The sequence below is a fragment of the Pezoporus flaviventris genome, unplaced genomic scaffold, assembly GCF_033815535.1.
Source record: "Pezoporus flaviventris isolate CSIRO_AGI_PZ_B2104156 unplaced genomic scaffold, CSIRO_AGI_Pfla_v1 ptg000013l, whole genome shotgun sequence".
NCBI lineage: Eukaryota > Metazoa > Chordata > Aves > Psittaciformes > Psittacidae > Pezoporus > Pezoporus flaviventris.
This window is the reverse complement of record NW_026892561.1, coordinates 22571449-22997547: the sequence shown is the minus strand read 5'-3', so window position 1 is coordinate 22997547 and position 426099 is coordinate 22571449. Positions and strand designations below refer to the sequence as shown.

General features: G+C 45.0%; 5 protein-coding genes and 1 long non-coding RNA gene across 18 annotated transcripts; 3 read left to right on the top strand and 3 right to left on the bottom strand.

Annotated features, from left to right (window-relative positions):
- Positions 1-60295: 60295 nt before the first annotated feature.
- On the top strand, positions 60296-222206 carry TP63 (tumor protein p63). Of its 7 annotated transcripts, XM_061452164.1 has the most exons (15): positions 60296-61247; positions 115772-116431; positions 136703-136831; positions 137556-137688; positions 170639-170893; positions 199361-199547; positions 201280-201395; positions 201698-201807; positions 202066-202202; positions 203208-203290; positions 204271-204407; positions 215689-215846; positions 216764-216908; positions 217771-217864; positions 219110-222206. In XM_061452164.1, the coding sequence occupies exons 2-15, from the start codon at positions 116370-116372 to the stop codon at positions 219404-219406; spliced, it is 2043 nt and encodes a 680-aa protein (XP_061308148.1). In that variant the 5' UTR covers positions 60296-61247; positions 115772-116369; the 3' UTR covers positions 219407-222206. The 7 variants fall into 7 exon arrangements, with proteins under 7 accessions (XP_061308148.1, XP_061308147.1, XP_061308142.1 ...); XM_061452158.1 differs by lacking the exons at positions 60296-61247; positions 115772-116431 and adding an exon at positions 133055-133250 and having other exon boundaries at positions 202066-202190; XM_061452157.1 differs by lacking the exons at positions 60296-61247; positions 115772-116431 and adding an exon at positions 133056-133250.
- A 14658-nt stretch (positions 222207-236864) lies between these two features.
- On the bottom strand, positions 236865-317178 carry P3H2 (prolyl 3-hydroxylase 2). 2 transcript variants are annotated; one of them, XM_061452156.1, is made up of 15 exons: positions 316327-317175; positions 252376-252522; positions 251357-251546; positions 248482-248613; positions 247163-247305; positions 245697-245786; positions 245183-245223; positions 244629-244723; positions 241879-242006; positions 241188-241283; positions 240947-241097; positions 240295-240412; positions 239716-239791; positions 238762-238902; positions 236865-238058 (listed from the first exon to the last, which is right to left on the bottom strand). In XM_061452156.1, the coding sequence occupies exons 1-15, from the start codon at positions 316798-316800 to the stop codon at positions 237966-237968; spliced, it is 2115 nt and encodes a 704-aa protein (XP_061308140.1). In that variant the 5' UTR covers positions 316801-317175; the 3' UTR covers positions 236865-237965. The 2 variants fall into 2 exon arrangements, 1 of the variants encoding a protein (XP_061308140.1); XR_009743142.1 differs by lacking the exons at positions 236865-238058; positions 238762-238902; positions 239716-239791 and adding an exon at positions 240514-240638 and having other exon boundaries at positions 316327-317178.
- A 23935-nt stretch (positions 317179-341113) lies between these two features.
- LOC133268691 (uncharacterized) lies at positions 341114-350156 on the top strand. The gene is made up of 3 exons (XR_009743141.1): positions 341114-341374; positions 343668-343743; positions 348281-350156. It is a non-coding gene; the product is annotated as an uncharacterized LOC133268691 (long non-coding RNA).
- A 7569-nt stretch (positions 350157-357725) lies between these two features.
- Positions 357726-368734, bottom strand: CLDN1 (claudin 1). The gene is made up of 4 exons (XM_061452155.1): positions 368415-368734; positions 360392-360556; positions 359826-359910; positions 357726-359446 (listed from the first exon to the last, which is right to left on the bottom strand). The coding sequence occupies exons 1-4, from the start codon at positions 368635-368637 to the stop codon at positions 359284-359286; spliced, it is 636 nt and encodes a 211-aa protein (XP_061308139.1). The 5' UTR covers positions 368638-368734; the 3' UTR covers positions 357726-359283.
- A 13949-nt stretch (positions 368735-382683) lies between these two features.
- Positions 382684-391047, top strand: CLDN16 (claudin 16). 2 transcript variants are annotated; one of them, XM_061452154.1, is made up of 5 exons: positions 382684-383049; positions 388044-388146; positions 388408-388572; positions 389647-389838; positions 390145-391047. In XM_061452154.1, the coding sequence occupies exons 1-5, from the start codon at positions 382936-382938 to the stop codon at positions 390237-390239; spliced, it is 669 nt and encodes a 222-aa protein (XP_061308138.1). In that variant the 5' UTR covers positions 382684-382935; the 3' UTR covers positions 390240-391047. The 2 variants fall into 2 exon arrangements, with proteins under 2 accessions (XP_061308138.1, XP_061308136.1); XM_061452152.1 differs by having other exon boundaries at positions 382697-383049; positions 390201-391047.
- A 6938-nt stretch (positions 391048-397985) lies between these two features.
- TMEM207 (transmembrane protein 207) lies at positions 397986-402598 on the bottom strand. 5 transcript variants are annotated; one of them, XM_061452150.1, is made up of 6 exons: positions 402359-402598; positions 400575-400608; positions 400117-400161; positions 399529-399671; positions 399057-399121; positions 397986-398597 (listed from the first exon to the last, which is right to left on the bottom strand). In XM_061452150.1, exons 1-6 carry the CDS (start codon positions 402516-402518, stop codon positions 398559-398561), a joined length of 486 nt encoding a protein of 161 aa, XP_061308134.1. In that variant the 5' UTR covers positions 402519-402598; the 3' UTR covers positions 397986-398558. The 5 variants fall into 5 exon arrangements, with proteins under 5 accessions (XP_061308134.1, XP_061308135.1, XP_061308131.1 ...); XM_061452151.1 differs by lacking the exon at positions 399057-399121 and having other exon boundaries at positions 400575-400612; positions 402359-402595; XM_061452147.1 differs by lacking the exon at positions 399057-399121 and having other exon boundaries at positions 402359-402594.
- Positions 402599-426099: the final 23501 nt, after the last annotated feature.

Here is a 426099-nt window from a genome sequence, read left to right as displayed (position 1 = left end):
TCTGTGGTGGCTTGAGGGGAACTGTCTGGAAGATGATGTTTCTGAGCAGTTTCCATATAGTAGCATCTAAGTGGGCTCTAGTTTCCTAGTCTGAGCACAGAAAAAGTGGACAATACCAGTGCTTAAAAACCTTGGTGTTGGTGTCACTCTACCTCTAGCACAATTGCACAGATGTAAGCCCGTGAGACAACCCATTTTTCCTGTTATACTTTCCCACTTTCTCTCTCATACTGAAAAAGAGTTGGCAACTATCCCACCTGCTCCCAAGCACAGATGTCAGACCTTTGAGCTTTCTGAAACTCCTCTGAGGTAAATCTCTGCTGCCACTGGCACTGATGACCCCACTGCCTTGGTGAGATATTGGTATAAGTATCACTGCAGTGTGGCTAAAGTTTTGGAAAATCACAGCCTTGTAATGCTGCACATGAAGATTGCTATATATCTGGCCTCAGAGCCATATTCCTTAGCTTTGTAGGCATGTTTGAACTAAAGAGATGGGGGAACGCCAACAGAGCCCTGGTTTGTCACAGTAGGAGTGATCTGGCTACTCTTCCTTTCTCAAAGGTCATTCATGTTTGCCTTTTCCCAGCAGTATGTGTGTTAATCAGGCCTTGTGTTGCGCATGTAGGGCCACAGTGTGTGATTGTGACACCCTGCATGGCTGTAAAAACATCATGTCCATCTCCTGGCCAGCTCAAGGGAGGAATTGAAACTGCTGCTTGGATTGCTTCCTTGTGCAAATGTCTGAGGCTTGCTCTTACAATGGTGAAGCTGAATTGGTTTAGTCCCCTCAATGATTTGTTGTGCTTGTGGCCAGGCTTCTGCGTGTGCTGAGTATCCCCTGTGTTGCATCCAGAGGTGGCTCCATTCCGGTGCCATGTCCGTCTCTCTCCATGACTCCAGGTGAAGCCTGAAAGGCAGCCTAGCTCCTGGGGGATGGAAGGTGCTATAATAAATGTGAACTCATAATACTGTTGTTAAAAATAACTGAAGCTAAATTAAAAAGAAAAAAAAAATCATCTTATTCAGCCTTACCCCAAGGGGGAAATGGACATGAGGAATTGGGCAATCCTTCTGTAAGTTCTCTTTCTTCAAACTATATTTAAACCACACCAAGAGCCAGATTCTCAGCTGGTGTCAATTGTTGTTGACTTCAGTGGAGTGAAGCCGGTTTACACAAGTTGAGGCTGCTAAATGCCTGCATCTGGATAAAGCTGAGACACAGCTGCAATTATTTTTGCAGAAACCTCCAGTTTGAGGCTGGTTCAAAAGCTCTGAGCTCTCCTGAGTGCTACTACTGATTCAGCAGCTTTTTTGGGATGTAAAGGGTTATGAAAGGACCTTTACACAGGTCAAAATTGGCTCTAATCTCAGCTGGGTTCTGCAAGTCTTGTGTCTATCACTCTGGTGTAATCACTGCTTTAGCTGGGCTCCTCTGAAAAACTGCAAAACCTTTTTACTTGCTGCTTCACCAGCATCATCTCCTGTCTAGACACTCTAATTATGAGAAGCAGGGAGCATACAGCGTGATGTGTAGATAACTCTGGGTAACTCCAAGGCAACCGTGTGCTGCTTCTATCCCTCCCGACTGCCCTCTGAACTAGTTTTGCCAATTTGTTGGCTGCTCCAGCATGAAGATTAGCAAAGTGGGTGCTGTACAGTGCCACCTGGGCTGTATTCGTTTGAACTTTGCTTTCAGAAGCAAATGCTCCAAGCTATAGAAATTGATAGGCAAACCTCCTCAAATTGCAGTGGGATCTGGTTTAGCCTTACCTACTTCTGTTTTTCTGTATGCCCACTCTCTAAATTAAATCAATAACCTCCCAACACACCACTATCAGCAGAATGCATTAAATCTGTAAGCTGTTCTGAGTATTTTTTGCATACTCTTTGTACCCACTCTAATTCTGTTCTTACCCATGGACTTGTTTTGATTTATGCCAGCACAGACTATGTCCAAACATGAGCTCTATCTATTTCAGCTACGTCCTTCATATAAGGGGTTTTTAAGCCACTGATTTAACAGGAGACCATCAAATAATCAATGTGTCTAAAACACTGGACTAGATTTGCTTAATTCATTTACTCTCCACAGTATGCCACCTCCAGGAGTGTGTAATGAGAGGGGGAAAAAAAATATATTTTTTCTTTTGCCTTTTTTTAATACGTCATCTTTCCTGATTCCTTGGCTTGTAAGTGTTACCAGAGAGAATTGTCTGTGGTACTTAGCAAGGCCCCTGGGATTCAGACTGTCTCCCAAATCTCTGCACCTAGCCCTGGGGTGCCATGTGGGTTTACACGAGTCTCTGCAGGAGCTGGGGCATGTGAGAATAATCTGTTCTCTGCATTTTGATACCAAATCAATGTACTTTGAAGTGAGTATAGAGAGGGTTTTGCTTTTTCTTTTCTCTGGGGGGTGTTTTTTAGCTTTTGCAAAGCACCATACTGATCCATAGGGGGAGTGCCATCGAGCAGCCTGCTTCCGCTCCATGGAAGGCAGGTCTTAACACTCTTCCTGGCAGCGATACGGATGAGCTCGTGCTCTGAGACATGAAGTTAGGTTGCCGCTCTTTATAGTCCTGATCAAAAAGCCTCTTTTTTAAATGGGTTCTGGTAACTGAAACATGCCATGAGCATAGACAACTTGAAAGAAGTTGGCACTAGAGCCAGTTAATGAGTGACCTGTACAAATCCCCCAGCTTTGGGCTCTGGCAGGAGCTCCTGAGTTCAAGCTGCACACTGCTGCCTCTTCAGGAAAATAGCACAGGTCTAACTAGAGTTTGTTTCTCAACTGGTGGAAAAATATCTGAGTATTCTTCCTTCAGTGTGAGGGTGGGCTTTCAGCTGATTTCACTTAGGATGCATTGAAGCGTATCCTTATAAAGATTTGAATTTCAGCAGATGTACTGAAGGAGTGGACCTTAAATCCTGAGACCTTGAAGCCAAGCTCCAGGTGGGACTCTTGTCCCCATCTAAAAAGGGTTTTCCTCAGCTTGCATCTAACCAAACCTGAGACTCCTAGAGCTGTGGCTCTAGGACTGTTCCTGAAGGAGATAGCTCCCCAGTGCAGGAATCATCAGAGCCAACACCAGGCCAGCTCACTGCCTTATGTCAGAATGGGAGACTCATCTTTCCACCTGGCCCTTTCTACTATCTGGGTGGTGGTGGTCTGCACTGGCTGAGGATCAGTTGATCAGTTTTGGATTGAGTTGTTGGACACTTGCTCACATCCCAGAATTCAGTGCTTGCACATGAACCCGAGGAAAAAGGCAAGAAAGCACAGTCCTTTCCCTTTTATTATTTCATCACTGCATCATCATATTGCTGGGAATGGGTGTAGAGATACTGTGTTGCAGTGGCATCCTGCCTGATGCAGCTCCCAACCAGCTCATAACCAGCTCTTCTGCGCAGCCAGCCAAAGGGCCATATAGTTCCTTCTCCCTCTGTTAAGCGAATGATCCTTGCTACCTTTTGCACTGAACCACCATTAAACCTGTAGCAATAGCACGGAAGCTCATTGGCATGTAATCTACATGACAGCTGTAGGAAGAGCAGGTTTGTACTTCCTAAACTGTTCTGAAGGTAAGGATGCCAGGCTGAGTGTTCATTGAGGGTCCCAGTATGGTATACTCCTGTTTTCACAGGGGGATGTTTCTACAGTGTTCTGTGGCAGGCTGCGGACCAATTTGTTGTTGCTTTGTTTACAATGAAATCAGTGCACTTTTTTGATGTAAACTAGCCATGAGATTGTTTACTTTGGCACAGGGGTGCATGTACTTTCTGAGATGCAAGGAATTTAGCTACCAGGGGGTTGTTTAGTTTAGGCTGTTGCATTTGCAAAACAGATGGCAATAGTGAAAAAGCATCTCAGAGGAGGCTTTAGGATAGGGTTTTCTTAATGTTCGCTGCCGCTGTAGTTTCCTTTGTTGTTCTCCAGCTGAAGCAGGTGAGTTTCTATCACAGGGAGAGAAAGACAACACATAAGGCTGAGATGCATTTTGCACACATTGAAAATAAATACAATTTGGACTAGGAACCATCATTTTGTGGGTATCTTTGATGAAGTGAGACTCCCGCTTCCCAGGACTAGTGGAGGTACAGAAGCACCACAGAGGCCTTGCATGCTGGCCTGGCTTCTGACTTCCTGCTTACTCCAGAGCCCTATGGGCCTCAGCAGATCTGCAAGGCATCTGTGATGGAATTGCTATGCAAAAGGAGAGAAATCCTTGCAATAAGTGTCTGGGTGGGATGAGGCCATCAGCATGCTACCAGAGTGTCCTCTCAGTGTTAATAAGTTTAGGCACAGATCTCTTTTGAGGTGAGAAAGGGCCATTGTCCCCAGTGGAGAACTGAAGTGCAGAGAAGACAGGACCCATTTAAAGTTCCACAGAGGGTGCCTGAAGGGGAATGAGGGTGAATCCCAGCTCTGCTCAGCCAAGTATTTGGTCCTTGTGTCAGGCGGATCATTTTGGAAAGGGCCAGAATTTCTCTGTTCCAAGGGCCAAGTCAGTGCCAAGTTGGAAGGGATGCCTGAAAGGCTCTGCCATGTCCATTTGTGGTGACTTGTGCATGCTGGGTTGTAGGGTATTAGGAGAAGTGCCACTTTCCACTGCACTTCCAAACAGAAATAGTGTCTGTTCTCATGGGTTGTGCCACTCTGCTTTGTATCTTTGGGAGACTTGGCCAAATTACCCACAAGACTTCATGTGCTGGTCTCTGGGCTCTTTGTGGGTGGCCAGTAACTTCCTCTTTGCAAGATCCTTGTAGGAAGGATCTTGGAGTGATCAGCCCTAATCAAACTTGGCTCTTATTTGGGGCAGGATTGTGTTCCCCTGCATACCACTGTGGATATGGCAGGCAAAGAATTCATCATCATGTCTGATGACCTTGCCTTCAGGAAGAAGTGCCAAGAATGCCCCATGTTTTCTCAGGGTGGGGTGCTGTCCACCACTAATGCCCAGCAAAGCATGATGACAGGGGTGAGCACACACTGGGATCACTGGGGCATTTGCTGGTGGGCTTGGTGGGGGAGGATCCCAGATGCCACCACCTTGTTATTTTGGGCAATAGACTGAGCTGCTGAGCTAGATCTGTCACAGCTTCAGCCAATTTTCTGCCCCTACAGAACATTTCACAGACATTAATGCTTTGCCCATCTAGGTGTCGTGTTTCTGAGAGACCTTTGTGAATCCCACTACAAGCAAGCCCACTTTAGATGCTCTTACTCTTCTTCAAGTCTCAGAGCTGAAGCACTGTTGTTGAAACTGTTTGAGCATTTTGCAAGCCTCCACTGGCAGAATGATGGCTGGTCAAAAGTTTTTCTGTCTGCTTATTGATGCCTTTTTACGAGGGCTAGTTGGATATCTGTTGCAAGTGGACAGATGCTGCTGAGGAGAGTGAAGAGTTACTGGAGGTTTACTAGCAACCATTTAATCCTTGTTCTTCTTAGATATTTTTTTTTTTTTTGAACTTTATAAGTCTTATATTTCTCCAGTGTCTGTATGGAGAAGTTGAGGCATAGTGAATTACAGAGGTTTTTCCCAAGCAAGTCTAAGTAGAAAAGTGCTTAAGCTCCAAATTTCTTGTTACTCAGTCTGGGTGTTGATTGGAACGTCCCTCTGTTTCTTGTACTAGAGCCTGCTTGGAAGGGACTGAGTGTGTCTGTGTGAAGGGAGAGGACATCCTGCCCAAAGGCAAATGGCAATTACCTGGAGCATGCCTTCTTGTTCCTCCCAGCACACCCCAAATAAACAAAGAGTTGGCTGTAGCAGAAGCAGACCATTCTCATGGACAGACCAATTACAGAGGATAACAAAGTAGGTGTGTTTCTTGAGCAAGATGGCATTTGCCACATACGCTGTAACACCACAGTGCCCCATTGCAGGGGGCCCATTGCCCCATTGCAAGTTGTAATGTAGCCTTCGGTAACCTTGGAAGAGTGCTCTCAAGCCTAGGCTGGATTTTGTCCTGCTTTGCATGCAAGTGCGGTTGCCAACACGTGCATATAGCAAAGGTGTCATGCTAACAGACCTGAAGAGCAGCATCTGGTACCTGTTCAGTTGTGGCAGGGTGCAGGATCAGGTGAGTGTAAGCAGAAACACTGAAGGTGAAAATGAAGCTAGCAGTCTTAGGCTGCGGGTTTTCTGTTAGGTTCCCGTGCTGTGTATCTGTAGTCTTCCCTCCATCATGCATCAGAACCTCATCTTTCTAGTAATTGTCTGTCTGGATCAATTTGCAGATTAAGCCCTTCAGCCACCTGTGGAAGCACAGAGATATGCTACCATGCAGCTTGTCCAGGGATGGCCTGGCCTGCTCATAGTCCTGTCTGGAGCCCTGAGCTCTTCCCAAACTCTGTTTGCATTGCAGGTAAACTTGGAAGGAGGGGAGCATGTGTAAGAGGAGGTAGGAACCAGTGTGTCTTCATTTTCCTGCCTCTTTGCACACTTTTCAGTAAAAGACAGTAAGTATACTTCCATGTCCCCTTGGTTTTGTGGGTTCACAGATGCCCTTTAGATATGGATCACTGCCTTGTCTTGGTGGATGTTACAGCTGACAAGGAGACCATCCCAGTCAAGCTTGCAGACTAGAAGCCAGATAAAATGCCAAAGTGGGATAGCACAGACATGTGGGTGGAGTAGAGCTAGAAGGAGAAAGTGAAAATGCAATGGAAGGGTGTAGTGGAAGATCAGGAATTGCACCTTGCAACTAGTCTAACCAGGACCCTAGGGGAGAAGGTTTTCAGGCATTGTGGAAGCAGCTTTGCAAATTTTTATGGGGAGTTGGAGTTTTTTGTTGTTGTTTTATTTTCCTGTGTATATGAATGTGCACAGGGATGTTTGGCAGAGGGTTAAGTCTCAAATTTGGTGCATTACTTTTCACTTAAACATTGATTAGAGGGAACTGCAGGACACCACCACTTCAGTTTGGGGGAAGAGACAGAAAGGGAGGAAAAGGGAATGTATGATAAAGGAGAGCATTTCAGGAATCCCTGAGAAGTCTGTGCTTTGGTTGGCTATTTCAGACCCTCTGCACTCTTGGCTTCAGCGCCTGTTGTGGTGCCAGCACAAAACATCTGCTGCATGTGCACTTTGGAGACTCCTTTTGGTGGGACTGAACAGGGCAGGACATTCATTGAAAATGGCAGGTATGAGGGAAACAAATGCATCAGGAATGTGTAGTGTATTGGTAAGAGAAGGAGCGTGTCTCCCGCATAGATTTAAGTTGAAAACTACTTTGTCACCTGGTTGTGCAAAAGTGTCTGTGGCAGAGGGAATGTGCGCAATGGACAGGAAGGGGGACATGTCTGCATATGTGCATAAGGAAGTACATGCAGCAGCTGTTGTAATTGTTTTAATAAAAGAATAGTTCCCTGAATTTCTCCTTTGGCACCAGAGGGCCCTTCCCAGGATGCCCTTTCAAAAGCTGCTGTTTGATTTCCAGGGCAGATGCAATACATGCATACACACACACACACACACTTGACAGTTGGCCCCATCTTGTTAATGCAAACCAAAGATCCCAACAGCACATGGCTCCCTTCCCCTTTGCTGACAGGGAAGGAGAATTGCGGGGGTTGAAATAATGATGGAACTGATTATAACTAATATTTTTTTTTAATATCTGAAGAGTGAAAGTCCTGCCCAAGTCCCCCAGCTGAGCACAAGCCAAAGTGCTAAATCCCTGTAGGGGTGTGTTTTATTACTGACGCTCTGCGTGTCGGGGCTGGTTGTGGGGTCTGATGCTGTGTGTGTGGAATTTTTGTGGCTATTTTCTATTGTGCCAGTGAAAAGCAGGATCTCATCCGTATAATAAAAAGGAAACTTGAAGGTTTCCACGCCTACGTGGAGGTGAATGTTTGCAGCATTAGTGTCTTAATTGTTTTACCTTCGCGTGACTTCCCTGTATAAGCCCATTGAAAATGATAGAGCAGATGTTACACGGGATGGAAGATGATGGGGATCTCAGTACCCCTTTCCCAAAGGGTCTACTCCTTGGTTAGGCTGGTCTGTAGCTAGATTGTTTTACAGTCTCATAATGCTTCATTGTCTGGAGTTTGCTGGGTTTGATTTGTCTTTGAGTGTTCCTCTTTCAGGAACAGGAACTCTACTTGGAGGATGGGGACGAGGCAGCACTGATTGCTTTTCCATCCTCTCTTGACCAGCTGGGTGATATCAACCAGGTCTTTTTAGCTTAGGCTTTTGCTTTGTGGATGACAAAGCAAGGGTGGATTGCCATGTTGGTGGCACTCTTCCAGAGTGTAGATGATACCCAGCATTTTGGATGGGAACACATGGGGAGCAGCCAAAAGCCTTAGGGACCTGAACTGTGCAGTTCCTGTGCAGCCCTTACTCTCTCAAAGCAGATTGGGACCAGCAGACAGTGCGTGGAACTCCACTGAGAGATGGGCTGCCTGAGTACAGTCCTCAGGATCTTCCAAAGTTCCCTCTTCTCTCTGTCCTCCTCACAAAGGAAGGGGATCTTTTCTTTGCTATAGCTGTCTTTCTGTTGTTGCCTTAGCAGGTGAGAGCCTGCTGGAACACAAGCCTGTGGGTGGCAGCTCACAGCTTCCCCAACAGGATTCAACCTTGTCTCAGGTGAATGTATGAGGTGGTCTCACTGTCACCTGTCCCTGTGTCTATCAGCAGGAGCACCTTCAGGAATATGGCAGAACAAACCCCAGCCTTGATGGCTGCTCCCTTAATTTCAGGACTGTTGTCTCTCCATCTCCCATACAGCTGGCCCAAACACAGCTGTTGCTCAACCTCCTCCTTTCTGCCCTCTTGGCAATGATGTAGAGAAGGCAACCTATACATCTGTTTACTGCTTGACCCTGGCTTCCCAGCTTATACTTGCAATGCCTACAATCCCAAAGTGATCCATCATCCCTGGGTGAGATGCTTCAGGCTTTGAACTTTGCATCCCAAAATATATGTTCAGCTCTGTTTGACAGAGGTCTGAGGCTTTCTCTGAAACTCTATTATTGTTTTCACTGGTTTTTTTTTGACCTTGCAAATTCTTTTTTCTCTCACCCCCAGAACAGCATGCTCAGCATCAAAAGGACAAAGCTGGCCTAGACCCGCAGCCTCTGAAAAGGGTAAGAGCTGCTGGGAGAGAGGAAGGGCAGCAGGATGGCTGTGACAGCACACGTGGCTACTGCCCTCAATTAGCCCATGTGGCCATCACATTTGAAATGAAAGCACAGCAGGTCTCCAAAGAGTTCCCTCATGGGTCTTGCTGAACTTATAAGCTGGGACCACAGTACAACTTAATTTCCTGAAATGTCGAGTGTCTTACATTGACTGCCTGCTCTATTGGTGTTTTTCTTATGAACACATTGTACTCCCATTTCCTGCAGAAAATTCCTATCAGTTCTTGGTGATTGCTTAATAAGAGAAATCAGTAAGGACAGGGAAAGTTCACATCCTACAGACGAATATAATGACTATTAGCTTTCTACTGGGTTGCCAGAGGCTTTTTTTTTTGGTTGTGGCTTGATTTATTTGTATCTTTATCCACCCAGCCAAGAACATTGATCCGAAGCTGTACCCTGCATGTGCTGAGCCCTTTGGTAAGCTGTAGGAAGTCCTCAGCAGCCATCAACCTAACACAAGAAGGAAAGGGTAGAATTTCCTGGATGATAAAGCTGGGAAAAGGTATCTCATATTGGAAATACTAGCAGTGTTGAGGGTAAAGCTTTAAATCTCATGTTTTTATTACTTGTCTTGTGATAGACTGCGTTTTCTGCTTGATTTTGCAAGAGAGGAAGGCTTGTATACTTGTAGTGTGGGTGTGAGCTCTTGTGAATGTGACTGCAAGGCTTGCAGGCAAGTCTGAAGGATCCCAAATGGATTTGTTGTTACTTTTAAAATCTCTGTTTCTAGGCAAGCCTTTCTATCATTTCTTAGGTATGATTTTTGAGCCCTGTTGGCTTTTTATTAAAGGTTAGGCTTTTGTCATTCCTTTGTGAGCTAATACTCTTTTAGACCTGGAGATTCTGGCTTTATAGGAACCTGGTGGAAAATTTAAAAAGAGCCTTTTCTTCATGATAGTCTTCATATGACTAATTCTAATGCTCCTCTGTCTAGAGCTTTCCCGCTTCAAAGTGCTGTTCAAGCTATTAGCTAACTGTACAGCTTAGGTAAATGAGTAGGTAAATAAAGATCCCTGCCATTTGAAGTGCATTTGAGCTCCTCCTAAGCCTTTAGTACTCCTGATTGGCACCATGTCTCTGGGGACTTGTTCTGAGACTGAAGTATGGTGTTGAGCAGGGAGACACCCAAGGTGAAATATTTGGCAGAGGGGCTGCTTGACAATTTAGAATGACTGAACATGGTCCTGAAAGTAAAATGTCGTCTTGTGTTGGCTGTTTGCTTTCCAAATGTCTCTTGCAATCTGCGTACTTTCCTCTCCCAGCTTTGCTTCCCGGCTGTCATCTCAGTTTCTCACGCAAGACATTGAGCTCCTAGGGTCTGAGGGAGGAAAGCACTAGTAAGCGGTTTTAACTGGAAGTCTTGCTTGAATAAATGTCAGAAATGCATTGGAGATAATGCAATTTTTACGCCACTCCTTATATTATAGAACCTAAGGGCCAGTAAGAGAGAAACCAGTCAAGCAAAAATGAAAAAACATAATGAGCATTTTAATACTGAAATTATAGTCAGCCTTGGTCTCCAGCTGAGGAGTACACCAGCCTTTCTGAGAAGGAGGAAAGCGTATTTTCTCATCACACCACAGGCATATTCCTTAGTTCAGCTTCTTCCCATCTTGGTACATATCCTGCATACTGAGGTAATCATCTGGTTACACAGTAATGTCTTGGTTTCCTAAATATTGGAGAATATTAAAACACTGGAGTAAATAAACCTTGCTGTAGGCTATTGCCTGTTGCAGAGAGCAGATTCATTAATTTTGTTGCTCTTGTTGTTGTTGTTGTTATGTCCTTGAATCATCTCTTTCTGTGGATGTGCGTACACTGCCTGGCTGTAGAAAGCACTAATATCTAATCACATTCTCTAGAAGTCCATTTCAGATGATGAAAAAAATACCCTATTTATTTGTTTTTAAGGAGTTTAATTCCAAGCACTCACTCATAGCATGGCAAAGCTTAGCCAAGGTGAATGAAAGAAAATAATATCAGTCTTTTGAGTGCAACAATAGTGTGACTGTGCTGCTGTTTGCAGTTGCCCTCTGGTTGTTAAGGGCCTTTATGATCCAAGGGGAGAGACATTGTTAATTGGCAAATGGGGCAGAGGATGCAATGATTGATGATTTCTTGCCTAGCCAGCATGAAGGCAGTGGGGTGTAAATCCATGAACTTCCTCACTAATTACTAATAAGGCCATTACTTCATGTTAATCCTGCCACTCTCGCTGCCCAACTTTTTGATACAAGTTTAAGAAGAATTACCTGAACTGAAGAAAGAGAGAATTTTTGTACTTTATAGAAAAATGGTCTTTTGGGTGTCTAGCCCTGCTGACATCCTCTGCCCCAAATGAGCGGGAATCAGCTCTTGGGTGCTGCTGGGGGAATAGCCAGCTGGGGTCACTCAAGAGCATTGCAAGAGACTCCCTTGTCTCCTCTCCCCACGGGGCTGAGATACTTAGACAGCTGCCTCACTATGAACGGGACTCTGGCAAAAGAATTAAGCAAAGATTAAAATCAATTTTAGCTGTGTGCTTTGCACAGCATTTAACGACTAAAAGGCTAATTATCTTAGAACTTATGCACGTGGTTTTAGATGGATCCACACAAGTTGCCATTTTTTCTGTTTGTCTACAAGGAACTGAAAATCAGGATAAACATAAGATGCTGGTGTCAGTAAAGGCACAGCCTTTTGAGTAAGCTGGAGACAGTGCCCAGTCTGCAGGGAAGTAGGGCGCATACTAAATGAGAACAGGTTAAAAAAATGATTTTAACACTTGTCATTTAGACTCTCTTATTTAATGGGAGTTCAACCTCTTTAAGGAAATACAAGTGTGCATGAAGGTAGGAAAATGAGACTGCTCTGAAAGAAAGTCGAGCTCATATCTGGAAGGAAAACATACACTGAATGTTAATGCCTGCTGGGCACAAAGAGTGAAATCTGGGAGGTGAAGGGTGCTGCAAGATCTACACAGGTCAGTGTAGAGCAAATTGAATTAAGATTTAGAAAGTTCTGCAGGAAAATAAGGGATAGTATGGTGCTAAATTGCAATATGATAGAGAGAGGGCGTTCATGACAGTGTGCAGTCTGGATGGTTTGGAAGGCTGCATCAGTCTCAAGATACCCAGGTCAGTAAAATCATAGACAACGGGAGGAGGTAACATGGTTGATATAGAATCATAGAATCATAGACTAGTTAGGGTTGGAAAGGACCTTAAGATCATCAAGTTCCAACCCCCTTGCCATGGTCAGGGACACCTCACACTAAACCATATCACCCAAGCCTTCGTCCAACCTGGTCTTGAACACTGCCAGGGATGGAGCATTCACAACCTCCCTGGGCAACCTATTCCAGTGCCTCACCACCCTAACAGGAAAGAATTTCTTCCTTATATCCAGTCTAAACTTCCCCTGTTTAAGTTTGAACCCATTACCCCTTGTCCTATCACTACAGCGCCTAATGAAGAGTCCCTCCCCATAGGCCCTCCCCTCCTATAGGCCCCCTTCAGATACTGGAAGGCTGCTGTGAGGTCTCCACGCAGCCTTCTCTTCTCCAGGCTGAACAGCCCCAACTTTCTCAGCCTATCTTCATACGGGAGGTGCTCCAGTCCCTTGATCATTCTCATGGCCCTCCTCTGGACTTGTTCCAACAGTTCCATGTCCTTTTTATATTGAGGACACCAGAACTGCACACAATACTGCAGGTGAGGTCTCACAAGAGCAGAGTAAAGGGGCAGGATCACCTCCTTCAACCTGCTGGTCACACTCCTTTTGATGCAGCCCAGGATACGGTTGGCTTTCTGGGCTGTGAGCGCACACTGCTGGCTCATGTTCATTTTCTCATCGACCAACACCCCTAAGTCCTTCTCCACAGGGCTGCTCTGAATCTCTTCTCTGCCCAACCTGTAGCTCTGCCTGGGATTGCTCTGACCCAGGTGTAGGACCTTGCGCTTGTCATGGTTAAACTTCATGAGGTTGGCATCAGCCCACCTCACAAGCGTGTCAAGGTCCCTCTGGATGGCATTCCTTCCCTCCAGTGTATCAACCAAACCACACAGCTTGGTGTCATCGGCAAACTTGCTGAGGGCGCACTCAATCCCACTGTCCATGTCAGCGACAAAGATGTTGAACAAGACCGGTCCCAACACCGATCCCTGAGGGACACCACTCATTACTGGTCTCCAGCTGGACATTGAGCCATTGACCACAACTCTTTGTGTGCGGCCATCCAGCCAGTTCTTTATCCACGGAGTGGTCCATCCATCAAATTGATGTCTCTCCAATTTAGAGACAAGGATGTCGTGTGGGACAGTGTCGAACGCTTTACACAAGTCCAGGTAGATGACATCAACTGCTCTACCCCTGTCCATCAGTTCCATAGCCCCATCATAGAAGGCCACCAAATTGGTCAGGCAGGATTTCCCCTCAGTGAAGCCATGCTGGCTGTCACCAAGCACCTTGTTGTTTTTCATGTGCCTTAGCATGCCTTATATAATGATGGTGCCATTTAAAAAACCCTTAGGGAAGCAAGTAAGCATTGCCAAATGGTGATCAAAAATTCTGGATCTTCTCATAGAGCATGAGCCAAATCATGACATAAGAAAAACTTTTTTCAAGCTTTTTTTTCCTCCTTTTTTTTTTTTTTTTTAACTTCAACTTTTTTAACCTTTAGATTACCCTTAAATTATATTTCAAGTTTCTTTCTTCAGCCATAAAGCATTCAATTATTACCAAAATGGCACCAGGAATCAAAAGTGAAATTATGCAGCCACTGAAGGAGGGTTGATTGGAAGCCCTGATATATCAGCCCATTTCCTGCAGGGCCTTTTGCATAATTGAAGGTGCCACTCTTTCTCCCTTTACTCTACTCTCCCCTTGCCTAAGCACCCCAGCTCATGCAGTTGCTGGAGATTGTTTCCCAGCCTCCTTTTCTCTGGATTTTGTGGTCTGCCCATATGTCTTTTTTAAAGGGTGAGTCTGAGGCTACAGGCAATCCACCAGATGAGATGTTACCCATGTTGAGCAGGGAGGAAGAATGTATCTCCAAGCATAGTGTCCTGCACTGTTTTTTACTGAATTAAACCTCCCTACTCCAATTTTTCCAGATCATCAAGATTGTTTTGACTTCTGATCCTCTGCTATATATGTCAGCTCTTCCTGCCTTTGTTCTCTGCAGAAGTAGTATACATATTCTGAATTATTTCATTTGATTTTGTTTGAGAAACTATTGAATGGACCTAATTTCCAGCTACAAGGCTGTCAAGCAGAATGCCCAAGATGATGAGATTTACAAAATGGTCATCAGATGTACCAGTTACATGCTTCAGGCATCAGCACTTTTACCCTACCTAGGAGAGGATTAATAGCCATTTTCATCCCTTTATTTTTGTGTTTCATGATTCTTTGTGTTGCAAAACACCTAATGAAAAGTGGTAGATAGTGGTTAAAGAGCTATCTTAGGCCCAAATTCCAGACCTTCTCTTAGTCACAACCTGACCTTTCATGAATGTCCACAGCTTGTCATACCTCTGTTTTGTTATATGTATGTGTGAATGAATTAATTTAATTAATTAAAGGTAGTAACATGCTTTAAAAAACAAACAAACACACAAACAAAAAAAAAAAAGGCAAAAAAAACCAAACAAAAAACAAAACAAAACTCAACCCACAAAACCCTCAAGCTCAGGCAGCTTTGATTTGAAGATGTCAGGGGAAAAACAATTTCTTTTAGTGATTTAACAATGCAAATAGGTCCTGAAGTGATGACGGGAAGATGAATATGCTACTCAGAGTGGAGCTGAGCAACAGCACAGCTTTGGTATGCTGGGGTTCACAAAAGGCAGCCTTCGAATGACAAGCGCCAGCTTGGGCAAGAGGTTTTCACTGGGAGGTGGCCAGGAGAGGTTAGAGCTCTGTACAGTACATGTTCCTGATGACTCCACTGCTCTGTCCTTATTTTATGACTTTGCTGGTTACCTACCTCGGAGAAGTGCTGCAGGCACTTTCTAGTGGGTTTATGCCATTGGTCAGAGATCTTTGTGTATTTAAAAATTTGGGAGAGTTCTGTACCATCCCTGCACAACTGATGTTTGTAGATGATGGGTGAGGCAGTTATATCCCAGAGAGCCACAGTGCCTGAGGCTATGATGTCATAAGTTAAGCAGGGTTGGGACTGTTTGTTTTTGGATAGGGACTTAGAAGGAAAAGTTGATCGCTACAGCCTATTTGACTTGGTAATTCAGAAGGTGGTGCTCTTCCCCCTAGGTAGCACAGGCTGACATGCAAGAATGATTGGGCTTACCACAACTCCTAACCTTTTGGAAAAAAATGTAAAACCAACATCCTCACCTCTCCAGAATGAACATCACAGGACTTGCTATTACCCCTGAGTCCAACCAAATTCCATCTCAAGCTAACCACACCCTGCAGATGGAGATCCACCCTGCCCTTTCAGGAGGATGCAGTCAACTTTGCTTTCACTGCTGTGTCATATTGTACCTTCAGATGAACCACTTCAGAGCTCAGTATCAATGGCAGCGGTATTATCTGGGCAAGCAGCAAATCCCCTTTCAATTTCTATGTGCATCTGTCCTCACCAGATAGGGAAGTGTTTTCCACACTGCCAGGCTCTCGCAGCGCAGGCATGCTCTGCTACCCACTGCAGAGGGACAAAACTCATTTGTTTATCTGTTTTGAACACTTTTTCATACACCAGTGAGGCTTGGGCCAAATTCTGGAGTGATGCAAGCTTTCTAGTGGTATGTAGATGTAAAGTGCAACAATTTTCTGTGCTGAGTGGGTGGTAAGGTAGGGTTACAGCAGGAAAAGCAGCCGAGAGGATGGTGCTAGATAAAATGTCTCTGTGAAGAGTACTGCTGGGAAGGGAGCCATGGTTGCTTTGGCCATGTCTAAAGGCAGATTTGCCTTGTATTTGTTTATTTTGTAATCTGTGAAAGTGCTTGCGTGCATTCTCCTCTTTTGGTTTAGTTTAAACCTTTCCTAATCCTGTTAGCAGAGATAAACCTCCCTGAACTCCAAGGAAGTGTCTGCATGGGAGTTTGCACCAGCTCAGTTAAGCCTGCGTGAAATCATGCAGGGTGTCCTTGTGTGGATAAACACAACCTCATTTTGACACCTTCCTTCCACTGTCTTTGTCTTTCCCTGTCACGTTGCTCCTGCTCTCCCCTCTTGGCAGGAAAACAGCATCAGCTTCCTGGTGGGGAGGTCACATTGAAGCTTATTCTTCTCAGCTCCCACAGGAAAATAAGCAAACTCCTCCTCCACTGTCACAGTGACTGTGCAGGAAAAAGGCTGAGTGAACTGAAACCAGGTTCTCTCTTCAGGATCTGTTAGGAAAGGCTCACTAAAGGGAAGGCTGTGTGCCATCAGGACCAAGTCCCTGACCTACTGACGTGCAGAAGGGGGGACTGCTCCCAGTACCAGCCCCAGCTGATCTTTGCTGTCCTGGCAGAGCACAGTGGGAGAGACAGGCAGCTGGCTTAGCTCTGGCTTTTGCATATTCTTCACCATGCATGTCCTGTCTTGACAGTATTTATGCAAATTTTTAAGTAGGGGAAAAAGCTGTCATGTAAAACCAAAAATTCATCTGAAGGCCAAATACGTAGGTTGGTTGGTTGGCTTCTGTGTTTTCCTTTTTTTTTTTTTTTCCAATTAGAAATAAAGTAACCTATAAAATGATGATCTACTTTAATATCTTAATTATATGTTCCAGGCAGTATCTGAGTCATGCCATTTTCTCTGTGCTTTGTACCCCTGTGGGGGATATAAAAGTTCCATTTTTGGAATATTTCTTGGTCCACCCCAGTCAGATATGCCAGGTGAGAGTGCTGGGTGCAGAGTGTGAGTAGTGTAAGTGAATTGTCTCAGAATAAAATTGCTGTCAGGACAGGACCCACAGGTCACTGTTTCAGGTAATTGGTTTAGTGGTCCTATCCTTGCCATTCATGTCATCCTTTTGAATAGAAACAGTCCAAACAAGTTCTTCTTGTTATTTTTATTTTTGGTTAGTGAAGCTCAACTCAGTTGAATTCCCAGACAGTGCTAAGACCCATCACCTTTTATTGTCATTGGAACACATTTATAAAGAGCTACAAAAGGAGCTGCTGGAGGAAGTCTCTTCTTCAGCAGTGACAGAGCTGTTGCATGTTCTCATGTTGTGAACAGCCCATTCACATCAGAATGGATATTTCTCACTTAGGTAGGGGACTTCTGGCTTGCCCGGGCTACTTCAACTGGGTGTTTTTTTCAGAGATAATTAGCAAGATGTATGCTGATTGATGTCAACTGTGATAATGGGTTTTATGATGAAGATTCTCGTTTGGTAAAAGCCGGAGTAAACCAGACTTGCCTCCTGGAACCTGCACACCAGGACAGTCCAGAGTTCATACTCATGAAGAATTTCTTCCTGAGGACTAAAGGTAATAGTTGAAATTCAGCAATCTAATAATCTACTGCTGATCCGCTCACAGCCCCTGTTTTAAGCTAAGGTGCCAAACCTACCTTTTGCATAACTAAAAGCATGTATACCGAGGGTTATCACTACTTAGCTAGTGTGCAAGTGTCTTTATCTGTGGGCAGCGCTTGTGAGTCTTTCCATCATTACAGGATCATGGAAAACAAGGCTGAACGTTACCTTTACTCTAGAGCACTTTATACCCAATAGGAAGGGGCTGGAAAAAGAGGCTCTCCTTTGGGCCACAGATCCCCCTCCTCCTGTATCTCCACTCCCCTCCCATTACTGTAAGCTCCAGGGACTTGGCAGGCTTCAGCCTTTTTTCCACTAGAATTGCAGTTTCTTTCTTGTGCTGTGTCTAAATTTCCTTGGCATGGAAGGAAGGGATGATGTTACTACCACTTCAGGGAATGCAGTAGCATACAATTACCTTTTTTTCAGATATACTAGACAGATACAATTCAAAGTCTCCATTGTTTCCTTCCTCCAAAATACATGTCTCTAGTTAATGTATTTTTGAGTCTAAGGGTCTCTGACTCCCTAATGGTTTGCCTGCTCAGAGGGGTGACAGCCTGCAGTAAATATACCTACACTGCTAGACATCTCAGCCTCACAGCCCATTTTTGTCTGGTGTTGGGGTGAACCAGCTAGATGCCACTGAGAAGACCTGCAGAACTGCTTCCAGCAAGCAGCACAGCACTGTGCCTGGTTTGGCTTCCCGCTGCCCCTTGCAGACCTTCCGTGCCACCTCAGACCTTGTGCTTGTGGCTGTACCTTGCCATCACTTCTTCAGGCCATGCAACACAGCCCTTCAGCATCAGGCTGTAAAAACGTTGCCTTTGTGGACTACCACACAACTCTTCAATTATTTTAGGCATGTTGACTTCATGCACACACACAGGCAACTGTTATGTCTTATGACCACAAGGCCAAGTGCCATGGATTATGGGCATGGCCAGTGTGCTCTAGAGCCAAGCTAGCCTTGGGTGGTGCTGGCATGAGATGTCCTGTACTACCTGTCCTGGGAGCCTAGGAATTGCTCCCTAGAGTGGATGCCATTAGTGATACCGATATAACCTTTAGCTACTAACGAAATTACCTTTCCCTGTGCAGCGGTATAGCTGCATGCTATTAGCTTTAGAAATAGCAGGTTTCAGACATGTTGCTGACTTAGATACGGCTGTTATAACATTATCTGAAATACTGTCTTTTTGAATTTATTTCTTTCCTGAAAGTTGACAGTCTGAATTGTTCTTTGTTTAAGGTCTAAAAATCTTCCTTTCCCTGATTTGCCCTTTTCCTCCCCAGAACCGTACTCGCACAAAAAAATAATGTCTAGAAGTCTGGATGCTTTCCTGAAGCATTTAATAATACTGAGGACATGAAATACTCTACTGAGTCCTCTGGGAAACATACAATTAGAGGGATGAAAATACCTTCCATGAATGACTGAGCTTCTGAAACAGTGTGAGTAATTAAAATGCTAGACAGGACAGAGCTGAAAATCCTTACAGGATTATCAGGGAGGCATTGTTTAAAAGATGTCTTTAGATTGGACACTAGCAGCAGCACTGTGTGCAAGCATTACTCAGAGTTCCTGCTTGGGAGTAGGATATGACAGATAAAACGTGCAGTACCCTTACTGTTCCAGTTTAGAGGAGCTTTTCATGTGTATTTCATCCCAGGAGGACTACAGATTGAGTGTGTCTTGGGGTTTGTTTTTTTTTGTTGGTGTTTTTTTGTTGTTGTTGTTGTTGTTGTTGTTGGGGGGGGGGGGGGGGCGGAGGGTGGTTTTGTTTTGGTGGTGGTGGTTTTTTGGTCTTTTTTTTAGAATCAGTTTGTAATGATGCTAGGTTAGGAGTGCAGAGCCAGGCAAGGGGTAGCTTCAAAAAGGTGTTCTCTGTACATTTTCTTGTGTGGTGGTCTTAGTGCACGTGTGCATCTGATCTTATCTAGGGATGAGACCAAAGAGCTGCCTGCAGACCTGGCTAAATATTTAACACCTAGTTCAAATTTCTAAATGCATTTTGGCCTGAGAGATGTGCCCAGGCGAACCTCATGAAGTTCAACAAGGCCACATGCAAGGTCTTGCACCTGGGTCAGAGCAATCCCAAGGGCAACTACGGGCTGGGAAGAGAATGCATTGAGAGCAGCCCTGGAGAGAAGAAATTGGGGGTGTTGTTTGATGAGAAGTTCAACATGAGCAGGCACTGTGCGCTTGCAGCCTGGAAAGCCAACTGTATCCTGGGCTGTATCAAAAGGAGCGTGACCAGCAGGTCGAAGGGGGTGACCCTGCCCCTCCACTCTGCTCTCATGAGCACCCCACCTGGAATGCTGTGTTCTGCTTCGGGGCCCCCAAAATAAGAAGGATGTGTAGCTGTTGGAGCATGTCCAGAGGATGGCCATAAAAATGCTCAGAGGGCTGGAGTACCTCTCCTATGAAGACAGGCTGAGAGAGTTGGGGTTGTTCAGCCTGGAGAAGATAAGGCTTCTGGGGGACCTTAAAGCAGCTTTCCAGTACCTAAAGAGAAACTACAAGAAATGTGGAGAGGGGCTTTTTACAAAGGCATGTGAGGGCAGGCCAAGGGGAATAGCATTAAACTGAAAGAGGGTAGATTTAGATTGGATAATAGTAAAAAATTTTCACTGTGAGGGTGATGAGGCACTGGCACAGGTTGCCCAGAGAAGCCGTGGCTGCCCCATCCTTGGAAATGTTCAATGTTGTTCAAAGTCAGACTGGACAGGGCTTTGAGCAACCTGGTCAACTGGAAGGTGTTCTTGCCCATGGTAGGGGGGCTGGAACTAGGTGATCTTTAGGGTCCCTTCTTGAAGGTGCATACAGAGCTTTCACAGAGCTTTAGCTCATTGGATACCCAGATTGCTGTAACTTCCATGGGACTGAATCACCTAACTTTATCAGGATCCTTTGAAATTCGCACTAAGGGTCCATCTGCACGCACCTAAAAGCTTTATGAAATATGATCTTGATGGATAGAGATTTTGTTTGTTTGTTTTTCTGCCTGGCAGGAAAGGCTTCCTGGAGGCACACTTCCCAGCATGGCAAGTCCGGTACAGCTCCATTGTCAAGCACAGAAACAGCTTCAGAAGTCGCAGAGGCTATAAGATACTTACAAATTATGATACCCAATTGGACAGGATTGAAAAGGACAGTGACAGATTATGCGAGTGAGCAGTGGTTTATTTAGTCTTGGGAAGATGTTTAAAACTCACATTGTTTTGGGCTTCTGAGTGAAAGTTTATTATGATAAATTCGTTGGAAGGCAAGGTCACATGTTTGTTTCCCAGGTGAAAAGTGAGGCCAGGCAAATACAGAAATATAGTTACAATCACAATTAGCAGATGTCTGTGTGTTATCTGATGAGGGCTGGCATTAATGGTCTTATAGGTATTGGTTGGAGGAGGGATGTGAAAGGGGAAATGACTTGCACACAGTAGGCCTGGAGTGAAATTGAGTTGAAGAAGTTTGCAGTGAAGACAGGAATGAAATAAAGTGAAGAAGAAAGGAAAAAAGACGTTTTCCTTTATTGAGTGAACATGGTGGGACTGAAGGCAACTGGTGTGAAGGCATGCGTGAGTGGGCCACACCTGAGCCATGAACATGAGCAGGGGGAGCTGAGTTGGGTATGAAAGGGGTTAAGCAAGGACACATGGCAAGAAGATAGGAAAGGGAGGGGAGCTGAAGGCTGGGAAGGTGAGTCCAGCATGACAATGGAGATGTGAGATGGCAGGCAGGCCTTTCCTTTTCCAGAGGCAGTTGCTTCTGACTACCCATTATGTCTCTCTTTATCTCTGTACAAGGAAGCTTTCCAAAAGCATGAATAATACCTTATTAGGTAGATGGTAAAGCCCCTCCTTTTCATCCTGCTTTAATTCATGCTTCCTCTGCTTTGGTGGCTGCCTTGTACATAGTGCTGTTAAAAGTGCAATTATCATTCTTCCTGGTTGCTTGGTATTAAGGGCGTATCCTCTCACAGCATCTCCTGGAGGCTTATTACTCAAGAAAGAGGAGTTTTGCGCTAGAAGCCAAATTAAACTGAGCAAAGAGGAGGCTGTTTCCACCGCAGGGATGGAACAGATCATTTTGCTGAAATCCAGGTCAGGAGCTGGTCTATGGGAGAACATGTAGCTGGAAGCCTGTGATATAGGGAATTTGTGACATGGAGCTAGAAGACACAACCCTGTGGTTTTTTGTGGCTTAGAATTATTCCCTCCCTTCTGTCCACTGCTGTAGGGATGTGGGTTAGTGAGCATCCCCTGCTTAACAATGGAATATTGTCCTGCACAGGTTTCAAGGGTGGAAGTTGTAACTGTGACCTTCTCCTCTGCTCTTCTGCAGGATCTTCAGTGTTTCTTCTTAGAGAGGTATCCAGACTTAGCTTGAAGATCCCAAGTGATAGAGAATGCAGTGTATCCCTGAAAGAACCACCTTCTCCCTCTTTTAAAAAGTATATTTTTTCTCAGCATGAGTTTACCTGGCTTTTAGTTGTCTTTTACCATTGCATCACCACTGTTTCCCCTCTGCTTGTTGGATAAGACTCCTTACTCACACTGGTCAGCTTTGCGGGACAGCTGAATTTGACAGGATCCCAGATGTCTCTGGAGCTTTCTAAGCACCAGGCAGCAAACAGTTAAAGTATCTGAGCCTCAGGCCTCAGAACATTTTGCTAGGGAGCCAGGTGAGCAAAGAACAGATAAAGGCAGCACCTGCCTATGGGTTTGGAACAGCCTGGGGCCATGGATAGAATGTAAATACACTCTGAAAATCTTATTGTCTGACACTGTGCCAGCGTCTTCTGGGCTCTTGTCATGGAAAATATTTCAGCTGAGGTCATTCAGTCAGCAAAAAACCAGCATTTAATACCCTCTGAAGTGCCAACTTGCTTCTTTCTTTGTGTTGATAAATAAACAAAGTAGGGTAGCATTTCATGTTGCCAGGATGATCTTTGTTTTATTAGGAAGGATTTAAAGGTTGTTGATTTTTTTTTTCCTTCCTCCTCTTCAAATGCAAAGACTCTGTATGAATCTGCTCCCTTTTTCTGTGTTTGCTGCTTCTGGCTCACAGGAACACACCCAGCCTTTAGAGTGAGAACTAATGTCTGCCTCTTGTAAATCTCGGCTGGCTGCCCCAGGCTATGTTTTTAATTCCTTTATTCAGCTTTGAGATGAGTAGGAGAAAGGTGCAGCTTTTGGAGATGATGGAAGTTGCCATTTCCCTTCTTCAGTCAATTAGGCACTTTGGTTGTTTTCGGCTAATTCTTAAAACTTTCCATTGATGATAGCTCTGAAGGGGAGGGTGGAATGTTGAGGGAAGCTGAGGGATCTGCGAGGAAGAAGAGGGCTGGTAACTGGATTATCTACTGGTAGAATGACTGATTTGCTGCATGTGCCTCTAGGACAAAGAAACAACCTGATTTCTGAGCTGCATTCAGAGCAGCTGAGCTTCTGGTCAGTCAGATTTATGGCTTTTGATTATACTTCTGCAATGCCTGTCCTTTCTCAAATGTGATATGAGATCTGGTGATCCTGTCAGTGCTCTTTGAGAAACTTCCAAGGACTTCTCCCAAATCTTAGCAATAGAAAATTCCCTCAAAGTTTGTGCAGAGCTTCCATTAATCGTGTCTTTGAGACCCCTCCCCACATCCTTCAGCTCCAGACTGTTCCACAACTGCCCATTTGGAGCAAGTCATGGGTGTGCAGGCATTACTAGGTGACAAGGCACTGTTTGTCCCACATGATCCCTACCTATTGAAAGCCTTCCCCTCATCTAGATTTTTGGCCAACAGTCTCTCCCTGCTTCCTATGGGCCTTGCTTACTGGCCTGTAATACCCAAGTCCCTCATACAGATGTTGTAGAAAGGATTGTGGGGTCCTGCAAAGTGAAACAACAGTATTCCATCTCTTCCACTGTGCTTGAGCAATGATGTGAGAGCAAAGAATGAGCTTTACCTGAGACAAACTCTGCTTTTGGGCAGGGAAGGAATGAGATCAGTCGTTCCACATCAGCACTTTTCTTTATCTTGTTGTTTTCTGCCCTGAGTCTGTCAGGGTCTGTGGCTCATTTGGTAATGAGTCTGCAAACCTAGGGGCTGGGCATTATCTTGCCTGATTTTAGTTATCTAAAACTTAGACATAAAGTCTAAGACTGTCATCTAGGCTCTCTCTTTGATCGGTGAGGAGTGATAAACATCCCATGCCATTCATCTTACACATTCTAGACATCTGCCTTACCTTGGGATGATTCACGCCTTGGAAGCTCCTGCACTACCCATAAACTCTTCAGGAGTCTTAGGTGAGCATTGAGATCTGGACCCCTAACTCTCACAGGGCTCTTCACCTGAGAAATCCAACAGCGGGGTGTTTTTGTTTGTTTGTTTGTTTTGTATTTTTTTACCATTTTTACCATTTACTATGGATGTGATCTGTGCTCAGCAGTCTGTTGAGATGACTGTGCTGATTTTGATGGAGGTGGTGTTCTGCCTGTGATGGCCCAGATGAGCAGAGAAGGTTTCTTGAAGTGAGAAAGTGATAAGTACTTTGTCAAATGTTATCATTCTGCTATCAATTTTTCAATCAAGTGGATTTTAAGGCCAAAATTTCAGAGCTGATGGAAGAATATGGAAGCCTGGTTTCCAACAAAATTAGGGAACTCAACTATTTAACCTTGTGTTATTCTGTGATGTGATTGCTTATCCCTGTGTATATCTTTGAAGGGGAAGGACTGCAGCATTCCCCACTCAATACAGGATACAGACCTCAAAATACAGAGGGGAAAAGTAGATCTTAGAACTGGGCTAATCTTCTCAGGTTGCTGCTGGGAGCACAATGGTGGCAAATTGCTGTGGCAGGGGACCCTGCTCTTCAACCGAAGACCGGAACTCGGCTGATAAGACAATAACAGTGTGTTGGCTCAACTGGCAAACACATACCTTTTAGACAGACTCAAAATGTTGCATTGAGAAGCAGTTAATACACCGTTGTGTAAGGTTCCTAATGGACTGGAGCCAGAATGCTCCATTAACCACACACATATAAAATATTCATTGAGCTTGGGTTTTGTTGCCAAGCTGGAGAAAGGGGGGAGAAGCTTTGTGTATGGAGATAAAACTGTCAGTATTGAGGGCTGGAGGGAGGAGTTGATGTGTTCTGAAATCCTTTATCCTTTTTAAGAGGGGAAGGATTTCTGGTCTTTGGCAGGGGGCTAAGGGGTGCAAAGAGGATTAAATGAAAGACTTGCCAGGTTTTACATTTCATGTTTAATTGTCCAAGGGGTGAAGGTACCGTCTGTCTCTGTGCCAGACTCCCTGATCTGTCCTATACCATGTGGGCTCTGCAAATTAAACCCAGGGTCAGTCTTTAGAAAACAAAATAAATGTGAAAACTACAAATGTGTTCCCCAAAAAATTGGTTTCTAAATAGAAGAGAACTTTCCAAGACAAGGAGAATAAGGACTCTGCTAATAGGAAGTATAAGCACCAAATTTTCTCTCTGGCAAACATGTGTTCGCCTGGTTTTGTCCTGGTTTTAGATATGCAGTAAAAGAAGCTGTTTTCTGGGTGCTGAATGTACAATGAACTTTTAGAAGAGATTTGATTGGGAGAGTTGGCTTGATTTGCTGTTGATGCTTGAATTAAGAGACAATAAGGCAAATCATAAAATTGTGTTTCAGATTGAATGAGTAAACATGAGTGCAGAGGATACTGTCCATGTGACCCCTCTCTCTTGCTGGAAGGTGATTTTGTGTATCCACTTAAGCAAGACGCATGGTGAAAGTACAACAGTCCCGCTGAGTAGGGAGAGGTGGGCTGTGGTGCTGTGTGGGATTGATAACTGGGACTACAAGGCCAGGAAGGAGCATGTGGTTGTTTGCTTAAGCTCTGGAGTCTTTGTATGTTGTGGTGCCTGGGCAACCTTTGAGAGGATACTAGAAAGGAGCTGGTGACCTTTGTCATGCATCATGTCTGGTCATGGTTGTATGAGCACCAAGAAAAAAATGTAAGGGGGAACTGCAGGAGGCAAAGCACAATGTTTTGATAGGAGAGGATGGTAAAGAACAGGAGCTCCATTACAGCTTTTGAGAAATACTTGTCCTGGACAAGCAGAGATGCAATGTGTGTCTGAAGAAGTGATGTGGGAAGAAGACTTCTTAGAAACAGGAGAGAAGCTAAGAATGAATGGGAGGGATAGTCTCTTCTGAAATGGAGGCAACCAGGCTACTGGCACTGGGGATGAAAACTAGGGCATTTTTTAAAATTATTTGAGATGAGGACCTGGAGAACACCACAGTCACCCTGATGATAAGTTCCCCAGCACAAAAAAGCTCTGTGCCCTCATGGCAGGATACGACACCCACCGGTAAAGGTTCAGTTTGTAAATAAAACAGAAGAGTCTAAGCAATCTCACAGTTAAAGAAGCCACACACAGATAGGCAGCTGGACCGAGACCAGAAGTACCTGTGCTTTTCTATAAATACTAGATATATACAACGTGAGGATGGGTGAATTTTAATGTACTGGCCTCCCAGATATCTTACTGAATGAAGCTAATCAGTACAAAGCTGCACTATCAGGATACTTGTGTAGAAATGACAAGAATAGTTTTTGCCGTTGGAGGAGTGACTCATAGTGTGTTGGAAATCAGAGTCCAATAAGATAAATCAGTTATATCTGTATCATCATTTACCACCCACTCTCTGTGTTTGCAAGTTGCCATGCCAAATCAAGAAAAACATTATAAGTTTACCCTTTTTTAACAGCTGACCATAGCAGTGATAATATCCATGAACTACTAAGAAAGATCAGAGGCAATAGAAAGTATACTAGAAAAGAGATTGGAGAAGATTTGTCCTAGTTAGGATATAAAGAACAAATATTAGTCAACATTTTAAAACAGACTAATAAAAAGGAAAAGGCACTTTTAACTAAGCCTTTGTTTAATCTATAGCTGTTGCACTAAAGAGTTGTTTGCCTGTAGTGATCATTGCATAGTTGAGTTCAATACTTTTGCAGGAATAATAACATTAAGAAAATTCCAAAGACCACGACAATATTTTTTGTTAAAAAACAGTTTAAATAACATTAAAAGAGCAAGTAAAAGGGCTAAGAGTGTAAGTAGCATCCGTGTAAATTGGAGAAAACATATCCCATGAATTTCCAGAATATGACTAACCCCCTCAAAAGTTACTACAATTAATCAGTGGAGTAAGGGGGATTATCAGAAATAAAAAGGTGGAAATCATGCCTAAAAAGGAAAACAAAGAGGAATATAATTTCTCACAAGTTAAATGTTAAACTATAACAACACAAACTAAAATAGTTTGAGGAGTGACTCACAGAAGACATGAAAACTAATAACAAAAGCTTTTCCAAATGCAACAGGAGCTGGCGGTCTGCCTGCAAATGGTGGGTTCAGCAAATAACTGAGGTGTGAATGGAGCAATCGAGGTCAGTAAGACCCCTGCACAGCAGATAGCAGAAGGCACTGGCTGCATAGCAAATAGCAAGTCCTCCAAGGTTTAAGCTTAAGGAATAGCCTCTTATTGAACTGTTAACAGAAAAGCTTTTAAAACAGATCAATGAAATGAACAATAACTAATCACCAGGACAAATTATATTCACTTGAATGTTTTAAATTGCTCTGGCATTTAAGTTTTGGGTTCAGTCAGCCTTGATCCCAGAAGAGGTAAATAATGTGACACCAATCTTAAAAACGGTCCCAGCAGGGATTACAAAAAACCTACAGACTACTCAAGTCTGGCTTTTGTACCAGGAAAAACTGAGAGAAAATTGCAACAGATTTAGTGGCAGTATACATAAATACAATATATTGTGGATGTGTTAACACGGCCTTTGCAAATTAAAGGCATGCACCGCAAAGCCTGGATTTCTTCAAAGGAATGAATAATCATCTAGAGAAGCATGTGATACTTAATATACTGTACTTGAGGTTTTGAATGGATTTTGAAAAGGTCTCGCCAATGTACGAAGACAAGGATAACTATAATTAGCCAATTTTCACAATGGAAAACGTTCATGCTGCTTATAGTGATCCCCTGGGGGAGTGTCACACCTTATAGAGCTTCTGGGGTAGGGGGAGCTGTGTTCATCTACAGTCCTACCTGGAAAAAAGATTTAATAGTAAGGGGCAGAGAGGGAGCTTGTTTCTGCCAAAAAAAATCACTGTGACAGTGATAACTAAAGCCTTTTGTTTTTTTTGCAGAAGGGTCTTGAGAGCCTATGCAGTACAGTAGCAGACAAAAGTCAATGTTGAAAAACATAAATAATGCAGGGGAAAATAGTCTTGACCATTCACTCCTCCAAGTAGTTATGTTTACCATGGTTTCTATATTCAGGCAAATGATTAATCAGTCATTGTTGATGATTTTCCAGAAATATCAGACCAACATTGGAAGTCCTGTAAATGACAAAGAGAAATTCTTGGAGTTATTTGAATTAACTGCTAACAAAATATTAGTATAAAAGCTTATGCACTGCAGTTTATACAGGAGAGAGACAGAGATGCTGATCTTCCTGTAGTGTTCCTGCATCTTGGCTGCTGCCTGCAGGACTGCTTACTCCGTTTCAAAAAGGTGTATTAGAAGTAGAAAAGACATAGAAAACATAGAAAAAGCAGTAAGAGTAGCAAGAGTGTGAAATGTCCCTCTTTTTTTTTTTTTTTTTTTAATGGAGAAGTCTAAATAAAGTAGTGCTCCTCAGGCTTGAAAACTGAAGAAGAATGTGAAAGAGGCTCAAAATCATGACTGATATGAAAGAGGTGAATGGGAACTGATTATTTTCTCCTCGTGATACAAGAACTAGGGGTTCTAAAGAAACTAAAAAGATAGTAGCATAGACTAAAAGGAGTACTTTTTCATTATTATATTGTGGAAGTGATGATGGATACTGAAAATGGCAAAATGAAATAAACTTAAGATAGGTTCAGCCAAAATCCTGTAGGATTCATTCATCAGAAGCTACTAAACACAATGGCCTGTGTGGGCTTGGAGGTTGCCTCAAGTTCTTAAGTTGTTGATGTCCAGAAACTGGAAAACTGTGACCATTCTCTTCATGGCATGCACTGTGTGTCTGTTAAATATCTGCTTTTGGACAGTGTTGCAGTTAAACTGCCCGGCTATATAAAGCTTGGTTTTACCTTCACCACCATTTTTATATCCCTTTTCTACTAAGGTTGAAACTGCTTAACTCCATAATGTTTCCTGCTTTGTGCCATTTCTCAGTTCTCTTTGAAATATTCTTTTTCCTTTTTCTAGGTTTGTGTGAGCTTTTGACCCAACTGCAAGTACTCAGCTTTTCCTGCTTGATCTTCGGCTTTCTGCATCCTGAGCCTACGGATCCCTTTCCATATGTGATAATCAGCATTGTGTGTTTTCTTTTAAAAAATCACAAAATTCAGCCAGATTCACAAAATCAGTTGATTTATAAGCCCTGATGTAACAATGCATGCAAACACAGGACTAACTTTAAGCATATGCTTAAGTTTTGTGGATCTCAACCACATGTTTAAGTGCTTTGCCAGATAAAAATAGAAGTATGACTAAACGGTAGGCGTGACTTTCCATTGTGCTATTTTAGTTTTATGCTGCTTTAACTCCAGCTAACTCAGCCAGGATACAGAACTTGGTTTGGAGATGACAACTTTGGTCCGAAAGCAAGTTATTCCAAACCCTAGAGCTGGAAGCAGTTCTCTAGGACTCAAGATTTATAAGAAAGGGTGTGATGGCAAACTGTTAGGCTGCTTCTTCTGGATTCATGGTGTAAGTTTGAGTTTCATGCTGGAATTGCACAACACCCAGATACAAGTGGGTGTCTGGCCATGCTGACTATGTTAAAAGCATCCAGATGTGGATGGTTTTGGCTATGGAAACTTCTGTGCTCTAAATGTGCTAGCCCAGGTTTTTTTTTGGAGAATATTTGGACTCTTCCTCTGGTGAGATTTTTTTTTCTTTTTTTTTTTTCATCATTTGAAATATTTAGACATGTAGTGGTTTGCCTATAATAAAATCTATAGATCTGTGTCCATCACCCTTTGAAAGCAGGCCATTTCACCTGGATATCCTGAAAGCATAAACGGGTATTAGGAGAAAGAAAGAAAAAGTACTGCGCCAGATTTGAAAATCAAGGAACTTCAGCAGTGCTTGAGAAAGGAATATCAGAATATTGTAAACATTACTCTGAAAAGATGAGATGCTACAACCCAGGTTTGATAGCAGTCCAAAGGCATGTAAATGAGACAGGAGACTGGATTCCTTTATTTCTAATATTGAATGTTTAAATTGTAGAATCACCAACCTGATTTTGCTTGTACAGTTCACACAGAACTGTACTGTCACCTTTGGAAAGGAGACATCAAACAGGCTTGTCATAGAATAATCTAGATTTGTACTGACTGTTTTCAGCTGCATGTGAATAGCTGCTCTAGAATTTGAAAGGCTACTGACTTGAAATGGTTGAGAACTCTTAGTTTTGAGTCATCCTATTGAATATATTTCTTTATTCTAATTGGCTATTTAGTAGGGGAAAGGAAAAGGCACAAGAAATCCCTTGAATCATTTGTAGGAAGGATTAGTCTTGCTCCATTGATACCCTTGGTCTAAAAGACGTCCTCTAAAATATTTTCACTGAACACTAGGCAAAGGATTGCAGTGGAAGTTTCAGCACACTCCAGCAGGTAAGGAAAATGTTGAATCAGGACAGCAAGTGGAAACCCATAGGTACCTACAGACAATGGTTCTGTCTTGAATCTGAGCTGCTGAGCTGCCTCATGTGTAAAATTTCTTGGGTTTGTGACAAAGATCAACTGAGACAGCTTCCTTGTGAACCTTGCAGTCATGTGGCTGATCAAAAGTTATATCAGAAAAGAGAAGAATAGGCAGGGAACACCGAGTAATGTTCAAAGTGCTGTGCAAATGGCTGGGGTTTTCTAAATTTTTTTGGTCTCTAATGGGGTCTGCAAAGGTCACTGATGCCTAACTCTTGTGTATTCCTCTGAAATAAAAATGGTATGTAACGTTATAGAAAAATTAAAGAAATTTCTATATCTTTGAGTTGCATCCATGGCTTACCCACCCATATTTGTACTGAAGTCTTTCAGGACTGGTAAGATTGAGTTTCCTTTTTGGGCTGGGGAAATGAAAACTAATGCCAGATTGTGTAGGCAGCTCTGGACTGATGTAAGTGAAGCATCAAAACTCATCAATATCTGCAGATATTTTCTTGACAGCGGTAGAAAAAGACATGGCTAAAGCCCCACAGTGCTTGTACAAACATTTTTGCCAGCCTGCATGGGAAGAGTGGTAGATCCCAGGGCACACAAACAGCCGCCTGCATGCAGTTATGTGGAAAATCTGTCTTTCCATTCTGACACAGGAATGCTGAAATAGCATATTTCACCGTGATAGTAAAGCCAGTCTAGATTTGAAATGGGTATCTGGTATCTTCTGCAAATAAGATTGCAGCAGATGGTTTTATTGCTCCCCAGTCCCAATCAGAAATAAGAATTCTTCTTAAAATACTGAGGGAAATGTTATGAAAAAGCAGTGCCAACTTTAGCAACTAAAGTGAAATAGGTGGAGAGGCATAATGGCTAAAAGCAAAAGTAGAAGACTTGCTTTTAATGGGTACCTTGCCTAGGTATGCCACATAAACTTCAGAAATATAGGCTGGTCTCACACAAACATGCGTGTGCACTGTGTCTGAATGTACAAGAGACACGGCCTGGGTCAAAGAAGCAAAGTAATTCTTGTTCACTGGGACCCCAAGTTGGGGTTTAGGAGCATGGGGCTCCATTCCTCATTTTATTAGCAAAGTTCTGTGTCCTTCAGCTGATTCTGCTGGTTTATGTGCAGGTACATATGCATAATACTATAAAAGATGTGTGCATCTGAAAATATACAGGGAGGTGTGCTCTTGCACTCTTGCAGAGAAATAGTGAAAAGATTCCTGAATTCAGTTATACCACTGCTCTGGTTTTGGGACTGGGATCTCAGCTGTAGAAAAGTGCTCTCTTGGAAACAGCAAACAGTGGGTTCTCCCCTCCAGCTGCTGACTGCTGCACACCCCCAAGTCCTGGTGCAAGGAAATGTTTTCATGTGAGTAGTTGCATTTCCCAGAGCATTACATGCATATGTGCCTACCCTCTCTGGGTTTTTACCAGAGAATGTGTAAGCATAGAAAGCAAATTCTTTTTAGGTGCAAAACTTCCATATGTCCACATATGTTTTGCTGTGTACCTAACTGGGAGTGGTAGGGGTGGACAGATAATAGCTTCTTCCACAGTGTAGTTGTCCAGCTTCAATTTATTGTTCCTTTTCCTTTGTGCTGAATTACTCGTTAATGCCAATGTAACTTCTGTTTCACTCCCTTTCCGTCCTAAATGTAAATCGACTTGCCACAACCTGCTACTCTCTAGAAATTACAAAGCCTCAGAAGATAATTTGTTGCTGGTGCTGATAGCATCTGTTTATTCTAATGCACCAGCCAATTGGGCTGTGCTCACCTGCAGATGGGTAGAAAATGACCTTCAGTAAAATAGCAGACTTAACAGTTCTGAAAGAGCATGTCCCTCAGCAGCTACCTGCTGTTCATCTGAAGTCCAGGTTATCAGGGAAGCAGCAGGCAAGCCAGTGCAGAGCAAGTCTGCCATAAGTGAGGCAGAAGGTGACCTACAACATTTTAGGAAGTAAGAAAAGATGGGAATGCTTACAGCAGAATTGTGGCCTGGAAAAAGTGTGCACCAGATCTTTCCAGGGTGCTTAGATTCCTTGCTTGAATGAGCGTGAAAAGTGCCTCTGCTCCTTTTCCCACAAATGTAGAATTAGGATTCAATTCTGGTGCCCCACAGAAAGTCTGATTAGGGCATTGTCACTTGGAAAATTGGATAAATAAAGAAAATAATTGAGTTTAAACTGAATAATCCATCGGAGTTCTATTGGTTGACTGGTTTTGATAGAATTGCAATAGTGGCACAAAAAGAGCCTTCTTTGTATCTTGTGAATAGACAAAGGATGAATTTTTTCTCTGGATAATGGAATAATTTTCACTTCATTGGAAATTGGGAGTATGTTAATAATCGGGTTCTAAAGTCACATAAGCAAATCGCTGTTGTTTTCTAACTCCTAATTCTAGAGTTACAAAGCTGAAGAGCTCCCTAGGTCTTTTATTTTGATATCTCATAAGCCCTACAACACTGGGGAAGTTGTAAAGACAAAAAAAATAATTTTAGATCAATGTTTTAAATAGATTGCTATAATTATGAATAAAAACATTAATATTAATTCAAGGAATTTCAATTATAATCATGCAATGAATTACATACTAAAGCAATGTAACACATGAACAGGCTTCTACTATTGATTTTTTGGAAAATAACTTTGGTCAACCTCAGTTGGATTAAAAAAAAAGATACCTGGTTGATTATTATATTAATGTTGATATAAGAACTTCTTATAGGCCTTTAACTTGCTCCCATGCATATTCATTCATAGACTTAAATGGTACAGTATAAAATAGGAAATGGTACACGAATTACAACTGCTTCAGTTACAGATCTTAAAGTGGGATTTGTAAGTAGGTTTGAAGTGTAAGTAAGTGTGTAATATAGTTGAGTTTCTAGAGTTTAGTGGTGTGGTTGTGACTGTGATGGGAAGGAGAGGTTAACTCCATACTGCTGATGTTAGCAGATGACAGGCTGGTTTAGCATAGTTTGGATCCCTTGATAGAATGGAAATAGCAAATAATTTTTCTTTTCAGGATGCTACAGGTAAAGGAAATTAAAACTCTGAGATTTATGTAGCAGATGGAATAAACTGTGTTGAGAAACAGGAATCTGGGAAAGGATTGAGGGTTTGAATGGATAATTGGCTGAATGTCATTTCTAACTCCAGTGCTGTGGCCAAAGGGTCTAAAACAGTCCTTGGATCCTTTCTAACGCCTACTTGATATTCCCTGCTTATATATCCAGGGATCACTTTACTGCTGTGTTTGGCGCTGGTATAACTGCTTTGGGAACACTCCATCCAGCTGTGGTACCCACAATTAAAGAAGGATGTTGAAAAACTGGATATCTTTCAGAGAAGAGCCACAAGAATGACTGAAGGATTGGAAAACATGCCTTACAGTGGAGCCCATCTCCTTAGCTTACCAAACAGCAAGTCAAGAAAAGCTGAAGTCAGGTTCAAGTATGCTATATAAGGAAGAGAAATTCAGAAACAGAAGCTGCTTTGGGCAATAGTGTAGTAAGAATTGGTAGTCAGAAGCTGGATGGATTCATACCATAAGTCTTCAACTTTTAACAGCGGAAACCATTCTTGGAGCAGAAGTCAAGGCTGTGATTTATTCTGCCATTGGCAGAATAGATTGGATGCTTTTTCTACCAGTTGCACTCTGGTTCATGCAGGGTATTCCTTCAGAGCAGCCTTACTGCTGCCATACTTTTAAAAGTCAAACCTAGATGACCATGATTGTTCTCTCTGGCTTTGTTAATTTATAGATCAGAGTTCTCACTTCAAATTGTTCATGATATAGGTATACAAAATCCTTCAAATACAAATTCTGCTGTCTGATCTGGATCCTGAACTCCATTTTCCAGCTTCATTGTAGGACTAGATCATAAAAGCAGGAATTTATGGAAGCACTTGTGTGTGAGATTTTGTTTGATCATATGAAAGGCTTAGGGACTAGATACTAATTTTAAAACCATTTCTTCATGTGTCTAATTCCCATATCAGCACACAGCCTTTGGTAGGAGGCAGGGCAGGAGTTTTTGAATTAACAGTTAGCATCAGGCTCATTTTCTCAAAGGCTTGAAGTCATAAGGATCCACCAACATTTGTGAAATGCACCAAGGAGAGCAAGGAAGAGAACCACCATGTATCTGATGCCAGGTCCTACCCCTGATGTTCCCTTTAACAAAGCCTCATCTTGCAGTTTCAACTGTCAGGAGACTGTCCAGTGGCCTATAGCCTTGGCCATTATTCTGCTTTCCTTTCTAAGGAAATGTTTTCTACTAGGCAGAAATGGCACTGGCAATGGCACAGCAAGAAAGTCTGCCTTTCTGCTGCCCATCATGTGCATGCCCCACATGAAGAAAGTATGACTGAAGCCTTCCCCAGCCTTTAAAAACAAAATGGACATAGCACAGCTCACTGAATTGGGATTGAATCCAAATATTTTTTTTAATGTGATCAAACCTCTGAGCCTTGGATCTGGGTTCTTTCTGTTTTAGAAACACTGCTTTCTGATCTGCTTCTCTAGGACCACTTAAAAGTCTTCAAACCAGAACTGTGGATTTTGCCACTTCCCTACTGGGCTGCTTTGATTTCTGAGGCTTGAGTTTACCAAAAAGAGGCCACTTTGCTTCCTTCTGCAGAAAGATATTGTCACCAGGGTGATATGAAGCAAGGAAATTTTGTTGAAGTCTTGTTCTGAAATATTTTATTTCAAGCTGTTTTTTGCTTACTTTCATGTCAATATGCTTTCTTCAGAAGCTCCTTAATAAGACTCATACTCTGCTATGATTGAAGTTGACTCTAAGTTTTCTACATTTTTATTGGATGAACTATCTTTCCTTTCTTTTTCTCCATTCAAGCTGTGAAAGCATCCCAGAACGAAGACCCAGTACTTGGCTGTGCTGGTTGTGGTACTGCTCCAGCCACTCCATTCTGACACCATGACAGGCCTTTTTGGGAAATCAGAACAAGCCTGGTTATTCAACTGTCCATGCAAATGTGTGCTTTTGAAATCCCACCCCCAAGGGAACTCTAAGGGATAGTTCTTTTTCTCTCTAAAACCTAATTATAGTGTCATCTCTGTGAATGCTTAAGGAGGGAACACACCCCTCTTCAAGGCAGCATACAGCCTTTCCATCATTGAGGTTATACATTTGGCTGTTTTGGGAAGCATCTGTACAACAGCAATGGTGAAGTCTTCTTGCTGATTTTCTGGACAAGGTTGAATTTCACTCTCTTAAGCACATTTTTTCATGGGATTTTCATCCCTAATGCATGTAAGTATTACTCAGCTGTAAATGCTCCATCCTCTCTTCAGAGAAATTAGTCCAAAAGAGTACCCCAGACTGATGGGGAAGCTGTCTTAGGGCAGGTGCTGTGCTGAAGTTTTGGAGGGGTTCAGCTGTGAACTTGGTGTTTGTAGTTTCTGTGCTTGTGTTAAATGCTTTACCCCACTGTCAGGCATCCATGCCATTGCTGTTACACCATTGTAAGGGCATTTGCTCTTGGATTGCAAAAACTGGGCTGTACACCAAATTACCCATGTCCCCTTGTGTGTCCTTTTTGTTTTGAAATCTATTTTAAAGTCAGAATCCAGGAGCTTTGCAATATGGTAAGGAAATGCTCATGACTAAACCAAGGTTCTGTAAGAATGTGATAGAGATGTAGTTCGTTAGTTCATCTGAAGGTATTTATTATCATGACTGTAAACTGATCCAAATATTTTATTTATCAGTGGTTTATAGATATTCAAGATAGGTTGTATGATAACTACATTTAACATAGTTGTGCAGCAGTGGCAGAAATATCATTAATGATATCTTTTAAGACATGTCCTGATCCCTAAAGAAGTGCCTTTCTTTTGGGTCAGTTGGAGATCTCTGGAACAACTCAGTGATAAAACTGGAAATAAATTTTCCCTTCCCCAATATACTGTCGATACTGGGTCTTCTTAGGCAAGAAAAAGATTGCTATTGAAATTAACTTTGTGAGGAACCAATCAAAGCAAAAATAATACTAAAATATATTATAATAAATCTTCAAAGACAAACATTCTTTCTGGAGATATTCTGGAACGGCATTTCACCTGGAACAAGAAAACGAGGTGAGAAAGAATAAAAGAAATTGTTTCTGTTTTCTGGATGTTGTAATTTATTTTTTAAATAAATATATGGTAGATTGATGAAGATCAGATTGATGAAGACTTTGTTTTTAGAAGGATCAGAGTAAAGTTATGTGTTAACTTGGGAATTCCAGACTTTCAAACCCAATGTCTTCTCTATTTGTATTTCTCCAGGTTTCCAACAAAACCAGATGAATGACTGTGCTTGTTCTCTGGGATAATATGTCTTTCAGGAACCTCATATTCTCCCTCAAAAGAGGCCCTGCAAGGTAATTTTTACCTCTTCACCCAAACTCTCTTTGTATGTAAGCCTTCCAGCTCCAAGCTGTTCTGTTTGTGTTCAGAGAGCAGAAGGTGAATCACCATCTTAATTAAGGTCAGCGTGTGATATCTTTGCTATTCTTCCAGCTATTCCTGGCTGGTGAATAAAGAGTTAAAAATAGGACACAGACTCTCCTCTCCTGTAAACTTTGGTGATAGCCCAGTTTATAGAATGCCCTATAAACATTCTCAGTGATAGTGTGTTTTGATTAATATTCACATTTCCATCCAGGTTTTTCCTTAAGAGGCTGAGTAAGTTGAAGGCAGAACACAAAATCAGTAGAATTCTTGTATTTACTCAACATCTCATTCAGAATAGGAGGGAAGTTAGGCAATTGGTCACACTGCAATTTTTTTCAGCCTAATTCTGACTTGATAGATCTTTTTATTTTTAGTGCCCCTTGACAAATTTGTTTGCATCTGTAACACATCACTCGAAATGTCTCAAATAAAATCCATTTCTCAGACTCGAGCTAGAACAGAAGTTTAAAATCAGGGTCAGGAACTTAAAAAATAAAAAATAGAAAAGGCATGAAGACAGATGAAAGAGGGGAGTGGGTTCCACACCATTAGAGTATTTTCTGTCAGTAACTTGTATGAGTTTCATTGCGGGCCCCAAGGCAAAGAATTTTCTACTTGGGCTGCAGGAGGGAGTGTTGAAGTGTTGGGAGAGGCAGGATGAGACAGCAGATATGTTGTTTGGGCGGTTGTTGGTAGAAAAGCATCGTTGGCAAACTAGCACAATAATTTTGCAAAATAAAAAAAATCTTGCCCAAGAAGGAGAATTTTGCTGACAAGGTGTTAGGAAAATAAATATCTGCTTTTATTTGACTCTGTTCTCTAAAGGGATTTAGCATTTTGCTGTGTAGATCTTTCATACCAAACTTTCAAAGTAAACCCAGTTCCTCTGCCAACATACTTTTTAAAGGTGCAACTCAGCTCTATTTCAGCATTCCATCTTGTTTGAAATATGTCAAATTCGTTGTCTTTTCCGACTTACAGTGAGAGGCTGAGCTTTGGGATCTGTAAAAATAGTCGTAACATGATTGAATCCTACAGGAGTCAACCTTGAACAGAAATTGCTAACATTAGGTTGCATGTGGCTTCCCCCAGGATCAGAAGAGAAAATCTCACACAGGTTCTTTGGTACTACTGGGAAGATTGCATCTGCATTCATCCCTCCATGAAAGAGGTACAGTTAGTGGGCAGTGTTGGGGACCATGTACTCTACCTGCTAGTGCTCCAACTAGATCACTGGTTTTTAAGGCATATCATGTTGGTGCAGTATTATAGGATTACTGAAGTGCTTGTATTCAGCTTGTTGGTGCTGCCTTTTTGTTAGATTTGGAACAGGAATAGAAAATAAGAAAAAAATATTTGACCTGTCTTTCACCTGAATTGCATTTCACCATTCAGAGACAGTCCTGCAAATGTGAGCATCTCTCTCATGGAGGAGGAAGGGGTGAAGGAAAAGGGTCATCTTTTTTTTTCAGCTTGTATTGGCACCAGAACACTTGTAGTTATTCCCCCATCAAGGCATACTAAGTAGGGACGCCTCACAAGACAATATAAGTCCTGTATTTTATGACCTGAAAGCAAAACCTTTATTAGTTTCAACCTGCTTCTGGTAACATGTGTCTAATGTTAAATTATCTCTTTTATGTGGTTTGTGTATTACACTCTAACCTCGGATTGCTTTCATGTGTTCAACTTTCAGGAGTTCAAGAGTTTTTCAGGAAGAGCAGCAGAATGTGTTTTTGTCAATCTCTTTAGTTTTTGCGCCAAGCTAGGTTTCTAGTGGGCAATTTGAACAGCAATGACTGCCTGGAAGAGCAGGCGTAAGCAGCTTGCATGGTGCAGACACGTGTGAATGCATGTGCATGGAAGACAACTACCAGGGGAACTCATTTGGTTGAACTGTAATGGAGCAGGTCAAAGGCTAGAACGCTAGAACAGCCCAGTGACAAGCAGACCAAGATGAATTGGGCAGCCACATCACAAAGTCCTTATTTTCTTAAGCAGCCATGCTTCTAGAGGTACAGGTAAGTGTATAAATGATAGACCTGGCAATGGTTCATGCTGAACAATGTTGTGCCACGATGGGGGGCTGGACTGACAACTCTGGGGCTGCTGTGCTCAATCCTTGCTGAACTGCCTGAGCCTGAGTCAGATTTTTAGACTAAAACTCATGTTTTCTAAACTAGATTTAGATGTCTTGGAAAATATTTTGGATGAGTGACTCACCGGCCGGTTACAGAGATAGGGTGAGTAGCAGCATGGCAACGGTCAACGAGGTTTCATACTTGTCATGGTGCCATGTGAATTTCCTGATCTCCTGCCTTTAGAGCCAAGTATCCACAGCCCCTTACTCTACCTCAGCCCATAGCGGTCTTCCAGAGACTACCCATGTGAAGGATGAAGCTACAGGGGGTTGTATTAATGCACATGATGAGGCAGGAGCAAGACAACTACATTATGGTGGGGCAGAACAGTGGTTACAGCAAGCTCTGGGGAGAGGGGTGGAGGCATGCCAGCATGCTGGGGCTATGTGCTAGGGATGCTCCACCCAGGTTGCCTGTGTGGCCAAGGACTGTCAGTGTGATGGATGCCATAGCGTGGGCTGGCAGACAGCATCTTCCTCATGGCCTGTTCTTTCTCCTCTACAGAAAGGAATCCAAGGAGCAAGGCAGCAGGAAGCTCCAAACTTCCCTGCTTCCAGTACCTGCTTTGCTCCTCCGTGCTGAGAGCCCTCCCTGGAGCAAGAGGTGGGACCTCCTTCTGTCTCTTCCTGGGTGGAATGATCTCAGCATGAGTCACTTGCGGCACAATATGGACCCTTGTTCCTTTGGAAACAGCGCCCAATTAGCAGCTGCACAGCTCAGCACGTCTCTGACGCAGCTTCTGGAATAGGGCAGGGCACCTTCCTAACCAAAGCATTCAAGGGCAAGGCTTGAGAGTGCTCTAATTTTGTGAATGGCTTTTGCCTGAGAGCAGGATGCAATGAGCAGAAGAAGGTGGGGATGCTGTGGATCCATATCCCTCATTCTTGGTGTCCATTTAGTGCCTGCAAAATATTCACTTTTGAGCCTCCAGGGAAAACCACAGGAAGAGTAAGTTCACTACTAGAAATGTTAGCTGTAATACAAAGGGAGATCTTAATTTGTTGGTCACTGGTGTCTCAGTAGGGATTCAATGGCTGAGGATTATTCCTGAAACCTTCACTTGAGTCCCAGCCTTTTTTTCTGTGGGAAGCTGCCTTTCTCCTGCTTGAGTCTTCTTCTCTAGTCTTCATTTTTAATGTGTCTCATGAGATTCTCATGTATCTCCTAGACCAAGACCTTCCTTCCCTCACAGAGGTCTACCCTTCTCTCGAGTCATTGGAAAACACTACCCCAAAGCCATTTGTGTCTGAGTGACATGTTGGGCAGTTAATGAACCAGCACAGCTGTGTCAAAACATCCCAGCAATGAATACAGGCTAAAATAGAAGCCACAGGCGGGAAACATGCAAACCTTCCTGTGCCAGAGATGAAATCCAGGGAATGCTGGGCCGAATTGCTGGCTTTTCACGCCTCTCACTAATTAAATCCTAGTCTGTAGTCCACTTGTTCACTGTCTCTGAGTTGGTGGCTTCTTAAAAGCTTTATGGAGGCATTTCCACTGGGGCATCTTCCAGTAACAACAGAAATCCTCATGCAACACCTTTAAAGCAGACACATGTAATTAGGTTGTTTTTTGAAGGTTGGTTTGCTGCAGGCAAATGGTCCATCACAGAGTTTAAATGGCCAGCTTGTCCAGTTTTTAACCTCACAAAGATTTTGTTACAGTTGATCCTTTCCTGATGGTCCCTGTACCCTGTTCCAAGTAATTTAAATGATACAGCTTAAGTCTATTTAAAAGAAGGGGGTGGAGTACTTCCACTCATTCCAGCAAGGAAACAAACCCAGGCCAGTCAAAAGGTTTCAAGTAATATTAGATGATACTCAAAATATGAAGACATTTGGTTTGTTTAACAATCCCAATGTGGTGAGTGGAAGAAAGTTGTCTAGTTTTTAATCAACTTAATGTTTTTGCAATGCTGCATGTTGATGTGGGAGTAGTAGTTACTATGTAGACAGTTCTCATAACTTTATCCTGCATTTTGCAGTGTGATGCTTTTGGAAAAAATAATGTTATTATCTAAGAAAGTAAGTTCTTACTAAGAAAAGAAAAAAATTGCTTCTAGCCTTACAGTTCTGCATAGAATATATACACACATGTTTACTTGGGTACACACTTTGAGATGTACCCAAAAACACCCCGAAGTAAAAAAAAAACCAACACAAAAAATCCCTCACCAAACCTTATGGTTTCTGAGTCAACCCCATGCAGTCATACTCCATTTTGCATTTGACTTTTTTTGTTGTTGGCATTTCTACAGTTATAAGTCAATGGATGCCCTGAAGCAAAGATTTGATCTTATTTGATCTTTCTTGCCTGAGCTTGTCCCACAAAAGGCTATCGGTAATAAATATTATCCCAAGTGACTCTGGTACAAGTAATAGCATTCCTTACCCAAAGATCATCAAAAAAAAAAAAAAAAATCACATTAGGAAAGAACTGCTGGGAAGAAAGGTACAAATGACTTGTGTCTCTGCTCTTTATGTCAGATACAGCTCACCTATGAACCAAGAACCAGATAAACCCAGCAGGATCTGAGCAATCTCTAGTTCTTGATCTCTGCCTCTGTTTTGGTGGTGAAGCCCATGTCTGAGACTCTGCTCAAACCACCCTCTTCTTCCTTTCCTATATGGAAGTACTGAAATGGCAGCCTCTTTCCCAAGGGGGAAAACATGGTGTCTTCCCTCTTTTGGCCTGACAGCTCAGGCCAGCTCTGCACAGCTGTGCCCCATCACAGCAGCAGAAAGTCCAAGCTTACTCTTCTTCTGTTTTCAGATATAGGTGGTAGAGGGTGAGAAGACTTGAAAGTACACTGGTTCATCTGTATTTTTAACAAAGTGCTTTGTATTTTAGGTTTCCCTGTAAAACATAATGATAGATTTCTTCAATAATAATTACAGTGGGAAAAAAGCTTCATTCAACTTGCATAAGACTAGCTTTCTCTGAGCATGTAGTTTTATAAGAGTTTAATTGTTTATTATCTACCAAAGACCATGAGCTTTCATTTAGTGATAAGAAGGGTAAAAAAAAAAACTTAAAGGAAGCCCAAACCAGAAACTCCTCTCTGAAGGCTTTTTAGTTCCACCACAGCGCACTAGTGATTCTCACTGGAATAGAATGTGGTTCTCTTCTCTTGTGGTGAGAATATAGAGAGTCCCTGGGGAAAGCAGTAGACTGCTTTGAATCAAGCAATGGCAAAAGTGGAGTGTGATTTTCAGAATCTCTCTCCATAATCCGTCTTTAAATGTTCCCATAGTTATGTGCAGTTTGAATTCCCTTAATTGTGTGATGGATTTACAGTTGTATCATTTCAGATATAATTACCTCTATTATTGAAAACAAAGGAGACACGTGCCAGTCTGAAGGATTGAAGACATGGCCTTAAGGAAAGGCTTGTCTCTTCCCCTCACGCATGCACACACAGATATTTCTGCACAAATCCCTGTCTACCTGCTTGTCAGTGCATTCATTGTCCCTTGACTTCAAGGGCTACCTTTTCTTCATGCTTCTAGGAAGGTTGAAAAGACCTTTGATTGGTTAAGTTAATGGTCATCATCACAGGCCCAGATACCAAAAGAGGTACAGCTGTTTGAACTTTGATATGTGTAGCAAGAGTAAAATAGTCTGTTTAACAGTGCTTCCCCAAGGTTTGGAGAAATGGAAACCTACAAGCCATCAGACAAGAGTAACAGGGCACTCAGTGGAATTGCTGTAACTGCTTTGTACAGAGTAGAGTTCTTCACATGAATGCCCTCTGTGCAAGGTGGCAAATCTCATTCCGTAAATCCTCTCTTTGGAGTTCTTTCTTGTAGTGAGGGTAGGCAACATGCCTGCAGGATCTTCCAAACCTCACTTGTTCTCTCACTGTAGGTATCTCCAGAGTTACTCTTTGGACCTGTCTGCTCAAGAAGTTCACCGCAAATGGAAGCAGGACTGGACTACGCATTTCTGTTTGCATTTAGACATTTTTATGAATACTCCTCACTTACCACTATTCAGTCCAAAGCTATGTGAGCCCACTCCCAAAGACAAACATAATGGTTCCTGCCCTTTGCTGTAGATGGACATCACTAGGATTAGACCATGAGTAGTCTCGGGGGGAAGAGATTATGCTTTCTCGGAATATGTTAGATACAGATTTTGGGGCTTTCTTAACTCTTTTTAAGGTAAGCAATGCTGATACAACTGAGTGGTATCATGATAAAGGGCAGTGAGGTGTGTTTGTGTGTCTATGCATAAACGTATGTAGTAGATACATAGTCATGACACTGGAGAATTAGACACATTACAGCAGGGTGGTGGTGTTTTTTGTATCAGCCTCATTCATCTCTCTGTGCTCTCTGCCAGGAATAAAAGGTTTTGATGATGTTTGGTGGCACACAAGCAGCCACCTGACAGTCCTGTTATGTACACACCCATGGATGTTGCCCTGGAGACCTCACAGCAGCAAGGGCAGCATGCCTGTTTGCATCCAGATGGTGAGAGTTGCTGGGAGTATCTTATCCATCAAGCAGGTTAATTGGGACCTTCGTCAGCACCTGCCCCCCTTGCTGCGTGGCTCCTTGTTGTCTCTGCAGAGCTCCGAGAGGGAAGAAGCAGCATTACCAAAACACAGCAGGAGCAGAAGAGAGTTGGTGTTTGGGTGCTGTTTTTTTCATGCAGTCATGCATGACTTTGCAAATCAGCCAGGAGTGAGGCCACTAAATCCTTTGGGAGTCTAGACCCCCTTTCCCTGTTTGTAGTACTCTGCCCTACTTACCAGGGTGATGTCAGAGGGCATCCTTGGCACAGCTTGTTGCTCTCTAAGGGGGATTCGTCCCACCAAATGTGGACACAGCAACACCTACACCTGTCTAGACACCCTTCTAACAAGCAGAGAGCAAGAGGTGTGTCTAGTGGCTGAGTCACTTTAACCTGAGAGCCCAAACAAGCCTGGATAATCTTCCCTAAAAGTATGCCTATTTCCTCCAGCAGCTATGGATGGAGATACCTGCATTGTAAGGCAAGCTGTCTCTGCCTGTTCTCTTGTTGACTGTGGCCATATAATCATTACTGATTTGCTCTGTCCTTGTGCATGTCTTCCAGGTCTTTTGCTGTTTCTGGGTATGAGAAGGGAATAGCCAGCTATTAGCCAGTGCCCCACCTTGGATTTTTATAGCTCCCTCTAATGAACTAGGCAGCTGGAGGTGTGCCTCAGTGGTTAGTGCAAGCAGCTGACCACAGTGTTGAGGCCTTTCCTTGTTCTAGGATGTCATACTCTACTGAGAGCTACCATCAGTTATACACAAAATCCCCAAATCTCTTGATATTTCCCTTGCCCAAGCATGAGACCATACTACAAACTATTGTGTTGGGAGGATGCTGGGTCCTATGCTGAATGAAAGCCCACAACACCAGGCTTCAGTCACAGAAGGGATTTTTAAGTGACTTTTAATTATGTGGGCAGGGGACTGCTAGCTGTTCTCCAGCATTGTGCCACTTCCAAACCCTGGTGATAGATACAGACATTAAGAAGAGGCTCTACCATCCAGTCCATTACAGCAGTGTTTCACAGACAGGGGGTGGATGCAGGAAGTCATCAAGGGTGAGGAGCTGGCTTTAGAGAGTATGTTTGCACACATCTGAAACCCATTCACTGCCTGTGATGTTAAGCCATTTTCTGAGCTTCAATTCATTGTGTTGTGCTCCTTCTGGTTCTTTCATCATGTTTGTATAAAGCATAGGCCTTTGGGGCAGAACTTTTCTTCCTTTGACACTCCTAACTCATTCTTGCAGGCTTACATTGGTTGTTGTTGCTGTTGTTGAGTAACCAGTAATAAATAAGGTTTTGGTCAAGGCATAGCTGAACCTCAAAGCATCTCTGAGTTATCTGTAGTATGAGTACCATAGCTCCTGATTTATGATTAGGAGAAGCATGGTGCAGGCAGTGCACAGATCAAGACAAAAAATACCAATTTGTGCAGTATTGTATTTCTGGGGATAACATATTCCCTGTCAGAAATCCTGTACACCTGGATGTAAACAAATGAAGAAAGGCCTGAACAGACTAAAAGAAAATACCCCCTTCAGCTAGAAAATGTGTTTAGGAAAGGCAATTTTTACCTTGTGTCTCTTTTTTCAGGTGAGAGTTGAACAAGCATCTTCCTTCTAGAGACACAGGGTTCCTATAAGTGGCAGAACAAAAAAACACTGCAGTGAAAAAACCCAGCCCTTGAATTCCAAATACACCATTCTCCTTTCAAAGTAAGATTCATATGCAAGAAGACAATCTCTCTTACAGAGTTTTTCCTGTTGCTCAGAGTGCACTCACTGGAAACAAGCACACGATTTAAAAAGATATTGGAAGAACAGCTTGGACACAAAGAAAGGAATGACCTGGAGTCTTAAAAAACAGACAAGCTTTTCAGTAGCTGGAGCTTGGAATAAGAAGCTGAAAGTCATGTAAGGCCAGTAAAATCTGGGACATTCTTTTTACCTAAAAAATAACCAATCTTGGCTTCTCTCATTAGTATCTCTGCTCAGGGATTAAGTTAACTGTTTTGTGGGGAAGCTGGATGCAAATCTGCAGCTGTGGTGGTGAGTTTCCTTGAACGTGTAAAGGGTCGGGATGAGCGAGTGCTTAGGTTATTTGAGGGCTGGTGTTCCTGAGCCCTCTTTGTCTGGGATCCAGACAAGCCTTCCTGTTGAGAAACACTGGCTTACTTCAGTGCAAGACAAAAAACATACCAGCTCCTACTCTAGTGGGACAGTGGAACTAGTGAGCTATTTCCATTTAATGCTACAAGCATGTAGTGGCTTCTAGAGGTATCTAAGCAGAAGTAGCACAGCTCTTCTCCCTCCCATTCCTTGGTTTTATTAAGACAGTTCAGGCTTTTGCAAAATTTTTGAAGATGATGTGAGGGCTTCTTGCAAGGAAAAGGAGATTAAAAAATAATATCTCTTTTGAACAGAATGGAGCAAGGGTTTGTTTGTCATGCAATATGGCATCACAGCAATGATGGAAATGGCTTTGCTGCTTTGACCTGCTGGTAAGAGTCTAAGCTGTGCTCTGAGGAACACTTTCTTTGCTGTGTCCCATAGGAGGCACTGTCTAGGAAATGGGGAAAGGCATACAGAAGATGTTTTGATACCTTTCAAACTGGTAATTTGTGGCCATAAATTGGACTGCTTTTTGCAACTTTGTCCAAGTTACCACGTTGCTACTTTAGAACCACCTGAATCCCATAGCACTGGCTACTACAATGTCTCTCTGTCTGTTTAACCAAAGATGTCCTGCGCAGGGGCAAAACCAGATGGAGGGAGTGCCCCCAGCAGTTTTTTGGTTTTATTCTTTCTTTAGGGTTGTCTTCTTTATGGTAATTGAATGGTATAGTCCTTTCATCTCCTGCCCCTTATACACCCTTATGACAGTTTAAAAGAGTCAATCAATAAGAACATTGCGTGTACATAAAGCCCATATATTCTACTGATGACTATGTAGGCTATTACATATACATTTAATGACTGTATCACATGTCTAGTTTTCTGTGGGTGAAAAGCATAGAGGTACCTATCAACAGAAATAATGCATATTAAAATGCTATGATGTGGTAGAAGGGCTCTTAGCAGAAGATATGTGGGAAGTACTCTTTGTTATGGCTGTACCAACCTTGACTAGCCCATTGTGATGAACCCAAGCTGAAGAAACCTTTGTACCACACAGTGTTTTCCAGTTAATTATATATATTTGTACATCTGGGCGTGTGTGTGTGGACAAGTGAGATCATCCATTCCTTTGAGATTTTTTTTATCCTACCCAAAACATTTTTCCTCTCCCTAGCTCCTTTCCAGGAGCTTGACAACAACAATAGAGCCAAGAGCCTTCCCTCGCATCTGATGTCTGCAGTCCAGTGTCTGCTTCAGGATGTGAGCTCTGGGCACTCAGGTGGTGTCAACTCCAAGGATTCCAAGGTCCAGCTTGAGTGTGCTGCAGTTCCAAGCTCAGATAACATGAGATGTTTTCAGGCCAGCCTGGCTTCTGGCTGGGCTCTTGACAGAATCGGGAAACAGGAACCAGGAAAACACATTTTAAAATTATTTTTTTTCCCTTTGTATTTGTCTGAATATGAGAAAAACATAACAAATTAAAGCTCTAGGTTTCGAGGCACCTGGCATCCCTTAGTGGTGTATATTTAAGAGTCTAGCTCACCTTTAATTCACACAGATTTTTTCTATAGCTGTATTTGAAAATTTCAATTTTAGTACTTGCTTAGAAGTGTTGGGGTTAGTTTTGGTTGCTTTTTATAGAGGTGGGTTGGTTCGTGTAAGGTTTTTTCTCTTTGAAAATGGCATTATTATTTCTTCCTTCCTGTATTATCTTGGATCAGAAGGTTCACTGAGATGCCAAACTATGGCTGGCTACAACTTCAGTACATCTGTAACAATGCAGGCCATGACATGCCAGAGAGATGGAGCGTGGTATGTACAGTCCAAGAAAGATGTGACAGATTAACACTGTTAATAATGTTTGCTGCCCTGGATCTTCTACTAAAATCCCCTTCTTCCAGGTAGTTTAACTCTTGAGACACTGATGTAGCAAGTACCTAAACAGATGCCTATAGACAACCGCAGCAATGGTGGGCACCTGGAGTATGTTGTGCTCCATCAAAACAGTATTTCTTCATTGTAGAGCTTAACAAAAATAGAAGTGTGGGTTACTCTTTACTAGAAAGGGAAAATAATTTCTGTTTAAATTCTCTGTGATTTCAGGCAGTGTGGTGGCTGGAATCTGCATCCTGCTCCCTGCTTCCATAAGGAGTATGAGGAATCCTGGGCAGCACTGACCATGGCATGCTCATCTGTAGCATAAGGTGTGATGGCTCCAAAATACATCCCTCTTCCCTTGTTCTGAAAGGTCAAATGGTGTTCTGAAATGTTGGAGATGGTGTGGGGGGAGAGTTGTAGGAGTATGAGGAAAGAAAACAATCAATGCGGGGAAAAAAACCACTTTTTCTTCCTCTTTCCATTCATCATCTTCCACTTTCCCTACCTAGAAAGCATAAAGTGTGCAATGACTGCAAAACTTACATAGCATAGGCTGGGCTATGCAAAAGTACTCTAGGTATGTCTTGATTTTGGAGATATAAGCAGGTTATATTTATAGTTTTGCTATAAATATAGGAGCTCATGAACCAGTGAGAGTCCTGCAGCCTTGACCTACATAAGAGAAGGAGTCAAGCCTGGATCATTAGTTCTTAGCCTAAAACAAGGGATGTGTAGGATGAATAGGTGTTATTGCAGAGTATAATGCATCTTTCCAAAGGAAGCTGCAGTCTTCTCTAAAGAAGTCTTAACCATGTGGGAGACAATGAAAGTTGATTGCTGCACTCAACAGGATCATGGTTTCCTTTGTAGTCTCTTTCATTCCCTGAAGGTTTATAACATCTGCCTGGATAGAGGAAAAGACTGTAGAGATGGCCTGAACATTAGGATTGCTCACCTGTCCCAGAGGGCTGTTCTGGAGGAGGCAGAAACTTTCTCCTGCACACCTGAGCAGTAGTGGGGCTCTCTTGGCAAAGCCCTATTCCCCTTTTTACCATAGGAGGTATAAGCAGTTTCCAACATTTGGAGAGGAAATATGCTTACAGCCCTCTCTTCATTGCAGTAACTAGTGGGAGGAAAGAAAGAAAATCCTGCCATGATCATAATTGAGTTGAAAAAAAAATAAATCTCCAGGCTCCAGGATACCCTAGCCACTGGGGTTCGACAGAGATTTTCCACCTAGCATTGGACAGGCTGTGGGATGAATCCTTGATTTGGGATAGGAACCCTGTTGTTCTGGTTTTATCAGAAGCACACTCTACAACAACTGCAGCAAGAAATTCTGGTCTTATTAAAGTCACAGGTAGAACTTGATGAATTGACAGATGGAAAAGAAAAGGCAGATCACTGGAAGCAGTCTGACTTCAAATAGTTGTGATTCTATGAAAAGAGAGGAGAGAGGTAAACTCTTGGTGGTTTATAATTTTTCCACTCCTCTTCAATAGAGCTATTGGTATAGTGAAGCTAGAGCCCTGCTTATTATTTGCAAGCATTTATTAAGTATTTATTCTTACATGAAATAGAATCTCCACATTAGGTTCTAGCCCTTTCCATTTAGCTTCTTGATTATCTAATTGTGTCCATTTCTATGGCATTGGCTGTTACATGTAGTCCATCCATCCTTGCATCTATGCTGGAGAGCAAAGTTACTAAAAGACAGTTATTGCATGGACTTACTACACCTTATCTGTTCTGTTGGAGCAAGCCACATGCATGCCCTTAGCCAGCAGCCCTTAAAGGGCAGCCTCTGCCATGTTCAGCAAAGACTTAGCTGCCTCCCCTAGTCCCAGGACAAGAACTGGCAAATAGGAAGTTACCTTATTGTAAGTGGTGTGCTCTAAAATTACACCCAAGCTTACCTTGCGGTAACTTGCTCTTGTAGTCATGGCCTTAAGGTTTTTCCTTAGTATCCATGGCCACAGCATCTAAGCATTTTATGGTATAGCATACACTAAACATTAATTTCAAATTATTGAGAACATTTTCATGACTCAACAACTTTCTAATGACTGTGTACCTTGTTAAAATCTTGCAGTTCTTTAATAACAAAGTTTTCCCTGCTCCCTTGGCATTTAAACACCCTGTATAACTGAAATGAAATGCATAGCTGAAGTATTTTTTTAGGACACTTGATTTAAAGTGAGCTCAAAGCAGCAAAGGACTCTTTGAACATCTCCAGAGTGGACACTCCCAGAGCTGTCTGTATACAGTTTGAATTAATTATTCCCTTCATGGAAATTGTACAAGATGTCCCCCAGGCTCTTTTTCACTGCCTTGCTGCCCTTTTGTGATAATCCCTTGCTATCCTCTGGGCTTTCTGTGGTCCTAAACTTAACATATAAAGCTATTTTTATCTAGGGGCTAGGGTGTGAATAAATGCAGAGAATGTCTCTCAGCATGACTTTGTGAGCCTTCCTTCGAGTTGATTAGAAATGCTCAAACTTTCTTGCAAGCTGCCTTTGAGCATCCTCAGGTGAAATAGCTGCAGTTATTATATATTATATTATATAAATATATATTATATTATATTATATTATATTATATTATATTATATTATATTTATTATATTAAGGATTTTTTCTCTTGGGTCACAAGAGGCAGCAATCAGCCAGGAGCAAAAGGGAAACTTGGAGGCAGACTGGAGGCTTAGGAGGTGGAGCCCATGATCTCTGTTCTTCAGTGCACCGCTGCTGCATTAAATGCCCTTGGACAAGTTTCCTCGCCACTCTCAGGTAATGTAAGTGTGACACAGCCATTCATCCCGCAGCTATGCCAGAGCTGCACTATGTCTTTGCTGGGGTTAGCTCAACTCATTTAGCTGGGTTTACAATAGCGCCTGAGGAAGATGCATTCCCAACCCTCCATTAATTTTAAATGGGGACACAGGGGCCTCTAGGGTTCTTGAAATAGCCAGCCCTTCAAGTTTTATGGGAAAGGTATAACGTGCCAGGAGAAAAGGACTTTGTTCATGTCACTAGTTGTCATGAGTCCTTAGGATGGAGGCAACAAGACCCACAACCTCTTTAATGACCAACAGCAGAGAGAATGCACAGCACGAGTGCTTTGTACCAAAATGCCAGCTCAGTTAGCCAGCAACTAGTAACAGGTTACTTACCCTGCAAGAGCCTTGCTGAGCTCCTCCCAGCAGTAGGGCTGCTCCCAAGAATTACAAAAGTGTTTCATCATTTAAACATCAGTTGAGAAATAGCTTCTGCTAGACTTTAAAGAATATAAAAAATAATAAAAAAACAACCCAAACAAACCCAAAACCAAACAAAAAACCCTAAAACCACTGTACTCAGCTTGGGACCCAGCCGTGGCAGGAGTGTTTTTTTGGGTCAGCCAGATAGGTGTCCTAGGGTTCTGCCAGCTGTGCTTCCTCTGTGCTGCAGATCACACTGGCAGGTTTGCTGGCTCAGGTGAGCTGCTCTCCATACTGCCTCATACCTGCCTGGCTCAAGGCTTGCACAGGGGTACTACAGAAACCTACTACAAGCTAGACTGGGATGAAAGATATCTTAGAGCCAATGTCAGCTTGTTTGTGAGAGGGACAAAACACCTGTGAGCACTGGACACCCATAGCACTGGGCAGGTCACTATGTGTACTCAGTGGGCTCTCTGTCTCTTCCGACAGAGAAATGGTGGTCTTGGATGTTCTGAACCCATGGGAGCTGCAGTCGGTCAGTTTGGGTCACAGGTAACATGACCAGCATTCTGTCAGGCCATCATCCTTCTTATTTCAATGTAAACACTTCCCACCTGTCCCAAATATGCATGCCATTCTTCAGGACTTTCCAGCATTGCTTACATTTGTAGAACTTTATTCCCTGCTCCCGCTCCCTGTGCCGCATCTGTTCCCACCACAGCTGTGGCCACCCTGTTCTGTCTGGCTGACACCCTGTCCCCCCTTCCCCTCCAAAATACTCCCTCCCCTCCAAGATCAAAATACTCTGTTTTTATTTATTTACCCTGCAGCTGTCAGTGTTGTGTCTGGGTCAGTGCACTGCAACATGGAGGAACATGGGATACATGGAAAATCCTTAAAACTGCCAATCCTAGTAGTAACCAATATACACACCATCAACAAATATATCCCTTGCTCCATTGCTCCTTTGAAAACAACAGGTCCAGATGATGGAAGAAATGACATTGTTAGAGGCTGGAGCAAACACCCTGGCTTGAACCAGCACTGGGTTTGCATGTGATCAGGGAGAAGAGGCAGGGCTGAAGACAGGGTATATCCCAGGGCTTGCCCGCTCAATGTTTTTTTGCACTGCACAGAAATGTGCAAGGCAGATACATGGCTCTGAGATGTTAGGCAACAGCTTTGCTGTCTTTCTGCTTTCCCCACATGTTGCTTTGTAAGATGAAGGGAAACCCTGTAAGTGTCGCAAGGTGGAAGATGCTGTTGAGGAACAGGAAGCAGCTGGGATGGTGCATGGTGGCAAAGAAAAGCAGAGGCAGGAATGAGTCTGATTTCTTCTGTTTCTCTGCTGATTTAAAGCTCAGTATCTAGACACCAGCTTTGGTGGAGATGAGACCTTAGCTCTGTTCAGCCACAGCATCCTATAAAAGATGGGCTAGTACATGGGCTCATCAGTGGACCACTCATTACGACATCAGTGCAAACCTTGTCTTGGTGTGAAAACAGAAGTCTTTAACTTAGTAAAGAAATGGGTATGACTATGATTTAGGGTTGTAGAGAAATAGGACGAGCTTTTAAGTAGCCAGTGCCTAGTAAAACAGATGGTTGCTGCTGACCAGTGTTGATTGATGTAACACACACTTTATGTGTTTCCAGGAGGACTTGCAGAGTGCCTGGATGAATAGACTTGGTCAAAATTCCCTGCTGTGCTGCTGATACAGAACTGCAGTGGCTCTTCTTCATGTTGCCCATCCCGTGCTGGGCCCAACAGCTACAGGTGAGGCCACGTTGTGCAGGTGCTTATGCTGCTTCATGAAACAAACCTGCAGGATCAGGTGCTGATGGACGTGTAGAATGCCCAGTTCTCCCAGCTCTGGGTGTGTGATAAGGAGTTGCTCAGCATGCAGGGCAATGAGTTCAAATTGTCCATTTGAAATTATTGTAAGGGGTTATTCAGAGGTTCTGCTCTCTTTAAGCAGCTTTTTGTTTCTGCACAGGTACTCAAGGAAGATAAGTTAACATTCTAGCAAAGTCCAAAGGTTGTGTGGTACCCAGCACTGCATGCAGAACAGTTAGCTGATTGCTCTGGGAGGCTGTTATGGCCATTGGGAACCAGGGATGGATTGACAGGCTCAGAGCTATTTTGTGTCAGTAGCTATCTTCATTTTTTTTTTTTTTTTTTTTTTTTTTAGTATGCCAGACCCTGTTTTTTAGGCAATCCCTTTGTATCCTCTACCCCACCAAAACGCAAATACCCACATTATAGCTACACCACTAAACCAGGGCTGTGGTTTCCTGAGTGAAAAGGGCTGAGTGCAGCTGAAGGCAGTGCTCCCCTGCAAACCCGGTTGCTTGCTCTCGCCAGCAGCTGTAATTCAGGCTAAGGTAGGGTGCACACCCCAGCAGCTGGGTGCGTGGCTGGAAAGCAGGTCTTCAACTGTCAGCTTCTGCCTCAGGCAATGCTCAGGGACACAGGAGCTGCTCTTTCCTCTGTATCTTCTCAGGGTGTGGGAGAAAGGGGCATCACTTTTCCCTCTTTAGCTCCAGAATGATGTTAGGAATGGCTGGCATGGAGAAAGAGATTTCCTCCTCCCTTTCTCCTTCCCTAAGAATAGCCAGTTTGTAGGTCTTTCAAAAACCAGAACAGCGACTAAAGCCCAATTGAGAAAGGAGCAAATTGCAGCACTGTGACCAGGTCACAGGTGCCTTTGATTAACTTCCTATCTACTAAGAATCATCTGCCTTTTCCCTGGCACGATGCCAAGTGCTGCAAGGCAATTAGCAGGTACTTCAATGAGCACCTTGCTAGAACTTCTCCTTCAGACCTCCCAGAAGGACATGCTTCTGTCACCCAGGCTTCTGGGAGAGGGAACAGACAGGCATAGGCAGGCTGTGGTAAATGGCTCCAGGTAGGTATTCTGGTAGCTGCAGGATACCTGGAGTCCTGCAGTCCTGCATCTGATGTGGAAGTAGGATTGGGAGCCTGAATTAAAGCATGTGTTCAATGGGGACATGCTAGCTCCAAGCACCAAACTTACACTGTGATTGTCAGTTAAGGTGTTAACACTGCTGTCTCTTCAACCTGGGGACCTGAGGGCTGCAGAAGGCACTGGGAGGACAGAGTCTGTATCACACCTTTACTGCCATCCATGCTTCAATCTCTGCAGCTAATGCAACTTATTGAAAATCACAACCCTGATCATGACCTCCTTCCTTGTAGCTCTGCCTTTGTCCTCACAACCTGCAGGACTCACCTCCTTCTTGCATTGCTGCCTCTTCTGCCAACTGCAGCCCCACATTTTGTGGCAGTAAGAAAGACCTACAGGTGATGAGAGGTGGGAGGGAGAGGATGACTTTTTTCCTGGCAACTTGACCCCTTTACCACCCAGTGCTGGTTCCTTTCTCACAGGCATCCTTCGAGAAGGCATTATCCCCTCCAGAAGGCACAGAAGGTTGCGATCTACATTTGTATTTATCTGTTACTGGTCTATAGTGTACCTAAGTGATGAAAACAGCTACTGACAGCCTGGCAGGTTAAGAAAAATTGGTTGCCTGGAACTACAGGTTCACATCCCAGCAGTAATATTTTTAGTCCTTCAGATGCAGCTAAACTTGTAGCTAGCAGCTTACTGGGTGTTCAGAGACTGATGTTAATGACATGTTATGCAAAAGTATCTCTTCCGGGACAGAATCTTATTCCTCCTAGTGCAACATATGCAGTTATTAGTCTTCCACCCCAGAAGTGGCCACATGTCTGATTCTGGCTACGTATACAGCAGCTTGTGAAACATGCCAAGACTCCCTAGTATGGAAGGCATTACAGAAATTTAAGACAGGATCTGAGCTATGACAAGCAGAGTGCCTGGCATCATATTCCATCATGCAGCAGGGGAAACAGGGATGCAAAATATGTTCTTGAGCTGAATAAGCTATTTGGACAGAATAAGGACCGAGGTGAACTTTAGTCTCCAAATTTAAACCAAAACCGGATTACAAGTCTTCTCACATTGGTGTGTCACAGTTACCTCATGAAATTACTCCACCTCCATTGCCACCAGCTGTTTTTTTGTGGTAGGAGTTTAATTCACAGTTCCAATTGCTGAAAAACACCCAAAGATTGGGGCAAAGCAAACAGGAAATCTGGTAGCTCAACTATGGCAGGGTGAGTCACTTCATTACTCTGCATTGCAGAAATTCAGACCCCAACAATTACTTTTCATTTCTCTTTTGACCTCATGGGACTTCATATTTTTTGGACCTGTTTGGTGAGAAAGCATTTCAGATGCGAGCATTGTCTTAGGTCTTCTTGCTGCTTCACGATTTGTGGTTAATATGATGCTGGAGAAATCCAGCAAAAATCCTTCTGGTTAGCCCAGTTTAACTTAATCTAGTTCAGCTGCAGCCCCTGAGCACCAAATCGAAATATCTGAAGATTCTTTTTTTAGTACAAATTAGCACCTCATCACATCCAGTCACCACCTCCACCTGGAGCAAAGGGAAGGGGGTAGCCCCAGCAATGAGTGGATGATATGTTTGGGCTTAGTTCGTATTCATGAGGTAGAGAATCTGATTGCAAAGCAGGGGAGGTAAGTGTCTCTGTTTTTGAATAGGAGTTAGAGTAGTGTTAGCTGGAGAATCTGAATCCTCTGTCTCCTACTGGTTAAACTGGTGAGCCTGTGGAGCCTTATTCTTGCAGATGCTGTTCAGAAGCATGTATCTGTTATCTGTGTTTCTCTTTGCTGCAGGGAAGGCCTGGTGGGTGCAGTGCTGGCCATGTGGAAGGGCATGCACTGGGTGATGGCTTTATTGTACTCTATAGCATGGGTACAATTCCTTAAAACCATGTAGGTAGCAGCACTGGTCTGCATCAGGGTTTCAGCTTGCAGAGAGCAGTGCTAATATCAGACTAGCTAGCATAGGTAGCACTGGGTGTGCAGACATGACAGTTGGCTTCATGTGTAGCAGTAACCCAAGAGTTTAGTTTCTAAGGAAGGATTTGCTGAGCTCTCTGTTATGTGACTGCATGGCTAGACAGTCCAAAGCTGCTTTGGCTACCCATGCATCAGCTGTGCTCAATGCCTAGAGTTGCTTGGGGATGTTTGTTTGATTGTCAAAACATTTTGGCGTCAAGGGCCTCTCCACACCTCCTGGTGCGACGTGATCCCCAGTTAACAGACTGAGCTTGACTGTTTGGAAATCCATCGCAGTACTATTTAGACCTGCACAGAGAAAGGGCAAGATACTACCGTGCTGAAATGATAGCTGATATGACAGTACCTGCTTGGGTGAGCAGAGCACTGGTTATGCAAAGTCTGAAGTAACAAGCAAGTATCTGAACTCATTCATCTGCGCTGGTAAGGGATTGAACTGGAGACAGCAAAATCCAGACTTGCCTGTCCCACGAGGGCCTGGTGGTCTTAAAGATGACCAGAGTGACTGTTTCTTGGTTTGGCGTGCTGGGTTTCTTTTTATTTTGTTTTTCTCTCTCTGTTTTAGTCCTTTTAGATCCTTGGTCTGGGCTTGCCCATGAGCTTGGCCACAGGCTTGGGTCTGCAGTGCTTGACCATGGCTCAGTGAGCAAAGTTCAGCTGTTCCCATGGGGTTGGGCACAGCTCCTCATGTGCACCCCAGAGGAGGAGCTCATCATGGGGCAACCTCTACTTCTTCCCCCCATTCCTGGGAGAGGAATGGCTACATCATGTGTAGGTTGCAGCCCCTACACATGTGAGAAAAGAGGGGCACAAGCTGGCAGGTCTTGGATGTTGGCAGTCTTTCCTCCCCAGTACCTGGTGCTGTGGAGGGACAGAGGCAGCAGCTGCCAACCTTTGACAGTGTCTGGCTCCAAACTAACCTGGCAATCTCCCTGCTGGTACCCACTCTGTGTTCATTGGGATATCACAGCCATCATCAGCAGAAGCACAGTGACTCACCTGGCCTGGCCCTCCCTGCACTAAATCCTGCTATCAAGCTGATGATCTGCTGGTAATTTTGCTCCATCTGAGTGCTGTAGACCTGCTCTCGCGCATCCTGCTCTCCCTGTAGGCAGAAAGTTTCCCCCCAAATTACCCCACCCTCACTTGGTGTACCCTCAGCCTCTGGCCACTCGCCAGCACATTGTTTCTTTTGTAAACTAAAAACCTCTGCCCTAGTAACTTATTCCAGGAATATGGCTCTGGAGGCTGATGAGGTGCCATGGAGAGATGTGGACAAGTGCATTTTTGTGGAGGTCCCACAGCTGATGTCATTCCTCATCAAGACAGGGAGGTGATGCCCATGTTGACCTGCTGAGTATGGGCGTTACTGTTAATGCTGAGTGGCTATTCACTAAATGGTCCCTCCTTAGCCCTGTTGTGCACAGGGAAGGACATGGCACAGCATCGGGAGGGGGCCTTTGGAGCAACTCCAGGGCACAAGCTACAAGCTGCAAAATGCAGATGTGTATTGCTCCCATGATCTCTTTTTGTTGTGCTGTCTTCTCTATTCCTCCTGTCACCCATTTACCTCCATTTGCTTTTTATCCCCAGTCTCTCTTTTGTGATGTTATACCTGGTATAGCGGCCCATTCAAAGATGATGCTATACTACAGGGCTGGGTTCATTTCATGCAGGACACTATCAGTCTAGCCTCCTTGGACATAGTAGAAGTACAGAGAGAAGCTTTAATAACTGACTTCCTTGGTCTGACTTTGGGGTTTGGGGTCTTTGTGAAAAAAGAGCAAACATTCATACATAGTTTTCAGTATCATTTAAGGAGGAAAAAAAAAAAGGTAAGGAATGAAATGGCTCTGTTGCTTCTGATTCCTGGGAGGAGCTCCATGTTGAGGCCATGAATGATTTACCAGTTTGGAGAGGGGACCCCTCATGTCCTTGGAAAGGGATTCCAGGTCATCTCCTCTGCTGTTACGGAGTAAAAAGAAAAGTGAATGGTGCTGAAGGCAGTAATAAGTGGCACTGAGCCCTGCAGTGCCACTTCCAGTGGGACAACAGGAGCCTCGTGGGAAGGCTTTCTGCCAGAGACCTCTCCATTCCCCGAGGAGAGCCATCCCTTATCCATATGCGTATCAAATCTATTTGCTAAGCTGAAAGGTCTGACTGATGTTATAAGAGTGTTTTCGGACTTGTTTAGAGTTTTCTGGGGTTTATCTTAGCTGGAATTGTTAAACTCCTTAGTAATGTGTTACAGCTACTAGTAACACAGGAAAGCAAATAACCCTTTCATATGTGAATCCACAGACCAGGAGTAAAGTTAAAGATAATATGAATGATGTCTTATTGCATATCCCCTTCCTGTGGCACCCTTTGATCTAATTTATGTTATTATTTATTTCAGGGTGACCAGGGAGGTCAATGGAGATTTAGCTGCCAACTTGGTGAATAGGATTTCAACCTGTGTCTGTGATTAGTGATGAAATGAATTCCACAGCTTGAAATCATTTATCCAGCATCTCCAATCAAACACAAACATCCTCTGAGCTTGAAAATAAATGAGGGTTGGAGCCAGCTAGCCTGGTGCAGAGATTTGTGATAGATTGATGAGCCGAGAAGAGGCTGCCATCCTCCACCCCCATCATCAGTGACTTTCCAGCCCTGGGATGGGGAGTCTTGGGCTACAGGTGAAGGATATACTTTCTGATAAGTGTTACAGTAGGAGGTGAGAAATATAAGCCCCCAGAGGAGAAAGAAAAAAAGGCAGGCACTGTGCTCTGTTAAGCAGATTACAGTTTAGACAGAGCAGCTGCTTGACGGGCTTCTGGCACAAGGGTTGGGGCAAGAGCAGCCCTGTGCTTGCAGCACCTGTTATTGAACGCTACCCGCAGGTACCAGGGCAGCACAGACTATGCTTTCTGGCTGATACAGTCTTTTTCCAGTTGTGTGTGGAGGTAAGGGGCCTGTGAGATGAAAGGAGAGAGCTGATGAAACAGCTGATGAGGTCTGCCCTCTGTGAGATGAAGCCACAGGAAGGCTCACATGCAAGTGGTTTTTTGGGGTTAAAGCTGAACATAAAGTCTGAATTTGAGTTCCCCTGTCACAGTTCAGTGATTTTTAATTGGGAAATTCATGTTACTTGCCCTTTCCCTTTTTTCTCCCCATAGTATGCCAGCTCCAGAAGCATGGCAGAGGGTTCAGGCTCTCAGATTAACATGGTTCCCCTGCACCATCAGCCAAACTGAGCTGTTATGCTCAGGGCGGGAGAGTGGTGAGCCTGTGGTTCAGCTGGGGAATGGCTATGCATTAAGCTGGAGCCAATAAGTCACTTGCACTTCTCTGTCCCCATCTCAGTGTTCATTAAGATTCAAAGTGAATTTCTAGTTCCCAGATTTGCAAAAGAAATTTTGAAAGGGGGAATGATGTGTTGACTGAAAGTGAAGAAACCAGAAAGCAAAGGAAACCTTTAGCTGATGATTTTAACTGATGATTTTGGGTACACATTATTTGTGATTTTGTTGTTGTTGGGTTTCTTTTATAACTGGGGTAAACTCTACTTCAGAGAGACTGTGTGATACAAGGTATTTTATAAATGATGAGTTAATATTGTAAGTTTTACAACCAAAGAAGATGAAAGAGAGATCTCAGGGCTGAGACCCGTGTGCCTAGTGAGTGAGGAATTTTTGAAATCTGTTGACACCCATCTGCTTAAACACAAGAGCACTGTGCCTGTGGGCAGCTGGGAAGAGGAGCTGCTACCAAATGCAGAGGCAGGGCAGCATGTACCTTGACTGCATTTCAGGCTGCCTTCTAAAACATCCAGCTTGTGCCAGAGATACACAACTGCACATGCCAGGGGAAAATGCTATGCTGATTCTACTAAAAGGAGAAAGGTAGTGCAAAGTTTTCCTTCCAAAGAGGGCAGACAGATTAAGCTGATTTCATAATTTAAAGTAGCTTCTGGGGTTCTCAAATTATGTATCTTCATTGGCACTACCTCTGATACCCCAAACCCACACAGTTTCAGTGGCATGAGTAGCTCCTGCCAGATGTTGTGTCCTTTCACATCAGTCCCAGAGTGCTCCTCATATGGGGTGGCTTTGCCCTGGCTGCTGGAAGGGCTCCAGAGAGTGAGAAAGAGACACCCAAGTGATAGAATTGTTATCTGCCACTGGAAGAAGTCTTGTGAGGCCCATGGGACACTCTGCTATGCTGCAGAACACACAAAACTCCTCTGCTCATTCCTTCAGCAGGAAGCAACATAGGACAGCATGGCTTTACTTCCCCAGGGCCAAATCAGCTCCACCAGCTGGCTGTACCTATGAGAATTTTCTGGAAGGTGTCCGAAGCTGCTCTACCAGTGACTGGATGGACTCTGGCAGCTTATAGGAACCAGGTGCCTCTACAGCTCCCTCAAACCAGTCTCTGGAAGCATATCCCTGTGTGATGATAACAGCGTCATTATTGGAGATCAACTCTTCACACAGGCATTGAAGCAATGCTGGCTCTCCTAAAGCTGTCCTAAAGCTGTCCCATCAGCCCCTTTACAAAGAAATGCAGAAGAGACTTCTTTTTAAGAAAAACCTAATAAATTAAAAAAAAAAATAAAAACCAAACAGAAAAACAACAAAAGGAAGTGGCTAAGGGCATATTTTACTGTGCACTAATGAACTGTAAAGGATATAGGCTAAATATTTTAGATGTTTTGAAAGCAGAAAAGCAAAAGCACTTAACAAGAAATCTCTTTGATTTCTAGGTTGCTTCCTACATCTTGCTGCCAAAGTAGAAGCTCCTTGAGCTGAGGATCTTTCCTTTTCCCCTTCCCCCTACTCCATACTGCCTTCTAACCACTGACAGTAGGTAAAAAGTATTCATGTTTCAGTCCAGTACCTTTATGTGTCTCACACTGGAGGGCTTTTTCCATTCCCCTGGGGTTGGGCAGGCCATGATTATCACTCTAATAGAGTTAATTAAGAGCCTTAAGGCCCTCATGATTTGTTTTCTTTGGGACCAGACCTATGGCTTGGGCCTCCAAGCTACCTGCTCTGCCTCAACCCTTTCCCTGAAAAAACAGCCAAGCAAAATCCAGCAACTGGCTCTTCAGGAGCCATGTGCACCCTACTGCTTTAGCGTGAGCTAGGGGAGTAAATGTAGATGTCTTCTCCTTGGCATGCAGCTGAGCTCCATTAGCTGCAGTGAACAGCTGAAACCAGGACATGGACAATAGCTCAAACAAATAAAAATGACCCCTAGAATTTAATCAGTAAGACAAGGCACATCTCAAAGAAGTCCATCTCCAAGATGGGCTTGATGCTCAGAATGCCAGCAGAGCAGCAGTTTGTTCAGAGAGCAGGTGAAGACCGTCAGGTTAGGTCTATAATCACTTATCCTTAGCACCTGGGAGAGCCATCCCTTAAAATGCTATTCTCCTCTTGCCACAGCCTCATTCAGCTCAGTAGGAACCTCTGAGATCAGGGAAGAACCTTTTTTTTTTAATAACTACAGGAGCATAGGGTCACTCCTACATGTGGAATAAGATAAAAGGCTTTTATGTGGGAATTCTGCTGTCCTCTGGAGAGTTATAAAGATCAAAGACTTGAAACGGTGGTTAATTGCAGGTGAGGTTACTACTGTGAAGCAATTAGCCCATGTGTGTGCGTGTGAAAATGGAGAGCGTGCATTGCTAGCAAACTGAAGTGTCTGCTATAAAACTGCCCTCAGTTTTAGGGGATAGTAACTATTCCCTTGCTGAGTTATGATTCTTCTGAGTGACCAGTTTGAGTCCACAAAACCTTAGTACCTCACTGGCTCCTGTCCCCTTTGTAGCTGAAATGCGAGTCTAAAGACCATGCACAGGGCTTAAATGATAGAAATGAGGACAAACTACCACGATATTCTGGAGAGGAAACTATGTTCTTTAGTCCATGAGAGCTGTTAAGGTAACAAAGAGGAAAAAGGAGATTTGAAAGATACGATTTGGGAGTCTTGAAGCCTTTGTCTCAAATCTTTACAGGGCAATTCAGTAACTTGAAGGATGAGAGTAAATTATTGCTGTAATTTGAAACTGCCAGAACTACAAAACCAGGATGAGGACAGTTTTCCATAAAGCTGAAGGCCTCCAAGGAGGTCTCTGAGCTGTACAGTCAACTCTAGTTTGTTTACTAGTGCTGTGGAAACTGTGATGAATTGTAGAAAACATTGTTATTAAGAGGGGTTTCAAAGGGAGGGAGCTGAGCTGGTGATTGAACAGCAAAGCAGCCTTGAGAATTTGTGCCTGAGAAGTATGAGTCTGGAAAGGATAAGCAAAGCTGAACAGGCACAGCTTTTGGATCCAGGGTACCCAATGTTCAAGGGACAAGGCCTGGGGCTGGCTCTGCGGTGAGCTCTGTCTGGTCAGAGGAACAGCCCAAACATGAGCAGTGAGGGGTAGAAACTAAGACCTGATGTTTTCACAAGGGCGATGGCCTGTTCTGAGATCTTGTTTTCCCTCACATGGAGGAGATACTGAAAAAAGCCAGGGAGAAGGGATGGGAGCTTGGAAGCCAGGGAGTAGCTCTGTGTCAAAGCAGAGTGAAAGACTCTGCTTATGAGAGTTATGGAGACAGTAAAGTGGATTGTGAAGAAGTGAGGAAATTGCAAATAACAAGAAAAGTATATCTATCTTCCCTTTTCTTTCATATCAGATGTTCTGCAAAGAGGTGAACAACAAACAGGTTTTCAACAAGCTTGAAAATAACCAAAGAAAAGTCTAAAAGTCTTCAATCTAGCTCTTTAGGCAGTTGATTTTTTTGTTGTTTTGTTGTTGTTGTTGTTGTTGTTGTTTGTTTGTTTTTTCGGTTTTTGGTTTTTTTTTTTTGCTAGTATCTGTGAACTGTCCAGACTGACAAACTATGAAAAGGCTACTAACATGCAGCTGAGCCTGGGGGCACATAGACTTGTAAGAGTGGCACTAGTCACATTGTGCAGTCATTGGAGTTCACTGCTGAGACACAGAAAGTTAAAATCTGTATCCTTCTTCCCTCCTGGGCTTTTCCATTTCTGCTTCACATCCTTATAACGTCTGAGGCAAGACACCGGTCTTCTGATCTTCAAAACATGGCTTCGGCTGCTACTTAACCCCTCTTTTCACAACAGGTATCTCTTCTCCCTGCATCAATGACCTAATTGCATGTGTGCATGTTGACAGGGTGGAAAGAAGAAAGCCTTTAGTTAAGCAATTAGTTGCTACCATTGCAAGTCCTGCCACAAGATAATTGAGCACCATTAAGTAATGTTTGGTTCTGAAATGCGGCAATTATCTCAGTAATTGCGAGGATGTTACTTGAATTCTAACCCATTTTTACTGACACGTTGAATGTTTCTGCTCACATCTAAGCTGCTGGAGTGCCTGGTGTGAGATACTGGGGGAAGCAAGCAGGGAAGTGGAAGGAAGCATGTTCTATTGAAGAGGCTGCCTAGAGCCCAAATTTGGTGGTGGTTTTCGTGTTGCAAGCAGCTGATATTGAGCTGGCTTCACCCTGCTCTTGCCAAGACCTCTTAGCCTGGGCAAGGCAATCTTTCCCTTCCTAAAACCAAAGCAGAGACAGGGTGGTGGAGCACAGTTTGCCTGGTCTAGCACTTGACCTTGCTAGGTCTCTGCCTCCTTTCAAATGTGCAAGTCATTCTTGCGCAGCAGCAAGCTGGTTTCTGGTCTTGAAGGTTTGCAGTCCAACTCTTCTCCTCTGTAAGGAGCGATGATCTGAGCTTCAAGGGGATGGAATTAGCCACTAGAGGGTAGCACAATTAAAAGCATAAGGAAGTTTCATTTCTGGAAGTCAGACTGTCCGTGCTGGGGGATTTGCAGCACAGATGGTCAGACCTCTGCAGACCTGTGGACATGCGGTGCCTCCAGGCTACCTGCTGCTGAATGGATGGGGCAGTGCAGGAGCAGAAGCAAGCACATGGTGAGGAAGCGCTTGCCGCAGTGAAGCAGGAGCTTGTGGCAGCAGGAGTAGGGCTCCCAAAGCTGCTTCTGCTCTTCCTGGCCACCATCCTACTTGCTCTCTCCTTACCGGAGTTCAGGATCCCAGGGGAGCCTTTTGACTTAGCTCTGCTGTTGGCTTAATGTAATTTCTTGAGTTGTGGCTCTGAATCTAAGCTCAGGTCTGGGGTACAACCAGGTCAGATGAACAATACCAAGGTCTTTTCCCATTTTGTGAGTTAACACATCTGTGTAAGACTTCTTGGGTTAAGAATACTAGAGTACATACTGCCCTTCTCTTGGCCTCTGCTGGCACATACAGAGTGCCATGCACACTAGCAGACAAGAATGTGATCAGTTCTTAAAATCACACTATTGTATGAATGGAGAGAAATCAGTGCTGGGTCGCACAAGAAGCAAGGTTTTAATTTTAAAGCATGCCTCTTGAGCCAAAGGTCAGAGCAGAGCCATCCTCCCTTGAACAAAATCCTCACCACCACACTGTATTAACATGATATTTAAAAATGCAGCTGCACTCTCGGGTTAAAGTCCTGGCTCTGCAGAGAGCACACTCCGGCAGGATCAGTTTCAAGGATGGAGAAATGTGGTGTCTGACGCACACTAGAATGTCTGCCTCCTGATCCGCTGTGCAACAATGCATCAAGCACGTCTTGAAACGTGGGCTTTACCAGTTGCCAGCATGTGCCAGGGATGGGGGATAGTTATGATGTTAATGTAGTTAACTGGGGATATGAAGAAGTCTGTGAAGGAGAAGGCAAATGCTTTTCTTACAGTCATGTGGCTCATTAGAGCAATTGCAAAATACTGCCAGGGTGAAAGAGCTTTTTCTCTTCGGGGTATTCACAGCATGCAAGGAAGCCTCGTTGCTTCATGGGAGTCATGATGATGTTTCCTTGCCACGTTTTGGGCAGCAGTGGGACACGAGCAGGTGTCCTGCGATAGCACAGTGTAGTGTTATGACACTGCTGTGAAAGAATCTGAGTGACTCAAGGTAGAAATGTCTCATTGCGTAGAAAAGGGCTGGCTTGAAACTGATCCTCACTAGTTGCAGGATATCACCACTGTGGTAGCAAGACAGAACAGTACAGAGTGCTTTTTTAACCACGAATATGCCCTTGTAACCCATAGGACAAACTGTGGCCTTTGTGCTGTGTATGCCCATTTTCAACCAAAAGATCTATTCCCCAGATCAGGTTAATAACCCATAACCCATTGGGTTAATGCCTCTTCAGAGGTGGTTGCTGGTCAGCTGACAAGGACATTGGAAGATGAATCTGCTTTTCCCAGGTTACCCTAATTGTGGGACTCCCTGCCCATGTGTGCACTAGTTGACCTCCAGGAATTCTTGCAATACTTCATCTTTTGGATGGGTTTTATACCATCCCCCTCAGACACATTATTAGGAGGAACAGGGAATGCCATGTATGTTTTCCACCTTATAGTTTTTACAGGCTGCCCCAGCTGATCTGAGGCTCTTGAAGTTTTGCTTTGGAGAGGAGTGTGTGTGTCTGTGCAGGGTTATAGTCATCTAAAGTGGCGGTCATTGCCTTCTTGAAAAAGGGTCTCCTTCCTAGAGACACGGGCAAGGAGGCAATGGCCTTTGAATGTACAGACTCTTCAGGAAGTGAGAAGCAAATTTATTTTGTGACTTCCCTAGTAGCCTCCATGTCCCCTTTGCCTCCCACTGCATTGCTCTGAGCTGGTCTGTGTGGGCAGGACTGCCCAGGGGTGGCAAGCAAAGACCACAAGGCTCTGGAATGACTTGCTCAAAGAAATGAACATTCACCAGCTGGCAGCATGGGTATGAACCACTCCCCTGTGGCATTTGAAACACAAGCAAGTACAGTAGTGTGTTGAGTTGTATATGGTGGCTTTTTCCTTGTTGCCTTAGGGAACAAGCATGTCTCTTGTTAGCCCTTGGGTGGCCTGGTCTGGGCTCTGTATTCAGAGTGGCACACTGCTTCCCTGGCCTGACCCTGACCCTGGAGTGCAGAGGGAGGAAGATGACTGGGAGGGGAGAGCACGGGAGCTATTTTTGCTCCCATATCGCTATCTAGTTAGACTCCAAGATGCTGTCCTTCACTGCTGTATGCCACCTCGCTCTGAGGCTCTCAAGTGTTTACCATTGACATGCTGCGAGCAGATGGACTGGCAAGAAGAGATAAATTTGACCCAAGAAGATGTCATTTGAGGAACAGCTGAGGCTAATGTTTCACCAGATGTCCCAGCTTTAACCCATTAGCAACTTCAAGGAACTCAGTGTTGTCAATGGCTTAAACACAGTCCATTACCACAAAGGCAGGGCACAAAAGCTATTGTTAAAATTTGCTCAATAAGCTGATATTCCAGGTTTTTTCAAGAGGGCTGCTATGAGCTCAAGCCCAATAGGGGAGCAATGTGTAGCAAGGTTACATAGCTGTCCTTTGCAAGCTTGGTTCAAACAACACGACTGGTCAAATGTTACCCATTAATGCTAAACAGATCTGCTGATGCATGAACCAGCAGATACCATACTATGACAATACTAACAAATGCTCCCAAAGGCATTTCTGTGACTGGGGTAGGTGGTCTTCCCCTTAGTGACTCTGTATTGAACATCTCAAGAGATACTGCTGTTTCTGGTGCCAGATTAAACGTGTATGCATGTGCTTGGTGGCAGTGGACCTCAGGCTGTGGCAATGTGGACTGCTCATCATCAGGTTGCGCCTAGAAAATACTGCAGAGTGGTGAATGAGCCCACATGAGTGGGTGAGAATGCACACACAGTCACTGAGCAAGAAACTTATGCACTTCCCAGCATCCTCAAGTGAGAGCAAGCACAGCACCAGAATAGTGATGGCTCTGCATCTGCAGAGTGTTTCTGTAACTTCCTGGTGTGGTCCTCCAGGAAGGGTTGTTATTTGGTGATAAGATAGGTTTAACAAACCACATTCAAACTGGTAAAATGAAGTTTTGTCTATAAGGTCATCCCTTAGTGTAGAGGTGTGGGATTTGTGGGTGTTTGAGCCAGTGAGACAAGCTAGCTGTGGCCTGATCATGGGAACATCTCCCACAGTGGCAGTATGCGGCACATTCCACTGATGGCTTTATGCTGCTGTTTGTTGGAGGCGACTTCACCACTTGGTTTGCTGGTGTGGCAGCTCCTGCTCTGGGGCAGTGTCTGGGCTGGCAGGGACATAGGCAGGTGTCTATGTGTTATTTGCACATTCACCCTTTCTTGCTGTCAGTGTTGTGAAAAGCTAAGCATCCTGGGGTTGTTTCCTCCATGTAGTCTGAAAGAGAAAGTTTACAGTGTCTTGTGTTAATCACCTATTTGTCACCTTTAGCTCTGATGAATTGATCACAATGCATGCTCCCAATTGACATAGACTGGAAGCCCAGGGGAAACTGAACACCTTCTCATAAACTGGTGTTTGTTAATGGATTTTTTTGACCCCAGGCAAATTTGAGTTTAATCAAATTGCCCTCTTCAAATTAATTGCCTTGTTCAAGGCTTGATCTGGGAGGTGGAAGAACAACTCTCCTCCCTTTATCTGGAAGAGTGTGAGGGAGTGTTTGGCACTGCATAAGCCTGTTTCAAATGAAGCACTTCTCTTGCTGGGCCTCTACTGGGTGATTCTGGGGAAGTCATAGGTTCATATTTGCCTCTGTCTTTTCTCTAAAGCTTTGGAATGAACATTCCTCTTGGCAGTGGTCTGCACAGTTTTCTACCAAATTTTCTAAGATGTTTAGGGCTAGATTTTCAGCCAGCAGAAACCAATGTCCCCAGATCCCAATAAATCTGTCTTCCCATTGAGGGGATGGCACACATTTCTTGAGCTATTCCTGCTTGGCTGGGAGGATGTTAACGCTTAATTCAGTGCCAAAGTGTACCAGGAAAATCCTTCCTTTGCAGCAACTTTAACCTGTGCTGGTCTCTGGATTTTTCAGGGAAACAACTCCTGGTCTCGATCACAAAGCTAAGAGCTTTCTACTGCACAGATTGCACTGAGGCAGGGATCCAAGTGCTTGACTGCAAATGCCAGCATTTACAGAAGCTGCCCAGCTGCTTTCGGATGCATGCACTGTTTACATGCTGACTGCAGCTGGTTGCTACAGTAGGATTTAGCCAGGCAGGGTCTGTTGGGGAAAAGCTTCCCTCGTACAGAGATGAGGCAGTGTCTGTGTTGCTAACAGCACAAAGTAGCTGTTTTTATTACTCTGGGACTTGCCTCCGGACAAGAAAAACTACAAAAGCTGCCCCACAAGGGAGAATGGGTTAGTGGTGCTAATCTACACAAGGGAAGCTGGCAATCCCAGTGCTGGGGTACTCAATGTCTCTGTCCTTCTTGGCGTGGCAGGTCTGCTGTGAATGGGGAAGTCAATTAAAAACTGAAGAACAGACAGCAAAAAAATCCCTTTTTCTGCCCTAGCAATTACGATTTTGGCTACAAAATGGCCTCTTTTCCTATGTATTCACCTCCTCCCCATTCTTCCTGTCCCTTTGTGTGTCAGAATGGGAAGATACAATAATGAGGACAGGCTTTATTGGAAGTAGTGCTTGGCTGGACAAAACTAGAAGCTGTTTTATGCACTGGACTGGGGAGTCCAGCACCACTGCAGGCAGACCTTCCCAGGCTGTCCATATGTGAAAGGGTATTTTAAGTATCAACGTTTTAATCACATTTACTTCAGTGTTTTGTTCAATAAGGATTCTGTATTTCACCTGCTACTCTCCCCCCTCTCCAGAGTGCTGGGAAGTTCATCCGAGAAAAAAGTGAGACTGGAGGTTGTGTGTTTCTTGGGGGCTTTTGATAACTGATAAGAACTATGGAAAGTCCCATAGGTGTGCATTTTCCTTCATTACTCAACCAGACTTGGCAATAATATTTCTTAGGAACCTCTGCTCTCTGTGTCTCTTTTTATGCAGTTCAATTGTTATGACATGTATAGTACCTGAAATTTAAAGTCTATTGAACCAGGGCCAACATTTAAATGGACACTGATCAGAATTCTGTGATTTTTGGATACCTGATGTGAATGTCTCACCCCTGACTTTCCAGAGGAGTCGAGTATTTGTGAGTGCTCTGAAATGGAGCATGCTGTGCTCCTGGGTTAGCAGTTTTAATGAGATCTGTGGAACAGCTCTGCTTTGCAATCTCATTTATTCTGCTACCTAGTAATTGTTAATGGGAATTTTCTTTGCAGAGAAAGTGAATATTTTGTCAGAATAAAAATTGATGGGGCTTATCAACTTCTTTCTGATTAGCTTCATTAGTCAAGGTTTTGTGGTTAGAAAAAGAATAATATATTGGAAATGCTATGTTTAGAAAAACTACTCTGGACAAGTGGAATTTTGGGAGTTTGCTAACATATTTCTGATCTGAGAGGCAAATTTTTTGGTTTAAAACGTTGCATGAGAAAATTTGGATTTCTTTTGTTGGGACTTTTTATTATTTGGTTTGGGTGGGGTTTTTTAATCAAGTGCAAACAAGGGAATAAGGTGTCTTCCTTCATTATACTGGACGAAAGTGTTACCTTTTCAGTATTTTGAATGCACAGCCCATGCTAAGCAGTAGAGCACTGTTTCCTTCTTGATGGGTCATGGAAGGCAGGAGTCACTGATGCTATAATTAAGGTCAGACCCTTAATTATAAGGACAGAACAATATTAACCCCCTTGTGGCTGGTGGCACCATTTGTGTTGTCTTTTGGGCAAGGCACCTTGTCTGCCCTTGAGCCCATGCTCTCCTTCAGGCTACATTGCAGGGATGCAAACCCACATGTAGGTTGCTTCAGGCAACCTTCTGGGAGCAGTGGGGAGAGAAATCAGTGCTCCACGCTGTCCGTTAGCATGCACCATCCTGCAAGGCCAATGGTGCAGATATGTTTTGAGTGATTTGGCTCACCTTTGTACCTCCTCCCTCCTTGCAGCACTCCCAGGTGATAAGAGGCCTGTTCTTATAAAAGTCTCGACATCCCAGGGCTGGTGAGGTTGGTGGTCCTTTGAGTTCAAGCCATCCGTAAGCTGTGCGGATATTTGCTTGTGAGCTGCAGGTGGCTATGCAGCCCTGTGCTTCATCAGAGAGCAGACAGCGTTTGGCCTGGCCTTGAGGGTAGCCTGCGCCAAGAGTGGCAGGTGATTTCCACAGCAGCCTTCATGGGAGATGCAGCCCAGGGACTTGCTGGGTTCACCTCCAGGACGGCTCTCTGGGGTTCACTGCAGGCCAGGCAGGAGGAAGTCACCACCGCTGCCTGGCTTAGATCTTCCAAAACTGCTGAAGGCAGAAAGGTGAACAAGCAGCAGACAGCAAAGGAAAGATTAATTGGCTGGCTGCCTGAAGGGCTGGTTGGGGTTGTATTTCTTGTTCTTACCCTTGCAAATTTCTACAGGATTGTAAATCTTGAGCCGCTTCCCAAATGCGGAGACTTCAGGTGTGTTTTTCTAAATAAGCAAACCTGAGCATATTTAAGTTCTTTGACTCAACACACAGGAATTCCCACTGGCTTTATTACATGCTGACAAGCGTGCTGGGGAAAGCAGAACAGATCAATGGCTGTGTTTGAAGCAGGCTGTAAATCATTTGTGACACCAGGCAGCAGATTGACTGACTAGCCTTATTCCTCCTCCCCTTCCAGTACACCAGCACTGACCCCAGCTTGCCACCAAGGCACCAGGGAGGGCTGCCTGTAATTAGGGCTGCAAACAAAACCCAGGTCTGGTTGGCAGCAGGCAGGCTTGAGCTGAAGGTCTCTGGAGCGAAAGGTCAGAGGACAGCAGTACGAGTCAGATGAGAAGTAAATCTAAATTGGTTAAATCCTCCCCCGCTCCCAGCACCATTGCACCATGCTATATTTGTTCTTTTCTCAATGCCTCTGCGAAATCCTTGCTTTGCACAAATGTCTATCCCTGACCCAAGCACATTGTGTGAGCCTTTGATGTCATGGTTTGAGAAACAATGATGTTAAAGCTACAAAATGGACCGGAGAGTTTCTGATGCCAGACGTGGGAATTTGGCCTCTGAAGGGTTTTGACTTTTCAGAAGGAGACAAGATGGGCAGATGGTTTTGAATTTAATATTTTGTAACTGGAAATTGTACCCTTGGGGTGATAGAAAATCAGACGTAGCCCTGGTCTAGACAGGAGAGGGGTGTGAGAACCTTGAGAGTGCCAAGGACTCTCCTCCCCTGCCCCTGTGTGCCAGGGCTGGCGTGGGAAGGAAGGGACAATAAGAAAAACTGCTGGAAAAATCACACCATTCTTGTTTGAATCTTTCAGACCGCTCTTTTGTTTTTACTGATAGGTTGAGATCATAATTAGGGAGATTATAATTAAAAAATGAAAGCACAGCCACTCATCTAGCTTAGTTGAAACCCTTCTTTCTGGTGGGAGGAGAGAATCAGAAAGATCTAGATTTTTTTGTCCAAATAGAAAAATGAACCTTCTTCAATTCCAGCAGTGGCTTGTTACCTTTCTTTGGAGCTGTTTCTCTGGAGGAAACAGTTTGGCAACTAAAGAAACCCATCCCTGCATGCACAGAGCTTGCTTCTTCCATGGGAGCACAGGATACTGGGAGTGTCTTGTGCTGGTAGATAAGAGTCGAGATGCCAGGGCTGTGGGTCTGCCCACAGGCAAGATCTTAATTAAAATGTATCTATATTATATCACATATTTTTCTGAAATTTTTCAGAGTTGTTTCCATGTCTTGTGCTAAAAAGACATCAAGAGAATATTTTGCAGGCTCTTCACCGTCATACTTTTTTCACCTAAATAATATCTTTTTCTTCTAAAAAAGTCCAAGTCCTGTACTGATGCACTAGTTGGTAAATAAGAAATCTTGGTAACATTGATAGAAAATTATTTTCTTCTTTTTTGCCTCTTTTTTTTTCTTTTTTTGCCCCACCCCCCTTTTTTTTCCTCTCCTTTTTGCCCTTTTGTCAATAAGAACTGTACAAGAAGCAGGAAATGCCATTAATGATAGCATCTTCAAGGTTTTCCTCTTGAAAAAGCAGACCTGTAATGGACATGCAAGAACCCTGCACTGTTTGTGCAAATAACCTCAAAATTCAGCAAAACGCATTAGCACTCAGTCAGTGTCAGGATGGGGTCCTTCCACTTATGTGGGCAGTGCAGTTGTGCAGTGTTGGCTCCTGCCAGGCGACCTCTGGCAAACGGAGAAGAGGGAGTTTGATGTTTGTAGGCACTTTGGTTCCCCTGCCCTGGGAGCAGGCAGGCCTGGCCAGATTGCTTTCCTTTGTGTGTTTCTGGGGCAAAGCAAAGCATTCAGAAATGGAAACTCTTGGTGAGGAGATAGCTTTTCTTTTTCTGCCATCAGGCTCTTCTCGAGCACAGCTCAGTTTTACTTTATAGGGTTTCCCTTTCATCTAAAACTTTCCAATTTCAGGCAGGTTAGCTTGCCAAGGTGCACCTTCCATTTCATAAATATTGCAGTAGCTACAGGCTATGGAGAGTTAGCCAAGCAAGTTCTCTTCATCTATCATGATCTCACCCCTCCCTTAACCCCCTCCTCTCCCACCCTCTCATTAACTAAGAACAAAAAGTAAACCGTAGCCCTCTCACATGCCACACTAATATATGGTATAATTTTCCAGTTCTGCCCAGTTCTGGTATGGCAACTGTGTGGTTGTGTAGAAAATGGGGCATCCCTCATGTTGGGAACACTTGCAATCTCCTGTCCAAACTTGCTTGAAGCTGGAACATCCTGGGCTGCCCAAGTGCTGCTGAAATAACAATGAGGTACTGGGCACTTCTCATGCCTCTGGGCATTGGAGGTTGAAGGACCTGTCTCTGCTCTCTGGTACCTAAGCAGCAGTTTCCCGAAGTCCTGTTTCCCTGACCTTCAGCTCATCAAGGGTTGGCAGAGCTGCTGTTTCTGATGTTTTGCAGGTCAGGCTTTTGGGGAACTGGCACATGTTCATGTCCTGCTGTGGAGGCTTCCTCTTCTCTGGACTGGCTGTGCTACAAGCTGTCCTCTGCGTGCGTGGGGGCTATGGGGAGCTCTGCAGCTGGCGTACCTGCCGCAAGCAAAAGCTGCTCTGCCTCCCACCTGGGTTGCAGGGGAGTTCAGCTTAGTTCTGCAAACAGAAATTACTTGAAATACAGGTTCTCAGCGCTTGGCTAAGTAGAGAATGCTTTTTGTTCCCTTTGGCCTTCTGGCACTGCTAACACATGGGAGAATGGGGTTTGTGTGCATCCTCACTGCACTTCTGTTTGAGGCTCTGTACACATGCACGCGTGTGTGTACATGAGTGCATAAAGATACACTTTAAATAAATATTCTTTCACCATGCTTCAAGGATACAATTGCTCCTCATTTAAGGAGCCAAAGATAAATAACTAATATATTAGCTCATGGAGCCATTCCTTTGCTGATGTCCTGAACAGATGATACACCAGATGCTGAACTGTGCAGAATCTTAGTGGCTGCATTACAGCAGTGCCCAGAATGCAAGATGGTCTGACCATGCTCACTGCTGTATATAGTGAAGCTTACACATGTATGCAAGCCTGAGAACATAAGATGGTGAAATGGGTGAAGGAGGACAGCAGCATCTGCAAAATGATATGGAAATGTTTTTCCTCTAAGTAATTTCAGGCATAACAAGGAGACAAATTCTTCTGTCTCTGTCAAATTTTCAGGGAAAATCACTACATTCAAACAGGTTTGGTTTTTTTTCCCTTGGAATGCACAAACAATTATAAACCCCAAAACTGCCATAGAATCTTAAAATTTTACCAGAAGGTAGCTCAGATCTTGCAGCTTACATGAGAAATGCATTCCATGGAGGACAGGGGCGATTGTGTGACAGCTTTGTCGTGAATGTGTCCCAAAAACCATATTTCTCTTATGTTTTCTTAAAAACTTTTTATCTAGCTCTCATCATCCCTAGACTGAGCAGGTTATATGGAGGTTGAGTTTGCATGCAGATAGGCTTTACTATTAGTACCACTCCCCATTTCTGCCAGAGCAGAGAGGCACTGCTCTGCATTTTCTCCAGCCCCTAATTCCCTTTTACTCCAAGCAGCTTTTGTTCTGTGTAGAACCTTTCTTAAGCAGGCTCTGCTGGACCCTTCATTGCTGCTGAGAGCAGTTTTCCCTCCTTCCCTCTTTCTAAAATGCCACCCCTCACGTGCCCACACTTACATCTGTCAAGGACACCAACAGGTGACTCCTTCCTCCTCCTCATCAAGTCAAGGCTAGAAAAGGCTGTGGCAAGAGGAGCACTTACAAATAAGGCCAGATTTGGTGACCGAGGTCCATGATGCATTTTTTTATTTTTACCCATGCACGCACACTTGTGTGTATGTTACAATGACTTCAGGGGACTGGAGGGGACTTTCCACAAGGCTTAACTGAGTGTGCCTTCAACAAGGTAATACAACAAACTTGCCTCTGCTGCTGTGTGCTTAATTAGGGCTTTTTAGCATAGAGCAACTGTATTTTAAAAGATCTTTGTGTGGTTAGCGAGAGATACGCTATATTTAAGATACATTGCAGGAGTGGATCCTGCAGTCCTAATTTGCTGAAACTCTCACTGGAAAACCAAGCAGGTTTGTAATAGGTCTTCATTTAAAATCACTGGTTTATTCTGTTACTGATAGCACAGTACTACAGGGATGGTGTCTGCTAGTTGCCACCATGAGCAATAAGTCCTTCTCCAAAGACTGCACAGATCCAGACACTGGCTGCAGTCTGCGGAGCATGAAGAAGATTCAGAGACAAAAAATATGCAGAATTTGTGCCAATTACTCTTCTCTCCCTAAAATCCAACGTAACAAGCATTATAGTTGAACTGGGTCCTGAAAATAAATTAGGAGGGAAGACTGTGGGCTTTCCTTTTGCACTACCCTTCCCTCTGCAAACAGTCAATTCATCAGGTGGATCTGTGCAAGGTGGTGCCCAAGCAGTGGCCACAGAAAATGCTGCCAGTGGAGTGGTGAGAGGCCCAATGGTCTCTTTCTCAGACACTGAGAAAAGCTATTTGTCATCTTCTTAATGGTCATGGATCCCTCTTGCTGTATCTAAACTTCATTACAGAATCTTCTGAAAAAAACATTTCTAGTCCAAAGTAACTTCTTGCTTCAGGGCATCCAGATGCTGCTCAGTACTGTATTACCTATCAGGTACAGAGAACTGCAGGCATCACTTCACTTATTGACGGTAAAGGCCACTTCTCTTCTGAGGCAGAGACTGAAATGAAAAATAGGAGTTAAAAAGCTGTGGATAGTGCACATATGTACAGCAGTACATGTGCTCTCCCACATTACTAGCATTCGCCAATGGAAGACTCAGTAAGTGCACCTCAAACGTTTGGTGTATAACAGGTGTAATGAGTCTCTGAAACAGAGTTTTTATGCAGTGGATGGTACACTTGAATTTGAAGGCTCAGGGAGCTATTATGAATGATGAGAATACTGCCACTGACACAATGGGGCCAAATCACTTTGATCCTGTACGCAACAGGCCTTTGAGTCTGAGCCATACGTTATGAAAAAGGCCATTTGCCAAAGTAGAGGCTGGTGCTGACCTGTCCATGAAACTGTCACGGATGTGAGGTAGAAAACTTGCATTTAATACTTTTGGGTACAAGAAGAGGAACCTGTTGTGTTGGTTCCCTAAACTGAGCTGAAAATGCTGTGAGAGCATACTTTCTGGAAAGGAAAAAAACAAACCCAAAGCAAACCCACAGACAAAACCAATTAGGTCTCTGGAGCTCTTGATATGGTGATAAAGGACAGAGCTGGCACATTTAGGAATCAAGGGAATTAAAGAGTGTGAATTTAGATTTTTCCAAGGCACAACTGCGTGTGCTGCAGGGAGCTGGGGAAAGGGAGTGATAGGGGTTGCTTTTATTCCATCCCAATCCACTCAGTGATCCTTGACCTTGTCTCTTTTGAGGTTGCCAGCTGTAATGCAGAGAACCTCCTAGCAGAAGTAAGATTCCTGTTGTGAGCTTTCTCCTCCAATCTGAGTATCACTGAGGGAGTTTCTCCGCAATTAAGGACCTGCCATGGTGCCTCCTAGACTAGCCACACTGCAATCATGGGGACCATGAACCTCATCTTCTCTTTCACCTGCTCTCGCCGCAGCTCCTTTCATGAGTTATGTGCAAACTGCATTCACGAGCACAGGCAGCCAGGGAAAAATTGTTTAATACGGTTATTTTACACATCCTGACTCCAGCATGTTTCTGCTTATCCCAGGAGTCAGCTGGTATTGGTAAATTATGACTTGGACTAACCACATTCAGTTTACTGCCTGCAGAAGCACTCGAGGCTCTTCAACAATCATACTTGAAGAAACACCTGTATAGAGTGGTCAGGAAGGGTGAACAGAGACAGCCTTATCCTGCCCTAAAACATCAACATGCTGGACAGAATAGGAATGACTCAGCAGAGTGGCTGCTTATACCTACCCTGAAACACTCCATGCCTGTTTGCTTTCCTTTCCCCTCTTTCCCTGAATGATGTTTAGTCTGTAGTACAGACAGGTAACATTTTCAAAGGCACGTTTTTTTTTTTGCCAAAGGACAGTCATCATTGAGCAGTGCAGAGTTTTAGGGAGACTGAACCAGCTATCATGCTGTTGGCCATGTTCCAGTACTGGCATAGCCTCACTGGGCCACTTGTAGTTGGTTATTCCACGAACATTGACATCTCTGTGCTGAGTTTTATTAAGAAATAGCAAAGCTCTTTGCTTCTCAGTGTGACATTAGTGGAAGTTGGGCTCCTAAGACACCAAGGGTTCAGTACCCAGCTTGCTACTCACTCTCACATCAAACATCAGGCTTATCACTAAAGCTTAGGATGGTTGAAGGTGGTGGTTCTGGTGACCAGAAACTTAATTGTACTCATACTGACTAAGTATCGAGGAGTGAATTCAAAAAGGCCTGGCTATCTTGCATCAAAAAAATACCCAGCATTTTCAAAATTAGCCTGGTTGGCAGTTTAATGTTTTGAAGTTTCTGTGAACAGCCCTAAATTGAAAAGGTTTTCTTGCTGGGATTTTATTTTCTTCTTCTGGTATCCCCTACAGATGAGAAGAGGCTGAAATGAAATTTAGCCATGTGCTTTACAAGTTTCAATTCAATGTTGGTAGAGCTGAGTCACATGCCTGTTTGACTGATGCCATCACACCCATGAAACACACAACATGTTATTGCTCAGTGGCTTAGCAACATGCACCATAGCCTGCCTTCTGCAGGCTTCTCACCTTTGCTTTCCCCTTCAGGGTCAGTATTTAGCAAACAGAATTTGCAGTGCCATGGTTACCAGCAAGCAGAGCTTGGGACCTTTGAGCCATTTGCCAGTGTCTTCGGTGATATCATCAGCTTATAATATTGTAGTACCTTTTGCAAATTCAGCTTTTCATAGAATTGGAGTTGCTGGGAAAGCAACTGAATTTTTGGGGAGCTCTCAAGATTGTGTCATTTGGTCTCTAACTGCAATGACAGCTGAAGCTTCCACACGCTGAAACACAAGAGAGAATAAGGGAACTTGTGTTTAAGTTTTCCATATCATCCGCCAGCCCTGACCAGTGAACTGTAACACCCAATGTGTGCACTTTAATCTAAAGAAAATTCAGGCATTTATATGGAAGTGAAGCTTTTCCAAGAGGAAAACTCCAGGAGGCCACAGAGCCACTAAGAAACTTCCACGCTGGCTAAGGATTTATGTAGCCCAAACCCTTTCTCTGCTTGTATCCTTTTATGGCTTGGAATATGTCTGAAAACAGGTGAAGTAGTCTGCTTGCCCCAGGTGTTTTCCCAAACCATCATGATACTTTCTTGGTACTTAATAGCTGCAAATTCCATGAATGTGTTCAGTCACCTCTTCCACTCATGTAAGCTTTTAATGACCTAACTGGATTTCCAGTGTTGCACACGATCATGCTGTCTTTGTGTAGCAGGAGCCTGCTTGCTTTTTGCCTAATACTCTCCCTCCCCTAGTTATCAGAAATCCCACTCTGGATGATAGAAACTTGCCCAAAACAAGGGAAGTTTTGTGAAAGTTGGATTTTGTGTTACATTTGGTGAAGAATGTTAATATTCTGAAAAATATACAATCTTACAAAAAAATCCTGCTCTGTTCTGGTCCCAGCAAAGTGCCCCAGTTCCCTACAGAGTTTCTAGTGTTTCTTCCATGTGGAAGCTAGAGATGGTAAAGAGAGTTGTGCCAATGCTGTGCACCTATCACTACTTAAAGCATGAAAATGGGGAACCCTGTGTTTTTATGTAAACAGAGAAGGTAAATCTTCTCTGCTCTCTTGAGACCTCACTTGGAGTATTGTGTGCAGTTCTGGTGTCCTTAACATAAAAAGGACATGGAACTGTTGGAACAAGTCCAGAGAAGGGCCACGAGGATGATCAGGGGACTGGAGCACCTCCCGTATGAAGACAGGCTGAGAAAGTTGGGGCTGTTCAGCCTGGAGAAGGCTGCGTGGAGACCTCATAGCAGCCTTCTGGTATCTGAAGGGGGCCTATAGGGATGCTGGGGAGGGACTCTTCATTAGGGACTGTAGTGACAGGACAAGGGATAATGGGTTAAAACTTAAACAGGGGAAGTTTAGATTGGATATGAGGAAGAAGTTCTTTCCTGTAAGGGTGGTGAGGCACTGGAATGGGTTGCCCAGGGAGGTTGTGAATGCTCCATCCCTGGTGGTGTTCAAGGCCAGGTTGGACAGAGCCTTGGGTGAGATGGTTTAGTGTGAGGTGTCCGTGCCCATGGCAGGGGGGTTGGAACTAGATGATCTTAAGGTCCTTTCCAACCCTAACTATTCTATGATTCTATGATTCTATGATTCAAAATTCAGGCCAGTATCTATGTGAAGGGTTTACATATGTGTCTGTGTGACACAGGAGGTCCTTATACATGATGTGGGATTTTAAAATACATCTATGTGGGCTTTCTGCACAAATAAGTGTTTGGTGAACTCTAAATCTGTTTAGGCTGACTGCAAGCCTCACTCTAACAATTCTGGGTATATGGGACAGCTTTGTGCTGTTTTCTGCACTGAACTTACCTACATGTCAAGAGTACCAGGGCTGGACCCATGTTTTGAGGGTGAATTTGGAGCCTTGGAGTCCTATGGGAACTGGCCAGCTCATAGTACAGGTCAGGGCCTCTGCGGGCAGAAAGGATTTTCTCCTCCTGGGCATGCCTGTTCCTGTGCCCCCAGGCCCTGCCGCTCAGGCTCAGAGGTTTTCTTTTGTAGCTGCATTGCCATGGTAAGTACCCTAAATCAGTCACCATAAGGAGGGGGGTGGCTGCATCCTGCAGGAATGGGTACTGGATAAGCTCATAGGGATGAGGGTCCATGGCAATACAGGACCATGACAGCCTGTGTAGGGACTATGGTGAAAGCAAAGCAAATAGGCTACCCAAGTCCCTTTCCCTTTACTCTCAGGGGTCTGGCAGCTGCTTGACTTGACTGATGGATGGCAGCAGTGCCCAAGCACCTCTGCATACCCTCCTCTCCTTCCCTCTCATCTTTCACACTATGTTGTCATTCCCTTTGCTCTCTAGATGACCTTTTGCAGAAGCAGCCTTGGCAAAAAAGCTAGTGAAGGCACTTACAGTCCCTCGGGGTGTTAACAGGCTTGCTGGCCCTCAGAGGCCTGCCACACTCACAATTTATTCTTGTTTGTGGGTTTGAGGTTTTTGACAAGCTCAGTGAAGGGCCTGGTAAACTGATCAGCAAGAAAATGCACTGATGTGTTTAGTGCAGAGCTGCCAGAAAAGCATGGCATTGATGTCTCCTGCTGCATTACTCTTCCAGATGTCCCTCAGTGGCAAGACAATGTGTTTTCCTGCTATTGGGCGATAGGATTAAGATGTTTTCCCTGCATGTGAATTTGCAGTTCATCATTCTCTGTGCTTCTCTGAAGATGCAATGAGATCTCATCTGCACGCCTTCCAAGCTACCCAGTCAAGAGTATCATGGTTTGTAACGCCGGGAGCCTTCATTGTGGCACAGAGCCAGCTATGATGTCCCTAATGCATGCCACTACCCTTGTTCTGCAGGTTTACATGTGTTTACAGAAAGTCCATAGATCTCCTTTCAGGTAGTGGCCAGTTTTGCTGGAAGACAGCATACTGCTGGGCTAGTTCACATTCACAGACTGGAGACACTATGTTCTTTCCCTCCTTGCTGCTTGTGAGCAGGTGATAACTTCCATTTATATCTTCCTTGACACACATCAGAGGAGGATTTTTTAATGAGCTTTCTTGTCTTTCTGTACACTTTTGTTTCCCAAAGGCTATATTTTTCTTTATTTTTGACTAGAAGATGGTTACTTTTTCTAAGGTGATGGTGAATTCTTTTCATACTGGGGAAGAAATCAAGCTAATAACTGCTTGGCAAGGAGTTTTAAAGAAATTTGCAACTAGTATCCAATCACAGGAAAGAGGTAACATCTGCCTCTCAAGAGTATACAGAGTATGTGACAAGGAGGGAAAAAATGGTGTGGTTTTCTGTAGTCCCAGAGTCAGACAGGTGGGAAATGGGCATCACTAGAGATCAGAGGAGCAGTTGTCCCAAGCACAGAATTCAAAGCTGCACTACCTACCTGTTCTTCTGGAGGGGAGATTATTGAAGTCTCTTTTGCACATGCATGTCCTCTTTTGTAATCTGATAGGACAAAAGAGGGGAGGGAGGAGATCTTCCCTCCTGCTTACACATTCTGCTTTAAAAGCATTGAAGACTGTCACTTCTTCATGCTGAAGTCTTTGCTGTCTGACTCTTACTCCTGTTGGCTGCCTGTGGCCAGCCATTGCTTCTCTTGCACCTTGGTTAAGTTCATAAGCAGTTACTTTTTTTCCTCTGCTTATTTACTGCCTAGCAGAGTCCAAGATTCTATAACAGCTAATCACCTAAATCTGGCTACCAAGTTTGCATTGTGTAAGTGATTTTGATTTGATCCTTTCCAAGACAAAGATGATCTGTGATCTTTGAGTGAAGGTCTAAAACTTCCATAAAGCTCACAGATGTCTGGCTCTAGTTGGGAGGAGTTCCCCATGCACTACCCAGGCTATTTAAAGTGTGCTTTCTCCTGATGTGACACTCAGGTAGTCACCTGCACCCATGGCAGTCAATATTCTCAGGACCTGCTGCAGTCAATGTGCCCCTGGAATATGGCTCTTACCTGGCAGACCATGTTGCTTCCCATCCCAACAGCAATCAGAACTGAGCTGAGGTTGAGGTATGTGAGGTTGGGTCTAAGCAGAGGAAAAGGGGGCCATTGAATAGGAAAGTGACTATTACAGTTTCCTTTTGCTTCTGAAATCCGGTGCAACCATCACTTTTCACCTCAACAGAAAAAATATTTCACCAAATTTTGCCCTGAAGTGTGAGCTCATGTTGGCAAGCAGACAGTTTTACAGATTTGTATGCATGAAATTATTCATCCTAAGTTTGTTGGCCATGTATCCACCCTGTTGATTATTCAGACATTGTTCACCACAATGATTGTTCTGACTATGCAGTAGTCATCAGCTACTGCAAGGAGTGCTTGTCTCATCAGTCACCTGCCGCTTTCCAGCTAGCTGGATCCCATGTTTTCATGATGCCCACACAAACATTTGCATTTGTGACTTTCCTTGTCTTCTTCCAAGGACCTTCCAAAATGAAAACACACATGCACTTTTTTTTTTTTTTTTTTGGTAAGGAAAAATGTTCTCCGTTGTACATGAAGTAAATGCACTTGAAGCAAAATTGTTCCATGAAATTTAACAGTTATTCAAGACCACAGATGAAGGTATTTAAGCATTTAAGGTTTCACAGGAGCACTCAGAGGCACCAACCTTAAAACATTTCTTGTTCTGCAATACCAGGGGTTTGTCAATCAGACTCTTGGGAGACACGATGGAATCTGGAAGACAGCCCAATTCTGAGATACTATTTAGTCCATATTTTAATTTGTAGCTAGACTATTTTGTAAACAAAAAGATAAGAGTTTGTGAGCTTAATGTCTCTGGGGAATTACAACTTGATCTTCTGTCCTGCTTTTTGCAACTGGTTTTCTGTGTAGTCTTACATATGCTTTGTAGAATTGCATTTCTTTGCTCAAAATCATGAGGGACTGGCTCAGTTGGGGTTAACAATGGCCCATGAGCCTGGCTGCTAATGCTGAGTTTTAGACATTAGGTACACAATCCCATGATTGAGTCACAGAAAGGCACAGGTATCTAACTTAAAAGCACTCTCAATATACAAGCAGTTGTCAGTAAATCTCTAGCTAATTGCTATTTGGATTTTCAGGACCTTTCCTTCCCAAATCTGTGCAGTGATCTTTGCTCTTTTCAAGCTTTAATTTTCCCATAGTGTTCACTGTTTTGTTTGGTTTTTTCTTATCTTTTTTTTGTTTGTTTGTTTTGGTTGGTTGCTTTTGTTGTTTTTTTTTTCCCAAATGCATCCTATTTTACAAGCAACACCATTTTGCAGAGTTTTCATTCAAGAAATTAAATAAAAACTTACTGTGGAAAGCAGTAGCTCCCTAGGAAAGCAAGAAATATTTTTTCAGCCAGTTCACCTCTTTACCTAATATAAATTGGAATTAGAGAAGAGAAAGAAAAGAAAAATAAAAGAATAAACTATGCTGCCTCCATAATCTGAATTTATTTACAAACTGCACAGTACATAAGGCTAGTGCCTCCTGCTGAATTGATCACCAGGTGGTATTTCTCATAAAGCTTACCTGGCCCAGGGAAATGTAGGTTCCAGCACTTTTCATGTTCATGCCCTTGATGCAGGGACTAAGTTCCAGCAAAACATGTGGTCACAAAAACAGTTTTATTGACTTCAACTGGACAGTCTATATTCAGCTAGCATGTGCTTATGTGTTCTGTGAGTTCAAGCCTGCCTTTGTTTGTTCCAGGAAGGGCATAGGCACTGTGCACGTTACAGAAGCTCAACTATATTCGTTGCTGTATGATAACAGCACCTAGTTTGCAGAGAATTACATTTAATATGTGAGGAAAGAGAGACAAGTTTCATTTGCTGCAGGCAAAGGCCAGGACATAATCACTAGCACCATGTCAGATGATGTGCAATAGCTCATAAGGAAATGGCAACTTCATCACGCACCAGAGATTCCTGTCTTGACCAGTGTGGGAGGGGGACAGGAAGTAGACAATCTAATTTCCTGGCATCCTTGTGTGACGTGTGTCATCACAGTAGCTGAAAATATATCTTGAAGGTATTTTTCCTCAAAACTTTTCACCCTAGCACAAAACCAACATACGTATGCCTGGATTGAAAAGAAGCCTGTCTCAAAGCAGGGAGCTGAGCTCAAGTCTCCCAGAGTGACAATAAATGTTCTCCAAACACCAGGACCCCTATCCAGAACGCCAAATGCTGTTGTGCTACCCTTAACAGCATTGACCTGCACTTTGGTTTTAACTTAGCATCCTCCCTAGGGAGCTCCACCTATGCTCTTGTGTGCCCTTTGTGCTGGGATCACAGCATGGGATATTTTTGTAAATTATCTAATGAGCAAACTGAAAAGATAGTCTTTCTAGGGTTACCACTGGAGGCAGAACGTGACTCCAGAGCACAGTATCCAAGCATCTTTGCTTACTATGGAAGGGTGGTTGGCTGCAGTGTTTTCCCTCTGCACCCAATGAGAAGAGCTGCAGGGCTTGAGTTAGCAGTATCTTGGTGATATGAGCCTCCATAGGGTTTATGTCATACCTATATTTCAGAAGTTACAGAATGAGAAAGATATTATTACCAAAGAAGCATGTTGCAGAGCCAGCTCCTCTGGCCTAACGACACCTTCTTTTTAAAGGTTTCTGTGTAATGCAAATTTAAAATAAGGGTTGTGGTGTGGTTCTCCATTAGAGGTAAAACAAATTTTTCTTGCCCCACTGCATTGAGAACAGGATGGTTGTGCAGCAGTAAGCTGACCTCAGGAGGAATCCAATGTACGAAGCTGAGACCTGGTTTGGGAGTGCACAATACTACTGAGCACCGGTTTTGTGCTGACAATTACACTCACAATCTCTCTTCTGTAATTGAAGTGAAACAGGAATTATTCCAGGAACTGAATACTGTCACTATTAATCCTGCTGATGCATCTGTTAGCCGAACACCCTGTTCAGACATAGTAGTGCTGGAAGCCAGATACTTCTAATGATTGAAAAGCCAGGCAAAATATTTTCCTCTGTTTTTTAATGAAAAACTGCAGATTCTCTTGTTTGTGACATTCAATTCTATTAAATTATTTTGTTTATTTTTAATTCTGTAAAATTAATAAGCTTGTAATAGATAAGGGGCTGAAGTTGCCGGTGGTTGGCTAAAAGAACATTCAATCCTGCAATTTTCTTCTCGCTTTAGTTTACATGTAGAGTTTGATATTTTGTATCTTTTAAGCCATCTCGTTGGTTAACCAAAGTATTTCAATCAGGAATGAAGTATTTGCTTTCCGTTTCTGCTCTTCAATGAAAACGTGCTTCTGTCTGCATCCTAGCACAGCAGACATGTCTTATTTTGACTATCGAAGCTGCTGGTGGCTGGAAAGCAGTGATTTTAGTAGTTCTGGGCCTTCGGCTGAGCAAGAGCTGCTGCCCTCTCCTGGAAGGAATGTCAGATATCTGGTCACATGTAAAAGCATCAGTTCCTGAATCTGAGACAAAGCCCTCAGCCATGGCTGGAACATTTAGGACTAAAGCATGTAACATGACAAATGTGGTCCCAGGAGTGGATTTGCAAGATGCAAATTGCAAACAAATATGGGATTGTGCACCTAGAACTAAGATACAGAAACTTTATGACCAGCTCTAATGGCACAGCAGCACAATTCCAACATTTTCTATTACTAAATGTGCCCAAGTGGCAGTATCTTCTATTTTGAGGAGTGGAGAAATCTGGAGGTGTATCTCATCTCCCAAGTGCAATGCCAAGAAATTGTTGCAGAATGATTCAGAAAGCCTCTTATTGCCTGTGCATGGGCTAGTCCTCATTGTTCCCCCTGCCTTGGGAAGCCAGTGGAATGACTCACTATATCACTTCTTCATAAAACATGGCCTTCTGCAAAGGATGAAACCCCCCAAAAATACAGCAGAGAATGAAATGAGGGCAAAGTTCTCAGTCATGGCTCTGAATTTTCATTGTGTAAAGGAAGCAAGAGAAACAAACTGAAAGACTCAAAGGTGTATGTGAATATTTGCACCTAAAGCACCAGAGAATTATTTAAACATAGAATACAGGGTAGATCAGGTCATAAGCTAAGAAGCAAAGCTAATGCATTATGAAGGGTTCACCTGACATTCATCTGGGAAACTTGCTTTTTGAGATAGAGGAGCATACACAGATGCCTGTCATCTGTAGGGTTAGAGTATTCCTCCTGCAGGAGATGTAAAACCTCTCTGGATGCTTAAGGTCTCTTATCTGGCTTTGAAAAATGAAAGGTGTTAAAACTTTTTTCAAAGGACAGAAAATGGGGCAATATTGGACTTAGTGCATTTCCAGTGCTAATGCTCTCTGCAGGTCTTTGCTTTTTGACATTTTTTTCTATCTCTTTTCTTTTCCCTACACCATCTGTATAATTGGTTGAACTATATCTCATCCAAGCACCTTATATTCTGTGCCTGACAGGCAATTCTGCTTCTCCCTCCTCCCAGGAATCATCAGGCCCAAGGGGATAATGAGCAGGGGTGACTGTCTGTGGGATGACATGAACTGGAAGGTCCTGTAAGGGTCACCAGCTGTGATCTAAGGCTTGTGAAGTTTCATAGGTTTTGAGGAACAAAATGGTAGAAGCCCAGAGTGTGTTTTGCTTTCTCTCTCCCAACTTCATTTACTTGCTCATTAAATTCAGAAGCATGTAGCTACACCCATAGAAAATTACTGTGTTTCGTAACCTTTAATTGATTTGCGTATTTATGGAGAAACTGGTATTTCGGGACTATCCAACTTTGCCATCACTATCACCTTTTCATGGGTCTCTGTCTGTTTGATTGCTGCAGAGAAACTGGTGTGTGTCTGCCTGGCATAGACTTGGCAGGTCCACAAGCTGAATTCTTCACTGCAGGTTACTAATACTGAAATCAGGAGAGCTCTTATTTGTAGATGGGGCAGATATTTGTTGCAGCATGCTCTGCTGTTTGTTTGGCTGGGTGTTGGTATTCCAGCAAAGATTTTGAAACACAACAGCGTGCTGCATGCTGCTAATTATGTTCCTTTCCTATACCATTAGGAAAGGTAGGGACACTGCTGGCATGGACAAGTACAGAAGTACTTTAGCCAAGTTACTGACATGGGTGTAACTGCTCCCCACATCACCTCTCTTAGTCTCCTGAGATTTTCAGCCATTGTAAATTCATGGATTCAGTAGATGTCCATGTGGGCTGGGAAGGAGGTGAAGGTCATTCCAACTCCTTGTCTGTCTCAAGGGAACAATTGTTGAAAACCCAGTTCAGTGGCCCCAGCCTTTGCTTTGGTGGTCACAGCTGTGAGAAGGTAGTGCATGGCAAGAAAATACTGCTTCACTCACCCTGTTGAGCTCAGGTTTAACTTTTGTTTCTAACTTTTGAGGATGGAAAGCCTTCATTTGCCGTGAAGACTGATCACTCAGTGTCCTTTCTATATCTAATGCCCATGTTTCTGGAGTTGGTTATACTGCTAACCCTGCTGGCATGAAAGGTGTTGCTTTAAGCTTGGACATTACCAGAGTCTTGCCCTGAGTAAATAGTGATTGGGCTGTCAAAAATAGCCCAGGACAAGCACCATCTAACCCGCAGCACATGTATAAGTCAGAACTGAGGGTCAGCTCCAGCTCTGGGTGAGGGGTTTGCAGCAGCTCAAAGGTGGTGGTGGTGTGCAACTGACTCAGTAAAGCCTCGTGCCCCCAGGGAGAACACAGTCACAGTGTCTTCTGCTTTGTCTCCAGTAAGTATTTGGAAGATATCAGTGTGGGGACTTGCTATTGGGGTGTATAAACCTCCTTGGTGGAGCTGCAGCCAGCATGGGGCAACCACAGGGTGTGCTAGGTAGTAGCTCAGACCAAGGGTTCTGCTGTCAGCTTTGGGCACTGAACGTTCCACCATTTGGGAACTGATGTTGCAGCGTTGGCAGGAGGACAGGAGGCTCGCCTGGGAGCTGAGGCTGTGTGATATAGCAGTGAGGAGAGTCAGCTGCAGCCCAGAGGCACCTGAGGTCACTTTGTGGTGGCTGAGATTTACTGAGGCTTTCAAACTAGGCTGGTTCACAGCAAGCTAAGGGCACTGCATGACCGTAACATGACCTGCCCTTCTTAAACCAAGAACGTGAATACTTATTACATTTTCTGTGTCTGGTGGGAAACACTGCTCTTCAGGAGTTAGACTTGATGCAAGGGTGCTTTGTGGAAGGTCACTTTGCATTTGTAAAACACCCTGCCCATGCAGTGGGACCCTGCAAAACTATTAGCACAGAGTTGCTTTGTAGCAGCAAACTGAAGCTGTCAGATGGGCCTGTGCTCACAAATGCAAACATAGGAAAACAGACCAGAGAGGAACAAGAGACTGTTTTCTTAAAAGCATTTCCAACACTTCCATCTTCATCTTTTTTGTTCTTTTTTTTTTTTTTACTTCTCCCTTGTTCCTCTATTACCACTACATCTGTCCTCTATTTCTCAATCTCTTTCTCTTTTTCTCTTCTTTTTGAATGCAGAGCCATGCACATTTGACCACGCACCTCTGCAAGTCCCAATCTGAAATCAAGCACATTGTGTGAGAGCCCCATTTCACTCCATCCAAAACATGGTCCTCAGAGGGGCCACACTGGATCAAGCCACAGTTGAGTCTTCCTTTGTTGCACCTAGCCCAATGTCTGGAACTTATTGCTACATCAGAAACCTTCATGCTCTCTCCCCCTAGAGAAAAATGACCTCAGGCCAAGCCAACATCTCCATGTTATCTCCTGCTAACTGCAGGACATCCTGGGGAAGATGGTGGTGTTTGCACTGTTGATCCCAATGCTGCAAGGTTGGGTTCTCTCCTCTGCAGGCTCTGAGTGAGTGTAGGTGTTTGCTTTAGGCTATGATGACATGAGAAATACCTTAGTGAGGCGAGGCGTGGGTGTATTGGGGCGTGACTCAGAGGAAGTCAATGTACAGGGATTTGTTTTGTGTGCAAGAGATCTATTCCCTTTAGTTACCAGCATGGGTGTAATTAACTTTTCTTTTTACATTTTATTATTTTGATTATTAATCATGCCTTAGAGTGGCTGAGCCAACGAAGATTTCATATGCAATTTCAAAAAGTCAAAGATTTACAGTACCAAGGGCTGGCTTGAGGGAGCCAGGGATTTCAATGACAGTTACTACCTTCTGATGATGGACCAGGACAAATCGCAGAGGCTGGTAGCCTGGGGCAGGATATCTTGCTTTAGAAAGGTAGAATAGTGAAGGACATACTTAAAATGAGGCTTGGAGATATTTTGCCAAGACAACTTAGGAGGGGATCAGTATGGACACAGCAAGATGCAAAATCGATCAAGTTGCTGTGTTTAACTAGTCCAGATTTCCTTCTCTTTGGAGATGGACCTCTTTTTCTCTTCTTTGTTTTAACTGACAATAGATGAGATTAGCTGCAGTTCTTACACAGGGTAAGGACTACTCTGAGGTTATTGAAGCTTGCAGTGCCTAGAGTCATGTCTTAAAACATCCAGAGTCAACCGTTCTACAGCAGACAAGGCTGCATAGGTCAAAAGCTTGCCACAGTTTGGGGCCCTATTCTGCTTGTGTGCCAGTGCAGTTATTGTGCTGTGTATAAAACAAGTCTAAGTGAGTTGAATGCAAAAAGGCCACATGGCCCCGCTGCAGGAAAGCTCTTCTTGTTACCACCTTGCTGCATTCTGTAGTGAGATCACCACAGTGATAGAACAATTTCTGCCAAAACAACTCAGCAAGCAGGTTTTATTTCCTATAAAATTTACCTTGAGAGAAATATAACTTCAAATCAAACGACAGTTCATTTTCCAAGAAGAAGAGGGTGGGTTGAAGTGAGAGACACATGAATCACGCTGCCTGTATTTGGCTTCTGCCCTGATTTGAGACTAAAATCGATATGTTAGAAGGTGAGTTAAAAGAAGTAGCTGGAGCACCTTGCGCTAATCAAAACCAGAACAGGTTCCTACAATCTCTACAAGCCTGTGATATTCTAATACTCAGGTTCAGAACATTTTTATAATATAGGGTATTGTCTGGATTCGCTTCTTCTGATCCTGTTCTGCCTTATCGAACGAGAAGCACCTTTTAGTAACTGTGTCTACTTTCCCAGTAAATAGTCAACTCCAGACCTCAATACGTATACAGTGTATTCTGGTGGCTAACAGAGCAAAACTGGAGAGGAAAGAGCATTTCTGTCCCTTGGGAATCTCTACAATATGTTTGCATTCATCCTAAGAGGGAGAAATTATGTCAAGATACTGAGGAAATAATGAGGATTTGGGTTTTGTTTTATTTTGGTATTTTGGTTTGTTTTGTGGTTTTGGTTTTTGTTTTGTTTTGTTTTGTTTTTCTTTTTTGTAATAAAACAGTCCATTGACCTGGAAATATTGAATAAAACTTCTGTAATATATTTGCTTGAAATAAAACATTTTTCTGTATCTGCAGGTATTAAGTATTTTTAAGCAGTTCTCAAAAGCTGGTTTAAAAATAAAATTTTTGCTTTTCTTAGAAATTTCAATTCAAATTATATTTGAGCCAAGACAGGCAAGAGAAAGAGAGAGGAGAGGGAGACCAGGTGGTTTTGCCATGGTACAGCATAAAATCTAGATCTGTCAATTGGAGATATGAGCCAGTAGGTGCAGCTAGAAAAGTGCCATTTCAGCATGTTGCTCCTCTCCAGAAACAAAGTGGGTTTGCACAACAGCGCCTGGAAATGGGGACAGGTCCTTTCCAGACTCAAGATGGTTGTGTGCCATCAGTATAAAAGTATCTGTGCTGTTCTCATTGATCACGGTAATCCAAGGCTGCTGTGTGCAGAGCCTGCTTGGGTATCTGCATCTACTGCATTGACAAATCTCTGTATCTATCATGTTTGGTGGAGGGGGATGAGTCTTGTTGCCTGGATGGTTGTAGGTCTTCTCTTTGGGAATCAATTGATTTTCTTTTCTATTTCCAATGTTTTCTTAAATGAGGTGCCAGAGTTCTCCTTCTGGTTGCTGAAAGAGTGCATGTCACTGGTGGTGTTGGATATATTCCTCCAGAGGTGTTCAAGGGCCAAAAAGGGAAAGAGACCAGTGGTGGTGAGTGTCAGACATAATGAAGACCAGGAAAACTTCCAAGCTCCTTGCAGCTTGTCAAATCCCTGATTGACTTTTCCACAACTCATTCCTTGTACCTTATAAATAATACTTAAGCCAACACAGACAATTGTGGCTACTGTTGAAAACCAGGGAGAGCAACTAAACACAATGGAAATGACTTGTTCCATCATTTGTTTTTACTTTGTAACGAGCAAAAAACTTCTGAAAAGAAGTGAGTCATTTTTTTCACCCGTCTTGGCTTTTGTCTGCTCAACAATGTGTCCTTTTCGTGTAGTTGTGGTCTTAATGTGTTGAACTTTTTTGGTTGTTTTTTTTTTTTTTGTTTGTTTGTTTTTTAAATTTATTTACTTTTTTTTTTTCCCCCCTGCTTTGCTTTCTTGGTTAGGATTGTCTCCCATTGACAACAACTAGCACCACGGAGCTAGAACCTGGTAAAAGACAGCAAAACCACCATGCCTTTGGGGAAATGACTCTTCTACCTTGCCAAGAAACATGTTTGACAGGTTTATAAGCCAAGGTGGAGTTGGAGTTCTCTAAGCCCTTCTGCCCTCCTTGAAAGATGTCAGGTGGGAAGCTCAGCAAATCTAATATCTTGAGTAGCATCTTCAGGGTTGGGCAAACTGGTTCAGGTGGAAGAAACTGCAGCTCACACTGAACCTTTGCCCATTTGTTTATGGGCTGAACCTAAACTTTGTCTTTTTGCACACCTCACAGACATAAACCTGGAACATGCCTGTCCTCAGAGCTGAACCTTCATTGGTACTGTGAAAAGTATGGCTGATATCTTAAAATCTTTCTCTGAACATCCGCACTTCTACCCTCCCTTGTGGTTAATTATTTGCACATCAGCTGGTATTTACTCCATGTGTGCTAATGGGCTTCAGGCCTCTGTTAGGATTTACTCCCCACAGGACCACAAACCAATGCGTCCTTTTGGCTTTGCCAAGAGTGTATTAGAAAGTAGGGGCTGTGGGGAAGCATGTGGTTAGCCTAAGCAGCCACTTGTCATTGTTGGAGAGTCTGTGTGGTTTTTTTTCCTCCTGTGTTGGAGGAAAGGAATTGAATAGTCTTCCTCTGAGTTGACTCAGATAAAATAGAGCAAGGGGCTGAGTGTAGAGGTGGTGGTGGTGGGTTATTTTTGTTCATAAGGCAGTCTTGGCAATTATACCTCCATAAACAAGGAGCTCTACCATTTTCAGTTGTATTAGCCATACCCATTGCTTGAAAGGGTTACCAGCTGCTCACACAGCCTTTGTCCCAGCTGCCATAGGAGAAAGAGAAATTATCCTGATCTTGTAAAGAGACATTTTGCCTTTTAGGGAAAACCTTCTGAGAGGTCCTTCCAAAGGAATAACTTGTCAAAGCATCAATACCTCCCAAGTCATGTGGCGTGGGAAGCTATAGGATGGCCCCTTGATATATAAAATCTGTGCCCAAGGAAAGGACCCTTTGGGGAAGCAGCTGAAGGGTGACTTCTGGAATATATGTGGAAGGAACGGCTACAGGGGACAGAGAAGTGATAAAAGGTATAGAAGAGAGAAGAAGCTTCAGGCAGGATAATCTGAGGCATTTGCTGGCCCAGGATGTTCTGATGCTTATCATCCTTGGGTTAAAACGCTGAGTGATAAAGAGCAGGGATATGCACTATGTCCCTGAAAGCTGGGATGGGCTCTAGACTGAGGATAACTGTGCCAAATTTGCCAGTAAGCCATTATGAGTAGGACATCATAGAGAATTGTTTTAAATCAAATGAGGGATTTTTAAATCCAATGAGAGATTTTGGTTCAAAGTGGCTTAATATCCAGATTGCTCCACACCTATTGGGTTACTTGGCAACTGCAGATGAATCTGTAAACTTCTGCTTCTTCTGCCAAAGGGGAAAGAGGCACTACTTTCCAGTTGCTCAAGCATGTAACATCAACAGGTCTTCTGAGCAGAAAAATCCTTGAGATAGCAAAAATAATGCTCCTCTGGTCTTAAATTCAGCTCAGAAGATGCTTCCAGGGCTCCACATGTAGCTGCTGCCCTGCTGCAAATGTTCATAAAGCAGAAAGCCTTCTGTTTATATTTTTGCTTGCAATTGGCAGGGGTTGGCAGGTTATCTGAATACTCTATCTGTGTCTGTATTTGCCTACTTCTAGATCTGTTGACAGTATAAGAGTGTAAATATTTTTTTCCTTGTAAGGAGATATAAGCAACTGCCTGACTGTTGACTCAACTGTGAGGACTACTAATTTCAATAGCTAGTTAACAAATCAGCCTACACTCCAAGTATAAGTGCAGTGCCTGCTGCTTCTGAAAGGCTTTTGGGAAGCTGCTTGATCCAAGATCAATCAGCTGCTTGATCCAAGGCTAAGCCAGGGTGGAGCACAATGGTGCTGTGCTCCCTTTGGGCAGGTGAACCACCTGCACAACAGAGAAGCTGGGCTTGGGGGGAGTCATTCCATGGGATGCACTATTTCAGGATGTCTCTTCCTGTAGTGGCTTCCTGAAATTTGCTTTGCCTTTAAACTGTGGCAGGTAACTGCTGGATTTCCTTTCCTTCTCTTAACGTGATTTTATAAAACTTATCCAGCTAACTTGGATGTCCTTACACAGAGAGAATGGTAGGGCAGACTGTAGCGAAGGTTTGTGAAAGTATTTGCAGGGGGCTTACCAGCCTAAATCCCACTTAGCTGAGTCATAACAGCTTTTTTGTCATGTGGCAGCTGTGGAGTGCGTTTAAGAATTAGTTGGGTTTTATTTTGTGCTGACCTATGCCTTGCTCCAAGCATACAAGCATTCACAGTGAATGTACACAGTATATGCAGGACCTGTACCTAGTCAGTAGTACTTCTACTCTAAATTTTATTTTTAGTCAGCTTTGAGATACCAGGAAATGGCTCAGTAGAAATCTATCTACTCCATTTCCCTTTGCCTTGAAATGCTCTTGAGATGGGCATTGCTCTTGAGAAAATGTAGTGTAAGCTGCTTGTGTGTATCTGACTGCTTTATATTTGTTCAGCAATTATTCTGTGAAACACTGTGTATGTTTTTAGGCATGATTTTTTTTTCCAGTTCTGCTCATCCCTTTCCTTTGCACACATGCATTTGAAGTTCATTTTTTCTAATGGAAATAATGTTCCACAAAGGTCTGGGGTGAGGGAAAGGGAGGAGCTGCATGTGTGCTCTTTTCAGTAAGTTAGAAGTGAGTGTTGATCAAGTTCTGTTGGAGTGAGTTTACTTGTATTTCCATGTAACAACAGACCATAAAAAACCTTTATTCTGTATTTTTGGGGTTTCGGGTGGTTTTTTTTGTTGGTGGTGTTGTGTTTTGGTTTGTGTTTTTTTTTTTTAATAGTTTCACCATGTGCATGGATAAAATGAGCCCAGAATTTAAATAAAAGACGTGGTGTGGGGAAATGTCCATTTAGTAGCTTGTGCCCATGTCCATGTTGCTCTGTTGGTATTCTGCCTGACATGCAGTGTTTCTAGTTTAATGAATGTTTTTGTCAGCTTCCATGGAAAATACCCCAAACTTATCAAACCTATTCTTACTGTCTGGCAATACTGTGAGGCATCCATTATGCCTACAGAGCTTCTGTTTCAGCATCCAGTTACCCATCTGAATGCACAATAATAAGAGAAAAGCAGCTGGCAGTATTACAGGACCAAACTCATGGTTGAGTTTCTGGTACCCACACATTATCAAAAACCCTAGCTGCCTTGTTGTTTCACAGCATCTTTTACAAGTAAAATCTTATCGTCTAGATGAACAAAATATGGTGGGAGAAAGGAAGTTTCATCCCTGTTTTTTTCTGTTGGGAAAATAATTGCCCAGGTGGTTTCAGCACTGCATCTGAAGTTGTGTGAGGGGTCTGCAGCCAGCTCTGAACTGCAATGCAGAAAGTCTGAGAGCATCCCCCCTCTCTCTTCTCCAGGGCTGAGAACAGCCATGGTGTTGATGTGACAGGGAGAGCTGCGTGAACTCCGCAATCAGTTCTTGAAGGGCAAAGCTTCTCAGGGCTCTCTGGAACTGGCCAAAGACAAGAATCAGCACCTCCTGCTAACTCATCCCAGGACTATTTGGAGCACTGAAGATTTTGGTAGTTTGGACCCATAGCTTCTCTCTTCAGTAGTGTAAAAGTTCCTCTCTAAGCTGGATGGGAGAATGTGTGCTCTTCTTGACAAGATTAAGAATCTCCCTGCTTATCTTGCTTGAAATCATCTATTTCACATTCATCATCTGAATTCAATTAAAAGTAATCTGCAGCTGTAATCGTTAAGGGCTTTTTTTAACTAAAATCCCTTCATCCCAGAGTATGTGGGATTTCCCCTGCAGTTTCAAGTGCAGGTGGTCAGTGGGAAATTCCTACAAGCCCCTCAGCATAAGGTTGTTCTTGGGGGCTAGTCAGATGTGACTTTGCATTCATCTCTGTGAAACAGAAGATTGATTACTTCCCCCTTCTATCAATACCTGACACAAGCTATATTAAAAGGGGGACTATGGGCTGCATATCTGTTCTTGAGTTTATGCAGTGACTGGGTATGCTGTTTGTAATCACCAGCCAGAGCACTGTCCCATGGTTATTTTCCAGTAAGTTTGTGCAGCATGCAGTACAGTGCAGGGACAAGATATGCCACAGAACCATTTTGGTTCATTTTTAACATTCAGAATACTAGTTCCCTGAAACACTTGTGTGACTAGCATAGTTTATACCATAAAACAATTAGAAGTGAATGGGTTTGGAGAGTGTTTCAGCATTCATTCGTCATCCTTCCCTTATAGTTAAAGGAAAGCTTCCTGTTAAGAACTGGGTGAGGCGCTGCCTTGCAGAAATCTTCACAAGTGGCGTGAGAGATTCTTGCTTTTGTTTCTACTGTGTGGGAACTTTGCAGAGTCTGCAGCCCAGACTGAACTTCTGCAAAATCCACACCTCAATCACAGAGACAGAACTTACTCTAGCAGAGGAGAGGACATTGGTTTGGCTTGAGTTGTTTTAGCTTTTCTATCCTCTGTCTCTCTTTCCAGGCACTCTGGTAAAATTTCCTATGCACTTTTTTCTCTTTAATTTGACTGACTTTTTGTGGAAAATTTAAGCTTCAGCGGTTTAGTTCTCCCCTCTGACTAATAGCAGAGAAAAATGTTAAAACTTGTTACTCTCTTTTTACCTAATTTGGCACGTGAGGAGCAGTAGTTTACCCAGAGAAAATCTGGCAGAGAAACTATCACACAAAGTCTTGGAGTGTTGTAGTGAAAATGGGTTTTGATTAGACGAAGTCAAAAGCCCTTGAAGTCCTCATGTGTACAATATAAGAAGTGGAGTCCTTCTCTTGCAGTTTGTCATCACTGCATAAATGTGAGCTCTTAGTACCTCTTTCACTGGCTTTGAAAAAGCTTTGGATTCAAGAGCTGCTATTAGGGAAAAGGTTTCTGCTGTGTGCTGGCTTACTTGGCAGCATAATCTTTCTCTGACTGATGGACCAAGACAGAAGCACACTCACAGGTGCATCTCCCACCCCACTCAAACAGGAGCCTTCGGTGTGGATCAGTGTTCCCCAGACCACTCTGAATTTGGGATCTGCTTATTGCACACTCTTTCTGTTTGCAGTTTGAGAAACTGTATTTCTACTTCAGCTGGGGAATTCTGTCTCCTCCTTCCCCTGCCTCCTCTTGCTTTAATGGAACACTAAGAAATGATACTAACTTAAAAAGATATTTGGCATCCAAAATAACACACCCATACTGGAGCTCATCCAAGTTTACATCTCCAAAGCAACTAATCCTACAACCCACTGGTGACTTTTTTTCAGTGACAGGGTGGATGTCCCTGAGGCCTTGCGTTACATCCTTGTGGCCACTCCCTGGAGCATGGTGCAATGTTCAGCTCGTACTCAGAAGTGTCTCTCTCCAAAACCTGGGCTCTGTTACGTAGTTTCATTGCAGTGATATGCAAATGGCTGCAATCATTGCTGCAGAGCACCTGGAAAACACCTTGCTTGGGTTTTGGAGGGCTTCCCTTGCATATGCACATCTGCTTTGTGAGTCACCAGGCCAGCTCTTTCCTTGCAGCATGGGGTCTGGGGTGTGAGCTCAGAGCTACTTTCTTCTGCAGCAAAACCAGCAGCGCTGTTTTCCTCTCATGCAAGTGGGAAAGAAAAGCTTGTAAGATGAGTGTATTCCCAGGATCTCTTCCTTCTCTGCTGGGACAGATCATGAAATTTTTTCAGTTTTAACAACAAGCGAGTGAGTCGTGTGATTGGCAGACAAAGAAATCAGATTTCCTAGGCTTTGTCTGGTGGTTAATGCAGGGCTGGGGTTGGTTTGTTTGTTTGTTTGTTTTGGCAGAACTTTCTTTCCCCTACTGCATTATATTGAGTCTGCAATGCAATAATAAGCATTATAAATCCACAGCAGAGAGATCCCCTGATGAAGGAATGGATTCTGTGCTGTCTAATAAACTAGTCTCCCCTGCTGATACTTCTCCTACATCCTAGTTTTATAAATGTTCTCATTAAGGTTTTCTGAAATCTGCTAAGACCCAGACTACTTCTTGAAACCTTCCCTTCAAGGAGAACAGGGCACTTGTGTTTTCTATCTACCTGGCCACCAGGCAGCATAAAATACCTAGGAAAATATTGAGTATTTTGCTAAACACCTATCAGCAGCAGTGGGAACTGGCCAATTCCAAAAGCAAGGAGACTATGGATGCTGTAGAGGGAGAGGAGGAAAAGCACACTGTCATTTTCTTTTAAAAGCTTTCTTGCGAAGATACTACCACCTCCTGCTGAAACTTCTGTAAGGAGAGATGGGAGCCCAGCACTCAGATGCTGTTACAGTGAACCAGACCTCCAGTAAAAGGCAGTTTAACAGAGCTCTGGAGGTTCCCTACATGTGCTTATAAGGATACAAATGGGAACACATGCTTCTTTCTTGCTCTTGAGGAAATGGCTCAGATATTACAGGTCTGTCTCTCTTCAGTGGCTTACAGTCCCTGTCCTGTTCCTCATGTTCACACTTGGTACCACCGCATGTATGTCTTACACAGAATTTGTATTCGTTGATTCCCAGGCCTTATCAAGGAAGAAGAGCTTCAGCATATGGATGCAATTAGCCCATAGACCTTACCTGAGCCACGAAGTATCTCCCTGCTACAGCTATTCTTTGCTACTTTCCCTCTCTAATACCTCTTAAGGGGTGTGTAAACATCTCCTAGTGCTGCCTGAATCCCAAGCTACAGGGCTGTATGGAACCCTTCAAAGAAGTCTAGTAATGTCCCTTTGCTCTGTGCTGATGACATGGCAATTTCAAATGACTTGAGCATTTCACATTTTTGTGTAATCTCCTCAATGTGGGGACACTTTGGGTGCTCTCAGATTGCAGGGAGTTAAAGGTAATTTTAACTTGTTGGAACACTGCAAGTTTCCACAGATGTGAGCATGGAGGTGGGGGTTTTTTTTGTTGTTTTTTTTTTTTTTTTGGGGGGGGGGTTGTTGGAGCTTCAGTGTTGCCTGGGAAATGAGTGTGTGGGGTAGGCAGCAGGTCCATTTGTCTTTCTTCTAGAGCAGGCATTTACTGAATAAATAAGGACATTGGTTGGCACCTAACAGCTGCCTTGAAGAAATAAAGATGAAAGTGTTCCAAGGAGATGGGTATGTGCTTATTTGCAAAGGTGCCATTTTAAACAGGACTGAATAGTGATGCTGTCTGTGAAAGCTGATGCAGTAATTTGCTAGACAGTTAGATTTTATTTTACAAGGTTACTATTGAGTCACGTTTTATTGGCATGCATTGACAGAAAGATTATTATGCACACTCCGTGAAATGCTTATCTGTTGTTTGACACTGCTGATCTATAAACAGGTATAGAGGCAGGGAGATTATATCTGTCAAGCTTCAAAAGAATCAATGGATGAGCAAAGAAAGAAAAAGAAAGAAAAGAAAAGAGAAAAACATAAAGCAGTTCCCATAAACGAAACAGCTAAGCAGATCAGGACTCCAGCCTCAAAAAAGTGAGGGAGAGAGGAAGTGTTTTAGGTGTCAGCAAACTAGTGAGTAGCAGGGAGAAGGTTATTTAGATCCTTAATGCTCACTTGCAGGAGCTAGAGTATAGAAGTAGACAGTGTCTAAAACTCAGACTTTCTTTCCCCTTACTTGAGTTGCTCTTCTTGGCTCACTGGGAGCAAGTTATACAGTGTAACTGATCAGAGGAAGCTACCAGTACAAAAACCTTCTTACAGTTTAAATTTAGGTAAGATATATGACTGGGATACTAAGTGCAACATTAACATCTCTTGGGGTCTCCCAGAGCTGGATAAAAATTACCACCTGGTGAAGCCCTGCAGGCAGGACCTGGTGAATCGGCTGTGCTGTAACACCCTCCCTTAACCCAAGGGTGTGCTTAGTCCCTCTCCCTTGAGCTTCTGTTCAGGATCAGATGAAAGACAGAAAATGTGGTAGGTGAATTGTTCTGTTTCAGATACAGGATAATGAGGCTTGAAAGGCACCAGCTCACAGGAAAGATTGATGTGATTGAGATTCCACTATCGTTAAGTGGAAGCTGTATAGGACTGAGCAGAACCTCCATGTCCTTCATCCTCTAGCTGAAGCCCAGAGCCTAGGGGATTTTGTTTGTCCTTGAGAAACCTTGAAGAAGACAGATGCTGAGCCAGGCTGAGTGTCTTGCAGCAGCCAGAGAAAGGGAGCATTTGCAGGGGTATGTGAAAGCTAGGGCTGAACACAGCAGTGACAAAAAGCAGGTCATGCTGAAACACAATGCTGAATACATGTAGTCTTGCTGCAGAGAAGTTAGTTCTCCCTGAGGCATTAGTTCTTGCAACAGAAGACCTGAAGTCCAGGAGGTTTCCTGCGTGCTGGCTGCTCCCAGGGCCTGGGGGCATTCTGGTCATACTCTATGCTCTGTGGCAGAGCCAGGGCTGCAGGACATTGCCAGCATCCCTGACTGCTGACACCCAGGAGAGATGCAGGGAAAATGAGCCAGTTACCCTCAATAGCCAGACTGCAGCTGATTGTTAAAGGCAGCCTAATTTAATTAGAGCTGAATTGGATCATTATTTAATGAGAACTGAGACTAATTAATTTTTGGAGTCACAGTATGAAAGAGGCTTTGTTCCATTTGAATAGGTAATTAAGTGAGGCGTACACAGACACCCTGTACTCTACTGCATTTGCAAAGGGTTTGTTCTCTCTTATCTCCGCCTTATTTCTATAAGCACTTTGGAATTAGGAATTAATTGGTTTGTTAGTAATGATGTTGAGTATAATTATATTGCTTTAGAACAGCAGACTTTGTCAAAGTAGCAGGGCTTTGTCTACCAGAGGACACTCACCAGCCCAGAATCACTCTGTTTTGTACCTGTGACCACACCGCAGAAGTCAAGATGCCCAGGGATGATAAATTCCCTTTGATCTTCTCTGAGCTAAAGCTACTTGTGCTCAGAAACAGAGTGCCCAAGTGGGAGCCACTGCAGAGTGGCAGGTGATAGCATTTCACTATACCAGCTCCAGTAAGTTTTCCAGAGTAGACAAGTTAGCTTCCATGTGGCTTATTCTCGTTTTGCTCTGCCAAAGCAGTACGGTTTCATGGCAATGTTTAGCTGCCTGTATCTGGGAGGAGGAGATTCTGTCTGCTCTTATTGTGCTTGTAGTAGCCCTGTGTGCACCACTGTGCTGCGCTGGATAGGAACAGCTTGTCTGTTTTGTTCCTCACTCCCAGAAAAGCCTCAGCAATGCCAACATTTGCAAACACAAGCCAGCATCTCATTAGTTGAAGTGGCATTCATTTGCAAGCCATGGATTAATATTTTGAGTTCCAATGTTTCTGCAGTAGTCTTGTGTGACTTGTTCCTCATTGGCACCAGCAATTAACCCACAATGTTTAATACCTAGTAGGAGATTTCCATTAGAAAGCAAACTTGGTGTCTGAGCCCAGCATTTCTTAAGATGTTCCTGATGAATTCTTTTCATTTGTGAAGTTCAATACAGAGAGCTTAATGGTTCTTGGCATATGAGTTAGCACACCGCTGAAAGGATATTTCTCCATGATCTTTCTTGGGACATTCCTAGTTTTGCACATTTAGTGGGTTCTCTTTGCTCCCTCACTGCACATTTATGTACATTGTGTATACCTGTGAGTGCTTCCATAATAAGTCTGTAAGGAAACCATGTGACTTTTACAAGACTGTTCATCCATGTACATGTGCTTTCTGTGGTGAAACCTGTTGCAAAAGCTCATTCTTTGAAGGTCACGAGCTGATACAAGATCATGGTTGTACGACCAGTTTAAGTCATTGATATGGAGTATGTACTAAAAATTCCAGCACAACACAACTTGCCCTGCCTCACTGGTATTATTAATATGGAAGAATGAAAATTGTAACTTCTTATGTGACCCAACCTTATTGGGAAGAAAAGGAATAGTTTATGCTGACAAGAGGTAGAAGCTAGGGCAATGTTAGTGTGTCCCCATCAGGATACTTCCCTGCCACACCCCTAGGTTGATTTTTTTGTTTCTTTTTTTTCTTTCTCCTTATTTATATCTTTGGTGATCCATTCTCACATTCTAATGTCTTTCTAGGATGATAGCAAAAACTTTTCAGGGGACTGTTGTAGAGCAGTGCACGTTTCAGACCTGTTGCACAAATGGGGAACGCACTGCTGATCCACTTCTGCCAGCCTCACTCTCTACACCTACATAGTCAACTTTGGAGGAGACCTGTGCTGAAACATGTCTTCAGAGAGCTCCTACAGCCTTAATTCTGGGACTCCAGCCTATCCCCTCTGCTGGGGTCTGTCTGTGCTGGGTGCAATCTCTGCTATAATCATGCCTTCCTATCTTTTGTTGCTTCAGGCTTCCTATTCTCTGACAGAGTCATTAATCTTTTCCTACTCTTGTGCATCTATTTCTACACCTCTCAGAGTCCAAATCCTTTTGATTTTCTTCAGAAAATCCTAGCAAGAGGCATTCTGGTGTTCTTGTCTCTAGGGCTCCCTCTAACCACAGACAGTTGCCTATGTTATCTGGCTGCCAAAATGGCAATGCAGTCCCGGCAAGATTTGTTCTCTGTTTCATTGTGGCTGGAGTTCTGGAAAGCCGTGCTGCTGGCCACGCCAGTTGTGTGACTGCTTGGGGGAAACCTTGGTCCATATGTCTCTTGCTGGGCAAGAGATCTTTTCAAAAAGGGGCTGTTGCTCCCTTTGGTCCATTCCATGTGGCAACAGAAGCAGCAACTGCAGGGCTCTTTGCCCTTTCTCTTAACCTTCCCAGCTCCCTGGCCCAGTCCTGCCCCTCTTCTTGCTCATGCTCCTGCACCACTGGAAATTCTTAACTGCCCCTAGCATGGAGAGGTGTTTTGTTCTCACCTTCATGTGACAGCGGGGAGAAGGAGAGGTGAGGGTGCTGAGGGATGGAGCAAGAGAGCCTGTGAGTAGGTGCACTGTGGTTAGGACAGATGACTCTATCTAGTTACTCATCTCAGAGCAGGTCTTCACTTATTTCTCTCTCTCCTTTTTTGGAAAGTTACTGTAACTTGCATATGTGTGATGTTTTCTGCCCCTGCAGGCAGGATGACTTGTTTATTACTACCCAATCACCTGCAAATCACTTGCTTTAGGTCAGCTGCATCACCTAAGCACAGCCTGAATCTGCTGGATCCTTTCTCAAGTCTGGTTAGTACAGTTCTTGTCCACTGTAAAATGCAAGAGGTTCTGCAGTTTACAGATGGTCCGAGTTGAGATGATGCTGGGTGCATCATGAGGTATGAAGCACACCCTAAGCACAGACCCTTACACAATTAGATCTTTTTGGATGGAGAGAATGGCAATGCAGTGCTTGCAGACAGATGTGAGCCCCTGTCAGGTTTGAGCAAAAGCCAGTGTTGGTCTAAGCTGTATGGCCATGGCTATGTTGGTGCTGGTGTGTATAGGCCTGGGTTTTCAGCCAGGCTTCAGTAACTGCATGGCTTTTGGTCCTGAGCTGAATCTTATCTGATTAGGGCAGAGCTTGCTATATGTCTGCTCAAAAGAATAGGGTAGAGAGTCTCAGCATACTTACCCACAGGCATGCCACATGTGTCTACAGAAACATAGTCAAGCCCATCCTGATTCCTCACCATTAATCTTCATCTTCATCTCGCAGCACATGTCTTGAGGTCAACAGTGTTGAGACCAGCCAAAATCAATAAAATTCTACATTGTTAGTGTATCCTCAGTACGTTGCAGCTGTCCTTGCTATGCAGGGAGCATAACAATCTCCCAGCGTGACATGTTGAATTTATTACTTGGTGATGTTCAGTGAATATATAGTGGTGGGTGGGGAAAATCCTGGCTTTTGATTCAGAATTTGTACTACCTCTGTCAGTAAAAACACTCATCTGATGTGCTGACTCAAAGCAAACAGCTCCAGCAGTCTTTCATTGTGCTGCTTCCCTCCTTTCTCTGAGCTTACAGTATTGATCTGGTTGATTCTGGGTGAATGCAGAAACTGACTGGGTGGCAAAGAGGGAAATCGGAAACAGAAATCATTGAATAAAATTGATCATTGGTGGAAAGAAAAGTAAGCAGGTTTTTATCCTTTTACATAAAGGGGGGAATCATTCAAAGGAAGAGATTGTTTTCCTCTTAATTTAGCTCTTGAAGTGAATTATTTAATCTCTTTAAGCAGATCCCCTAATCTATCTTCCTCACAGGCATTTACTGGCAGTATCTATTTCAGCCTCTTAGCACAGTGAAAGTTGCTCGCAATGCTAACTCCTCTGCTAAAAGGTATTTCTACATACCTGCTCCTCAGGCTTTTTTTTTGTTGTTGTTGAGCACTCTCCAGGGCATAAAAAGTAGGAGAATGCCAAAAGGGGAAAGATACAGCTGTAGCCTGTTAATTAAACTGAATAAATAATATCCCAGTGGCAAAAGCCTTAAGTCAGTGAGAATTCTGTTGTGACTTGAATAAGGACAGTTTCAGCCCAGATCTGGATTCTGTGTATCCTGTTAATATTGCTTTTGTGTCATTTGAACCTATGCTTATATTTGAGATTTGAACTTCAGGCTGCACTCTCATCCATGAGCTGCTCTTGTGGCAGTTGTCTCTGATCATTTCTCAGGTGGTTAATGAATGCAACATCAAAGTCTAAACCAAACTGGCAACTGCGGCAGAAAGGAAAGCCACCAGTTTCCAGGGCCCTTGAAGAGGTAAGTAAGACTGTGGCTTGCCTGAGGACAAGGAGGACTCTGTATATAGTTCTGGAAAACTTTAGGAAGTCTTTGGAAAATTCGAGACTTTGGTCTGCTTCTTCCTTGAGGTGAAAACAAACGATACTAGTCTGCTGTTGCTTTCTGTATGAGCTGAAGTTGAACTAGAATGACAGAACAGGACTTTCTGGCTTTAATTCTGGGATTTTCCATTACTTTAGTTCTCCATTACTTCAAGGAAATAATGGAGAGTCACTTCTTTTCATGCATGGTGTCTCCTGCAGAGTTATTCTCAGTGTGCATGTTATCACCTTGTGTGATACATAATCACCCAGAGGCTAGAACATGCAAGCACATGGTTATGAGTACCCACAGAAACACTGTGATCCCTTGCCCTGATGCCAGAGATAAATGCTTTGACTCTGGACTCTATATTGTCAGAACCAAACCACTCAGCAAACCTGCCTTGTGATTCCACTCAACCCTGTCATAATGATTTTAGAAGAAAACCACAAGAAACGTGGTGGTTTTGGGTCCTTGTCAAAACACAGCTAGAAGAGCGTTGGTTGGTTACCTTTTAAAATTAATTTTAACATTGCATTTTAACATTCAGAGTGAAAGTCTGGGCAAATATCTAAATGGACTGAAATGTAAAGAGGGTCTTACATATGATTGTGGTAAGAAGCCACTTTACTTCATCTGCAAACTTACTGTAGATGAAGGAGATACTTTAAAATATAACTATGTGAAATCCCACCATGGAGATAGTATGTGTTTCAGGGTTAGCCTACCCTTTCTTAGCTTTCTCTTTTGTCTACAAAACTCTGTTTTTTCCTGGTACACCAACAAATATAAACATTCAAACTTCAGCTCTGTGAATTCAACATTTTTTTCTCCTGTCCAGTTTCTTCATGCTTTCCCCAGAGACATGATCAAAAACTAGCCCATGGCATGTACCTGAAAAGGAGGAGCCTTCCTCTCTGCACCTGGGGACATATGCAGTTGCAGACATCCACCGTGAAGTAAAATCTGTTTGTGATGACTAACTGCTCTAGAGCTCACCGGGCATCTGACTATTCCTGGTCAAGGGATTGCCTAGGTCAGTGGTGGTGTGTGTAATTGCAAAACACTGGGCAGTTGTCCAGGTGGTTTGTGTAGGCACAAGCACACCCTATAGCTACAAGCGTGCTTGAAGCTTTGAACTGGGCAGTGCTGTGGATGGGGGAGGGAGGTGGTGGTGTCAGCACAGTTAGGCAGCTGTAGCTGTGTCTCATAACAGTGGGCAGAGCTGTTGAAAAGGTGACTGAGGGGCTCCAGAGTCTGCAGCAAGTTTCTCCTCTTGGGCTGTCCACCAGTCTGTGGCCAAGGGCAGCCAGCCCCAGCTCTGCAGGGGGAGCTGGTAACAAAGCTCATGCTAAGCAAGCTGCGTTGCATGGTAGCTCTGGCTGGTTAAAGTGCTATCACATCCTCATTTGATACTTCTCCCTGCCTGGCCATCATGCTGAGATGATTATTGCTGCAACAGACATGAAGGTGACAGAGGGTTTTGTCTTCAGCTGCTGCTGTTCACAATATGATGTCTAAAGACTCACACCTTTTTTCATGTGATTGAGACATTGGCCCATGGAGGGATACAGCTGAGGCCCTTACAGGGACTCATCCTAGTAGGATGCATGTCATGTAGTAAAAACCCCAGCAAGAGAAGCAGATGGACAGCTAAGGGTAGAAGCATCTTTAGCCTTCACAGCCAAAAAAGCTCAGAACTTTATTTGCCAGAGTCCTTTCAAATGTTGTAACTGCTGATGCTTTAGGGTATGAGCCTTCAGCAGGTGATCTGAATTGCTCATCCCTCTCATTGCTAGTACCAGCAACATCTGGGTTGGAGGCCACCAGCAAGGTAGCACTAGTGTGTCCCTCTGTGCCCTAGCAGAGGGAAGTTAGGAGTCCTTCCAAGAAGTGCAAAAGCTGATGCAGCAAAGGCCTCCTGGGATTAATAACAACAGCAGGCTTCTTTCCTGTGCAGAATATTCTTTCTTCTTCCCCAATGCTTTGTGCAAAGGGTCCTAATGAAGCTAACCTTGCATGCCATAGACAGCTCTCTTAGAGCTCTTTAACGGTTGGAATTGTGAAATATTCTTTGCATCTATAATTAGGGAGTAGAACAGATGGCTAGAGCTTAGTTATAATTAAAGTCTAATGCGCAGTAAAATAACCCAATGCAGCCAGTGATTCAGCGGCAACCAAAGAATTTTAATTCTTTCTTTGCTGGGCTTAAGCTTCAATTGCAGGAATTGGGACTTCAGGGAAAGTCTATTGCATCACTTATTACATAGGGACATGGCTTTATATTAAAGGATTGTGTGGAAATTTTTGATTGCTATGTATTAAGTTATATTGTGTGGTCTTGCTTACCTTAGTAACTTGAAATCATGTGTGAAAAAGGCATGTGAATGGTTTTAACGACACAGAATCTGCATGTTGCAATCTGTTTCAGAAGAGAAATTCTTGAAGCCTGTCTGCCTAGTAATTGATTGCTAACATTTTAGGGTAAGATATTTGGAAAGAGGCATGAATTAGGTGCTCTTAGAGGGATCACATTTTATTTATAAAACTTTTTTAAATGGTGTTATCAGTAGTATCACTTAATGCATATTTAACACCACTTTCAAGTATGGAATATTGGAGACCTCATGACATTAGGACTGGAAGCCATTGAATAAGCTTTTCATTTCCTAGGAGCCAGGAGCCAGTGCTAGGAGTCAGCATCAGGCAAAGATGCTAACACAGAGAGGTGTTACAGTGATCTTTGCAGACCCAAATGTCTAGGGATTTTGATGGTTTGGTGTGGTAGTGTTTTTTTTTTGTTTTGTTTTTGGTTTTTTTTGTTTTTTTTTTTTTTTTGTTGGGCTTTTTTTGTTGTTTGTTTGGTTTTTTTTTTGTGTCTGTGTTTTCAGTTCGGGTTGGGCTTTTTTTTTCCCTACTCTTAATGTAGAGTCTACAGAGTAGAGTCTAATGTAGTCTACAAAGGGAGGTCTGTAGTACAGCCTGCCAAATGTACAAGATGCCAGCTCTGCTGGAAGGAGAATAAACAGTCCAGGACCATTCCTGGAGACTGAGAAGATGCAAGAGAAAATGCTATTATGAATATTCCCCTTCCCTGTCTTCTCAGATGACTTACTGAGAAGATTCACAGGTATCTAGATGGGATGCTGGGACATCCATTAGAAAATTAGTGATGCAGTTGCCAGGGCTACAGCTGCCTGAGAGGTTTCACAGCTGTCCCATCCTTCCCTTCTGGTAGGCTGGAAAGAGCTGTGTTAAGTGACAGGCTTTCCTCAAAGCTGAGATCAGCTGAGATCAGCTTTGGGTAGCCCCTGCTCTTTCAGGACCTGTCCCAGGAGGACACATGTGGCACTTTTACATAGAGGTTTTTTGTTACCTGATATAATTACCAGTTACCTGATGTTTATTGTGGATTATAGGCAGCCAGCCAGCCAGCCCAGAACTGCTCAGTAGCTAATATGTGACAGCATTCCATGCCTTTTGGTTGTCCATCTGGTGCTGTCTTCAGCTGCAGTGGATTTGGGTGCAGGAGTTTTGTGTATGGGAGGTGGGCTCCACAGAACTTGCAAAAGCTGCTGATTTAGTAGAGGTAATGCAGACTGTGGATGATGCCTGGGAATCTTTGAGCTGGAGGTAGGCAGTGTTAAGGTTTCTAAACTAATGCTGTTCAAGGAACTTATATGACTCTCTACTCTTAGGAAGGGTGACTTTAAAAAAAGAAGGCATTAATGCTTGCCAACTCTACATGTCTCAAATTTGGGTCTATGGACTAAAATTTCCTCATTCTCCAGGGCTAGTGCACCCCTGCAAGACAGAGCTGACCTCTGCTTTCACACACACAAGAGACCATGGTCTCTAAGTGAATTTGGAACAGCCCCAGAAAAAGAATGTGGAAAGTCAGGGAGCTTCAGGGACACTGCAAAAAGCAGGATTTGGCTTACTCAACCTTCTGATTGATGGTACCAAAGGGACCTAGCTCAGCTTCGCTAAAACTCATGCTTGCAGGACTGGTAGGTTGTGGGGGGGAAGCAGTCCTCCTCACCCTTTTTCCTACTCCCACATTGAGTGGTTCTGACCTGCTGCCTCATGAGATAGCAGCAGCACTTGGCAGTGAGGCTTTGTTGAGCACCTCAGAGCCGGTCCCACGAATACAAGGAAGTTTGGGTGGCTGCCATCGACTGGGCAGCCATCAATAACACTGCGTCAGGGATCACCAGATGGCACTGTTACGTACACTCGCAGAAACTTGCTCTCCTGCACGGCAGATGTGCGCTGCCTCCAAACGTCTTACATCGCTGAGGTTTTAAAGAGGTTGGTTCCTGGAAATCAGCTACTGGTTGCCAGTCTGTCCTCTGTGTGCTGCACATTGTACCAGCACTGCTGCTTGGGTCAGTTTTGATCCCCCAGGAGGAGGCACTGGGTTACTCAAAGTGTAGGGTCGCCTGGCCTGTGTGTTAGGTACCTTGTGTAGCCGCAGTTACCCAGATGGCATGTCGCTTTTGGCAGGTCTGCTTCCTAGTGAACTGTCATGCTGGCATCTGTTGTCCCGTGGAAATTGCCTTTGTTTGAAAAGCTGAAAGCTGAGTTAAGAGCTTGGGACAGAGGGTTAATCTTTTGCCTGCTTCAAGGGTGCAATGTATGACATGCTTAGGCTGAGTCACAGCATAAAATTGTTTCACTTTGGAAAAAGTGAGGTGCAAAGTTTTGATCATATCACGTATGAGGTCTTGGTTTATTTCAAGGATGCATATATGGGCTATTAACATCAAAGTACATGGATGGGGCTAATGCAAGAAACTCTCCTTAAGTCATTATCTTCTCCATAAAAACATGTAACACTGGCTTTTCAGCTTTTCCTGAGCTTTACTTTGAGAAGGCAAAATAAAAAAGGTTTTATTAACTTTCACGTTACTTAAGTGACACTAAACCCTTACTTTATGCCCACGTACTTTGCTGTCACTGAGTAAGTGGATTTTGTGCTCCATCCTGAGGGAAACAGACTGCACTAAACATGTCCTGTCCTTACTATTTTTCAAGATGTGAGCTTGGGAAAGCATCTCAGTGCCCAAATGCAGGTGTTCTCAGGCTGTATCTCCAACACAGTCAGGAAGGCACTTATTACTGGTGTGCACGCACCCACGTTCATGGTGATCTGGGTACTGCTGGCTGGGGAGGAGTGGAAGTGCAGGCTTCAGCAGAGGATGTGCAGGTTTTGAAACCAGTGCCTCTATCGCTAGTGGTTAATGCTTTGGGGATTTTTGTTTTAATTGCCACTGCTTCTTGAACTGGCTTTAATCCCATTAGTGCTGGTATGCCTGCAGGACCTGTGCTTGCACCTCAGATTGGAAGAGAGACAATGCTGGGAACTAGAGCTCTGCCAGCCAAGCAGTGAGTTTTTGTTGTATCCTGTTTGGAAATAAATTCTTTTGAGACCGATGCTTTTGCATGGAGGATTTATTTTCTGAAGTTGCCAAAAGGAAAGTGGTTTCTGCTTCTGTGGAGTGTGCAGGAGATAGAAAACAGCAGGGGATGATAGCAGCAACAAGACCTTGATATGATTCAGCTCAGCTCTGACTCACAAGGAAAAGTTATAGGGAGTGAAAGATGAGTGATGCAACCGTATTCAGTCTGCTGCAATTGTGTCCTCCATTGAGGCTGACAGTAAATGTCATCCTTCCTGGTGACTTTCTGGGTGAATCTTTCCAGGCAGACAGCTTGCTGAAAGCTTTCACTTTGCTTCACATAAATAAACTTCTTCTTTCATTTAGTTCTGGTCTGGTGCTGCTGGCTGTCACCAGCACTTCAGAAGCTGATATCCTCAATGCCTATATATCAACTCCTGAAGCTTCTGATGTGAAAACATGGGAGAACAGAGCAGAGCGTGAGAGCATTCTGGGAAGGGTGTGTGGTGAGAAGACGAGTGTGAGACCGTGCTAGAAAACTGATGGGAAACTGCAGGGAGCTCCTGGTCCTGCCCTCTGTTACCACCCACCCCCCTGCACAGCAGAGCTGAGACAGACCTTCACCCATGAGGATGTGGTCTCCAGTGTTTCTGCTCCCAACCTGGGCTTGACCCTGCAGGGTGCGATGACACCGTGTGTATTTGTGGCGTGGTTCTCGCCAGAATGCCAGACATGTCATGTGGCAGCTGTACAGGGAGGCCAAGCCTTCCACCTACACAGCTCCTGCCACCCCTTTGATATGCAATCCCGACCCCACAGCGGGGTGTTGCCACCTGTCCCGGGACGCTTCAGCCTCCAGCCCAGCTTTAGCCCAGGCTGTGGCCCCACTGTGTCTCGGGAACGCCTGGAGATGGTGGTGCAGCTGGACTGACGTCGGGGAGGGAAATTCCCTCTCTCTGCAGGTCCCTGCTCCCTCGCTGCTGCCTTGGGTGGCAGGAGTTTCCCGTAGGAGTTGCTCCGTGTCCTGCCAGCACTCGAATACAGGGCAGGCTCTCTTGGGGCCAGAGCACTGCTGGGGAACTGGCTGCGGGAGGGGAGCCTCCTTTTGGCCTTGTTTCTGGTTTATCACTATAGTCACTGCTCTCTGTGTCTTACTTTCTTCACATGTGCATGAATACCATAAGGCTTGGGTTTTCCTTTCCTGTGGTATGACAGGGAGATCAAGCAAAGTTCTAGTCTGCAGTGTTGGTGTCTTGGTCTTTGTCTCAGGCCTGGTTCCTTTTGCTCCCTCTTCACAAAGAGAAAAGCCCTGCCGTTTAGTGACAGCTAAGAGAAATCCCTCCAGTGTTTGCATCTGCTCTTCACCTGCGATATTACCCTTACAGTTAGTTTTGTTTGACCAACTCTTCAAGGGTGAGAAGATGAGGACTGCAGCTTCCAAAATGTGTGTTCGGTTTCAAGCCTGCCTCCCTACCATCTCCTGGCTATATGAAAACAAGGGGCAAAACTTGCCACTGCTCCTACTTTTGGGAAAAAAAAAATCAAAACCCAAAACCAAGCCAACCAAACAAACAAAAAATAACCCAATGTGGTTCTCACTGGTGGGAACGTCTCCAGAAGAGGGGACATCCATAGCTGTACTGAGGTTTTACCATCAGACTGTGATGCTGGAAACTGCATCTCTGAGGCTCTTGTGGTGGGTCAGTGATATGTAAAGGTGCATTAGAAATTAAGTCAGCCTCAGGTAGGCTCTTTGGCTCAGAGTGATCCCAAGGAAATATGCAGAGTTGGCACTTGTGGGAGGCCTAGAGTGCAGTCACAATTAGGCTTCTGAGATGGATGTTCTGGGCTTGCTCCTAGCACCAGTCTCTGCCCTAGGACCTGGGAAATGGAAAAGCCAGGAGCAAACAAAGGAAGCCACTGACTATCCTGTGGGAGCTGGAATTCTCCATAAACATGTGGGAGAACTGGAGAAGAGTAAAAAGTGCTTTGCTGGAAGCTGCAGAGTTGGATTAAAAGGGAAGCAGTGGGAAGCCCATGTTGTAGCTGTTCTGGATAAATTGGAAATATGAATACTTTCAGGGTTGCTCAAGCAGAGGACTATGGCATGTCCTGACAGACAAAGACTACAAAGTAGGTGATGGTGAGGGGGCAGACATGGACAACTTCAGCTTTTCCACTGTAGGGTAGCCAGTCTTACAGTCCCTGTCATCTGAGTCCTTGTTGAGACAAGATCCTGGTGATAAATGCTCAAGGAGGTTTGTGCTTTGTGAAACTATTCACTATACTTACAAAGGAAAACATCAAGATATACAGTCCTTCACTGTGACTGGATGATGCTCTATCACTACGAGTATGATGGAGGAGATACCAAAGGCAACCAGAAAGCTCTGAAAGTAGTTCATGTTGTCCTGTTGAATGGGGCTGGAACATCCCTTTTGTTTCTTTCTAGCTCTATATAACAGCTGATGGCCAAGATGAGGTGCATGGTATCACATGTGGACAGCAGATTGAATCTGGTGTGTATTTTAAAGTCCACAGTTGTAAGCACTGATATGTTCAAACTTAGCTGGAAGAGGAGGATGTGGGGAGTGGTATATTGAAACATCTTTGTCAGCTTCTTTTTAGATGTGCCTAGGATTGCGCTGGACTGTTCACTCACTGAGTTGTCACTTGTTCCGGGCCCATGCTTAGCCACTGTTGACCAAGCATGCCCTGAGATGCAGACATTGCAGCTTCATCTGCACAATGCTATTCTAGAGCTGCAACTCTTTGTGTCCCACCAGCAGCCCTGAGCTCTCTATGCCTGGCAGTGCCAGCATGGAGGGGCTGGGGTATAAGTACATTTGTTACTGACTTCTGCTTGCACTAGGGACAAAAGGTGCTGGAGGAATAGGGAAGATTGTGTGTAGAATTGTGGTATTTATATTTATTAATTTATTTCAGTTTGCTATTTTCCCTGTCCATTGTTTCCCAGTATGGGAGGCAGAGGAAAGCTTGTATGTGCCCAAAGCTAGAAAGCTGGCACTTCTGGAGCAGTGGGATCAGAGACTGGCTTGCTTGGAAGCAAGATGTGAATTGGTATGGAAGCTTTTTCCACCATTGCAGCATTCAAGTAGATCTTCCAAAGCCTGTGAGGGTTGTACTCTTGTTGCCTCTTTCCCTTCACTGAAGTTACTGAAAAGTTTTATTTCTTCTATTTTCTTCTGTTCACAAAACTTCTAAAATCTTCATATATTTGAGATCTTCAAACATCTGTAATATTTAGTTGCAATTGGAAAATGTTCTCAATGGAACACTGACATCGTGTCTTTCTGTTCCCTTGGTTAGCCAAGCTGAAGGCATTTTATTGCTGGTGGGAGGAAATTATTTCCCTCTCATCATCTTTTTCTAACAAAAAAAATCCCCAAATATCCCACAGACTTCTTGCTCTTAAAATCATTTTAACTTAAAAAACCCCAACCAAAACGACCACAACCACTCCCCTGGAAACCCCAAGCTGTGAATGAAATGTTTCATCCCCTGCTGCAAAGGGTGGGGCTGAATCCGGGCAAGTCATGAAGCCAGCAGTTGCAAAGGTGTCTCAGAGCAAAGCTGGTATCTCCCTTTCCCTGTCTTCCCCAGCTCCAAGCTGCTCAGAGGTTCTCAGGCCCATAGATTAGAACTGGAGCCACATAAATGCCAGGAAGCTGTCTTTCCCTTTCACCCTTGTTCAGGAATGGGCTGGCACACACGCATACTGGCACTGGGTTTGGGTGGTGGTGGTGGTGAGACCATTATCAATCGCCAACAGTCTCCTCCCGAGGGTATAAATGTTTGCCTCTGCTAAAACATAAGCTCGTGGTCATTGCAGGGGAAGCTGTAGAGAGGGTGCAAGGAGGAGTAATGGGAGAGTAGTCCACAGCTGTTTCTTTGGCTGTTTTTCTCTCCCAGACGTGCAAGCAGCAGTGGCAGAGCGATGCCCTGCATTCTTGCCCACCTACACACATGCTTCCTCTGCATATCCCCGTGCCGTCTGCTTACCACAAGCACTAGAAGCTTGGCTGTAAATCCGCTAGCCAGACAGATCTCTGACACCCAGGCTTCCGCCCTGCTTCTGCAGGACACGTGCCTGCTGCCATTTAGCATCACCCTCGCTACCAACAAGGAAACTCTCCTAGGAAGGGTGGTGGACACTGAGGATATCACACACTCCTTTTCCTCTTGAGTTGGCTACCTTGAGGTCTGCTACTGGAAGTCCCCTTGCTTGTGCTCCCAGGCTGCCATGATAAAGTTTGCTAGTCCTCATGAACCCACTCAGACCATTTCTGAGATCATCAGCTCTTGAGTGTCTCAGGCTCCATCTTCCAGTAGATTTTCTTTAAGGCAGTGCAAATGAGGTTGGCCAAATACTGCTGAGCCTTGAGAGCCTCCCAGCTATGTATGGGGTACTGGCAATTCACACACGCACACACCCTGTGGCTTGTGTTTCCACTGCATCCTGTGCTATGCAAAGGAGCGCCTTGCAGCTGAGAGGAGTTTGACACGGTCTAACTGCAATGGTAGATATTTCTGCCTAAATTTATGGTGAATCAACCCACAGCTGAATGTGGCTGTGAACATGGGGAAGGAAGGAAGCTGCGGCTGGGGAGAGAAATCAGAAGATTTGCTGGCTTTTGCAGGTGGTTTTAATGCACTGTCACCAGTGGGTTTTCATGGCTCTGCTTTACAGCTGGGAAAAGCAAAACATAGGCCTTCTAAGCTACTTCAGAGCATGTCCAGATTTCTGTGGGAGGCTGAAAATGTCCAGCTCTCTGGGAAAAGCAGCCAGGTGCTTTGTGCACTGCCAAAATGAGCCAAACCGTGAGAGATTTGCATTTGCCCAGCCCCAGGCATGAGGGCTCTTAAGGATCTTGGGCAGTTGGTAGTTTCTTTTGAAGCTTTATGGAAATGTCCTTGCTAGACACCCCTTCTCATCAGTGTCTTGTGAGTGAGAGCACTGCTCCAAGCAATTATTTCTCATTACAATTATGTGGTGCTTCTTTTTAAAATTAATTAGGTTTAGTTGCATTTTTTTTTTCAGGAGAAGTTTTTCTTTTGGTGTGAATTGTGAGCTGGAGACTAACTACCTCTTTTTGACTGCAGGGTTGCTAGATGTGTTCAGCATACACTGTGCAGAGCTCAGGTAGTGAAGACCAGAGGTCAGGCTCACCGTCGGAGGTAAAGGCCAGCCAGAGTGCCAGAGCCAACACAATGGAAGCAGGAGAGTGGGTAAGAGCCTCTGGATAGGAGTTGTCCAGCTTTCCCCTACTTCCAATGTGCTGGCTGGGGGACTCTGGCAATGCTGGGAAAGACCCTTCTCCAGCTTCCATGGAGAAGTAGGTAGAGCAGGATTTCACAAGAAGAGCCATTTTCACACAGCATTTCTGTTGCATGAGGTTCATGCCTTTACGGCTGAAATCCATCAGAAAAGATGAGCTCTCCCAGGCTTTTGGGAGAGCACAGAATAAATGGCCGTTCTACAGGCCTGCAGAGGTAATGGCTAGTCCCACCATGGGCATAGTAGAAGAAATACAACAAACTTCTGGTTTGTGTCTAGAAGGAAACATGAGGTCTCAGCAGCGTACCCACAGCTCAGCCTAGTGCCTGCACGTATCTCCACAGCCAAGCAGATTATACTCATACCCACAGGTGCCTATTGAAACTGAGTCCTGGAACAAGTGAGCACGAACCCAAGTTCTTGCTCAAATGGTTTGTCCAGGGAGAGGACATGCCCACTGGGTCTTTGCTTAAGGGTGGATATCCAAAGCCTAGACCAGAGCCAGACTAGCAGTGTAGGCTACAAGTTTGCGATGGCCTCTGGCCCTCCTTGCCAAATCCCTGGACATATTTGCCACCTCAGGAGAGGTGGCTGCACAAGGTTAAGCACAGTCCTGATCTCAGCAACAGAAGGGGATGCAGCTGCTCTGCGGCTGTGTTCCCTGGGCTGTATTGTCTGTACACAAGCCTTGGTGTGATTCCCCCTCTCCCCTCTGCAGCCCAGCCTGTCTTGGACATTTCCACGTTTCTTTTCCAATGATGCAGGCTACAAGGCATGGTGTTTACTCCAGGGCTCAGCCTAAGAGAAGGAAGGTGTTTCGTATTACTGCTCCTCCACAGGCCAGGCAGGGGAAGCAGTGTCCAGCAGTGAGAGAAACCTGAACTTCAGTTAATAAATACGTACTTCGCTCTCAGCCTCTCTTCCGTGGCAAATGCCACTTATTGTAGCAAAAGCTGCTTGGACTTGGCCAGGAATCAGCCCTGCGAGTTTACAGGATTCACAATTCACAGATGTTGGGAACTATCAGGCTGAGTGTGGGTGGAGAATGTCAAGTCTGAAATAGCTCCCCTGCCACCCTGGCACAGGCAGCAAAGAAAATGTTTCCACATGACATTCTTCAAACCAAAATTTCCTACAAGGAAAACCCAGAGAGGGGGAAACAAGAAGCAATTGCTGCCATCTCGGACAGCTCCTGGCTTTTGCTTGGGAGGTTGGCATTTGTGCTGACACCGGCATGAAAGATGCACTGTAGGTGAGCTGTAGGGCAGCCTCTTCCCCTGTCTTTGTAGACACAAACACATACATCTGCTTGAAGATGCAAACCCACTGGTGCATAGATACATGGACGCTATTTTTTTCCTGCTGGAATCCATTTTAATTTAGCTCCTGATTCATATTTCATTCATTCTCCAAACCCACAAAACCAGGATAGGTTTACAGCCTGTACTATTTGGATGAACCATGCAGGGGGAAAAACGGGGATAAAACAGATTGCTTTCCTGAATAATTTTCTGTGTTACTTAAAAAAAGGGGTGGGAGGGCAGGAGCTGAAGACTTTCTTCCTGGTTTTTATCCTTTATTTTCAGGAAAATTCAGTCTTCATCTTTGGTAGTTTATTTTGGTGGGCTTCCCTTAACTCTTGCTTCTTTAGGTTTAGGGGCCTGAAAAACATATGATTTCTATTTCCTTCTTACTTTTACATTTTTCTCAAGATATTTGAAGATACTGAGATATTGTTGCTTTTCATATGGAAAATGTATATGTTATTTACAGACCGCTAAAACAATGACAGATTTCTATATTGTCTCGATTCTCTTTGAAAAGAAAAAGATATAGAGAATATCATTAACAATGACAACTGTAAGTTTTCTTGGGGGGAGGAGGACAGGAAGGGGAGGCAGAGGAGCAAAAGTTCAGAGTTAATTTTAATTGAGGAATTTCCCCATGTTTTGTCATTCAGCTTTTGAAACTGTGACCACAACAGACTGTTTGAACTATGGTGTGAGAGAAACTGAGGATTTCCCCAGGCAACTCTGTGCAGGTACTAGCCACAGAGCTGACAAGGAAAGCTTTCAAAGCACAATGAAATGCAGCACAGGAGCTGCACCCAGAAGAGGAAACTCCAGCCATCTGGAGACGAGGATGACCAGCGGCCACAGCAGTTTGTAAAATTGCAAGAGCTGCCAAAATTAAACTGTGAAGTCAGGCAGGAAGGCAACCAATGACTGGTGAGATCAGAAGTTCAGAGATGCCCCAGATGAGCTCCCAACAACAAGTGTGGCTGGCGTGCAACAAAGTTTATTAAGGATGTTGAGAGGGGGGGAAAGTATCTGTGCAGAAGATGCCCAGCTGGTGAGGAGGGACTGGTGGTGATGCTCAGGTCACTTGATGAATCCCATTGGCCAAGCCCCTGGGAGATCCCACCCATTCGCAAGTGTAAAATAAATCTCTAAAGTTGTACCTCATGTACCACTTGACCTTATTGCATTTAGCCTGCTGGCTTTATATCTATTTATTTATTTTATTTTGGTTTGTGCCCAAAGAGGGGCTCGAAGGAAATGAATTTTGAACCACCACCTTTCACCACCTTGCAGTACTACCCTGATCCCTGCATCCAGCGGTGAGTTTCTGAGTGTGACGTAACTCTCTCCTATCACAGGTTTGATCTGAGTGTCTTGTGTAATTGTTAACTTTTCTGCTATCATCCGGTGGCAGCTGGGCTGCATGCAGAAAAAATGTGCTGCTCTCTTCATGCTCAGTGGAGCTTATTATTATTTTTGGCTTTCTAACAGGTTACTGTTTAATTATAGGCATCCGTTTCAGATATCTCCCTTTTCCTCTTTGGCATTAGAGAAAAAAAATACCCAAGCTAAATAACACGAAAGCTGATAGTATCTTTTCCCCGTGTTTTGGAGCAGACAGTTACTCTGCTTTGGGTAGTGCAGGAATTGCTTTAGCTTTCTGTACTGTGTTTATTTGTTCCTTTAAATGAAAAAGCTCCTGGAAAGAATATGAGCTTAACTATTAAACTCTGAGATTTTGGAATTTAAAGAATAAATAAATCATTTAAAAGATTTGGAGAAGAAAACAACTGGAGTCTTTTCCAAGAGTATTTTTTCATTCTGTCTAACAGCCAACCTCAGAGCCTGACAACCACTCTTATTTTAGCTTTGTTGTTATGCTGAGTTTTATAACTTTCCAGCAGATAAAAGAGCATGTCTGCAGGAGGTATCACAGTATCACATTGTCAGTTTGTTTGTTTCTCCCAATGGAAGATACTATATTTAAACATGTAAATGACATGTAGATGGTATTTTTCCAGTCATAAAGTTCAGAGAGGTGAAATCCTCTGAACACAGTCACTTGTCAAGCTACTTTAAGGCTAGTTTCTGGCTGTATTTTGAAAAAGCCCTGCTTGGTGTCTCACTAAGGCATCTGATTCCAGGAAGGGTTAACTATTAACTCTGCATCGTCTGCAGGGTACTGGGGAAGGCTGCTTGTGTTGTATAGCTGTCTGTTGAAGAAAGGGCCACAGCATTACAGGCAGCTTTGTGATCTCTTTTTCCCCCCATGATATCACGATGTGTTGCAATGTTTGTTGGGGTGTTAGTTCCCCCTCAGTCTGCTGGATGCTTGGTGCCACCACTGAAGATCCTGGGGAGGAGTCTGGAGACCTGACAGTGAGGTGGGGCCATATTTGGGGCCAGCAAAGGGGAACGAGAGGAGAGGAGCTGGGAAATAGGACGCGGTCCTTGGCTGTGCTGCTGTGGCAGAGGAATATGGCATGAAGCCGGGGATATTGGATTCCCCAGCAAGACCTTCCACAACACAAGCCCCAGGGCTGGCCAGGCACATGCAGCCATGCTTTGATCTCCTGCAAATCCACTCAGCCCCGCTGATCCTGTGGGGATGTGCATGTGTCTGGGAGAAGAGCAGTATGAGAGCCATGCCCACCTGGGAAGGCAGATTTGGGCTGGCAGCAGTGGCGTCTCTAGCAGACAAATAAGTTTCAGTGGCTGGAAGCCACAGCCAGGAGAATTCCCAAATATAAAATTAAAAAAAAATAAAAGAATAAATAAATCATAAAGATGCATTGGGAAGGGTAGCTGAGCTCTGGGACAGCTTCCCAGCCCCTGTGAACTCCTGCCAATCATATCCCATCCCATGTTAAAGAACAGGTTCATGAAACTGGTGCTGCAGCTCAGGCAAATAAAACCCATCTGAAGCAGGAATTAAAGAAAAAAATAATCCCTTGCCTGCATTCTGTAGAACTTCTTAAATGGGCCTCTCTCCCTTCAAACCTGCATCCTCCAGCAAGTCAGGCCTTTCAGTAGAAATGCTGCTCCTTTCCACATGCCTTGGCAGCGTGATGAGTTTTTAAGTGACTATTGCAGTGTGGGAAGCCTCAGGACAGCTTGGGACAGATAGAGTTTGTGACACCCTTCAGTCATAAAACCTGATCAAGATGTAGCTCAGAGTAATATGTCTCAGCTGTTATGCATGTCTGTTTACATGAGCCGAGAGCGGCATTTGTCCAGTGGCTGAGATACTTTACTCAGTCTGAAGATATAGATGGTCTTCAGCTATAGGCTCTGTTGGTCAGATATTCATGACGTGCTGGGTGACATTTGTCTGGCTGATTCAACAAAACTGAATAGTTTTATAATTGCATTTATTTTACACAGTTTGAAACACTTTAGCTTTGATGCGGTCAAAGTGCTTTATTTAGCTAATACCAGGGTGCTTCTTTGCAACTCTAAAATTACATGTAGTAATAATCTAAACTGCAAATTGTATCATTGAGCTGAGGCATGCTGGCAAAGTAACAATAGTGAAAAGTGTTTGAAACCCTGTTAAAATGGGTGGGTGTGTCACACAGATTTCCCTGTAGGTCAGTGTGGAGGGGCAATAAATTATGAATCTCAGCTAGGTCTAAGATTTGTGGCTTAAATTTACCCTTTGTCATTGCTTCATCTGTTAATCTCTTCACTTTGGGGCGTCCAGCAGGCAGATGATGTGGGAGCCAGCTGAAACATTTCCTCTGTCAAGAGGTGAATACAGATCATGCTTAAGAGCGTTAATTAACATGCCGTTATAATGCTTGTATACTTATTGCCTGTCATTTCACAGCAGTGGAACTGTGCTACTGTTAGGATTTATCCAAACAACACAGTAAATCAGTGATACAAATGAGGAAAACCAGCTGGGTGCCCAGACTCCCAGTACTGTGTATTACTGTTTATGCCACTCTGGCCTGTCTCATCAGCCCAGCTCCCATTTAGTCTATTTATTTCTCTGTAAATGTTGGTATCAAAGCAAAGGACTCCCTGCATCACACAAAAGTACAAGCAACTCAGCTGGGGTACAGGACAGCAGCCTCCTTCACAACCCTGCTTGTCACTGTGGTCACTGGAGTTTAGTGCTGTAGCTGCAGCCCAGCTGGAAGAAGGGCACTGGGCATTGACAGGGATGTACATCCCTGTGCAGAAGTGAGGGATGCAAATGTAGTATGTGAATGTCAGAACTGAGGTTAGACAGGTATATCCTGAGTGTGCTCACTTTTCTTCCTAAACAGAGAGAGATGAGATGCTAAAATTCAGCAATAACAGAGTTGAGCAAAACCCTCAAAGTTTTTCTGCTTCTGCTTCTCCTATAAAGAGATTTGCATGAAATGCTTGAAATCAGTGCTTAAGTATGCTCAGTGCTTTGGCTCCTGAGCCTGGGAAGGTGCTGCTGTAGGGACAGAAGCACCTATACTGAAGTGTTAAAGTCACTGACCCCCATGAGTTACTTGTTTGGATAGTACCATGGGAGCTCATCCTGTGCTACCTCCGAGTCACAAAATGAGCTAGCTCTCTGAAACTGACAGGATTTCCACCTTCCACAAAGTGCCCACCTATCTACAGCTGAAAGCCACTAATGTAAGATGAAGAAGGCACTGTAATTATGATCAAAGTCCAGCTGTTGAGTGCTATATAATTAGTCCGTCTCTCCAAAGACCCCTTCCCCCCCCCCCCACACACACTAATGCCTGTTTGGGGGAGTGATGTTTACAGATAAGTTACTTGTGTTCCTGGAAATAATGGTCATTAGGCTGTTTTACCCAGGAGCTCTCTTCTTTTGGAGCAGTTGGGAACGTACCTGCAGGTGCACCAGACTATGGTCCTGCCTGTTCTGCTCATCCCTTACCCCATGGCCAGGATAATTGGTGACCTCAGGATTTCACAACACTGATGTGTTGATGGCATTCACTGTGGCTCACTCCCTCCTTTTGAGTAAAAGGCTTCTCACACAAGCTGTTCTTTCCTCTTTCATTTCTGGCTTTGTATTCTCAGCACAGTGTGGTATGGCCCAGCCTTGCAAATCTCACTGATAACAGAGGCTTCAGGAACAACCTTGAAATCCTCTAGTCTCTGCAGTATCTGCTGGAAACCTGGTTCCTCAGACATAGTCCTGGGTTTTGGGGTGATGCCAGAAAAAAAAAGAAATTAAAAAAAAACAAACAAACAAACAAAACAATGCAACCGGTTATGTAGAAAAACATATACCTGTTTTTAGAAGAGGATGAGGAAAACTGTCAGAAATGAGTTGGGGCATGGAAGGGAGAGGAGAGCATGGGACATGGCAGCATCATCTACTGGGTGCTGTATCTGGTTGGATTTCGGTGACCAGGGTCTAGTTCCAGCCACCCAGAGCACCTAGCTTTAAAGGGATCTTTTGTTGGGAGCACTGCATGTGTCACTTCATCTTTCTTCATTGGCTTCCACATGTATCAAACAGGGCTGGTAAATGGACTGCAATTATCAGATAGGAGTCTCGCCAATGTTAATGCTTGCAATGCAGCACAAAGGTGGAAACTCACTGTGCCCAGTGCTTGTCATTACTGATAGACAATAATGAAACAGCAGGTTTCCTCCCTTTGGGTTGGGAGTGGGCATGTACAAGCAAAACCTGCTGGCTACACTTCCTGATCACAGGCAGCAGCATGCTATGCCCTTTCATTGGTCATGAATCAATGCTGGCATAAGCAGCTCCCCTTTCACTTGGATATTAGTTGGGTGACATTGTGACAGAGCTTTGCTTAAGCATCATAGGGTAATACCTTACAAGAGTGTTTCATCCTGTGTGCAGGCTCTGCAGAATCCTAGCATTTGGGAAACTGCACACTTTTTCCATGCTTTGCTGAAGAATAACTGAACTCCTGCTATGACAGGGTGGACAGTACCATCTGCCTTTACCTTTGAGATGGGAGCCCAAATCTGCTGTGTAGGCAGAAAACCTGAAGCCAAATAAGCAAAGCCACATGACTTGGTATAGATCTATTTGCAGAAACAGCCAGTGATAAAGCAGGTACTTTCCAAAGACACAGAGAGGAGCCAGAAATTGTTCTGAGCAGCTTGTGGTGTGCTCAGAACAGCCGGTGACTTTTGGAGGAGAAGAATTGGCTCCATGTAGGAAGGAAAGGTGGAGGAGAGATGGGGAGGTGCTTTTTTAATTGGCCTTGGTAAACTCTCCTGTGAGGTGGTGGTCACCTTCGTGGCTGTAGCGTCCCCAGAAGGACTCAGATGCACACAAGAGGACAGCATGAGGTGTGCCAAAAATATAGTTATTTCAGGGTAGCCTAATGGGTGGGAGCAGCTCTGCAGTGAGGACTTCCTGTCAGCATGGGACCTCTCAGCTGCTCCCCCCAGCACCTTGCTGAGATGTGCACTGCTGCTGGTAAGGAGGGGAGGAGGGTATTTATCTCGTCTTTGAGGTCTGTTCTTTGATTGCTTTCCTGTTCTATAATGCAGTCTTATCAGAAGATGGGATTAGAAGATAGGATCTTTGCAGCATTCTAAACCCTCTTCAGTTCTTCCGGGCAGAGTCCCCACAGTTTGCTTGTCCCCACTGCTCTCCTCCATTTTGTTCCCGCTGGACCCCTTTGCTCTATGTCAGACTTCATTGTGCTGGGTGGGGATGTCACAACCCCTTCACAGTCACTGCCAAAGACAGGACTTTTTTTTCCTCTTCACAAACAGTATACACCCCTCAAGAGTGTTATTATAAGAAAACATTTGTCTGCTTGCAGGTGTTTTTAGTACTGCTTATGGGATTAAAGTGGAACCAAATCAGATTTTTTAACAGATCTCAAAGACTGTAAGGAGAATATGTGAAGTCTTTTATGCTGTCCTTTCTGCTATAAGGAGAGGATATCTAATTCATAGTAACTTTCTCAACTTCCAAAATAGTGAAGGAATTAAACAAGCAAGTTCTCAGTAGCTCATCTGTTCAGAGATCTTCAGGGTGTTTATAGTACATGTTATAAATTATAATCCCTTGCTGCTTTGCATGGTACCTTCTGCTACAAGCTAGCTTGCAATGGCTCCTCTCAACAAACACAAGTATTTCTGGCTTGATATAGAGCAGAAATGCTCGGCTTTGATTTTTGGGGAAAGTAAAACCCTCTGACATCCTATGAGTGGCCAAGGGAGTATTGAGCACATACAAAAAATATCTGTAGGTGCCACAAGTCATAGGGGAGGAAGGAGGGTCTTGGATGAGGAAAAAAATAAGGAAACTTGGCTTTTAATTTAGTGCTTAGCTCTAACCTAGTTTTGCACTTATGTGGAAATCTTCTTGTGAACATGAGCATTGTAGAGGGAGCCAACGGTTACACTGCCATGCAAATATTGATTTCTGTTTAGTTCAAAATTTTGTAGCCCACGATCAAAACTGAAATAATCAGAAGGAAAATGTCTCATTATAATAGATTTCTGAGGTCTGTTGGACTAGGTATGCTGATAATAGATAGACAATATCCTTTCATCTACTCAGCTTCATGAAAACAGATGTATCTCTTCCTGGGACTTCCTTGGGAGTTTTTGGTGCCTGTTCGTAATCACTTCCTACTGTGCAGTAAGAGACCATCCCCCCATAGGATTTTGCTGCAGAATCTTCTCCAGTCAGGTCTTTAAATGCCACAAGTGGCCTGATGTGATAAATACTGATGCACGTAAGCAAGGAGAATTCGGTTAATGCATTGAAATATAAAGAGAACAGCCACCTCCAAGAATGAGGAGGGGGAAACTGCAGTAAGTGATTGGAGGTTCAATAGGTTTTTTGCAGCATGAAAAAATGTCTGCTTACAAAACCTTGCTCAGGGAGGTTCAATGTCTGCTTAGTTTAGTGATGTTGATATGTATCTAAGTACATATCATGCTGAAAAATGCATGCTGACAAAATCCATGGAAAGAAGCTTGTAGCATGCTGGTGAGCTGGATGCTACAAGCAGCAGCTGCTCAGCTGTGTATTGCCAGCTGTGCCTGCCTCTACACTCAGAAGTAAGAGTCGGAGCTGGTGGGGCAAAACAGTGGGATTGTAGGGACTGCTTTCAGTGGGGTTTATGACGTAGTTGGGACTGCTGTGAAATTATAGTTCAGCTGGTTCTGAGAGCTAGAATGGACATGAGGTGGTCAAATATTACAGGATTAAAACTCTTAACAGAATTCCTTTACACTGTCTTGCAATTTTGATTGATCATATTTGTGAATTTTCCTCTTAAAATATGCAGGCTGCAACCTTCTGGTTTTGATAGAACAGGAGACTTTGATGTATTCGTAGCACTCCAGGAGCTACTGCTTTAAGATAATCACAAGAAGAAATTATAAATCACATTAGGTGTGTCAATGTATTGATGAAATTATAGGGAGCCAACCCTGTAATTTCTTAGCATCAGGCACAGTTGCAAAAGTAAAGGTCCTGTGAACACCCCAGGTAGTGTTCCCTTACACATCAGCAGTGTTTCTGATAAACAGTTCACTTGTTCCTGTCTTCCAGGACTATAATCTGCTCTTAATTCTTTGTCCTTCATCTGCCCTGTCTTGCAGCTATTTTGTGACACAGAGAAAGGTTTTTGCAAGTGCTGTTATTGTTAACAGGATTCTCTGCTCTAGGGCTTAACAATAGCTGGCCTGTTACAGAGTTGCTACGTACTGAAAAATGCAGCCAGCATGGTATATAGCAGAAGATTTCGTTTTCCCACAGGAGTATCCCTAGTGTCAGGGGTGAGGAAAGGAAGTTGTTGTTTGTCATCTAAAACACATGAGATTTAGCCGGTTGCCTGTGGGGTAACAAGTAGGATCTTCAACCGAATTCATATTACAGGAACCTGCAGCTAACATCTGCTTTGCTGGCGTTTCTGTTTTGCATTTTAATTATTTACTGAAACACAGGATGTTGCTGTTTATTGTTTCCTGTTTCTAAAGAGTTCTGGGGACTTTTTGTATCATCATGATGATTTATTTAAGATTTTCATAAAATTCATCTTTCTGGGGAGAGTTTGAGAGAGGGAATTTAGTTCCTGTGAGTAGTTCATAGAGAAAAGTATTTGTGTAACTAAAGACTAAAGCAACTTTCGTAACAGTCGGTGCCTTAGGGATCAAAGAGTTTCACCAGGCTTATAGAATCATAGAATAGTTAGGGTTGGAAAGGACCTTAAGATCATCTAGTTCCAGCCCCCCTGCCATGGGCAGGGACACCTCACACTAAACCATGCCACCCAAGGCTCTGTCCAACCTGGACATGAACACCGCCAGGGATGGAGCATTCACAAGTTCTTTGGGCAACCCATTCCAGTGCTTCACCACCCTCACAATAAAGAACTTCCTCCTTATATCCAATCTAAACTTCCCCTGTTTAAGTTTTAACCCATTACCCCTTTTCCTATCACTACAGGCCCTAAACTCAACTCAAAATGTCACAAGTCTCTTGCATTAGACAGTCTGAGACCTTCCTGTCCTAAAAAAGAACCACATATTTCATATTCTCTGCTGGGGAAGCTGTCCCTCTCCTCTCTGACTATATTTATATGACTAAATTCCCTGCTATGCATGGTATCCCAGGGCTCAAAATCAGCATGGGCTTCATGATTTCTCTTATATTTCTTCATCCTGCTGGGGGCCCATGTTGAGATCTGTGTAGGATGTCCCTGCACCAGTCTCTTCCTGTCGCCTCCTCATGTTGTCCAAATTTTAGGAATGCCTGTCCAAATGAGCTGGGAGAGCAGCAGCTCAGCACCAGCTGCTCAACCTGCAGGGGTGCCCAGCATCTTCCTCAGGGTTATAGCTACAGCACACCAAACACCTGGGCAAACAAACTCTAAAGGTTGTTGGGGCATCCCTGGCAGGAAGAGGATTTGATTCCTTCACATATCAAACAGGTTGAAATCTCAGTAGGTTTAAAAGAAACTCTGCTCTTGGTAGAATGTGTTAGTGTCCTGGAGGATCATAAGCCATTAATGCTACTGATGGTGATATGGCACAAGCAGGGAAAAGACTGCTTGCAGGAAACAAGGCTTTAAACAGAGCTCAGAGCATGTTGCAGGACTGCAACCACAGCATGAGCAATCGTGGCTGCAAGCACAGCCAAGGGATGCTGTATGCACCTCTGCCACACTGCAGTCTGCTTGGTCCAGAAAAAGCACACTCGGTTCCATGAACGCAGGTGTAGCAGAGGTGGGAAGGAGATGAATCCTGCATCTCTCATTTTGTTTGCCTCTGGAGTGTTTTGGATGGCGGAAGTGCTTGGGAACGGTTTGGAGGGAATTAAACTTCCTTACCAGAGAGAAGAGGTAGAAGCCCCTTACTCTTTCTCTTGCTGGCTGGAGACAACACAGTGTTTAGTGCAGAAGACAGATGGTCTATTTAGCCCATTACCAAGACCAGATCTGAGAGCACAGCCTCCTGAACAACTCACTCCTGACCCACAGATCTACACCTAGTAATCTTCACCCCAGAAACAGGGAGGGAAGCCAGACATCTGGAGATTTGAGCTGGGCTTACCTGGTTTTCCAAAGTCCATGGTCACATGCTGCAAGAGTTTCCTCTTTTCCCACTAAGCCTCAAAGCAGCATGCTGAATGAGATACACACAGCTCGTGGTCAGGAGTGGCTGCATGCCACAGTGTCACAGCTTCTGTGGAGCTGCCTCAGAAGGATTACACACAAATGCATCGTGTCTAATAGCAGAGTCACCCCATCAGTTCCCATACACTACATTTTTATGTGTATCATCTGCCACTAAATAGAGAATACTCTGCTTGAAATGACTTATCTGCTCAGCTGGGTGCTATCTGTATGCCATGGTCTTGAACACGTAAATCAGCACTGTGAGGGCTCCTCATATGATGCTTCATCCTTGCACTCCCTGGGAGCAGCACTGAGCCTGATTTCATCTCTGCAGGCATTAGCATCACATGTGAGGTGTTGCTGGGTTATGACTCTGTGTTTTAAAAGAGGCACAAACTGATCTTTGGTTTGTGTTTTTTTTCAGGTTAACCCAGTTACTGTCTGGGAGAAGTGCTGCTCTGGCTCTGGTCCCTAGCCTGTAACAGCTGCTCTTTGCACTATGTAATCTCATTTTTATTGTGTTAAGAAGCAATCCAGTCAGGAACCCAAAGAGATCTGCCTGGTACCTACCCACAACAGTGCATGTCTCTGTTGTGAGGGACTGGCCGTGCTCATGGCAAACCCTTGATTTGGGTGTTTCAGGTTTGCTTGTCAGCGTGCTACCTGTGGCTGGTGCTTGCTCTGATAGCACACAGTCCTCAGGAAGAGATGAGCTCAGGATATTTGGTGGTGGACTGGACTGTAGAAAGCTCAGTCTGGACCATGCCTAACTGGATCATGCCTAACTTGTCCATGCTACATAAAACGAGAGGTTGGAGTCAGCAGTGTTCACAGTCATTTCATCTCTGGACAATCCAGAGCTCAGGATTTCAGAGCTCACTTCTGAAAAATGTGCTTACATTTAGATAAGAGGTAATACACAAACCTGATCTTGAACCTGGGCCAGACTGGCAGTGTAAGCGTTGCTGAGGGCTTTCCTTGCTGTCCTGGCTGCAAGTGGAACTTTTCTGCTGGGTTTGGTTCTTTTCTTTCCCACTAGCTCTGGCCTTTTTCAGAGCCTTGTAGTATCTAATGAGAGCCAGTTCCTGACATCCCAACTGCTTCTCTGAAGCTTTGATACACTTGGCTGAATTGTTTTATCATCTGTAATAAAGTAATTTCCCATTCTGTGTTGTGGTCTCTGTATTAGTGTGATGGAGGTAGACTAGTGAAACAAGAGATGCTAGTTGCACTCAACACTGCAAAATTTCAGCAGACAACAGTTAAGAGCCTCATTTCCTGTAGGAAATACTGAAAGCAAGTTCCTTGTAAAAAAAAATAGACAGCAGTGAACTGCTGTAGATAATGTTATTAGGTAAATGCTGGGCTCACAGGAAAAATAACTGACGAGCAAAGCTCAAATGGGGGAATTTTATTCAGCAAGCTTCAGGAAGGTCGTATTTCTGGCCACTGCCTCTTCAGAACTTTTCAGTTTTCCTTATTACATACCTAAAATTACTAGAGAAGTGTAGTGATGAAGGCCTGTAATAGCTGTCTTCTATAATGACTGTCATCTCTTGAAAATGATCTCACCTGTTTTCATTTCCGGGGCTGTTGCTTTCTTTTCTTTAAATATTCCCTGATGCTGCAGAGATCTGGATAACTGGAAAGAATGCAGTTAGCTGGTTTAGGCTGCTTTGAGTATTTAACACCTGCCTTTCCCCCTCCTCCCCCATGAAGGATGAGAGGTCTCCCCATACTGTGCAGCGGAATGCAACAGAAGAAAACTCTGAGTCTCCTTTTTCCCAGGCAGCTTGTGGAAGTGCACCAAGGCACCAAGAATGGGATGATTCTGGTGTAGGCAGTCCCCTTGGGAGGCACAAAAGGTGGTCTCTGTTGTCTTTAATTGTAGTTGCAGCTGGGCAGCAGAGGCTGGCTGGTGGCAGCAGGGCTGGTGGCAGCCGTGACCCAGCAGGAGACCTCTCAGCAGAGATTTTGTGCTCATCCTCTCCTGCGCAGAGGGGGCAAAGTATCACTCCATTTGTCCTGCCACAGAACTATCAGGCCTGGCTAGCTGGCTGCAAAAAGTCTTATATAAACTTTGAAAGGTAGACCCAAATGCATGTTCTCAGCTGGGTGTCTAAAACTGAGTAAATTATGTCTATTATGTAGACTAAAGGGATTTTTATTTTTTTAGTGGACTTGAAAATGTTTTGTGGCCTCTGAATAATTTGCCTGCAAAGTTTATCTTACAGTACTTATTTTTGGACTTGGCTTTAAAATACCTCGGAACTTCAAGGGCCAGGCCTGGATTTTCCACTGTGTTGTTTTTGAAAAGCCTTTCTCAGTTACTTCAGTGAAGGCTCTCACCTGTGCCCAGCAGCACTGACTCCTCCCTCTCCAGATGGGCACAGCTTTTATCCATCCCTGCAAATAGCTTTGGGGAAGGGATTGACTGCTTTTGGTTTAATGTTTCATTAAAATGGATGGAAGTTTAAATTTTCTTTTATTATTTAAATTTGTAAAGTCTGACAACCATGTTTCCCTGGAGGTGGAATGGTGATGATCTCTGTGTGCTTTACAAAGGTGGTGGCACTGCTATATGTCAGGAACAGAAAGGCAAGGATGAACAGGTCACTTAAGGACTGGGGGCACTGCCTCTTCAGGGTGTCCTGATCTCCATCAGGCTTGCACTCTAACTCTGGGCTTCCCAATAGAGGTTGCTCAGGCTCCTGGGTGGTCTTCTGGAGGTTATGAGGGCTCTGTACCCCAGACCAGAAAGCACCAATTGCAGCGGGCAGGTGGAGGAATTGCTGTGTCAGTGCTTTCACCTTGGCCAAAGCTCCATCTCTCTCAGCCCCTGCTGAGAAAGAGAGTGGGTGTAAGGGCTGAGAAGAAGGGGAGGAGATGTTCCTGACTGGGTGAGGAGGTAGTTTCCAAGGATGAGTGAGAAGGGGAAGGTGGAGAAGAGGATGTCTAAGGTTGAGTGGGAGATAAAAGAGGTCTTGGAAAGTTTGTAAGATGCTGAAGGAATCACTGGAGAGAAAAAAGGAGAATTAAGGGTGACATGCTCCAACAATTAGGGGATGGTGCCTCTGAAGCACTGAGGACAAAGAAATGCCTCTGTCATGTAGAAGTGATCACTGTTGTTTGGCTGATAATGATGACATGTAGATAACAGATGTGATGAGGTATAGATAGGAGATGTGGTGGGTTCCTGAGCTCTAAGTGTTACTGATAGTACTCTGAATTCCTGCTTCCAGAAGCCATTCCCAGCAGTTTGCAGGGAGCAGGCCATGCAGTAGCCAAGCTGGGAACCTCTCGGCATGGTAGCAAAGGGGATGCAGAGGGAGCCTTTTTCTCCCAGAGGAGCTCTGCTGCCAACACTAGAGCAGGGCATTAGTGTGGGGCCCAAGGCTGCACTGATATAATGTGCTTTGAGGGGCCACCGCAAAGCTGCAAATGCTGCATCCACTTAGGCGGATGCATAGTCTTACTCAAGATGACTCTAACTGAAAGAAGGTGATGAATGAAAGAAAATCCCCGTCATGTTTTTCAGTGTGGTGATTTGTGAGGATCATTCTATGCAGCCAGTTTCACTTTATTTGATATAGGTCAGTCTTGCCCATGCACTGAAGGCTTGAATAAAGAGGAACCAGAAAGCTGAGCCATCCCTTCCTACCCCTTTCCATTCAGCTCATGCACATGTTTCCAAAAGGGAAATCTTAAGTCACAGAGAGATCAGGTTCCACTTTTACAGTAGACTTTAGCAGAATACAGAGATTTTGTAAGCAACACAATCAGCATTTTTCTGAGACAAAATTGCTTTAATTCCTCTAAATATCATACATCTCACAACTGAAACAGGGTGTGCTCAATAAAAGTGTCATTTGGCTAGAGAATAGGAAGAAGCCAACAGTCATGCTTAGACTGTCCTCAACAGATGCTGTAGGACACAATCGGTGTCACAACCCTTCGCTGCTCTCACTCTGACTTCCTTCCTGTGTTCCCTATATTTCCTTAGTTGGTGGCTACTTCTGAGATTAGGCTTTGGGCAGTTAGCTTCTTTCATTTTCTAATGCACATCTATGTGCTACTGGACCACTTTTCTCTCAGCTGCCTCTCCCCATAACCCAGGCTGCTCTTCACATCCTTTTTAGTGAGATATCAGATCTGGGAATATGGGATCTGGTAAAAAAGAATGGACATTTGAACCATAGCTGAAAGTTATGTTCTGTCTCAAAAAAATCCTGTTGGTGTTTGTTATTCTTTATATTCACCCTTCCAAACTCATGCATCCATCAGTCTTCTTCCAGAGATATTTTCTAGGACCAATACATTAAACAATGTTATAGGGTAGGAAAATCTGAAGAATTTAAAGACGTTGCTGGAAGTCTAATTTTAAAAAAGTAAATCTGAAAGCTGGGCTAGAAATCTAAAGGATTAGAACAAGTACTTGTGAGTGCAGATCAGCAGGACCTGCTGTCTCTTCTGGGTTCACATGAGCCAAGACCTATGAATATAGCATCTGGCAGAGAAACAGGAAAACACGCAGTACAGTGCAGGGAAGGGAACTGTTTATTGGTGAAGTAGACACAGACAGAGGCATAGATTGGGGTTCAATACAGATCCCTGAAATTCAACATCACTCTCCTCTCTGAGAGGGTTGAGAGCCTGCTTGTTCCCCATTTGGCTTTCATTTTGGCTTCTGGTTTGCAACCATAAACTTGTTTGATTACCAGAGGTCTCTAATGGGTGCTTCCAGGATGTGCCTTACCAGCCTAGGGTGGCTGATACAGCTGTGGGGGACAAGCGTGCTCCACACTTTGGGGAATTCCAGATGACAGTGCCTGCAAGGCGCACACTTGTCCTGTGCTGCCAGACCCTGCTTCCTTCTCCTCTTGCACAGCTGTGGGCTCCATTAGGTAGCGATGTCTACAAATCACTGCAGTGTTAAAATGCAGAGCAAGGGGAATTCTAGCAGTATGTGGGTTGCCAAGTTCCTCAAGTTTTAAAGGTACAATCTGAAAAGGAGCCTACTCCCTACTCAACTAAAAATACAACCCCAAGATTCAGGCAATTAAGTGTAATGGTCATGAACTTTAAACCATTTGTTTACCATTGCTTCTGATGCATGTCAAGGTCTAACTGGAGAAAGCAGAAAGCACATGGATTAGGACTGCTGGAGCTGAGGCTGCCAGCTTCTCTGCTCTATGACTTCTCTATCCAGCCCACACCACTTGGAGTTTGAGGCTAATATATTAATCTATGCATGTATTAAGGTCTGCTAAGGGTTAACTTCTGTAAGCATGCAGGAAGAAAGATTAGTTTTTAGTCTGGGTATATGGGTTTGAATTCTACTTCCACCCTGAATTCTGACTGTGGCTTAAAGCTGGTCACAGCATTTCTGCAGCCTTTATTTTCATTACTAGGCACCAGCATTTTGGTCCCTGCAGATAAATTAGGTTTGGGAATTTCTTGCTCTAGGAAGTGCAGTGCATACTCTACCTGAAGAAATTAAGGTCTTTCTGAATTTCTCTATCTAGACAAGCACAAACTCCTTTTAGAGCAACACCAGACTGGGACTCAAGTGATCAAGGTTGCATTTCCGGCTGCACAACTGTCTTACTGAGTCGCCATGAGTAATCCTATGACCTCCTGGTACCTTAGTTTTCCCACAGCTAAATTACACTGTCTTCCTTTGTAGAGCACTCTGAGAGCTATGAATAAAATGATCCATATTAGATATCATTATTTAGACATTATAAATTATTCTTTGGGTACATTTGTATAATGTGGAAGTGCTTTCTTTATAAGAGTAGATGTTCTTTTTGCATCAAGCTTTCCTAAATACTTCACAAGCAGATCCTTTAGAGGAATATGTCTTGTGGGAAAAATAGAAAAAAATCCAACCCAACAAACAAACAAACAAAAAACCCAAAACAAACCACCCACAAAATCTGTAGTTTACAAAGAAGGGCTTCTTTGACCCCCATCTGCTTGTCCACTGACTAAGGACTACAGAGCAAGTGACAGAAAATTGTACACTATTGGTAGCCATTTGGTGGGGAGAAGCAGAAAGCAACATTCCGTAACTTTGGCAACAAGAACAAAAAAACCTCCAAATTATTTTGCTCATCCCTACTGTGAAAGATATCTTCTTGCAAGATTTTACACTGTGGCTTTACACCAAGCCATGAAGTTTGGCACCTATAAAAGACACTGTTAGTTTCCAAGAGTTTGCACATCATGTGGGAGAAACACAAACCACCGCAGGGTGCCAGCTTCTGAGGGAAGCTAAGGAGAGCTGGAGATGCTTGGATCTCTTGAAACACAACACAACAGCTTTACTGAGATACCTTATTTCTGCTTTCACCACAAACTCTACTATTCACCCGGGGCAGATCAGAGTGTTGAAGCTCCAAGCCTATTTTGGATGAAAAAACTGAGAAAACTATACCATATTTTGGTTGAGACAGTCTTTTGTGTCCTTGGAAGAAGTTTGCTGGACTCACACATGCACCTCAGTGGTGCTTGAGCTACAACCCTGTATCAGTGAAAGCAGGTGGCATCTGCCTTTAAGGTTAAAGCTACAGAGGAGGGGCTGTGCATGCTCAGTATGAAACCTAGGTCTTGCTTTCCTCAGGACCTTGTATCTTTCCCCCAGTGGTAAGTCCAGCCTTGGTGTTTTGGGTTTATCCCTTTCTAAGAATGGTTGGTTGCAATGAAAGGTGGCTTTTGGGGTGAGAAATGTTGCTGCATTGTAACAGTTGAATGTAATTGTTTGCTATCACTTTTCTGGTGTGGAAAGTGCTTTGGATTTTTTTGCTTGTTTACTTGCTTTTCTTTAATGTCTTTGATGTGACGGTAGGAAGGGGGAAAATGTGGTGAAGAGTGGAAGCATGTGCTTGCAGTGAGATAGTGGGAGCAGAAATGTCTTCTTTTCTCTCTGGTCTGCCACCAGTTTATGTCATGCTGGGCCAAGCAGTCAGGACTTTGTTCCCACACGCATTGGGACACTTGGCTCCAGAAAAAGGCAATAGTAGTATAGATGGGCTAAGGCTCATGAAAGGCAAATGATGTTCTTGCTAGAGTTTTTTTGTTTGGCTGTTGGCTTTTGTTGGGGTGGCCTTTGGTTCAGGTTTTTGGTTTGGGTTCTGGTTTGTTTTTTTTTGGTGAAGGTTAACATTACCAGCTTTCTAGGAAAGCCTGATGTTGAGTGCTGCGTGGGTGCAGCTGTAGGGGCATGTTGCTCTCCCTGCCATATTTTGCAGAGCAGTGTGATGACAAATTGAATCAGCTGGGATGCAGCCCTACTCCAATGGGCTGTAATGCAGCTCTTCTGGGGAAACGATCAAGAGGCAGGGAAACAGAGTGCCCAAGGCTCCAGCACACCAAGTGTATCTGAAAAGTGTTTTCACCTGGAGTCTGGGGTGCTCTCACTTCAGCAAAGCAAATAGGATGGAGCTGAACTAGACCTCAGTGGGAGCGCATGGCTGACTGAAAACTGTCCTGGGATTCAGTGGTTCAGGAGCAGTGTCCCAGCGCTGCTCAGGGAAACAGTGTCATTTTGGTGATCTGCTGGTTTTCAGAGAAAACTTAACCTGCAATTTTTGTTAATTCATAATCTCCTACTGGTTCTTAAAGGAAGCGGTTGTGGATGCAGTGTTCTATTCAGCTTGGAGTTTCAAGGGTGCTGTAAATCCCTCTGCAGTTCCAAACTAGTGCAGTTAGTGCTCTCTGCTTGTGGCAAGCTGCTTGCTAACTATTTCAGCAGTTAATGCAGGAAATTAGCTTGTAGACTTAAAGTGGAGGACAAGCTAGACCATATTCACTATATGCTTTGTTCTGTCATAGTAGTGTAACAGCGTATGTTTGGTAGTGCCTCCCACAATGTGCTTTGTGATGAGTTGTGTGTAAAAGTGATGTTATTTAAATGTCTTTTAATAAATAAAAAAGCAGCTGGTAGGAGCAATTTGAACAATGCTAACTCCTGATATCTTGTGATTAGCTTTAGTCAGTCACTGATTATTTTACTGAAGCTGAGTATTTGCTGACATAGGAAAAGACAACTAAAGTAGTGAAATGCATGCATAGATCTTGCTTAGGCTTTAGCTGTTCTTGTGGAAGAGCAAATTTGGGCACTTTGGTATTCTGTAGAGGAGTACACAGAGGCGGCTACTCTATGTTGAAAGCTATTAAGAAAAATGTCACTAGATTTAGATTTTAAGATCACAGGGAAGGAGACAATTCAGCTTGTGTGAAGCTTTGTGCTGAACTAAAGTTGGTTTTCTTGCAACTTGGCAGCTTTTTCCCACCTGAGAGCAGGGTGCACCAAACAGTAAAAAGCAATTCTCTCTACCTCTGTAATACTGTATCCTTCTCATAGGTGCACCTGATCCTGCAGCCTCCTTTAAAAATAGAGCTGTATGGGTAGTAAAGGTGTTGAAGATAGTGTTGAAGGAGTCTCTCAGATTTTGCTTATGTAAAAGTATTAATCAGGGAACTTCTTTTGTGTAGTATAGAAAAACACACCTTTTTTTGGCTATAGGGTAGGATCTGGTAATGCTTTTCTTGGTAAGCCAGGAGCTTGGTTGAGTATAGGGATAAAGATGACACAGCTGGAAAATGCCTTTTTCTGGAGAAATCTGGGGCTGTGTTTAGTACAGGCATGAAATTGTTGTGTCCTTAACTGGTGTGACTCTTTACAATAGCTCTGTTAGCTTCAGAGGCATAGAATTACAAATCTGGCTACATCAGTCTATGCAGCTAATACCTCCTTCCTCTCCTGTGCTGCAGGCTGTGGGCACTGTGGGGAGTGCTTGTTTGGAGTAGGCTTATGATAACCAACTTCTGCTTTGCTGCTGAGTAGGACCACACTGGGTAGCTTTGCCTTCTTGAGACCTAGGACTTTGTGCAGCTGTGAACCAAATTTGAGCATGTCACGGCACTGAGACTTTCCGAAAGAAAGGTCTCTGAGGGAGGTCTGTTTTGTAACAAGTCGTTTTGGTGAGGCTGGTTCCACACAAGGAGCCTTGTGTGGATACCTTGGCAATGGATTCAGAAAAAGTGATTCTAGTGTTTAAGTCACGGGCAGTTGTTATAAGTGGTAAATAATGAGCACTTTGGTGGCGTCTCTGCCCATTCCTTGGAGGTCAGGATTGAGTGCAGGGTATTGAGTGGTGCCTGGGCTCTGTGGGTTGGAGCATATACTCCCTATTACTCTCCTCTAGAGCTTGTGGTAGTGTTGATTTGCTTAGGTGAGATCTGCTCTTCTGGGTTTCAATATGGCACTCTTGCAAGTGCCTTACCAGACTGAAAGTTTGAAAGTAGTAATTTCTGGTACTTTGTGGGATAACTGCTGTTCTCAGAGGATTTGTGATTATTTATTCATATGTAGTGTGGGTATGTGCTCACATCTGTGAGGCACAGCTATTAGCTATGCCACTTCTGAATTTTATTTTTATCTCTGGCTGTTCATGAACTTTTAAAGGATGTTGGGTTCCTTTTCTTAATCACAAAAGCAACTGAACTGATACTCTCACCTATTTTGAGGCATGCCCAGCTGTGGCTCTGGGGGCTGAAACAGCTTTGATTTTTGTTAGTTTAGGAAAACTGCTCTTTTCCAAGGGCTTGCAATTCCGTGGGCAGCGTAGGTGAGGAAAGCCATGCTTTTTGTAAACCAGACACATCCTCAAAACAGAAGAGGCCATACAAATTCAGTAGAAAGAGCTAGATTCCTCTCTGACAGCAGCCAGAAATAGATACTTCAGGAGAGAGTAGAGGAAAAGAACAACTGTAGTATGATCTTCCTTCTACAACACCCTTTCTTAATTTTAGCAGCTTAATAATTTAGGGTCTTCCACGCAGCTGGTTAGACCATTGTGCTGAACAGCACCAAAGTGAGCCAAACCAAACGTTAATCCAGTTCTCTTTGTAAACAGTTTATAGCCCTGGCTCCTGCCACAGCCATTCCCCCATCAGGGAGCGTGGCCGTTCACCAAAACAACTCTTTTGTGTGAACGTTTTACAGGGTGCCCCCGGCCTCGTAGCAGAAAAGGCAGTCACCTGCCTCCTACTCCAGTTAAGTCGACCCCGGAGATTTTGCCAACTGTAAATACACTGAAGAAATTCCTCCCGCCCCCCACCCCTAACATCCCTGCAGCCATTGAGTATTTTGACACGGGCGTAAAAGCTGCTGAGTGTGAATTTAGAAATTGGCCAGTGGGATGAGAATGTGCAGCTGTGGAAAGCACGAGTGCTCCAGCTTCGTCACTGCTCCTCTTGGGCCCACCTATTTCTGTGAGGCTTGTGGGAGCTTAAGGGGATAAAAATGGCTAAGGTAATTAGCAGATCTGGCAGAAATCAGCTGGCTGGACTAGGAAATAATTGGAGGCAAGAAGGCAGTAGAAAAGCCATCAGATATAGTCTGATGTGGTGGAACTTATTACCGTAGAAAATAAAGCAAAAAGAAGGGGGATATTATTGTTGTTGTTGTTACTATTCATTTGTCCAAAACCAACTCCCTCTTATTTTAGTACAAGACCTCATCTGCAGTGGCTGGGTATAGGAAAAGTCAGATAAATCATGCAAGGGCATGCAATCTAGAGAAGCAACCAGTTAGGGACAGTAAAATTGCATGGAGGTGCTCCACCTGCTGCAAAGGCTGCCCGCTTTGTGTGGAAAGTTGCTTATTTGGGGGTAAAACAGAAGGTAGCATTTTTTATTATTTTTTTTTTCTCCTCTGGGATTCTTATGACACAGCATCCCAGTGAACTCTAAGAGGTATTTAACTTATTGGGAAGTTTCTCCTGTCTAAATACAGCATCTGCTGCAGTGTGGAATGTGTGGTGTACAGCTGTGAATGTTCTAGGCATTCAGTGTGTCTCCTCTTTCACACAATAGCTTCTATTTATGGGATTTCATTGATCTGGGCTCACACATCACATTCAACATAGCTTTGTGTGTGCATTTTTTTCTCTTTTTTTTCTTCTTTTTTTTTTTTTTTTGCTTTTGTTTTTTAAGGTTTGTAGAAACTCCGAGCCACTTCTCCTGGAAGGAAAGTTACTACCGATCAGCCATGTCCCAGAGCTCGCAGCCCAGGGAATTCCTCAGTCCAGAGGTGCTCCAGCATATCTGGGACTTCCTGGAACAGTAAGTAGCCCTTACACAGAACCTGTAGAAGAAAGCGTTTTGGGACAGGATGCCCCTATAATTAGGCTACTCAAGGGAGTGATGCTGGGGTATTTGGAGTCTTCTGCACTTATTGGTTAGAAGGTGTGGGTAAGAGTCTGTGATGACTGGCAACTCTTGAGCTCTCCAGAGGTTCTACATCCAGGCTATGGGAAACAGGTGCAGAGATCAGTAGCGACAGTGACTGTCTTGAAAATCTCTGGTGGTTGGCATTTTCCCCTAAGGAAATGGATTCACTGCTCTTATGTCCAAGCTGCATGTTTTCCTCTCTTGCTGATGCCGTGGAGGGACAGGAGATGGAGATTGTGCAGAGTTCATCCAATCAGGTCCTTTGAAGGAAATAAAACCAACTTTTTTCCCATTCCTGACTTGCCATGACTGATGCTGAGACAGTTACTGCTATAAATCCTCCACGAGTTCTGTCTTTCAGTGATTTAAATCCTGTGCTCCTACCTCATTTTTCTGGTCAGACAAGTGAAATGTCCCTCCAGGCTCTGTCCTGTTCAGGAACTGCTGTTAGCGTAGCAGGTGATGAGATAGTTGTCCATTAGTAATTACTTACTTTGTCCTGAGACTGGTCTGTGGTCATGCCTGAGTCCTGGGTGACACCCTAGCATGAAGGACAAGGTGGGGAATGGAAAATGGAATTTGGCCAATTTTAACTGTGTTACTCTGTTCTTTTCAGGCCAATATGCTCAGTTCAGCCAATTGATTTAAACTTCATTGACACCCCATCTGAAAATGGCCCTACTAACAAAATAGAGATCAGCATGGACTGCGTCCGGGTGCAGGACACAGAGCTGAATGACCCAATGTGGGTGAGTAGTGAGAACTTCCTTAACCTTTGGGGACAGATGAAGAGTGTTTACAGGAGCTATTCTCGCTGCAGTGCCCTGGGGTCATCTTTCCCCTCTTGATGGAGGAGCTGTGGCCACTGCCTTTGACCCAGGAAGTTCCTTCTTTCTTTGCCTGTAGTGTCCCACTCACAGAAGCTGGTTGGGAGCATGGCTTTGCGGAGTGACTCTGGTGGTGGTGAGCAGAGGTTCTGTACATGTGGCTAAGATGGACGGTGTGTGGCCTCTGGAAAGGCTTCACCCCTCCATGCCTCCCAAGTGCTGCAAGGGGGAGCAGGCTGGCTCCTTACCTGCTCCTTTTCTCCTGCTTCAGCAATGGTGGGAGAGAGGGATGAAGCAGCTAAACAGGCAGAAGAGCTGAGGAGTCTCTTGCACTTGCCTGGTCGCTCAACTGTCATTGCTCTTTCCCTGTTTAGAGCTAGTTTATGTGACCTCAGGGATAAAGTAGCTAAGATAATTGGTATTCTGGGCACAGCTGCAATTTTGCTGATCAAGGGCAGGGGTTATTACTGGGTTTTCTTCTCTTGAAGGTCAGATAGGAATGAAAACTTGGTTTCAGGGCATAGCTGGGTTTTGTATTTTTTTTTCCTGTGGGTTTTTTGTTGTTTTTTTTTTTTCCCCTTTTTTCTCATTCTATATCTCCAGATAGGCAAACCTAGAGAGTGTTTGTAGCCAGCCTTGGCTGTGGGTGTCTCACCAGTATAGCTCGAGACTAGAATGTAGATGAGGCACTGGTGGTTCATTGTGGGTTCATTGCCTTTGGCGCAAACTGACCAGCTTTTTCTTAGCAATAGCTTTGAAGAAACCAGAAGCTGTTCTTGCAGGCTGGAGCAGGAGGTAGTTCAGGAGTTTGAGCTTTTCATGTCCTCTTTTTGTTCTTCACGGGTTTTGTATATGTTGGGGTAAAAATCATGTCTGGTTTGAAATTTATGTTGGCATGTGTAAGTTTTCCTGTACCTCTATGTTTCCATCCTGAGAAACTGTGTCAACTAATTCCCTGGCTAACCGACCACTATTTTTCATGTGGCAAACAATGGCTTGTTGGCAGCCTGCATCCTGGCAGTTACTAACCTGGAGGATATCACATCTGCAAAGTAATTGCTCCCTGGTCATGCTGATTGCAGTCCCCAGTGACAGAAGCCTTGACCTGGTACTGCTGCTCCTTGTGTGCCAGGGAGACTGCAGTGCTCTTCTCTTTCCTTCTGGTGCCGCAAAGGGTAAAAAGGCCACTTTGAGGTTGGGTATGTGCTTGGCTAAGGTGGTGGAGCTAATCCAAGTGCACAAGGAGAGGTGACTGACAAGTCAGGTTATCTTTTGATTCTGCATTCAAATTGGGCACAGGCAGGTGGTGTACAAGCCTTCAATCAGCATCTGGATCTCAGCTTTTCCCAACAGCATGGCACAGCCCCAGTAAAATGGTGTCTTTCCAGTAGCTAGTCCAAAATGTTCTTCATGTTTAGAGGGACTCCTGATTTTCAAAGTTGCTGATAATGTTCTCTTTGAACTATGTCTCCTTAAAAAACAATCCTTGACAATCTAAACATTATCAGCTGAATTTTTTCTCCTTCCATGCTCTAGCACTAGCTATATTGAGTACAAGCAAAACCTCCCCATCTCCAGCTCCTCTGAAATGCCTGCAGAGCACTCTGGTAGCTGATGGGCTAACTGGAAGCTCTTGTTCAGAGTCTTTTTCCTATCTGTGGTGCAGTGAAACATGAATGGAAAATCCCTTCCTCTTGCTCTCTCTGAGCATGGCTGAAGTGAGCCCTGGGGCTAGGAGAGGAGGGCAGGCAACTTTTGCTATGCAATTACCTCTTGCTTATGGTAGGTTTGATCCCAGCCTTGCAGGAGGTATTTCTGGAAAGGCTGAGCTGCCAGGTGACTTCTTTAAAAAGGGTTTTTCACTGACATGACAAGCTGAAGGGGGGAGCAGGGAAATTCCATCCCATCCTCACCCTTACTGTAAGGCAGTGGCTCAGAGTACATTAAAGTATGTACATTAATAAATGTTTCAGTTTGTCTTCGGTGGAAGACAGCACCTTCACTCAGTTGAATGCTGGACAAAAGCCTTTACAAAGCAAAATATGCACTGCAAACCTGTGCAAACAGCCCGTCTTTTAAAATGAGGAAAGCTCTTTTTACTCCCCTTACCACCACCACCACCTCCCTATAAATTTGCAAACATCCCTGACGGGTGACAACTCCCCCTTGCAGAGAAGTCCGTGTTTGCTTTGCTGTTTCTGGGGCTCGCAGCCGCTGCAGCTTGCATTGGCAGAGAATGTGTAGCCTGGGGCAAGGTGTTTGCTTTAATCTGAAATACCTTACAACCCTCTTCCCCTGCAGCTTCTCTTTTCCTTTGGATAGCTTCAGGGCAAGAGCTCCCTTTCCACCTGTCTCTCCTGTAACCCCAGTCATGTCACTTCTAAGCACGAGGTGCTGCATGCAGCTGATCGCAGTTAGAGTTGAAGAGGGCAGATAAACACAAAGGAATGCAGCAGAAACAGAGGGGCCCTGGAAGATCACAGTGAGATCAAGGCAGAGAGCTTTTTATTATCAAAATTGTCTTGGGAAAAGAGCAAGGACAGCTTTTCTCTATAATGTACCACCATGTGAGACTGAAATAGGTGCAAAGCAATTAGGACTGGTTTATTTAAAGCAATTGTCCTTAAAAGGACTTCAAGGCAATCTCTGTCAGCCTTTAAAATAAGCTTTGCACCTTCTTCCAACTTATGGCTGGAAAATTAAGCTTTTAGACTTGAAAGATGTCCACCCTTGATTCCAAGAGTTGTGTTGGTGAGAGAGCTACTATTTCTTTATTATTTCATTTTTAGTAGGGTACAGCTGTTTGTTCACAGCAGAGCTGGCAGTGGGGAAGGAGCTACAGTGCTCAGAGCAGTACCTGAAGATTTTGTCCCACTGGTGGGCTGGAAACTGAGCATAAGTCCAGCCTTGCTGAACCCATCGGTTGTGTTTGTTGCCTTGAAAATACAACTATCTGGAAAAAGCTGGAAAAGAAGGTTGGGTGACAAGGAAACACCTCGTCTGAGTTACAGCTTTGGCTCGTGCTGAGCCAAGACTTTACAGTTCTTACACTCTTGTTTGTAAGGAAGAAATATTCTTCCTGTGCCCCATATAAGAAAGATGTAAGGGTGCTGATCACCATTTTCTACCTTGGGATGAAAAGACCTAAATGGGACAGGAAGAGGGTTTGTGGGTCTGGTGTGACATTAGACAGTCAGCAACTCCCCAGCTGTGTGCCTTGTGACTGGCTCTTTCACAATGTCCTGGGACATCTGTGAGGCTGATGGCTGTGCCCCTTCCTCTCCCATGGCGTTGATCACAGCCAGGCTGGGAAATCCCAGCATAGATCTGCCTTTTTGCATAACTAGAGTGAGGGGCTGGTGGTCCTTGTGGGTGCAGAGAGCATTTAGTCTCTGCCATGGCCCTGGCGTGGGAAGGAGCTGCAGATGGCCAGGAAGGTAAGTTGAATGTCTATTCCTGTGGACCTCTCTGTATTTGCTAGACCAACCAAAAGGGTGGTCCCTAGCCTATTCCCTGACGAAGGATGTAGCCAGCAACCATGGGTGTTATAGGAGTTTCTTTGGTTTGATTTGGCTTTTTTTTCCTGACTGACTAAATACCATGGAACTACAGGGAGGAGCAGTCTGGAGACATCTCTAGAAATGAGCTGTATGTTGGTGTAATAACCCCTGCATTGCCCTGGAGGCCCTCTCTGTGTGCTGTCAGCCTGTCATACCAGGTGCAAAATTCTTTTCCTTCACCATCTCCCAGAAGTCCTTAAAATTGCTCACTAATGTTAAGAGATGCTAGTTTGGACCCAAACAAACCTTGTTTGGGCTAAGGACTTTATCAGGCAGCATGCTGATAAAAGCATTATTTGAGGGGTTTGCAGAGTCTAGAAGTCTTCTGCCACCATCCTAGAAGCATGTCCAGGGCACTGGCGACCTTGCTGGTGGGAGCAAGAGTGCTGTCCTCAGTGATGGAGCAGCTCATCCCCCTCCCCCTGTACATATCTTCCTTTCATGCCCCTGAGCAAGCCGTCCTCCCACAGCCCCTTGCCTAACCAGTTCAGTGGAATGCCTTTTCCCCAGACAGTCAGTGTGGTCAGTGTTTTCTTAACCTGGATCCTTCCCTCCCCATAAAAGGCAGATAGAATTCCTTGCCCTTTTTTTGGGGGGGTTTGAGTCTTCAGCTTTGTTGGCTGTGGATGTCCCAAGCCTGGTTTCATATTTTCAAAAGTGAGAGCCTCAGCTCTGTAACTTCACTGTTCTCCTTTATACACAAAGATGGAGGTAAAAACAGGCTGTAGGGAGAGACTGGATGTGGCCCATCTAGGACCTGAAGGTGTTGAGGCTCTCCACTTCAGCTCTCACACTAATGAGTTGGTATTTGATACTTCCTAATGGAAAGAAACCTTTCCCAGTTTTAACGTGCTGTAGGCCCGTGGAAGAGCTACTCCAGCCAACCTGCACAGAATACATTCGCCATGCTGCAGTGCAGTGAGCTAGAGAGGAGTGAGACTGAGGACTCTGCAGAGCTACCTTGTCCCAAAGTGGCTGCAGCTCTCTGCATATTCTTAGCCTTCACATCATGTAAATCAGCTCAACAGTTCATTTAGTGGTCATACACTGAATTCCTGGGTCCCTGGGAGCCCATCACATGGGAATTGTGGTCAGGATCAGGTGTGCAATAATATGATGGACAGGCATAAGAAAACCCAACCCACTGTCCAGAAGGATGTCTATTGAGCCCAATCCAATGCTTTAACAGAGATCAGAGCCTGCACTTCAGTATTAATTTTAGTTGCTTTCTTGGAAGTGTTTTTCTGGGTCAGGAGAAGTCCATTTGCTGCAAGGTGATGGTTGAAGAAACAGATGACAGCTGGTTAAGGGGTGGTGGGACTGCAGGGCAGGGAGGGCATCCCTGTGTACTGACAGCAGAGCAAGGAGTTGGTGTGGCATGTGTGGTGTGGTTGAGCAGTGCAGGAAGAGCGTCGTGATGCAGACTGACTATGGCTGGTGTGTGCTTCCCAGGTCTGTGGCAGGTGCCACAGCCCTGTGTTATGTTGGGAAATGGTTTTGCACCTGGAGGATAAGGACGATTTGATAAGTAGATATGGCAAAGTGGGTTGTGTGGCGTCTATTTCCATGTCTAAGTATTCCCAGCTTGACTGTAGAAAGGAAGGAAGGGCTCTGTACAGCCCAGGGATGTGATCAAAGCTTTTATTACTGTCTGGATTGTGCTTGAGAGAGTTTGTAGCTTGCCAAGTTTCTCTTCTTTGTGGGTATTTGTTCGTTCCAGAGTGTGCAAAGAAAGTTGAGATTATGCAAAGGCATTTCCATAATGAGCAAATGCATTATTCTGTTGGAAGTTTCCCTCCAGCGCCTCTCTTGTTTGCAGTTGAACTCATAAGCTCTCCTAATTTAGACTTGTCTTTGTAATTCTGCTGAATGTTTAATTTTCTGCAGCGTAGGTCTCTCCAAATGATCTAATCATCTCATTTAGGCTTGCAGATCTACATCCAGAAATGGTCAGTTCTTTCAAATAAAAGGTGCACTTAGAGAATGCGTTTGTACGTTGTTTAGCAAAAGTCTGAAGACTTCTCTCATTCTGTGCGTAGTAGGGCTCTAAAGACATATTTATGTTTCTTTAAAGTAATTTTTCACTAGCTCCCTTTCCTGTGCTGTTTTGCCCTAGCTGTGGCTGCAGACCAGGGCTGGCTAAATTTCTTTCTCTATCAACGCAGTCACTTGACAAGTATCTTTATACCAAATGTTTAATTTTTAATGCCAATTCCCTAAATTCTCAGTAGTACTGGAAGACAACAAACGGGTGTTCTGGGTGCTATGCTATATAAGCGTGTATAAGATTCCTTTAAATATTTCTGCCCTTTCAAGTATCTTGCTTTGCATTCATCTTGTAAGGAATAAATTAATTTTAAGCTGAAAATCACAGACTCTTCTGGAAGAGAGCAATGTGTGAGATGGGGTGCTTTGTGTTCATTCTGGCCTGGCTCCTCTGGAGGTCTGGCTTTAACTCCCCGACTCATATTGTTACTAGCACTTGAGGTGGAAGAGTGTTGCAATTGCGAGACCTGTCATCTGCCTACACGCAAATGCTTCCAAACAAAAGAAGCAGTTGCTTCAGAAGATGTCTTCCCCAAGCAGCTAGGCCTGCCTCCAAAGGCTTCCATGGTGCTGCACGTGCTCCTTGCTTAAGTATGGAGCAATAATGCATTAGCACTTATTTTACATCTTTAAAAGGTCTGCACAAACACTTAATTAAAAGGCATCTTGATCTTGTAGGCACTTTTGCCTCTGGAGCAAATTTATGCTGTCTGATGGGAACTTCACTCTATGTTTCTATCTAGATGATAGGAGCCCCTTCTTTTCTTTTTTTTTTTTTCTTTTCCCTCCTCCTCAAACTATAAGCATAATTCCCATATTTGTTGGGAACACTTTGATTGGGTTAGAGCCTGTAAGTGATAAACCCCTTGGGCAACTGGTGTTTCAGCAAGCCACGAAGCACATCTTGAATATCAATAGAAGTGGAGAGGCTATCCCAAAAATTTGCTTTCTTCTAGACTTTGTGGACTTCATTATTTTGTTCATTTTGAGCAAAACCCCAGCAAATGGGGTTTGGCGTTGGTTTGTTTTTTTTTTTTGTTTTTATTAAGCAAATTGATGGAAGAAGGAATATGAAGCCTTTTTCTCTTGTTAGCTAGCAGTAGGGTGACGAAATTGAGCTGCCCATATCCATCCAAATGAAAACTTTGCTGAGCTTTGTGGCACTCCACTTTGTGAGGTGAGATGGATGGAGAGTATCTTGCAGTGCTGTTGCAAGCTGCAGTGCTGTCTGTGCCAGGAGAGGGGCCAGGCACATGGGACATTTCCTTTTGTGCTAAGACAAACCTGGAGCACAGCCCTGGGAGCATCCGCTCTCCTTCCTTGCCCAACACAGCCAAAGCAAATGTGCTGCAGTGAGCTGTGTGGTGTAGCTTTTGTTTTTAAAGTCCTCTCTTGCATTAATTGGGATTCTTGCTTTGAAGAAAGTCTTATGCACCCAAAGTCTCACTATATATGTTGCTTTGTGGTTCTGCCCACAGTCCTGTTAATGACTATTATTTTTCCTCCAGTATTTCAAGAGGAGACTTTAAAGTAATATTTTCTTCTCAATGTCTCTACCATCTGCTTTCCATGTCACTGTTACTGATTTGATAGCATTGAAATTGATGAGGGGGTGAATTGTCAGGCAGTCACAGAAAATTAAATCAGTCTCTGTGAAGTGTAGATTAAGGAGTGGTTTGTGGTCTATGTTAGTTTGCTTACTGCTGAATGAACTCTTTGCTAATCAGTGTCTGAATTTTCAGAAATTAATGAAAGATCAAAGGAGTTTTCAGTAACAAATGTAACTGTCACTCTAAAAGCATGTCACTCTAAAAGCACCATATCTCCAGGCTGCTTAAAAAGAAAGCAAAGAAAAAGATACCTTAAAGCAGTCTTCTCTTTGAGGGCATGGATGGGTACAGTGGACCTCATGGTGATGTCCAGGCTAGACTAAAATTAATCAAGTCAGAAACTAAAGTGTTTGATCTTCTGGGGAAGGTCTCTGGCCACATAACTGAACCCTACGGCTGTTCACTCTATGGTGGTCATTGGATATGGTGGTGGGCTGAGGGTACCCAGATGAAGACCAACACTGTAAAATGCAACACTTCTGCATAGGAAACAAGGAACAAAGAGGATCCTTGGTTGCACTGGGTTATACCTTGTGGTCCAGCACATCAGGGCAACATAGGATAATGGCTATGTGCTCATGTGAGAAGCTCATGTGCGAAGCTCACACGAGGAGCCATCAGTTGCAGGGTCAGGGTTTAACCAGAGGTTTGAGAGACTGTTCTCAAATTATTGCAAATGGGTAACTTTTAAAAAAAAAATATTGGATTATTGTACAAGGTGGGAGGGATTTGGCAGCATAACAGAGGCTGGCTAGAAAGAGCTGCTGTGATTGTGCATTTATGAACGGTTGTGCATTTCCTGAGAGCAATCTGTAGTTTATACAAGATAAGGGAAGAACAGCACTTTCCCCTCAACTGCTTATGCAAGAACAATCCTAGTCTGTCAACAGTTGCTCCTCTCTCATAATTAAAAACAAAGACTCTAATCTGTCAGTATCTCCTGTTTTTCCCTTTGCCTGCCTGGAACAATCTGTCTCTGGGATGCAGGTTTGTGCCATGACCCTGTCCCACCTCTAGCTGGAGGGATGAGGCTGTTCGTGCTGCTCAGGAGCAATTTTTGTAATTTTCTTATGTAATTTCTTCTCCCTTACTTTTACAAGTATCGGGGGTGGGGATAGGGAAGTGGATGGAGTGGGGACAGCAGTGGCACAGGTCAAGCATGCCGTGCTCCAAGACCCTAATCGGGAAAAAACTCAGTTTGAATGTCGAGGGTTGTTACTCCAACAAAAGAGCTGTTGATAGCAGAGGCCTGAACCCCTAAGATCCCCTGGTCATTTCTCCATGCACCAGTGTCTGCTGACCCATGGTTTTGCAGTCATCAGTGCAGAATTGTCTGCTCAAGTGTCTGCTGACCTCTGGTTTTGCAGGTTTATCAGTTGCCTTGCAAAGATCTGTGTACAGATAGTTGGTTCCTTTTATCTCTAAGCTTTTTTAGTAAAAGCAACTGTTTTAAAGAGTCACTAGTGTACATAAAAGTCGAAAAATTGTGTAAAATGAGCAGCAGGAATAAACAGACAACACTTTCTGATAAATCACCTGTATGCTCTGTGCCCATCCTGTCTTATGGTAAATGTGGGAAGTGTTGCCACTTGGGTGGAAATGACTCCCTTGATGGGGCTGGAGGGAGTTCGGTTGTGAAGATGGCAGGGAAGGTGTGGAGACCTTGCATCACCTTGGCTGGAGAGCTGGATCTCTTCAGCAGAGTGTTTTGCTCTCTTAATAAACGGAACTCTGCAGCTGAAGGGCAGAGTCCTCAGGGACTGTGTGTGCCCTTCCTAAACCAATATTGCACTGTGGTTGTGAAGGGAACTGGTTTTCTTTCACAATTCCTTTCCACCTTCCCTCTCCCTGCTTATAACCCCTTATAGCGTTATCTCCTGACATGATGCCATTAACTCTCTAATTAGCCCTAGGGGTGTTCTGGGGGAGATAACGAGACTGTAAGAGCTCAAATAAGCAGCGTGCGCAGATGTTTACCCAGGGTCGGAGGGCAGGGCTGTTGTGACAGACGATTGCCTTGGGGAGAGCATGCTCCCTGGGGAGAAGGAGAAGCCGACCTGTGCGGTGGGCAGAGCGGGGCTCTCCTGCCCTTGGCGAATCCATCTGTTTACCCTGCACTTTCAAAATGGGGGAGGGGGCGCGGGGCTCGAGTAATGTAATTTGAGTTCCTTGGAAGAAGGGATTGATCCTCAGTATCAAGCAGTTGCAGCAAGGGCATGATTCTGCCTTGACGTTTCAGACACTTGAGTGCTTTCCAAAGGAAGTTCTGGGCATCACACCTACCCCGAGCCAGTGGTGGAGAAGCCCGGAGGGCACTGAATCTGTGCTCGCGGATGCAGCAGAGCAGTTAGCTCTGTGGGAGCTGGGGTGCCCGTTCCTCTGTTGCATAGGGATGATCTGCATTTCCCATGCAGTGCATGGAGCAGCCTGCCCAGGGTGCGCAGAAGGCTGTATCCAGTCAGCAGCTGGCAGGATGCTGCCTTCCAGCAGCATCTCTTTTTTAGTTTATCTTGCCGTATATGATTTTTTTTTTTTAAGGGGGAAGTCCCTGTTTCAGTATGAGCTGGGCTCTTTCACCTCTTCCCTATGGTTTGAGCAGTGAAGACCAGCTTTGCCTGAGTTTTTGAGAAGGGAGGGTGACTTTTGTGTTTTTTGAAAGCATTTTTTACTTGCTCTCGAGCCTGGTTACCTGTTACTGCAGTCTATCACATCTGTTCCTGTGAAGTCTTCACTGGAGAGACTCCCAAAGCCAGTTGGCAGAGGCTTGTTTTCTGAGCGTTCAGCAGTTATTCAGATGTAACAAACAAAAAAAAAAAACCAAAACCAAACCCAAACCAAGCCCCACATTCTATTTTTTTCCCTCCTCCTTCTGTTATCTCAGTCCTAATTTGTAAACATGTCTGAATGAATGTCACACTCCGTGGTGACGCGGTTCATCCAGATGCTATTTTTGTAAGAGTGGAGAGGTCTGAGCAGACGATTTTATTTCTTTGATCTGCAGGAAATTCTGCATGAGCCTCCCAACAAGTGGGCGGGTGCATGCGCGCACACGGCCCTTCTATAGAAATTACACAATGCCCAATTAACAGTACAGTTGGGGCAATGACATTTTTAATCATCATGAGTTAGCGCACTTGCCTTGCATCCAGGAAGGGTTACTGAGAACTTGTGAGGTACCAGTGAGGGAGGCTGGGACGAGCTGTAGCAGCATGGGGAAAATGCATTCAAACAAAGAACCTGAATCAGCAGTTTGACTGGGCTGGTGCCTCATTTTGGAAACCTAGGGGTCTTGTTTGTGTATTACTGCATTCTTCAGCATACCAGCAGGAGTCACAAAGTGTTGCCAGAAGCTTTCGAGAATATCTGAGTCAGACCTGAGAGGGTTGCTGCTGAAACTTTCAAACCTAACTGGCAATTATTATTTTTACTTCAGTATTGGAGGTAAATTGTCTTAAAGAGGTTTCCTTTCCTGAGGCTGAGCTGCTCTGCTTCGATTCAGTCTAACTGAACACCAGAAATGTGAAGTGCCAGGCTTTGCACAGCTCCTGATGCTTTGGGTTGATTTATTTATTTTCTAGTTTGTTCTTTTCCTGTTCGGAGTGAGGGAGAGCTAGTTGGGCTAGAACAGAGTTAAACTTGTTCATCTGGCCTCAATAAAAAGTAATTAATTTTTACATGTGAGAGGGTCTTTGCCTGAATCTGTTTACTTTCTCTGACTGGGCTAATTGGTATAACAAGGTATAATCTGTTTGCAAAGATTGTCTTGCCATGACTTTCAGCCATCACAGTTGCAACAGGATTGGTGCTGGTGTTTCCCTTGGAGACCTGTCCAGAAGGCTCAGATGAATAATAACTGTCACTGTCTCATTGCTGAGAAGTGAGTGTTCAGTTTGAGGAGGTGGGGGTCCCTTTGGTATTGTTACTCAGTCATTCAAGAATGCATTATTTCAGGGAGTCAAGTTTTCATCTGAAAGCCTCTAATGATGCTACCTCACTGCCATTAGGTTGTTGGACACTCATCTGTGGGAAATTTTGGGCATCTGCAAAAGGAGAGAATCAAATGAGACTCCAGGAACTTTTCTTTCTTATGTAAAGCAGAAAGGCAAGTGATCAAGCCTCTTACTCTTTTCTTGCACCATCAGTGCCAATGTGAAAATTCAGGGCATGACATCAGCACATGGAATGGGGGGAAGCATCTTATGAAGGGGGTGCATTTAAGTCTGAAGCCAGTGAAAGAAATTTTACAGCCCTGCCGTGATGAGAGGGTACACTTGTGCCTATACTGTAGCAGCATTGGTGGGTGCAGTGTCTTGTGTGTGCTCTATTATCTCCTGTCACCCCTGGTAGGGTGGTGGTGGCCTCCTTTGTGTCACTTGTGAATGACTGATTTGCAAAAAGACTCTCTTCCAGCATTCACTTCAAGATGACCGCACAGGCTAATGCCTCTAAAACACTGAGCCAGGTCAGGGCTGTGTGTACAGAGGGCAGAGATTTGTGCTGACGTGTCAGTTTATTCATGCTGTATACGCTTCTCCTCATGTTTGACATGCAGATCTCTTTGGATAAACTTCCACATATCTCTGTGTATCTGGGTGTTGCTTCACCCACAACCACCTCCAGCCACCTGTGGGACAGAAGATGGCTGCTACCTATCACAACAGTGCTATATAAATGACTTGGAAAAGGGGGATCTTCTGAGCTTCATAGCACAGCTAACGAAAGAGGTTTTTGCAATGACTAGCTGGGGTTGGGGCATCTATGTATGTACCTTCTCCTCCTCATTCCTTCCCCTCCATAGCTTTTGATCTCATGGGCCAGTATCAAAAACCTGAGAGAAATCTGGAGTCAAAATGATCCTCTGAGCACAGCATATTTTCCTCACTATTAGACAACAGAAAACCTACAGGTGATTTCCAGCTCCATGCAAACTTTTCAGTGGTGCTGCAAAGTTTGGCAGTTGGTACTGTGGCTGCTCCCAGTAAACCTTGCCTGTATCTCCAGATTAGTGCCTGTGTGGCTTTTTGGCTTGTACCCATCTTGGGTGAGATCAGGTAAGCATGCAGCCTTACCTTATTTCACCCTAGGCTCACCCAAAGCATAGCCTCTGGTGTTAGGTGGTGGCAGAGAAGATGGAGAGGAGGGGAAGGGTCTGAAGCAGTGGCCTACTGAGTTGCTGTGATGTAGGAAACCTGCTATGTGCTCACCATGCTTTTGCTGGTAGTTCAGGAATGCTGAAGGTGTGTGTGGCCCTGACCCAAGCTGGGATGTTGCTGGTGGTGGTAGGTAGGTTTCTATCTGGGCTGGGGAGGGCTCAGTATTCGTCTCTGAAGCCTGTTCTTTGAAGCACCTCCTTGCATAGTCCTCAGTGAGAAGGCATTCGGAAGGTGCACTGGGAAAGCTTGCAACCTTTTACTCTTGTGCCCAGCAGTGCTTTGCTGAGCTGTGCTTGCAGTGTTAGAGCTAAATGAGATATCTACCCTGCTTCTCATGGCGAAGAGCTGTTGCAGAGTAGAGAGGGCACTGCAGTTGTGCTGCTCTGTGCTTGTGCTTGTGTTGGTTCCTGCCTGGATGGTTTTGCCCCATTTTATCAGAGGCAATCTTTTGCCTGTTTCCAGCCTGGTGTGAGCTTGCAGTGTTCTTTAATTCACAGATTGGTAAGAAGTCAGTGATGGCTTCTGCTGCCGTTGTGCTGAAGAAGGCAGCCTAGAGAGCCGTTAGCACCCTAAGCAGCACAGCCCACTTACCTTCATCTTCCGGTGAACCTGGAGTCCCCTCCCTTTTGTGCCCGGAAAGTTGGGGTTAAATGATGCCCAAAGGCAAGGGAGTCAGCGTGGCAGGAGCAGTAGCAGCTCCAGGGCAGAGGCTCAGTTGCAGAAGTGTTGAAGCCACGGGTGGGTTTCAGCCCTGACCGGAACCCCTCTCCCCCCCCTGCAAAGCACCTGTGGGTCAGTTGCTCACTAACCGCGGCGGGAGGTTTGGTGTTGACTGTGAGCGCTTGCAGTTCATGGGGGTGCTCAGCAGCTAGGCACCGGTCTGCCTGACGACAGGTCCTCAAATAAAAGTCTGAAGCGTTGTCATTAGGCTGGGAGGGCAGGCGGCTATGCTCTGATCTGGATGTTTTGTTTCCTCTCTTCCCCCCACCCCTTAAAAGGTGTTTTGTTTCCCCTTGCTCGATGGCGCTTACCCTGCTCTTTGGGAGCAGGCGAAAACGAGCCGGCTTTTGTTCTCGCCGTGCATCTCGCTCGCTCAGTGGGATGGCGGTGGACCCTTTCCAGTGGGGCGGTTCAGAGCGGCTCATGGTGAGCCAGCTCTGCTCTGAGAGGGCGGCCGGTGCTGGCACAGCCCAGACCTTGCACTGCCGGCACGGTCCGGGCATCTCTGCCGGGACAGTGTGGAGGATCTTGTCTGCTCATTCAGAGTAAAATCACAGTGAGGCCATTCTGTTCTGCCTGTCTGCTCATTCTGTTCTCCCACAGGTCGAGTCTCGGCTAAGTCCTTCTCCTATCTTTCAGTTTGCTATGGGCACAGAGTCCAGGTAGTTTTTACTGAGCAATACTGAACAACTCTTCCCATATATTAATTAAAAATTGTGAGTCCTTTTGGATCAGTTGCCTTTTTCCCTTTTTTTTTTTGTTTTGTTTGGTTTTTGCTTTTTTTTTTTTAAATGCTGCAGCAGCTAGAGACTCGGGTGTGTCACTGCGCTGCCCTTCTCAAGCATTGCATCTTACTCCTGTCCCGAACACTTTGGGTTTTGGTAGCGGCAAAGTCCATGCATGAAAACAAACCAAACCCTGGAGTCTTCTCAGAAAATAAGTAAGTTGGAAGTTTCTTGAAGCGACTCCTTTGGAGCAACTCCATGGCTGTCTTTTGAGTTCCCAAATTCGTAGAAAAGTGACAAGGGAAAGTTATAGTTTCTTTTCTCTCTCTTTTTCCTTCTTTTACTTTTTTTTGGTGTGTCATTTCCCCCCCCCCCCTTCCCTTCCCTTCGCTTTTTAGAGATTGGTGATAAGGAATTCTAACTACTTAATGAGCTGGGAGAGGCCTCTCTCCATTGGAGTGGAGGACTCCAGGTGGCACTTTGACAGATTGGACAGGTAAAGCAGGAGAGCCCCACCTCCTCCTCCTTGCCTATAGTTAGGTATATAAGAGAAACTTCAATTATGCGGAGAGGCACACTCTGAGTCCTGTTATCTTCCAAGTAGCATCACATATTTTTAGGGTCTTCTAGGGGGTGGGAGGTGTTTGTCAAAATCCTGGAGCCAGAAGAAAGAACAGCAGCATTGATCAATTTGACTGCTAACATGTTGTACCTGGAAAACAATGCCCAGTCCCAGTATAGCGAGGTAAGGATTCTAGGTTTGCGTTATGATATCTTCACTATATTTTTGTGGTTGGTGAATTTGTGCGATTTCTTCACCCCTGTAGCCCTGAAGTTAGGTGTGGAATACACACTTGCTTTTCTGAAACTTTCACACTTTACAATGTGAAGTGGAGTTTGCTGGGCTAGGTACCTGTATGAGAGTGATCTTTCACATTTGGGACAGTGAATTTGTTTTGGGAAGCTTGATGAGCCAAATAATTCTCTTCACTGGAGGAGCAAGACTAAACAGTCACTTACGGGCAGAGCATACAGATAGTGTTCCCCTAGCAGTCAGAACAGTATCTGTGATGACAGCATAGTTCATTTACTGCTCTTTTATTGTTAAAATTGCTGCTCGTGGTTTAAAGTGGATGGTATATAGGAAATAACAAAAAAAAAAAGCATTATAAATCCTTCTTAGATTATCTTTTTAAGTAAAATAAGACGCAAACCAAGGTTCTCTGCTGCAAATGTTGCATTAGCTTCCACACCAATAACTGTTTTACTCAGTGCTGTTAATGCTTTGCCAGCGAGATTTTATATAGGGTTTTGTCTAAACATATATTGTATGAGGATGGATGTGTGTACAATGGATGCATTTTGCTTTCCACTGCTCTTTGCACTGCATGGGCACCCGTGGAAGGCAAACTGCAGTTGCAGCTTTGATTTTGTTTTTTTTCTTTGTGAGGGTTTTGTTTTTCTTGTTTAACTGTCTTTAACCTGCTGGGTTGATGCATTGTAAGGTGACAGTGGAGAGAATTGCCACACACTGTGCAAATCTTTGAGGAAGTTACCTGGGGTTGAGAGAGATCTAACAACAATATTGGTTTACATTCCAGTGGAGACAGCAGCTGTGTTGACACTCGTCAGAATGGCAATGCAGCAAAAGCTCCCCTGTGTGAATGTGATTGCACGCGCGTGTGTGTAGTCCTGGTCAGAATGCTTCAAGTGGGGGCATAGAGTGTGAGACCCAAAGCATACAGGAGCTCAGCCACATGGAAAAGAAAACAAAATAGGAATTGCAGGGCCGAAAGCCTGGCTAGGTGATGTGGTAGCTGGTGAGAAAAAGCCTGTTAAAAGTACACTTGGGGCTTGCACGCCTGGGATCACAGGTTTGCAGTTTGGGGAGAGCATGGGATAAACTGAAACCATTGTGCTTTCCCTGTCCCCTTCTGCAGAGAGTACAAACTCCCAGTGTATATATGGTCCCTTGCTGTTTCTGCTGTATGGAAGACTCAAATTGGCTGCTCCTTTTCTATTTTTTTAACTCGTGGTTAATTATAAACTCTTAAATGTGGAGAGAGCACTTCTTGGAGTGTTTGCTTGGCGTTATTTGTCTGCTGCTATCTGATCAACTTTCACTGAATAGCAGCGGTGGGGCTGTGGAGTCCTATGGTTGACTTGCTGGGCTCATCTGTCAGAAGCGATGTGTTCAGGAGCATTCTCGCTCCACTTAAATGCCGCTCATCACTGTTGCTGTCGGAGGAGGGTTTTTAAAAGGCTTTAACTCTGATTTTAACCCTCCCCAGGCCTCTTTTCACATCCTGGATTTGAACATGGTGCACCAACTTTGTTCACCCAGTGAAGTGTTTGTTGTATGCTGGGGAAGAAAAACTCAACGTTGACTTGGCTTTATTTCTGAGGAAGAGCAACCATTCTAATGACTCGTCTCAAAAGAGGGAGACTTGTTATTGCTCAATTAAAATATATTGGTGATGATGAACCTCACCCATTCTAAGCCTGAAAACAAGATGTAGGCTTTGGCATGGTTTCCTTAAAAAAGAAAAAAAAAATAAAAATAAGTAAAAGCCTCAGTGTGGAAATAGAAGTAGCAATTTGTTGCATCTGGTGCTTGCTGGAATTTAGATCTTTGGAGCTGTTACTGGACTGGGCAGATGGGACCCATAGCAAACCATTAAAAACTTGGTGTAGACTGTAGTTTGGGTTTAAAAACAGACAAAATAACTTAAGTACTTTTTAAGTTCCTGGAATCAAGTTTTAATATTGAGAGCAGGGAGTCCCTTCCTACCTGAAACCCATGTGTTGGGTGCTTTGCCCAGCCACCTCGGGATGCTCACTGCCTGCTTGCAAATGCTGAGCTCTACCCTTTGCACCCAGTGGTGGTACAGTGTGTTCCACCCTGCAGCCTGGGAACCAGCCCTTGTGCAAGCCCCTGTGCAGGCTGCAGGGTCAGGGTGGTGAGCTTGCACCATCACCTACAGCGCCCATGCCCGCAAGCACTGTGCCGGCTGCCATGGTGAGATGACGAGTTCTTCCCAAATGGGCAAAATCTGGTTGAGAAAAAGCTGTGAAAGGGGAGAAGGGTGTTGAAGTGAATCACAGCCCTGAAAGGCTGGAGGTGGAACCTGCCCCAACCACTTTTCCACATTAACCTAACCCTGCATTTGATCTGGGTTGACTATAAGAACAACTAAGCTCTTTGTTGGCAGAGCATTGGACTTGATGACCCTGGAGATCCATTCCTGTGTGTTTATGAGTAGGAGATGTGAAAAGGAGAGAGGCACTGAGGTGGTTATAATGGAGTGATGAGGTACTGATGAACAGAGCCCTTTGGATCTCATTGTGTCTTCCTATCTCATCTCCATACCTGGAATTTTAGGTGTGCACAAATGGTTGTGGAGGAGCACGCACAAAATTGGGTGCGAATTGGGTATCTGCAAATTTGTCCAGTCTTGTCCAAGTTTCCCGTGTGCTGGGAGGGGAGGATGCAAGAGATAGGTTCCATTTGCAGACTCTGGATTCTGCACTTTGGCTGAGATGCTGATGCAGAGTTTGGAGTGTTTGCTAAAATCAAATTAAAGCATTGCCAAAAGAATAAACACATCTTGTTCTAACACTGATAAGAAATGTGTGCCGTGACTTTGATTATATCCTTCAACCTTCTTAAAGATCTTCCTGCTCTTTGTAGGAGAGAGACAAATTAAGGAATCTCTTTCTGTTAAGATGTTTATCACAGTTTGGGGAGGGGAGTGCAGGAAAACTACTTTTGGACTAAAACATTTTGTGCTCTGCTTTATGGCTTTTTGGCAGCATTCCTTCACACTGGAAATTAAGAAAAACTGTATACAGATTGATGAAAATATCTTTGAGGTTTAGGATAGCCTGTTTAGAAAGGTGTGGGTTTGGTTATTTTTCTTTTCCCTCTTAGCTTTTACAATAATTCAAGTGTGTATTTGAGCTGTAGTGCCCTGGATGCGAGTCCTTCCTCTTTGCAGAGCAGATGTTTGTGTCTCTGGTGGTGGCCTGCAAGGATGTCTTGAGGGAGCTCGACCTCCTCAGTAAGAGGAAAATTTCTTGCATCTATCTTGAACATTGGTTCAGCAAACCTTAATTTAAGGTTAAGGAATCTGGGAATTGAGCTGTAGCTAATTTTTGAGCACCAGATTCATTAATATATAGTGAATGTGTGACAGGCTTATTATCATTGCTGTCAGCCTGGATTTGGCTGTGAAATACCAAAGAGGACAAAACCACAGCCACTCTAGTGCTGCTTTCCTCAGCTGTTTTTGGCCCATGGCATTGGTCACCCCAACTGCATTTGGCAAAGGCTCTTCTCCTCATGCCATCCTTTTTCTGTGGCCTTCAGCCAAACCTGGGGCAAAGGAAGAGGTCTCTGAGGAATGCTGCCTGGTCACTCCCCAGGAAAGCAGTCTCCCTTCCTCTAGTCTGGAGATACTAGGGAGAAAGGCTCATTGTGCCATACCCTCTACAACCCACAGCTCATCCTATCCCAGGATGAAAGCACTTGGAGAGATGCTATATGAAACCTAGTGAGTTTCTCAAGGTAGGTTTTGGCTAAACCTGACCCTTTTTCCTGGTTCTTCCTCCTCTTATTTGTGACAATGTCTCAGGATTATGCTGGCTTCTAGTAGGCCAATAAGTCCTGATCCTCATGAGGAAAACTCTCTGAGCTATACCAGTTTGAGGTATGAGTGCTGTGCCTTTCAGTGGCCTCTGTTGTTTGAAATGGTATCAACACCCTGCACGTTTGGACACAGTCTCTCTATTAGGAGCAAGAAATAGGGAGATACATTCAGGGTTGTGCTCCTTGACAGTGTTCAGCTGCAATTCCAGCTGTACTTATATGTATCCATCCTTTGCTTTGCTGTAATTGCATTTAAGGGGCTGAAGTTTTTTGTCATGTGACATCTTCTGTACAGGCTTGTGAGGCACGCGTCTTACTCTTGGGCTGCAACAGTCTTCTGCAAGGATTTAGAGGCCCTGTATGACCAAGTACCTTTTTCTGTGATATGTTTTAAAACTGCAGTTCATTTGCGAAGGTCTAACCTGAGATAGAAGAGCCAAAGGTTAGATATGCCTGTATCTGTTGTTTGAAAAGACTCGGGGTGCTACTGCCCTTTTTGTGTCTGCCAATGAAGAGATTGAAGTAGTCTAGAGAGATAAGCAATGGGAAGCTAAGACCTGCCTCTTGCCGTGTGCTCCCATTTCCCTCCCAACTTAAATAAGAGGGCCACTCTCGGGGAAAAACACAAGGAAGGGTAAGAGTTGAGTATGTTTCGGATGAGGGTCCAGCCACTTATTGGAGTGAGCTTGCTATGCATGGATAGTCATCTGTTGTTTCATAATAGGTTAACGAAAAATTCTGGTGATGTCAGTATTGACAGTAGCGGTAATCTGTCCCCCATGTTGAGCAGTGAATTGAGGATGTTACCAGGAGAAGTCCACCCCCTGCTTTAGATGGAGGAACTGGACCTTTGGCAGTCTAAGGCTGTGAGTGTAGCTCAGAAATAAGTGATTGTAACCTGCCTGTGAGTGGAAAGAATGAATGTGTCCTTTACAAAAATGAAACCTGATGAGGTTCTGCCCTTCTGCATAGCATTAACTTCTCAGTGTATAGTATGAAACACTTCTGCAGAAATCGGGATAGTTGGCCATGTGTAAAATGTCATAACTGCTCAGTAACACGTTTTGTAGTTTGCACAGTAATGCAATTACACTAAACAACATTGGAAATTGCATCTCCGTTTTACAATTTTCTGCACTTGGAATGAGGGTTAATAAGCAGTATGAAACTAGGGACAGGGGATCTTCTCAGTTGCTGGCAAATTGTTAGCTTGCCTCATTTGGCAAAAAACTAATGCTAGATATTTCTAGAATGAAAATGTTTTCACTGTGAAAGATGGAAGAGAGCTTCCATTGCAGTAGAGTGAGGATGTTTTACGTTTTGAACTGGTGGTTGTAACGGATCCATTTTTGTGTGCTGTAAAATGGTCTCAGTTGAGACAGGATGAAATTATCCATATACTTTCTGTTCAGGATTATCCCTTGTGGAAAACAAGAACTGCTGTTTTGACTGGTTATTTTTATCAGTCTGGTGGCTTGAATCTTCCACAGTATCACGAACACCTGAATTCTCAGATTTCTTCTGACACAGGCCCAGTTATGCTACCATTTAACTCCCTCGGGAGCTGTTATTCTTTCTTTTTACTTTGCTTTTTTTTAATAACAAAGTAATGGTTTTAAGTCAAGTGAAATTGCTTTTCTTTTCTCCCTGAGCGTAGAGAAACAACGGAAAGAAAATTTGTCTGCCTTGTATGTTTCAACCCATCTGACGGCAACCTTTTGGGTTGTGTCTGCCAAGCTACGCCTGGTGGAAGGGTTTATTTCCATCTGTGGCTCTGTTTTCTGTGAGACACAAACTTCACTAGCTCCATGAGGAAGACATGGCATCTGCAACAGGAAAGCTGTGGATATGGGATTTGAGAGGGTATAAATCGTGTGCTTTGCGCTTTCTATCCTCTGGAAGATGTTGGCTATAACTAGTGAAGAAACTACTTATTTCATTATCATGAAGGGCTGAATAAAAGTGGGTGTTGCCTGGCTCAAGGCAAATTTTAAATTCTATTTACAAAATGTTCCCACTAAAAAAAAAAATCTGGAAACGCTTCAGAAAGGAGCTCTTGCACCGATGGATTTGCGCTAGACACTGTTAAGCCCTGTTATTTTTCTGGCACTGCCTCCAACGCCTCTTGAGAATGTGCAGAGTAGGCAATAAAATGAATGCAACTCTTTTAAAGCAAGGTTGCATAAATCATCAGAAATGAGAGGAGCTTCTCATATACCATCATCAACACTCCATCTATCCTCTCCAGTGGAGAAATGAGCTCAAGCTCTTTGTTTGTGCCCCTTGGCTTGGATTAGTGTCAAGTCACTTTTGGTATCAAGTGGAATTAAGAGGAAAATCATTTCTCTCTAAGGGTGTTTAACCTCAAAGTTGTTTTATTGGTCGTTCGGTTTTTTACTTGCATGTGTTTCCTAGGCTCTCTGCTGTGTTGGTGCCATGATCACCTTGGATGGAGTCCCTTGATAACTAACCAAAGCCATGATCTTTAGAGTAGTATGTGAGCTTATCCATGGTTATGCATGTGGGTGAGTCTCTCCAAGTGAATAAACTTGCTGTTCTTCAAAAACTTCCTGGGTGTGTTTTGTTTTTTTTTTCCAGTTATAGTTTTAAATGATTTATGTGAAATATTCCAGTTTTCAGTCTCTGTGAAATATTCCAGTTTTCAGTCTCCCAAATGGAGCTTCCCATCCAAGGTTTGCTGTAGTGTGAGATGCTGTAACTGCTGGAGGGATTTAAGAACTGCTTTCCACTAGGGGCAAGCCATGGGCTAAATTAAAGCCTTAGTAGAGCAGCCCAGGCCAAACAATAGTTTGCAGGTTGTGATTTGGCTGTGAGCTACTAAGAAGGAAGTGCTGTGAAACATAGGGTGAACATATTTCTTAGAAACAAACTGGCTCCCAGGTGAGAGTCTCAACTCTTCTAAGGAAGAAACTATGAGAAGCTTTCAAGGTTTAGCATAGCTGCTTGCAGTTATCTTGAGCAAGGAGCAAATAGAGCAGCATGAGATTTAAGATAATTGGGGGTTTATATCTGTAAGGTTTCTAACACAAGGAGCAAAATCAGTAACAAATGACTGTTCAGGAAGTCTTGGACAAGGCACATGAAAGCTTTAGTTTATTGTCTTTGGCAAAGTAAACTTGAATCTTTTTTGGGAATTTGAATCTAAACTTCATGATTTTGTTCGAAATTACTGACCACTGTTACGAGCTCTGTCCACAAGCAAACAACAAACATGAGATGTGTGGTTTCTGGCTTTGTGGTTGTGTGGGGGGTTTTTTTTGTTGTTATTTTATTTGTACTATCTTTGAGCCATTTGGGAATTGATCCAAGAACAGTCAATGGTATCTTGTATTTTTTGCAAATCCCCTGACACTGCTATTTAACCTGAAGTCTTCATGGTACAACTAAAGGAGCAATGCTTTAACCAGGATGTGTGTGTTGGTATCTAGAATAGATAGCTCAAGGTGTGATGTATTTCTGGGCTTGTGCTCAGTTGTCTTCTCTGTTTGGAAGTGGACCCAAGTGGCAAGGCTGGGCATGCCTGAAAATTAATGCATTGATGGAAGCCCAGCAGCCTCTTGGGATTGATTCCAGAGTTTGGATCCGGATTAAAATTCCCCCCCAAGGATTTTGGGAAGTGGTATACAAGGGGACCTGGTGAAATTTGAGATGAGTCCAACTTCCTCATGATGGCAAGAAGATGAATGTTTTTACCAAGGGCAAGAGAGTGGGAGGAAACGCCCAGTTTAGGGAGGGAAGGGGAAATATTTTATGGTGGGGTAGTGTCTGGGAATGAAAGGGATGAATTGTGTCTCGGCAGATATGAATCTTTCTGTTTTAATTCACATCTAGGAAGTAAATACAGAGAATCTTGCCGAATCTTCTGGGAAGGGCCAGAGGGGAGGAGGTGCAGCGCTGAGCTTTTTGACTGCTACTGAGGCAGAAATCCCTGTGCTGAAGTCCAGCTGCATAAGGGACCTGATGCACAGGGATGGTGCATGATGCCTCAGGAGAGGAGGTGAACAGAACAATAGGAATAGGTGGATGCGCTCTCTAAGCCTGTAACCTTATAGGACTTAAGCATGCTGCCAGCAAAATTGTCAAGTCAGCAAGTGATCTCTGCTGCATGGGAAATGACTTATTTAGTAATTTTACTTGGTTTTGGGGAGGGGGGTTGTTTTTTAGGTAATGTCACAGTATTTTTGTTCATTACAAATACTTCTTGGGGGCGTGATTGCTGAAAGAAAAGAATAAAATTCTGACTGACTTCTCTGTAAAATTTGGATTCTGCAGATTTAAGTTGAATCCATGAGATCCTCAATAGCCTCTGCAAGCTTTTCCTGTGATTTCTTACTGCTGCTGTTTTACTCTGCGTTTTATCCATAGCATAAGACTTGACACTCTCAGGAGCACTGGTGGTGAATGACTAGAACTAAAGAGATGAGTGGATTTCCCTCCACCCTCTTTCAGCAGCAGATAAGTATGCAAGAAGTACATAAAAATGAAACTAGAACATGCACTGGCTGGGTGTGATCTAATATTTTTGCAACAGGAAACTACTACTTGAATATTAAGGTGGGAAAGCAGCTGAGATGAGCCTTTGTCAGTCCAGCTGAGCACCTCAAATGTAGATCTCTGAAGCTGTGCCCTATGTAAGTGACTGTGGCACCATGTGTTTTAATGTTTGTTGAAGTCAGCAATATTGGATGGGGAGGTACTGAAAAGTGGATTTGGTTATGCTGTTAGACACCAGAGGGCCCATATCAGAGAACCTTGTGGAAATCCTGGGTGTGGTAATGTGATATAGATGGTTGGAGAAAATATTCTTGATGGTTGTAAGTCTGATGGAGTGAAGTCACTGTGGAAGAACTACTGTTTTTACATGCACATGTGTCTAACACATACCCTCCCCATCTAGATATCAGCTTTTGGATCTGGTGTGTGCAGAGCCTGACATCTTTGGAAAATGCACATAACTCCTGCTCGTGTCTTAGAAGCAGGTTGCAGCAGTGGTGTGTAGCTGTGCTTCTGACATGCACCACAGAGGAAGGGTAGTTAGGGTGGTCTCTCAATTTCATGCATCCTTCTGTACTGAACCCCAACAGATCCTTGGGTGCAGGCAACACCAGCTTGATGCAGGTCAGGAGCTGTTTTAATACAAAAGAAAGTGTTGGAAGGCAAAGCCCTGCCTCCTTTCATTCTCTACAGTTGGGGCATAATCAGTTTGGCAGCCAGCCCTCTTGACTCCCCACTCAGTCTTGAAAGATCCTCAGTCTGCTGTTTGGTGTCTCAGGCTTTTGTGAGCATCATCCTGAAGTTTTCTCACCTGGTTTGGACAGATGGAATGGCCAAATAGAATAGAAAATGCAGTAGGTCTTCCTTTTAATCTATGGGGACTCTCATGCTGCAGTGTAACCCTTTTCCTTTACTTGCTCTAACTTGTTTTAATTTGCCCTTTGCCCTCCTATAATTCTTCTTACAAATTCTTATATTCCACAGTTACACCATGCTTCAAAGAGTGGGTGTGGGGGGTTTATGTGTGTGGCTTTTTTTCTTTTTTCCTTTTTTTCTTTTTTTTGTGTATGCTTAACTGCTTGACTTATTTAATTTGCAGATGATCTGGAGTCTGAATTTCTTGCTCTGACTAACATGCTACCTAAGTTGAGTATTTTACCTTGGTAAAACTAACTAGCTAGCTAACTTCAACTCCCGGTGCTATTCTGACCCTGATTATTGTCCTTGTGCCCTATGGCCATACTTTGGTGGTTACAGTGTCTGCAGCCTTTCATTGTTCATGACACACAGATATTCTGTCCAGCCTAATGCTGCCCTCTCAACACAATAAAATGTTGCATGTCTGAAATGACTGATAACCATCGATGGTTAGTGTCCAGTAAACAGGTCAAGAAACAAGGCGGCTTTAATCAACTACTGTAGTTTTCCTCTGCAGTCCCTGTTTCTCCATCCCACCTTCCCATTTGTATTTTAATTGATTCTTCTTACATTTAAAGACTTTTTTTTTCTCTCCAGCTTTTCAGCATTTCCATACAAACTTGGCACATAGGAGGATTTCTGTACACCTGGACAAGCAATGATTACACAGTTCTTCTCAGACACTGAAATCAGGAAAAAAAAAGCGCCTTGCTGAAATCTTGCTCTCTGTCTGTAGTTTTCCTGATGTAGGTCTTTGTCTTCCGTTAAGTTTACATCTCTTGGGAACATGAGGGGGTTCCTTTCCATATCGTCTGTACTTACAGCTCTTCAGATCTTTGTTGACATTGTGTTGTCAAGCTGGTAACAAGAGAATATAGGAAACCCTCAGTCTCTATTTTATTTTTAGGAGCTGTTTGGGTTATTTAATCAATTTGCTCTAAGATCGTGAAGTTCTGATGTCTCGTGATTTCTTCCATTTCATTGAGATGATACGATATGATTTTTCTTTTTTTCCACCTCTTTTTGCTTGTATGTTTTCCAGTTACATGTCAAATAAACTGCTGTGCACAAGCTCAGAGTAAGAAATGACTGTGTGCAGAGGTCTGGATCTTGGACTTTTCCCGTTTAAAATTCTCTGAATTTTCAAAAGAATTAAGCATAGCCTAGATACTAAAATGAAAGGTCTGGCTTTCAGAAATGAAATTGTTTTCTACAGAAGGAGAGCTTTTCTTTCAAGAACCCAATTCAGTATTCGGGGAGGGGGGGGGGTGTTTTGTGGGTTTTTTTTTGTGGGTTTTTTTTTGTGGGTTTTTTTTTGAGTTGCTTTAAAAAAAAAAGCCTAAACCACAGGCCTAGGGAGGTCAGTGATACTGGTTTTGTATTAATTGGAAAAGATGTAGAAATATTTACACAATGCAGGATGTCCAGATTTAATATTTGTGTGGAGTGGAAAGCCCTGTCATTCTGACAGTCCTCGAATTAGACAACCTTTTTTTACATGAACCTGTGGCAGGTGGTAGAAGTCAGGAATTACAGGCATTCCTGCTTTGGGCTGTGCTTGTTTTAAAAGGAACCCTGCTTCTGGCTGAAAAACACTTCTTGCTGAGTTTAATGAATTAACCAAGGGGCAAAACTCAAAAGATTTAGCTGAAAAGGAAAACAATTACAGCTGGGGGGAAACAAGACAACTCCAATGCTTACAGACCTTATGGGTGGGCAGAAACTTGTCTTCATGTTGTTTTCCATTAATTTGTCATCTTCTCCAAGCCTAAAAATACCTGCATATGTGGACTTTAACTTGAGCAGGAAGTTCTGCTGAGTTCAACAGAACAGTGTCTCAATGGAAACAAATGGGTTGCAGCCTTACTGGACATGGCTCTTAAAATTGTGCCAGTTTTGTAAATTTAAGAGTGTAAATGAGGTATGGCGTGCAGACTGAAATAGCTAATCCCAGTAAAAATTGCCCAGACTTTCCTCCCTAATCCCAGTATACATGAAATACATTTGCAGGACAGTTGTGGAAAGAGAGATATACACACTCTCTTAATTTTTTCTTCCTTTTATTTTTTTCTTTTTTTTTTCCTTTATTTATTTTTTGTCAGGAGACTTGCCCCCTTTGGAAGAAGAATATTTTTTTTCTTTATTCTTGAATTTAGTGTCTTAAAATTATCGTGGTTGTGCTTATTGCACAGCTTTGTAAACCTCAAATAGATCCCCTCCTAAATAATACAGGAGACAGTATGCAGAAATATTTGTGCTCCCAGGTGGGATTAAGCTGATACATTAAATGTTTGGTTGTGCTGCAACAGGTCTAATAGCCAGGACAAGATTACTGACTCCAAGGCCTCTTCTAGTACCATGCACTCCATCATGCTGGGAACCTGTAATGCTACTGGGATGTGAAATAGTCTCATCTTTTCCTGGAAAAATCCATGACACAACAGTGAGATTAGTCAAATCGGACTGATCTGTTACAGTGTTAAAAGTCATGAGACATAGTAATTAAAGCTTAGGACCTATAGTGCCTGTGGGCCTATCTTGGTAATTGTTGATAACTTTGGTTCAACCAAAGTTATTTGCTCCCTCTGTCTTCACATTGAGTACATGGTGCGCACTGTAGTTTTATCTGTGGGCTTCCAAATGTTTGATGTGTTTAGCTGTACAGTAGCTCTGGGGAAAAACCTCTTCAAAACAGATCTACAGGATTTGTTTCCATTTTAGAAATAGAGCTGTGGAGAGCACAGAGGCCAAGAGACCTGTTATTGGCTCTCTCTGGGGATCTGGGCTTGAGCTGATGTAGAAATACCTGTGCATGTCTTCTTCTCATGGCTTGGAGAAATGTCCAAAGTAAGCTTATTCCTCCTGAAAGGAGTGCAGTCCAGATGTATGCGAGCTGAGTGGAAAGTCTGACGCATAAAGTTTTTCAGTCTCGCTTTTTTGATGAGAAAAGTGGCTAGAGATGCAAACCAAATCACATCTTTCATTGCGATGAGTGAATTAGATATCTCTTTGGGCTTCAGCCCTGATCTTAGCTGAGGGGCATGGGTGGGGCCTTTATTTTTTTGGCACTTCTTTGTAATGGCACAAGCAGCGCGCCTACATCGCGTATTGTATCAGCTGCCTTCTGAGCAACTGACAAAGATGCATAGTCTTGCAGTCAGCAATATTTTGATTGATAATTATGATAGAAGCACTTCTGTTGAGCTTAAGTGCTTTATTTCCACCCCCTAAAATCCTTTGCTAAGAAGGCCTGAAAAAACAGGTTGATTTAAATTTTTTCTTGATGTATTTGTGGTATCTGTCTTCTGATTTTGATAGGCATTGAGCACTCTGGAAAGCATTCATCCTACTGCTCTTGAGAGCTGTTCCCCAGCAGGAATCTGATTCTCTACTTGGTCCAGCACTGAAATAATGTGTAAATTGCTCTTACTGGTGCACCAGCTCTACAGTCCTGCAGCTGTTAGCCCTGGTGCATCAGCTGTGGTACAGTTAAGGACAAATCCCAGAATTAACAAACTGCCTTGCAAAATCTTCTTGTTTGTAACAACCTTGGGAGTTTATTAGTTTCATCTCCTCCTGTCTTTAGAGAATAAGCACCAGTGGTGATGTTTTGCAAGGCTTTTTCAGTAGCTGGACAGTGCTTTTAGCCACATAGATCTAGCACTGAAAATTGAGATTTTGTTGGTTTGGGTGCACAGCACAGATGTGAGTTCTTTTGTTGATATGGAGAAGAGTTTTGGTAGGGGTGGAGGCATCTAAGTGTTCTACACCTGAAGATGGTAACTTTTCCTTTATTTTCTCAAGTGGAGAAACTCTCAAAACTGTCTTTGAAATGTTGATAACTGGGTGGTTAAAAGCAGGAGCTGTGTATTTTAGGGGATTTTTAGCATGGAAGTCCCCTTGAGAACTTTTCTTCACTTGTGTTACTTCCCTTGCGCTTTCATACTGGTGGGTGTGTGTCTCATTGCAGATTTCTTATTGATTAACACAGTGGCTTTAAAAGCGGGCTGTGACCAAAGAACTGGGTTGAGCTTTTGCCAAAGGGCAGGAAAAGAAGGGCCCCAACTTGAGTGGGTTGGGGAGTCTTCCCTGGCACATCAGAACCTACGTGCATGATGGAGCATTTGTATTGCCCTCTTGTGGCAAATGACCCAGTGCCTCTGGGGTCAGGAGGATTTCTTGTCCACCACATTAGTTAGGGAGATCTGTCTTCCCAGCAGCAGAACCATGATTGAACAATTGTGCAGTTTTCAGTCTGGGTTTTAATTCAGCAGGCTCTCCAGTGAAACCATGATTTTCCCAATCTAGAATTGTGAATTAGTATGAAAACCTGAAAGTGAAGCTGATCAGATGTAGGAAGAGAAACTGAAAGCTCAAGATAGACTTTTTTTTTTTTTTGAAACAATGTTCCAAAATACATAGTCTTCGATCTAATTGTAGCTCTCTAATAACTTGCAGTTAAGCTTGCCTGAAGGTTTCTGCAATGCCTCAATGATACTAACAAGTTTCAGAAACTTGATGGTGAGAACAAAGGCACTGAAAATTAGATAGTCTTTTCTCTCAGCTTTGCGTGCATTTCTCTTCACCAAATTGCGTTTTCCTTCTGCCAGAAATTGGTGGTGGGATTACATCCTGCAGTTGTTTAAACAACACCACAGCAGAACATGAGCATGTGCTAAATTCTGGGCTGCCAGCCTGTTGAGAATTGACTTTGAATTAAATACTGTTGTGTTTCTTTCTGCAAATGGTGAAAGGAGGCTGTGGGTGCACACACCCTGCAGACCCCTCTTGGAGAGCAATGCCTTGCAGACGTGCCCGCAGCTCCTTGTTCTCTTTGTTCTCGCCATCCGCAGTGTGGCTGGGGCGAGGGGTTTTATTGCAGCCGGCGAATTCCTGCGCACGCCTTTGCCGGGCCTGCTGCCCCTCTAATTGTTGTGTTGTCAGAAGGCGTGTGCCTCCAAAAGCCTTATCTGATTCCTCCAAAAGCCTTGCAAGCAATTCAGATGTTGACCCCTTGAGCGCAAACAACTCTCCCCCTGCCTTGGGGCATAGCTTCGAGATGAGGGTTAGTGCTCGTGTGTGTGCAAACCCGGCGGCTGGCTTTGTCACCTGCCTGGGGAGGGGAGCAAGAGGCCAGGCTGGTGGGACTTAGAGGGGGAGAAAGGGAGTCCAACAGCTGCTTATGTCAGAGCGAGGATAAGTGCAAGGAGATTAATAGTTATTTAAAGAGTAAATGGGGACATGGCATTCGGCTGTGGCATGTGAGTGTATTAAATGCAGTGGAATGGCTGCTCCACTGGTAACATTTAGATAGATGGTCCCTGGACTGAAAGGAATGAAAAGGATCTTTGATTCTCTTAGGGATAGCTTAAATTTTAATGCGGCAATTTTTTTTTTATTTATTTAATTATTTGTTTCTACTTCCAGGCAGCACCTTCAGCATTTCCAGTCTGTTCAGTCCTGTTAACACCAACTGCCCATTTGATGATCTTTCTCCATCATCTTTAGTAGCCTGGGATTAGAAGAAATAGTTTTTAAGTGAAAGCTGAAACACTGCTGTCTGTTTCTCTGAACTGTTTTAGGAGGCTGTTTTCATCACAGCTGCCTTTTCATCATTTGCTGGTTAGGGAGTGTGTCTGATAGCAATCTCCATGAGGAATGAAACAACTGAGTGATACTTTTACATTTTTGAGAACTCTTCAGGTCTTATTAGAGTATTCTGGGGCAGGAAGGCAGGGAGATTTATTATTATTTTTTTTATTAAATACAAAAGTATTGAGCTGGAAAAAGGTTGTTCCTCATGCAGTACATCAGCATTCTGTCTCCTTCCGTACAGAATTAGCCTCAAGGGAAGACACATACCAGAAGTCCGTTAAATAGGTCTTGGCTGGCTGAATAGCCCGCAGAGGAGGTGAGACATAACTGTCATCTGCATTGCCAAAGCTGCAGTCTTCTTTTGGAGAACCACCAGTCTGGATTGTTTTCTCCTGTGTCAACTGTTTACCATACTTTGAGTCCAATTGCAGATGCTTGCATGCCCATCGAATAGGGATGCTGGGCATTAATAATATCCCTGCTGCTATAGATGGGGAAACTGAGGCAGGGAGGACAAATGACTAACCTGAGGCAACACACAGTCACTGGTTCACCCAGGATTAGGACTCAATATGTAATTGCTTTTATTGCTCTGCTGCCTAAAGGCCTCAGACAAAACAGAGGCCCATTAAGCAGGGCACTTTTTACATAGTAAGGAGCAATCCTTGCCCTGCAGACTTTGCTGCCTGAAGTAGGTAGAGGGTGGAGAGGGAGGTGAGGTGGCTTGCCCAAGGACACAGCCTGTTGCTGCCAGATCAAGGGAGGGAACCAGCTCTTGCTTCTCTGCAGACCATCCCAGGTTCCAAAATGAAGTCCCCTGTGCTGTTACCCACCTGACCTCCTCCTTCTCAGCACAGCTTATAGGAGCAAGCTGATCCATCTTTGGAAGGTCCTATGTGCTTCACTGAAGATCACAGAGCCCCAGCCTCACCTTGAGATTTTAAATAGAACTCCATAAAATATCAGCCTCTACAAATGAAACAGACAGTAACCTAAGGAAGAGCTCTAATTGGAGTTTAAATTTCTCTACTTCCTTCTTTTGCGGAAGGACAGCTGAGATCACAAAGTATTTGAGCATAAGAAGGGCACTTCATCCTTGCACAGGGATCAGCCTGTTTTCCTACATGGCTGAAATGATTGACAAAGCTGGGTGTTAAATGGCTTGTCCAAAGTCCCTGGGGAGCTCAGATGATAGAATCATAGAATAGTTAGGGTTGGAAAAGACCTTAAGATCATCTAGTTCCAACCCCCCTGCCGTGGGCAGGGACACCTTACGCTAAATCATATCACCCAAGGCCTCGTCCAACCTGGTCTTGAACATTGCTAGGGATGGAGCATTCACAACCTCCCTGGGCAACCCATTCCAGTGCCTCACCACCCTAACAGGAAAGAATTTCCTTCTTATATCCAATCTAAACTTCCCGTTTAAGTTTTAACTCCTTACCCCTTGTCCTATCACTTCTGCCATTTCTTTTCAGGGCCATGGAAGAGCGATGGTGTGCTTCTCAAAGCTTCCACAGGGCTGGTGGGAATCCCAGTATTGGGAAAGCTTTTTGTTACAAGTCTTGCGGTTGGTGCTCTGACTCAAGAAACCTTTGCTGCTTGGCTGATAATATCAAGTTGTCTCTGGAAATGAAGCAACTGTTGGAAAGAAGAGGGAAGTAGGAGAAACTGGCTGAAATACTAAGCTACATGTGAGCTTGATGGCTCTGGGTGGGATTGAAGCTGTAGGATGTGGAGGGAAATGAGGTACATAGGCAAGGGGAAGAACCAGAGCCCCTTCTGCCATGTCAGCAGCCAACAGCAGAACCAGGTTTTACTGCTGTGCGTTCCTGATTGATCCCAGAGCAGTTGGGGATGGATACCACAAACTTTTGGATGCTGTTCTCCCTGAGCTGGGCACAAACTACACCCTTTGGCACACACAAGAATGAGACTAGTGTACCTGGCTGAACTCCATGTGTACTGCTCTCCTGCTGCCCTGTCTTAGTGGCTAGTGCCTGGTACTTAGGAGGTCTAAAAGCAGGGTAGTTGTGTAACTTTCTTTCCCCAGGGAACTTTCCCAGCTTCCAGCTGTTTGTGGTTCAGAATTTTAAAATCAGATATGCTTGACTTGATAGATTTTTCTCAAGCAAAACTTGTCTAATGCCTTTTTGAACGTATGTAGACTTAGTATCCGCAGCATTTTGTGGCAGGAAATGCATGTTCATTTGTGGGCTTTGTGAGGAACAACTCTGTGCGTGTTTTAATCAAAATCCTGCTCAGGATGTCTCCGTGTTCTCTAACTCCTCTATTAGGAGATCATGAAAATGAATTTCCTATTTGCCTTTTCCCATATCATTTATAAATTTACTCACTTCTGTAATATAAAGTTCTACCTCTCATTTAATTGTCTTTTCCAGGCTGAAAAGTCATAATCTACTGCTGTATTACAGGAAGGCATTAAAGGGGTTTGCTGATTCTTGCCACCTTTTTCTGAACTTTGCTCCCTCTTCATCTCTTTGAGGTGGGGGACCAAGGCTACATATAGAACTGAGGGCATTAGGCATGTTGTTTTTCTGCTAACCTCTCCCTAATCTATCCTTTGCTTTTCTGTGCTCTATTCCCTAGCCTTTGTTTTTGATGTCTTCAGTTGTTTCATATGTTCTTTGTACCTGAAGGCTACTTTTGGGGCACAACCATATCTGCTCGTTTATGTGAGACACACAGTGGAACTGCTACTTCTGAAGTACGTGCAGAAGCCTTCCATGCTGTGGGCTTCCATGCTACTTGATGAGACCTTTAGTTCCTTCCTGCTACTGTGTGACCAGTCACTGGGAATGGAGTGCATAGTGCAATCTGGTTAAGTGCTATGAACCTTTTCTCCAGTGAGCATTCAGTGCAGTTACTGCCTGAGTCAGAGGTCCTAAATGTCTATGGGCATAGCAGGACCAGATCCGCAAGAAGAGGAGCAATCTTTGTGTAGAGCGCAAGACTGTCAGATGTAGCCTTGTACAAGTTAGAGCCAGTTGCACTGTAATGAACCAGTGATTTTTATCAGGTCCCTCCAAAAAGTTCTCAGTCTGGGTGTTTCCAAACAAAGGGACTGTATCTGCTTGAGATGACTTGCTGCCCTGCGAATCACATCCGTGTGATGTGCAAGCTCTTTTCCCGGTTTGGCTGTTGATCCACTGTGTGACTGTGAGAAGCTGTACTTTTTCTGTTTCAGTCGGCAGTGTAAAAAGGTGTATATCCTTTGCAAATCTCCTTTCTGTTAGTGTGACACATATATGGTGGTGCTGAGATTATGCTGTGCATGCTGCATTGTGAAGGCCATCCTGTAGCTTGCCAGCCTGTGCTAATGTTTCCTCTGTAACATTCCTGTGTATCTCTTTGCCTGTAGCCGCAGTACACGAACCTGGGGCTCCTGAACAGCATGGACCAGCAGATCCAGAACGGCTCTTCCTCCACCAGTCCCTACAACACTGAGCATGCACAGAACAGCGTCACGGCCCCTTCGCCTTATGCCCAGCCCAGCTCGACTTTTGATGCCCTCTCACCTTCCCCAGCCATCCCTTCCAACACAGACTACCCAGGACCTCACAGCTTTGATGTATCATTTCAACAGTCTAGCACAGCAAAGTCAGCAACGTGGACGGTAAGGACGTAGCACCACTTTGCTCCTTATCTGGCTTCAGTTCCAATGCCAGTGGTGGCATTATTCATATGATACATAGCCAGGCTTATGCAAGAACAGAGTGACCTGTGTCCTCTTCAGTGCATGACATGTCACACACAAGAGAGAGATTTATCTTGGCTGAACTGGGAGGGTGTGGTGGGAATTTAACCCTTAATAATAACACTAAATCCCAGGTGAATAAAATGCCTTGCAAAATGACAGTCACATAAAGTCCATGTGTGATGAAACAGTGGCTCTCCTTTTGGGTCTAGGAAGTATGCCTGAGTAAAACATGAGGTAGGCATAAGCATGGCTTCAGCACTTGCCTTGGATTTCTTCAGCATCCATGGATTTGCATGAGGTTGGGTGTGTGGGCTGTGCCGCAAGGACGGAGGTTCTGCTCCTTACTCCGACCCATGGAGTGCAGGGCTTTTTCTCCACATCCTTCCCTCTTGCAGCTGGTGCAGGAGCCCCTGTGAGCTTTGCTGAGGTTTGCTCAGCCTTGTGGTATTTGGGTTATTTGCATATATGTTTATTTCTTTCTTAATGCTTTGCTCTTGCTGTCAGAATAGTACCTTTCTTACGAAAAAAAAAAAGTACGGAGCCCAGCTCCTGATTTTTGGTGGAGCCAGCTTGGTTGTTCCAGCTCTAGAAACTTCACAACCCAGGACACAGTGTGTCTGGAGCCAAACATGCTCTTGCAGTTCATGGCTCTAGTCTAGAGATGTTTGTGATGGAGAATATTGCTGTCTTAAAAATGTTCAGTATTTGCCTTCCTCTCCTTCAGGCGTTTGAAGTAGGTGCAGTGAATAATGTCTTACCCTGTGCCACCTAAGTAAAAGCAGGGACTCAGAGACTTTATTAAACAGAAAAGATACACTTCCTACCAAAAGCTAAGACATTAATTTTTTTTTTTTTCTTTTTTTAAACTGAGGAACTACTTTCAGCTCAAATTTAAAGACAAGCTAGCTGGTATTGCAGCTAGCAAATAAGCTAGCCCATGTGCTCCAATCTGCCACATAATAATAAATCACCAAGTTATGCATACTTTAAAAGCCTTTTCTGGTAAAATTTATCTAAAATTGGTAACAATAACTTTGTTCAGAAAATTGTGTTAAATGGGGCTAAAATTTGATAGGTCTGCTCAAGACCTAATTTTTTTGTTTGTTTACATGTCAAATGGTGAAACATTTTTAAGCGAGATTAAAATGATACGTTTTCGTTATCTGTACTGGCAGTGATACCCCACTATAGTCCACACTTCTTTTCATGTCCAGGTTTCTCCCCTTGCACTATATGCTGTATTTTCGCTTACCTTTAGGTAAGGAAAATGTTGGTCAGCTCTACTTGCTGTTTCTCAGAGCAAGAAAATGCCGCCCTGGGATTTTTGCAGGCTGTTCTGAAGGCCCTTTGAAGGAAATATGAAAAGTTGTTCTCTTTTGATGCATATGGTACAAAGAATTGTCTAACGCAGCTGCAGGGAACCAGAGCTTTTGATGCTGTCCTTTCAACTACTAAAAGCGGTCTTTTGAAATGAGGTTTGAACGTATGTAGTAGGCTGTTCCAGTGAAGTTGAAGACAAGTGAACTACTTGCAGGCTTAAAGTTAAGCAAGCACTTCAGATGTTTCACTGCAGTGATAATGGTTTTCTGGGATAGAGGTAGTAGTCAAAGATCAGATTACATGTTGTCTTTGAAAAATAAATAAAATGGCTCCTTGGTGACTACAGTTGCCAAACATGGGCAACCTGGGGGAAAACACATTTTGCTTCCCCTCCTTTTCTGATGTGGGCCATGCTACCAGCAGATAGTGTGCTCCCTGTGCCTGTTGCAGTCCGTCTAGGTTTAAATTTGTGTATTTTACCAAAGGAATGGACTCCCAAACAGCTGTCTGATTAGGGATGAGTGAGTATGGTCCAGGTGTCCCTGCACTGAGCTAAGTGACCTAGATTTAGCTGCTCATGCAGGAGCTGGTAGTGTGCTATATGTTGGCAGTGGATGATGACAGTCTTGTGGTGGTGGCTGGGGACCTTCAATCAATACGCCTTTCACAGTAGAGCATCTTTCTCTCTTCAGAGCTCTGCCCTTCTGCTAATTAATCCACCAACTCATTTCACATGGGCTCTTGAGCAGTTGGTAATATGCGTTCGACAGCTTTATCAGTGGGGTGGGTGGGGAAGGACGTGAAGGCTCTCTTTCCCGCTGCCGTCTGAGAAATGTGGAAACATGCATGAAATGTTGATGAAAGGAGGAGTGATTTCCCCATCCTCTCGGCAACAGCAAGTTCTCAGAGTTGCTCATCCCCCCCATGTGACTTCATATGCTTTGATTAATGCCTGTCGTCTTTTTTTAATGATGGATTAGGAACTTACCCAACTGGAAGAGTTTCTTCCATTGCAGTGACCTATTAAAAGTTTAATTACTTGATGGCCCCACCCTTATTAAGAGTCCAAAACTTGAAAGCCTTGTTTCTTGGCTCTTTTTTTTTTTAATCCCTCTTGCCATTCCCCAGGGTAACAGTATTAAGTAAAGGAATCCATTGTATTGTATTTTCCCCTTTTTGGGAGAGGATGAGCCAGGATGACTGACTTTGCCACGCTGGGAAGGTTTGGTGGTGACTGTCAGGGCATCTACTGCCCTGGCTGACAGCATGCTTCACTGGAGCTCCTCTGAGCTTCTGGGCTGAGTCATGTCAGATTAGGTCATGGGAGTGAAGGTTGTGGGCTTGGTAAAAGGGCTGGTTTATTTCTCTAAAAAGCAAGAGCTGCTTTCATGGGAGGATTAGAGACCTGTGAAGATGCTTCAAATTTCTCAGCTAGTTTGTGCATTTAGCTATTTAGCTCCTGATCTGTGTGCTTTGGAGGTGGTAATCTGGAATCATGTGTAGATCCCAAGGCTGCTTCTTTTGGAGATGGGGAAAACAGACAGGATACTCACTGAGTACATGTTATGTCTCCAGAAATTGTCCTGAAATATTTGTTTTCCCTAATTCCCATCCAAGTTCTGCAGACTCCTTCTATGGGGCAGATTTATTGTCCCAGGACAACAGGCACCCTTTGCCAAGTCAGCAGTATTTGTATAGGATAGGCTGAGGGAGATGAGTGTAACATCAGGATTGCTTCTCTGCTCAGGTTTGTAATGGGCTCCTAACTAGGGATTAGTTGGGGGGGAAATGGCCAAAAACTGCAGAGAGAAACACTAGCTGCAGTTAGGTGAGAGAGTGATTTCATATGTATGAGCAGCTCACTTTGATAATATTACAAATTTTCTCTCTGAAGTCTTCCATGACCTTAAGTAGGAATTCCAGTAAAACATGCTGTCTAATCAAGTTAGATCTTCATTTGTATGCAATGTTGAGCTAATTAATGATGACAAATTGAGATTGGATTGCAGAGGACTTTATAAGCATCCTTGATTATTATTTTTTTTTTTAATTAATGACCTGGGAACACAAGAATATAAGCAGGTTAATCAGTCTTTTCAGAAGGAAAATCTTTAACAATTGAAACTTTACTGAAGTGTTTAGAAACAAAAGCCTTAATAGGCTAAATTGAACAAAGTTTCTCACAAGTTTCTTTCATAGCACAATAAAACCTTCTTGAAAATCTGTGAAGGAAAGAGCCATTATCATTTGTAATACTGAGATAGAGAGTAGGTTGTTGAGGTTGAGCGAGAAGCTCTATGAATTAGGTGAAGTAAAACCTTAGGCAGAACTGTGTCTCATTTATTGTGGGATATTTCCTCTGTGGATACCCATATTCCTGTGCCTTGCAATATCTTCTCCTGTTTCTGCAGCAGAAGAAAACCAAAGCATTTCAAAAGTTTGTTCCTCAGATTTCTTTCCTTTGTTCAAGTAAGTTGTGTGCTGATCTTCCCCACCCACTCTGAGTGCAAATAAATAAATAAGCAACTGTGCACTGGCTTTTCCCCCTAAAAAAAGATTTGGCAATCACCTGCCACTAGCAGAACCTGTTACATGGGGAAGAACACGATTGCAGTAGGAAAGTAAAAATTAAAGTTGTATGTCAAGGTAAATAAAAGTTAACGTTACTGCCAAACACGAGCTATCAAAAAATGAATCGGATCCACCCATCCCCATAAGCAAGATACCACCTTATAAGTCATGAGACACTTCTTAAAAGACAAACAGGTTCTTATTCTCCCCCAGGTTTTGAGCCTTGGGGGTGCATCTACTAAATTTTTTTAACATTTTCTTGGTCATCATGAGGTTTAAGGAAGAGAAGACAGAAATTGCTCTAAGTTCTTAAATGAAAAGAGAAATTTATTTGCAAATTTTTGATTCTGCTGAAGACAGACATCCAGACCTGCAAGACTTGCATAATTCAGGTGTTGGCAATACCTGAGTTTAGCAGTTTATTCTCATGCCCTGCAGTAGGTTGGAGCTGAGCTGGGTTGGTCCTTGCACGGCTTTGCAGAGCTCTGTATTTCATAACAAAGCTGCAATCTGTGTTCCAGTCAGGATCACTGCTTCTCCTGCTCTGAGTAAACTCGGTTGTACCTGCAGCTGTAAGAAAATGCTCAGATTTTGGGCTTTTCTTTGCTAGCAAAGCTGAGTAACAGCTTGTGCAACATTCATGAAAGCAAGTAAATGGATCGTGCTGGATGGGGTTAGTGTATTTGGAGAAGCTGCATTTTAAGAAAGCTGAAAGGAATGCACTTAAATTAGGCCACATGAGCAATAACAGGTTTTTGTGGTTGGGAGTACAGATTCCTTGGCTGGGCTATCTCAGTCTTTTTATTTCAGATTGTTCCATTTCATTTTAATTTTAAATGTGTTCTGTGTCCTGAACCACCTGGTAAAACTGATTTTCTCCCACCCTCCCATCTCTATAAATGAAATTAGAGGACTGTGTACAAGCACAGTGAAGCGGTGAGAGGGCAATTAGATGTGCACATCACCTTGATTCAACAGTGCTTAATTATGTGTTCAGTGTTCTCTACATAATCTGTTCAAATAATGCACTGTTTCAGTAACACTGGTAATGTCCAGTACTGTCCTGGCTGCTGATTATCTCTCTGCATCATACATTAAACCTTTGTTTTCTGTTGTTGTTTTGGGTGGGTTTTTTTTAAGGCTGGTGACTCTCCCAGTGAACATACATGTTGGGGCCATGCTAAGTGTTCATGTGAAATCTTAGCTTTGTTATTCCCTGGTGGTATGCTGGTCAGTGCAATTTGAGCTTTTCAATTTCACCCTTTAATGTTATTTTTAAAGCTGTCAGGAGAAAGGGAGTGGAAGTGGTCTTGTTACAGGATTTTGAATTTCCTTGTCCTCAGAGGCTCCTAGTCAGCAGTGGTATAGCCTTTAACTGTTTGCACTGGGTGGCTGAGAAGGGTCCTTGTAGGAGACTCATTTGTTCAGAAGGTCTGCAGACCTTGCCAAGAACTGAAACTGGTCACCTGCTAATCCTTTCATGCCTTTAAATGTAGGCTTTCTCTGGTTGCCCAGTAAAGTCAATGCTGATGATAACACCACTTGTTGCAGTAGGAATGAAGAAGGGAAAAGATGCCTGTAATCTAAAGGTAGAAAATTGATCTAGAAGGAGAAGGTGGCAGAGGAGGAGATGGGGCTGCAGCCTTCAGACACACACGCCACAGGCTGTGAGAGCTGATGCAATGATGTGAGCTAAGGGCTTGGCTCTTCCCTGATCCCAGTGAAGCAGGAGCATTTCCATATGTGGGCATTTGTTGGATGAGAAGTAGTTAAGGTTTGGCTTTCTCAAGCTCTCCGCAGCTGTGCTCACCTGAAGAGGCTGTTTCCAGTACCCAGGGAGCAGGCAGGGAGGGTGTGGATTGCCACCATAGGTCTCGTGCAGGGAGAGGTGGTGATCCCATTTTCCTGCTTGAAGATAACTGCAAAGTGTTTCCCTCAGTGTGATATTACAAGGCCTAACGCTAAGGCTGTTGATGCATATGTAACTTGGCCTAGGTCATCTGCCTGGAAAGAGAAGAGCTTGTTGTCTTTGAAGGAGGTGCCTTTCTCACGGCAGGGAGGTGTTTTCAAGCTAGCAAAGCTGGGAAGAACCAGCCCACCTGTGAGAACCAGCCAGGAGAGGCCTGCTGGCTTCTGTTTGGGTTTTTATGCTTGAGTGAAAGGAGATCTGAGTGCATTAGGTTTCCATTAGAATGTAATTGTGCTTTTTTTCCTCCCTAATTTCTTTGTCACATATATTTTGTTTTTATCAACATTCATCTTCTTCTGTTATCTCTTACAAGCAGCTGTACAGATCCATGTAATAGTTTCCAGAAAATGTCCTAAATGTTCTATGATATAAGCTGTCTTGTTTTGTTTTTTGTTTTTTTTTTCTTTTTGTATCTCTGATTGTTTCTTAAATCCTATCAAGGCACTATAGACTCCCTGTGTGAATTCCCCATAAGGCATGGAGTTTTGCTATATGCTTTTTATTAGACCAGTATCCTCTGTGATGGTAGAGCTGTGCTGTGGTGTAAGACCATGCCGTCAGGGGTAGTCTGTATCCCATACAGGAAGGATGAAATGGGAAGTTATTCACTTATTATATGAATTAGTATCTGCCAGCACTGGGAACAAAAAATGTGAGTCTCCTGCTTTGTGATGGCATGTGCTCTGCTCTTTAAACAGCACAGTCAGTGCTGGGCACTGAGCATGCCTGACCTGCTGAGACAAAGCAGGCTTCAGATGGTGTGAACATCCTTCTCTTTCAACTAGGATTTAGCTCTTGGTTGCTATGTTTGTGGCTGATTCTCTCCCAGTGTAACAGGAGAGCAGTTAGAGCTTGCCACAGGTCTCCCAGCATCTGCAAGCAAAAACAAAAAACAACCCGAAACATTAGGGTGAAACATAGGAGCATGGAGAGAGTAGACATGGGAAAAGGGTTGCGTGTCCCCCAGGGGCAGAAGATCTCTCTGCTATTTTGCACAAGCAATTTCAAACTGTACTGGCATTCCTTCCCCTGCCCCTTCAGAAAACTGGTTTTAAGGTTTTAGCTAATTTTGAAGAAAAATTCAGAGGGAGAGAATTAAGTGCAAGAAGCTTTTGTTTTGCTTCTCAATGAGATTTTTTTTTTGTCTATGTGGAGAGGAAAAAGTGTTAATTAAACATAATTTTCATCAATGCAACTTGCACAAAAAAGCCCCACCTACTTTCATGAGAAAGGAATAAAGAGAATCGTAATCCCGGATTAGATATCTTTCACTGTGCATACATAAAAACAACACCGTGTGAAAAGGGGGAAAATATATATGTGTATATACACACACACCAAAAGTACCAATGTGCCTCCAGCAGTATTACCGAAGGAATTAACTTTACAAGAAGCAGCCGCAGCCTGGAAAGAAGCCATTTTTCAAATAAAACCTGAATGAGAATTGTGGTTTCAGAGAACTGTGAGAAGGAAGGGTTAAAAAAACATTTACAGATAAGAATAACTGATGCCGGGAGATGAGTGAATGTCTTGAAGTAGGGGAGGGTCCCTGTTTAAACCACTTTTTTTTGTTTTGTTTTTTCTTCTCTTAGTTAAAAATTGGCTTCTACTAAGAACAACATGTAGGATTAATGTAGTACTTTAAATCTTCAAAGTGCTGCACAAATATTACTTCCCTAATCAGCAAACACCTTTGCTTGGTAGGCAAATCAGTAGGGTAGTAGCCATTTTAAAGAAGGGAAACCAAAGCACCAGAATAGGAGACAAAACTTCTGGACTAATAGCTTTTAGGAGTTGTGGTGTTTGTCTGGTTGGTTGGTTTGTTTGTTTTAATGCTTTTTTGGTTGTTTTGTTGTTTTTTTTTTTTGGGGGGGGGGGGGGGGAATAGGTTTTGTTGTTTCGTTTTTTGTTTGGGGTTGGTTTTTTTTTTTGTTTGTTTTTGGTTTTTTTTGTTTAATGCTTTGAGTTTTTTTGTAGCGTTCAGCATGGGGACTGCCTCCAGGCTGGCTTGTAAAAGCTGCTGAGCTCTCCTGCATTTCACAAGTGCTAAGCATGCAAAGCAGCCCAGCACAGCTTAAATTGAGGCATTGGTGGAGTCGCCTCCTTACCTTTCCAAAGGTCATGGCAGGCTGGGCCAGAAGGGAGGCAGGCTGCTCCAGGGCAAGGAGGGTTTCCTAAAAGGTTGCCGGTTTCCCCTATACCATTGAGCTGTATAATTTAAGCTGCATCACCTGGGCACTGTTAGAAGATATTTCAACCCTACAAGAAAAGGTTGTGAAAAAAAAAAAACACATTTGAGTGACTTTTTAACAAGTTACTTTTGTGTAAAGGTTTTCAGGTAGGCTGGCAAAACGGGTATTGCTCACCTAGCAAAGACCACCCTTGGAGATGATCATTCCTTTCCTTAGATAAGCTGAAGTATCACAGTTGTCATAGATATTATTTCCCTGCCAACTTGATACAGAACCAGCAGCAGTTTGGTGGTGTCCTGAAGCAAGCCTAATTTTGTGTGTGTTGCATTGGTGGTGCTCCCTACGGTGAGGGTTCAGCTCCAGTGCTTGGCAGACCATGTGCTATGAAGAAATTCCTGCTTTAAAAGAAGTGTCCTGGGTAGGGATGTCTTCTGCATAGAAAGAGCATGAACTTTATTATGCAATGGAAATCTTTTCATGAGGTTTTGTTATGTGCAGGCATGTCAGACTTTATTAATGTAAACATAGTAGGGTAACTACCCAAATAAGAGCTTAGATCCTCTTGCAAATAGACCTGAGTATTGATACAAACTTCATCATTTCCAGTTGTTAAAGATAAGTGGAACAAAACTTGGTGAAGCCACAGGAGGAATGTGCTACTCTTCCCTCATTTTTTTTCAGATGCATTCTATGAGAGTAGAGTTTTTAAGGAGAGAAAAATATTCCTTGTCTGATAAAAAAAGGAGCATTTTATTATCTGCTGATACATGTTATCTGCTGAAATTCATCTAAATTCAGCTTTACTGAAAGCTGAAAAATGTGCTAGAGAAAGCAGCACTTAAAGGCTGACCTGAACAAGTGGGACAGGGCTTGGGTCTAAATTTTCTGGCTCTGTTTTCCCTGTTGATGGCCATGCAGCCTTGGGGCTCTCCTCCCCAGTTGTTCTGTGCCCTGGGGTGCACCACAGTTTCCTCCTAGGGAGAGAAGCCACGCTGCCTGGAGATGCCCTGCTACTGAGCAGCACTGGTGAGCAGCGGATTTGGCTCCAAGCCCAGCCTCAGAGGTGCTCCTGCCCTGTGATTTAGATGTAATCTGGGTAATGTTGTGCAAGCCATTCCCTCTGCCTCCATTCCTCCTCTTCCCCCTTTCCACACAGCCACCGTCTACTTTGGGACTGTGTCACCTAGATCCCATGTTGTAAAACACTTAGACCCCTCATATGAAATGCCTGGAGGAGGAACAGCTGGGGACTGCTGCTGGCTGTGTAAGACATATCACAAGCCTCAGCTTTCAGGCTCCTTATTTTGACTTGTTTGCAGAACAGTTTTTGCAAATTAACTTTTGAAGGAACCAAGATATCTTTAGGCTAAAGCTTGAAACTCCCAAAGTGTCAGTTGGGTTACTGTGTCTCCTGCTTGAGATCTCAAGCTTTATCAGCATCAGGCCCACCAGATGTGAAAATCTGGTGGAGAAGAGGGCTACAGAGTGAAGGGAAGCCTCTTCCTTTTATGTAGCCAGAGCATGATGCTGCACCGTCACTGCTGTGTTAGCTGTGGTGGAGAGCCTCAGCAAACTCGCCCTGCCACTTGTCGGGGCTTATTAGCTCAAACACATGAGCTGTGGCTGGGAGCTGACTTGCTCCTGACCTTGCAACAGGAGCAGAGAGAACCCAGATTTGCTATCAAACCTGCAGCCAGAGCTCCTTGGACCTCCCTTAATATATAGCACTGGAAAGTATTCCTGAGGGGAAGGGATGGGAGTGGTGCCACTAGGTCAGTGCCCAGCCTGGAGGGTGCTCACAGAGCCTGTGCAGGGCAAGCAGCACACTGCTGCTGTGTTTTCATTTGAGCATCAGCATTGCCATGGGTGGGAAAGAAAAAGTCTTCCTGTGGGATGTTTGTTGGGTGGCTGGGCACTGAATGACACCTGTTCATTAATTAGTGAGGTGGTGGCTGGTTGTCTGATGAGTTCCTTGTCTCCCATCTCTTCTGCTGCAAACTGCTCATAGTACTCAGTCTTTTTTTTATTTTGACCCATCCTTGGTGCATTCTTGTGGGCGTATGAACAAAGGGGACCCCAACAAAAAACAGTCTGTGCATTTCTTGGTATCCTACTAAAATCTCACTGTACTGGCACACATAAGGGAAGAGAGGTGAGGACCCCAAGAAAAGCTTCAGAAGCGTCATTGTTAGTCCTGTAAGTTTTGACAACAACAAAGCATATGGACTGATTGCTTTACAATACAGTTTCTATAAGGAATTAATAAATTTGACATTTATTTGGCATTCCTTTTGTCTGCTGACTTCTTGGATGAGTAACTTTTGCCCATTTCCTTTGCCATGCCCCTCAAAAGGGCAATAGAAGTTGAAGTCTTCCTTTCTGTGCAAGATAAAGATAGGGAGGCCTGGGCCGGAGTAGTGCTGCTGGCATTTAGAAAAAGAGCAGCTCAATGGGTGAGCTGTGTTCTGGATTGAATTTTCAGGGACATGTGCTGGAAGAAAACCATTTCTGTGCTGCAAGTCTTCTGTTGTGAGCGCAAAAATGCTCTGATGCTGTTAGTCACTGTGCTCATCGCAATCTATTTAATGTGAATGTTTTGTTTCAGTACACTAATATTCTGATGCATGTTTTGCAACTTGTTTCAGCAAAGTTTCCTAAACACAGAACTCACAGGGTCTTTCTCTTAAATGGGATGGCTTGGTAGCATTTTAAGGACTGATAAAGTACATGGCTTGGTTAATGATAAGGAATAACTCGCCCATGACCCGTTCCCTCTCCGCATGCAGGTCTGAGCTGCTGCCAACCACCCATTGCCTCTGAAAGCCAAAGTCCTGGGATGCAGCTTACCCTGAACCCCCCAGATGGTGCCACATCCACAGTGTGACCCCAGCATAACCTGCTCACTGGGGAATTCAGCATTTCTCTGCTCCCCAGAGAATCAGCTGAGCACGTAGGCACGCACTGACTGCCAGGGAGTGGTGCAGGATGGTCAGGTATTCCTGAGTGCTGGGGGCTCTCCACCTATGTGCAGCGTGCTGCCTGCAGCCCGCCTGGCATGGCTCAGCAAGGGTGTAACAGTTCACTAAGCTTTTTCTATTACTATTATTTTATTCTTTTTTCTTTATTATTATTATTTTTCCACTGGCCATACCAATCTGATTACACCTTCAAGGTATCATCTGCCCCTAAAGCTTAATTAAGGAGCTCTTGTCTGACTCGTCACTGACTCACCTGCCACTGTATGAGCTCATGTCTGACTTGTCCTAGGAAGATAGTGAAATATATCAGGCCTCTCTGAACTATAGCAGGTTTTTGTTTTATTGCACCCCTGACATTGCTGTTGGCTGCTGTGGAGGTGAACAGAAAGATGACTGCGCCAACTTGGTTACATTTATCTAAGCTTAGTCGCTTGCCTCTTTGTGCCTTGACAAACCAGATGGGGTTTTGCTTGCACAGCTGTAGGTATGTTAGAGTTAATAAAAAAAAATATTAAAAATTAAATAACCTTTGAGTTTTGGCTTCAGGCAAAGTAGGTGAAATGATGTGTTTTGGAGATGAATGCTCTTGCAGGAGGCAAGATGTAGCTTGCAGGAGAACATCTGCAACCAATCCATTCTATATGAGATGGGGCCAAGACTTGTTTGTATCTCAGTACCTGTTCAAACATGTTGCACAGCAAAAAGGAGTTTTGAATGCATTGAGGAAGGGTGGGTAAGAAGGGAAAGAGACATCAAGCTGAATGTTTGCTTAATAGCTTTGATTTCTTCATTAAACTTTTAAGTACTTTAATAATTTCATTGGCTACTTTCAGAGCACTGTAGAACCTGGGGTTTGGGTTCATTTTTGTGTGTTTTTTTTTTCTCTTTCTTTCTCTCTTTCTTAAAACAGAGAAAAAACCCTACTGATCTTTGTGCTGCTAAATGAGTTTGCTTTCTGGCCTGGAGCAAAGCTGGTAACCATTTGTTACCTTTACATACCCACCCTGAGGACTGTCGGTGGAAGGGTGTTCTGTAATAGATAGATCAAAGAGTGTGCAGAGATTCAGTTACCATGCTGACTGCCTGGACACCAGAATGCAGCTTCCCCGTCAAATGTTCCTTGCCTACTATTCCCATTCTCTTTGTTCTGTAAGAACTGAATGTAGAGTGAACATCTAGCAACTGCAGTTTGCAGAGCTTGTTTGCTTGCCTTTAATCGTGCACTTGAAATGCCTCTTTCTCAAGGCCTGTGGCAATGCAGAACAGTTATATGACTCAGGAGCAGCTGAAGTGGTGAGGTTGCTAATAGAGGCTCTCATATTGAGGTTCTCATACCATCATACTGATAGTTCTCATCATCATACCGAGCTCTGCATCTTTTGGGTTTTGTTTGGGTTTGTTTTTTTTTTTAAGCTGACTCCTGAGATGCACATGCAGCTGTATTTCTAGTTTGCATATATAACTAATGTGAGTTTTGAATGAGCAAACTGCACGTGACCGGGATCTCTTGTCAGTGGAGCGTAGCAACTGTTGGCGAGATCTTTTTCCTTGTCTTATGGGGTGGATTCCTTGCTGGGGATGTGGGGAGAACTGATTCTGGCTGAATAAGGTGGAGAATATGAACATATCTAAAATCCTACCAGAGGAAAGGAGCATGCATCCAAAGTGCTCTGTTCTATGTAGATGGCATGGGTAGTATTTTGCCAGTGTTTCAAACCAGTAGGCTACAACTTCTATATTTTTTTTTTTCTTCCCCTTGCCTCACACCAAATCCTGCTGTGACTTCTTCAGCAGAAGTGCTTGTTTAAGCGAGGCAGCCCTAGTCATATGTTAACGCTCTTCAAGGTCCCAACACCCAAGCAAATTAAGGAACTGCAAGATGCAAAAATGCCTGTCCTCTGCCTTTGATGTAGATGGACCTCTTCCATTGTGCGTTTGCTCATCAGAATGAGGTTACTCTTACTCCTGTGTTTTCATGCATTTGTCAAGTCCCTTTGACTCTCAGTGCTGCTGTTCACCTGTGCTCCCTGGCTGGCTACCAGGAAGGCATCCTACAGTTTGTCCATGCTCAGCAGGCAGACACCCACACTTGGGATAGCCTAAGGCTCCATCCCATGCTGTATGGGCTTGTTGGGCTGTGCCTAGAAAGAGAACTGTTGTGGCTACGAGATGCTGCAGCATTTGTTAGCTCTAGCACGTTGCAACTTGAGTGTGACAGTCTGGGGTCTATGCAGTGATGGCTTGGCAGTGTCTGAGCTCCTTTCTTCTACATGTCACATACTGGGTGAGCATGTGGCAAGATAGCAGTGCCTGCAGCTGCACTATGGGCATGCCTTTAGCAGGCCTTAAGCAAGAACACTGGTTGCTTTTACCTTGCCCTACAAGGAGCATCCTGACCTAGAGAGGTAGTCAGGGCTGAGTTCAGGTGCAGATTGTACCTCACTACCCACGCTTAGGGCTTCAGATGAAGGCTTTAGATGGCCCTCTTATCTTTCCTTGAGTTTGCTCTGCTAGGCTGCATAAAAAGCCTAATGGTAATTCAAGCTGCTTGAACGGTCTCTGTCCTGATGCGCTGGTGACTCATGCAATCTTCCTTTTCTGCCTTCAGAGCTGTGTTGTTGGGACCTTCTTGAGCAACAGCAGAGCTCATCTCAGGAGACATCTTCTTTTGGCGAGAATTTCCAAAATGGTTGTGTTTTGTTTGCATGCTTCGGAGCTTCCATCCCAAAATCACCAAGGATGGTGGCCAAAGCCATGTTGTGGAAAGGACACTGTCTTAGTCAAGCATTGGCTTAACTCCCTGGTTTTATCCCTCTCCTGTGAAAACATTGCCTTATTCCCCGGTTCCTCCAGCCACCCCTATATCATACATAGAAATCTCCATTTGCTCTTTCTCTGAATTGCATGATGTATTTATGCCTCCCAGCCCACTCCTGCATTATGAAAATAGGTCCCTCTTGCTTTTGCAAGGACTTTTCAGGGAATTTGCTCTTTGGAGAGGCAGCACATGGAGAAACATTCATCAGCCTGTGTGGGAATGAGGTATGGGGGATGTATTTTGTTTTTGCTCCCCTTGGCTACATGAGCAGCTAAAACCTGTAACCTACAGGAGTTGGAAGCTCCATGCAGAAAATTAGCTTAGGTTGGTGGAAGAGTTGAGATCACATTTTTCTTGGCTAATTAAAGGATTAAAGGTGCTGAGATTTAGAGTGAACTGTCAGTGTGCTACAGAAGAGAGCCTTTGATGGTTGAATCCAACTTGAGATTAAACAAATTGCATTTAAATAAGAAATATGTGGCAACAGTTACAGTCTAGCTGGGCCTCTATCATTTGCTGTCGTCCAGGGTCAGGTAGCTGGTGTGCTGTGACTAGGGCTTCTCCTTCCCCACCAGCTTGCTTCTTCCCAAGTGTTTACCTCTGGATTGTTTCAATCTGTTGCCCTCATGTTTTGCAAAACGGGGCTTACTTCTTCTCACCTAGAGTTTTGTGCACTACCTTACTCGATTATGATCCTGCTGCCCATGCTACAGCAGTAGCATGGTCACATCCTTGTGGTGTGTGTTGTCGTATCTCTGATCCTGTTTAGTTGTTTTGGGTTTTTCTTGCATCCTGGTGCTTTGCTGTCTGCAGCTGGAAACACTTGTTTCCCTGTGGACTCTTTTCTGTTGTGAAGCTGAGTGAAGGAAAGAGTCTTTTGGGTTATGCCATCAGTTTAATGGTGTTTTCCCCTACATAGTGGTGGCTGATCAAATTCTGGAGGGGTGGTTAGCTTCTGCAAGTTCCAAGTCCTTGCTTTCTTTGGTGCCAGCTGATTGTCTTCATTGGGCTACACTTGCAAATAGCTTGCCAGAGTTGATCCCAGCCCTCCTCCCTCCTTTTTGTTTCATCAAATTCATCAAATTATTTTAATCAAATTCCATCAAAATTGATGGATTGCATCAAATTCAGAGTTAAGTCTTACCCTTGATAACACTTGCAGTGGTGCAAACTTACAAGATTCACAGTAGCAATCTCGGGACAAAGCTTGCTTCCTGCAAGAGCAGCGATCCATCTGCACAGCATCATGCAGAAAAACAGCACATTATGTCCATGGAGGTTCCGCACCTTTCTCTGATGCATCATGTATGAGCTGTAAGGAAAACGGGAGTGCCGGACAGTATAAGCCAGTAACTTCTTCTGATGTTGCAACTCTGTCTTGTTTTGTTCCATTTTGTTCTACTTGTTTTTGTGGAGGATGGAGCTTGTCTTTAGTTACCTTCAGCCCAAGTAAGATTGGGGGGGGCGGAGGGTGTTTTGTTGTTTTTGTTTTGGGGAATATGGAGGAAATCACAAAATTGAAACTGAAGAATCTGCTGGGATTCCATAATCACTCAAAAACATAGCATTACTTACTAATTGGGTGTGGTTAGTTGGGAAATCTGACTTTAAAATTATGTTTCCCAGGGAACTATTCCTGTTCTCATTGTTATACAGTAACAAGAGTGCTTTTTGTTTGGGAAAGCAGTCTTGCTTTGAATGGGATAGGTCTTCTCACGAAGCATCCATGGCTTGGGGTCCTCAGAACCTGCAGTTTGCAAACAAAGCAGTCCTGAGCCATCTTCTGATTGTGGTCATGAGGATTTGCATCTAAATCCGCATTCGTTCTTGCTATGTTTAGGTCATGCAGTTGACATGATTATCTTTCAGTTAATAAGTGAATCAATTGCTAGGTATTGATTACTTGCTGTATTCTGTTTCCAGTAATTTAGAGACCTGTAACTATGTCATGGAGCATTTGGGCAATTATTCCTGTTGAGTTTACTAGCAGGCTTGCAGATTTGCTTGTAAAGTGCATCCGGGTCCGTGAAAGTTTGCTTTATGCACTTGTGCGTTCTTGCTGAAATTATAAAACAACCTAAGAATTGGCTAAAGCAGGTATAGACTATGTTGTGTTCAAGCCTTCCATTTCTCATGCGATATGGTGCTGCACATCTTCCTTTAGCTTGCATGTCAGCTGGGGTGTGGCTTTCCATTCTCCTCTTGAAGGGTAGGAGATGCAAAACTGAAGATTGTGATTTCTGTAAGAGTGTTAGTTAGGACTGCTTGTAACATTTCCCAAGATCATTGCAAGCTTTCCTCCCTTTCGAAGTGTTGCTCTGCCAAATGTCTGTCTTCCCTTGCCTGCTGCAGTTCTGTAGCTTCAGGGCTGCTGGAAAGCATGAGAAAAGCTGGAGGAATATCCTAAGCCTGGGATGGGCTTGTTGCTCTTCCTAGCAGAAAAGATGCCACATTATTGACCTCACTAGCTGCCTGGGTGTGAGGTGCTGCATTCTAGTGTTGAAGACATCTCAGTGGCCTGATGGCTGCAGCAGTGACACTGCTATGTTCTTCAGTGTGGTTCTTGACAAGCTGTTTCCCACGGTATGTAAGAAAATCAAGGTCTCAGTTCACCAAGGCATTCAACTGAGTGCATAACCTCTAGCACGTGAATATTCCCTGTGAAATCTATTGGATTCTGTTGGAGTCAGCAAGGCTGCTCCCATCCTTAAAGGTAGGCATCTGCTTAAACACCTTGCTGAATCATGTCTTGACTTTGAAAGTAGGCTCAGAAGAAACCGCAAGAGTTTGACTCAAGGACTGTGCTTAGCCAGGTCATTGAGGATGGAAGGAGAGGGTTGAGAGAGAGGAGGATCTGGGTGAAATACAGATTCTCAGAACCTTACAAATGCCAGTAACAGCTAGTGACTGTGCTGTTGCCTGACCTTCTTGCCAATCATTCCCAAAGTTTAATTGTATGAATAAAAGGTTTAAAGGTTTGACTTAGTCACCATTCATCCTAAATATGCTAGAGCTGCTGTCATGGTTTACTGATCTAGCTTAGATCCAAATTACTACATTTTTGTTTCAGTAAAACTGTAACTTGCTCAGGTGTGATTTCTGTCTTTCCTAATCTTGTTTTCTCTGTGACTCACAACTAGAGTGTACCCTGTTGGGTCGCTAACATTTACAGAAAAGGTTTGGTTCAGTTTAGACCTCCTATCTTCTAGGAGGAGGATAGGGCTCTTATCAGATGGTCTTCATAGAGAGAAAGAAAATCTGTGTTTTGCTCAGTGTCTGTGTGTTTGTTGTCTTGCTCACTATCCTAGCCAGAAAAGCTTTGCTGACTTTTCACTTTAAGTATCAATGAAATGCTCTGCAAGCAGGAGAACAATATTTGCATAGATGTAATTCTGGAAACTGAGTGTAATGTGATCAGGAAATGGGACAGGCCCTGGCTGTTATCATGGAAGAGACTTGCTGCTACCTGCACTTTGTTTCAAATGTAGTAAGGTCTGACTCAGGAAAGTTTCCTGGACGTTAATAGAGAAAGCTCTCTTTTGGCAAGGGACTGGTGCTGACCCTTATGCACAGGAACAATAGGTTTCTTGTGATTTCATAAATCTGTTCTGAAAGGACTGCTAACAGTATGCTGACAATTTAGAGGGAAATGGTCTCTTTTGGAGCAGAAAGGCAGGGGTGTGTGTGCATGCGTGTGTTCAGGATTTTCTTTTTCTGAGATAGAAGCCAAGGAACAAGGCACTTGTGTGCACTGCCAGTGAAATCTCAGCAGGAAGACATGATGCTACTTGCAAGGTATGCACAAGACAAGACCAGAGGCGCCGCACTGCTTGATTACTGTCAAGGGCTCAGTTGGAACTTGCCTTTGCTCTTTGGCCTGCAGCATTTATGTAGAAATTGGGGACGCTGCTGCTTGCTTCCAAAGCTTTGCCTTGATGGGTCCTGCCCACATCTTAGGCGGGGAGGAAGGGGGGGGGGGGGGGGCTCACAGCCTATGAAGTAAACAGGAAAATTACTCACCTTAATGATGCATTTCACTGGCATTGCCGCTTTGAGAGCCTGTCAGATTTAATGCTTTCTGTCTTTCCTTCCATCGCCTCCCATAGGTGTGATTAATACTTCATTAGAAGGATGAAGTGGAGAGGTATCTGTACTTTCCCTCAGATGAAATAAATGGGGGGGAGGGGAGAGAAAGAAGATGAGTAGGAGAGAAAGGGGATCACCATTTTCCATTGGAGCCACTCAGTCTTTGTTGAGAGTACACATACAGAAAAGTGCTCATTGACTGACCTGGCTGGTGGCCCCTTATGTTATCATAGTGTTGAAGTTCACAGCTGAGACCATTGGCCTCCTGGTTAGCTAGTAGCCCTGCTCCATGTGGTGCAGTGGCTGGTCCTCAACTCAAAAGACAGCCAGGGAGTAGTCCCACACTTAATCACAGCACAACATTGAAATAGGCATGCCCAGCCAAGAAAATACACACAGAGTCATCAGTCTGCTCAAACTGCTTAAGCATGGGCTGTCTGGAAAGAGTAGAAAAGCTGATCCTCATGGTTTATGGGGAACCAAGAGAGGCATCTCTTATGGCCATGTGCACAAGGCTCAATATGTAACAGAAGGCCAACTACATATTCAGTAGTGTTTTAGGAAGGGAAGAAAAAATTCGAATAATCTTTATATGATCTTTGGGTATTGTTTGTCCTTTAACTAGATTCCATAGAATCTAAAACCTAAGTCAAGAAAGAGTGAACAGGAGAGATCATGTATTTGAGCAAAGGTGTTAAGTATGGGAGGTTTGAAGACACCAGACCTGGTTTTAGCTTTGAATACCTTGAATTTTCTCTCCTGCCTATCAGAATGAGAGTGTGCAAAGCTGACCAGCCTACTTCTCCTTGGAGCTTGCCAGTGGCCCAGCTAGGAAGATGGGCCAATATTTGACACATACCCTTACTTTTGCAATATGCTGACCCTGTGGCATTTTGCAACTAGGTCAGCCCTTTGGCATGAGCCAGAATTTGGGTGTAAATCTGTCACCATCTAGCAAAGTGTCCTGCTTTCTAGAGTGGTGTACTCTGTGGAAGTGTGCCTGACACCTCTGGGTCTGACTTTGCTCCTAAATTCCAGGCTCGGGAGGTATGTTGCTGATAGAAAGGACTATGTTGGCAGAAAAATTTCATTGTGTGCGTTTTGGGTTTTTGGGGGGAGAGGTTGGGGGGTGTTTGGTTTATGTTGTGTGTTTTTTGTTTGGTTGGTTGTTTGGGTATGGTTTTTTTTTGTTTGGTTAGGTTTTTTGTTTTTTGTTGTTGTTATAGGGTTTGTTTGTTTGCTTGCTTGTTGGTATTTTGTTGGGTCTTCTTTCATAGCTTGGCTTCCCTCTGCTGTAACAGATACTGTACTAATGACTTTACTTTCCTCTAAGATATTAATGAAACCCCCTTATTTGCAAAAGAGGGAACTAAAAAGAGTTCTGGAGTTAGGTCTTACATCTGGCATTTCCTTGTATCCTACTTCCTTCCCTTTATTTTCAGCTGGTGTGGAGCTACCTGAGCCTATGACTGTATCCTAAATTGCTGAGCCAAAGCCTGTGTCTGCTCTATAGGGGGCTACAAGGCTTGACCTGCTTGTCTGGGACTCTACAGCTGACTCATGTTGATGAAACCAGGTTGGATTTGGTGTGAGCAGGCTGATTTTGAAGAGCATTAGGATTTTTGCTTGCCATTTGCTTATCTTAATTGAGCACGCACAGAAACAATCAGTAGGGATAACCTCTATGTGCTGCTGTTCTTTCCTTCTTATGGTTGAGTTCATCACCCTTTGACTTTCATCAGGGGACAAAAGTGTCTGGGAGATGCACTAGAACTTGGTGTCTGATTACTCCAGACAATGTTTCCTCTGGCTGGTTAGGGTTTTTTGGAGTTGGGCTGGTAGGATAGAGCATGCTGGAACATGTGGACGTGAAACAAATGAGATCTGGGAGGCTAATCTGAAACAAACAACAGCCTTCCTCTTTGGCTGAACCTGAGACGCATGCTTATAAGAAGGTTTAATCCCCCACGCCAAGCTAAGAGGAGGTTTGAAGTGGCCAACTTGAGCTTAAAGCAGTCTGTGAGCAGAACAGGTTCTGGTGCTCAATGTCTAAGGCTGAGGCACGTGAGTCTGAAGTAATATGCGGTGGGGTACATTTGCTCTCAGGAGCCTGAATATGTTCTTTCCAGTTCATTTCTGGAGTCCTTTATAAGAAAAGTCTGGTTGCCTTTAAAACACAAGTTGAATCAAACCTTTCTTCAGTCCAGCTTTGGTTTCACAAATGCCCTTATGCAGAGGCACACTGACTTGAGGGGGCAGTGGTTAACAGTGCTCTCAAAAATTCAATATATGGTGAAGGGCATTTTGGGGGTTCAAGTCTTGAAGGTTTTTACCTGTAGCTCTGGTGTATACGTTCTGGTGTAATGAGTTAGAATTGTCTGGAAGGACTATTGCTAGTTATGTCACTGTCACAGTATCTAGCTGATGTGATGCTTGGGGTCATACTAATCAACTTATTTACCCCATGTGTTTGCTTACATGAAACTATATGAACCCTCTGCTTCCCTGCAGGTATGTGTATTTTATATAGGTGCATATACTTGTAACTTCAGTGTAGCACCTCATTTACACTGGAGGATTTAAAACAGCTGCGTGGAGTTGAGCTGAGAAAGGAGGGAAGAAATGCAGTGGAGTTATTAGTGGAGCTTCTTCGACATTCACTGTAAGGACTAAAAATCTTGCTGTCAAATTTTTTTGACTCCTTTATTAACGCTCAATAATTGAAGCAGAAGTTTCTCAAATCCAATTTTAACTAATGTTTTAGCCTATCTTGTTTTACTCCTCACTGTTCTGCCAAATTTTAACACTTCATAGCCTTTACGTGAATTTGGGTAGCATGAGAGTGGACTTCCTATAGCATATGCTTGTTAGTATTGTATCTTTTTTAGCAGTCAAACTGGCGGCTTATGTTGTGCGTTTGCAATACAGAAGTCACTGGAAGCCCAAGATATCAGTTTGAGAGGCTGAGTTGAACAGGATAAAAAGAGCCTGTGTCCAGTCCTCCCCCCACCAAGCAAAAAACAAAACACAGAAAAATCCCTAATGCTTAAAGTATAGCAATACAGCATGAGACCCCATCCATGGGAAGCTTTATTTGCAAAGTCGTCCTAAAGAAAAGTCCTCTGAGGAAGGAGATACCACACAGTTTTAGTTATGGTCTGTAAGTTGATCATGTTCATGTCAGTTAATCAACAGAGCCTATGAAAATAACATCACAGGGATGTGCAGAGTCATGAGCTGGGAGACTGTGGAAACCAGCACAGTGTCCAGAGCCTATGGTGCTTGCAAAGCACATGTGCTTTGGCCAGTTACATTGCATCAGAGGGGACCATGCTACAGCTGGGATAATTTTTGGGTGTTTTGTGTATGTGTGTAAACTTCAGTCTGTGAGAAGCTATCTGAAAGTGTACCTCAGGCTTTGAGTAATAACATAAAATACATGCTCACTGTGGAAGCTACTTCATCCAGTGAAGATTCCCATGTTGTTTTGTAATGTGGGATCCTGCTATCAGTGGGAGCTTACTGGAACCCAAAGGGGAAGATGTTTTCAGCATTGGCTCAGCTTTGGCTTTCAGCGCATTCACTCTCTTTCGTCCCTTCACCTCATTTGCAGAATTTCCAGTGCAAAGTAGTCTATCAGAAGTGCAAATGACCAGACATCGTTAGCACCTGAAACTCATTTGGTACTGCTAGAATTTCAGTTTGGAAACTGGATACAATACGCAAGCAGAGTATGAGTTGGGTGTGCAAGGTAAGGTTATTCAACTGCAGGAGTCTTATGGTTTTGGTTTTTAAGGAAAATAATTTCAAAAAGATCTTAAAAAAACTATGGCTAGCAAAGGAAAAGAACTTAACTGACAAAATCAAAGGTTTCCAGAGTTTGTTGTTTTGGGTTGGTTTTTTTTTCTCTTGAAACAGGATACTTTTCAGTTAATTCTTTTTGTGTTTTGTTCATTTAAAAATATTTTAGAGCCAGACCTCAGGACGTCTTAATTTGTTGACGAAATAAGTCTATATATTGGAAACTGAAACGTAAATGCCCTCAAATGTAAGATTTTAAACTATTTCACAGTGCAAATATAGTATGGGAAAACAGTGTTATTTCTGTTTATCACTGTGGCTTTGCAGGCAACATTAGGCAGGAATATTCCTAAAGCAGATATACATCAAGCTAGTTTTAAATTCACATCTCTGGGACCCTCAAGCAAGATGCTGAAATATGGTTGCACGAAGGAGTTATCTCATTTTCCTAAAGAAGGGAGAATCTAGCGAGTGCTCTGAATTCAGAATTTGGGGGAATTTCAGGGGGTCTCCTATAGCATGACCACTTTTGTGTATCCCTGAGCACTGTCTTCTCGGCCTGCTTCAACCCCTTCTTCTGAGGCAGAGCGCAGGGCTGGGGCGGGGTGGTGATGGGGGTCTGGAGGCAATGCAGAGGAACACAGTGCTGGCACTCTCTGCCAAGGTGAGCAGGTGACTGTGCACGCAGCTCCGCGTCTGCTAGAGGGGAGAAAAAACTGCTTTTCCCTCCTTTCGCATCGCGCCGTGAGCCGCGGCAGCCCAGCCGAGCTCAGGCTTCCCCGAGCCCCGCGGCAGGCGGCGAGGGGGGCATCCGGCGCACCAGCCGCCGTCCTGCTGAATCCGTAGCCGCAGGCTACGTTTCTGCGTTCTCCTCCCAGCCACCCCTCCCCTTCCCGGTTACCTAAGCAGGGCAACGCACGCACACACACACACGTATCTATTTTTATTTATTTATTTATTTTTTTCACCAAGGTTTCCGAGGTGCAGCTCCCGGTCCGGTGTCGGGAGTGCCGCCCGCCCCGGGGCACTCATAACGCTGCTTCCCGCTTTTTCCCCGCGGTTTCGCGGCGCTGCCCGTCTCCACGCCACTCGTGGGTCGCGTTCCCCCCATCCGCGCTGGCGGCCGGGGGACGCGGGGCCCACCTGCCTGATGTCAATATCTCGGAGGGTGAGGCCGGGCAGGAATGTGCCGCTCCCAGGCCGGCGCAGGTAATTAATCCCTGCGACTGACAGGTGGCAACAGGCGGCCTTTGGCTGCGGCTCCCGGGGAAAAGCGCTCGGAGGAAGGATTTTAACAGCTTCTCAGCTCCGGTCGTGCGCGGCGGCAGGGGCGGCGCGGGGGCAGTGGAGCTCAACGCGAAAATGAAGTTTAAGTCTCTGCAGAGGAGGACGCCCTTGGGTGAATCGCTGCCCTTCCTCAAGAAGGGATAAACGGACGACGTGGTGCTTTTTTTTTCCCTTTGCCCGGAGTGGAAAAGTTTGGTAAATGTCTGCAAAGCACTGGTGGGGCTGCATCCTCCCGGGTATGGCACCGTGGTTTTCCTGCGATGCTTAGAGGGAATGCTCAGGCAGGAGATGCTCAGAGGCCATGTCCCGCTCGCTGGTGCAGTGGGCTGTGTGTGAGTCTGGGGGTTGTTGTCACACGTAGTGGATCTGTAGGCATGTTGGGGCTGGTGATCACTGAACCTGTCAGTCATGCCCGTGGTTTGAATATCTGCTACGTCCACTAGCAGCAAACTGATTGGTTTTTTCCTGAAGCCTGACAAGATAGAGCACCTCAAACTGGAGTTAGAATAAATTGGCTAGTAAGTGGTGGGTTAAGGTTGTGCGGAGCCATAATCTGGTAGGAGACATCTGTGTCTGTAGCACTCCTGGTAGAGCTGCTCTTGCGCTTCCCTGCTGAGTGTCCTTTCTGTACAAGTCGCTTCCTAAGCCTGTGTGTGCATGTGCAGACACTGGTATCTGGTGTCCTCCCATACCCTCAACAGTTTCTTTGTGAATGAAAAGGCAAATCACTGTTCATCAAAGCAAAAACATTTAAGGTTCATGTGTAAATGTGTTAAGGTCTTATTCTTAGTAGGTAGCTTCCTTTTTTTTTTCCCCACTACCTGTTTTCTCCTGAATGAGTAAACCTTAAGCAGGAGATTTTCTGTTTCTTTGTCACTCTCCTTGTTCCCATCTGTGACCATTTTGGTGCAAGTAAATGTTGTTTTCCCACTCTTCTGACTAGTTCTTTTTTCCCCCCTCTTGGAGTTAGTTGATAGGGGAGAAAGCATAACAAACTGATGGCTTTAAACACATCAAGTAAAATGAATCTAGTGTTTAACTGAGTTGAACTAAAACGTGACTACTTGAAAGAAGTTTGCAAAAGATTGAAAGACCTGTTGATCTAAGCAGAAGGGGCTCAGGGAGCTGTCATGCCATAAGCCAACCTCTGGGATCACCTTCAAGTTGACATCCATCAGCATTCATAGAGCTGACTAAACCCCACTCCTTTTAAAGACTTACGGGCTGTAATCCCTCAGCTAGACCAGATGGCAAAACAGATACTAGAGGTAGATTTCCAAAGCACAGTTTTGGGGATTTTGCTGCATCAAAGTTTTGCAGGTAAATTGAATTCTCAGTGAAAAGCCATTGCAGCTTGATATGAACCTTGCAGTTACTTTCAGGAGGCTTCTGTCCTTTCCAGCAAAAATTCTCCTTTTGAGAGGTGAACAGTGGTTTGCTTTCTTCTTTAAGCCCCTTGTTGACACACCTTCTGGAGAAGGGGCTTGCTGAGAAATCAGACAGGTGTTGCCTGATGGTAGCTGGCATGTGTGCATTGTGATACTGAATTACCAGCCAGAGTGCCAACAGTGGATAATACAGTATGTCTGCACAGGCAGGTGGGGAGGGCAAAGCTGCAGGCACTGGAATGTTTCATTCTTTCCTTTTAAGACATACTATTAAGCAAAAAAGCTAAGTTCACTGCTGTTCTTCACAATCTCTTGAAGTCTGCTTATTTGGGCATGACATACAGTACTTGAACACCCAAGAGAAGTCTGAGCCAAAGCTCTTTCCTCTCCCTCTTGAATGGTTACACGTTGCCAATATCCACTCTATTGTTTTAAAGAGCCTTCTGGTCTTTATATCTGGTAGAAGTGGTGTTTGCACTTCTCAGGCTGTTGGCACAAGTTTTGTTCCTGCTGCCCTATAATGACTATTGTCATCTTGCTGAATTATAGGGTTGTTGATTGAGTCAAGCTCATTTTTGGTATTTTTGTTTTCCTATCCAAGCAAGTAACAGAAGTGCATTGATTTACAGTCATGTTCCAGTTTTCTGGGAATTACTTATCTTGTGTTCTTGCCCCTTAGACAATGAGCATCTCTCAATTCCCATAGCAAAATGGTGGGCAGGGGGATTGTCATCTCCTGCAGGACAGGCGACCAATGTGGAGAGGCACCTGTGCCAAGAGAGGCAACGCTTGCTTGCAGGCACTCTCTGAATGCACAGACAGTTCCTGCCTCGGCTTTGGGTTTGGTTTTGGTTTTTTTTTTTTTCTGCAGCTTATTTGCTTTGAAACCTATATACAATATCCTGTCTTGCGCCGTGGATATAGCGATTATCACCGATCCAGTACAAGTCACTATGACCTAGTTGTTGGCATCTATTTGTGCCAATAAATGGCTGGGTGTCGGGTTACCTGTGGTTGCAGCAAAGTTGGCAGGGTGGGAAACTCAAGACCCTTGCTGTCTGACAGCAGGTACACCATGAACGGATTTACACGGGTGTTAAATGACCGGCTGCTCAGTGTTTACACGCTTGCAGGCGGCTGTGCTTGTGGTAGATGTGAAATCATGGCTGTATGCCATGTCCCTGAGGCCAGTGTCGTGCCCGTGAGGCTTGAACTCCTCTTGCAATCAGGTGACAAAAAGGCAGCAAAGCCATCCTTCTGTCTTGTCTGTCTCTGTGCTGGGTACTGCTGCTTGCCTCCCTGTGCCCTGACCATGTCCCAAAGCAGAAGTGAGCTCCTGGTCACCCTCCTTTTCTGACATGCCATGTTCAAGGTGTGTTGACCAGAGACTGAAGCTGTTGAGTCTGCCCTGTGTTTTGGAGACATATACATGGATATTTCTTTGTTGGACAGGCTTGTTCATCACAAGCCATTAGCTGCTTGCTTTCTGTGAATTTAAGCTACAGATCTGATGCCTTCCAAGGTGGTTGTAGCAAAAGGAGTTTGACAGGGTGACAAAGGGTGAACAAGGAGCAGGGAGCTTCCTTTGCTGGCAGAGGGACCACACTGTTTGATCTGGACTCTCAGTATTCATGCTGCTGTTGGGCTCCTGTCCTTCTGAAAGTAATTTTGGGGTTGGTTTTTTTGGTGTTTTGTTGTGTTGTTGTTTTTTTTTTTTTTGACACTTCCCTTCCCCCAACTTGTAACCCCATCTTTTGTCTTTGAAGATGTTATACATAAAACTACAGTCAACACCAACACCCCTGATATGTGACGAAGGGGTGTGTATCTCCTTCCATTTGTTCAATTCTCCGAATGCCTGCAGACACCGGACACTTTGGTTCCTGGCATGTGCTGTGCCTTCCCTGTGCCACTGCACTTCCATATTTATGCTTTCCTTTCAGCCCATGGCCTTTGGGTGCCCAATTTCTTTACACTTCAATTATATTAAGGCATCCAAGTGATTAGGTGGCTTTTTGAGATTTTTTTAAGGCTTTCTTTCCTTGAAACCTTCACAATGCTATTAGCAAGCTGATGTGTTGAGGGAAACAATCCTTTCTAAATTTTCTTCTTTTAAACCTAAGTGATTCTTTTCCTACTTCTTGAGATGAAAAGACAACATAGTGAGTTCACTCTTACCATCAGTAAGGAATTACTTTTTAATTAAAAAAAACATAAGGAATTTCAGGTAAAAAGATGTACGATATAAATCACCATCCAGATCTGTTTCGCAACTTTTATTTTTGTAATTGTTTGGCATGTTCCCCATTTCCGCAGGCTGGGTAAATCCTTTGTGGGTTTAATCTGTAGCCTGGAGGCACATAAAATACATTGCACAATTTTGCCTTTGCATTTTTAAATAATTTTTTCCTTAGCTTAAATACCTGTAGCATCCTCTCTGCCATATGAACGGGTGGTGTTGAGTGAGGAAGGAAGGGATTGGCTTGGCTTATTTTTAATCTCTCTCTCCTCCCTGGTGTCTCTCCCAACTTTGGTTTTTCCTGTGTTAGCAACATGTATGTTTTGAAATGCAAGTAATCCCTGAATATTGCTAGCTAATCCTTCTGCTGCCACATCACCCACCCATATATGCGCTGGCTCTTCTCATCCCAGCAGGGAGGATGGCCACATCTTGCTCTAGACCAGTATGAACCTGCCAGTGCTGTGCTTGAACACTTGGGTCTGGGGCTGTATCAGCCATGGCTGCTAGAGATGTTTTTTAAGAAAACAGCCACCTTGGGGCTTTCACTTTTTTTTTTCTGTGCAAGAGCTGAAGAGATGGAAGTGGGGAAATACCAGCAATTCCTGTGGGTTACGTGGTTAGAATTGCTGGAAGAGTTCTGTACTCGCAAATGCGTGAGCACCTGGAGAAAACTGAGCGCCTCTTGAAACAGGGCACTGATGAAAAATACTGTGTTCTGGAACAGCAGAGGAGACTGGAGACTCTCCTTTGTGGGGGACATCCAGAAAAATTGGTTTGAATTATGGAACTATATAAGGGTTGCCTTGGAAATCATTCCTGCTAAGCACACGCCCTTATTTCAGTGAGGGTGTTTGAACAGAAACCAATGACTTTGGCCCATGCCTTGATGTTTTGCTGAGTAAAGTCTTCCAGATATGAGCACACTTTGGGGAAAAAGCTGCACCAGTTATTGTTTAACGTCTTAAAAGAGGTATACTTCAAGTTAGCACAGTGAATAAGAGCATCTTGTTCTGCTCCAGGTGTTCATTGCACAGTCACAACTTCCCTTTTGGAGTCAACTGCTGGGTTGTGCTCTGGGTCTTGCCATGGACCTGGTCTTTGGAGTGTTCACCTTTTTTGATTATTAAAAAAAAAAATATTTACCTTTTGTGGACATAATATTTTGAGTTTAGAAGTGTGGAGATTTGCTACAGAAGTAGTAAGCAGAGGTGCAAGATGTTTTTAAGAGGTGACTAAAATGTCAGATTTGGTACAACTCCCAGGTTGGTCAGGGTCTTGCTTTCAAGTGCTGTTCAACTTGAAGGCTGATGTTTTTATTTCAACTCTCTACAAAAGCAGGAAGGCTTCTTACAAAACAAGATGGAACACCTTGTGCGTGGCTTCCAGGATTACAGTGTGCTGTGAAAATAGTAGTCATTTTGTTAGGAAGGTAATGTGTGTCTCTTGTAAGAGTGAACGTGTGCCCAAGAGTAATAAAGACTATTTGTTCATGTAAAAGTGATGCTCTTCAGGAAAACTAAAATGTAGATTTATATTCTGCTATTCTAAGCCAGGCAAAGGTGTAGAGCTTTTGCCACTTGCCTGGAAATGTGGCTTTTGCGTGACCAAATGCAATGCAGATGCAGCAGCTGATGCATTCAGTGATATATGCAAACCCATCTCAGTCCTTCTGTCATGCATTCATTCCTAGCTGGACATTCTGACTCTCTCTTGCTCTGTTTCCTCATCCAGTATTCCACTGAACTGAAAAAGCTGTACTGCCAGATTGCCAAGACATGTCCCATTCAGATCAAAGTGATGACCCCACCACCTCAGGGAGCTGTTATCAGGGCTATGCCAGTCTACAAGAAAGCTGAACATGTCACTGAAGTGGTCAAACGCTGCCCGAACCATGAGCTGAGCCGGGAGTTCAACGAAGGTAAGGAAGGCAGTGCATTGTTGGCAGTCCCTCTCCAAAGCTGCTCATCTGATGACTGACCAGTGTGGGGATTTGGTGGCAGCTTTACAGCAAACCTGCTGGAAGCAGGCTGCCCTGCAACATCATCTTGTGCAGCTTTTTATTTCCCATGCTTAGCAGGAAGCTTCATACTATACTTTAGCTGTCCCTGTGCAAGCACGTCCTTGGGAAGAAAGTACTGAAATAAATCTCGCGCCTGCCCAGGTTGGATTGATGTCTGTCCTCATGGCAGGCAATGCCTTTCTGGCAGCCTTTCCCTGCTCTGTTTTTGCTCCCGCGATGAGAAGCAGCTGTTTCTGTGTTCGGGAATGAGCTTCCACGTTGCTGGGACAAGGATCTAGTAACAGGATGCAATATCATCTCCAGCCCTTAATCCACGCCTCAAAGACAGAGGTGCTGTTTATCTCTGGCAGAATAACACGAAGTGCCAGCATCAACTGTAGGCAACCTTCCTGTACATTTAACGCTATTGGTTCAGTGTTAATGTTTTAATCTTTTACTTGATGTTGCTTGTGTTAGTGAAGGATCAGCAGTTTTAAAGATGTCCTGGGGTTTTCTGCAAACTCATAGGCTGGGCTCTGTTTTGCCTTGATCATTGAAGTTCACATAACTTCAGATGAGCATCTGTTTTATTCTATGTGCATTATTTGTCTCCTACTGTAAAAAAAAGCCTTGTTGGTGTCAGCAGGATGTCTTAGAAGCCCAGATCCCTTTGCTGATTGCAAAACAGCCATCTAGACAAGCACAAAAATAAGCAAGGACTTAAGAGTACAAAATCAGAGCGAAGTGGACAGTTCTTCAAACAGTTTTTCATTTTTAAAAAGTGCTTTTCTAACAGAACTGGATTTTTTTGAGGGTTGATACCTGGGTCAGTAATAGAATTTTTATGAAGAAAAAATAAAATTATAAATTTTTATTCTGAAATAATTACTTCTCTAGAAATACAATGTGTTTAGGTTAAGAAATGAGCAAAACAATTGAAACTAACACAACAAATTCTTGAGATGAACCTGTGATAGGCTTCTCTCCTCAGAATTTAGTCATACATTGTAGAAACACTGAAGAAAATTTGCAGGAAGCAGGCTTTTTTAATTATTGGAAAGGGGCCTATAAACAAAGATTACGTTCCCTTCTGCCGCTGCTGTAAGCAAGCGGGTTTTTTCAAGTTGACCATTAATTAAATGCATATTTCTCTTGATACTTGAAATCTTTTTGAAATCTTGATACTTGAATCTTTTTTTAGCTCCTTAGGATCAAGACTGATAGGAGACAACAGAATAGGGCTAGCAATTTATAGAAAAAGGTAGGAATTTAGACTTGCAGGAATTTGCCTTGTTTGCGTGTTTGGGGAAGGAAAAGAAAGGCTTTCACCAGGTGTGAAAATCCACATGGAGTTATCTTCTGGAAGAGTTGGTGTGAGCTGCCATTCAGTTGACATTTGGGCTTGCTTAGTCTGGCATCATGAAAGTTCATGTTCGAATTTACCCACAGGTATCCAGTGTGAGCCTGGGATAAGACTGTTGCTTTTGTTGTCTGGCAGCAGGGACCTTGAGAAGGAATGCTTCAAGGATTGGGAGGCATGTGTTCTCTGACAGATGGATGGTTTCTTTTGGTGGAAGATCTTGCTGCCCTGTGTGTGATCTTGCTTCACTCAATGGTGTCTCTTGTTTTTTTTGCCTCCTTGCCTTTGCAGGGCAGATTGCGCCTCCCAGCCACCTGATCAGGGTGGAAGGGAACAGCCACGCCCAGTATGTAGAAGACCCCATCACTGGGAGGCAGAGTGTGCTGGTCCCCTATGAGCCGCCCCAGGTATGTTGTGAGCTCAGGGTGGTGGCATCCCAGTATACAAAGGGGTGGGAGTTGAAGGGGTTAGGATCTTGTGCTTTCCTCATCCCAACGAATCTCTTCCTTCTCTTTGTCAAAAATGAGCTTTCAAACACCCTCTCTATCCTTCCAGAGTAGGAGTTCTTAACTTATTTTAAGAAATCCTTGCAGTGTGGTCTATTTCATGCTAGTCTGCAACACAGCTGTGGAAGTACCAGAGGAGAACCTGGAAAAAGCAGAGTTTTCTATACACCATTTTTTCTGCTCATCTCCTTTGTCTCATCCAGGTTGGTACAGAGTTCACAACAGTCTTGTACAACTTCATGTGTAACAGTAGCTGCGTGGGAGGGATGAACCGGCGCCCAATCCTCATCATTGTGACACTGGAAACCAGAGAGTAAGTAGTGCATCACCTTTGCTTTGCAGGTGGCCTTCTGGCTCTTCTTCTGTTTGGGGCAGCATTTCATATACTTAGGGACAGCTTGATGCAAAGGGCTGTAGGATAGTTTTCAACTCTCTGCCCAGCACCTGGGGTATCCTGACTGGGAAATGGAAGGTTTGGGTCTGTCTGTGCATAGTCTGGTGTGAAGTTAAGGGATGCTGCTGGCCTGCATCTAAGCTGCCAGCTGACATTTCCTCTCACCTCTCTTCCCAGTGGGCAAGTCTTGGGCCGCCGATGTTTCGAAGCCCGCATTTGCGCTTGCCCAGGCAGAGACCGCAAAGCAGATGAGGACAGCATCCGCAAGCAGCAAGTCTCTGACAGCACAAAGAATGGTGATGGTACGAAGCGCCGTAAGTAGCTGGCAGAGCTGGGCAGATTGCAAATCGTGGGTGCAGGTGTGACCTTGGCTCTTGTGCTGTGGGGATGTGCGGTGCTGTGCATGGGCTTGGAGGCAGGAGGGCATTAGACATCTGTTCTCCCAGGGTCAATCAACCTGAAAAATGAGCTGGTGTTCACAAGATGGGTTTATGGTCTCCCTTGCAGCACTCCCTGTGTTAGATGAGACTTGCCAGCAGTGGAGGGATGGGGTGTTTATTTGCCACCCTAAAGTTTCATGGCTGGGATTCTGTAACCACTTTTTGAACTTTTACTGCTTGTTTGGGACTGCACTGTCATTCTCTGCTCCTTCTAGCCAGTGTCTCATGCTGTGGCATGTGTCTTCCAGCCACAGGGATCTAGATTAAGCTTGCATATAAACCTTCCTGTGCATTGGAGGTGCTCTGGCAAGTGACCTCTCTCTGTGCTCTAAAGAGTGCAATGTACTCATCAGACAGCACAATGTGGAACACTATCTTTGGTTTCCCGCATATGCTTAGCGAGGTACTAGGCTGAATGAGGCTAGATTGGAGAGGGGGCTTTGCTTTTGCAGTGAATTCTGCATGCTCCCTGCCTGTTGTCTTGTCTTCATGGATCACTGATCCACCAAACAGCTCCTGAGCACTCTTATGCCAAAGCTTGAAGTCTTTCCTGCAAAGAGCCAGGGCTTGTTCTATGTATGGCTTTCTGGGGGTTTTGCCATATATTCAGTGCTCCTTGGCTGATGTTTTCCCAAGCATCCACAAAGTCATGTCTGCCTTTTGGAGCCAGAAGCTGCAAGAAGAGTTCTGGAGTGTCTTGGGCAGAGATCTTTCCAGAGCACTGCAGATCTGAGACTTTTATGTCTCTCTTGTATCTCCTTTTTTATGATTTTTTTAAATTTTTTAATTTTTATTTCTCCACACACAACCCTCCCCCCTTTTTTTCTTTTCTTTCCTTCCCCCTTTTTTAATGGGATGCTTTTGGGGTTTGTCTTCCAGCTTTTCGACAAGGAACTCATGGCATACAGATGACATCTATCAAAAAAAGACGTTCCCCAGATGATGAGCTCTTATACTTGCCAGTGAGTTCTCCCTGTCTTTGCATTTACTTTGTTTAGTATTTTCCTCTGTGACTTGAGGCAAGTCAATGGCTTACCTAGACCTCAAAGAGAACCGAGGATTGGATGTAGATTTTTGTATTACTTTTTTTTAATCCTCTGAGCTATCTATTTCAAATACATGTTCCAAACAAAAAATACAAAAACTTCCAGTAGCTGCTGACTGACAGTGGCTTGTGCAAGGCATATGAGAATATCCCAAGGGATCTGTCTGTCCTGGTGGAAAAATTGCCTTGGAGACCTAACTGGGTTTCGTCCTCTGTCATTTCTGGATTTGTGGCACTTCCTCTAGAGATAATGGGTGCTGTCTTACTGACCAAGGTGGATGCTTCTGTGGCTTTTGTATGTATTGCCATTGTAATGTAGTGACAGAAGTGAAATATGCTGTATTGTGTAGGATCAGAAAGGGCAAGAAGCATCTGTAATTGTCCATTTAGCTGCTTTCCCATGAGCCACATTTAGTTGGGTAAATCACAACCAACCATGGTGTTCCTGCAGGAGAAGGGAGATCCAAACCCAGCACCCAAATTCAAGTACTCATTTTCCTCAATGCATGTAAGATTCAGCAAAAGATCTGCTTACATCTGAGACAGCTAAAGATGTTTTCTGTCTAATGGATTGGATCAGAATATTGCTTTTGGTTGGCATAGATTTATATTGTGCCAGATGACAAACACAAGATGTTCACTAACCTTCAGTGTCAGATTGCCACTCTTCAACATTATCTGCTTTACCTTTAGCACAAGGTTTAGCAACAAGGTTTTGTTGCATATCATTGTGGCAACAAGGTTTTGTTGTATATCATTGTGTATAAACAGGGTATTTTCATCCTGCAATGGCTGTTTACTTGACTGTACCTAAAGCTCACTAAGGTGGCTGTCACTAAGAACTATAGATGCAGTCCTTTAAGGCTTTCTCCCCACCCCCCTTTTCCCATGATCCAGGTGAGGGGACGTGAGACCTATGAAATGCTACTAAAGATCAAAGAGTCCCTGGAACTTATGCAGTACCTTCCCCAGCACACGATTGAGACCTACCGCCAACAGCAGCAGCAGCAGCACCAGCACTTGCTCCAGAAGCAGTGAGTATGAGTGTGCTTGCAGTGAGGGTGGTGGGGAGGAGGGAGAGAGGAGAGAGACACAGAAGGCTTCTGCACACTTGCTGGTAGGGATGTGGTGCTCAACTGAGGGCTGAGCACTTCTACTGCAGTGCAGTATAGTACCACACTGTCAAAATCTTTTCCAACAGCATAGCTGCTTGTTAATTCTGTGGTCAGAGCTGGTAGAATTTGATGCCAGTTTAGCCAAAGCCGAGTTTCTGTACAGAACTTGAGAGACTCAGAGTTTGAGATCCAGATTTCATGACCTGTGCAGTAGGACAAAGCAGACCTCATTTCCCAGGCACATGTCCTGACTGCTTTCAAGGTCCCCCTCTAGTCTCTTGTCCCATGCAGCTCACTTTTTGGCTTTGGAAGGTGAATGGTAGGTTAGTGCCTCGTTCTTGACTTCCAGCCAGAGCCTACCGTGCAGTGCAGCAAGGCAGTGCTACTGAACAACCTGCACACAGAAACCAGCTGCCTGTGCACACCTGAGCTGGGGAGCACAGACGGGGTGTGCTCTTCTCTTGTCTGGTCCACGGGAACAGCAGCAAATGTGTAGCCATACCTATGCCTTCTGCAGGGTGTCCATCTGGGTATCTTGCCAGGAGCACATGGAGCTGGGAGTGTGAGCACCAGCTTGGCCGAGTGCTTGAACCCTGCTGTTGTGTATCTCTGGTGCTGTTGGAAGGCTGGTGTCTCAGTGGGATATAAATGCTGTAGGTTCCTCAGCTATAAAACAGGAAGCTGAAAGTTGGGAGCCAAACACATAATACATTTGTGACCAGTAGGATCTTCAAAGAAAGACTCTATATGTGCAGTTTTATAGTGTTTTTAGAAATTGCACTTTGTCAGTGACTCTCCACATTGCACATGAAAACTTTCCACCCAGGCAGATATAGGCCCTATCTGAACTCAGCTGGTAGAGCTGTGCCAGGATTGCTTTGGATGGTGTAAGTGCCAGGAGGATGGGGAGAAGAAGAAGAGACAAATAAGTGTCTGGTTTCCATTTTCCCCTCTGTTCCCAAAGCTTTGCAGTTGCAGACACTGGGTCAGAGAATGACTTCCCAGACAGACTATAAGTGGTGTCGCTTGTGGGCATTGCTTCACCTGCCATATCAGGTGACAGAAAATAGCCACCCAGGCTGTAGGTAGCCGCCAGCGGTAGTGCTTAGGATCTCACACGTTCCTGCTGGTAAGCTCACGTGTCAGGAGGCTGCGGGTATAACTCATTCTCTGCAGAGGTTAGCAGGGGGCCAAGGCACCACATAAGTCCCACTTGAGCCTGTAGGGATTTATTTTGGTGCCTTGGCCTTGTCTCAGGACTTCTGCAATGCCACGGCTTTCTGCCAGATCTCTGCATGTGTTCACATTTCAACCTGTGTATTTAGTGTCAGCTGGAGTCTTGTGGAGGTGTGAAAAAAGCCTTGTGCCAAAATGGCTGGAGCGTCCAGAGGCTCTGGATAATTTTCAGGGCACTTAAAATTATCATTATTTTTATCAGTCATCTGCACTGTTTGTTTATACAATAGCTTGTATTTACTAGCTCCTAGGCATTGCCGCCTTTGTGCACTGGCTGCGTGTCTTCAAAGCTCCACCTGAGCTACAGCCATCTCAGTTGAGAAATGGTTTTGTAAGCAGAAATGGATGGCAGCAGATGACTGCTTTCCCTTGGTGCTGACAGTTGCTTTGCCATAATTACTGTTTTCATTCTTCCTATATCAATAGGATGGGTTCCTGGCAACTGAGGTTGGTATTTGTATTATCTTTAAGTCCAGCATGTGTAAGTCCACCCATTTAATTTAATGAAACTTCTTTCGGCATGTCTCCTGGCACTTGTCCAGTTATATACTCATTTTTCTCAGCTGCTGAGTATGCTCAGACACTGGGGAGAAAGATTAAGAGCTCTTAAAGATACCAGAAGTGGGGAGGAAAATAACTTTGAGTGTTTGTCCAGAGCTGCTGCAGTTGTAACTGCCGACAGCTTGCCATCAAGCATCAATGCATGTTCAGGCAATAACTACATAGCTGCAGTTGGGTTCTGGTGCTTTTTCCTCTATAATCCATGGTTTGACATAAGTTCTGAAGGAATGTGTTCAGGGCGAAGGGGCATTTAGGCTGAAAAGACTCATAGACACAATTCCACCCCAGAAAAAAACTGTAAATGAGCTTTAGGTCTCAACATGAGAATGGGGAGAGAAGACATTTTGTGGCAACTGGTTTGGGTAAGAGCAACCTTAAATGTGAATAGGTTGCTGGGAGATGTACTACCACTGCTTGCTTGTCAAGCTAGTAAAACTCAGCAGCACAGTGACGCCTTTGCAAGTCTATTCTAGCTTTAAAAGAAAATGCCTTTCGCTTTGTAAGTAGGGATATACTTTCAAAATTCAGTTTGATTTCTTTCATTCAAAGTATGTGTTAAAATTGGGAGCTAGGAAAGTAAATACGCAGTGACCAAGTTTGAATGTGTAGGAACCTGTAGGTACTAGCAGAGCTCTCTGGGGATGGGAAGTTTGCGAGTTGCTGTGTCTCTTTCTTCTCAAAATGGAGCTGCACTACAGTGCTCCACACTCAAGCCTTGATGGAGGAATGTTTCCATTTTGTTCCTACAACATGGAAAGATTTATCTTTTTAAAAACATAGAAAAAGTAAGGATGAAATCATGGTGAAAGTAGGTTTAAAAAGATAAATCTGTCATTTGGAAAGCAACTGTATAATTGCTTTCATGCACATACAGACCAGCATTGCATTTGGCAGGTCAGCAGATGCAATAGTCTTACTGTTCTGGACTAAAAAAGGCAAACCTAGCAATAACCTAAAAGCTCTGTGTCCCACAAAATGACCAAAATACTGTAATGCTCCATGTTGTGCTGGACCTCACATCTTTCTCTGTCTCATCTCCTCTCTCTGTTTGCTCCTTTGTGCATGGTTTTCTTGCATTTACTGTTATGCTGAATACCTTCATGATCATAGGTGGGAAGTTTGTTTTTTTTTTTTTGCTGCAGTTTCTATTCTTCCATTTTCACTCCCAAATCCTGGGGCCCATATTTGAACAACGTCACACACATTTATTTGGACTTTTCATGGTCTGCCTCCATTTGTTTTAAACATCTATTTGCCAGAAGATCCCTGCTGCCAGAGATACCAGAGGTGGCTTGTGCATGAAAGTCGTCTTCGATAGACTGCTGTGAAATATGATTACCATCAATATTCCCAGGGAGTATCTGCACAGCCTTTAAGGGTTTCACTGGAAGATGCTTTTTCATATACAGCAAAATTTCCTTGGTGGGTTTCACACTTCTGAGCACTGTTGACAGTCTTTATTTCAATTCTTTGTCATAGCATAAAATCATAAATAATTTCATGTTGTAAGGTATGCATAAGGATCATCAAGTCCAACTCCCATGATTGAAGGGGTTTTGCAAAGTCTTCAAATGGCTCCCAAGAAGAGGGCTCTTATGTCCAAGTAGGATCTTATGTCCCAGCAAATGTTTCTCTTCTATCAGCAGCTATCAGCCCACTGTCTGCCTTTCAATCTAGTGAGTAGCACAGCTCATTATTCAATGAGAAGGAATTAACCTCCTGAGTGTGAGGTATGACATAGCTGAGTTATTCAGCCTGGAGTGTTCCAGTGAGATGGTTGCTACAAGGATCCTCACATTTGCAGTCACAGGAAGGGGGTCTGGTGGGGAAGGTGTTCTTTATGCCTCCACCTAGTTATTCTCATTCTTGGTGTGGAAGCTAATAGTGGATTTTTTGCACGATTTGGTTTGGTTTTATATTGGTTTTATAGTGCTGTGCTTGCATGCATTGTGAACTGCAGGCGTTTAGATAGTGTTCTCACTAGAGAATTGCAAAGATGAAAGTAAGCAAGAAAAAGTGGGGTATTAGGTTTATGAAGACATGCTGCATTTGCTTTGCTGGCTCTGAGGGAGCAGTGCCTTCTGCATCAGCTGGCAGCCCTACGGACCGCTTGGCTTTAGTGCAGAGGGTCCCTCAGCTTTGAAAAAGAGAGTATTTGAGATGTAATCGATATGGCCCTTTAACAGAAAGCACCATCCTTTCTCCCTAGCACCAGCTTCTGGGTTTTAAGTAATTGAAGTTTGAAGTGGGCTCAGTGGAAGCCACTTCTCTCCTTTTCCCCTTTGGCTGAGTGCTTTTTTTTGCCTTTTGTACTTTTTACTGGGAACTGTATCAAGACACCATTAGCTAGCATGAGACAGGGACACAGAAATCAGATTTCCCTATCAACTAGTTCCTTTTTTTTTTTTTCTTGCCAAGCACTCACTTGTACCTGGGGCTTTCCAGCTTTCTAAATCTCCCTGTCACATATCCTCAATGTGGGTGCTAAGGCATCTGCTTTTCCTTTCCTTCAAAGCTCATACTGTGATCATGAAGGTGGAAACTGTTTCTCTCTTGGTGGCTGGTGAAAGGTCCTGTACATTCATCTTTTTCTTTTCTCTGGTTCCTTCTCTACAGTCTCCTTTCGGCCTGCTTCAGGAGTGAACTCATGGACTCAAGGAGAGACCCTCCCAAACAGATCGATGCCATCCTAAAACATTCCAGCCCCCCAAACCCATCAGTATATCCATAAACTGAGCTGGTGGGGTCACTTTGCCCAGCTGGCAGGACTAGGAACAGTGGGGCAAATACACAACCTGACAGCAACAGAGTAAATAGAGCAATATTCTGAAGGGACTCAAAATTTGCAAAAACAACAGACGTTTGTACAGACCTTTTAGCTGTAGCCCATAAGCATTGGGAGATCAGGAACCACACTGTCGTCTGTCCTGATGTAATGTTTTCTTCCTGTTTTTGTAAAGTGTTGATACTCTTTCTTCTTCTGTATTTGTGAAACTCAGCAGTGTTTCTCTGAGCAGGTCTCAATTTTAAAATGCCTCTTGTCTTGTTTAACTTTTAAAAATGTGTTTATGGGCGGGGGTGTGGGGTAGAAGAGGGGTGCTGTTTAAACAGTCTGTGATAGTCAATTTGGCCTGTTTTAATGCCAATCATGCAGTAATAGTACAAGTAGCTGAAGTATTTGTACTGCTGGACAGGAAGTAATAATTATATGAATTGGCACTGGTAAGAAATCCATTTTTTTTGTTGTTTTTTTTTTTCTGTAGAAATGCCCACTAATTTGGCATCACAAATTGTTTCTCCTTACTTCTAATCTTAAAGGGTCTGACTCTGACATGAAAATTGTAGGGAAGACTGGGTGACTGACTTTGTGCCAGCAGCCCCAGCAGTCATCCAGCTTTGCTGAGTTTAGGAAAGTCCTTCCTGATGCTGTGGGCTCAATCTAAGTGGGCTGAGCTGCACAGGTTGAGTGTGAGGTTGAAGTCTTTCCGTGTTATGACATCCATGAGTCCCTGCTCCTTTTGCAGATGAGGATGTAAAGGGCAGTGTCAAACACTGCTTGTTGCCCTACCTGCGAAAAGAGGTTTGAGCTTGACCCTTTCCTTGCAGATGTTCAGCAGTTATTAGATGTTGCCTTAGAGTTTTCATCAACCATACTGCATTTTACTCCATCACTACAAACCTCATACTGCAAAGGGAAAGCAGTGCCAGCATATGCCTCAGGCCATGCCCACCTTCTCCATTAATCCTGCAACCAGTGGCTTTTGCTTATTGTGTACATGAAGTGCATCCTCGCTTAGCAATTCCTGCACAGAAGACTTTTTCAGCAAGGACTTGTAAATCCTTGCAATGCTTGTATCAGACTTCACCTCTGAAAACCATTTGTATGGAGCGTAACAAGGAGGATTTTAACCATTTGGAAACTTCATTTCTGTGTCAAGCTCAGACTAGCACAAAGGAGAAATGATCAACATGCAAGGAACATGCCATGGACTTAACCTGGATCTAGGTGTGGATACTGGTGATGGGGGAGGAGCTGTTTGAGAGTGGGAATGATGCCTGCTGGGGCTTTCCCCACTGGGAGGTGCTCAAACACCCTTGCATGAGCAATAGCCCTTAAAAGAAGTGTCTTTCAACCCACGTTTTCAGCCAGTAGCGTCTCTCCTGAGGAACCCTCGTGTTCATGGCCGCAGGAAACAGTAATGTGAAGAACTTACTGAAGGTACACCAGGAATGATATCCCCTGTGAGCTTGTGTATACCCAGATCAGCAATGTTTGAAGATAAGAGCTTGGTCACAAATGTCAGTGATCAGAGGCCCCTGAGAAATACAGGGGGCTAGGTTGATACTGATGAGAACCTGTGTGCCTGCAGTGGAATCGATACTGGATTTATTTGGGGCAGGTGTGTGCCCAGCTCTGATACACTTGTGGTTAGGTACAGCCTGAAGAGAAGGTGCCTCCCAAATGCAGAGTGAGCCCCCTGGCCACCCACCAATGAAAAAAGCCTGATACAGTGGGAGGACACTTTCATCTCTGAACATCACATCATCTGCTTCCAGGCAGCAGAGCTGTGATCTGAGCAGGTGATGACTCGTACTAACATCATCTCTGGGAGCTGTATCACATCTCTGGATATCTCCTTCATTGTCTTAGCAAGACTTGTTCTACCATAGAAGTATGGGGGAGGGCTGATGGAGAAAACCCCCCAGAATTGTGATTTAGTATAAATAATAACTAGTTAAGCACTAGTAGTGTTTTTTTTTTTTTCATACAGTTGCAGCTCTATCATTGTTCCTTGTGTAAAGCTAACCAAATCAAGTACCTCTCTACTTTGCCTGGAAACCCCAGGATGGACTTTAAAATTACAAAGCAGGTAACTATTGCTCTGTGCTTTTTTATTCGTGAGAAGAAAGGCTATTCCCTCTTCTGAGAGGTGAGAACCTGAACTGCGAATGCAGCCCAGATGCAGGATTATGGTATTGTCAATCTGTCCTTCCAATGAAGGCTTATTCCTGGATCTTGGGTCTCTGCTTGTGGATGGCAAAACTGAAATATTGCAACAAACACACATTAACCTGTATCTAGAGCTCTGCTCCACAGGCTGTCCACCAGCAACTTTGAGGAGGCAGCCCACCAAAAGGTACAAGATGTCCACAGCCACTGCAGGGAGATTCTAGCTCATGTTCCAGTTCATCGTCTGGTCTGACCTCTGGGAAATCTTTGTACCATGATGGGCAATAGAGCACCTGAGACTTCCACCAAATAAGAATCTAAATTATTTGAAGCTTACTGCTCTCTGAAAGGGCTTTCCAATTTGTCCTCCCTACCTATAAGAGGATGATGATAATGAAGTTGGTCTTAATGGCGACTTAATGTGCTCTCCAGCTTACAAAGCGGTTATCTTAGAAGGTACTTTATTTTTTCATCAAATAACATGAAGCTGGAAGTGATTGGAGTTACTTCATAGTTGGTCTTCTGCAGGTAAAAGAAGAAAACTTTTTCCCAGCTGTCTTTTGATTAATTCTTTGTCATCTCTGGTCCTTTGGAAAAGCTTTTCTTTTCAAGGAGTAATAGAGTGGAATAATAACTAACTCAGTGAGGTTATATCATATCGCATAGTTGATGCATATCCACTCCCTGTATTATAGCTCCATTTCCTGGAAAGCAGATTGCATCTACTGCCTGCCATGGGAAATTCCCATACCTGAAATCTAAGAGGAGTCATTATTGCCACCTTTGCCCCTGTGCTGTATTTACTATGTGCCTAGTGACCATCAGTGCTCCTCCTTTCCATGATCCCATTTACACAATAGCTTGTCCCAAGTCTACAAATCACTTGCGTGGTTTAAAGATGCACTATTGCTTGCTTTAGAATAGCAGCTCTTAGAGATGTGGAGAGCAAGGGCATTGCTCTGCTTTTTAGTGTCTCACTTCATGGGCCTTCAAAGCGGGTAAGTGCAACTCAGCTTCATCTGTGTCACTTGTGTGCCATTACTAGGCCACATCAGTGACATCCCAGTGTTACGCAGCCTAGCGGGCAACCTTACATGAAAAAAATGTTATGGACGGTCATGTTGACCATGTGTCAGTTTGGGATGTAATCCTTGCTGCTCCCTCTGTGGCTAGTGTAAGGAAAGGCAAGCCCAGAACTGGACAGCTTTGATTCTACTTGGGTCTCTCTGCATTGTGACTAGCTCTAGGTCTTCAGGGATGTAAGCACAAGGGCTTGGATGAAATCTTAAATGCTCTGAGCCTCAGCTGCCCTATTCTTAGTGGACCTTAATTTGCATTAAGGCTGCTTACATGATGGTGTACTCATCTAATGTGAATGGGGAGTCTGGGACTTGTCTACTGAATCAGGTAATTGGTCTATCCAAGTAGTTTCCTACCTCTGGTGAAGGGCTGATATCCAGTAAGCTGGGAAAGTGCAGAATTACATAAAGTAGCTTCTCACCTGAACTGTGCTTCTTATGTGGGAAAAGGAATTTCCTTCCTTACCTCTTGAGGTGATCACTATATGCCTTGAAGCATCACAGGCGACTGCCCTCAGATGAGCTTGCATAACTACAAATGTTATTGGCTAAATAATTACATAGCCTCTTGAAGGGAGAAATATCGGTTGCAGAATGTGACTCAGTGCCTTTCATATCAGACTGTTCCAAGAAGTTTTAATAGTCTCTTAATTGAAGTCCTTATACGTTGATATTAAAATGCATTTCATTGGCAATGATATCAAAGAAATGTTAATGCTCCTATTTCTAATCTTTCTTGAGACATAGTAAGTATAACTTTAATGAAAATCACCGTGCATGATGCTCTTATAATACCTGTTTTTTTTAAAAAAAGGAGGAAAAAAAAAAAAATCCTCAAACACCATGTAGTCTGTGTGTTCAATACCAAACCATTTTCTTGTGTTTCTGAGGCTGTTGCTATATTGATGTGTGACATTCATTTTCAATAAAATTTTGCATCTTGGTTTATCTTGGGACTTTTCTTTGACTAGATGGCTTTCTCCAGACCTTTTACATGTCTGCTCATGTGATGGAATAGTTGAGTTGAAATGAGCATGGATATGAAGAAAAATGCTTTTGTTTCCCATTTTATTCACTTGAACTTGATTGTCTTAATCTTTATTCTTATGAGTGTGAATAAGAGTGGAGTCCTTAAGCTGTATGTTAAAGTATGCATTTGTTTCCTATAGTGTAGATTGCTTTGGTTTGGCTTGTGTTTGCTTGACCTTTCATTTTAAATCCCCAAAGTGTGTTCTAGTCTTCTAACTAGCTTTGCTGAGATCAGTGTTAGTGGAGATGACAAAGTTAAGCCCACTACTGACCTCCTTGGAGAATCTTGTTTCAGCAACAGGCATCCTTGGCAAAAAAAATGTTTCTAGTCAGGAGCTCTCTGAATAAAATCTGCCCTGAGCTTGAGCAGTGCAACTAAATCTTTTTTGGGAAGTCTTTGATTTGGAATTTCACCTCACTTGCATATCGTGCAGATTCTGCCCTAAGAGACTACTTAGATATGTATTAAATTCAGCTGAAGCTCAGTTAAGATAAGTGCCTGAACCTGTAAATTAGAAGTACTCATTCTGGTCCTTAATCCAGAAGCCTCTGAGGTTAAGGGTGGTGTCAAACCTGACTTGAATTTCATGGCTGGCCTCAGCTTTCATAATTGGTGAATTGAAACCTCAGATCTGAATCATTCTCTTTACCCTGAAAAGTTGGGTCTGAACTTCATGGCTCAGTTTCACTTCCCCTTGGGAGTTGCTGCCATCATTAATATTAATTTGTGAACCTTCTTGTGCTTTCCACTTCCTTGAGTCTATGAAGTTTGCTGGATCTTGTCCTGCATCTTCACTGCCAAAGGACAGTTCACACCCTTCTGTACCTCCTGTAATTGTGTAATTAGGTAACATTTCTTCAGGGCCTTAGATATTTTAGCCTGTTAGCATAGATGTTTTCTCCGCCTAATGCTGCAAGTCTTAAAAGTGCAGGAAGCTGGAGACAATGTAATTGTATGAAACTTGACCTTGAGTGCTGCAGGTTTTAATAAATTATCTCGGCATAAGCTATTTCTTTCCTTTTACACTTTGCTTATTTGAAGTAATAACTATTCTCTTTGCATAGAAGGAAAGCCAGTTCTCAGGAATTGGTGTAACCAGTTATAGCCAGACAAACAAGTTTTCCAATGGGAAATAAGATGGGAATGCACCCTTGCACGTTCTCTGGGGGGTCACGGCGATACACATGAACAAGTGCCAGGCTCCGTCGTGAGCTGGGCAACCTCTGCTCTGCTGGACAAGCATGGATTGTGTAGGTACATTGTGTGTGGGAAGCATGCCTGCTTCCCCAGCAGCTTTGCCTAGTCTTGCAAATGCCCCTGGTGTCAGAGAGAGAAAAAACTGCTCTCTTGTGGCAGGGTGGTGATCTGCCAACTGGACCCGTTTTAATGATAATTTTCTGCATATCCCAAGTAAGACCCCACTCCAGATGGGATGCCACAGCCGTAACTTGATCTTTTGGGCTGCTGTTCAGAAGCAGTCTGGTCTTCACACTCTGGATCACTCACAAGGCAGGATTGCAGCTGGGACCCTTGGGGCTGGGTAGGGGGGGAGCTCACCAGCAATCCTCTTTAGCCCGGTTCACAGATATACTGGATGGAGTTTGGGGCTGTCGGGACTTGAGGAAGGCCACTGCTTTTGTCGAGTGGTTGGAATCTGATACTCTTTGCAAGCAGCCTGTAGGGTTTGGATACCAGGTTCTCCTTAATACCAGCAGAAGCTGTATGTTAGTGTCCTAGGCAGCTCTGGCCGTCTCAGCAGTGGTCCCTAAGGTGTATGGAGTTTGTCGAGCAAAAAGCCTCTGGCAGTTACACATATGCCTGATAACAATCTGATTACATGAATAAATAGGAATTTTGGAGAAACCAAGGTAATAAATGTGACCCAATCTGAAAATTGTTTCTGTAGTCAGGTTATAGGTGTAGTTACCATGGTTTGTGATGGCTTCCTCAGTTCTTGTTCTAATGAAAAAGTCTGACCACAAGGAAAGCTTAACTTAAAAATGAGCATTCTGGTTTTTGACAGCTGTTTGCTGGCTTTGCTTATGTTGTTTTCAACTGAAAGCCTTAGAAGCCTTTCCTTAAATAAAAAATTTGAACTGGAAGTGAAGCTTCCCTTTGTCAGCATTTCATGATTTGTTTTATAAATGTCCAGCATATCTGGGAAACTTCTTATTTACTACTGTTTACTCTCTCTCCAATGATCTTTATCTGTGATGCTCCTAGAGTGTCAGTGATTTCATTAGCAGGTCACCACTGTCACAAACAGCAAACATAGCCCATTGGGTGCGTACTCTTAACAACCAACTGCTGTGATTTCTGTTCTAACATCTCCTTGGTTTGCAGGACCTCCATGCAGTCGCAGTCATCCTATGGTTCCAACTCTCCACCACTGAGCAAAATGAACAGCATGAACAAGCTGCCCTCGGTCAGCCAGCTAATTAACCCCCAGCAGCGCAATGCCCTGACTCCAACAACCATCCCTGACGGCATGGGAACCAACAGTAAGAAACCCTTGCTGCTTCTTCTGCTGTTTTATGTGTGCTCCCCACTAGTCTGGGCAAGGAGACTTGGCATCTCCAACCAGATAGTGTTAGGCTGGGGAGCCTGGCGTGATTGCTGGAAACATGCAGAGCCAAATACTGCTCACTGCTGTGCCACAGGGCAGCATCCTGCTGTAAGCCTCACAGAGATGAACAGAGCTGCTTCTTGCTGCACATCTGGCTGACTGCACTGTCATCTGTCTTTCAAGACTTGTTTTTTCTTCCTTTCCCAGCAGAGATGCAAATGTTGGCAAACATTTTTTTCCCCTCAGTTCAATTAAGACACGTCTTGGTTTCAAAGGAAATATCTGCATCTCGCAGCTCTGTAACCTGCTTCCTCCTGGCTGCTGAAGAGTGCCCAGCAGCCCTGTAAATCCAGGATGACAGACATGGTTCTGGGGGCTGAGTTTTGGTGCCCCTGTTTTTTAATTTCAAAAGCACTGGACCCTTGCCCACACCTGTTGCTGATCCCCTTCGGCTGCTCTCAGTGCCTCTGAAAACAAAGCTATTTGGCTTCTGTATTGGGTTACACTGCTGGCTCTGTCCTACTCCCCTCCTGCGGCAGGGAAAGCTGAGATGAGGCTCACTTAGTTGCTTAGGTTTCTACTGAGCCTGCTTCTAAGGGAAGGTGATGCGGCAGTGCTGCCGCTGACAGTTATTCCAGCGAGGGGAGAGCTCCTGAAGGACTGTCTGTCATCTGGTCCTTGTGCAGATTGCAGCCCTGCTTGGAATTCCCCTTGAGCTTGCTCCATGCAGGGCTTTGCAGAAGATTTAAAGCTGCTTTGTCAGTGGGTGCTGTCCTTTGGGTGCTGTACTGGGGGTGAAGCGGGGGTCCAGGTATGCCTGGGTAACAATGTGCTCCTACTTCTCTCCTCCAGTTCCCATGATGGGCACCCACATGGCCATGACCGGTGACATGAATGGCCTCAGCCCCACGCAGGCGCTGCCTCCTCCCCTCTCCATGCCTTCAACGTCCCACTGCACCCCCCCTCCTCCGTACCCCACAGACTGCAGCATCGTCAGGTGAGCGGGAGCAGGCTGTCCAGCGCACATTTCCCACCCGCAGGGAGCGGAAGCCTCGTGTCAGGGGTCTTGAAGGGTCCTGCCAGGGCCCTTGACCTGTTCTCCTGGAGCACTGGATCCCAGCGGGTCTTGGCAGTCCTGGGGCTGGCACCCTCTAGGCACCAATCCCCACCTCTGAGCAGCTGAGAGAAACAGGGACATTAGGAGGACTGCAAGAAGCCAAGCGATGCAGCATCCGTTGGACTGGTGGAGCTGAGGGTACCAGGCAGTCTTTGCAAACATTTTTTTTTCTTTTTTTTTTTCCTTTTTCCCCCCCTTTGACCACCCGAGACAAGCCATGGATGGGTTCGGAAGCTCCTCTGCCCTCCATGAGGTCAAACAGGTTGAAAGATGCTGCCCATAAAGGAGGAATCCTTTACGATTAGGGAGGAATGTGCTGACCTGATGTACTTCGTGTGCATGATGTGTCTGAGCCTCAGACCCACTGTCTTGCTGAAACCCTCTATCCATGCAGCAGGCTGCCATGGGCTCAGCCACCTTCTGGGTGAAGTGACCTGGCAGGATGGCCCATGTGAGCCTTCCTGCCCCAAGATCCAGGCTATGCAGCACTGGCTCTTGACTAAGGCAATGTGCTGCCACAAGGGTTGTTTGCTAGGTGCTGAGCTGAAGGACTCCCTCATTTGTTTGATATGGCAGCAATGAGGCTTGCTGGCCTGGGATGTCTTGGAGAAGGTCAAGCCAAGGGTGAAAGCTTTGTTTCCTGTTGCTGCAGGTTGGCTGAGTGTTTGGTTTTTCTGTGGTTTGGGCTGTTGCAGCCAGGGTGATCCTTTTTCTTTCTCCTTCCTTCCTTCCTCCTCTGCAGCTTCTTAGCGAGGTTGGGCTGCTCATCCTGTGTGGATTATTTCACGACCCAGGGGCTGACCACCATCTATCAGATTGAGCATTACTCCATGGATGTAAGTAACTCCTCACCATTTCCTTTGCTTGCACTCTTGGCCCTGCTTTAGGAATGGGTCAGAAATCCAGACTCAGTATTTTTATTTTATATGATTAGTTTGCTTTAAGACTGTTGCACCCAAAGAAGACATATTGTGAGGTGAAAAGTGGCTGGACTTAGGGCCAGCTTTGTAACTGCCTTGTCTGGCACAAAGTGTGTCTCCCCCTCCCCACCACTCTCTGTTTTAGCCCCAGAAGTGGCCCCAGCCCACATGCCTGTTAATTCTACAAGGCTTGGTTTCAGTTTACACTGCTCTGAAACACCTCACTCGCCTGCAGACAAGTAGGCTGTCCAGAAGTGGTCTGTGTTTTTCCCTCCCTGCTTCTGTTTTCTGGCCTTACCTTGATCTTCCCTTGCCACTGGTGTCTCAGCCCTGTTTTGGTTTTGATTTTTTTTTTTTTCTCTTGCATGGTGCTTGCTGCAGGATTGCTGCCTCCTTTCCTGTGCCATTGCTCTCCTCTGAGCTGGCTGTCCTGTTTTTTTGCCCCAAGGTTTTGCAAAGCTGTGGTGCTTTTGCTTCCTAGCATGGGCTGCCTTCCTTCTGCTGCTGCTGTAATTAGAAAAGCTGACCCAAATTAACCAAAGGTGGTTGCTAATTTTTTCAGAAGCTGATACCACATTTCCCAGAGTCTAGGTAATGCTTCCCTTAGGTACTGCACCAGAGATGATGAGGCCTCAACGTTTTGTAAGGTTATATATCTGTTCGTAAACTTTAGTTATGTTGAAGTAAGTAAGGCAGTTCCTATAGGGTCAGACCCAGAGCTTTGAATATTGGGCGTCAGACTTGAATTCTAAAATCCTTTTGCAGGCTTTGAAATAAACACAACAGTTTTCAAAGCCATTGAATTTCTGCGGCCCAGCATCCCCTGCCATAGACAACCAGCAGACCTCCCAGAGGTTGTCTTGGATGTCTTGCAGTCCAGTTAAACATCTAGCTTGAGGTCACCATACCTCCTGCATGAATGTGTGTTTTGTGTAACAGAACAGACCTTGTGTTCTTGCTGCCTCTTGGCTGCACACTCTGGTTAAAAAGTGAACTACCACCTTCAGGAGCAGTGGTTTGTCTCCTACAGTGCATCATGGCCAATTTTAGCGGCGTTGCTGGTTAGTAGGCATTTGCAGAGTGGCCCAGAGGCTTCTTCTGTTCCCAGCTCCCAGGCTGCCCAAGTATCGCCCTGTTAAGCACTCCACCTTGCCTTTCCAGGATCTGGTGAGCCTCAAGATCCCGGAGCAGTTCCGCCATGCCATCTGGAAGGGCATCCTGGACCACCGGCAGCTCCATGACTTCTCCTCCCCTCCCCACCTCCTGCGCACCCCCAGCGGCGCCTCCACGGTCAGCGTGGGCTCCAGCGAGACGCGAGGGGAGCGGGTTATCGACGCGGTCCGCTTCACGCTCCGGCAGACCATTTCCTTCCCTCCCCGCGACGAGTGGAATGACTTCAACTTTGACATGGATGCCAGGCGCAACAAACAGCAACGCATCAAGGAGGAAGGGGAGTGAGCACCATGGACCCCGCACCGCCCAGCCTCGGCCACAAACTGCTCAGCCCTTGTCTTCCTTCTGCTTGGTACTGCACCCCTGGACGAAGGGCGGAGGGACCTTCTTGCTCATTTATTCTGGGTTATGCCCTTGATGCTGTCTAGGTCATACTCCTGGACCACAACCTCCAGCCCAGCTCTTGCAAGGGGAAGAGCGGGTGGTATTTCCTTGAAAGCTGTTGACCTTCTCAAGAAGGCGGTGTTCTTGTTTTGTGTTTTCCTTTGGGAAGAGGGTTTCTTTTCTTGACTTTTGAATCCTCACACACCTTGTGGGCATCCTGACCTGCAAAGTTGCCTCTCTCATCCAGTGATCTTGCTTTGAAAAGCAGGAAGGTGAAAATTTTCTTAAAAGCAAAAAAAAAAAAAAAACAACAACCCATTTCAACCCCAAAACCAAATGCAAAAAATCCAAAGCCACCAAACTGAACTGGCAGTTCATCTGAAAAATAAATGGGAATCGGTCTGCTAAACGTTGCACTTAACCAGCCTCTTCCCACGGAGCTGAGTGCTCTGTTCGTGTGTAATATTCTCCAGCGGAGACAGCACATGCACTTTGCTGGGCAGGCCAGTGCTTAGAGCCACCTGCAACTCATGTTTTCATTTTCCCTTGCCTTCTCTGGGAAAAAAAAAACCTGCTGTCTCTTCTTGTTTTGAATTTACATTCATATCTATGTCCTGGTTTGTTTGTTTCAGGATATAAATGCAATTACAGCCATTGGTCACTCTTGAATTCTGCCCTCGACCCAAACTTTAGCCATTCTGTACTACTACTGACATTTAAGCTAGAGAATTAGGCTTTGCCACATATGCAGCCTGGGTAGTTTAGCATAAGGATTTGCCTGCCTAGCCTCCAGTTGAACAGAGAACCAACTGAGAGCCTCACACGGATTTGTAGGGCTTCAGTGATCCCAAACCCAGACAATCTTTTACTTGGACCATGCTAGATTGATTTCATGCCAAGTACAGTATAACCATCTTTAGATATATCTGTAATAGACTGGAGCCTGTTGTGGTTTGTTGTTGGTGACTATAGACTAAGTGATGAGCAACTAGAAGTGGAGAGTAAAAAAAGAAAGATATTTCCAACTGCCTTGGAACAAGGATGGGTTCCTGGTAATATGAGTGTTGCTACTGCAGAAAGTCATGTTTACATGAGAAATTGATTCTTCTCTGTGGTTGGTTTTTGGTTTTGTTTTTTGGATTTGTTTCTTGTGATTTCTTTATTGGCTTGACAGCAGCTGTGTTTTGAAGCATTTCCTCTGGCTGCCAGTGATCCTGTGGACAAGTAACTGAACAGAGAGCATGTTTTCACATTTATATTGGCCAAGGTAGTGAGACTCTAACATATACAAAACAAACCTAAATGGAGGAGCTCAGCATGGCTGCTTTCAAGTTGGTCTGCTCTTTTTAACAGTAAGCCTGACTTTTTGTTGTTTTTTTTCTTTTTAGCTGAGGAAAGATGAAAAAGCAGCTTAAATCACTTGTCATCCTACCTTGCTATAACCAAATCATCTCGTTTCAATGCAGTGGCTTTTTTCTGGGCCCTGCTATGTGCCATGTATTTCATATAAGCCTGATATTGTTAGCATCCTGCTCCATCTGTCTGTTGTGCCAGGTCTATGTTGCATTCAAAGACTGCCTTTCAGTAACTGTGCAAGCCTATTTTGGATAGCTTTAAATGGTATTGCAAGATTGTTACCCTGTAAAGTGTGTATATAAATATTTTTTTGTATGTGTAATATTTGTTTCCTACAGCATAACATGCCAATTTTTATTTCTTCTTGGGCTACCGGGTCTGACAGAACCACAATAAAATGTTGTTTGTTTTTCTGTTTTTGTTTTTTTTTAATTATTATTTTTATGCAGAACGCTTACAGTATAACTTGTAACAAATGGCTCGTCACTGGACAAATATATTTGTATTTTTCATACTGAGATTCCTGTGTTACTTTGCAGTTGAGGGGGTGGGGAGCAGGTACTGGAAGCCTGTTTTATCATTTATTTTGTAACACTTCAAAGAGCAGTGTCCTAGATTTCAAAGTATTTAACATGCTCAGTGTGAAAACTTACTATGTCTTTTTTTTGTTGTTGTTTTCCTATATGCTACAAAAGAAGCAAGTCATCCTGCTCTTGACTTGGTGCAAGAATTAATTCAGCTGGGCAGTGTTAGTGCAGGGAAAGTGTTAGTGTTGGATACTTTGCAGATTCCTGGAGGTGAATTGGGCTGTGCCCTTCTCACCTCCCAAGGTTTTGCATTACCATTGTGTAATCTTTCTGAGCTGCTTCATATTGTACCAACATTGATGCGAAAATACTGTCATTTTAGGAACTAGGAAGCTTCTGACTATAAGGGTTAATGCAGTTAAGGCTGTGCCCAGAGTCTGGGTGCAAGAACTTCAGTATCTGCCTTTCAACTCAGCAGTGAGAAGGTCAGCAGTCTGCTTTTCTGCTGCATCACTAATGATTAAAATATATGCTGTGAAAACCTTTCTACTGTATACCGCTATGGAGCCCACTTCTGTATAACTGGAATCTTCAAGTGAGTTTGAACTGCTGTAGCTTTTACCCTCCTCTGTAGAGCTGTGATTTTTTTTTTTGTTTGTTGTTTTTTTTTTTTTGATACATCAAAGCATATGGGTTAATTGAGCTGAGAATCTGCCAATGCTTGTAGCAATGACAGTGTTGCCTGCACCAAGACCTGTGTGTACTTTGGAACACCTTGTTGTTGAAGTCGGTGAAAATAAAAGCCAAAGTGAAAATGATACTGAATTTCTAATCAATTTCTTTTGTTACCTGTGCGCCTTCTTGGAAGTTAGCAGGAGTCTTTGCTGCTGCTTCCTCCTCTGAGCAGTCGGGGCTCAGTGTTGCCTTTGCCCACGTGCGCAGTTTTCTCATCCCCACACCAGCCATGTCACAAGGGTGTGTCATAAGGTGCCATTGCACACTCATCTGCCTTCTTTCTGGCAGATCCAATGGGTCTCATGAGGTAAGCCTCATGATGAACTGTGAAATCTTCTGGCTTTTGCATTGTTTGCATGGTTCTGTTTTTTTTTGCCCTCTCATCAGGTTTCTTCTTTCTGGCTTTGAGCAGGGCACTGGCAAGTGTGTTCAATGTTCTGCTCAAACACAGTGGAGCTGCGGTGTCTGTGCGCCCTAGTTGAGAGGAAGGAAGGTACACTTGGAGCAAGCGGGGTCTGTGCTGCCCTTTCTTACCTCCCCACTTGTGAAACAGCCTTGCACAGCCATCTCCACCACCCCCCGTGGAGCTTGGGGAGGATTGTCCTCCTTATGTAACTTACGCCAAAAGCTTTGTGCATCACCCTGAGAATCCTCTCTCCTACCAAAGTAATTTCCTTTTCTTTGGTATCTCAATAATTCTTTCAAGGATTTGAAAGAAGAGCAGCTCAGAGCCAGTGGGATGGCTGTCCTGAAAGTGATGGAGTGGTCTCATCCCAGCTTCATCAGTGGTTTCTATATGGGGCCCATGTCTGTCTTTTACAGATTTCCTTGATTATGAGTCAAAAAAAAAAAAACAAAAAACAATCCCACAAAGATCTCGGAAGAATGAAAGTCCATGGCTTTCCTTAGGAGTTAGTTTCACATTTACCATTAGGGTAGGGAATGCTTGTCTGATTTATTTGGTTCTGATCACTGTTTCTTCTCCCTTTTGGCAGAAAGTTTAGATTCTGGTGAAAGCAGTTATCTCTGGATATCAATATCCAGAGGCCTGTTTGCACTCTGGCAGTCAGGGATTGCTTGAATGTGATGTTAAAAACTAGCATTTTGCCCTCAAAGAGGAAAGTCCTACTACAGTGGCTGCAAGAACTTGCTGTTTCAGCTGATAGACTCTGCCTCTAGATGAGCAAATTGGATGAGGTGAAATAGGACTTTAGTTCAGTTAACAAGGTAAGCTTGAAATATATTTGCCAATGGTTGTAGTTGCTGTCTGCTGGGATCCACTGTCAGAGAAGGGAACTTCTGTGTTCCTTAGGTTACAGCAAGGATTTCGGGAGTGAGGAATCCCAAGCTGGTGCTCTCCCTTTTGCCCTCCACCCATACGCATTGGAATTTTGTCTTTGGATATTGGGATGCTTTATATGCAGGCATGAGGTTTTCAGGGCAGGGATCCATTACAAGCTTCCAGCTGTGTTTTGCAAGCCTGGGTGGACCTCTGAAGACATGCATGCCCTTCTATGCTGCTAGTTCTAAGTGTGCTGAAGCTAGCAGTCCCCTGCAGTGAAACTTATCCAGACACAAGAAAACTTGGCAAACCTCTGAGTGGAGCTTGTAAAGGGTGTCTTGCTCATTACATTCTTCCTGCCCTGCATGGCTTAGCAGAAACTTTTTCCTGACAGCAAAGAGCCTGCCTGTGCTATGGAGGGAGGAGTGCAGGACCTGGCCTCCCACTCTGCCTCTTTGCAAGTAGTTCCTCAGTAGGAAAACTGTGTGGGCATCCCAGCCCTAGCACCCAGTGGGAGCTTGGGCTACTTGGCCTTCTGATTTACTGAACTGTAAAATGTGCAGCTTATATCAACTCTGTGACAGTCAGTGAGCAGCTACTCCAGGCCCCGCAGGGTTCTCCTGCGTGGTCTGCTCCAAGGGACAGCAGGGCACAGCCACTACTGAGATACGGAGCGTGGCCACCTGAGCATGGGCTGTGCTTGTGCTGAGCCTTCAACAGCCCCATTTGGCAAATAATCTCCCCTGGCTGCCAGGCTCAAGCTAGTGGTTTCTGGGTCCTGAGATATTTTGGCTCTCTGTGACCCATGACAGCAGCAAATTGTCTTCCTGAGCCTATAGCAAAGGGCAGAGGTTGGAATTCTGGAGCCTTACTGTTGATGTTTGAATACACTGGTCATGAACATTAAATGGACTGGGACGAAAAGACTCTTTGTGCTCTGTTGGAAAGGACTGGCTGCAGCTTTCTCCCAGCTTGCTTCCCTGAAACCAAGAAGCCAAGATTTAACACAGGTGTATGACAATTCTCTTTGCTACAGCTTTGGTCTCCTGATCCTGGCCCACGGGCTGACCCCTTTTCTTTATGCCCAGCTTCTCTCAACTGTATCTACCATCCCTTCAGCACAAGGCCTTAACATCAGCGCTGTGGAACCAGCTGGTTTATTTTGTGTGTATGTGCATTTCTATTATTAGGTGCTTTTCAGTGAGGAGTTGGAGCCTCTCTGCAATCCCCCTCCATCTGCCTGTGGATGTTGCAGGGCTGCCCATTGCAGTCATTCCCTGCTGCTAGGTAAGTGTGGCTGCATTCTTCCTTAGCTCAAACTGGTCAAAGTCTTTTCCTGGGGAGATGGGGGGATCAGTTGGTTTTATTAAAATTGCTTCCTTGTAAACATTCCTACAGTGTCATAAGTTTTGTTCTTAGGAAACATCAGCTCTGCCTTCAGGAAGTGAGCCAGACACCTGGGACCAGTGGAGAGTAAAGGAAAAGCTATGTGAGATTGGGGGGCAGAATATGCAGGATTTGAGGTGGGACATGGGGGCTGCTGCTGCAGCCCCAGCACATGGGCAAGCACCAAGGGGTATGCCTGGGGATGGTGTACCATAACTGTGTGCCTACAGCATGGAAGCCAGGGGGAAGGGTCCCGATCACAGCAGCGAACATTGCAAATACCCAGTGTGTTTCCGCTTTGGTGGCTGCAGTCACAGCAGTACCACACCTTGCCCTGTTCCCACAGCAACATCAGACACAGGCCCATGGGCAACTGGATTTCAACTTGGTATCTCTAAGATTCAGTGTTTGGCAAGGGTCTCCATGCATCATTCAGTTGATTTCCTCACTGCTGCTGCAGTGCACTCTCCTTGCATGCAGTGATAATGTGAGCATGGCAGCCAGCGGCTTTTTTGGCTGAGCCACTTCCTCAGACGATGGGGAAACATGCTCCAACAGGAGGTAAGTGCCTCCTGGCATGCTCAGCAATTACTCAGGCAGATTGGCTGATATCAACCATTACAGCATGCAAGGGAGATGCTTACATTGTCTCTCCCAACTGCCTAGGGTAGGAGATTAGGTTCCCTGCATCACATCAGTGGCAAGAAAGTCCCTGGGGAGCCATTCAGAGCATATTAGCTTCCCACTCTGAATCGTGCCCTGGAAGATGTGGTCTCATTGTTGCCTGTGTCAAGGCTAAGGGAAGACTAACCTTGTTTGTTGACATTAAGTGGGATGGCTCTGTCCGTGCAATCAGCTTTGCCAAGTTCCTAAGGCTTGTGGCTCACTGCGAAAGGCACTCTCATGGCACAGCCATGTACAATCCAGCAGCGAGTAACTGGCTGAAGGGCGCTGCGTGAGGCAAAGAAACTGGTGCAGGATCTGAAGAGAAATAGGGAAAAACTGAAACATCTCTTCCCCAGGCAGGTATTAAAAAAAATAAACCAAAATTGAGACAACGGGAGATCTGGCTGCACTGGAGCCAATGCGCTTCCGAGTACATCATCTCCAACCCGCGCTGGCTCCTCTGTGAAGGGGATTTGCAACGCTGCCTTCATCGTACAGGCAAGAGCACAGCAGCTTGGAGGGCCGCGGCGATGCGCAGTTCGCGAGCGGCGGAGCGGGGCCGAGCCGGACGGGCGGCTGCCTCGCTGCCCGGGGAGCCACTGCCCTCTAGTGGGACCCGCTCCGAGCACCTCTCCTGCTCTGCCGCCCTCAGCCTGGAACAGGGGTACAGGGACTCGCTGCAGCTGGAGGTGGCTGTGGCTGGCGGCTCATGCCGCCAACCCTCCTCCTCCTGCCGCCGCTGTGGTCCCTTGATGGGTGCAACCCTAATCACTGAGAGCGTGCTCCCTCTCAGCCCTTCAAATGGCTCCTGGGCATCGGTTTTATAAAACTGCCTTTTTCAATACCTTTTCCCTCACGTCCCGCATGCAAGAGCTGCAGCAGCAGCTCTTGTTTGCTTATTTTGCATGGGTAGAGTAAGTAAGTGATCTAGTGGTGTTTCAGAGCAAACTTTACTGTAGTTGCTTCTCAGGGAAAGCTGCTGCTCTCTTGCCCTTTGCTGTGCATCCAGGGAATCCCCAGGGTTGTGCCCATGCCAACGAACACCAGCACAAATGAGAAATTCAGAGGAGGAAGATGAAAAACCACCACCTGCCAAGCCAGCAGACTGCTGCTCTCACCCCAGGCTGCAAAAACCCTGAAGCTGTGCCCTCGGCTGGTGAACCAGAGATGTCTCCAGAGCCAGGAGACTGGTTGGAGGTGCACTGGAGGCAAGCAGCCCTGCAGTTACCTGGTGCTGCAACACCTTGCAGCTACAGCCATCATGCAGCAGCACCCCAGGCTCCCAGCACCATGCATGCTTGCCCAAGGGCATGAAAGGTGCTCCACCTTCCCTCCACACACGCACACAGAGTCTTGGCAGCAGAAGTTCTCCTGCCAAAGCGATACACATCTCTTCTTCCAGCTGAGAAAATACCACCAGGTATGTTGCAGGGAGCACACGAGGCAGCCAGGAACTCCCACAGCAGCACCTGGCTGGAGTGCTGATGGGGGGCTCCAGGCTCCCACACTGCCGCTGCAGCAGCCAGCTCAGCCAGTCTGGGTGGGGAGCCTAGCACCCTGCCAGCGTCAACCCGCCTGCGGCACCAAGCTCCCCACTGTGCACCTGCATGGCTCCATAGGGTGCTGCACACAGAGGGATGTGCTCCCCAGGGCTGCTTGCTTGGAGGCTGTGGGCTGGCTCCAACTCAGTTTGGTGGTATGTGTTTTGAAAGCTCATCCTGCTGTTTTAGTGGCTCTGCCCCATGGAAGGCCAAATGTGACAGTAGCCCCAGCAGTGGGCAAGCACCCGCTGCACTTCAGGGCTGTGCCATGGAGACAGTTTGCAGCTCCCAAGGAGATGGCTGGGAGCTGGAGAGGATGGTACCCGCCTTGGGTGGGGGGTGAGGAGGGCTATGCGGTGCTGGCAGCTATGGGCAGTGCTTCTGTGGGATTTGGGCTCCATGGCCGTGCTCTGCCCACCCCTGCCCTGGCCTCCAGGCCCCTGCCTAGCTTTCCTTGCCTGGGTCACCCTGGTCTGCAAGGAGCTGAGAGGGGAAGGTGCCCACACTGCTCATTTGCACAGGATGAAGTGATCTGGGTGCTTGGTTCTCAGAGGTGGACAAGCACTTCTCAGGCATTTCTCTTCAGTTATTTAGAATTCAGCCCAAACATTTCCAAGCACTCTCCAACTTGGCCATCCCCAGTCTCTACCTGCAGTTCCCTTTCCCCCATCAGCAAATGCAACAAGAAGCTGGAAAGAAGCAGGTCTGAAGTGGAGTATGTTGGGGTGGCCCCTTGGTCCTTTGGAAGGGATTTTCAGCTTTGTCCTACAGCAGTAAACTCTGGTAAGATGTTTTCTAGGAGAGGCTCTGATTTCCTCCAGTTTTTCCTAAGTTTCCTAAAGAGCACCACAGGGAATCTGCTGACTTTTTCCAGTTTTCTTCCTGAGGTTGTTTATGGGTTTTGGATGGTTCTTTTTTAGTTTAGTTTTGTTTTCCCAAATCCTTCTGCGAGCTTCTGATTAATACAGCTTCTGATTCATTGGAAATCGCCTCTGGAGACAATGCTGAAGATCTTTACACATGTGATCCATCTTCTTCTTGGTTACATAGCCCTCAGTGCTGGAATTGGGTAAGAAATGTTACAACAGATCCTAGTGCTCTGTGGCAGGGATGTTAGGAAACAAAATACTGCACAGTACTGCGTGAAAAGCTCTTTGATTAATTAAAGGCGTGGGTGGCTGAACAGTTGCATCAAATCATCCACACACCATGGCGAAATGGGAGATAAACGTATTGATTTCTTACTCCAAGGACACTGTCAAGCAGCCCTTGTTGAACCTGGATGCAGTTGCCAACCTGAAGCTGAACATGAGCATTTTCATGGAGATGTCTTTCACAGAAACAGGAGGTAAGGGGTCACCTTCAGCATAATGTGCCTAGAAGGTGCTGCAATGCCTATCTATATGAAGCCTGGCCCTAGAGCAGTGTCCAGCACCCTTCCTCCATGGCAGGATTTGGCCCTCTGAAGGCTGATGCAGAGCTCCTCCATGCTGAGCTGAGCAAATAGCCAGCCCTGAGCACTGGCATGGGTGAGTTGGGCCCTCCCTTACGGTGTTTAGCTGTGGCCTGAGCCTCAGACCCACAACACCCACTGAAAGGCCTGAGCAAGGCTTCCATTTGCCAGGAGAGCAGCCTGCCACTGAGGGTGAGGGCTGGAAGACACAGACCTCACTGTTTGTTCTCTCTGTAGAAAAGTTTTCTTCCAGCTTGAAGCACTATGGGTAGCAAGACAGTTACTTCTGTTAAAGTTTATATTCTAGCCTTTACTGCTGCTTAATTAGTGACTTGAACAGAAGGATGTCAGTGTTTAGGAGCTATCAGCAGGTGTGATCGTGCTGTGCGTTGAAGGGTAAGGGCTTACGGTATAAACACATGCATCAAAACCACACACAAACTCAATTTGCATGTATCTAACAGCAGTGACTCAGCCTGCCCCAAAGAAGCGATGGCTGAACATGTTCCACCTGGACCTGAAACTTATCGTTTCACCAAGCATAGAATATTAGCAAGTAACCATAAAGGTAAGCATATTACAGTCAGGCCATGGGCAGCATCTCCCTCAGATTGTTTCAGCCTTTTCTTGGAGGTGAGGAAATTGGACAAGATGGAAAGCCCTGCCAGGGATGCTAGCAGCTCGATGAAGGGCAGGAGAGGAGGTGAAGGCAAAGGCACTCTGTATCCCATGCAGGCTGTGACCCGCTGCTGCCTGGAGAAGTCTCAGGAGCAGAGAGCACTGACTGAAATTTCATTACTTTTACTTATTTCCTGTTGTTTTTTTCAGTGGTGCCCCAATGGCAAGGAAGCAGCACAGAGTTACTGCAGCATTTCACAAGATATGAAACCCAGCAAGAGTCTGGCTTGGGAAGGTATGGACCACAAACTGCAGCACTTGACTCTTTTACACATCTTCAAGACAAATGAGTAGAGCCTTCCTTCTGCTCCATTTGAACTGAGGTGAAGCAGGACCCAAACAGCACGTTGGTTAACCCTTGCATGCCTGGTTAGGCCAGGGCATCTGGAATACCTTTGAGAAGGCTCTCAGCTAGTTGAGGCAGCCAAATCAAACCCAGTGAGGCTGCAGAAAAGGGTGCCCAAGACAGACATCTATACTAATACAGATAAATTTCCTAAGCCTGATTTTCTTCCCACTTGTGCTGCTTTAGCTGGTTGTGAGTATCCCCGTTGCATGTGGAAGAAGAGCAATGCTGACTGGGGTGGCCAGGCGTGGTAAGGAGGAGGAAGCCCTGGGTGATGCTTCCACAGCTGGCCTGGGTTTCCAGGCAGCAATATGCCCTTTTCCACCTCCTAAATTAGAACAGGATGATCCCCCTGGTGCATTTATATCTGTTTATATCAAGTGTGTCTGCAAGACTTCAGACTTCCATGGCCTGGCAGCATGGCGACTAATGACTTGTAGAGCTGCCAAGGGAGGGGAAAGCAAAGAGTTCTGTTGGGGTTTTCTTGAAAACTTCAAGGTGTTTAGGAGGAATCAGCAGCAGCTGTGTCATCCCTTGGGAAGACTTGGAAGTGCTGGAAGTGAGATGGAGTTTGAAAGCAGCAGGGGAGAACCCAAGTCATGCCTGGGGTATGCACCATTTGGGTTTCACTTACAGGCCAGTAGTATACAGTGTTTACAGCTAGGGCAAATTGGCACTGAGGGATTGTCCTGGGTTCAGCAGTAGCAGTCATTTTTCTCCTTCTTGGTAGCTGGTGTGGTGCAGTGTTTTGACTTTTGGCCTGGGAACAGAGCTGATAACAAGGATGTTTTGGTTTGGCCAAGGACTTTGTGAGCCTCATGCTCTGCCAGGGAGGAGGGGAAGCCAGGAGGAAGCAGAGACAGGACACCAGACCCAAATTGACCAAAGAGGTATTCCATACCACAGCACGTCATGCCCAGGATGTAACTGGGAGTTACCCAGAAGGGCTGGGAGTCTGCAGGGTTGGAGGAGGGATGGGTTGGTGCTTGGTTGGGCTGGGGGGGGCGAGTTATCGGTCAGCTGGTGGTGAGATGTTGTATTCTCTTCCCTTGTTGTTTCCTTTATCATTGTTATTATTGGTGGTAGCAGTAGTGATCTGTGTTATACCTTAGTTACTAAACTGTTCTTACCTCAACCCGTGGGAGTTGCATTCTTTTCGATTCTCCTCTCTGTCCCTCCGGGAGTAGGGGGAGGGAAAGAAGGGGGGGAGTGAGTGAACAAGCTGCATGACTGGGTTTAAACCACGACAGGGATGGAGACTCTTCTTCATGGCCTGGAGCTTGGGCTACCCAGCGGTATCTTCTGACCCGGAAATTTCTTTTGCTGCTAGGCCCATCATGAGAGCAGGAGAGATGTTTGTTATCTTTTGTCTGGTGGCGCCAGTGGTTGAGCAAGAAGAGCAGGAGGCCAGCTGCTGGCATCTTATTCCTGCCATCCGGAGCTCCTACCTAATCCTGCTGGGTGGAGGACTCACAGGCTTGGTAACATTCCTGGAATGGTGCATCTCACCTTTTGTTTCAGGGTAATTAGTCTGAAAGGAGAGAAAGGATGTGGTATCTTCCACCTCAAGGGGAACTGTTAAAGATTCGTTATGCTCCCAGAGCAAACACAGTTTGTAGGTTTGGCCCCAAGCAGTGATGCTAGCAGCTCCAGCCAGCACCATCAGTCCCAGCCATGAGTGAGATGGGGAAAACCCTCCTGGGCTGCTTTGCTTGAGTCACCTGGGGAAGCACAGGGCATGGCTGGGCTGGGCAGAAAGTCTGTGTATGCTTTGTCCTATCCCTAAGTTGCTGTCAGGGCCACGTTTTGATGTGGGGACAGTAATTTTGAAAGTGTTTGATCAGAGAGCCTCAGGGTGTCAACTGCATGTGGCTCAGGGCTTTCCCTGGGGACCTTCGGTGACAAAACCCTTCCCTGCAGCTGTACAAAATAAGTCCAGGCTACAAGGCCAGGACTTTCAGCAATCACCCCACTGCTGATGAGGAGCTCACAGCCTGCCCTATCTTCTCCCTGTGCCATGGACTGACTGTCCATATTAAAGGCTTCGTTTTTCCTTTGACCCATTGGGCAGAGCAAGGAAGGATGGACCCATGCTAGAGCTTTTTCCAGTGTCCTTGGTGGGGGACATAAAAACTGCTGTGTGAGGTGTCTGAGGGCTTTCCCCAGTGAAAAACAGTTCCTCTGCTCAGAGGAGCCGGGCTGTGGCCCTACTGCTGTAGGCAAGTAACTGTCACATAGAAGACAGACATGAAACTACTCAGCTCCTTCTGCCTCACCCAGGGCCAGAAGGTTTTTTTTGAAAACAAAAATAAAGGGGAATATTCAGCCTCCACCCATCCACCCAATTTGGACAGCAAATCAAATAAAACCATCTCGAGCTGGCACCACAGGAGCAGTGGATGCCAGCTCCCAGCTTCTCACATGAGGTGTCGAAACAAAAAGAGATGAACAAACAACCCCCTGATGCCTGGGGGCAGCAAACTGGTTTTAAGATGCTGGTGGGTTGTTTGTTTCCTGTGTGGTGGTGGGAGCAGCCTCCCACATCCCCTCTGGCACTGGGCAGCTGCCCTTCACAGCACTTGGCCACCCCTGGGCCATGGGCGCAAGTTGATGGGGCTCCACAAGAATGCCTTTATGTAGAAATGCTTGTCACCACAGCTGGGTTTTGTGGGCATCCTGACATGGGGCGATGTGGTCAGTGACTAACAATGTGGTGGAGGGGACGTCAGGCATAGGCATCATCTTGGCTGTACCCAGCCACTACAGAGAGCCCTGTAGGGCCTGGTGCCAAGGTGCCTCACAGCACTTGGCCCATATGTACCTGGTTACTGCAACTAATATGAGGTTTTTGAAATACATGGCTTTTGTTTCAGTGGTTTTCTACCCAAAATTCCCCTACAAGAGCTATGTACAATACAAGGTGTCTCTAAGTTTCCCATGAGCAGACCTTGTCACAGGTCTGACAGATCTTTGCAAAATTTGCCAAGGGGCCCACATTCTCCCCTCTTTAAGGGGGATTGTAAGAGAGTTTCTTCTCCACCTTTGCTACAGTCCACTTAAAGCACCGAGAGCAGTTGGGAGGTGCCTTGTGGGGCATTCACACTTCTTTCCAGCTTCTGCCTCATTGCAGTCGAATCAACTGGGTTCATTTATTGCACTGGAGCTGCCCAAAGCATATTGGTAGCAAGCAGTGGCTTCATTTCTCACTGACAAGCAAGGACCAGCTTTTACCCTGGTTCTTTCAGCTAGCATTGGGTGCAAAAGCACTGCAAGGAGGAGCTGGTGATGCTGAGCTATGCCAGGAGGTCACCCATGCTCCTGGCACTGCCGGAAGGAGCCAAGTCAGTCCAATACAATGTGTTTCCCCTGAGCCTGGGAGCAAAGCCATCCTAAGGCTGCTGAGAAAAGCCATGTGTGATAAAAGGGGTGTTTTTCCCCATGTGCTGGAGCCATTGGTTTGCATGCAAGGCATTGTGGGAGCTGCCTCTTGGCTCACCCCATCACAGCAGCAGGCTGATGGTGCTGCTACCAACTCTGCTGTTAATCTCATTACAAATAAAGGAGGGGTAGGAGCTAAACTAAACTCATATTAATTCCCCCTGCTCAACCTCAGGAAACACCTACTAGAACTGCCATTCTTATTATCCAAACCACCCCTGGAAATGATCATTAGCCGACTTGCTCCTTTGCCAAGCATGTCCACTCGCCAGCCTGCCTCCATTTGCCCACAGGGCCCTCGCGTTCCCGGCTCCTGCCATGGCACGCACTGTGGTTGCCTGCACCAGCGCTCTCTCTCCATGGCCTAGCATGCTGCCCGCTGATGCACATCCGGACCCAGGCTGAGCCCTGCTCCCCTGAAGCTCACCAGTGCTTTCACCCAGAAACAAGGTGAGGGTGGCTAGGCAGCTCTCCGAGTTGCTTGTTTTGATTTCTTAAGTTCCTGTATCGTGTTGGACTGATATTTGGCAGGGTTGGCTGGTGGCCAGGGGGTTGGGACATGTTGGCATTTGTGATTTTTTTTTAATTCCTTTTTTCTTTTGCATAACAAAGTCTTGATAAATGAGAAGGAAACAAACTCAGTGCCAGCTTTCACCATGTGTTCAAAACAAGATAAATGTAATGCTGGGCTGGCCACAGCATCCACCAGTCCTGTGGAGACAGAAGTTTGCTGGTGCAGTGTGTGTGTTCTGGGAACAGAAAGTGACCCACACACACTACACTGTGCTCCAGGAGGATATGGGGGGGGGCTGTTGTTCTTAGTGACACCCATTCTACCTGTTCATGTGGGCCCCGCAGACACAAAATGAAGACAGGGCTGTACCTGGGGTGAACAAAGGTGCAGGATCTGGCCTTATGCACAGCTGCACTCTGTTGGGTTTTGGGTGCCAGGGCTGTCATGGGCACCAAGGCATCATATACATGGAGCCTGAGTGCCTGTTGTTGAAATGGAGTGGTGGGAGGAGAAGTACATATACATATATATATATGTGTGTGTGTGTATAAATATATGCCCATTCACAACTGGGGAAGAGCACAGCATCATGGGACCTGGCCAGGGTCATACCCAAATGCACAGACAAGCAGCAACATTCTCCTCAGGAAAAAGTGGATCTTCTCGTGGGATGTGGGCATAGGAGTAGTTGTGGAAACAAAAGACATGCATGCCTTGTTCCTTTTTTAATATAGTTCTTCCCCAAAGCAGGACTAGCCCATTTTTATCTCACTGCCAGCTGTTTTGTTCTTTTTTCCCCCAGGCTGGGCAAGGGTGTGGACAGGAGGAAACAGCCTTATTTTTAATGACAGTTTTTCATGGGAAGATGTTGAGCTGCCTCTCAGTGCTCAGGTTGGCTCTGCCCAGGTTTAATCAGGAGGGATGAGCAGTACTCACTGAAGCCTGTCTCCTTTCACTCACAGCTTTTTCCTGGCTGAGTTGCTGCAGCTCTCATGCAGCCCTCCATTGTAATGCAAAGATAACAAACTGTCCAGACTCTGCTCCCACCCATGACCACAGTGTCTCCAAGGTGGGGAGACCCTTGCAGAGGGACTGGCTAACCTTAGCGCAGCAGTCAGCAGGGATGGTGCCACCCAAATTGTCCATCGCTGGGGCTGACACCAAGCAGCAGGGTAGGGAGACAGCAGAGGGATGCAGCTGCAGGATGGGATAGAGTGGCAGCGGAAGAGGGCCTTCAGCCAGGCTGGTGGCTTGTGGGGCTTGTCGCTGGCTTTCCAAGGGTGCTGCTCTCAAAGCTGCTGTATTTCAGCCTGTCAATCTAGATCCTGGAAAATAAAGGGGTCAAAAGATTCAAGTACACCATATTTTATAAGCTTATCATGCAGCGGCTTGGAATCAATGGGGATTACTCATCATCCAGTGGAGTTGATGGAGACTGACTTATCCACATGGCTCTAAGCCTCCACAGCAATTTTGGTGAGTTCAGTTGCTTACAGTTAAGCTTACCGTTAACACCTCAAAAGGTATCGCAGGCTGTGAACATTCCCAGGTTTTATTAGACTCTGTAGCCACTGGACATATCATAAAGAGCCTTAGATATTTCAGACTTGACTATGGATTCAGGAATTTGTAAATACCCACAAGTCTCATTTTAAATTGAGGTTTCAGGGGTGAGCTTTTGGCTGGAGAGAAACTTTCAGCAGCCACTTGCATTAAGGCATGTTTGTGGCACAGATTTGGCTTCTCCAGCCCTCAGCAACCCCTATCAGCAGCCTTGTGCAAGGGGTGACCAAACTTGGCTTGGGCCCATGTGAATGTCAAAACAAAACCAAAGCTCCTCTCTAGTAAAGATCCCCTGGCATTGAGTAACGCTGTGCAGGGCTTTGCTTCCAGAGCAGCAGCCACACACAAGCACATGTGTGCACACACACAGAGCCACTTCAGTTGTTGCTTTAATTACTTTTTAATCCTATTCTGTTTCCTTTATGAGTTGTTTTCTTTTGTTGTTTTTTTTCTTTTCTTCACTGACTGTCATAGATCAACCCTGCTAATCCCACCTTGCACGTATGATTAGTGTTAGGAGGGGCACAGCAAAGTTAACAAGGAACTGAGACACAATTCAAGCATCTCCAGGTCATATTGCCAGTGACACAACTGGGGAATACGTAGCAAAATGGCCACCACCTAATTAGGTTGTGGCTCCCTTCAGTAGCCAAGCATCGACTAGAGGAGCTTGGAGCTGGCCCAGGAGCCATGCAACTTGCTCTGAAATGCACATCAGCTTTATTCTAGTGGTGTGACTTCAGACACTGCCTCTGTGGGGAGCTGCTTCATGGTGGGACTTTGGGAAACAGCAATTACCAGACTAGCAGGGCAAAAATGGGAATAACCAACATGAATCAATGTAGCAGGAAGCAAAAATGTTACTGCACCAGGTTGTCCCTGGGGTGTATTTGACCAAGGAGGAGTGTATATATTCAGTATTATTGTTAGCTTGCTTTCTTTTTTTCAGGGATGTGGGTACCCTGCGGGCAGTCAGGATATGACCCTGACAACTCTGGCACATATCAGGTCCCTACATCAAATATTAAAGTTAAAACACATTTCTCAGAGATCAGGCCACCTTGGCGGCAACCCATCCCATTCAGATACAAAAGAGACCTAAAAGCCTAGATTATGTTTTGGTCCATGTCCCAGAGAGCTCTGTAACTTGCTCTTGCAAGGCTACAGTGTGCCAATAAACTTGGCATCCACCTCTGCTGTTGCAGCAGAAACACAAACCCACTTCTGAGCTAGGCTTTGCCAGAGCAGAGAGCTGTAAGAACCAACAAAGAGGAAAACTGCCTTTGACTCTCTGCATTCCTGTTTCCTGGCTTCAGCCTGGCACGGACCACAGTCAGGTCTCAGTGGCAGAGCAGTGCAGTGAGTGACATGGCCCAGGCAGCCCAGAATCTTTCGCCTTCTTGGGCACACAGTTGGCAACTGAGTCGTGAAATGTTGCATCCTTCTGAGGCTCCTTTCCTTCTTGACCACCAGTTTAAGCACCTTGCCTGGTACAAGACACCGTTCTCCACCAAAGCTGTTGTTTCACCAGAAGCCAGCTGGCACCCCATTTTGCTCCCCAGCCTCCTGCACATCCCAGCAGCACACAGGGGCTGTAACATCATCCTCCTGCTCTCCAAATTACCCAAAGCTTGCCAATGGTACCTAAGTTAACAGGTAACTGGATACAGAGCAAAGGGGATGGACAGGCAGCCAAATGTACACACACAAATTTGATCCTGTCCAGGCTACCCCCCGTGCCTGTTCCAAAATGCAGGGTCTTGCTTTAGAGCCTGGGGCAGGAAACCCTAAAAGGAGAGACACCACCATGAGATAAAACACACACCCCCTGCTCTTCCCTTCTAATATTTGGCTAAAGAAAGTCAAAGACAGGCACAGACATCATGTTTAGTTTATTTCGTCTGGATTTAGACACAGCCCTGGCTAACCACCACAGCAGCAAACCAATTACAAAAGGCATTCCCTCCTGACAGAGGACCAGCTGGTGGGATCCCTGCAGCCTCCAGGAGGGCAGGGGATGCACCCCGCTGCTTGGAAGGACAGCTCTGCAGGATGCACTCGGGCAGACATGGTTGTAAGGGGATGGCAGCACAAACTCATGCTGAACTTGCAGCATGTAGGAATCAAACCTTGGATGCAATAGCATGGTGCAGACAGAGGCACAATGTAATGTGTCTCCGTTCTCCAACTGCCCTCCCATTCTTCCCCCCAGACTTCCTCTGGCTGTTTTGAAAAGGGGAGTTCCTTTCATGCATCCCAGGCTATTAGCAAGAGAAGGGAGAGAACACAAGCAACAGGCCCTATTCCACCAGAGTCCACTGCAAGTCAAACCCCTTCATGCCTGTGCACAGCTTATGCCTCTGCCCCGCAGATGCTTTCTGGAAGCTTTGCTCAGAATTAATACCAAACACCAGCATTGCATGGCTACAGAGAGATATGCATTTTGCTAGGACTTAGGTTTTCCTTTGTTTTTTTTTTTTTTCCCTAAAAAGCGTATTTCAAATGGTGAAGGGATCCAAGATGGAAAGGACAACCATAACTAACCTGTGCCCCAGCACTGCCCAGGTCTTCAGCCAGCACTTAGCAGGGGCAGGAAGACTGGTCAGTTAGCACACCTGAGACATTTCTCTAGCAGAAGCTGAAGAGAAGCAGCTATTTCTGATTGAGGAAGGAAAAAGAAACCCCCTCCCCCCCAAAAAGAGGTTCTCCAAAGGGATACAGTGGGGTTGAATAAATCCTGAGAAGTGCTAGAGAAGAACATGGGATGCTGGAGGCAACCAGCCCCAGCAGGAGATGCTGGTACAGGCATGAGAGGTCTCAGCAAGAGCTGCGCTAAACACAGAAGAGGCATTCCTGAAACTCCACAATCATATTAACCTGTTAATTTATACAGCATCTCTGTACAAAAATAGAAGGGTTCTAATAAGATTAACAATATTAAATAAATATTTAATATAAAAAGTCTTTGGCCTAGTTCATAGCTCATCCTTTGGGTTGATGTTCATTTCACTGGGTCCTAGATGCTCCTGGTCCAACATCGCGATCACTTCATCTGCCTGAATTCGCTCCTGCAAGAGGGGAAGAAACCATAGCAGCAGCATTTTAGTGTCTGCTCTCAGCTTATTCAGCACTGCTCAGCCTGCTGGAAGGACCCACAGCAAGAAGTTCATCCAAGGACCAGCTGTGTAGTTGTGAGGGCAGGGAACAGCCTAGGCATTTGCTGGACAAAATTAATCAAATCGCTTTGCACCTCAATATCCAATCACCCTTCTTCCTCCAGGGGCCACAGTGGCTCGGGGAAGAATTTGGAGGTTGCCTGCTGCAAGGCACTACAGTCCAGATCTTCCAAGGCATCTGGATGCCCAGTCCAATGGACTACAGGCTGCCAAACTATCTTTGAGGACCTGGCAGCAGCCATCAGCCCTGCCTCTGAGCTGTGAAGGGCTGTGGAGGACTTCCCCGTTCATCAAGTTATTGCCACTAGGTGTCAGAAACGTCCAGCCCAGCCCTACACAGCCATCCTGAACTCCACTCGGCACCTCAGGCCAGCCCTGCACCCCACAGGATCAGGGTGATAGGTGCCCAAGAGCATGGCCAGCAGGGAAAACCATTTGGTTCCTGTACCACCAGCTCATGTCCCCATAGTGCAGCGAATGGGAATGCTACTGTGGGGGGTGCAATGTGCTGGAACTGGAGGTTGAAGGTAGCCCTGGTTCCTTTGGGATGCTGAATACCCCCCAGCTCCCCTTAAATCATGATGGAGGTACTCACCAACTCTCTGTAAAGTGGGTCCAAAGTGAACCAGAGAGCCACAGCACACCGCTGGCCTTTGGTAACTGCCTTCACCCCATGGGGGTTCTCACCGCCTGATGAGAAGCTGATCATTCGCCCACACTTGGGCTTGATGGAGGCCTGTGAGAAAACAAGGAATACCAGTGTAGCAAGGAGCAGCACAGCTGCACACACTGGCTATGTCTGGGCTTGCAGTGGTCCAGGGTCTGAGATCTTACCGGGCATCTCTGCATCACCCCAGAACCCAGTGAGTTGCTGCTGGGGTAAACAGGGAGGTGTGAGGCTTAGTCCTACTGCACAGACATCGTGCAGAAAGGAGATGGTAGCATGGAGTCCTTGCAAAGCCTACAGGTGACCACCTACAGCAAACAGGTCCATGGCATAACTCCAGAAAGGTTCAGGCTAACCCTGCCAAGGGCTTTGAAACACCTCTTTTTTTTCCTCTGCTGAATCCACAAGAGGTGACCTGCAGGACCTCAGGAGCAGAAGTGCAACCAAATCAACCCTCAGGCATATGGAGATGCAATCTACCCTCCGGCATCTACTGAATTGCAGAGCCACAGCATGGTGCCCAGACCCTCTATCTAACAATGGAGGGGGGTGTCTCCTATGAAAGAGACCAGAGTCAGTCACTGTGTATGTATGAGGGCATCACCTCACGTTTGGCCATGAGATGTGGCTGGGGCTCAGCAGTCCTCCAGGCAGGGATAACTATCAGCCATCCCTCTGCCTGTGCAGGGGTGGTGCAACCCCCTCATCTCAGGTTTCCTGCTCAAGCAGCCTCTGGGAAGGGAAGAGAAGATCTGGTATCTCTGCTAGCAGGATTTTGTATAGACTCTTTGCAAGGTAGGAGCCATAGGCTACCCAGGGAAGCCCAGAGCTCCTGAGCATGGGCTTCTGAGGAGAAGCATTTGTTCCACAGCACTGACTTACCGTCACAGTTTTGGCATCCATCTCAGTGAAAATGAACTCGCCTCCTTCAAAATCTGCATTCATGTACAGGAGGGCACTGGGGAAGGAAGCGGGGGAACCCTGTGAGGGGAGCAGTGGGGAGGGCTCAAGGCTGACCCCCACCTCTGGGGCAGATCCCATACTGCTCCATCAAGACATGGGTAGCAGTCCCACTGAGGAGCTGGTTGGGGCTACCTGGGCTACCCCCATTTTGGAGCCAGAGCTAAGAAACAGCAGATCTCACCTTGGCTAGGGAACAATTCCCACAATATCCCCTAGGTCCCACGAGCTCCCACCCTCCCATTTTGCACCAAATATACCTGGCAGAGACACAGTTCTGTGGGCCACAGGTGGGATCTCCCAACCCTAAAATATCACAGCTGTTAACAGTTAAACTCAGCTTGAACTTTACCCATGATGCTTGCTGCCACCAGAAACTACCTGTTGGATCTTACTTCTGCCATGGTTGGGATGTACCAGTTTTAGGTCCGTGAAGCAAGATGCCCTACCATGGGGAGGGGCCCTGGGAGCCCTTGAGAGCAGCTTCCCCTTCCTTCCTACCTGTAATCCCGGAAGGTGTAAGCAGGAGGCTCTTTCCAGCACTCATTGGCCTCAGGGTCCAAGAGACAGTTGTCAGCATGGATGGGGTGGCTCAGGTCGTTCCTCCTCTCCTGCTGGCCTAGGCAGGACCATGTGGAGGAAGGAGGGAGGAGAAGGGGTGGATGAGATGGAAATGTCATGCTCTGTGGGATCTATCATGGGGTGGGAGCCTGCCCCTACCCCACTCTGGGTGGTGTTCACAGGTGAGAAGAGGAGAGAAAAGGCTGGAGAGAAAAGGCAACATCTGAGGACTCAGATATGCACAACTCTGCTTGTTCCTTACTGTGGGGAAGTGAGATGGAGAGCTGGGCATGGGATGGAAAGGAAAACAGATGATGAGAAGAGGCAAGAGAAGAGGGAAGACAAAAGAGGAAGAGTTGGAGACATGAAAAACAAGAGACATCCCAGAAATTACCTCCTTTGGGACAGCAGTGCCCACCCTTTGCTGCTACAGGGACAGTGACTTTACCCAGCCCTTGGCCACCAGTTTAAGCACCAGGCAAAACAAAGCTGCTCTCAGGGTTGTTGGGCCCTCACTTGTAAACCCCTGTGGGGAGCTGACCCCCTCCTGTCCCCCCAGCTCTGCTGTCCTGCTGGCCTCCCAGACCCTCACCAGAGAGAGCAGTGCGGCACACCAGGTGGGTGTAGGAGAAGTAGAGCGTGGAGTTCAGCATGAAGTAGGACTCGACAATCCTGCGAGCCTTCTCGCTGATGTCGTAGAAGAGCCGGGCACTTTTCAATGGGACACGGCCCTCGTAGCCATACTGAGCAAGGAGAAAGGGTGAGAGAGGGTCAACGTCATGCACCAGCTGGGAGGGAGGGCATGGGAGAGGAGTAGGAGGACGGAGCTGTACCTTGAGGGCTTTGAGGACTGTGGCTCCTTCAAATCTCTCATTTGGGGTGTGGGGAGAGGTTTTGCCCCTGTAACCATCTCCAGCCAACATGATCCCCTGAAAGACACGACCACAGGTGAGGCATGAACTGGTTCCCCGGAAGAGGAGGAGCTGCAATGGAAGCAACTGGCACTCTCTTCCCCGAATATCCCAAGGCTGCATTCATCAGGACAGGTGAGTTAGGTGGGAAGGCACTGCAGTTATCCATAAACATGGTCTGTTCTGAGATACTGGAAAATAGACAACCATCTCCCTGCTGGGGATATTCAGGCACCCTCAGTCCCTTCCCAGGTTCAGCTAATGATGAATGAGAAGGCTCAACCAGGCTTTGTGGATGGACATCCTTTGGGGTTGTATATAACATGGGTCAGAGAGCTATTTCTGCACAGGGTCTGTCTTGCAGCATATTTCTAAGAATGGCCCAAAGAAGTGGCTTCCATGCACTTACATGGATGTGTTATGGGGACAAGCATCTGACTGCTCTCCACAGGCATCCTGGCACCAGTTCTAACACTAAAGAGTAAGGTATGAACTTGGGTCTTTTCCAGTGGCTGATCACACATTTAGCCCTCACAGGTCAGATGCTGGGGAGAGCATCAGGCGCTCAGCCCACGTGACAGTCATGTCCCCCCCAGGGACAACACCTACTCACACTGGCCACCCTGTGAAGTTCTCGGCACTGCTCCTCTGAGATGACATTATCCAGTAGAACTCGCTGAGTACCATTCAGCTGCTGCGAGTTGTAGACAAACTTTACATGGCTGTAGAGAAGTGGACCCCCTGATGGAAACAGAGATATAAAACAACGCTGCTGAACATGCCCTGGCCTCATTGACACCTTGTACTGTGGCTGAGGGCCAGCTGAAGTCACCTGGATGTGCTGCCAGGGAAAGAAATTCACAGCAGAGAGCAGAGTTTGGCCTCACATCACCAACAAAAAGAAATAGAAGCAATGGAAACACCTGCTGATGAAATCAATCTGCTGCAAGAGCATCAGCATTTTCCACCTTCTCGTTACCTTCCTTGCAAATGCAAGGACCACGGCCTAAAAATGCCAAAACCTGATGGGACACAATGAGAGACACGAACATCAGCTAACTTGGCTCACCTGCCAGCAGCCAACATCAACGAAAGCTGTTTCCATTGCATTTGTGCTGTGTGGATCTTGCCAGCTTGGCATGCAAAACCACTTTCTGCAATTGTCATCAGTGGGTTTTTTGTCTTTTGCACACATAGGAAAGCTAGTGTGGTGCTGAGCTTGCAGCAAGTATCGCTTGCTCTCCACCAAAACAGGGGCTGGGAATGGGTGAACTGGAAGATCCTGAGGACAATCTTTCTCTGCAAAGGAGCTGCCATGGCAAGAGAGAGATTAGCTTTTTATATGAAGTTTGGATCCATCCCATTAAAATTTGCCTGATCACAAAAACATGGTGAGGACACTAAATCACCATCTTCTGAAGCCTCTGCCCCTGATCTCCTTAAAGAAAGAGAATGAAAGAGATGGCAACAATAAAAACCTAAACCAGATGTTTGTCCAGGAGGAAGGTGAAATGCATCTAAATTGTGGGGAAAATTTTCTCTTGTCACAGAACCACAATAAAATAGAGGAAACAGAATCACAGATCTCCTCTCACCATGTGGCACAAGGAAACTTCTGTTATGCTGCTTTTATAATTGCTACTTTCTTTGTCTGTTGGGGCACACTCTGTTTTTGGAAGGTCTCCTTGGCCTATGGAGGACATATAACCCTGAGGGCAGAGCCCTGCCACTAGCCCATGACTTTATTTTTGAAGAGTTAGGTCTCCTCATGTTCACTTTGCTGTTCTTGTTGCTCAATAATAGCATTTATTATAAATGCAGCTGGATCAGAAACAAGACTCTGAAATCTAGACTCCTGGCACACTCCAACCCAGGCTGAGTTTTCCAGCTCGGATGTTGCTCTTCCTCAGCCGTAGGCACATGAGGGATGAACCTGGAAGCCATCACTCACCACTTCCCCAGCTCCTTTGTTCCTCCCAGGGAACTAGCAGGGGTTGCCCTGTGCCATGAACACTGAACCCTTGTCCCATACCGGCAGTGTGCTCCTGGCTGCCTTCCACATCTCCACCGCCTCTAAGCACCAGCAGAGAGTCCTATTTCCTGTGTGTAGCTCTGTGGAAAACACCACAAAGAAACCAGGAAATTCTTTGCTCTTTTGGGAGTAAAGGAATTGGTAGAAAGGAGGAAGGGGAGGAAAGAGAGAAGCACAGAAGAGGAGGAGTACAACATTAAAATGGACTTTTCTTTTTCTCTTTTGGCCTTTTCTTTTTTCCAAGTGAAAAGAGAGAAAGAAAAAAAGACAAGAGAGAAAGGAAGCAGCTGCATGAACAAAAATACCATTCTCGTTTTAAATAGTTTCAGTTTTCTTTGCAAACTTGAAAACATTCTGCAGCTAAACCAGAATAAAAGCATAGAGAGAAGAAACAACAGAGAAAGACACACTCTGAAATTATTTCATTATGGAAGGCAAACAGGCCAAAACCAAATGTAACTCAACCAGCTCCTGTGATATTTGCCTATTTTATGTATGGCTAAAGAAGGGATAACGATACTTTGAACATGACACTCAGCAGCTGGAGATAACTTGGGCCATGGAAAGCTGTTAAATTCCCCAGAAAAAGCACAACCATCCATTGCATTATAGGGAGATTTAATTGCCTGCTTCTGTGGAGCTAACCCACTAGAGACACAGGACACCTCCTGGCTGGAGACCCATTGTTTTGCAGTGAGGAGCATTCTTTGGTATTTGGCTACAATATGATTTTTCAAAATTGTTATGGGAGAAATCTTGTTATGGTATTTTCTGTGGTTCCTGAAAATGTGCTGAAATTCGTTGAAACGTCTGCTGACAACCCTTAAAACCGAGTGATTTGATGTAAGCCAAGACATCACAAGCCAGTCTGCAAACAGAAATGGTTGCTAATATGCTTTGATCCAGCACATTCAGCAAAGCATCATGACCAGACTTCCCAAAACTTAATGCCTCCAGCATCAGTCCTTCTTCAGCCTGGATAAGAGGGAGCATTTTAATCTTAGAAACACCTAAAGGAAAAAATACTGTTTGCCGATGCCACCTTCCCCACAGTGAGGAGGACACAGCCTCCCAGCTCCACATCTGAGGGCTCTGTAACGAGTAGCTCAGCAGGTGGGAAAAGCAAGTCCAAAAGCAGAGCAATGATGGTGGGATCCACAGACCCAGAAATGCTGTGGCATCATTGAGGAATTCTTTGTGTCTTAAATAAAATTTCAACCCCCTCAGGCAGAATTTGCCCTCATTGCCCAGCAGCCAACCTTTGCAGTCTGCAGTCTCCACCAACAGGAAAATAACTTCTGATTTTGTTGAAACATATTCATCAGACTTACCCTCCTTCAACTCTCGATCTGATTTTGGCATGGGTTTCTTTGCCAGGAATAGCCTAGGCCTTTCCTCTGGTTCACTGCTAATACTTGATGGGACACTGAGGAACAAGAGAAATGAAGAACATCATGACTTGGGCCAGAGGTCTCCAGTTTCTGGGAACTGCAGTTTGGCACCCTTTGGAAACCAATACGTTAAAAAATTGGACAAATCGGTACATTGTGCAAATGTCACAACCATACCTGTAGAAGTTTTCACCCTGTCCATGAAAAACAGTGTTTTTCTGGTAATGGGAACAACAGTTTCCACCAGTAAAGCACAGACACTAACAAACATGAACAGCACCACTTGACTCATTGACCAAGTTCCCTCTAGAATGGTTTGGAGGCACTCAGCTAAAATAAGGTGCTTGTGGAAAGTTTGTAATTATCAGCCATGGTGGTGTGCTGGGCTGGATGGGCAGCACGCATTAAGTGGCAGGCTTGTACCCTACTGTGGGTCATCCCAACTGCAGGGGCTGGTGAAGCAACAGGCTTAGCTGGGGTAAGTGGTGGCTCACCTGTGCTCATCCTGGCGGGCGCCATACCTGTTCCAGTAGTTCTGCAGGAAAAAAGAGAGGTCATGCTTCTTAAATTAATGCTCCAGATGAAGCCAGGCAGCTACCTGCTCTGCCTCACTCCCAGTCTCCCTGACATCAGCCAGCCTCTCTGGTATAGATCTAACACAACTTTGAGCAATTGCCTGGGGTCACCAGATTGAAAATGCAACCCCAACCCAACCTGGAATCATATGAACAAATGCAGAGGGAACCCAGCTTGCCCAGCCTTCTCTATCCCACCCAACCACCGTGACAGTGACTGAGAGCCAGACTAGGCTGTGTCTGCATTTCCTTCATCCTGGGAATGGTTGCCTTCCTTGCTTTGCTATCAACATTTTCCCATAGGGAACAAACCAAGCCAAGACCCAGCTTGAATCACCTACACGGGACTTGCTTTTTAAGAAAAGGGAGGGGGGAAGTGGTCCTATAGCTGTGAACTCCTGGAGGTCCTCGCTATAGCAGACCCAGGAATTACCGGCTCTGTGTAGGTGTATCCAAGGCCGGCCGCAGCCACTTGCAAAAGATGAGACTCCAGCTTATGGCGCCTCAGTAGCATTTTTGCTTCCTGAAAAGAAAAGGAAAAGAGGAGTATTTGCCCACGTCCTTTCACAAGACACAGACAATACACCTATACTTCAAGAGGGGTTTGTTTTTCACGCAACACTGCAGATTCCTATGGGGTGAGGGATGATTGGGTCATGCTTTCAAGCAACCAAAGACACAGAGCTGAGCCACTCATTACATTACACAAGTGGAGGTGTTCAGCAGCTCATCTGGGAAGCTTGCACCCCCAAAATACATGGCAAAGCAGGGACTCTGGTTGGGCTGTGCCTTAGTTCTTCACATGCGATGCAGAGCTCATGAAGCAGCCAGCAGAGCCTGGTGGTGGTTGGACTGCAGCATCACAGCCTGGGGTGGGCTCAGGGTACTCACACAGGGACCACAAAGCACAAACAGCTGAAAAGCACCCATCAGAGGGCTTCTTTTTTGAATTAAATTGTTCTAAACAAAACACTCGGGTTTCTCCTAGAAAATTACTTTGGAAAGCAAAAAACAGATAATTTTTTTTTTTTTAACAGAAAACTTCAGAGCACTGAAAACAATGACATGTTTTTGTCAAGTTTAGGTTTTTCCTAGACTCACTTTGTGAGAAGAAACAGTAACTGTTCTAGTTTTCTTCTTCATCATTTTCCTTTTTTAGTGTTTTACCAAATTCACCTTGATTTTCCTGGAAATCAAGGAATTCGCAAGGGAATGGAAAATCCAATTCCTCCCTACCCTCTGCTTATGGCATAAGGGGAAGGAGCCCCCTCACAACTGTGATGGGATGGGAGGAACTTCTCCTTTTCTTTATTGTGAGAGAGGCAGCCCCAGGGCCACAGATAAAGGTTGCCCCGACACAAGAAGACTGTCCCACTGGGTGACTGAACACATACTGTTTGGTTATTTGACCCCAGCCTAACCCTGCAATAGCAAAGCTACTTCCCACAAAGCAGGCTGAGAGCTGAACTCCAACCTCAGTGACTTAAGAGTAACATTGACATCCCAGCCTTCCCTTGGGAAAATATTTCTCATCCCTCTCTTAACAAAGGTTACCCTCTGCTCAGTGCTTCATTGCATTCCTCCTCTGCATCTCCCCTGGAGCACTGAACCAGAGGAGGGTTTATGTTTCTGAGGCACTCGGTCATCGCCCTCCCTGCCCTTGCTTGGGCTTTGCTGAGCTGAAGTCCCCATTTAAAGAAGATCCTACCCTCCAGTTTCTCCCCTACACTAGTGGCTCTGAACTCACATCCTGACAATTAGCTTTGCCAGCTAGTTCAGCATCTCCACATCTTTTTCAACGTGGTCCCACTTTGGGAAAGCTGCCAAGCTGCTTTTATTTCCAACTGAAGCTTTTGTTAAAGCTTCCCACCTAGGCTCCTAGGTGACACTCACTCTTACCTTTCTGGGTTTCACAGTGTCTGGATCCATTGTACCTTCCAAGAGACCCTCGTAATAACTTGCATTCTCCAAGACATCTTCATCATCCGGGTGGAAGAGGAGGTAGGACTTGGCACACTCCAGGGCTTTTATGTAGTCACCAACTGAGAGACAACACAATCATTATCGGGGGGGCAGAGGAGGAAACAGCCCTGCCAGTAGTGCTGGGGGCTCACAAGGAGCATGGCAGGGCAGAGCTGAAGAGGGCAGCTGCAGAGAGGGAAGGCATAGCTTGAGCTCTCCATCAGCTGAAGGGTGAGCCCCATGCTTTACAAGACTCTTTTGATGCAAATTTGTCTTAACTGCTCCATTTCACCAGCAGGGAAACTGAGGTACAGACACACAACTTCTCTGTGGTCAAGCAGAGGTCAGACGGGATCCAAATTGGATACAAATGGACAGGCAGAATGTGGATGCTGTCCAGCAGCAAACTGCTTCTCTTCTGTGCAGCATCTTTCAGGGCTCTGGGGCAGTTTACCCACCACATTAAACCTCTAACTGGGCAGAGGAATAAAAAAGCCTGTACACCACGCACAAAATGCTTCTGACTCCTCCAGCTTTCTTCCCATTGCATGGATGAATGAAGAAGCTTTATGTTTAAGTAGCAGTTCTGCCCCTCACTCATTCTGCCCTTTTCGGGAAAGAACTCCTAGCAGAAGCCTGAGATAGCAGAATTCTGCTGAATTTTTTTTTTTCTATGTAACAGGACACAATAGAACACCATACAGGACCACACAGCTGGCAGTATATTATAGCACTGCCAGCTCCTGATATTTGCAATGTAGCTAACTCCTGCAGCTTTACTGTGAATCTTAAAATATTTGGTAATCAGTAAAAATTGGCATCTTGGAATAAGCTTGTCCTAACTTGTGTATCTATCTATAAATATAATAACTTAGAAAATGCATCCGTTGGTTTCAGATAATGTGAAACATATAAACCCCCAGAACTTTAATGTCAAAGGCAAATGAAACAACCCTAAAAAAGCATTCATTATTTAAAGAATAAGAATGTTTAAATTAAAGGTTGGACTTTTAAAACCTGTCTGATGACTTTAAACACTTTTACAGAAATGCTTAATTGCATTTCAGTCAACCTGATATTTGAAGAGCAAATTTCCAATGTCCTTTCCTTACTGACTCTTTCAGACCATGCCACTGCATCACAGTAATTTGAACATCATGTAGTAATACCCTGATTTCCCCATAAAACAATTTAAACTTGCATAAAAGGTAACAAAACTCTGAAAGCACTATGAGGAACAGAAAGACAGCCTTTACCTCTGTAATAGGCAAACTGCAAGTAGTCATAATGGAGGGGAAGGAAATTTTCAATGGGTGAGATTCGGCCAGAACGTGTGGCGAGTTCTCTGACACAGTCATGTTTGCAGGCCAGGACTTGCATGTAGTGATCTGCCAAGAAAAGGGGGAGAAAACAGACTGAAGTGAGAAGGATGGTGAAGGTGCCGAGACGAGGACAGAGAGAGGTTAAATATCCCTGGCTGAAGGACGTGCAACTTGCGCTGCTCTGGTCCAGCAGGTGACTGCACACCTAAAGAGCTCAGGCTCTTTTCCAAAGCCAACGGAGAGTTGCAGTCACACTTTTGCCCCCTTTGAGAAATGTCTTTCTCCTTCTGTCAACTGTAGAGGGAGCTTGAGCATCTCTTTTGTGTTCCAGGAGCTGCTGCTTCATCCCAGGAAAGACGGATGGGTGCAAGGACGTGCAGGTGCCAGGTAGCTCTTCAACCCCAAAAGCCAAACCAAAGGTGAGGACACCCACAGAGCAAGCAGAGACAGGAGGACAGGATGGACACACGTGCTGCCACATGAAAGCCATCCTCACTCTCCCTTACTTCAGCTCATCTTTAATCGTCTCCTTTCTGCAGCAAGAAAGTTCCTAAGCGCACAGGGAGGCTTAAATGAGAGGGGTTGGTTCAGCTTTTCAAGCATGGCAAAGCAAGGCACTTGCAACTCAAGTCTGAAAGGTCTAAGGTGTAAATATCCCCTTTTGCTGTTTCTCAAAGATGAGAGATCTCCCAGGGAAAAACAAACACGTGTTAAACATCTGCCATTACCAAAATTTCTTAATTGGTGGGAGTCCACAATATAGGCATTGTATCAGCTGTACAATTTCAAAGCCAATGCTGACATCTGATTCCAGTTTGGAGTCTTTGCTGCAATATACTTACAAATGGACTTTACTTGTTCTGTCTTCGTACACCACTAAAAACCTTAAGAAACAAACATGGGCTTAAAAAAAAAAGAAGTGTGCTCAGCTACTAAAGCATTCCTCAAAGCAGCCAAGAAAACAGCCTGAGGAATTTGCAATGAAACCAAGTGGCAATTCAGAACAGTCCCCATTTGCTCTGGGCGGGTAGTCTGGGTAAGTTACCTGATTTACCATACACATCCAGGGTATTACATTAGGAAAAGCAAGCAGGAAAAGGACATAAATAAAGTTGTTGTAATTTAAACCTATTTAAGCATCCTAGACCTGAAATAATCTATCACTGAGAAGCACTGCTTTTTCTTGGTACTGTCAAGGTGCCCTTGAAACTGCCTATATAGACAGGAATCAATTCACTGAAATGCAGCAGTCCCTATGGTGGAGAGGTGAACCCCACACAGCAGCACTGCAAATCAGCTTGGAATTGAAAAGACAAATTAGTTTTGAAGAAACTTACACTCTCTTTTCTTGTTGTATTAGTGTTCCTACTCCCTTCTGAAACATCTGGGTCTGACTGCCCTGGACCCAGGAGTTAACTCTGGATTATGTTGTCCTGTAAAGAACCACTTAGTTGCATTATGTATCTTATGTACCTCTGTGTGCCCTCACTTCCCTGCTTCTTTGGGTGCCTTAATGGCCGTGGGATTTGGAGTTGTTATTCCCAGGCATATTTGGCCAAACCAAGACACAGCACTTGCAGAGACCAACCGGCTTGTTCTCTATCCCAAGTAATGTGTTGGGTTGATGACCACCACACCATGCCCGTATCTGTGCTCCGGCACAGAAATATCTTCTCTGCGCACTGGAGCAGCAGACTTGTACAGCACAGAAGCAATTTAACAGAGACCTGTTTGATGAACAGCAGCTTTCAGTGAGAAGGAAGGTGGGTTTTCTTTGCCAATAAAGGCTGATCTCTTGGAAGGCTTGATATGGCACTTGGTGTCCTGGTTATGGCTTTAAAAGCAGGCATGACCAGCTGCCAGATACACTGGTACCAGGTCAACCCTTACAACACTTCTGAGATTTTCTGCATGGGTAAGTAAACCCAACAAAGGCAGCTTCCCATCCGGTATGTTGGTGATTTCTCATCTTGATTGTTTCAATTAGATTTCCTGCCTTGACACAAGCAAAAATTAGGCAAAGCTGAAAAACAGTTTGCAAACAAATGAATTATTTTCCACACAAGAAGGAAAACTGCAGAGCTTGATGTAACTCCAAGGCCATGAGCAGATAGAGAAATAAGATTCCTGTCATCAAATTTTAATTTATTGCTCTTCTTTCCTTACGACTAATTAAATGTAATCTCATTTCTGCTGTGAATGAACTGTTTTAATCCCCTCTGGCTCAGAGCCACACATGCAAATCTGAAGATTACACAGCAATGTTCAATTCTCTCCAGAGAATTCAGTCATGATCATAATTAGGTGGGCCTCCGCTAATGACAAATCCATGCGTTTGGATAGAGAGGAAATCTATGTTGGGAGTCTTTTTGGCAACTTTCCTGGTCATCTGGAGTATGACCAAGAAGATTCTGCTGCTCTCTTCATATGCATTGAAAAACAGCGAAAATAAAAACAGAGGCCAGCAATATCTAGATTTCAGTGAGGTATGTGAGACTGTGTACAGGGGAAATGGAGGCAGTTTATGTTAAAGCACCTATACTTCCAGCTCTTACGGACAGCTGCAAGTGCTCCACACATCTGGAAATGCAATTTTTCTGGCCCAGCTCTTATTCAGGACCAAAATGAGATGTTCTAGTTCCCTGTCCTCTGGATTTGCATTTTCTGGCTTTCCAAGTGCCTCCTTCAGCATTACTTACCAGCAGCAGTAATGGAAGGGAAGACACTTCACCAAATCTAGCCAAAGGCCCAAACTCAAACATATTCCAGGGCCAAGGCTGAGAACACTAAAGATGCAAAAAGATCTCACCTGCAATAGCTTCGTAGAGGCCAGCCTTATATTCCAGGTACTCATGCTCCTCAAATCTCTGTGGTCCCTCACACATGATCTGGCAATCTTCGTCCTCGGAGTAGTACCCTTTCAATGCACTCTCCAAGAAGTCAATGGCCAGCTCATACTCCTCTTTGTCATAGTGCTTTACCCCAGCACTGTAGTCTTCCTGCAAAGTAGGTAGGCAGAAGACAAGACCATGAGTGGGCTATGCTGCTTGGACCACAGCATCCTGCCCTTGCCAACTGCAGGTGCTTCTCAAAACAAGCAGGCAGAGACAGAATAATCTCCAAGTACTAGACACAAGCGGTTGCACCAAACCATGTTTAAGCCATCAATGGACTTTTGGACCCGTGGGACCTTGTTAACCTGCCTAAATGCTCTTCTGAACTCCTACATACTTAGGGAAACCTCAGTGCCACCTCTAGATTATGCATTATTTGAAAAAACATTTCTTAGTTTTTATCCTCCTACCCAGCAATCACACTGGATGCCAAAGGAAAAGACTGATCTTGACCCAGGCACATCTCTTAGAATAGCCCCTACAGAGCACCTCCATTAATTACACAAAAAGAGCCACTCCTGCTTCCTTCTGTTGTGAGAAATCACAAAGCTGGGGGCAGCCCTGGCATTTGTGCTGGGCTTTCACTTTGGGGAGGTGGAAATAGATGCCACTCTCCTGCCTGACACCCTGCACCCTCACCAGCAAAGCCACAAGCACATATCCTGCCCAGGTGGGAGAACCCAGCTCAAAAGATCCACAGCCATGGATGACCACGGAGTTCCCTGAAGGGAGGAACAGAACAGTGTGCCTTGAAAAAGAAGGAGCTGGCTTGACTTAAAGAGAGCTCGGAAAGGGAGAGTTTGTTTTCCTGTATTGTAATATGGACCTTGGTAAGAATCTCCCCATTCAAAGATGGTGCTCTCTTAATCTCCTACATCTCCTCTCTCCATGCTGCCTGACACTTAACCCAGGCACCTCTTTAGCTCAGACTCACCATGTGCTGCTTGGCCTCCCGGTCAATCAAGCTGACCTTCCCTGCTGTGCTCTTGTAGTTTTCAATGTCCTGCTGTACCTCCATGTGCTCAGGGTTTGCCATGAAGAAGGTGTGAGCTGCATTTGCTGCCTCCTCGAGCTTGTTCAGCTGTAACAAGATAAGAAAGATCAAGTGAATCTGTGATGTAGGATAGTGAACACAGCAGTTTATGCCACACCTTCTGACACCTTTATCTCTGACACCCTTTTGACACCACTGGTCTGGGCAGTAATGGGATAGTCAATGAAAACCTGTATACAGAAGCTGCATCAAGTTACTTTGGATTTAGAGGTTCAGAACTGAGACAGAATCAGTTTCACCCTGGATAGAGCTTCACAAACAGACAAAAATGCTAGGGCTAAACACACCCACAGCAGCTGCTGGACAGGAGCAGGACAGATGTTCAGGTGAAACATCTGCATGACTTATCAGGAGAGAGAGGGGCCGCTTCCATGGTTAATGCACTTGTTCCTGAAAGGAAGCTACCATCACTGACTATCAGCAAGATGCAGTCAGGCCACTGGGATCGGTCTGCAGTCTGAGCAGGCTCACCCAAGCTTGTTAGCCTGAATCAGGCTAATGCCAGCCTTGGCAAGGCTATGTCCAAGTACTCCTTGATAGCAAAATTCAGCCTCAACCCTGTGCCACTACTTCTAGGCTCCTGAGGCACGAGAGCCAGTGAGCTTAGGCATACTTATGCTATGCTGCTGTCATAGTACAGCAGCTCACATGCAGAAATCTGCACGTGTACCCATAAGACAACCCAAATGGCAAAATGATGAGAACTGAAAAACCAGCCAGGCATATAGTAACTAGTTTAATCTCTGACCTATGTTTATCCTTAGAGATGTGATTGAACTGTCAGTCATCTGAGCAGCCACCTCCTCAGCAGGTGGCTTGTTACCTCAGCAGAAGTGTTTGCAACCATTTTAAAAATTAAAATACACATCCAATTACACATTAATGCCCATTGAACCAAGTGGGATTGGCATCTGGGTGAAATCACAGGGCCTTCTCCTTGAGGGATGCCCTGACATATATATCCTATAGCAATGTTGCATGAGCGGCTTATGAAAGTGATGAAGTGCTAAGGGAAAAAATGCAAAGGATTTGCTCAGGGCACTTGGCTGCAGTAACAGCATAGCAAAACCTCCTTTTTTATGCTGAACATTGCTCTGAGCAGGAACGGCTGGAGTGGGGCAAGAGTAACAGGTTTGATTTGGCTGGACAAAGGAGAGTCCCCCTGAAAGCCCCAGGCCAACACCAAATCACTCGGCAAATCTGCTCCTATTTGGAAAGCGGAGCTGTCTGCCAGCACTAATAAAATACCCAAGTTGTTTAAGTGGCAGAATGATGCCTCCTTTCCTACTGCACATAAAGCTTGGCAAGACTTCGGGAAAAACAGGTGAAGACATGCATTATTTTTGCAAGGTAACCTTCTCTTAGGGCAGCATGGAGGATGTGTGTGTGTTTTGGCTGTGAAGGAAGGAGCCGATGCCTTTTGAATCTCCACTCTCAAACAAAATTTCCAAGGCACATATTAAAAAATTATTGTAATGGGTTTCCTTTGACTTTTCCTCAAAACAAGGTGGAATTAGAAATGCAACAAGCTGCTGAAAACAACTTTTTTCCATTAAAAAAAAAAATAAAAATTGATGTCAGTGACTGGGAGCCCAACTTAAAGTTGAGGGAAGCTTGAAAGATGCAGAGCACATCGGGACATGTATTTAGCCTCCTGGGACTCAGTGTATCCCCCAGAGAAGTGCCCAGTGCTTTCATCTGGGCTGTTTAGATTAGGACAAGTGCAAACACAGTCTGCAGAACAAACAAGGGGGCTACCATGAGTCAAAATGGTGGTGACTGGAGACATCACGGCTGTTCGAAATCCCTGGCTGAGCTTGACAGGATGCCTGTGTGATTCTGATTAGGGAGACACTGAATGGGACTAGACACACAACTATTACCAGGGGAGTTGTGAAACTGGCACTTTTATATCAGATGAGCCATTCTGGACGTGCTTTCACATTGCTTGCTGGGGCATGGAGACATTTTGAAAGCAGGTGCCTGGATACACGAAGACCTGCTGGAGGAAAAGCCCAGCCATTGCTGCAGGGCCAGATCCACTCCAGCAGAGCCAAAATCACTTGTGCGGTTCCCTAAAAGGCAAGGTCAAAGCTGGCCAAAGAAGCACACATGAATACCCCCAAAAGGAAGATGAAAGCTCTGGTCAGAGAGCATCTCAGCCCACTCCCCAGATCTGCCCTTTGAAACCAAAGAACCTCTGTGCTGCAATGCCCACAGAAATGCAAAAAATTTGCCTTGTGTAAACTTCAGAAGTTTTTCAGGATTAGCTCTGCGCTGGCAACACATGCAGGGAAGCCAGCTTTTACTGCAAAAACAACATCGGTTCCAGTCCTTCTCTTGGAGTTTTCCTAGGAACACCACTCTTCAGAATAACCTCCTGGCTTCCCAGGCAAGCAAAATGACTGTAAGTAATTTTTTTTTTCAGCTCAACACAAAAAAACCTCAAACCTCTTCAATGTGGATTTTTTTTTTTTAAGAGCCGTTCCCATTCAGAAACATGCATCCCGTCTTGAAAAAGCTCGTCTCATAGTAATCCCATCCCAAAAAAGGTCATCACAGCTGGATAGCATCTGATATAGGATAAAGGATGGACCAGAGCATCTCATGATGGGAATTTTCAGGTCATGCTGAGTGTAGGTGGGACTGGCACTGCCGCCGGTAATTAGAAAGGTTGAGATGGGGCAACAAGTTTGCTGGAGACACATGAGCTGCTGACCTAATCCAGAGGACTTCTATTAAGCCACTATTTGAGCTGCTCAGGAGAAGTGCATTCTTCCATGCCACATCACAGATGTCTATTCACAGGCAGTATCCTGTCTGTGCAGACTTAAAAGGGACCAAATACATCTCAGCAAGCGACTGGTCCCTGAAGACACAGCTGCAATTGCCTGTTGTGGGATGTTCTATTTTCCTTTGGTTCTAGCTCCTTTTCAGAAAGCTGACAAAAACTCTCACAGATCCTAGGATGGGCTTAGTTCTTCTTGGATAACATCCACTTCTGTGAGATAGGAAGAGTCTGATTTCTAGATACAATAGAAAATGTCTTTCCCACCCTTCAAAAAAGGCTCATGCTGTGTATAGTCCTCCTGACTCTTCATAGCAAAGATGACCTTTGAGGGTTGCTACGTGGACTCAAAGCAGAACATTTCACCTCAACACTTTTCAATGTGTCATGTCCCATATTTGTCTCAAAAACATGCAAGTAACAGAAAGAAGCCAACAGCTGCCAAATTTAGGGGAGATTTTCAGTGGATGTGTGTATACAAAAGCGAATTCCTAACTGGTAAGACACATTCAGAGTCAAGCACTGACATTAATTATGAAACACTCTGGGGAAACTTTAGCCAAAACACTTTGAATTCACAAGGAGCAGGATATTTTGGTTTTTAAAGGTCTGGGCTGGGACTCAGGACACCTGGACTCAGTTCCTGGCCCTGTCACAATCTTACTGTGCAGTCATCGGAAAAAAACATTTTGTTTTCTTTGTGCCTGATTTTCCATTGTTTTAAATGAATAACAATAAAAATAATAGCATTTTTTCCTACAGGGCAATCATTTTGTTTATTTAGATGGCAAGCAACTCAGGGACCATAAGCATATGCAAGCATGTAACACAAGGGGATTTTGATGGTTGTGCGACCACTGCTGAATGAAAATCTGCAAGGAGAAAACGACAACTGTAGAATCACAACCTTAGTATGTGCTCTAAGGTCTGCTTGTTCACCCCACTGAAATGATATTGCTGGGCTATAGCTGCAGCTTTGCACTAAACCCCATGTAATTTGCCCAGAGATGACACACAAAATCAACACCAGCACTGAGAGAACCCCAGGAACTCTGTCTCCATTTTGATCTTACCATGACAATGGCTAGAGACAAGAAGGGGAAATCACCCTAATTCTGGGTTTTCATGCTGAATTTTTTTTCTTTGTTCAAATGTTAGGATTATTTCATTTCACAGAAAAAGAGGACAATTATTTTAAGCAGCAAAACCTCAAATTAAGGAATTTCAGCAAACTGCAAATGCTCGGTTTCATTCACATCTGGGACAGTGCTGGCCTGGACTTCAATGTGGCTGCAACTTCCAATTTCCAGTAGTGGCTTGGATTAGGAAGGCTGTTTTAACTGGAACATTAGACAGAACCATAGGCTGGGGAAAGGACCTTGAATGAACATTTTGAACATCACCATACAATTGACTCCAAGTCTCACTGATAACCATTGAGAAAATGGAGCTTTCACGGGCTGTATGATGGAACATGAGTTAACAGTTCCTTAATAGCTTATTGTCATTCTGGTAACTGTGGATCTATCTGTCAGCCAGTAAACTCCATGCTGAGCAATCTGATTTGTACCTGTAATGCCACCGTCACAAACCTGCCATGCTTAGGAAATAAACTGTCTCACTGGAACATGTCTAACCTTCTGTTTGATTTTATCGTAACCTCAGCAGCTGCATCCCTCAAAGAGAGACATAGAGCATATATCTCATCACTAATGCTCACATGAAAACAGCTCAGACTGGCTCATCATCACGTGCAGGCATGTGCTCCGAATTCACACTTGCCCTCACTATGTGCAGATGAATGAATTGCGACTAAAGCCCACCTCATACCAGGTGCTCAGAAAGGTTGCATAAACCCTACGCCACACACCACCGCCGTGGTTTTAGTTATAATGACCCTAAACTTGCAGCCCTTGAAGTTTGTTCTCTGATGCTTAGCAGTGGGGATAATGAAGTGGAATGGGCAGTGTACCAGGTCTATGAAATGAACATTAGACAGCTTTACAGTCTGCTTGTGCAACCACCACCACTTCACTTGCACACTGACATAGTGCCATTTATGGGCAGAAGAAGCTGTAGCCAAAATATCTACAGTTACTGAGGTGCTCCCAGTTTACCTTGAAGTTTTCTTGGCAAGAACAAGGATAAAAGACGTTTTTCTGGGAGGAAAAGAGAAGAAAGGCTTACACACTGAAAAATGCATCAGATACCTCAAAACCCCAGCATTTCTTGCCACATCAAGACTGGACCTACCTGCACAGTTAATTGCTGAGTGCCTGAGCTTGGCATGGAGACTGAGAAAAAATTTCAGACTATTTGGCTGACCTAGAAACCAAAGTCTCAAACAACTGTTCAATGGTTTGCTGAACAGATACTGTTTTTTTAAACTTTTCCATAGGTCCACTGCTGCTGTGCTGTATCAGAGGTTTAGTGCACTGTGCTCTGCAGAGGAGGAACACTCTGGACTTGATAAACATAGATAACAAGGAAAACAAAAGGCTCAGTGTCACGAAGGATTAATCTCATTGAGTCTATGGAGAGTTTACTGCCTGGGCAAGCAGAAGCAAGTACCAATGAGATGGCTACAAATAGCATATGACTTCCTCTCAACTATTTTACTATTGCAATTAGAGAAAGAATAAAGTTTCCAGAGAAGTTTTCCCTCTGCTGATGGGATTGCACATTTACCAAAATGTGCTCGAGCAGTCTGACACCCACAACAGCAGCCGCTGACCCTGCAAAACACTAAAATCAGAGAGAAAGGCAAGCATATGTCCAGAAAGAGCCTTACTCAAGTGTAGGGAATAGGTACCAAGTGACAAAGATGTGAAGCTGCCTTCGAGTTCATTAGCACACCATCCCCTGCTCTCCAAAGAGTTTACTAGTTTTTTGTCTTCCAATTCAAGATAAATATGGTTGGACCCTGTCCTTGCTGCTACTGTGACAGGGAGCAATAGCGGTGCTTTCCTGGAGGCTCCTCATGGATCTTTTCAGAGGTCTTCTCCATTTCCAAAATGCAGGCAACCTCCTTTCAGTGTGCTTTGTACACTTCCTCTCAGACCAGCCCAGTGTGCCCTGCTGCTCACCAGTCACTCTGGAGGACCCAGATCCAAACCAGAACAAATTTGGAGAATTAGTACAGGGAAAACTTCTCATCACAAAGGAAAATTAGGAAGGGTTTGGGTTTTTCCGTTATTCCAACAAGCGATTCTTCTCTACACAAACACATGCAGAATGGTAGGTATTTGGTCAAAAGAGCTGACTAAACATTGAATTAGTCTCTCGAAAATGGCAGATAATTAGGAATTTAAAACCAAACTAAACAAACCACTTGAGTATTCTTCATGAAACGAATTTTTTCAATTAACCAAGGACAGAAATCAGATTTCCTAACAAATCCCTCACTTGAGCCATGCTGACAGTATTTTATATAAGTATACATGTGTACGTTCCCAGCAGACTGATGACATCACCCCACCCCACCCCGCCTGAAAAGGACATTTTGCACTGAGAAAGCAAATTAGACTGAGACACTTCCTTCCTTCTTTCCCTCTCCAATGTGCTTCTCTTAAACCGTTTCCAAACAGGTAAGAACGAAGATTTTCACACGTTTCTGGCTGTGCATTGTGTGCTTCAGTGCATACATAATCTAACAAATACTGCACACGGAGGAGCGCGTTACTCACAAGTGACTTGCAAAACCACTTCCCAGCAGGAAAGACCCTTCCCACATAAATCCACATAGCAGGCAGTGGGAAGTGTGTTTGTGTTTACTGAACCTTCGATCTGACTGATTGTGAAAACACTGAGACAGATTTTGTCCTGTGTAAGCACTCAGTTCCAACATACTCTGATGACAGCTAATTTGCCTATGAAACAGTATTTGCAGACAAGTAAAAATTCCTAGAACATGCAGCATGGGCTCTCCTGGCAAAAACCAAACCCCTTACAACTGAGATTTTAAAGCTTGGGCAAGAAATCTCTTGTAGATGGGATTCTTCCTTCTGTGCCAGTAGGTGACAGGCAAGATCACAGATAGGAGCTGGCAGTACATAGATTTCAGTACACTACTCTGTACAGAAAAAGGTCACTTCTATCAGCTGATACCTGACCATTTGTCCCCTTCCCTCCAGCTGCAAACATAAAACCACGCTGCCAAGACACAATGGCCATGCCACAGTCAGTGGTGCGAAACCCCCTGGCTCTGAGCAGGTCCTCCAAAAGCTGTGTCTGGCTAAAAATGGGCTCTTTCTCTATTTTTAAGGATGTCAGCATGATTTGAAAGCTAAGCAAGAGCTTATAATTTTCACTGGAAGAGGTGGAAAGTATTCAATGCTCAGGAGTCTGTGCAGATAGTTACCCATGAGGCTCCTACACCCCAGAGTTCTCCTTGGTCAGGTAATTAGAGATAAGCCAGTGGCCTTTGGAGATGAGTAGCATGGGAGAAGCAACACACTTTCAATCTAATGGCAACAAGCAGTGGTAGGTACTAAAAGATGTGGGGTATAAAATCAGCCAGGATTTCCAGAGCAGAAGTTTCCTTGTCCGTGTCCTTCCTCCTGTTGTTATAGCATCCTCGCGGCAGTCCCTGTCATTGCACACCCAGGATAAGCCCATACATTTTGAACTAATGAAATGGAGCAGCTGGGTACAAGCTCTACGTGACTATCCCCTTCTCACAGACCACCAGCCAGAGTCCCATGGGCTGCAGGCTGTTCAACAAATAAAGAGCTTTCATCTGATATATTGACTGATAACAGACAGAGAGACCTGACCAGGCCCCTGCAGAGAGTCTTGGAAGTACCTGGGAAGAAAGAGGTGAATCTTACTAAAACTGCTGGCAAAGAGAGAGGGAGACCTTTGCCCATGAAGGGAGGAAAGTCGAGGCTGGAATGCTTCAATCTCATTTAAGTTAAAACCCATTGAATGCTTTTAGGGAAAAAACAGAACAAACCAAAGTTGTCGGGCAATTAAAAGGGCTGTGGGGTGCATCAAGTAAGCCTGAATCACAGGAAGAAGCAGACAGGGCATGCTCTCCAGCAGCAGAGGTGCCACAGGTACATAACAATATTCTACATTTCCACAAACTCTTCCAGCCTTAGGAAACCAAAGGCATTTGATTTGGGCCAAGAACAAACTTATCTCTAATGAAATAACTGAAGCAAAGTGATGACACAGACATGGAATGGAGAACACCTGGGAAAGGATCACTTTTTTATAGTGTCTAAGATCCCAACACAAGTATAATCCACAACACAGAAACAAACTTAACAGTGTTTATTCTAAGGAGGTTGAAGGCCAAAGTACGCTGCAGCACATCTTTATCAAAAGACTTGCTATCAGTAAAGCATTTCATTAAACAAAGTGACACATAACCTCCTCTTCCAATGAGGGGATGAGAGTTATACTTTTGTGACTAAGTTGATTAACAAATACACAAGCGATGGTGAATAATCTGAGAGCTGTGTATGACAGGTTGATGCCATGCATGTACCCACAAGAATAAGGCAACACAGCTTATTCTGACAAACTTCTGGATATCAATACTTCTCCTGGGAGCGGACAGATGGCATTTGTGCAGTATGTTTGCAAGGATGCAGAAAGCATATCAAAGACTGGATCCAAAATTAGCAGAACCGTCACATATTCTTTGTTTCCCAGATTCTGCATTTTCCCTGCATCTTCCCTCTCTGAGACCCATAAAACAGTATCTTTGCAGTTCAGTTAATTTTTTCTAGCATCCTGCCTCCCTGGACATTGCAACTGGTAGTGCTGCACTGGTTGATAACATCAGGCACTGAGTCAGACTCCTGAGCTGTCTCCACACTGGTATCTCTATAGAAATAATTACTAAATCACTTAAGAAAAGCCCAACAGAAAAAATCAGAGGCAAGCAGAAAAATTCTAAACAGCAGAAATTTTCCACCCTTTTCAAAGGTTAGCAATGGCTCAGCACCTTTTAAAAGAGTCAGACATGATGAGTTGTTGAATGCCCTTCATGAGCCAAAGTTTCCTGTGAAAATGCATATGCTTGTCTGCTGTTATTCAGTATCATCCATACAGTTATATGTGCCCTAGAAAACACCTTTCAGAGAGGATGCACAGATTACTCGTGACCATTCTGGAGCATGACTGCTGATAAAATGATACTCCTTTTAGGCAGCGCTCCTCTGATGTAAATAGAATTTTCTCAAACAGCTTAGCTAAGCCCTGTTCCAAGCCTCTCACTACTTTTCCCCCGAGCAATAGAAAGCTCATCTGCTGAAGAAGGTACTGACTGACTGATAGTGATTTCGGTGAGTTTATTTGACTAACAACAGAACATCTGTTTGAAAAGCAGAGTGCAGACCCCTGAGGGTGGGCTGCAAACAGGACTGCTATCTGAGAAAGAGGTTATCTCTCTGTTCCCTGAGCCACAATGGGACAACAAAGGGAGAAACAAACAAGCCATAAATCCCTAGGAGAAAAGAGACTCGTAGCTATTCCCTTAACTCAAAACCCTTGACAGTCTTCAAGGAAATGGCTTTAATTACCATGTTTTTTTTCCAGACACAGTATTTCTGGAATTCCTTTTCTAGGGCTCAAGTCATAAGCTAATGGATCACAATTTGCAACTGCTGAATGTTTGGAAACCATCATGGTAGTCATGGTAGGGCACTGCAGACCTGACTGGATAAAGCATCAGATCACTATTCCAATTCAACATTTTAGCATTTAGTGAAGACTGAAGATCTACAGATCAGGGGTGGGCTCTGCTCACCATGAGAGGAACTAACAGACACCAAGCGAAAGCAAACTGAGCTTATGCCTTAGGTGACCTTGGGTAAAACTGCCCTCTTTGAAAAGAGGCTTTTGTGCTGATCTAGTAGATTCACCGCTACTGGGCCAGCACAAAGATGCCACATTGGAAGCAAAGCTTGTAGAGAAAGAGAGAAACTACAAGGAGGGAAGTGAAAATTATTCTGCACTATCATCTCAGCTGGTCTGGAATGCAAAGGAAAAGTCTTGCAAGGGGTACTACCTTTTCCCCAGCAGTGGCCAGGGGTGGACACTCATGGGCAGAGAGTAAGGGCATGGCAGGTATACAGTGACCCTCACACCCAGGGTATTTCAGGGAAAGCAGCAGCTTACAAGCTTCCTGAATCAGGATTTGACTCCAGACCACTGTGCTTAAAAGCCACTGATGGACCTATCCTCTAAGGTGCTGTGTAATCCTTTCTGGTACACATTTATACAAGCTGCAATAAATAAGGGATTTAGGAGATTTTAAGACATCAGTATATTATTTTCCCCAGAGAAGATGCGTGGCTGAGAAAGACCTACCACTAGGCTGTGTTAGAGTTTTCAGCAGAGGTGGGGTTGCTGCAAAATACACCTGCGAACACATTTACATGCCTGGAAGGCAAGAGCCATTGCAGCACCACTGCAAACTTCCTCAGGCTCCTCCAGCATTTGTTCATTACACTAAAACTCAAACCCATATGAGTAAAACAGGGATGTAAGCTGCTGCTCAGGCTCTTGGTGCAGCTCCAGCATCTCCTGTGGAGTTACACCAGGATGAATTTGGCTCACGCTTCAGTGAGCATGGCCACATACCACTTGGACAATTGCCTCCATACATGACACACACCACAAGTCTCAGCTGGATTTGCTGCTTCTGAAATGAAAACACTTTGCTCGCTTTCCCCAGCCTTAGCTTGGTAATCTTTACTAAACACTTATCAACTAGACGGCCTTCGTTTCCTGAGAGCCTGGACCTAATTACACCAGGAAACACTCTGCTTTTTCTTCAGACACTGAGAAATGCTGGTTTCTGAGCCCTCCTCCTACAAAATCAAACTTCTGTCTGACTAGTAGCGGATAGGGCTTGGAGGAGGAATGCAGCTAAATCTCAAAAGGCAAACTGCAGTGGTTATTCACAGAGATGCCCTGGCTTCACTCTACATCGTTAATAATAACAATAAAATGTCACATCTCCCCTCCATCCTTTATTGATCTTAGCTGAGCCTTGCAAGGCCCCTGCAAAGAGGTATCACTTTCCCCAGCTTGCAGGTAAAGGGTCCAGTGTTTCATGGCAAATCAGAACCAGATCTCTGGGTTGCCGGCTTCTAACACCATTCCTCGAAGGAGTGAAACAAGCTCCTGCAGCTCCATTTCTTTATCAGGACATTTGATACAGTGGTGGGATGAAGCAGCCTTTGCCAAATGTGCTGCACAAAGAACAGCACTTTCAAAACCCTCCTTTGTGTCACAGGACCAGCTGGGATGTCGAGCTACAATTGCATGCTTGTAATAGAGCTCAGAATATCGCCATCAAATCAAACTGTTGGTTAATTAGTGTATGAAAAAAGCCCTACAAATGCACAGTAATGGAGTTTTAATGCCAGTAGCGCCAAATCGCAAGATCTGCTGTTGCATCAGTTTTATCCTGTGAGCTGCTCAGCCCGTCCCAGTGGGCAGCCAAGCAGCAGTTGTGGTGCCACATCTGATGGAAGCAACCTACAGCAAACCTGCTTGGGCAAGAAAGGCAATGAAGACTTGTGCTAGGGGGTTGTGCTTCCTCTGACTGTGGTTTCCAGACAGTCTCATTATTCCTATTATCCTTGCTCATGACAAAGCCTACAGAAAGTAAGAGCAGAATTGTGGCCCTTCTAGTGCTGCAGTTTTCCCTTTGCATGAATTGGTGAAATGGCATGGATGGGATATGTGAGCTTCCAGTGTGGCCAGTGCATGATCACCAAGGGGTGATCCAGGAGGAAGTGGGCACATAGAATCATAGAACAGAGTAAATGATAGAATAGTTAGGGTTGGAAAGGACCTTAAGATCATCTAGTTCCAATCCCCCTGCCATGGGCAGGGATACCTCACACTAAACCATGTCACCCAAGGCTCTGTCCAACCTGGCCTTGAACACCGCCAGGGATGGAGCATTCACAACTTCCCTGGGCAACCCATTCCAGTGCCTCACCACCCTTACAGGAAAGAATTTCTTCCTTATATCCAATCTAAACTTCCCCTGTTTAAGTTTGAACCTGTTACCCCTTGTCCTGTCACTACAGTCCCTAATGAAGAGTCCCTCCCCAGCATCCCTATAGGCCCCCTTCAGATACTGGAAGGCTGCTATGAGGTCTCCACGCAGCCTTCTCTTCTCCAGGCTGAACAGCCCCAACTTTCTCAGCCTGTCTTCATACGGGAGGTGCTCCAGTCCCCTGATCATCCTCGTGGCCCTTCTCTGGACTTGTTCCAACAGTTCCATGTCCTTTTTATGTGGAGGACACCAGAACTGCACACAATACTCCAGGTGAGGTCTCATGAGAGCAGAGTAGAGGGGCAGGATCACCTCCTTCGACCTGCTGGTCACGCTCCTTTTGATGCAGCCCAGGATACGGTTGGCTTTCTGGGCTGCAAGTGCACGCTGCAGCCAGCTCATGTTCATTTTCTCATTGACCAACACCCCCAAGTCCTTCTCTACAGGGCTTCTCTGAATCTCTTCATGATGTACATGTCTTTCCAAGAGAGAGATTAAGAGATGTGCACTCTGCAAAGGGCTGGTCAGCAGCACATCCCACATTTTTCACTCTGAGTTGAGTGAAAAAATGTTATCTTTTTCCCTCCTACAGCCAGAAGCTGGAAATAAGACACAATCCTAGTACCCTAGACAAAAGCAGTCCACAGACTGAAATCCTGGGAACTGGGATAAACCAGAAGGGAAGCCAATGCATTAGAGCAAATACTTCCCATTTATCTCTCCAGCATTGACCAAGCACCAAACTGGAAGCACCAAACACCCCGAATGAGGCAGAGCTGAGTTTTTTTCTACCACCATCCTCCCTGGCCTACCGTCACAAATACATTGCCAGTGATGCAATGTGGGGGAAAATGCTTAGTCCTTGGGCAGGGAGGCTTCTAAGCCCCGACACAGTGTCCCACACAGACTGCTGCTCAGGCCAGGAACACCTGCAACAGCTGCTTGCAGAGCAGGTCTTTAGAAAAGAGACTTGTGTTTACCACTGAAACAAGCACAGAGACAAAATACACCAATATCTACCTCTGAATAGATAAATGCTTGGTCTGCATGAATTCTCGTACTGAAGGCAGTTATGGATAGAGTCAGGCTGGATGCCAGGTACACAATGAACAAAAATATAGTGTTTAGCTCCAACTTTTGACACCCTCATGGCCCCACTTGCTGGAAACCCTGTAGAGACACACTCCTCCACAGCCTTCTTCACATCAGGGGCTTAAGAGTCTCCATGGTGGTGGATGTTCTTCACTGTTCTCTTATCCAAGTGCTGGCTCCTCCGTTTCTCAGCTGTCAGTGGCACCAGGAAACAACATCTTGAAGGATGCATGTGTCACTTGTAGTCACAACACAGGTGTTTATTCCATTAGTGTTTGCTTTAGTTTGCCTGCCTGGGGTGGATGGGGAAAGCAGCTGTTTGCTGCAACTCCAGTGAAGGATGCCTCTGGAGAGGCAGCCCTGCCTGCAACTGTGGGATGAATAGCACAGAGCCTGCGGGGAGTCGGACACAAATATCACGCAGTGGCACACACAGGCGGTAGTGTCTCCCACAGGGATGCTGGCAGGGATCCCCCCCAAGCACAGGCTGTTATTACTCACATTCTGCATCCTGGCTGCCAGCTGCAGCCCCACAGCTGATGTCACCATGGCAGGCTGAGAAACACTACCTGCTGTCTGGGGCAAAACTGTTTTCTAATATGCAAAAATGAGAAGCTGTCTGCCCTGCTGAGGACACGTCTGAAGTCATGCTCTTGCCAGAAGCCAGTGTTTTCTGAGCACTTCCAAAGGGAGTCTGGTTTTCTAATTCTTGGCTCTGTTCTGAGTTACTGGGAATTCTTCTACCAGTCACTACATATCTCCATGACTCAGTTTCCCTGTTAAACAGGAGCACAAATGTTTTGGCCCTGGCTACAGGGAAGCTGAATGACAGCATTTAAATACCTCAGATGATGTCTCAGGGCTTAAGACATGGCAAGATTTTTCTGTTGATCTTCAAATTATGTCTCCTGTGAGAGCTCACTCAATCCTTTTAAGTGGCTCTTTGTCCCTGTTCCCATCCACACCCTGGCTCCTCTTTGAAAGGCTGTTTATAGAGACCGAGATATAGAAAGAAGTCAAACAGGGTCAGGCTCACTACTGCTTTGCTGCCCTGAGCTGCGGCCAGGGAGGGGTGGTTTCCCGCTCCCCCGGCGATCCACCGGGGAACAGCAGCCCGACTGTCTGAGGAGCCTCCGATGTGGGTGGGTGTCTCCTGCCCCTTCCCAATGAGACGGTTTATCTCCACTGGAAACAGCTGAGACGGAAAAGGTGGATGATGCCAAGATTAAGTAAAAGGAAAATAGCGTCCCTAATCAATCATGCTTGGACAGTGAGGGTTTTATGTGCACAAAGACTTCACTTAAATTCTTTTTTGCATTTATCCACAAGAAAAAAAAGAAGCGGTGGCTGAAAAAATTGCCAGATGTTGATTCACCCTTGCTCTCTCTCTGCAAATGTTTCCATTTTGTTGAAAACCCAATTTGCAAACTCAGGAACCCTCAATTTTTTTTATTTTTTTTTTTAATTAAAACCTGGAAGCATCTCCAATGGCAGCACATGACGTGGATGAAGGCAGAGGAACTCTTCCATCCAGCAGACTTCATGCTACTAATTTCTCTGTGGCCTGGAGCAGCAGAAGCAAACCGGTCACTCTCTTCCCTCTCTGGTACCCTAGATTCATAGAATCAATTAGGTTGGAAAAGACCTTTAAGATCACCAAGTCCAACCATTACCCAAGCACTGCCAGGTCCACCACTAAACCATGTCACTGAGGGCTTCATCTACACAGTTTTTCAGCACTTCCAAGGATGGTGATTCACCACTTTCTTGGGCAGCCTGTTCCAATATCAGTTTAAACCACCCCTGGTACAGCTTGAAGCTGTTATCTCTTGTTATATCATTCATGTTACATCTAACTCCTTTCAGATTGTTGTAGAGGTAGTTGTATGAGGTAGTTGTATAAGGTATTTGTATAAGGTAGTTATATAAGGTCCACCCTGAGCCCTCTCATCTCCAGACTAAACAATCCGAGTTTCCTCAGCCATTCCTCTTAAGGCTTATTCTCCAGACCCTCAAGTGTGGGTTTTCCCTGGCATGGAGAAAAGAATGAGTAAAGAAACAGGTACCTAAATGCAGATTTTTAAGAGAAAATATGTGTAACTACAATAAACTTTATTGGTAAGGATCCTAATCATCATCTCATTCACAGAGGTCCTTTAACTTGCTAGCACTGCAAGGGGAAGAGACTGAAATTACAAGCCACAGAAGGCAGTGAGATAGCCAGAATGTAATGACGTCCTATGGACTCACACCAAACACCTGAGTGGAAATCACAAGCCCTGAGAAATCCCATCAAAACCCACAAGAAGGATTTGCATTTTGCATCCCAGTCCAAAGACAGCATCTTCAGTACAGCAGCCCCTTAGAAACAGCTCAGGAGTCACTCCAGTGCTAACTTTAGAAGACATCACTTAGGAAGTCGTCTATAACTTCAGATCTCATCTCTCATGTGACCCAAAGCACACTTGCTCAGCCTGAGTAATCCACAAAACCTAGAGTCTAACCAGTAGGCATGGCTTCCCAAAAAAACCCCTAAACCTGAGTTCTGTCTGCAGCAGGCAATGGTGCACCACAGACCATGCAGCAAACGATGGGTTTCTCAGGTCCCACACACAACCATGTACCACTAACAACATCTCAGAGCATACCATGCTGCAGAGTGCAGGAGCTGCACCACTGTCCAACATTGCTGCTCTGAACACACACTTATAGCCAGCTATCGATGGATTAAGTATGAGGGGGAGGCCAAGTCACAAGTCTATTGTCTTATTTACTTATAGCCTCCTGGCACATGCACCTAACCATAACATCACATTTAATTTTAGTTTTGTTAAATAAACCAACAAAACAAACAACCCCCCAAACAAACAAACAAACAAAAACCCAACCAAACAAAAAACTTTGGACTTACTTTCCATAGTCCTTCTGTTCTATTTACTACACAACAGCTGTTCATTTCAAGAAGCTGTTGGAAAAACACCCATCTGCTCCCAGCCCAGACTACTGTTAAGAAGCAGAGCATACTTCTCAAACTAAAAAAAATAAATAAAGATGCTTAAAAAATATAAATAAAGATGCTTTAAAAATTACAAATATGAAGAACGTTGGACAAATGTGTTTTGGTAGTTGCTGAAGCTAATTCAAAACATAAACCACTGCCGGTGTAACTTCACTGGAAACACGTGGCTTTCTATCCAAAATAAATCTAGGCCATACAATAAAATCTGCACAACCTAAATGCTGACTTGGTTGGCAAAAGGAGGCAGGGGCAGGCTTGCATAGCTAATACCACTACTGCATTCAGCCCTCTGGGTTATTATGTATAGATGTTTCCTATGACAACAGCATGCCTCTCCTCCTGCTTTTTGGGAGCACTTCCCTGGTGCAGGATGCTCCTGAGCCTCTCCCCACACAGGGAAGCAAGGCTCAGCAAAGGGAAGCCATTCTGCAAGCCCATGAAGCAGGGAACAGGGCACAGGTCTCTTGGTTGCATTGCAAAGCCCAGCAGAGCATGGCACAGCAGGGCTCAGTCCAGAACCTGTTTTGGGGTCCCTGGGCTGTACCTGCAAGCCCTCAAGGACTGGCAGAGCAAACACAGCTCACACTGTTGTGCTGTGGCACAGGCACACACAGCAACCATCCCAGGAATGACACAAATACAAAGAAAAACTGGTTGCCAGTGACAGCAGCTGAAAACTCTCTCGCTGCCAGACCACAAACAAGCTGGAGACATTTCCCTCCCTCATCCTACTTGACATGAGACCTGAGCCAAGCTCCTTCTTCAGTAGGTCTCCAAAGGATTTACTATGAGACTGTCTGTACATTTGATTCCTGGTTGCACAGATTGTCCTTGCACTGACGAGGTAAAAAGCCTATGATTTATGGTGCACTGGTGGCAAAAGCACTATCTTGTGATAGGTCAAGAGGGTCAACACCAACCCCCAATTTTCCAGCAACCCTGGGCTAGATTTTCACCAGACCAAGAACAGCAGTAGCAGCTTTCAACTCTTTTGGGAAATATAAGAGTTACTTTGAGTGAAACACAAGGAAGGGCCAAGCTTTTCAATAGCTGCAGACCTTAGTTTGCCTGGGCATACAGGCAGAACAGGGTGGGCTTCTCACTGCAGCTCCTTCAGGCAGTTCTGGGTTAACACTTGAACTCAATGATCTTGAAAGTCTTTTCCAACCTAAATGATTCTATGGTCTGAGGGCTGCCTACCGTGCTTGGACACCTCAAACGAGGGTTGCCAGGCAATTGCCACATCTCATTTGCATGCGATATCACATGCTTTTCTCTTGTGCTGAACAGGTCAGCTGGGTTGCAAGCACTTCTGGTCCCACGCTATGCAGGGAAAGAGGGACTTACATGCCCGTTACTGCAAAGATGAATAGTCTTCTTCATCAGCCCTACCACAGAGAAACTATTACTTATGTACATGATGACAGTGGTCCAAAGAGGCAGCTCAGAGCAGGGCCCTCTAAGCCAGCTGGCTAATGCTTCTGCAGACTCCTCTTCCTATGCCTGAGTCAGCTGAAGGTTTTAAGATGCCCTCACCCCAAAGAGCTCATGAATGAGGTTAAAGGAAGGCGCCAGAGAGCAGTGAGGATAAGAGGGATACAATAAAGCTTAGCTTTTGGAAAGCAGATGGGCCCAAATCATGCAAAAGGTCTTTATGATCCCTCAAGCAGGAAATTAGTGATGACACACTGTCATGTTGCTGTGTCAACAGCTGACACATCACAGCAGGGTAATTTCAAGGATGCACAAGTTATTTTAAAAGCTTTCTTCAAAACTGCAGAGCTGGGGCACAGGAGCGTCAAAAGCCTTGCAGAGAAATGGCTCTGCAGAAGACCTGCTGTTAAGGGAGACCTCAGTCCCTTAGGACTCAGCCTGTGTAGAAGAGCTGCAGCCAGCCCTGCCATCCATGGAAGGCATCTGGGGCTCACCACAGACAGCTGCTGATACAAGACAAAAGCACCAGCCTCCTTTCCCTTTCCCCTTCCAAAATAACAGTACTCTGACCCAAAATGTGTTCAAAGGGTTCGTTGTTGTCTGACCAGCATATGTGATTTTTGAAGCTAGCCTGGAAGTCTTCAAGGTTGTGGCCAAAGTTCTGCATGTCTCGAACATGCTACAGTACTTGTGAGAGTCTCCTTTATCCTTAAGAGGGGCTTTTTGTTTGCTTTCAACGTTATGCACTAGAAACAAAACATTCCTCCCTTCTGGTGCTCTCCCCCTTTCTTATCGGAAGCAGCCACTGGCATTTTCACTGACAAAATCACCAGGCTGTTATTCTAAAGGTCTGCATATTTACTTTCTCTGCTTTTTTTCAGCAGTAGGGTGCAGGAGCCAAACCCTTGAGGACTGACCTACAGTGTCCTGCCATGCTGGACACCAGGAGGGATAGAATCATAGAATCATAGACTAGTTAGGGTTGGAAAGGACCTTAAGATCATCTAGTTCCAACCCCCCTGCCATGGGCAGGGACACCTCACACTAAACCATGGCACCCAAGGCCTCGTCCAACCTGGTCTTGAACACCACCAGGGATGGAGCATTCACAGCTTCCCTGGGCAGCCCGTTCCAGTGCCTCACCACCCTTACAGGAAAGAATTTCTTCCTTATATCCAATCTAAACTTCCCCTGTTTAAGTTTTAACCCATTACCCCCTGTCCTATCACTACAGTCCCTAATGAAGAGTCCCTCCCCAGCATCCCTATAGGCCCCCTTCAGATACTGGAAGGCTGCTATGAGGTCTCTACTCAGCCTTCTCTTCTCCAGGCTGAACAGCCCCAACTTTCTCAGCCTGTCTTCATACGGGAGGTGCTCCAGTCCCCTGATCATCCTCGTGGCCCTTCTCTGGACTTGTTCCAACAGTTCCATGTCCTTTTTATGCTGACGACACCAGAACTGCACGCAATACTGCAGGTGAGGTCTCACAAGAGCAGAGTAAAGGGGCAGGATCACCTCCTTCGACCTGCTGGTCACGCTCCTTTTGATGCAGCCCAGGATACGGCTGGCTTTCTGGGCTGCAAGCGCACACTGCCGGCTCATGTTCATTTTCTCATCAACCAATACCCCCAAGTCCTTCTCTGCAGGGCTGCTCTGAATCTATTCTCTGTCCAACCTGTAGCTGTGCCTGGGATTGCTCTGATCCAGGTGTAGGAAACCCTGGATTTCACAGCACTGCCAACTGGAACTGCATTGCTGCTTCCAGCAGCAAGTTTGGCATAAGGCACATACTCATATATCAGCAGAAAGAATAAAATCCATGTTTCTTCTGAGCCTTATGAAAAGGCTACCCCTGTTAAGCACAAATCCTGCAAAACCCATTCAGTCTCTAAGGAACATCTGCATTTACAATCTGGTCTCATTTTCTGACCCATGATGTTAGATACAGCCTCCGTGTAGATGCATCTCCCCTGTGGTTTTGCTTTTCAGAAAGATCCTGCCTTTGGGAGAAGTTTGCTGGAGTTACCAAGTGAACATACACAACCCTCCCCTTGGATAGCAGTATGTTAGGAAATGGCCCGGGCTTACACATCAGTTTGCTTGTCAACCTATTCATTTACCCATCCCAGCAAAGCCTCCTACCTGCTCCAAGTTAACGCCTTCACACCCTGCAGCAAGCAGGCATACGTATCACCAGCAGATCTGCTCTGAACCAGCCACAGCACTGCTGGCCAAAGCAGGAGGCAGGATCCTGGGCCATGGCCATGACTCACTCTCCTGGCCCTGCCAACAAAGCAGTTTTGGAGTGGGGAAGTGACAAGGAGACTTAAATTAGGAAGCTGGTGAAACAAAATGAAAGAAAATCCTCTTCAGCTCTCCTTGCTTGGGTCCAGCAGGGAAAAAAGGGAATGGGTGTACAAAGCATGAGAGGTGTCAGAACCAATGCTGAGATGAGCTCTGGCCAAGCACCCTTTTCTTCTACCAGCTTTTCTTCTACCACCCTTTTCAGCTTTCCCTCACCCGATCCAGGGGAGCAATGACTGTGTCCACGCTGCCATTCAGCATACAGCATGCAAGTCAATGCACTGTATGGGCATGTCAATATGCTGTGTAGGGTGCTGCCAAGCAAAGTGGCCCAAAACCAGATTCTCCAGGTTTGCCTGTCCCTTCAAGGCCTTTCCCCAAGCCCTCTCACAGTTTGACAGATTTAAATCATAGAATCATAGAATAGTTAGGGTTAGAAAGGACCTTAAGACCATCTAGTTCCAACCCCCCTTCCATGGGTAGGGACACCTCATACTAAACCACGTCACCCAAGGCTCTGTCCAGCCTGGCCTTGAACACCACCAGGGATGGAGCATTCACAACTAGCTGTTTGTAACATACTGGCTCATAGCTAGCTGCTGCGCTAGCTGGACTAGTGCTCCTGCTGCAGCATAATCACAGATGCACAGAAGCAGACAGGTTGGTGTTCAGCTGACAGCTATCCTCCCTTCCAGCTCACACTTCTCCCTTCTTCACCACAGGGACACTCCTAAGAAAGACACATCTGCCTCTGATGATCACCATAGACAGGCTGGGTCACAGGGGTCCCTACACGCCTTCTGCCCTCTGTGGTCTGGCATTAATTCCACAGTTTAATAAGCAGTTATATCAAATCTGCAGATGGGGATAGAGGAACTTTCTAAGTTTGCCCACTTTTTCCTCACCTTGCAGACTCAACCCAAGTGATGTGTTTCCGTTTCCCAGCAGTCCCAAGAACAGATTTTTACATTAAAATATGTCTGGGAGAAATAACAGGAGAGGTTCTGTACTGGAAAGTCTGGCTGCTGATGAAAGATATGCTATTAATTGTTGTGATTTATTTTACATGCTAAGCTAGAAGTCACAGTGGCAAATGCTGGAGTTGTAACATCTGGGTTTATGTTGGGAGCATAAGAGATGCAGTACTTCTCTGACCAGGGCTGAGTTTACTCGACACACTGTTCTTGCTGGTGTTGAGCTGATGTGACCAAGTCCTGCTAGAAGAGCTCCTAACCCTTACAAGCATGTGTCCTGGCATCATTCATACTTACCGCAGCTATGCTGCTGTGGGCTGGCATCATATTTGGGGCTCTTTGCATGCAGCCATCCAGCCAATTCTTATCCACTGAGTGGTCCATCCATCAAATTGATGTCGTTCCAATTTAGAGACAAGGATGTCGTGTGGGACAGTGTCAAACGCTTTGCACAAGTCCACATAGCTGACTTCAACTGCTCTACCCCTGGCCATCAGTTCTGTAGCCCCATCATAGAAGGCCACCCAATTGGTCAGGCAGGATTTCCCCTTAGTGAAGCCATGCTGGCTGTCACCAAGCACCTTGTTGATTTTCATGTGCTTTAGCATGCCTTCCAGGAGAATCTGCTCCAAGATTTTGCCAGGCACAGAGGTGAGACTGACTGGTCTGTAGTTCCCTGGGTCATCCATTTTCCCCTTCTTGAAAATGGGGGTTATATTTCCCTTTTTCCTGTCATCGGGAACTTGACCTGACTGCCATGACTTTTCAAACATGATGGACAGTAGCTTAGCAACTTCATTTGCCAGCTCTTTCAGGACATGAGGATGGATTTCATCAGGTCCCATGGACATGTGGACATTCACACATTTGCCACTGAAGACTGAGGCAAAGAAGTCATTAAGAACCTCAGCCTTCTCCAAATCCAGGGTAGCCAGCTCTCCTGATAGCTTCTGGAGAGGGCCTACGTTGTCTCTAGTCTGTCTCTTGTTTGCTACATACCTATAGAATCCCTTCCTGTTATTTTTCACATCCCTTGCCAGATTTATTTCTAACAGAGCTTCCCTCACCTGGTCCCTAGCTTTCTGGACAACATCCCTGTATTCTTCCCAGGCCTCCTGTCCTCACTTCCACCTTTTATAAGCTTATTTTTTCCCTCTAAGTTTCCTCAGCAGCTCCTTATCCATCCATGGAGGTCTCCAGGCCCTCCTGCTGCACTTCCTTCTAGTCGGGATGCAACACTCCAGAGCTTGTAGCAGGTGATCCTTGAATATCAACCAAGAGTCTTGGCCCCCCCTGCCCTCTAGGGCTATATCCCATGGAACCTTACTAAGCAGGTTCCTGAAGAGGCCAAAGTCTGCTCTCTTGAAGTCCAGGGCAGTGAGCTTGCTGCACGCTCTTCTCACCGCCCTGAGGATCTCGAACTCAACTGTCTCATGATTGCTACAACCAAGTCTGCCCTGGAGCATCACGTTCCCAACCAGCCGCTCCCTGTTGGTGAGCACGAGGTCAAGCATGGCACCTCTCCTTGTTGGCTCCTCTGTTACTTGCAAGAGGAAGTTGTCTTCCACGTAATCCATCCCTCCTGGCGCCACCCCCTGTGAGTCCCTGCTCACCTCAGCAGAGCTGCTGGCTCCTGGGCAAGGCCTGGAGAGGGCTCAAGGCTCCCTTGGCGGCTCTCACTACTCAGAACTGGGGCTCCCAGATGTGGGGCTTCCCCTCTCTCTGGGGTTGAAGGCTCCTCTCTGGAGCTGCTCACCTCAATAAATGGCCATCAGTGGCAGAAATGACTAGATTAAATCAGCCGCTGGGGCCTGGACCTGCTCTGACATGATGCACTAAGCAGATCCCTGCTTTTGGGATTCACAGTCATCACAGGATACACATCCCAGAACAGTTACAACCAAGTCAAACCTGACCCTTCTTCCTATGCTTATGTCCCAGAGCCAGGATGCTTCTACAGAAAACCCATGATACCCAGCTCCCCACTTTGTACACACTTTGTGCAAAAGCTTTTGTCAAGTTTCAGCCTGTGGCTGAGATTTGATAGCCAAGTTAATAACTCGGGGAGGTGACAGTTCAGAGCAAGGAAGATGACAAAGTCAAGCTCACTTTTTCCCTACAACCAGACAAGTAGGACAAGCATCAGGAAAGGGAGGAGGAGGTTGTGCCACAGCCCTTGGGAAATCCCGTTGCATGACTGGCCAGGCAGGGTGGGTCAGCTCCCAGACAGGCAGGACAGATGTCAAGGAAAGAAAAGGTCTGATTAGGGCTTTCTACCACTAATAATATCAAAACAGTGTATTGCTTTAATTGGTAGTCAAGCAGAAAATGAAACGGTGCAAAAAGGAGAAGCCGCAGGTGAAGTAAACTGGAATAATGTGGTGTCTGCAGGAATGACAGACTTCAAGTGCCCTTAACACTCAAGTTTTTTGCTTGCACGTCGGGAGGTCTGTGAGGTGCAAGCTATCAACTCCTACTCATCAGCCCATGGGAATCCTCCCACACTCCTGCCTTTGCATTGCTGGTATCTTGACAAGTATCTCCTCCAAGCTACAGCAAGCCCTTGGGAAACACGAGTTGGATGGTCCTCTCGCCCACTCTGATGTGCTGGAGGAAGGACATCCTCACTTTCTACCTCCGAGAGCCATTAAAGTGCACTTTCTTCAGTGCCTTGGCTTTCCTGCGCTGGGTCCGTCACGTCCCACCTGCCCCATAGCTCAGAGCCTGGGCTCACTGGGGCAGGACGGGTTTTGTAACATGACTGTACACTGATCAACACTGACCTTTTCTGACTCCCTACTGCTATGGGAGCAACAAAAAGAAATAAAGGCAGGAATATGAAAGAATTATTTGAAGCAACTTACTGGAACTCTCTAGAGTGTTTCTAAATTAGCTTTTATTTTTCCCTGCAGATCCTGTGTAAAAGCCAGAGCACGTGATGGGAGGGAAATGGCATGCATATGGGAGCACATACTAGCAGGTACCCTACAGTGGGGGATAAAGGTTCTGTAAATCCTTAGGATGTTCCCAGGCTGCAGTTTCTTGAAAGCATTACAGCTATCATCTAAACACTCAAGCATGCTCATACACAGCAGCAGGCATGTTGTGACAGCATGCAAACTGTGTACAGTGTTTGTACAGACCTACATGCACTTATCTATGATGTATGTATCATAACAAGGGCAAACTGTATGTCTGGAGTCAAAGCTAGGTGGAAAGGCTGAATGTAAATTGTCTGCTAATTCACGGAAATAACAAAGTGGTCTGCAGCAGGGCTTAGCACACTCCAGAGTTCAGCTGCCCTTCAACCCCAAACTAGCACCAGTGGAGCTCAAGAAAGCAACTGGCAACTCCCAGGTTGTGAGGCTCAAACCTCAGCCTGCTCAGAGCTCTATTGAACCTGTCACCCAGCAACTGGCACAGGGCTTGGGATGATGACAGAAGGCTCCGTGCATGAGCACTGCAAATCTGCCAGCCCTTGCAAGAAGGGGGCTACAAAGGGTTAAAGATAGGGACACTACACCTGGCTGTGGGTGAGCAGGATGATGGAGTTGGCAAACCACTGAGCCTCCTTCTCTGGGATGCTAAGACCGGATGGCTTTTGCTGCTTTCAGTAGTCTGTGAAAAGAACAGATGCCTTTTCCATACACAAAACAAATTACTTCCTTGTTCTCAAGGAGACACTTCCCTCCCACACATCCATCTAATTGCTGTACTTTTACAGCTCCTCAAGGGGAGGAAAAGACCCCCACTGCACCTCAGCTGCTTGGCACTTTCCTTCCTATGAGCAAGAAGCCCCTTTGCTGCTGGCCTGGCAGAGGGGGGTCCCCTGGGAGGTGAAGGCCAGCAATCGCAGCCAGGATTTGGGTTGCGCTGACTGCTGGCAGCACTTCAACTGCCTGCGCCAGAGAGAAAAAAATAAATAAATAAAAACCAGGGGGCTGGGGAGTCAGTGTCGTTAAGTATCTGACAGCTGGAAAATGTGAGCAGCCATTGTTTGCAGCCCCCCCACAGCTCCTCCCACCAAACAAGGCTGCTGAAAGCAGCAGTAACAAAGCATAATAGCCAAGGCTGGAAATATTAACTCCTCTTTCTGCCCTGCTGCTCCCACTGAAGGGACTGGACTGCTCTGAGCTCACCCCACTTCAGCTCATGGACCCACAGCTTCCCTGCACCCCCAGTCCCCTGCCCTCATTCCTGCTTTGGGGCAGCAGCTCCGGGATTTGTGCCTGGGGAGGCCATGGCAGGAGTTTTCTCATCTTTCACCCACTCAGAGCAGCTGTGCTCCATCTTCACACACAGCACTCATGCTGCTGCTGTCACTATGGGGGTGAGCAAACTGCTTCGAGCGCAGCTTCTGTCCCCACTGAGCTGCTATAGGGAGAGAAAGAGCAAGCCAGCAACACCCCACATCACCGAAAAATCAAACACATTGCTACTGCCCCTTCTCCCAGCCCCACTGATGAAAGATGCTATAGAGCTTAGGAGCTGCTGGCTGTCAGCTGAAACAAAACTGGTCCTCTGCAGCCTGAGAAGTGACCCTAACACTGCTTCTTCAGTGTACATGAAAGTTTTAGCATTGGCTTTATGAGAAAAGAAAGAAATCCAGAGTTACCCCCAGTGTCAAACTGATCTAGTGCCAACCTGAGAAGAAGCATAGAGAATGCTGCATAGAGGAACCTAGTTCAGGGGTAAAGATCTAATGGTGAATTTTGGCTTTTTTCCTCTAAAGCTTCCAGAGAATTTTAATAAAGAAATCTTCAGAGTTGTCCTGGGTTTAGCAGTAGCAGTCAATTTTTCTCCTTCTTGGTAGCGGGTGCAGTGGGGTTCTGGAGAATGCACATCCCAAATTACAGTTCGATTGCAAGCCCTCTCTATCATGTGACCCAGAAGAAGAATGATTTTAAATGGGGCCCTGAGCAACAACAAGCCTTTGGGCAAATGAAATGCGAGATAGTTCATGCAGTAGCCCTTGGACCAGTCCGGACCGGGCCAGATGTAAAAAATGTACTGTACACTGCAGCTGGGGAGAACGGTCCTACCTGGAGCCTCGAGGTCGACCCCTCGGCTTTTGGAGTCGGGGATACAAAGGATCTGAGGCCAGCTATACCCCAACTCAGAAAGAGATACTGGCAGCGTATGAAGGGGTTCGAGCTGCTTCGGAAGTGATTGGCACTGAAGCACAGCTCCTCCTGGCACCCCGGTTGCCCGTGCTGGGCTGGATGTTCAAAGGCAGGGTCTCCTCTACCCATCATGCAACTGATGCTACATGGAGTAAATGGGCTGCATTAATTACACAACGAACCCGAATAGGAAATCTCAGTCGTCCAGGCATTCTAGAAGTCATCATGGACTGGCCAGAGGGCAAAGATTTTGGAATGTCACCAAAGGAGGAGGTGGTGCGTGCTGAAGAGGCCCCACCATATAATAAACTGTCAGAAAGTGAAAAGCAGTATGCCTTGTTTACTGATGGCTCTTGCCGTATTGTGGGAAAGCATCGGAGATGGAAGGCAGCTGTATGGAGTCCTGGACGACAAGTTGCAGAAACTGCTGAAGGAGAGGGTGAATCGAGTCAGTTTGCTGAGGTGAAAGCCATCCAGCTGGCCCTGGACATTGCTGAACGAGAAAAGTGGCCAGTACTTTATCTCTATACTGACTCATGGATAGTGACAAATGCCCTGTGGGGGTGGTTGAAGCAATGGAAGCAGAGCAGCTGGCAACGCAGAGGTAAACCCATCTGGGCTGCTGCACTGTGGAAAGATATTGCTGCCCGGGTGCAGAACCTGGTGGTGAAGGTACGTCATGTAGATGCCCATGCACTCAAGAGTCGGGCCACTGAGGAACACCAGAACAACCAACAAGTGGATAAAGCGGCTAAGATTGAAGTGGCTCAGATGGACTTAGATTGGCAACATAAAGGTGAATTATTTTTGGCCCGGTGGGCCCATGACACTTCAGGCCATCAGGGCAGAGATGCAACATATATATGGGCTCGTGATCGATGGGTAGACTTAACAATGGACATTATTGCCCAGGTTATTCATGAGTGTGAAACATGTGCTGCAATTAAACAAGCCAAACAGTTAAAGCCTCTTTGGTATGGAGGACGATGGTTGAAGTATAAATATGGGGAGGCCTGGCAGATTGACTATATCACACTGCCAGCAACCTGCCAAGGCAAGCGCCATGTGCTTACCATGGTGGAAGCAACCACCGGGTGGCTGGAAATATACGCTGTGCCCCATGCCACTGCCCAGAACACTGTCCTGGGCCTTGAGAAGCAGATTTTGTGGCGACACGGCACCCCAGAGAGAATTGAGTCAGACAATGGGACACATTTCCGGAATAACCTTATAGATATTTGGGCCAAAGAGGTACGCCATACCACAGCACATCATGCCCAGGGGCGGGGGGGGGTGGTGGTGTAACTGGGAGTTATCCGGAAGGACACAGGCTTCTGGATTGGACTCGTTTTCTTGGTGGGTGGTATTGTATTCTCTTCCCTTGTTATTTTCTCTTATCATTGTTCGTGGTGGTGGTAGCAGTGGTGATTTGTGTTGTACATTGGTTGCTGGACTGCTCTTGTCTCAACCCATGGGAGTTGCACTCTTTCGATCCTCCTCCCCATCCCTCCGGGAGCGGGGAAGGGGAGAGCCCCGGGGGGGGCCTCAATTGCTTCCAGCCTGGCACCACTCACTGGGAGTGAGTGAACAAGCTGTCTGGCTAGGGTTTAAACCACGACAACAGTCTTATTCTGAAAGCACAAAGCTCAGTCACTGAAACTACATCTCACTTCATCTCCCAAAACAATGGGCAAGTAAACCAAAGAATCAGTTCCAGGAGGTACTTTCAAGCAACTCAAGTTGCATGGTCAGATGTTGGGGGACTCTTTTTCCTAGGTCCATGTATCAGGCTTCAAATTTGTATCTGACCAGAAGCAGGTGCCAGGCTCTACTGTCACATCAGTCAAAGGACTGGAGGGAATTGCCACTGGTCTTGTTCAACCTACCCCAGCCTTCCATAAGAAAAGAAGAATTGCCTTCACACTAACATGAGAATTCAGACTGATCTGTGTTCATACCTAGATGCTCCCTTTCACATCTTGATCTGGTCCTTCTACATCTCACACTGACAAACTTGCAACCTACCTACAGTTTTTTCAATCCTCACACACAAAGGCAAATAGCAGTTGGTAAGCAGATTTGACTATTTTGTAACAGCCAGCAGCTCAGAACAGACCCAAGCCACGTTGCCTGGGAAGGTATAACCACAGCTCCTTCCCTCTCACATCCCTGAGAACTCCTATGGAAACATAAAGAAGGACTTTGCATGGTGTGCAACTTCTACATTACCAAAAGACATATTCCCTGGCACATCCTAAAGGAGATTGCAAGTAAAGGGATGTTCAGCTTAGGCTTAGCCCGCTGGTAGGATACAGAAAGTACCATCCTGTTTCAAAAAGTGTCCTTAAAACACCTGACAGCACATCCACCCCGCAGGTTTCAAGCCAAACAGCGGCATGAGTGATGATGTGATGGCCACCAGACACCTGCTCCTGGCTGGTCACAGAGGAGGAATTATTTCTGGCCATGACAGATTTTCCTCTGTCCTGCAGATCTGCTACCTGCTAGGTTCTTGGAAAAGAACAGGGTGGGACTATGCCTCTCCCTTGTGCTCAGATGCAGGTGCAGACCCATTCTTGCATGCACCAAAGAACATGACTCCATTATAACCCTCTGATTTGAAAGCTCAGATGTTGCTTAACTGGAATTGCAAAAAAGGAGGTGAGGAAATAATTGAGAAGAAACTGAGACTTCTGGCTTAGTCTTTTTAAGCTCATTGTCTCTCTGAGACCTGGCAATGTCCTTTAACAGTTTGGTGATCATATTTCATGAACAGTGTCCTGAAGTGATAACACATGTGCAATGAGGTATCTCATTAGCTTACTCATGTGGGTCAAATCCTGTGAAACGCTAAATGACACCAGTACCCCTTGACCTTAAGAGCCCTTTGCTCAGCAACACATCATTAGGTGATACAACTGCAACAGGTCTACAGCAATAGCATGACAAGTACACGCCCCCACGTACATGCAATAGCAATAACTGAAATCCCAAAGACAATTTTCTCACCACATCCCCTGCAGAGTCCCACATGCTTCCGGAACAAACAGGAGGATTCTGATCAAGGCAATTCTCAGGGGTATAAGCCACATTTTCCCTGGTGTCTTCCTCACTGGATAGTTATTAACTCCAAAAAGAGCATCAGGACACCTCACAGCAGCTTGTTTCAAAGCCTTTGTGCCTCCTTTCAGGCCAGCTGCCTTCCTCTACCTTGCCTTCATGCAACTGGGAAGCACATATTTAATTACATTCATTTATGTTCAAACAGGCCTTCTGGAAAATAAGTGGATTAAAAGTTGGTCTGGAAAAAGAATTAAATCCTATTGCATTGCAGCACAGCCTGCGTACTTGGGCTCCGATGTAATGCAAGCAATGGGAAGTCTCCTCTGCAATAGGCATTGGGAATTTAATGTTACAGCACAGCCAGCCCTGCTACCTGTGATATGTTTAGCAGATGGCAGACCCAGAGCCTCATCCATCTACCTTTGATCTTAATGTTCTAGTCCTTCCTTCCAAGTCTAAGCAGTCATTTAACCACTGTAGAGGCTCAGTACATTTCTGCAGATTTATCTGAACGGCTCTCTGAACTCTCAAGGGTAGGAGCTGCACCTATTCATATCCAGGCAGCAAAAGCATACACACACTCATTCAAAACCTCATTCACTTCACTGTCATCCAAGACCCACACATGGATATTCTGCTTGAACATGGCCTTTCCATTGCAGCAGAAAGTCAATGCCATAAATGAGCTGGCTACTGAGTCTGAACATCAACACCTTCCTGTCTGTACATCCCACCAGTGAGCATAGCCAGGCCAGCACTGCTCAGCCTCCAGCTTTCCAGGAGAGGACCCCTCTGCAGGCAGTGAAGAGATCAAGACTATGTAAACCTTTCTTACCTCTAGACCTCAAAGTCCTACAAAAATATAGACAAAGAGTCAGAATTATGAAGCACCAGGCATGTCCACCCCATGGGTGCAAAGACAGCTGACTGTACATAGCACACACAGGCCTGGAAGCAGTGACACTGCTCAGTCCAGAGATCAGGACAACGCAGCTGTAACAAAATAAGCACATTTCCAGGATGCTGTGGTGAAACAAGTTAAGTTCTGCCTGGAGTTTTTCTCAGCTGAGGGCAGAGCAGGATGCAAATGCAGCCATACTCCTTCCAGACCTGTGCGGGTAGCTCTGCTCCATGCTAACTTGCTGGCCCAGATGCCGGCTATCACAGGACACCCACTTTCCACACTTCCAAAGCAACCAGGTGGATAGCTAGAAACAAATCTCCAGGACTTATTAAGCCCCACACTATCTCCTCCAATCTATACCATACCAAGCTGCTGGCTCTCAGAGTTGGCTTTGTGTGTGGAAGAAAAGAACTGACAGGAGAAAAAAAAAAGCTTCAAACAGCTTTTGCAGCCCTGTGAAAAAGTTCAGCACCATTTGTCAGACCATTAAGACCTGCACAAAACCACTTTGCTTCTGGCTTCCTCAAAGTTTTCACTCTCAGCAGTGCTTGCCTCCCTTCCCTAGCTCAGCAAGAACACAGAGAAGGCATGCTCTTCCCTTTAATTAAGCAATAACAATTAGGCAACACATTTTTAAGCAGTTCTCTTGCAGCCGATCTTGCTGATCTTTGGGGAAAGGCTGGCTTCAGCATTAAACCAGCAGCTGTGTTCAAAGTGCCAAATCACTTTGTGAGGAAGAGGGAGCTTTATATGTAAACAACCTTGTCACTAATTACCCGAAGCTTTCCACTGAATTGCCCTGGCTTTCAGCCTCAACTTCCTCAGGGGCAGGGAAAGCAAGCAAGCAAGCAAGGATGCTGCAAGAAGCAGGGTTTTATCTAACGGTTGAACCACAGTTGGGAGACATAACAGGAAGAGCATCACTGAATACTTAGTATTGTACAAACGCAGCCATCAAAAGCCTGTTAATGGAGCAATCCCTCTCAACACAGGCTTGGAGAATTTACTCCTCTGTCCCACAGGCTCTGGACTGAGGTTTATTACAGCAGATTGCATAGGAGAGATGCTGTTTTCTTCTAGTCCCTTGGAGCTGAATTCAGAGATTGCTGCCCTCTCCTCAGAAAGGACCCAGCAGATCAGGGGGAAGGGGAGGACTCCATTGCCCTGGCAGGTAATTGCACCCAGTTTTCCTCCTCACTCCAGAGGGAAACCATGTGATCCACGTGGTGCTGAAAACGTATTCCAAAATCCCTGAGAAAAACACTGAGAAACTCTCCCACAGACAGTGTTCAGCAGCTGCAAAGTAAGCGATGCCTGGCAGACAGTGTCCAAGGCACCACGGCTCCAGCTGTGATCCACTGGGAAGCAGCAACACTAGGAAGGGTTCCCAGGCAGCACTGCCACTCTGTGCTTCTTTTGCCTCCTCTGGGATGGAAATGACTGTTCTTCCCCCTCTTCAATGAGAGCGAAGGTTGACAAGAGCACCCAGTAAATCACATGCACATGCTCCACTTCTATTTTGACCGAATATTTACAAATTTCCGAAGTCCTGAACCTCTTCAAGCCATTCAGCTTCTGCTTTAATCTATAATATCTATAGTACTTCTGAGATTTTCCTACTGCTATCCTAAATTAATGAGAATAGGAAACTAGGCTTTATCTGTAACCCTAAAGGTCAACCACATCATTTTGCTTCAACATGCCAAACAGGCCAGAAGAAAACAAACATATGGAGTTTCCCAAAGGAAGATAAAAGAAGAGCCCCGTCCCAAAGGAAAGCAAAAGCCCTAACCTAAAAACGATGATTCAAAATAGTTATTCCTATCTGTCTAGATAGTGGTAACACATGCAATGCCTGGATGTTAGCAAGATACACCAAGCTATGTGGGTTTTCCCTGATATTTTGAAGAGGTGAGAAAACTTCTTTTGTTTTGCTATTTTAGGAAAATGCCACCATAAAAAATCTGTGTTCAAGATTAAATGTAGTTTTGCAGATCTGAGGGAAACCCCAGGACAGTCCCAAGTGGCTTTTCCCCTGTCCAGCCCACAACACCCATGTTATGCTGACAGCACAGCTGCCAGGGCAGGAATCCACCCCAGGAAATGCAGAGGGCTTTGCAGCCTGAAATCACCGGAAACACCAAACAGCAAGTTCCAGATTATAAATCGCCTCACCGGATGCGAGCATACCCTGGTTCCACCAGTGTGGACAATGGCATGTCCTGAGCTCCACAGGTTGCCCCATCTGGTACCACCAGCGTGGAGCACTGCCACAGAGCCTTAGCTCTGAGAGGATGGCATGTAGATTTCCAGCTATCCAGAGATGGATGGGATGTACCCTACCACATGTATTTCAAGGATCCAGTATCAGTGAGGTGAAGGCAAAGCCACATCTCCAGCTATGAGAATGGCTAATTCTGCCCTTGCTGCCCAAACAGGCCACCACACTCCAAGGGAGATGTCAAAAGGTAAGTGAAAATACAATACAGTCACCGACAGCTCAGAATTGTGGGAGTGGAGGACAATGCATGTCAAAATGAGTAATGTTGTCTGAGGCGACTGCACACAGATTGAAAGTTGAGTTTTCCTGCTTTTGCCAAGGCAGAAGAAAATCCAGCATCCATTGGTAGTTTCCAAAGGAGTCTCTTTCTCTAACTATCCCCATTTCTGCCTACATGTGACCAATGGGAAGCAGTGTCTGTGTGTCACCATTCACAGCCCATAAACAGCATCCACTCCTGTGTCCCAGACCCTGTGCAGAGACTCAGATCATAATCCCCACAAGCATTGCTCAGGTTCTTGCTGCAAGATATGAAATCATGCTCCAGGTGAAAGCAGACTATGGATTTAAATTACATGTTTGCTAGCTCTGTTTTCTCTTCAGTAGAAAATAATCAAATATAAAGAAGCATCATGAAAGCTTCTCCAGGTGCTTCTCTTTCTAGCCAGTATTGTACTGTCAATGTAACATCCCTTGTTTCTAATTCATGTACTGCTTCATTGCCTTTAATTGCACTTTTCCTCAAATCTGAAAACTCACTTCTGCCTAAAGCACTAATTTCCATTACCTCAAGAGGTATGAAATTCCAAACCTTTCCTGCAGTTTCAGGTTTTCACACTTCAGTTACAGACACTTCATTAGCCTCCCCACATCTGGTCCAGGCTACAGGGTGTTTGTTCAGTGACACGCCAGAATCAGTCAACACGACTGTCTGATTACATACAGGCTCCAAAGTGTCTCATGTATAAAAGGAAGAAATTAAGCAGATGGCCTGTGGAGCACCAAGATTTGCAATTTTCTTCCTGGAAAACCTCTGGCAACCCCAGTTCCAAAAATAATACTAGGAATAGCCCTCCATGTGGGAAGGAAGCATCTTCTAAAAACCTTTGATCTCTGTGTTCCAGAGGAGGGAACTGACACATTAATCACAACATATTGCTGAATGGGGTTGCTGTCTCACACCACAGGACAAGATGAAAGTGGGTATTTAAATATTGGTGTCCAGCTTCTGACAGAAACTTATTGTGGATTTCTTTTTTTCCCCCATGATCTTTTTTCAGTTAACAAAATAGCAACATACCAGTTCAACTCTTCCATAATCCCTACTGTCATCTGTCCCCTGAATCACTGCTTGTCTCCTACTGAAATTTCTTTCCAACAGTTCTCACCCAGAATTTTATGCACATTTGTATCTGTGCTTTTTTAATATATATGCATTTTGAGACTTTTGAAATACAATGAATCTATCTATGGCTACAAGCCTCATTTTACAAATGAGGCACAGAGACACAGCGGAGCATGGGCATGCACTTGGTGAGAACTTCAGTGATTTACATGTAAGGGATAAATCCAGGTAGTCAACAGTCCAGAATGACCTTGGAGTGTCCCAAAACTCTGCAGGGTAAATGTCACAGACACACATGTCTTCCTCCACCCAGGTTTCATTGTAATCCAGAAAGTACAGGAAAAACACTTTCTGGATTGGACTTCTTTGCATGAACCCTCCTCTCCGTGACTCGTCACCACTCTCAGAGGTCATCTATGCAGGACACTTATTCCTGCCTAAATCTTTACCTAATCAGTGTGAAGGGCCCTTGTCATCTAATCCGGCTTTGTGAGAACGCTTCCTCATTTTGGAGACAACATCTCCAACTTATCACTGGCCCCTTTTCCCTATACTCCAGCAGCAGCAGAGCTAAGTCTCCGGACACAGAAGCACATTGCAGAGCTTACATCCTCTTACAGAATTGTCTTTGTCTATAGAGACCGCAAGCTAACAGTACTTGTTTGGATTCCTTTCCTGGATAAAACCTTGCTTGATGCATTTCATTTTCTCCACTTCCTCCACTTTCCTTTTGTAATATGAAGCAGTACTTTTTCCTCTATAAAAACTGAAATTGGGAGCATACAACCTTACTTTCAAGGTGTTTATCATTTTTGGCCCATGCAGTCTCAGCATCACCCTGCCAAACCCTACTTGCTGCTTGGAAGACTGACAAAATATGGTCAGTCATAAACAAACTAACTTTAACTCTACAACAGGAGAGAAGGGAAGGGGAGGAAGAAAAAGGGAGAGGAAAGAAGGAGAAGGGAGGGGAGAGTTAAAATTCTATACTTTTTAACTAGAACTCTAACTCTGGTAAAACCAAATGCAAACAATATGAAAAGGGAATATGTAAAGCTGTTTGAAATCAATACTACAAGGAGGTAGATGTATTAGAGCAAATGTTATCAGACATCTGTCACTTTTGCTCTTTTGAAGTGGCAAAGGATGACAACCCTGCTGCGAGTGACAGCACACTTGCGGACTGGTCTGCTATTATCTACCAGCAGTTTATAGCAACTATGAAGCCAGGATGAGAAGACAAGTTATCAGCTGTCTTTGGAGTTGGAGAGAACAGAGTGAGGGGGGAAGGGTGAAAAACACATTTCGTTTTCTAAAGAGAGCTCATCTAAGAGCTTCAGCCTGAAGGAGCACATACTCTGTGACGCTTTATTCACAGACATTACTGTAATAGAGATACATAGGTTGAGCTGTTTATTGATGTTCACCTCTGAAAAGGGATATAGGAAAGCAGAAAACCAGCTACCAAATTTGGATAGTTGAATTTGGCATAGCAATCTGAACTGGATTAAGTTTCCATCCATTTGAGTACTACTTGGAGGAGATTCTCAACCACTGTTCTTGTATCCTGTGCTTCCACTTTGTAAAACAAGTTAATTTACAAAGAATCTGAGTTACCTCAGAGGAGGAGAATGATGAGAGACTTCCTCTGTCTGGATCTGATAATTTGTTACCTAGTGGATGGGAATTTGCTTATATGGGTGACCACAGGCAATTCAGTAACACACTAAGCAACTCATTGTCTTGAACACCAGTTGAAGCTTCCTGGTGCTATATAGCTGGCTCAGACCCCATCCTATAACCTTATGCCATTAACCAGTTCCCAGCAAGGCAAGAGGCTCCCTGAATGCCATCTGCTTTCATAGCAATATTTTGCAGGTCTATTCCTGCTCTCTAGACCCCTCCTTATGAATTCAGCAGTGTTTTCCAACACAAATGTCAGACAGCAGCATCTAGCATCTCCCATATCTGCTGGCACAGCAGAGCACATGTGGCCATTGCACTGCACACCATTAAGCAAGGACTTAGCACCATGAACTCTCTTGCCCTGGGAACTGGAGAATCCCACTGCAACACTGAACAACAGGAAGTATTAAATCAGCATCTCCTCTGGAAAAATACTACAAGAAACCACCCATGGGACCCTTCTGCTCTTGCTCTTTTGGCCCTGAATCCAGCTTCCTCAGCAAATTACCCATCTCAGACAGGAAATGCTGCCTTTGTCCATCCTATCACCTCTGAAACATCTGCTCATTTACACAGGCTGTTAGCATTCTCAAGTAAGCTTCACCCCACTTGGTCTGTATGTGTGACAGGTCCCTCAGTAGGAAAGCCCTTTCCACAAGCACTCTTGTTCAGGAAAAAAAATACCTCTTTTAGCCCTGCATAGTTTCAACCCAGCCTTGAACTTACAAACAGAGGATACACCTGCATGACAAATAATCTGCAGAAATTTAAGTGCTGGAATAACTTGAAGAATGTGTACTGCTTTTGCAAACAGCGTATCTCACAACATGAGTCTTAGCAGTCCCACTGCAGGACATGAGCCTATGCTTTGGGAAAAGTGATCACAAGCTAAGCAAGAGTCCAGCAGAGTTGGGACGGAAGCAGGAGGGAAGAGAGAGACAAAATGGCTCTACAAGTTCAGGTCCAGGAAGGAGGGCTGAAAGTAGGGGAGTTTTTCAAGCTAAAATTGAAAAAAAATGAGAGGGATGCTCAAAACAGCCTTCAAATGTATAAAAGGCTGATACATAAGAAGAAAGGTGAAGAAGACCCAAAGTGTACCCACTGGTTTCATTTGTAGTGTACAAAAATGTTTATCTAGGTATCAGGAAAAAAATTCCCAACGTCAAAGACATTTTGCTTTGGGAATTCAGGATTCTCCTTCTCAGGAGAATTTAAAAGCCACCTCTGATAAATACCTACAATGTGCCTATGTCATAGCAGCTCCTTGGACTAGGTAAGTTTTTAAGTGCCTCCCAACATTCACACAAATCTGTGACTTTTCAGAATTAAATTCAGTTTTTGAAAGACCTTGAACACTTCTTGTTCAGAAAATTTCCCAGGACACAAAATTTCCCAGGATACACACAAGTTCCTAATGAATCATCACAATTACTAACTGCCGTTAATACTGAAAATGAGCGTCCTATTCATGCTCTGAACTCACACAGTTCCAGGTCCCAGCAGACCCTGTTGCAGGTTTACCATGTGTATTGAAGAGATTTCTCCTGGCATTCTGATTTTCCCACATTCCCCTATGACCCCTCCAACTCACCAGCCTCCCCATCCTGCCTCCTTCCCACACACAAATATATATGCACATTATTAATAAGGCACACAAGTCTATATGTCAGTCATCTGCATGAAACAACAATGTAAATAGCATCACTTACATAGTGACACTGCCTCCTTTTTTTTATACTGGGTTGGGTTTTCTTTTCTTAGGAATTTTTAGACTTCTGAAGGTGTTGACTGAGTCACCAGTAAGTAAATACATTACAATGAGGGGCAGCAAGAGGAAGGATGTGACTATTTCAGACCAAAGGCAAGTCTTTGTGCAGAGCATCATTACACTTTGACAGGACAGTGGATTCAAAACCTTTGTGAAAGTTCAAAAGCAACCAGACAAATTCATAGAGAGAAAATCCAGTGGAGGCTCTCACAAATATACAGACACCAACCTCAGATCTAGGCTGCCCCACAGCCACCAGATCTGGAGGCTGGGTGAACATTTGAGGCAAGTGTCACAACATTTTCCCTTCTCTTTCCCTGAGTGGCTGAGGCTGGCCACTCTTAGGGCCCTTTATTCTAACTGGATACAGCTGCTCTTCTGTCAGTTGCCTAAAAGCAAAATCAAACCTCCCCCTCCCACCATACCATTAATCATCTGGTTTTTGGTGCACACGATGTTACTAAGAATAACAACAGCAATAAAAAAAAGCCTGGGACAAATAGGTTTTCTCAGTAGAAAATCCAAATGTGGTTTCTGCAAAGCATGTCCATAGTGTGTTATTGCAAAGAGCTTCAAAGGAGCAGAATTGCAGGGAAGGGTTTATGACACATCTGGCATAGGGGTTGAGTTTATCTCCGAGGGATCTTAATTGAAACAGAAAATTTCCAATTAAGATTGGAATCCCTAACAACCTTCCCAGCACCCAAACAGGAAATTTCAGGTGGTAAACTGCTTCTCTTCCAAAGCTGCCTTCTCCTGAAACCAGAATTTAAAAGACTCCTGTTTGGCCAGGCAATGTGCCACCTCTGATTTTGTGCTGCTCTTTGGCACCCTACCGAACCAAATGGTATAGACCTGATTAAAAAGGAAGATGAAAAAAAGATGCTTGACTTTGAAAACACAGGAGCAGAAAATTAATCTGACATGCAAGATCAGTGCATCAGGCACAGCAGCCACTTGTGCACCCTGCCTTATTAGCCTTCTCCTCTGGTGGTACCCCAAGCTTCAGCCTAATTTACTGCTCTCCCCCAGAGCACCCATGGAGCCTCTGATTGTTTCCTCATGCTGGGACATTTCAGCTGAAGCATCTATTGCATGAGAAGCATCAACAAGTCACTTGATGAAATGCAGATGAGCAGTTCACACCTTTTAGGGTAAAAACAACCAAAGGAAATTGGGATTCATCCCAAAACACACTAGACAACTCACATTACAGAGGGGATGATATACCTGCCTCATTTCCAACCCTTCACGTCCTCTTCTCTAGCAAGATAAAAGGCAAAGAAAACAAACCAACACCCCAAAAGTAATTTTTTTTATGTAAGGATCCAGTTTCCATGAGACAAGTCTGCTGTGAGATGGAAAATAAACCAGCCCTGCTCTTTCTCAAAGGCCAAAGGGAAGAGGCTGTGTACAACCAAGAATGAAAAAGCCCATGACTCTCTACATTTTCCAGGCTCCATTCCAGGCTAGTTGCTTATAAATGAAGTTGTGAAAAAAGTATAGCAACTCTCTTCCCGGAAATGATCTCTCTGAAACAAAAGTCAGAGTACAGGCATTTTCTAGCATCTTCCCCATCTGCCTTTCCAAATCATCACTACAGTAACTTCCCAGACCATCAAGGTTTGCTAGCTTCAGGTGCCAAACAGGCAACATCATAGCCCAAAACATCACAGACAGAAAGTGTCCTGACTCCCCAGAGCTGAAGCAGGAAGGCATTCAGCTCTCCAAAAGGCCAAAGCCAATATTTGCTTCTGGAACTTCACTGTTCGTGGCAGCTGTCAGTACTCGGAGCTTCTGGAAACTTACTTACTTGCTCTCCTATAAAACAAGACACCAAACTGCAGACTCCCGGTTTCAAACTGTTGCAACCAAATGGCTCTTAGTGAGAGCCAGCGGTCCATTCTGTGACTTTCCAAATAAAGCCATGTTGGCATTTCTGTGTTGCTTCTGTTGACACAGTGCAAGTACAGCAATCCCCGTATCCCAGTAAGAGGCTAAGAATTGGGAGCAATTCCCAGAATCCATACTTCTCAAGTCTTCAGGTGGTGAGCTTCTGGAGCCGTAGGATCAACCATGTTTCCTGCATGGAAAAGACATGAAGGATGAATCAAGTCCCTTCATTCTATTTTTAGCTGAAACCACAATGAGCAACTGGGAGGTCTGCAAGGGTGGAAAAACCTGGGAAGTCTGAGATGCAGCCTACATCATCTCTAGGCTGCAACTACTTGACTCAGCAAGCTGTGAGGGAGTAAGATTGGCATCTGTGGTAACTGAAAGCCTCCTCCCCTCTTTGCAAAAAAGTGCAGTTGTTGCGCTGCCAGATTCTTAGCAAGCAGTGTATTCAGAGCTCAAAGTGAGGTGAAATAAAAATACTTTCCTTACCTAGCAGATTACAGCAAGACTTTCTCAGTGGGGAGTGTGAAACGTCAGCTGTCTTGGGGAAGCAGCCCTAGCATCACAGCTTTTATAGTAAAATGATTTCACTGCTCTGTCTACTTCATATCATGCTTGAAACAGCCAGAGAGTGTACCCGATGGTACATCTGCATCCACTGAAAGACATGGCAAACCTCTGCCTTGGAATATTAAAGTAAGACCAAGAGTATTTCCCCCCCTTACACCTCACATGTGGATTTGGTTAGGTCCAGAAGCCCAGGGTGGAAGAAAGCGTCCATGCTGGTGAACCAGATAGCATCTGGCATGGGAAGGAGATCCAGAAGAAATGCAACATGAATTACAGGCAGCAATTCGCACCTTCTGACTCACAACAAGTTTAGATCAAACATTCACAGCTTGCTAATGGAGACATCACTCTTGTCTGCCTGCCAACACATATGACTCAGCCCAAAACCGCAGTGTAGCCTTCTTCCTTCTGCAGTTATCTGCAGTGAAAATGTGTAGAGCAAACCTCCTACCTGAACATGAGTTTGAACAGCTATACATACATGACTGAAATGAATTTTAAAATGGAGAATGAGGGATGGACTTCAGGTCATCAGACACCCAGGCTGTTCGGAGCAGGGCACAGAGCAGCCTTGCTGGCCCACTTGCCATTGCTACCCTTCTGTCATACGCTGCTTTTCGGCTGGGTTTTTTTTTTACATTTTCTATGGAAGGCAATTTACTGGGGCCTTTCAGTCTTCGCAGCTGAATAATTCTAACAAGTCATGGTGTGATCAGTGGCAAAGCACATGATCAGACTCCTAGCCTCTTAGAATCACAGAATCATAGAATAGGGTTGGAAAGGATCTTAAGATCACCTAGTTCCAACCCCCTGCCATTTTATTGGAGTGGTTGGGTGTCTGATGCCTGGAAGATTCTGCCCACAGTCACAAACTGAGAGCAGCAAACTCTCATTCCTCCTTTAATCTTGCTGAACTTGTGCATTCTTGGTAATTTATCTACTACATCAGTGCAAGCACTGCAGGCTCTTTGAGATGAAAGTTCATCAACTCCAGAAGGCTGTATACCTGTTACTAGCTCTGAGCATCCCATCTGCTTGCACAGAGCAGAACCATTGACTCTGTGCAGATTACACATGAAAAAATCAGAAGCTGGAGCGGAAAAAAAAGAGCCATTACCAGTATGAAGAGGAAAGCCATTAGATGAGGTTTGTATGCTTATTTAGCTAAGGTAAGCTTCTTGTCTTGGACCCCCCACAGCACAGACAGAAGAAAGTTTTTCTTTCTCCAGACTGAGAAGTCGTCTCATCTTTTATTCATACTCCAACAACTTTGTATAGGATGTGAGCAAATAACATCAATCATTCCTGTCTGATTGCTACCTTGCTGCTTACGCAACAAATAATATGATTAATGAACCTCTAGGGGAGAAAACAGAGGCTCTACTAAACTTAAAACACCAGCTAAGCACTGTGAACTTTCTTAAAATCCCCTAAAAATGAAGAGCAGCTGCCTGGCACCAATCTCCCCAAGCAGCACTAACTTCAGCACTTGGAGCAGCTCTTGATGCTTCTGAAAATAGTCATGATCTTGTGCCAAAGAAAATAATCCCTTAATTTTATACGTGTCTGAATAAAAAATAGAAATAAAAATGAAAATGAGAGTGTCTGAGGAGACACATTTTATGCATCGCCTAGTGTCTAAAAAGGTGGTTTCCTTTTCCTCTCTTCAAGTGTTGGCAAGTAAAACTTCACTGAATGTAAATTGTGAGTTCAAGGAGTTCAAACAAAAAACCTTCACCCTTGATGTTCAGTTTTTTGGGGTTAGTCCACTCAAAAAAGAGCTTTAAAGATGAGATTTTAGGCTCTCTACATAGCAGTGGCATACACTATCAGTGCTTTCTGACGTGAAATCAGATGGGACAATAAGCTGGGAAAAAAATACATCTCTGCTCCTGGGTAATTCTTCTGGTCTACGTTACCAGTAGCAGGAGGAGTCAGGTTGGAAGCAACCTTGATAGCGCGCAGTGGTGAATGCGGGAAGAGGACTCTTGTGCCAAAGAAGGTATGTGCCATTCTGGGGAGGACTGAAATCCCCTTGCCAGGAAACCTGCACTCAGGAGAAGGAGCAATAGAGAAATCTTATGACTGCCCGTGCCACAGTGCCTTCCTAACCCAGTGATGAATCACTGAAGCAACACATGAGCCTCTGGAACAAATTCTAGAGAGAAAGCAGGTGTCCTGGGTTCAGCAGTAGCAGTCATGTTTTTTCCTTTGTGTTAGCTGGTGCAGTGCTGTGTTTTGACTTCTAGTTTTGAGAACAGCGTTGGTGAAGCTGATGTTTTCGGTTGTTGCTAAGTGATGTTTACCCTGACCAAGGACTCTGTGAGGCTCATGCTCTGCCAGGGAGGAGGGGAAGCTGTGAGGAAGCAGAGACGGGGCGCCTGACCCGGGCTAGCCGGGGAGGTATTCCATACCACAGCACGTCATGCCCGGGGTGGGGGGTAACTGGGAGTTACCCGGAAGGACAGGAGCTTCCGGGTGGAACTCGTTTTCTTGGCCGGTGGTATCGTATTCTCTTCCCTTGTTATTTTCCCTTATCATTGTTTTAGCTGATAGTAGCGGTGGTGATTTGTTGCTGGACTGTTCTTGTCTCAACCCGTAGGAGTTGCACTCTCTCGATCCTCCTCCCCGTTCCTCCGGGAGCGGGGAAGGGGAGAGCCCCGGTGCAGGGAGGGGGGGGGAGACGAACACGGACCTTGATTGTTGTCAGCTTGGCACCACTCACTGGGAGTGAGTGAACAAGTTACCTGACTGGGTTTAAACCACGACAGTTCTTTTTGGCGCCCAACGTGGGGCACGAGGGGTTGAGATAAGAACAGATCTGACTGGATTGATAGTCACTCGTCACAATGCTGATTTATTGGCTCTCAAGGTTTTTCCTCTTGATCTCACAGTTTCAGTATACCATATCTTACGTCCATCCGGTATTGGCTGTATTAGTGTTTTTCAAGTGTGGGGCTTGGGCTAAGGTTTTTATCCCATTGTACTTTATGGTAATGACTTGTAATACAATAGAATCATTGATCATGAAACTGATCTGGCTTATGTTCCCAGTGTGGTCACCACCTTTATACTTTGGGAGGTATATGATGGAGGTGCTTAGCAATTACACATCTTTTTTCTCCTTCTCAGGTGCTCAACCTGTGAAGGAGACATCCTTTTACCCTCCTAGTCGTCCCCCCAGACCATTTACATTTGAGAGTTTCGAATTTTTTAAATGGCCTTTTAATGCTCTTGAGACTTGTTTGCTGATGGTGATGGGAATCACCATGCTAACACGCATACAGAGTGTGTTTTGCCCACTACTGATTTCAAGAGTTAAGCAGATTCAGGTTTGGGTCTTGTCTGGGGTCAAACGACGATGTAGGAGGACCGAGAGATTTTCCCAGAGGCTGGACAGCCATGAGTGGCAGGGTGTGTGGGATAGTATGGGCAAGTATCTAGGTCAGTGGGCCCCCCCAGTATTTTGGAATTTCACTACCGAACAACTGCAAAATCCGGAAGAATTAGTAAAACACTTAAATGAGGTGTGTGGTCATTCTGGCCATACCAGAGATGGACAAATCACGGCAACGTGCTGGGGCTTGGCCTATGCTTACAGGGCCTTGTTCAACACTATCCAGCACCTTCAAAAGGAAAAGAATGTCGGCGGATTTGAGGGCAAAGCGACAGTCGCTACTCAAACTTTGGCTGCAATGAACTGCGCAGCTACCCCAGTGGCAAGTACAGCAGCTGCTCAAACTTCAACGGCAACAGACAGCGCGGTTACCCCAGCTCCAAGCACGGTAGCTACACCACCCCCAGCAACAAGTACAGTCGCTACTCAAACCACAGTGATAATCACTGCAGCCAAACCAGAGGACCAATTCGTACCAATATCGGTTGCCCCTGTACGCAAGAGAACAAGCAAAAAGGAGGCAAAAAGGGTGAAGCGAGATGAAGAACCAATGAATTCACCACCCGGTCCAGAATCTGATCAGGAGTCATCCTCACATGACGAAGAAGAAGAAGAAGAGGTAACTTCTCGACCTCGGACCTCAACCGAGCTGCGGAATATGCGAAAAGATTTTACCCGTCAACCAGGGGAGCACATCATCACCTGGTTACTCCGATGCTGGGACAATGGGGCCGATGGTCACGAACTAGAAGGTACAGAAGCCAAGCAGCTGGGATCACTTGCTAGAGAAGGGGGAATTGACAAAGCAATTGCAAGAGAGAAAAAGTCCCTCAGCCTTTGGAGGAGGCTCTTGGCAGCTGTGAAAGAAAGGTTTCCGTACAAGGACGATGTTACGAGTCGTTCGGCCAAGTGGACTACTATAGACAAAGGCATCCAGTCTCTGAGGGAATCGGCCATCGTAGAGATGATCTATCACATCAAGCCGAATAACGGGGATACACCTATAGATCCAGATGAAGTTGAATGTACACGACCCATGTGGCGAAAACTTACACGGAATGCACCGTCATCATATGCCCATTCATTGGCAACAGTGACCTGGAATGACATAGTACCACTAACAGTGGATGAAATGGTTCATAAACTCCGAGAGTTCGAAGACAATCTCACTCCTTCCATCATCTCAGCTGTGAAAAAACTGTCCCAGGACCTCGACAAATTGAGGGACGATGTATCTGATTTATCCAGCTCCTCACGTGTACCAACACGCGTCTCAGCTATTAACAAAAGACGTCCTATTGTTCAAGAGAGGAGATACAGAAGGTATACGCCACGGGGTACCCTATGGTTTTACCTGCTGGATCACGGAGAAGACATGACAAAGTGGGATGGAAAACCTACTTCAGCTTTGGAGGAACGGGTGAGTGAACTGAAGAGGGGAGCAAGGGCCAAGACTGATCGTCCCATGAGAGCTACGGCTTCAGTTTCTGGTGAGCAGTTTCCCAGATGGAGTGGAAGAGCTGATTTTACTCCAGCTCCTGTGATAACGAAGAATAATCCCTTTCAACACGACTTAAGTGTCCAATGCTGTGACGACCATTAGAGGGGCCCTGCCTCCAGCCAGGTGGAGGTAGGGGACAATCGGATTTACTGGACTGTGTGGATCAGATGGCCTGGCACATCAGTCCCACAGAAGTATAAGGCTCTAGTAGATACCGGTGCACAGTGTACCCTGATGCCATCAAGCTGTCAAGGGGTGGAACCCATCTATATTTCTGGAGTAACAGGAGGATCCCAAGAGTTGACTGTGCTGGAGGCTGAAATCAGCCTGACTGGGAGGGAGTGGCAAAAGCACCCTATTGTGACTGGTCCAGAGGCTCCATGCATCCTCGGCATAGACTACCTCAAGAGAGGGTACTTCAAAGACCCAAAAGGGTACCGGTGGGCTTTTGGTATTGCTGCTTTGGAGACTGAGGAAATTGAGCAGCTGTCCACCTTGCCTGGTCTCTCAGAAGATCCCTCTGCTGTGGGGTTGCTGAAAGTTGAAGAACAACAAGTGCCAATTGCGACCACAACAGTGCACCGGCGGCAATATCGCACCAACCGAGACTCCCTGATTCCCATCCATCAGCTGATCCGTAGACTGGAGAGTCAGGGGGTGATCAGCAGGACCCGCTCACCCTTCAATAGCCCCATATGGCCAGTGCGAAAGTCTAATGGAGAATGGAGACTAACAGTAGACTATCGTGGCCTGAATGAAGTCACACCACCATTGAGTGCTGCCGTACCGGACATGCTAGAACTTCAGTATGAGCTAGAGTCAAAAGCAGCCAAGTGGTATGCCACGATTGATATTGCCAATGCATTTTTCTCAATTCCTTTGGCAGCAGAGTGCAGGCCACAGTTTGCTTTTACTTGGAGGGGTGTCCAGTTCACTTGGAACCGACTGCCCCAGGGGTGGAAACACAGCCCTACCATTTGCCATGGACTGATCCAGACTGCACTGGAACAGGGGCAAGCTCCAGAACACCTGCAATACATTGATGACATTATTGTGTGGGGCGATACAGCGGAAGAAGTCTTTGAGAAAGGGAGGAAAATAATCCAAATCCTGCTGAAAGCCGGTTTTGCCATAAAACGGAGTAAGGTCAAGGGACCTGCACAGGAGATACAATTTTTGGGAATAAAATGGCAAGATGGACGTAGACAGATCCCCACAGATGTGATCAACAAGATAACAGCAATGTCTCCACCAACTAATAAGAAAGAAACGCAAGCTTTCTTGGGTGCAGTGGGGTTCTGGAGAATGCACATCCCAAATTACAGTTCGATTGTAAGCCCTCTCTATCATGTGACCCGGAAGAAGAATGATTTTAAATGGGGCCCTGAGCAGCAACAAGCCTTTGAGCAAATTAAACGCGAGATAGTTCACGCAGTAGCCCTTGGACCAGTCCGAACCGGACCAGATGTAAAAAATGTGCTGTACACTGCAGCTGGGGAGAACGGTCCTACCTGGAGCCTCTGGCAGAAAGCTCCAGGGGAGACTCGAGGTCGACCCCTCGGCTTTTGGAGTCGGGGATACAAAGGATCTGAGGCCAGCTATACCCCAACTGAGAAAGAGATACTGGCAGCCTATGAAGGGGTTCGAGCTGCTTCGGAAGTGATTGGCACTGAAGCACAGCTCCTCCTGGCACCCCGGCTGCCCGTGCTGGGCTGGATGTTCAAAGGCAGGGTCTCCTCTACACATCATGCAACTGATGCTACATGGAGTAAATGGGCTGCACTAATTACACAACGAACTCGAATAGGAAATCCCAGTCGTCCAGGCATTCTAGAAGTCATCATGGACTGGCCAGAGGGCAAAGATTTCGGAATGTCACCAGAGGAGGAGGTGGTGCGTGCTGAAGAGGCCCCACCATATAATAAACTGTCAGAAAGTGAAAAGCAGTATGCCTTGTTTACTGATGGCTCTTGCCGTATTGTGGGAAAGCATCGGAGATGGAAGGCAGCTGTATGGAGTCCTGGACGACAAGTTGCAGAAACTGCTGAAGGAGAGGGTGAATCGAGTCAATTTGCCGAGGTGAAAGCCATCCAGCTGGCCCTGGACATTGCTGAACGAGAAAAGTGGCCAGTACTTTATCTCTATACTGACTCATGGATGGTGGCAAATGCCCTGTGGGGGTGGTTGAAGCAATGGAAGCAGAGCAACTGGCAACGCAGAGGTAAACCCATCTGGGCTGCTGCACTGTGGAAAGATATTGCTGCCCGGGTGCAGAACCTGGTGGTGAAGGTACGTCATGTAGATGCCCATGTACCCAAGAGTCGGGCCACTGAGGAACACCAGAACAACCAACAAGTGGATAAAGCGGCTAAGATTGAAGTGGCTCAGATGGACTTAGATTGGCAACATAAAGGTGAATTATTTCTGGCCCGGTGGGCCCATGACACTTCAGGCCATCAGGGCAGAGATGCAACATACAGATGGGCCCGTGACCGAGGGGTGGACTTAACAATGGACACTATTGCCCAGGTTATTCATGAGTGTGAAACATGTGCTGCAATTAAACAAGCCAAGCGGTTAAAGCCTCTTTGGTATGGAGGACGATGGTTGAAGTATAAATATGGGGAGGCCTGGCAGATTGACTATATCACACTGCCACCAACCCGCCAAGGCAAGCGCCATGTGCTTACCATGGTGGAAGCAACCACCGGGTGGCTGGAAACATACGCTGTGCCCCATGCCACTGCCCGGAACACCATCCTGGGCCTTGAGAAACAGATTTTGTGGCGACACGGCACCCCAGAGAGAATTGAGTCAGACAATGGGACTCATTTCCGGAATAACCTTATAGATATTTGGGCCAAAGAGCATGGCATTGAGTGGGTATATCACATCCCCTACCATGCACCAGCCTCTGGGAAAATCGAACGGTACAATGGGCTGTTAAAAACTACACTGAGAGCGATGGGTGGGGGAACTTTCAAGCATTGGGATACACATTTACCAAAGGCCACCTGGTTGGTCAACACCAGAGGATCTGCCAACAGGGCCGGCCCAGCCCAGTCAGAACTTTTACATATTGTAGAGGGGGACAAAGTTCCCGTGGTGCATATGAAGAATTTGCTGGGGAAGACAGTCTGGGTTATTCCTGCTTCAGGTAAAGGCAAACCCACTCGTGGGATTGCTTTTGCTCAGGGACCTGGATATACTTGGTGGGTAATGCGGGAAGATGGGGAAGTCCGATGTATACCTCAAGGGGATTTGATTTTAGGGGAAAACAGCCAGTGAACTCAATTGTATGCTGTTGCCTGCTGTGTAATGCTTTTATAGCCCATCAACTAGATGTCTCCAGGTCACCAGCGACTGGCCCTGACTTCCCTCCAGCCATCATCCCAACAGAGAATGAACTTGGAACATCATGGACCGAATGGACTCAGCAGCATTATAGGGATTGGTCCATGCACTAAGAAAATGATTTTTTTCCTCTTGGTCTGTATGTATATGGATGTATATATGTGGGAGAGCGATGGTGTATTGAAAATGTGGGATCTGAGCACGACGTGAATGGTATGGAATAAGGGGTGGATAATGTCCTGGGTTCAGCAGTAGCAGTCATGTTTTTTCCTTTGTGTTAGCTGGTGCAGTGCTGTGTTTTGACTTCTAGTTTTGAGAACAGCGTTGGTGAAGCCGATGTTTTCGGTTGTTGCTAAGTGATGTTTACCCTGACCAAGGACTCTGTGAGGCTCATGCTCTGCCAGGGAGGAGGGGAAGCTGTGAGGAAGCAGAGACGGGGCGCCTGACCCGGGCTAGCCGGGGAGGTATTCCATACCACAGCACGTCATGCCCGGGGTGGGGGGTAACTGGGAGTTACCCGGAAGGACAGGAGCTTCCGGGTGGAACTCGTTTTCTTGGCCGGTGGTATCGTATTCTCTTCCCTTGTTATTTTCCCTTATCATTGTTTTAGCTGATAGTAGCGGTGGTGATTTGTTGCTGGACTGTTCTTGTCTCAACCCGTAGGAGTTGCACTCTCTCGATCCTCCTCCCCGTTCCTCCGGGAGCGGGGAAGGGGAGAGCCCCGGTGCAGGGAGGGGGGGGGAGACGAACACGGACCTTGATTGTTGTCAGCTTGGCACCACTCACTGGGAGTGAGTGAACAAGTTACCTGACTGGGTTTAAACCACGACAGCAGGGAACGCTCCCACCAGAGCATGACACAAAGCTCTGAAGTTATTTAAAGTATGGAAAATACCAAGAATTGCCCATGAAACAGCAGCTGTTTGGGACCAGCCTTTTATAAGCTACTCTAAAGAAAGCACTGAATATCTTACTTATGTTGAAAATTACACAGTTCATTTCCATATTTAGTGCAGAGTTGCACAGATGTAGCTGGAGGACCGGACGCATTCATACTCCATCTTTAGCACAAGTGCCACCCAGATCAACATGTGATTTTGGCCTTCTACCCTGTATTTAAACTACAATAAACTCTGCTCTGCATTCAAGGAAAAAAAAAAAATAGAAATAAATCCAGACCTTTGTGGAGAAGGTTTCAGTGAAAAGGCTGGCTGCTTTTCTGTGGTTACTGAGGTAATGAAACTTCAACAGGGGCTCACACAATGTCAGAGTGGAAGAAATTCTAAGCATCTACTAGAAAGGTTTTAAGTTACTCAAAAGCCTTACTGATAGGATTTCAGAGCCAGTTACTCTATTCAGACACTAACGTGCAAGCAAACACGTCTTTCAAAACCACATGCGGCCAGCTATTCATACTCCCAGTCTTGTTCTCTACCATTCATATGTAGGAGTGTGAAGCAGCAGGGCAAATAAAATAAATGACTTCATTCCTCCAGGGGTATGAGCAAATGTGAACAAAGAAGCAAACATTTACAAATTCAGGGTGCCATATTTTTGCCAGGTTTTTTTCCAGTGGGGATCTCTGATGAATTCAAGGAATACAGCTACTATCTTAAAGCTCTGCATCTATGAGTGCACACACGTGCATGTGCACAAGCAAGCTCTGAGCTCTCCCAAATCCACAAGATGCCCTGCACATCTCTGCAGAAGACATTACAGAGCAGTTTAATTTACTAACTCTTGTATAATTGCTTACAATTTCCAATCTCAAAGCAGATTTGGGGTACTGCACCACATGCCAGGTAAGCATATCCCTTTTGCTAAAACAAAGGCTAAAAGCTCCCAGAAATCCTCACTTTGTAGTAGAAAAGGTATTTACAAACAAAGATGCTCCCAACTGCTAACCTGGGAGACATCAAAAGAACAATCAACTCCATTGTGAATTTTCTTCTGCAACAACACACGTAGCTGTACTTCAGAAAAGAAATGTGTATGTGCTTGAAGACCAATGCCCTACAAAAGAAAGTTTATATTATGAATATGAAACCTTCTCGTAGGATCTAGCTGGAAAAAAAAAAATAATAATAATTTTGGACATGCTTCATTGATGGGAAAACCTGATGCACACTACCTGAGAGCAGCCCTAGTTAAACATCTCCAGCTACCTGGCCTGGAAGACCCATTCGTCCTGAGGGAGGACCAAATCCCCCGTGTCACAGCACTGAAGGCCAAACAGCTGGTAGACAGGCTTTACAGTGCGCCAGAGTAGAAATGAAGTTACACAGGCTTCAAAACCAGGATGCAAACAAGATAGTTGACAAGTTAAAGACAGCTCTTTGCTTTATGCAGCGTCGAGACCCTGTGAGATACTACCATCAGCTCCCTCTTCCCACACAAATTCTTGCTCCAGTTTTCTGCACAAAGATGTTCAAATACAACTTCTTTTCAAGCTCCTCCTTTCAAAACAAACTGAACCCATCACTACTCATTCTCCTCAAAACTTCTACAGGTGAGTGTCCCACAACAGGACAGCATCCACATGACCTCCTCCTCTGGTTTGTCACACAAGCACATTTGATACTGTCACTTGTTTCCCTCAATTCCTCTGTCGTTTCTGTTCCCTGCACCAGTTTTCTCACTTATGTTTCTCTTTCAACTCTCCCATGGGAGGAAGACAAACTGAAACATGCTGCACAGCTGAAACTATAGTTCACTCCATGGATTTGAAATTAAGAAGAATATCGACTTTCCGAAAGCCTTCACATGGATGTTGAAATAATTATTTTTCCAGCAGTGATTTCATTTTTCTTTTAAATCAGAGCAATCTGAAAACTAGATAAAGTCTTGCTGCAAATGGAGAGTCACTCTCAGCAGCTCTCCTCAAGCAGCACAGCTGCAGGCAGGATGAGTTGTCACTCCTGCTTAGCCCCATGGCTGGTTGGACTATGAAGATGGGTTTGACACTCCTTGCAATAGCTTGTGCTGATTTTAAGGGTTTTACTGATGAGGTTCAACAGGAAGAAATACAGAGGTGTTCAGAGCAGATTCTCAGGAGAATTTGTGGTGTGATGATGGGACAGGATTTATGACACGGTGTGGTGATGTGACAGAGGGATAGGATTGGGTTCAAGACACTGAGGACTCCCACTTCACCTTCCATCTTCAGCCAGATGAGTCCTTCTCTGTGAAATGAAATCTCTTGCCCCTGGACAAGGCAGCTGGGTTTCCAGATTCAGCCCAGGTCCCAGCCAGAAAGCGTATGTAACTTGGGAACCACTCAAAAAAATAACCCCTTGGGTCACATTTTCTGCAGTGATCCTATCAGGCTTTGAAGGCCAAAACAAGGAGAACCATTATTCTTCATCTTGGTAATAATTTAGGGCTCCCACTCATCTGAGGTGCTCCATTTCCCACAGATCCCGCAGATGCCATCAGGTTTTGAGGGCCCTTTAAACAGCAGCAGTAGCAGCTCAGGGAAAAAACATCTGGAATAAAATATACTGAAGGTCCCGAAGTCAGAAAGATCTCTGCAAAGGTAATAATACCTAACCACAAATGTTTGCTGCATGGAGTCCTGTGCTGCTGCACACAGCTCCATGTGAAGGAGCTCTAACCAAGGTTCATGTCTGAAGCTGACCTGTTCTGGACCTGCATGGCTGTCATGTATGTCTCCTCTTACATATGTAGGACACCTGTGACTGTTTATACCACTGTATGACTGGTTTCTGCTGAGAGTACAGTTAGCTTACGCTCTGCTAGTAAGCCAGGCAGCACTATTGACTCCGAGCAAACCACTGCCATAATTGGGCTTTTCTCTTGCAGTACAGGACATCTTTAATTAATTTGCCACTGTTTATGCACGCTATGCCAGTCAGAGCTCACTCACAGTGCATAGACATCATGCAGCGCATCTGACATTCTCCAAACATGTGATGTCGGTTATGTCTTACAATGCCGAGTGCCTGGTGTATAATTACTGCACATCAAACTCATTCCACGGATGGGCATATGAGGGCATGGAGTGCCAGGCTGGACCAAAGCCAACCATTTGTGTCCTGCCTCGGGAACTGTTGCTGGTAGCCACAGCAGCACTTGTCGGGTGCCAGGCCCAGATAAAGCACAGCTGGGACCATCAGGTGGTTGCTACATATAAGCAGGAGGTCTGACAGATCGCATCTAAGTGCTGTACAGAATGAAAACACTCTGGATTCAAAATATGTGGTTCAACACACAGTGCAGTTGTGCTTTAGTAAGTCACCTAGCATCAGCCTGAGCCATTAGAACTGATGTAAATCCAGAGCCAGTGGGAGCTAAGGGTGCAACACCTTCAACTCCCCCATGCAGATAAATGTGCTGCATGAAGCCTGCCCAAGACAGGCTTCAGCAATAAACCAGATGCAGGCTACAGGCCAGACATGGACATTACCTGGGGAGGGAGGGGAACTCTGTGGCAAACAGAGTTAGCTGCCTAGAGCTGAGTAACTGCCAAGTGGATGCACATAGATAAAACAGGGCACTGCTGTCTGCCACTGCAGCCAAGCAGAGAGGACTGCAGGATGCTCATACAGCTCAGAATCAGGCAAATCAGAGAGGCAAAGATTTATGGACAGTGCTGGAGATGACTGCCTGATGTAAAGGGGGTTGGAACTTCATGAAGTCCTTTGCATCCTTTCAACACACAGGACATGCTCACAGGTAGCTACCAGCAGCTTGCAGCACAGCCTGGGCTGTACAGAAGGGACACACAGCTGACAGCTTCCTAAAGCTGACTGCTTCCTAAAGCGGTGCACTGCTGTTTTATTTGATTTGCCTGCCTTATAAAAGGATCCAGTCTGAAATCAAGTTTTATTAGCAGCAATAACAGTGAGCCAAGGTATCTGGCTGGGAGGAAGAGACAAATCCAAATGGGCAATCACAGCCAGCAAGTCTGTGGTTGACCCCAGAGCACCAACTCCAGAGAAGCAGCAGAGCTAGCAGCATCTGGACACCAGGATGCAAGGAAACAGAGTAATACTGTCAACCGAGGGATGACGGGAACTACAAGCTGCCAAATGACATTAGTATTTAAAGCAAAAGGAAAAGAAGTGACCAAACGCAAGAGCAATTCAACTTGTGCCACGCTGTCTGTTTGAGGAGGCTGTGCTGGCTGTTAGGCACCACAGTTTGCACAGACACCAGCAAAGCTGGTGCTGGGGGCAGCATTTTGGTCCACTTATCCCCCAGCTGAGCCCATTCGCAGACAACCCAGGTGGGGCATAATACTCTGCATCATGTCAATCAGCTTCACGGCTGCATGCAGCTGTGTGAAAAGGGTACCTTCTGCCTCCCCCAGGAATGGAAGTGCTGGAGAAGTCCTGCAAAGCTGTAGATCGGCTTCTCCAGCAGCCCACAACAGGGATTTGCAGTCACTTCAACACCCTCAAATGCTTATGCACAGTGTGATCTCTCTGCACCACAGTAATTCACAGCACAGGATGCACCACTCACTCAGGCTGCAGCAAACCTTGCCCTAACCTCCTGCTCTCAGCAGGAATGATCAGCAGGATCAAGGAACACCACCAAGCAATAAAAGCCTTTCCCAAAAGTGACAGGAGGCCCATCTTCCCTCACCCACATCCAGAGATCAGTGCATCTCACAACTCTTCACAACCTGCAAACACTCCCCACCCCGACCACTGCGGCCCACATGTCAGACAACTCTTGTCTGCTCTCAGCCCCTGTGACACAAACACCAGCATGGCAGGTAGGATGCTTTGCAACACATCTGAACGGGACACGGGTGAGGTGAACTCTCTCAAAATAATGGGGTCTAACTAATTCTAGCTTCCTTACAATAGAATGAGGTTTAACAGTCCTTAAAAAAGAGCAAACCCTTATCACCTACCTACATATCTCCAAGATTATCCCTAGAAAGACTCTCAAGAGCAAAATCTTTTGTTCAGTGAAGCACCTCAGGAATACCAGTACATAGGAAAAAAAAAGAAAAAAAAATCCACTTATTACACAATTCTGTAAGTAAGAAAAGTTGGAATAAGGCACAATGCATTTTCCTCCCCATCACTCAAATATTTTACTCAATTACAGATCCTTTGGATGAGGCTGGCAAACCTGGATGGAGAAGTGTTTTCCAGCAGCAGCGCAGTGCAACATACCACAAGTCAATGCTCTTCCTTTCAGACTATTTCAATGAAACTGCAGTTTCTCATCTGCTTCCAAAGAGACAGAGTAACTCAGGACAGATGCCCCAGAATATATATATATAAGCCTTAGAACAGGCAGTACCTTGGCAAAAACCTCTTTTAAAACAGAGCTTTCTAAGCAAGGGAACCAACAGACTTTGCTTTAGTCACAGCAACACCTTCAGCAAATATTTTGAAGGATATTTTCCAAGTTCTTTCTCTCTGTACCACACTGATCTTTTCTGGGAAGGAATACGGCTGGCTCCATCTTCAAAAGAAGTTGCACCCACAGCCCTGGGCTATGAACCTCGGCATATCTCCCCATCACACCCTCAGGAGTCTAGCCCCATCCTCAAAGATCTGTGGGTTCAGGCAGTGCCCTACCTGCAATACTCTCACACAGGATTTGCCCACCTTTTGTTTTGCAGAAGGCTCTGCACTCATCGCAGGCAGAAGGCTTTCCAGATTCAAGTGCTCCTGCCTCTGACCTTGACAGGACATAGCATAGTCTCAGGCTCGTCTTTCTTTAGCCACATGAAAGATCAAGGCCATCACTGCAGCAGGCTTGGAAAAAACATGGTGAAAAGCAACATGCTGGTGCCTTAACAGCCATTTTGTGATTTTTAGGGGATTTCTTCTGTTTTGTTTCCATTCCACTGCAAAATCCATGTGTGCTGGGAGGGAGAAGAGTATGTGCAAGACCCAAGGAAGCTTTGCACTGAAGAGGTGCAGAGAACCTGCTAAAGGGTCTCCATGCAAAGGAAGGAGTGATGTCACTTGGCAAGGCAGCAAGCAAAGGTTTGGCTCTGCTAGGGCAGAAACCCACCAATATCATGCAGGTCAGCAAGCAGCCACGTTAGCTTCAATTGCCATTTACTGCAGCCACAGCTACTCTTGATGGTCGTGTCATGTCCAACCCCTACACACCCGTACTGCGTGGAATCCATACAATACTGCAGACAGCTCAGACATGCATGTGGCTGGAGACAACCGCACACAGAAAGATATTGCCCTGAACAAACCCAGTGACAGAGAGAGCACCATGCGCTGCTTCTGGGAGCCACCACCACCACCCCCAAAACGTGCTTCTGATCTGCTACCAAATTATAAGTCCATAACCCAAGGGCACAGCTTGCTATAGATTTTTTTAAGGCACAAACATGAGTCTGGCTTTGGACGTAAATCTCAGTTTTCAAGCAATGAATGCATCTTCCATAGGAGCCACTGTAATTCAGCACATTCAGGGAAACCATTCACAAACCTGCTGTTAGTGCTTTAGTGTAAAACTCTTGGGACATAGGTACATTTTAGTGGTGCGGAGTTCATTTCTGACAACATCATTTCATTTTCTTCTCCTGCCAGGGTTCTCTGCCACCTCCCAGATGTTCCCCCAAACCTTAATAAAACCTTTAGTGCTACAGAGACAGAAATTTCTCCTGCTCGTGGCTATTCCATATTTAAAACCTCCTGGCTGCCCTGCACCCCTGGTGCCAATGACATTTTCCCAAGCAGCCCATCTGCAAATTCTACCTGATCTGAGAATCAGTATCAGGGCAGGGAGGAGATGGAGGTGGCAGCTGCCATCAGCCTACTTGTCCATGGCCAGCCTGTCACCTCTGTGCTGTGAGGGAACATGTTCCTCAGCACAACAGCGTGGTCAGCATGCTGTCCCACACCCTATTTCAGCACAGACTCAGCCTTTCATCCAATCCTGAAAGAACGTGGTTTTTCTCCCTCCTTTTTTTTGAGTGAATAAGAAGCTACAGGCGAGTATTTGGCCTTCACGACTGATGGGATGCAGCCAAACTCTGCCATACGTTCCAGCTAATACATGTGGGCTTGGTTTCGCATCCAAGAATGGAGAAAAAAAAAGACATTTATAAGCCAGGATTCAGCAGGAGTATGTGGGAAGGAAGGGGTGGGAGGGGATGCTATTTTTGTTGCTGTAATTATTTGGTGACCAAATCCCTGACCCTTGATGTCAGCTCTGGAGGGTCTGTTTAACTGACCAGTTGTCATGGAAAGAAGGACTGGTTGGGAGGTACAGGGTGACAGGGAACAGCTCTTTGCTGCCTGAACCCACCCACAGGCAGACCCCCTGCCTCTGTTAGTCACCACCAGATCACAGCCAAGAACTAAAAATGTCAATACCTTATTGCCAATACATTGGCTGGAAACAAAAGCATCCAGGGAACTTCGCACCCTTCTTCCTGCCATCAGTTACTGTTAAAAAGCATAGGCCAAATCCTGAGCTCAGTTTCCCCAGTGTAAAGGATAAGAAAATCCATGGCCCCCAGCTGGGTCACTCTGGGTTCACACTGATTTATCCAAACTCAGCTTGGCCTCGGTCCAGACTACACACATGGAAATACGCCATGTGCAGAGTACAGGGGTCCCTACTCCTCGGGAACAAACCCAATCACAATGACTAATACATACCCCCTCAGAAGGAAAATACTAAGATAAATAACCCTTGATTCCCTTGCTCCAGATGTCAAGCACAGCCTCAAGCCCTGCTAGGAAGGTTCCTGCAAGGCTCAGGAGGTTGGCAGCAAACAGCTCAATTACTGACAGGATGGTTTCTCATTACTGCCCATGCCATCCATGATGAAATCGCCAGTTCTACAAGGAAATGGGAATAATTCTTGTTGAAATCTCAGGCACAGCTAGTGAGTACTGGCCATTAGTTTGTTTAGCAGAGCTAAATTGAACTGCTCATTCACATGCAGTTTATTACCAACTGCCATTAGTTATCACTGTAGCCAAGGACAACAAAAGGACTCAGCAGTTGCCAGAGCAGAGCTCACTAGGATGTATGGATGAAATTGAACAGGCAGTGCAAAAAGCCATTTAACAAATCCCAGTGCAACGCAGCACACAGACAGGGCAGTTCAGCTGCAAGGCTCTGCCAAGGAGCAGCCAGTGGAGGAAGCCAGTGTGAGACAAGTGAAGAGCAAGGTGCAAAAAAACGACAGGAAACAAAGGAGATAAAAGAACAGGGAAAGAGCAGGTTGCTGGGTTACAGCACATAATCAGGAATCTGTTCTCCAAAGCAAATGGTCTCTCCTGCACTACTGATGGCCAGTTTTGTTCAAGGTGGGATGTTAACCTAGCTCAGTAGCTGGGATGCCTTTAGATCAAGACCTCGAAACACCCAGTGCAACCATGTGAGTCACGCCACTGTCTTCACCATCATGCAAGGCATGGCACCAGGGATTGCCAAGAAATAAGGAGGAATCCAGGCTTACCTTTCATTCTCTAAAAGAGTGAGAAACTTTGCAGGCTGTGACTTGCCATGAGTACATTTTGGAGCCCTGGCATGATCACATAGCTATGAGGTGAGAAAGAGGAACTTGGCAAGACAAAAAATGTAGTCATGGACATCAAATTCTGATTCCTAGCCTGTATGAAATGAGCTTAGTGAGTCTAAGACCAGTTAGTGCCATTTGTGTCCTGATCTGCAGTGCTGCTGAGCACAGCTGTGCTAATTTACTATCAATTGAAATGATGTAGAAATCTGCAGACACCATAGTTTTGTTTGTGGATTTTCTCTATTAAAAAACAAAAACAAAAAAAAAACAAACATACAAAAATAAAAATTAAAATCAAATTAAAAAGAAGAATACCCACACACCAGAAGTCACTACAACCATCTAGAGTAAGGTGTAAGTCAAGGTCAAAAAGTCAAAACCACATCTCTTATGAAGACAGCAAATGTCCACTGTAACTCTTGGTTTCAAATGCCAGCTCACGTTCAGGACAAAAATGTGTGCCTAGTCCACGTTTGCTACTGTCAATATTGAACCAGTGGGTTACCTCTTTTCCACTCTGATAATACTTTTAACCCAAAATTAAACATTTCTGAAACATCTCATTGAAGTGGGCAGCAAGAACAGGGGCAGAGACAGTTGGGTCAGTGTTCCAGACCCAACCATCAAGACTCAGAGTTTTCCATCCCATAAACTGAGTTTATTTTTGTCTACATGATTTTAACTTCCTGAGCACTAACATTTACCCTCTGGTGAGGACTAGGAATGCTCTCTCAGAAAATCTAAATAAAGAGACATTCCAAGATCTTAGTTCCGGGATCTATCTATCTGAGCAATACCAATTCTCAAGATTAAAGATAAACAAACACCATTAATAGTAATAACCTAATTAATAATCATTATCTGATGGTTCTACTACAGGTCTTTATCTGGGATGTGTCATATAAATCTGACAAAAGCAAGACCAGCTGAGCAGGCAGACCTCAGGACAGCTGGTGGCTGTGGCAAGAAATAGCCTCAGTAGGCTGCTCCCACAAAGACTCTTAAGTAGTGGGATTTCACACTTTATTCTCATTTTACTACCCATGAAACACTGTAAGTGAAATCACCACCTTCCCCTCAAAGGCTGTATCTCACCCCAGGACATCCTGTTATCTGCTTAAACCCATGCAGAAGAAAAACAGAACGAAATATTCATGGAAAATATCAGTGAAACAAACCAAATTCCCAGAGCAACTACATTGCTGAGAATTCAAAATTACTCCATGACCCCTAGGTGTCTAGGGACACATTCAGATGTCTGTCAAGGAGACAAAAGACTCTGGCCAGTGCAACAGCACAGAGATGGGCAGCAGTGAGTAGTTACTGAAGGTGGAAAGAATTCAGAAGGAGATGTCTTAACTGTCATCCCGGGGCTTGCTACAAGCACTCACAGACAGACACCCAAGCGCGGCTGGTGGTAAGGCTCACACAAGCACAGAACGATGTGCTTCCGTGCTTATGCGACCTGGCAAAAGACAGAACGATCAGCCTGGAGTAGTTAGAGGTTTTACACACACAAGTGTCCTCCCTTGAGCTTGGATTCTCATAAACAGGGAGTTTTCAAAGGCAGAACTGGAGTAGGGTGATAATCTGCATCACAAAAGTTTATGAGGTTTGGGTTCCCACATTGCTTTTTTTATTTTATTTTTTTAACTTACCTATTTATTTTCCTCCTATAGACTCTTATCAAGGCAGTATTGTGTCTGTGTTGCATTTCAGAAATCTTGGTGCCCTGTGTGGGCAGGACAGCACAGCGCAACCCAAGGACATGCTCCCAGCAGTGCCTCCATCACTGCCCCATCAGCTCCAGTGTGGAAGACCCAGCAGAGAAGACAACACTAAAAAGTCAAAGTCTTGCCCAAACAAGACCCCTAGAAAGATTAAGCTGCTTGCATAAAGTTTGTGTGACCAGCAAAAGATTATTTTTCATTTATTTAAAGGACAAATCAACGGTCTTTCCTACAACACAAAAATCCTAAACATTTTTGTTTTATGCTTTCAGTACATGAAATCATGATGATAACAGAACTGAAGCACACCTCTGACACTGCAAGGGAGAACTTAAGACAACAACAGAATAAGCCTTTTGGTCCACCTACAATCTAACATTACTGAGAGGAGCAATACCTTACGTGCTGGAGACTTGTTTTATTTATTGTTTTAACCCAAGAATAGACTAAAATACTTTTCCTCATCCAGATCCAAAGTTGGTGGTTACAGACCACATACGTACAATTCCTGCTATGCTTCACCAGTGTGCAATGGGACACACAGGCAAGTGGGAAAATGAGACCATTGCAAGTCAGCATCTACAAAATGGGAACAAGTGGTCAATAACAGTGCACCAATGTAGAGAGAAAGTGAAAATGGGCTATAACAATCAACTCACCAAACAGGCTGGGGATGCTGTGGCTGGGAACAAGATAAGACTAGGGAGAAAAACCTCGAGACAAGGGTTAATAGGGTACAAAAGAGGCAAGACCTGGTTTTGCAATTGATGCCATGATTAGCTTTTCCAGATTACTTGTTATTTTTGGACCAAATGACTTTCAGGAGTCTAAATGGGGACTGGAAGTGATGCTCTGTCAATGGGATTGGTGGCAAACTGTCCACAGCAAGCTCCAACACAGCTACTGAGTCAGCAGCTCGCAGCCAGCAAACATGGTACACATTATTTGCTTCTTCTCCACGCTCTCTGAGAGCTAGAAAATCCTCAAAAAAGGGGGGTTGAAACATCATGGCCTGCAGGCCAGTATTTAACAGAAAGGAGATGACTAAGGCACTTACGTGAGGCAGGCATGATTAATAAAATATTTAGAGGGCAAAGAGATCCCCCCCACACCCACCTGCCAAGCCTAGAGGGTGCTTCAATCACAAAAACCAACCAGGCAGCACACAGGAGAGAACCATCAGCATAAGGCAAACTGCCTTTCTGCCCATGGGACATGACATCAGAAACTCACTGAAGGACCTTTTCTCTGGGGGCTGGAGAGCCCACTACATGCGCTACAAGAGTTAAATCACATGTTCTCATCACCTTATCTGTTTCCGTATCTTCTCAAAATCCATCTCATTCTAACTGCCTCAGCTAGCTGTACCAAATACATTCCTGAATTGCCTGAAAACATTAGCTATCCTAGGAAAAGGAGTTGTCTTCCTACTTACAGGACATATGTGGAAGCTGCAAAGACTTGCAAACACATTTGGACTTGGGCTGCTTTTTCAATACAATTTGTCTAGTCCCTGTAGTTAACCCCAGAGGTCTGATCCAGGGCCCAAAGTCCATAGAAACCTCCAGCCAAATCTATAAGCTGTCCCAGACCTGCAGTGCCCCACAATCTTTCCTCACATCATGATAGAGTCACTAAAACCACTCAGATCACACCTCTAAAACAGAATGGTGGTCTTCATAAGACCACAGTTTCTATTTAAGAAATATATAGAGAAAGAAATTAGGAAATGATTCAAGAAACTGATAGGATGACATGGTTTTAAAGAGCTGATGGAACATATTCTTACAGAGGGATGTCATTGGTATTTCACCTATTCACATCATCACCTCCCTGCCCCATTGTGCTCCATGCAGGAGTATTTCAAGCATCTGCTTAGAAGCAGGAGCAACACAGATGCTGCTATGGTCCACTAGACAGCAAAGAAAGTCCCAAACCTCCTATTGTAACACCAGTTTTCCACCAGTTCACTGCAGAGACTAATTCATATTGCCACAGCTGGGTCACACTGTGCTGGTGCCTGCTCTGCAGTGAGAGACCAGCAGCAGCAGGAGACCCCAGCCTGCTCCCAGGGCTCATGGCGTGGCTCTGCTGCCTAAAAAGCAGCAGAGACACACACAGTGCTGGCCAATATTTGGCCTGTGCATCTATCCAGCAGGACTAAAAGCCTTTGCTTTTCATATCCCACCAGAGTGTTGCAAGGATTGGCTCATGTATATTCAGCACCAACTTTCAAAGCACTGCACAAGAGCCAAACCTTTCGATTTTTTTAATCTGCTCCTTGTTCTGTCACTCCCTCCTGGAGGGATGTGTTTCTCTCCTCCTGAGAAACAAACAAGAACAAGGTCAGCGTGAGTGGGAGGTGGGAAGCACATTCCAGGCTGCTCCTCCTCTCTCAAACCACAAATGCCACCAAACCCTGCCCTCTGTCCAGCCCTGCCGACACTTTGCACAACTGCGCAGCATCCCAGCCTCCTCACGCATCCAGACAGGATACTCAGCAGGGTGTTAAACCTCATCTCATTTCCTTTTTAGTTTCAAGGAGCAAAACGGGGGTGAGGTAGGCAGGGGGTCAAACAGCCACCCCTGGAGCCATGCAGCCAGCCCATGCACCCACAGCAAGGTAGGGGGGCTCCGCACAAGCCCTGCTTTGCAGCTCCCCTTCTCTGTCAAAGCACAGAGCAGATGCTGCAGACAAAGGTCTCCCTGGAGGCTGCATATGCCAGTGCCTCCCAGCCCTAGCGGAACATGCCAAAGCTTTGGCATTCAGCCTTGGCACAATGGTTCACATTTGAGTGTATGTAACTGCTAGACATTAGACCTTGTGTTTTGCACAAGTGCAGGCAAATCCGACATGGGGCATTTTCTTCTACGCACAGACTTGTTGAGCCAGATCAAGAGAGCAATGCTGGGAACACAGTTCGTGTACAGGCAGCAGCAAGGAGAGGATGTGGACAAACCACAACAGGTTACTCTGTGGGACAAAGCAAATCAAAGTGCAGCTTACAAAACCCAAAAAGCATCATAAAGAATTAAAGAAAAAGGTATTAAAACCATAAACAGTCTACTCAAAGAGTATCTTCCCTTGGCTACAGTGCCCAAAACCCGCGCATCCATGCGGAGAGCAAGAACATCCGCTACTTCATCACAGAGCAGCAAAATCAAAGTGTTAGAAGGAATATAAAATCCCCAGATGTTGCAAAAAGCAAATTAAGATGAGTCACATATAAGAAAAAAGACTGCTTTCAGCATGTTGCTTTGATAAGTTTACAAGGCATTTTTAAGTGAGGAAAATAAACTCCTCAGACCCAGTAGAAGCAGAAATGGAAAAACAGACAATACCCCAAAATCATCTGCATTTTTATATATTGATTTTACTGAAATGGGAAACAAAAACCCATACCATAATTTAAAGGGTTGGTTTTTTTTTTTAACAATCTTGGCATAAGCAAACCTTTGTGACTCAGGGAAGGCTTTAAATTCAGGAGAAGAAATCACTTTATTTTTTAGCATGACACATTTCGTGTCACTTCCCGCAGATGGTACACCTGTGTACGCAGATGTGGCATTACATAGAGCATCTTTCAGGGAAAGGACAGCCGGAAAATTCCGCCAGCTTCACTGGGATCATACATGAGCTAAATTATAGTCCCATTTCACTCCAGGAGCTCTTTCAGGAATTATGCGGCACATGGGCATCAGAGTTCAAGCCAATACAGCTCTAGTCCCTGGTTTGTAAAAATGACATTAAGGCAGCAGCAGAAAATGGAATTACAGGAAAAAGCAACATCACTACAATTTTCCAAAAGGTTTTAAAATGTAGTAGCTGATGATTTGCCTCCTTGATCTGTTGTTGTGTAGTCACTGCACCACAGCCACTGGCAGTGCCTAGGGCAGATGCTTCCTTCTCCAACTACAAATGGATTTCAGCAGAAACGCCCTCCCCTTGCTCTGCTGTGCAGCTCTTCACCTATTAAGCTGCCTATAACAACTAAAAGGTTATGAATGTGCTCAAATACAGCACAAGCCCAGAGGGAAATGTTCCAGAAAGATTTTAAAAACCCATCTTGGCATGAAGTAGAAGTCCCACAGTAGCTGTCCTTACTAGTCATGAACAGGAAGTCTAACTACAGGTACCTGGCTTGACAGAGCACAAATCTTGAACTAAAAGAAAAATACCATTAACTATCCTGGTTTGGGGTAAATTTTGTTGTTGTTTTTGGGGGCAGGGTGTTAATTCTTTTTGGCAAGGAAGTTGAAAGAATAACACCATTTTCCTCAGGGAAGGTAACAGCTACAAGGAAGATTGGGATAAGAGGTTGAAATTCAAGATGTCAGTGGCTGCTAAATACTGATTATACTGTGTTATGCAAATCATTTCATATTGCACAACAGGATAAGGACCACCAGAACTCAGCAGCAGAGATTCTATAGCTCTCAGCTTCGCACACACTCCCAGCTCCTGCAACAGAGCATAAGTTGAGTTTATTTGAAAAGGAACCCCTGGCAGAAGGCATCAGGATGTTACTGTGGGACTTCTGGAGGCCTTCAGAAAACTGAGAGCAGATCATTTTCCAAATTATATTATGTTATGCTAAAAGACAAACAAAACCATCCCTCCCCAAAACAAAAAAAAAAAACAACCAGGAAAATTCTTCACTGTCAGGGTGGTAAGACACTGGCACAGGTTGCCCAGAGAAGCTGTGGCTGCCCCATCCCTGGCAGTGCTCAAGGCCAGGTTGAATGGGGCTTTGAGCAACCTGGTCTAGTGGAATGCGTTCCTGCCCATGGCAGGGGGTTGGAACTGGATAAGCTTTAACATCCTTTCCAACCCAAACCATTCTATGATTATGAAAAGCACAGGTAAGCCATGGCAGCACAGTGTCCGAGTTGTCATCTGGGATGCTCTCTTTTGGGAACAGGCCATGACCACTGAACGGAAGAGCGGACCAGAGCTGGGCAGCTTGAGAGAGATGGAAGGGGAGCACCACACCTGGGATGGAAGAGCGGGTAACTTCTGGGAGGAGGAGGTCAGGAGGGACGGTGAGGGAGACAGCCCTGCCGCGGGGCCGGGAGGTGCCTACCTGGATGTACGCGCGCTGCAGGTAGCTGTAGGGCACCCTGCGCTGGAAGTCGGCGCGCACCTCGTCGGGGGCGCGGTGGCGGGAGGCGGCTCCCAGGCGCGGCTCCTCGCAGCGCCGCACGCAGCCGGCACGCCGCAGCACCGAGCTGAAGAAGGGCAGGTCTCCACCGGCACCGGGTCCCGGCGCCGCCAACCGCACCTGCCCGCGGCACAGCCGCCGGCACCGCAACCGCGTGTCCCGCAGCTCCCGCCGGCTGCGCAGAGCCCGCTCCAGGCACCGCGCCGCGCCCGCGAAGTCTCCGCCGTAGTACGCCTCCACGCCGGTGGCGTACAGCGCGTCGAAGGGCTCCAGCGGGCCGCCTTCCCCCGCGCACCCGCCGCCGGCCCGGCACGCCGCCGGCAGCAGCAGCAGCAGCAGGGCCCCCCAGGGCCGGCTCCCGGATGCCATGCCCGCCGCACCGGCGGGCCGTGCCATGGGGAGCGGGATCCGGTACAACGAGGGGTGCGGGCACCGGGTAGCGGAGCTTGGTGCGGTAGGGTCCGAAGGCGGGCTGCAACCGGGGGCGTGGCAGTAGAGGCCGGGGGTCCGTGCAGTGGAGTCCGCCGCTGTGGGGTCCGTGCGACGGGAGCTGGACCCCGCACAATGGATCACGGTGCGAAGATGTCCGGGGGTCCGCACAGTGGGAGCGGGGCGCCGTGCAGCGGTTCTCAGTGCAGCGAGGTCCGGGGACCGAGCGCGGGACTCCGGTGAGGGTCTGCCTATGAAGTGGCGGGGCCGCGGCACGGCTCCATGCACGCCCGGCCCTGTGCCGCCCTCCCGCGCTGCCGGCACCTCTTAAAGGGCCCCGCTCCGCAGTCCGGACCGCCCCACCGGCCCGGCCCTGCCCGGCCCCCCAGCAGCGAGCGGTGGCGCGGGGCGGGAGCCGCTCGGAGCATCCCCGCTGCCCGGCTCGCCCGCGGTGCAGGGCTTTTAAATGACGTCGTGGAATGTACATCTCCCCGGAGTGATTTAAATGGCAGTAGCAGCCTTCCCTCCCTCTTTTCCCTTCCGCGCCCCACACCTCCTCCTGCTTCCCCGTGTGCCCGCTGCTGGCGTCGTTGTTCGCAGGATGCTTTATTTGTCCCCCTCTGGGGACAGCCAGTTTCTCGAGGCTGTTGCTCGGAGCCATTTTTCGCTGAGTTCTCCACCCTCAGCCCCTCTTGTCCCGACAGCATCCTGCGTTTGGGAATCCTGCAAATAAATCATCTGGGACGGGCACAGTGAGTGGCTGGTGAAGCCTTTTCAGCTTCCAGCAGTGTATTTGTCTGGCTTCCTCCAAGGTTTCTTCTTCCAATGCTGCACAGCCTTGTCCTGCCAAAAATGTTACTCGTGGGTTTTGGTTTGGTTTTTTTTTTTTTTTTTGCATGTACTTTAAGACATTCTTGTGATGAGACACTTGGCAATGCAGCCCAGTGATACATGATAACACTATCTTAGTTGGCATTTCAAATAATCTCAGTGTTGAACACCTGTCTGCAAGGTTTTCTTTCATATCAATACAATTCATTTGGCTGAAATCAGCTGTTCCTGTGTGAGAGGGAATGGGCAAATCCTGAATCCCAGTAGCTCTTTTACTGTAAGCTGCTCTTCACTCGAGGACTTCAAATCCTGTGCGTACAGCACTGTGGTCAGTAGTCTCTCACAAGAGATCGTGGCCTTATTTCAGACATTTCATGAATATCTCTATAGATGCTAGCCATCTTTTCATAGACTAAAATAGCTGCAACTGGAAGATGCTTGAAACCCATTTGGGTCCAGATTTTGTTATTGTGTTGAGCCAGATGTTCCTCACCGTCATGCCAGGCTTTCCCCTCTGCATCTCTAGTGGCTTTGATCGAATTGTGCCTTGTTTATACTGCCGTGTCCAGGACCAAAACAGGGCCCAACGCCCTCTCTTTGGGCAAGTGACCAGATTATGGAGTCTGGTTTACAATGATTTCACATAAGGGAAGGTTTTTTTCCACATGGCTAGAGCTTTACTAGAATTGTTGGTGAAGAGCTTTCCCATCTGGCAAAGATTTCATAACAATCTTCCCCATTGCTTTCTTATAAACTGGCACAAAATGTTTTAAAGGTTTGGGTGTCCCTCCATCCTTCTGCCCTGATAGACTGGTGTGCTGGGGCGAGTGCTCACAACAGGAGAACCAAACACCCCGCAGGGAGGTGTCCAGCAGGAGAGGTATGTGGTGTAATCACTTGCCTATGAAATATGAGTTCTCAGATCCAGATAAAGACTTCTGCAAGGGAAGAGTTATTAGCACTCTGGGGGAACAGAGGCAACGTTATGAGGGGCCTACTCCAGCCTTCTCAAAGGTCACAGAGATGCCACTGGTGACTGCACAAGTTTAAAATGGCAGTCAGCTCTGCCCCCCATCACAGAGATAAAGCATCTGGCTCCTTAGGAGCACTTTCTGAAGGATGCTCCTCAAATGATCTATTTGCAGAAGTGCTGTATGTAATTCTATATTGCCTCTAAGTCAGCAACATCTCTGCACATGCAGTGATAACGTTGACAGCCTGCACAGGAAGGAACTCAGAAAGTACTTTCTGGAGAGAGAAAGAAGTAAAACAAAATGTTTTATTTCAGTTTGCTGCATTGTCTGATCCAGATGCTTCTTCTTTAAGTCCTTTTTGAAACAGTGCAGGAAAGGTTCTTAGTTCTGACATCCTGCAGCCCAATTCTGCTGCATCTCCTCTATAGTCTTCTCTGTAGGCACCCACTAGGACCACAGTTCCACTACCCCCACTTTCTAGTCCTCCTGCTTAGGGTCATGCTTTCTTTGTTCACAAAGTTTGTGCTTTTTCTCACTTTGATGCTTCACTGCTACCTAATTGCAGCAAAGAGCTCAAAACCGGTCGGCATATACAAGCACCCAATTCAGGCTATCTCGGGGGCATTCAATGCCCTTGCTTGAACAGCCACCCTTATTTTTATACTGAAGTTGGCTGGTCCCCTGACTGGGGGTCTCATTCTTGCAGAAGATCTGAACTATAGCAACCCAGCAATACAGTTGCTGGAACCAGCAGCATTGTAGGCATGGTGTGCTTGCCTTCTTGGAGCTGGAAAGGAGCTGGCTTTAGAAGCCTTGCACATATAAAGGCAGGATTTCACCCGGCAGAGCAATTGCTAGTTTAGGATGTTACAACTCTGAATCAGGCCCCAAGATGCCCGAGATATCCCTCATGCCTGTAATGAAAGGAATAATTCTAAAAATGTAACAACTCAGCCCGTGTTCAGATGTTGATCCTGGCCCCCGTGCAGTTGTTTTGAAAGACCTTTTCCTACGTAAATAGAGTCATCTGAACCTTTTTTTTTTCCTTGAGGAAAACTCCGATATATGGGTCAAACCACTGATGATTTGGCAACAAGATAAGAGCAAATTTTAGAATGCCTTTCAAAATGGCTTTTCAGCATGCACTTCACAAGCAGGCTTCAGTTTCAAGCCCTCTCTGTTTCATTTGTAGACTTGCCTCTGTACTTAATTCATGGACAAACTTTGTAATTCCCAAATCAAACACAGGTGACCTCTTCAGCCATGTACCTTAGTGAGAGAAAGTTTTGAATCAGATGGAAAAGTACAGCACACCTTAACTGAAGGGCTTTCGTCCTTGCCTCATGTATCAAAGTACAAGTGTATTGAATATATCAAAACCATTATGAAGTATTTAATCATAGAACACTTTGGCCTGGAAGGGACCTTCAAAGGTTATCTAGTCCAACACCCAGTGATTAAGACCCGATCCAGACCTGAATTTTGTAGAATGCCTTCATCTGCCCAACTCCTCTTTTTATCCAAGAAGGTGTGGGAGACACTGTGAATGTCAGTAGATGTCAGGAAATTAATACCAAATAACAGGCATAAGCAATAATAATCATGAACCACATTTTCAGGATTGTCCTTACAGGAAAAATCCACCAACAGAGTCACTTAAAACTAGTCTATGTTTGGGGGCAGGGGGAGGAGAAGGATGAGTGACCAAGGAGGAATTTTCTTTGCAAATTTTTGTTCTTATTGTAGCACATTGCAACAGAGCAGGATGTGGATGGAGAGAATACAAAGTGCATGATGGGAATGCCACTGCACCAGCTACAGGATGTACGTGTTGGTTTCTTTGCTGCTGAATTACAAATCTGCATTCCCACAGCTGTTCCACTGTACATTTGAACCTGTCTCTGACACATTGCTCTGCTGAGTCACTGATGACTTGAGGTCAGCACAGGTAAGTTGAAGGTCTTCAATTTTACTTCCTAAGCCTTTTCATTTTTACTTCATTCTAGGCTCAGGACCTGGGAGCAGCTGACTCTTACCATTTTCTTCCAAACAGACATCTGACCTGTGATCAAATGCTGTATGCTCTTCTTCATGAACTACAGCCACAAGAGCCCAGGATGTCCTCTGTCCTAGCAGACCTCCACCCTGACATTTCCCCAAAGCATGTCCATCTCATATCTTGCTGATGACAGCTCCTTTTTTTTTATGACTTCCTCTTGACATCCACAGAGACATTACCTCTGCAGATGGACAAAATGACTGCCAGCAAAGCTTTGCTTACAATGTTGCTGTTGTGTATCCTTCCTCAACACACTGTCAAGGTCATCTCATAACCTTTGCAGCATCCAGTAAAGTTGCCTTGGCCAAGGCTTGTGCGTATCTCTCTCTGCTACACTCCATTATTAACGCCAACTTTGACAGCTCATTCTTTCCTTTGTCCTGGTCTGGCCTGACTCTATGCTTCAGTTCATGGGACTTACTCTATCTGCCTGTTTTGGACACGGTTTTGTGATCTAGAATTTGTCATCAATTCTCTACTGCAGCACAAACCAAAACTAGCTCCTCAAATCCATCTCTGCAGTGATCCCTCCATTGCACTTCTCAAGGCTTTGGACATGTGCTTTAGTTTGCAAGCGCTCAGTGATACACAGAAACCCCTGTGCTAGATCTGTTAATAAGAACCTTAATACAAGAGCACAGACAAGTACAACACAAGGCTTGCTGTTGGCACTCAGCAGAGAAATACAATCACATAAATCACATAAGCAGAAGATCCTTGTGTCTTCCCATGCGTAGGCAACAGTATAACCTTACTGAATTCCAAGTGCCTGTACACTTTGCTTACTCAGAAACTTGGACTCTACTGCAGCTATAAATTAAAAATCAATAAAATTAAAGTTCAAAAAGTACAAAACACACAACCACAGGCGCACTGGTGTTTTGGAGGGGTTGGCCACATGCCTGTGCTTTTCTGCTTTGATTTAAAATACCTCCATGGGCTATGTTATTTAGGATGACAAAAATTGATAACACTTGGGAATTACTGTATTGTGCTCTGTATAGCACTTTTCCTACACTGACAGCACAAAAAGTTTTACATATCTACAGAGGCTTGCTGTTATGAAGAGGAATGTACCTAAAAATGATATAAACAATCATAGACTCAAATGACACAGTTATTTTCAACACATAGTCCAGAGTTAATGAGACGTGTGAATGGTTTCATTGTGTAACAGTCTGAACTTCAGATGTGGCAGTTTCAGAGGGTGAACAAGGTCCAATTCATGACTGCTGTAATTGGACCAAAGTTGGTGACTAAAATGATAGGTCAAGTATAGAGTATATGCACTCATAGCCAGAGTCTGGCTATAGATCTAGGAAGTCTAGGTTCACCATTCACATAATCAATGGATGGGAGTAGACAGGCTGTTGAAGTGGCCTGCTTGAGTCAAGTTTGAAGGACATGAAATTTATCTAGGAGGGGTAAAGCAACAGGTGATGTTTCTATCCAACGTAACTATGGTACCCTGTGATGGTGTGTGAAGGGAAAAGAAAGACAGGGAATAGTGGAGACATGCTATACATAGCAAACTTCCTCTTCTGTCCAAAGGGAGGTGATTGATGCAGATGAGAGTGTCTGAATGGAGTGACCCCGGCTTCCACATAGCTGGCATGGATGTTTGAGGACTCACCACCTCTCCAGAGAAGAGTTTCTCATGAAAACCATAACTGTGAAAACCTCTGGAGTAAACATCTGGTGGATTTGATCCCAGGTTTCCATGTGCTGGCAGCTCTGCTGCCTGCAACAGGGCTGTTCATGCTGAAAGTGTAAGGACTGAGTTGATGTTGAGTGACATGGGAGAAGCACAGCTTGTGAAAGCAAGATGTGGGCATCAAGTGGGACAACAGCAAAATTACTCAAGGGCCCCTCAAGACCTACCTGAACCAGTTTATACCTTCTAGTGGAAATGTCAAATAAATGCCCATTAAAATCAATACAACTGCCCCTAAATCCAGTTTGGCTATATTTTCCTCTGCATGACGTCATGCTTGTTTTTCCTATGCATTAACTCATAATCCAAGCATTTACTGGTTTTGTCATTCCTTTTATCAGTTCTTGTCTGGTCTCAAAACATTGTCCAGCACTTAGAAGACATTATAAAATAAGATTACATGGAAGCCATGGGGCTGCTGAGCCAGCTCAGGTAGATGCTACAATCCACCACAAAACATAACTTGCAAACAGCAAGGTTTCCTCCACAGACTTTTCTCCCCATGTTGTCCAGCAGTAAAAGAATGGGTTTCCAAGAGTAAATATTTCCTTTCCCTGCAGAGCTCTTGGTGTGAGCCAGATCCTAACTTACTGTGGGAAGAAAGAAGGAAATGTCAGGCAGGGGAAAGAGGCCCACTAGAAGGGCAACCCTATGGGAGAGAACGGAGAGCTGTCACAGGGGGAAACCCAGAGTCCTGCATGTGAAATCAGAGGAGGAGAGAGAGCTGCAGGGGAAGCCCAAGAGGCAGAAAAAGTCTGCTGAGGAAATTGAAAACAAATTTGGCAGTGATAGGACATGCACTGTGGAGAGGAGCTCCCTTGAAGAGGCATAGTGATAACCAGGAGCGCTTTCTTTCCCAAGCAGGACCACAGCAAACATCAGCTGCTCTTGCCTCTGGTGGCACAGCAGAGGCAGCATGGGGCTCTTGTGTTGCCAGTCTGTCCCAGTTTTAATTTTTATGATTGAGTGAAAAAGTGGGAGGCTGAGAGGCTATTAAAGACATTGAGCTCACTTCTTTCACAAGCATCGCGTTCCTTGTGGCTCCCCTTTCACAGCCCATCTTTCTTGTACATGAATGCAGTTCTGACTAATCTGATCAAGAGATGTAAATCAACACCTACACCCCAATCGGCTGCAACACAAGGAAACTGGAAGAAATGGTGTGCAGTTAAGCACATCAGTGTAGCTCCCTGATCTCCTCAAAGACCTGCCCTGGTTAAAAGTCAAAAATCCTCATGAGGGTGAAGTGATGTTGGGGTAGTGTGCATGCAGAAACAGAAGCCTAGAGGTGTTTAAAGCTATATTCCAAAGTGCATTTGGCTGAATAATTTTTACTGCAAGGTGATAGGTTTATATGGCACTAGTTTTCATGCTGCAGAATCCTAAAATGATCTACTAATGCTATACACATAAAACTCACTTCACTACAGCTGCTGGCAGACAGGTTGCCGGCACACTGCTTCCCACTCAGATGTGGGAAGGGAATAACCAACCCAGCATATCTCAGCAAAATCCTGTCTTAAGGGAAATTATTCCTGGGAAAGGAAGCAGAACTTGAATTCTTAACATTTTATGTAATATACAGACCTCTGGGTGTCCTGACGTAATTCTGGAGGTGGAGCACTGAAGCCAACTATGTGGCCCTGGAGCAAATGAGATGATGCACCAAGACCTCAGAGTTGCACTGGAGCATGCAACATGTCAAGCATGGATTCACTTGGGAATGGGTCCATAGCAGCTACTCTGCATTGCTTGGTACCAGCTTGGTAATAGTAGCAGTGTGGGTACCTCCTGGCTCCCAAACCTTGAGAAACTTTCTGATACTTGATCAGCCCTAACCGAGAAGCCTGACCAAAAGGAATCTGGAGAATGAGGGTCTGTGGCCATCCAAGGCATGCAGGAGATAGCATCATCACTCCTCACCCCATCCTTTGTACCTGTATCTGTAAGGGGGAAAGCTGGACGCTGCACAAGTGCTACGCAGAGCTCCTCCTGCTGGAGAAAGTTCTTTGAGGGCCAGAAGGGGTGAGCGGGGAAAGAAGACTGGAAGAGGTGGCTGAGTAACAACATTATTTGCAGAGCTGCTGCAGGCCAGAGGAAAACATTCAGTTTGGGAACAATTCTGCCAACCCAAGCAATGACATGTTCCCTTAATCTCCTTCTTTTTTTTTTTTTTTCCTTCTTTTCCTCCATGGCTAATTTTTAGGTTTCTATAAAGCTGAAGTAAAGCTGGACGAATTCCTCTGTAGCAGCATATTTACTCTGATTTCACAGTGGTCTAAATGGGTGAGAGAAAATGACAACAGTCACAGAAAAAATGCGTGTCAAAACCATGGGATGTGGTGGAACAGTAGTGTAAGAATACAGAGGGACTCCAAGACAAGAGGGACTTGCTCAAGATGAGCACTGAAACCTGTGAGATCAGTATCTGCTGCGAGCTCCCCTGTGTCACCCTCTCTTTCACTTCTATGGGATGCCAAGCACTAGGGATGCCACTGCATCTGGTGGTGGCACTACAGAGGGTGACTGTAACATCAGCTGGGGAGCATATGGTAAGAGCAGCAAATCCAGATGGTGATAATGAAGTGGAGAGGAGCAAATATCCTGTCTCATTGAAGTGTTACCTATCATTAGAGAAACTGCAGAAGAGAAACACTGCTGAAGAATGGGAAGGGAAATTGCCTGTATGTTCGCTGTGGTGTAATGCTCTGTGAAAGCTGATGTTGCTGTGGTTAGCATTTGTCTCTCCAAGGAGAGCAAGAGAAGGCTTCAGAGGGAGCAGATTCCCAACAGCCAGGCAGGGGAGCAAGCAGCATGAAATCACTCTGGACTAAAGAACCAGCTCCCCCGACTCTCCTCTCTGAGACCTGGCATGGGGACACCTTTTGCTTGGTCAGACACCACAGGCGAGCACCCCAGCAGAGAGGGTGTCACTGGCAGTGACTCATGAAAGCTGTTCACTACAGCTTCAGCAGTTTCTCCTGGGCCTTTTTTGGCTGAGGATGGACTTGGAATGAGGGGGAGCAGGTCTCAGCCTTACTGTAATCACTAAAAATAGACCCTAATGTGCATTGCTCCCTCTCTCCTAGATTGCATTACCTCTGGGACTTGTCCAAAAAAGGATTTAAGAGGGTAGCCAACGGGAGATCTCTGAACACAGTAGCAAGGACTCTGGTTTTCCTTAATTTTCTGGTTTCTGTAATACAGCTTTTAGTGAAAATAAGTAAGCCACAGACAGTGCTGCTTTTGTATCTACTCCTTGCACTAAAGGTCTCAGCTGTTAGAAATTAGAGTGCGGTTACTTCTTTGACCCCTATAATTTCTGTGGAGAACAGTGATCTGGTCTCACAAGCATCCCCCTGGCCAAGCCTTCAGGACTAGGAGTGAGATTTGCTCAGTATGCTAGGCCAATGGTGCTGTTTGAAGTATATGCTCAGAGAAAGAGAGCTAAAAACTTCAGCAACCTTTGCTGCATTAATCCATCATACTCTGACAAGCGGGTGGCTCAAATAAACTGGATCCTTTATGAAAGGAGGAGGCAGGATTCTCATGAGAAGTAGGATTTTAAATGGCAAAAGAGGTATGCGAAAGCTTTAATCTTTGTGCCAGGGTGTGTTTCTGTTTAAGGAAATTCTGACCTTATCTGTCAGGAAGGGTTGCTGTGAACCTGGCTCTGCAACTGGCCAGACTGTATATTTATTTCTTTAGAACAGCCTACGTTGTTTCAAGTCAGGAGGGTCACTTTGAGCAGCTGCTGCTGAAGAGGCTGGCAGGCACCCCAAAGCAAAGGTCAGCAGAGCATTTCCAAGCAGGGTGTAGGGCATTTCCAAGGGATTAGCTGCTGGTTACATGGAGATGCAGTCTTAGAAAGCATCCCAGAAGGTCCTTGGAGACAGCTGGATGCTACACAAACAACCCTGGAGAGTGTTGCCCCACTTGCTCCAGGCAGGCTTTTGAAGCTCAAGACTCAAATTGAGGCCAAACACGACAGCCCACTTCTGAGGGAAACAGGGCTCTTACTTCCATGCTAGCACCACTTCCCATCAGATGCGAGTGCTTACTGTGACATAGGTAGACTCCAAAATCCTCCTTTGTCACCACGGAAGAAGCAGGCAAAGCAACAAGAGGCCACTCTGAAAGCTCAGGGATGCTCTCAGCCCTTGTATAGAGGTGGCAGAAGATCTATTAAGAGGGAAGAAGGCAGCAAAACCTCCAAAATTTTCTGAATGCCAGTGTAGAAAATGCCACCAAATGCTTGAGCCCCACAGCACAGTAGGTAAAGAGGCAAATCATTTCATTAGATGGGATCCTTTGGTGTTTCACACAACCAAGCAAGGCTCTAAAAGTGACAGAGCCCAAACAGAAATCAGGGATAATGGACTATGTGATCAAACCTATGCCCCTTTGGAAGTGTGAATGAGTAGTCACTCTGCTGTTTTGCAGACAGCAACAGAACTTGGGACAACTTATGCTGATACACTACAGGATTTTCAAACACATCTTGTGCTAATTTTCCAGACTTCTGGGAAAAGCAGAGCGTATGTGAGATTTTGTACCTAGTTAATTTTATGGACTCCATTGAGTAAGGGTGGATTTATTTTCTGAGCTAGACATTTCAAACATTGATTTGTGCCTCTCCATTTGGGACGCAGGGTACTGTTTTATTGCCTTGTATAAATTGCTTGTTGTTTTATTGAAGCATAAAAACACTTGGCAAGGCTACAGAGCCCTGTTATCTTTCAATTGGGTGGGCAATAATTCCTTAAACAAACACAAAACCTTATTAAACTCTCAAATACCTAGAAATCAAAACTTAAGAACAGGGACATCCAATGTACTGTGAGTAACGAAGAAATGAATGCGCTTTTTAACTACTGAACACAATTAAATCTGAGAACCATCTTGAAAGCTAAAGTAAAAACAAGTCTGCTGTTAGCAGTGTTTCCTTGTTTTTCTTTCTGCTTCTGTCTCTGCTCAGAAGCATGCTACATTGCTAACGCCCGACTGGCACTGAGCAAATCCCAAAGAACTGCTGATATTCTGTTTCCAGGTAAGTTTACAGATCCAGCAGGGAGAGATGGCAAAGGAAAGGCTGGCAGAGTTTCTTGTGTTTGATCATCCCTTGGAGAGGGCTGTGTGCCAGTGCTGGACCCTGCTCTGGGGCTGTTGCTGGTGCCTCTTTGTATGCACACGGAATGGAAACCAAGTCAACAGCTAACCCCCTTCTGCAGCATGCTTTGTGAAAGCTGACCTCATCTCAGACAAACCTCAGCACATTCATCACCAGGAATTTGTGAGTCATCCCTGGGAAACTTCTCCCTCTTCACTAACTGTATGAGCAAAACAGCTCCCACTGCATTGGCCAGAGCTTGGCTGCCAGGTGGAGCTTCAGGCTGCCCTGAAAGCAGCTTGTGGATTAGGATCCTGCATATCAGTGGTGCAAGGAGGGGAAGTGCTCACAGATTTTTCTTCAACCCCTTCTCCCTAAAGAACAGCACGCTGGTAGAGATGCAAAGGTCAGTCCCTAAGCCAGGTGGATGGCTCACCGACAGTACAGCAGCTAGAAACAGAGCCTTAAGAAGAGAGCATGGCAAAATCCAGCTGCACTGACAGTGCTGAGGGCTGCCATTGACAGCAGGGTCAGTGTCACTAGGCCTGTGACTGGGTCACAGTCAACACCCCAGCTGCTTAAAAACTGCCACCACCTTTGGTTCCTGTCCTCAGCACAGCCTATCTCCCGTCAGAGGTTACATGGAAGCAAAGAAGCCTGTCCTGAGTGTCACACCCCAGAAATGAAGGGTCAATAGGATCTACCAAGAGCCCTGTGCCCTAGCTGAAATGAGAGGCTGCACTGATTTTTCAAGCTCAGGATGGTCAGGTTAAAAGGAACACCAAAGGTCTGTGACCCTCCTTCTCATTCATAAATTGTGGCAGGTCTCTGCAGAGCATTGACAATGGCTTGCAGAGGCCCCAGAGCCCACCTGCCCTAACAACTGAAGATGTAGATGAGACTGAAGAAGGACCTATGTTATATAGGTATGCTTTTAAAGCATACTTTAGCTCCAGAACAAACTGAGCATCACATCAACAGGAAGAGATGAACAAAAAAGTAGAGAACCCTAGGCAAAACAACACTGCCCATGTTACAGTAAGGGAAATACCAAATCACACAGCACATCAGCTGGTGATAGATTTTCCCTAACTGGTGCTGTATCCATTACACACAGACCTTGTGCTTCTGAAGAAGAAAACCTGTCCATTAAAGGAACCAAGGGAGGCCTTTGGTTTTCTAGAGGTGCTTCATCTAACATGTTTATTTTAAGAGAAACCCTTTAATATTTGAACCCAACCCCATGGGCATTTGCAGAGAGGCCCTGCTAGTCAGATGTCTTCCCCAAATTTAGCATTTAGGAGAAAGGAAGCTAATTTCTGCTCCCAGATGGGAGGATGGTGTGGAAGGAGTTTGAGCAGCTGGAGGAAATGGCAGTAAAGGCATTAGGAATTCTCATATATCATCTGTGAGTGTTTGGATGCTTCATTTTATGCTTATGCCAACATGCTTACTTTCTGGGCCAAGCATCACTGATTTTGTTGGAGTTTCCCCAATAAGGCTTGGCAAGGAGAAAATGGGACCTTTTTCTTTAACTGTGTGTCCGCTTTTTCATCACAAAACCTCACAGCAATTCATTTTTCCCTACACTACACCCTCAGGTTTGCACGCACGCCATTTCTGAGTGAGCTTCTGAGCTAAAGAAAGCATTACTTGAAGATTGCATGTGCCCAGCCTAAAAGCTATGTCAAGGCTGAGTTGTTCTGCTCTGAACACAGAGCAGGGTTAATGCAGAAGTGGGCTGTGTTAGCCCCAGGTACGAGGAAATCTGCTACTGGTGTCAGGAGTACTTTGTCTCTCTGTAGTGGTTTGGCTACAGAGACTTCTGCTGCACTTAGCACAGCAAAACTGGAGACTGAGACATTTCAGTGACATTCAGCAATCTGACAGTGAGACAATAAATCCTTGCATTTGGGAACTGAGGTACTGCTTCTCCTCATATCAAAGGGGAAGTCCCTGGGCAGGCATTCAAGCATGCAGACTGCCCTCATCTACCCCCCCTTCCTCCAGCCATCCTATTCGCCTTATACGTGTCTTAGCCGATTTGTTCTTCTCCTTTATCCAAACAACTAGCAGATAAAAGATCAGGGTATGTCTCCCTTGAGCACATTTTGAGCCAGATTTTTACCCTGTATCAGTGCTACCTGCTTATTTCCAAGGGATCTCTGCTGATTTCCAGCACAGTCTGTGAAGCACAGAGCTGAGGTCAGGTGCCTGGAGCAGCCACTTCTCCCTGAAGGGCTGAGAGTTGGTTAATATATAACCAGTGCTACCCAGTACCAAATGATCTCTCACAGTGACAGGTGCATGTGAGAAAATTCAGACAGAACTCTCTGGCCACATGTGGTATTTCAATGACTGTCAGGTTAAATATAGTAATCCTGCTACCACAGAACAAGAACCAGACAGCTATGCTGGTATATAAGCTGGTCTAAGTGTTAGATTCATGGTCTTATCATAAGACTAGGAAGCCACATAACCTATTATATATACAGGAAGTTTTAGAATGTATAAATATTATGGCAGCACTCGGGGCTTGTGCAAAGTGCTGTACAAATGCAGAATAAAAAACCCCAGTCTCCTCTCAGGATCTTGCAACATAAAAACAGAAAGCAGCCAGGTACAAAGTAGATCAAAAAATATTGCCTTATTATGCCTAAAAAACCCATCATCATTCATTCATTTATTCACCTCATTAATTGACACCTATTTCCTTGTGTCTGCAGTCACATTTAGTTTCACAGGACAACTATTAGCTGGTGAAAGTGGGTACTTTGGTTGAGAACATTGTGTAGGGACTGGTCTCAGGGTGCTGTTTAAAAGCACAGACTAGGGGCCCATCTTTTTAGTAGTACTTTTAGGATGAGACCTGATTTAGTACAGCCATCAGATGTCAAGTCTTAAATAAGTGATTTTCCATAGGGTTTTGCCACAAAAGGAAATGAAGATCTTGCAGACTCTCTAAGGACAAAGTAAAGCTACTGCAAAAAGTAATTAGTGGCTGTTACCTGAAAGCTGCTGCTCACAGCAGCTGTGCCACACCTGCTGTGATTTGGCATGAGCTGGGAAGAGGAAGATCGTAGTTCTATGGAAAAGTCTGCTACATGCAGCTGAGACAGATCTGGCAGACAGAGAGCGCAGACTCAGGGCCAGGTCTCTGCATGAGCCTCTTACCTCTCTAGAACCATGCTCCCAGGATTCTGGTAATGTTTCAGCTGCAGTTTGAAGGATAGAGGTGCTAGGTATGTGCTAAATGCTGTTTCTAATTGAAGCTAATAGGTATGGTATTACCTGCATTTGCACCAAAAAAAAAAGCATAGGGGTTTGTGTGACTTCCACACTAACCTATAGATCAACCTAGGGTCTTTGAGAGCTTAATATAAACTGCCTGTGGAGAGCGTGGGTTAATGGTTTGCCATCCAGAGTCACGGGTTCATAATAAAAAACAAACCAAGGGAAATCTCCTCCTTCCCATCACACCACCCAGTCCCAAGGTATGAGAAAGGTGCCAGCCTCCAGCTGCCCTCCCTCCCCTTGGTCCCAAGCTGGCATCTTGGATTAGGGGGAGAGAAATGAACCCACAGTGAGTTATAGAAGTTAAATTCTTTGGCATTCATCTAGTGTACCAAAAATCTGAAGGGACATCAAAGATGAGCCTGACCAGGTTTCTGAAAGAGCCATAGAACCTCAAGAGATCCACAGGATTAATGCAAGCCCAGGGAGGTCAAAGAGTGAGGGATACTGAAGGCAAACCACAAATAAGTGGCTTTATCCTGTCATGCAAGGAAGTTCTCTGTTCCTAAATTAGCTAAGCAAAATGCAGGACAATTTTTCTCCATCACACATTAATCCAAAAGCCTGGGAGTAATTTATGATAAAAATTAGCTTAATGCTGTGCAAAGGTGGTTTCTTTGTGGGTGACACATGGTCAGGATCCTCACGAGGAGAGGAGAAACAGAATGGAGACCCCACTTTGCAGACAGTCATCTAGAGTGGATTTTGAGGGTGAATATAATAATAGAAGAATAATGGGGTTTATACATCTCAAGCCAAGCAAACAAATATTTTTGGGAGGCATAAGTAAAAAGTATTGACTGTTTATATGCACTGAATTAAGAACAAAATGAAAATATTATGGGAATGTGGCAGTTGTACTGCCAAACACTCTGAAATTAGGGGTATCAAAGCTAAGGCTGCTTTATTTTGCTTCCTGCTGTACCCATGAGATTAATGTACTACAGGAGGCCTCCATGGCATACTGTTCATTACTCTCCCTGCCACCTTTCCCCACAGCATCATGGTTTGCTCAGACCATAGAGCAGACATTCATATCCTATGAAATAATTCCGTGTTCTGTATTCTCCTCATTCTTCTGCATGCAGCTCCAGGTCTTACTCAGTGCAAGTGTATAAAAACTGCTCTGAGGACACAGCTTCATGTTAAGCTCTTCTCGGATTGTTTTATGCTGTCGCTAAATGCAGTTCTGCCTTTCATTAATTTCTTTGCACAAGAAACAAATACTATTACCTCCATGTTAGCAGTATAAAGTTAATCTACACAAATCGAAGGTGAAATGAAACATCAAATTTTGGTGCGGCTTCTGAGACATCAATGTGGTGATTTTTCAGGGTATAGCATATTTAGTGTATGTAGGACACAACTTCTATTGACATCAGCCGTTTCAGTGGGCATCCGCAAGCACCATCACCCTGAGCAAGTGCTACCAGAAGGTTTTCAGGCACCTGTAACTTGGCCAATTTGGGGAAAGCAGAAAAACTCGCACATGGAAACCTTTTTAGTTCAGAGTTTTTGACAGCTAAAGAGGAAGGTCTTCTGCTGGGAGGTGCTGCCCAGAAGTACAGGTGGGCACCCAGCCTGTGCTCTGTGCCTATTGTGCCTATAGAGGCAATACTGCTGAAGGCTAAGCTCTGGCATCCCTCCCAAGCCAGATGTCCCCACAGTGCTGCCCATTGCTGAGACAGAGCCCTTATGAGTGTGATTAAACCTCACTAAAAGCAAGATGAATACGAAGTGGCAGTGGAAGCCCTGTATAGCCTCTGTATCCTCCTCTGATGCTGAACAGAAGCTCAGATTATTTTTAGTATCAACAACTATTTACTGGTCCGGGAGGGACTCTGCAGGATTGAGGCACAAACTTTGCTGTCACAGCATCCAGTTCCTGCTCCAGTGAATAATGAAAGAGCAACTGCTGGAAAGAGGGGGAAAAAATGCAGTGTAGCAGAGGCTGGTGTGCAGCATGCTGAGCCGGGGCCACTGCTCCTGGCAGGGGCTGTGTTAGGGTGGCCGAATGCCCAGCTACTGTATGATGGCAAATGCACAAAAGATTGTGCTGGACCGAGGCCTTGGTGTGGATTTAGTGGGGATGTAGGACTGGACGTGTCATTTCCCCCTAACTGTAAAACAGCTTCTGGACAGTTTTGCTTATTTGAAATAGCAAGTGTTTGAGTGCTGGGAAATAGGTCAGATAGCATCATTATGCCTATAATGGTCATGGCGGTTTTTAATTAAACTCATAACTTTTTGATTGCTTAGTCCAGGCTTTTGTGCAACATCACCACACACTAATAGACAAGTGTGAGATGGAATGTAAAGAGCTCCAAGATCCCCATGGCTATCCTATAATTGTCCTTGCTGTGGTAAATTTTACAGCCAGGTAAACTGCCACTAAATCATTTGCACAGATGTTGGCTATTCTGACTGCAAGCAGGTGCATCTGCCAATAATGTTTAATCTTCTCTAATGAAATCCAGAGGATGAGGGCTCCAGAGCAAGGGTAATAAGCTGCTTGGGCTGCCCTTGCTCTAGCTTGCCTAGAAATATGGAGAAAAGACAGCAAAAATTAAACTGGCAGGAAGATATGTGTATGAGTCCTGGATCCATTGGTGGCACTTGAGTCCAGAAAGACAGAGGCTCAGCACAGTTTTCTGAAGAGTATGTGTCTTTGTTACCCAGGGTCAACAACAGGTTGGGTGGGCCCATCTCATGATTTACTCAGTCATGGCTTAACTGCTGGGGCTGCCCTCAAGCAGCCAGGTTGGTTATTATTCCCTAAGCAAGAGGAGCCACTGTCTGGCACAAGATTGAAGCCACCAGGCTCCTTTTGCAGGGCAAGCACTTGACTCCTTCCCGATGGTCTTGCACAATGTTCCCACGGATGTCCCTGAGGACATCTCAGGACATGAGCAGAGAAGACTGGAGATAGCTCTTCTCCTTCCCCATCCTGGATGGACTACAAGTAATTTAACTCTACTGTCCAGGAATCATGAGGTCCACGGAACCTCTTTCTAAAAGAAGCCTGCTTGATGCGTGGTACATTTGGGGTTGTGGAAAAATTTACAAAGTGTGCTGTGCTTGACAGCTTTTTCCAGGAGGGCTTTGGGTCAATTTTCTTCCAAGAGTCTGCATTCAGTTATAGTTTGGAATATGTGATCTCATGGTGTTTGTATTTATTCCTCTCACAAAACCGTTTTTACAGCATCAGTATCTATAGGTTACTGTGAGGCACTAAGGGAAGTCATTGTAAGGTCACTCACAGCATACTGCCTCCTGTGTGGGGCACATCAGTTTGGCTGCAGGATAGCTACAGCTGAAGTTACTTTCTGTGGCTGTAAACTGAGGAAACAAAAGCAAGGGATATTAAAGTAATGAAATAACACAATGTAAAGGGAAAATATGTTACACGAAAAACACCCCCCTGGCTAGGGTCAGTTATAAGGATTTGATAATGGAAGGGGGCTTCTCCATCACCTGTTCCCATGTTAGGAAACTAAGCAACAGGCTCAAAGGGCTGTTTCTTTCAGGACCGCTTCAAAGAGCCTCTCACATCTCATAAATGAGTAACATTTCCATACTGAGATACTCTGTATCTAGCCCAAGATTCCTAAGCTCTCCTGGGAATATCCATCCCCTCCATGCAAGTGACACCCTTGTTACCTATCAGTGTAACAGGAGGCAGCAAAATTGGCCTCATGCCACACAAGAGGCTTGGCTTTTACGTGGGGGGTTCTTCTTCCCTTTTCTCAACCCATTTTAAGAGGGAAAAAAGTAACATCCTTGTTGGAGGAAGGGAAAGCATGGCATAAGAGACCAGAAGAAGAAAAGGTGCAGCAAAGGTTTGAATCTCAGCCTTCAACTCTAATGTTGCAGCCTTCCCTGTGTAATTGAGGGGAGACACAGTCTCCATAAGTCCAATCTATGAGCTGGCGCATGGAAACATCCATGACGTGGGACAGAAGCACCCTACAGGAGCTCCTAGAAATCAGAATCTCAAAGGTCCTCCTGAAATGAGCTCTGCTGCATACACAGCTGCATGAGCCCACAGAATGGGATTTGGACCTTGTGCCATAGCAGTGGGATAAACACAGGCCTTGTGGGGAGTTTGGCTCATTTGCCAGGTAAGCTCTTTGCTCAGAACACAAATAGCAGCATCTGTCTGACCCAAGCTGCATGTTCTTGTAACAAGCTGGGGTTAACACCCTGATTTCCAAACTGATCACTGCTCTAAGGTGACTCACAGTGCCCTAACTGCCCAGAGTTTTTAAGAAAAAGTTGTTTGGTTTTTTTTTGGTCATTTTTCCTGCATTCAGGATTTTTTCTTTTTTCTTCTTTATTTTTTTTTTTTTTTGCGTGAAAGACACCTAGTGATAGTGGTAATACAACCATTTCTGGAGCTCACGACTGCTGATTATTTTATGCAGTGGAAAGTCCTCCTTTACTCATTAAGACAGTCAAATTAATTCTGTCAAATAGCTCAGAGGCATTTCAGCACCCACTGGAATGTGGCGGTAGCTTTCCCACCGACTTCAATGTGCACAAAATATTCCCAAGACTGGAAACCCCAAATTACCTGCATCTGTTCTGCACATTTCTGAAGCTTTCCAACTACTAACAAGACCATCATGTTGCAAGAATAAGTACATCTATGTGAAACATTAGTGAGATTGTGTGTCTTGGTCTAAGCCCTGGTCTACCCCAGTTGATTGGAATACTGCCATAAACAAATCAGAATTTGGCTTCAAGTGTGCTGAAAACTAAGGCCAGGTTCTTTAGCATGCTGCATGCAAAAGAAGCAGCCCTTGGCTTGGGGTGCATGGTAGGGTATTATTCCATACTATGATTTCTATAGCTGCTCAGGGAGCTTGAATGTTTCCCACCCACCTTGTCCTCAACTTCTTGGCTATGATGGGTGCAGGGGTAAGAAGATACAGCACCCTGTACACTGGAGCACTGAGGGTGGCTTCCCTTCTTGGGAAGCAGGTCAAGAAAGAACACGTAAAAGTGTCATAGAAGGAATACAGGAGCCTATAGGGAGTATCTGGGGACTTGCTGGAGGATGTGGAGGGTAGCAAGCAAGCAAGAGGTCTGTATTGCAGAATAAATTTGGGATGCAGTGATAGGGGGGGGGAACGGCAGGAGAATGAACCCCTGGAGAGAAGATACAGTCTCCCTGGTCTTTCTCTTCCTTAACTCCTGCCCTAGGCCCTTGTCTCAGGACTCTGTTGTCCTCCCTCCGGCTCTTTCTCTGGGGCTGGGGTACTAGGGAGCATTGCTGAAAACTGATGCCAGAGCAGAGAAGGGACTAGATGGTCAAGAGGAAGGTGTGAGGTTCATGCTGGGCGCAGACAAACTGAGCGGGATGAAGAAAAACAGGTAGGAGATGAGCATGAGGGAGACCTCCCCACTCCTAGGTGTGGGAGTGCTTGCCCAGGCTCCCATCCTGGGAGAATTCAAGCCTCTGAAATACAAAATAGAAAAATACCAGCCTGTGGTAGGAAGTCCCACTCTTTCTTTTCCCATGCACTTGTCCCACTCAGCACTGCCTCATCCTGCCAGAGTAGTATCATGTCCAGGAGGCATTCTGTTGCCCCTTGCACACACACCCCCCGTTCCACCCCACCCCACCACCACCCCCCCCCGGGTATCTCATCCACTCCCACAGAACACAGCAATACCTCACCATTGAATTCATCTCCTCTTGGACGAGTAAGAAGATGACACCCAGGAAGCATCTCACTTAAATAGGGAAATGGGAAAAGGAAAGTTAAATTGGTAGAAGGATAAGGATTAAGTTCACATAATTCTTGTGTAACAGAGATAGAAGCTGTATAAGGCAAACAAAATCCAGGGAAAAGAGGAGCGATAGCACAGGAGAGGCAGAAAGGACTTGAGTCCTGTTTTGACGTCTGAAGCTATAGCTGGCAGCCTCGTGAAGAGGCCAGTCAGCATTCTGGGGACAAAATTGCCTGGCTGTATGGAGGAGGCATAAAATTTTGAGAAAAAAGTCATGCCTTTTCTTGACAAGTGTTGGCTCATAGGGATTAAGCAGGGTACAATGCCTTCCTTCTGGTTCACTCCCCTGCCTTTCATTCCCTGCAAGGCGAGTAAGCAGCCACCCCTGCATCAAGCAGGGGAGAAAGGGGCAATGGTAGGAAGATCAGAACCAGCTGGCTCATAGATGAATTCCTCCCTCCTTCCTCCACATGGTCACTCTGCTAGAGGCTGTAAGCAACACACACAGGGTTGTTTGGGGTATGGTTGACTTTTGGAACTCTGGGTGTCTTGTAGCTGAGGGCACAGGGCTCTGCATGGCAGGACTTTGGGCTGAGAGCCCCGTAATCCGGGCAACAGCTCGGGCTCCCCTCGCCACGATCCATCCTCGCTGCAGCAGCGCTGTAGGAAGCGGTGCCAGGGTCACACCACCATCTGCTGGCCTGTCCTCGCCGCACAGCTGCGGCAGCCCGGCCCAGCCTCTGGGGCTGCCAGATGCATCCTCCCGGCTCCGCGGCAGTGCCAACAGAGCCCCCCTACCGACTGCAGAGCTGACCCAGGGATCGTAAGCAGCTCCACACCCCTGGGGTTTCTCAGAGACAGAAACCATCTTTATTCTGCTGGCTTTCCCAGCTGAGTGCAACAGCAGTTTTCCCATCACATGTACCTTCCTAATGGCCCTCTTTTAGTTTTGAAGCAATCAAGGCATGCTCCACTCCTGACTGCACTGCTTGGACTTACCATTTGTGAAAGTGCAAGTGGATTGATGCTACCTATGTGCTTCTTCTCAGCTTACTTCATATGGAAAGCTTGCAAACCTGTGGGTGAAGCCAGGTCAACAGCAGCCCAGATGTGCCAAAAAATGCGCCAGGCTTGGTCCTGGGGCCTGAAATCTCATGTGTTGGTCTGCACCACACAAATGAGCTGATGAAAGAACCATGTTTGATTGCTAAAGAGGTGAACAATCACAGGGGTTTATTTCGCACAGACTGGTCACATCAGCCCTGACAAGGTCATACACAAAGGTTGCAAAACCTCTAAACCTCTTCTGGGAGTCTTAATGAGAGTCATCTACTTTAAGTTCTCTCAAATGAAGAGATATGAGAGTTTGCCTTTGTGGAGGGCAGTAACATCAACATTGTATTTCAGATATCTACAGCACTTTGCAGGGATTAACAAATTAATCCCCATAACAGCTCTAAACAACCTTTGCTGAGGCATCATTATCCCCCATTTTATATATGACAGGTGGTGAGATTTCTCCAAGCCTATAATTCAGAGCCAGCAGTTCCCAGACTCTGGGCTGGTGCTCAGTCTAATTGTTCCTGCTGCCGTCTTCTCCCCAGGGATGGATGAGCAAGGGCTGTGCATGTAGACACAAGAGACAGGGTGCAAAGTGCTCATCTATCTGACAGGAAGGACCATGCTCATGTTCTCTTAGGATAATAGGGTCAACACATATCCCATGAGCAATCCACCCTGAATACTTTGCTTCAAACAGAGCTGGAAGCCTGATGGACCAACCATCTCTGGCTCATTTTATCAGCTTTGTTTTCATGTGCCAAGGAAAATTGTCAAGTTAAAAGCCTTGAAGGCTAGTGCTCCTATTTCTCTTGTAAGTTTGTACAACAGCAGCAGACACCATGAAACCTTACCTGACAGTGAGTCAGCTGTGAGCTGAGGAGTCTCTTTCTTCACAGGCAGTTTTCCAGAGTCTGCTCCAGTATCTGAACATTCTCATCCGCGGAGAATTTGCTGAGCTCTGTAAACAGACATCTCAGAGCAGGTGCCTTTCACAAAGCACAGCAAACAGGACCTGAATGGCATATGTAAGACCCACACTAGGTTTTGTAAGATTGCTGTTAATGAGCTTGCATTGCTGTTACTAATAATGCAAGACAAGAAGGCACCTCCTCAGTCATGGTGGCTCCCGGGATATCAATTTTAGCTGGAGATGAGAGTGTTTAAGGTCTTCTGAATCCTCATAGATCCTCCTTGTAGAGTGCTAATCTGAGCATTCACCATTTGAGTCGAGGCAGTATCCCTATGGCAATGGTTTCAAAGGTATGCAAGAACCACCGTCACAACTGTTGCAGCCACCAAAGGAGCAATGGGATGGTCTGTGGATGATATGGGCTCTCTGGAAGAGGGAGACTGCCATGGTCCAGAGGAACCAGCCACAGCCCTGTATGAAGCTGGGAGCAGGATGCCACAAACCCCTGCATGTCCTGAAGAGCACACAAAGAAAAGGGACACCAGATGATGAAATATTGTTCCAGGCTAGCGTTTAACTGCTGCTGGACTTTGCACCAAGGCCAAATACACCTTCCTGCCTCCTCCAGGGTTAGCCACATGTGGCAGCAGGTAATGTGGGCAGATGGGGACAGACACTCTGCACACTCCTTAGACCACCTTTCCCAGGACTTGCTGCCCAAGACTTTGTGGTTCTGTTCTCCAGAGAAACCCATTAGCAAGAGAAAAACTGCTGGAGAGTTTAAAAATGTGGATGTCAGCAAATGGTTCACATCACCCCAGGAGCCGGAGTCCCACCAGGGACAGGAGCTGAGGGTACCACCACCCACCCTTCCTCTCCTCATAGCTAGACAATGAATTTCTCCTCAGTGTCCTATGAAATCCTGTCTCGAGGGAAGATCTGAAAGAGGATAAGAAGAATCTTGCAGACTGGTTCAAAGAAATTGGAGGTTGAAGTGTGAGAACGCACGGCACGGTGGGGCTGACATCAGGACAGCCGGGAGGAGCGGCACCCTGGTTTCGCAACCAAGGGCAGGAACCTGACGGAAAGGGCCAGACAGCAACGGGCTGTGCAAAGCCGGGAAAACAGACGCAACCTGGCTGGAAATCCAAGCTCCTGGGAGCCGAGCTCTGCGCAGGCACAGGCTGGGTGAGCACCTGCAGGTGGAGCTGCGAGAACTGCGGAGCAGCAGCCAGCCATCTCCCGCCTGCAAAGAACGGCTGGGTGAGGTGAGGCAGGCGGCAAGGCAGGGGTGGAGGGGAGCACAGACCCTCACCTGGCCACACACTTTGGCACGGAAAGGTCGGGGCTCAGCAGGCTGGGAAACAGTCTTTACGTTTGGAGGAGTCTAGTGACAATCTGCAACCAGTTTCCTAACTAGGGCAAGAAATCACAGAGATGGGGTGAAAAAAAAAGCCCTGCCAACAGCAGAAGTACCCAGATCAACAGCCACTAACCCAAATGTCAGGCCATTTGCTTAGGAAACAGGCTAAAATTTGCCTTCTGTGCAGTTTAAGACAGGGAGTAGTACTACCACCACACGGAGCTGTAGATGCAGCCTTCACCTTGCCAGGCTTTAGCACAAATATTCAGTACTTGCTGATGCAGAAAGACTGACCCTGTCCCTAGGGTCTGGCAGCAGAAGTTCCTACTAGAACCTCCTCATGTTTTTATCTTTCTACAAAAACACCTTCCCAAAGCATCAGAGTATTATCAAGGGAAAACCTAAATGCCACATACTGCCATGAAACATTCTGCAAAGTTTTCCAGTTTTGTGGAAAAGTGCTGCCATGTGCTCTTTCCTATCACAAAGCCTCCGCTGGAGCAGTGGCTGGGGCAATGTCCCCCGGTTCCCTGTAGCCATAGCACAGAACAAGAAGGATGCAGGAGTCTCTGCATATTGCCCCTTCCATCTCCACGTCCTTTCCCGGCTCAAGGGCAGCCATCAGGCCCTGGGGTGCTCCAGCAGCCTCTCTGGAGCAATGCAGTTCTCGGGCCGCCCGACTGGCTGCACTCTCAGCTCTGATTTGAAAGCAAGAGAAGGGAGAGTGCTTGAAGCGGAAACTTATCTGAGCCGTCCAGAAGCAGCAGGTTCCCGCGTTCTTGGTAGACAAAAAGGCCAAAACAAACCCCCACACCAATAAGTGAGCAGGTGTGATAGTGGTATGAGTAAAAGTGGGGAATGATCTAATTATCAGTCCGGGGAGGGTACCATCAGGGTGATACAGTCCCTGCAGAATCCTCTCTGCTGGGTGGTAAAACAGTCTCTCTAAGCCACTGCACCCAGAAAATAGCCCATCCCTATGCACCCCTCCCGGGTTGGGCATCCGCCCCATTTCATCAGAAAAAAAAAGTCTCTTTTTCTTGCTGTTTAGTGTGAGAGCAGGCAGAAAAGGGGGGGAGGTGCGGCAAAGAGATGATCAGCTGGCAAGAGAGAAATGCTCTGTGGTACAGAACTCATTCAGAACCTGGCTTATTTCCCTGTCGAGCTCCCTACAGCCTCCAGGATCCTGCCTCCAGTGAGATGCGAGCCCAACCCATGGGTCCATTTCCCAGGCTCAGCTGCTCTGAAATGACCCCACTCCCTGGGAGGGGGCTGCAGGATCCAACTATCCGGGAGGCCAAACAAGGAACGCCTTTCTTGGCAAAGGAGAAAAGGACCTGGGAGGCCTTCGCTCAGGTGACCCACCCGACCCCCATTGCAAACAGCTATAAATCCTCCTGCTTCCCCACCACAGCATTCCCGGGCACTCCTCTCACTGGAGCTGGGCCTGGCTCTGCAAAGCATGTCACTGCTGGATGGCCTTGGAAGGTAAACATGAAGCTGGCTGATTTACTTATCAGAGGGGTTTTTCTGGCTGAGAACTAAGCTGACTTTAACCAGGGCATAGTTGCTAGGCACAAGCTGGCTTTTTGGCTTTGCTGGGCTCCCTGCAGGACTGGCTCACCTGGACCCTGTTAACCAGGTTCATCAAAGCTCAATGTGGTCCCTGCCAGGAACCGCAGGGCGATAAGCCTGGCACCGGGCACTCTCTTCCCACTGGAAGGGGGATTCACTTGGTCTCTGCACATGCTAAGTTAGCAATGAGCAGTGTGTTTCCACCAGGCACAAAAGGATGAAGCATCAGAGCTGGCTCCCGCAGGTCTTTGGAGAACGGTTAACTTTAGATAGTTAGTGGATCTGCATATCTGTCTTCAGAGCTCCTCCCTCCTCTGCTTATTTGCGACTGAAAGCTGGGAAACTGCCTGACAGGTTTTCTTTCCTCTGCTGGCTCTTCCCCCAGCTCCATCTCCTCAGCCCAGTGCGGCTGATCTCTCAGTCCCTGCATTCCACTGTCACCTTCTCACCCTACACCAGCCTCTCCACCCCAGCCAAGCCTCCAAGCACTCCCTCTTTCCACATCCCCTTTTCTGTACAGTATGTCCTGCCTCCTCCCTTCCAGGATCACACATACACACCCCTGTCCCCCCAACTCCTCCCTACCCCTAAGTCCTGCGTTACTGGCTTAGTTCTCTCTCGAAATAAGCATAACAGGGAGGTATGAGTATCTTATCCACACACAGTGGAAAGCCCTCTGGCAGAACTGTTACCTTAGCTGTCTGTCACTCTATGTCACAGTTTTGGTTAGCCTGGGGCAATAGAAAGCCTATGGATGCCGCTGCTAGAGATCAGGGTCTAGGAGCTCCTGAATACTCTGCATGTGATTTATGGGTTCATGGGTGCTCAATACCCTAGAAACCTAGTGTTTTACGTAAGTGACTGTTAATTGTCACCAGCATGGGGCTTATCCACCGTGATGGCACATGAATCACACCTGGTGCAAATTTCAGCTCCTCCTCTGTCAGATAAGAGAAATTAAATGCATGCTGAGATTGTGTGGATAAAGGTGACAAGGTGCCAAGGGATCACCCATGTGGGAGGAAGGGTGCTGGTCTGGGGGTGCTATCTTGCATTGCTGCTTCTGTCCCATTGCAGCAGTCACAGCGCAAGCTGCCAGCAGGGATGCGGCACTGTCCTGCCTGGGTCTGGGTGTCAGGGGCCACCAGCCAAAGCCAGGAGTGGCAATGCCGTGGGACAGGCAGAGCAGTGGAAACGGAGCCTGGCAGGGCAACTTTCAGGCAGAAGGGCCACGACCCTGTGGTGCTCAGGCAGGTCAGGTGAATCGTGCCTTCCTTCCAGTTTTTCCCCATCGATTATGAAAGGAGCCGAGATGGCTGCTGCAGATACAGCTGTTGTGCCTGTCCCCCCCTCCATCTGCCCTGTGCTCGGCTCTGCAGCAGCAATCACACACAGAGGCCTGGGCCACTGAGGATCTGCAGCCCTTGGAACAGAGACCCAACATCTCAAAGGTGTTTTTAAGAGGTTTCTGGCGCTTTGGTTAAGCAAGGTTACCACCTGCACTGAGTAGTTTGCAGTGCGAACAGCACAGAGGAACCCCTTCCTATGGAGCCTCCTGCTCTGGGGAGGCAAAACCTGCTAAACTTCACCAAATGTCCACCAGCACCTTTCCCTCCCTCCCCCAATCCTTAAGGCTTGACTGCCCATGCCTAGCTGTGTCCCACCCAACTTTCTGAGATTCAACAATATTATCCTTGGGAGTGTTGAACTCTAGTATATAAGAGTCACACATAGTTAACCTAAATAACAAGCTCAGGGCTTCCAAGAGATACTTCCTCACCAGCCCAACCCAGCTACCCAAGATGTGAGTGCCTTATGAGTGATCACACCAGGTAGCATCAGGATATTTGCCATTATCTCCAAAACTTTCTATTAATCCATCTTCTGGAGCTGCACTGGTTCATCATGGTCCTGTGTTTTAAACAGAAGGAAACAGTCATGGGAATATTGCAGATGGAGACTTAGCCATCATGTCTGTCATCCTTGGGCACTGCAAAGATTCAAGCTCAAGCACCCTCAGATGTCCTCTCCAATTGACTTTATTTTCTTTCTTAATCCAAAAGCCATCAGTTTCCACTGGCAGAATATCCTCCTGGTTTTAGGCAAGAGCTGTGCTAAGAATTACCATTTAGACGGTGCCAGCTCCACACTTCAGTCAGGAATGCCTTTTTCTCTTTTTTTTTTTTTTTTTTTTTTTTAATTTCAGGAATGTTGTAAGTAAATTCACAGCTGAACAACAGTGGGAATGGAAACCCTCAGAGCTGATGGCTGTGACATTACAGGTACAGTAATTCCAAATTGATCCTCCTTTGTGCTGATAACAGGGCTGGCTATTGTTTTCCTGAAGTCCACATGTCCGAAAACACCGCAGGCGTAGATAATTGCAGTGAGCATGTGCTTTTGAATCTGTTTCTAAAACATGCCTGGGATTTAAGCTTTTTTAAAATCATGACCCTGATTCTGCTTTTTTTTTCAAGCTCAAAAGCAACAATTCCTTTGGCTCAAAATGAAGAAGGGTCTAGCTCTTAAATACAACTTATAAAGAGGCAAATGTGTCCCTGTTTTTTCTTCCTTGTGATGAAAGAACAAAGCCCGAAAGCTTTCAGCATTTACCCAGGTTTTTTTCGTTTTTTTTTTCTTTTTTTTTTTTCTTCCCCTTTGATTTGATTTCCTTTTTTAGCTGTGGAAAGACAGATCTTATCTGAAGTGACTGGACAATTTGAAAGTCTCCCACTTTCTTTCACTATTTCACTCTGATGATGATGCTCATTTAGTTAAGCTTTGTCTTAGGGTATAGCATAGGGTTTCCTTGTAGGTTTTGGCTGGGCAATTGGCTCACAATATCCACCTTTGATCCTTTCATCCTTTCATGTTGGGAAGATTGCAAACTTCATACAGCTAAAGAGAGAAAACAAATAAGGGATAGCTTAATGAGCAGGATGCTTCCATAGGCTATTTTCTGGTGAAAACTGAAGTACCTTTCAGCCTCTGTTATCCAACAGTGTAGTAGAGGTTTGGGGACTGGTTCACTTGGTCTCTGAATCTTCATTTTACTTTTGCTGGATGTGAGCTGTTACTCTGCACCCCCTTCATCATCAATACACCAGTAAAGCACATGACACACAATGGAAAATGGGGAAAATCCTAAATAAATCGCTCTCCAGTACAATATTTTCAGGACAGGACACAGGAAAGGAAAATTAAATAGAAGTTGCCCTATGTCCCTGCGTCACTCTTCCCCACCTCATCTTGCACACAAAAAGATTTTATGTGAGGTGTCCCTGCCCATGGCAGGGGGGTTGGAACTAGATGATCTTAAGGTCCTTTCCAACCCTGTTTTATGATTCTATGATTCTATTTTAGCCTGGCCAAGGTACAACACGCTGACAGTTACGTTATCACAGGGCTGGCTCGGCTGGGATAAATGTGAAGTTGTAAACATGTTGTTACTTGGGGCCTAATTCCCCTTGGTGTAACAGGGCTGCACGGCTGATGTTTGTGTCATGCAACCGTTGGCTCCTCGTGTCCCAGCTTAGAGGGATTATAATTACATCTCACCTTGCTGATCTTTTTGGCTTGCCTGCCTTGAATTGCTTCCACAGACCTGCTCGACTTGTTTGTCTGCTGCTTATTATTCAGCACAACCCCCTCCCACTGCCCTTTCCTGTACATTCATGTTTGTGTCTAAAAGGCACAAAGGGACATTTTTTGAGGGGGAAGGTGATGAGCATTGGCTGCTAACTGGAACCCCAGCTCCTTGGACTCCAAGGGCCAGTCATGGGGTAGGGGGGAGCCATGTGCTTGCTTTAGCACACAGGGCAAGGACAAAGCAGTGGCTGGCTCAGTTGAAGTGAGTCACTACATTTCAAAATATGGGAAATGTAATGAGATGCTTCCTGAAACCTGAGTTTTGCACCTGCAAAGCACAGGAACAAATGCAAAGCAGAATAAAGCAAGCAGCAGGGCGAGGGTGTAGATACACACTCTACCAGAAATGGAGCTTGGTTCCTTCCTGCTCTCCCTGCTTGTAACTTCAAAGTGGGTTTTCCACAGGCAGGTGCAGGCAGCACTGATGGAAACAACTTCTGCAGCTCAGGTGAATCTCTGCTCTCTCCAGTGATGGCAGCTCCTACCTCATGTGGAAAAAACTGGCCTCACACCAGCCCTCTGAGCAGCAAGGCTCTGACATTAGAAGAGAGAATTCCCTTGCTGAACACAGGGTGGCTTTTTTCTCTAGGCTTCATCCTACCTCTTGCAAAAGGACTTTCTATGTGTAGAGGAACATGCTAAGGGTTAATAATGATGCAGGAGATTTCAGACTGCTCTGATTTAGTATGGAGAAATGCCTGCGCAGCTCCGTGAGTAGCAATGAAATGGAAGAGGGTTTTTGCAGCAGGTCTCTTGCTGCCTTAGACTTTGCATTTTGCTGTTGCCCTTTAGACAATGACTAAAGCAGCAGTTAAGCTTGCACTTAAATCCATAAATCCTAGAGTGACACCTTTATCAAGTCTTATTCACTCGAGTCTAAAATCACACCATTATTTAAGAGGTTGCTCCTCAGTAAAGTTAAATGGGAGAGCTGGGATGAGTCAGACACCAAGACTGTTGATTGACTTGTCCCAGATCGGGGTGGACCAGGCTCCTGGGCCATAGTTCCTCACTCAGGGGTGTCCATGTACCCTGAAGGATCCCAAGCTTTCACCAAACTGTGCCAAGGTGCCCAAGAGCTGAGCTCCTGCAAAGGAGCATCTCAAACTGGACACCTTAAAGACAAACTCACAGGCATTTCCCCAGCCTCTGCCCCAGGCGTGCTCAATGCCGAAAATAGGGCCGGCTTGAGCAAGGGCAGCCTGTGCAGGTGCTGGCAGTCAGGATGTCCACGTGAGAGGTGGAAGATTGAATTCACGTTCCTGCTTTGGTCAGTTTGGATGCTGCAAGCATCCTCACAAGGGAGTGCCCTAGCCTTGGACTGTTGGGTGGCTCCTAGTCCTCCACACTGCTCAAGGTGTGCCTGGGTGTGAAAACACTCATCAAGAAAGACGGGACTCAGACAAGACTCCTGTGCTTCTGGCAAGTTAACCACCACTCAGGACATCTGAGTCACGCAGCACTTGTACTCAAACACTGGGCTTCAGCAGGTGTGATCCCTCCATTCCTGCTCTCCATGTGATGCTGCTGGGTTAATGTCTCAGGACAAAGCTCTGTGGTTTCTCTTTGGATGGCTGGGTACTGATGTACAAGGGGAGAGGGCATCATTAAGGTTTCGTCAGACTTCTAAGACACTGGTGTTGGAGCAAGCCTGAGCATGACCTAGTGAGGCAGTTGGGACAACAAATTCCAGGGGAGGAAGAACTGCACCAGAACAAAGGAAATTTGTCTGAGGACAGAAACACAAAGAAAAGTCCTCCTTGTTGTAGCTCTAAGAAAGAGATTAAACTGTTTCTAAAGTTAGGTAACACTCCCTACCTCCCAGCCATCCCTCATTTGTCACCCAGATTATGTTGAGTCCTGGGGCAGCATCTACATTTATTAAACTGAGTTATTTGCATCCAAAAAGAGTAATTTAAAAAGAAGGCTCCGGCAATGCTACTGATCTTGTTCACCCCAGATTATGGTAGGACTTTGGATTTTATTTATGATCCTCCGGCATCTGATTCTGGTGGAGTTATAACTACCTTGCCACAATGCAGGTAAACTGATAACCACATCTGTTGATGCAAAGAATATACTCCCCTGAGTGGTGCCATCAAGGAGCTGTGGCAGAGGCAGAAGCTGGAAGCCTTCCTCCACCTGCACTCTATGGCAGGTGTTGTGACTAGGCAGGATGCCCTGCCTGTCCCCACTGAAACTGCTTCTGACCTTAACGGAAACAGGGAAGGTCGTTTCGGATGACTCACAGCATTGAATATTATGTTGGGAAATGAGCCATTGAGATCAGTAAATTGCTTTCATTTTCTGATGTGACTGTGGTGTTGGATGGGGATCAGGGAGGCAAAGGGTGGTTTGTTTATCCAAAAGGAGAAAGGGCTTAGTCAAAGTTTTGGTGGTTGATGAAAGTCCAGAGTTGGTAGCCAAGGACTGCCTCAGGGCACTTCCAGATCTGAAAATGTGATGGCATTTCCAAACATTAATAGTCTGGAAAGATTGGGTTCATTTCTGGATTTGAAGTGACATGAGCACCCAAATGAAGCAGGGGCTCACAACTAGTTTTATCAGAAGCTTGTCAACTACATTTAGGACATTTTATCTCAGACCTCAAGGGCTTTATTTGATCAGCTGCAGTTGGGAGTTTCTATTATCAGAACCAAGAGAAACCCTTTCATAATGGGGTCCAATATACCCCTTCCTGCTCTAGCATAAGGAAAGGTAAATGTGTTACATCTTTGATCTGCTGCTTGCTTAATTTCATCTAGATAAAAACTGGCTCTAACTTAATACTGTTTACTGAATGGTACCTATGGACAAGACCTTTGCCAGTTTGAATACAAACCACAACCTGATGAGAAAAGGGATATGATGACAAAGGTAGCTGTAACAGCAGGATAAAAGGAAAACCTCTTCCCTTCCTGTGTTGTTACAGCAAACAAATGGACTTAGCTTTTTTCCAACGGGAACCCCATATAAAAATAACAGAATTTGCCCCACAAATGGCAGCAGTCCCAAGCTTTCATTACTCTTATGATGTCACTGGAAGCCTTTTTCAAGCAGACACCATGACTGTCTAACATGCTGGAACTTGCCCTTGCAAAGGTAATCCGGTGTGTGTATGTCACCTATGTGTGTGCACACATTCACACAAACACACTTTTACTCCTGCAGGTCCTAATCAGAGCAGATACCCATTCTCCACTCTACTGAGTAATTAAACTTCACACTGCTGGAAGGCTCCCTGTGTTGGGCTGTGCTATGTTACACTGACAAACATGCACAGCATTTCCAAAAGACAGAATTATCCTGAGAGACTAACATCACCAGTCAGCTTAAAATTTGACTGATCATCTGTAACAGAGTCTCGTTAACTGGTTTTCACAGATGAGTAAGAACAGATACTGCTGGGGTTTTTAATTGCTACCATCAAGCTTAATTGGAGGTTCAAGCTGAATGAGTGTAAGTATACAGAGGCGGGTGTGGGAATGTGTCCCAGATTGCACCCACCACATTCTTCTGGTTGTCTCTGGAAGGAGATACCATCATTATAGTAACCATCCTTAGCCTTCCCACAGGTTTTTGGCTCGATGGAGCCCAGAGCCTCCCTTCCCCACCTGCTGTGGACAGCCAGCAATAACGTGTGGGAAGCTGACACTGCTCCCACCCTGTTCCTCTAGTTTGTACACACAGCAGCTTCCACAAACAGAATGAAATCCACATGGAAACATCCACCAGGAAAAAAAAATCTCTGACATGGAAGAGATTGCACTGCCAAGGGGACTAGGAGCACAGAGAGGAAGAGAGCTGCTGCTGAATTCCTGGTGTTAGGAGCAGACCCATGTGTCATGCTTGTGGGGAGGGATACCTTCTCTCATCCCAAACTGTTATAGTACATCCAGCAGCAAGTGCACCAGTGATCTTGGCAAGTATGTGTGGCCACCTATCCAGAGAAGAAAAACACTGCTACAGACACTGAGCAGAAACAGCCTTTTGCAGGAAATCGCCTCAATTGCTCTTAAGAGGAAAATGCACAAATCTGAGAGGAACGTTTTGGGTCTCGATATCTGCATTGTGTGTTGTTTTGCAGATGAATTCCAGGGGCAGAAGGAAGAGTGTTTATTTAACTTTTATCAGCATTCCTTCTGAACTTCTTTCCGTTCTGAATGAAAGTAAAAACTGAAAGAATCTCCCAAGGAACGTGATGGTTGTTGTAATTACTGCTTTTAGCTCCCATTTGTCCAGGAAGTGTGAATCATAATTGCTCATGTCACAGGGAAGCTCCAAACAAGCCTTTCTCTAAATTTGTTTGTGGAAATACTCACACTGCTTTACTTGCACATCTCTCCTCTGGCAGGAAGGGAGCAGAAGCTGCCCTGCACTTCATGTGTCATCTGTAGCTATTCTGTAAGAAATACATTACTGACCAAAACAGGGATGGGACTGTGGTCAGTCCCAGGACCCTCTGTGCTTTGTTTCTCCTGTCATTTCCATAGGTATCCCTTCTTTAAAATCAATAGAAACAGCCAAGTTGCATCCCAAAGGGGAGTCAAGTATTGCTATTCCCAGTGCAGGCTCAGGGACACTGAACGTAATACTGCCTGCTTCAACAGAACGATTACTGTGCTTTGGTCATGCATGAGCAAGTTGATTTAAGTGTATATGTTTGGTTCTAACCCACCCTTAATACATTATATATTTTTTCCAGCTTTGAGATGTTTGTACAGCACCTGGCACAGCTAAACTGAAGCCACTGCTCAGAGGGGCTGGGACCAATGCCATCTATATAAATACTGGAATAATTGGGGTTAGCAGCACACTCATGGCAGAACTCTGCCAGTTCACATGCGTTCACATGCAGTGTATCACTGCTCCTTTCACACAGCATGGATTTCATTATCCAGGTGAATAATAGGAGGAAAGGGAGGGCTAACTTCTGAAAGCCAAGACATAGATAAGCAAGTTTGCCAATGTTAGGAGGGGGTAAGCTGGTTTAGAGCAGTTACTTTGCGAATCAGCTTGAATCCCCTCCAAAGCCCTTGTGGTTTTGGGTCCAAGCAGACAAAGCAATGCAATCCTTCAAGTGTTCTCAGTATTGACACACACTGCTGAGCGCTGTGTATGCCAAGATACAAAGAGGCAGCCTCCACTGGTCCATTATTCAGTGCTAGACAACTTGATTATGGTGGCAACAAACTACACTTTTGCAATATTGACATTGTGGTCTACGGTAACAAACAAGTTATAAAAGGCCTGCCACATTTTTAACTACTGCTATGGCTGTGATTAATGGCTTTAACTCAATCTGAAACATCTGATCCGTCTTCTTTGGAAGAAAGTTCATGCAAAGTGCAATTCTGTAAAGGAAGTTTTCATCTGCTCCTAACTTGGGTCATGATGTCATCACCTTTCAAAGCTGGCCTGAGCTTGGTTCTGGGGAAAAATTGTAAGGAAATTCCTATTTAAGTATGGTCTTGTGGTGATAAGAGCTGCACTGCATCAGGACTAATTCATGCCTTCAGCCACATTAGGTGTGTGCAAGGAAAGCTTGGTCATTTCTCTGCAGCATCAAACACCAGAAAGACTCTTACTTGCTCCAGCTTCTGAACAATTCTGCAGAATGGCTGGGAGCTTCGCTGGCCTGCTGTGCCCGGGGCTTGCCAGAGCCAAAAGCATGATCCTACCCCACTGCTCTGCCTTTCTTCCTTGCCCTTGAGCTGAAGGGTCTCAGAATGCTCCCTGGTTTCTGCTGGTCTGACCACCCATGTGACAAACCTGGCTCAGCTCAGCGTGCTTCAGAGCTGGCAAAAAGGAGGCAAGAGCACATGGCCAGCAAGGATGGAGCAAGCATGCCTTTCCAGGGTAACCTGTGGACAAAATGGTCCATCTTTATCCTGTGCCTGCAGCCTGAACCAAATAACTCATACCAGCTGGTCAGCCTCAAGCCAACTCATACAGAGCTCCCTAAGTGCATGATGGATTGTGAAGAAGGAAAATTAGAGCACCAGCACAGCTGACAGGAGACACAAGTTCAAAGCCTCATAGATCTGTAGGCACTTCCCTTGATTTCAGGGATTTAAGGTTTAGGGTTATACTTTGCCTGCTGCTAAGCAGAACGAACACACTGTCCTAAACCACTAGGCTGATCCGAGTGTGATGAAGAATTTAGGTGTGCAGATAAAACTGTAAAGAGCCATGTAAGTCCCATGGAGATAAATGCTTGCCCTGGAGTTAGCTTGAATTTCTAACAAGTATTTTCTCTATCTGCAAGGCATAGCGCTGCAAACTTACCCTTAAACACAAAGCAGCCTGGAGCAGTCCCATGAGCTCTAGTGCTGCATAGGTGTAAACAATTATTAATAACAAATCTACTAGGCAAACTGGAAGGCATATTTGAGCTGTGTCAATGTTGTATCCCAAAGCAGAACCAGATCATAGAGTGGTAGTTATTCACTTTCAATGCATGTCTGTCTGTCCTGTGTCTCCAAAAGGTGCATCACCCTGCTACCCCAGCCTGTGCCTGGAGATAATTCATGTTATTTCTGTTATCATCACCAGTAGTAACAACACCCTCACCATCATTGTGTGGGCTCAAAAAGCAGCAGTCTGGCAAAAGGTTGCAGATAAGGAGTGGAGCTTTGTTTTTTGACATTGTCATCAGTGATATGGGGTCAGTTCAAAAGGTTTAGGGAAATATTGCTTGATCCAGTGCTGACACTTCAAGTCTAATTAACCTGGACATTAGTTCTTAATGAAAAGTGTTACTGCAGTAGATCCTACCTGGCTCTGGAGGGTCTAGGAGGCAGCTCCTGACAGTTTATCCTGACAGTTTAGCCCCAGTTTTTTCACAAGGATGGTCCAACCACAGCCCAGTGTGGTGTTGTTTTTCATGCCAATGGCACATACCGCCGTTCCAATGTGAGTGAACATATTAACATCAACAGAGTCTTTTCCCCAAGCTAAACATATTACGGCATCAGCAAATTACAGGGCACTGTAAATTAGACTCCCTCTTGTGCAGACTGTTTGCTGGGCCAAGGCCACATCCCTCCCCTAAGGAAGGCAGCAACAGAGCGTTTCATTACTTCTCAGTTTCCCTTACTCCCTGCACAGAGCTGTGTGCTTGGGCATGGGCATATTTCTGCTCATGCTCCCCAAGCATCCATCTTATGTGCACTCCCCAGAGGATGTTTATGTCACATTACACTATGCCAGTGGCTAGTAACCCCCCACAAAAGAGACAGCCCATAGGTCTGGATCAGTGGTAGGGCATTTTTACCCATTAAAAAAATGTCTTCCCCTTTCTGAGCACCTGAAGTCAGAAAAGGTTCAAACAATTCCCCAAAGCACCTGCACTGAAATCCTGGAGTCAGGTAGACAAGCAGACTTGGCTCACTGACAGATGGGTTTTGGTCAATGTGCTTTTACCAGACCTTTTCTAGGCAACTGCAAAGGGTGGAGAAATGCTATTGCAGGTCTGGGAAAAACAATGACTAAAATGAATTGTTGAGCTGTTTTCATTGGAAAAACAACAAATGCAGCCCACATTCTCCCATCCCCCTTACCACAACTGGCAGCTTTGCTTGCAGGAGTAACCCAGGGCCACCAGCTCTAGCTCCAATTGCATGTGGCAGTTGCTCTGCCAGCTCCAGTGCCAAGGCTGTGCCACACTCATCTCAGTACAGCCACCCCTCCAGGAGCTGCATTTAAGAAGAAAAGCCCTAAAAAGAGCAGCAAAAGAGCAGCACACATAGGTAAATGATTATTTACAGCTGCTGCGTGGGAAGTGTTACACAAGGGGAGGGTGGAGTGCGTTCCACCCCCTTTCCACAGCCTGTGGACAGAAAACCCTATCGCTGCTGTGATGTTTCTACTCCCCCAAGATGGAGTTAATACTGTTTACCTTGTAATACGAATTCTATTTCTTGCTTTTTCCCCTTGGTTGAGCTTGTTTTCACAGCTTCCCTGCTGCTCTTCTGCTGGGGCAGCTGGCTCTGAAGGCAGCCAGGAGCACAGGGCTGGCAGTAGCAGCATCCCACCCTCCCACCTGCTGAAAGTTACTGTGTGGTTCCCAGATTAAAAATCAAAGCCCTTGGTTGCAGTGGGAGGTGTATCCATGGCAGGGGAGAACACTGGTACTAGCATTAAGCTCTTCTCACATAGCTTGGTCTTTCCTAGAAGCCAGGGAAATAGGAAAGCACGGCACCAGCTAGTCCATATTTTTCTTCCCTCCCTGCCTCCCGCATGCTAGAGCTCTTGTCACCTTTTTTCTGTTTATATGTTTGTTTAGTTTCTTTTTTGAGTAAAAGCCACCTGCAAACCATAGGGCATTGGCCAAAGCTGTCCTTATGCCCCTTAGTCTGTTGGCAGTGCGGATGGAAGTCCTTAACTGTGACCGTTTTGTTCTCAGCCCTGATGTGAAAAGGCAGCTCTTATGTCAGTCACATCCTTCACCTTCCTGGACAAGAGCCAGTGATGTACTTTTTGCAGATATGGCATTTTATGATGTCGTAGGTGAAGTACAAAAATACCATGGTAAAAATGGGGACTTGGTGCAATGTCCCAGAATGTGCCACCAGCTCATCTAACCCAGCCTGGCTGTACTGGTCAGGTACAGGTTAGTGTGATTAGATGGGACTGGTGATGAAAGGACTTGAGGAAACCGTTCCTCAAGGAGGAGGGAGGACCTGGACAACTGTAGAGAAGAAGGGCAGGAGGTGAGCAGAACCCACTTTTAGAGTAAGGCAAAACCTGAACACACAGAAAAACCTGGGACACTCACCATCAGAATTCAGGTTTCTGACATGAAACCTGGCCCCGGGCCTGGCTGAGGAACCAGACAGCAGCAGAGAGCAGTTTCTGTCCCTCAGGGCAAACCAGGTGGATGGGTTGGCTGCATGGGGTGCCCAGTGCTGACGCCCTAGCCTGGGCAGGACCCACCAGATGGTGGCTGCTTGCAGTCCCTGTGGCAGCAAAGCAGAAGCACCTACTGGTTCCCATGACCGGGGGCTCCTGCTCTCTGCAGCAGTTCTCTGCAAGAAATGTAGACCCTAGAAACACCAAGTCTCTGATGCAGTATGCTAGGAATCCAGGCAGGGCTTTTCTGGAAAAGCTGTAGGAGTTGGGATGTTTTCCAATTGAGCACATGAGGCTCAACAAAGGAGTGTTTTTCCCTTTCTGCTCAGCGATGCAGATGCCATAGCATGCAGGACTTCTGTGGGAACTACAGCAATGTACTGTAGAAGAGCAAGCTTCTTGTCACAGGCTGTACTACTAGAAGCAGGAAAACAGCAACCAGGCAAATTTAAGAACCAGTGGGATTGGAGAAATGAAGAGTCTGATGACGGGGATAATGAAGAAAGTCTTGCAATGCTGTTTTTATTGCAACCAAAGGGCCAGTTTGGAAAGCTCAGGTCACTTGCCCTTGTCACTTGGATTCAGAGCCCTGGCTGAAATGTGGTTGTTGTGCACCTGTGGCTGGTGGGGTAAACCACATCACCCTCTGAAAAATTAGTGCCCCTATACCAGAGCAATCCTATTTCTCTGGGACCTCTTCAGAGTCCAGATTATGCTTTGCCTAGAAAAGTTGGACCAGATGATCCTTGAGGTCCCTTCCAACCTGATATTCTGTGATTCTATGATCTGACTGCAGCTCTGTCACTGTGCAAAGAACTAACTCTGCAGAATGCCTCTTCAGGTAGACACAGGGGTAAAACCATGGAAGATGCTTCTACTGGTGGCATCCTTTATATGTCCTTTGTTAAAACACCGAGACAATTTTACAATTGTCAGTTCACTGGCTGTCCCAGCTATCCCATATTCTCCATGCTCAGGACAAAGGCTCAAGCTCTTCCAGTCTGGTTACTCATTTAGATTTGTAAATCTGCTATATTTGAGCAACTTCAGGAAGTTACTGGCATTTCTGCTTTTGAGCAGAAGTGCTGCATTAACCTCTTTCACTCAGCAATGCCATCATTTCTGTAAAAAGACTGAGTTTGTATGAGTATTTCACAAATATTTCTTGTCACCAGCTGCCACCAGCTCCATTGGTTATTTCTGAGATCTCCATTGTCAGAATTCTCAGTGCTTTAATACACTTTGTGTGCTCAGAGCAGTACAGAAAACCAAAGGCAAATTTATTATAAGAAGCTCAGGGGTAAATCAGATGCTGTATCTGATAAACGATCAGCATAAAGAGTTTCTTAAAATTATTGAGGTGGAGAAGCCAAGAAATCCCAAAAGCTGATGCTATTCCAAAAACATCTTGAGCTCTTTGTCCTTCGAAATATCTAAGTAATACAAATGAGCATATAATTCCACTGACAGTGACGTTCTCTGCATATTATACCCTATAGACTCCATGTAAATAATAAATACGGTGTGGAAGAAGATGCCAAGAAACAACGTTCCCATTGTCTGTACAAACACCATTATTTCATTGCAGGATGGCTTTAGCAGCAGGAATGTCAGTCATATGCAAAGATTGAAACCCAGTGGGAAACCCCCCCCAACTTTCAACCCATGTTACGCTTTTTCTCCGCAACCTGTAGCAGAGAGAGCCAATGAGCTGTAGAAAACATGGCCAAGTGTATTGCAAAAAAGGCAAGGGGGGGGGGAAGGCGTGGAAAACTCCCTCGCAAGCAGGGTAGGGGTCAACTCGTGAGACATCAGCCCTCCAAGAGGTATTGTGCATTGTCACCACCGGACAGGAATTTGGATCATGAGACATAACAGTACATTGACCCCCAAACTTCACCACTAGCTTTCTAGCCAGCCTGTCAGCAATCCACAAACCAAGTGAATGTTTGGGTATGCATTTTGTCAAGTTAAACATCTAGCAAACAAACAAACTAGCCTCTGGTTTCTTCCTCTGTGCCCATCTCACACAGAGAGATGTGTACCTCCTGCAATTTTTGCCAGAAGCTGGGAAGTCCTACTGATCATTTTATAGGTGAGATTGCTTTCTTCTCTTGTTCTTCTCCCCAGGAAACTTCAGAGTGGAACTTGCAAAAGTCTTTGGAGAGGGAGCGAGCACGCAAACATGGGAAAAAATTAATCTCAATGGAAATCCTCAATTAATTGACAGGTTGGAATAAGAATGACCATGGACCCCAAACTATGCTAGGCAACCAGTCTGCTCCAGGCACTGCAAGCTTACTCAGCCAGCCGCATGCCTGGCTGTTTTGCTCTGCCAGCTTTACACAGCCTAATTAGTTCTATTCCTTTTATTTGTAATTACAAAAGCAAACAGCCCTTGGAGAGCAAGGGAACAGAGGAGGCAGCTCCTTGACTGAGCTTAAGAGAAGGTTTTAAATAAAGTTTGCCTCTCATCACATGTACTTGAAAATATGAAAGGGATGAGCAAAAGAGCCCAGGTAAATGGAAAAAGGTCTCGGCAAGGTAGAAGCAAGGGGCACAGAGCCTCGCTATTGTAGGAAGGTATCAGTGCAGGTTAGAAGAAACCACTCCCAGTTGGAGCCATTTTCTACCTAGCCTGCAAAAATGGTATACCAACTGGCTGACCCATTGCCATAGCTGGGAGAAGTACAATATCATCCCAAGGGAGCTTTAGAGCAAGACGGATCCTCCCACAGCCCATCTCTTTGTGATCCTACTAATCCAGAAATCATAGAATCATAGAAGCAACTAGGATGGAAAAGACCTTTAAGATTATAAAGTCCAACCATTACCCCATGACTGCCAAGTCCACTAAACCATGTCACTGAGGGCCTTATCTACAGTTTTTGAACACTTCCAGGGACAGCAATTCCACCACTTCCCTAGGAAGCTTTTTCCAATGCCTGACTTAATTTCTTCATTCATTTAAAAATTTCTTCAGTAAGGAAATTTTTCCTTATATTCCATCTAAACCTCCCCTAGCTCATCTTGAGGCCTCACACATAAAGCTTTGAGACACACAAATAGGTCTCTTTCTGCTCTGGAGCTAGAGAGAGCAAAGCACTGCTGAAACACAGAGTACTTCTCCCAGGAGAGCCTTGGCTCCACACCCCATCCCTTCCCCATTCCTGCAGCTCCCACTCCCCTGTACCATCTGCCATCCCCCTACCCCTTCCTGCTCCGCCCAGGGTGCAGCCCGCTTGCAACAAGGAGCAGACCTTCAGGTTCCTGAGCTGCAATCATAGCAGATTACTGGTTGAGTTTCTGCCAGAGGCCACAACTGCCTGACTCACTGCAGAAGATCTGTCCCCACCTATGTCTGCTGTAGATACACAGAGCTAAACAAGCTCCATACTGGCAGGCAAGCTCCCAAAACCTCAAGTCCCACTCTTTTCTTCTACGCATGCTGTCCAAGTTCTGCTCAAAACCAAGAAATTAAGTAGTACAGTCGATTTTCCTTAAAAAAAAAAGTTCATTTATTGAAATTGTTTAAACACTTTATACAAGTTCCCAATACAAGCGTCTGCTCCCTGGCTCAGGGTTAATGCATATACAAAAGCACAGACTTCAGCAACTCTTTAATGTGACCTGAACTGCCACCTCCTAAGATGAGGTCTTGTGAGGCAGCTGCTGTGCACAGGCAATTCCCCATGAAGAAGTGGAAGCCACATGACCCAGCTTCAAGTACAGGCCAACATCAACTCAAGCCTGAAGCCAATGCTCTGGCTGATTTCTTTTAGTAACTTTATGTTGCAGAGAGTCAGGTCAAACAGAGGTACAAGGCTTATACAAACCACCAACACCACGGTTGTACATAGCTTAGCCCCAGAGGCTCTCCCTGTCTACAGAAAGAAACAGAGATCGGATGTCTCTGAACACATGCACAATTATAAAGCCTGGTCAGAAACCACCAGTTTCCTTCTGTAGGAAAAGCAAGGCAGAGCTTAGGAGAACTAGTACCATCCTTCCAGGCATTTGAGACTTAACTCCAGACAGCCTTAGCCAGTGTTAGTCAAACACTAACGGGGGAAGGGGTGGGAACTTCTGATGAGCTGCATCTTTTTTTTTATTTTTTTTTTTAATATACAACTTAATATGCAAGGATGGCTTTATCTTGAAAATGCTAGTTTCTTCCTCTTTGGTGAGCTTCAATTACTATAAAATGCCATAACCTTTGGATCAGTTTCCTTGGAATTTGCCTTCATATAATCACTGAACATGTTTACAAAAGAAAAAAAAAAAAAGACAGGATCAAATGGCAGCATGTGAGGTATCCTTGGGGAAGCATCAGGGAGCAGCAGTGCATTCTGTTTGGTTCAACACATCTAGCTGCATAAGGCAAACAGACCAGCAAACTGAGCCCAAATGAGAAAGACTCAAGGAAAGAGGAGAGTGTCTGTTAAAGGGTGGCCTGTAACACGAAGGGGATAAAGCTTCAAGCTCAGTTAGGAACTGGGATGGCAACATGGAAAACCAATCACCTGCAACACCCAGTGTCTAAGGAACAGCAGCAACAGCCCCACCAGAGACCCAGTGAAAACAGAAGGCAATCGTTTTTTCTCAGGCTCTTCCCCAGCACCAGGGAAACCTGTATCCACCCTGGGACTCTGTTAACCTCTGCAGTTGCCACCTTAAGCTGCGCATCTTCTGCTGGCCAACAGCATGTGCATGGACAGTTACAAATTCCAATGTAAGCCACAGCAATTTAATTGTCTGACCCTATGTCATGCCAATCTGCACAGAAAGTAGGGTGGTGAAGATGATACTAATAAGAGTACAAGAGCATTTTTGATCTCTTCAAACATTCCTACATGTAAAATCTTTCCCCAAAATTATGTTTCCCCTTAAGCTATTGCTTTCATCACTTTGTATATTATATATGTTCCTTTAATTTCTACACACCACACTGGGCTCTAACTTAATGGGATATGGGACTGAATTGTTACCATCTAATTAAAAAACATAACTAAAAAAAGCACCAACATCCATCTAAAAAACAGTATCATTTTCCCTTTTGCTCCCAAATACTAAACTTAACCCAAGCTTGGAGGTTTCATCTTTCCAGTGGCAACACCTATGAACCTAGGCTAGCCTTCCTCCATGGGCTGGGAGAGAAAGGAGAAGTTATGTCCAGTAGCAAAGAGGGTTATAAAAATATACACATTTTTGGGAGAAGAGGAAGGCAGAACCTAGAGTCTGAACTGTGTTCAGGACAGTGGCATTGTAGTGTCCTCTCCAAAACGCTTTCACTAGCAGTGCTGGCGACTCCTTTGCTTCCATTATACGTAATCCTTCCCTGTGGAGGGGGCATTTTTTGGGTAGCCTCTGGAGGGTGGATATGAAGTTTCTCTCCGGGGACAGGAGCAGCAGAGGAAGGCCCCCCCCAGAATGGCCAGAGAAGCAGCTGCCCAACCAATGAAGAGAGCTGATCCAAACTCAAATCTGAGGGAGAAAGAAGAAAGTGAATACAAGTAATACCTCTGAAAGACAGTGTTAGTTGCACATTGGGTTAGCCCGTTCTTTTAGGTCACCCTGCACAGCTGCAGAAAGGCCAAGCTCTGTGTAAACCAGGCCTTAAGAATTTAGTGGACAAAAATCACAGAAGTCACATCAGTTTGGTCTCTGGCAGCAATGGTGCATTAAAACAAAGCCAAGACCCAAGAGCCACATGGATGATGAGACCTAATAGTCTTTCTGCACAGTTTGAAGCCAATGCAGCTAGCTCAGGAAATTCTCTTATTTTGAGCTACTACTAATCAAAACCAAGCTTCATGAGCATTTGACATGCTATATTATAGTGTTCTATCAAATAAATCGGTACCTGGTGTTGACAGGGGTGAAAGGGTCATAAAAGGCTTGAGCCACTCTGTTGCCATACCATGATGTGGCCACCAGTGCTGCCAAACCTACATGTGAAGGAAACAATGTCATGACTTAAGGAAAAAAAAAGAAAACGCCAACAAAAAACAAAACCAAACTCACTGCAAAAAATAAGCATGTAGCAGAACCAGCATCTGGAGTCATGCTGAGCTGCTGCCACCCTGGTAAGTTCTGAGCTGTTAGAAATCCTTAAGAAAGGATTTGGTGTTACCTATAGTTACACTGCACCAACAGCAGAACTGCTGACAGCCTTTCACTGAAACAGGGTGTACAGGTCAAACTCAGCTCTGCTAATACAGGGGGAAGGCATGCAGTCCATATAGAAAGTATAATGCTAGTGCCAACTGCATTGGCAGCTGCGATGCCAAAGTCAACTAAGGAATTTCCAGCCCAAAATGCTCTTGGAGCAATGGCAACATGCCCTCCCCCATCCTCTCACATCCTATGCAGGATAAACACTGTTTACAAGTGTCGCATATAATGCGGAAACATCTGTATGTTACCAACCTGCAACGATGAAGATCACCCCACCAAAGACAGCCATCCGCATCTTCTTCACCTGATCATCTTCCATGCACTTCATGCATTTCATGCCAATCACAGAAACAAATATAGCAACAAGGCCCAGGAGTATTGCAGCCACCATCAAAGCCCGAGTGGCCTGCAGACTGCCTAGAAGACATTAGTATTTGTGTTACCACAAAGAAAATTCAAGAGACAAATAGAGATTCAAATTACTGAGATCAGTAATCATGTATCAAAATACTCTGTTCCCTGTTACACAAGATACAGCCAAACAAGTCACTCTTTTTTTAGCTTTAAGCTCTCAGAAACTGTCATGCATCAGGATCAGAGGACTCTCAGCCTCTTCCAAAATGCATAGCAAACGAAGGCATGCAGCTTTTTGCAGGAAATGACCTGGGAATCGCCCTCGGACATCTTTTGTTCCTTGATCATTTGAATGCCAATTGGAAGGACATATCTGTTTATGAAAAGAAGCATTCAGATTTAGGTTCTACCTTGACAAAGCATTTAGGCACGTTTTAATATGAATAGCACCATACATATGAATAGTCCCACAGCAGACAGCAAGGCCTCTTTATTGCTTAACACCTCTAAAACCTGTCTTTTATACAAGAGCATAGGGTGATGCCTCCCATAGATGAGGGTTGTATTTGTCTACATTCTCAGCAGACAGACTCAATGTACTTTATCCTTTTATCCAAGACCTACTTTTATATTGACTCATCTGAAGGCATAGACACACTAACCCTATGTATGTGAGCTACTGAATTCATATTTTCTTTGTACCAAAGGGCAAATAAAATAATGATATAAATTAAGTCATTACAAAAAATAAAATAGAAGTGAAAGAGCCCTAGCGTAACTGCTTGGCAAATCAAGTTTCTTTGAACAGCATGTAGTAAGATACAGTCCTGTTAAAGATCTGGGAACAAATAGGGCTGGTTAATCAAAGGAACAGACTCCCAGGAACACGCAATAACCAAGGGAAAATTATCCCCTGACACAAAGGGTTATCTGACAGTGACACGTGTATAGTTTTAGCAAAGCATCACCAGAATCCGTCCCCAGGTCTGGAGCTCACCCCTCAGAAAGCACAGACTGCGTACTGCAAGATCTCTGCAAAGACCTTCAAGCTTGGACAATTGCAGCTGCAAAATTTGAACCTACAAGAACAGAGCACCTGCAAACTCATCAGTCAGCACGGGCTGCAGTGAACCCACCGGAGCCTGTGCTACAACAATGGGCTCTTTGGCTGTACTTGAAACACAGACAGCAGCTCAAATCCAATACTGGCCGGGAGGGTAGCACAGCCTCACACCTATCCTCAGCAGCCTCATGACACTTTGCCCCACAGCACTTCTTGTGCAGGAAAATTCTCGTGACCCACACCAACAACAGCCTGCCAGGCTCTAGTTCCGCTGTAAAACAGACCCTGGATCTACCTCTACGCACACAACCTTGCTGTTCTGCAAATATATTATGAAACCAGTTAAAGATATTACAATAAGGCAGCAATATTCAGAGCAATAGGAAGTGACACACTTCCTTAAGAGTCTTAGTTTTCTTGGGAAAAATCCTGGTCAGCTTGTCTAGTGTCCTCTATCCTTTCAAAGGGGAAAGGCGACACACCTCTGCACCACCCAGGGGTTAATCAAAACCCATCTGCTGCACTGATCACAGAAATTAATTTACAAAGCCATTTATCACTTTAGCATAAATCACAACAGCAGTATCCAAGCACATTTTTTAGATATAGATTTATCTCCAGTGTCAGAGATACACTCAAAATAATTTCTATCGAAGTTACACCAATTTTCAGGAAGGTTCAGCTGACAGGTTACCACCCATGCAACCAATTCAGACTCAATGTATTTATTTAAGGGTATATTACAGCAGCAGCTCTGGAGAGGCCAGTGGCTGAACACTAGTTCATACTTTCCATGGGAAAGGTAGAAGTACCAAATCAGTTTCATTAAGTCTATGGTAAGTGTGGCTTAGGGTTGCTGCAGAAACAAAATTATGTTATTAGAAGAGGGTTCAGAAAGGGTTCTTTCATGAAGCTGAAAATAGAAAATGTTATCTGAAATAACTAGAAAACTATCTATAATGGTGGGAAGAGACCTCTCACCTTCAAACATGGTACTGCGACACAAACACAGGAAGATGCTTGAATGTTTCTATGACCTCAAAATACCTAGCTACAAAACCTGCTAAGATCTCAAGATGTACAAATATTAACTGCATGCATGCCACAGCAGCTTTACAGAAGCGGCTGATCAAAAAGCGGCATTGTGAGCATTTCCCAGGGCTGCCCACTTTCAGCAGATCTCCTGGCGTCCTCACCCTCCCTGACACATGGCATGAGGACAAGCATTTGGAAGATCACAGTAGGACAAAAACAGGTTGAAGCATTTGCAGAACAGACTGTCCCTGTATCCCAAGGAGTTTTACTGTGACATGACTGTATTAGCCAACCACCCTCCCTCCACCCAGCGTGGCTGCCCATAGCAGATGGAGCTTTTGTCTTCCACCACTTTTGCAATGTGCACAGTACATTGACTGTGGTTAATCACCATACTAGCTATTAGTTATTACGTACACATTAACAGCCACGTTGTTAATGGAAGCTGCGCATCCAGAAAGCTAGCTGAGAAAGCTAGCTTAATAATAGTTCTGTTGTTCACATGGGCCTTCCCAGGTGTTTTAAGAATCCCAAATGATATGATATTGTCTTAACCTGTTAAACAGGACTGGCTACCAACAACAAATAGAAGTACTCCATAGCAATTCACCTTTACAACATCTATCACATTAGAGAAACAGGATTTCCCCTACACTCCTTGCTGCTGCAACTCTCTCAGGAGTTCTTTGGGAAAAGAAAAGGAAAGTCCTGTAACAAGGTGGGAAAAGAAAAGGAAAGTCCTGTAACAAGGTGGCAGGCCAAGACAAACTGGCCTGGCACCCAACAACTGCTGTCACATGGCAACAGTATTTTGTCAATACAGAAACCACTACTGACTCGGAAGCCAAGCCTTTTAACTGTTTATTAGCAGTGAGAGACCTGTCCTGAAAAGCCTGTAGCAAGAAGACAGCAAGTACTGACGGACAGAGGCTTAAAACTTCTGATAATGGTTAACAAAAAACGTGAATTCTGAAAGTGCAGAATACCATGTAAATCCACAAAAGTGACACAGTAGCTCGCATCCTTTTCACATAATGAAGCCCACTTTTTTTTTAACAAGCTAACAGACCTGACTTAGTGGGTTTGGATGTGAACTACACAATGCAGCTTATCACAAGACATTTTTCCTTCCCACAACTATTATTACCTGACACAGAAGTAATTTCTGGCAACTGCTTAGTTATATATATTAAAAAAGACTTCACCAGCATATGTTTGAGGTTATTTTTCTGTCATCACATTTCCTTATTTATTCTGTTTATGTCATCTACATTATAGAAAAGTTGCTGGGAAAGTGCCATGGGATTTTTGTAATGCCTGCTTGTAATGCCAAATTGCTGTAATAGCTCTGTGTGCAGATTATTTTCCGATAGGGATGCTCACTGACTGCCTTGTTTGTATTTAAATTATGACTTTTCATTCCGTTCCCATGGGCCTCCATACAACCAAGCGATGACAGAATACAGGTGAAAGAGATGCTGTGCAGATCCCTCTAATCTCTGTAAGGGAAGTTGCCCAGGAATTACAAGCACCCCTATAGTGTAGGAAGCATGATATACTGCCCACCTCCAGTAGAAGTCAGCAGCCTTCCCACTGGGGTTTCATTAAAGCCTTTACTTCTGGAAGGAGTGGGATCTGACATCCTGCTGTTCTGCTCTGCCAGTGCGTGAAAGTTACCTTTGTGGAGCAGGTGAAGGAATGAAGCAAGCAGTAACAGCTTTAGAAATAGCCAGCAAACATCTTTTACACCTTGCCATCATTCTGGCTCCACCCAAAAGCCACCAATAGCTTGTAGGCTTTCAATTCATTTACCAGACCCTGCACACCCATCACCATCAGATCTTAGGAGTCTGGACCCCCTCAAAGCATCTCCCCACAAGTCTAGAAGACTGTACAGAGGAATCTGAGCAGGACATAGATTCAGACAGGGTCATGTTGTCTGCAGAGGTGGGAAGGCTGGGAAGTCCTCACCGCATGTTCCAATGCAAGAGAGACAATTTCAACAGGTAGCAGTGGCTTTGTACTCTGCCTACCTCAAAGTAAATAAGGTTCAATACCCTCTGGCAGTCGCTCAAGCAGCAGATGAAGCTGGCTGGCAAGACACACAATACATAGTACCACCATTTCTTGATCCCTGGTCAGGAGATAACTGAGCAGCCCGTTTTCCCACAAAACGTGGAAATTCCCTTATTAGGAGATTTAGTAACATATAGTAATAGTAGCTACTAAACTGCTCCGAAGCTGGTTGTAGAGCAACAAAACCAGCGGATTGCAACAGGCTCCCATACCTTCTTGCAGACACACCACCACACAGAAACAGCCTTGGTGGCATTCCATGTAACCCTCTACCTTCTGAAAGGGCAGCGCATGTGAAACTTTCATCACCTGATCATGATTTTTCATACGAAGGAACAGAGATTGAGAAACAAGGGAGCAAATTAACCCTTACCCACATGAAGGCACAGATACCAACAGGTTCTACCTGCTTACTCCAGATGCAAAGATGGGAGATGACAAACTATTAGAACACATTCGTCCCTCATGCTAGCTTTGTCCCTCTCTGGGCCACCCTCATAACTCCCCCACAATCACAACAGAGCAGCATTAACCTGAGCATGAACCCTTAACTTCCCACCACCCCTTCCCCAGCTCATGGAACAAGCTCAGCTGGGAGTGGCAAGTATGTAGGAGGGAAGATTTCATATTTCAGTGATGCTGTTTGACCCAGAGGGCATCCAAACCCGTGTTTATTTTCTGTGCTAGGGCGCAAAGGCCTATTCTGGATGCACTACATTTGGTGATGCAGTGGTAGATGAGTCTCAGCTTGTCTCAAGCACAGAAACTCTATCAGCAAACCCAAACAGGATGATTAGTATCTTAAGCTAAAACAGCCAAAGCAGCCAACACAGGACTCAGAATAACCTCTGCTGTGAACAGAAGAGCATGGATATGCGGGGCTTAAAGCTTCCAGAAACAGGTACCAGGAGCCCTTCTCCCTGCTGTCTGAGACCATCTCTCCTGAGACCCTGGAGGAACACAAAGCTGAGCTAAGCTCCATGGATGATGCTGGAGGGCTACAAGAACAATGCTGAGGCAGTGCAACAAAGCCTTGTTGCAAAGGTGGCTTTTGTTGCCTCTATGTCTGCGTGTGGCCACGCACCGCTTTTCATGTAAGCCAGCAAAACGCAGCCTTTCTGTTGCCTGAATAGGAGCACTGACATAAGCCCTCAGCTGAACGCAGCTGCGGGACAAGTGCCAGCATGGGTGCACTCCAGCAGCGTGGCCACCCGGGAAGCTGGAGGGCCCCGAGTTGGCTAACAGTGCTCACCAGCTTGTGCCAATCCCATCTCTGATATGCAACATCAGGTCAAGCAGCCAAACACTGACACATCTAGAGGAAAAGCAATAGCTACCAGATGCCTAAAAGCTTGCTGACAAAGCTTCCCTGCATTCCCACAACCTTGAATTACTGTAGGTGTGAGGAGGCTCAGGTCCTTTCTACAGGGACAAATAATTACAAATCTGAACCTCTCCCACCAACACGAGTCTTTCACATATGGCTCAGAGAGCTCAGGGCATGTGAAGCTCTGGCAGGAAAGTGTCCCGGCAGGAGCTTTCCTGCCCTACTGCTGTACCACCTTCACCATGGTATAAGTGAGGGAGCTCCTCTTACTGCATAGCTCCAGGTACCCCAGGGTACAGCAGTTAAGTGGGTTTTTTTTTTTCGCACCTCCACCCAAAACAGCACTGCTGATTCCTGTCCAAGCCTGGGTGGCTGTAAGACCTTGAGAGACCAGGCAGGGGGGAAAAAAGGATAAGGTGTACATCCCCAAGCATGATCGGCTTTCAAGCGGGAAAGGCGCGCCCTAAACAAGCTGGGGTATCAAAAGAACAAGGAATCCTTTCTTAGGAGTCCTCACCGACTCCCAACAGAGAAAACAGCCCCTGTGATTTCCGTATTTCTTGGTCTTCGAGGGAGCTTTCCGGCAAGTGTGCCTTGCAAGGCATGGGGCTCAAGCAAGAGCACAAAAGGGCACCGATAGCTTAGCCTAGGTCTCTGGCACCTCATTCCCCCGTAGCCCTGAAAAAGGAGAAGAGCCCTTATTGTCCGTAGGACAAAGATGAGGGAAGCAGCTGGTTTTCAGCTCTCAGCCATCAATGGGCTAGTTCTGGACGGCCTGGGGCAGGTTTTTAGGAGTCCACTCAAGCCAGGCTCCGCATCTGATTCCGCAGGCAGGTCTCATTTACAGCACAATGGGCTGCAGCCATACAGCCCCCGAGGCAAGTTCACCTTTCGTAACTCATCCAGGGGGTAGCTGGAGATTCCACAGCCCTGCTGACATCTTTGCCCCCCACCCCCAGTGCGAGATAAGAGGCTTGAAGCTCAGTTTATACATAATTACTACTCAAACTATCCCGAACTGTGTGCTTAGCCTAGCCCCGATTACCCACAGCCCTACAACCTGTTAGTGCTAAATGCATGCACCGCACTCCTGAAGGGAGTAATTTGCACTTCTGCCAGCTGCAGAGCCCACGGGTATTCGCTACAAGGGAACAGGAGTGACTGATGTGGGTTGTCAATGAAGGTGGGAACGGGGGTGTCCGGCTGCACTGAGTGATACACAGGAAGGGCTGGTGACAATCTCACTCGGGGATACTCCCCATGGTCCTCGGTTTATGTGAAGCTCCCTGCTCATTCCTTTTGGAAAAAGAAAGTGACCAAAGCGGCAATTATTGTTTTATTAATTAGGGAGGGGGAAGGATGAAGGTGTTCCAGGACACTACTGGACTCAGGATGAGGGAAGGGATCTCGAGAAAGGACAATTTTATTATTTTTTAACCCCTTTGGGTGTCAGCGTTGTTATATGGCCCAACGCTCTAGAAACAACTCTTACGGGGCTCTAGCTCGGTGTGATACCCAACAAGCCAGGCTATAGCTCCTGCGTACGAGGTGGTTTCGCCATGCCAGGACGGGTTAAGAGATCCAGAGATTGCCTTGATGTACTGGTCTGCCTAAAAGCTACAGGCAGTGCTACCTGGGCTGGAGTCCAGCTCACCTGCCTACCCTTTGCTTAAAAGCCTCACGGGAGCAGCAGCTACTTTCCCAGAGAACAAAAGACCAAACCAGTCAAACGCAAAAAAAGATCCGTGCTCGAAAAGACCACTTCAGAACTGTTTAAATTCACCTCTAACCGGACCACGCTCTGTATCAAGTTCTACAACCAAAAGCTCTTGCTCGCAATCACGGCGCTTTCGCGAACATGCGTATTGGATCTGACACTTGCACTCCCATGATGTTTTTAGGGGGGGATAGGAAAGAGAGCGCGGAACGGCTCCGACTTCTTCCCCCGGTAGCGAGTCTCTTCCCCCCCACCACCACCCTGGGGGGCGGGGTCCTGCCGCGGAGTGCGCTTCAGCAGAGCTCCGGGTGCCCTAAACGACCGGCACCGGGGAGGCACGCTCAGCCCCAGCGGGGAGAGAAACCGGGGGAACCCCAAGAGAAACGTATCCGAGCCGCGGCAGGATGAGAAGCAAAAAGATGGGTGACCCCGAGCCCTTCAATCCCGAAGGGACAAACGGCGTGACTCCAATGGAACAGAGATCTAGCGACCCGACAGCGACGGCACCCACGGCGGGGCAGGCACTGTTGTAGGGACACACATACACGACAGGACTAGCCCTCCCAGTCCTTCAGCCCGACCCCCGACGCTACTGGCACCTGCGTGGTGGTAGTGATCCTCAGCCCCAACCGGAGAGGCACGGGAGAGGAGAGGCCCGAAGGGATCGGCACCCCAACACGCGCACTCCCCAGCCCCGACTTACTTTCCAATTTGAGCAGCGAGTCGTAGACTTTGCACTGGATCTGCCCGGTGCTCTGCATGGCGCACGACATCCACAGCCCCTCGTAGAGCGCCTGGGCCGTGACGATGTTGTCCCCCGCGTAGGATGCCATCTTCCACTGGGGCATGGCGGTGCTGATGATGATGCCGATCCAGCCCAGGAAGGCCAGCACGAAGCCCAGGAGCTGCAGTCCCCCGCTGGCCATAGCTGCGCCGCGTAGGGGGGGGGCGGGTGGCTGCGAGGGATGCGGGAAAGCGCGCCCAGCTCCGCGCACCGCACTGCCGCTCGCGCGCCTCCCCGCGCACCTTTTAAACCCGCGCAAAGCGCGCCCCCTGGTGGCTGCGCGTCCCGCCCCGCCCCGCGGGGTTTTCCGCGGCCCAGCGCACCCCCAACCTTCTTCCTCGGGAAGGCCAGGAGCCACCCCCACCCACCTTACCTCTCACCGGCAAGGACCCCTCCTCCTTCTAGGCTTCGCCCCGACCCACAGCCCCCGGGGCTCGCCCTGCCCCTCGCTGCCTCTGGAGAAGCGGCTGGTGGGACTGTCCCTCCTGTCCCATGGGGCGTGCCGGTGGTGCTTTGGCATCTCCAAACGTGCCCTGGCTGTGCTCTCCTGGGTCTTCCCCCCTGTCTAGAGCTGGGGGGCCTGATACCAAGAACCCACATTAACCTTCCCTGGGTCTTGCTGCTTATCACTGTGCTTTACCAGCCGGGCTTATCAAATTCCCTTCCCAGTGAAGACCTCCTCCCTCACCGAGTGGCCTGTCCAGTTGGGTGTAGGCTGACCTGTCCCGCTGCTGTCTGACTGACCCACCTTCACCTGGTCAGGGCCACAACTGCAAGGCAAGGGCAAGGGGCATTTTCCACCTGGCAGACTCACCGGCGCATAGCACACGTGGGAACACACTGCTCCAGAGGAAGCAATAGAGAAGTCGTGGAAATTAACAGTACTATGATTTTAAAGAGCTTTCAGAGAGGCAGCTGAGCAAACAATCATCATCCATGTACAAATGCTGCCAGGACGCTAAAACCAAATTTCTGAATGTACCATTTTAATAAGGACTGTGTGCAGTACATCTTTGCATTACCGGCTCTCTCTTAAAAGAGAAATTTCGATATCTGAATGCCTTGGTGATTTGCTAAGGTTTATTGAACAAGGGGATTACAGACCAGGAAGGAGTGTCCTCTTTCTCGGGTGTGTATTTGCCCAGTTACTATAGTTGCCTTTTCTCCTCCGTGAATATTTGAATATTGACAGATCCAGAATGAGCAGAATGGGGTAATACTGTCTCCTTCAAGGGGGCTGGGGAGCACACGGAGTGGTCTGGGTGGTGCCTCCTGCCTTCACTACGAGCTGGATGGAGGGGACGTTCAACCTGGACCTGCTGTAATCCCAGGCTCTGAGATAAACAGGTGATAATTACTGATAAACATCCTGCTGGAGGTAGGGATGGGGCTGTATTGTTTTGACAGGGTGGTTTGCTGCGTTCTGATGATTTAGGAGATTTTGCTGGAGCTGCTTCCTGAGATTTGCAAACAGACAAACAAACAAGACTCGTGATTACCTGACCGGTCCTGCGCAATGCCGGGGGTCAAAGGGGAGAAAAGCAACTGCAATCTCGCCACACCGGGCAAAGACAAAGCAAGGCTGGTTTGCTCTGAAAACACTTGCTGCTGCCGTTCCCCCACGTCCAGGCAGCAGCGCTGGTGTGACGAAATTGATTCTAGTTACCTGGTAGCAAACTTTTCCAGCCATGTCCTTTTTCACTTTTGAATGTATTAGGGAGCTGTGACCCTGGAGCTGAAGAAATGGTGTTTTCCTGGGTCTCTGTGGACCCCCGTTTTATAGCTTTGAGAGTGAAAAATTGTAAAGCAATAAAGTTTTCTTTGGCAGTGGAGGGACAACAAAGTAGATACATCTCTGCCTATTCATCAAGAGCTCTGCTACAGGGAGCAGAGAGACCAGCGTGGTGCTGGCTGTTGGAGCTGATCCTTGGGAGGAACAGTTCCTTGCCTGATGAAGAGGCAGGGCAGAAACCCATATGCACTTGAAGAGAGCAGGGTTAGGAGTGTCTGGATTTGATCATTATGTCTGGGTAGTCATATCAGCCTGATAATGTCCATCTGCAAAGGAATGTGCAGTGTTCCCAGGTGCTTCAGAGTGATGAACAGACTCACCCCTCCCCTGACCCTCCTGCCAGCCCCCCAAACAGATCAGACAGCTCCTCACTGACTCCTGCAGAGAGGTCAGCTGTGGACAGGGGTAAAAGACACTTTTAGCAGGTTTAAATCCTTCCGGCTACAAGCTCGGAGCAGCCAGGAGGGGGAACAGCCATTTTGTGTGGGAAGGACTTGGGCTTTCTACTGAACCTTCTAGGAAAGTACAGGGAGGAGTCCTCCATGGCAATGATCTGATTGCACTTGCACTGGGAGGGACATCAAGAGTGGTCTTGAGATGCATGTAGCCAGCATGCAGGCATGTGCTGTATAAAGTAACCATGCTGCGGCTCTTGGAAGGACTGCAATCCATGCTTACCTATAACTGGGAAAACTTGGCTTAGGGTGTGTCCTGGTGGCATCTCTGAGCCAGTTTGTGCCAAATCTGTCCACAGTGTGAGCCTGACTGCTTAGACATACAGGAGAACAACATGTGTTCTCAGTTTCTTCCCCTTCCATGGGGCTAAGACTGAAGAAACCCTTATTCTGTAAGGGGCTGTAGGATTACAGCCTTCAGCTGCCATAAGGTGGGTGCTGTGCCACAGTACAGCTGTCCCATTGCTCCTCTGTCCCTGCTGGGTGCTGCACTGGCACTCTTCCTGGGTATGCAAAACAGAGCAGCCTTGGCTCAAACAAAGCTGTTGAAAGGCAATACTGAGATACACCCATGTGCTCTTGGACCTCTGATAGTCTGCGTAGTCTGCAGCACAGGCTCTTCCCTGTGCCTCTGTGCACTCTTCACAGGCACAAGTTCTGTACCTGCAGAAGCTTGCTTTGAAGACAAGTTGCTCATGTCTGACCCCTGAACACCTCTGACAACCTGTGTAAACACCTTGTGCACAGTCCCAGCTTCATAACCACACAATTTATATCGTGTTTTCCAGTGACAATATGAAAGTGATACTTACTACTCATTTCATGAGAAATTTCAAAACCCAGCAACTCTTTCTGTGAACATCACAAGGAATTTACAAAGCAAGGTAAATACTGAAACTCCACATTTTCCCATCATCACTCATCAGTGTTCTCAGTGCTCTGGAATTTGTGGTGAATTTTACAGCATCCCTAACAGCATAGAGTCCTCTTCTGGACTTTCTTTCTTTGAGACATGAAATATTTCTTTAGATTTTTTTCTGTACTTGTTCAATGGGCAAAGTAAGCCATCTTTTTACTTAATCATCACTGCCTTTCCTCCTCTGCCTGAGATTCTTTTTTCGCTGGGAGTTCCAAATATTTTCACCTATTTTTCTACCTTACTTTTGGGGAAATACCATTCCTTCAGCTCATTAATCTCAGCTGAAAGATCTGGGTTTATCCAAAATGTCGCAATCTCCTCTGTATTCTGTAGGCTAAAGGTACTGACAGTCCTTAGTGAGTGGCCTGTTCTTAAGTAAACATGTGAGTCTTCATGTTTTGCCCTTTACAAAGGCAGGTTCAAGTGAGAAGAGGCGTATATATAGACAGTTACTGAAATCAGACTGGGGTGGTTTAGTCTGCAGGTAGACAGACTCCTCTAATTGTTCAAAGAGATTTTCCTCATGTGCAACAGTCCTTGCTGCACTGAGCAAATGCTTAACACCTTGGTCATATCGCTCTTTTGGGTGGTGGTAGTCAGACGAGCAGCCTCACCTCCGTACTCGGCAGGGGTTTGTGCTCTGTGAGTAGTAAATGATACCTGTTTCCTTTTCTGGCAAAAACAAGATTTAATACTTGCCAGGACTTGCAGGTGAGCATCCTGGTTTCCTCTTCTCTCAGATATTTCTTGAGGAAGGTTTCACTGTGCAACGCCTGTGTTTGGAGAGCATGGGGCCACATGTGATCCTGGTGTCCCCTAAAACCAGTCCCTAGGCTGCCCTGAATTAATACTTGAGCTAAAACTGTTGTGTTAGGGGGAAACATCTCATTCTGATATAAGTTATTATAACTACGGGCAGGTGTGCAGAGCAAGGACAGCTTCATGATCCAGATTTCAGAGTGAAGACACAAGCTCCACATCTGGATCAGAAAATGGGAATAGCCATACACTATCAACCCAGTCTGCTGTTTCTGGTGACAGCCCATTGTAGAACCAGTTGTAGAGCACATACTGATGCTACCACAAAATGTGTTACAGCCCACCCTGATACACGTCTGAGTATATCCTGAGCCAGTGGAGTACATTTGACTTTCACTTTGCTCACTCGATTTTTCTTCATAAATTCAGCTGTTTGTTTTTTATAGACTTCTGGCACCTGCAGTATCCTGCAGCAAGGAGTTTTGCAGGTTTACTCTGTGTTTCACAGGAAAATACAAGATCTTGCTTCGTTGGAGCCTATGATTTGCTGTTTCATTTGGTGTCTCCAAGGTTCTGGGGGAAAAGGGCAGACTGGTGGGATCACGTGCATTTAGCTCTGGTTTACATTGTCTAGAAAAAAACTTAAAATGACTTTGTTGGTTATCTGCAGGCTGCTTTTTCTTCTCTCTCTCACTTACTCCCTCATCCATCCAGGAGAAACACCCCTGCCGAGCCTTAGCTCCAAGCACTGTTTTGTAGGCAGCACCCACATGTCATGAAGATCTCAAGACAGCTGCAAATCTTCCCTGGGATTAGTCAGGATTGTGTCCAACCCAGACTGCAGTGAGGAGCAGACGTTGTGTTTGACCATGGTAGCTGCTGAAGCAGCCAAAGATCACAGCTTGCAGGGCTGCAGAGCACAGGAGCACAAATAAAGCTTAACCCTTCATCAGCTGCTCTCCATTGCAGGACTGCTATTCAGTACAAAGTTTTGAGAAACATTGTCGGAGAAGACCTCCTCCAAATGATTCTTATTGCCTAAAAGGGAACACGATAGTGAATAACACAAAAACCAGAGCTTTTTCCTGCACAGACAAATTGAAATCTCCATTTCCAGGAGGAAAGCTCAGATTTGGAATTGAAGCTTGTGGTTGGTGAAGGAAGCATCAGTTAGAGAGACTGACTGGGGTTATTTGATACTGATTATACACAGGGAATATATTGTGAAAATTGGGTTTCAAATGGGCTGTATGAATTATTCCTTCTTTAATGTTGGGGGTCTTAAACACCATTAACCTCTCTGTGTTTGGTCAGCAGACATGACCTGGAATTCCTAAGCTGTTGGAGATAAACCAAGCTAATAATCAACCCTCTTCTTGCAGTCCTTCAAACATTCATGTTTCCTCACTGTTTGTGATAAAGCTACAGTTTTGGGAATAGTTTCACTCTACCCTTCACATGATGGATTTCATATGGCTCTAGTTAAAATGTGCTTGTATGTAACACACTGAAGTTGTGTGAGCCTGGAGGCTGGCTGAACTCCTGGCTTCTCCTCCAAACTACCCTTCAGTGAGTCAGTGAGGGCTCTGGAAGGGATTGTGCCTCCTCCACGGCTCCTAGGTTTTCACCTGTTCTCTTTGGTTTTGATCCTCTCATGAATCAGCAACCCACAAATGACCACAAGACCCAAGATTGTCCCTGAGAATGCCCCAAAACACTAAAATCATTTCTGCCTGTAAACAAGTGGGTTTGGCATGTATAAAGCTTCACTGTGAGCATCACTACCGGCAGCTCTCAGATTGCCAGTCTTGTCTGTGCAAGGCAGCAAGCTGCTGAAAAATAAAAGTGGTCCTACATCTGGCCATTCATGATGTTTTACAGAGTGATACTGAAAACTCTGATAGAGATTCCATGGCACAAAACCATCCCATGGAGGCCAACAGATTTGACCCATATAGTAGGATTTATTTTGCTTTAAATTTTTCTATTTTAGGATTGTTCTTTCACTGGACATTCTGTGCTAGAAGCCAGATATAAAACAAAAGCCAGACATTCAAATTAAGAGAAACAATGAGTTTCGCAGTCTTAGAGAAGTAATGGTGGGAAAAAACCTTGCTTCTGCATGCTGTCAATAGAAGGTAGCTCTATGTCATATCAACAAAAGTCTTTCTCAAAATGTGTGAAACTACTCATTGTGTCACATTATGGGACAGTTGTGGTGGGGCATGTGGTGAAGAGGCTCAGCAGTGAAGTGTCTGGTGGACAGCATCTTGTTGGAAGGGTCAACCCCAAAGTGTGCCACTTTCCCCACCACGTGCCACTACTGCCAGCTGGAGCACAGCAGCTTTTGATGTCCAAGTCCCAGAGCAGGAGAGGGGGAGCAAAGAGGATAAGTGAGACTCAAGCCTTACAGACAGGCAGACAGATGTGTATGTATGTGAGTGTCATACTCAGTGTGTCAGCCATAAGAGATGTGCATCAAGGTCCTGACAAGATAAAATTCATCCCTGATACCATCTATGGAAGAGTTTTTTATGTGCAATCAGGAAAACATCTCTCAGAGACTCCAGGAAATGGGTGCTGTGGAGACCTAACTTTTGATACCCATCTTGTTTGCTCTCACCATGTTCCTGATTCCTGCAAGGTCTTGGCCCTGATCCTCCAAGGACCAGTTATAGCAGGGATCATATTTCTACCTATATCTCCCTAAGTCTTCACCAGGGACTCAGTGATGGGTAGCATCTGTGCTCATGTATGAGCTTGATGTCCTAGTTATGCAATGAATTTCCTGAGACTGACAAGACTCTGATCACCTTCAGGATCACCACTGAAAAATTTTCCTCTTTGGAAGAACCTCAGGTTGTTCTTGAAATCAGATGAAGGAAGGAGGGCACATTGGAATGGAATGATATAACAAACAGGTAGAAGGAGGAAGAATAGAAGATCCCTAATGACTAGATCTGAAGTCTTCCACAGGAACTGCTGTTCAGCCAGTACTGAAGACAGTTACCTCCATGAAGCCAAAGGTACCACCATTTATTGCTCACCCACTGAGGAAGGAAGCCATCAAGCTTAAGTACCTGTGAATCTGGTTTTGGGGCAACTTTCATGTCATGAGAAAGCCCAGGCTGTATTCAGCATTTTAGAGATTACTCAGTGATTCCCATCCCAGGGTATGGCTATGTCTCACCTTTTGTGCTTGGACCACAACCTCTATCCACTTGCTCAGCCCTTATGACATGCCAGGTAATCAGCTGTGGGAGGATAAAGGGATCCAGGGTCCTTCCTAGAAAGGCTCTGCCATAAACTGCTGCAAGATTTGTAGATCAGACTTTTCAGGGGCAACGTAAAGGCTAGGAGATGATGTTTCAGGTCTTTTATCTGGGGTGTTGTTGAACTTAGTCCCTTCCACATATTGCTAGAAATTCCTCTAAGGATCCCTAAGACCTAACCTATTTGGGATGTCTTAACAGATATTAGAACAATCCAAGTTACAGAGATTACCATGATGTAGGAAATCTTCCGACAGGTCGGAACTGGTGACCAGTTGCATGGCATCCTTACTGATATGCCAACCCTGAACAATCAACTTCCAACAAGAAGTCATCTCTAGAAAGTGAGAGGAGCAGTAGGATGGGATTTTCAGGTATTGACATCCAACATGCTTCAGTCCCCTTTAGAACACTGAAATCAGAGCCAGGTATTTTTGAAACACTTGGTAGCTGCTGCTGTGATACACATGGATGGATTTTCCAGTGGGGAGCAGCATCAAACAAGTTTTCAAATGTGGCCAGTTATTCTAGTGCCTACATGGGAAGAAAACTTCTAAAAATCCTTTGCTGAGTCCAAGACCTGTCTGCAGTGGAAGTAGAGCTTATGCGTGCACATGTGTGCAAGGCAGAGGAGGAGGGAAGTAGCTTCTCCCCTGGACTTTCTAACATACCCTTTATCTTTAAGACTGGAAGAGCAAATTGGTGACCCAAGGTCATATTTCAGTGCCTAAAGGGAGTTTAAAACCTTAGTTATCTGGCTGGAGGCGTTTCTCTCCCATCTGTCTCTCTGCTCATGAAAACTCTTCTTTAAGCCTCAAGTACACAGAGGCTTTGCTGATGGATGATTTGGGAGCACTTGGATGGGCCACACCCTGTGCTGTTGACAAAGAAGGAGCAAATGAAGCCAAAGCGAGAAGGCGGTGGGATGGTCTCCTCTGGGAGAGTTTAGATGAGGAACAGCACATCTCCATGAAGAACAGAGAAGGAAGCCAAGCCCTGTGTGAAACACGACTACCAGGGCAGAATAGGGACAGAATGTGAGAAAGAAGGAAAGGACATGTTGTGCTCTCTCTCCTCTCCTGCACAGAGAGACTCTGATTAGAGAGGGAGGATAGGCAACGAGAGAGGACAGGAGGCCTCTGAAGACACTCCTTATATAAATGTCTTGGGTGAGATGAGCACCAGAGGCTGGCATCACCCACTGTTGTCTCCTGTCCCAGAGTTAGGACTGCAGCTCTGCCCATGTCTCCTCATTCCTCAGGGAGTTTCCAACAAGGATTAGGCTGTCTTTGCCTTTCCTCTCTCCTCTTCCTCCATGGTTTTGTCCTTCAGCCTACAGCACAGATTGGCTGCAAGGTGAAGGCAGAGGGTGATGGGGTGTCTGTGAGAGATGAGGAGCTCCGCTCCCGTTAGTTTGCTCAGCAGCCTGTCACCCTTGCCCTGTGTCTTCTCATGCAGGGAGAGGGCTGGAGTAAGGGGGTGGCCTCATGGGAGTCTTCAGGGTGTTTGCAGTTGGCTCTCCCCCTTGCCAGAGCCTGGCTATGCACAGAAGTTTCGGTGTCTCATGGTGGGGGCAGCTCTGGGCAGCATTCAGTGTGCAGCTTGGATGTTAGGTATGAGCAGAGGGGACAGTGAGTGTATGGTAAAAGACTGGTGATGGACAGGTGGGCAGACACTAATTTTAAGAGAGTGGCAGCTCTTCAGGGAAAACCCATGCAGATCCCATACTCAAACCTGACCCACACTCACCTAACCAGATCCCAAAACTGTACCATGCTCAGGGGCTGTGAATCACAGCAGCAACTGTTTTCTCCAAGCCTCAGTTCTTGTCCTCCTTGCCTTTTTATAGCAGATCAAACATCCTGTTACCAGCTGCATTTCTAACACAGTAGTTACTTTTATCCCCTTCTCGATGACTCTCCTAGTGAGGCTTTCATCACTCTCCGATAAGCAGGTTGGTGAACAGGAGCAAGGGGCACAGAGGTCTGAAGCGGATGTTTCTTGTGAAGTGAGTCACAAGAGGGGCTGGATTTCAGCCAGCAGAGCCTTCGGGGTGAAGCACACATATGACCCCTCTCACTTCCCTCACTTAGGCTAAGGTGAGCTGAGTGTCTGAGAAGCATCCAACAGAGCACAGATACAATACAAACCCCTTCTTCCATGGCACATTTCTTTGTTTGCTTTTCTCTGGTACTGTGGAAAGATCAAAATATTTACCCTGCTCTCCCTTCCCTTCCTGCACGTCTGCCATTAGTGGCACAGACCTTGTGCTTCACTCACTTTATCACCTTTGCACCAGGGCAATAGAAAGTTCCGGCTCACACTGGGAAACACACCCTTGGATGAGGATGACGCCACAGGGACGTGGCAGGGCATCAACAGCCCCCGGGGTGCTTGGGGACTAGGGCTATTCACTGGAACTACTGACATGCCGAGAAAAGGTGTGTCTAATGCACTGCCCAGCTCCTCCGCCTGTACACGCCTGCGTGAAGCTGGTATGCAGCGACAGCACGGTGTGTTCTTGGTGACTGCTTTCAGGAAACCTGAGTGGTCATGCATGTTTTCACCGATAAGGATCTCACCACGCCCATGAGAGAGTGCTGCCCCGGTAGTAATGAGGAGAGGGACTGTGAATCCACACTCTCAGTTTAAGGTGCTTAGTGTCTTGATTTCCCTGGCTCTAAAATAGGGTTAATAATACGTCATTGAGGTTTGTGTTTCTCAGGTGTGGGATTTCATAGGCAGCTATGAAACAAAGTTTATTGTACTGAAGAGAAGTTGCATGTTACTTTAAGAGCCTAAAGAGACTGTATGAAATGTTTATTTTACTATTTATTGCATTGGAGTAATTGAAAACAATGTTTTAAAGGAGTGTATGCAGGCATCATACCTGTGTGTCTAGTATATACACACACACACATAAACACAGTTTCTACTTACCAATCCTTCAAGCTCATATCTACTAGAAAATCCCTTTGCTTTCTTATTTTTTTTAATCCTATATATTGCCTGTTTGAAAAGTCACAGGTGGAATCCTTAATGTTGAACACTTTTAAGATTCATCTGGATAGTGTGCTGGGACATCTACTCTAGGTCATGTTTTGCCAAGAAAGGTTGGACCAGATGATCCTTTATAGTCTTCCAACCTGATAGTCTATGATTCTATGATAGGTTGCTCAGAGTCTTACTGTTTTCCTTGGGGTTACAAAGCTAATTCCAAGCTAAATTCCAGGAGTTTGTGACCATATGAGCATGGCTAGAGTAGTACATTACAGATGACACACACTGCTCCATAATTCATCTGTGTTGCATCCCATGTCCCAGGAGCACTGCTCTGGACATAAAGACGCTTATGCAGAGGCCATGGATGGATGATGTATGAAACAGGAAAATGGAGTGGGGTACAGGCAGGATGGAAGAGTGGGAAAGGTTGGGCAGTCAAGCCCATGGAGTCTTCCATAGCAGCAAAAGAGCTCTTAGGGAAACCCTTCCTAAAGCTCTCTATCACTTCCGACTCCTGAGCCATGCTCTTTGGACAAGCCTCTGCCCTGGACACGTCAGTCACCTCACTGACTGCTTGCTTCCTTGCAGTTATGTCCATATTTCATGCATTAATGTGCAGCAGCACCACTTCCCTCTTGCTCAAGGCCCTCTGCTACACTGTATATTAGACGCTGTGGGAGTAAAGGGAGGACACAACCCTGCTCTGCTCATGGGGCTGCGACCTCATTGGGGTATTGCTGCAAGAATGGTTTTGTAGGTAAACAGACAGAAACCAGCTATGATCCTCCCAGGACTGGCAGTAGTTTCTATTGCTCTCTGCACCATGATGGCTTGGCTTTAGCAAAAAGCACAGACCACCTTGTGTTAATGAGTAATAAAAGCAATCGACCCGTATTGCATTTATCTCTTAGTTGGGAGTGTGTGTAGGTAAGATGGTAAGGCTGTTACATTAGCAAAGTTATGTTGCATTGATACCACACAGTTTAAGAGCCATTCAAGGCCAAGCTGTGATAATTATGTTTTAAGATACCCTAATGCTTTTGTTAGCGTCAAAGTGCTATATATGTTAAGTTAGTCAAGAGAGTAAGATATAGTTAGAATATATAGTACAGCCTACAAATCCATTTGAAAGCTATATGGAGTCATGTCAGCCAGGTTTTAGGCTATACAAAGAGGTAATTTTGGTAAAGCTGTTTTCCAGAGCTGGAGGGTCATCTGTTGTGCTAAACTAGGAAAGAAGAGTATGATGAGAAATGGCTGCAGGCTTTGGTTCACGAAGATGCTGACTTGTTTTAAATAAAGAGTATTAATATGTACTTTGCCAGTTTCTACTGAATGAGAATATTGTATTCTTTCTAATAATTCCAGAAGTCTCCGTGGGACTGTTTGGAGACATGGACCCAAAGAAGGACTAGATTTTGAACTGGCTACTTTGTCAGATGAAAATCACAAACCGTCTTCATTGTGTTGCATGCTCTGTAACAGTCTTACACCAGGGAAAACTGGAGGATCCTGGCCTGCACTGCTGTTGAGGTGAGGATGCTCTTGAGCCCAGAACTAGATGCAAATGGCTAGTGTGAATCCACTTCCCGTCCCGCAGTGACTCATGGCCAGGGAAGCACTGGCATCCTGCTCTACGAAGGGTCACTCTCCTGCCCTGCCCTGCAGGGTGAACACCCGGAAATGGATGGAGCTGGGACAGCAACAGGAATTGCTGGTCATGTGGAAAATAAACAAGACTTTTCCAGGACTGGGGTGATAGCTATGGAGAGATGGAGCAAAGCACAGGCAGCACTGGCACCTCAACATGCTGTCTTCATCCCTTAGTGGAGTTTGCTCGTTGGGCTGACCATTCATGGACACTTGAAAGGCTAAGTGGGAGTATATACTTAGAGTATGATGGACCTGTTACCAAAGCTTAGAAACATCACTTTGGCTGTTACTGTGGTCCTGCTGTTCCCCTGGGAGTTCTTCACTTCCCACCTCTGTAATATTTGTATTGGGCACACTTTCACCGTGAACCAAGTGAGGAAAAATGGCCCCAGGTCTCCCTAGTCTTATCCTCTCAAAGAGGCTTGTATTTCGGTGTGGGACAGAATGAGAAGACAAGGAGGTCCATATGGTTATAATACATTTCCTGGCTAATCCAGGTTCTGATACCATCAAATTTAGCTCTTGCCACCTCTAACGACTTAATTCAGATTATCCAGGCCTTTTCTGAGCTCCCTGCACCACTTTTTCTAAGTTACTACTAATAATAACTATCTAGGATACCTTGTTTTGAAAACTGGTGCAGCCATAGGTTCATTAATACAATGCAGGACAAGTACAGGAAGATGGTGCATATTGTTAGCATCTGACTCATATCAATGCAATCTATATATATGTGGCCTGTTTATAGGACATGTGGCCAGTGTCACTGTGGGTCAGAACCAATGGAAATACAACTCTACTCTTGTTACAGAAAGCCATAAAGTGAAGATCATGTTTGTTTATTTTGGGGAGCTCTGTTTGTTTGGTTGGTTTTGTTTGATTTGATTTGGTTTGGGTTTTGTGTTTGTCTCTTTTTTGGTGTTTTTTTTTTTCCCCTTACACTTACATGTGGATGTGAGAAGACTCAGCAGAAAGTATCATACCCACATAACCATATTAAAACACGCATCTGGCAGAGAAAGAAGAAGTTCCTCGTTTGTCAGTGTCTATGAATAGAATTAGAAAACAGAGAGCAGAAAAATGAAAGCTGCAGGGACTGCTGCATGCCCTGGCCTTTTGAACCTGATACTTTTGTTCTCTACCTAATGTCTCCTAAAGCATGCGTTAAGGACCTCTTCTGCAGTGTGAACTCTGAGAAACAGAGTGATCCCGGGATCAAGGCAAAAGAGTGTTAACTCTGACAGTAAAACTGCCTCATGAGGTTATGACAGGAATTGTACAGGTTATATAATAAACTTGTTATTGCTATTGTATTTGGAGAGAAATCTCGCAGGAGAAAACAAGCTTTGAGCTACTCTGCAAAAATACCGACTGGCTCCATCTGGAGGAGACAGCTGGTATTTCGGACACCATCCGTTCCGGCAAGCAGGCTGTAAGCAGAGCAAGAATCTGTTCTTCAGCCCTGTGTTGAATACTTGCCCACTACAGGCAGGCGTCCAGTGTTTTTAAGGCTCTTCTTTAAAAAAAATAGAGATTACTGAGGATGTGATGGGTTTTGTGCATCTTTGGGATGGGAGGAATTTCTAGTCTCCTATCTCACTCCCCCTTGGTTTTCCTGGAAACCCTGGAGCCCTGCTGGCTTTCTCAGCACTGTGTGAGAGGAGACACTGAGCGAGAAGACTGCTTACAGAGGCTGTGTCCTTCTGTCCCCAGCAGCCTTGTGACCTCTGCTCGTCCAGGGAGTCCTGCCGGAAAACTGGAAGGTTGCAATGGCAGTAAGCGATCAGGTAAAATCCAACCAACCCCCCCCCCCCCAAACTGGCACTTCCTTGGAAAGTTCTTTGAGCCAGGCTCAGGCCATGAACAAATAGAAGTCCAGAGCATGAAAACTATCTAGGTTTGGTTTAAATGCAGAATACAGAGCTCTATATCTGCGCTGGGATGGTTGTTGGTGTTGGCCCTGAAGGCCCATGATTGCTACTTTTTCCCTTCCCTTTCTAGTGACATTCCTGCATTGAACTAGATCATCACTGCATCAGAGACCAGTAGGGTATCCAAAAGGCCTGGGATCAACACCAAGATACTTTATAGTTGCTCAATGCTAGGCCATGAACCGATGTACAGGAGTAAACGTGCGTGCACATGAAAGCTCTTCTGTATGTCCCTTGCTCAGAACTTCTGCCCTGGAGAACAAGTTTTGATTGTTTTTTAATCCCTGTATTGCCAAAACCTGCAATGATACCTGTTTTCCTTGCAAGTCCAGGACTCCAGTTACTTGCATGCCACTTCTGCACAACCCATTTCTCTTCAGCCAGGCATGACAAGAGCTTTAACTGTGCAGGGCGGATTGGCTGCAACGGCTCCTGAGGGTGCCCTCACCCTCCTCCCTTCCCCATTGCAGGTTAGCATTGCTCCTGCCTCCATCACTAACGGATGGCATTTGCAGAAGTGACAAGTTGCTGTTCGCAGCCACTGGAAGAGGTTGGCAGTGCCCTGGGACAGTAAGGTTCTGCCTTTACCTCAGCTGTGAGAACAAGGGCTGGACACTGCTTTTCTTGCCCCCTGGATGTGCTGAGCACCTGCTGGCATGAGGTTTTTCCTCCAGTATGTGGGCTGTTGTTTTGCTTTCTTGTCTACTGGGTTTTTGATAGCATCTACCTGGACAGACTGCTGGATGGTGAATGCTGATGATTCCCTGGAGGTAAGATTGGGGTGAGGAGAGCCTGATCACCAAAATAAATGTGTCCTAGAGAGACTAAATGGTTCCTGACATCTTTTCTCCACTCCCATGCACTTTTTCCCTGTTGTGCTGGATGAAGGTGGATGAAAATGAAATGAATGACTATGGCAAGAGAAGGGGATAAGTGGTATTTTGTGTAACTCTCTCTACCAGACTATTATCCAGACTCTGCTCTCAATTAGTAAGTTCAGGAAAGGTCTACAGGCTCTATGTTTAAATGTGCATGAATTTCAGTACAGTTATCCTGCATCTCCAGCCTGCACGGATGGTTGGAAGATGTTTCTAGTTTTGTAAGTCAGACCTGGTGGACAAGTCCAGTGTGTACACCTGTATTCTTCAAGTCTTTCTTTTAACAGCCATTGAACTATAAGGTTAGCAGAAATTTATGGGATGCATGGGGACTGGCATCAGATCCAGCAGTCAAAAATACCTTCTTGAACTTGTGCGAACAATAGTATTCTCCTGTTAGAGAAAGGTATTGGCAAAAATAAGTTGCAAATAAGGAAGCAGAATGCTGCTTACATGCCAGGTGTACTCTAGACTCCAGACCCCCAAACCATCACCATTTCTCCATCACTCAGTTTGTATTTTTCTTCCCAAAGCAGCCAGCACATTTAGGGGCTGCAGTGTAGGCATCTGCTCTTTGGCAAACAGGATATTTTATGCAGTGAAGATGAAACACCTTCCAAGACAGAGAGTTTGGCTGAATGTATCAGGAAGAAACTTTTGATCTGCTATTCAGCACAGGAAACCAGAAGAGCTCCTCTGTAGTCTGTGATTGCAATGCAACGTTAAGCTGCATCACATCGAGTAATGAATTATCTGAGGAAAGAAGGATAAAAATTATTGTAAGAAAAATACATTTTTTTTCTCTATGCCACAAGAAATCCAGGCAATCTGATTGCCAGTCCCGCCCTAGAAGGTGGATGGAGATGACTGAGGTGGTCATAGATCCAATGCAGTGAGGTTGCTGATGATCAGTGTGTCTGCTCAGCTTCTTTGCAGAGTGAACAGCGTGCACCCACTGATGCTGGCTGGGATATCACTCTGCATTTATCATATTAAATTAACAAGATATTTTAGATTCATTTCAGGAAGATATGGATTGTCTGTAATCAGCAGGAGATATCAGTATACTCAGAAAAGCCAAATGTATCCCCGGCTGTGGGGAAAAACAAGAGGGAAACCCAGCTCCTGAACAGAATGAGTCCAGGAAAGAACCAGTGTGTTACCCTGAGGCTGTGTAACCTTGTCTTCTTGGCACAAAGGCACCTGCACTGGGCTGTGCGAAGTGCTCCATTAACACCCAGTTTGGTAATTAGCAGCCACTACTCTCACATTCCTGCTCTGAGTGTGAATACTAAACAATGAAGCAAAACCGCCCCCAGCCTTAATACCTGACCACTGATCTCCTTAATGGCCCTAATGACTCACTGCCTCTCTAAACAGGGGAATGCAGGTAAACTGTCCATGGCCAGAAAGGTCTGGGGTCCACAATGACTTCTGTTTTCAGCTGGAATAAGTCAGGCAGCTTCGACTTCAAGAGAAAGGAACTCTGTTCTCCAGCATTAGAGAGTCACAGAATCGTTAGGGTTGGAAGGGACCTCTGAAGATCATCTCCCCTGCCAAGCACCTAGAGCAGGTTACAAAGGAATATTTCCAGGCGGGTTTCGAATGTCTCCAAAGAGAAGACTCTACAGCCCCTGTGGGCAGCCTGTTACAGTGCTCTGCCATCCTCCACGCAAAGAAGTTCTTCCTCATCTTGAGGTGAAACTTTTCGTGTTTTAGTTTATGGCCATTGGTCCTCGTCCTGTCACTGGGCACCACTGGAAAGAGTCTGGCACCATCCTCCTGGCACTGCCTTTGGGATATTTGTATACATTAACGAGATCCCTCAAAGCCGCTTGGCTTTGACCCTGGCCTCCAGCAGCTGGGAGGGTGTGAAGCCCTCACTGCGGTTCTGCTGGAGAGGAGCAGCTCAGGACAAAGCAGCCAGGTAGTCGTGGGAGCAGCAACCTTGGAGAAGTTGCAGGCACCCCGGCCAACTCTCACAACTCTCACCTTCCCTTCAGATAGAACCAGGTCACGTGCAGCAGCGAAGAAAGTGGTTTAAGCTGGTGTGTTCCATGTGATCATCAAGACAAGCCTGGATCAATTTTTACGCTAGTTTGTCTGGGAAAAAAAACATAATGTCCTTCCCAACAAACGCTGTGTTGTGTACACAGTCCCTCCCTGTTGCAGGCAGATTAAAAATATTACCACTGTTAAGTGCTGCCTGTCTTTCTCTTGTGCTGGATTTGTAATAATCGTAGGTTGGCACCTTTTTATAGTGCGATATAACACTGTGACTAACATCGCTCACATGTTTGTCTTCTCCGCTTTCCCCAGAAGGGGAAGTGTGTGCTTGTTCTCTCATTTTTTTGTATTAGAATTATTTTAATATTAATTATACATTATGTATAGGATGTAATTGTATATACTGCAGTCATTATGCAGTTTATGTTTTACATGCATACTTGTGTTAGGGAAAGCAGGTCGTGGCAATGTGTTTCATAATCCAAGTGGGGGATGAGGAGTTTGGCTGTGATGCTTCACTTCTCAGGGAGTCTTTGGCTGTGCCCAGTGAAGCTGGAGTAAATTTGCTATGAGGAGAAAGAGGTGATAGTGAATTAGGGCTACTAACCTGAGACCAGCCATGGGATGGAGAAATCCATGTCCTTATGTGACACCCCAGCCACCTCTCTCCCCTCTCCCATTTACAACAGTGAGTTCCCATGTGCCTGCAGGTCTGTGCTGTCTGTGCAAGGTAAAATGCTCAAGGGTGGTTTGGGAGGAGATATTAACAACCTGAAGGGCAAAGGGTGCACAAAGACGTGGGATGGCCAAGGAGGTGAAGAGGCAGATAACAGAAAACTGAATAGCTCAGCAGTGGCCCTGGCCAACTACAGGTCCCCTCTCTGATGTTTGTTCCCATCCCTTCTGCAGCAGGCAATGAGACCCTTATCCCTGCCTGTGCATGGGCTGCACAGAGATGGGCTGATCCCTGCTTCTGCCCTTGTTCAGCACTAGCAGGAGTAAGTGATAACTGAAACATCCCAAGAAACACAAAACATTTATCAAGTCTGGAAAGGGGGGTGTTTCACAAGCTAGGTCATGATCACAGCTGTTGCATTGCAAGACTTCTGTTTTGCTTGAAGGCTGACAAAGCCTGGAATCCTGTTAGTCCTTTTATAAATAATTTAGACAAAGATGCTGCTTGTAAGGTTTAAAATACAACACAAATTCAAAGAAGTGAGGAAGTAACTGAGACTGTGAGCTGAATACAGAGTAGCATGAATAAGGCTGTGCTGGTTTGGAAAGAACATTAAATGATACAAATGCAAGTGGAAAATATGTAATTTAATACAAATATGCTAATTTCAAACACAGCCTGAATGGTGGAGTGTTAGGACAGAAGAGGAGCTGTGGCTGGATTAAGAAGGTCATGGTAGAAACATACATCTAGTACAAAAATGGCAAATTGTTTTACATACAACTGTTCTCTTGAAAAACACAGAATCAAGGAAACCAGGTTTTCCAACACTGCTTCTAATTTCTTGTTGGTATCTGTCATCAAACCTGCACTGAAATTCTCAGAAATTGTAAGTACTTTTCATCTTAATGAAACAAAACGTGTAGCTTGTTTTCATTTAAACATAATAGTATCTTTTTTTTTTTTACCAGCGTGAAGTAGCAAGTCATTTTTACTTGCCTTTTGTTCACAGTGCAGTATCACAGAGGAAGGTGTACGCTTTGGCTGAGACATTGTATTGTGGAAAAACTGTGTTGCAGTTGGCTATAGACTTCAGAATATCTTGAATGAGACTGTATTGATAGGTTGAGATATGTTATCTGCTTTCTGATTTACACAGTACAAGAAAAATGAACTTATTGCATTGTCCAAGCAAGCCTGGTCCCCTTCCCCAGCACGAAACAATTCCCTGGTAGAGTTTCTCCTTCCATTAACTGCAGTGGGTGTCGCTGGCAGCAACAGGGCAGGCTGGAGTTGAAAGCTGAACCAACAATAACGCTGCTCCTTGTATGAGCAATTCCAGGAATGTTTTAGAGGTGCTTGTTGTCATATTTGCATTGGTAATGAAAATACCTCCCATAATAAAGTGATTTATGGAAGGCTGGGCATGATATCTATGCTTCAAGACAGCGGAGACAATTAGCCATGATGCTACTGCAATGTCTGCCCAAGCCTGGATGTCTCAGCAGTGAGCATGGCTCGTGCACACGTGGTCCTGTAGCCTGCAGAGCACCCAGAGGCGTAGGACCAGGATCAACACCAGCTGCCTCTCATTTTCCAGCCAGTCTTTATGGCTGAGTCATTTAGGGGGAGCCCTGCACATGCATCTGGAGAAGAGCCTACTTCCACACTTCTGCTCAGCAGCAAATTTGTCCTTCACCACGCCATGGGCCACCTCCTATAGCAGGTGCAATGCTTGCCTTGACAGTCACACTCCCTTCTGAGCTGCTCTTTCTTGTCAGGAGGATGGTGTAGAGGGAGCATGGACAGCAAAGCCTCAGGTCATCTGGTATATAGCCCTACCCTGCTCAGCTTAGACAAGCATTTGGCAAGGAGTGATCAAACCTGCTCTTAGATCTCTCCCGTCAGCCACCCACCAACTTCCTTTAGGATTTTTATCCTCACCAATAGGAAGTTGTGGGTTTTTTTCTTTTCCTAATGTCTCGTCTGAATTTCTTTTTCTCTAATTTAAAACCATTAGTAGCGACACAGAAAAAATTGTGCTTTTTCTCCATCTTGTTACTTTTTTTCTTCTTCAAGCTTCACAACTCTGGTTTGCCGTCGACAGAATGGGACCAGGATTTCTGTCGAAGGGCCTAGCCGACCACCCACTGTGTTGGTGGGCATATTAACTTACAGTATTATTTCTCTTCTTAACCCACAGGTGAGTACAAAATGCCGTGGCCTATGGTGGGAATGTGTCACAAACGTTTTTGATGGGATCCAAACTTGTGATGAGTACGACTCTATCTTCGCCGAGCACCCTGGTATGTAAGAGTCAAAGATGTTTCTACGAGTGGTGGGGATACCCAAGTGTATACAAAAAGAATATCTGTTCTACTCAGTAAGACATGATTTGGTGTGCATGCATGTTAAAGCCGTGTTTCTTTTCTTAGTGAGGTGTTACTACCAGGGGAAGCTGGAGAAAGCCGCACTCCAGGAAAAAAATGTTCCCACAGGATCTGTCCCCATTACCCAACCACATTTCCATTTCTTGTGCACTACAAGGATTTGCTTTTGTCCTGCAGTGAAGCTGGTCCTGACCCGAGCCATGATGATCACAGCAGATATCCTGGCAGGACTTGGATTTCTCTTCCTTGTCCTGGGACTGGACTGTGTGAAATTCCTTCCTGATGAGCCACTCATCAAGCTGCGCATCTGCTTAGTCTCTGGAGTTATGTTGCTCATTGCAGGTATTTCCCTGCTGTGCCTGCATCTTGCAGGACAGCCTTTGGGAAAGCAGGGAAGCTTTAAAGCCTTCTCTTATTTTGGGGAGAGGAGCCAGTGATTTTCTAGAGGGTAAACATGGGAGAAGGATCCTTATTTGCTCTATTTGTGCAAATGCCTCTGTTCACTGCCTGCCCCTAACAGCACATATTTATCCACTTATATTTCATGTGTTGACCAGGTGACCTGGCTCTGAGTTGACTGACTTCCATTTACTGCTATTTTACTGTGAAGAAGTGAGTGTTGTTGACAAGGCAAAGGGATCTAATAGCAGAAGGACTACAATGTCCCAGAATCCTGGTTCAGTTCCTGGCTCTGCCACAGACTGTGTGACCTTGAGCAAGTCACTAAGCCCAAAATCTCTGCAGCCAATCTCTAATAAAAGGATAATAGCACATCTGTCCTCCTAGGTGATAATTACCCAACTAAAGTGCTTTGCTGTTACAGCCAGTGGGAGAATTTTAAATGCAAAAATAAATAGCTAACTAGGTACCAAGTAATTTCACTTAGCTTCATGCCAATATTGAGCATCCACCTCTTTCGTTGTAAACAGATTTCACATATAACTCACCCCAGCCACTGGGAGCACATGTAAAAAACTTGTGAGTTTAAGAATCCTCCATTCACCACCCAAAGTTTGTCTGAAAAACACTGTCAAAGTTCTGCAAGTCAAGAGAGATTAGAAAATCAAATTTGGAACAACTTTGCAACAGGTTGTTAAATAAGCTGAGAAGGGGGGAGATTTCTGCCTTATACTGCAGAAACCTAAGTGCTGCCAGCTGGCACTGATGGTGTCTGTGAGTACTGTGAGGTACAGCTTCTGCCTGACAGCTTTCCACCTGGTATCAAGTAGGAGCCAGGGTGAACACGTGGAAGTGACTGGGCTGAGACTGAACAGGGACCAAAACCTGCTGTCCAAGGAAGGTCTTTGCATCCTAAAGTCTGACTCATCATACAGCAGGCTGTAGCTCCAGGTTTTCTGTTTGTGATCTTGTGGTCCATCTGGGGGCTCTGTGTGGTACCTCCCTCCTGTCCTGCAGGTCTCCCAGGAATTACTGGCTCGGTGTGGTATGCCATTGATGTCTACGTGGAACGCTCCTCTCTGGTCTTCCACAACGTGTTTCTGGGCATCCAGTACAAGTTTGGCTGGTCATGTTGGCTTGGCATGGCGGGGTCACTTGGCTGTTTCTTATCTGGGGCCCTGCTCACCTGCTGCATGTATCTTTTCAGAGGTGAGGAACTGTGGCAGGGCTGAGACACAGTTCAGAGATAGAGCCACTGCTCAGGGTGTGCTACAGGTGCTCAGGGTGTGCTACAGGCACACAGGGTGGGGGAAGTCCTTTGGAGACATTCTTCCGGATGGTTGCTCATCCCCAGTAACAATGTCTTCAGCTGTAAAATGGGAAAAGTCTTATTTCAGCATCTCTAGAAGGCACATCAAGGTCTTCAGGTGGGATCTGAGGTGTCAGTGTCACGTTAAAAGTGTTATTATGTCATATCTTAGAGTGCTGCTTTCTCTGCATTTTGAGGCTTTGCAGCTGAAAGTCACCGAGCACTCAATAGCAGATCCTATTTCTCTCCCTATGCCTCACAGAGACCAGCTCTGGAAGACTCCACTCTGCTTACTCCTTAAGGAAAGGCTATTCCTCAGCTGGGACAATTGTAACAAGTGTGCATTTGCCATCCTCGCAAACAGCTACTGCCAAAATGTATGCAGTTGACACAAGAGTATGAGGAGGAGGTAAGCACTCCAGAACAAGCTCTACTTGCACTTGTATGGCTTGCACAGATACCCAGGCTCCTGGTTGCCACACAGATGTGAAGTTAAATTTTAAGGATGTACGGTATGCTATAATATTTGCATTATGAGAGCTTCGGAAAAAAAATCCTTGAAGAAAGTAACCTCTGAGAAGGTCTTGTTTTAGGGAATCCATTGTCTTGAGTGCCAAGACCACTTGCGTAAGCACAGACTGAAATAACCAACACAAAGTCTTTCAGCATTTGTCTCAACAATATCAGTATGAGTGAGATAAATCATCTGCTCCTGGATCAGATGCCAGTGTTCTGCACGGAGATCCCCAAACTGTAAGATGGATGTGTTCCATGTCTGCAATGTGTCAACAGACTGTGCAAAGCAGAAAATACAGGTGAAGAGAGGGACTGATCGTCCAGCCAACATCTGGACCATGCGTACCCAGCATGGGGGTCTGCGGCTCTTACAGGCAGCTGGAGAGTTCAGCAGAAGATAAAGAGCTGTGTTAAATGCCTGACCCTCTCTTTGGCCTGTGAACCTCTGCACTGAGGAAACACTGTAAATTCAGGTGCACATTACAGTCCTTCTCAGTATGTGCCAAAATGTATGTTACAGATGCTCTAGACTCACAGATCTGGAAATTGCTAGCTTCTTTATGCTTAGTAAAAGTTTTGCCTGGACAAAGTGAGTGAAGATCCAAGATCTGATGTTGTGCATGGCAATATGTCTATACCAGCTAGAAACTAGGATAAATGATAGTGATCTATCAACAAATATTTAAGTCTAGTTCAGGACTGCTGTCCCCTCCCACAGTCCAAGCTCCCATAGGCTGGATGAGGCTAGAGCATCAGCCGTGTCTTCACTAGCATGGGTGAAAAAAACCCAGTGTGGTTTAACATGTTCCATAAGGATGGATGCAAAAGTTCTTCTATGCCTTTAATGGAAATCGAGACATAATTTTCTTAGGGTTGGTAGGAACTGTTCAAATCCAGTCCTTTCTACTGTGAGCACCACATTATATAGTCATGGGGACCAGGGGTTGGGAAAGGCTCTCAGCACAAAGATATACCTGCCTGGGGTCAGTGGAGAAACAACAGTGGAGTTGCAGGAGGGTGTGCACAGCTGTGGGAACTGAGGCACCACCAGAGGTAGGCTTCCTCCACTAACTGCTTGAGGGGGAGACTGGATGGAGAAACTTCTGTTCTTCCCCCAGGCAAACTGAAGTGAAGCCTTATGTTATGAGTGCCAGAAGGAGATGGGATGGCTGTGGATGGAGTGGGCTGAGTCTCAGACAGCACCTCTGATAGTCCCTACAGTGGAAGATGAGGGGTTGAGTCCTCTCACAGGTTATCCTAGATGCAGCATCTTGTGCTGCAGCACAGAACTGACCAGCAATGTTAAAGCATAACCCAATCCTGACATGGCTCCTAATCAAATAACATTCAGGCCCTGGGACAGATAGGACAACAGCAGGTCCATATGGCTTTGCCATGGGCTCAAGCACCTCCACAAGGCTCAGGCCATAATGAGCCCATCTCAGCAAGAGCCCTCATGGCAGCACTGCTGCCCAGGCAAGGGAGGCTTCGTGCCTGCAGAGTTCATGCTGCTTCGATTGACAGACATTTATGTTAGCCAAACTGAAAGCAACTTTTTGCCAGCAGATGAGCGATATTGAACAGATGTAAACACAGTAGGAGAAGTGATGAATGCTTTTTTACAAACTCCTGAGAGACAAGAGTACAGGAGTTATGAACAATGTAATGAACCCATGGATTATACCAAGAACTCTCAAAGAGATCTGTAGGTGATAGAAATTTCTTCCTGCTATTGCAGGAAACTGCATCCAAAGCTTTTTTCTCTTTTAACTTTTTCAGTGACATTAGAACTGTATATTTGCTGTCAGGCTTTTGGGGCAGAAGAGCTGGTGCTGGTACAGCTGTGCCAAGGCAGGAAAGCTCTGTGGATGTTTTTGAGTCTGGCTCCTGGGCTGTGGCCCTGCTTCCCTGTTCTTTCAGGGATACACTAGGAAGGAGAAGGGAGGGTGAACCCACTGCAGAGGCAGAGCTGTATTTAGCATCTGCTCCAGTGCCCACTTGCAGTGTTCCTCCCCAGAGAGGAACCTCCTCAAGGCAGGAGAGAAGAAGCAATGCCAGGGACTGCCCCAGCCCAACTCACCCAGTGCAGAGATGCTCTTCAGTAGGAGGTACTAAGCAAAGACATCATCACCTGGACCAAAATCCTGGATCAAATCATTCCCACATTGTGCAGCCAGCACATTAATACTCCCCACTAACACTCAGGAGCAGTCTCTTGGTTTCTGTTTTCTATAGCTTTTTCAGAGGCATGAAGATTATCTCTTGCTGGAAAGATTTATTTCTTGTTTAGCAAGTGAAAAGTAGTCTAGGATCAGCTGCTAATCATAGAGTTATAGAGAATGGTTTGCATTGTAAGGGACCTTGAAGATCATCTAGTTATGTGAATGTAATGAAGATCTCAGATCACTGATTTCTCCTGGTGTTTTCCTTCCTTATGCTGTAGTTGAGGAGACTTTTGAGGGCCTTTGTCCTAAAGGTCTTCAGTTTGTTTTATGGTGCTGGGGACTGTTTTGTGACTTGCAACACTTGGATCACACCAAGCACTTGCTCAATGGGCACTTTGGGATCGGGGTGAATATAAAGGGCTGGTCTCATTAATCCCTCCAGCTCTGTGCTCTTCCTGGGGCTACATAGATAGGGCACATGCATACCCCAAATACTACCTTAACTCAGGGTCCATCATCCTCAAATACACTTTGCATATGAAGAACGTACATACAAGTATTCTTTGCATACAAAGAACATTGAATAAACATTTGTGATCCTTTCTCTTCTACAGAATCTATGTAGAATAAGGGTTAATTCTTTAACCATACTCCTGCTTTAGCCACACTCTATGATAGCTTTTGAGGATCTATCTCCTGCAGAAGAGGACTAGGGAAAGGTCACAACAACCCTTAGGTTTTCCAGGTTAATGTTTTGTAACAGCCAGTCCAATGATGCATTGCTTATTATTCACATCCTGCTGACAGTCTATCTGATGTTTTGATCAGTTGTTAATATTTAATTGTTAATCCACTGATTTAGTTCTGACTCTGATTTCATGACTGCAGTATTTACTCCTCATTAGCTCATTACCATGCCATAATGCAGATCTATTTTAGTTTGGTTGTTTATTCATTAGCAAGAAACCTCTCAGAAGGTGTGCAAGACTTACTTTTTCTTTCAAAATCACAAACTAAGGATGCTGCAGGTGAGCTCAGATATTAAGGTATTTCCTTAGTACCTACCTAAGAAGAAGCAGTTCAGAAGCAGCTCACTTGGAATTAGAATAGATTGACTTTGCCTTCTGATATCCATTGATGCCTTACCAAAGCTCTTTGCTGAGTTGCAATTTCCAGCTGAGGCCCAGCATTTAATCCTCCAGTGCCAGCACCCTTTAGGCTTCTCCAGATTTTCACTGACTTCCAAGGAGTATTTTTGTACATATGGGGACCTCGTAGCTTCATTTCCCAGGGTATAGGCAGGATCAGATACTTAGCTGAGAGCTGTGATTCTCAAGTTTCCTCCCTGCTGTATCTGCCCTGTGCTTACTCTTTGAACTTGGGGCTCCTCATTCCCCTTGCCACTGACAACACACAGATTGGTGCAGTCTGCCAGAGATCTGCCTGGTTGTATGTTATGGAAAAGAGCAAAGTCTTGTAGGTAAGCTCTTTGTTAAGTTGATTTCATTTTGTACGGATAGGTATTGGTTTCCCATTTTGATACATGCAAGTGAGAGAGATAATAAAACAATATCTGAAATAGCTGTCCTTTTCTGCATGCAGTATTTTGTCCTCTCACTACCTTAATCAGCCTTGCTCACAGGGGCTCTTAATAACTCTGCCTGTAATTAGAACTCACTCTTACTCTGACCTTGTGAACTAGGCTATCTCCTAGTGGAGCTGCATGAATATTTCCCAAAATACAGATTTCTCACCTTTTCACACACATTGAAATATGATTTAGTTCTGAATTCAGTAGATCTGAACAATTATTGTCAGTAGATAAGAATGCTACTCAAGAATTCTGTTTTCCTTACATATTGTAGCATTAGTGAGATGTAATAAATGCACCTGCCTTTGAACGTCATGTTTCTCTCACCCATATCCAGGTTTTCTCCAGAAAGGTGCTTTGCCAGGTGACCTGCTCTGACTCCTGTGGGGGAAATCACTGCTCTCCTGCAAGGACACAAAAGAGGCAGTAGCACAAACAGGACCGGCCATTGGGACAGGGGGGTGGGATTTTGGAGGCTACCCAGACCTTTGCTGGTAGCTGCAGACCTCAAGCCCCACTGCCTACCTGCAGCAATGGCCCTTTGACAGCTGTAGACTTTATGCCCAGTTTAAACACATCTACTTATAGTCATTTTATCACCTTTCCAAGTGAGAAAAGTAAAATTCCAGCAATAAAGTGAGTTTTTCTCTCTCAGCTGGGGCTGGACCTCCCCCTCCCCTGCCCCATCCCCAGTTTGCTCTTCTGCATCTGTTAAATATTGTGGACAAGAAAATAATGACTAAATTACTCTGTCCGAGCACTGCTACTGGGAGTAGAGAACAATTTTCTCCCAGTAGCTTTTGGGTCCTTGCTGTAAGATGCCTTTAAGTGAGAAAAGCAAGAGCCAGAATTGTGCCATCCTATGACCCAAAGAAGGGGAGTATCTGTCATTAGCCCTTCCCAGCACAAAAGGGTTTAGGCCATAATCCAGAGTCTTCAGATGGCAATAAAAAACAGATTAATGAGCATTTCTAGTATTTTCCCACCTTTCATGTGCAACCCTCCTGGCAGTTCTGACTGATCCCCTTTTATGATTCAGCTGCCTATGGTTTTGCTCTGTTTTGCCTGGGAGCCAGTTTATGACTTTATTGTTCTGTTCTTGATGTGCAGAGGTGAAAGTCCAACTGTGCACCTCACCACATTCCCTTTGTCTTTTGCTTTCAGATAGTTACTGACCAATTAGCTCCTCTGCACTCCTCCTGTTTCCCCCTCTCAAGGCTTACTGGCAAGTTCCCATCCCCAAATACATCAGCCTTCTAGTGTTTTCTGGGGTCTCCTAAAGCAGTTTGCCACTTCTTCTCAAAGTCAGAAGGAAGTGTAAGTCAGAGGCTGAGTGGCAGCCAGAAGGCCACAGCAGAACAAGTGTTTTTCCAAAGTGCACCCTATTCTTAAAATGAATTATAAAGAAATGGTTCATCTTTACTTATAACTCAGAAAACATCAGCCGTACTGCATTAACTGCCTTCATTAAGGGCTGAGTGCTTAGAAAAACATACCAGCCAAAATCTCTGCTTTTGTAAGAATGGGAACTGAGGTTTGGGTATCCTGGTACATTCTGCTGGAGCACCTGGGAGCAGGTGGCAAGCTTTTGAGGGCAACAGTAGATTGGCAAGACTATCCCAAACACATTTGTAGAATGAAGGAAGAAATCCATGCTTTTGTCCATTTCAGTGAGGAGGAAGCTAAGGTCCAGGGCAGTGCTCACTGTGCTCCCTCTCAGGGTACTCTCCTTCCCTACCCCAAGGCAGCAGCAAGGTCAGGTTATCCCCTCTAAGCAACCCTACACAAACTTCGGGGTTTTTTTTTTAGATGGCTTCAGGTCTTCAGCAGGGTTTGGAAGCACCCATGCCTCCCATCATGTTGCACAAATACCACAGTATACAGCTTCTCCCATGCTGGTGATTCTGTCTGGAGCCTAATTTTGTGACACCCATCAGCCTGCTTTACTATAAGCCACTTGATACAGTTTTGACGGAATAATTTTATTCCTTTTGTGAATAATTAAAGCACCCAAAACATGAAGCTGAATGCGCTTGAATGAACACTTGTATCAGGGAAACAAGAACTTGTTCCCACGAACGTTTGTGCAAGAGCAGAAGCCTCCTCGGTGCGTTGCTGAAAGCCTCGCTTGCCCTCTGCTGGGCAAGGATTTATTGCCTCTGTAATGAGTGCCACTTCCTGGAGCTTGTAAAAGAGGGATGAAGAGCGATGGAGGCATTGAAATTAGAGCAGTAGTTGCTTGTTAGCCTCTCCAGCCGTTTGATTAGAAGGTGACATTCAATGAAATTACAGGCAGCAATTTATTTAGAAGCAAGCAATTAATAAGCGGGAGACGGTAATGTTTTATGCAGCGTATAATGCAGACAACCTGTGGAGTTAACTTCCACCGAGGGGGTCACTGAGGCAAATGCAGTGTATAGGACAGAAGGAAGCAATGGCTGATTTAATGCCCAGTAGAAAGGCTATGCAAGCTGAAGTGACAAACATAATCAAATCTCATGCTTCAGGGCATAAATTGAAGGGGGTGAGTATTGGAAGCACTTATGTATAGAAAAGGTCTGATCCTGAGAGGTGCTGATTACCTGCAATTCCTAGTAAGCTCAGCCAGCGAAAGGACACTCAAGAATTGTTCAGCTTCTCTGCTGGCTGAGTCTATACTTGCTAATTTTCCTTATTAATATATCCTGTAATATTTTAGCCTGCTGGCACAAACATTCAGTTTGCTACAGTAACATTTATTTCCTTTCACACAACAGTCAAACAGTAAAGCTGCCTCTAAAATAAGATTTTATGGACATAATTTGCGGTGGTGCTGGCAGAGAATTTCTCTCTCAAAATAAGCTGTAATTCCTTATCTAGTGAAGATACTTATATAGCCTCATTAAGAAAATATGTGAGCACTTCATAACCTTTAGTGGATTTATCTTCCCAGTTTCCTTCCTGAGCAGGGGAACTGGTACTAACCACACTCTACAGGTGGGGAGCTGCTCCACAAGGCAGGCTGTGGGCTTCCGTTAGTCTTCTGTGGTACCTAACATGAGCCCAGCTGCCCACTTTAGTGTGAGCCCATGCTCTACAGGCATGCGGTGCACGGTACTGGGTGTGATATTTACCTTCTATACCAAGAGAGATCTAAGTGCAGCCTCCAGCCCTTGCCATTGAGAGATCAGATCAAAGGTGGAGAGGTCAGGCAGGCTGAATCCAGCCTTCAGTGACCTGTCCATGACAAAGGACATCTTTACTTTCATTTGGAATCCAGTTCAGGGGGAAATTCAGCATCTTTCCCCAGCAATTTGAGAACTGGGCAGGCTAATACCTCCTAAGAATGCAGTGCTGATCCTTCTTGAGTATAAGGCAGTCTGGATGGCTTCTTAAAATCTCTTTCCATCCAGCCTGCAGTGGTCATCTCAAAGAAAATTACATTCTTTATCCCAATAAATTTCTGTAGCTAAGCACCAAATACATAACTCCATAATTTATGTCTGTGGGGAACTGCCATATGGGTCCTGGGCAATTTAAACCCTGCAGGTCTGCAGTTCTAGGGCAAGAGTAGCTGGAGACAGTCACTATGAAATTAAGAACAGTTCAAATGAGCAAACTCACTTTTTTTTCTGTGCTCTCTAACCACCTCTTGCTTCTGATGCTCTCTCCATAATTCCCATCTCTTGTTTTCCCTTCCCTGGCTATAAATTTGCTGCTTTTCACACTAGGCAAATCTGATATGTTGTGCTAAATCTTTTAAATGTGGCAAAGGATCCTTCATCACAGAGTGGCATGATTGCATTACAATGTATTAGAACAACATGACTTTGCCAGAGGGTGTTTGTTGGCACCCTGCCGAATGAAAGAGGCAGCCCAAGTCTGAGAAGGAACTATCAAGTCATTTATCAACATTCGGTCCTAAACTGCACAGGTTTGCACCAACTCAAGCAACCTTACAGAGATAAATCTGGAGGCTGAGACAGAAACCCTGAATGCAGACAAGCCTTTGAGGGAGCTTCTTGAAACCCAGAGCCCCATCAAAATGTCAGGTTGAGTTCCTGTGACAAATTCAACACATGCTTTTGGCATTTATTCTGTTGCATTTAGTCTTATGTTTTAGGTTTAGAAGAAGTATGTGCTGCCTTTCAGTCTCTTGGCCAGCCTGCAGAAAGGGCTGATTTGATCTCACACTACTATAGCATAATGGAAGATCTCTGATGGAAAAAGTGGAATCACAGAAAGCAAACATGTGGTGTCTAGAGCTTGTTTTCCTTCATAATATCCTCATAGGATGGAGGCAACTCAATTTCCCCAAGGCTGAACCGTGGGGCAGGAGAAGAGGACATCTCTGTGGTCATGCAGGGGCTCAGAGATCCAGAGAACGGACACTGAGGTGCTTCACTCGCTGGGGAAAAAGCAAAGCAATAACCATACAGCAGACAGGCATGAAGAGTAAGTGTTGGGTGAAAGGGGTGAGCCTGGGAGGAGCTGCCCAACCGCTTCGAAACAAGAAAGGCATGGATGTAATTTTTTAAGTATGGCATCACAAAGCTGCTCACCACAAACTCCAGATACAAGAAGTGAGAACAGAGGAATTTGGGTGGGTTTGGGGTGGGTCCTCCCTGTGGAGACGCTATTCATAACCACCCAGAAAGCATGCAATACCTTCTCTGGGAAACACTTAGTCTAATGACTGGATTAGCTTTGTTCTTCTTGGAGGGACTGTTTGGCCCAGCCTGCTGATGTACTGGCAATACTCCAGATCAGTGCTGGGTGCTACACATAGTCATTGTAGCCCAGTCTTCAAAAGTCTGGATGCTCTGGGGCAGTGCTGAGGGTGCCTACCACAATGAACAGTGCTCACCAACACAACTTTCTGACAGACCCCAGGGTGCTGCTGGTGGCTCAGGTAGGCTGGTGCAGTTTTGCCTGAATGAGAAATGGAAGTCATGTGTTGGAAAGGGCTGTCTGCCCCCAGGCAGTGCCTGTGGCTGTGTATGTTTTGGCTGCTAAACACTGAGGAGAAGGTCCCACAGGCTTCAAGAGTTAGTGTGGCCAAGCCCTGACTAGCACCTTTGGGACACACAGGAACAGCACTGAGTTCAGCAAACGTACAGCTCAGGCAAAGTGGATGTAGCTGGCTTAAGCCCTCCAGTGCACAAACATCCCCACAAGATGATCGAGCTGGGCATCCCACTGCTCACCAGAAACACAGCACTCAGCTGCATCCCAGCTCCCACTCAACACTGGCTGCCTCTCACTGGGCTATGGATGGGCCCCGGGGAACCCCAGTGGGACCAGTGGGGGACTTTGCAGCAGGTAGTGACAGGACTAACCACAAAAGGCATCTGAACTGCTGAGTGCGAAGACAGCCTGGGTGCGCCGGTGGGGAAGGCAGCTCCGCCGTTTCAGCCAGCACTGCAGGCAGCAGCAGATCCCGCAAGACAGAAGCAAGGCCAGGAAAAACAACATCAGGAACCTGAGGCAGAGGCAGGAGGGAGGAACAGTACCATCACCATCTGCAGGCAGCACCGACAGATGGCTGCATGTCTTCAAATTAACATATTCATTAACTCCTTTTGCAAATAGCTGTTAAATGCTGCAGTTTCCCCACCAGCATACTGGACATGATCAAAGTCCCTGGAAACCAGTGTCTCAGTGCTGAGTGCTCAGCGCTGAGTGCTGCCCGGAAATTCAAACATTTCTCCCTAAAATCGTTCATTGGTTTTGTGGAGCTCAGTTGTCAGCATACAGTGAGGAGGATATGGATAAATGATTTCTATTAGTCAGTAAAGACAGAACACAGGGACAGCCCAGGAGCAATGCTCTCTAGCTATCAGTCTCTCTCAATGCCTTTCTCTTTCTATATCCATCAAAGAATATTATTTGCCAGTTTTCCCTTCCAGAACAGATCTGAAACTTACCACACATACCAGCTGCTAAAGTTTTCATCACTTTGCCTGATGCACCTAAAAAGGGGAAATATAAAAGAAACTTTCAGTCCAGTGTGAAGGGACTGTAATGGCTCCAATGCACATCTACTGACACAAAGAGAAGCATCATTGGTAAGCAGAGGGTTGAGAAGTTTTCCTCCATCAGGGGAACACTGTTAAAAGTTTCTTCATGTAGATGGAAGCAGATGCACATGAAGTAAGAAGCAGCCTGAAACTAGTTTGCCTTTCAACATTACCACCCACCACCAACCTTTTTAATGAAACCCAAAGGGTTGCCAGCTTTCTTTTCCTCTTTCGGAAGACAAGGTAAATGGCCTTTTCCTGGAAGCCCTCATTTCTCTGCCATGCCAGTGTGCCAGGCGGGAGCATCCCTGAAAGAGCTCAGTTTGGGAGCAGCTGAGAGTGAGAAAACAGAGAGCCACACTCACCTCTCACCAAGCTCACAGTCCGACGCAGAGTCTGCTAACTGAAAACACACATGTAAATCAGAAAGGGCAGATATTTGTCGGGTTCTTTATAATTAAACAGTATAATTACTGATCTTAGAGTGGGAAGTTGGAGAGGAGAAGCCGTAAAGGTGCCTCTGCTTGTCTCTGGTCTGATAGCCTGCATCAAAAGCAGTGGATAACCTCATAGAGAGCTTGATAAATACAGTAGTTTGCAGATGAAAGCTAGGACAAGGGGAAAGCATTTCTTTTGATGTGAAAGAGGGAGAAACAAGAACAGGGAGACTCAAGCAGGTGTCAGAGACCTGTTTACAGAACTGGGCTTTGTTATTCATAAATGTCTGTTCAAAAGGTCCTGTCACCAAATTCTTGGCTTGTGGCTCATTTTCCAGTAGCTAATTGTACATGTAGCTGTAAATTGGAGCTGTTTTGACCAGACTTGTTCTCTACCCAGCATTTTCCTTTTTTCAGATAGTAGCGGTGCATCATTCCCAGAGTCAGGTTTCAGGTATTGCAAATACGTGAACCTGAAGCTTGTTTTTCAGGTATATTTTGTACTATTCACTCAAGCAAGCTTCTTTTTGCAAGCCTTCTTGATCTTTGCCTCAGTTTCAGGTTATTTGGGGAAAAAGTAACTGGAGAGGCTCATCAGTATGATTCAAGCAAATCCAATGCAATTTTTGGCTGACTCACATTATTTGTGTTATAACACCTGCCCAACTTTGCTACAAAAAACTTCTGATCAGATATAAAATTGCAATAATACTGGCAAGCAGAATGAGCAAGATGGAAAATTTTAGTTTTATTCCTTGGAGAAAACTTTAGAACATAATTTGTAAATCATTACTTTGGATTCGCTTCTGCATATATCCAAAGCACGCAGAGATTTCTGACTTTCTTTAAGCCAAACTGGAAAGCTGTGTTCTGTATTAGAAATTTGTATCAAATACATATAATTGAGAGTTATCATATTACATCTCTAATCAACAGGACTTCTTTGTAAGGATTTTGTTGTCCAAAGCTTGTGTCACTATAAGCAGGAAGAAATCAGCACACAAACCTCTATAATGTGTCTGATCCTGTGCAGACACTGCCTTTCTGTCCCTAGTTTCACCAGAGGTCTTTAGGTATAGTAAATCTTTCATATAAAGCATTACCTGTGAAATTTCATGAGCAATTGAAGCCCAAATGAGGAATAGAGAAAAGGATAGAAGCTTCAACTCTTCCAGACATGTCCTTTTAAAACTGAGCTAATTTGCCATGTCACACATATACCCTGATGCAGAACACTTTAATTTTATTTTTGCACTTCACCTGATTATTGGAATAACAGGTCAGAACCAGACAGCTGATTGCTGTGATTACATGTACCCTGAGTATTCTTCATGGCTGAATGACAACCTCTGGACTTTCCTTTATCATCCTTCAAACTACCTCAGCAGAGCTACCTTAGAGTAGTTATATTGCAGCAAAGTGCATCTGCTCTGAGGTAGTAATCTATCAATGCAGCAAACCACCTACCCATGCTGCTGAAAGCTCATGCTCTTCCATTTCAATAGCCATAGACAGAATAAAGGATTAAGGCAGTTGCGTTTTCATTAACTGGAATTGTTGTGAGCTTTAAATCCTCCCCAGATCTGTCAGGTCCTCAGGGAATTCTTTCTCAAAAAATAAAGAGCTGATGACTAAATTATATAAAAGTTGAAGTCTTTCCCCCACCCCAAAATCCCTAAAATCAGCCTGGTCCCAGTGAAGGGTTTGGTTACCTGCAAGAAGCTTAAACACAGAACTCCAGTTCCTGTGATCCATGAAGTGAGACACAAAGCTCCAGGTCTTTGCATCACTAGCAGGAGAAACATGGGAAGAGCTTTGTTTGCAGCAGTGTTTTACCCTCTGTAATTTGGAGCTTTTAAAACTTCTTTGCATGTTGTGCCTTCAGCCAAAAACCACACTACCAAATGGGTTCCTGCGCTTTAGAAATTACTGCTAGCCAGGGCGTGGATTTGGGTTCGCATGGACACACGCAAATAGCTGCTAGAAGTTAAAGGAACACTAGTTTAAGGTCAGCACCTTGTAGTTATTTTGGTATTTTCATAGCTGTTCACAGATCCTGTTGCTGAAGCTTAGTTCTATATTAACCCACGGCTGTATTTAACAGGCCCTGCTACAAATAATCACTGGAGACTATATTGTGAGGCCATGCTTTCATTGCAAGCTGCCTTCGGCTGCGATTCTGGCATTACAGAAAAAGCGGAGCTACCTCCAACCATCTCTTTTGCGCTATGACTACCACTTCAAACACGTGCACAAGGATGAAGGAAACTCTTCCCAGCCTAAGACAACCACCACCCAGTACCTCTGCTGCTGCTACACAGCTGCCAGAGGCTGGTTTGCTAGGAAAATGCTTCCAAAAAACCACACATCCCCAGTGGTTCTCATAAGGGATACAAAATTTCATTGCACAATATAAGAGCCACTTTGATCCTAATGGATACATCCAGATGACATAGTAAAACAGGGGTGGAAGATGGCTTGCTCCGTAGTTCTGATCACTGCAGAACGGAAGATGCCAGTTTGTTTGGCTGTCAGTAGTAGATTGTCGCTGAAGTTTACAGCCTGTGGCTGAAATGCACCATTAACTATGGTTCTTCCAGATTTAACACAAAGGTGTTGCTGTGAATACGTTTAGTTGTCACTCCAGAAGTTAAGCATTATGTTGCGATGCCATTACTTCAGTAATGATTGACAAAGCTAAACTTCTCTCAAGATACTCCTCTGTGGCTATGCTTCAACTAAAAGGTCAAGAAGTCTAACCAGCTCTGATACACATATTCAGTCCAGGTTTGCTATTTATTGTTAAAGTTTTGCATAAACCCAGTCCAAACCCTGGTGTTCTCAAATGTTTACTTTTAGCTCACTACTAATTAAAGGCAAGCCTCTGAAATGATTCCCTCTGAGAAAGCATCTCTCATAATGGTGCTGCGTGTGTGCGCTACACAGTATAAATGGTCTGATCACATTGTTTGTCCTGGTTCAGACCAATTATTTTCAATTTTGTTCAACAGTAGATTGCCCAAACAATTTTCAGCTGTTTTCGTAAAAGAAAAAGCTCCTGAAGTACAGAAATGTGCACAGCCTTGCTGAGAACCTTGCGACTCATACAATTTAGGCTTCTAAGAGATCATTTATCATTGAACTAATTTCAGATTTCTTCTTTTCACGATTACTTCCCTCATGCCAGCACCCAGGGTACATGCAATTTAGAGCTACTGGATGAATCATCCCCAGCATTTCAGGGAGCAGGTACCACAATGAGCTCCTGGTACTGAAAAATACCACATAGTGTCTATTCTTGATCTGTTTCTAGAAGAAAAGGGGAAAAATTGAATTCTGCCACTGCTGTTTGTCTGGCTTTGAAACAAGCTTTGAAGTTTTCTGCCAGTTGGTCCCATACAGAGGTTTCAAGTAGTGCTGGCAATTTGTGGAGCCAGTTCTTGTATTCTCTGTAATGCTGATGTTGAGGGGAGAGAGAGTTGGCTAAGAGAGGTCCACAAACTGCCCTGTGTTTTGCTTCAGGCATGATCCTGATACTGAAAAGAGCTGCTGCTTCAGCAGGAAAACTCTCCCTGTCCATGATCTGCTGAGCAGCTTGAATACATGAATGTCATAAAGAGCCCCAGCACTTGCTCTAAGGCAGCCAGAACCTAACACTGAAAGCCCAGAGGAGCTCTGCATTGAAACCTATGGAGGGCTGTGACTCTTCCTGCCCACTCCCTGCCTACTGTGACACTGCTGCCTTTGGGTTTCTGTAATATTGAGAGAAACATCTTCTGAGGAGTTCTGCATCCAAGGAATAACTCCAGTCTAGGCTTTCTGTCATTCCCCTACAAAGAGATACATATGTATATACCTACATGAAGGTAACCCCTGCTCCCACCTCTTCATGCATTTACTGATGTAAAGTTAGATATCTCTTGCCTCCTCTATCAACTATACCCACCTCATCAGCAGACATGGGAGGCTGCTCTCTGATAGATGTTAACTCCTGGCCATTAGATTAAAAATCTGTTATTTCCTCATCACCTTATGTCGTTGCTAGGTGACAAATGCATCTCTCAGGCAGCAACAGGGACTACTGCAACATACAGCAATTTACGACTGTCCATTATCTTTTTGCTTAAAGTGCCTGCTCCTTTCAGTGGGAGGAAGATGTGCAGTTCTAGGAGTATGAAAAGGGTGACTTTTAGAGTTGCCACAGTAACCATCTCTACTGAGGGCTGGCTCTTGCTGGACTTCATGAGAAGGGACGCAAGACTGGGAGAGAGGAAGAATTTGAGAGAAGCTGATTTAACTTATTAAGTCTGATAGGGCTGAGGTTGGATTGGGAGTCTGAATTTCAGAAACCGATCTTGTTCTTGTACATATGTGTGCTAGAAGTGATGGCTTTTGCTTGCCATACAATAATTTTCAGTCATACTTTTGGTTTGAGCCACGGTTTTAGGGAATACTCTGGAGACCTCTGGATTTTGGTGAAAGTGGTGAGGAATTCACTAACAAGCAGGAGCCCACACAGAGCCCCCAACAGCTTATAAGCACAGTTAGCAGTTTAAACCTGTTTAAGGTTCTTCCTTAGATGCCTTCAGAGCATTTGTTGACTGCTGGGAATGACTTTTGGGAAAGCAATCACCTTGCTAAACTCTGACCAGTTTCTCTATACAGTCCTGAACGGGACTGTGAAAGTCTTTTCCAGAAAGCAAGGAAGAAGGGTAGCAGGAGGAGAGGTAGGACAGACACAGGGAAGGACATGAGATGCAAGGGAGAATGCACAGGGTTGTGGTGTGGAAGGGAGATAAGCAAAGTCAGGGCAGCCCCGCTCTCTACATTAAGGTCAGCTGACAAGAGTTAATTAAGCATGTGTTGCCTTTTTTATGTTGCAGTGTTTCTGCATCACCACCACAATCAGTTTTTCCTCCAGCCCAAGTCCACTGAGAGCTCGCCCCTCCCTACACAACTTCACCACCATGGCTGGTGCAGTCTTTGCTTTTGCAGCTGCATCCTCAGCACCTAGGCTCAGCCAGGCTGCAATTATCCCTTCTGGCCTGGCCTGGGAAGACCCAAGGCAGGTCAATTCAGTTTAGCCCAAGAGAAGAGCAGGGTAACAGGAAGGACTGAGGATTGACTTTCTGCAACACAACTAAAGAACCTTTGGTCTCATCCTCACAAAACGAAAGCTGCAAGGGGCTGCTTGCTCCCTGCAAACACAAGAATAAATCCAGCAAGAGGAGTGCTATTTAAGATAATGGCCAGTGCTGGCATGGGAACAAATGGAAGCAAACTGGCCATGAATAAATTGAGGCTGGATATGCAAAGAAGGTTCACACCATCCAGAGCAGTGAGGTTGTGTAGCAGCTTGTCCGTGGGAGGAGTGTGGGCACAAAACCAAATGGCTCCCAGGATGGAAGGCATCAAGCTCCCACAGGGGATGTAACTCCTTCAACAGAGCTGGCTGACCCAGGGGGTCCTTTCTGACCCCGTGGAAACCATCGGACTTGGACATTAAACCCATCCGCATGCACAAGAGTCAGCCAGCACAGCCTCGGGCTTGTGTGAGTGAGGAAGGATGAACTCTTTAAAATAAGCCTTAGTAGAGCTGGCACAGCCTGTTGTCTTTCAAAAGGATTATAACTAGTTGCTGCTCACTGATGAATACGGCCCTTTGTGAGGCTGTGCGGGGGACGTGCTGCACAGGGGGAAGGAAAGACTCCAGGCACTGATTTAAATGAGTGCAAACAAGGATGACATTGTTCTGCTGCATCCTCCCCAGGAGCAAGGCTTTGCAGGTCACCCTCAGATCTGATGCAACTGCAACTATCTCTGTTGTTTCAGATGGTCCAGAGAGCCCTAGTGTTTGTCTTGGTCTATCAGTAGGGAAAATCCAGAAGAGAATGGGGTCAGTGAAGCCTTTTGCCTTGCAGAAAGCTAAAGGAAAAGTAATCTTCTTTTAGGTTAGTTAATTGCAAAAGGGATTTCTCCTATATATTCGTGCGTATCCCGGACTGAGAACTGCAGAAAACTGTCTTTAATACACACGTGTTCATGGAGCCTCAAGTCCTTAAAACACACGATCATGGGAAGTCAAAACTTCAAAAATGTCCAAAGTATAAACCCCATTGAACTGTTGTGAGAAATTGTTGTGAATTATCCAAACACCCCTGTTCCAGCCCTATAGTGAACACCTGAAATAGATACTGCAGAAACTGAAATACTGAGCAAACATGAAAATATTAAGGCAGGAGACTTCTTGCTCTGGAATTCACAGGGGGAAGAAACTTTGAGAAATGGGTCTAACAAGCATCTTGTGTATGCCCACAACTCTGATGCCGACTCCCCATTAAAACCGGAAAAGAGTGTGCAGTGTTTTACAAAGAGCTGTGCTGTGGTGGAGCAATGGGAAGCTGAAATACAGTGTTTTGTTGAGGTTTGTTTTGAAAAAGTGGGTTGAACCCCCTCCCCCCCGCCAAAAAAAAAAAAAAAAAGCCTAAACAACTGGATTAGGGCTAAGCTTGGCAGTTGTTTGGCTTTACTGGAGAATTTAGAGCTCAGAATTGCATTTGAAGATCTGCTGCACCTGAGGAGTAAATTGTTGTTTGGCTTCTCTTATTTCTGGCTTGGACATCAGGACTTGCAATAATTCCCAGATGACTTCTCACATAGTCATGAACATTACAGCCTACCTGGAAAAAGAGTGTAAGAGACCTTTCATCTCCCAAGCTCCACAGAAAGGCACTGTACCTCCCACAGAGCATGTCAGAAATCAGTTCCAAGGGCTGGATAACCCTCAAGACTTGAGGAACAGAAAAGCAGAATTAAGGATAAAGTTGATAAAATTAAAAGCAGCTTGAATAAAGCAAAAGATGAAGTATACCAGAAATACCAGCAAAGTAATCACCAGCAGAAATTTTCCCCTTTATTTTTTTTAATGTGAAATTGAAGCTGATTACAGGTACTTGAATCCTGAAGCCTGCTGCCATTTCCTTGTGATCAAACAGGTCCTCTTACTTTTAATCAGTTAAATTTATATTTGTGTTTTAGTCATTAGAAATTATATTTGGGTTTTAATTCTTTTTGATTTATCTTTTTTTGTTACTCTGTTGCCAGAAGCTAAGAAATTACAGTTAAAAAAATTAAATGTCTTTTGTATTTTAATCCCTGTAATTTACTTAGCTGCTGGATGTAAAATATAAAAGGAGAATAAATTGCTTGAAAGCAGATAGAGGCTTCATTTTCCCTTGTATTTGAGTTACTGATATCACATTGGACACCACATGGGAGGTTTTGGCTGAGAAATTAGCATGAGAATATCTGGCACATCCTGAAACACATTTTCAAGTAAATTTTCCAGGCAGAACCACTTAGCAATGAATGCTGAAATACTTCATGCTGCCACATGTGATACTTTGCCAGGAAACCCATGGGTCTGCAAAAGGGGCCACATGGGCACAGGGTCACTCTTGGTGCCTGCTGCAAGACCCAGACCCCAGGCACCAGAGGTACAATGTGCTGTAACCATAAGACAGTTTCTATCATTTTAGCCTAAGGTATTTTCCAAATACCTATTGACTGTTGCCATAGTCGACTGGTTACAGCTTTACCTTGCATCTTGAATTCTTGCCAGCTGCCCTTTACAGGTTAATTTTGAATTGTTGGGGGCCTCAGGAGAAGCCTGTTCCTGCCAAGCACTGGGCTGCAGGCAGGAAAGAGCAGTGATTTCAGACCCTCATTTCTCACAGGCAGAGTCAGCTCAGGACAGGCTGCAGCCAAACGCCTGCATACCCATAATTAGGGAAGGCACTTACAGATTCAAAAACACAGCATCAGCAGGCTGCTCTCTCTCTCTTTCACAACAAGTGAAAAGTAAAATGCTCTGCCTGGGAAACTGGTGAGTTGATGCTTAGGATGAGATGCTGTGTACCCACCTGACTTGTGCTCTCCAAGCATGCTGCAGCAGCGTAGATTGGATCAGGGTAAGGATGAGACTATGAGGCTCCTCCAGGTTTGCTCCCTCTCCACATCATCTCCAGACCCCTGTAGCACAAACAGACTGCCCAGTAGCCACCCAGTTCAGCTCACCTCTTCTCCAGGCTGGTACCAGGGTGAGAAATGCTGGCTGGTGGACCAGATGGAGAGTTGCATCTTTGTCTCTGCTCTACAGGAGCTTGCTGCATGTATAAACAGAGAGAGATTGGTATTTTTCCAGGGCAGACAGGGACTGCAAATAAAACCACTCAAAAGCCATGCCTAGCATTGCCTTTTCTCCCCCTCACTTTGCAAATCCTCCACCAGCTTTACTGTTCCACTTACTCTCCCAGTTCTTTATCTTCCCCAGTAATATATCTGAAGAACATACTCATGTTTTTAAATTCAACATGTTCAAACAGCCAGATTCTGCATGCATCTGGCTTTAACCTGTCCCTAAAAACTCATCCTTTGATTTCCTCACTGTCACTTGCTCCCTCAACTTCCGGATGGCCAAGCAGCATTGTCCTAGCAACATGAACCTTCCCAAGCTCATCTCCCCTCCCTAGAGACCTGGCTTTAATTTACCAGAAAGCCTTACCTTGAAGCAGGTTTTTATATTCCTTCTAACTCCCACAGGTTTTTGCATCTCTGGAACATTCAGAGGTGCCCTTAAAACACATGAGGGTAATTGTGTAGGACATATTTAATAGGAGGGGAAAGTGATCTCTCCCCCACATTTACTCTGATGATAATCTTTTTCTTCTAGAGTAAACAACAGGCCATTTCTGTAAACCCATTTCTGGTTTTGTTTTGTTTTGTTTTGTTTACAGGGTTTTTTTTGTGGTTTTTTGTTTATGCTGTAATAGCACTTATGTGTGCAAGGTGCTAAGGGCTATATAAATGTAAGACTCCTGATACATAAGATAGTCTGGATGTCAGAAAAGTGACATTCTTCTCACTTCCACATCAATTAACCCCAATCCTATGAAAGAAAAAGAAAATATTAATTTTACATTGTCTCTTGAGATGTTTGGCTGCAGTGTTTGAGTGAGAGAACAGTCTCCCAGGGTCTTGGTGGCAGTGCTGGGGCTGGGACCCAGGAGTGCTGAGGTTCAACAGTGTTATCATAGCTTGCACAGCTAAGAGGTATCCCTGAGCAAGGAGTTCTAGAGGAACATCCTTGGAGCAACATAGCAACCCAAGTATGAACATTGAAAATCACAGCTCAGGCATCCACCTCCTCCCCTGTGCACAGACCTCATTCATCTTCCTTGAGATTCTCATCCATGCTCCCATGCCTTCCTCAATCTTGCAAGCCCTGGTGTCAGGGACAGAAAAAATGGGACTAGTCCTGCAAGACAGTTTCCACTGCCTGCAGGCAGGATGGATAGTGCTGGGTCATCCTTGGGGTGAAACTCAGGCAGCTGGCTCCTGCCAGGGAGGATGCTGCAGCAGGGGCCCAACACTGCATTGGCTACAGCCAGAGCAAGCAGAGCAGGCCCTGAATGGTGCACAACCATCTGTGAATTTACTATTCTTTCTCAAATGCTAATTAGTTATTTACATAAAACTTTAGAACATTTTAATTAGTTACGTTAATTTAGAATTCACAGAAAGAGAGCTATAAAAGTCTATTATATAGGACACTTATTCAAATGAAGCTTGAAATGGCACATGGTGATGTACTTGCAAATCTCCTGCCAACACAGTGAGAAAAAAGAGAGGGTGGCCACGCTTTGAGGCAGCAGGGAGATTGGCGTTTCTGCTGCACTAGGTAAAGCTCAGAAGCTGGTTCTGGTTAGAGAGATGTCCTTTCCCACTTGAGGTATCGGCTTGACAGCCACAGACTCAACATCATTGTATTTGACATAAATACAATAAAATAAATACTCCCTCAGGGGAGCCTTAACAATTCTTTCTTTTCTACTGGTCACCTATTTTTCCTAAACTTGTAGGAAGTCACTTACTACATTCAAATTGATTTGAGATGATTCAAATCAGAGTAAAAATGGTCAACAGCAGTAAGATGGATAAACATCAGTCGTATGATCATATGGCCCTGTTTCTCTAGGAGATTAGGTGATGCAAACAAATGCACTTCCATTATGGACTTTCCAGGTGGGCTATACTCTCTCCTTGGACTGCTTCACAAGTCTTTGACATTCAGCTCAAGCCTTGGGATGGGCATCACAAGGCAGAAAACCTCCCTCATGCTCTGTACAGCCTGTGACAGCATGCCCAGACATACCTCCTCTGCCATCCCACTTGCGGTTACTGCCTATACTGACAATAAAGGCAAGTGTGCTGGTCCTGCATCAGCTAGACCTTTATTCTCAAAGCAGGTGGAGAAAGACTTTCATCAAGTTCTTCCTTTCATAGTCACTAAATTAAATTAAAGCAAAGCCACCTGAATGTAGCTAGACTGATAACCCTGTATATCTGTCTCAAGTTGTTACAGAATCTAAATTGCACCATCACCGTTAATCCCAAGATAGAGAAATGCCCAAGCAGCTCTATAAAATAAGAGACACTCTGACCTAAGATTTCATCTGGCAGTGAAAATTGTTTTCTATATAAAATGCAGCACATGTTACCTCTTGAGGTTAAAGACTTGATTCAATAAATCTAAAATTACTCCAAGTATATTTTTACTTGGAAACCATCTTCCTTGAAGAAATGTAAGGGCCACCATCACACCCAGTTGTGATAAAGATGCTGTCTGCCTGAAGAGTTTGAGAAATGCATGGAGTGAGGGAAACCCAATGCTATATACAAAGCACTACAAACAGAATTAACAGGTGCTCACATTAAAAAAGAGGGAGCCACAAACTCCATGGCAAAACACCTGTTCTCTTGGGGCTTACAAAAGGTCTAGGATTTTTTTTACGTCATTTTCTAAAAATCAATAGAACAGTAGGAGCAGTGCACTAAAACAGATCCACTCCACTAAATCAATGGTTTGCTGGGCTTTCGGTACTTCTTTGATGGCCCATAATCTGGTGCTTTGCAGGCTGTGGGGCAAATAATGCTAGAAGGACTGTGTTTTCAAACCAGAAAGAAGGTTTTGGCTGCCTGGACTCCATAGACCTCTATTACTGGGCACAGATACTGGAAAATATAAGTCATTGCTCATAGCAGTGAAAGAGTAGAGGACTGTCATGAGAGGCAAGACTTGATTATCAGGAGCAAATGACCTGTTCATCAGTCTATGGGTTACGCTTGAAGAATAAGAAGCAGAGATAAATCCTGTTACAAAACCTGTTAAGAAGGGGAGTGGAGAACATACTGTAAGGTTCAGTTCTATCTTGCATGGGAAAGCAGGTGAACCAATTAGCCTAAGGATGTACTAGTTCACCTGGAGAATAACTAACCTGGAGGTGGCTGCTTCCATCTCTCATGTCTGTGGCTTCAGGGGAAAGGATTGGGGCATAGCTCAAGACTGTGCAATCCCATGAGAGCAGATGTGTTAATTTGATGGAGGCCAGCCTGAGATTGTTGTTTCAGTCTTTATCAAAGATGAAGAGCCTGAATATACGTTGAGAATCACCACCAAGGCAAATTGGAAATATTCTCTGGGCAAGAATTTGCTTGATGGCAACAACAGAAGGAAATGAAACTAGAAGGCACCAGCAGCCAACTGGCAGGTAGTTCATGGGTGTCAAATCTTTTAATTCAACCTTTTAAAACCCATCAAAAGATTTTACAGCCAGCATATAAATGCCCATGAAATGCAAGGCTGCTGGAAATCACTGAGGACAAGAGCCAAGCACAATTCAGAAATAAATTGGACAGCAACCTGGAAAAGGAGAATTTGCAGAACGATGAAGTATTTTTTTGGAAAGCCTTTCCATTTTGATGCATAAGCTAGATTCACACTAATAGAGGTGCAGAAGAAACATAACTTGTAATTACTTTCTTACTTTCCTCTGGCCATAGTGGGAGCCAGGACACCAGAACTGTGCTCAGCACAGCAATCCCTATTTCCAGTTCTGGGCTCTTGATGTTTATTCAGAGCTCACTTGTTGGCCCATCTTCCTGTCACAAACTTATTAAGTCACATGTCAGAAGGACTGTCTGCAACATAAAGCAATCAGTGGCTTTTTACTAGTGACTTTACTGTGAAGCAGTGGGAAGCCATGGCAGGGCAGTGGCATAGGTCAGGACAGTTCAGAGGATGAGCCATGGAAATGGTTGGGGAGCTCAGCCCAGAAAAGGCACCTCTGCATTGCCTGACATGAAAGCCTACATGGAGGACCAGCTCATAGGAGGAAGGGGCACATGGTCTGGCCCTCTGAGTGGAGAGATAAGGTCCTCTCTCATCACCAAAAAATGAATAGGCTTGGTCTCAACGTCTTCCATATGGAGGATTCAAACTGTGTCTTTAATTAAACTGAGGAGGAAAGGACAGGAGGAATGGTAAAACAGGGTTCAGGAGGTTGTGGGTTTGTTTTGTTCAGTATCTTGCAAATGAAATGGAACAGCATGGCAGAAAATGGTACTGTAGAGTGCTGCCACAGCATCAGGGCCAGGGACACAACATCCCAATGCCTGATGGCTGTCCTGTGCCTCCAGTGACAGCCTTGCCATCTCCCAGGCTAGCCAGAACATCCCAGGGCTGCAGTCAGGGTGAGAGGATTGCTTTAACAAAGGGGTAGATCTTCCCTCACCACCTGGGAAGGGTGAGCAGATCTAAGTTTACACTTCATCAGAAAACAGTTTTGCAAAGCTTGTGTACTCAGGTGGTGAAGAATTGCACTTGGCAGATAGCAAATGCACATCACATCCCGTAAATCATTCCTAAAAGGGCATCACAAATTAATCTCTCTGCTGGAGTTCTTCATTTTTTTTCAGAGCATCATTTATCAATTTAATTTAACATTACTTCAGTTGCTAAGGATCCATGATTGGAAACCTACACCAAACAGGTTTGAACACTAATGTCTGGTCATCTAAACGGAAAATATTAAAAAAATCAAGCTGATGTCTACTCTCCAGAACACAGACACATGGAAATATTCCCTATTATATATAACACTATTAGTCAAGACTTGTAACTGTTGGAGAGAACAGCAAAATCACAAAAGGTTCAATAAAAATGACTGGCAAATTTATCTCATTATGCTTGAAATTGAACTGCTCTCCATGCTCCTGGCAGAGATACCTCAAGGATACTGAAATTGCCTGTGCCTCTTCATTTCATATCATGATCCTTCTGCTTTACACAGTAATGCAGTAAGTCTCCATCAGGCCAGTGACGGGAAGGGGAATGTTTACTTCGTGATGTGTGAAATGATTAATAGAACTTCAGGAAGTTTTGGGGGGAGAGGGCAGTGAGGGGAGAGATTTATTACATTATTGGGTCATCATCTACTCCAGAAATTTTGCACATCTTTCAAATAATAAGCATCAAATGGGGGGCAGGGGAGAAAGAGGTTCAGTGCTGGTTCAAATTTCTGCACATCCAAAGATGTATCTTCATTTCAATTAAATTTTGACCTATTTTTAATCAAAAGAGCCTGCTGTGTCTTGCTACTTCAGAAGACTGGCAATGCCAGCAAGATGTTCCAGTCTCAAAGCCTGGCTCACTGGGAAGCAATGGAGGTTTTCCTTGAGACAGCACAGTGCCAGATCATCATGCAGGCAGGTCTGCTTTCACAGGGGCCATGGACTGCATCCCATGTTTGTTGAAGTGCCTCTCCTCACTGCCATTTCTGCAGGGGAGAGCCGGAGGAGACACAAGGAATAGAACAAGTTATCTGCTGTCTTACAGCAAGTCTCAGGTGTACCAGCAATAGGAACCATAAGAATGAATCAGGCCCTCCAGCTGTGACAGCCCTGTGCATGGCAGAGGCTGGGGCACTGCATTGAAGCCCACCATGGGGTCACAAAAAGGGACCTGTGCTGTCACTGAAAGGGACAAGACAGAGATGCAGGTCAGTACTTTTTCTAGATGAGTATTTTTAAAGAAAAAGAGCAATGTTTTGAATAAACTCCTGCAACAGAAATAATAAATAATAAATAAATAAACACTATAATATCAATATGCAAACATACACATATACACACATTATGAAGAGCTCTTCTTTACTCATTAATTCCCTTGGGAGTTAGAATATTACAGCTGAAAACAGTTACGTGTATGCAGAGATAGAATTTTCTGGTTTATACTAAGACAATACTTTTTGGAAAAACACCCACACGAACATGGGACATACTCAATAATGTCTAAAAACTAGCAAATGATTTATTTAAAATCAGTAAAAAAATAAAAAAGCTGAATGATTTTTATATTTGCAATTTCATAAGCTTTAATTTTTTTACACTATTCTCAAGACCTTACCAATTCAACCCATGCATAAAGCTTCTAAACAATTGAGTGTGTATTGCACTGGGAATGGTCCAGAAGGAAATGGGGCTGCGAGGTATCCACCAGAAAAAAGGCAAAACTCTCCAAATTTGAATTTCCGTGGGCTTAGGCCAATGCTTCCACTTTTTTGATTCATCTTCAAAGACAATAACGACCCAGTTCTCCTAGACATACTCGTGTCTGACAACCAGGTAGGCAAGCCATGAGCCTGCAGCTCTGTTTGCTCCTGCCATTCCTTGCTCTCACCACTGGCAGTGGTGGACACAGGCAGTTCCACTTTGGCCCCAGCACTTCCACTTTTGTGTTGCGTCTTCAAACCACAAGGCACAAATCCTTGAGCAACAATATTTGATCTGATATTGCATAACCTCTTGAGCATATGAAAATCGGTAAGACCAGAATAATGTCTTCCAGCAGAACTAGTTTGATGATAACTCACTTCAGAAAATGAAAGTTATTAAAAAACTAAATGTTTTCCCTAGGTATTGGGAGGATGAGATGCTCCCTAAAACTTGAAGTGACTTTCAATCAATGTTCCCTGAAGTTTTCTTGGCCTTTTGTAGCACCCCCTTGACTTTAGTTCTAATCTAAAACACTGAAGATTTGATCAATCATTGTTCCCCTTGCTCTTGGAATCAAACCAGTTCAAAGTACTTGTATTTACTGGATGTCATTAGGTCACAATGATGAAGTAGCTGTGCTTGTATCTTTAATCCACTCCTATTACAAAGCAATATAAGATAGAGCTGTCTTTGCCCTGAAGCACTTTATCAAGTAAAGCCCCAGACACTGTACCAAAGCACAATGATGGGAGGAGAAAAAGGCTATCTTTCACGTTTCTCTAGGCTGATCTTATAGGTTAATGGAAGGAGGAGACCAGATGCCTTGTGAATTACTGCTTTACATATGAAATGTTTCTTGTATTGAAATGCAAGGCTGGGGTGTTCCTTATTTTGTTACAGAACCTTCCAGGAGTTGATTTTACCCACAGTGCCACCAAATTTTATCTATCTCACGCCTGGAGAGTTGTTTCAGGAAGAGATAACAGATGTTACCAGCAATAACAAAAGCACATGCCCTTTGGATATATAACTGAAATGCAAAAGACTTAGCTAGCTACTTCCAGAAGTACAAGCTTCTGTCTACAGCAGGAGAGAAAAATGGAGAGCTGCTCCCTGTGGATATGGAATAGCTCCTTTGCTCTGCAGAGAGGCATACTGGAGGCCTGTGTGATTCACTAGCTTTACTACTGGGTACACACAGTGCCACTTTAGGCAAGTCTCTAGCAATCCACCTTGCTTGTTTTTTCACTATTTAGAACAAGCCCCAGCGAGGACTTGAGCAATGGTTGTTCCAGAGACCCTGTTCCTCAGAGCCACAAAAATTAATGGTGCAAATACTCCCTTGTTAGGGCTCATTAGGAGTTAAAATAGTGACAGTATCTGTCACGAGTACTTTCAGGAATGGCAAAACATCACTCTTCATTGCAGTTGCTGAGCTGTTGGCTGCATCTCCCTGTTTGTAAATACATAAATACTGAATATTTTGAACAAATGCTTCTTAAACTTTAAACTCTTCCCTTCAGGATATTCCCCAGTGATAATTTGTGCTTCACGTTGAAAGAAAATGATTCTCTGCTAACAAATGAAATATCTGCCAGAATGGCATTTTAAGAAACCAAACTCTCCACCCCTCTACCACCAAGCAGGTCCCAGCTTTACCAGCCTGCAGAAGGGACCTTGCTGCTCTCATTCATGCAGAAAATCCCCTGAGCCCTCCTCACTATGCGCTCCTCAACATCCTCATCATCAACAACAAATAGGTTCATGGTCAACAGCTGAGATAGCCACAGCCCTTGGGGGCTGGACTTGAGGTACATCAGCCCAGAGTCACTCAGAGTCCAAACCAGATGAATTCTTTCACAGGCAGATGCAACATCTCCGGGCTGTTTTGCCTTGAATATCTGGAACGTGTCTTTTGCTTGGGCAAGTAATCAAATAGGTGTTCTCTCACTATATGTAAAAGAGGAGTTAAGCTTGTCCTTAATTTGTAGGATAGTATTTAAGGTTAAACATATGTTTAAACAACAAGCTTTTTTTTTTTTTCTCTTTTAATTAAGATTTATACAGGTTCCCATTTGTAGGCTAAGCAATAAAGTCCTAATGAGCAGAGAGTCTAATTATGATGATTTTGTAATTGAAATAATGGTGTGCCTCAGAATAAGACTGTTATGTTGCCAGGTAATGGACTAATGAGCTCCATAGAAGGACTAACAAAGGTTTGTAAAAGACCCCTGCAGCTCTTAGGAGGGTATACTTGCAAGCACCTCCATGTAGAATTCAAACACGCATAACGTAACATATAGCGTGACATGTCCAAAGATTTATATCAAGGTGTTGGTAATGGCTGAAGGCCAAGGACATGCCAAAACCAGTGAAATTAATTATTAATGTGAGATAGAAGAAAATAAGCCAGAGAAGGCTGCATGAAGTGATGTAGGACACAAATTAAAAGTATAAAAAGGGAAGTCAGTGGGAGCCAACACTGGGAAAACAATCAACATTCGCCACAATATTGGTCCCATCAGCTGAAACCAGCTCTCTCCACACTCTGATTGATGAAATACACTTGAATCCAATATTTTTTTTTTTTTTGCCTAAATGACCAGCTCTAATCACAGCTCCACACATTGTTGCTTTCTTCATCATTCAGCTGGTCAGGAAAGAAAAGATAATTGCAGAATGTTTGTTTAGGAATTGTCTGTCTGGTCCTATTTTGGAGTTTGTTTCTGGTGCTAACAAATGCGACTCCATTATGTCATTTATCATGTGAACAGTCAGGTTGAGGAACATTTTAAATCAGGAACTGTTTCAGTTTGCATGAGAAATAATCCCACAGAACAACTGACAGCATGTGTGAGCAGAAAAATTCCATGCTTGAAAATGATAGGTTAGGTGATTTCACTGGATAAAAAGTTTGAGGAAATCTCTTTTCACCACCAGAGCAGAGTGTTCGTGGGGAAGAGTTGCATTCCCATATTTAGCCTCATGAGGAAGTCCAGATTGTGAGTTATTTAACTTTCTAGGAGACACTTGTTTTCTGTTACCTTTTCTGCTATCACCCATTGCAATGGAGAACTTTTATTTAGATCTTAAATGTACTAAAAATTATACTCTAAGATGACATAGGTTGTAATTATACCTTAGGTGTGGCAAGAGCAAGAAGGGGAGATAAGATGAGGCACCAGCCAGACATTATGCACAGGTACATCTGGAAATTGATGGGGAGTCACAGCTCCTGTCCAAACAGATCCCTCCCTATAAATCTATGTTTGCATCAGAAACATTAAATTCCCTGTGTTGTACTGTAGCACCAGGTACACAACATTTTCCTGACTTAATATGGCCCAACACAACACACTTGTCCATTAGGGTGGGATCTCACGCGTATCCCACATTGTATAAACAGGGGCCATTCTTCGTGAACCTGAATATGGTGATTTGGGCTCAGCAGAGAAAAAGGTGGGTGGGAGCATGCAACCATGTGAGAACAAACCAGAAAATTCCTCTAAGGGTATTTTCAACCTCAAAATAATTTGCTAACTGATTGCACAACTCTGGGTTGAGAAACCTGTCTGAAGGGACAGGTCAAAGAAAAAACATCCATTTAATAGGGTGCTTTCCCAGTGATAGTAGAACAGAAGTGGTTCTACAATACTTGGAGTAATATCTTGTAGATGACTAATAATAGTAGTGCCTTTTTTCAAGAAATATAAAAGCCATAAAAATGATGGTTTAGAGGGACCAAAACTATTTATAAACTAAAGGATTCAGTGAAGAGTTCTGACAAAAAAGAAGCAGAGCAGAGAATTTTAATATGCTTGAAATAGCTGTCAAATCTAAGAGAAAAAAAAAGCAAATTTAAAGTATTTTAAATGGTTTTAAATTAAAGTTGAGTGGCTTAAACATGAAAGTATACATTTCCTTTCAGATCAGATGAAGATTTTATGTTTCGCAGGATGAGCAAGCTTGCTTTGAAACATCCTCTAACTTCAGCCTTCTGAGGATGAGCAGAGGACTTCAGTTCACCCAGGATCTTTCATGCATGCTATACACAGATAAATAATAATAAAGAAATCTAACAGAAAAAAAAACAACAAAAAAAAACAAAAAACAAAAAAACAAACAAACAAAAAAACAAAACAACAACAAAAAAAAAAAACAAAAAACCAAAACAAAATTTCCCAGAATCATCGGCTTCCATCAGAGGGTTTATTGTTAATTTCCCTTTGGCCAATTACTCTCTTCAGAAGTTTCTCTGGCATGTTATGCAGACTAAGCGTTAAACCTTGGAGGTAGTTTAACTTGCAGCCTGTGGAGAACATCTTTACATTGCTGGTTAACGACTTGTGAACTTCATTGTCAGATGATGCTTTTCAACTTTGCATCGACAGTTGATGGCTCCCTGCCATGAGCCCAGCAACTGATGGGATTTGAGGATGCCTCTCGCCCTTGTGAAATTCAAGTTCATTCTTTTTCTGCTCCCCTCGCTTTCTCCCTGCAAATTTATGACTTGCTAACAAATGCATTGCTCTTGATTCCCTCCTCTTCAGTGATCTTTAAGATCTTTCATCTCATAAGGAAGAGGCAGGTGGGTGATCTGCTTAAAAAAAAAAAAAAAAAGTTTCCACAAGTATGGCATGTCTCTTAAGGCTGCCTATACATCTATACAATTTCTATTGACTTAATTCAGCCTTTTTGTCAAATTACATAGCAGTAACTACCTGCCCTAACCAAAATGTTTTCCTCAAGGTGCCAGCATTCCTGTGAGAGCTGTAGGCTGCTGTACACAAGCAGCATCCTTTCACCATTCTTCATACAAATTGAATACTTCCTCTGATGATCTTTACAGCTGTTCTCTGAATACCATCCAGCATTAATTAAATATTCCTGCAGCTCACCCAGTCCTTCAAAAACCTTTGTCCAAGCTTGTTATGCCCTAAGAAGCTAACAACCGTTTTTGCACCTTTGCTGATTTTCTCACAATCCCTCTTCCTGCTACAGGAAGGAAAATAGTCTCAAAGGCTTTTGGTTTTCCCTTGAAGATAGATTTGAAAACCCAGGACTAGAAGTTACCGGAAACATCCCTGAGTCCTGCACTCTGCTTTCACAGAGCTCATGATGACATTTATAATCATCTGATTTCCATTTAAAGATTGGTGAATCTGTTAGCCTGCTTTACCCTTCCTGCATCTGCAAGGAGGCTGCTCCAGAAACTTTCCTCCTTGGTGCCTCAGGAGGTAAAGGTAAAGGGGCAGGGTGGGCCTTTAGCAGAAGCCACCCATGTCCAAGCAGCACCATTGCTGCAACACAGTGCCAGCAAAGCCAGCTTGTCCCCCTGCTCCTGCCAGCGGCGTTGATCCATTGCAGCTGCACGGGACTGCATTGAGCTGATCTGGCGCCCAGGAAATCAATAGCAGTCGAGGTGGAAGGAATTACAGCACGTTCCTAGTAATTGTGCAAATACAAATTTATTACTCCAAAGTCTTCTGTAATGTAAATCTAGTGAGGTCAATGGAGTTAGAGCAAAACTGGCCATTTTGTTTCATCTGTTATGCTAATTTTTATAATGATGGATAGCAGCTATTAAGAGAAAGGAACTTTCAAATGCCTGGAAATACACTAACCTGGGAAATGAGCTGCAAGGATGCCAGGAATTACTTTTTGTGCAGATGGGTATTCTGCCTAACGACAGTGCTAAACGTTGCCAAAAACCTCCACCAGTGTGAACTGACAGCTCCATCAGCGTAGTACTGATTAACGGGAGCAGAGGGTCCTGCCCTTTGGTTAAAACACGCCAGCCTGTTACAGAGGAATTCCTGAGCTTGGCAAGTAACAGCATCTCCCTACATCAAAACCTTGCTAATCTGCAGGTGCCCTCTCCAAGGATTGTGTAAGGTTTTCTGCAGTTTCTCGAGTTTGCTCCTAAAATTTTCTGTTGCTTCTTTAACCTTTCTAAGACTTACACAAAAGGATTATTTTCTTTAAGAAATCCTTAAGTTATGCACAGATACACTAAGAGTCTAAAAGTCAATGTTGCCTCATCACTGCTGAAGTGAAATCAAAGATTTAAAAGGCCATTCTGCAAAATATTTCATTTTTAGGAGGAAAAGTAAACTGTTATTGATTAGAATAACAAGCTTTTGGCATGTGCTAATGGATTTTTTTTTCATTCACCTGACATGATGCTTTCTTTTTTCCATGACCGTTGCAGTTCATCATTGCAGTTACTCAGAAAAGCTGGGTTTAGTTCAGAAAGAAAGACTATTGAAAAACTATTAAAGCATCAAACCACCTGCATAAACTTATATCAATACAGGAAGAGCTTTTACATTTAGATAGGATAAAAACAGGATGTATTAAGGCTTTTCCTGTATTATTAAGATCTTTTCATTAGCTCCATTTACCCAGGAAAGACAGTGTGCTACCTTCAGTGCCTTTTCCCCTTTGCAGTGGTGTCAGCAAAAAATCAGCCAGAGAAGCGAAAGAAGAAAGAAAAGCCAGAAAACAACCCCAGAGACCACTCTGTGTAGAAATACCCAGCAGCAGGGAATTGCCTAGACAACCAAGGCTGTATTCAGACTATCTAGCTTTATTCATTTGCTGACAGCCTGCCACTTCTCACTGGCATCAGCGAGCAAGCGAGGTAAGCTGCAGCTAATTAATGCTCAGGGTAGATGCTTTCTTCAAAGACTGTTTTAGACAGATGCTGGTCTTGCCCAACTGAAATGCCAACCCAGTTTAAGTGTCCCTGCAATCTCCACGGTCAGGCAATTAATACCAACTTGGTATATTTGAATGTGTTGTGCAGAAGGATGTCCAGGTATCCTAAATATGAACCATGTCCGACATGTACTTGTAGGTCAGATAATTACCAAAAGTTGAAGCCTTTAGCAGGATGAGAAGATATTCCTCTCCATCGTTGATTCGAAATAGTTTTAGCTTGTATGAAAACAGACTCATAAGACTGGAAAATATCGCCAGCCTTAGGCTGTATCAAAACATTTGTGACAGATTTGAATGGACTTAGGTGCAAGTCATGTAAGGTCAAGTTTCCTTCTGAGAAACCATTTGCATTAGAGGTCCTACCACCACTGTAACACAGAGAAAGAGGCACTAATGAGGCATATTAACATGGGGAACAGCTATTTGTTACATCCTCAAGAATAAATGTAGATGAACTCAGAGAAGCTGTGCTTCCAATCCTTCCTTGTGCAGGGTTTTTGTAGAGATTCACACAACATGCTCACTGTGGAGTGAGATGATTTGAGACCTAGTTTGGGCACAGTATGTCAATATGGCAAAGAATATATGATCTGTGTTAGTCAAACTCATCTGACACAGATTCAGTTGTTAACTCCTCATGCATTTTGGTATATGAGCAGTGCATACCTGTCTGAAAGCCATGCGTGCCTGCTCAGACAGGCATAGGTTCCTCACTGGAAAATGGTCTGGGCAGAAAATACTCAGCCCTTACACCCATGTGTGGGTAAGCTTCCTTGGCAGAAGCAGATGGGAGGTTCATGTGCTTCTATGTTAGAAATGTCTGTCATTCTCCCGTTTCTTCTATGTCCTGTATCTTAGGTTATGCTCTTCTCAATGCCACTTAAAACGTAGGTGTAAAACACAGAAGGCACGTTCATTTATAACTACACAGACTATAATTATGTGTAGTCTAGGGCTTGTTTCCTGAACTAGAAAGGAGGAAAAATGGGTTAGGTGGGTGTGAGTAAAGTAACAAGCAGGAAGATATCTTTTAGAGGTTATGAAACCACCTTGATTTCCCAGTATCAGAAATACTGGCTATGAACAAACAAATCAGAAAACTGCCCACAGGCTGAGTTTTGGGACAAATACAAGAGAATTGGGAACTGATAAAGAAATATTAACAAATTTCTGATCCAGCCTGGGAACTTAGCATTGTAAGCAAAAATGGAGGAGAAATATGAAGTTACCCCTACATCTTATTTGCAGAAAGATAAATGCAATCTTGGGATTACCAGGTGAGATATTTCAGTGAGAAATGGGGACTTTAATGTCATTGTATGAAGCATCAGTGAGACCTCTTCCCATTTAATATTATAACTACTTTCAGTCATCCATATGCACTTTAAGATTAATTGAAACCAGAGGAGATGGAGGGAAGAGGTCTGAGGTGAATTGAGAGTCATTTAGGAAAGAAGATTGAAAAGCCAGTCCAGTGTAGCTTGCGGGGAGGAAGGAAGGAGACAAGAACCAGCTCCATAAAAAGACTTGAGTAAGGAGAAGTGAGCAAAACAGCTACTGAAATGAAAGCCGATGCTGGTGCCGGAGTATGTGGGAATAAACTAATGCTGGGCATGACAGGAAGGTTCCTGACTGTCAGGGTAAGGGACAGTCTGGAATACTCTCCTAGAAGGAGTAACAGGCAGAAAACACAACCTTGTTTTAAGTTGGAGTCTTTTCATGAAAATAACCATAAACAACATTGTGTGTGACATGGCAGCGAACTGGGCTATGTAACCCAGGATCCTCCTGCGCTTCTAGTTCTAAATTGCCTAACTGGAATAGAACAGCAGCAAACCAAGGCCTTTGGCCACTTATTACTGGAGATCTGTGGAATATTTTTGCAGCAGTAGCAGTGCCAACAGCTCCAGCGTCCTGGCTAAACACCAATGTATTCCTCTGCTATTTAAGTCCCCCCCGTGGTTTCACTTAGTAATGCTACTCTTTGCTCCCTGCCCAAAAATTGTGGCACAATGCTGCTTTTTTTTTTGTGCTTAAAAAATGTTTCCTATTTACTGAATTGATCTTCAAACTGTAGTATAATTCACTCTGGAGTGTAACTGTGTTGTATTTTAACCTCCACAGAAATAGCATATGCAAGTGTGGAGAGAGGATGGGATAAAAAATAGCTATACAAAAATAATCCTTATGACAGCACTGAGCCCAAGTGAGCAATATTACCCTTATTTTACAATAGGGAATTGCTGATTCTTTTCATCTGTAAGCAAATGGAGTTTGAAACCTTTCCCATGAAAACACAATAAGCAGGTGTGGTTTGGGGCTTTGCTGTCAGCTGTAGCCTTAAAATTATCTTTGGAAACTTGGTCTTCAACCTTAATTCATAAGCCTTTCAATGAAGCCTAAAGTTGAATTCTGGCTTTCCTTCAAAATCAGAGAAAATTAATGACAGTGGCCTAAAGACCCCAATTTACACTGGCAGGCTAGGATTTAGGAACAGTATGGATTTTCCAAGGTGTATGTGTCAATGACTTAACCTGCATTTCCAGTATTGCAACAGTGCCCGAATCCTCCCAAACAAGAACAATGACATGTCCTATCCCAGATCTGTATCTATGGATGGCAGATATTACATAGAACAAGGTATCATTATTATTATTATTATTAAATTCTTGTAACAATCACTGGAGAGGCAGAGCTACTCCCACAGTTGCATTAAATATCATGACTAAACTATGCAATCCTTTTATTATTTCATCTTCTATGAGAAAATTGAACTGTCGTGTTTCAATAGAAGATTTTAAGTGCACACTTCTCCATAAGTATGATGAAAAATGCAGCTCACAAAATGTGCCTTGCTATTTCAGTTTTGCCTATATTCAGTAATGCATCCAAGTATACAGATACCTAATATAGCTCTAGACAATACAGCTTGGGTCTAGAGCTGTGCAGGTAGTATGGACAAAACATGGACTCATCTGCCCCAAGAGTGGGATAAATTAGCCTACACAGAGCTCTGCCTCGACAAGTTACTTAAATATTTGAATGGATTTGGGTTAGAGATGGCTTGAGTAGAGCTGACTATAAGCACAAGCCAAGTAGGCAGATTTTCAAGGGCATTTACCACCAGGACATGAAAGCTGCTGAGTTAAGAAACTTTTTGCCTAATTTTGCTGTGCCAGAGTCCCCGGGAAGGGAAGGTGCAGGAGGAAAAGCCGTTCCTGCTGGAGCCAGCAGAACAGTGCTGGCCTCCCACTGCAACTCTTTCACAGCCTGTGGCACAGACAAGCCACCCTTCCTTGGGGTCTGGGAGAACTTCAGGTGTGCCCGCTTTGATGATCTGGGGTAGGCTGATGAGGGCTAAGACCCCCTTTTCTCAGCAGCAGTGTGTGCAGTGGTGCCTCCCATGGCCTTGCAGAGAAGATGGGGAGATGTGTGGTAGCAGTGGCTCTGAGGGGTTGCGACAGGTGCCTGACCAGGCCCTGCTCTCCAGGACAGGTTTGTTGCAGAGGAGCTTCATGGGGTGGAGTGAAATTTGGTCCGCTAGATATCCTGGAACCATCTCCTGGGGATAGCGACTGACATACTGAACACAGTCCAAGTGTTGTAGCCAGTAGTGCTAAGGAGTGCTGCAGCACTTTGAATCAACAGTTCCCCTGGTACTAGAGGCTTTGGGTCCAGACATATCACTTTGCTAATAGGTGGCAAAAGTGCAAATAGGGCCAGGTCACTCACTGCCAGGATGGAAGAGCCTCCTGCCCAACCTGATAGAGAGCTTTTATCCCTGATAAGGGCAAGGGCACTTCTACACCAGAGACTGTGCAGATTTTCCCTGGCCTCACTCTCTAGGAGAAGGTGCCAGCCCACATTCATGCAGGTTCTTCTTCCACTCCTCAGCCTCACTATCACTTCCCTCACAGTCTGTTTCCAGGTGCTCACTCCTCATCCATCAGCCTCATCCGGGCTGCATTCATGGCAAGGATGCAGCAAAAAGATGTCACTTGCTCGTGACGAGGCAGCACCGCAGTGCCCAGGCTCTCGGTGGGTGCCAGGGCTCTCGCCAACGAGCCCTTCCTTCCCAACCCATCGCGGAGGGGAAACTTTGCTTTCCTGGGGGGCAAGTGACTCCGGAGAGCGCGGGGACTGCAGCAGCGTTATGGTGGTACGTACTGACGCACAATGTCAGGCTCCAAAGGCTCAGGTGCCCCTCGGCCGCGCTGACCTGAGGCAGCAGTCCGCCGGCCCGCTCGCAGCACCAGCGGCTTCGAGCCGGCAGGATAGCTCGGGCCAGGAGAGGGAGCCGTGGTCCGCGCTCGGAGCCCACCTCCTCTGGCAGGAC

Bases quoted from the DNA above. Each gene is read 5' to 3' on its own strand.
- CLDN1 (XM_061452155.1), bottom strand. From the start codon at position 368,637: ATGGCCAGCGGGGGACTGCAGCTCCTGGGCTTCGTGCTGGCCTTCCTG. The intron at 360,557-368,414 runs GTAAGTCGGGGC...AATGTCTTCTAG, and splicing joins CTCGCTGCTCAAATTGGAAA to GCAGTCTGCAGGCCACTCGG. The intron at 359,911-360,391 runs GTTGGTAACATA...CTTCACATGTAG, and splicing joins GGTGATCTTCATCGTTGCAG to GTTTGGCAGCACTGGTGGCC.
- TP63 (XM_061452164.1), top strand. From the start codon at position 116,370: ATGAATTTTGAACCACCACCTTTCACCACCTTGCAGTACTACCCTGAT. The intron at 199,548-201,279 runs GTAAGGAAGGCA...TTGCCTTTGCAG, and splicing joins GAGCCGGGAGTTCAACGAAG to GGCAGATTGCGCCTCCCAGC. The intron at 203,291-204,270 runs GTGAGTTCTCCC...CCCATGATCCAG, and splicing joins ATGAGCTCTTATACTTGCCA to GTGAGGGGACGTGAGACCTA.
- CLDN16 (XM_061452152.1), top strand. From the start codon at position 382,936: ATGAGGTTTTTCCTCCAGTATGTGGGCTGTTGTTTTGCTTTCTTGTCT. The intron at 383,050-388,043 runs GTAAGATTGGGG...CTTAACCCACAG, and splicing joins ATGCTGATGATTCCCTGGAG to GTGAGTACAAAATGCCGTGG. The intron at 389,839-390,200 runs GTGAGGAACTGT...TATGCCTCACAG, and splicing joins CTGCATGTATCTTTTCAGAG to AGACCAGCTCTGGAAGACTC.
- TMEM207 (XM_061452147.1), bottom strand. From the start codon at position 402,518: ATGCAAAGAAGTTTTAAAAGCTCCAAATTACAGAGGGTAAAACACTGC. The intron at 400,162-400,574 runs GTGAGTGTGGCT...TCCCCTTTTTAG, and splicing joins GACTGTGAGCTTGGTGAGAG to GTGCATCAGGCAAAGTGATG. The intron at 398,598-399,528 runs GTTAGTCCTGTC...CTTTTTCCCCAG, and splicing joins CAGTTCAGATGCCTTTTGTG to CGAGTGAAGCACCTCAGTGT.
- P3H2 (XM_061452156.1), bottom strand. From the start codon at position 316,800: ATGGCACGGCCCGCCGGTGCGGCGGGCATGGCATCCGGGAGCCGGCCC. The intron at 244,724-245,182 runs GTGAGCCACCAC...CTTGTTCCTCAG, and splicing joins GCCCGCCAGGATGAGCACAG to TGTCCCATCAAGTATTAGCA. The intron at 242,007-244,628 runs GTAAGTCTGATG...TGTTTCCATCAG, and splicing joins AGATCGAGAGTTGAAGGAGG to GGGGTCCACTTCTCTACAGC.